The sequence below is a fragment of the Monodelphis domestica genome, chromosome 3 (genome assembly GCF_027887165.1).
Source record: "Monodelphis domestica isolate mMonDom1 chromosome 3, mMonDom1.pri, whole genome shotgun sequence".
Classification (NCBI taxonomy): Eukaryota; Metazoa; Chordata; class Mammalia; order Didelphimorphia; family Didelphidae; genus Monodelphis; species Monodelphis domestica.
In genome coordinates this window covers 485,897,837-486,474,552 of record NC_077229.1, presented here as the reverse complement: position 1 = coordinate 486,474,552, position 576,716 = coordinate 485,897,837, and the positions used below count along the sequence as shown (strand labels likewise).

The 576,716-nt window shown below is 37.4% G+C and overlaps 1 protein-coding gene across 12 annotated transcripts; it reads right to left on the bottom strand.

Moving 5' to 3' along the window:
* Nucleotides 1–170,102: 170,102 nt before the first annotated feature.
* On the bottom strand, nucleotides 170,103–543,614 carry ARHGEF28 (Rho guanine nucleotide exchange factor 28). Of its 12 annotated transcripts, XM_056824750.1 has the most exons (40): nucleotides 542,024–542,250; nucleotides 541,618–541,790; nucleotides 540,935–541,012; nucleotides 535,375–535,436; nucleotides 486,895–486,938; nucleotides 406,476–406,623; nucleotides 402,906–403,199; nucleotides 377,561–377,744; nucleotides 368,176–368,356; nucleotides 357,832–357,904; nucleotides 344,120–344,172; nucleotides 342,742–342,793; nucleotides 302,601–302,728; nucleotides 297,919–298,184; nucleotides 293,630–293,837; nucleotides 289,067–289,178; nucleotides 285,654–285,734; nucleotides 284,961–285,003; nucleotides 275,118–275,241; nucleotides 274,605–274,737; nucleotides 270,509–270,564; nucleotides 269,780–269,831; nucleotides 268,183–268,330; nucleotides 267,956–268,083; nucleotides 263,781–263,921; nucleotides 262,139–262,386; nucleotides 259,648–259,770; nucleotides 257,518–257,635; nucleotides 254,253–254,507; nucleotides 252,631–252,707; nucleotides 240,900–241,078; nucleotides 237,239–237,330; nucleotides 235,660–235,842; nucleotides 233,534–233,665; nucleotides 228,724–228,824; nucleotides 226,035–226,073; nucleotides 225,871–225,918; nucleotides 217,465–217,947; nucleotides 213,644–213,944; nucleotides 170,103–171,235 (listed from the first exon to the last, which is right to left on the bottom strand). In XM_056824750.1, the coding sequence occupies exons 5-40, from the start codon at nucleotides 486,925–486,927 to the stop codon at nucleotides 171,075–171,077; spliced, it is 5,178 nt and encodes a 1,725-aa protein (XP_056680728.1). In that variant the 5' UTR covers nucleotides 486,928–486,938; nucleotides 535,375–535,436; nucleotides 540,935–541,012; nucleotides 541,618–541,790; nucleotides 542,024–542,250; the 3' UTR covers nucleotides 170,103–171,074. The 12 variants fall into 12 exon arrangements, with proteins under 12 accessions (XP_056680728.1, XP_056680725.1, XP_056680727.1 ...); XM_056824747.1 differs by lacking the exon at nucleotides 535,375–535,436 and having other exon boundaries at nucleotides 542,024–542,319; XM_056824749.1 differs by lacking the exon at nucleotides 541,618–541,790.
* Nucleotides 543,615–576,716: the final 33,102 nt, after the last annotated feature.

The following is a 576,716-nucleotide window of genomic DNA, read 5'->3' as shown; positions in this document are numbered from 1 at the left end:
ACTAGTATACATGTCAGACCTTTGGGAAGGGAAAGATTTTAAAACGAAGCAAGACATAGAAAGAGTCAAAAAATGCAAAATAAATCATTTTGACTACATCAAATTAAAAAGCCTTTGCACAAACAAAACCAATGTAACTAAAACCAGAAGGGAAACAACAAACTGGGAAATTTGTTGGGAAATTCAATCTTCATAACAAAAACCTCTGACAAAGGTCTAATTACTCAAATTTATAAAGAGCTAAATCAGTTCTACAAAAAATCAAGCCATTCTCCAATTGAAAAATGGGCAAGGGACATAATAGGCAATTTTCAGTTAAAGAAATCAAAACTATTAATAAGCACATGAAAAAATGTTCTAAAGCTCTTATAATCAGAGAAATGCAAATCGAAACAACTCTGAGGTATCACCTCACACCTAGCAGACTGGCCAACATGACAGCAAAGGAAAGTAATGAATGCTGGAGGGGATGTGGCAAAGTGGGGACATTAATTCATTGCTGGTGGAGTTGTGAATTGATTCAACCATTCTGGAGGGCAATTTGGAACTATGCCCAAATTGCTGGGTTTGTACCCCAAAGAGATAATAAGGAAAAAGATTTGTACAAGAATATTCATAGTTGCACTGTTTGTGGTGGCAAAAAATTGTAAAATGAGGGGATGCCCTTCAATTGGGGAATGGCTGAACAAATTGTGGTCTCTGTTGGTGATGGAATACTATTGTGCTAAAAGGAATAATAAAGTGGAGGAACTCCATGGAGACTAGAACAACCTCCAGGAAGTGATACACAGTGAAAGGAGAGGAGCCAGGAGAACATTGTACACAGAAACTGATACACTGTGGTACAATTGAACGTAATGGACTTCTCCATTAATGGCAATGCAGTGACCCTGAACAATCTGCAGGGATCTATGGGAAAAAACACTATCCTTAAGCAGAGGACAAACTGTGGGAGTAAAAACACCAAGGAAAGGCAACTGCTTGACTACAGGGGTTGAGGAGATATGATTGAGGAGAGACTCTAAATGAGGACCCTAATGCAAATACCAACAACAACGAAATGGGTTCAGAGTAAGGACACATGTGATACCCAGTGGAATCGCGCATCAGCTAGGGAAGGGGTGGCGGGAGGGGGGGGAGGAAAAGAAAATGATCTCTGTTTCCAATGAATAATGTATGAAAATGACCAAATAAAATAATGTTTAAAAACTAAAAATAAAATAAAGTCCAACTTAAAAAAAAGAAAGAAACAGACATACACCTTTGATGTGAAATTGCTGCTCAACAGTATTTTAAAGTTTTTTCAATTAAATTATTTATTTTAACTTATATTAAACATGAGAAAAATTAGACTAAATTTATAACTATTTACATTTAAATAAATTAATTTTGATACATTTCTTCAGTTCTTCCTTTACTGTCTCTCCAAAGATTTTTACTTATTAAACCTATGCACTTTCCTTCTTATGTTGTCATAGCAAATATTCTTTCCTTATATCTCCATTTTTCCTGTGCTTAGCATTATTTCAGAGTCTTTTCATATTCATTTATTGATTTTTATTTGTCAATCTTAATTGAATTGAAGCATTGAATTACATATAAGTCCCACAATTTATTCAACCATTCTCCCATTACCAGACATATTGGCTACTTCCAGTTTTTGGCAACTACAAATGCTGATACTATTAAATTCTTTGAGTGGATTATTCTTTTTTGTTTGTTTGTTTCTGTTAGTATTTTAAGACTATATTCCCAACAAATAGAATTATTGCATGAAAGCAATGTGATTTTTTGGGAAAGCTTTACAGCTTATTGCCAGATTGTTTCTGGAGCGATTCTACAAGTTTGCAATTCCAATAACAATGAATAGTTATAGCACTGAGTTTCATTGTTTTTAATTATTTTTGTCTGTTTCATGAGTGTGAGGCAATCCTTTAAAGTTCCATCTCTGATGATTTCTAAAGTGGAGGATATTTTATGTGATTATTAACAATCCATGTTTTTTCTATTGAAAACTATTTATATTCTTTAACAACATTATTTACTTGTTAATCAATTAAAAAATACACAATTATTTGGATAAAGGCAAATCTTTGAAACATTAAATTGGCTGATGACTGCAAGTTAAGAAAGCTAATTAGCACATTGAACCACAGCATCATGATCAGAAAAAAATAACCCAGTGGGCTAGAACAAAAACCCAAATCTAATAATATACAACTCAATAGTGACAAATTTAAAATTTTACATTTATGATAAAAATCAACTGCCCAAATGTAGAATAGGTATGATATGGCTAGACTATAAGCTTATGTGAAAAAAGAATTAGGGATTTCAATAGACTCTAGCTTAAACTGCATCAATTCAAGAGAAGTGAGATTATTATTGTATTCTTTCTTGGTTATGCCTTTGCAACAATGCTATGTTTAGTTCTGGGAATTGTTATTTGGAGGTTTTAAGGAAGGGAAGATTAACAGATGGGATCACACTAACAATATATAAAAAGAGGGCTTATTTAACTAAATAGGGATAAGGGATTTGGAAGGGAATTCGGAGATTACTTACTATTATTAACCCTCCCAAGTATTCTAAATAAACCTTAACTTAACTAACTGAACTGGTAGAAGATACAAGGGGTAAGTAATGTCCATAGGGCCAGATTCTTACAATCTCCAGAGTCCTTGGTTGGGTCAAAACAGCAGGATCAAGATGTAGGGTCCTCACAAGGTCTAGAAAGGGAGGAAGTTCACATCCATTCACACGTCCACCAGAGAGAAGGGGAATGCTCACTCAACCTTTAAAAGATAATCCAAAGTCCTTGGCAGATCCTAAATTGGTTTCTTCAGGGAGACCCTTTGACATATAGCCTCTCAGTCTGTCACCCAGCTTGAGAGAGCTTCCCAACTCTCTTAGAATGCTGACCCAGCCAGCTCTGTGGAATCCTGGTTTTGCAACATCCCAGGCTGTCAGCCTGCTTTGCTAGCTAAAATTGTGTTGAAAACACTATATTGGCATTTGTGCACTTAACATACTTACATATTCCTTAAAATAAAATTTCTACCCAAAATAGCAAATAACCTACACTCAACTATCTCATCGTATCTAATACTATCCTATTCTAGGGATTTAATCAAGGAAAAGTAAAAGGGGAAAGTATACAATGAACAAGTATGAAGTTCAAAATACAGATCAAACATATGCAAAAGCAAAACAAGCAAATAGTATCAAAAGCAAAAGATAAACACAAATACATGCAAAACAGTAAAATAATAAAATACTACTCTTATCAACTAATACAGAAAATTCTATTACTATTGCAATGCATAACAATCAAACTTAGAGAAAATTTTTTTGAAAAATACAATAAACACAACATTGCTTAAGTTTTACAAAAAACTTAAACCAAACCATCAAACTTACTTACGCAAAAACATTTAATATTAGATAAAATTAAACATAAGCGATCTATTTACATAAATTTTACATATATATATATACCTATAATACATACATACAATATAAACCTGTATACTATACATATACATATACATACACTCCATATTTATACATATGTTACATATATACATATATTTATGTATATATATGTAACATGTATACTATGATATAATTAATTTTACAATCCTAACTATAATACACACTATTTATATATATTTACATATGTATTTATACTTTTGTATATGTGATATTATATGTCATATGTACCATGTAATGTATTTTATTATATATGCTGCAATATATTTTGTACTGGAAATAAGTATCTTACCTTATCTATCAATCTTAAACTCTAATCTATCTAATTATAACCCTGTTTTCTAAAATCTCCTAAAACTAATCTCACCAACTATATTCCTATACTAAATCTTATACTAAGTAGCTAACTATTTTGTTAGTAGCTATTTTATAGCTAATTATAATATTGTTAGTATCCTACCTATACATCATTTCACTTATTCAACTAGTGACTCAATGTAACCTAAACATGTTTATGTTTTTGTATATATGTGTTTTTGTTATTTTGTTATTCATGCTATGTTACGTTGATTTTGTTAGTGTTATGTCAGTGTTACTGTTGTATTAGTGTAGTGTTACTATTATATGCAATATACTTACCAAAATGTCAGATTTTCCTTCTCTTCTCATATTGTTTGAAGAATTTTTTCTCTTCAAAATTCATGATAATAAAATGTACTAGTGTATACTGGTATGAATATATGTCATGTTGGTGTTGTTTAATATTACATTATCCCAAATTTCTTAAACCAATTAGTCCATTAATCACTTGATCCTCTTCATTGAAAATTCCCTTCAAAGTTTTTATTTGCTTAATATTTATAAGTCCTTCAGTCTTTTACAATACCTATTAATTATTTGAATCCTCCTCTTCATCTGCTGTGTCCTCTTCCACTGGAATGGTCCTCTCCTTACTGATCTTTTTGACTGCAGACTCTATTTGCCTGATGAAACTCAGCTTTCCATGATTTATTCTTCTTCATTTTCTTCTTCAATGATTTATAATTTTCATTATTAATTCCATGAGATAATTTAATATGTGAACAATGATACCATGAATCTCTACCTAATACTTTTACTGAAGATGGAGCAACTAACACAATTGTATAAGGACCTACCCAATTCTCTTGTGTTGCTGATGTTTTAGCAAAATTTTTCATATATAACATATCACCTGGTTGAAAATTATGAAGAGAATAATCCAATGGACCAGTTTGGATCAATATTCCCATATCATGAAGTTCTCTAAGCCATTGTTGTAAAGCACCTAAACATGAAGCAAGTTGGTAATCTCCTCCTAAGAGAGATGTACACACTATCTTATAAATTTTTGCCAGTAATGGAGCATGTCCAAAGAGCATTTCATAAGATTACATATGTAAATCTGCTCTTAGCCTAATATGTAGGTAAAACAAAGCTATGGGAAGAATATCTGGGCATTTTAGATGAGTTTCAGCATAGATTTTCCCCACCATACTCTTGAGTTCCCTATTCACACACTCCACTTCACCTGAACTTTGTGGGTGATAAGGAATATGATATTTAGGTGTTAGTCCTAAATTCTCATAGTCTCTTTTCAGGATATCTTGGGTGAAATGAGATGCTTTATCAGAGTCTATGGCAAGTGGTACACCAAACCTAGGAATAATTTCCTTAATCAACACTTTCACCACAGTTATCTGTGTTTGTATGTGATAGAAAAGCTTCAGGCCATTTTGTTAACCTGTCCACAATTACCAAACAAAACTTGTATTTTCCAACTTTTGGCATGCTGATGTAATCAATATGCAAACTCTAAAATGGACAATATGTCAAAAATCTACCACCCAAACCTTTCTTTCTGAATGCACCTTGACTGAATTTTTGGCAAGCAGAACAAATTATATAGATCTTATTTGCAACAGTACTTATTCCCAGTGCTACCCATTACCTTTTTACAGACTCTACTACAGCTTGAGTACCGAAATGACCTTTTGTGTGAATGGCTTGACACAAAAACATATACAAATCTTTTGGTAACAGCAGTTTTCCAGTGTCTGCAACCCATATTCCATGTTCTTTCCTTGCTCCAAATTTCTCCCTCCACTTCTGAATTTCTGAGTCTATATAAGCTCTTTCCAAATCATCAGACTCAATAGGTGACAAATTCATTGCATACACTGAAGCATTCCTGGCTGCAAATTTTCCAGTTATATTGGCTCTATAATTTCCTTTAGAGACTGAATCTCTGCCACAAGTATGACTTCTACAATGGATCACTGCTAGCTGTTTAGGTTTTTGGATAGCTTCCAACAACTCAGTTATTATTTCGGCATGAGCATTGGTTTTCCCAGTGTAATAATAAAACCTCACTGTGTCTAGATCTTCCCTATATCATGACATACAGAAAATATATAACATGAGTCTGTATACATATTTGCACTTTTACCATCAGCTAGAAGGCATGCTTGCTTCAAAGCCACCAAATCTTCCCTTTGAGCACTAAGGTCACTAGGTAATGAGCCATACCACAGTGTCTCAAATTCTGTGACCACTGCAGCACCTGTACATCAAATTCCAACACACAAGTATGAAGAACCATCTGTGAATAATACCAAGTCTGGATTTTCAATAGGAGTGTCTTTCAAATCCATCTTAGGCATATCCACTAGATCTACTACTTTCACACCCTCATGTAATGATTCACCATTCTTTGGCAAATCAGGAAGAAGTATAGATGTATTTAATACACTATACCTCCTCAAGTGGATGTTCTCACTACCTAGGAGAATAATTTCATACTTAGAAATTCATTGATCTGAATAAGCGTGAGTATGAAATTTCCTCATTAGTACTTCTATTTGATATGAACAATAAACAGTCAATGGACATCCCAAAACTAAATCTTCTGACTTCTGGACTAACACTGCTGCACATGTTATACCCTTTGACAAGGAATTGTACCTGCAGCTATTGGATCAGGCTGAAGACTATAATATCCAATTGGACGATAACTTTGTCCTAAAGTCTGTGTCAGTACACCAGAAGCAATACTCTTAGTTTCGTTGACAAATAGTTGAAATGATTTTGTATAGTCTGGGATACCCAAAGCTGGAGCAGATAAAATGGCTTCTTTAAGCTTACTTAAGACTTGAAGATGTTCTGGCTTTGGTTTCAGAGGTTCTGGTTCTGTATTCCTGGTTAAATCTGTCAGACATGTTGTTAATTCTCTATATCCAGAACAGCTCTGAATTTCTTGTTGGTCTTAGGAGCACTCAATTTCTGGATATCTGCTATTCTTTTCTGTGTGATACTTCTGGAACCCTCTGATAACACAAAACCAAGATATTGCACTTGAGGCAAAACCCACTGTAATTTTGCCTTGGAGATTTTATGCCCACACTTATATAATTCTACACTTATATAATTCTAATCTTGCTAACTCTCAGACACACTTTAGCATTCGGGGATGCAAGGAAAATATCACCTACAAAATCCACTAATTTACTTTCTTAGAGTGTTATAGTTTTTAGATGTCTATTTAGAATTTGTCAAAATTGGCCTGGCAAATTGGTGAATCCCTGGGGCAAACTAGTCCAGGTCTTTTTCATTTTTACCCAGGTAAAAGCAAAGATCTTTTGAGAATCCTCATGAATTGGAATTGAGAAAAAACCCAAGCATAAATCTACCACAGTGAAATATCTTGCCTGACTTAGAATGGAAGAAATTATGGCAGCTGGACTTGGTACAACAGAATGTTTTTTGATTACATAATCATTGACTGCTCTTAAATCCTGTATAAAATGATATACCTTTGCCATTTTGATCTAGCTTTGGCTTTTTAATTGGAAGAATAGGTGTATTAAATTCTGAGAAGTAAGGTATTATGATCCCTTATTGGATTAGGGATTCAATGATTGGTCTTATACTCTCAATTGCTTCTTTAGTCAAGGGATAGTGAAGTATACAAGGAATTTGTCCTTCCTTAGTCCTCACCCTTACTGAAGTAGCTGATTTCAATAGACCCACATCTGTGGAAGACTTTGACCAAAGATCTTCAGGGATATCCTCAGGTATAAGATAGATTGAATCTAAGTCACCCTTTGTACTAACTGAATCTCAGAATAGCAATGGAAAAGCTTTCAGAGATTCTTCTGGTAGATGTAATGAAATATCACCAGAATCAGTATATTGAATTGTTGCCTGTAATTTACATAACAAATCCCTTCCTAGAAGATTCATGGTACAGTCTGGCATACAAAGAAATGCACGCTCCATAGATAAAGGACCTAAAGTAATCAATTTAGGTTGTAATTTAGCTACTTTCTCTGGTTTTCCAGTAGCTCCTATAACTTCCATTATACCAACAGCTCTTTAATTCTTAGGAAGACTTTGCAAAACTGACTTACTGGCTCCAGTATCAACCAGAAGATCATAAATCTGGTCTCCAATATTTACAGACACATATGGTTCTGTACTATTAAGTGGTTGGAATGTTTCCAACACTGGTGCAAGCACAGTAATGTTAGTACAAAGCTTAGTCATTTCCTGTCCATCCAAATTTATATCTGCTTGAATTGCATGATATTCCCAAGATTTCACATCTTTAACACCATCATCAGCTTTTTTACTTCTCTCACTGGTCCTTATAATCTCTAACTTGGTATCATTGCTCTCATTTACAATCACATTATCTTTATCCAACTTACATTCTTCACTCTTTTCCATTACTATACAATCACTAGAATTTTCCACTAATTTTACATTACAATTTTCTTTTTCCTCACAATTATTAACACTAATTACATCATCCTTTGTTTCAGTCACATGATTTATAACTTCATTAACCTCATCACTGTCACCATTTCCCCTTGATTGTTCAAATACAGAAGAACTCTGGGTACATCTTCATAACAAACATGCCCCTTTGTTCTGATCACCCTTAACTACTTGACTATATTTGGGCCTTGCTCCAGATTTAATACACTCCTGCACAGTGTTTAAATCTGGTACTTGAGCCCCCGACACCAAACATTTTGGCATGTGTTGACATTATTTCTCCTTTGGTAATTGTTCCAATTATTATTATTATTATTCCAATTATTCTGTCTATTTTACCCTACATTTCTACTTTATTGCCTGGAAAATTGACCTCTGTACCTACAGTCCTTGACATATTGTCCAAACAATTGCACAAGAAACACCTTTGGGGACCAGATCTCCTTTCCCTAGGCTTATATTGGTTGCTAGGTTGCACAGATCTTAGAGCTGCCACAGCTTTCACTTCCTTTATTTCACTGTCCCGAGCTTTATTTTCTGAATCCCTCAATTTCTTCTTTAAATCTTCTATTACATTATCTCTTTCATCATATTTGTCCTCTTTATCAATACATAAATAAATTGCTTTTCTTCTAAATTCCTCTAATCCCAATTCCTCCCAATCTGGGCAATTATTTTTGAAAAATGATTTTATTTTAGGAATTGCACTTCTGACAAACATTCTCTTAATATGAGGAATTGTTCCTTCCTATAAAACATCGAATCCTAAAAAGATTTTGACTGAATCCATGATTGTTTCCAGAAAGTTTGTAGGAGTTTCATTAATTTTTTGTTTTCTATTTTCAAATTTAGACCAGGCATTTGGTCTTTTAGTGTGCCTCTTCATGGCATCCATGACTGACTTTTTGGCCTTTTACATTAGTTTATAATCATCATTATTATTCATATCCAAATTTTGAAAAGTTTCTGGTCATGGTGTCAATAATGAATCATTTCTTGTCTCATCAATAAACATTTCTTTCTCTTTTTGTCAATAGTTCTTTCATCAATAAATGAAAATCACCATAATCTGGGTTAAAAATGTCTATAACTTTGAAATTCCCTCACAACTTTGTTTGGCTGTTTGGCAAAGGATGGAGTTATACGTTTAATTGATTCTAAATTCTCTGGTGTAAACAATTTATGTGTCTTTACTTTGTATATTTCATTATCAGTTACAACAGGGATATCCCTTAATGGAAATAGAGATGCCTGATTTTTATTGCATTCTGCCTCTTTCTGTTGTAATCTAGTTAAATTCTTACTTTTTCCATCATTATCCTTTACATCATTTCCAAAATCATTTGCTACAAACATTCTTTCTTTCATGCATGTCTCCATTGCCGCTATCATTTCCTTCATAATTATAATCATTTGCTTCATCTCAGAGTCCTTAGTAATCTACAATAGCTTTCATTCTATAGCCAACACCAAAAAACAGAAATTTACATTTATGTAATACAAATCAGCATAAACAAATCAAAGGCATATGTGCTAAGACAGATCTTATAGTTATTTCCATGATTATATTACTTAACACCCAAGAACAGAACAACAAATAAAATTCAATAAAAAAATAAGCAAAAAAAATGGCCACTGAGCACATGTGCTAGTGGACTTTAAATGTTTAAATACCCCTCAGAGTTCAGCCAGTCAGTGAATTCCATAACCACTCCCCTAGAAGCTACCAAGTCCTGGGAGTGAAAATGGAATCTTCCAGTTAGCCCCTTAACTGTCTATCTACTCTCTAACAGGTTTTCCCTAGCTAAAGTCAATTATTTTCCCAGGTTTACCTAGCTGGCTCAGTCAAACTGTTATTTGGAGGTTTTATGGATGGGAAGGTTAACTAAGCTCTGTGGAATCCTGATTTTGCAACAGCCCAGGCTGTCAGCCTGTATTGCTTTGCCCTGCTAGAAATCCTTTCCTACAGGATCATGCTGAAGAAAAGACCTCCAGGTACCTGGAATATAAGAGGACCAGATAGGATTCCATTCAACAACCAGCTAAAGGAACTGAAAGGTTAAACCAAAAGAGAACACTCAACTGCAGTGTAGATGGGTGAAAGTTATTTTCCAAAGATTTCACTTGGAAACACTATTCAATTTGTTCTATTTTTTCCCAGAGGGCAGAAATAGGAGTAATAGGTGAAAATTGTGGAGCGACATATTTGAACTCATTGCCAATGTCAGGGTGAGCCTCTTTTAAGGTTATAAAGGGTAAGAACAGAGGTTGGGAGATAGAAGGGAGAGGCCTTTTCAGGTTGGGTGGAATCATTCTACACCTAGTTGGGGATCTGAGGCATTAAGTAGCTCATTTGAATATGAAAGGGCCAGCAGAGACAATGAACTTGACTTCAGGGCATAGAAGTACAGTGTATTTTCCCCAGCCTCTAGTTTGCATAGACCTGCAGGAGAATATTTGGGTTTAAAAACAAAAATAAAACTAGGTAATGAAGAACTCCAGAGTTGCTTGGTGAGTGTTGGGCAAATGGTCATTGGTCATTTGGCCAAAATGACTGAACTTGAGGAAATATAAATCTGGGAAATGTGCTCCATATTCCATATGAATTAGGCTGAATTCTCTCATTGAGGGGATCCCAGCCCTGAAAGAGGATTTATCCAAAGGAAAGGTCAAACTTATTCTCTCTTATCTCCTGTCTGAGAGATGACAAGCTTCAGAGCCAAGGCTCTACCTGGCAGAACTAAGGAGGATTCAGCCATTACTAGGCTAAAGGTCTTGGCACTTTCTGAAAAAATATAACAAAATGCTTGCTAACTTTTGAATCTGAACCTGAAGATGGAGGTGGTTAAGACTACAGCTCTGGAGTCCCTTGAGGTTGTCAACATGGAAATATAGAAATCCCCAGTTTGCTTAGTTTAAGGGTATAAACCCCAGGTTTTGACCTTTTCACTGGAGAGGTTTCCCTCTGAGGGAAGGTCCCACTTCCCCAGACAATAGACATCCACTTCAGGTGGGAGGTAGGTCCCATCGGAAGTCATGTAGCTCTTTTGTCTCCAGAAGCCTTTCCCAGTATATCTCACTCTTGGGACCTTCAGCTTGGGAGACTGACACCCTACCTACTTCGCCAAAGCTGAAGTGGATGTCTATTGTCTGGGGAAGTGGGACCTTCCCTCAGGGGGAAACCTCTCCTGTGAAAAGGTCAAAACCTGGGGTTTATACCCTTAAACTAAGCAAACTGGGGATTTCTATATTTCCATATTGACAAGGTGTAATCTGAGACCTTGAGCAGATTGCTTTATCCAATAGAGATGCCACAACCAAGCACTGGAGTCACCTACTCTTTGGAGACCCTGTGATCACATAGGAGCAAGCCTATGTGATCAATTCTAAGAAAAGGATACATGCCATTCCAAATGTTTTAGGAGAGCTTTGAAGTGAAACCCCAGGTTTCAGACAGGTTACCCTTTGCAAGAATGCAAGACTCCAAAACTTAACTTAAAAATAAAAAGAAATTTATTAATTTGGAAGTCATGTTGAAAGGCTAGTAGACAGTGGGCAGGTGGAACATCTCCCCGAAGAAATGGGGTTTGGGATTTTTATACATCTTTGACAACAGGGATTACAGGATAAGAAGGAGCATGGGATGAATCAGGAATGAGTTAATTCATTGAGGTTGGGGATATAAGGGATAATCAGTGGAATTCAAAGGATGATTAAATTAGGTACCAATAAGGTACCATAGGAATGGAACTGGGAGGTGCATATCTATATTAATTGAAGATCTAGAGGAAAGTCCAAAGAGGGGGATGCATGCTCCTAGAAAGGAATTTCTTATATCCCCTTTGACCTAGAACACTTCTGGAGTTTAGGATGTCCAGAGGGAAAACTGTACCCCCATATCACAAAGAGTGAAGGCCCAATTCTATAGGGAAAAGCATTTCAAAACCATATAGTACTTAGAATTGTTAAATTATCCTTAGTCACATTAGTAACATGCTTCACTGCTATTGTATTTTTTTAAACCCTTACCTTTTGTCTTAGAATCAATACTAAGTATTGGTTTCAAGGCAGAAGAGTGGTAAGGGCTAGGCAATGGAGGTTAAGTGACTTGCCTAAGATCACATAGCTAAGGAGTATCTGAGGCCAGATTTGAACCAAAAATCTCCTGTCTCTAGACCTGGCTCTTAATCCACTGATCCACTTAGATGCCCCCTACCATTATATTTTAAATGGTTGCCAACTCTTCCCTATAGGGCCATGTGTATTTCTGTGATGAGTATCAAGATTATGGAATAAATGCTTTCTAAATATTACAGAAGGACCTCATTTTACATGACCAATATATTCCAAGATCTTTCCCATACATCATAACAAAGCCTTTTATTTAATAAGTATTTCTTATATGAACATGCATAAGTACTTTATGACTTTTCTTAGAGTCATCAGAGCTACCAGTATACTTTGGGCCCATTATTAATAACTAAATAGCATTAATGAAAGAGAGAAGCACTCCTCTGATGTGGACACAACTGGTTAAAAATGAGAACTCTAGACAAAGTATGGTCCTAGAGCTAATATTTCTGTAAGGACTCACATTAACATTTTTTTTTTAGATTGAGAGGAAGTGTGCATGGTTGAACTACTGTGAGATTTTTTAAGCAGGTTGGGAAAATGGCACATAATTAAATTTTTTATTTCAGATATTTTTCTGACTTTATTTTTTTTTCAGTTGCTAGGTGTGTATACATGAATTCATATGTGTTGATGGTGTAAAATAAGTTCCTACTCTCTTCTTGCTATGGTCTTTGAGTAAATATTTTTGTTGTGAGCTAATCAGTGAATAAGTTAGTAGAGTTAATTGTTAATAAGATGTACACTGATGGGGGCTCATGATCTATAATGGTAGAAGTAGCCCTGTTCAGAATTACTCCTAGAACCCTAGCTAGCAGCCACCATCTGGTGACCAAGCCTATGAGTTCAAACTTGAGTTTGAGAGCTTATCTCAGAGGTAGTATTGCATGAGGAAAAAAATTACCTAAAGAGTAGAAGTGGAAATTAAAGTAGAATATGTTTTACTTCAGGGGAACACTTCAAAAAGAAGCAGTTTGACTTGACATAAAAGGATTATTGTTCAAATATAGGTTGAATGACATGGTCTTTGAGGTCACTTACAACACTGAAATTCTGTAATTTTATAAGATAGAATGCCTAACCTCTGCTATTTAACTCTAAAGAGAACTGCCTGTTAGTATTTTTATAGTTTCATTTGCTACTTATAAAGATCTGTTGTTTTATGACATCAATATTAAATTCTCATCAATTTTATTAAAATATATGTACACATTACATTTGGACGAATTTTCATTCTTCTCTTTTATCACTGTTATGTTGTCCAAAATGTAAATATCCTATGAGGACATCATTCTGCACTATAGATGGGAATAGGGAGCAAAAGCAGCTGGTACAATTCAAATAATCAGTGCCATCCTGGAGTTGATATTAAAGTTTCAATTTTTTTTTTGCTGCCCACTCTGGTGTATACTCTGTGTGTGTGTGTGTGTGTGTGTGTGTGTGTGTGTGTGTGTGAATTTAGGTTAGGGGAACAGGCCCCTTACACATTCAGTGAATACCCAGCAATCATAAAATGATAATACAAGGAAATAAATCTTAAAACCAAATAAATCAGGCAGAAGTTGCAGAAGATCAGGGTTTCTAAACCATTTGTGCATCACGGACCCCTTTGGCAATCTGGTGAAACTTACGAACTCTTTATATGAATACTATTTTTAAATGTATGAAATAAACAGGAAAGTCATCATATTGAAATTTAGTTCTCTCTCTAAACACACATATGAATGTATATTTACATCTTTCCATATTGAGAGAGAAATTCATATCTCTGCATATGTGTATATGATGTGTTGTTTATGTGTAAATACATGTGTATGTTTATGTGTGTGTATTTCAAAGATATCCTGGTATTGGATCATCTCTGATGTCATTTCCAACTCTGAGATTCTGTGAAATTCTTAACTACTATACTTATATTTACACTTGTGAAATTAGCCCTGAAGAGCAATTATAGATGTCCCAAAGGGGTTACTTAGCATCTTTTTAGAGATTTATGGCTTCCTCCCAGGAATCCTCAAAATAGAGGGGCTTAATGTGCATTATCCCTTTAAGGATGCCATCTGGGTTGAAGACCCAGCCAATGCAGAGGAAGGAGCTGTTCCATTGAAGAGGTTCTGTTAGCGAGGATTGTTTTTTCAGTTTCTATTTCCCAGTGCTTAAAGGAGTTTTGTTTATCTTTCATAATACTGTAAAATACAACAAGGAATATCCTTGTCAAATCCACTGATTTTTCTCAGTATTTGGTATAGCTTCTGCCCCCCACCCCATCCTCAACCCTGAGGGAATCTTCTATACTAGGTTCAGACTTAGGGAGACCTCAGTTAAATTCTCATCTCTGACATATGATTGTGATCTCGGGTATGTCACATAGTCATCTCTAGACAACTCTCTAAACTAGAATTGTTTTTAATATTTAATTTTATTTAATTCATTAATTTAGAATATTTTTCTATGGTTACAAGATTCATGTTCTTTCCCTCCACCCCCTTCCTGTAGCCCACACGCAATTCCAATGGGTTTTACATGTGTCGTTGATAAAGACCCATTTCCATATTATTGATAATAATTGCACTAGGGTGATCATTTAGAGACTATATATCCCCAATCAGATCTCCATCAACCCATGTGATCAAGCAGTTCTTTTCTTCTGTGTTTATATTCCCACAGTTCATCCTCTGAATGTGGATAGTGTTCTTTCTCATAAATCCCTCAGAATTGTCCTGGATCATTGCATAGCTGCTAGTAGAGAAATCCATTACAATCGATTGTGCCACAGTGTATGAGTCTGTGTGTACCATGTTCTCCTGGTTCTGCTCCTTTCACTCTGCATCACTTCCTGGAGGTTGTTCCAGTTCCCATGGAATTCCTCCAGTTTATTATAGCACAATAGTATTCCATCACCAACAGAGACCACAATTTGTTCAGCCATTCCCCAATTAAAGGGCATCCCCTCGTTTTCCAATTTTTGGCCCCCACAAAGAGTGCAGCTATGAATATTCTTATACAAGTCTTTTCCCCTATTATCTCTTTGGGGTATAAACCCAGCAGTGCTATGGCTAAATCAAAGGGCAGGCAGTCTAACTCTAGAATTTGTATTGGAGATACAGATCAATTTTGGTAAAGAGATGACCCTTATTTTGAAGTTTCCTAAAACTTGTGAAATTCTAGGTTGAATCCCTGACATCTTTCAAAAATGTAAACTTTTGACTCAAGAACTCACTTAATGTTTTAATTAATAATTGTCCCATTTTTTTCCCCAGAAAATGTTAAGCTACTTGGAGTTGTTAGAGGAAAGCCACTACAAACCAGAACATTGCAGTAATTTGTTTCTCTGTCATATCACATTGTTGCCATCCCATACTAGGGAAACAAGACAGATATTTGATTGATTTTTTAAAATGGAACTCTGTGTGGCCACCTAAATTGTTTCTGTACTTTTTCATCCATTTTTCCCCCCTAATGAAATTCAAATGTGCAAAATAAATTATAAAGAAAGTAGAATAGCAACTCATCTCAAGCATTCAGAAACAGGAGGAAAACAGCCCTTCCCTGAGACCTTGACAATATCAGTCTGTCTTCATTTATGCATCCAATTGGCATTTTTAAACCTTATCTCTCATCCTGTCTATAACCTCTTGAGCCCTTGAACTCTCCCAATACAATTACAGGTCAAAGTTTCCTTGACCACATCTGACAAGGTGTTCCAAGTGACATTTTGCCTGGAGGCACTAATGATGGCACAAACCCTTCCCTAGGGCTTAGACCAAAGGTCCTTCATTAGTTGGCTACTACTGTTTTGTTAATCTAATGAATGGTTCCTGAGGAAATAACAGAGTAAGGGCTTATTAATGGTGAAGGCTTCATCTATTATAAAGTCCTTTGCCCTTAAAGGAGGTCATGGAATAATGGATTAGAGGAGGAAGTCTTCCTTTAAGCCCATCCATTTGCTTTAATTAATCACCATGCCAAGTAAAACTGTCAGAAAAAATTTCCATGTTTTCTTTGGTTTCACAAGAAGAAAGTGCTGCTGAAATGCCCCTTAGCATGCACTGTCCTTCAGAAAGTATGGAAAATAAATAGGATTTTTATTTGAGGGAGGGGATCCCCTAAATAACAAGGAAATTTTAATGATATATAAGACAACCAAAAAATTCCACCCAATTTTACTAAAAATTGGGAGCCAAAAGAGCCCATGTACAAATGCCTAGTCTTATGTTCTCTTCTTATTATTGCTGTGTGTGTGTGTGTGTGTGTGTGTGTGTGTGTGTGTGTGTTTTATTGTGTACAACTCTTCATACTCCATTTGAGGTTTTCTTGGCAAAGACTGGAGAGGTGTGCCTTTCTTTCTGTGGTTCATTTGACAGATAAGGATACAGAAGCAAATAAGGTGAAGTGACTTGCCCAGGGTCACATAACTAGAAAGTATTTGAAGTCAGATTTGAGCTCAGAAAGATGTCTTCCTTCCTTCCTACAGGCCATCTGTACCACCTAGCTACCTCTCAGTGTTCTCCTAAAACTTCTTTTCTGTTCTAGTATCAGAGTCACAAAGAAAAGAGGCCCAGATATCCTTTACTTTCTGTGGGAGTTCCCTTAGCTGCTAGTGAACCTGAGGCATTGAGACCAGGCAGAAATATGGCAGGTTCTGGAGTCAAAAGAGGCAAATTCAAATGTCCCCTGTGAAACTTGAACAAGTCACAACCTCCTGGACCTGTTTCCTCATCTGGAATAAGAAAGAATTAGGCTAAGTGGCTTCCAAGGTCTCTCCTCATTCTATATTTATGAAAAAAAGAATTAGATATAAAAGCTTAGGGGATATTGCTTAGAATCAGTTATGAAGTCTTTTTTTAAACCCTACCTTCTGTCTTAGGACAATATAAGTATTGGTTCCAACACAGCAGACCAATAAGGGCTAGGCATTTGGCATGGCATAGCTGGGAAGTGTCTCAGGACAGATTTGAATCCAGGACCTTATGTCTCCAGGTCTGACACAATCCACTAAGCCACCTAACTACCACCAGAAATGAAGTCTTAAACAGTGCTAGATTTAAATCCTCCTGTATCTAAAGCCTTTAATACCATCCCCCAGAAGGGTCCTCAAAGATCTTTCTTAAAACATATTTTATTTTTTCTCCAATTACGTGTAATGACAATCTTTTTAATTGAAAATGTTTATTTAATTAACTAATTTAGAATATTTTTCCATGGTTCCATGATTCATGTTCTCCTCCCCTCCTCCCCATAGCCAACAGGCAATTCCACTGGGTTTTAACATGTAATGACAATTTTTAATTTTAATTTTTAAAATTTTGATTCTCAAATTCTCTCCCTCTTTGCCTCCTCTCCCCCTCACTGAGATAGTAAGCAGTCCAATACAGATTTTGTATATGTATTCTTGTAAAATATTTTTTCCATATTAGTCCTTCAAAAGTTTTTTTTTGATCCTTAAATATAATCTATAGATTTCTCCCAGTGGAATTGGTGGATGAGAACAATTTTGTATCATGAAGGTAGGTGAAAGAGATGCCAGATGACATGGAGCCCTTAGAGCTTGGTCAAGCAATGAAGACAACCAAGGCAATCTGCGGTGTTCCTGGCCATGGCCAGGTGTCTTGGCTTTGGTCCTCCAGCTGGTCTTTGATGACTCCAGAGAGAGTGAGGCTGACAGCTTTGAGCAATTCTGCCTCACTTAAATCCAACACATGGAAAAGTCAGGGTATCATTCTTGAGATGCCATTAGTCCTCTTCAAAATTTGAGATACAATCACAATAATCTACAGTAATAGACACAAAAACTTCACAAGAATCATTCCTACTTATGTTGTCATAGACTTGTATTTGATCATCATTTGTGGGATCATAGGGTTCAGCAAAGTGGTATGCCGGTACTGGCTCTCTGGGGTGGGAGAGGGGAAGTGCTCATTTGGAATCTATTTCAAAGTTTAATCTGCATTATTACATTTTCTTCAGCATTTTCGTAAGTCTAGATAAGTCAATAAAACAATAAGTCAAGTCCTGATTTATAGTTTCCTTTTCTGATTTCTGAAGTACAAATGCTCACACTGAAACTGTCAGTTCAATTTGGCTCCAGAATCCTTGTTTAAAAGGATTTTGGGATCATGTAATGTAGGACTTCTTAACTTTGGGTCCATAAACTTAGTTAAAAAAATTTTTTTATATTTATAGTTCAACATAATTAGTTGATCATCATATAATTTATTTTATACAGTAGAAAGCAGTCTGAGAAGGGGTCCAGACAAAAACAAATATAAAGAACCCTTGATTTAACCTATTTCCATCCTTTTACAGATGTAGAAACTGAAGTCCAGGAAAGGGACATGATTCCAGCACTTATGACACGATGACTGCTGTGATTCATCTATAGTAGGTGTCTGATAAATGTCTATTAATTGAATTGAATTGTCTAAGAGCATGCAGATAGTAAATGGCACAATGGGAACTGGAACCCAGGCCCTCTGACTCTGATGCCACAGTTTCATTGTTCTTTGCACTACATCTTGTTGTTTACTGAAGAAGGCATCATTCAGTGAATGATGCTAAATTAAAAACTATGCAGCTATTGAAAGGAGCAGCATTTTGAAGAAGTACCTAGACATCCTGTTTATTTCACATACAGAACAATCAAGGACTAGAGCTATTAGGTGATTCACCTAAAGTCATCCAGCTAATTAGAAGCAGAACCAGGACTAGAACACAGGTCTTCTGGCTCTCAGACAAGCATTTTGTCTCTTGTAAGTTATACTGGCTCAATTTTGAATCTCTGATGTTTTTGTTTCAAAGCAAAGCATCGAGATTGGCCCTTGGTTTAGTAACTGGTGCCTTTTCAGGTCTGAGAAAATACTGCAACATTCCCTTTTAGACATATCTGGCCTTGTCATCTCTTCTACCCATATAAGGTCTCTGAAAGCAAGAAATCAATATTTCAATCTTTTTATCTGCACTACTTGACTGTCCAAAGGCAGACAGATGAATAATGAGTTGTTTTAATTTTGCTACAATCTGCCACACACATAGGAGAAAACAAATGTTTGCTGCTGTCTCTGATTCACTTCACTTTGTCACTCTTCTTTGTCAAGAAGAGGAATATGGGGAGGGCTTAACTGTAGTTTTGCCCAGAGCAGTGACTAACCTCAACATGTCTAAGCCTTAATCAATCATTGGGACATCAGAGAATAGTGTCATTGTTTTTTAGGGAATACCATGACCTGAGCCTTGTCTCTATAGTCTACATGGTCATAGTGAGGGAAGGGAAGGGAAGAAGTAGAAAAAGTCATGATCACAAATATATGAATTTCATTAAACCTTTTTTTTATTTTTCATTAACACATTTATTAATAATTAGTCTGGTTTGGTTGATAGAAAACTGACTTCAGAGCCAGGAAGATGGGTGTTTAGATCTTGTTTCTTGACCCATAATGGCTGTGTGGTCTTGGTCACTTAACCTCTTACTGTTCTAGACAACTCTCTAAAACTATAAGTTTCAGAGAAAATGCTGACCTAAATTGGCAAAGGGAGTTCCGTCACCTGGGTGTTCCCTTTACTAATGAAGTAACATCTTTCCCTAGACCTATTCCTAACACTCACATGCCTCTGGACTTCAATGACTCTGGAAGAGAGAATAAGGCTGACAACTTGATGTAATTCTGCTTTACTTAAATCCAATTCACTTGCAAGTTGTGTCATCCCCTGTGATATCATTGATTCTCTTTGAAAACAGTGTACAAAGAAGCATTAATGTCAAATAAATTATGCAACCCTAGATACAGAGCTGAAAGGAGATTCAGATGCTGTTCAGTCTAACTCCTCTCATTTTACAAATGAAGAAACTTCACACTGAAAATAGGCACTGGAAATGATATCTGAACCAACAGTAGGTTCTTTGATTCCAGAGCCATTGGGATTTCTACTATACCAAAAGGGATAATATGCTTGCCCGTAGTATTTACCGATATTATGTCATGATGGAGTAACATGGTAGAGTCCAAATTAGAGGAATTCCCTACAGATTGTAAAGTTTTCCCATTTTTAATATCATTGTGCTATTTGCATCAAACCCTAAATAATGTAGCAACTTTTAACTGACTTTCTTATTACTCAAAAGAGCATAATAACAACAATCCACACAAGAAAAAGCAAGTGGATTATGACATTATCTATGACATATGAGGAATTTAGAAAAGAATCATACATAATGGGCAAATAGAGATTATTATAATATGAAATTTTTGGAGAAATACTCATGTTGATGAGATCATAGGTCCATTGGCAAATTATGACATAAATTTATTAAGAACATTTACAAAACAGAGAAAAAATAAACTAGGAATGAGAAAAAGAATTCATGTTTCTATAATACTATGGGCTTACAAGGTGCTTTGTCACAACAACCCTATGAAGTACATAATAAAAAAAATCACTATCCCCATTTGAGAAATGAGAAAAGTGTCACAGTGGCAGAAGTGGCATGTGAACCAAGTAATATGATTACCAATCCAGTGCTTTTTTCTGTAATACTATGCTGCAAGAGTACCAGATTGGGAGTGAAGACCCCAGTTCCTACTCCTATCTCTATTATGAACTAGATAAATAAATTCAAGAAAAGTCATTCCTTTCTCTGGGACACAGTTTATTCTTAGTTAAAATAAGGGCTTTGGGATTGGATGAAACCTTTTTGGATCTAAAACTATATGGACCTGTAGCAGGTGGTTGTTTGGGGGGACGGAGAGGGTGACATGCACTGGGAAATTTCAATTGAATATGACAAAGTGGACCTGATTGACCAGTGCTTTGGTGGAGTACAAGATATTCCCTTGCTCATCTTCAGCTCTGTGCACTGGGCATAGTACCTTGGTGATGAAAGGGATTTTAGAAATTATGTTCCCAATAAGGAAGGCTTTCTGTCTTATCTTTTGTTGTTTGGTCATTTTTCAGGTATGTCCTATTCTTCTTCATGATCCCATTTGGGGTTTCTTAGCAAGGGTATTAGAATGGTTTGCCATTTCCTTCTCCAGCTCATTTTGAGGATGAGGAAACTGTGGTAAATAAGGTTGAATGACTTGCCCAGGGTTGCAGGGCTAGTAAGCATCTGAGGCCACATTTGAACTCATGTCTTCCTGACTCAAAGCTCAGTGTTATTTCCCTTCAACCCTTAGCTGCCCCTCGTGCCCCTAGTGGACAGGCAAGAGCAACTCAAAAGAGCTTGTAGCAACCTATCAGTGCAAGTAGATGCCAAATTCATGTGGCCTAAATATAGCTCACTAATACTGGATGATGAGCCTATGTTGGGGTGGGGAAAATTTTTATTCCTTTGATGGGTCTCCAAGTGTCCCAGAGGCTGCTTGGGCAACCATTAAGTACTGAAGTCATTTACTAATCCCGATTTGTTATACCCCTTCCAAAGCCCAACATTCAGACCCACAAAACCATCTAACTCTTTGTTTCCCCTATGAATTTGGGTGGCCAAAATATTCTTATGAAGTTTTAAAGCTTTTAACTATTAAACTGTATTAACTAAGGTTATAGCCATGATGGAAACAATATGTAAATGGAACTTTATGATGAACTCAATTGACGTTTCTGGGAGGTTAGGGCATTATTCCTTCAACATAACTACCATCCGTTTTGACTCTCAGGCCCGGTCTTTGCAAATTTTTATGGATTATACTAAGTTCCACCAAATTTTGGTTAAATAAACTACATTTTTGATGTGGCCCCATGAAAATGACACCAGATGGAAAGAACAAAGTATTCTAGCATTTGATTGGCTTTTCCATTTGAACATTCATTTATTAGGGGTTAGAACAGCTAGAATTTTCTGTTAGCCTTCAAATTACCCAAAATGCAGCATAATACAATGACATCAATTCAGTCTTTCAGCTCCTTAAAAAGGCTTTCCTTTTCCTTCTTTCTTTCTTTCCTTCCTTACATCATTCAGTATTTTCTATAACGTCAGCCTCCTGGATACCTTTTTTTTGTTTGTTTTAACCATTACCTTCTGTTTTAGTATCAGTTCTAAGACAGAAGGACCTCAAGGGTTAGGCATTTGAGGTTAATAGCTAGGAAGTGTCTGAGATCACATTTGAATCCATGACTTCCATATTCCAAGTCTGGAACTCTATCTACCATGCCTATTTTCCCCAGTCTTGTCATCTATAAGTTCAGCTTCTTAAAACATCTGCAAATAAGAAGCTGAATTTCCATGTGATAATGCTTTCTGACTATGAACAATTAATTTTCTTCCTACAATTTGGATGAGATTCTGCCAGACATTAGGTACAATTTAACTCTGTGTTGATGGTAATTGTTTTTACTTTATTCACAGGAAAGACTATGTGTTCACACAGGAGTGGGATATCTTCAACCTTAGTAACTTTTCTTTCATTGTCACTTATTAACTCACTCAATTAATACCTACAACCTCTGACAGAATTGAAGAGCAAAGTAGTTGGTCCAAGTTCACACAACCAAGAATCTATCAGAGGGAAGTCTTGAACTTGGATTTTTCTAACTCGAATGTTAACTTTCTATTACTCTACATCATTTTTCTGGATTATCTCTAAGATTATATAAGTTGCAGGACAATTGTGGATCTGCATTAGTACGAGGAGTTTTCTGATTGGGAGTCCCCCAAAACGATGAAATCCCTGGGTTGGTCCAAAAAAACTCCAAACATATAATGTCAGTGACTGAACTTGGACAATGTAGGAGGGTTTTATGAAGACCCTTGACTTATAGTTATAAGAGCACTGCTTAAAAATTTCTCTGGCCAAAGATGGACAGGAGTAGGGGTACGCCTGATGAGTTTCAAGGACTTAAAGTGGAACACGAGATGTGACTTGCCTGGGATACTGACAGTTCTTCCACAAAGTGCTGCTATTTATAGACATCAGCATCTGTCTAATTTTAGACATGTCTGTCTAATTTTAAATAATAAGGCCTTTAGGCAGTGACTGTGACTAATTGTATGTTTTGACGAGTACTTAGCGCATGGCTGGCACTCAATAAATGTTAAATAATTGAACATACTAACAATAATTGTATTTGTAAGCACGCTGAGTAAGGACTGTTCCTAAATATGTTTCGGTACAGAGCCCAGTGAGCTGTTGGCAAGCAAACAATGTAAAATGATGATAATACCAAATGGCCCCCTTTTTTTGAGAGTAAAATTCAATGAAATCCAGACTGACTTTATGGTTTCATCAGTTGTAATTAAACTCTTGAGCTGAGTTTTGGCTTGAGTGACAGCTTGGTATGGTGCAACCACCCTGAGCCTGGCACACAGTAGGCACTTAGCAAATGCTAGTTGACTCCCTTGACCTTAATTTGGTCATCTGAAAGATGAGGGGATTGGTGCAGATGATGTGAGCATATGCACATGTGCATATGTGTGCACATAGGTGTGTATATTATATTTATATATATGTATGAGTTTTATTTATTTATTTTTAAACCCTTACCTTCTGTCTTAGAATCAATACTAAGTAATGGTTCCAAGGCAGAAGACCGAGAAGTGCTAGGCAATGGGAGTTGAGTAACTTGCTACCTAGCTGTCCCTATACATAAGTTTTAATCCATATTTAATCCATACATTATTTATACCCAGGTATGTATAACTGGAAAATTCCTCTTATCACAACTAGTTATCTGGGGGATAGCTAGGAAATATCTGAGACCAAATTTGAACCCAGAACTTTCTATCTCCAGACCTGGTTTTCTATCCACTGTGCCACCTAGCTCCCTTCTTATGCATTTCTGATTCTCACCCTCCCATCCCCTTACCCACTGACCCCATGTATCAGGACATACTATTTGCCTTGAGACACAGGCAATCCTTATAAAGATATTAGAAACACTGGAGAAAGCATGGAAAAGGTGCTCCCTCTCAGTGTTTCTGAAGTCACAACAAAAGTCTACTTCTTTGTTACATGGATAGAAAAATCCTTTCTTTTCTACACCCATTTCTTTTCTACACCCATTTATTACAATACTAGACCGGGTCACCAGATCAGAAATATGTGTAAACAAAGTCACAGAATTCCCTCCTTTTAGATAGATAGTACAAAGAGCATACTCATTTAATGATAGGTTGATAGCATCATTTCCTTATACAAAGAATACCTAGTAGAATTTTCAAACATAAAGTAACTACTGGGAAAAAACACTAATGACATTTGAAAGCTATTTCATTACATTTTAAGACAATTAGAGTATGTAATTATACACTTAAACCTAGGTAGCATGTTAATATAAGTCCAATCTTTTACCTTGAAAATATTTTTAGTAGCTATAGAATTATTACATTAATCTTTTTTCCTAAACCCTGAGGCTGACTAATTCTGTTTTTTATTCTTTTTATATTTATTTTTTTAAACCCTCACCTTCTTAGAATCAATACTGTGTATGGGAAAGGCTAGGCAATGGGGGTTCAGTGACTTGCCCAGGGTCATACCATTAGGAAATATCTGAGGCCAGATTTGAACCCATGACCTCCCATATCTGGGCCTGGCTCTCAATCCACTGAGCCACTCAGCTGCCCCCCATGCTTTTTTTTTTTATTTTTTTTGTTTGTGTGTAACATTAAACTATCTAGCAAATTCCTTCCCCCCATTATAGAAGGCATGATTTGACAAAAAGATATATATGTACATAAAATTATGTTTTCCTCATTTGTATTTATTGATTCTCTCTCAAAAGGTGGATGCACATAAGTCATTCTTCAAATAATATTTCAATATTTCTGGTGCCATATATAATGTTCTCTTGGTTCTTCTCATTTTGCTCTTTCATAGTTTCACATAGGTCTTTCCATACTTTTCCAAAATTAACCTGTTCATCATTTCTTATGGCACAGTGATATTCCATCACGATTTTATGCCACATTTTTTAGCTATTTCCCCTTTTGATGGGCATCCCTTCAATTTCCAATTCTTTCCCATCACAAAGAGAGCTGCTATAAACATTTTAGAACATATAGGTTCTTTTCCTTTTACCTTGATCATTTTAGGAAATAAACCAAATAATGGTATTGCTGTACCAAAAGGTATATACAATTTTATAATTCTTTGAGTATAAATTCAGATTGCTCTCCAGAATGGTTGGATCAGTTATACCAATAATGTATCAGTATACCCATTTCACCCATTCCCTACAACATTTGTTATTTTGCTTTTTCATCCTTTCATCAGCAAATCTGATAGATATGAGAAGATATCTCAGAATTGTTTTTTATTTGCATTTCTCTAATCAATAATAATATAGAGCGTTTTTTCATATTGTTATAGAGAACTTTGATTTCTTCATCAAAAACTGTTTATTTCTTTTGACCTCTTATTAATTGGGGAATGTCTCATATTTTTGTTCATTTGATAAAATTCTCTATATATTTTAGATATAAGATTCTATCTGAGAAACTATCTATGAAATTTTTTCCCCAACTTATTGCTTTTCTCCTTTTTTAAAAACCCTTTCCCTTTGTCTTAGAATAAATAGTAAGTATTGGTTCCAAGGTAGAAGAGTAGTAAGGACTAGACTATGGGAGTTAAGGGTCACACTTCTAGGAAGTATCTGTGACCAGACTTGTACCTAGGACCTCTCATCTCTAGATGTGACTCTCCATTCACTGAACCACCTGGCTGCTCCCTTAATGCTTTTCTTCTAATCTTGGATGCATTAGTTTTATTTGTACAAAACCTTTTCAATTTAATGTATTTAAAATTATTCATTTTACATTTCACAGTACTTTCTATGTCTTATTTATTCACAAACTCTTCTCCTATCCATAAATCTGATTGGTAATATGTTGCCTGTTCTTCTAATTCACTTATGATGCCTCCCTTTATGCCTAGGTTGTGTATCCATTTTGATCTTATGTTGGTATGTGGTGTAAGATATTTGTCATTCTTGATATGAACTGACTTAAATGGCTTCATCTTATTAGAAACGGAATAAATGTTTAATTCCACACATATCTGTATTAAGTCATGGGGGAAATATGAAGTTTAATTAACATACTGATCCTTTCCTTATATAGTTTAAGTCTAATATGGTGATATTAGAATCTGAATTAGATGTGGAATCACAGGTATCAGAAAGAGAACTTGGAGTTATCTAATCCAACCTTTATATAAAGCATAAATCCCATCCACAATTTCCTTGTTGGTATCCAAAGGTAGGGAAGTAGCTGCCTTCCAAAGCAGTTAATTATTTTTTTTTACAGAATATTTGTTAGGAAGTATTTCTATATTATGGCAAAATTAGATTCCCTTTAATTTGCTTCTGGTTTTGCTCTTTGGGGACAAGAAAAATGCACTAATCCCTCTTGCATGTGACAATCCTTCAGAACCTTGAAGACAGCTATCCTTCCTTCCCCCTCCCCCCAAATATTTTCTTCTCTAGGCTAAACATTGCTAGTTTTAAAAAATTAATCCTAATATAACTTACTTTGAATTTCTTCACTATCTTGGTTACCTCCTTTTGAAAATATTGAAGCTTGTTAATTTTCTTCCTAAAATGTGGCTCTCAGAACCCCAACCAGATGTAACATTCCAGTTATGGATCCTGGCAATGGCAGAGTATAGGGAGATGATCTCCAGTCATGGTCTGGATGTTCTGTTTCTATTAATGTAACCTAAATAAGGTCTTGGGGAGTCTGATAATATACTCTTGATTGACTCATATTGGGTTTACAATGCATTAAAACCAACCTCCAGGCCTGCCTCGGGTCTATTTTATATAAACTATTGCCTAGCTATACATTGCCCAACCTCCAGAGAACTCATAGTTCAGCATTTCAGTTCTCTTGATTCTTAAAAGGCCACTGATTTGTTGTCGTTGTTCAATTGTTTCAGTTATGTATAATTATTCATGGCACCCTTTGGGGTTTTCTTGGTAAAGATATTGGAGTGATTCACCATTTCCTTCTCTAGCTTATTAAATATGAGGAAACTGAGGCAAGCAGGGTTAAGTAATTTGACCAGGGTCACAGAGCTAGTAAGAGTCTGTGGCTGGATTTGAACTCAGGTCTTCTTGACTCCAGACTCAGAACTCTAATCATCATGCCACCCAGATGCCTTATGCCTCTTTAAGTGAATAGTAAGATGAGGAAGGATAGAATGTCATTCTTCAAAGTACTTTCTCAGAGCTGTGAGTAAGACACAAAGAGGCTTCCTATTCATTTAATGGGCAGGAACTCAAGAAAAGGAAAATGTCAGAGATGGGGAGGGACATTAATCAAAGCATTTCCGCTGATAACTGGGAGCACTTCCTCAGACCACTTAAAAATACTGTGGCATTTCCAGTGTTAGTAACACTGATATCATTGCATGATCCATGATATTATCAATATGCCCATGCCTGGGACATAAAAGCCAATGGAGCAGTAGCATATTGTGGTTTAAACACCCCACATCTGCTTATGTGTTGCCTTCTTTAAGTCCACAGAAAGGTGATGTGTCACTGTATCAATTATTCAACAAAGGAGTGCAATATATGAATTGCCTACCAGATAGTATTCTTCTTAAGCTATAAGTCCAGTAGCTACCTAGATTTTATTCTCGTACATGCCTTTTGATGGTTTTCCAAAGGCTTTAGTGTATCCCCCTAGCTAACCTATGGTCTTCAGCATCTAGGCATCTTGACCACTCTTAATTCCCAATAAGCCTGGTGGTGGAGCTAAGAAGTCCAACTACATCCTTTGCCTCTACCCACTGGAGTTGTCTAAGGGGACCAAATGGAGTTTTGTTTTTCTATCTTTCTCTGAGAATGGATTCTTGAGTCACATGTACTTGGAACTCTTAGATAATGAATAAAGGGAAATGTCTTTGGATTTGGTCTTTTTGGTCTTGGACTACAAGAGGAAGTGGGGAAAGAACAGTGGAAGAAAGCAACCTTCTCCTCCATGCTCACCAGGTAATAGGATTCTGAATAGGTGTATGGCTCCCGGACTTCAAATTCTTTGTCTTTGTGCCCTAGGTCTGATCTTTGCTCCAGGATCTGAGGACTTCCCACAGTGTAGTTTCTGATAGTCTTTTTCAATATCTACTTAAGTCCTGGGCTATAGGAAGTCAGTCAAAGTCAACTAGCTTTTATTAAGTGTACACATTCACCTGATCATTGTGTTAAGCACTAGGAACATAAAGAAAACCAAAAACCAAAATAAAATAAAATCAGTGCCTGTTCTCAAGGAGCTCATAGTCTGATGGGGGAGAGAACTTTCGAATGACTGTGTTCAAACAAGATATATACAAGATAAATTGGGGGTAGTCTCAAAGGGAAATAATTTAACTTAAGTAAGATTGGAACAAATTATCCAATTGGACATTGACTTTGGATTTATGACTGATGACTAGATGTTATTTGGGGCAGTTTTTTGTTTCTTTCATTTTATTTTATTTTTTAACTTAAAGTTCAGTCTAATAGATGGTATTGATACAAATTCTTTTTACAAAAAATGAGAACACTTCTTTTTCAGTGCTGCCAACCATACCCATGTACCTCCAGAAGGGGCCAACACACAAGTTCAGTTCAAGCAACAATTCTTTGCCAGCTGGCAGGGTTTCCCTTTAGCCAAGCTGCCCCAAGACTCATAATTTTGGAGACGGGGGTCTTCTAAAGAACAAGCCTCCAGAGCACACACAAGCCTCATAGTACAGAACTGCTGACATTTGATACAATGTTGATTTCCAGTGGGGGGCGGGGAGGCTTGCCCCTGAGGGTCTGATTCTACTCCTAATTTTGCGTTACCACACAATGATGTTGGATTCTTGTGTTGTATTTTTTTTTGTTATTACCATTGTCATAGATGGAGCTAGTTCAAACTGGTAGGGAAAAAAGGAAAGAGAAAGGAATTCTTGTAAAAGGCAGAATTTTAACTGAGACTTGAAGAAAGTCAGAAGAGCCAGAAGGCAGAAGTTGAGGAGGGACAGTGTTCCAGGAATGGGAAAGTCCCAAAGATTGGGGAAATGGCTGAACAAGCTATAGTATATGATTTTAATAGAATATTATTGTGCCATAAGAAATGACAAACAAGATGATCACAAAAAACCTGAAAAGATTTATATGAAGTGATGCAAAGTGAAGTGTGCAGAACCAGGAGAATGTCATATGCAGTAACAGCAATAATGTATGATGATCAACTATCATCATCAATGAGAGGATTCAGGACAACTCCAAGGGACTCATAATGGAAAAGGCTATCTACTACCACAGAAGGAACTGATGAACTTTGAATGTAAACTGAAGCATACTATTCTTTACTTTCTTTCCTCCATGAATTTTGCTCTAGTATAAGTGATACATGTCTTCTTTCACAGCATGATCGACATGGAAATATGTATTATATGATAACACATGTGCAACCTATATCATATTAGCTACCATTTTGGTGAGGGGGAATGATGTGAGGGAGGAAGAGAGCACAGATCACAAAATGTCAGAAAACTATTGTTGAAAATTGAATCATCATGTAGTATGGAAAAAAGTTTTTAATAAAGAGAGCATTCTCTCAAAAAACAAAAGGTACAAAGAATTGGATATGGCCAAACAGCAACATCTAGCTTTAAGAGGGGAGCCAGAAGACAATCACAAGAAAGGACATGGAGATAGTTAAGTAAAATGAGTACTAACTACTACAGCAGGTTTACCTAAAACACAGTTTGGCTAAAACACAGTTAAGGGATGCCAACAAAGGTATTCACTTAATTCTGGAGTTACTGAAGAATTTTGACAAGATCTAGGCAGGAAAGAGCTGTCTGATGATGGTATGAATGATGGTCCAGAGTTAGAAGAGAGTAGAGTTAGAGGAAGAAAACTATCACAAAACTAGTTTTATTGTGAAGGTAAGTATTAATAGAGAATCTGTACTAAATGGTGGCAGTGTGGATATTGAGGAATGGGGGTAGATGAAAGAAATAATATAAAGGTAGAAGTGGCAGAGGTTAGTAATTGATTGGATATGAGAAATGAGAAGTATAGGACAATCAGACAAAACAACTAGGTTTTGACAATAGTTGTCACTGACAGAAATAACTAAGTCAGATGAATATAGAAGTATAAAAAGTATGGGGAAAATATGACACAAAAGACAATTTTGGTTTTCAATATGTTGAATTTGAAATGCTGATGATATATCCAAGTATAAATGATCCATAGGCTAAGTCAGAGATGACCCTTAAGTCTTGGGACAGCTAAGAGGTATAGAGCACTTAGGAGGACCCAAGTTCAAATGTGACCTCAGATACTTACTATCTGTATGACCCCAGGTAATGTCACTCTACCTTGTTTGCCTCAGTTTCCTCATCTATGAAATAAGCTGGAGGAGGAAATGGCAAACCACTCTAGTTTATTTGCCAAGAAAATCCCAAATGGGGCCATTAGTGAAACAACTGAACAACAACAGATTAGACAGCTTGCAAGAAAAAATGGAGTCAAGAAGAGGCAATGAGTTGAAAAGACCAAAGAATAAACAACAACAACCACCATATGTCTAGGAGAAAGGTCAGAACAAAAGATGCAGATTTGGGAATCATTTAGGCTCATATTTGAAGCTATGAGAATGAGATCATAAAATATAAGAGTATATATAGAGAAGGCAGAGCCCTGAGGAGCTCATTCCATAAGAGGCTGGAAAAAGGAAGAGATTCCAGTGAATGGGACAGATGTGATATTGAAATCACTTTAAAAAACTGATATATATTAATTTAAGGTCGCCAAGGAATTCACTTATGTAATTCTTAAATGAAACACTCAAGTCAGCTGCCAAATTTTTATGGTGTTTTAATTACAATAGGAGGAAGAAAGTATTAGAGGGAGAGAGAGAGAGAGAGAGAGAGAGAGAGAGAGAGAGAGAGAGAGAGAGAGAGAGAGAGAGAGAGAGAGAGAGAAAGAGAGAGAGAGAGAGAGAGAGAGAGAGAGAGAGAGAGAAAGAGAGAGAGAGAGAGAGAGAGAGAGAGAGAAGGAAAAGGGAGAGAAGGAAAGAAGTTTAACTCAGAACCACTCTGGCTCAGGCTGAGCCAAAGTGGGCGTTAAAGCCTTGGATAGCCAAGGCAGGGAAAGGGATCAGTCCTTATCACTCACGTGACCAATCTGAAGGAAAACAGTCTGCGGGGCTCCTCCAACTTCAAGCACCAGCCTCAAACTGACTCTAGCCCTCCTCATAGGAAGTCCCAAGAACTCCAGAGGCTGTACTCTACCTCAGTTCCTGCATCTCACATGTGCCAATGGTGGCTCTAGCTTGACCTAGGACTGCCCAGAGGTCTGTCCTTTTTTTTGCACATGTCTGTTGAAGGCCATATTCTCAAATAATTAAATCTTGAGTTTGCTGCAGCCCTTCCTAATCTTGTTACACTGAATAGGGTGGAGAATGTAGTTTCCAAGACCTGATTCTGTTATTCCAAGTATCTTTATTGTTATTGATCAGGAAATAGCTAAATCCAATCTTCTAAAGAATGGTCTGAATAGGATGGAGTAGTTTTGAAATTCATACAGAGAAGGAACAGAACAGTTAGAAACTGAAGAAGAGAATCAGGAAAGGGTAGCATATTTGAAGGCAAGGAAAGAAAGAACTAGACCAGGGGCTACTAACCTGAAACAATTTTTAAAATTATAATTATATTTTAATATAATTGATTATATTTTATTTATTATAAATATATATTTAATATAATTAATTATATTTTAATATAATTTATTTCCTTTGTTACCCTGTTTATTTTATTTTATTTATGTTTTGAAAGAGGAAAACATCCAGCCACTGTGGTAAATTAGGGAGTCAATGAGTATAAAATTAAAAGATTCCCAAGGAGTAGTGAATTTATAGTGAAGTGATAGAATAGAGAGCATCGGATTTGGTGTCAAAGAACTAGAGTCCATATGCTAGCTTTGCTTCTTACAAGTCCCTTACTTTCTCTGGATCCATTTCTTTATCTATCAAATGTGGGTGTTAGATTAGATAACCACTGAAATATATTCCAGTCATAAATGTATTCCTTTTATGATCTTATCTCCAAGTTTAAAATGTCCCTTTATTTCAATAGCAGATGATTTTAACTTTATTTATCTCAATAATTGCTCCATCTTTCGATTTCTTTTTATACTGGGAATGCAAGGTCCTTGGTGTCCATTAACTTTCTCCTATGTATATTTAAGCTTCTGCTGAAATGAATGAAAAGCTTTTTGCCAAGTCTTTGCATAATGAACTGTTATAAATTCAGCTTTTACTCTGCCCTTCCTTGAGGCTAATCCTTCTTCTGTTGACTTAAAGGGAGTTAAGGGGGATGGGTGTGCAGAATACGAAAATTTGCCTATTAAATGCTAAGCCTGTAGGGCAAGATATGTCTTTTAACATGCCTTGTATACTATCTAATACCTTGTTGGTGGTTGGCAAATGATGAATAACTACGGTTAGGCCCTTATGGGTGTTGAGAAAATTTCTTGCTATATTTGGCCCCCCAAATCTTACAGCTGGTATAACATGTCTGTCTAGAGCGGGACAGTCATGCACCATTTTGTGCTCATTAGTTATGGTGTTCTCAGATGCAGTTTGAGAATAATTACTGTAAGTCATGGCCCAGGACCTTCCCCTACTTATCCAAGTCTCTGGGTTCATACAGACAGGGTTTTGATTCTGAGGTGATGACCCTAAGAGAGTCTTCATCTTTCTTTTTCTTATTGTAGCCATCTGGAGTTGTTCAAACAATGTCCTAATATGCTTAGGTTATGATTTGTATTTAGTTTTCTCAAAATATGGCTAAAATGGATCCAACCTCCAATTTGAGTTTTCAAGATACTCAATGAATATTGGGTATAGTACAATGGTTTCTTTCATTCTCATAGAAAACACATTAGACACGAAGGACTCCCACAGGCTCATAAACAGATAGAGAATGAACTTGATAAAACATCAGCTCTGGCCCCAATCCTGAAAGTAAATGGAACTTTGGAATGCCATAGGAGTAACCCTTTAATGTTCTGGTGAATCCTTTTTTCCCCACACACAGTTTTCACAAAGTCCCCTCTAGGACTTGTCTAATAGTGCCTAGGTTTGGAGCTGTTTCATTTAACAAGAAATCGAACTTCTCTCCTTCAGATGCCCCCACCTTCATTTGGACAGAGCCACTGCTTCTTGATTTCTAATAAGAGGGCATTCATTTCCCTTTATCATTGCCTTCACTGGACCTCAGGGGGTGATGGGGTCCTTTCTATCTGCTGGCAGAAAACATTAAGAAGGAAGTCTTCTAAAACCAAGTGTTCAGAAAAGGAAATCAAAAGACTAGGAAATAAAGCTCTAGGAAATTTGCTCTGAGGCTACCTGGGCAAACAAATGCTCCATGTGATTCTGCCACCAATTTCTATTAACTGATGTGGGAATGGGTGGTATGTGGCACGGAAGAAATTAGCCATTGACACAAGTTTCCTCCCTTCCCTCTCCTCACCTACTCCCAGTACTCAGATCCATTCTGCTTTTTACTCATCTGTCTTCTGAACAAGAGAAGTCCAAGCAAGAAGAGGAGCCATGGAGCAATCAAGGAAGCTCTTTGGTGAGCTCACTTTATATATATCACAGAAATGGTGGAGAGAGGGGAGTAACTTTTCCTATTTATCTTCAGTCCAAAAATCACCTTGAATTCCCTGTATCCTCCTAAGAAAGTGTCATTGTCAATGTCTGCTTCTATACAAAATGCATCTCAGATGCAGTCATATAATCACATCAGTTGAGGAAATTATCAAATGATCTAGAAACTTTGTGATTAACCTCTTCTACATTTTTAATGATTATGGAGTCCTGGCTCAAACTTTCCCTCTCCTCTTCAATAAGTCTTGTTTATTGTTGTTGTTCACTTGTTTTTCAGTTGTGTCTGACTCATGACCCAATTTGTATTTCCTTGGCAAAGGTTTGCCATTTCCTTCTCTGTCTCATTTGATAAATGACTTGCCCAGGGTTGCACAGATGGTGTCTGCGGCCAAATTTGAACAAAGGTCTTCCTGACACCAGGCTCTATCCACTGTGCCACTTAGCTGCCCACATTCAATTCACTCATTGCATTCAACTCAACTCAAATTCCTTACTAGAATATAAATTTCTTAAGAACTGGAATTGGATTTGCTCTTCTTTCTATCTCTAGCACTTTACATAGTGCCTGGCATATATAAAAATAGACTTGAATCCAGGACTTCAATCCCCAGAAATCCTTGCTCCACTTCCCCAAAATGCTTTGTAATCTCACTGAATTCTCACCTGGGCCGAGAAAATCTTTATTTAAAGGTTCTCCGCCCATGGCAGGGGCTTCTTCTTTCCTGTTTCCACTTGCAAGGAGACACGGCTCTTTTCATAATGTAGGTGAGGTTGTCTAGGCCCCTGGGCCTAGGCACGTGCTTTCTTATCCTGTATTTTCTTTAATTCTTAATCTTACAGTTGGCAACCTAATGGGAGAAAAGACTCTCAATTTTTTTTTTTAAGAAGGATAGCCTAGATAATGATTTCTAAGCCACATTTCTTCAAGCCTTTTTAGCCTTTTGACTCATCTGACCGCTCCGGCTCCCGGCCCTGCTTTCGTGCATTCCTACCTGCAGCCCTGTTGCATTTGCCGCCCACCTGGCCCCTGGCTGCTAATTTCTACCTGCCTCAGCTTCCCAAAATTTTAATCTTTACACATAGTAAAAGCTTAATAAATGCTTGTTGGTTGATTGCTTGCTCAATATCTGTTCTATCTCTAGACAGTATTATATAGCTTAGCACTTACTTGGTTTCATGTGTATTATATATGTATGTATGTATATATGTGTGTGCATATCTAGATAAATAGACAGACAGACATAGACAGACAGACAGATCGATAGATAGATAGATAGATAGATAGATAGATAGATAGATAGATAGATGGATGGATGGATGGATAGATGAATAGATGAATAGATAGACAGATGGACAGACAGACCAATCAACAGACAGACAGACTGACAGATGAATGGACAGACAGACAGACAGATAGACAGACAGATGATAGATAGATAGATAGATAGATAGATAGATAGATAGATAGATAGATAGACAGACCCATGAAGTGAAAATGTAACTTAGGGTTAAAGGCATGTTTGATTTCTGATCTTGGAATCACTGGTAACAGCCCATTATAGCTATTAGTTACTGGGAACTGAATAATTTTCATTTAATATCCAAGTTTCAGGCTTCTGGTACTGAGCTGAAAAATGTAATTAGCCAAGAGGACAGGTATTCATATTTTCTTTCAGGCCAAATGCCAGTAACTCTGTGATATCAATATGATAAACTAGATAGCCATTAGAAGAAAAATTAATGTGGCTTTTATTTTTATGTCTACAAGGGTCAGAGCAATATCAGTTCAGCTACAACTGAGAAAGATTCATTCAAAAGAGAGCTCATGATGGCTATCAAAATGGAAAATGATAGTAATTCATACCTCCTAAAAGTCTGTCAAGTTGAAAGACCAGGATAGAAGGAGTTTCACTAACATTTGGCATATAACAAGTGAATCAAAATGGCATCAGCAAAGCAAGTGCTGGATGGCAGCAATTTCCTAAGCAGAACTTGAATGAGTTAATAATACTTCTTTATTTAAAAATAATAATAAATCATTTGCAAATTTTATTTTTATATCTTCTAAATTATCTATTATATCCTCTCTTCTCCCTCTCAGTAAGTCATTACATATAATAAAGAAATGTCTTAAAAGAAAAAAGAATAGGAAGAAGAGAAGCAAAACCAATTAATACATTAAAGAAATCTGACAACATATGTAAAGTTCCACACTTGTGGACTATCCCCACCTCTGCCAAGGAATGGGGGAGAGGTGTCTTATCTCATGTTTTCTTTGGGGGTGATGCTCATTCTTTAATTTAACAATAGTCATGTCTGACTACTTTGTGGTTGTGATTCTTTCCATTTACATTGTTGTGGTGTGAATCTTAAAACTGCTCAGACTCTACTTCAGAAGATTTGATTAAGCTATTCCCCATTTTTAACAATGGAAGTACTTAGTCAGGAATGTATTGAGAACTTTTAAAATTACTCCACCCTACTCAGACAGTGCCTTAGGAGAAGATAAAGTTGCAAACTCCTGATTGAACAATGAAAAGTCCCTAACTCATATTTATAATAAAGCTAGAACCTTAAGCTAGGTCTATTTTTAGATCTTATACAAAAGGGTGCTAAGTACCTCTAAAGGTTAAATTAATCACTAAAAGGTCAAGCAACTTACAAAAGGCAAGCTTAACAGACGAGATGTGAAATACTCAGAAGATATAATATACCCAGAGAAGGTGAGAACTAAAGGGTGATGAGAACTAAGAATGGGCAGTCCTGGGAAAAAGCGTCTACTATGATTGGTAGATGTGAAAATTTAGGGGAGGTAACATAAGAGAAAATTCTCTTTAAAAGGAACTCTGTGAACTCAGTTCAGGGGTTCAGGAGTTCAGAGGAGGGTCTCTGAACTCAGTTCAGGAGTTGAGGATTTCAGTGAAGGACTGGAGCTTGCTTGGGATGATCTTGTGGTGAGTGATAAAGACTGACTCTCTCTCTCCCTTAAGGCTTAGGCCTAGGCCATTTGACCTAGGCCCTTCTACTATTTTCTCTTTCTCTTTCTCTCTCTCTTCCCTTAATTCCTTCATTTGTATTAATTAAAATCTCCATAAAACCCAGCTGACTTAGATATTTTCATATTTGGGAAATTTCCCATGGGAATTTTCCCACTTAATTTTAGATTTTAAATCAAGACACTAAAAATTATCTTTACAGTTTGGCTGAAACCTTACAGTTTTGGCAATTCACAGTCTTGGCAAACCATATTTTCATGATTACAGTAGTCATATATATATATATATGTACATACATATATACACATACATACATATAGACTGCTTCCTTTACTTTGCATCAGTTCATATATCTTTACATTTCCTCTATATTAATCAACTCATCATTTCTTATAACACAGTAATATTTTATTACATGTGATATCACAATTTGTTTAGCCATTCCCCTATTGATAGTCATCTACTTTCAACAATTCTTCTTAGACCTTGGAGAATCCTGATCCAGGTGTGTTAGGCTATTTCTATTACCTATAACTTCAAACATCTCCTTTTCTTATTGGACAAGATAAACACTTTAGGATTAGCAATATAATCCAATAGGAGGGAGAAAAAAATTGAAGTTCTTTGCCAAATTTTTGATTCTCCCAGAAGAGGTATTCTTATTCTCCTGTCAAACATATTTACTTTAGAAAGTCTTCCTTTATCTGGCCATGGTGTTGTACACCTGCCATAAAAGCTACCAGGAAGGCTGAGGTAAGTGAGAGAGAGAGAGAGAGAGAGAGAGAAGGAAAGAGGGAGAGAGAGGAAGGAGGAAGAGAGTGAGAGGAAGAGAGACAAAGAGAGAGAGAGGAGAGAAGGAGAAGGACAGAAACAGAGAGAGAGAAGGAAGGAAGGAAGGAAGGAAGGAAGGAAGGAAGGAAGGAAGGAAGGAAGGAAGGAAGGAAGGAAGGAAGGAAGAAGGAAGGAAGGAAGGAAGGAAGGAAGGAAGGAAGGAAAGAAGGAAGGAAGGAAGGAAGGAAGGAAGGAAAATGAGTTTTAAAGATCTCTCCATCCTTTTAACTCTTTTCCTCAAGTTCATCAGCTTTTTTTTTTTTAAGCAATTAGTTGAGCCAGGATGCCAGTTAGTAGAGAATCTTCAGCCTTCCTGCCCTTTCAGTCAGAAAAACCCTCAGGCTGTTTGCATTGGGATCCTTGCTTCTAATTCCATTTTAATAGAATATATATGTATATGTAGCAAATACATATATATGCATATATATATATGAAATATTCCTTGCAAATGACTACACTTCTGCTCTGCCCTTTTTCTCCTCAGCTGAATCACTGCTTCCTCCTAAATTGCTTCAGGCCTTTGCACATGAAATGATTTCCCAGTGGACAATGCTGCCTTATTTAAGTTGTTGAACTCATCTTGCTGTGGATCTCAAGATTTTTTTTTTCTAGTTTACTATACTGAAAGCTGATAAGAATGAAACAAATTATTTATGAATAGTGTCTCTTTTGCCTAAAGAGCGAGGACAACATTTTGTGCTACAATCAGAAAGAAGATACATAGGAATTAGAAGAGTGAATCAACATACATTTATTGAGTTTTAAGTGCAAAGCACTACAACAAAGTGGTGTGGTGTAGGTGAGTGGAAGAAATTGAAATAGGAGATTGGATACTGGGTAGTGATAGAGAACCCAAAAAGCTTCAATGAGGCTTTTTTTTTTCTGCACAGAAGAAAACAAAAAGGCCAGGAGACCCAATTAATGAGAGTAATTATACCACTACCTTATTAAATCTGCCTCAGTCTCTTTTTCTCTCCTCACCATCTTTCTGTCTTCCTCTCTTTTGTCTCTCTCTCATATACATAAGCACTCAAAATCATCCTAGAAAACTCCTTGAGAGAAAGGACTGTTCATTTTTTCTTAGGTCATTTAGCACATTTCCTAGAACATATTGAGTGCTTAATAAATATTACTGACTTTTTCTTTTTCTTTTCTCTGATTCCCCCAAATCCAATCAGTTGACAAATTTTGTTAATTCTTTTTCTATTCCATCTCTCACATGTTCTCCCTTCTTTGTGCTTATGTGGTTTCACCATGATTTAGGCACTCATAAACTTTCCTCCTGTACTATACAGGACTCAGTTAACCAAACTCAGTTAGTTGGGGGAATGGATTAAACTGAATTTTCCATTTCAAGGAACAGTTCAATCTGAGTAGAGCATAGAATATATTCAAGGGCGTAATAGGTAAGTCTGGAAGGGCAGGTCGGAATATTACAATCTCTTTCAAATTTGGGTCCTTGCTTTTAGTTTCTATTTTGATAAATTGATCTTGCAAAGGTATATCTGACCATGCTATTTCCCTCTTCAAGAAGTATCAGTAGCTCCCTATGTCTCTTGAGTCTATGCCTACCTTTATATTCCCACCATATCAATCTAGATTTAGGATCTCCTCATTTCATATATGGAAAATACTGTAGCTTCCTAACCTTCCTCCATTCTCTACTTGCCCTTTACCAGTTTAACTTACTATTATTTAAATTAATCTTTTAAAAATATACAGCTCTAATTATGTCACTCTCTTGATTAAAATTCTTTAAGGACTCCCCTGTGCACTCTATAGATAGTCTACAATCCTTAACTTGTCATTCAAGGTCCTCTGTATCCTGGTCTACCTTGTTAGCTTTACTTCTCAGTATTTCCCCACATATATTCCAGACTTCAACCAAACTGGACCACTCGCTAAAGTGGCACCTTCACATGTACCCATCCCCTCTATCATGTTGGCTAATTGTACATTTTTGGATAGATCAAAGGTGGGAATTTGTTTTGTTTAATTATGCATGTTTGTTTTAAAGGTTTCCTCTTGGGGAGTTGGGTAGCTCAGTGGCTTGAGAGCCAGGCTAGAGAGGAAAGGTCCTAGGTTCAAATATGACCTCAGACACTTCCCAGCTGTGTGACCCTGGGCAAGTCACTTGACCCCCATTGCCTAGTCCTTACCACTCTTCTGCCTTGGAGCCAATACACAGTATTGACTCCAAGACAGAAGGTAAGGATTTTTAAAAAAATAAATTAAAAAAAATTTTTTTATTCAGTGGACGAGGGACAGAATAGGAAGGGAAAGATAGGGAAAGTTGGATTAGGAACCCCTCCCACCAGCTCCCCACTTCTGCACCCCTACATGCCAAAAAAGAAAAAGAAAAGGAAAAGAAAACAAAGAAGATCACTGGAATATGTTTTTGAAAGGCACAGACGAGAACAGAAGGAAAGCCAGAAGGGATAGCAGACAAGTAAGACACAGCTTTGAGAGTAACATGAATTTGTTATACACATTGAAAGAAAAATAAACTTTCCATAAGAGAGATTCACAGTTTCAGGTATATTCTTCTCTGTTTTACTAGGCATATTTATTAGGAAATTACTTTATTCTAGTTGATGTTTGTTAAGTTCAGAATTGTAAAATGCAAAAAACTAAAATTAAAACCAAACTAAAATGGAGATATTATTACTATAATGAACTAGCATATTATAGCATTTTTATTAACTAAACAACAATTTAAGAAGTCTACCCTAAATGTTCCCTTCCCCCCCCACCCCCGCCTCCCACCAGTCTTAAAGAGGTTAGATGGGTTTTTATCATAACTACACAGTCAGAAGAACTGATGCAGAGAAAAAACATGATTTACAAAAAGTAACACAGAAAGTCAATGCCTTCTGTGATTGTCCATCACTCATGAAGTTCCTGAAAAGGGAAATAGAATGTATTGGATTCTAGAAACAAACACTAGACTCATATTCCTGCCCATTTTGGCTCACCCAGTCTCTTTTGCACTCAAATATCACTGCAGTGAAAAATCACTAAACTTCTCCTTTTTCTCATTTCTCGATTCATTTCTTTCCTCCCTTCACTGGCCCCTCTCATTTGTAGATAAAATGACTAGCAGTCCTAGAAACATGTCCACTTAGGGGATTAGCCCTGTTAAAGTGTGTGATCAGGTCTGGAAGCTGCAGTATTTAGCTTTTAATCTCGAAGGGCACAAGGAAAGTTGAAATCCAAGACTCCTTAGGAGAGAAAGAATTTCGTGGCATTAATCTGGAGGTGAGGGGTGAAAAGGGTTGAAAAGGGATCCAAAGTAAACCAGTTCGAATGAAAATGCCAGTTAGCCTTGCACAGTGAGGAGCTCTGGATTTGTGTGTCCAAGAACAATTTCAGTCCTCTGTTCCCCCTCCACAATCTCTTCCCTCATGGGATTTCAGTCCATTTTCCACCTGAAACATTGCTATTGGATTAGGCTCCACGAGCAGGGAGCATAGAGCAAATGCCCTTAGTTAATTAAACAGAATGAGATTTCAAAATCCTTCAGGCTGCAAGGGCTGTGCAAAGCCATTACTTCCTGGAATTTTTATGTCTCATTCCTCACTCATTTTATTTAAATTGTCAGCTCACTGAACAGCATCACGCCTATGACTTCTCGGTTTTCAGGGCTTTTTTTTTTTTATGATGTTATTGCTGCTAGAGGTTATATTAGCACTATCTCTATCATTGCTTCATTCCAACAAACTGAGGTCCAAGTCATAAGGTCTGCCATTTACCAGGAAGATCCTGGGGCAAAAATCTAACCAGATTAATTGTCTTCTCACTTGGTTCTCACAGCTACCCTGTGAAGTGGGTGCTATTATTATCCTCATTTTTCAGATGAGAAAATTGAGGCTGAGCAATTTGTTCAAGATCCCATCCAGTTACTAAGTAGCTGATGAAATTTGAACTCAGGTCATGCTAACTCATAATTGTGATCATCATCATCCTATGTTAGAATCTTTCAAGGGCTTGTTGAGAGATAGAGGCAGCAAGAAAAAGGAGGGATAGAGCAGAGAGAAATAAACATTTAAATAGTATGCTAAGCATGTTTTTACAAATATTAGCTCACTTGACCCTCAATAGCCTGCAAGGTAGGTGCTATTATTATCCCCATTTTACAGATGATGAAACTGAGGTAAATAGAGGTTAAGCAACTTGCCCAGGGTCACACAGCAAATAAATGTCTTGAGCCAGATTTGAACTCATCCTCCTGACTCCAGGGTTAGTAACACCAGCTGGGTTCAAATTCTACATCTAAAGCTTACTTTGTGATACTGGGTGAGTTATCTAACCCTTCTTCTGCCTTGCATCCCTCATTTATAAAATGTAGTATTTGGGCTAAACAATTTCTGACCTCCCTCCTAATTCTGGATCCATAATCTGGGACTTGCATCCCCATTCTCCCTGTTGCCACTTTTTTAACCTCACAGAGGCCAGCATTATGGCACTTTGACTTGACAATTTTAAAGGGACATATTCACCCTGTTGTCCAAGACTGACCAACTAAAAAGGAATTAACAGGAGCAACCAACTCCAGCATTTTGTTTCTCTCCCAACTTCTTCCAAAATTATAAGACCTTAGAGGGACCGGAGTCCCATCAGTCTGATTTATATCATTTGGGTTCTTTGTAATAGATGTTCAGCCGCGATGCTGGGTCTAAGTGGCACAGAATCTCATTATCCCACAGCCCATAACTCTTAGTGGAAATGCTGCTCCTTCCAGGTCCATCAAGTCAGCTGCTCCCAGAATCTATCTAAACACTGACCCCAAGTGGGAGAAAGATACAGTGAAGCTCCCCCATCCTACAGCCAACACTTCAGCAAAGGGCAATCAGGCTTCAACTGACAGTCCAGCCAGGATTCATTTCTTCAGCAGTCAAATATAGAGTGAGAGGCGGAGAACGGCTATGCAACTGAAACGAGAATCTTCTCCTTGGAAAAGGGATGATTGATTACCCAGAGAATGTGATAAATATTTCAATCCCTTGTATAATGGCTTCATTTATTTACTTCAGTCTCCAACAAATCATGCATCCTTTCCCCATGACTGAAATCTGAGAGAATTTCTCCTGAAGTAAAGAAAAGTTTCTCTGTTACTATCTAAAAGAAAAATTTCCATTCGTAGCATCCTTTATTTGAAGAAAAGGCTGCCTGGTATTGGAGCTCAAAACCAGGAGTCCAGGAAGCCTGGGTTCAAATGTTGACTCAATTGCCTAAGAATTCTAATTCATGTTTCCATAAACCTTATAAGGTATATATAGCATTCTCGTCACCACAACCCAGTGTAGTAGATAGTTTTTGTTTTTTTACAAAACAAACTTGTACTGTTACATTGTGGAAGTTTTTAAAAGATAGTTTATTTTTTGTTATAGAAAATAACAATTTTCAACATATGTTTTCCAAAATTATAAGATCCAAATTGTCTCCCTCCTTCTCTCCCTTCCCTCCATCTTCTCCAAGATGGCAAGCAATTTGATCTGGTTATACATTTATTATCATGCAAAACATATTTATACATTGATCATTGTTGTAAGAGCATACTCATTGAGAACCAAACTCCTTAAATAAAAACCTAAATAAATTAACCTGAAAAATCATATGCTTTCATCTGCATTCTGACTCCAACAGTTCTTTCTCTGGAGTTGGATAGCATTTTTTGTCATAAGTCCCTCAGAATTGTCTTGGATCATCACATTGCTTAAAGTAGCTAACTTTTTCAAGGTTGATCATCATACAATATTGCTATTACTGAACAATGTTCTCCCAATTCTACTTATTTTACTTTGTATCAGTTCATGTAGCTCTTTCCAGCTTTTTCTGAAATTATCCTGCTCATTGTTTCTTGTAGCCCAAAAGTACTTACCATCATATACCACAGTTTGTTCAGCCATTCTTCAATTAATGGACATCCCCTCAGTTTCCAATTCTTGGCCAACACAGAAAAGAACTGCCATAAATATTGTTGTACAAGTAGGTCCTTTCCCCATTTTTATGATCTCTTTGGGATACAGACCTAGTAGTGGTATTACTAGATCACTGGATCAAAGGATATGCACAGCTTTATAGCCCCTTGGGCACAGGTCCAAATTCCCTCCTAGAATGGTTGAATTAGTTCACAACTCCACCAACAATGCATTAGTGTTCCAATTTTGCCCCTCTAATCCCCTCTAATATGTATCACTTTTCTTTACTATTATATTGGCCAACCGGGGACAGTAGGTGTGGTAGATTGTTGTTCAGTCATTTCAGTATTGTTCAACTTTTGTCACCCATTTGGGATTTTCTTAGCAAAGATACTGGAGTAGTTTACCATTTTCTTCTCCAGCTTATTTTACAGATGAGGAAATTAAGACAAACAGGGTTAAATGACTTGCCCAGGGTTGCACAGAGAGTAAGGTCAAGATAGTGAGGCCAGATTTGAACAAAGGTCTTCCTGACTCTAGGCTCAGAGCTCTGTCCACTGCACCACTTGGCTGTCCTACTGCGATAAATAATACAGATATTTTATCCCCATTTTACAGAGTAAAGCATCTTGCCCAGAATCAGATAGCTGTCTGTGTCAGAGATAAGCACAGTGTCAGAGAAACTTGGACCTTCTGACCACAAAATGAGTGCTGATACCACTCTTCTGTGCTTTCTCTAATCAGCTACCTAGATGGTGCAGTGATTAGAACCCTGGACTCGAGGCCAGTGAGAAGAACGACCACTGACTCATTGCAAGAATGGGTACTCATGAGCCAGTGTTACAAGTGTTAAAGCCAGCAAGAAAAGATGAAATCTCCCCTACTTCATCACTGGTTACTTGAGAGTCATCTCAATCATCTCAAAACCTAGCTGATTGGAATGAGCCATTTACAAAACCAATTATCCTAATTATTCAAATGGGTTTTAACCAATCAAAACAAGGTCTATTCCAATACTATCTATCTGAACTAGAGCTTAGGTTGGGAACCCAAAACTTGTTTTGATGGAAAGACTCCTTGACTCCATCTTAGTGAGATTGAGAGGAGTCCACCATCACTCTGAACTTCATCTCTCAGAGTCAGGAAAACTTGAGTTCAGCCCTGGTCTCAGATACTATTTTTAGCTTTGTGGCTCTGGACAAATCATTTCACCTCTTTTTGTCTCAGTTTCCTCAACTGTAAAATGAAGATTATAATAGTGCCGACATCCCAGGGTTATATTGTGAGGATACAATACAATATTGTAAAGAACTTAACACAGTACCTGATACACAGTAGGTGCTTAATAAATATGTATTTCCTTCCTTCCCTGTGTAAACCTCTCAGAACCTCAGGAGTCCCATTTATAAATACAAAAATTGGAATATTCTCTTTGCCTGCCTCAACAAGACTATCATGAGGATCAAGGACTTATGGGTACATACCCATAGGAATAAAAAAAGTATAAAGTATATATATATACATATATATGTAATATATATATATATATATTTTAAGTCTATAAAAATGCTTTCTAATCATCAAACTTCATATAAAGGTCTCTATTATAATGATTTGTATTAGAACACAGTCTTGTTGAACTGATATCTTTTTAAGGCATCTCTTTAAACAGAGACATTACTAGAATAAGCAGCTGACATCCAACTCGTAGGACTATGTGGGGATTTCCTTCCTGTCTGACTAACACCCATTAGGAGGATAGTAATTAAAAATAAATCGTAATTTAAAACCTGAAAGGTTTCCAGGTTGATGCTGAAGACAGTTCAATAGTACTGGAATGTCAGCTTCACACACCACCCGGTGCAATAAATAATGAAAAACCATCACGCTGCAGGAGTCTTCATCTCTGTATCCCCCAGGGCTCACTGCTGGGTCTGGTGCCTAGCAGGAGCCCAATCAATGTTTGTTGAATGGAACTGAAGAGCTAGCCCCCATCCTAGAGCAATTGCCAGGAGAGAAACAGCCATAATCATATACACAGTGTATGTGAAGTCCCACATCCCAACCTGATCCTGCTGGGACTCAAGGGCTTCAAGAGAGAACAGCTAAAACTGGTGATGGATGCAAAGGAGAGTTGGCCAGGCCCTGGTGTGGATTTTTGGGTGTCCATGCCCAGAAGGTGTTGGAAAGTGGAGCTCTGTCTCATTACCAGTGTCTGCTTTGGCTGGGCTCAGAAAGATAACATTGCCTCTATATTTATAGCAATCTCACCGAATTTGAAAGCCAGGCAAAGGAGAATGAAGAGTCTAGAAAGTTAGATTCATAACCCTCCAGTTGTTGCTTTCCCAGAGAGGTGCCTCAGATCTGCATTTATCTTGTCCCTGAAGGAAGGGACCTTAGACATCATCCAGCCATGGGATTCTAGGATTTTGGAGCTAGAAGGGACCTTCAAAGTCATCTAGTTCAACTCTCTCATCCCACTGCCATGCCTCCTCTTGCCCCATCCCATTTGACAAATGAGGAAACCACAGCCCCTGGTTGTGAATCAATATGTCCAATATCAGAGAAGCAATAAGGGGAGATGGGGACTTGAACCCAGATCAATTTGCCCAATATCAGAGAAGCAATAAGGAGAAATGGGGACTTGATTCCAAGTCTAGGGCATAGGTTTTCAATTCTAGTGTATAAGTCCTCCATGTGCCTTTCATTTACATATAACTCTTCATGACCCCATTTGGAGTTTTCTTGACATTTCCTTTTCCAGCTCATTTTGCAGATGAGGAAACTGAAGCCAACAAAGTGAAGGGACTTGCCCAGTGTCCTACAACTAATAAGTGTCTGTGGCTAGATCTGAACTCAGGTCTTCTTGTGACTCCAAACCTGACTCTAGCCATGGTGCCACACAGCTGCCAGTAGTGCTTGGAGTAATGGCCATGCCAGAGTCAGCAAGGTTATAGGTAAAATGTCACATTCAGAAATGACCTATACTATGTTCATTGTAAAGATATTATTACTTTGTACCTTCTTTCTGATCTTCTTTCCCCCATTGCCCTAACCAATGGTTGCATTCAGCATCTCAACCCTCTTTTTTTCTTACTTTAAAATTTAGAATTTAAATTTTTGAGTCATAAGACCTAAATCTGGTCTCATGACTAATGAGTGCTAGCTAAAAGATCTCATAGAAATCATTTCATCTCCATGCGCCTCAGTTTTCTCATCTATAAAATGGATTGGGGAGAAGTTTGGATAAAATGGATCTCTCTGATCCCTTCCAATTTGAATGCTCTGTGATTTTGTTTCAGGGGAACTGGACATAGAGTGCATTGATAACAACTTTATAATTATCTGTCCACATTCTTTCAGTACTTGGCTAGTCTCTAAGGGTCATTGAGGGTCAAGGATCCTATAGCTCCTTTGTTGAGATTCACTGGCTTGTTTAATCCAGTAAACTTTGGAACTCAGTCCTGAGGCCATACTATGTCAATTGTTGAATGACTGAAGATCTACCTCCACCTACTAGTCTAGTCAGTCCCCAACTTTCAATTGTGCTGCTGCCATTTTAGTTGGTACTCAGCTTCTTGAGAGTAACATGTAGCATCCCCTCCTCATTTAGGTATAACCATTGTTTCTATGTTATATGACATCCAAGATCCTGTTGACCATCTAGCCTTAAGAAAACAGTGACAATATAAGCACTTAAGTGTAAGAAATCAGCAAACACTACAAATGTAGTTTGGTTGATTGTCTAGAATTATGAAAGTAATGACAAGTAATTTAACTCCTCTTGGCCTCAGTTTCCTAATCTGTTAAATGAAAGAACTAGACTTGGTAGCCTCTAACATCCCTTCCAAATATCCAAATCCAAGTCTTTGATCCAATAAATTCTTGTGGATTGCTCAGCAAATGCTTATTAAATTGCATTGCCAATGAAGCATGTGGTGCCTTTTTTTCTTTTTAAACCCTTACCTGCTGTCTTAGAAGCAATCCTAAAACTATATGACAATGCCAAAGAGAATTTTTTTCCCATGTCTTCAATAGTTGTGATGGCCGGGAAGATAGTTTTCCTTCCCAACACCCTGAACACTTGGTTGCATGTCCCCAAAGATCACTCCCCTGTGCTAATAGTAAGAGATAAGCAAATTAAAACAAAGTTGAGGAGGCAAGTGGTATTTATTGTTGTATTGTTTTTTGATTGTTTTCAATCATGTCCAACTCTTCATGACACCATTTGGAGTTTTCTAGGCAGACATACTAACGTGGTTTGCCATTTCTAGCTTATTTTCCAAAGGAAGAAACTGAGGCAAACAGGGTGAAGTGATTTGTCAGGGTCACACAGCTAGTAAGTATCTGAACTCAGGAAGATGAGTCTCTTTGACTTCAGATCTATCCCTCTATTTACTGCACCACCTCACTGCTGCAAGTGGTATTTCCTGTGCAGATACATCTACAGACAAAGATGTCTTACATGATAACCTTGAATGAGTGGTTCAAGAAAGGCCACTTGAGCTAATAAGAAACAGATTCTACTGACTTCTAAGATGACTATAGATGTCTCCAAGAAGTATGAGATATGCTTGTTGATGCAAACAGTAATAATAATGATAATGACTCATGTTACATATTTGGACGCTATAAGCATCAGCAGACCTTTGGAACTTTTTCTGAATTGATTTTCTGTTTCTAAAAAGATGAAGTAAGACTTGTATGCTAGCAAACTCCTTCATAGAGTCTGCACAGTTATCCCCTACCAGGAACCAGAAAGCTAACACATGGACTAAAGTTCTGTAGGAAAAGTAATTCCCAAACATATTGTTCCCGGAGATGTTAGCTTTGAATGCTATCAAAGCTCTAACTTTATACCTTAACAGCCTTAAGGGAACTCACAGCTATTCATTCTAAAGGGGAACTGTTGAAAATGTTAGAGTCAGGGAGCAGCTAGGTGGCTCAGTGGATTGAGAACCAGGCCTGGAAAAGGGAGGTCCTGGGTTCAAATCTGACCTCAGACTCTTCCTAGTTGTGTGACCCTGGGCAAATCACTTAATCTCCATTGCCTAGCCCTTACTGTTCTTCTGCCTTGGAACCAATACACAATATTGATTCTAAGATTGAAGGTTTTAAAAAATAACAAATAGTAAATAAAATAAAATAAATCCCAATGGCTCCCTATTACTTCCAGTATTAAATATAAATATCTCTGTTTAGCTTTTAAAGTTCTTCATAACCAGCTCCCTTTCCTCCCTTCCAAATTTTCTTACAATTTACTTTCCTCCTTTGTGATCTATGATCCAGCAACACTAGCCTTCTTGTTGGTCCCCCATCTTGGAATGATTTCCTTCCTCACCAATACCTCTAAATTTCCCTAGTTTTCTTAAAGATACAGTTCAAATTCCATTTTCTGCAAGAGACTTTTCCTAGTCCTGCCTTTCCTCCCACCCCTAGGGCCTTTCCCCTCTGAGATTACCTTTTATTTATTCAGTAGAGAGCCAGGAGAGAGGAGAATTCTGGTCTGCTAAGCTAAGAGTACAAAGGAATTTTTTTTTTCCAAAATCACTAAGGATTCCCCTACTTGGATGCTCTAAACAGATGGACAAGATTTTATTGATAAGTATTATTATAACTCCTCTTAAAAGGGAAAATAATTAAGTCATGTTAATAGAGGTTGGGATGGATTCCACTGAGCACAAGTAAGCTAAACAGTGTTGTTAGGGCAAAAGAACCCCAGCAAGGAAAAGTTTCCCCAAAGTCCTTGAGAGATAGTTGGCCTTGGACCATTCCCCTCCTGTTAGTTCTCCTGGGGTAGATTAAAAGGGCCTCATCAACTTTACCCAAGCAGGAGTAGAGTGAAGGCACTGACTAAGGGGAGAGCTTATCCACAAGACTCATAGAGACAAGAGTTGGAAAAGAGTGGCTCTTCCTCTATATAGGTAAGTGCCAGAGTGGGCAGTTTTCTCATGAAACCAAGCTCCTTCAGTTTTTCTCTCCACCACTGCATTTATCCTTCTGTCTCTTTATCTACCTCTCTATGTTATAAATTATTTCTCTATATTCCTATAATCTTTATCTTCTCTTTGTCCATCTATCTGTACTTCTCATCTATCAAATCATTTGTTAATCTCCATTTCTGTTATCCATGTATCTATCTATATCTATCTATAACTAATAATTTATTCAACTATATTCCTGTCATCTCTGCCTCTGCCCATCTTTCTATATCTGTCATTTATCAAATCATTTGTTAATCTACATTTCTATTATCTACCTATATTTTTCTTTCTCTCTTTTCTTTCTTTCTTTCTTTCTTTCTTTCTTTCTTTCTTTCTTTCTTTCTTTCTTTCTAATTTCTAATAGTTTATTCATCTATATTCCTGCTGTCTCTGTCTCTGTCCATCTTTCTATATCTATCATCTATCAAATCATTTGTTAATCTCCATTTCTATTATCCATCTATCTTTTTCTTTCTCTTTCTCTTCTTTCTCCCTTTTCTTTCTTTCTCTCTATCTTTTTAAATAATTTATTCATCTATATTCCTGTTGTCTCTGTCTCTGTCCATCTTTCTATATCTATCATCTATTAAATAATTTGTTAATCTCCATTTTTATTATCCATGTATCTCTCTAACTACCTATCTCTATATCTTTCTATCTAATATACTACTCTTAGGCAACTTATAAGTTGCCTAACTTATAAGTTATAAGTCTTGTGTTCAGTACCATATCTGTTCCTTGATGAGTCACACACGATTCAGGGAGTCCATTCTGTCATAAACAAGCAGAAGGGAGCTGAACAGTAATTCAGAAGAACAGATGGAGGTCTCTCATAGAAGTCTATCCAAGTAAACCCTGTAGGATGACTTTGCACTCCACTCCTCCCGCAGCAAAGGCTGGTTTTGATGTTCATTAAAAACAAACTTTTACCTAAAAATGGCTATTTTCCCTTCCCCACCCAACCTGGGTCCTAAGAAATGAATGGAATTTCACCATCCTTTTAGCAAATTCATAGAGACTTAGGGGAAAATGAGTTGGCTTAACATCTCAAAATTGAGGTTAGTAGGAAAATCATCCAAATTGCCCAGATTAGAACCAATAGTTTGAGGGCTGGCTTTTAGGTGAGTCAATAACAGCAGTTCATCCTGGTCAAGCACAGCAGAACTGAGTAGGAAGAGGGGATCGGCTGGGTCTCTTTTGGAAACTCGGTAATACTTTCAATGATCTCAAGTCATTCAATTCTGTAAAAGTTGACCTTTTTAATCACCCTTTTTTCCAAGTGATGTTATGAGGATGTGAATCATGGAATGGCATGATCTCAGAAAAGTTAAAACTGCATGTGGCCTAAAGTACAATGGCAACATTCATAATATGCATAAGTAGTCCACTGGCCATATAAAACGAAGATATGCATGAGTCATAGCGTGAAAGGTACACGGGCATCTATAGGTAGGAAAGGAGGTAGGCTAGTCACATAATATGAGTGAAGGAAAGGGGCAGTTGGGTGGCTCAGTGGATTGAGAGTCAGGCCTGGAGACAGGAGGTCTTGGGTTCAAATCTGGCATCAGACACTTCCTAGCTGTGTGACCCAGAGCAAGTCACTTGATCCCCATTGCCTAGCCCTGTCTGTTCTTCTGCCTTGGAACTGATACCTAGTATTGATTCTAAGACAGAAGTAAGGGTTTTATTTTTTAAAATAGTGAAGGAAAACAGAGAGACCACCAGAGTGCTGTATTCTATCTGTGAAATATTAAAAGAGCTGAGAGAAGCACTCTAGAATTTGGGGACAGAGCCTCCATGACTGATGGGAGACAAGGATAAAAAGTATAAAATTACAAAAGAAGACAAGAACCAGAAGGGGCAGTGATCTTTCTCAGTGAAAGGAGCACCCACACTGATGAGATCATGGGTTCAGGGAAGTATCATAGCATAGAGATAGTTCATCGATTTTGCATTTGTCTGTACTCCTGCTCCAAGCATAGCACAAATTTTGCTAAAATAGCCAATAATTCAAAACTGAAAGCTTCCAAAGATGAAAGATTCCAAATTCTCCAGAATTATAAGCATTATAATTATTATATTATAAGAATGATAAGTCTTAATGAATCATAAACTGTCTTATAAAAACACTGTCTTAATGAATCATGATCTGAAAAGATCCTGATAATTCATTTTAAAAATCAAGAAATTTGGCTGATACTCTGTGCTTCTAAAGGCTTAGCTACCTTATAACTCAGTTAGGCTTATTAATAAACTCATGAATTTTTAATATAGCCATTACAGGCCTGAGGTTCCAAAAGCCAACAGTGTTTGATATATTTTAAAAGGGATGAATAGAAACTTGTGTTGATGAGCGAAGGTTTTTCTTGTTGTTGTTTTTTACAGGATGTACTTAATTACATGATTAACCATCACAACCTAATCCCCACGTGTAAGCCTCTAAAAGAATTTTTTGCTGGTTTCTTCCAAACAACTTATCGTTCCTTTTCCCTCAACACTCTACCTTTTAATATATCTATCAGCTTTTATTTTTGTATGGACGACTCAACTGAGAAAACTCTAAAAGATTAATAATGTCTCTAACTCACTAGATCCATCCTGCCATCTTTCCATTCTATAAGAAGACTAACAAGAAACAATATGGCCTAATAAGTAGAGGACTGGCCTTGGAGAAAGACCTGATAAACAGAAATAGGTAAGACATAGTTTTATATATACATATATCTTTTTTGTCAAATGATGCCTTCTCTAATGAGAAAGGGGAGGGAGGGATTTAATTGGGTATTTAAATGTGAAAAACAAATGAACAAAAAATAAAAAGATAAAGATATATAAAACATGAGAAAAAATTAAAAGACAAATTGGGAAGATCTGGGTCAGTACCTCTGATGATATATTCTGGTTTTGTGGTCCTGGGAAAATCACTTCACCTATCAGTATCATCAGGTAGCTCATCAGAACTATACATTATAGTTGGCTAAGATTTGTGTATTAGGAGAAAGAAGTTTCCATGTAAGACATTGCCTCCATGCGAAAAAAAAAAAATCATGCCCCCACCCACCAAAATGAGGGAGAGTAACTACCATGACAGTCTTTGGGAGAAGGAATTCTCTTCTCTCTTCAATCAAGCTCAGATTTATCATATGACATAATTTTTGTGCTTTCTTAATTTTCTGTTTTACTTACTCTGCTGAAATCTATATGAGTTCATAAAATGCTCCAACTAATTCAGTGCAAATACTATATATCAGCATCCCCTCCCCAAATCAAAGCATCATGTGGATACATAAATAGTTATATACTTATCCTAACCCTATTTCAGTCTTTAAACCTAAGGAAAAATAAGTTAGGGACCAAATAGGAGAGAAATTTTCTTTCACCTTCAAATCACCTCATTTATCGACTTCTTGGATGATAGACAGGTCTCTGCTAAAGACAGACTTTTTCCCCCCAGGTTAAAAGCTCCAAAAATACATAATCAAAACACGATGTCCATGATGCCAAGTGAGAAAGAGGATGTGACAGGGTCTCATTATTCTCAAAGACTCAGGAGAATTCTTTTTTACCAAGGCTATTTCCATATCTCACCTATTTGCAAGGACTGTGAATCCCATTAGCAGTTTCTCAGAAGCAGGACCACTAATTTTCCCTCTTTCCTTTGAAGAGTCTCTAGGTGAATAGCTTTAAGTGGTGATTCATACTCTTCTATATCTCTGTTTAGGAAGTCTTCTGGTTGGCAGTTTAGACAGAAAAGAGGCAACAGGAAGGGCTGACGGGGGAGGAAAATATTTTATTCACTCAGTTTGTAACCTTCCATTTCACTCCTTAGAAAGCAATTAAGGAAAGGAATGAGATTTCTGACTAGATAGAACCCAATTCCCACCTTTTTAATGAATTCAGAGGCAAGAAGAAACAGAAAGGTAATCCATCATTGCATTTCTGGGCCAAGAGAGAGATGCCTATGTGTGCAGAAAGAACTCATTGGCTTCCTACCATTCTGCAGCCCTCATTTGGGCATCAGCAAATCAAATGAAGGCACAACTGAGCTATAGTCACCCTATTTTGTACATAGATAGGAACTGAAAATGCCTGCTCTGATTTCAACAGATAGATATCTGTTTCCTGTGAGTTCCAGCGAACTGTCACCAAAATCGGGGACTGTGGGTGGCCTTAGATGAAGTATTTAGACATATATCCATTCTTTATGTGGGGTGTCTGACCCCAGATAAACCTAGGCCATTTCCTCACCCCCTCACCTCTTCCTACACTCACCCCACAGCTATCTTGTGGTACTGACTACATTATTGAGAAGTAATCCCCTTATTGGTTATCCTGAAAGGACCTCATCTTTTTTATTATGATTATTAAGTTAAATTTTTTCAACTTTTAAAAATCTTCTCCCTTGGAAAGAATATGAATCATGTAACCATGGAAACTATTCTTAATTAATTAATTATTCTCCTTCCATTAAAAAAAAGAAAAACAAAATCCTCATAATAAATATGCATATTCAAGAATAACAAATCTCCACAATGGTTGTGCCCCCAAAAATATATCTAAAATATAATGGCACCCCAAGTCTATGATCTCTCTCACAGGAGGGGAGCAGAATATTTCATCAGGAAGGAGCCCTCCTTTTCTTGAGGAGGGGAGTTTAGATTTGAAGCTAATACATGATAAGGGATATTCAGTGCCACTAGAGGGATGGGGAAAACCATAAACTTCAGGGCAGGGATTCAAATAATAACTAATGGGGGGGGGGGGGGGTTGAAGTAGGATTGGTGGAGTCATTGGTTTAAATTTTGATAGCAACTCTTTTCTCTGGGGACTCTTGAAATTTAAAGAATATGTTTACAACTTTTTTTTTTTTTACCAGAGAATAACATACCTATTTCAGGTGGCCTTTCAAGCCAAGTATGCTTTTATCTGAAGGTCAAGGAGAAAACAAAATAAAACAAAACCACTTCCCAGACAACTGAGGCAGTCTTTCCCTGTACAAAGATCCTCCACAGGGGAGGAAAACAGAAGGTCAAAGTCATAGTCACCACAGACCCAGCAAAGCCCAGAAGAGTGAGCTGTGCATAGAATTTGAAGTGAATACACTTTGAAAGAAAACAGACTGCTTCTCTTCTTGGGGCCATCATTGCCAGAATAATGGAAGTAACTGGTGATGAAACCACCTGAAATTGAGCTCTAAAATGCTATTAACATTTTAAATGATTACATTTAACCTTCCTTCAACCACAGAGACATGAGTTCTAAACAAAGATGTGACCTGAGTTGAAAAGACTCATTAGGATCAAGGCAATGGATAAAAATCAAGTTTAGCTTAAGCAGGGATTCCAGTTTCAAGCCCAAATTGGAGTTGGAGTTCCTTTGCCATAGTTCTAAACTGTTATTTACAATAATTAAAAGTTAGAAGAAAAAATACAAGCATACTTTGTTTAATGTAGTGGTTTTTGTTTTGAAGGAAAATATCTTATATGAAATTCAATTACAGATGGGCAGATTTCACCTGGAAAGAAATGTTCCTGATTCTTATAATTGTCCTAAAGTACAATGGGGCATTATTTTTGATGGAACCCAGTCTGAATGGATTATATCCCAGGTTACAGAGTGAACCCAAAGATGTGATCACTAAGTTAAACAATTAAATCATAGAGGATAGTCAAGGGGGCACAAGGCTGGAGATAGGAAAAATGATCTGGTTTTCCAAAAGGAGAAGAAAGTAGATTCTTCAAACTAGGGGTCAATAAGCATGAGGGCAATTCCTGATAAAAAATTTTCCAGGTGAATGACCCAAAGCTCTGTCCTTTGCTCAATTATGTGCAACAAATGTGACTTGACAGGAGCCTATAGGAAAAGAACTGGATGGTTTCAGTTGAGTACATACATGTTCAGTATGAGTTAATAGTGTGATGTGGTAGTTCTCTCTCTCTTTCATCTCTCTCTCTCTCTCTCTCACACACACACACACACACACACACACACACACACACACACACACACACACACACACACACACACACACACGAATAGTCGACATAATTTTATATTGCATTAATAGAAGGATAATGTTCAGAGCCTTTCTGCATTCTCCATTTGGGGATTAGACCCAAGTTGGCCATGCTTCATTCTCTTCCCAGCTACACTTCTGACTGTCTGGACTTCCTAATCCCAGTTCATGGAACCCCTGAATCTATCCATAGACTCCCTAGAGATCCATAGATGCCAAGTTAAGAACTCCTATCACAGGCCAATATACAGCTTCAATCACAGACTCTGGGAATTGTAAGAAACCTCATATATTATCTAGTCTATTCCCTACCTTAAACCCAAATCCCTTCTGCACTATCTTGAGTAAGGAAATGGCTGTTCTTCATCACAACAGCTACCTTCTCTCTTTTTTCAGTTTTCTTTTATGTATTGTAAGTTCTTTGAGGGCAGGGGCTATGTTTTAGCTTGTATTTATAACCTCTGTTCTTGGCTCAGTTCCTGGCACATTATAATTGCTTAATAAATGCATGTTGCTAGCTTGCCTACACCGCCCTAGTCAGATCACATTGGGTCCATTTCTAGAAGCCATGTTTTATGAAGGACAGTGATGGAATAGAAATCATCTGTTGCTTAATCATTCATTTATATCCTGCTCTCCGTGACCCTGTGGATGATATTGTCCATGGAGTTTTCTTGGCTGATATGGTTTGCCATTTTCTTCTCTATTTTTTTTACAGATGAGGAAACTGAGGTAGACGTTAAAAGATGTATCCAGGATCACACAGTTAGTGTCTGGGATTTGACTTCAGGTCTTCCTGATTCCAAGCCCAGGGCTTTATTCATTGAACAATCCAGCTGCCTCCATAAAGCATCTAAAGCAGAGCAAACAGAAGAGGGAAGGGCCTTGAAATGATGCCATTGTCTACCCTGGAGAAGATGAGACTGGGGAGTTAGGAAGGACATGATCATTGACTTTGAAAAGGAGGAAATGGTTTCATCAATGTTCAATAACTCACCCTGGGCACACAACTACTCAGTATCTGAAGACAGGTTTGAAATCCAAACCTTCATTACTCAAAGTTCAATCCTCTATCTGCTTCAGCATCACTATTCTCCCAGGGATGCTATAAAGATTTAAATTCTGGAGTACCACAAGCCTAAGAACTTAACTGAAAAATTTCCAAAGGAGATTGAAAAGTTGCATAGTATGCATAAATATGTTATAATGACTTAAGTGTGTAATGTGGTCTAAAATAGAATCAATCAGAAAAGGAGGTGGATTGGTCACATAGAGGTAATGAGAGCCAATAGCACCTGATCCACACACTAATATCCCAAAGATACTGAAAGAACAAGAAGCCTCCTATGTATTTGGTCATTCTCTGAAGGAGGATTTTTGGGGAAAAAAATATGGGCAAGAATTGCATAAAATTGTTAAGAATTATAGGGGCAAAGATTTAAAGCTTGAAGGAACCACTTAGAAATCATTTTGCTCAATTATCTTATTTTACATATTAGGAAACTGAGACCCAAAGGAGGTAGAGGGACTTGTACAAAGTCACTCAGTTAAGCATCAGAGCAAGGATTGGAACCCAAATCTTCTTGGCTTTATATCTGGCCATGGGTGTGTTGGAGTCATCTTTCAAAAGCACATTAAATTTTCATGGTGAGCAATTACAACTTGGAAATTGTCAAATGTTAAAAATTAGGACTTGGTATATTGTTTGGTTGATTGTCTAGACTTAAGAAAGTGATGGAGAAAATGGATGGATGGAAATTACATTAAAAAATGTGTTGTGTGACTGAGTAAGTCACTTAGTTTCTCTTGGGCTCAGCAACTGTAAAACAGGGGAAGGGAAGGTTGGACTTGACCTTGGAGGTACCATGCAACTCTAAATCTACGCTACTATGATCCTAAGATTCCTAATTCAAATCAAATCCCTTTTGATGAAAACACAATGCCTTCTCATAATGATTGTGAAAGCTCATGAAGAGTAAAGAAAGATCATAAAATGCTATATAAATGTAAGGAATTAAAGAATGAGAACGAGGCACTATTTGCTAGGCTGTTTGTGCCACTTTCCCCAATATATAATCTCTGATTTTTTAAAAGTTAGATTTATTAAAGATATATTTTGTAAATACTGTACATACCTTTTGAGGGAAAGAGGGGTTAGCAGTTAAAAATTTACCAGGATATGCCTGAATCCAACCCTCTCAAGTTGAGATTTGAATTTGTGGAGGGAATTCCTCCTCCAATAAAATCACAAAACCATCACTGAAGCAAAGTATCTGGAAAAGGATTGATTAGGATCATTTATTTTTGTCACCCACTCATTTTCATAAGATTGAAGGGAGGGGATTAGAATAAATAAGGAATTTCTCAATGTTGTTTGAATTAATTTTTATGAGATGCTAGTTTTACACTGCCAACTTTATCCAAGGATTTGAGAGGAACCCTTCTTAGGGACAACAGGCTTGAGAATTTAACCTTGACCTTTTTAATTCCATGTTGTATATCCCTTTGCAACAGTGAACCATCACAGGCAATACACTCTCAGGTCTTATGTCAACAAAAACTACTTTACTACAGGTATGAAAATTGATCAGGGTACAATTTCAGAGGAAGTGTTGCTATAGAGTCCATCAAATTTTCCCAAGTGATAGATTCCTTTGTCCAGTCGTCTAAGTCAATTCAATTTTTAAGCCAAACTATTCTCTATTTGGATATATAGGAATTCTGTCTTCTCACTTCCACCATATTTCTCTCCACTATATTCTTTAAGTCATTAAGGTCTCTTATTTCTTCATCTAATCTCCACTCTCAGTTTCAAAGAGTCTCTAGTCTCTAAGAATATGTTGTATAAATGGAGATTTGAACTTTTGGACTTCATCCCCCCAGAAGTCCCTTCGTATTTCCCAAAATTCCCTTTAATCTCTCCTGTGCCTCCACGTTTGCATGGTCACGTTATTGTTTTATAAGTTCTGTAGCTCTTCCCCCTTCCTCTCTTTTTTCTCTAGACCAGGCTGTGTTTAGGTAGTTCTTTTACTTCAGTTATTATTAATAAAACTTTTAAAATATAATAGTTATTGTATATTAATTTTAAAACCCACAATACCTATAAAGATTCCTCTTGAACATCTCATAGGATCATAGATTTAGAGCTCAAAGGGACCTTGGAAATCATTTAGTTGAACCTGATCATTTTTCCAGATGAGGAAAAGGAAGCCTTGAGACACTGAACAACTTGTTCATGATTAAACAGAAAGCAAATGGAAGAAGTGGCATCCTGGCATCAGTGAATAAGGTGTCAGACCTGGAGTCAAGAAGGCTCATCTTGGTGAGTTCAAATCTGGACTCAGATGCTTTCTAGCTGTGTGACCTTTTGGGCAAGTCACTTAATCTTGTTTATCTCAGTTCCTCATCTATAAAATGAGCTGGAGAAGGAAATGGCTAAATCATTTCTGTATCTTTTTAAAAAAAATCCCTTACCTTCCATCTTGGCATCAATACTATGTATTGGTTCCAAGGTAAAAGAGTGGAAAGGGCTAGGCAATGGGGGTCAAGTGACTTGCCCAGGGTCACACAGCTGGGAAGTGTCTGAGGTCAGATTCAAATCTAGGACCTCCTGTCTCTAAGCCTGGTTCTCTATCGACTGAGCCACCTAGTTGCTCCCTACTTCCAAATGGGGTCCCAAAGAGTCCAACATGACTGAACAACAAGTAGAAGTAGCATTTGAACCCAGATCTTCCTGCCTTCAATTGTAGGATTGTTTTGTACTGCAGTTGTTATCTATTATAACACTTAAATTTTTAGTTGTCCCCCTTCCATCTGACTCTGCTCTGTGTCTGGGTTATACACTTTTTCTCACCCCTTGGCTCCCAGTCACACACACGCACACACACACACACACACACACACACACACAGGAGATTTCCATTTTGCCTTGTATTGTGTAGAAAGTAGAAGGTGCTTTAAAAATGTATGTCAAATTACATTTTCTCTTTAGCTGGGCTCTTCTACTACTACTACTACTAATGCTAATACTAATACTAATACTTAAGGACCTTTGTAAGTATCTTTTTTAAAAATTGCTTTTAAAATCATAAAATGAAGAGTGGGGAAGAATCTTAAAAATCATCCAGTTCAAAACTGTCATTTTACTGACATAGAAACCAGTCTTCAGAAAGGGGACGTGATTTGCCCAAGGCCACATAAGTCTTGAGGAACATGACTAAGATGTGAATGCAGGTAGAGCCTCTGATTCATAAACCAATGTCCTTTCCAAAATACCATTCAGCCTCTTTCCTTCCTTTTGCATCTCGTTTGCCCTCTCTTTCATTTAATCCACACATGCAAACATAAAGTCAAATCTGTAGGTCTTTCTAAATAGCAGCCAGAGATTCAGCGGATAAAGTCTTCAGGTTTATATACTTGCCCAGAAACCCTGAATTTAATTTTTTTAATTTTTGATTAGATTCAAAGATTAGCAAAAAAAAAAGGTTTTTTTAAATTGTCTATATTATAGTTTTAGAACTAAAGAGATCTCAGAGATCCCGAAAGAGATCTCTGGACAAACCCTCTCATTTTATAGGTAGGGAAACAGGCCAAGAGAAATTAAGTGTCTTGGCCAAGGTAACATATGAAATGTCAGAGGCAAGACTTGAAACCTGATCCTTTGATTGCAAAGATGATGCTCTTTTCAATATGCCAAGGATCTCCAAAGGGAGGAAATAACTTTTAATTAATGGAGATTGGTAACTGTAGGGCATCTCATAGACTTAGAGAGTGGCATGGGACTCGAGATATTCAGTAAGCTAGCCAAGGTCACCCAGCCAATGTGGGCCAGAAGCAGAATGAACCCATGCCTATTTTCTATCCATTACCCACACTGCCATGCTGCCTCCAAGGAAAAGGATAAATTGGCCAATTAGAGTTTTAATCTTACCACCCCATCACCAATTTTGTTAGTCAATTATCATCTCTCAGGCAAAATGATGGCTGTATTTCATGAACACATTTTGAACTTTTATCAGTATGACATAAAATTAGACATCTTAACATTAAGGTTTCAGGAAATGGAAAAATGAAAATCCTCTTAGATATAATAATGATAATAATTACTGACTCTTTTATACTACTTTCAAGTTCGTAAAGACAATGTATTATCTCCTTTGGTCCATGTTACATTACTGACATTATGAATCCTAAGTGAAATTATTTGTATAACTAATACATTTTTAATTTTAAGATCCAGTTTATTTATTATGTTTTAAATATTTAAATTTATAATAATTCCATAATTTATTTTAATAGCATTAGTTAGTGCTGATTAATGCTAATTAATATTTAATATGGTAAATAATAACACTACAATTTAAATTTATTAGAAACTATTGGAACTCTAGACTTATAATCAGGAGACCTGCACTGAGTTCTTGACCTATCCTTTACTAGTTGTATGACTAGGAGAAAGGCTATTAATCTCTCTGAGCCTTAGATTTCTGTAAAGTAGGGATAATAAAACTCAGACTATATCCTTCATGGGTTTCAGTAAAAAAAAAGTACTCCGCAAACTATAAAGTATTTTTATATGTTTATATGTAACATAATAATAATAAAATTCACATTATAACTTGCATGGATATTTTCTCTTTAAGCCTGAGAATATTAGGAGGAAAAAAATGTAGAAATTAGAGAAAGCATAGAAAGCTATATGAGACATATCACATTAAAAGTGAAATGGTAAATGAGTAATAGATTTTTTATAAATAATAATATTTCACACAGGAAGTTAATGTTCAATGACTTCTTTAGTCATCTTCTTCCTATCAATTAACTCAATGTAATCTTCAGGAGGCCAGGGCCCCGTTTCCGATGTTATGGTCATGGAAAGTGGTCCAGAATAGATGTTGATATTTGAGAAATGTTTTGAGAACAAAATTAATGCTCTTCTACGAAAGGCTGCAGAACTTGTTTCTGTCACTCAAACTAATGAAGTGTCCTTAGAAACCATTAAGACATGGAGTGATGCCAGGGTGGAATCCACTATCATATCCTTGCTATAATACTAAGAAAAAGCCATTGGTCATATTGATTTGCATAGCCGCCCCTTATTCTGCTCATATTTAATGATGCCATAATGCTAATGAAATCAAATACTGGGGCCCTTTACACTGATCGCATTTGATCTGTTTCCCATCCTCACTAACAGAATCATTCCTGTCCAATTTTTAAAAGAGAGAAGGGCGCTTTAAAGGAAACCCCCAAAGCCTCCTGTTCCAGACAGCTTTGTTCTATGTCTGTTTAGCATTAGACTCTATGATCGAGGCAATCTCTCTGGGAAGCCCAGACCATGTGTTTCCTGTAGTCTCTTGGCTAGGTTCAGGAGTAAGCCCATGATTTCACTAGGTGTTAGGTAGTAAGATCTACTGTGACAGTGTGGACTTCCCCTTGAGGGGATTGTAACTAGGTCAGAACAGCCAGCAAACCTGCCTAGAACTCTGTCCCAGAGAGGGGGAGGCAGAAGGAGGCTAACCCAATCAGCCTGGATAGGAGGGAACCAGCTGAAATAAATCTGCAGGAAATTCCTCAGGGGCTCTTAGCTTAGATAAGCAAAAGCTGAAAGCAGAGGGGGGAGGGACAAGAAGGTCCTCTGGCTTGCTCTCCAAGGGGAAGGAGGAAGTGACTTAATTAAGTTTGTGAATCCAGGTGAAGGAAAAGGCTCCTTAGTCTGGCTAACCCAGGAAAGAAAGAAATTTGTTGGAAAATCGGAGCATAAACTAATCTTTTCCAATCCAATTTGACCTCTGTTCTTTTTTTTTTCCTTGAATATTTGAAAAAGGAAAAATTGGACCTGGGAGGGAGTGGACCTCTATGGAGAGATTGCTAAAATGCTGTCTGATACTACTTGCCATGGAGTAAAATTGAGTTCTTCTTGGATTTCATCCAGGGTGGGATTTTATGCCCAAAGAACCTAAAGGACTTCATTGTAAAGAGGTCCAGGTAGAGATGTGGCAAAGTTCTGTAACGTGGTTTGGTGAAATATTTGGACATGAGGGTTTACTAGCTACTGAGAAGCATAAGACAAGAGAAGCAGATGAATAATCAATACAAGGTAGACTAGAGTGTACAAGTTCCATGAGACAAGGGTGGCCCCATCTTGTTGATTCATGTCTACCTGTGCTGGGTAGTGACCCTGCCATGACTTTTCTCTTTCCTCCCCTTGAATAATGAAGAGCCAATATGTTTCAATCATGCTCTCCAAACCTGTTTTCAGTGGACTTAAAGTCAGGGCAATTATCACCTGGACAAAGCTGTCCTCTTTAGAAAGATTAGTATTTGTTGTAGGGTGTTCTTGAGAGCCATTAAAATTGGCTTCAGGCCCCTCTGAGTCATGGAAAGTCCTTGGAATTTGAGCTGGGAACTAGACTTACTGATTGGGTGAGTACTGCTGGGTGGATATGCAACCTAGCACATTCTTAATTAGTTATTCTTTTTATTGTCATGCAAAATACACTTCCAGAAACAAACTCATACATAATCAAAGCCACCCCAAAATAAAACCAAAGATACACCAATGTAAAAAACAACAACAACAAAAAAAAAAAACCCCGACTCCAATGGCTCATTCTCTGGAGGTAGAAAGCATTTCCCATCATAAGTCTTTCAAGATTGTCCCATTGTTGAGTGTGGCCAAGTTTTCACAGATAATCATTTTCCAACATTGCTGTTATTGAGTACAATGTTTTCCCAGTTCTGCTTACTTCACTCTGCATCAGTCCATGGGCATTTATTTTGACTGATTGTTTGCCACCTGTCAGGAAACCCTGGAGTCACTCGTGATTCTCACTATGCCACTGGAACTTTTGGGGGCTCCCTGGCCTTTTTCTCATTAATCGAGGTGTAATCTAGTAGAAAAAGCATAGATGAGAGCCAGGTTCAAATCCAGACTTTTACTTGTCTGACCCTGAGCAAGACACTTATCTTTAAGCAACTAGTTGGTGCTGTGGATTTGTATACTTAGTAACTGTGTGGGCTTGGACAAGTTATTTAACTTCAGTTTTCTTAATTGCAAAATGAGGAGAATAGTAGCAAGCACCTCTCAGGGTTGTTGTGAGGCTCAAATGAGATAACATTTGTGATATATGGTGGTGATGGAATACTATTCTATTGAAATGATAAGCAAGATGATTTCAGAAAGATATCAGCTGGAAAAGAGCTGGAAAGATCTTCATGTGCTGGGAGCCATCAGGCCATGACGCCTTGACAGAATCACACATGGTAGCTGAGGAGACCACAGAGTGGTCCTTGGCAAGATGTTATGTAAAGGGGGGCTGGGTGGTCAATCACATCTTTCATCAATGCTCCTTATCTATGAATTGACATGATTACTATTCCCCCTAGTCTCAAGAGCAAAACACCTGTACCCTAATTCTCTAAAAACATCACCAAAAGATCAGACCCTCAAACCCAACCCCAAAGACTATCATGGGTTAACTTTTACTTAGGTACATTATCTCCAGTGAAACCACAGCTACAGGCCAAGCCCAAAACTTTCCCACTCACAGAAACCTATTCTCATGAAACCAGCACACAAATCAATCATAGAGGCCCATACAAAAAGTACAAGTACATCAATCTTTGATATGCCTCAATGCCTCGATTATACAAATTAGTAACTCAGAAACTCCCTAGTAAAAGCCTTGAAAAATGATTAGTCTAAATTTGAATTATGTTCCCAGTACCCCTCAACCTCAATAATATGATTGTTGAATTGTCTTTTAAGAACTGTTGATTAATTATTCCATTTTATTAAAAGCAAAAAGTAATTTTCCTTGATTGTAAGCTCAAAACTTCTCACAGGGTAATGAGAAAATTAAGCCACCTGTGATGAAATCATTTATCTTGTATGCTGTCTATAATCACAATACAAAAATATAGAATGTTAATCAAGTGATTTTTTAAAAGTTAATGTATCACTTTTCCAATTATCTCTCTTTGAACATGTTTATCTGAATGCCAAGAAAATGGGTATAAAAATAAAAACCAGGCATGGGGATGACAGAGCAACTATCAGATGCTAAACAGTTCCATGGCCTTAATGATTAAGCTGTCTTTTGGGCAGCTAGGTGGCGCCATAGTGCGCAGAACGCTGACCCTCCCACCAGAGGTACTGATCCTCCCAGCTAGGTGGCGCCATTGTGCACAGAACGCTGACCCTCCCACCAGACTTGTAAGTCCTTCCACACACACACATCCACACCCTGTGTCTTATTAAGTACCTACTATCAGGAAGTAGGTGCGAGGCTCTGAGAGGACAAAGTCAGCAACAACACAGTCCGTATCTCTTGGAGTTTGTAATCTTTTGGAAAGGACAAAACCATCTGCGTCCATAACTGTAGTATTAAGAGAGAGCTCCAGCCATAGAGCTGTGAGAAGGGGAAAGGGAACTCTTCTCGGAGGAGACGGTATTTCACGTGACCCGGAAGGGCGGGAGAAGCCGTAGAGTTAGACATGGCGTCAGACTGAGCAGGATCTTGAATGCCAGGATCGGGAAGAGAAAAGTAAAAAGATTTATTTAGTACATTAAGAAAGTAAGCAGTTGGGTGAGACCGTCAGGATTCTAACTACCCAGGGCTTTCTATAGATGGGAGGAACAACTTCCACCCAAGGGCAAAAGGATGTTGGCACACATACTCAGTGAGGAGCCGGGCTCGGCACCACTTAGATCCTTCCCTCCTTTCAGTACCATAAGGAGACAGCCCAGCGTGATGTCTCCTACAGGACGGCTGCCCAGGCACCGGAAGTCTAAACAAGGTTTAAAAATAGAGCCCCTCAGACCGACTCTGTCCAAGTAGCTGGCTCTGCATACCAAGACCCAGATTGCTAGCTCCTTGAGGGCAAGGACTGTCTTTTTTTTTTTTAATGTTTAAATTCCATCTTAGAATCAATACTGTGCATTGGTTCTAAGGCAGAAGAGTGATAAGGGCTAGGCAAGGGGGTTAAGTGACTTGCCCAGGGTCACACATTTAGGAAGTGTGAGGTCAGATTTGAAATCAGGTTTTCCTGATTCCACATATATTTTAGTAAAACTATACTTTTAGGGGGCAGCTGGGTGACTCAGTGGATTGAGAGCCAGGCGTAGAGATGGGAGGTCCTGGGTTCAAATATGACTTTAGACTGGGCAAGTCTCTTAAACCCCATTGTCTAGCCTTCTGCCTAAGACTAATATCAAGTATTAATTCCAAGACAGAAAGTAAGGATTTTTTTTTAAATAATATATATATATGCTCTTAAAATGTGTTAATTTTTCCACAACATTCTCAAAACCCATTGATATATCACTGAGAAGTGTTCTGTTCTCTAAACCTCTGTTCTTAAAGAAGCTAGCATTGTTTCTTCTTATAACAAATGCCATTACCCAGGTTTTTTTTTGTCTTTAAAAACTCAGTATATTAATTCCTAATTAATTTACATTTCAAATCTTTGACTTTGAGGTAACAAAGCATTGGTTCTATTAAATGGCAGTTCTCTTCCAAACCCCTTAACTCTAACCTGCCACCATACTATGTTAGACTCAAGGTGTTCAGTTTAACTTATCCAGGAAATGCAGCCCTCATCATTCACCAGTTTGGCATACAAATTAAAATGCATGGATTTTCTCAGTGAAAAAATATATATAGTTCCTTGGTAAGCATCAGAGCTCTATCCAAGGAGACACCTAGCTGCCTCTCTTCCATAGACCTCATCATTTCCAATGAATATTTATTATTTATTAAAAACAAATAATGAGTCCATGGCTAAAAAATAACTTGGATAACTAGAAAAAAAAAGTTGAAAGTGGCACTTGTAGCTTTAAGAAGGCTGAGAGAGTACTAAAATTTTTTCTTGGAAAAATGAGAACTGAACCCTAAAACTAAGCTAGGTATATGACCCTTTACAGGTAAAGACCTTACAGCTGTGTTTAGCTTGAATACAATCCACAGCAACCAACATTTCACATTCCTAGAAATTGCAGATTTTTTTTTTGTTTTCAAACTAATTATAGCTTCCTGAGAGCCAAACAGGTGGTTGGGTAAGTTCTTCATCATTAGAAACAAATATCATGCAACTCTTTAATAACACGTTGGTTATTTCACACATTCAGCTTAGACTCCCCACCCCCCCCCCACCCCCGTCATTTCATATAGTAAAAGCCTGCCCTAGAGCGGCCTGTGGGGTGATTATTAGTTCCTGTCTCCAAGTACAACATTAAAGAAGGGTCCCTGGTTATTAAATATCTTCCCTGTGCTATCCTAACGACCTTAAATTAGGAGGAAGGAAGGAGAATCTGGTGGGATTGAAGAGGTGGTAACTTTAAGAGTTGATGAGGGGAAAAAGGGCTTGCAGAGATGTGCTCCTCAGCTGGTCCAAGAAAATTCTCTGAGGACTTAAGAGAATCCCAGATCTATACTTCTTAACTAATGGGTGTTCAGAGAGGGAACCCAAGGCACTCTAGCTAATCAGCTTGTGTGAAAAGTGCTGAAAATCCAGTCCTTCCTGCCTTACAGGAAGTTAAGAAGATGAAAAACCATTGTTTGGGAGGGAGAGGCTGAAGAGGTGGTTCATACCTGGAGGCTGGATCTGGCTCCAGAGCCCCTGAGGGTAGTTTGGATAAAAAATTATTCAATAAACCCAGGAAGCTTTCCCCTGGTCAAGGCTCAGACGATTGTCACCCGTGCAGGCTCTCCCCTTTAGACAACTAGTGTTGTGAAATGTTCCAGAAACCCATTAAAATCTGTTTCAAATCCCATCTGAATAATGTGAAAACCTTTTGTCTTTAGAACTAGAAGTTGGCAAAATTATCCTTTTCATAAAAATGCAGTTCTTGATACATTCAGAATATATCTTAAAAAACTTGAAGATGTCTTTTAAGAAATATTATTATATTGTTTTGCTTTTAATACTGGCAAAAGAAACAATGAGTCAGATCTGGGGAACTGGGAGGGAGTAATATTACAGCCTTTTAGTTCATTTTTCCCATTTAGATTGGAAGTTGCACTGCTTTTTAAAACTCTTTAGGTTGACTTGGAAGATAGGGGATCATGCAGTGGAAAGAGCCCTGAACTTAAAGTCCCAGAGTCCATGTTCAAATTCTACCTCTGTCATTTACTATCTGTATAACCTTGGTCAAATCATTTAAACTCCCTTGGTCTCAGTTTTTTTTTTTATCTGTAAAATGGGGAGATTGAATCAGATGACATCTAAGGACCTTTCAAGATCTGTGATTCTATAAGTGAGGGGTTCTTAACCTGTTTTGTGTCATGGACCCCTCGGGAAGTCTGGTGAAGCCAATGTTTTTAAGTAATTGAAGAAATACTCTATTTTACTTAGAAGTTAGTGAAAACAAAGATGTGAATTTTTTCCCCTTATATGTTCACAGACCACCCTCCCCCCAGAAATCAATTCACAGATCCTAAGTTAGCAATCTCTGATGTTGCAGATTAATGGGGGGAAGTTCATAGAATCCTAAATTTAGAGCTAGAAGAGATATTAGAGGCCATTAAGTCCAATCTCTTCATTTAATAGATGAGGAAACTGAGGCATAGAGAAGTTAAAGGGTGTGTCCAGGGTCACACAGCTATCGATCCTTGAGATGATGACACCATAGAAAGAGAACCACGCGGGCAGTCAAGAAGATTCATCTTCATGAGTTCAGATCTGGCCTCAGACACTCTGACCCTAGACAAGTCATTTCTCCTTGTTTGCTTCAGTTTCCTCATCAGTAAAATGAGCTGGAGAAAGAAATGACAAACCACTCCAGTATCTTTGCCAAGAAAACCTCAAATGGGATCAGTAAGAATCAGACATGACTGAAAAACCACTGAACAACAACAACTTCTTGGTTCCAAGTCTAGTAAACTGTCTCCCACACTGTCCTGAATGTCCTTCCCAATAATAGACAACTCACATCATCTCTTTCACTCCTGCAGAAAGCCTCTCCTATCACCCTGTAACACTCTGCATCAGGGAGAAAAGGGGAGGATGTCTGACAGCATGTCTCATATGTTAATTTAATCTTTTAAAAAACCGTCCTAGTTGTTAATACTCTAATGACAGAACCACCTGGTAGTGATCCTTCTAAACTGCTAGCTTCCCCCCATTTACAGCTTCCCTGCGTCTTCTCCCCTCCTTTTTAAGACTCCCTCTTGAGACTCAGGAAATGCCGAGTTGCCAAATGCCAAGAATAGCGAGACATTTCCCCCCACCCTGGCATCATTCAGCATCTCACAGTTATAGGAGGAGTAAGTATTGTCAGGATTGGGGTCTTTACTATGAAAACAGTTTGTGTGGATCATTTCCAAAGCAGGTGAATTGGCTTGGAGAAGCCTGTTTCCTTGGCGTAGATATCTGCACTTTGGTATGAAGCCAGCTAGTGTTCTAAAAAATGGGAGATCTCAAGCATGAGGGGCCATCCAGCCTTCTGTTAGGCCTTTTAAGGGCAGGCAGAAATGTACATCCTTATATGAAAATGGACATTTCCTAATTCAGTGTGTATTTGAGAGGGTGCTTATCCCTTGAGTAAAATCCCCCAAATTAGCTGCCTTATGAAAGAGGGGCACAGAGTAGCTCCAGAACCACCCAAATCAGTAGCTCTTGGGATTTTTTCTTCAACATCACCAACAATAATCAGTCAGTTGCAGAGCACGTTTTGATCAGGGACTAAAGACTAGATAATGCAAAGAAGATGAATAAGGCATGACTTTTGCCCTTCTGGAATTTATAGTCTCAAATGGAGGTAAACATTGTGCACAAAAAGGAAAAAAAAACAATTAGAGGAAATAGGACAGGTAAGCTAAATGGTACAGTATATAGAGCAGTAGGTTTGGAATCAGGAAGACCTGAGTTCATATCTGAGCTCAGACTCTTTTTTTAGCTGTGTGACCATGGGCAATCCACTTTACCTCTGTTTTCCTTAGTTTCCTCATCCACCAAATGGGGATAATGATAGTACCTATTTCCCAAGGGGTTTTTTTTGTGAGGACCAAATGAGATAATAATTGTAAAGAACTTAACACAGTGCCAGGTGTATAACTGTTTTACACACACTAGCTAACACTATAAATAAATGCTAAATTGTGTAATGAGAATTTCAATGCTGTAGGAATATAAAAGGGTAGCTAGGTAGCAAAGTCCATAGAATCCTGGGCTTGGAATCAGAAGACCCATCATCATGAGTTCAAATCTGTCCTCTGACACTTACTAGCTGTGTGAACCTGGGCAAGTCACCTATCCCTGTTTGCCTCAGCTCCTCATCTATAAAATGAGCCAGAAAAGGAAATGACAAACCCTCCAGTATCTTTGCCAGGAAAATTCCAAATGGGCTCATGAAGAGTTGGACACAACAAAAATAACAAGGACTATAAAGAAGGAAAAATTTGAGGTTTTATGTTAAATCTGGATAAGATGGGGATAGTGTATTTGTGACTAGATTCTTCAAAAGCTACTTTTCACTTTTAACCTAATTATAGGTTGCATTCATAAAATTAAAATATGTAAACATAACTTAAAAGTAAGTCAATTAGAATTCAGAACAATTACAGCTAGTCTAACCAATATCAATTTTCTGACAAGGTGATAAATGAAAAATGACTTCTAGATCTGTGATTGTATAGGTTCTTAACCTATTTTGTGTCATGGGCCCCTTGGGCAATCTAGTGAAGCCTATCGATCCTTTCTCAGAATATTATTTTTAAATAATTTAATATTAATATAATTTAATGAATAATTTAAGTAATTGAAGAAATGCTAAATTGCAGCTAACAGTGAAAATTAGAATATAATTCTTTTTCCAGCCAAACTCATAGACATCCTGAAATCTCTCCACGGACTCCAAATTAAGACTCTCCAATACAGATTAAGATGCTTGACCTTTGACAAAGGTCATAAATCAGTTTGTGTAGTGAGCCAAACTGGAAAAAACTGGAAAAAGGGGAGCTTTTTCAAAAATGTCTATCTCTGGGCAGTGGATACCTGAGAGATACCAAAGAGTAAGGATCCTGCTATGTCCTTGTCTATCAGCCCCCTTAATATATAGCTCTTCTGATTGGTAGACAATCCTTTTATGGAGTACAGAGTGATGAGCAAGGTCTTACAGTCATTCTTATGCACCCTTGTGCCACTACTGAAACAAAGATAAATGAGCCGTTAAGAAATAGATTCTTTAAAGAAATAGCTATGCCCAAAAGAAATGGAAACCAAGGAAAGAGGGAACATATGGTTTAAATGAAGCATCATTTCAGTGAAAAAATCATCTCCACTGACCATACTTGATGTCAAATGACCCGCCACCCCAAACCCATCCTATAGCCTCTCTTCCAGACCCCTGGTACCAACTACTCATGGTGGTTTTCTCTGCCTGCTCTGCTCTTTTTTCAGCTCCATACACCTTTTCCTTTCTCAGGGACTGTCTTTTGTAATTTTTTGAATCCTCAATGCTTTGCACTGTTCCTGGTACTCAGTACACACCTCATAAATGTTTATTGATTAAAGAGTTCCATAAAGTCCTTCTGATATAAACATTTTTCCATGAGGGTCTAGACCTACCAGAGTTAGGCATCATGCTTATCCTTGATACATAGCTAAGTAATTTAAGAAACAGACATAAGTTTACAAAATTCTCACAGGTTACTGTCTGTCTTCAAGTTTAGGGTTGGCTTCTTCTCTACCTCCTAAGCAAAACCCATATGCAGTTCTCTTTTAATTTATATCATAGAATGCTTAGTGGTGGATGTTGCTTGTAGGTTTGTTATAGAGCAATATACTGGATTATGGCTTGATCTAAAAGGAGGAGAGAGAGAGAGAGAGAGAGAGAGAGAGAGAGAGAGAGAAGGAACAAAGGAATGAAGGAGGAAGGGAGGAAAGAAGGAAGGGAGGGAGGAAAGGAAGGGATGGAGGAAAGAGAAAGGAGAGAGGAAAAGAGAAAAGATAAGGGAAAAGAAAGAAAAAAGAACAAAAGGAAGAGATAAAGTAAAAGCAAAAGGAAAGAAGTAAAGAGAAGAAAGATGGGAAAGAGAGACGTTTGAAATGTAATTTGCATGAGATATAGTGCTTCTAGTCAAAGACATTCAAGTTATGAAATGGAACCTAATAGTTAAAGTTAGCCCTAAGTTCCAGATAACATCATCTTTTTTAAATTTTCATTTAATTTTACTTTTTTTAGTTGAAAAAAAGAAAAAAGAAAGTAAGATTCTAGTAACAAAGATGCGTAGTCAAGCAAAACAAATTGGCCATGTCCAAAAACCACCACCTATTGTTCTCCTTTCTGAAATGCATTTCTGCTAAAAATGATGATACAGAACATCTCCCACTTTATTTTAAAAACATCTTAAAAGGTTAAATGGGCCAGAAGAAATTACCTTGAGCCTATGCTGTGGCTTTATTTAGCCAGTGCTGCTACTCCAAATTGCTGACTGCCTCGTTACAAGTCTGAACAACACTGCTTCTTCTGCCAAAGCCATCCAGCTAGGAGCTGTTAGTCAACATTGAGGTTCTTGGCCATTGTCTTCTCACTTGCAGGGGCTCATGGACTCTTATCTTTGCAGACAACTATAAACAAATAGAGCTCAATCCTTGGGCCAGTCTACAAGGAAGACTCACAGAGCTATGTTAGGTCACTGTAATTCTCTAGCATTCTGCCTTTGCTTTCTCCTTTCTCATCTTGGTCTATAATCTTCTAGAGTTTGCCCTCAATGCAGAGCTCCTTTAATCACAGTCAATATGTCCCCTGGAAAAAAAAGTATTTAACAGAAAAAGCAGAAATTTCTTCTTCCACCTGTTTACTAAGTAAACCTAGAATTAGGGTCAGGTGATCAGAACTTTGTCCCAAGGTACCTAATTTACAGGGTGTCAAGTTTAAAGGGCACTGACAGCTTTGCAGTCCTTTAGTAGCATAAAAGCAATAGTCAAACACCTACTTAATAAGAATAATTAATTAAAATAGAAAGCTATCAGACAGCAGACTGAACTGAGCTACTTCCCTCCTACCTCCTTACCCTGAACTCATCAGAGAGTACATACTGTAATACTTGCCCAGGCCTATAAAAATTCCTAGTTAATACTTGAAACCTAAGTTCTGGCTATCTAACCACCATGCTATAATAGGACTCTTGAAATTATTGGACATAAAGTTGTCTAGCTATTTGACTTGGGTGAAGTTGCTTTAACTTTCTCCTCTATACAATTAGTACATTCTAAACCAATGGTCTCCAAATGTTTTTGATCATATACTTTTATCAGTAAGAACATCTTGAATGTACTTTAATGTATTTAGATTTATTCATTTAACAATTATATATAATAATACTATTATCTTATATATAGTAATACAGTGTACATCATATAACTTGTACAAATTAGTTAAAATATATATAAGGCTGAATTAAATAACATTTTCAAAATAGTTTACTTATCAACTGTGACTGTGAAAATGTGGGTTTCAAGACTTTGAATAGCCAAAACTGTAAAGATAATTTTTAGTGTCTTGAGTTAAATCAAAAATAAGTGTTTGCCATGGGAAAAATTCCCAAATATAAAATACCCAAGTCAGCTGAGTTTTATGGAGATTTTAATTAATACAAATGAAGGAATTAAGGGAAGGGAGAGAGACAGAGTAAGAGGAAATAGTAAGAAAAGGCTCGGGGCTAGGCCAAATGGCCTAGGCCTTTCTCTTTAAGAGAGAAACTAAGTCAGTCTTTAATCACTCCCCACAAGATTTTGTCCCAAGCAAAATTCCAATTCTTCAGAGAGACCTTCCAATTCAACTTCCAAAGCTGAACTTACTCCAGAGGCCTCAAGTGCCTTCCTTTTAAATAAAATTTTCTCTTGTGTCACCTCCCCTAAATTTTCACGTCTACCAATCACAGTAGAAACTTTTCCTAGGACTGCCCATTCTTAGTTTTCACCACTCTTTAGTTCTCACCTTCTCTGGGTAGATTATATCTTCTGAGTACTTCACACCTCTTTGCTAAGCTTGCCCTTTGTAAGTTGCTTGACCTTTTAGTGATTAATTTGACCTTCATAGGTACTTAGCACCCTTTTGTATTAGATCTAAAAATAGACCTAGCTTAAGGGCTTTTGCCTCACTATAAGTATGGGTTGGGGACTTTTTCTCATTGTTCCATCAGGAGTTTACAACTTTATCTTCCCCTAAAGTATGCCTAAGTATGGGTGGAGTAATGTAAAGTTCTCAATACATTCCTGACCAAGTACCTTCATTGTTTAAAATGGGGAATAGCCTTAAACAAATGTTCCAAGGTAGGGTCTGAGAAATTTTAAGATTCACACAACACTACAAAATTCATTTTACACTCGCTAAAATATTAATTTGTTATTAAGAACAAATGTGATTGGATATGTATCTTTTTAAACTTATCTATATCCTAAGGAATAAGAGACTTATACATTATAACTTTATTAGAAAATAATCATTCATTTAATTTGATCAATGTAGCTAGCCAAGTAGGATAATTTCTTTTCTTTTTTTTTTTTTGGTAAATTTTTTAAATTAAATTATTATACAGAATACAGTAATCAAAAAACAATCAATGACCATAACGAATTTTCAGTAGGAGTCAAGTTTCTCAGAGAGTAGATATTCACTAGGGAAAAAAGTAAGTGGTACAGTGAATACAAGTACAGGCCTGGAGTCAGATAGTATTCCTCTTCCTGAGTTCAAATCAGACCTCAGATACTTATTAGCTATGTGATTCTGGGCAAGTCACTTAACCTTGTTTGGCTCAGTTCTTCCAAACGGGCTAGAGAAGGAAATGGAAAATCACTCTGTATCTTTGCCAAAAAAACTCCACAAGGGGTCAAGAAGAGATGGACACCACTGAAACAACTAAATAACCACAAAATGACACCCTCCTCCTACTTTGGATACAGTTGCTCTAAATAGTTCCTGGGATTATTTTTGTAGTTGTTCATAAAAATCCTCTAGAAAGGACCTCTGCAGTCCATAGAAAAATCTTACCCTTTCTCAGAGTTCTACGAAGCAAGTTTTCTCACTCTCATGCTTGTTTTAACACTACTTTCTAAAGTCTTTGTAACCTCCTTTGAAATTGGGTCTTTTTATTGCCCTAGACAAAATTAATTCTGAGGTTTCCAGCTTGTTACATTCTCATATTTTATTTATAAACTCCTTAACTGAGGCATGTAACCTGTTCTTACTCTCAAACTGATGATGCTCAGGTCATGGCATGTTGCCCATAAATTATCCAAATGCCAGGCTCCTCATTTGGATTTTCTTCTTCTCACCCTAATTTAACCATAATATTAATCATTCGAATATTTTCCTTCCACAAGGATGATGATGAATGAGAGTTAAATTGTCTGTCAATTGCATATTTTCCAAAGTATTTAAAATTATTCCAGATTTTGGAAAACACACACACATATAAGCAAGAAATGCTGGGAGTTTGTGATATCTTCTGAGTTATAGCAGCAGATGTGCTGGACTTTTCCTGGAAAGGAAAGCTCAGGCAATCACCTCATTGCTTATGAGTTTGATTTTATGAGTTGCTGTCATTATTTATGGTTTGCGGAGGAGCACCACTGGGGCATACCAATTCACAGGTTCACTTCTGAGATCACTTACTAAGGAAATGTCAGGACCAGGAGTATTTTATTCCCCGTACTTGTGTATCAGTTAGAAAATTAATTGAGTTCACATAGACTAGGGACTGAAGACTAAAAAAAATTCAGTTGACTGAGTCTCCTTCCCTCCCTGTTATACTTAGAGACCTTTCTTAATTTTGAAGTCTTTTGGCATATATTAAAATATAGGTGTTTTATTTTAGACCAGACATGATTTCACTGAAATTGAAAACTCCTGCTTAAAAATCCCTTCAACCAATTTGAATTGGCAACTGTTCAGCAACTTCCTCTTAGAGAGTTGCCTGGGTACTCAGAGGTTAAATGACTGGCCCAATGTCACAAAACCAGTATGTGTCAGAGGCAGGATTTGAATTCAGGTCTGTGTAGCAATTGCTGAAGCTCCTTATCCACCAGACCAGGTTGCTCCTTGGATAACAAAGATGTAATTTTTTTTTTTGGTGGATGAGGGTATAATATTCAAATAAATGGGGAGTAGGTTCATAATTTAGGTCTAATCTAGTCTTTGGAAGGCTGACTGATGAGTGCAAAGAATTGGGTTTGACATTTGGAAATTACAAACTTGCCTAAGAAAGAGAAAGGGCCTAACAGAGCAGCTACAACAGACAGATAATTTGACTCATCCCTTTCTGCTCCTAAGTCATCTTTATCTTTTGAACTGACATAGAATCATAGCATATCAGAGCTGGAAAGTTCCTCAGATCATCTCATCCAACTCCTTCATTTTACAATTGAGGAAATTGATTTTGATCAGAGTGGTAAATGTTTCGCTCAGAATCCCATATATAGTAAATAATAAAGCTCACACTTGAATCCTGGTCTCCTAGATGCCAGGACAGTACTCTTTCCACTTTCCCATATTACATCCACCACAGAAAAGCACTGCATGTTAGAAGTGGAAGAACTCTCAGAGATTAGTCCAGCTCTTTGTGGTTGTTCAGTCATTTTAGTCATGTCTGACTCTTCCTGACCCCATTTGGGAATTCCTTGGCAGAGATACTGGAGTAGTTTGCCATTTCCTTCTCCAGCTCATTTTATAGATGAGGAAACTGAGGCAGATAGGATTAAGTGACTTGCTTAGGATCACACAGTTAGTAAGTGACTAAGACTTGATTTAAAATCAAATCTTCCAGAGTTCAGGCCTGACACTCTATCCACTGTACCAACTAGATGCCCAATCCAAATTTATTACAAATATTATTATCTCTAAATGATCACCCTAATGCAAATATTAATAATATGGAACTAGGTCTTGATCAATGACACATGTAAAACCCAGTGGAACTGGGCATCAGCTATGGGAGGGGGTTGGATTAAGGGGAGGGAAAGAACATGAATCTTGTAACCATGGAAAAATATTCTAAATTAATTAATTAAATATCATTTTTCAATTTAAAAAATCCCTGATTCTAGAAAAAAAAATTATTATCTATTATTATTTTACAGGTAACAAAATTGAGACTCAGGGAAGCCTTTTCCAACATCCTAAAGCTAATAAATATCAGGAAAGATTCAAATTGAAGTGCTCAATTTGAAGTTCAATGTTCTTTTCACCACATTGTAATGTTTCTTTAGGCCCAAATACCAATGGGAAGGGATAAAAGCTTAGCACTTTTAATTGGAATCTAGCTTTTTGACTATAGAATTGTTTGATAGAAATCATGATTCTGCAAAACCACAGAATTTTAAAATTGAAAGGGACTTTAATGGACAACTAGTTCAAAGCAACCTCAGAGAAGTTTCTCAAAAGTTTGGAAGTCCAAAAGAATCAGAATTCTGAATCTCCAAGATAATTCAAACTTCCCTGAACTAAGGGAAGAAAAATTGAAAGAACAAGTTTGGAACATTTTCTTTTTTCATTCTAATATCCCTCAGGGCTTGAATTCAAGTAGGAATAGGCCTAAGTGTGCAAAGAACATGAGCTGGATGTCCCTTCCTATGCTTTGGTTGTAGGGGTATTTTGATAGGGAATATGTATATGTGGGATGTGTGTCTTTTATTAAAAAAAGTCAAATACAGAAAATATTTCCTACAATTGGTTAGTATACTAAATACATTTTTTAAAATTATTTTTTACTTAACAAACATCAAAAAAAGAGTCAAAAGGAAGATGGATTTCCATATATATAATAAACAGAAAAGGATTGTTCCTGAAACTGTTTATCTTAATTATGTACAGTTTGCTTTTCTTTTTATATATATGGTAAATTCAACATGTAACTCAAAGTCACCTTATTTGTGATTCTTTCTGATCTTCCTTCTCTTCTTTACACACCAAACATATTTAAAAGAATAATTATTTAAGGAAAATTACTTATTCAAATATATTTTTCTACATTTTTAATATGTGGATAGCTCTCTGTCCTAGTTTCAATGTGTATATAAATGTCTTATAATTTCTCAGGTTTCACATCACAATTTATCATCAACTTGGCATATCATTATAGCAGTAAAGAGCCTAAATTTAGACCACAGTTCAAGGAGCTGTTGAACCCAACTTCCTTATTTCTTTCAGAAAAACTGATAATCTTCCAAGCTAAACTGCTTGAATTCCCTATATCTCATTAGTTGCCAAGTCTTTTTGTATATTCTTTTGATTCATCTCTTGGATTTACTTCGTCTTTATTGCTGTTAGGTCAACCCAATCTATATTATCTTTTCCTCATGCTTAGATTATCAATGATCTGGATATTTTCCAGAGGATATAGGTGGATAAAAAGATCTTGAGTTCATGCCCTGTGAGGTTTGCTGAAGGAAATGGGGATGTTTATCCTGGAAAAGAGAAGACTTGGAGAGGCTAACATAATTGCATTCAAGTATTTGAAAGACTGTTAAACTTATTTTCTTTGTCTCTAGAGTACAGAATCAGAAGCCATAAGTGAAACAATTGTCCATAGCCAAAAGTAGAATGGGTTGGCTTAGAAGGTGGTACGTTCTCCTTGATAAAAGATATTCAAGGAAAGTCTACAAGATCAGTTCTCTGGTATGGAGTAGAGGGGATTCTTGGCTGGACCAGAAGGCCTCTGAGGTCTCTGGTAGCTTTGAGTTTCTGGCAATGGAGATATTTATCTAGTCTATTATTCATTTGGTAGAGCTGATTACCAGGGAAATGTTGAGATTTAAAAAAAAAAACCCAACACTGTCTTCCCTCAGTTACCAAAGCCTCCCACACATCTGTAAAATAGACATTTACAGATGTGCAGAAGACGTATGAGATGGAAAAATACTGTGTTCTGACTTGGTGGAAATAATACACATGGAAGCCAAGGCCAACTGCCAACAGGTTGCCTTAGGATATGCTTTACAGCCAGGCAATGAACTCATTTGTTATTGACAGAAAGGAAGAACCTGTGCAGACCAGGCTCTTCTGTCCGAAGGCCAGCAGAGGGGTTAACTCAGGCCTTGCCTCCTATTCAGGGAGAAATAGGAAGGAACTTTGAGGGGAAAGAAGCTTTAAAACTGAAATGAGTAGTAGAACTCGGCTTCTAACTAGAATTCTCTCTTAAAATATTTGCAGGGCTATCATATGTAAGAGTCACTAGAATTATTCGGCCCTGGGGGCAGAACAAGCTCTACTGAGTACAAGTCATAGGGAGTATGATTTTCAGTCAATAACAAGAAACTTTTCCTAATAATTAGAGTTTCCTCAAAGCAGAATGGACTGCTAGATGGACAATAAGTTTCCTGGCCCAAGGGAGCTTCAAGTGAAGGCTAGGCAAGGAGTGGCTTAGTGGTTTTAGGCTAGACATGATTCAGGTCAGTCCCCTGGGAGTTTATGTCCATTATTACAGTGAAATGAGACCTTCCTAGGCAGTGGTGTGCTGGAACCAGCTCTTAAGTGCCAGATTGTTAAATTTCCTTGTAAACGCTTAGACCATAGAAATTGGCATATGCTACAAATCAGTGTTTATCTTACCATTTTCTTGATTGTCTAGTCTTAAAGATAAGAGAAGATGTTAATAATACAGAATCAACTTTAAAATATGCTATGCATACATATTTTTTTAGAGAGCCAGGTGTTAAACATTTACCAGCAATTCCTGCTTATCTATTATATAACAGTCAACAGATTTACCTAGCCAAAGCAGTAGAATGTTCCACAAGGATAGGCATTGAGGACACCTAATGTTTATTTAGCTAAAGAGAAACTCCCTCGACTGAACTGTCCATCATTTTTCAACCCACCAAGCATCAGAGAGAGTTCCTATGGCTCTTTATGTCTGCTTTGTAGTCAGAGAGGAAGTGAATCTGAGTCAGCTTAGTTCCTTGGTCAATCAAATCTCAAGGAGAGTCACAATACCATTTAAGGAAAAACCTTTCTAACTTGTATAAGGATAGGTGTTAAAATATTGCTGCTATCAGTGGAGATGTGGGAGAATTCCTACTTCAATCAGGTGTCCTCTGATGATTCTCTGGGTTTCTAAAATCTTCACACAGGGCGGGAATCCTTTGCTTAACATAGAAAGAAAAACAAGAAATGGTCCAACATCAGTGACCTGGTTATGTAAGCCTCTGGTTTGTGGAGTTCAAAGCTTCTATAAAGAACATTCTCTGAATGACTTGAGAAGAGGACTTGAAAGGCTAAGAAAAGAATGATTGGGGGGGGGGGCTGGGAAGCTTGATTTTCCCCAAGAGGGTCTGGGTCATGAAGCTGGCCTACTTTTGGAGGTGGGATTCTGGAGAGATCTGCTTTATTCATCATGTTTTACTCTCATAAAGATTCTACGTTCATCTGACACACAGTCAAAGGTGGAAAATATAGCTGGGGAAAAAACAAAATCCAGGGGGAAAAGTTTTGGTACAATGGTAGGCTCTATAGAAAGACATTTTCTGACAACCAGTGGTTCCTTCCACCAGTACTAAGGAGAAATCAAGATCTGGGTCCATGGACACTTCAGAAAGAATCTTCTACTCAATCAGATCCATAGAATCTGAGAGGGTTGAAGGGAACTTGGATGGCATCTCTTCCCCAACCCCTCTTCAATGGTGCATGTAGAAAAGCTTGCCACTTTTGGAGACAGACTTAATTGTTAGGTAAGTACTGGTAACACGGAGCTGAAATATGACTCTTCACCTCTCTCCATTAGCCCTCATTGTCCCCTCAGGAGTTATGTAGAGCAAGTCTAATTAGAGAGATAGCAGATTTTACCCCAGAGTTTGTTTCATCATTCTGACAAAGAACACCAGAATAAAGGAATGTGCCCTGGTTGGTAAGAAGATTCTTCATTGTTCCTAATGAGAAATCACATTACAATAATGGAACTACTAGGATTGACATATAAGGCATCATTCATATTTGTTGGTCATTTATGTGAAGGGGATTCTCAAAAGTCAAATTTTGTTGTTGTTGTTGTTTCTTTCAGGAAGATTTAGGTCATAGCACCTTGGCAAGATACAACCAGCTTCTGTTCTCACTATAGGACTAATCTATAGAAATAATGACCTTTTGTCATTCAGAACTATTCTGTGGAATGTTAGCAGTGGAAGAAATCTCCAAGATGGACCAGCCCAACATCTTCATTTGACAGGTGAGAAACTGGAGGGGCTGAGACCATAGAACTTACCAAAAAATAAATAGCTAGTGGAAGTAGCAGCATTAGAATTCAGTTTTCCTGATTCACAGGTCAATATTATTTCCAATGAGCTAGTTGCTGACTGACTGTCTCTTCTCCTTTGGTTGGAAATAAGTTCTTTCAGGAGTCTGTAGGTCCTAACTTGGAGGTACCCAGCAAAAAGTGAAGCTAGGACTATGTTCTACTTTAAATACCATTCAAATAGGGGCTTAAAATTCCCAAATTAAGATATATAGTTAGAAAGTCAGTACAGCGAATTAGTCCCTCTCTCCATCCTTATTTCTTCTATATCTGTCTCTGTCTCTCTCTATCTCCATTATGTCTCTTTACCCCACTGTATCTCTGTTAAAGGGCATAGATCTATGGTGTATATAAAGAGTGCCCTAGGTCCAGAATTGAATGGCAGGCAGAGTTTAAGCTGACTCACATTAAAAAAAAAACTGTGCATTGAACAATTCACTATAGTTGGAAATTATGGATCTCAAAAGAATGATAGAAAGATACATTGTGAGAAGACACAGGTTTCAGCATATTTTCATTGATGATTAATGCACTAGAAGCAGTACAGAAGGAACAAAAAAGGAAGTGAGCTGGTTATATAGAAAGGAGAAAGTAACAAAGGGACATTCTGAGTGATGGATTTGTACTTCCAAGGTTAAGAAACAAGAAAGAGGTCTCCAATGGACTGGGTGGACATTCTGTAGAGGAGTTATGAAAATATGTGTTTCAAAAGTCTTAGTGCCATTTTAAGATATTAATACATATGTAGCTTAGAACTTTAATAAATTATAAAACTTTAATGTCTTAAGGTGGCACTAAGACTTCTGGAACATTCTGTGTTTTACAAAGGCTACTGGGCATGGTGATGTATGGAAAGAAATGGATAAGTATCACCCCGAATTGGAAGATATGGGATGGGTTCTGACCAGTAATATGCTAGTAAATGTTTAATGATGTGCTTATTGAATATATATGCATATATTATATTATCCATATAATATATATGCACACATGCATTCTGGTTCTTGCTTGCTTGCTCTGATATTTCATGGATTCCTATACAATTAGGCAATCTGGTTATCCACTAGTGTTATAACATGACTTAGCCCACCCATTGTCATCATATGTGCACCTAATATTGTCTTTTAGATAACTTTTTAATAATGACAGCTTTCATTTTAAGATTTTCAAAATGCTTTAAAAATATTATCTCAACATGTATAACCCAGTGGAATTGCCTGTCAGATCTGGGAGGGTGGAAGAAAGAAGGAGGGAAAGAACATGAATCATGTGACCATGGAAATATTTAAAAATAAATAAAATATTAAAAATAATATCTCATTTGTTACTCATAATAATCCTGTGAGACATGTGCTATTATTCCCATTTTACAATTAAGTAAAATGAGACAGAGAGAGATTTCATGCTTTCCCCAACATCATAGAACTAGTAATTATTTGAGGCAGGGCTTGAATTCAGGTCTTCTTGACCACAAGTCCATTGCTCTATCAACTACCTACATATTGTTGGCAATAGATTTAGGTCTATGTACATAAACTATGAACTTTTCCAGTTTCCACTGAGTCACCTACAACTTTAATTCTTTTGAGACTGAAATGTTGCATGACCCATATCCATGTAACATCACCACGAGAGGAGAAAAAACTTATCACTTCATCAGTTTGGGAAATTCCTGGTGTGGGAACTACCTCTACCAACTCATTGGAACTCACTTTCTAGGGAATTATCTGAAACTAAGAGAGAATAAGAGAGAATGAGACACTTTCTGAGAGGCACACAAATTGATAAGTTCTAGAGGCAAGATTTGAACCCAAATCTTCATTTTTTTAAACACTTACCTTTTGTCTTAGAATAGATACAAGTATTAGTTCCAAGGCAGAAGAGTAGTAAGGGCTAAGCAATTGGGGGTTAAGTGAATTGTCCATGGTTATACAGCTAGGAAGTATCTGAAGCCAGATTTGAACCCAGGTCATGCTGGTTCCATGCCTGGTTCTATATCCACTGACCTACTACCTGTCCCTGAACCTAGCTCTTCTTGACTCTAAACCAAGCATTTTATTGATTATGCCATAATTTAGCCTGTTCTTTGTCTTTTTTTATTCTGGCCCAAGGTATATATATAAATAATAAGCAATGAATTGATTATGGATTATACACTGATTAGATACTCTGCTTGTTGCGATTACAAAGTATCTTCAGTTTATATAATTGAAGTGAAGCTGATAACAAGACCAGGTGCAAGAATGCTATGGAGACTCTTGTTATATAGAAATAAACTATTTATTGAGAATATAAGGATTAAAAAGGATTTCTAACTCTAAGGGATTCTAACTCCACACAAATAAAACTCCCTGTTTCTTCAAGCAACTACTTCTGTTTCCACAGGTTATACTGACCCTTCCTGATTGTACTAACCCAAATTTTCCCTATTTCTACAATAAACTAAATACTATTATCCTTATACAAAGTATATAATTCTTAACTTTGTCTCCAAGTTATAAAAATAACAAAGGCTAGCTGGCTGAGCCTCAGCAAGAACCAAGTTGGAACTCTGAACCTTAACAGACTCAGAGTCCAAAACAAAGACCAGGTCTTTTCAGATATAAAAACAATTTATGAAATAGCAATAGATAGTCACTAGTATTTCCCAAGTTGGAAAAGGAAAATCACTTAGCTCCTTCAGGTTTTTTCCTGTTTTCCTTCTACCTCAGACAGTGAGGAGAGAGAGAAAAGATGTCACTTCCTCCCAGCACTCTGAGAGAGAGTAATTGCCACTCCCAGAGACTAACTGCCACCTCCCTCAGAGCAAAAGCCACACCCAGAGAGAGTAACTGCCACAGAAAAACCATTAGACCTCCCCCACACACTGTCAACATTTGAAATTGACACACTGTCTCATATCTGTTTCAAACTCCAATTCTTTCTCAAGCTAGCTACTCCACTTCTTACCTCTACACTAATACAACAAGACTTAATTCCTAATATCATCCATATATTATATATATATGTATATATACATATATTCACTCATGGACTAACTCAATGGATTGTTCGTTCAACTTTACGTAATAATCAGAGTGATTTGTTTCTCATCTATTGCATTTTTACCTTCTGCATAGCTAGAAAAGTCCATAAAGTCTCTCCTTATCTTCTGATAATATTTCTTTGTCAATCATCACCCAACTAAAGTTCTCCATTGACTCATTATGGTGTGGAGGTTGACCCTGCTCTCAAAGGTATAACTCAAGATCTTGAATGTTCTAACAGGATTTAGACTTTGTATTTCAGAGAATGAGCTCATGAATAGGCCCATGTATCTGTCATCTGATGACTGGCTTAGATCAGTTCAGAGAGCCTCATCAACAGAATTTTCTCATTTACTATATTTTTCATTTACAGCAATTCTTAAAGTATTTATGAAATTACAGAAGGGCTGTAATTTGCAGTTAGTGGAGTGATTACCCTCATTGACTAAATCACAGATCCTTGAAGTTTTAAAAAATATTGAAATCATCAGAATGGGTTATTAACATTTTTAAAAAGTGCTTCTTTGCCTTGACTTCAGGCAAAACTTGGCATTAAACATATTTTTGTAGCCAACTTATCAGCACCTGATCATTATGGGAATGAAGAATAAATAGCCTGAAAGTAAAATAGTGACATGGCTTCTAAAACCACAGAAATAAAATGACTTTCCCTGGGTAACCCCTTGACAAGACCTGCAAGCACAACCAGGTCTGCCAGACCAGGAAGGTTTCAAAACATGCCTGACTTGAGTCCTCAGGAAACCATGATGCATAGATCCCAGAATGCAAAGCCCACTTTCAGAAATGCCAGACTACTTTCTACCCACCTTTTTTAAAAAAGAAGTTTATAAATTTTTAAAAAGCTATTTATCTTTAAGAAATATGAGGTTAGGTATGGTTTGCCTGCACATCCCCCCCACCCCAATATAATTAAGTCAAGAGCTGGAAAGTCCTTTAACAATGGCTTGCCAAGTCAACCTAAGTGATAAATTCTCTCTGGAATGTTCTTACCGTCTAGTTCCCAAGTCTTGCTCTCTTCAACAGTTTTGAACACTATTGAAAGGAATGTATAACCAAGCAGAAGAGTGAATTAAGCACTTATGTGTCTTACAGGTGCCACTTTCCTGCTTTTTCAGAAATACATATTTGACACAACTAGCCCTTCTTCTAATGAAGTAAAAGCAAGTCAGTCCTCTCAGAGCCACCTTTGTGGCTCCTCATGGTAGAACTGGACCCTATCATTGCTTGGAATTCCTGTCTAATCGAGTGTCTGGCAAAGCCAGATGTGTCTTTTATTCACTACTCGACCACTCTGAGTCTTGAGAGTTGAATCCTATTTCAATAGCTGTATGTTTTCAGCTAGGGCAATTAGATGGCACAGTGGATAAAGTGCCAGGGCTAGAGTCAGAAAAACTCATCTCCCTTAGTTCAAATCTGGCCTCAGACACCTCCTTGCTGTTTACCCCTGGGCAAGTCAATTAACCCAGTTTTTCTCAGTTTCTTCATCTGTAAAATGAGCTGGAGAAGGAAATGGTAAACCACTCCAGTAAATTTGCCAAGAAAACTCCAAAGGGGGGCAATGAAGAGTTTGACACAACTGAAAAACCACTCAATAAGCAATATTTTCAGTGAAGTGACCGCAAATAACAGGCGCTAAGGGATAGACTGACTTGTTGGAGTTTTCAGATCTCTACCTGGAATTCTTTTCAAGCTATTGCCCTAAAAGCAGGCTTGGTCAAAATCTCTTGCTTTCAGCTCTGAGCACTTCAGAACCAGGAAAGCTGTTGATAAATTAGAAGGGGTAGAAAAGGAAGCAGCAGCAATGATTAAGAGCCTACAAATGATTTATGAGGCAAGATTAAAGTAGTTAGAGAGGTAGTTTGGCTAAGGAATGACTCAGGTGAGGGGGATGGATAATAAGTCTATAAATATTTGTATCATGAAAAATTTTCTCACTGTGAAAACTGGAGCATTGTCCCCAAGGAGGGGTTGTGGGTAGAGGGAAATGCTCTTTCTTTAAAATGTTTAAAAATAGATGAATAGAGGATTTATTACAGGAAACAATAAAGTGATGACAAGGAGAGAAGACTAGGTGACCTTTTAGGTCCTTTTTTCAACTCATTTTCATGATTTGGTTCCTTCTTTATTACAAGTCATGGCAGGGCTTGGACACAAACTCCCTCTGCACATGAGCTAGTAATTAGGCTTTTACATCCAGAAGTTCTTAGAACAAAGACTTGAGATCTGCTCCTTACTTCTGCCCATAATTTGCAGAAGACAAACACTACTTTTCTGTCACTTTTCTTCTGTCCCTTAGTTAGAAATAGGCTAACTGGTACTGCAAGTAACTCCATATATTCATATGTGGAGGAGGTGTTGAGATTTATTCCATGTCAGGGTATCAAGGTTGTGGGGCTGTCCCAGAACAAAAGCCTGAATGACTTTTGTCATTGTGTATATGTTGCTTTCAGAGTTACTGGAATCCAAGAGGATACTTCCTTGTCAGACTGTGGTAGAACTTTTAAATTCTTTATTTGTTGTTCTTCAGTCAAATCATGACTGACTCTTTGTGACCCCATTAGGGGTTTTCTTGGCAAAGATACTGGAGAGGTTTACCGTTTTCTTCTCCAGTTCATTTTACAGATGAGGAAACTGAGGCAAACTGGGTGAAGTGACTTGCCCAGGGCCACACAGCTAGTAAGTGTCTGAGGCTGGATTTAACTCAGATTTTTTTTTTATTCTACCCACAATGCTCCCTAGCTTCCCACTTTATAAATATGAGTTATAGCAGGCCTGATGGGCCTGAGATGGAAGGCAAGGACATGACCAATGGAACCCAGTTATACTAGTGGAAGCTACAGCAGTATAATGCAGTAGGCAGAGAAGCTAGTGCTGGACTTGGAGCCAGGAGATCAAGCATTGGATTGGCTAAGTGTGGATCTGAAATCTAATGGAGTTTCCTCATATAGATTCAAGTCCAGCTCACAGCATCTGTGATTTAACAGGTAATAGATTAGGTAGTAGAATGTTGGGCTTGGAATCAGAGAGACCCAAGTTCAAATTCTGACTGATATTTACTAGCTAGGTAACCTTAGGGAAATCACTTTAATCTCTCTGTGCCTCAGTTTCTTCATCTGTAAATGTCTTGATTGTCTTTAAGGTCCCTTTAAGTTCTAAATTAATGATCCTATGAACTCCTAGGTCCATATCATAGAGAGGTAAAAAAAAATTCAGATATCGCATGGGAAATTCAGTTTCTTGCTCCTATTGCCTCAATCATATATATTCATTCTCCAGGGCCACAGCCCTGAGCTAGAAGGCAAGGATATGACCAATAGGGTCAAGCCACAGCAGTGGCTCAGTGTAGTGAGAGAACGTGGCAAAAGTGAGGTAGTACAGAAGATGGTGGGCATCATTTGTATTTATTCTCCTCCCAAGGCACTTAGGTGGTGCAATGGATAGAGCATCAGGCCTAGGGTCAGGAAGACCTGAGTTCAAATTTGACATCGAGTACTTATTAAACTGTGTGACCTTAAGCAAATAGCTTTACCCTGTTTGCCTCAGTTTCCTCATCTGTAAGATGAGCTGGATAAAGAAGTAGCAAACTACTCAGTATCTTTGCTAAGAAAACCTCAACTGGGGTTGCAAAGAGTTGGACACAGCTAAAGCAACTAACAGCAACAAGATCTACTTAAATATGGCCTAGACGAGTGCTCATATATTATTTCTACATTATAATTAATTTGTAGAAGCCATTATTTGTCCTTAGTACAATGTACTGAGGGAGCATTTTTTCCCTTAACAATGTTTTATTTTTTCCCACTTACATGTAAAAACAATTTTCAGTCTTTATTTTTAGCATTTTCACTCTAAATTCCCTCCCTTCTTCCTTCCCCTTCCCCATCTCTGAAACAGTGAGCAAAGGTTATACATGTGCTATCATAAAACACATATTTCCATATTCATCATGTTGTAGAAAAAGACACATCCACACACAAACATGAAGAAAATAAAGTGAAGACGGTAAGCTTTGATCTGCATTCAGACTCAATCAGTTCTTTCTCTGGAGTGATATCACTAACAATTATATATATATATATATATATATATATATATATATATATATATATATATATACATACACACACACATACACACATATATATTATCTGACTTAACTGGGTTAACTTTTAGGTTCAAGTATGATAATTAGGACCAGTAATCTGGTTTGAGAAGGGTAGCCAAGCTCAGGGCAGGCAAAGCCAGATCCTGAACTAATAAACACAAACAAAATATATAAACACTGGACAGTTTAGATTTAATACATAAGGGAAAGGTGGAAAGGGGATTTGGGATTATCTAATTTAATTTTAATCTATCTAATCCCACCAGATCTAATAATCCCTGCAAAGGGATTTCTTCTTAGAAACTTCCTACTCTACTTTTCCCTAACCCAAATCTACAGTCCCTAATCTTAACCAACCTTCAACTATACCCTATTTGTTAGAATTAAGGAAAGGGTCTGTGTAAGGATTTGCTAAGGCCAGGGAAGGTCTTAGATCCAAAAGGATCCAGACTTGGCCGCATGGGTTTATAGGTGGATCAGGTTCACGAGGAATATCCTCGATGACAATAGCAAACAGGACATCAGGAAAAAGATAGTCACCAAGAAAACTGCAGCTGATACCTCCAGAGATTCTCCAGAGACCCCAACTGTCTTTCTCCGAGCCTAAACCCCTTTCAAAGTTCTAGAATCTTCCTGCTGGTCTCATACCAACTTCTCTGCAAAACGTCACCACTTTCCTTACAACAGAAGGTAGATAGTGTTAGGGTCCCAGTGGAAGAACCCCGCAAAGGAACACACAGAGACACTGTAAAGACAACAGGGGGAGGTTTATTGCTAGCGCGCTAGGGAGGTTTCCCAAGGAAAGGCCACCAGGGCAGGACTGGGAGTGCATATATATAGGAGGCAGAGAGCAGCTTAGGGGAAGATAACCAGGATATCTATCTCAACAGCTGTGGCCCTGGGCAGAGCATCTCGTGGGTTTACCATGTTTATTTGGATGCAGTTGAACCTCAACCTCCCTTCAGATAGTATTTTTCATCATAAGTCTTTTGGTACTGTCTTAGATCGTATTGCTGAGAATAGCTAAGTTATTCACAGTTGATCATTGTACAGTACTGTTGTCACTGTGTACAATATTTTCATGGTTCTGCTCATTTAACTTTGCATCAGATCATATTTTTTTCCAGGCTTTTCTGAAATCCTCTTGCTCATCATTTCTTATAGTACAATAGTATCCCATTACACTCAAGTATTACAACTTAATCAGTCATTCCCCAATTGATGAGTGTCCCTTCAGTTTCCTTTTTTTTTTTGCCACCACAGAAAGAGCTCCTATAATTATTTTTGTACAAATAGCATCCCCCCTTTTTAAAATCCCTTTGGGTGTAGACTTAGTCATGGCATTGCTGGGTCAAAGGGTCTGCACAATTTTATAACCCTTTGGACATAGTTTCAAATTGCTCTCCAGAATGGCTGGACGAGCAACAGTGCATTTACTGTCCCAGTTTTCCTACATTCCCTCCAACATTTATCAGTTTCCTTTTCTGTCAAAGTATTCAGTCTGATAGGTATGAGGTAGTACCTCAGAGTTGTTTTATTTTCATTTCTCTAACCAATAAAGAGTTGTAGCATTTCTTCATGTGACTATAGATAGCTTTGATTTCTTCCTTTGAAAACTGCCTGTTTATATCCTTTGACCATTTATTAATTGGAGAATTACATGTGCTTATAAATCTGACTTAATTCCTTATATATTTGAGAAATGAGGCTTTTGTAAAAGGTAAGAAACTATTATTAAAAAGTTAATATTATTAATAATTTAGTATATGACCTTGGGCAAATCACATATCCTTTCTGGTCCTCAATTTCCTCATCTATAAATTGAAGGAGTTGTATTAAATTATTTCTCAGGTCCTTCTCTAATCTATGATTCTAAGTCAAAAGAAAGCAGATTTTAGGACAATAAAAAGGAGTGCTTTTTGATTTTTGGAACCATGAAATAAAGAAACAGGATGCCTCATAAATTGGTATCCTCATCAGTACTTTACATCAGGTTTGCTAGAGAAGGGCTTCAAGCACTGGATGAAACACTGTACAAGATTTCCTTTAAGATTCCTTTCTACACTATAATTCTGTGATTCTTGTATTGCATTTCTCCACTACTGGAGATAGTTCTGCTCTATAAAATCAAATTGGACAGTTTGATAAAAATCCTCTCCCTTGATATTAAAAAGGCTTCTCTGAGACTTGTGCCTAGAGCAGCAATTCCATTCAGAATGGACCATGTCTGTACCCTGAAACACAGTACTCCTTTCCATGCCTTTAGTATTTTTTGCAAGAAGACTAGAGTCAATAAGCGAGCTGGCACCTCACATTCTCAGATTTTATGATTTGGGATATTTATTCTTCGTATAGGAAAGGACAGAAGAAAAAGAGAGAAAGAAGGAAAAAGAAAGGAAGGAAGGAAGGAGATAGAAATAGAGAAGAAAACAGAAAGAAAAGAAAGAAAAACAGAAAGAAAAGCAGAAAGAAAAGCAGGAAGAAAAGAAAGAAAAACAGAAAGAAAAGAAACAGAAAGAAAAGAAAGAAAACAGAAAGGAAAGAAAGAAAAACAGAAAGAGAAAGAAAAACAGAAAGAAGAGAAAGAAAAACAGAAAGAAGAGAAAGAAAAGAAAGAAAAACTGAAACAAAAGAAAGAAAAACAGAAACAAAAGAAAGAAAAATAGAAAGAAAGGACAAAAGAAAGAAAAAGAAAAAGGAAGGAAGGAAGGAAGAAAATACTAGTTTACTTTGTCTTAGAATTACAACTTCCTTTCCCTATCTCCAGTATTAAAAGGACTCTCAAAAAACACCTGTCACTGTTGATAATATCCTTTGTTTTAGGCCTCTACCAAGTCAGGGCAATGTCCTTAATTATAATCAGTATCATTCATTCAATCAATCAATCAATCAATACACATTTAAATATCTTTTTTTTTCAGGCAATGTGCTAAACCCTGGGGATACAAGAAGACAATGCATGCCATCAAGGAGTTGATATCTATCTATCTATCTATCTATCTATCTATCTATCTATCTATCTATCTATCTATCTATCTATCTGTCTGTCTGTCTGTCTGTCTGTCTAGCAAGCTACATACAGAATAGGAATCAACCAAAATAGGGAAGGCACTGGAATTAAGAGAGGTTGGGAAAGACTTTCCATATATAGGAGATTAGGAGATGAAATTTTAGTTGGGACTTAAAGGAAGCCAGGAAAATCAGGACATAGAGCAGAAGAGGGAGGATATTCCAGGCCCAGTCAGAGAAAATTCTCCTAGCTGAGAGATGGAATGTCTCATTGGTGAAACATCAATTAATTATCCTTATTATTACTCATAATTAATTTATTATTATAACATTATAATAATTAATATTATAAAGTATTATAAATTAATATTATAAATATTATTATATTTCTATTATTTTTTATTATTATTATGAAATTCCACTATCAGTGATGGGAAGTTAGGTGTGAGAAGATGGGAAAGGTAGGAGGGGGCTATGAAGGGTTTTGAAAGTGAAAGAGAGTATTTTGTTTTTGATCCTAAGGACAATAGGAAGCCACTGGAGTTTACTGAGTAGGGATATGATATGATCAGCTTTGGGAAAATTGCTTTAGTGGCAGTTATTTTCTAATGTTGTTGGTTTCCCACTTATTTGGCAAGGAGATATGACTCTGCTATTCCTTTTTAAATTTTTTAATCTCTTGCCTTCCATTATAGAATAAATATTGTGCATTGGTTCCAAGGCAGAAGAGTAGTATGACTAGACAATGGGGGTTAAATGATTTGCCCAAGGTCACACAGCTAGGAAGTGTCTGAGGTCAAATTTGAACCAAGGACCTCCTTGCCTAGTTTATTGAGCCACTTAGCTGCCCCTCTACTCCCTGCTATTCTTAATCAGATTCTTAATTTTTAATTCTTAATCAGATCTGTGGGAAACGAGAGGCCATTAAGAGAATGCTTATCTACCCTAAATAGACTCCCTGGATCTCATGCAAGTTCTATATTAATTGGGGCAAATTTGGGATCGTCACATCACATGGTAACCAGTGACCCTGTGAAATATGAAACATGAAGATGCTTCAGATAAAATTTGTGATCTTCAGGTGCCACTATTTTGCCAAAGGCAGACCAGATGATATAGCTCACCACAACTTGAGCAGGTGTACAAGTGGCAGTGAAGTTTGATAGACATTAGCATGTAGGCAACAATAACTTTCTGTCTACAAATGGAATAAAAATCATCACTGCAGACATTCATGATTGGAAAGGGAGGTATACTGGCCATCTAATGAGCATCTTGGCCAACAGATGAACAATCCCCAAGTGCTAACAATTAAGGCAAGCACCAGAGAAGGGGGAAAGGCAGCTGACCTCATGGACACCAGGCCCTTCTGTCCTCCACTATCTCTGGAAGTCCATCCAAATTTGCATTTTTTAAATTTCCATAATATTGTCTATCCACCTCATCCTATGCTATCCCCTTCTCCTTTTGTGTTTGATCCTTCCCAACATCAGGCTCTTTTCCAGTGTCTTCTCATTATTATTTAATCTTCAGACTCAATATTTGACCTTTCAGTCTGCATTAATTTAAGAATCAACAGATTTGATTTCTTTGCTGTTCAAAGGAAAGAAAAGGGTAGCCTCTGAAATGGCATCCAAGCCACTCTAAACCAAAAGGTTAGGACAGGTCAGTACCAGAATTTCCAGGACACTAGTTCCAAGAGCAGAAATTCAGGGCTGGTGAACTAAGCAAGAGGCAAGATGTAAACAACAGTAGCATTTATATGATGCTTTAAAGTTGATGAAGCACTTCACAAATATTATCTTGAGTCTCACAACAACTCTGGGAAGTAGATTCTATAATTTTATCCATTTCACAGATGAAGAAACTGAGGCATCCTGAAGTAAAGTGAGTTTCCCAGAGTCACACAGCCAGTAAGGGTCTGAGGACAGATTTCACCATGCTCTCTTCACTGTATCACCCAAGGAACAGAGAATTCTTCAGAACTGACTACAATTCAATCTATCTCTGCAAAATTTGGTACTTTGGGGAATCACTAGGTTCCCTGGCCCCACCCTGAACCTCAATTCCCTTTTTTGCTTCCACAACTAGTAGTGTCTGAGGCCAGATTCAAACTCAGAAAGATGAGTGTTCTAGACTCCAGGCACAGCATTTTATCCACTAAGTGTAGATCTAACATTGTTGTCATTACTCTACTCATTAAACTCCAATGGTTCTCCATTGTTGTCGTTGAGTAGTTTCAGTTGTGTCTGATTCTTTGGGATTCCACTTGGGGTTTTCTCCACAAAGATATTGGAGTGGTTTCCAGCTCATTTTACAGATGAGGAAACTGAAGTTCTCTATCCAGACCCAGCTCTCTATCCATCGAGCTACCCAGCAGCTAGCTTCTCTATTACCTTAAGGAAAATTAAAAGAAACTTCTTAGTTTAGTTTTTAAGATCTTTCCCAGCCTGGTCCCGCACCGATCTTTCTAGTCTCTCTTATACATCCCTGATCTATTCTGTTCTATATGGTCTGGCCACGCTGACCATCTCTCTCTGTCTCTTATACAACACTTCATTGTACTGCCATGTACAAGTCATCAGGGATTCTTCTGCCAGTCTCCTGACTTAGCTGTGCTCCTAAGGATGTGCAGTTAGACATAGCATTAATGACTATGAGACATGGAAAGAAGCAACAACCATTTATTAAGCATCTACATGGCATCAAATATTGGGGAGAGAGATACAAGGAAGCCATCCCCCAAGGAACATATAAGCTAAAGGAGGAGACAACAACATCACTATATATTGTATAGATAATATGGAAGTTTCAGGGAACACAGCAGGACCTTTGTCTTTTTTTAACTCTTACCGTTCATCTTAAAATCGATATTATGTGTTAGTTCCAAGGCAGAAGAGCCATAAGGGCTAGGCAATGGGGGTGAAATGACTTGACCAGGGTCAGACAGTGGGGAAGTGTCTGAGTCTAGATTTGAACCTAGGACCTCCCATTTCTGGGTCTGACTCTATCCATGGAGCTACCCAGCTGCCCTCTGGAGCTTTGACTTGACACAGCCTAGGGATTCTTTGAGGTAAAGGTGAGGTGAGAGTGTGTTTCAGATATAGGAGAGGGTCTAGAGTGTTGTGTATAAGAGAGAGAGAAGACCAGCTTGGCCAGATCACAGAATAGAAGAGGGATGTACAGTGAAATGAGAAAGATTGGTGTGAAAGATTTAAAAAGCTAAAGGAAGAAGTTTCTTTTGTTTTTCTTCAGGTAATTGGAGAACCAGGCTGCTGGATAGAGAACTGAGCCTGGTGTCAAGAAGGACTCATCTTCCTGATTTCAAATCCAGCCTAAGACACTTCCTAATCTGTGTGACCCTGAGCAAGTTACTTAGCCCTATTTGCCTCAGTTTCCTCATTTGTAAAATGAGCTCAAGAAAGAAATGACAAACCACTCCAGTATCTTTGCCAAGAAAACCCCAAACAGAGTCCCAAAGAGTCAGACATGACTGAAACTACTCAAGGACAATAATGGAGAACTACTGGAGATGTCAGATCTACAATTAAAAATTGTCTTGGCCATAGATTGTGAGATGGCAAGATAATTGAGTCAAGAAGACTCTGAAAGCTGTTGTGATCAGAGGTGTGAAGTAACAGGAGTTTTAATAGGTGGTACCTGTATAAGTAGAGAGAAGGAGAGGGATACCATCAATTTGGAGGAGTAAAAACAGTCAGATCTGTAGACAGGAGGTCCTAGGTTCAAATCTGACCTCAGACATTTCCTAGCTGTGTGATCCTGGATAAGTCACTTAACCTCAACCCCCTAGCCCTTACTGCTCTTCTGCCTTGGAGAGTGAGTAAGGATTTTTTTTTTTTGGAAAAACATCAAGATTTGGCAACTAATTGGAAATGTAGGATGAGGAGTGAGGAGGAGGGAGCCCGGTGGTGCTTTGATAGAAATAGGGAAGTTTAGAAAAGAGAGAACTTTTGGGTAAAGCTACTGAGTTCTCTTTTAGATATGTTGAATTTGGTATGTCTCCAGGACATGCAGTTTAAAATGTCCAATTAGCTACAGATGAGAATTGTATGGGAGAGAAAGCATGAAGGTTTAGACCTTCGAGTAAACACACTGATGAGATCACCATTTCATTGAAGTTCCTTAAAAAGGAAAATATAGTTGGCTGGATGCCACATCTAAATGATTCAATTAAAATGTAATCTTCTGTGTCTAGTTTCTTTCAAAGCTCAGTTTAAATACTATCTCCCAGGGGTAGTTGTCTCCTTTGGCTATGAGTGCCTCCCCCTATCCCAGACCTATTCTCCCCAAATTCCCCTGTATTCATCTTGTAATTTCTTTGTGTGCACTAATATTTGTTACTGTTTTCTCCCCTAATAAAAGCTCCTTGAGGAGAGGGACTATTTTAGTTTTTGTCTTTGTTTCCTGAACATCTAGCACCAGTGCCTGGCACCTAGTCGGTGCTTAATAAATGCTTTATTGATTGGCTGTTTGAAATCTAGGTTTAAAAACCTTTGACAAACCATAGCCTTATCCTGGAAAAGCAATGCATCCTATAGTAGCTTCTTCTGGAGGTAAATTAATGAATGTTACTCAGTCAGTCAATCAACTATGTGCCAGACATTTTGCTAAACCTTAGAGATAGAAAGAAAAGCAAAAGATGGCTCAGTGAATAGAGAGTTAGGACTGGAGATGGGAGGTTCTAGATTCAAATATGACCTCAACCACTTCCTAGCTTATTACTTGTGTGACTCTAAGAAAGTCGTTTAACCTTTGTCTGCCTCAGTTTCTTCATTTGGAAAATAATCTGGAGAAGGAAATGCCAAACCACTCCAATATCTCTGCCAAGAAAACCCCACATGGACTCATGATTTTAAAAAATGACTTTTAAAAATGTGCTAGCAAGGTAGAGATAGGATGAATTTGGTAATAGTCTAAGAGAGAAGGCAATAAGATTAAGGGAGTCTACAAAAGTTTCCTTGAAGGTCATATTTCACCTGAGACTTGAAGGAAGTCAGGAGGCAGTGATGAGGAAGGGCAGAGTTCCAGAGAAGGACAACCACCCAAAATGCCCAGAGCGGGGAGAGTTCCCTGTTTGAGGAACAATGACTAGAACAGTGTCACTGGATCACAGAATGTTCAGAAGTAAGAGGTAATTAGACTGGAAAAGTAGGAAGAAGCCAGACTTGAGAAGCATAGAATTCTTTTTCAACCCTTCTTGACCTTCCCATCATCCTCTTCCTGAAAGAAAGTTTTGTAAATATCTGAGTTTCTGTGCTCTTCGAAGATCTGTTCTCCTTCTTGCCTCCAAGAACTCTCAGGGATTCCTGAGAGGAAATGGGCATTGTGTTCCTAGTTAATTTAGATTATGAGCCCATTGGACAAAGGCTGAACCTACTTGCATTTTCATCCCTTAACATAATATGAGAGGAGCCCAACAAGTGTCATCTACCTACAGCCTAAAAAAAATTTAAGCTGAACATTAACTTGATTGTGGATCAGGATTAAAGAGAGAGAGGTTAAAGGGAAGTTACTGACTTACTGAGTTGGTAACTTCATTTTTTCCTTCATTGTCTTCCTTTTAAAGAAATACCTTTTGCCTTAGAATCAACACTGTGTATTGGTTCCCCTAGGAAATGGGGGTAAAGTGACTTGATCACCCAGTTAGGAAGGAAGTGTCTGAGGCCAAATTTGAATCCAGGACCTCCAGTCCCTAGGCCCTGATCTCAATCCACAGAGGCAACTAGCTGCCCCTGTCCTTTTTCAAAGAGGACCAATGCTAACACTTGCCCATAAATCAGATTTAAGTGAGGCAGTGTTGAGTCAGTCTCACTATCTCCTCCAGTCATCAAAGTTCAGTGGCAAGACAAAAGTCGGGATACTTGGTGATGGCCCAGGATGCAGCCCTTAGCTGCCTCCAAGTCTGACCAAAGCATTAAGCACTCCATGGTGGCTCATCAGCCGCCTTTGTGACCCTTGGGACAAATTGTTCTCATCTGCCCATTCCACGCCCTGAGAAATCTTCACAGGCTTGTGGTAGTGGACAGATGAAAGATCTGGAGTCAGGGGATTTGAGTTTTAGCCCTTGCTCTGTCCTTGCTTTAGTCCTCACTATCTTGCTGCTACTTGATCTTGTTTGAGCAAATTCCCTTCTCTGATTCTCAGCACATGTGAAAAATTGAGAGCTGGACAAGATAGCATGTAACATTCCCCCTAAGTCCAAGATTAGCAACATAGAGCTGGAATCATTTCTGACAAAACACAAAACCAGATCTCTAACTCTGAATTTCTTCAAATTACGGTTGTATTGTTGTTCTTGGTATACACATAAACCCTGAGGAAAGCATTGGAACAGAAGATTGAATTTCAGTAACTGGAAAGATTTTATCAATCTGACAGGTAAAAAAGTTGGCAAGAGATGATGCTCATTTAGAAACATCATTCAAAAAACATGCCAGTTTTTCATTTCTATACCTTCTAAAGAAGGACAATATTTTTCCAGGAAGCACATGTTTAGAAAGGTAATAGTGTGGTGTCATAGATAAAGAAGGTTGATCGTTACCCGAGACTTGAAGAAAACGTGACTCAGAAACCTGGTTCAAGTCCAATTTATGCCACATACTACCTTGGGCATGTCAATTAGACATCTTTCTGTGCCTCAATTTCCTCATCTGCAAAATAGCTTTAAGCCATGAATCATCATACAAATATAAAGTATTACTTTCAACATAGTACTTATTCTGAGAAGGAATATGCCATAGGGAGAAAAGACAAACCTAGCAGTCAGGAAACCATACTCAAGGTCCATCTCAGGAAAATATCAGCTGTATGATCATGTCACCTATCTATGGTCATTTCACCTATCTAAAACTCAAAGTTATAGAAAATTGGGAAATTTCCATTGGTGAAGGGCAATTGGGTGTCACAATGAATACAATCATAGGTCTGGATTTAAGAAAACTTGAGTTTAAATTTGGCCTCAGATACTTACCAGTTATGTGATTCCAGGCAAGTCACTTGACCCTGTTTGCCTCAGTTTCCTCATCTCTAAAATGAGCTGGAGAAGGAAATGGCAAATCACTTCGGTATCTTTGCCAAGAAACCTCAAAATGGGGCCACAAAGAGTCAGACACAACAGAAACAACTGAACAACAACAAATTGGTGAAGGGTCTTTCCACTCTGGGAGTTGGCTACCCCACAGAAATCACAAGACCAGAACAACAACAAAGAAAATTACTTATGCCCATCATTATATTCTATAGCAACAAATGATCAGATTGCAAGCTAATGTTAACAAGTGTCTGCACAGGAGTCTATAGTTTGGTATTTCCGGTTATAGTAAAAGATAATTATTCCTTTGACTTTTGCCGATTTGACTTTTATGGAAGGCAATGCCTTTGCCCCAAGACTGCTACTCTGTCCATATGATGAAGTTGATTTCTACAGTCTGGTGTGTTTCCACAATGGACACACATGCTTGCCTCTCTGAGCTTTAGATTGTATCTCTTTTATGAGGGCTATAAACTACTGGTTCCTTCTGTACTTGGAAGGGTTGAAGGGCTAGGAAATTCAAGATAAGGGATGATGTCCTAAGATGCAGGGTCCATAGATTTAGAGCTCTCTTTGCTTGCGCGGTGCTGACATGTGCCATAGCATAAAAGGAATAGCCTTTACTTCTGGTTGGGGGGATTGGGATGGGGAAGAAGGGAGGGAGCAGGGATGGCATTCTCTATCTCTAAAAATGCTGCCAATGGCCTCCTTGGGGACCCTGGATTCTGTTTAGCCCAGCAGGACCAGCCCTTGGTCTGTGGAGCTCCTTCTGCAGAACTGGCATTTGGCCTTTTCTTCTCGTGGAGTATTCTTTCTCCCTTTTGGATTTCCCAGCCCCAGCAACAAGCCCTTGCCTTTTAATATTTTCTCTAAATGCCAATTTTCAAGAAGGGTTACTATTGCTTTAAGTTAAAAAAAAAAAAAAAGACAGCAGCGCATCAGCAGGATCTGAAATGTCCAATAATGCCACTCCAGGGTTCCCCTTTTCCCCTGAACTTTATTCAGCTTTGTTGAGGGGCCCCGTCGTTGACCTGTCCCTGGAAGGGGCATGCTGCCAAAGTATACATTCAGTGAGCTTGTCTTTCACAGAGGGGCTGCTCCTGCCTATTGGAGGCTGACTTCAGGCAAGCCCAGATCATTCTGACCCTCTTAGCTGGATTAGGGCTCCCCCAGGAGACCCAGATCCGGGAATGGCTGTTGGGACTCACAGGCACCGCGGCGGAGAGAAGGAAGGATCACATTGCACCGGACTCCTGGCCAGGGGAGGCGAGGCGGGGCTTGGGCTGCCCACTTCATAGGCTGCAGAGCGGCTGGCGGAAAGAATCCTTCCAGGGAAGGAAGGGTCTAATGCCACGGGAGAAAGACATCAATTTGCCAGCCTCGTTATTTGCACTCAGTTCAAAGCTACGAATAATCGTTTCAATTTCTTGGAAGGCTGATAAGATTCCCGTGGAAACCGCAAGCTTTGTGCTGGGGGCCCCGGGCCAGAGCTCCCCCAGACTTATCTCCAGCCATCAGCAGGCGCTGCCTTTCTCCTTTCCCTCTGACCCCAGCCTCTCCAGAAGGGTCGAGCATTCAATTTCAGGCCCCTTTTGTGCTGAAATGCTTTTTCTTCACAGATGAGATCAGCTGATTGCTTTGCCTTTCAGGTTCTGCTTAACGGTTCTTTCGGAAATCAGCTTTGAACTTCTCTGTGGAGCTCAGCCCTCCGCACCATTTAGGAGCGGCCATTATAATTGACCAGGAATCAGATCCCGATCAGATCATTTCTCCATCTTTGGGGAAGTTGCTTCTATCAATTCACTAATTCAATATAAGCCGAATTGGCTAAGGATTTACTGTGTACCACTTACGGTCCCAGGTGCTGGGAATACAAAGACAAAATGATGAAGCCCTGCTCTCCTGGAGCTTACGGTTCCAACGGGCTATGTGGCTGGAGTATGGACAATTGGAACACAGAGAAGTAAATGTTTAAAAGTAAACCAAACAGAAGAGATAGAGAGTGTGAAAAACCGAAGGGATCAAGAAGGTCCTTGTAGAGGAAATATCACCTGGGCTTAAACGAGCCTCGTTCTGGGCTAAGCCTTGAAAGGAGGTAGGGAATCGGAGACAGAGTAGGAGGGAGAGCATTTCCAGCTGAGGAGACAGCTGGTGAGAAACCGTGGGAGCAGGAGAGGGAATCTTGTATGTAGGGAACAAGAAGTAGGCCCGTTTGGCTGGAACAGAAAGTGTGGAAAGGAAAGGAATGCTAAAATAGGGAGTCAGTGTAGTGTGCTGAAAATCCCACTGGATTTGAGGCAGAAGACCCAACTTCATATTCGGGCTCAAACTTCTTGCCCCTGTCACTTGTGAACCAAAGATGCACCAACTTTTTTCGGGTCTTGGACTCACCATCCATAAGATGGTGGGCTGGGGCAGATTAGACATTACATGTCCTCTAAAACCCTTTCCAGCTCAAAATCTGTGAACCTGTGATGTGAGGCTTAGGAAATGACATTAATATGAGGTTGGTTTTTTTTTTCTGGAAAAATGTTTCTGTTTCATCATGTATAGCAGTCTTTTGATACTTTTCTTCCTCCTTCTTTTCCTTTCTTTTTCCTTCCTTCCTCCCTCTTCTTCCTTCCTTCCTCCCTCTTCTTTCTTTCTTTCTTTCTTTCTTTCTTTCTTTCTTTCTTTCTTTCTTTCTTTCTTTCTTTCTTTCTTTCTTTCTTTCTTTCTTTCTTTCTTTCTTTCTTTCTTGTCTCTGTCTACATCTCTCTCTCTCTCTCTCTCTCTATATATATATATATATATATATATCTGTCTCTGTCTCTGTCTCTCTCTCTCTATCTCTGTCTCTGTCTATCTGTCTGTCTCTTTCTCCTATAATTTCTCCAGTGTGGGAAAGTCCTAGTTTGAACCTCACCCTCCCATGCAAATTGGCAATGTATGCATCACTTGCAATCTTGGAGAGTTGTCTTAGGCTCTAAGTCACAAAGTCACTTGTTCATAGTCACAGAGCTGGTTATGTATTAGCAGTAGATTTTAAACCCATATCTTTCTGATTCTCAGACTGGCATTGTGACAGTGACGCCACACCACCTTTCATCAGTCCTTCTTTCAGAACAGATTAAATATTTCCCCACATAACAGGTATAATCCATGATCAGTGCTCCCCACCCATGAAATCAAGAAATGAGAACCAATCCTGACCAAGCTGAATCAGCTATGTGGCAAAGTAGATAGAAGGCTGGGTCTGTTCGAATCCAACCTCAGATACTTAGGAGCTGTGTGACCTTGGGCAAGTGACTTAGCTGTTGTCTGCCTCAGTTTCCTCACCTGTAAAATGGGTTTAATAACAACACCCATCTCCCAAGAATGTTGTGAGGATCAAATGAGACAGTAATTATAAAGTCCTTAGCCTGCAAAATGCAAAATGCAAAATTGCTTATTCTCTTACATTTTCAATTATAATCTGCCAATTACTGGAAAAGCAACTCCTTCACATTTCACCAGAGAGTTATAGGCATAGGGACTACATCTGGGATTTCATTACCTCATGAGGAAATTCCCTTCACCATTACAGATCAGCATCTTTGCAACTTCACAGAATTGGAATGTATTAGATCCTAGAGCACTGAGAAGTTAAGTGACTTGCCTAGGATCACAAAGTCAGTGCATGTCTGAGAAAGAACCTGAACCCAGATCTTCCTGACTTTAAGGCCATTTCTCTACCCACCAGGAAGAACTGCTTATTTCAGCCTGAGAAATAATGTATGAAAAACACTACCTCTACTTGCTCCTATCTGCTGGAACACTAATTTACTTCTATATCCATAATGCTGAACTTTTAGAGGAACTGGACAAGTCCTCTGGTTTGTTCTTGATCTATCTGTTAGACAGCTAGGTGGCACAGTGGATAGAATTCTAGATCTGGAATCAGGAAGACTTGAGATTTTTTTCTGGCCTTAGGTAGTTTACTAGCTGTGTGACCCTGGGCAAGTCACTTAACCACTAAACCTGCCTTCAACTATAAAATAGAGGCAATAATAGCACCCAGCATTTGGGGAATTTTTCAGGATGAAATGGGATAATATTTACAAAGTGTTTAGAAAATCTTAAAGAGCTATATTAGTGCTAACAATCATTATTCACACTTACCAACTCATGGGCAGGACCCTACAGTAGGTCTTTGAAGGATGGGCTTGAAGGAACAGACAATTAATTGGTTTTGTTTTTCTCTCCCTCCCTCCTCCCCCCCCATCACCATATTAGCATCTCTCTTTCTAGGGCAAACTGTCCAACACACGTCGTATACAGTTTGTAAAGTGTATCTGTTTGCCAAGGAACATTTCTTGTTTACTTACCTGAAAGACAACACAACAAAGTGAGAGTTAAGGTGAAGCAAAGTTCTGATGTGAGATCTGTGGGCAGATTTCTGGCTTCAGGCTTGAACTGTTTTCTAAGCCAGGAAATCATTAGAGAAAAGGTGCCAGGGTTCTTCATGTTAGGGCCCCAGGGTTGCAGATCTCCATGTCTCTGCCTTTCTCTCTTTTGGTCTCTGTCTTTCCCACATAGACATACACAAACACATCTGTAGTAAAGCCCTACTTCAGTACCTTGCTGGGTTCTTAAAGGCTCTACCAGTGCAGCCCAAACTCTAGCAGGTCCTACTGAGCCAGAAGGATTTGGAGAACAGCCTCAGTTGTGGCTTCTATGTCTTGGTAACTGGAGAGGCACTCATCCCTGAAAGGCTGACCGCTAATGATGGGTTCTTCTGCTCGTAGCGCCATTACGTAGAAGACCATCTCCAAAGGTCTGGTCTGGCAGCATATTGAATCTCATGGGTAGCCAGAGAACAGACCCAGGTGAAATCAAGGAACCCTGGAGGATTGGAAATATTAATACTCTCCAGATTGTGAATATCCAACTCATTCTATATCTACAAAAGACCTGTTAATCTCCACTCAACCCTTCTATGTTCCTTATATGGAAACAACCACATTGTCCAAATGGTATCCTTTGATTGTGGTAGAACAGAAAGACCCAAAGTCTCTTCTGTACAGTTTCTTCTTTTACCTTTTTGATGGTAATGCACAGACTGCACCTCTCTGCCCCTTTCTTTTCTCCTTTTCACCTCTTATACTACAGTTAATTTTACTTTAGGACTTATCTCTTCACACGTCTACACAGATTCTCCTAATCCCTTTCCACTCTCCCAATTACTGGCTTATTCCATTGGGAATAATAACACTGATGATAGCTGTAGCAATAGAAATAGAAATAATAGAAATAGTATTGATCTTTCCAGAATTCTTTAAAGTTTACTCTATTCACCACCTCTGTATTCTGCTTTAGCCTGAAATAGCCTTATTCCTGGTTCACTCATCCAAGAATAGCACAAGTTATAAACCTGAGTTGAGGGGAAAAAAAGTTGTATCAGGAACAAAGTGAGATTGTTGATGAGATTAACCCCTCTAGGTAAAAAGCTAGGAAGAGTCTAAGGTCAAATTTGAACCCAGGACCTCCCATCTCTAGATCTGGTTCTCAATGCAGGGAACTACCTGCCTGCCCCCTAAGAGTTCACAATCTAATGGGAGAGACAAACAAGTATATACAAACAACCTACATATAGAAAAAATAGGAAAAGAAGAAAGGAAAAACATTTAAATTAAGCGAAAGTAGGGAAAGGCTTCCTGTAGAAGATGGGATTTTAGATGGTGATGATGAAAGAAAGTATTCTAAGCGGAACAAAAGAGCCAAGAGATGGAGCATCTTGTTAGTGGAACAGCAAGGAGAACAGTGTCACCGGATCAAAGAGTACCCAGCAGGGAATAAGGTGTAATCAAATGGGAAAAGTGGGAGAGGGCTAGGTTATGAAGGGCTTTGAGTGCCAAATAGCATTTTCTATTTGATCCTGATGGCAAGAGGGAGCCACTTTAGATTATTAAGTAGGGAGAGAAAAGTACTGGGACCTAAGCTCTAGCATAATCACTTTGGTGGCTAAATGGCACGTGCAAATGTATGATCCATCAGCTACATTATAGTTAAATAAAAACTATATTTTGGACATGGTCGATGAAAGAATTTCTTTTGCTTGATATGCATACTGGTTGCAAGGGATTTTTGTTTGTTTCCTTGTATAATAGAAGAGAGAAGTTGAGAGGGAGGAAAAAATTTAAATTTTAAAATAAAAACCAAAAGGATAGCTACCGTGCTCATGAGGAGTCGTTGGAGCAACTTTTGGGGTTTCTAAAGAGCAAAGTTTTCTCATTTCTGCTTTATCTCATAGACAAATAAATAACATCACAGAGAGACCTCTCAAAAATCAGTGTATTTTAAACTGGACCTTCACCTTCCTTTGCAGTTAGAATTATAGACTTCATAAGCCTGGAAGAAATCTCAAAAGATGGTCTAGGTTATTTCCTTATCCCCAGGAAAGACCCCATCTAAATCAACCTAAGTAACATATGTCTGCTCTTTCCTTAAACTTCTCCCTTGACATCCCAGTGCCTTTAGAACCTTCAACATCAGAAAATTCTTCTTTACATCTGCTCAAAGTACTGTATGAAGTCACATAAGCCCATTTTCTGCTGGTTCTTTTCTCTGGGAATGGAAAACAGTTTATCAACATCCCATGTACAATAACAATTCATATATTCAAGGCCAGATAAATCTCTCTTAATATGCCTCTTCTTTGAGGTAACATTTTGGTGTCCCTGGATGCCTCTTCCAATGCCTTTTAGCTATTAGAAAGAAAGAAAAAAATACACACACATTCAACCATGAGAAATAAGATTTTTCTATGAGAATAGAGCTAAGAACTCCCTGGAAAACTGTGGGATAAGCTGTGATTCTCCAATTCACTTTCCCATGGAATACTTTGGGACTAAAGATACACAATTTAGTCAGTTGCCAGATATCCACTTTTCTTCTTCCAGGACTCTTGAATATCACTTTCCGTCTACTTACATGGTCATCGCTCTAGTTCAAGTCCTCATTACCTCTCACCTAGACCATTGCAGAAGTCATTTAATTGGTCTGTCTGTCTAAAGTCTTTCTCCACTCCAATCTATCCTCCATACAACTACCAAAGAGATTTTCCCAAAGCATAGAACTGACATTAATCACCTACTCTGTGGTCATTCACCTACCTACTCAAGGACCATCTTTTATCTATAGGAGTAAATATATATCTATATCTATAGGAGTAATATCTATAGGAGTAAAATATAGGGGGAAGCTAGATGGATCTAAGATTGAGAGCCAGGTCTAGAGATGGGAGGTCCTGGGTTCAAATCTGCCCTGAGACACTTCCCAGCTGTGTGACCCTGGGCAAGTCACTTATAACCCCCATTGCCTAGCCTTTACCACTCTTCTTCCTTGGAACCAATGCATGATATTGATTCTAACATGGAAGGTAAGGGTTTAAAAAATATTTAGTATAGGGGCTAAAACATAGCAGGTGCTTAATAAACGCTTGCTTCCTTCCTTCATACTGAACTGTACTAGGCTGAAAACAAAGGATTTTCACTCTTGGCTTATAAGACCTGCCTTTTTAAAGTGAAATGAACCGCCAGGCCAAAACAGCTCTGAATTATGTTCTAAGCTTCGATCTCTATATAAGATCAATTAAAAACCCAGAGTCCAATTCTACTCCCTCAACCTGAGAGGTCCCAGTGACCAAGTAAAAGTGGACAATAAGAAGTTTGACCATTTGTTTGGAAAGGGACCTCAGACTTTCCCCAGGAAAGGACTGAGTGCTTTTGCCAAGAGCAATACAAATGATCCAGCAGTATTTAGCCAAAACACAGGAAGCTGCCTTCAAAGGCACCGGGAAGCTACAAAACAGGTCAGAGGAGCTCAGAGTGGGTGAAGTCAAAACCCAAGACAGACAAGGAAGAAAGCCGATGAAGTTTTTTTTTTTTAAACCCTTACCTTGCATCTTTTTTTTCATTCAAATTCATTTTAATTTTTAAATATTTCCCTCCCCCTTCCCAGAGCCCACAAGCAATTCCACTGGGTTGTAAAAATGTTATCACTTGAGATCTATTTCCGTATTATTCATTTTTTGCTATAGGGTGATTTTTAAAAGCCTAAACCCCAAATCACATACCCATACATACATGCGATAAGTCATGTCGGATGTTCTTCTTTTGCATTTCTACTCCCATAGTTCTTTCTCTCAGTGTGGATAGCATTCTTTCCCATAAGTCCTTCAGGCGTGTCCTGGCTTGTTGCATTGCTACTACTAGCAAAGTCCATGACATCACCTTCCATGTTAGAATCAATACTGTGTATTGGCTCCAAGGCAGAAGAACGGTAAGGGTTAGGCAATGGGGGTTAAGTGACTTGCCCAGGGTCACACAGCTGGGAAGTGTCTGAGGCCAGATTTGAACCCAGGACGTCCCTCCCATCTCTAGGTCTAGATCTCCAGCCCAGAGCCACCTCACTGACCCCTACTCCATGAACTTTTTACCCAGCCCAGGTGGCAATCTTTGAAGACGGGCTGGCCCCAAAGGAAACATTCTTGGTTTCCCTTCTACTATACAAACACACCTGCTTTGGACACTTGAGGAAGCTCCTGAATTGTAGTGCTATCCACAGAACCGACTTCCTGCCGTGTCTGGAAAGCTTTGTTCAAACCCCTGAAAACTTCAGACTTGCTGAGTTTTCATTGCTGAATGTGGTCTGGAGTCTGGGAGTGCCTCTGGGGGCCGCACAAATGAAGGGACATGAAAAGAAAGTAAGATAACATTCAGAAATGTCTCTCGCACAGCATGTAATGGAAAATAATCACGCGGAAAATAAATGGCAACATGTCCTTCGGGGACCCTGCACGGCTACCCAGTGACGGGCGTTCTATTCTTCTGGAAGGAATTATGCGGTGATGACTGTCCCTGTGCAGGCCTTTGGCTCAAGTTTCCTCTACAATATCCTGACTTCGGACACATGTGTCTCTGCAAGATATATGTCCATTGGAGAAGGGGAGCACAATCACTGCTTGGTGGCTCGGTGGAAGATTGAATGCATAAAGCAAGGCAGCAGTTTTTATTTTTAAAACTCAGTCTCTTTCAGATGGGAAAATGAGAAAAATAATACAGCTGGCTAACCAGGGGCTTACTCAGTCCCTTTCCTCTCAAAGGCTTGGAGACCTCTGGAGGAACGGGATAATTTCCATAGTCAAATCACACTGAGACTTTGTACCAATTCTATATTGTGTTTTTCCCTTATAAAAAATTCAACTAGCAATCCGATTGTCTACCTGGGTGGGAAGGAAAGCATTTTTACTTGCTTCATAGTGTGTTTTTTTTGGGGGGAGGGGGAAGGAGAGAAATGAACTTGGCAGAAAAGTAGGAAATGCTCTTTATTCTCCTCTACCCTCTTACTATGATAATAATTGTCACCGTCATTCAGTTATTTTAATGGCGCCCAACTCTTTGTCATCCTTTTGGGGGTCTTCTTATCAAATCGGTTAGAATGGTTTGCCATTTCCTTCTCTAGCTCATTTTACAGGTCAGGATACTGAGGTAAACAAGGCTAAGTGACTTGCCCAGGGTCTGAGGTCAGATGTGAACTCAAGTCCTCCTGACTCTGGGCCCTACACTTGGGCCACTGAGCTATCTAGTTGCCCGAGATAATAATAACAAATACTTTTGTAGTGCTTTATAAGTTATAGCTTGATTCATAGGCATGATCTCATTTCAGCTTCACAATAATCCCAGAGGTGTCCTATATTGTCTGTTTTCAGATGAGGAACCGAGTCATGTAGAGACAATATAATTTATGTGTGGTCCCAGAGTTAGTGGCTATCACAGACACAATTTGAACTTGAGTCTTCCTAACTCCTAGGTCAGCACTATATCGACTATCATTCAGCTTCTCATGAGATGCTTGATGGAAGACGTAGAGTCCAAGGATAAACTCCCACCTGCATCCTCACAAGACATATACAGCAAGTGGGGTGAAGTTAGGACTACAGGATCACTTAGACTCTGTTTGCATTGCTGCCACTGCTCTACTGGCAGCAGATTTTGAAGCAATTCAGAGTGGTCTTGAATGGTTCAAGTGGATTCCTAACACCTGGGGAAGTTCTCACCTATCTACACCCACTAAATTTCAATTCTCTAAGTGCATGAGTAGAAGTATGCAGGAGTCTGGAAACGTAGAAGTCATTGTACTCCAATAAAGAAAATGAAAGACTACCTATGTTGTACATTTATATTTTAAGTGACCTTTGTTAAAATTATATAGTTGGACTGAAATATTTAAATTGGTGGTCACCAGGGATTTAATTTCTAAATCCCAAATGAATTACTAAAGTAAAATGTAATTTATGGTAGTTTATTTAAGGAAGAGAGAAAAGGAGAGAGAGAGAGAGACAGAGAGACAGAGACAGAGACAGAGACAGAGACAGAGAGAGCACGAGCAAGCTCCGGCTTCCTCCAAGTCAGGTAGAAATTCTAAGCCCCAGCCAGGGGAAAGGAGCCTCAAGACAATGGGCCTTTCTCAGAGGTTCACACCTCCAGAAAGACAAGGAAACTAAGACAGCCTTTTACACTCACCATGGTCACGGTCTAAAAGGAAAGCAGTCTGAGGTCTCCTACATGAGTTCCTCCAGGGGTCCAGTTCCACAGCCAAGTGTCTTCACTCCAAGTCTGAGTACCTTCTAGTCTCTCCTCAAGTATCTGTCTTCCAGTCCAACTCCAAGTGACTCTTCTTCATTCTTCATTGCCCTTCGGTGTCTGTTTCCTCTATTTAAGGACCTTTTTCTCTTGTGTCACTTCCCCTAAATGTTTACATCTAACCAATCACAGCAGACACTCTTCTCCAGACAGCCCACTCAATGTATGAAATGGGTGTCACACCTTTTGTAATTAGTTAACATCTTTTTTGTGGTTGGTTAACACCTTTGGGGTTAGTTAACACTTTTTATAGTTAGTTAATACCTTTTTTGTTAGTTAACACCTTTTTGTAGTTAAAATGGAGATCTACTTTAAATGCTAAGTTAACACTTTGGGGATTAAAATCTAAAAATAGACAGGGGATTACAATTTAATCTTCCCAATAAAGGAAGAGCTAAGTATCTTCATTGTTACAATCAGGGGAGAGATAAATCCAATCTTCATACCTTGTAATTTGCTAGTGGCAGGTAGGTGGCCCAGTGGATAGAGTACTTGACCTGGAGTCAAGAAGACTCATCTTCCTGAGTTCAAATCCAGCTTCAGACACTTGCTGTGGGACCTTGGGTAAGTCCCTTAATTCCATTTTCCATTTGCCTCAGTTTCTTCATTGGTAAAATGTGCTAGAGAAGGAAATGGCAAACCATTCCAGAATCTTTGCCAACAAAACTACAAATGAGGCCATAGAGAAGCAGACATAACTGAAAAACAACTGAATCACCATAAAAAAATATTTTGCTACTAAACTACCATCATTTGGGATATGAAATGTGAGAATGTAGGTGTGAAGAGTGGCACCTATATCCAATTCATCACTCATTCTAACCTAAGACATGCATTTGGCCCGGGCAATATATCTCCAAAGTGAAATTTCACTTAGTGATGAACTTACACTTCTCTAGAAGAAGAACCCTTGGAGTCTGAAGGCTGATACAGTAAAGGAAATCTTGAGCTCAATGAATAGTGTTTTAGAACAAAGGGGAGCTGATAGTCCCTCTGTCCTCTGCCCTGGTGACACCACATCTGGGAGTGGTGGTCAGTTCTAGGGACCATATTTCACATAGAATATTAACATCCTTTAACATATTCAAAGAAAGAGAACCATGTGATGGTGAGAAAACTGGAGACAGAGTCATATCCACATAAGAATAGATAAAAGACCTGGGGTGTTTAGCCTAAAGAAGAAAGGACTCAAGAAGGCTATGTTAGTTGTCTTCAATTCACACAGAAGGATTCATTTTATTGAGCTCAGCCCCAGAGCGTAGAACTAGCAGCGATTTGTAGAGATGGCCTAATTTAAAGAAAAACTTCCTAAAATTTAGAGCTGTCCAAAAATGGAATGAGCTGCTTCAGGACACAGTAGAGGCCTTCTTCAGATGCAGGATCCATGGCTACTTGGAGGAATGTTGGATTTGACTAAATGGCCTCTGAGATCATTTCCAAATTCTAGGGTTCTGTGAAATATTTATTCAAAAGTAAATGAGCTCTTTCCAGGAAAGACTCTCATTACCCTGCTTTTGGAATAAGATCAGTAACATGTTGAAAAGGAGAGTAATCCTGGACTCAAGAGTCCAGAAAGTGTGAGTTCCAATTCTGCCCCTTATTCATTTTTTAAAATTTTCTTTATTTTATTTTAATAACAAATTTCCACATACATTTTCCAAAGTTACATGATTCATAAATCATGTTTCCCGCCCTTCTCCCCTCCCCACTCCAGGAGGTGACAAGCAATTCAATCTAGGTAATAAATGTGTTTCTGGGTAATACACATTTCCATATTATTCATTTTTGTAAGTGAAAAATCTTATAAAACTCAAACTGCAAGTCATATGCCCAAATAAACAAGTGATAAATCATGTCTCCAATTTGCATTTCTATTCCAACAGTTCTTTCTCTGGAGATGGATAGCATTTGCTTTCATAAGCCCTTAGAGTTGTCCTGGATCATTGTATTGCTGTTAGTAGCAAAGTCTGTCAGATTTGATTGTCCCATAATGTTTTAGTTATTGTGTATAATGATCTCCTGGTTCTGCTTATTTCACTCTGCATCAGTTCATGTAGGTCTTTCCAGCTCTTTCTGAAATTATACTGTTCATCATTCCTTAGAGCATGATAGTATTCCATCATGATCATATACCACAATGTGTTGTCATTCCTCAATTGAGGGACATCTCTTTAGTTTCCGATTCTTTGCCACCACAATAAAATCTCTACCTTTTATTCTTACTACCTATAAAACAATGGACAAGTCGCTGAGTCCTTTGGAATCTCAATTTCTTCATCTGTATTATGGAGTCATTTGTAATAAAACTCAGTCTCTTTCTCTCCAGAACTGAGCCCCCTTGGAATCTCAGTTTCTTTATCTGTAATATGGGGCACCTGTAGTGTATGCCTTGTAGGGTTGTCATATCAAATGAAATGTTTGTAAAAAAAAAAAAAAACTTGGACAAGTAATTTATCTTCCTTGGACCTGAGTTTTCTCATCTGTAAAAATTAGGAGATTGGATTAGAAAGCCTCTGGAGTCCCTCCCAGCTCTAGATCAATGTGCTTATGAACTTGTTTTATACACCTTAAAGTGACATTTAAATGTTATCTGATATTACTATGAATTTAAAATTGAGGATAGCTCTAGGTTTCACAATTACACTCATACTGAGTTGTGGCATGGAGGTACAGAGCTCCGAAGTCCAACTCCATTTGTTAGAGAAGAATAACTCCCAGTTATATAGTGATTCAAGGTTTACACGGTGGTTTGTGTGTGTGTGTGTGTGTGTGTGTGTGTGTGTGTGTGTGTGTGTGTGTCTTTGTGCCTACATTACAGATGAGGAACTTGAATTTCAGAGTTCACACAGTCAGTAAATATCAGAGCTGACATTCAAGACCAGACTCTCTGCTATCAAACCTCGTATTGTTCCCACAATAGTACTCTATAGTGGACTCCTCATAACATAACTAATGAGTGTCTCAGCTAATGGGCACCCATATGGCACAGTGGATAGGGTGACAGACCTGAAGTTGGAAAGACTCATCTTCCTGGGTTCAAATCTGACCTTAGACACTTATTGGCTGTGTGACCCTGGGCAAGTCACTTAACCTTGTTTGCCTCAGTTTTCTCATTTATAAAATGAGATGGAGAAGAAAATGTCAAATCATTCCAGTATTTTTGCCAATAAAACCCAAAATGGGGTCAAGAAAAGTTGGACAGGACTGAAAATGACTCAACAGCAAGTCCCAGCTGATCTGGTGATAAGGTTGCTGTGGAAGCACTTGATTTGAAAAGCAAAGACAGTAGACTAAAGAAGTCTCAGCCATCTATCATGTCTGAATCTCCCAGCTGTGGCAAGTGAATGCCTCTTGCTCACTGGAACAGCAGTAAGTCTGCATCCAGGTTGCAGGACCACACCCACGGTAGAAGAGGCAAAGTTGTGAGAGCCCCTTGGGTTGAGCTTGGTGCTTTTGCATTGTGTTTTGATTAACCAGCATTAAGAGCCCCAGAATGATCTGGCATCATTCTGGGAAATCTACTCTCAACAGTTTAATTTCAGGATTCAACTTATTTATCATAGGCAGTCCTAAAGAAAATGGATTTCCCCCATATAAGTCAGCAAACATTTATTCAAAATGAACTATGTGCCAGGTATGGGCTAAGTGCTAAGGAACAAGCTTGATTAAGTTGTTAATGAGCAATGTGGAAGATCGTAGATCTAGACGTCAAAGGAACCTCAGAGACCATCATTTTACAAATGAGAAATCTCTGGCCTAGAGAACTAACATGACTTGCCTGGGATCACCCAAGTAGAGGTGAGTGGGATTGAAACTCAGGCCCTCTGCCTCCAGATCATACCATGCTTTCTCAGATTCAATTCCAGAAAGATACATTTTGTACCATTTATGCACAAAACCTGGTGCTAGACATGTATGATGTTCCCCAAACAAGACTCCACCAGCAAATACAATGGCACAGGAGTCATGGTCTATTAGACTATTCTTACATCTATTTCTTTTGTTCTATTTCTTCGGTGCTCAATTATTTCCTGTGACTCTGAGAGACTTCTTTATGGCTTTCCCCCTTTCTTTTTTGGGAATTTTCCCATCACAATGCAACAGAATATGTTTTTACATTTGGGGCATGGCTGTTTAAATGATTTCCTCTACTGTGTGTGTGTGCCTGCACATGCATGGATGTGTCTCCCTCTCTGTCTCTGTCTCTTTGACTCTCTGCCTGCCTCTCTCCTTTCTATCTGTCTCTTTCCATTTCTGCTTCAAGAAAACATGGCATATTTGGCTCCCAGCACATTGTTCTTTGTTGCTCTGTCTTGGGTGATGGAAAGAGAACTGAAGCTATTGTCTCAGAACAAGACCCAATCAGGAAAGAACATGTGCAAAAAGACTGAGGACAAATGTGGGAGAAGGGGAAGAGGGGAAGGCACTTTCATTGGTCTTCATCACTCCCTGGGGCAAGCTAGAGAGATAAGGAGCCAGCCAGTTCCATGTATGGTAAGCCTCACCCTCACTCCCTTCCTTTCCACAGGGTTCTGGTGTGAGGACCTGTTTGTGTGCTGGGGGGAGGTGGGGCACTGGTAAAGTAAATGCTTTTATCCCTCTAGAAAATTTATGGCTAACCATTGGAAATTACCCTGGGAAGTGGTTCTATAAATTTACTGGTTACACCCACTTCCCCTTGTCTTGAAACTCAAGACAAATCCAACCTGGTTGAGGGTAAAAAAAGAAAAAAAAATCGAGGATGTAATTTGATACCAAATTCTTATCTTATTGGCAACTCCCTGGGTCTTATATGAGCCACTTTAATTGTTCAACATGGTTGACTGATCGTTGACTGGGAAAACACAGTCCCCTTTCAGCAGAGCTCAAAACCTGCTGGGAGAACCTACAGAGGTCCTCTTGTGACATAAGCCAGCAGCCTGGCAGGGAAGAAGAGTCACCCTTCTTATGACCTCTCTGTGGAAATGTGCAGGAATCTGGAAATGTGGAAGTCATTGTACTCCAACATGGGAACTTCCTGGAAAGCAAAGTGTGAGGCTGCCTATGTTATTCAGATTTTAAGTGACCCTTTGCCTTGCTACTAAGCTGCCATCCTACAGCATTAGATGGATGTTGAATGGGAGAGTATGGGTCTGAAGATTGAGACCTATATCCAGACAGGAAGATTTTTTTAAGGAACTTCCTGAACTCCCAAAGTAGTCCCCCTAACCCCAGGATTCAAGGTACTTCCTGGATTGGCATCCATTAAAAACTATAACTTTTGTGCCCACTAACATGTTGATCTTCACTATGTCAACCAGAAAGAACATATTATTTCAAAGCAAAAAAGTTTACTCAAAAAGCATAGCAAATTAAATGCTTTTTTAGTAAACTCAATATATCAATAGAGATATATAGTCATTCATAAATTTTCATACCTTTGGTTATGGGAGTGAACATATCAGGAACACAAATGAAGAACTCAATATAGGTATGCATGTGGTCAGAGTAATACACCTCCAAAGCAATGGACCCTTCAGACTCTGCCAGTATTCCTCAATGATGTCATTATGCTGAGCTCTGCTGGGAACCTTTGCTTATCTCTAGCTCTGATGTTTCTAGCTGAACTACTCTCCAGAATCTTCTGTAGTCTTTACCTTTTGGGGCCATCTTCTGCTTTCTGCTTCTATTGCTACACTATTTCCTTACAAGAAAGGGTTAAGTTACTTTAGTCATGTAGCTTCATATCTTCACCTTCATAAAAATAGCTAACATCTACAGAGTCTTTTCAAGTCTGCAATACACTATACATACGTTATCTCATTTGATCGTCCCAATAACTCTGTGATATAGATGATATTGTCATCCCAATTTTATAGATGACAAATAATTCAGCACTATGACAGCCTACCTCAGACAGCCAGCAGCAAGCTAGGATTCAATCTATTATTTTTTTACTAACTCTTTTTTTGGTAAGGGTTTAAAGTCCCTGGTCCCAGGGAGCCATCTGATTTAGAGTTAGAAAATTCCTCTTGACTCCTATCACATCCAGGATTATTAGTCTGTATCTCCTCCAACCACTTCAGGTCTTCAATCTAACCAAAACCCTTAAAGAGACAGATGATTGTAGAGTGATGAGGCTCTCCTTATCTCTCAGAATGATCATGGTTAATATATGAAAGCAATCCTGGGGTAAGAATTTTGAAGTCTTTGTTTTAATTCCCATTTTTATTGTGGATAGTTGCCAACAACAAAATCATTTATCTTTGCTTTACTTTCCTGACAACACCAGCTCTCCCTGATCTGTCATAAACCTTTACTGAGTTTAGGACTTGGTCAGAATATCATGAATGTAATGGTCATGTGGCAATTCCCCAATGTCAATGGGATTACCTGATATTGTTATTTTTGTTACTGTTTTTTAATTATCATTTTTAATGGTGAAAGACAAAGTCCCAGGGGCTTACTTGGCATTACCCTAAAACTTCTATCTTATATTCTAGCACTCTGGAATAGTATCCACACTCCTATGCAGAAGTAATACCATATCTCCACAAATGTTCATTCCCTCTAATTGTTTTAAATTGTGGGCAGATGATCAAGTTGCATGATTCTATATAGACAGCAAAATCTATAGAGCTTAGTCTTTTAAACAAATAGAGCTCACAACAAAGTTAATCCTGCACATTTAAGGATGGAAAAGGCATGGTGTGGTTTGCCATTTCCTTCTATGGCTCATTTTACAAATGAGGAAACTGAGGCCAAAAAAAGGTTAAGAGACTTGTCCTGGGTCACACACTAACTAGTAAGTGTCTAAATCTGAATTTGAATCAAGGTCTTCCTGACCAGTACTCTATCCACAGTGCCACCTAGCTGCACTATTTTGATCAATACAATGATTTAAGATAATTCTAAAGAAGTCATGAAAAATATTATGAACCTCCAGAGAGTAAACTGATGAACTTGTGAGTGTGACTTGAAGCATATCTTAAATTTTTTCTTTATTTTTCTTGCTTTTTTATTACATAGAGAAATATGGGAGATCTGTTTTGTATGATTACATATATGTATACATAATGGGTATCTTATTTCTTACCTTCTCATTTTGTGGAGGAGGAGGTCAAGGAAGAATTTGGAACTAAAAACTTAAAATGAGTACAATTAATTAAAAAATGGAAAGACAAAGACAAAAATAAATAAATTCTTGTTCCCTTTCCCCTTCCTAATAGCTCTCTCTTCTACATACACCCTTCCTTAAGGCGCTAGCTGAGGTTGGATGTGCTCCAGCCAAGACTAATCCCACCACTTACTTCTCTTAGGCCCCACCCCACCCACCCGAGCTACTTAGCCAGTTGTTCCCTATTTCTCTGTCCCTGTACATGATGTCCTGAGTACAGCAGAAATGTTGGATTATTAGGTTTGGGGCTGCCTACATAAAGATGACAACATAATTACTGGGCTGTGGTATAATAGGGCGGTTAAGAAACAGGAGGAGGACAGTGAGAATAGGCTCTGCATCTCCCTCATCATTTGATTATTTGGGTCATAAGGAGTGAAGGAGAACAATTAGAATTTAAGGAGAGAAAAAAGAAACAAATCCAAATACTCTACTATTTCCTTTTATTTCTTTCAGATGCTCTTTTTCTTTAACCTTTACTTTCTGTCTTGGAATCAATACTGTGTATTAATATCAAGGCAGAGAAGGGCTAAACAATGGGGATTAAGTGACTTGCCCAGGGTCTCACAGCTAGGAAGTGTGTGAGGCCAAATTTGAACCCAGGACTTCCCATCTCCAGACCTTGCTCTCAATCCACTTAGCTGTCCCCAAAACTATGTTTTTAATTGTGTAAAATGAAATACAAAGGATTACAAAGAAAATTACTTAAAATATAATTATAAAAACATTAAGATCCCCAGTTCAAAGCCCCTAATTTAGAGTATTATGCCTTAGAAGAGAGGGTGGTACTGGATCTTGACAACCTTGTAGCAACCTCTAACAAGTTATAGCTAATGGATCATCTGTTGCCCACCAACCACTATCCCCAGCCCATACCTCTCTCTACTTCCAAATAGACCATATCTACTTCAACCAGCACCGGGAAAGTGGGGATACCAATGATCTGATTTCTACTGTTTTTGTAGATTTCACTGAATCTAAGCTACAAATAACCTTTAAGATCATGCAGTCCAGTGCCTTCTTTTCTTTTTTTAAAGGAATTATGCTATTCTCCGGTTAGGATGTCCAAATGTGACCTCTCTGACATGTTAGTCCTGGTCTCAGTTGCCTCCTGGAAGTCAGAAAGTATAAGATGTTTTCAGTGACTGTTACGGTGGCCAGTTTTTAGCCCACATGAAGGGGAAGAGAGAGCTGAGACTGGAAAGGTGGGTCAGACTGTGAGATACCTTGAACACCAGGTAGAAAAGTTTGCATCTTATTTAGAAGGTAATGAAGAACAATTGAAAGTTTTTATGAAGTGGGATGGTATGATGACAAAAATATTAAAATATTTAATCTGGAAGCAAGTGAATAGAATGAATTGAAATGAAGAGATGCGGAGGCACGGAAATTCATTGGGGGCTATCCCAGTGGAAAAGGAATAGGTGAAGGAACTGAGCAAAAGCGATGGCAATGAGAATGGAAAAGAGGATATGCTTAGAAGCAGCATGGCTTAACAGATAGAAAACTGGCTTTAGAGTCAGGGACAATGGCATTCAACTCCCATCTCCGACACAATAACTATATCCTTGGAGCAGCAGATAGAGGACCAGAGCTGGAATCAGGAAGGCTCATCTTCCTGAGTTCAGATCTGACCTCAGATACTTACTAGTTGGGTGACCCTGGGTGAGTCACTTAACCCTATTGGCCTCAGTTTCCTCATCCATCAAATGAGTGGGAGAAGGAAATAACAAACCACTCCAGTATCTTTACCAAGAAAACCTCAAGTGGGGTCGTGAAGAATCAGACGTGACTAAAATAACAACAGACCCTGGACAATTCCCTTTACTCCTCCCAGTGCTCCAGAAATATCTCCAAAGCTATAGGTTGCAGAGCAGTTTCCTATCTGCCTAAGTAGGAGTTTCTGCATCAGAGATTTCCACTCTCCAAGGAACTCTTCCTTTTCTATCAGTATCTCTGTTTGATTTGCATACTACACAGCATCATGCTCCCAAGCTGGGTATACATCATACAAATACAATCACATTTTCTGTCCAAATCATTATAACTACATTAATATTTATTTGCAAAGTGCTTCACACAAATAATCTTATGTGACCCTCACAGCAACCTTTTGAGATAGGCCTTATTCTTACCCTCATTTTCTTTTTTTTTTTGTAATTATGCTTTATTTTAATGCTCATTTAAAAATTTTGAATTCTCGTTTCTGTCTTTCTTCCAATTCCTCCCAGACCCATTGAGAAGGCAAAAAATCTGTCATTCCCGTTTTCAAAGAAGTGATATGACTTACCAGGGGGACCTGACTAGTAAGCATCTGAGAGAGGATTCCAACCCAAATCTTTCATATTCCAAGTCCAAGATTCTATCCACTTGTGGCTGTTGTTGTCCTTCCTACTTGGAGAGAACCCAAATGGCATCGCCATGTTGGCATCAATGTATAATGTCTCCCACTATGGCCAACCAGACCAACACAAGCTTGGAAGACTCTATGACAGGTTGGGCACAAATAGCCCCTTTGAGTGTTTGGGATGAAGATGTCTCCAAATGAGTGCTTCGCATGTATCTTTTGAGCTACAGCAATTCTGTTGTGCTCATCATGCCTTCTTCGATGTAGGCACGCCATGCCCTGTGCCAGTGTTTCCCATGTTCCACCGTCAATACCAAGGTTCTTCAGAGATACCTCAAGAGGATCTTTATACCACTTGTGGTACACTCATGCGGAATGTCCTTGGGAAGTGAAAGGGATAAGCAGCGTCTGAGGAGATTCTTCCATTTTCATATCTCAAGATAAACTAAATGCTCTTAGTTTCCATATTTCTTGCTTTGGGCCTCTGACTGGTTGGAACTGAGTCTAGGTCATGGACCTCCAAGAACAGGATCCATATTTTTCCATCCCCAACAACCAGCAAGAGACAGATGAAGGACTGGGGGCAGGGGAGAGAGAAGGCATTTTAAGAGGTTCTACCTCACTTTTCTGGGAAATATCATCCTGGAGCTATTCTGATCGAGCAACAAATTTTATATTGCTTCCTGACACCTCCTTAATGGCACAAAGTTGAAAGAATGTCCTGAGAATTGTCAGGTGTAGCCTGTGATTAAACCTAACCAGTTATCATTGGAGAGCATTAGTCATGGTACTTACTATTGAAGTGACCAGTGGGGATACCCATAAACAGAACAATTGTCAAGTACAGTTGAATTGACAAGAAAAGAGCCAAAAGGTGTAATGAGGGCAAAAGCTCCTCACAGAGGCCTGTTGGGGCTCCCCTCTAGCCCAAAGAAACCCAAAGTGTAGGCTGCAGCTACCAGCTGTGTTTACAGGCCAGCCCAGCAGGAAGGCACTGTGCCAAAGGGTTAACACCAGCCTGAGTGGTAGCTGTTTGCTTGGCTTACACCGTAAAGAAATCTCTATTTCCCCAGTCTTTTGTTCTTCTAGCAATAAGGTATGACCATATAATAAAGAGTCGGATAGTTAGAGTTAGAGAGCCTCTAGTTAAGACTTGGCACAGTTTAAGTAGCTTTAAGTGGCCTCATCTCAATTTCATCTGCATTTTTGTGGTCAGAAATTTTTCTTATAATTAAAAATGGGCAAGATTTTTTTTCTTTTCTTTGTTTGGAGATCAGATTTTCTTCCCAAGGTTCAACTATATTTACTTTTTATTTTAAATTTAAATAAATGTGCTTATCACCATCCAGCCTCTAGAAGTTTTTACCAGATGGAGTCTCAGCAGTTTGGCTAATTCAGTCTCCTAGGCAGAGAAAAGTGTTCCTAGGAAGAACCATCAAACCCCACTGCTACATGTCAACTCCCTCCCAAGATTCCCTATTTGGATGAAGTTGGATAAGGAAAAATGTAAGAAAGAAGTAATTTCTATAAAAAAGCCTTTTTTTCTTAAAAAAAAATCACTGGACCACAAGAAAAACTTAGATTCTATTCTTGACTAGCTATGTGGTCTTGTACAGTTTTCTTTACACTTGATCTTAGCCAAAAGCCTGAGAAATGATATATTTTTCTTTAAAAGAAGAGGCTGGAATCAATGAACTTCCCAGTTCTAAAATTCTGTGATTCTATGTTCCCTGGGTCCCTTACAGTTCTAATATTTCTGTTACCATTATATAGATTTAAAGTCTATTAAATTATCATAGGAGAGGGGCTGCTGGGTGGCTGGGTAGCTCAGTAGATTGAGAGCCAGGCCTAGAGATGGGAGGTCCTAGGTTCAAATCTGGCCTCAGATACTTCCTAGCTGTATGACCTAAGCAAGTCACCCTAGTCCTTACCATTCTTCTGCCTTGGAACCAATTGATTCCAAGATGGAAGATAAGGGTTTATAAAAATATCATAGGAGATAGATAAGTGATCAAAAGATATTTTAAAAAGTTCTCAGAAGAATTTCATATTGTTAACAATCATATGAAAAATGGGCAGCTAGGTGGTACAAGGGTATAAAGTACCAGGCATGGATCCAGGGAGACCTGAGTTCAAATATTGCCTCAGATGCTAGCTGTGTGACACTGGACAAGTCACTTAACCCTGTTGGTCTCAGTCTCCACAACTGTAAAATGAGCTGAAGAAGGAAAGACAAACAAATATCTCTGCCAAGAAAACCCCAAGTGGAGTCAAGAAGAGTCAGACACAACTGAAATAACTAAGCAACAGCAACAACAAAATATGGGTAAATGCTTCATATTGTAATAGTAAGAAAAACGCAAATTAAAACTCCAAAATTTTACTTCACTCTTAGTAAAGAGACAAAGATAACTAAAATTCCAATTAGCTAATATAAGAGTGATTGTGGTAAAGAGAGCACTAAAGTAACATAGAGTTGGCAGAACTGGGAATTGGTCCAAAATTTCTGGAAAGCAATTTTTAATTATGTGAAGAAAGTGACTAACATGTCCATATTCTATGACCCAGAGACTCTAAAGTTAGGCTTATGCCCTAAGAAGTTCAATAATTTAAAAAGTAAAGCCTTGGCTGTACTAAAATAGACATAGAAGAACTTTTTTTTAGTAGGAAAGAACTGGAAATAAAGTAGGTGTCCATCAGCCGAAGAGTGACATCTGTGATAATGAATATAATGGATTGTTGCTCCACTATAATAAATGCTGAATATGATAAGTGAAGAAACAAATATGGGAAGATATATACACAGATATAAGGTGAAATAGACAGAATTAGGAAAATAATATTCACCTTGACTACAACATGTAAATAGAACAAAAGCAAAATAAGTGAAACTGCATGCTATGAAGTTATAATCTTCGAACTTGGCCTCAAAGAAGAGTTAAGAGAAAGTACCTCCTCTTCTTTTCGAAGATGGGAGATGCTAATGCTACAGATAATATCTTTTATGATATATTGGTTAGTTTTGCTGAAAAGATTTTTGTTTCTTTTTAAATTCTTTGTTAGAAATGACTCAGAGGGCGAAGGAGAAAGCATGCAATGGGAAATGGAGGTAACATGAACACGAAAGAGCAATAAAGTTCATTTTAGTAGTTACATAGGTGATATTGAATGGAGTGATGGGAGAGACTGATGACTAATTTGATGTACATTTATTAAGCCCCTATTATGTACAAGGTTTAATGGCTAGATTGCCTTGAAAGCAAGAAGAACTGAGTTCAAGTCACATTTCTTGACTGGCTAAATGACTTAATTTCTCAATGCTCTAGGATCCAGGCAACTCTTTAAAATGATAAACCTGCAGGAAAAGTGTTGTTCTACCTCATTAGACGCTGTTTCTTTACTTGAGTTGTCCATACCAGTGGAATCACAAGTATACTTTTCACTATTCTACGTATAAAGCACTATGCTAGACCCAAGTATACAAAAAACAAGAGAGGCTCCCCTCAAGGAGATTATATTCTACATTACCATGTACACAGATGAGTAATTTCTGAAAAGAGCAGTAACTGGGAAAATCAGGAAAGGGTTTTATGTAGAAACTAAGTCTTGAAGGAGATTGTTGTTTTGGTTTTTCAGTTGTGTCTTGACCCCACTGACCATAGCACACCAATGCTGTCTGTCTAGGGGTTTTCTCAGTAAATACTAAATATTGGAAATATTATCAAATACTAGATCCTGGAGGGGTTTGCCATTTCCTTCTGCAGTGGATTAATGAAGGCAAACAGAGTTTAAGTGACTTGCCCAGAGCCACACAGCTACTGGATATCTGAGGCCATATTTGATTTCAGGTCTTCCCAAGTCTAGGTCTAGCATTCTATCCATGGAGCTGCCTCACCTCAGAAGGTACCTTCTCAGTCATCTAATCCAACCCCCTCATTCCAGATGGGGAGAAAGAGGCCCAGTGAGGTTAAAAGTCCTGCCCAAAGACATGGGGAATCAATAGTAGAGGTGGCATTTGAAGCCTGGTCCTCTGACTCTAGATTCAACCCTTTTCCAGTGGGCAGCCTCGTGTTTCTCAGTGTTATTACAGATGGAGCCTCTCCATGTAGAGAAGTGAGGAGCTTGATTCCAGATTGCAATGACAAGCAAGGGAAGTGCCTCAGACACTACTGCTGAACATGTGTGGAACTTCTGTAACAGCCAACCACACATGGAAGCCAGAGAGAGTCTTCTTTGTGAAGGGTAGGCTGCCCTGGAACAATTACACTGCAAGAGAGGGGACTTTGCCTTAGAAAGTGTTGTGGCTAAGCCATGGCAAGTGGGAGGATCTCTGTGGTGCTGCTGGAAGCCTTGACTACAGCCCTGCATCAGGCACTAAGGATACAGATCTTGGTGGGAGCAGCAAATATTTAAATAAGAACGTTAAAGTGGAGCAGAGTTCCAGGTGAACAGTGGTTGAATTTGAGTCTATTGGTCCTGAAAGGTAAATAAGGATAATTCCAAAGGGATTGATGATGATTTCCACTACCCTTGGCAAGACTTGGGTGCCAAGGAATAATGTTCTAAATTGACTAAATAAAAATTTTCAACAAACAAATAAATAAATAAAAGAGTTGGGTTAGAATCCCTATATATCGAGTGGCAGAAATACAGGCTCCATCTTGGACAAGTTCCTACATGAAGCATTTTTTTCCTATTGATTAAAATTCCCTGGCAATCGTATCATAATTTATAATTATCTATTAAATGATAAAAAGTAAATCAGAGAAAGAAAAGGCAACAGCCATGTGTGGCTGGCCACTTTTTCAGCTACTTCCCTTGCCAGCTAGCCATAGTCCTGAGCCAGGCCACATCCCTCCTCAGTCCAGGATTCCAAGGAAAAAGGATCTAGTTCCTTCCCCTTCTCCAGTTTATGCTCTTCCTGACCTTCCTATGCCAAGTCTCTTTGATTGGAGGATTCCAACCTCAGTCTAGAAAGAGGTAGGTCTTTCAGACACCAGTGGTCATGCCACATTTAGAATGGGTACATGGTGCACATGTCCACTTTTCTCTTACTTAGTCACTTCACTACCCAAGAGTCTTGTTTACAAAGGCTCTGTCTTTTTGTCTAAAGACAAATAACTTGTCTCCTGCAAAGCAGAAGAAGCAAGTTTGTGGCTTTAGTCTTAAAATCAAGCTTTTTTCTTTTCCTTTAAAATTAAAAAGGTTGTTTTGGGGTGCCAAAAAGGGATACTGATTCATATTAAATTTCCTCAGCTCTGATTTGCTCTCCCAGAGCTGGGTAGAATCCATCTCCTCCTCCTAGTTCTAGGATATCATGAGGAGTTAGACTGTCTCTTTTCTCTACTGTTGCTTAGAGTCCCAATCAGTTGTAAACTCCTGGGGCCCCTCATTGTTAGGGGGACAGTCACTTAACCATTTAACATCAATTAGTTTTTCAAAGTAATATTTATTTCAAAGATATAACAAGAAAAAAACATACAAGCAAACTCATCCAAACCTCCAGAGCAAACCATCCCTTACAACTTTTCCAGACTCCAGGGAGTGACTTAGCTCAGTTCCTGTATAGCATTGTTCCCATAGAGATCATGTCTAGGGGCTACATGACTGTCAGATGATTTCTCATCTCAGCCTCTGATGCGCTGGGGTACTTGTTGATTCTGGCATCAATGCTGCACTGTCTCTGGAACCCAGACTCTGGAACCCGGATGCTAGGCTACCCTATCAGCCTTTCAAACTCATAAGGTCATGGAGTCCATTCATCTAGAATGGAAAAGAATAAATGCAAAGGCCAAGGACCAAGCCCCTTCTGCCAGGCCAAATGGGGGATTCAAAGACCCCAAGGCCTTTCTCCTTACCACATGACCTCTCATTGAGTGCCACAAGCTAAAGAGTCACTGATATCTTCTCAGGAGTTTAAGAGACAAAATAGATATTGGTTGATGTCAGGCCTTTTATAATGCCTCCACGGGCAAGCAAAGAGCCTCCTCTTCAACAAGTGGTTAACCAACCAGAACCAGTTACAGAAAGTCCATGGTGTCTCCAATAAAGCTCCCTTGCACATTATTTCTATTCTTCCTGTCCTCCCCACAAGCTGATGGAGTCTCCATGTATATCAAACCCCAATTACTCATAACCCCTAGTGCCATTACCTAAACTATCTTGGCTGCATTTTCTTAAATAAGCCCTTACCTTTCATCTTAGAACTGGTATTGTGTATTGGTTCCAAGGCAGAAGAGTGGCAAAGGGATAAATGACTTTCCCAGGGCCACCCAGCTAGGAAGTATGTGAGACTGGATTTGAACCCAGGACTTCTGTCTCTAGCCCTGGTTCTCAATACACTGAGTCACCTAGCTGCCCTCTCTTTGCTGCATTTTGCTAGCATCCAGGTCCCCTTGATGAGGCGATGGATGCTTTATCTTTTATTTAGGCTTTAAGAACTGGAGGGGTGAAATTCAATGGCTCATCAGGTAAAAGAGGAAGTAAGTTTTTTTAATTAAATTTGTTTGTTTTTTTTTCTCAGCTTCCTATAGCCCATTAACTACAGAGTTGGGGAGTGGAGGCGGCTCCAGGATAAGTGAGAGTTTGTCATTTGAACTTCCCCACAATTGCCGAATCTAGAGGCTATACTCCCTGGTTGTTCCCATCAAATTTTGACTGGCCTCTAAGAAGAGAATGGGAAATCCTGTCTGCCTCTCCTAGAGTAGCACTGGCCTGAGCTTGCCATCATCATGTTGCTGTTGGGTGAGAAGGGGAATGAGCTGCCTTTTAATCCCTAACAGTAGCTACTCTCCAGGAGGCTTGATGTGGATTTTTTTTAGTCATTATCTGATTACATTTCATTCCACTGAGAAAAAGTTGTTTTCATTTATGTGCTTACCCACAGAGGCTTTACAATTGGTGCATTCACCAAAGTCAATTAGAGTCAGTAAATTACACAGAGACATAAAAGTAATGAAATTTTCTGACATAATTGTTTTCTGGAAAGCATAAGGTGTCTGGAGAGCTACAGAATCAAACCATCTGACTTGTCCCATTCCTATTCCTGTTCAAATACCAAAGCAGGGCTTAGTTTTCTTTCTCTATATTCCTGTTGTCCAAAATATCATTACCATCATATTTATTATTATCATTACTGCTACTACTTTGGGAGTAAGACACTGTGGATAGATAGCTGTATAGTGGTGCCTTTGAAGCCATGGACAAGTCCCCCCAGCATCCCAGGGAACTTTCTGAATCACAGGTGAGTCACCCATCTACGTTGAGGGAGGCATCTTTCACACTAGAAGAACCCCCCACACCATTGAAATCACGGATCTGGAGACCCACCCACCCCACCTCCCAAAACACAGAATTTCATTTCAGAGGCTCTCAGTACTGGAAGGAGGCATCTCCTACCATCTCCTGGCCTCTAGGTAGGAATATTATAAAATACTCCCAAGTAATTGATGCAGGACTACCTGCTAAGAAAGTTGACCTGAAAAGGAGTTCGGCAACCTGCCTCTTTTGACTTGTTATATCTCTTTCCCCATCTATAAAATGGGGGTAGTAATAATAATGTTTTTCTCATAGTGTTCCTTTGAGGATTAAGTTCATATGTAAAATGCAACATAATGTTAGCTATTATTATCATCATCATCATTCCAGGAAGTCCTTCTCTTTGCTGAAACACTGGGCTTTTTGTTATTTGTTTTTGTTGATGGCACTTTCCATGAATTCTTTACTTCCTTAATGAAAATATCTGTTAAGAGAGAAAGGAAGGAGCAGCTAGGTGGCTTGGTGGATAGAGAGCCAACCTTAGAGGCAGGAGGTCCTGGGTTCAAATGTGTCTCAGATACTTCCTAGCTGTGTGACCCTGGTCAAGTAACTTAACCCCCCATTGCCTAGCCCTTACCACCCTTCTGCCTTGGAACTAGTACCTAGTATTGATTCCATAAGATGGAAGATAAGGATTAAAAAGAGAGAGAGAGAAAAGAGATAAACAAATAGCAAATTTGTTACTATCTGGATAAGTAGTATTTTAATATGTATATGTACACATATATATTATGTACACAAACATGCATATATAATAAATATGCATATGTATATACATATAACTATATAAGTTATATATAACTTGTATATGTATATATATATGTATATATATGTATATATATATATATATATATATATATATATATATATAAAACAGCCAGGTAGTGCAGTGGGTAGAATGCCACACCCAGAGTCAAGAAGATTCATCTTCCTGTGTTCAAATCCAGTCTCGGAAACTTACTAGCAGCCATATGTCCCAGTTTCCTCATCTGTAAAATGAGCTGAAGAAGGAAATAGGAAACCCTCTTATAGTATCTTTGCCAAGAACCCCAAATGGGGTCACAAGAATCAGAAATGACTAATCAACTAAACAAACGTGTGTGTTTTTAAATTATTCATAAAAATTCAATTTCTTTTATTTTTCTTCATGTACTGAAATAATCGTGTTTGTTGATTAACATTAAATGAATGATTATGAAAGGTTTTTGTTGTTTCTAAGGAGCAAAAGATTTAACATGCTCTAATACTGACAACATTAAGGCTACTTATCGGTTAAATTTCCTTTCACTTCCATGCTCAAAATTCTCCCATGACTTTCCATTGCCTCCCAAATAAAGTCCAGACTTCTCACCCTCTAATTCATGACCCTAATTCTGGCTCCAACCTAGGTCTCCAGCCTTATCTCACAGCCCACCATTCATTCACCTGCTTTATACTCTGGCCAAACTATTCCACCAATATTGCTTTCTCAACTTCGCCTTTACTCCTGCTGCTATTTGTTAAGCTTGAATTGAAATGCTGGCTTCCTCATACTGAAATCCTATGGGCTCCTCAAGACCCAAATCAAATACCATCTTCCCCTCAAACCCTTCTCAGTTCTCCCAGCCAGGAAGCATCCCACCTTCCTTGGAATCATCCCAGCACTCTACACCTCTCTCGTTGTACCTGGTATGATAGTTGTCTGTGTACATGCTTTTTGTCTTTAAGAGGCTTTACATTTCTTGCACAGAAAGTTCGTGTTTGATTAATTTAATACTTCACTCATCCTCTAGTCTATTGCCTTGCTTATAGTAGGTGATTGATAAATCTCTGCTGAGTCTAATGGACAGGCCGGACTATGTCATGACTGCACTCAAAGAGCTTTAGTGACTCTGGGATAAAATAGAAATTTCTTCACTTGACATTTAAGGCTCTTCAAGACATGACGCCACCCTTTGTTTGCAGTTTTACTGCATTCTTGTCCCCTTCTCAACCTAATTGGACTGTTGTTCTTCAGTTTCATGTTGCTCTTTTGTCCCATCCACACATTTTTGTACATGTTCTGCCCCCTCCCAGCCTCCCATGCTAGGAATGTCCTTCGACCACATCTCAGCCTGTTCATCTCTTTCTCTTCCGTTAAGTCTCAGTCCAGTTCAGTTGCCACTTCTGTGAAGTTTTCTCTGATCCCTCAGCTAGGGAATTTGACTAAACTTCTCTGGCCAAAATGACACTCTACAGACTGACATCAAATTTATTTGTGCAAGTACCTCAATGTTAGATGGCAACTGTATTGAGGACAGGGACTATGCTGTTTTGTCATCCTTCTGTTCTTGGCTCACTGACTTGAGTATGGCAGAAGCTTGGTACATGATTATCAAATTGAAGTGAATTGAGCTGAATCGAACAGATGTCCATCTGGATCTCAAGACCACTGGGAAGAATTAGGTCTAATACTCTGCACTACAGTTATCATGCTTAAGAGAACTGTTTAAATGCCTGTACCATACAGTAAGCTCATAGAGGCAGAGACCATATCTTGATCTTCTCTTTTCCTCATGGCACCCAGTCTAGTACCGATTATAGCATAAGTGCCCAATAAATCATTATCCATTTAACTGCTTATAGCTCCATGTTGTTCTCCATGCAGAGCAAATCAAATATAGTTACTTCTTCCTCTTTCAATTTGTAGCTTCCTTAATCAACTAACATCAATGAGATATCTGTAAAGTTGTTTAACACAGTACTTGGCACATAGTAGGTACTTAATAAATACTTGCACCCCTTCTTTTAGGACATAGTTCATGAATACTTCCTAGGACAAGCCCTTACATCCTGAAGTCCTTAAATGCTCATATACCCCCCTCCTCTCTCTTCACCTCTTTCCTTCCCTCCCCTGCTCTGTCTCTGTCTGTGTGTGTGTCTCTCTCCCCCCTTCCCCAGAATCCTCCCCCCTCTCCCCCTCCCTCAAGTTTCTTTTTGTTTACTTGCCAGTATGTATATTCCAACTCCAACTCCTTTGTAGAATATAAGCTCCTTGAGCTGGGCGACTGTTTCATTTGTGTCATTTTGTCTTATTCCCAGTGAATTGTACTGAGTAGGCAGTTAATAAATGCTTGCAGTATTGGATAGAACCATACTGGAATAGTTCTTGCCTTCCCTGTGCTGCCCAGTGCCCAATCCATTGCCAATTTCTAATGCATGCTGTTATTTTTAATATATCATCCATGACTACCGTGTACCCAAACAAAACCATATGCTATTATTTTTGGAGGCTATCACCAATATGAAATGAATTTAGAAAACTTGGCTTTCTGCCTACTGAAACTTGAGTAATCAAGCAAGCGTATACAGTTGTCTAGTTGGGAAATTTTCCTAAAGATGTGTGGCTCCCTTGGTTTTAGTTCCACATTCTTTGGGCATTTGGCTAGGCTACCTTGGACTTCAAGGCTCTAATAGTCTGGGAGCTGCTGAGTGTATTGAAATATGAGGAAATTCATCTCACTCTGAAATGTTCACACCTCAGTAAGTTCAATTCATTATCATGAAAATGGCTGTAGTACTTGACAAATGTACCCTGTACATTTTCAATAATCACATTTTCTATTTTCACCTAACTTGTCATGAAACAAGTTATGTGTGTATAAACAAACAGTTTAGTACACAAATGACTATTCAGAAAAGGGCTCACCTTTGCATAAAAAAGGCATTAACATCTAGAAATCTGATCCTAATTTGAAACAAGGCAATTATCTGAATATTTCCTCCTTGCCTAGAGTGCCTTCCAATGGTCCATGCCCATATTTTCCTTCTAGCTCCCTTTTAATACTCACCTTCCTTGAGAAAGTTCCCCTGAATCACTACAGTCCAAAATTATGCCAATACATTGAAATTGTGATATGGTTTAAATCCATTATATTGCAGCAATTTATGGAAAACCACTGTCTCCAAAGAACCAGAAGTAACTGTCATCACACATAGGGCAAAAAAAGAGGTGCATGGAGGATGTGAGGAAGCTGTAGCATGTAATTAAAAAGCATTTTGGAAGGAGAGTAGGAGTAAAAGTCATCATCAAGAAATTATAGGATAGGAATTAAAAATAAGTTGGTCATCTGACAAGAGCAAAGAATCATGGTAGACAATGAGAGAGCTCAAATGCTACTCTGGCTGTGTCAGAACAAAGTGTAGGTCTCCAGGATGCTGGGTAGAACCTCTACAGTGACCTTGAGACAGGACATGGACAAGAGTTTCCCAGAATGGCCAGGCATGAATGGCTTATGATTAGAGGGAATTCTAGAATCAATGAGATCACAGATTCATTTGAGAAGAGAGATAGATACATAAAGATAAATACGTAAAAAAAAATCCGTGATCTCATTTTACTAGCATAGATTCTGAGGCAGATACATACACATGCAGATATACTTTATATAGAAAACATTTACATGCACATATGTATGTATACATATGTGTGTATATAGACACATATGACTATGCATATGCTCCTGTATAAACACACATATACACATGTATATGTAAATTGTTTGTGTTCTCTTGTTGTTTTATGTATCTGCCATGTTTAAATCTTCTCTCTCCAACTAGATGTTAGGTAGGTGAGGGTAGAGGCCATTTATTCTATTTGGGAAGGGGTATCTCAGAGTCTGTACCTATAAAATGCATGGTGAATATTTGCAGAACTTTGCATGGTAAGATATAATGTTCCATGAAAGTGTTTTTTTTTTTTAATTAGCAGACAGGGCACTAGAATCCAGAATACTTGGGTTCCAAGACTGACAAATACTTCCTCTTCTATGGGAATATAGTGTGATACAATGTAGAGAACCCTGGATTTGGAGTCAGGATCAAAAGACCTCTGGTGAATTTCTGGTTCTACTATTACTAGCAGTGTGGTCTTGGCCAAGTCACCTCTTTTGGAGGCTCATCTATAACCTGAGGTGAGAAATAGCATATACATCACAGAGTTGTGAAAATAAAAGAAGATAATATGTATGAAATACTTTATAAATACCATAAAATGTGGACTATTATTATTATATTCATTCTATTATTATAATACATTTATGTAACATAATAATAATTATCATTGAACATCAGTCATGGACACAGCACCATACTGAAATGAATTGGCAACATTAGACATCAACTTTTTCCTCAAAGTGTCTCCACTCTAGCTAAGGAGGGGGTAGAGTAATGTAACAGGAAAAAGAAACAAGTATAATCCAGAATGTGTCCTTGTGGTTAATTTGTGAACCAAAGACTATAAATATGATCAGAATTCAAAAGAAAGGAAGATTAGTGTGGCCAAGGGAAACTTGTACAATTTACAACTGGAGTTTCAAGGTACAAACGAAAATCTTCCTTCCTTGCTTCCTTGCTTCCTTGCTTCCTTGCTTCCTTGCTTCCTTCCTTCCTTCCTTCCTTCCTTCCTTCCTTCCTTCCTTCCTTCCTTCCTTCCTTCCTTCCTTCCTTCCTTCCTTCCTTCCTTTCCTCAAACCCTTACCTTCTATCTTGGAATCAAGGCAGAAGAAAGGTAAGGGCCAGGCAATGAGAGTCAAGGGCCACACAGCTAGGAAGTGTCTGAGGCCAGATTTAAACCTAGGACCTCCCATCTCTAGATCTGGCTCTTAATCCACTGAACTACCCAGCTGTACCACCCCACCCCCCATACTTTCTTAAATAACAATTGATTTTGTAATTAATTGGTCCACACATTTAGAACTCATATCTGACAATTTTACTTATATGGAATTTAGTTTCAAACTAAAAAAGAAGTTTGAAACAAGTTCTCAGCAGCACAAACTAATGCCACAAAGCTCACAACTCGTGTACTATAAACATAGGAGACAACTTAGCTCTCTCATGCTGAGCTGATTTTATTATATTAAAAGTAATTTTATTCACAAGTCTAATGAGCTTAGTTTTGGTATTCTCACTCTATAGGTGATTAAAGCAACAAATTAGGGAGAGAAGAAAACTGTAGCAGATAGTCTACTATTGAAGGAGTTAGAAAACGTTAATAGGCAGGTATAACTAAAAAAGCATTCCATTCCGGGACCATTTAGCAAAAGGACAAATCTCTCATCCAGAGAGGGAGAGAGGGAAGAAGGAAGAAAGGATGGAAGGGAAGTAAGGAGGGAGGGAGGAAGGAAGAAAGCAAGTAAGCATAGATGGCAAGAAGGAAGGAAGGAAGGAAGGAAGGAAGGAAGGAAAGGACCTTAGATGGCAGGAAGGAAGCATAGAGGGCAAGAAGGAAGGAAGCATAGACAGCAAGAAGGAAGGAAGGAAGGATAGATGGAAAGAAAGAAGAAAGGAAGGATAGACGGAAAGAAGGAAGAAAGGAAGGCTAGATGACAGGAAGGAAAGAGAGGAGAAAGAGTAACAGAAGGAGGAAGAAAAAGGAACAGAGGGAGAAAGGAAGAGAGAGGGAGAAAAGTGAAAAGCATTTCAAGATCAGCTGAGTTTAGATGTGTATTCAATGGTTTGAACACTACCCCTCTGCAGAAAAAGAAAGGAGATATATAAATTTGATCATTTCTTTTTCAGGACCATGCCTGGTAGCTTGGTTCTGTTTTGTTATCCTATCTCATCTCCTATTATTTTATTTCCTATCTTATCTTATGTTGCAGTGTATTCTTAGCAGAGGCAGCCTAGAATCATGGCTGGAGAGCTGGCTTTAGAGACAGGAAGATAAAGTAAATCTTGCCTCTGTCCCTTCCTGGTTAAGTTACTGAACAGGTGTCTTAAGTTCTCAGCATTACTAACAATGCAGAGCAGGGGCTGATCTGTCCTGGAAGAGGGTGCTCTCTACCCCAATTTAATCATAGATGTCTTCAAAAACATTTCTCAACAACTTAAGAACCCTTTTAGTCTGTAGGGAGGAACATTCCTTTTTCATTACAAGCAACTTTGAGTCAACTTGTAAATATTGACACACCTGAACCTAGATTCAAACCGAAACCCCTCAAGCACCTTTTCTCTGCCACACTAACTCCCTAAGTCAATTTGATTCCAGGTGACTGGCACCCCACACCATATACCACCCCACTATTGAAAAGCAGGCAGGCTAGTACAGTACAAGTCAGAATACAGAGCAACCCCCGTAGGATGTTTACTAACTATGAGCATATGTAGCTTGCAAGTACATTTAATGAGCACGGACTAACTGAACATGAGCCCCAAGAAGCACTGCTTCCAAGAAATGGACACTATTTTCCATTAAAGATGTATCAAGTAACAGGCTCCAAAGAGAGTCCCTATAAATTACCATTCTGTTCAATAAGCCTGCTGCTGCCTGAAAGGGCATGCACTAGATGATGTTTTTTAACCATTGTAGGAAATACATAGCTGCTTTGTAGCTGACAATTCTAGCATCTCTCCGAGATGTCAGATGGCGTGTTTTCTCATCCATGGCAAATGGTAGTGAGAGTTGGCATTTATTGAGTGACTTGAAGCCAGAGTTCGTTGCTGATTCTGTCAGGTCAGTCATCACAACATGCTCCAGGGTAAGGAATAAACAGGTTATTATCTCATCTTACAGGAAATACTGAAGCAGAGACACACAGAAAACTACCTGAAAGGCATCAGGCTTGGTCTGGTCCAGTGTGCCCAGTGCCCTGAGTCTGAAGAGCAGCAATATGAAAGCCAAGGTCAATTAGAAATGCCGGAGTCAATGCTTCAGCTTCTCTCTATTTCTTGGTCTTCAGTATTAGCCATGAATGGAAGCACGGAGAAGGTATGACATATGGGGAAGTAGTCTTGGCTTCCCAGAAGCCAACAATCAGTCAAAGGCTCTAGTGGAAGCAATATGGTATAATTGAAGAAGCATGAAATACTACTGTGCCGTAAAAAATGACAAGCAGGTTAATTTAATTTAATTTTAGAAAACTTACCTTCTGTCTTAGAATCAATACTCATATTGTTTCCAAGGCAGAAGAATGGCAAGGGCTAGGCAAATGAGGCCAAGTGATTTGCCCAGGGTCACACCGCTAGGAAATATCTGAGATCAAATTTTTGAATCCAGAGCAAGTTAATAAAAAAAAAAAAAACTTGAAAAGGGGGTGGGGAGGGCAGCAATATGGTTCAATGGATAGAGAATCAGGCCTAAAGGTGAGATGTTCTGGGACACTTTATCAAATGATGCCTTCTCTAATGTGGAGAGAGTGGGGGAACATCTGGAACTTTTTTTTCACCTGGGAACTTTAATACAATAAATAAACATTTTTTATCAATTTTTTAAAAGGCAGAAAAATTCATTAAAAAAAAGTAAATTTTTTTCAAAAGAAAAAGCCTGGAGTCAAAGGCCTAGGTTCAAATTCTAGTTATAGTACTATCTCTGTGGCCATAACTTCTCTGAATCACAGTTTCTTCCTCTGTGAATTGATGGTCTCCAAGGAACCTTCCAGCACAAAATCTATGATTCTATGACACAATCTTAGGAACCCTGTCCAGGTCTCATGGAAATCATCCTGCCCAAGTTTGTGACAATTATTGGATCTGAGAGCAGACTATGAGAAAGCACAAATGAGGGAGTGGATCTTCTGGAGCAATCACATCAGCAAAGAATTTACTATGGACTCAGTTTAGGCTCTGGCTCCCTCTTCTCTCCTATCTAAGTCACAGGGTTGTTATGAAACTCAAAGGAGATAATTTGTATAAAGTGCTGTGCAAACTATGTAAATGTCACTTACATTTACAGTAATATTAGCAGATAGCCAAAAGTAGTACTTTTCAATCCCAAATTTGGTTCTATCTTCTCTAGGAAGGAGAAGGGAGTTTGCATCTGAAAAACAGTAGAATATCTTTCCAGAATTGTAAAGTGAGCCTCTCTCAAAAGAAAAGGTCATTTTCAGGGACTTTACATGTCAGCTGTTGCATCTCATTTTGCAGAGGAAGAAACTGAGTCCCAAGGAGATTAGGTGACCTACCCAAGTAGTTTTTAACAAAGTTGTCACAAATCCAGGTCGTCTAAATCCAGCCTCAGTGCTTCCCCTCTAGTTCTCCCCTTTATATCATGTTCTAGCAGAATTTAAACTCCTTTCAGAGCCAAGAAGACATTGCATAATAGCTATACTGTATGATACTCCTCTGTGAAGTGTTAGCTCTTCTCAGCAATACAATGATCCAAAGCAATTCCAAAGATTTCTTCTTGAAAAATGCTATCCACCACCAGAGAAAGAACCAATGGGAATCTGAGCAGAGTTTGAAGCATATTTTTTCAATTTTATTTATCTTGTCTTTTTTCGTGTCCATAGTTTCTTTCACAACATGGCTAATGTGAAAAGATGTTGTGCATGATTGCATGTGTATAATCCATATCAGATTGCTTGCCTTCTCAACAAGGGGGAAGAGAAGGAAGAGAAGGAGAGATTTTGGAATTCTACACTTTAAAAGAGAACAACTGTTAAAAATGGTTTTTAATTATTATTGGAAAAAATAATATAAGCTCCTTAATCAAGAATCAGAGATGATTCCTGTTTTGTCTTTATATCCCCAGTAATTAACATAGTGCTCTAAATGCTTGTCAAGTGGATGAATGCACATCACAACCCCCTTTTTCCCCCAATTGCTCTCTCACAGCTGCCTCAGAATGATAGGACTGAAGCCTCTTCCTCCCAAGTAGGACTTGGAAAAGCCAAGAGAGAGAAAGTCCTAGTCCTAGTCCAGACATTAGATTGGGCCTCTTGAACCTCTAACTGGGGGCTCTTAACTTGGGGTCCATAAACTTAAAAAAACCTTGTTTTAATTACTACAATTCAACATAATTGCCCTCCTTCCTGATCGTATTTTACTTTGTCATTAAAAGCATTATTCTGAAAAGAGGCTTTGCCAGACTGAAAAGGGGGTTTATGATAGGACTTGGTCTAAGAGATTCAGTTCCTAATGACAAAACGTGCCAGTTGCTGGTTACATACCAAACTGGAGCTACTGTTGAATTAATTATCACATTTCTCTTTGGCATGCTTGCTTTTTGCCTCGACTCTGCCAAATTCTACTAGCAAGATGTCTTCTCCTCTCTCATCAGTATGGCAGTTACTCCCTTGCTGATTCCCCAATGCCCTCAAGAATATATTTGGAGAGCTCTTCTCCAAGGTGGATGTTCTCCTTCATTCTGTCTTTTAGAATCTTCATTGATCCCCTGAGCTTGACATGGGCAGAGTCACCATCCTAGAGACTTCTTTCAAAGCAGTTATCTTTAATTAATTGGTCCTGGGAAAAGGGGCCAGGCGTGTTGGGGATGGCCCTGAAGAGAGATAAATGTATCATAAAAGAGAGAGAGAAAGGGATTAGAAAAACAGATTATCTATCCTTCTGCTTTTCTTTCTTTCCTATCCCTCAGGCAGTTCTCTTTGCTGCTCTGGGGAAAAGTAACAGTGAACAAATAATAATAAATAAGAATTTGTAAAATTAATGAGTAATTAAAAATTAACAGTTAATAATAATAATATATTTTAATGCTTTAGGACTTGCCAAGTGCTTTATAAATATAATTTTATTCTATCGTCAAAATAATTCTGAAAGCTAGATGTCATTATTATATTTATGTCTATACCTATGTTTTTTTAAATTAAGATACTGAATGGATCCACAGAGAAAGTATGAAAAGAAAATAGAAAGAATATTGGTATGGGGTTCAGAGGATTGGGATTTGGATCCTGGTTCTGCCACTTGCTACTGAGGAGCCTTTGGCTCTTTAGGACTCCCTTTCTCATCTTTAAAATGAAGGATTAGGGTTAGGGTTAACCCTAAACCCTAACCCTAACTCTTTAAAAATAATCAAAACAAACAAACAAAAAACAACCAAAAAAAAAAAACACCAAAATTAGTTCTAGGAAAAAGAGTGATAATTGGGGGTTAAGTGACTTGCCCAAGGTCACATAGCTAGGAAGTAATGTAAGGATAAGGGAAAAGGGATAGGGGAAAATGCAAAAATTTTCTCTAAAAGGCAGAGAGGAGAATTTAGCCACAAACCCTGGGAAAAGATTCTGGAAGGAGAGGGCATTGCAGAGAAGAATGTTGGGAATTAACTTAGGTTAAATGACATTACACAACTGTCCTTTCCCTGAGCTGGAAGGGATAACACCTGCTCCATCAGTTCCTGTAACTAGTTTCCTTACAGTATCTTGAGGCCAGATATGAAACAAGGGCAACTCAGTGACATCTATGGGCTAGCATCCTCTGATCTTAATTACGAATACATACTTGCCTCCTAATTCTGCTTCCTGGCACAAAACCAGACCTCTAGCTCCCGAGTGGAGGGAAGAAGAGGTAACACACACCTTCTAATTTGTCCTGGGGACCTATCTCACTTGTAAGTACTGGGCATGAGACTTGCCTGGAACTTGAGGTTCCATGAGGATATCTTTGGCCGTTTGATTGCTTGATTTCTTCCATTCAGGGCTAGGAAAAGGTTTGACCCCTTCTGGAATTGTGTTCTTTGAGTTTCATGTTGGAAAATGACTGCTGGCAAAACTCAACTTCCTCATTCAAAATAAAACAGCTTGTAAAAGGGGCTCATTAGATTTTTTGGACATCAAACAGCTATTACAAAGGAGACTGTGAATGATTTTCAGCACGAGGGAGATATAGAAGCATACGGAGTAAATTTCCCTTCAAAATGCACATGGTCTTTCGAACCTGGTGCTAGCAAAACACGAATTGGGTTACACCCAACCAAAATGGTTGGAGGCATTTGGCTGAACCCAAAATGCCAGCAGTCTTCCCAATGTGAAATGCAGCAGGGCTGATTTTTCCAATGCAGCCAGATTGCAGGTTGCTAGGGGGGATCTCATTATGTCATCCCATGGAAGAATCTGTCCAAACATGCCAACTTTTCTACAGTAGGATCAAAGACTTGCTCCTCTCTTTCATCTTTCCTTCTCTATGGTATCCCAGGGTTTCTAAGTTGTTAGATGGGGCTCATGCTTTCCACTGGGATCAGCAGAGTTTATCAGCTTGCCTAGGGTAGGATGAGTAACCCAGGTTGCATAAACAAATACCAGCAGGTACATGGAAGCTGATAGATTGACTAATTACCCACTGTCATAACAGCAATTTGATGGAGGGTAGTGGAGGCATTAGATGACCTTATTCTGGCTCTCAGGAAGATGATGTCTTTCTACCACTCTCAAGCTGAACAATTATTCTGCCTCTAATTTTTAAAAAAAAATAGGAATTGCAGTTAAATGTTTTATTGTAAAATTACTTGAGATAGTAAAATGGTTCCCTTAAACCAGCTCTATGAAGCCTCTGGTTTCAGTATGCCAGTTTATAAGATTTGGAAAATGATATACAAGGGTGATTTGATTAAGTAATAGTATGAATAGGTGAAAGGGCAAGGATTATAAATTCTCTGTCTACCTTCTGGCTCTGTACTTTGTTTTCTTACTTCATCTCTATTCTATTGGCTTAAAGCCCCAACTTAAAGCCCCCAATTTTACAATTCTTCACTAGGCACATAGTAGGTGCCCGTAGGTTTCCAATGGGCTCTTTTTTAAAAAAAATCTTTATTTTTTAATTGTAAAAAGAGATTTATTATTTATTTATTTTAAATATTCTTTTCTTTTAGAAGGCAAACAATATGGTATTAATTAAATATGTGAAATTATGCAAAAAAGATTTCCAAAGTAGCCATATCAAAATTTTTTTTAATAAAGTGAGAAAATTATGTTCAGTTTGCATTCAGAGTTCATTAGTTTTCTCAGTGGAAGTGGAAAGCATTGTTCTGACATGAGTGCTTTGGAACCACCTTGGTCCTCTATTGATCAGAATAATCAGGCCTTTCACAATTGATCATCATTACATCATTGCTGTTACTGTACACAATGAATTTCTGGTTTTTCTCACTTTACTTTGCATCAATTCATACAGATCTTGACATGGTTTGTTTGTTTGTTTGTTTGTTTCTGAAACCATCCCCTACCTTGTCATTTCTTTTAGCACAATAGTATTCCATCACAATCATATGCCACAACTCTTTCGGCTATTCTCCAATTGTTGAGCATCCCCTAAATTTCCAATTTTTTGCTACCACCAAAAGAGCTGCTATAAATATTTTTTTTTGTACATATTGGTCTTTTCCTTTTTTTCTGTTTGGGGGTAAAGATCTAGTATTAGTATTACTGGATCAAAGGGTATTTACAATTTTATAGCCCTTTTGGCATAGTTCCAGATTGTTGTCCAGGACTATTATATCAATTAACTATTTCACAAACTGTTTATTAACATATCTCTTTTCCCTTATTACTTCCAGCATTTGTCATTTCTAATAGGTGGAAGTGGTACCTCAGAATAGTTTTAATTTGCCTTTTTCAAATCAATAGTAATTTAGAGCATTTTCCATATGACTAGAGATAGGTTTGTTTTCTTCTCCTGAAAACTTTCTGTTCCTATCCTTTAATCATTTATCAATTGGGGAATGGCTGTTATGTTTACAAATTTGGCTTAGTTACATATATGGGAAAAATAAGACCTTCATGGGAGAAATTTGCTATAAAATTTTTTTGCCATTATTTTGTTATCTATGCTATCTTTTAGCAAAGTGTAGTTTCCCTGATTATATCTTTTAATTAGGTCTAATTTTACTTTTGCTTCTTCTGAGATCATGATCGCCAACACTGTCCTCTTCACTTTGGCTAGAGCATAGAAAACTCTGATCTAACCCTTCATTTCAATTCTAAGTGTTTTTTGCTCCCAAATGTACCTAATGTCCATAACATTGTTGGATTCTGGTTTCCAAGGCATTCTACTGCCTGCTTCATTCACATTGACAGTTATGGTCAACAGTGGATTTCCCTCTATTCAATTTTCTTTGTTTTATCCTTCTCTCTCTCTTTTTTATGCTTCTTCAAAAGATTATCTTGCTTCCAACCACTTCCTACCCAATCTGCCCTCACCATTATTATCCTCCACCAGTCTCTTATCCTCTTCCCTTCTGACATCCCTGTTGGAAAGATAAATTACTATATTCAACTAAGTGTGTGTGTGTGTGTGTGTGTGTATGTGTGTGTGTATATGTGTGCACACTTTTCTTTGAACCAGTTCCAAGAATAATAAGGTTCCAACATTGACTACTTCTCCCCCCAATACCTTTCCACTATAAAAGTGCTTCCATAGTTACCTCCTTTATGTGAGAAATTTTCCCCATTCTACCCCTCCCTTCCCCCTTCTCCCAACGTTTACCTCTTTATTATTCTTACATTCTTCTTTGGAGATCATTTCAATATAATCTACTCACCCCATGTCCTCTGTCCAATCAGACTCTTAATTGACAATAATGACAAAGTTCTTAGGGGTTACATGTATCATCTTCCCATATAGAAATGTAAACAGTTTAACTCCATTGAATTCTCATGGTTACTCTTTCAGGTTTGCCTTTTTATGATTCTCTTGAATCTTCTGTTTGAATATCAAATTTTCTATTTGATTCTGGTCTTTATATCAGGAATACTTGGAAAATCCTCTATTTCATTAAGTATCCCATTTTTTCCCCCTAAAGGATTCTACCCAGTTTTTATGGGTAGTTTATTCTTGGTTGTAATCTAAGCTACTTTGTCCTTCAAAATATTATAAGAAAACTACTAAATCTTATGTGATCCTAATCATGGCTCCAAAATATTTGAATTTTTTCTTTCTGGTTGCTTGAAGTATTTTTCTTTGACACAAGAACTCTAAAATTTGGCTATAATATTCCTGGGAATTTTCATTTGAGGATCTCTTATAGGAGAGGTAGTGATTGGCAGATTATTTCATTTTCTATTTTACCTTCTGGGCCCAAGATATTACAGCAGGGTTCCTTTATAGTTTCTTGAAACATTCTTAAAATATTAAGTCTAGTCTCTCTTTTTAATCTCCAGGTAGTACAACAATTCTTAAATTTCCTCTTCTCAATCTATTTTCCAAGTCAATTGTTTTCCAATGAGATAATACACTTTTTTCTATTTTTCATTATTTTTATTGATTTAATTGTTTCTTGATGTCTCATGGAGTCATTATCTTCCACTTGCCCAATTTTAATTTTGAAGAAATTGTTTTCTTCGGTGAGCTTTTGTATCTCTTTTTCCATCCAGCCAATTGTTTTTCTTTTTAAAAATGATATTTTCTTCAGTATTTTTGTGCTTCTTTTACTAAACTGTTAATTCTCTTCATCATTTTCATTTCTTTTCCTAATATTTTACCTACCAGTCATCTATTTCTTTAACTCTTCCAGGAATTCTTGTTGGACTTAGTTCCAATTAGCATTTTTGAGGCTTTTTTGTAGCTATTGTCTTCTTCTACATTTATGCCTTGGTTTTCTCTGCCGCCATAGTAGTTTTTATGGTCAACTTCTTTTTTGTTGTTGTTGTTTGCTAATTTTTCCATTTTAAATTTGGATAAAATTGGGCTCCACTTCTCTAGGAATAAGGAAGTGCTATACAAAGTTTCAGACTTTTACATACATCCATTTTTGGAACTAGTCTGGGGGTCTGCAAATTTTTGGTGCTTCCATAGTGGTATCATGCTAGGAGAGGCATGGTCTCTGCTATTCTGGTCTAATTTAGTCTTTACTCAGGAAGGGCCCCTGCTCCCCAACAACCACAAATAATAGGGCTCCTCTTGGCCCAAGAATTGTTACCATGGCCCCTACTCCCTTGTGACCAATTATAAGAGTTCCTCTTCATCCTGGAACTACAACACAGAAGCTTCTGGGCAATAGAGTTTTCAATCAGTGCCAGTTGCACCCAGGACCAGCAAAGGTCCCCATAATCTCATTCTGATGATTTATCTTACCTGACTCCCTACCATCTCTGGATCAAGAGGTCCTGAAGGTGCTTCTCTAGCTGCTGTTATTGCCATCTTCAAGGTCCACTGCTGATGCTCACACCACACTCTAGACCAGTGCCCACTCTAGTGTTACAGACCTCTCCTACAGTACCTCCCAAGTTGTCTTGAGAGGAAAAAAATTTCTCCCTCTGACCTTTTATATAGGCTCTTCCACTCCAAAATTTGACTTGAGGTATTATTTTAAAGTTGTTTGGAGAGGAATGTTGGGAACGTTCAGCAGAGACCCAGTTTATGCTCTTGTATTTTGGTTGTGCATTCCTCTGTCTCTAATTTTGATGTGTTTAGTGGTATATTCCAATATCTAGGTTTGAGGGGGGGGATTGGTTTTTTTAGAGGTGTGACAGAGGCTGGCACTAGGAAAAAGTGCCAGACTGAAGAGTATGTGAAATTGATCACCTCGTTGGGGGAGGGGATCCAGGAGGGACTCCTGAGGAGAGGAGACTCTGGCTTGGAGAACAGTGAAGGTCTCTCAGTCCTGAGACACTGAAGAGAGAAGGTGGGGAAAAGACTTTCTCCTGAGGGTTACCACTTTTCCTGCTGGTGACTGGAAATCTTTCCCCCAAACACTTCGCAATTGAAGGGACTTTCTGAAGAGAAACCTGAGCAGACTTTGCCTCAGCTCCTGTTGCCCAGGGGTGAGTCAACCTGACTTTCTCTCAGGGGGCTCAGGCTGCCAAGACCCGAGTTCCCCCCAAACTCAAAGAGGGAGGAAAAAGGGTTTAGATAGAGACAGGGACCCCTTTCTCCCCCACTTTTCTTTTCCCCTTCTTCCCTGCTTGTTATTCCTTTTGTATTACCTGATTGAGTTAACATTAAAAGTTATCTGTTCCCCAAGCTGAGTGTGAGTGAATGGATTAAGGGGAGACCTTTTGATCTCGAGTAGTAGAGGAGGGACAAGAGGGACAAGAGCGAATTGGGGAGAGCAGCTTTATCTAAAAAGGGAAGGCAAAAGGGGGAAAATCTACAAACTTCCTCTCCTCTCTCTGAGCCAACCTGTTACATCTGCTTTCTCCCCTTAACCCTGCTTTGAGAAGGGGGGGGTCCTCCTCTCTTTCCCCCTCTCCATACCTAAAATCCAAGCTTCTCTACAGGGCACAAAAACTTCTCTCTTTATCTTTTTTTTTTTTTAATACAGAGGGGAATCATGGGTTGTATAATTGAAAATCTGTTACCCTAAAAAAAAGAACTACATTTCCCAGGAACCCACTGACTTCCTGTAATTATGTACTTCCTGTAGATAGGGGATCTTAGGCAGGGATGTGGAAGGTCCCACCTCTTTACTTCCAGTTCCGAGCTTGGTGGTGGTAAGGTGGGTGTTTGAACTGGCTGATCAGCCATGGGCATGTGGCCTTTATTTTGTATCTTCTTTATTCCTTGATTTCTAATGATCATTAATAAATCTCTTAAAATATAATATTTTTATTATTGAGATTTAATTTTAACTTTTTACAGAAGATATATCTATAATTCAAGGATATCCCAGGATATTCAACTTGTTGTATCCAGGCATGAGGAAGGCATTTTTTTTTTACCTTGAATTTGTGAGGTCAGTTAAGAATAGGCCATGACCTAGATTATACTATACTGAGTAGGGAGACAGGAAGACTAGACTAGTCCTAACTTAGCTCTGAGCTTGAGGAAAAATCTGGGTTGATTTGGGAATTCTCTAGATTTTCAGGTAGTTCCATAAGACTGGAAACTTTCAAAAGTTCAGTGACACCGAAGGACAATAGGATCATCCCTCTAGTACCAAAAGGGGCTACATAAAAAGAAAGGAAATAAGTATTTATTAAGTGCCTACCACGTGCCAGTCACTGGACTTTATAAATATTATCAAATTCAACCTCATCATTTTGCAAATGAAGAAACTATAACCAAGAGAGATTAAGTTATTTATGTAAGACTCTACATGTATTATTTAAAAGACCGATTTGAACCTAAGTCCTTCAAATTCAGAAACAGTGTTCTTTCTATCATATCACACCAAAGATCTAAGTCACACAAAGCCTATTAAATAGTGATCCAGATTTCCCTGTGCCTGAAGAGAAAACCAACACATACTCCCTAGGGTTATCCAGGTGCTAATGAGTACATATCATGTGTTTTGTAGACAGAATTCTTTGTCAGATATGTCTTGGATTAGATGGATTTTGAAGTCCCTCCCACCTCTGAGATTCTATGATAGTGTAGCTATCTTCGACTTCAGGGTTAGATTCTATGGTTTCTCTCATTCCAAGAATCCTGAAATAGGCTGGTCACATCCTAACTCAGAGAATTTGTTTGAAATAAGAGCAATTTCAGAAACATGATGGCTAGAACAATTAAGTAGTTCATTACATCTAGCTCCATGCAATGTGTCTGGAACAATTCCAGGATATACCCAAATCCTAGGATTTAGATACTTTGCCTAGGAACATTTCTTTTGTAGTTTTATCAAAACAGTAAATAGTAAATACATCTTTCTTTTTGTTCTGCAAACTTATTTAACTTGGCCTGAGAGTTCAAAATTAATTATCTCTCATTCAGCTTATAGTACCTTGAGGCTCTCTTTTGACACTCATTTAAACCTTACTTCTTAGCAGGGAAGGAAGTGATGAATTATAACTGTCACTACTTCCTAGGTGAAGGAACAAAGGTCATAAACAAAATGCCTGGGGAGGAGGAGTGAAAGAAAAAGAAGCCTGAGCCTAGGGACCACCAGCTAGTTAATAATGACTCCAAGTAGAAAGGTTGGGCTCCCATCTTGGGCCATGACTTGTCTTAAAAGAGCCTCTCTCTTTCTTCCATTGAGAATGGGCTGGTGATATCTGTTCAACTGAGACATTATGAGAATTAATGAAGTTTCTGAAATTTTCTTTGAAGTCCTAGGAAAAAGGACCTTAGGAGAATCTGGGATGAATGTCATGGCAGACGTGAAACATCTAAGGTTAGTACCAAATGCAAATTTGCCATGGAACAATGGAATACCACTTTCTGAGGTAACTGTTTAATAATTTCTCTTATGTTAGAAAACTTCTGAGCCTTATTTCATTCCATTTCTGAAGATGAAACCTTTAGAGAATGGGTTGGAAAGGGGTCATTGTAGAAAGACCACAATAAATTTGAAGTCCAAAGGTCTGGGTTCAAATCCCTGCCCTTCCATGTAGATAGCAAGGTCTTTCAAGGCAGATAGTTTTCATTTATACATAAGTACTGAGCACAATGCCTAAAACACATCAGATGCTTAGTAGATATCTGTCAAATTGAAATCACAATTTAGGGGAATATCAAGGTTCTTCAATTATAAAATGTAAGCATTAGAGTCAATGATGTACCCAGTCTTCTTTGGTTCCCACATTCAGTGATCTTAAAAAATAAAATACTAAACCTAACTCTATAGCAGTGTCCCTTCTTTCATGTGTGCCAAGTTAAGGAAGGGCTAAAAGGTTAACCTGAAAGCCTTCCATGCCCAGAGCAGGCAGTCTCAGTAGGCATCCCTTTGGGAGAAACTTTTGACCTGTACCTTATAAGCTCTGTTAACCATACTAGAGATGACATACCATTTAATTAGAGCAAATATACTAATATCAAACAGTGGTGACTCCAGCAGAGAAATAGCCCAACAGTCCTGCTGGGATGATGCCAGGATGCTCATGGATGCTAATTTGTAATCTGAGCCCACCTGCATGTGCCCATAATCAGGGTGGCAATTAGCAGTTTGCTCCTTTTCCCATTTACTCTCAGGTCTAGAGTCAAGGGCCTGGACTATTAGCCCTGACAAGCCAGGGGAGGCTGCCAACAGGCCCTCGGTGGCTCGAACAATTAGAACATTTCCTTAACCAATGTTGACAGACCCCTGTCTTTCATTAAGCTGCCGGGAAGTCTATCCTTTGATGCATCCCAAGGGGAAAATCAGGAGTGAAGGAGTTTGTTTCCAGGCAGGAACCAAATGAAGAAGTACCTGAGGAATGATAATTAAATCATTTCGCCAAAGAGGGAGTTTAGATAAATGCCTCAAGAGCTGGTCTATACAAATCAGTCTGGAAAATCCTGTTAGAGCCAAGGGAATAGTGCGGGTTTCTAGTGTTGTTGCCATATTTGGAATTCATTTTCCTTGGCATTTCAAGTATCCAGGAGACTTTTTTTTTAAACTAAAACTCTCATATGCATTAACATTTATATAAGAGCAGCTAGGTGACTCAGCTGATAGATAGGCAGAAGGTTCTGGATTCAAATCTGACCTCAGCCACTTCCTAGCTATATGAGCCTTGGCAAGTCACCCCAAATACCTAGCCTATACTATTTTCCTGCCTTGGGACTAATACTTAGTATCAGTTCTAGGACAGAAGGTAAGGATTATTTTTAAAATTATATAGTACTTAAGAATAGCATGAACTATTCCATGCTATTCTTGGACTTTATGTATATTCTCTCATTTGATCTTCAAAACAACCTTGTGAGGTGGGTACTATTACTGTCCCCAGCTTACAGATAAGAAAACTGAAGCTGAGAGGTCAGATGACTTGCCCAGGACCACAAAGCTAGAGTATGCTAAGGTAGCATTTGAACTAAAATTTTCCTGTTTCTAAGCAAAGTTCTCTCTTCTCTCTACCACTTAGATATGTGTTTTATTTTTCCTTTAAAATTTTTTTATTCATTTAAATTTTTTCTTTCATTTAAAAAAAAAAACAGCTGTCATTTCCCAAAGCCTCCCACTACTTCAAGAGAATTCTCCCTTTTATCAAATAAATATAGTCAAGAAAAACAAATCAGTACATTGGCCGTGTCTAAAACCGGATACCTTCCTTTATTTTACTACATCTCTGCTGAGAAAGGGGAGGCTATTTCATTGTTATTCCTCTGAAGTTAAGATCCTTCAGTGTTGTTTTCCTTTACATTATTGGGACCTTTCTGTAAATTGTCATTTTTTTTCTGTTTTGTATCAGTCATACAAATCTTCCCATGTTTCTAAGATTCTTCATATGCATAATTTCTTATGGCATAGTTATATTCTATTATAGTTTTGTTACTGAGCAGCCATTTTCAGTTGCATCTGACTCTTTTTGACCCCATTTAGAGTTTTGTAGGTAAAGATAATGGAGTGGTTTGCCATTTCCATTTCTGGTTATTTTTACAGATGAGGAAACTGAGGCAGAGTTCAGTGACTTTCCCAGAGTGACATTGCTAGTAAATGTCTGAGGCTAAATTCAAATTCAAGTCTTCTGACTCTAGCTCTGGGGCTCTACCTACTGTACCACCTAGCTGCCCAAATATTCTTTTTCTTTCCAATATCATAGTTTTTTCCTTCCTGCTCTTTGTTGCCACGGAAAGGGCCACTATACATATTTTTATGAATAAAAGATCATATCTTTTCAGGAAACAACAGTCAAATGTCATGATACTATCTAGTGGTGTGAGCATTGTTTCAACCCCTCTTTTGAGATGTCATGACACTTGGTATCTTTATCTGTATTCAGGGATGCAGGGCAGCTGAGTGGTATTGTGAGTAAAGCACTGGATTTGGAGTAATGAAATTCTGCATTTGAACTTTGAACTCTGCCTCAGACCCTAACTACTCTGTGATCTTGGGCAACTTATTTAATCTCTTTTGTCCTCAATTTCCTCATATGTAAAATGAAGGGTTTGGACTCAATGGCTTATAAAATGTCCCTTTCAATTAAATGAATGATTCTATTACCCCATAAAAAGAATTAATTTAAGCCAATTTTAAACTAGTGAAAAGGATGAATTCTGCATTATCTTGCCAACAGTTCAGACTTGAGAATTAACTATTGATAACACCTTCTTGGGGTGAGACCTTTGTATTCCTTCAGCTTTTGACAAATAAAATACTCCTCAAAATAAGGTCAGGGTTTTCTTGATCTGTTCCTGAAGTCAATTAAAGGATCTCTTTGATCAGTGTCACCTTAAGCAGCCTTCAGATCTTTAAATACTTTGAAGTGATTCTCTCTTTTCCCAAGATATCTCAGTATTAGGGTTCATTCAATTTTGAGGGAGCCCTCAGAGAGTTTAAGCATAATTATTATTCCTATTTTGGAAATGGGAAAAACTAAAGTAGAAGCCTCTTGATAAAGTTTTCAAAACTAGAAAACACCTAGAGGTTGACAAAAAGGACAGTGAAGAGGCCCTGTATTCATGCATGTCATTGGAACTGGTTGATAGGACTAGAGATTTAAGGGCCTGGAGAAGAAAAGACTAGAGAGAGACACAAGACCAGTCTTCCAGACCTTGAAGGCTTCTTATAGGGAAGAAAAATTATTCAGAGCCAACCACAACCATTTATCGGATACTTAAATGGGTACAGGCACTCTGGCTAATTCTGGAAAAATAAATACAAGGCAAAAGAAAGATAGCCTCAGTCTTGAAGGAACTGACAGATGACACGTAAAGGAGGATGTAAGAGAAGAAGAAGACGGTACCCTCATGTGTGGCCATGATGGAGAAAGTCAGGAGAGCCAAGAGTAGTCTAGAGAAGAAAGAGGTCATGACTAACCTGTTGTTGGAGGAGCCAACAAATCAGAGGAATGAGCCATAGAAGAAGACTTTTAAGGAGAAGGGGGTAAAAAAATTAGTTGTCCAAAAGCAAATGGGCTCCCTCAGTGAGCAATGGGTCCCTCCCAAGTATAAATCTTCAAGCAAAGGCTGGATGCCCATTTGTTAGGAATGTTGCAGATGGAATGATCATTCAGGAATATACTGGATAGGATGATCTCTTCTCAAATGGTCTGAAATTTATTGCTGCCCAAGTAGTATCTACACTGTCTGGCTCTTAGTCTCCTGCCCAAGCTATTCTACCACACTTTCTCCTAATTACTTTTGCCTTCCATCTTAGAATCAGTATTGCGTACTGATTCCAAGACAGAAGAGTGGTAACGGCTGGGCAGTGGAGGTTAACTTGTCCAGGGTCATACTGTTAGGAACTGTCTGAGACCAGATTGAACCCAGGACTTCCTGTCTCTAGGCTTGGCTCTGAATTCAGTGAGGCACCTCGCTGTCCCAATCTAATTACTTCTTAAACCCAGTCACTCAAAATACTAAATGCTCTTTACAAAACAGATACTAAATGGTTGGATAGAATGCTTTCCATTCCTAGCCTGAGGCTCTCAAACTTTCTTTGGCATGTGAAGGCCAGATTTTATTCATTTTCAAAATAACTTTTCCCCCTAGCTGACAACAAGGTTAAACTGTAAGATATATATTCTATTTCTATCAAAAGCACTTTGGGCATTTAAGTACGCAATAATCTGTGTCCTTCTTCAATATAGGGTCTTGAAGAGCTTTTAATCTTTTTTTTAATGAAGCCAAAATGAAAATGTGTCACAGCAAAAGACGAATAGCTGAAAGCATGTGAATTACTTGGTGCCAATAGAACCCAACTTTCCATAGTTGTTTCAGGGAATGTCTTGGCTCATTTGCTCTTGGCCAGGAGGTAATTCTTTACTCCAGTTGTAACTAGCCTGCCTGAGTGCTCATTATCTCATATCCCCCATTTCCTAATCAATCACCTCTCTGGTTGTCCTGTCTAGGTCTATTCTAGTTAAATGTCAGCTAAAGTTAGAATTTGTTTAAAAAGCTGGGCTCTCCTTATCTTTAGTTCCATGTTAACCTTGCCTCATCATTTTTTTTTCAGAAATTGTTAGGGTAACTGAGGATTTTCTAACAATGTCAGAATCAGGGCTTGCACTGCATTTTGATGAGAGTTCCCTTTTAATACTGGACACTGGCTAAAAATGAAGATGCTGCAATTTGCTCTTAGCCATCTAGAAATAGAGAGTTTTATTTTGAGATTTCTAAGTGACTTCATGAGGCTGTACAATTTTTCCAGTTGAAATGACATTTCTTAAAGCTGGCATTCTCTGAAAGGATTTATCAGAGAAGAAGGGAATCCAGATTGGTAGCTTAGTCAAACAGTTCCAGTCTATCTATACCAGGCTTGGGGGTGGCAGCTGGATTGTTTGTTTGCTTTTTGGGGAGACAACAGAAATCCTTTCCACCCTTCTCTACAAATTCAGTCAAGGAGAACATATTATCATTTATCTATTGGGGGAAATGCCCCAATGATTGTTAGCCCAATGTTTGTCTTCCCAAGTTGTTCAGAAGTTTTTCAAGGGAAGATCAATTGCAAGGTTGACCTTATAATATCTTCTGTACCTCTCTCTCCCTCCAAACACATACCCACCCTCCTCCCAAGCCTCTGGGAGAGGGAAAATAAAGTCTCCTGACCTAGCAGTACAGAGGAAAGATTCCTAAATTTTGAATTATGGAACCTGGGTTTGAATGTCAACTCTGTCACCTATTACAGGTGTTGCCTTGAACCAGTCACCCCATCTGCCTTCTGTACTGCTGCCAATCCCAACACTAGGATCTCTAGCTGTCACTCCAGATGCCTCTTCTACACTAGAGAGCAGACTCCCTTGCCTCATGTCCATGTTATCCTCACTAAAAACACCTATAAGAAAAGAGATTCCAGCTAACCCTACTGAGGAATGAGGCAGGAGTCACCCCAGGTTTTTGAGCCCCAAGACTGTTCTGTAGCAATGCTCATTCAGTTCATATCCTTGGTCCTTTCCGCAATACTTACTCCAACCACTAGCGTCATGAGCTCAGATGCTCATAGGACACTTTGATGGCTAGAGATGAATTATTTCTATTGACAGACATTTCTTCACTCGTTCCTGAAACTGTGAATCAGTTCCTTCTTTAGTTTCTTGGAAACTTCTAAGTTTCTGCAGCTCTTCTTTGAGGTAATGAATAGAAGATTTTTCATGAAAGAGTCTTGTAGAACATTCACCAAATAGCTTTGAGCAACATCAGCTAAATGAACAGTGTAATCCTCAGCAGTGCATGGCATCCTCAGCCTCTCTGCCAAAGAGCTTTATGGGAACATATCATAGCAGATATTTTGAACTATTTACTCTTGTACCCCAACCAGATCAGATCTGTCTATGTTCTGTTTCCTCAATTCACCCTAGCTCTGGCAGGTTGAATTTCTAAAGGGCAACTAACGACTCCTATTCTAAAGCTTCTAGGGCTATCCCTGAAGGACTGGGGTCCTTCTCTAGTACTGTCACTCATGAGACCACTTCTAGTGTGTTCCCCAGACAGATTCTGTTAGCCATCCAGACTTCATTAACTCTTTTTTTTTGGAGAGGGGATCAGGATTGATCTTTATTAATTTTTAAGTTTATTTTCCTTATTACATGCAACATCAATTTGCAACATATGTTTTCTAACATTTTAAGATCCAAATTGTCTTCTCCCTCTCCTTTCTCCCTTCCCTCCCCTCTTCCAGTGTTGTAAGCAATTTGATACAGGTTACACATGCAAAACATACTTCCATATTGGTCATTGTTATAAGAGAATATTTATATAAAACCAAAACCCTCAAATAAAAACATAAATAAACTAATGTGAAAAATAGTTTGCTTTGAGCTGCATCTGATATTCTTTCTCTGGAAGTGGATCACATTCTTTCTCATAAGTTCTTCAGCATTGTGCTCAATAATGTATTACTAAGAGTAGCTAAGTCTTTCACGGTTGTTCATAATATTTCTATTACTGTGTACAACCTTCTCATTATTCTGCTTATTTTGCTTTGTGTCAATTCATGTAGGTCCTTCAAGCTTTTCCTGAAGTCATCCATTGCCATCATATGCCACAATTTGTTTAGCCATTCTCTAATTGATAGACATCCCTTCAATTACCAATCCAACAAAAGAGCTGATATAAATATTTTGGTACAAGTAGGTCCTTTCCCCTTTTTTATTATCTCTTTGGGATAGAGACTTAGTAGTGGTATTATAGGATCAAAGGGTATGCACAGGTTTATAACACTTTGGGCATAGTTCCAAATTGCCCTCCAGAATAGTTGTATCAGCTCATAACTCCACCAACAAAGTATTAGTGTTCCAATTTTGTCACATCCCCTCCAACATTTATCACTTTACTGTCAGACTGGCCAATCTGATGAGTGTGAGGTGGTACCACAGAGTTGTTTCAATTTGCATTTTTCTAATTAAGAGTGATTCAGAACATTTTTATATAATTATTGATAACTTTGATTTCTTTATCTGAAAATTGCTTGTTCTTATTCTTTGGCCATTTTGGGGAATGGACACAATTGGGGAATGCTTTATATTTTACAAATTTCACTTAGTTCTCTATAATTTTGAGAAATTACACTTTTATCAGAGAAATTTGTTATAAAATTTTTTCCAGTTTGTTGTTTCCTTTCTCATCTCGGTTACATTAGTTTTATTTATACAAAACTTCTAAATTTAATATAATAAAAATTATCCAATTTACATTTTCTAAAATGTAATGCTCTCTATCTCCTGCTTGTTCCTAAATTCTTCCTTTCTCTATAGATCTGCCAGGTACACTGTTCTATGTTCTCTAATTTACTTAGGGTATCACCCTTCATTTTAACCGTATCATGGTATGGGGTGTGAGGTACCGAATTTTTGCTATATTGTGTTCCAGTTTTCCCAAAAGTTTTTGTCAAAGAGTGAGTTCTTATCCCCAAAGCTTGGTCTTTGAGTCTATGAAACACTAGGTTGCTATTGTCATTTACCCCTGTATATTGTGTATCTAACCTATTCCATTGATCTGCCATTCTACTGCTTAGCCAGTACCAAACTGTTTTGATGATTCCTGCTTTATAGTATAGTTTGAGATCTGGTACCCAGTCTTAATTAGCTTTTTCAAAGGGGTAGCCACTAAAAATGGTAGAGTGAGAAAAGTGGGTACAAAAACACACCACTAAAAGTCCCACAAACATACAGAGAATCTTTTTCTTACTCATTGGAATCTCCATGATGTGGGGTGTGTTATTCTTTCTTGGGCCCCATGGGTTGGAGGTCTGTTCTAGTTTCTCTAATGACATAGACAATGGGACTGAGAGTGAAGAGTATATAAACCTCCTTGGAGATCATTCTTGCCCTACCATCTTGCTTCTATAAAGGTCTGGCTTCTCAAAACACTTGCAAAGTCTAAATGACTGTTGCTGGAATCCCTTTTCTGGGATCCCTTTTCTGCTAGTCCAAGCATGTGTCTTATTCTTTCAACCAGTACTGGTACATTTTGTCATCTGATTTCATTCAAAGACTCTAGGAACTCCATGGTTTCCCTATTAAATGTATGTTTTTTGTTTGTTTGATTTTTGTACCTAGTTTGTACCTTCATTTGACTGATTCAATTGAGTCACTTAGGAGTTGTTCACATCTATTTTAGTTAACAATTATATAGTGCCTACTATGTACCAGATGCTATACTAAGTGCTTTATAAATATTATCTCATTCAATCATCACAACAATTCTGGGAGGTTGGTGTTATTAATATCCTCATTTTACAGATGAAAACATTAAGACAAACCGAGACTTCCTCAAGATCATACAGCTAATAAGGGTCTGAGGCCAGATTTGAAAATGACTCCAGCCCTATTTGATCCACTTTGCCACCTCGCTTCCTTTTAGAAAACCTTTGATTGATGGATGGATTTTGTAATTCAGTCAAGAAGCCCTTCTCGCCAGATCAAGGTATAAGATATGAGAGTTTCTTGTTAGTTAACATTAATTGGGCCTGAGGGTAGAGTGGGATACATTGCTTTCACTTCAATGGATGCACAATCTTATCCAAATATTTCATCCAGCCTGTGGTGCAGATCAAACCCTATCCTAGTCTTCTCTTCCTTTTCAATTCTTGTCCATTTTCTCCCACCAGTAAGCCATGAAGCATCTTCCAATTCCCTGAAGACCTTCCTCTGGGGCTGTTAACATTCCACAGGTACCATTACAATATTTTCATTTGTCATCTTTTGCTCTGAATACATGAACAGTCTACCTCCTTTTTTAATCATACATTTCATGGATGATGTCTTTTCATCACTTCTTGTATGCATTTCATTGCTGGCCATATGCTAGATAGTCTGTTTATGCTCGCCATTCATCTCTGTATAATAGTCTTTCAGAGGAGCTATAATTTTGGTTCTTCAGAGGGTGTGGTGATTTGTAGCCATAGAGAGTAACTGGAAACATTTCTGAGTTTAAAGATGTGGTTTTGTGTCCAGGAGCAACTTGGTATTGTTGAAAGTGTTGTGCCTTTTCACAAATGAAATCCAAACTGCTCTTTTTCTTATTTAATTCTCTGTGCAGCATCCTGATTATCTGTAATGCCTAAGATATAATAACTAGTGAGCTGACCATACAATGAAGTGTCATAACCTAGGTAATATATATTCTTTGTCCTTTTGGTTTTTTGTTTTGTTTTGCTTTGTATTGTTTTACTGTGAGTATTGTTAGGGTTATGGAAATCATTTAGGTGACCCTGTAGCTTTCTGGAGTTTGTTGCAAAGAGTGAAAAGGCATCTTCGGACTCAAGAGAATCTGAAGGACCTTACTAACTTCAGGGAATTCTTTTGATTGGGTTACTGTGAAGGACCTCTTCCAAGACAATGGCACTTACACGATTCCCATTTTTCTTGTTTTATTTGATATTGATAATCAGAGGATCATTGAAGAAAGTTATCTCCAAATACATCTATCAAAGAATCTGGTAGGATTTCAACATACTCTTGGAAGAGAAACTTATTGGAGGAGAGATTTAGATGCTGAATTTTGCTTAATCAAATCTAACCTTTTTGTTTTTTTGACTCAGCAAATAATGGGATCCTTCATTCTGTTACAGAAGGAAATGGAAAAGTACTCCAAAACTTTTGCCCAAATGGAGTACAAAGATACAAAAATAACTGAAAAATGATTGTACAATAACAATATTTTCTAAATCTTCCAGTCAATCATGCGACCATGAATGTCATTTCCTATAGGAAATTTTCTTCAAATAGTTTATCCATTGCCTTCTAATATTCTAATCAAAAATTCCCTTGATATCTGTAGAATACATTCTCAAATTCATCATAAAAAGTTGTTTCTTATTGCCTTTTGGCTTATGATGAAAACAAATCTGCCAGCTCCCTATTTTGCATCTACAAGGAGAATCTATGAGCTAATCTTCCCCACAGCTGCAGCTTCTTTATATGTTTTTATGTCCCTTATATCCTAGCAAGAATGTCAATATTGACGTGACTCATTTCCTCCAGGAGCATATCAGCTACTTGGTCACCAGACAAAGATAACAAACTTATGATATCAACAATGAAATTATTGTTAATGCAACAATCCCAGTTTTGATATTTAATATACTCTGCCATTAAAAACTTTTTTTTACCATTCCTTCTGGAAACAGGACAGGGCATAGGACTGAGATCACAGCCAATTAATTACCTTTTGACTTTGTGACCCACCAGGTGGCACTGACATCCCTGGCCTTCAGAACCCTAAAAAATGAGAGGGTTAGACTAGGTGACCTCTGAGGTCCCTACCAACTCTGACTCTATAATCCTATGAATAGCCCAATCTTGCTGCTCCTCAGACAACAGACACAGTGTGACACTGGGACCACCCTCCAAATCTTTATAGCTTGGTGAAATCTGCCAAGAGTTTGCATTTTTGCTACATAGCTTTCAAAATAATGGGTTGACCTTTTTGCCATGATGAGGCATCAGAGAAGGCCTCTTAAAGGAATTTGGACGTCAACATGTCTAGAAATAAACATCACATCCTTTCCTCAAAATTGGATCATTCTTCTCATTGCCCCATTGCTGTCAATGGTACCATTATTCTCTCAGTCATGCTGGCTCAAAGCTCATTTTTCACTTATCTTTCTTCCTCATTCCCTTAGTTCAGTAAATCATTAAATCCTGCTTGGAAATGTCTCACTCATCTGTTCTTTGCCTTTCTATGCCCCATTGCCATAGCCTTAGTCTCTTAACCCTCATCTCTTCATGCCTTGACTATTATAATAGCCTCCTAGCTAGCCTTCTAGCCTTTACTCTCCATTATAATAGGACCATGTTTTACATGAACTCAACACACACAAATTCAGAATTGTGGCTGAAAGTCAAAAAAATAAAGGCAGAAAAATATTTAAAATAAAAAATTTTGAATCTGCACCATTATCCCAAATGGCAAAAAGTCTCACAATACTTCATCCAATCACATTCACTCTGATTGTGAGAAGAGTTAGTGTGAGTCATTATATTGTTTTGTGGCAGATATCAGCTCCTGCCTCAGTCTTTGTTGGGAATTCTCACTTGTAACAAGCTGTGTCCACATCAGAGCAGTGCACTCTTTGCTTCATTAATGCTATGTTTAGTTATTAATAATGGCCCCAAAGAATAAGAGCAGTGATGATGGCAGCTCTGATCAGGCTAAGAAAAGTCATGGGGATGTTCACATGAGAAATATTTATTAAATAATGGGGTTCACTATTGTGAGCGATTTTCAACTTATGTGAAGGGTCTTGGGACATAGTGGTTGTGTAAAACAAGGTCCTATTGTTTCAGAGTCTAACAGACTTTTACCAAATGAATTGTCCTTAAGCAACATTTTTGTCACTTTTCTTTTAAAAAACATTTAGGATTGGGGGACAATTAGGATTCATTAGCTAGAAACCCAGATCAAGAGACAGAAAATCCTGGGTTCAAATCTGATACTTCTTAGTTGTATGATTCTGGTTAAGTCACGGAACCCAAATTTTCTAGCCCTTATCAATCTTCTGCCTTGGAACAAAGATTTAGTGTCAATTCTAAGACAGAAGGGTCTTAAAAACAACTCAGGGATTGTCGACTCCATATTGCTTAAAAGATAAAATACAAATTTTTTTTATTGTGACATCTTAGACCACAGTTTAGGCTCATTTCTATCCACATGAATCCTGTGCTTGGGCTGATTGTCAGTGCCTACCTCCATTCCTGCCTTAGATCCCTTTTTTCACATTACTCTGCTTTCACAGTTTCAGTCATTTTCTTATATAATCTGTATTGATCAAAATAAACCCAGGCTGCTGAAGAGCAAACTTTCTGTAATTTCAGTGGCAATGATCTAATCCCGAGTTGTTTCCATAAACTCTTTGATTTCCAGAAACAAAAAACCACATGATAATCTGTTTGTTTGAAGCTTCTTTATGACTTTATGACTGACTTCATATGGATGTCATCCATTGAGCATCTTTTCATTCCAATCTGGGGTCTTAGTCATTTCATTGGCTCTTTCTGGAGATTAACTTCTTTGGGTTCTGTTGAACAAATCCAATGGCTTATACCTTTGATTGACCTTTACTTTTGCTTAGTGAAGGAAGGTCTATTTTGTTCCAAAGGAATTTCTGTAAATTTTTACCATGTTTATCATAAGTTCTGAAGACACCGATCTCTTCCTCCCTTTTAACTGTCTTTAGGAGCTAAGCTAAACTGAGGCTTCTTAAAGAAATGTGTTTGGGGAATTGTTTTGTTTTAAAGCCCTTAACTTCTGTTTTACCATCAATACTTTGTATTGGTTCCAAGGCAAAGGAGTGGTAAGGGCTAGGCAATGGGGGTCAAGTGACTTGCCTGGGGCCACCCAGCTAGAAAATATCTGAAGCTGCATTTGAACCCAGGACTTCTAGTCTCTAGGCTTAGCTCTCTATCCTTTGATGCACTTAGCTCCTCATGTCTGGGGAATTTTTGTTTAAACACTTTCTAGATCTATTGTCTTTCATTTTATTGTGCCAAAAGAATGTAGGAGGAGAGCTATGGTATAGATTTTAATTGCTCTAAATGTGCTCTTATTCTTATTATTTTTTATTTAAATTTGTTACTTATTTATTCATTTGTTACATTAAAATACCCAGTTAACTCCCTCCTTCTCTTTCCTCCCCCCATTAGAGAAGTCATCATTTGACAAAAAGATATATGTATATATGAAACCATTTTACTTCTTTTTCTTTCTCAGGAAACACAAATGATTCTTCAAACACTATTGCTATTGCTGTATACAATGTTCTCTTGGTTCTGCTCGTTTCACTCTTCATAATTCTGCGTAGATCTTTCTCCTTTCAGTATTCCTCTCAGTATGTAGCACAGTGTTGAACAGACACTAAATAATCAATACTTGCTTAATGAATAAATGAACATAAGCCCCTGGCCCATGTGCCATGTTCCTAATGAGGATCAGATGATGTGTCTACAAGCACGTGTAGCTTTTCCTTTGAATCTGTGGTTTGTCAGGAACTTGGAGTTTATTTGTGGGCAGTAGGTGAAGGGACTCTCTTAGCTTCAGTCAGTAGTCAAGTCATCCATTCATAAGAATTTATTAAGGACTGACTAGATGGCTTAGCAGATAGAGGCCCAAGCTTAGAGAGAAGAGGTTCTGTGTTCAGATAGGACCTCAGACACTTCTACCTGTGTGACCCTGGGCAAGTCACTTAACCTCAATTGCCTAGCCCATACTGTTCTTCTGTCTCAGAACTGATACATATCCATTCTTTTTTTAAATTTCATTTTATTATCATGCAAAACACACTTCCATGCTGATTATTGTTGAAAAAGCACACTTAAACATAACCAGAATCCCCAAATAAAACCATAAATACACTGATGTGAAAGGTATTAGATGCAAAAATATTAGATACATATCAATTCTAAGACAAAAAAAGTAGAGGTTTATAAAAAGTAATTTATTAAGTGGCAATTAAGTGCCAGACACTGTGCTAAGTCTGAGAGCCCCCAAAATGGTAAAAGATAGTTCCTGCTCCTAATAGGGGAGTAACCCTGCCAATAACTAAGTACAAACAAGCCCTATGTAAGCTCCATCAGAGATAAATAACAAGGGGAAGGCTCTAGGATTAAGAGAGATTGGGAAAGACTTCCAATAAAAGATGGGATTTGGGCAGAGACTTGAAAAGAATCTAGAAAAGCTACAAGGAAAAGGGAGAGAATTTCATCCTTCAGACTAAAAGTAGCTGGGCCAGGAGAAGGAGTAGCTATTGCGCTTCCCTTCATGTGTCTGGCAGGTTAGCAAAGAGGGCACTGGGCTGATTACACTATTCCTAAAAGGTGCTTTGAGCTCCTCTGAAGAATCTCCTTTTCTAAAGCCAGTACTATACTAGTGTTTCCTGAGAGCCAAATCTCCTCGCTCTCTCACAGAACTAGACATGGGACAAAAGTAATGTTCCTCCTGGATATCTTGCAAGATGACAGCTGAATCAACTCAGTGAAGTCAACACCACTTGACGTGAAGATTTTCACTGTTTCCCTTATATTAAGGCATTGGCCTGTTCTCACTCTCTTAAGGCTCAAACCACCGGTTCCTTTCTCCTCCAGTTTTATCCGGCAGATAAATTATCTAAAATGTCTTTTACCTTCATGGAGAGGGAGGGTACAGATATTCATGAAATTCAAAGCATAGCCAAGTTTCTCAATTAGCAGCCAGAAACATGGAAATAAATCTTAGCTAATTCCAAAGGCAAATCTTAATCTCTGCTAACTACTTCCATAACCTTGTCATAGCGGTTCCTCCCACCAGAGAACAGAGATAATCCCTAAATAATAAGAAAGGTGGAAAGAGCAACAGAGTTAACAGTCATGTGGAAAGCTGGGTGAACCATGGACCACATCTGGAGGTGATAATGAGCCGTCCTTTGTATTTCCCCTCTAGTGATAATAGATTTGCACTAGTAAGTCTCTGAGGCCACATTTGAACTCAGGAAGATGAGCCTTCTTGACTCCAGTCCTGGCTATTCTCTCTCTTTCACCACCTAGCTGCCCCAAGCCATACTAGCTTGTCTTCCAGACATTTTCTTAAAGAGCTCTGCTACCCCAGACCCATAATCAATTCCACCCATACTCCAGTCAGCCCAGAATTTTAAAAGGTACCATTTTCATAAAATCTAACCGATGTCTTTTTTTTAACCCACATCAAAATAAAAGAAGTCACTTTCCTGATACCTCCTGAATATATCCTTAGATCAAAATGCAGATATTGTGAGCTCTTTGAGATCAGAGCCTATCTTTTCGCATCCCTGGTGATTGGCATGGTGCCTGACCCATAGAAAATGGTTAAAACATACTTACTGATTGATTATTGGTTGATACTGATATCTCTACTTAGAGAATCAGAGAAGACTTCATGGAGGAGATGGCAATGAATAAAACCTTGAGGGAAGGAATGGCTCTCACTCTTTCCATTGCCCATGACTGATTTCTGGAGGAAAGTACCAGTTGACTACAAAATCCATGGCCTAATATAGATCCTGGCACAAAAAGTAGGTCCTTAACAAAGGCTTGTTGATTATTATGCTTGACTGATGAAAAAAAAGGAGTAGAAGTAACTCACTCATGTTTGGTCAGCTAGTTAGTAGCAGACTTAGACTTTGAAATCAGTGGCACAGTAAATAAAGATCCAGGTGTGGACCTCCCTAAATTCAAATCTGACCTCCGATACTTACTAGCTGTATGACCTTGGACAATCACTTAACCCTGTTTGCCTCAGTTTCCTGGCCTGTAAAATGAGCTGGAAAAGGAAATGACAAACCATTCCAGTATCTTTGCCAAACAAACCCCATATGGGGTCACAAAGAATCAGACACAACTGAAACAAATGAACAACAAATAGAAGCAAGGAAAGGCATTAGCTTTAGTGCAAGGCTGTTGGGGAGCTCAATGCCCAAACAAATACACCTCAGAGCCCAATCTAAGGAAACCATTAGTGGAAACAGGTGTGGAAGGAGGGCCTTGGATTCATGCCATTTCTCCCTCAGTGAGTGAATTCATTTCATGGGCAGTGTTTTAATAGTGCCTCTATTTTCTGCTCAACTGGAAAAGCAACAATGTGGTCACCAGCTGAATAGGCTGAGAACACCTCACTCCCATGCAATGTCAAGTAACCTCCCAGAAAGGAGGACCACTTAGATTAGCACTCTAACCCCACAACTTTGAGGAAAGAGAGGAGAATGATGTAAGAAAATAAGAAATTGGGGGCAGGGGCAGTAGCAAAAGCACTGGTTTTGGAGTTAGAGAACCTGGGTTCAAATTCTGACTCTAACACTTGACCACCTGTATGACTTGACTATTAGTAAGTCGCTTCATCTCTATAGGCCTCAGTCTCTTAATTTATAAAATGGAGGGATTGAGAACAAATGATAATTGCCATTTAAAGACAACTCTGCAATGACCAATCATGATTCCAAAGGAGTGAGAAGGAAGGAAGGAAGGAAGGAAGGAAGGAAGGAAGGAAGGAAGGAAGGAAGGAAGGAAGGAAGGAAGGAAGGAAGGAAGGAAGGAAGGAAGGAAGGAAGGAAGGAAGGAAGGGAGGAAGGGAGGGAGGGAGGGATAGATGGAGAAAGAGAGGAAAGGAGGGAAGGATGAAGGAAGGGAGGAAGGGAAGGAAGAGAGGAAGGAAGGAAGGAAGGGAAGGAAGGGAAGGAAGGAGGGAAGGAAGGAAAGAAGGAAGGAAGGAAGGAAGGAAGGAAGGAAGGAAGGAAGGAAGGAAGGAAGGAAGGAAGGAAGGAAGGAAGGATGGAAGGCAGGGAGGGATAGATGGAGAAAGAGAGGAAAGGAGGGAAGGATGAAGGAAGGGAGGAAGGGAAGGAAGAGAGGAAGGAAGGAAGGAAGGGAAGGAAGGGAAGGAAGGGAAGGAAGGAAGGAAGCAAGGAAGGAAGGAAGGAAGGAAGGAAGGAAGGAAGGAAGGAAGGAAGGAAGGAAGGATGGAAGGAAGGAAGGATGGAAGGAAGGAAGGATGGATGGAAGGCAGGGAGGGATAGATGGAGAAAGAGAGTAAAGGAGGGAAGGATGAAGGAAGGGAGGAAGGGAAGGAAGAGAGGAAGGAAGGAAGGAAGGGAAGGAAGGGAGGAAGGGAAGGAAGAGAGGAAGGAAGGAAGGAAGGGAAGGAAGAGAGGAAGGAAGGAAGGAAGGGAAGGAAGGAAGCAAGGAAGGAAGGAAGGAAGGAAGGATGGGAGGAAGAAAGAAAAAGGAAGGAAGGAAGGAAGGCAGGGAGAAAGGAAGATAAAGTATATACATATATTCAGTTATTTACATATACATCTGTATGTACATGAACACATGGACATGTTATTAACTTTATATTTATTCCAGCTATCTATCTCTGTGTATATTTTATATCTACTCATCTCCCTATTGGAATGTAAGTTCATTGTGACTAAGGAATGTTTCATTCTTTGTACTTATATCACATTGCTTAGCACAACACCTGCGTATAGTAGGTGATTAATTCATACTTTGCTTAAGAACTGGTTGATATTGCCCTTAGAAAAGACACAATGGAGCCAGTTCAATTCTGAGCTGACCTCATCCTTTTACTGAAGTTGCTAATACTAGAACATCTACATACATGCCAAGAAGAACTTAATTGGTATTTTATTTGGTCTCCGAATCTAGCCGTTACTGACACTCAGGACTGGGGGCCTTTCTTGGCTCTCCCCCAGCTGCTGGTCATGGCCCTGAGCATCCTGGGCCACTAGTGCAGCTCTGCTCCCCCAAGCTTAGTGACCCTGGAATACGAATGAGGATACCATTTTCCAGTCTCATTTTACCCTGGAATAGGTTGCAGACAGATGGGTTGTTTGAACCTACTGATCCTAAACTATGTTTTGTATTTTGCAATTTCTCTCATAAATCACAATGGCAAGAAAAAGAAAGAAGGAAAACGTGCCTGGAATCCATAGCCATTTAAATTATTGCTCTGTCGTGGGTCAGCAGGCAATGAGGGAGAGTGGTGGAAGCCATCAGCAGTTCCCATCACCTGAGAAACTGTCAGTTGTGGCCAATGTCATGTGTGTGTGTTCTCTCTCTAACATACACACACACCCTTTTTAATTACAAACAGAGAATAGCGCATACTACACACTTCACAACATCTGTTCCGGCCTTAATTAATCCAACCCTCCCACAATCACCATGGCAACAGTGCTTAACAGACTTGAATGGTTCATTAGGAAGCCTTCCCCTTCATATGTGCTTCCCTTTATAGCCATTATCAACATTTTTCTTGATTTGTTCCAGGGTTGATGTTCATAGAAACCAAAATGATTTGAACCTCGAGAGACCAGGTGATGAGACCACCTTCCATTGGTATTACCTTAGCAACACAAACTGCACAAACTACACCAGATAAAGAGAGAGAGAGCTCTGCATTTTGTAATAAAGGGATTTCAAATCCCCAATCACAAACTTGATGCTACAAAGAATTCCTGCTCTGCCTTGGTGGTACAGACTAGTATTTTCTGAAAAGTAGAGAGAGGAAAGTTAAGTGCTGAGAGGAGCTACACCAGGAGCTATGTCCCCAGAGCCTCTACCTCCTCCTAGACCTTAATTTTGCACCCCTTGACCCATTTCTACACCTATCAACTTCTTTTTTTTAATTTTTTTACAGATTATACATAGTTAAAATTTTTACTAATCACTTTCTGATATTTTGCAATTCTGTTCTTTCCCTCCCTCTCCTCCTCTCGCTCCAAAATGGCAGGCAACATGATATAGGTCATACATGTGCTATCAGGCAATGCCTATTTCCATGTTCATCATGTTGTATATTAACTTCTCATTCAGGGCATAGCTCCTAAAGTGGAAGAAATGGACCAAGGGCATCTAGGAAAGCCATAGATTCTCTTGACCTAATGTGATGCACAGTCTAAGGGTCTATTTTTATACAAAAGTCTACACAGATTCTCTAGCGATGGCTATGCTGATGTTGCTATTGCTGAGAGCAACTTGTAAAAATAAGCATTGGCAACTCACCAGAATAAAAACAACTACCCTGATAACATATATATGGGGTGGAGCCAAGATGGCGGCTTAGTAGTAGTAAAAGCTGAAATGGCTCAGAGGCTCTTCCTAGATAACAGATATTACCCATATGGACATTGAGGTTGAAGTGGGGAAGAGAATAGGGAAGCATGTATGTTTGTAAAGTGCATGGAGATGAGATAATAACTGACATTTATTTAGAACTTTAAAGTTAGCAAAGTAATTCAGCCAGAATACCAAAGCTCCAGCCAAGAAGAGAGAAGCAAAGGGGGCCTCAACAATTATTAGGGTAACATCCAAGTGAATGGAGAGTTTTCATAGCAGAAAAGCCACATAAATTTTAGACCTCTTTCCAAATAATGGGAAAGATTAGACAGGGAAGGGGCAGCTAGGTGGCACAGTTAGCTGGAGTCCTGGGCCTGAAGTCAGGAAGATTGATCATTGGATTCAATCTGGCCTCAGACATTTACTAGTTGTGTGACAGAGGACAAGTTACTTGAGCTTGTTTGACTTTGGTTTTTTTGTCTGTCAAATGAGCTGTAGAAAGAAATGGCAAACCATCCCAGTATCTTTTCCAAGAAAATCCCAAATGGGATTGCATAAGAGTCAGACAAGATTGAAAAACTACTGAGCAGAAAGAGATAGGGAAGTCTCCAAATCAGCCCTGAGCATGGTAAGGGCTTCATCTCCCCTGCTTTGAGCGCTAACTCAGATGAGCTGAGAGCAGTATGTAATGGATAGAACTTGGGTCTTCTTGGGTACCTAGCCAACCTTCTAAATGGGCAGTTTCGTTCAGTTTGGGGGCTACAGGGTCATATGGGACTTGGGAAGCTGGGGAACCAGTGGTCAGATGGCTGTAGTATGAAGTATCCAGTCCTATGCAAATGCAGTCAAATTTCCTCTTCCAGTTTGCCAGTGATATCATTCCCGATTCATTTGTCCCTGTGTAAGTATCTGTCATAAAAATTCAAAACAGCTTGTGATAGTTAAGACTTCCGACTTAAAGGGCTTCAAAGCAGCTGATTGGCATCTGGGCAACTGGCTTTTAATTATGGTATGTTAGAAGCTGTTCATCCAAGAAGCTCCTACACAACCATTGACCCATGGCTCTCTTTCAACATACTTCATCCAAAACAACGTTAAGCATTTTCTTTTCCCTCCCCACACAGAAGAAATGCAATCAAATGGAAGAACGGAACTGGGTTCTGGGTCTATCTCTACCTAGATAATCTCAGATCTTTTTTCATCCAGCCATCCCTTTCAGTGGATGTTATATTTGTTTCCAAACAGCTACCAATTTATTAGGACATAAATGCTATTTAATCTGTTTGGACTCAACTACTAAATTGAATTTTTAGGTATTTGGCTGGGGATGAGTGCTAGTGAGAATGGTTGAAGCATTCACCTGCTGTGATTCCCTCAAAAATTATGGAGATGCTAAGGGGGCCATGAAATGACAAAGTTTAGGGCTGTGCTGAGGGTATTTCACTGACTCAGGATGTCTGATTTTGTACTGCTCTCTCAAATCATGAAGATAGATCACTTCAATATGGAATAATAATGTCTGACCTGGACCCAGTCATTTAGTTCTTGATCATTGATTATGGACAAAGCTGTTAATGACCTTCCTTCTAACCCTTTCTGGCTCCCCTTCATTGACACAGGACACGACTACCTATCCTTAAGATAGTCTAATTAACAGGGAATTGTTAAGGGGTGTCTTCTTGCTCTATTTTAATTATGTCCAGCACTTTTCCCAGTTATGTCTCCTTTTACTCCTTCTACATACCACCCTGAAGGGAGAAAAGATTGGGACTTGTGGCTATTCACCTCCATAGAAGGAACCGATGGAGTCTCATTGCTGATTGAAGCAGACCGCTTTTCACTGTATGTCTTTCATGAGTTTCTTTCTTGGACAACAATATGTGTCTTCTTTAACATGACAATATGTATCGCATGATAGCATATGTAGAACCTATATTGTATTATCTGCTATCCTGGGGAAGGTGTAGTGGAGGGAAGGCAGACACATGGATTTTGTCAGAAAACAATCACTAAAAATTGTATCTACTTGTAATCTGGAAAAAGATAGATAATAACTAAAAAAAAAACAAAGGCTGAACACTATAATTTGGAAAAATATAATCTTGGAGCTGGAAGAGATCTGGAGAGAATCTCTAGCCCACCCTTCTGTGTTTATTTGCAAGGAATAATTCATCCTGCCAAGAACACTAGACTTAAATTCTAGAATCCTGGCTCCTACCCATGTGATTGTGGACAGATTATCTAAGTTCTCTGAACCTCAGTTTCCTTATCTGAAAAATGGACATAATAATTCTTGTGCCAAGAAAAGTCCTTTGTAAACCATAAATCACAACTAAAATGTGAACAATAAAATAAAATAAAAAATAAAAAACAAAAGCTGACAGTTGTGATCAGTACAGGTTGAGGGAGAAGAAAGGACAATCCCAGGGCTCTTTAAAAAAAATATATATATACATACATATTTATGCCACTTAGCTTCCCATCACAGAGCAGCTCTCTCACCATCTACAACTGGAGGAGACTCTCTTTTCTTAACTTTGGTCACTAACAGTTAACTTAAGTCCTCAAGTTTTACTAAGGACACTGCTGCCTTGCATTTCTTTTGGGGGGGAAGGAGAGGTGAGAGAGAGAAAGTATCCTTTCCTTTAGACATTTTTCAGTCATGTTTGACTTTTTGTGACCCCATTTGGTGTTTGCTTGGCAAAGATGTTGGGATGGTTTGTCATTTCCTTCTCCAGCTCATTTTATAAATGAGGAAACTGAAGCAAATAGGGTTACGTGATTTGTCCAGAGTCACACAACTAGTCAGTGGCTGAGGTCAGATTTGAACTCAGGAAGATGAGTTCCTGACTCAAGGCCTGGAGCTCTATCCACCGCACCACTGTGTTCAAGTGTAAGTCTGCTACTAACTAGCTGTAGAAACTTGAATGAGTTACTCCTACTCCTGGGCATCAATTTTTTTTCATCAATCAATCATAACAATCAACAAGCCTTTATTTAGAAGCTACTCTTTGTGCCAGGATTAGTCCATGTAAAAAAAAAAAGGTAAAAATGAAAAAATATGCCTGCCCTCAAGGAGATTACATTCTCTGTAAAATGAGGGATTTGCCCTTAATCAGTGACATCAAGCTCAAATAGAAATGGATCTCTGCTACCTGTTGCCTTGACTAGACTACATGTTGACTTAAAAATATACAAATCAACATTCCCTATACTTATTGCATTTTAATTTATTTTGTTAAATATTTCCCAATTACATTTTAATCTGGCTCAGGTCACAGTCCAGAGTTTAGCCAGCAATGAGTCTGACAATTCTGGAAATGATGTCTAGCATTGTTTTTAGCTCTAAAACCTATGAAATAAGCCATTGGCTTGGTGGGGAAGCCAGTATTTCTCAGAAACTTATTTTTAACCTGGAGAAATTGGGTCAGTTTTCTCTGACTTTCTGTTACAGCTACATAGAGACCTTCTGTATAATTTCTGATCTCCTAACTTAATAAGTGTCATAAAGAAAAGGGCAGAATTTTCCAAGGAAGATACTTAATTCCATGTTATAGAACCAAAGGATCAGACCTCCTTCGCCCCTTGACAGCTAGCAGTTTCTCTGAAAAGATTCATCTGTGATTTCACTTAAATGAGAAAATTACTAAGAGTTTTCTGAGGACACACTTCCTTTCTGTTTCCAGTCTGGGCATGAGGCAGGCTTGGTTATATAGTGTTAATTTGCTTTTCGGTTTCCCTCTTCTTCCTCCAGTCCTCAGGTCTCGTTTATTATCAAAGAAAATGAGCAGAAACCGAGCACAGTTAGGTGGCAATCAAAGAAGAATGGCCCTCAAAGTCCATAATTAAAGCTTAAACATCTCATTTGCTGGTATGGCTTCCCAAGTGAGGAGCATTAAAAGCTATTGGAGTTAAAGCAACATGTATGGGATGAGTAAAAATAAGCCCCATCAGGAATGAGGGCTACCTGTATAAAGTAGACATTAACTTGTCTAAGAATGGACACAGTTGGCTGCTTTGAAATTGCCAACAGATCTGGGGCCGGCTGTGCTGAAGAAAGCCCAGCCCTGCACTTAGAAAGAGATGGGGCAGAATCATTTCATTTCACACAGGGCAAACAAAAATTTTCTGGCAGACACGACTGCGAGGTCGGCGAGGTTTCCAGCAAAGAGGATTTTTTTGGACACTCATTTCAGTTGCCTCATTTTTATTTCATTTGAAAGTTCTAAATTATATTGAATAATGGAAGCATTAAAATGGTGCAAGGAGTTTGAGCTGCACAAATGATTTTGATTATAGGGTTTTTTGCCTATAAGAAGACTCAACTGAAATAAGTGATGGCTTGAATTAAATAGATAGAATCAGCATTTATGCTCTGCTCCCCTTACCTTCTAGGGGGTATATTCCATGAAATGTTGAACTTGTATTTATGAAGACCCGAGTTCACATCCTGCCTCAGGCAATAAATAGCTGTGAGCCCCTATGTAAGTCACTGGACCCCCCTGTACCTCAGTTTCCTAATATGCAACTGAAAGGTTTGGATTGGTGGCCTCCATGATCCTTTCTAGCTCAACCTAGGATCCCATGAATTCTCCATTCCCAAATTTTACCTGTAAACTTAAGTGAGACAAATATTAGGAAATTCTGGACAATTAAAACAATACTGGAGCCAGCTTTTTGATATCATTTCCTTTTAAAGAAAAAGACTCTCTGGATCTTTGTCTCCATGTCATCCAAACAGATAGGACTTTGTGCATCTACAGTTCTTATGGACAGCTAGGAGGCACATTCATTTTCCTGAGTTCAGACACTTCTTAGCTGTGTGCTTCTGGTCAAGTCACTTAACCCTTGTATGCCTCAGTTTTCTCATCTATCTAGAGCTAGAGAAGGAAATGGCAAACCACTGTAGCATCTTTGCCAAGAAAACCCCAAATGGGGTTGGTCACAAAGAGTTGGATATGACTGAATAACAAAACAATAATAAGCAGGCTAACATTTATTTGCAGGGTCAGTTAGGTGGCACAGTAGAAAGAGTGCTGGGCTTGGAGTCAGGAAGATTCCTTTTCCTAAGTTCCAATCTGATCTCTGACATTTACTAGCTGTGACTATGGGCAAGTCACTTAACCCTTTTTTGCCTCAGTTTCCTCATCTGTAAAATGAACTGGAGATAGAAATGCAAACCATCCTAGTACTTTTGTAAAGAAAATTCCATAATGCTTGGAAATGATCAAATAAAATATATTTAAAAAAAAAAGAATGAAAATTCCAAATGGGGTCATGAAGAGTCAGACATGACTGAAATGACTGAACAACAGGTTCATTTGCATGATAGGAACTGAAAATTCTTGGTGGGAATAGAGAAGAGGGGAATGCATGGCTCAATTAAGACAGTGCTTTAGAATAATGCAGTCATTTGGATTTTATTGCAAAGCAGCCCTCACAATAATTTGAAATGGCGTGTAGACAGGTAATTAAGATCCCAAGGGAATTTATAACACTAAGACAAAAGTTTATGCCAATTATGTGTATACTGCTAGAAGGAAAGAGTGAATTCAAAGAACACATTTAGCCTATTAACCAATCTTAGCCTGGGCACTTTCTTCATTGCCTAAAGATGATCGCTAAGAATCCCAACTGAACAGTCATCGGCTTGCCTTTACCAGGGAGAGGGTTTCTGATCACTGCACCTTAGATGAGAGCCAAGATGGCCAACAGGTACCTTGAGAAGATGAAGCCCAAAAGATGGCATCTGAGGGAAGTTCAGCAACCTGAAACTGTGCCTGTAAAAGGTTAAGAATCTTCACTAGACCATGGTAGGAATGGGTAGGGCATTTAAAAAAATCTTCCCAGAAGACGCTTAAAAATATGATAAACATGACTCATAGTTTAGGAACAATGCTACCTGGATGCAAATGGGTTTTTTGAAGAATTACCTTCTATAACATGTTTCCGTGCTGGCTTTTTCTAAGTGATTGTGATTTTGTGATTAAATTCAAATACTATGAAGACAATCTTCTTTTAAATGAATGTTCCATTTTAAACTTTCATGTATTGGGGACTTGTTAGTGGGGAGAAGGTTGGTGTTTGGATGTGTTAGTTCATCAATATAGGGACCTCCTAGTGTGAAAGCTTCCTTCATTGGTACAGATTGGTAATCCATTAGGAAAGTTATTGGTCTATAGAGTTATTTGGGACACTAAGAGTTAATTAGCTCAACTAATTAGCTAAGAGGTTATTAGCACACTGCTAACATCTTTCTGACTCTATGACTGAAGCTCTACCCACTATGCCATGAGGATTTAAAATTAAATACTCCTGCACCATAGGAAACAACAAAGGAGGAGATGATTTCAGAGAAACCTGGGAATGAACTGATGCAAAGTGAGGTGAGCAGAATCAGAGGAACAATTAATGTTATAATAACAACACTGCCAAATTAAACAACTTGGAAAAAGAACTCTGATTAATGCAATAACAAATGTAATAATTACTCAGGACCAATGACAAAGAATGCTACCCAATCTTGACAGAGATGATAAACAAAATGTGCAAAATAGGTTACACATTTTTTTAACATGATCAATGTCGGAATATGTTTTACTTGATTATGCATTTTGATTACAAAGTTTTTCATTTTTCTTTTTAGGAAGGTGAAGTAGAAGGTAGGAAGGAGAGAGATAATAAATGTTAGTTGAAAAAAATAATTGAAAATGAAATAAAATAATGGAAAAAATAATTTAGATATAAACCTAAAACTCCATGTAAAGAAATCAAGTTGTTTCTAGATCCCAATACCCCTCCCAATAGATGTTAACATTCAAAGTCAATTAAATTTCTTGGCAAGTTTCTTCTTTTAACATGAGGTTTTGAGGGTTTTTCATTATGGTCTGAAACTAAATATCAGAAATTACAAAGTAAAACCAGTGAGGTATAAGATATTTATTGACACTGACAAAAAGTATACAAATATTTCTTAAGAACAAGAAATGCAAATATTTCCTGGTTTATTTCTACCACACAAAGACTGATATTACATTGAAAATGGGGAAAGGGGAGGGCCTGGCTATTTTTCTTTTCTGGGAAAGCTGGAGACATGCATTGGACTTCACAGCAGAAGCACAGTTTATTTGGTTTTCCCCTTTAAAACAATTGAAGGGTTTTGTTTGATGAGTAGCAGATGGGAGGTCCATATTTCCTTGACACCACTGGAGATGGTTGGTATTGTCCAAGCCTCTAATAAGAGTCTCACTACATGACCCGTAGTTGACTGGTGAACATCTCTGGTTCCTTTGGATAGTTGTGTTGAAAGAGGATCCTGGATTACAGCTTGAAGATCCATTGTAACCACTTAACCGCAGTCATTCTTATCTCAATTCCTATGCCCTCATGTGAGAAGAGCGCATTTAAGGTGGCTGAGAAAGAGCCTCTCCTATTCTACTTAGCCTTCTGGAGTCTCATGACCATTTTGAGTAAAGCAGTGCCTCTGGCTAAAAAGTGCTCATGCCAGTCGCGGAACTCTTGGAACCCATTCTTTTTTTGAGTCCAGGTTTTAGGAGAAATTTGAAGATTCAAGATGATACAAATACAATATGAAATTTTTATAGCATCGCTGTGATGTTTAAAGTATCTCTGTTCATTTAAATTGGGCCTCCCCATCAGACACCTGCAAGGGGCTATGATAAGTTAAAGATTATAAAAAAGAGGAGTGTTTTCAAAATAACTTAATTGTTATACTCATGTCAAAAAACAAAGTTCCTGCACAGAATATTAAATACTATTCTTAAAGCAGATAGTTCTTATAAACAGCAACTGCGCACATTAGGAAAGCAAAAAATACAACTTTATCTCCAAAGTGCTAGTGTTTTGTTTTAAGCAACACAAAAGGACAACACACAATCAGAGGTAAACAATATTTTCTTCAACTCCATCTCCACTGTCCCCATCATGTAAGCTTGTGGATGGCAAGTTCAACTTAGCCTCAGGATTCTGCCAGGGCTGAGTACTTCCAGGATTTAAATTGGGCGTTTTTGAGCACGGACTTTGATTCTCCTCCAAATCTGTAATATAAAAATATGTACATGTTCAGAGAGTATTTAACAAAGGAAGATGCAGCTGAGACCAGCCCGATATCCCAAATGGACTATTTCTCAAAGAATCAATACAGTCTCAATTTTGCCTGTCATATACAGAGAACTGCAAGGCTGGCGATAGAAGAGTCATGTAGATAATGACCAGGTTGACTAATAAGTGAGGGAATGAAATTCTTAATAGACACAGAAGTCATCGACAACCCCCCAACTGCCATTTCTGAAAGGCTACTGAAAAGGGCTCAACTGGACAGAGCTGTGCGTGCTTGCCGATGAGTTATGGCTCATTAGCCAGACCCACTGGGACAAGGGGCTCAGAATCTCATGGCTGCATGACACACAAATCTCCATACTATTTTACATTATGTGGAATCTTTTATCTGAAGATCTCAATGGCAAAAATGGTTCTTGGGATGTCCAACTATAAGCCTACTGCTCTGTGATTTCCTTTTGATTTCTGGGGGTTAATCGGTATATGGGAGGTAGAAGTATAGAAGAACTAAATGAAAGAGAACTTCCCATTCTAACTATTATGTGACTCATTTAAGAGTAATAAAAGTCATCTAACTGCGATAGTCAGGCTCCCAGAGTAAATCATTTCTATTACTAATGATCGCCAGGCTTCCTATGGTTTCATTATTGTATTTGTGCAGTTACCTGGCAACATCTGTGTATTGCTGCTTCTCTCTTTTATGGATGAAACCCGCTGACATTGAATTTCAATCGGGAGAGGAAGGGGGCATAAGGAGAATGTAGCTGCTGAATATTACTTTCCCTGCAAGCTGTTTCCCTAACACTCTGATCTTCATAAGCTTTAAGGCACAATATGAATGCAAGTCATCATCATTATTATTCTTACTAGTCCAACCAAATCAGAACAATGAACAACTTATTAGAAAGAGCACTAGATAGGAATCAAAGCTGGGCTCCCATATACTTATCTGACCAGCCACATGAATTTTGGGTGCCTCAGTTTCTTCATCAGTAAAAATGAGGATAGTGTTACTTGCTCTACCTATCCATAGATTTTTCCTTTTTTCTTTTTTGTGAAGCTCAAATAAGATCATTCTTGTAAGTACTCTGAAAAATAGAAGTTTTATAGGTGGAAATGGGAAAGGGTCTCATTTCTGTTTGGTCATTTCAGTCATCTCCAACTCTTCATGACCCCATTTGGGGTTTTCTTAGCAGAGATCCTGGAGTAGTTTTCCATTTCCTTCTCTAGATCATTTGACAAATGAGGAAACTGAGGTCAATAGTGTTAAGTGACTTGCCCAGGGTCACACAGTTAGGAAGTCTTTTAGGCTAGATCTGACTCACCAAGATGAATCTTTCTGACTCAAGCTGGGCACTCTATCCACTATGCCACATATTGACCATGCTAACATGCAACCCTTCCTCTTCGGACCCCCAATAAACCATCAAAGTAGCAAAGCTGCTCTTATTAATTTTAATCTTCCTCATTATTTGAAATTGCAATTTCCAATTGGAATAGTTTGATGAAGGCAGTGAGATAGCACAGTATATAAAACTCCAGACCTCCAGTTGGGAGGACCTGCATTTGAATCTGGCCTCAGATACTTCCTCTCTGTGTGATCCTGGCCAAGTCATATGAACCTTTTTGCTTAGACCCTGCCCTTCTGTCTTAGAGTAGCTACCAGGACAGAAAGGAAGGGTTTAGATTTTTTTTAATGAAAAAAAAAAAAAAGAAATATTTTGATGAATGCTTTCTTAAATAATGCAAACGTTGATATTTTGTCACGTAGAAAAGAAATGTTAGAATGATCCTCTTATGGAAACTCTTGGCCTCTACTAAGAGGATAGTGAGGCCCCAGTCTGGTCCAAGTTCCATGTCCTCCCTCCCAACCTCCACTTGCCTCCAAGAGGTACAGGCTGCCTCTGGTATCCTCTGCCTCTTCCATTGCTATCACCCCTGTCTTGGTGGCAGCAACATGCCTGAGGGATGGTACAGGAAGAACAGCTGGTCTCCTATGAAGCAGTGAGCTGTCACTTGGGAAACACAAGCCAAGGGCAGGCAGGCTAATCATTCCAGGAAAGCTAACAAACAGCCCATGGGGAGGTGGGCCTGACAGGCGTTAGGCCATCAATGCCTCTTTAAATGCAAAACGTGCCAACAGTGGAAAGAAAAATAAGCCTGTTCACATTAGGGTGCTGTTCAGGAAATAATGAACAGATTTAAAAAACCTGAAAATACTATAGAAAACACCTGGTCCTCTGAAGCTGGAGTTTAGCAACAGAAAATATAAATGTCACAAAGGCCAGAGAGGTGCTTGCTACCTGTCTACTATGCCTGAAATTTTTTAAAGCTCAAGGCAAAGCTGGGACTAAGTTTGTCTCAATTTCTCAGTATATTCAAACTAGGCTAAGTTTTCATTTTCACCGTAGTGAAAAGATTCTTGGTTATGAAAGGGAGGATAAAGTCTAAAAAGATCTAGCTTCTCTTCCCTGTTCTGCCAACTGAGATTATGACTGTCTTAATTTTCTTTGTATTTCCCAAAGCACCTAACAATTGTCGAATAAATAAAAACAAAAAGAAAATAAATATATTCTGGCTTTATAGACAAATAATTTTATCCTCTATAGATATGGAACCCGAGACAAAGAGGGTATCCTTCTTTAACTTCAGTTGAATGCTGGGAAGATCATTTATCTGAAAGACATCTGAAAATATTTTCTGACTATCTCAGAAATTGGTACAGAGATGGAGTCAGCAACCTCTGTTTAACAGCAACAAAAGCCATGAAACTTTCATTTCCATCTTGCAGAGAAACGACAAGCCAGTTTATATTGCTTGGTCTAGATCGCCTTTCTGATGATTTTTCCAACAGACTTTCAATTTCCTCTCAATTCCTGATCGAAGAGATTTCACTCCACATTGCCAGTATTCTTAATGAAACTACTGGCCATAAATATTACACTCCTTCAGAGTCCAAAAGGGTAAACTTAACCTCTGCCTTCCACAGCAGATTCTGATGGAGAGAAACTTTGAGTATGCTCCATGAAACCCTACACTGAGAAAGAGGAACCTATAGCTAAAGGCAACTGAGAAAAGACTGATCATAAGAATGTGTGAAACAGGGAGAGGGGAAAGAAAGAAATCCAAGAATACTGCATTGCAATTTCTAAATGCTTACAAGTCTGGCAATTGTAGATTTTTAAAGGAAAAGGCTACTGTAGCAAGGGCCAAAAGACAAATGGTGAATCAAAATGTATCTTTATTCAGTAGAAACTATGAGTTTTTACTTGGTGAATGAAGAAAGTAGGACAAACCCTTAAAAGAAAAATAAATAAATTAAAAGAATAGAAAAGAATCAATAATATTTTGGTCCCACTGTGACTGGTGTGAGTTACAATTGCAGCCAAAAACAAATGAGTTACGCTGTAATTTCAGACCCATCATGGTGCGTTGTTTTGATTGTATGTCACCTGGCCTGGAACTCAATTTCCTTCATTGTGGTTTCTTCTTGCTTTCTATCTGAACTGTGCAGAAAAGGTCAGACAGTTTGTCTTTGAAATTAGAAACTGTTCCATGATTCCTGATTTTATTACTCTTTTTTCATCCCTAAAATATCTCCAGAAGGCCAGTGTATATTTATCAAGGCCAGCCCCCTTTGTCCACACATTTTACCCAAGAGAAAATAATAGTCATGTAGAATTCCAAATTAAAAAAAAATTAAAAACTGAAATAAAAATCATATTGTGTTTTGAAACCAAAGTTTCAAAAAGCAAAATTAATCATCTAATTTCATATGTAAGCAAAACTTTGCCAGGATTGATGAGGATGAAAAAAAAATTTTCCATCAGAAAAAAATTCCACAAACGTTCTCCTCCAATATCTCATCATGGCATGGATGTAGCCTGAGTTCTCAAAGGCTGTGCCAGTGTTGCTTAAGTTCTGGTACATTCTCTCTAGAGCTCTTGTCTTGAAAACATAGTGTATCTATTTTCTGAAGACCAGTCCAGGTCATCACCTATAGAATGGTGACTTGGCACATGGGAAGCATGAAATTAAAAAAAAAAATACAAAACTGGCTCTTCTGCTCCTGCAATGACATTATAGATGAGATTGAAAGGAGGGAGAGAATAACAAAACCCACATAGTTTGTAGACCATCTATAAATAATAATTTGGCTCCTGACACGCTAAATGTGAGCTTGTCCATCAGCCAGGGCAGGGAAACTTATTCTTTTTCATATCATAAACATCTTTTGCAGCCTGGTAAAGTCTATGAGTCTCTTGTCAGAATTTTTTATAATGCATAAAATAAAATACATGGAATTGAAAAGGAAACTGATTATATTTAAATAGTTATCAAAGTATTGTTCAAAAACAAGTTCACGGACTCTCGGTTAAGGATCCCCTGCCAAGATGACTTTAGTCATATAATTACTGACATTCTTATAAACCAGAAGATATAAATATGGTATGCAGAAGCTATATGATCAGGACACAGCTAGTCAGACAGAAAGAACAATAGAGCAAACGTCACACTTGCTATTTAAGTAATGTTTAAAAACTTGAAGGAGCTGAACATGGTAGTACATTACCTATAGTTTCTAAAACTGGAGAGACCGAGCCTGGTGGGTTGTTTAAATTTGAGAATTCCAAGCTACAATTAAGGCTAAAGATAATCAGATGACTGCACAAAGACTGGCACTGATAAGGTATATCCCTAGGAGATGGGAGCCACCAGGCTTTGGGTTGAAGCAGTCCAGGTCAGAAATGGCAGCAGGCTCATGAGTGACTACTACATTTCCAATCTGAGAGAGATAGGATAATTCAGGCTTAAAAAAACAAACCAGACCAAACAAAAAACAAAACTCTAAAGGAAGGCTCTCAAAACATTGGATAGGATAGAGATCCTATGGAAAATTTAAATTTATGAGAAGGCAAAGATAAAGTCTCAAGGGATAAAAAGGCAAGGGGATAGGTTATTATTAGAAGGAACACTGATATGTTAAAGTTAAATAAATAAATTCATTTGAATATGGGTAAGTAAAGAGCTATTCCTTCATTGAAGTACTACCATGATGGGTCAGAATGGTATGGATTTCACCCTGGGTTACCCAAAGTCCTATCAGCAGAATAAAAGATCTGACAGGATCTACTAAGCTGGAAAAGCCAGCCTGGGTATGGCCCCAGCAACAGGCTGTATACATAGGTCTAAGGACTTATGTAACCAAGTTCAAAGTGTCTCATGATCCATTTGGCCGATCACTACCAGATCCAGCCATGATAGAACTTGAAGAGGATCCAATAGCATTACAGAATCTTGAAGTATTAAAGGAAAAAGTTATTAGTGTAACAAGGGCATACCAAACCCCAAACTAGTAGTAAAGTACTAAAGACACCTCAAATCTTTCATTTGAGTGTCTCAAAGCAAACGTTATAGCTTTAATGTCCCGGTATCATCATGCAGATAGCTGAAAAGACAAGATGAAATGATCAAGTATCTCTTCAAACAGATCTCTGACCTCTGGATCAGATCCAAACCTATCCACACCTGCCCATGTTTGAAAGACACATGTTCATACCCTTTCATAAATTTACCATAGAAGGTCCAAATGGACCACTGCCTAGTTCCCACATGCAGGTGAGCTGGTTTCTTTAGGAAGGTAAGGGCAGTCCAGTTGGAAACCAATGAACCACAGTTAAGAAAATGTAGAGTACATACAAAGTAACCTGTGTACTTTCCCAAGGCTTCTTCAGCTTTTCTGTCTTTGAACCTGCTCTCTTGGCATCTCAGACCCAGCCTTAACAATCATTTTCAGTTACTCCTTCAGCTTGGATGTTTGATGTCTGTTTCTAGTACTAACCTGGCGTTAGTATTCTTGATTTTGAGTGACAATAACAGCTTATCCCAATGGCAGCCCAGTGTCCTTTTTGTTTCTGACTTACCTGTCAGCTACTATGAGGGTACTCCATGCCCAGCTCTCTGTGGATGCTCTAGCCTCAAGTCCTACCACTTAATGGAGAGATGCTACAATGTCCTTTTGTCTTCTTCTTTGCCCCCCTCCACATCATACTGTCAGTAGCTAAGAATGCAAAATCTACTTTACATAAAAATAAAATGAAGGTGTGCTGCTTAGTCAAGAAGCTAATTTGGCATGCTTCTCTTATAAATATAATTTTTCAATAGAATACATTTTTTTACCTAAAACCAACTAGTTCTCCTAGTTCTATCCTTGATGTTGCCAGACAGTGACTTAGCTCCAGGAGAATTTACTATAATTTTACATATGAAAATTGTGTTCTTGAAGCCATCTAAATTCTAAGTTATTTGTTTCCCCAGATTCTCCTACCATTGCTTCTGGAATAGGTGGGTCAACAGACTACTATTGTCTCTCTCATGACATCTTTTTGACTTCGCAGACCAAAACACCCTTCCCAAGCTACCCTTACTGATTGTTTAGCTTCTTTAATTCTACATAAAATCTTTTGACTTCCTGACTATCCTGCCTCATTCGTTTTCATTTCAAGCCACTGATGCTAATCAGGTTTATATTTCATGACTCATCACTCCTCTTCTGGAATGTATTTTCCTTATGTCTTCAAATTCATCATTTTATATCTTTATGTAGATTAACTTGAGACCCACCAAAGATATACTAAATGTATAAAGGATCTATAATTTTGTTAGCAGATCTACAATTTTGTCCTAAGGTTGGGGGGAGTGGGGGGAGGCGGTAAAAGTGATGAGGGATAGAGAGGATTCCAACACTAGTATGACCTCTGAATGTCTATGACTTAATAGAGAAGTCCTAGGCCCCTAGGGAGTTGCCTCACACAAAGAAAAGTTAAATAAGCTTAGTCTCATATAGCTAGTAAGGGGCAGAGCAGATATTTGAATCCAGGTCTCCTAGTATTCTATCCACTGTTCCATGTTGCCTCATCAAGGTAAAAATATCCCTTTGTCATTAAGGTGATGTTTTTGTATAAGGAAATGAGTTCAAATGCAGTATAACCAGGATAGGGTTGGGAGGATGAGACCGTCACAATAGCAAGCAGAGTCAGTTGCTGTAACTGGAAGGATTCACATTTAATCTCACAGTTTGGACACAATAAAAACAATTTTGTAAAGATGAGCAAAGGCTCAGCTACTCTGATCAAGACAATTATCCAAGACAATTCCAAAGGCTCCACAATGGACAATGCTAGCCATCTCCATAGATAAAACTGAGGAACTCTGAATGCAGATTGAAGCAGACTTCATTTTTACTTTCTTTATTTTCATTTTTTAAATTTGTGTTTCCTTTTGCAACATGGCTAATATGGAAATAGTTTTGCATGACCTCACATATATAATCAAAATTAAATTGCTTGCTTTTTCAAGAAAAGAGGAGAGGTGGGAGTGAGAGAGAGAATTTGGACCTCAAAAAAACAGATCATTGGGAAATATTTAATGAAATAAATATAAATAATTTAAAAAATTAAACTCGCCAGAGTAAGACCTGGACCAGGGTTTATATTTATTAACAATTTTTTGTTAGTAAGAGGCAGCACTGGAAATTCAATCTCCTAGATTAGCTTTGAGAAGTAGAGTCAGCTGTGGTGTCAATTACTGTCCTGTTCCCAGTTCTCTGAACTAATAAACTTATGGAGAAGGTGTCTATTACTCAAAAGTCCTGTTCTCCCCAATCTCATCCTAGGAGATTCAATCCATAGTCTAGAATCATGGGAATTCATCCATTCCATTCCAAAGAACCACTAAGACACTCTATGTAGATATACAATGTGTGACTATTAAAGTAACTGATTGCTTTTACATAGAAGAATTTCAACATCCAAATGTGTGTCTGTGATGGCATCCCCCTGGGAAGCTCTACAATTATCCTAATTATGCTCTCTGCTCCAAACATTCTGGCAAATTTTCTATGGAAATAGCCTTCAGAGGACTTTCCTCTGAAGTCATTCTTTGGACTTTCCTTGGTGGTGGCAAGTCTTTACCCTTTGAGGTTAGCTTTGATTTTTTGAAAATGCAGTAAGTATAGTCTCCAAAGGTAACTAATGAAAAGGACATCATCTATCTGTCCCTACAAGTTTAGCTTTGTGCTTAAGCAATTTTTAAAAAGCGCAAAAACCAAACAAACCCAGTTGTCATTACTCTATAGCCTCACTGAATATTTACTGAAATGCACATCTTAATTTATATTCCCAAATATATCTGAGTACACTACAGGAATTGGACCTTGCATTTTCTCATTGTTATTAAGTCTATTCTACTATCCAGCAGGGGTTGTCTTAGTATTCAATATTATTCATTGCTCTCATTCAATTGCTTTGTAAACCTTTAAGTGTTCTGTAAATGGGACCCATTTCCCTCATAATCAGATCTATGTCCACAGCTATTTAGCAGAGCCCATGTTCTTAAATATATAACAAAAGTTGTCATGTTAAAAAAACTCAGTGATTCAGGGGACTTACTTCAAGTTCTTAATCCTCTATAAGCTTATGTATCCATTTCATTTTCCTAGTTCCAGGGGAACCTGTGATGGCAGCAATACCTAACACTTATACATTTCAAAGTGCTTTTATATGTATCATCTCATTTGATAAGGAGGTACCATTGTATAGTGGGAAAAACTATGGATTTAAAGTCAAAGAATACCAATTGGGTCCTGACTCTGCTGATGACTGGTTAGTTATATGACTTGGAGTAAGAAATTTCTCTCTTTGTAGAACTTCAATGGGCTTCAGTTTCTTTACATGAAGAAGGTTCATCTAGCTCCATATTGGTGAACCTATGGCACATATGCCATAGGGGGCTGTTCCCTTCCACCTCTCCATGCTCACCTGAGGACATTTCTCACATCACCTACCCCTCTGCTCAGCAGCCCAATGGGAGTACTTACTCCCTCCCCTGTCTGGGGTCCGGGGGCAGCTCACATATAGCATGAGGGTTGCCGTTTGGGCACTCGGTCTCTAAAAGGTTTGCTATCACTGATCTGGATCAATAAGGTCCCTTCCAGTTGTAACATTTCTATGTGATCTCTTCAACAGACCAAGGTAAGCAGATTATCTATTTCTTTTTTAAAACCAGATCTGTAATTCAGTGGATGGAGTTTTTAACCTGAAATCATCTTCCTGAGTTCAAATCTGGCCCCAGATACATACTAGCAATATGGCCCGAGGAAAGTCATTAAACCCTATTTTCCTCAGTTTTCTCATCTGAAAAATGACCTGGAGAAGGAAATAGCAAACCACTCCAGTATCTTTACCAAAAAACAAACAAATAAACAAACAAAAAAAAAAAACCCAAACGGGATCATGAAAAGTTGAACAAGTGACTGAACAACAACAATTCCACTACCAGATAGAATTCTAGATCAGAAAGCTTTCTCTAACAATGCAGGCCATCACTTGCTCAAAAACTTTAGAGTTTGACAGAGTTTCTAGGGGACAATGAGAGGAAAAATTACAGTGTCAGCCACATAGTCCAGTCTGGACTTCAGGTCCAGTGCTCTTCTTTCTCTGTACTTTTCATCAAATGGACAGAATCAGAACTTGAATTTGTCTTCCTGACTTAGAGACTGGTGTAGCACTTCCTATACCATACTGCCTCTCCACATATCTCAATTCATGGATGAAGAAACAGAGCTACCAGGAAGTACAATAACCTGTCCAAGATTAAATACCTGCTCAGTTATGAGAGTGGCATTAGAGAATCTAGATCTTCCAAGAAAGTCTAGCCTTCTTCCTTTTTTTTAAATCCTTACCTTCCATTGGTTCCAAGACTGAAGAGTGCTAAAGGTTAGGCAAAAGAGGTCAAATGACTTGCCCAGGGTCACACAGCTAGGAAGTGTCTGAGGCCAGATTTACACCCAGGTCCTCCTGCTTCTAGGACTAACTCTTAATATACTATGCCACCAAACTACCCCCACTAGCGTTATTTCTATGAGGCCAATGATTATTTTATTTATCCTCTAGAGTTCATCCCTATTGAGAAATCTCTGTATTCAGATATGTTCTGGAAGGAACATCCAGCCTGCCAAAAGTCCTTGAGAAGAATGGTTCTTTATCAGTCTTCCAAATGAAGGTTTTTTAATTATCAGCTCATTCAAGTGTTTTATAATTTGTTTTCTTCCCTGTAGGTGTGTGTGGCTAGCAAAAAGCAGTCAATGTTCAGTTATCCATACTAAGGAAGGACAGACGTGACAAGGCAAATTTAAATCCAGAGACAATCCCCAATCATCCTCTCATTAGCTATCATTTTCAACTTCCTGATTGGCACTTGAGTTTTAACACTTCTGTTGAATCATCGCCTACCCCGTTCCCCCAAAGGGTTTTCAGCAAGTAACAAAATGACAGGAGGGTAAGGATAGAAAAAAAAGGAAAATATACAACTATGTAAATCAGCCTCTAAACAGTTGAGACTCACCAATAAGTGAAATCAGCATTCTCTGCTATTAGCCCTCATAAACTGTTCCCTCTAGGCAGCTGGATAATTAGTTATTTTGAAGGCTGGACTATATATGCAATTGAAGAGGAAATTCTGTGCCAAATGAATAATGAATAAGATGCTCCCTAAATTGTGGAGTGCCTCACTATTTCAAGCCAGGAGGTCACCATTTACAATAGAACAATGACGCTGATGATTATAATGGCGATAGTAATATTATTATTAGCTTGCATTTCTATTCCATGTCATGATTATACAGTACTTTTATATGCATTTGTTCCTTGCAATAATGTTGGGAAGGAAGGAGGCCAGGGATGACTCCCCAGCGGAAGGATGACAAAGCTCAGGGTCAGAAAAGTCTTTGCTTTCTCAAGGTCACATGGCCAGTGAATGATGGCAGGGGGGCCAGAACTCTGGTCTTTGGCCTCCAGATCCAATCACTGTTCTTTCTTCAGTCCCTTTGCCATTCACTAAATGGCATTCTAGTGGTTCCAAATAGTTCAGTTTCTAAATGTTTCATCAACATTTAAGGAACAGAATTCAGTCCATTGTCTTAAAACGCATTTACAGTTTTTTTTAAAAATTGGGGCGGTTTTACTGTCTTTAAGCATGATTTTACAATAATAGGCAGCCACTTCTCTCGACGTATCTCTGAGGTGAGCCCACCCACAGCCTATCTTAGCTCTCCAAGGACAATGTTTGGAAAAACAAATGATAAATGAGAGAGGATGTTACTGCGGAGGTCTGGGCTCCTTCTCATCTAACATGGCTGCTATTGTGAAGAGAGCCCTTGAAAAGGCACCTGGGCACTCACTGATGGGACTTGGAGATAGGCACGGGCTTTGTTTCTCTCTCTTTCTTGTGTCTCAGTGCTCATTTATAGCCTTCATCCACATGCCCTACTAAGGAACAAAATCAGTTTGAAACCAGAATTACTTTTGTACTGTCCACCATTTGAGTTCATCTTTAAAATCGCAGTCCCACCTGTCTTGCTTCTATCACAGCATCCAGAACGCCTGTGAAGATCTAAATTTAGCTCAACAGCGCCCCCCAGAGCCAGGTACCCAGAAGTTCAGGGCAGCCAGAAGCAAAATGTTTAGTCTACTATTGAATTCAGCCCCAGACTATTTGCCCTGTCATCCCATTCCATCCTCCCTTCTAAAACTCATCCCCCAGAACAGCACGTCTCCGTGGGCTTGGCTTTGGTCTTGTTTAATGCGATCAAGTGTTCTGGTTTACATTTCTTATTAATATAAATATACAAGGATTTCACTGCTGTTATTTCCACAAGCCAAACTAGAACCTTCCCTAGAGCAGCCTGGCCTTGAGTATAGATTTGTATCTTGAATGTCCAACTCTCCCCAGATAAATTAGGTACCCTATTTGGTCATTAAAATGTCCCTGTGCTGCTCAGACATTTCCAATGCCAATTCTGAATGCCGCGAATGATTCACAACCACTGTGTGGGGCAATCCACAGGGATACTGTTTCCCTACAAAACATTTTCAGTATCAATAGCGCTCTAGGTCCCCACTGGAGCACTTGGATATAGTGGGTTTTTTTCCTGTCCCGTTGGCTCACGATTTAAATATGGAAGGATCCCCAAGTTTGTTCAACTCAACCTTCATTGTGATAATGTTTGAATAATGAGAAGCAGCCAGGAATACCGAAGAAAGGAGCAACCTTGGAATCAAAAAGGTCTCCAGTTCTGCTGTCTGTCAAAGACTAGCTGTGTGACCATGAGCAAGGCACTTGAACACTCAGTGACCCCAGGAGATTCTCTAGGAACATAAATTAGAGACCAGTTGCTGATCTACCTTGCTGGAAGAAGTGATTACACGAAGAATTCCCTATTCCAATAAAAATCACAGGTCCAGAATGATTGGTTTTTAATGCTTGGATAGTATTGCTTCCTAATTATTTTCTTGATTCCTCTGGTAATTTCTGAGTTCAGTGATGTAGGTACTTCTGAGACAAAAGGCAACTTCTGAATGTAGGAAACAGCCTACATGAGTAGGTATAACCAAAAAAAATTGCTCAACTGGTGGTGAACTTTCTGGCAAGAGGTTTTTTTAATTTTTTCAGACTGGTCCACAGGGGAGACAGACATCCACATCTCACCAGCAATATCCTGTTTGAGGCCATTCTAGCTTAGTAGTGCCTAACAGAATTGGTATTTTGTTGGCATAACATTCAAGAACTCAGGAACACCACTGAGACATTGATGCTGGATTTTAAGAAGGCAACCAGGGTTACTGACTTTTTCATATTCATTGGATCCTGGTGATATTTTAGGTACTAAAAAGAATTCAGTAGATTTCCTGGAGCAGTTAGAGGGCACAGTAGATAAAGTATTTGACTTGGAATCAGAAAGTCCAGAGTTCATATCTTGCCCTAAATACTTAATATCTGTATGATCTTGGGCAAATTACTTCCTCTCTCATTCTCAGTTACTTCATCTATAAAATGGGGATAATCATAGATCATATGAATAACATATGTAAATTTTAAGAGCTATATAAATGCTAGTTGTTGTTGTTATTATAACTATGATCACCACCCAGTGTTTTTTCTTTTTCTTTTTTAAACTCTTACCTCCTTTCTGAGAACCGATACAAGGTATTGGTTCCGAGGCAGAAGAGCAGGGCTGGGCAATTAGGATTAAATGAGTTGCCCAGGGTCACACAGCTAGGAAGTGTCTGTGGTTAAATTTGAAACCAGGACATACTATCTCTACGCCTAGCTGGACCACCTAGCTGAACCCTCTTCCCCCCATTCCCCACCCCTGCATCCCTTGCTTTTTCCATTATAAATAAAGTTTTGTCTGAAATGGGAAGGAAGATCATTGGTGATCTTGAATAAGGAATTGTGAAATAACTGTAGAAATCTGAGTTATAACTTTTGCTAAATTGATAATAAACACAGTCACTTTAATAGACTATTTAATCTAAACAGAACAGGACTAGTACCAACAAGACAAGTACTGTATCTTGGCTATAATTTGAGTTGAGATCATTGGATTCCAGACACAGCTCTATTGACAGTCGGGAGAATAATACCCTGAGGAGATAAAAGAAGCTTGCCTATTTCTACAAACCTCAAACTCCTCTGAAGTGTGGAGTTGATATAGAAAAGTATGTTAAAAGATGCTGGTATCATCACCCTGACATTCATGTATTGATTAGCAAGGTAACTGAGGTGGAGAGGAACACAGATGTGGTTTAGTCCAATCAGGAAGGAATTCCCTTTAGAAGACACCCAAGAAGAGCTTATCTGGCCTTTGCTTAAAGATTTTTAATAAGGAGAAATATGCTGTTCAACAAGATGGCCCATTTTGCCCATCCAGTGTGCTTGGATATAACTTCCCAGATTGTAATCCTAATGCTATGCTTCTGTGTGGTTTTTCTTAATTACAATTTCCTTTGCCCTGATTAAAGACCTATTATTATAACCATTATAGTAGTTCTATGCTTTTCCAGTTAGACCATTAGCTTTAACTGTAAAGAAAGGGTTTTTTTTTTTCTCTTTTATATTTATATTTTTATTTTTTCTTCTTTTTGTCTGAATTTAATGTCTCTCTCAAACTTCTATTCATTATTCCTAGTTCTTCCTTGGAGTGGTGGGAAGTCAGAAGGGGAGGAAAACACATCTAATCCCTTTGTGGTACGATCTATTCTCCACATAGTAGCCAATATGATATTCCTAAAGCACCGTTCTGATTAAACAAACTAGCTCTAGAAACTTCAGTAGCTCCCTACTGTCACCAAAATAAAGTCTTCTGCTTGGCATTTAAGTCCTTCGCAATCTGCCTAATATTTCCACATTGACTAATATTACGATGTCTCACGAATGCTTTGGAACTCTAGTGATTGCCTGACTCCAGGCCTGTGGACAAGTGGCCAATCCCCATTCCTGAAATGCTTTCCAGCCTCATCTCTGGTCCTCAGAATTCCTAGTTCCCTTCAAGGCTCAGTTATATAAAAGGGAATTCTCCATCCCTTGCTCTAACTGAACTGGGGAAAGAGCTAGCTGGCTCAGTGTACAGAGAAGTTCTGTTACCATGGAGACCAGCCCACAGTTAAAGGAAATAGAAGCTGCTCTCAGAGAGGAAGTGAGGTAAGAATGAAAGGCAAGCACGAAGTGTGAGAGGGGGCCTTTTGCTCTAAGCTTTCCCAAGGGCAGGGGGCTGCTGGCAGTTGCTGGTGAAAGTTGGCTGCTGGAGAATCAGATTGAAGGAGAGTGTGTGGGTTGGTAGCTGTCCATTGTTTAGTGAGTTAGAATATATATATATATATATATATATATATATATATATATATAAACATAAATATATATATATAAATATATATGTAAATATATATAGTATAGATAGGTTTGTCCTGGTTAGCTAGGCTGAAGAGTTATTAGTGAGACCCTCTCAAATGACAGTTTTTAGGTAATTTATAGTTGCTATAAGAAGATTGAGGTGGTTTTTAGGTAGTAATAGGTAGATAGTTAAATATCTTTCTTTCCTATCTTTCTGTCTTTACTTTTCTCAATTAAACCCCAAATTTGTTAAAATGCTCTCCGATCTTTGTCAAGCCCCTCATTTTAACCCCTACAGTTAGCATCTCCTTCCAAAGACCTTTCCAGGTTCCTGGTCATAAATAACACTTCTCTCACTGTGCATTTATTTTGCACGTGTCCTATATAGACTTGTACAGAAAAATACTGCAACTCTCCAGTAGGATGTAAACTCCTGGAGGGCAGGGACTTTTTATAAATTTGTATCTTTTTTGTATCTGTATCTCTCATGTTTGTTATATAGAAATACTTCTAGTTGATACATACATCTCCGAATCCTTATCTTCCTAGATTTGGAAACTGATGCATTAATGACTCAAGGTCATCTTCAATCTCCTTATCTTCCTTCAAGGCTCAGTTCAGAAGATCATTTCCTCTGTAAAGCTTTCCCTACCTACCCTTTCCCCCAGCCCTAGTGGGGAGGGTCCTCTGAGTCCTTAAAAACCTTCAATTTCTTTATCTGCGTGCTTCTTGTAGCTCTCCCTCCTCCCTCTTCCTTGGACTTCAAGCTCAAGGTGGAAGAAGGACAAATACTACCTCATTTTTATTTTTACTGTACTTAGATCTAGCACAATACCTTGCTAACTCTGGCATTTAATAACTGTCCAGTGAATGGAAAGATTGCAGGAAGTCAATCAGAGATAGAAAAGAAAGGTCCTCCAAGCTAAAAGCTTGCAATCTTTGGTGAATTTATATAACAGAACTGCAGGATGCCTCATACACACACACACATGCACAAACGCGCCCAGTGATTTTTCTAGCACTGATCCATATGGGCCACAATGAACAGAAGTGAGATACATCCTTTAGGTGATAAACGGGCATAGATTACTTTTTGCTACACCCTGGAAACATCAGTCACCTGAATATGTTTGTATCTATTTCAATATTAAAAAGAAGAAAGAAGAAGAGAATGATTTCCACGCATCTCGGTCACACACTGGATGAGGTTTCATTTGAGTTTATAGATGCTCATAAAAGTAAAATGTCATGCAAGGTCTTTGCCCTTGACTAAAATAAGCAATAATGGCTTTTTAGGTAATGCAAAATTCATAAAATTTCTCATTTGATGTTTTAATTGGATTTTACCTCGTGTAATGAATGTTGCTATTGATGCAGTTCTCCTGAGGCTTTGCTTCCCCTCTTTTGTCATTTACTTCAACCTAAGGTCATTTAAATCTGAAACCATTAACTTTTATAAGGAAAGAAGGCCACATTTCTTGCCACAATCAAAGTTGCTCAATATAAAATTCCACCTCTTTGGAATTATAGTCAGTCTTAGAATTCAGAAGCAGTCTGGATAATTCATCTAGTCCACCTTTTGGCATTTATGCAAGAGCAGATTCAAAAACCCAGAAAAATAACTGGCTACTTTTTTTAAGTATTGAGACAACAATCTTGTTGCCTAATATTTATATTGTGGCTTGAAGTATGCAGTGTTTTCCATACATTATTGGGGTTTCATAACAGCTTTGCAGGTAGATATTATAGCTATTATCACCCCCAATTTACCAGTGCATAAATTGAGGTCACAGAAGCGACCTGCCTATGATAATATAAATATGTTATCAAAGGTGGGATTTGAAACCAGAACTTCCTGATTCTCAAGGCCAGCATCTATCTAGTATACAACACCACCTCCCTAGTATATAGTGTGGTCACTATATTTACAACATAGATGAATTAGCTTTACAAGGAACCTTAGCCCATCTAGCCCAATCTCATCCCTCATCTGGTAGAGGAAGAAGCTAAGACTCAGAGTGAATTACCCAAGATCACACAGCTAATTAGAAGTAGAACTGTGCCTAAAACTTGTATCTGATTCCTAGTTCAGTGAATTTCTACTTTGTTCCTCAGATTAATTTCACAAGCCCAAATTTATGTGCTGGAAAAATGAGGATATCCATGAGGTAGAAGCAGGTGGAATTTCTTAGCATTTGAGAAGCTGTGACAAGTCAGGGATAAAAGGTGGTGTGTGAAGGCAAACCACAATAACAACATCCATCCTAGCCATATGCACTGGCAGCTAGGTGATGCTGTGGATAGAGCATCAGGCCTGGAGTCAGAAAGACCTGAGTTCAAATCAGGACTTATAAGCTTGTTAGTGGTGTGACCCTGGGTAAGTCACTTTATCCTATTTGCCTCAGTTTCCTCATCTATAAAATGAACTAGAGAAGGAAATGGCAAACCTCTCCAGTGTCTTTACCAAGAAAACTGCAAATGGAGACACAAAGAGTCAGGTGTGACTGAAACAACTCAATGAGGGAAAATAGGCAGTATAGTAGATAAAGTACAAGACCTGGCATCAGGAAGACTTGTTTTCTTGAGTTCAAATCTGGCCTCAGACACTTTTTAGTTGTGTGACTCTGGATAAGTCACTTAATCCTGTTTGATTCCATTTTTTCATCTGTTAAATGAGCTGGAGAAGGAAATGGCAAATCTCTCCAGTGTCTTTACCAAGAAAACTCCAAATGGGGTCACAAAAAGTGAGACACAACTGAAAAATAGCAACAAATGCCTAAAGTAGAATAGAAACAAGGAATGGACCAGAACTATAAAAGTTAAATGTTTGATCCATTTCTGGATTCAATATGTCTTTGCCTTATGTACATTAGGTATATTTGCTTTTTGTTTCTGAGCAATTCTAGAACAGCATTTTTTTCATGCCTTTGCACAAATAGCTAGACTAGTTGATCTCTAAAGTCCTTTAAAGTTTTGTGATTCGAAGAATTTCTATTTATATAGATTCAGGGCAGATAGGTGGCACAATAGGTAGAGTGCCAGACCTAAGTCAGGAGGACCTAGGTTCAAATCTAACCTCAGACACTTCCTAGCTATGTTATGTTGGGCAAGTCACTAGAACTGTCAGAGGCTGTTTTTCCACTTATAACATGAGGGGGCTAGAATAGATGAACCTCTCATTCTATGAAAATTTGGTTCAAACTTCTCATTTTGCAAATGAAGAAATTGAGGCAAAAAGAAGTAGTCTTTCCCCAAGTCACACTAGTTAGTATCCAAACTGGGGCTAGAACTGGTCACCACATTCTCAATCCAATTTTCTTTTCTGTTAAATTGAATTGGCTGGGAGATCAGAATCTTGATTTTTGAATTATACTTTGAAAACTGAATTAAATTGCATTCGATTTTAAAATTTTTACTTTCTGTTTTAGTAACAAACTCTAAGAAAGAAGGACAAGGGCTAGGCAAACAGGGTTAAGCGATTTGCCCAAGGTCACACAGCTAGGGCCAGGTGATATTGCTAAGAGCAGAATCTTGATTTTATAATTGATAGTTTGACTTCTAAGACTAAATTCAAATGCCTGTAATTTTTGTTAATGTTGTATTGAAAACTGTTCTAATAAAAAACTCTTACATTGTGGGCAGTATTGTCATAACATTAAATGCCTCGTGGTTTTAGTGACTCAGAGAACTTACCTGTGAAACAAATCTCACTGTAGGCTAGCTGCTGCATGATACCCACACCCTGAAGAGCTATCTATGTTCTTCGATCTGCTGAGGAAAGAAGAATCTAATCCATTCCTTTACCAGCTGACTGATGTAGAAAATCAAGCTAGGAATGTTAATACTGCACTTACCCGTTGCCCATGAAGCAGAGGGAAATGCAGCTGCTAAAATTCTCAGGCAAACAAGGCACAGAGAAACATAATTTCACTGAGAGGAGGCAAGCAATTAAATCAAAAGAAATGTGAGATAATTAGTTGTCTGTCTTCTGAGGATTATGTTGTTACTAGATTTCCAGATAAAAAAATTTTGGCATCTAATTCTTTATATTAAAGGTCTATAAATAATTATTTCTTTTGCTTCCTCTCCTTGATCACTGTGAAATTATTAGATGTCAAAAAATGGCCACCTCTGTTTGGTATTGTGTAATAATCCATTATCATTTTCAAAGCAACATGGAATGCAAGTTTCTTCTTTATCTTATGAGTATTTATAAGCATTAAGTAAAAAATCCCTATCATTCATTTGAAGAAATCAAGAAATGAAAATGTCTCTGAAACACAACCTTTCTAAATACAGAGAGAGTTACTTTTGTCATGCCACACTCCAAAGTGATTATGAAAATCAGAGGCAGCTAGGTGGCACAGTGCCTAGAGCTCCAGGCCTGCAGTTTGGAAGACCTGGGTTCAAATATGGCCTCAGATACTTTCCAGTTGTGTGACCCTGTGCAAGTCACTTCACTCTGTTTAGCCAGCCCTTGTCCTTCAGTCCTAGAGTTGTTACTAAGATAGAAAGCAAAAGAGTTTAAAAAAAGATCACAATGTGTATAAAAGTAAATCACAATTTGTATAGAATACATTTGACAAAATATAGGTGTAAAGCCATTGGGATGCCCAGTCAAGGCAAGGCTTATTGAATTATGTGACTAGAAATTAAGCTTGATTTTTTTAAACCTAAACAAACTTTCACAGGTATAGCAAAAGACAAACCCCACAAGGATATGGAATTGTCAAAATGGAAATCAGCCCAAACCATCTAAAAACAGAAGAGAACATAATGCCAAAAGAGTCTTTACCTCCTTTTCCTGCAGAAAAGAATTTAAAATGTGGTCTCAGAAACACCGATGTCATGTGTACTAGTTAATATTTGCACACCCTTGACACATGACCCAAGACTAACAGATGGGCTTGAAGCAAGCAGTTAACATCCCTCTAATTAGCCACCAGGTGAGAGGAACTCTCATGTCTATGCTATAGCCTCCTCCTTTTGACAAGTAATTTTTCTTTTTTAAACAAGTTATTCCCTGGAAGGAGTCATACCATCACCAAAAAAATCTAGCCTGTATCATCGATGAGGATAAGTAGAGTGCCTGTAAACACGAATTGAAGCAGGCAGAAAGCCATTCTCACAATAGAAGAAGTCTAATAGACTCCTGGGGCAGCAGGGTGGCACTGTGGGGAGAGTGCCATGCCTGGAGTCAGGAAGATTCTCTGAGTTCAAATCTTTCCTAGCTGTGTGACCATGGGTCCTTCTAGGATTAGGAGTTAGCCTCAGTTTCCTCATCTGTGCAACGAGCTGGAGAAGGAAATGGCAAACCACTCCAGTATCTTTACCAAGAAAATCCTAACTGGGATCCTTAAGAGTTCAACCTGACCAGAGTCCAAATAGCTGAACAAAAGTAGACCACCAGAGTAAGGAAACTTTTAGGTAAGTGAATGCCACCATTCAGGGTCTTGGTTGGTTCTGGAAAACAAGTCTATTTTAGAATCGAACAGGATCCAGAAATGAACAGAATAGAAACAAACAGAAATCCAACAGGATACTAGGCATCATCTAAATTTATTACCAGGTGAATACAACCAGGCAACCTTCGGGCCACTGTTTGCCTCCTTATACTGAGCTTAAATTTCTCTAAATAAATTTCTTCTCTTTGAGCTGGCTTCCCAAAGCCAGTGAGAGGAGGGCATGTCAGGCTCAAAAATCTGATATACCACCTTAATGGGAACAAGACTGAGATCCTTATGGAATCTTTCCATTCACAGAAACACTTAGGTGCCTGCTGAAGGTGCAGTAATGAGCATGGCACTAGAAACACACAGCTTCAGTAAGATAGCTCCTGATCCACAATTATAATCTAGTAGTAAGGTGCCATACAACATGGCCACAGTCCTTGACTTAGTGCAAGAGAGGGCCAAACAAGGTGCTAACATGAATCCCAAGTGATGCAGATCATTGAGAGGCACTGTGGTTTAATGGGAAGATAGTTGGATTTAGAGTAAGAGGAGCCTCCCTTCTGAATCCCACCTCTAACACTTGCCAGCCTCAGTTTCCCTGTCTGTAAAGTGGAGATAATAATACTTGAAGTCTCTACTTTCTCAGTTGTAATAAAATAAGATAATGATATAAAGCAAGCTATAAGTCCTAATTAAAGTGCTTGTATCAATATTAACTAAGAAAAATAAATATTAGCTATTATTATGAATATAATCACTAATCAAAGGCACCAAAGAAGGTTTTAAGAAGAAGGGGGTATTTTATCTGGGCGTGTGTGTGATTTCAACAGGTGTAGAAGATGATGGGGCAGAGCACCATGGTTACAGAGAATGGAACAAGCAAGGAGCTGAGGTGGGAAAGCATAAGATATGTATTGGGACTAGCGGGTAATTGAATCTGGTTGGATACTAGATTTGGGAGGTGAGCTAAAAAGGCAGGATGGTAGCAACTGTGGAAGGCTTTGAATGCCAGGCTAAAGAGTATAAGTTTTATTCAGAAAATATTCAGAAACCATTTAAGAGTTTCTATTGGAAGGTCTATGAAGAGATTTATGCAAAATAATGGCTAGCATTGAATATAGTGCTTTAAATTTTGCCAAGTGCTTCACAAATATTTCATTCGATCCCAACAACAGTCTTGGGAAATAGTTGCTATTATCATCTCCATTGTATAGTCAAGGAAACTGAGGTCAGTGGAGATTAAGTAACTTGCCCAGGGTCATGAAGCTAGTAAGTGTCTAAGACTGATATTGTAACTCAGGTCTTCCTGACTCCACAGTTTCTCTTCTCTTTCTACTGTGCCACAAAGGAAAATTAATCTGACAGGAGGGAGGGGGTAAGGATAAATTGGAGAAGACAGAAGTTGGTTGGAGGCATCTAATTGGCCAGAAGATTCTATACAATAGTCCCAATGGGGTCTAAGGAGAACCTGTTGTGTGGCTGCATGAATGAATGAATGAAAGATTTCTTGCAATCACAGAATTGATAAAACTTTAGTATTCACTGGATTTTGGAGTTGTAAAAGGGAAGAGTCAAAGTTAACACTAAGGTTTCAAAAACTGAAATCTAAGATAAGTGATTGTTCTTGTTCAGTTGGTTCAGTCGTGTCTGACTTTGCATGACCTTATCTGCAGTTTTCTCAGCAAATATACTACAATGGTTTGCCATTTTCTTCTCTAGCTCATTTTACATATGAGGAAACTGAGGCAAGCAGGGCTGAGTGACTTGCCCAAGGACACACAGGGAATAAGTGTCTGAGACCAGATTCGCACTCAGGAAGAGGAGTCTCCCCAATTCCAGGTCCATCAGTCTATCTACTGTGTCACCTAGCTGCCACTAGATAAATAGTAGCAGCAATTAAAAACAACAACAGAAGAATTAAAAGGAAAAGCAGATTTATTCTGAAAAGTAAATATGGCCGATTTCAGATTCGATACATTTGAGATCCTACAAGGCAACCAAGCAGAAATGTTTTCACAAGTAATTATTGATGTAATTATGGAATTTAGAGAAAGGTGATGGAGTGAGAATGATTTGAGAGATATCTGTACAGAGACAATGGTAGGGGGATGAGATCAAGAACACAAGAGTTGGCCTTGACAAGGAGAAGGTCCACTTCATCAAAGAAGAAAACAAACAATGAGAGACTTGGGGAATGAAGGAGAAGATTTTTAAGCTATGGATCAGGAGAGAAGAGTCAGTTTGAAATGAATTGCGTCCATTTTCTCAGTAAGATAGGAGGGGGAGGAATCTTCGCAGAGAAAGAACAGTGAAGAACAATGAAGGAGGCTTGAAGAGAGAGGGAAGAATCATGGGTAAAGGTAAAAAGATTAGTCTTGGGAAGGCATAAAGATCTTTCTCCCTGGGGCCAAGAGGAAAAGTGGGGAGAATGGGTGAAGACCCTGAAAAGCTTTGCTTCTCCCTCATTAAAACCATGAACAGTTAGACATTTCAGACTCAGCATGGTTCTGGGATTTTCAGCACAGTGAGCTTGTTAATAGGCACTGCTTTCCCAGCTGCTACAATGGCCCAAAAGCACCACTAGGAAAGGCGTGGATAGGATTTACGTGCTTCCATGCTGGCCTCTGGGACAAGAACACCACAGCTACTAATCACAAACACTAGCTTTATCAAGTTGTTATAGATTTTTGATGTGTATGTGTTATCTCAATTATTCCCATGAAAAAGAAATGCATGTCTGAAAGATATGCTCCATCAAAGAAGCCCATTTCAACATTCTTTTAGGAATAAACTGAGTGATTCTTTCAGCCACCACAAGTCCAATTGGCACATTAGTCTAGCACACTCTAGTAAATAGTTTTCTGGTGACCTTAGAGACTCGATACACTTCCCAATGGAATTCACTTCCTTTTCACAAGCAAAAACAAGTTAAGTATCTATCCAATAGGGAGTTTGATACTCCATAGGTGGACCACTTAATTATCACAGAGATAATACGTAGCCCACGGTAAGTCTCTCAAAAAGGTAAGTGCTTTGCATATAAGCATTTGGCTAAGATTCATTCTCTTTCACTAGGGAACATTGACTTCTCGCTTTATGGACTGCCCTCCAAAATGGGTTATGGATTGGTTGGTTCCATTTCAGAATCTAGAATGACATCCTTGAACAGTCTTCACATGCAATTCTGCTTTAGGATTGATTTGGGAGCATCGTCTTGAAAAGACTCAACAGCATCTCCAAGAGATTTCCAAAAGAACTCCCCTTTGGCAAGAATTACCAAACTTTGCTAACAGATGCTTTTTGGAGATGAGAGATTTTTGTTGCCCCTAACCAGAAATGCCTGCCTGTCCCCCAAATTACCTTGGTTTAAACTATTCTGTATTTATTCTCTTTATTTGTCTGTCTACATTTCTATATGTATGTGTATATACACACTTATGTGTATACATATATAAATATAAATGTATGTGTGTATTACTTGTTATTGGTCTGTTACCAGTAAGACGTAAGTTACTCAGGGGTCGTGGGGGCTGATCCGGTTTTTCTTTTTCTCTGAAGCATCCGGCATAGTGTCTGTAAGCTATACTGGTTTTTGAGAGATTTATGAAAAGCAGGAAAGTTTTGGTTTTAAGGCTACCATTTTGTTTCTCTAAGGTGTGGAGGGAGTACTTTTTAATGTGGAAGTTTGCTAAAAAAAATAGGGAATATATTCACTGTGACCAACAAATGAAAGGTCTTTCTCTTTTCTTATCAGACCAATAGAGTTTCCTCAGGTGAAGAAATTTTCATATTAGTTGGTCACTTTGTTTTCTAATCAACTTAGGCAGCCCACAGATGCACTTAAAGGTAGCAAGCAGGAAGTAGATCAAGGCAGTGATGGAGCATGGAAAATGAAAAATACCGGGTAGGCAACAAGTTGGCACAGTGGATGGAATGTAAAGTCTGGACTCAGGAAGACTCCTATCTGTGAGTTCAAATCTGGCCTCAGACTTGCTGCGTGACTCTGGGCAAGTCACTTAACCATGATTGCCTTGGTTTCTCCTCTGTAAAATGAGCTGGAGAAGGAAATAGCAAACTACTCCAGGATCTTTTGCCAAGAAAACTGAAAACAAAAACTTACCAAGTCCTAGTTAGTTGCTTACTCAGCACATTGTAACTAACAATAAATCATCCTAACAACTGTGTGAGCAGCTACAGAAGGGGGGGGGCTCACCAGATTCCCCTTTCCACTCCTAAACCAGCATTGCTTTATGTTTTTTCCTAGGCATCCGTGATTGCAGTTTACAATCTCCAGGGTAACCTTAATATGCAACTGCACATTTTCATGCAGAACCCATGTTTGAATCCTGACAATTACCACACTACCACAAACAGACCATCACATTTTGGCAAAAAATAGTGGGTATTTTTTTCCTATATACCATGCGCATCCAAAAAGTAGTCTATATGTGCAAAATCTGGTGAGTCTGTGTTAAAGGAAAATATGGACAATGGAATCTGAAGACATATGACAGTCTCTCCCTCAGGATATAACTCACTGTTCCTGGCTTGAGAAATGAGCATGAAGTGAAGGAATCCTGTGCCTTTCCAGTAGCAATCACTGTCAAATGTCAGAAACGTAATTGTCTAATCAAACGCTGACCACGTTCAAAACTTGCTGCCTTGGAGGAAATGAAAAAGCCAGAGCCTTTTTCCATTTTCATAGCTCTCTCTCTGGCTCAATCATTCAAGCATTCTGGATCTTAATAAAAAAATCAGGAAGCAAGATTATATGAAAACTAGTACAAGGTACACAACTGATATACAATCACTTCCAGGTCTTGTAGTAAATGTACTAAAAAGACAGTCAAGTCAAATAATCCTAGAAGGACCCATTTAAAATGGCAGGAATGGCTGCCAATCTTGAGAGGCTGAACATGAAAATTTCAAAAGTACCAGCCAGAGCAAAGTTATATGATGGCACTTTTCACTTTAGTATGTCACCACAGGGTCTTCTGCCATCCACCATCTGCTTCTAACAAATGGTGCTGTTATTCCCACATTGAAAACATGTTTCCCCCGTGAATCAGTCCTAAAAAAGAATCCCACAAATGTTTCCTCGTGCAGCTGAACATGAACCTTTGGATTCTGGGGAAAAGAAAGCTATAGCTTGCTGTTGACAATCAAGATGATTGTAGAATCTCTCCTCTCCTTCTTCTCCCCCCCCCACTCCCATGCATACACACACCGACACCCCCACCCCCAACTCTGTCTGCATTGGAGAAGTGGAAACCTACATGGAGACATTCACATAGCCACTCATGTGGCTGAGTTGTGTCAGAGAAATAAGGAACTAGCAAACTGTGAATGCCTAATGTACTGGAGACATGATGAGGCTTTGGAGGCCACTTTAGGAACCAAAAAGTCCTATCGATGTCAACGTGGAGTCTGCCTTTTGTTCCTTTCAGACCCAAGCGACTGCTTGACTGCATTGCTCTCCTTGCAAGATTACAACATCTGAGATGATAAATTGATTGCAAATCACCAAAGGGGGTGCCAAGATCACTAAGGAAACAGGTCATTAAGTAAAATTAAAACCCTGCTAAGATCCTTCTTGTAAATGCATCTTCCAAGGTTTTACAGCATCTTTCCTCAAAACAGCCTCAAATCACTGGGGGATCAGTATCGGTTATGTTTTTAGTGGAACATCCAAGGGAATTGTTTTTAGCCCAAACATCTAGCATGAGATGCCAGATCCTGCTCAATGTGCTTCAGGAAAGAAAAAAGTCAGATAGTATAATGGGATTTGAAAAAAAAATGCTGTTAGTATGGATAAAGTCACTAGGAAAAGAACATTCCAAAGATCTCACCCAGACACGGTGCACAAAACAAAAACACTGATTATAATTAAAGGGGCAGCTCAAGGCCTTCCCAGCATTACTGGCATTTTTGGAAGCTTTCACATTTGCCTTTACTAAACTACCCAATTGAGCATCAAGGTTTAAGATTAAATTGCAGCTTACACCATGATACTGGATGAATATCCTGTCCTTTTATCCAAGGAAAATTTAACAGTGATTTATTATGCCGGTTAACTTCTCCACAGATGGAAAAGTAGAGAATGGAAATATTTATTGTCTTGTCCAAGGTCATCGGTAGAAAAGCACGATAGGGCCCATTCCAACACAACCAGCTGGGCTTCCAAATCAATCTGAAGACAATGCTGGGGAACTTTTCAGACAATTAATTTGTTCAGCAAGAAGGATAGAAAGTAGATTATTCTTGTGATGCTGGTAAACTTAATTTTAAGACTTGGAATAAACAGTGTATTATTTCATATGATATTTCATGCTGATGAGATGGTTATGCCAAGAAAATCATTCACACTTTGAGAGCAGTTCTAAGGAAATAAGTACTAATTGCTTAGCCGCAGGGTGATGCCATAGACAGTTTAAAAAGATTCAGCCTCAGACGAAGGGGTTTAAGAAGGAATTACATAGGTGTCTAGCAAGTCTACAATGTTTAATTTACTGACTTTTAAGCCTCTTTATGAAGGGAAATCTTAGTGCACAGATAATTATAAAACATTCTTTCCTGCTTGAAAGAAACTTAAGTATTTTAGGGGAAATAATGACAACCAACCTAATTTTCATTTGCCACTCAGTTCTCATCATACAAGATCAGAAGAGCCTTGGACCAGGTATAAGAAGATCTAGGTTCTAGTTCAGTCCTGAACACTTATCAGCTGGATGATGCTGAGTAAGTCACTTAATCTCGGTTAGACTCAATGTCCCCATCTGGAAAATGGAAACAAAACTCTCTATTCTGTCTACCTCAGAAGGTTTTTAGAGGTTCACATGAGACAACATATATGAATATGCTTTAAAAACTAGAAAGTCTAGAAAAGTGAAGTAATTATTAAAAACACAATGATAATGAAAAAAGCACAAAGTTTTGAATAAAAAATAATTTATGGAACTAGACTTTCCTTTATAGTAATAAAGAATTGCTTAAAAATCCCATGTATGTTAGAACAGTGCCTGGCATATTAATAGAGGCTTAAAAAATCCTTGAGCAGATAGGTGGTATAATGGATAGAAGAGTACCCACGCATGAACTCAAATCTGGCCTCAGACACTTACTAACTGTGTGGTTCTAGGCAAGTCGCTTAACCTTGTTTGCCTCAGTTCCTCATCTGTCAAATGAACTAGAGGTAGAAATGGCAAACCACTCCACCAGTATCTTTGCCAAAAAAACCCCAAATGGGGTCATATAGAGTCAGACACAACTGAACAACCACAAATAAGTGTTGATTGATTGCTCAATTTATAGTCAGTTCTGCTAAAATGCTTGTATTCAAAACAAAATTTATTCCAACAGTATTCATGTATTAAAAAACAATTTGAGTGTAACTTGAATTTGCTTGTGTACCATTTCAGTACCTGAAGAAACAAGAAGAAAGCAGAAAACTCCACCATTTCACAAGAACTCAGAAGCTACAACCCTTTCCATACTCACTTCCACAAATAAATTTCAGATCTTTTTCAAGGTAAAGTAGCATCTTTATTGTATTATATCTTCTGATACAATAGGAGCCGAAGGTAACCTGAGTAATTCACTCCCAAACCCCACTCCCCAATTTCTTCCATGGCCATAGCCCCTTGGCTGCCATGTCCCAGAGTTAACAGCACAGCTCTCTTGCCCATACATAGCTACTGATTTTGCTAACCCAGGGAGAGGGTACGGGTTAGAGGAACTGACCAAATCCAGGGTTGCCACTATTATTTATTGGGATATTTTATATTGCTAAATCATTTAGCATGTATAAAATTGTGCTAACATTTTTACTAGGTTCCCATCTTTTTTTTAACCCTTACTTTCTATCTTAGTATCATCTCTAAGACAGATCTATAAGGGCTAGGCAATTGGGTTAAGTAGCTTGCCCAGGGTAACATAGCCAGGAGGTATCTGAAGCCAGCTTTGAACCCAGGTCCCTTCCATGAACATTATGACATGGCTCTTACTATTACTAGCACAAGGTTAGCCCTCCTATTTGTCCCTGGCTTCCTTTCATCAGTTTCATAACATGGTGAAATTTCCAAGTTGACAGTGTATTTTTCATATTTCCCCTTGGCTTGGCTGCTTCTTGACAGCATGTAAGGAAGTTCCTTAGTTTCAACAGTTACACAGTTTCAAACGGGAAGATTTCCTGTAGGCATCTATACCTGGTATAGAAGCATCTTAGCATATATTACTTGAAGGCTTATTCTATTTTTCTATTGGTTCTGTGCACAAAGATACATAATTAAGGTGGGGGCTCAGCACTACACTTTAAGAAAAGGACCAAGCTGACCCCTTTAGAGGCCAGTACTCAGCAGCCGCTTCAGAATACGTACAGTACAAAGGCACTAGCGTGGAGGAGTGTCAGATATAAGGAAAAGCAAGTCAATGTAGCTATATCATAGAGTGTGGTGCTTGGAGATGAGTCTAAGGTGAGAAGGCTGGAAATGAAGAAAGGGGCTTATTTATCCAACATACAGCTTGCTTTGTATGTATTGCTGGCAGACCAGTTTGGTAAGGCAGGGTTACTCAGTGGTAAGAGAGATGAATTTGGAGTCAAAGAAACTGATTTCAAGTCTAGACTCTGCTACTTTCTATGCGCAATGGGGAAAATCACGAATCACCTCTAAAGCCTCAGTTTTCTCATCTCCAAAATGATTGGGTTAAACTAACTCAATTCTAAGGTGCCTTCCATTCTAGATCCAGGCTCCTCTGATGGACATAAGAATAAGAAATCTTCTTCCAAGGAATCTTTAATCTCCCAGAAACCTCTCAGAAAAGGCTTTATTCCCTGGACCCAGACTTGAATTGGAAGGCTGCCAGGGAGCAGCCACATGGTCCTGCCAGAGTAGCCATGGTGCCACAGAGGAGCATTTTGTTCAATTAAACTCAGCTTCACTGAAGCAAAGACAAGTAGCCAGAATTGATCACCAGCCTCAGGGTCTGTCTGCAGTTGATTCTTATTGGTGTTTATGGGCATAGTGAGAATCAGCTAATGAAAAGCCTGTACCTATTTATCATATTCTCTCTTTTGACATCCTGCACTTGCTTGTCTGGGTTTTCTCTCTCTGCGTGTTTGACAGCTCCCTCCTTCTACAAGTCCTTGAGTGGGAATTTTTTTCTTGGGTCTGTGAAATTTCTTTCCTATCATATGTCTATGCTTCTGCATGACATGCCTTGTCATCAGCAATTCACCATGGCCACAAAAGGTGCCACTTCCTGATTTCCTCCCTAGATGGAGACCTCTAATTCACTTTGGGTCCAAAATGCTCACTTGGACTTCCTTCATAACTACATATTTTCAATAGTACTCCACAAATGGATTTTTTAGTACACATTATAAAAAGAATAGAATCATAGATACTTAGACCCTGACATTCTTTTATTTAGCACCATAAAATGTTAAGATTGGAAGGAACTTTAGAGATCATTCAGCCTAATCCCCTCATTTTATAAAAATAGAAAATGGAGGACCAAATAGGTTAAGTGACTTTAACAAAGCCACAAAGGTAATATGCAGAAGAGTTAAAATTAGAACTCTATTGTCTTTACTCTAAAAACACAGTATTTTCCACAAAATTGTATGGTTCTACAGATCAGTGGATAGCCTATAGGTTACCCATTTGTGTACTTTCTAGTCATAAGTGAAAAAGCTCAGTGTGAATAAGATCAGAGCAAAGGGCTTAGATAGGCTTTGAATTTCTACACACTTTTGTATGATTTCTTCATCAGCAAATGATAGTGGGCTTCATGGGCAAGACTAGGAAAAGGAAAATTGGAGAGTAGGGATTTGTCAGTCTTTGTCTAGAATTCGCTAAGAGGAAAGTGTCCTACGTGATCTCAAGAGAAATACATTCTTTGTAGAATTTTTGTAGAGTGGGCAAGGATGGCCCAAGAACATCAATATAGTGTGACAGTATTCCAGAAAATTATTCTACTTCCTTTGATGTGAAACTTTGTTAGGGTTCAGCTATACCTCTACCTTCCCCATAGATAATGAGCATTTTAAAATCCAAAGAGAATAAATCAAAGTTAAGGCCAGTTTGTGGTTTTAAGAATGTTATGTCAAAAGGGAAAATCCAAGCCATAAACAAAATCCAACAGGATTTTGAAAGTTCAGCTTAGATCTATTCCTCAGATAGGATTCTTATCTTGGTCTTCTTATGATGTTATTTTACATTATATGTAACCTCCCCAGGACCTATGATTCTTCCCATTCTTCCCAAATTTGTGACTATTCTGATAGTATTGGGCAGGAGTAATGGAGAGGGGGTTTTAAAAACACTAGGGAAGAGGGCAGTAATGGTTAATAACTCACCTATTTAGAGAATGCTTTTAAGGACTACAAATTGCTTCCTTCATATAAACCCTGCGAGGTGGGGAGTACTAACAGGTACTAACAAATGAGTTTCTAGATGTCAATTAATTACCAACCTCAAACCCCCATACAGATCTGTGCTGCTGCTATTATTTCCATTTTACAAAGGAAGGAATGGGGCTCTGAGAGATTAAGAGATTTTTCCCACTCCCTGAAGCAATAGCAGAAGAACTCAGATGTCCTGACTCAAAGTCCACAATTTATTCAAGACCTGTCTTCAGGACTCCAGGACATCTCACTGGCAGAATCAATACAGCACCAAGCCTGGAGTCAGGAAGACTCCTTCCTGAGTTCAGATCTAGCCTCAGTGTGACTGTGATCAAAGTCACAACCCTCTTTGCCTCAGTTTCCTCAACTGTATAATGATACAAACCACTCCAGTATCTGCCAAGAAAACCCCAAAGAGGGTCATGGAGAGTTGGATACAACTGAAAATGACTGATCAAGCTGTAGGACTCCATGCTGCTGGACTTGTAGTCATAGAATCTCAAAGCTAGAATTAGAAAGTAGTGCAAAGACAGATAAGAAACTAAGGGTCAAGGAGTTTAAGTTCTAAGTCTAGAAGGGAAAAATTTCACTGTATCAGGCTGGGTTCAAATTGAAGCTTAGACCCTTAAGATCATGAGCAGGTTATAACCTCTTAGAACCTCAGATTTCTTGTGGAAAAAAAATAACATTTTTAGTCATGGGACTGTGGTAAGGTTCAAATGAGTAATGCGCTATAAAGGATTTGGTGAATTTTAAAACATTACATGAGGAGAAGGAGGAGGAGGAAGAGGGCAGCTGGCATTTATATAGCACTTTAAAGTTTGCAAAGCATATAATACAGACTATCACAATCAGCCTCCACCATAAAGTTTTGAGGTAAGTACAATAACTAATTATCCCCATTTTACAGGTGAGGGAACTGAGTCTGAGACTTCCTCAGAGACACACTGCTAATTAAGTCTGTGGTAGGAATAAACTGGAATATTCTTGACCCTAAGTTCAATCAATGCTCTAGGAGCTTAGAATATACTGCAGCAAGATAAATTAGCTACTCACTTGTCCTTCACTCAAATGATAAAAACCTAGAGCGGAGAGAGCCCAGCTCAGCCAGCCAGAGAGCCCCATTTTAAATGTTATCAAAAGAACTGCAATTTTAAAGTAGACTTTCCAGGCTATTCTGATGCAACAGAGAATATTCTGCCATTCTTCTATCTGTCAAATGGAGATTACAATAACAGTAATAATAGACCATGTTCACAGAGTATTTCCAAGGTCTGCAGAGCACTTTAGGAATATCATCTCATTTGCTCATCTCCAGCTGAACTGCATCCTCCTCAGCTTGCCCTTAAACAAGACCAAATCCAGTTATTTCTAGAGAGGATGCTCCAGAGGTGTTGTTGTGTGGACTGGGGAAGGTCAGATGCCCAATAAGGTCTCCCGGGAGCCTTTGATCCTATAGCAGGCTCCCACCTTAGCGGCTCATCTGAAACCAGATTGGATTCCTAGGGGTGGATGAACAGGCTCATTAAATTCTATTTCACTTCTGAATATGGCCCCATGCTGGATTTACTTCCCACACCCTCCACGTACAGGGCTGCATTCAGAAAGCGAGGGTGGCTCCCAGCCCAGTAGGCTTATGCATGCAGCCTTTCATGCACTCCCAGAGCTGGGTAATCAGGCAGCTGGCAATCAACCGCTCTTGGCTCATTCAGCCTCTCAAAGGCAAATGTCATGCTGCTCTTTACTGGTAGAGAACACACAGAAGGCTAAAGTCAACCCTTTATACTTGTCCCCAAGAAAAATGAAAAACCAGCTTGTTGAGCCAAAGCTTTTTAAAAATTCTTCCATCATGAAAGTAGATGAACTAAAATTCTAATTATTCTTCTCAAACCATTAACCAAATGTTCTGGGGAATTTCTGGAGGAAGGAACAAAGACTTCCTAATTTCCACTTCCCTTGAAATGCACGTCATGCTTCCTGAATGTTTATTAGCTATATCTACATAAAAGTTTTATTTCTCAAACAATACTGTGATAGTGTCTAATTTTTTGCTGAAATTAAATCATTTATAGGGTGATCATCTAAAGAAATCCTTACAGAGAGATAAGTGACAGGCAGGAGGCAGCTAGGTAGTTCAGTGGATAGAGAGCCAAGCCTGGAAAATGGAGGTCCTGAATTCAAATCTAGCCTCAGACACATCCTCCTTGTGTGACTGTAGGCAAATCACTTAATCTCAATTGCCTAGCCCTTGCCACTCTTCTATATTAGAATTGATACTAAGATGAAAAGTAAGGGTTAAAAATAATAATAAATGGCAAGCAATAGAAAGCAAAGCTCAAAGCCAGGATGATCTGGGTTCAAGTCCTGTTTCTAACATATACAGGATAGCAAGTCACTTACCTTCTCAGTGCTCTAGGTCACTTTCTAAGATTTCATATTGCAGAAGAGGTAGACACTTGCAGTGTAAAGGGAGTTTCCTCATCCCAGGGTTTCTTACACTAATGAAATCATGAATCTAATCCCTAGCTTTAGGTAGAGATAAAAAACATCAGCATATTCTCAACTGCTACTTAAATTTAGAAAATCAGTTTCTAAATCTACAAAATTTTGGAACATATTTTTGTGCTTTTAATTTTGCAACAGACATTGCAAAAGTATAATATTTAACACAAGCGTTTTACCTCCTCTAGTGTGGAGAAGGAAGGGAGGAAGGGAGTTACCTGGGAATTTTAATGCAACAAACTAATTAAATAATTTTTTAAAAACAATGTGGCATTGCCAACATATATAATTTTTGAAGTTCAGAACTACCTCCAAGTCAAATATAAGAAGTAGCTCAGTTGTTGGCCAAATTAAAAGCCAATTTCAGCACATTCCAATGACCTTCTAGCCTCCCATGGCAAGAGAAAATGCTATCAATTGAAAACAACTATTTTCTCCCCAAGGCACTCTATAAATATAATTTTCCAACTAAAAATTTAGCATCTACTATATTGTCAGTTTCATTTTTAATGGGAAATTGCCTGAAAGTCTTTAATGGAGCTTCTTCCAAAACATGAGACACAAACAAGTTGTTACTGAATTATGTAATCTTAAGTGCCATTGTTCAGTCATTTCAATCATGCCTGACTTTGTGACCCTCTTTTGGGGTTTTCTCGGTAAAGGTACTGGAATGGTTTGTCATTTCCTTTTCCAGCTCATTTGCCAGATGAGGAAATTGAAGCAGACTGACTTGCTCAGGGTTATAAAACCAGTAAGTGTCTAAGGCTGGATTTGAACTCGAGAAGATGAGTCTTCCTGACTCCCTGCTAGGTACTCTACCTACTTACTGAGCCGTCTCACTTCCCAGTCTTGAGTACCTCCAGAATTGACTATTCACTCTACTTAGAATGTTGAACACTATGGTATTTTCATTCGGATTTTCATAAAACCATAGAATTACAGTTGTAAGGAATTCAGAGATAATCTGGTCCAACCCAGACCTGAAAGAAATCCCGTTCCTAAGACAGCCCCTTCCATTTTTAGATAGCTTTGTGAATAAGTTTGTCTCGTCCTCAAACCTTAAATTTACCTTTTTGCAACTTTTACCCTTTAATCCTGGTTTTGACCTCTAGAACCAAACAGCACAAGTTGAATCCCTTAAAATACCTGCCATGTCTCCTTTGGAATTTGTTTGTTTGCTCTATATCACTGGTTCCTTTGGTCAATCTTCATGTGGCATGGGCTCAAAGTTCGTGGTTATTATCCTTGTCTGTTCTACTCTGGATGCTTTCTATTGCCTTTTTATCCTTCCTAAGCTGTGGCAGCAGCCAGGATGGACCACAACATTTGAACTGCAATCCAGCAAAGCACAGAAGAATTTTCACGATCATCCCTAAATGCTGTTCTAGATTACACCAGATTATTTGTCTGCCTCATCACACTGCTGCCTTGAGCTTGAAGTCCACTAAAACCCAGAATCTATTTTTCAAACAAACTGCTATATCCCGCCCTCTGGTACTTAGGGAGTTGATTTTTTAAAATTAATGTTGAAGATTTTACTTTTATCCTTTTTGAATTTTATCTCATTAGAATCAATTCAGTGTTCCTAACCCTAGTTTCTTTTGGATGTTGACTAGCTATTGGTTCCATCTTTGCACCATCTGCAAATTTGATAAGTATGCCTTCTATTCCTTTATCCAAATCCTTGGCAAAAATGGCTAAAAGCAGAAGGCCATGAGGTAGTGAGGTGATTGAAAGCCAGAAATAAAAATGGGAGGTCCTGGGTTCAAATCTGACCTCAGATACTTCCTAGCTATGTGACCTTGGACAAGTCACTTACCCCCATTGCCTTTACTGCTCTTCTGCCTTGGAACCAATACACAGTATTGATTCTAAAACAGAAGGTAAGGATTTAAACTTTAAAATAAAAACAAACCAGATGGCCAAACATGGATTCCAGGTGTATTCCACTGGAGACCTCCTGGCAAGTTGATTTTACACTATAAATGACTACAATTTAAGACTGGTCACTTAACCAGTTTTGAATCCTTCTAATTATATTGTCAGCTAGCCCACATTTCTCCAATTCTCCCACAAAAATAATAGAACAATAAGCAAATTTCAAATATAGCAGGGCCTTAGAAATCTATCCTATAGCACAGCCCCCTTTGTTAAACACATCAGGAAGTTGGAGGGGGGAGATGATTTGTCCTCAGCCAGGGAGCTAGTTAGAGATAAGAACCTGAGCTTCTGATTCCCATTCTTCTCATTACATCCTCATGACCCCACCTTTCCTTACAACTCCAATCACATTTTTTTCTTTTAAGTTATTGATTTATTTGTATGTTACATTTAGATAGCCAATTAACTGCCTCCTTTCTTCCCCTTGTTCCATTAGAGAAGGCATCATTTGGCAAAAAGATACATGTATATTTAAGACTGTCGTCTTTAATTCTATTTATCAGTTCTTTCTCGGGAAGTGGACATACACAAGTCATTCTTCAAACTCCAATTACATTTTACATTTAAAAATTGAACAGACAACTATAGGATGTGTTTTCCTAATCATTTTATTGATGTTAAATTTATCCTGAATATATTGCTTTCACTTCTGAAGGAATTTTAATAAGCATTATTGAATTTAGTGTTTGAGAACAAAAGAAGCTCTTTAGAACCTAGAGCTCCCTTATTATACCAGTCACTAGTCAGCCTTATTTTGAGCAGAAAGCCACTAACTATCATTTGTCCTAATTGGTGTCGGGCAAACTCACCACTGCTGATGTCCTTCAAGAACACCTCTTAGAGGTAGTGTGGCACTCAAAATGACTAATATGGGAAAATGTTTTACATAACTGGTTGTATAAAAACTATCAGATTGCTTGCTGTCTGCGGGATGGGAAAGGTGAAAAGCAGGGAGAGAATTTAAAACTGACATTTTTTTAAAGTTTAAATTTTAAAAAATCGAAATTGAAATTTAATTGAAATGAAATTGAAATGTTCAAAATTTAAGTTTTAAATGATTATTTAAAATTGTTTTTACATGTAATTGGGATAAAATATTTCCTTTTTTAAAGAGGTAGTGTAGTACAATAGGATGAGCACTGGATTTGGAACCAGAGCATCTGGGTTTGAATTCTGGCTCTGTGTGACTTTGGACAAATGGTTTTGCATCTCTAGGCTTCAGTTTTCCCATCTGGAAAATGGGGGAGATAGCTTCTTGAGCCCTTTCCTTCTCTAAATCTCTGATCTCTGAAATTAGGACCACCTAACAGATTTCTGATGACTCCTTCATGAAGTAACATGTAGTTTCTTCCCATAGTAATAAAAAAGGTAAATAGTACAAACAGTTGATATATTATATTGCTCCAGAGGAGACCTAAAATCCAGAAGAAGTAAACAAATCCCTGCAGTAAAAGGATTTCAGTCTCTTTCACATTTCATTTAAAGGGTAGATTCCAGAGTGATTTGCTTGGTCATTTCATGAGACTCATCACCCTTTTAACACTCTCTTGACTTGAGAAATTCACAGTTTTTCCAGCACTTACTAACATCCCACAGAGATTTGGAATCAATGACATAAGCAGCAGTTTGGATAAAATGTTGTTGTTGTTGTTCAGTTGATCCAGCCATGTCCAACTCTTTATGACCCCATTTGGTGTTTTCTTGGCAATGATAGTGGAGTGGTTTGACATTTTCTTCTCTAGATCATTTTACAGATGAGGAAATGGAGGCAAAGAGGGCTTTGTGACTTGCTTAAGATCAAACAGCTAATAAATGCCTGACAGCACATTTAACTCAAGTCTTCCTGACTCCAGGTCTAGCAACTGTATCCCCTGTGCACCTAGCTATGTCTTTGGATAAAGCATGGATGTGATTTTATACAAATGGCCAAGGAACCACCTATGTTCCTCAATAGAAATAAAAATATAAAAATTGGGATTTCTCCGCCAAACATCCAAAGATTTTAGGTTGGGTTGCCAAAATTCTTTCCAAACTAATATTTTCCAAAACTAATTAACAAAATGAAAGCAAGAAAAGACCTTAGCTAGCACCTAGGCCATGTCCCCTCATTTTGTAAAGAAAAGCAAAGTTTGGTAAAGTAATGTCATTTGCCCTACATCATATTGTTCAAAAGCAGCCGAGACCTGGAATTTCAAATGAGGTCCTCCTACTAAAGGTAGTGCTCCCTCCACTGGATTCTGATGCCTCTAAAAACATCATACGTAGGACTGCTGTCTTTACCTCCACACCAATTACATCAACAAGTATATATGCTGGATTATTTCCAAAGAACAGTATGCACCGAGTTCAATCAGTCAGCAATACATGGGGAGCATGAGAAATATACTGAAGAGAGCACCAAGGTATGCTGAGGGAAAGCCACAGAGTGACAGTGCTATCAGAAAATGCCAAAGAGAAATCCAAGGAAGAGGGTAAAGCATGAGTGAATAGAAAGGACCCCAATTCTGTTCTGTTCTGTACTCCAATAATCTGAATAAACTGGACTGGCAGCAGTTATCATTCAGTAATATTCCCCCCAAAACAATGGGAATGAGGGTGTTATTGTTTAGTCATTTTTAATTGTGTCTGACTCTTCATGACCCCATTTAGTATTTTCTTGGCAAAGATGCTAGAGTAGTTTGCCATTTCCTTCTTCAGCTCATTTTACAGATGAGGAAACTGAGGCAGAATTAACTGAGTTGCCCAGGGTCACCCAACTAGTAAGCGTCTGGGGCCAGATTTGAACTCAGGAAAATGAGTTTTCTTGACTCCAGACCCAGTGCCTTTCTGTGCCACCTAGCTACCCTTTCATTATGGGCATACAAGTAGTATCTTGCCAATACCTATCCAAAGGTCACAGAAGGATGCAACATTAACTTTGTCTCAAGTTCTAAAACCAAAAGCAAACTAAAGACACAGCACCCACGTAACCCAATCAAAGGAAATACAAAGCCTGGCATTTAAAGAGACTCTAGCATCAGAACAGAATTCATTAACACATTATAGTTCCCCTAGGGACTGGATTGGACAAACAAACTCAAATTTAAGTCTGGGTCAAATTTGCAACATCTGGGAATTATTTCCTTTCTGTTAGCCTTTAATGTTTCAGAAATAGCATGAAATTTAAATTCCACTTATCTGAGCAAGTCATAGACAATGATTTCTCAAGCAACTAACAAAGTATTTCTAATTAATCACACAAAAAACCATTTTATTATTAAGTTCCTACTATGTGATTGGCACTATGCCCGCTGGGTATACAAACGCCAGAATAAAAAAGTCTCCTCTTTCCTCAAAGAGTCTAGAAACCATGCCTTGATGCAACTTATGAATTAATTAACTTATATTTATAAATTTGGTTAAAAATCCCCTAATTAAGTGAATCAAGGCTAAAGGCAGACTTAAATAAAAAGCAGGAGCTATAGTATGTGAATTTTCAAGGGGAAAGATTATAGAAAATTCGAAGTCATCACCAAAGGTCACTCTACTCCAGAAACGTCACTCTGCCTACTGTTTCAAAGAACTGAAGAAAAAAGAGGCAGACTATTTGCCTTCTCATTCTGAATCTTTTCTTCTGCCACTTGGGCTTCCTTCTGTTCCCCTTCCTTATGAAACCCAAGGAAACACAAGAGCATTTTTGTCATTGTTCAGTCATTTTCATTTGTATCCAACAACTTGTGATTTCATTTGGGGTTTTCTTGGCAAAATATTCTGGAGATTTGGGGGCAGCAAGGTGGTTCAGTGGATAGAGAGCCAAGCCTGGAGACAGGAAGTCCTGGTTTCAAATCAGACCTTTCTAGCTGGAGTTATCTTGGCAAGTCACTTACCCCCATTGTCTAACCCTTACTGCCTTCTGCCTTGGAGCCAATACATGATATTAATTCTAATTCATTCATTTTCAAAGAGATATTAGAGATTTGAACTCAGGAAGAGGAGTCTTCCTGGCTCCACTGGCATTCTATCCACTGCACCACCTAGCTGCCCATAAGATTCTAGCTTGCAGCTTTTCTAGAACTATGGTCATTTCTGAGCCATGGACAACTACAGGCTTAATGGAAGGCTTCTCTGGTGCATGTTGCTTTGTTATAATGGCCTCTGGCTGATTTGCTTTTTACCATGTTTTATATTATCATCAGTGTGGTTACACTCACTGGCTTTAGTTTAATTCATAAAGACTCAGTTTGAGTGAAACCACACTCAGTGTTTATTTAAACAAATGTTTCTCTCTCTCTCTTTTTCTCCTCTGAATCTCCATATTTTCTTCCAAGCTTTTTCATGGCCATGTTTAGGTTTAATTCCTTTGTCAAAGCATGTTTCAGAATGGAAAGCTTTTAAAATATTTTGGCATTGTACTTGCTAGCAGATAGGAAATGAACTATGGAAAGAAATAGGGTGATTATATACAAAGCCCATCTTCCTATGAAAGCAGAAGACATCAGTTTGTAGGCAGAGGAAGTGCTGAGAAAATACACTTATGTTTGATGAATTTTCCTTCTAGTGTATATTACTCTGGAAAGATTTTGAGCATGAGCCAGATGACAGACTGGTTGTTGGACAACACACAAACAGACTTGCTGAGATTCGAAATCAGAGGATCCTGGGTCTGAGTCCTGGCTCCCACATTTAGTAGCAGGGTGATCTGAAGCAAGTCACTTAACCTCACTGGGACTCAGTTTCCTCATCTGTAAAATGAAGGGCTTAGAATAGATGGCCTCTAAAAATCCCCTCCAGCTCTAAATTCATGATTCTCTGAGGTTGTGGAGATACCAAGATGTTTATCACTTCAGAAAGTTAGCCAACAAGCTTCTTAATATGGCTTTTTTTTTCTTTTTTTTTAATTACAGCAATTCACAAAGAGCATCTAGTAAGGCACAGGGCAGTTGAATTCTGCATGAATAGATGGAATACCCACGCTGCTGAAATTATGGTCCCCTGAATTCAGGTTGCTACAGAAAACTGGGACTTTGGCAGAAGAGAGGAGAATCCTTTTTGGACTTTTAGGGCTCTCAGAAACACCTTCAGCAGAAGTGGAAAGAGCCTTGACTCCATGAGTCAGGAGAATTGAATTCTCATCCCCATCCTGGGACAACCTAGCCACCTGGCCCTGGGCAATCTTCTTCACATCTCTGGAGTTCCCTTTCTTCCGGGGTCAGATGAGGAAGTTGAACTAAATCATCTCTGAGATGTTGTCTAGCTTCAATCTTGATAAGCACAAACAGGAATTGAATTAGAAATGCAGCTATCCAGGTCTGGAGACAAGAGGGAATGGGTCAACTCTGTGACCCCGGACAAGTCCTTTCACCCCAATTGCTGGTCCTTACTGCTCTTCTGCCTCAGAAGCAATGCTTAATACCAATTCTAAGGTAGAAGGTAAGGCTTTAAAAGAAATGCAGTTAATTGTGGGAGTATTACAGCTATTTGGAGTGTCACATTTAAATGCATACTGTATCGAATGATCCCTATAGAAGAAAAAGAGGGGTAGGTAAGGGATGAGGTAAAAATATGAACATTAAAGGAGGATTTCTGGAGAGAGATAGAAGAGAGCCAGATAAAGCAGCACAAAATGAGCCCCCAGGCGGCAGAGTATACAGAATGTCAGGCCAGAGTACACAGAGACCTGAGTTTAAATCTGGCCTTTGAAACTACTGTGACTCTGGGCAAGTCACTTAACTCTGTTTGCCTTAGTTTCCTCTTCTGTAAAATGATCTGGAGAAGGAAAGAGCTAACCACCCCAGTATCTTTGCCAAGAAAACCCCAAGTGGGGTCCTGAAGAGTCATACCCGACTGCACAACAACTTTACAGCCAAGGAGATTGAGTGCCACTCATTCAACAAACATTTATTTAGCATCTACAATATTAAGACACTCTTTTATACAGTCTGTCCTCCATGGAACCCAAGGCAAAAATGTCACAAATTTTTCCTGAATGTTGGACACATACATCATATTCCACAAAATTGCTTTCCTTCCCTAAGGAAAAAGGAAAATTTCTAATACTGTTTTCAAGACACTTGTCTAATTTTTCTTAGAAATTGAAGAGTGCAAAATGAGGTGATGGGCTGAAACGGCCTGGGAGTAGTGCCCATGGCATGGATGATAATCCACTACAGATTGCAAATGCAACAAAATGCAGGGGAGAATATGGGTGCTCTGTTCTGAAATATTAGTATATACAACTGTGTGTCTTCGGTTTCTGGAGCATTTTGTGGTGGGTGATTTACTTCATTCCCATGTGGCTGGCCACTTGCTAATTCTGTAGCACGCCATCTGTTTTCAACTAGGAGATCTCCAAGTTCTTCTCATTCCCTACTCTGTATCCCACAGAATTCAGTTTATAATAGCCATAGATCAGATTCATTTGGATGCATGGTAACATAGCTGCCTTTTCATTTTTATTTGGCAAATGTTTTAATGGCTTAGCAAACTGTGCTATTATGAGGTAATTATGGAAACACAACACCTTTTTTTTTTGTACCAGAAGTTTCATTTCTGATGTTTAATAGCAGTAGAAATAATTTTACTGTACAGCAGGAATATGCCTAGGATAGGACCTACAACCACCATTTATCCAAATGCACCCTACAACTCCTGACTCTTCTGAGAAATAATTACTCATAGATAATAATAGTAGCTCCTATTTATATAAGCTTTATGGTTTGCAAAGCACTCTCCTCACAATAATCGTGTGAGGGAGGGAGTCAAAGTATTATGATCCCTGTTTTATGGATGAGGAAATGGAGATTCTGAGAGGTCAAGTGACTTTTTCAACTTGTAATTCCAGAAGCTGAGACTCGAATCAGTCTCTTGGTTTTGTGTCCAATGCTTCTTCCATGAACTAGAACTTTCACGAACTATGCACTAGACTGGATGATAGGAGCTGAGAGAAGGAATACTCCACTCTCAGTTGGTAAGCTTGGAATGGGGATAGGGGAGACCTGCTTTCAACAGAGGATTTCATTTAGCCCTCAAACCTCCAGTTCTACACATGCCACTACATTCAGTTTTGTGAATTCATTGTTCCCAATAAAAATAGTCTAACCTGTCCACATACTTAGACCTGATGTTGTCCCCAAGAATTTCCTGCTATAGGTACCAGCTCACACTCCACTGGCCTCTCTGCCATTTGCCAATCATGCCTCTCCCTTCTCCCTGTCCACTCTTATTCACCATTCCCAAACAAATGTGCATTATATACTCTCCTTACTTTCCATCTATTCATATTCTGGGTGTACCTTTTCTTTCCTCTAATGTGGAACCACTCCGAGAAATAACTTTTGATCTAAATTCTATAGGATATTTTAAAAAGGATTAATTACCATTGTTACAACAATCCTTGCTGCCTCTGAGGAGAGATGGTACCTGATGACCAGGGTCAGTAGTTCTCCATAGTTCATGAGTGACATCGGAGTGATAAGAAATATCCATCTTGAGGTCTGTCTGGTTCTCACTAGTCCTTGTTAAATCAGAATCTGAGATGTTTAAGGGGTATAGGATATCTTGGGGCACCCCAGATGAGTTTGATTTGTTGAGAGTGTTGAGTGACATCTGTACTAAAGCTTCATTTACGAAGAATGAATTCTCGTGGCATAGGCTGTCCGATCGAATGAGGTCAGTTACCTGTATAAGAAATTACGGAGGAAAATATAACAATTTCTCTAGTAGCTCTCTCTTAATATTATTCACAAGACAGTTCCCAAGAACAGAATTTATCAAATTAGTTTCAATAAGAGGGAAGATCAGGAGGAATTCTATGATCTCTAATCTCTTCCCTCTCTCCTCTTTTCTCATAAAGCCAGAACTAAATACAATATTTCTATGAGCATATTGTGTCCTGAAAAAATGATGAGAAACACGCCTTGAAAGAACTGAAAAAGTGCCTTTTTTTGCCAAATCATAAAAGGAAAACTCTATCTAGGATAATAATAGAGCTTTTATGTGTTCTATGTTTACAAGGAATATACTTTGTGGGTCAACTAGAAAAGAAAATTAAATGCAACAGAAACCATCTTCAATACATTTACCATCAAGTTTTATAATTTAGTGCTTGGACCATGTCAAAAATAAGGTTTGGTATAAGAAAATAAATTGCAGGAAAATATTTAATTTTCTTGCATTGTTGGAGAGGAAAATGGAGTGGAAAACTTCTAAGAGATTCCTTACCACCACTACCCATTCATACATCAATTAAGTACATCTACATTGTCATTAGTACAATAGTTTTGTGCTTATAATATCAAGTTACATAGAGATAAAAGTCTTCATAATAATGGAAAGCAGAAGTGTCAAACATGCCACCAGTAGGTCACAAAATTCCTGAATGCATCCTGAACCACATTAAAACCTAACTGGGAAATATTTAGCAAAATAAATGGAAATGTCATAAAACATAATTTTCATTTGTGATTTTTAATTCAATATCAGCCCAAAGGGATCCTTATGAATGATTTTGTGGCCCCAATTCTATTTTAGTTTAACACCACTGATAAAAAGGAAGCAACACTGAAAGACTATGGCATCTCATCAGGGCAGTAAACAATGATAATTTCAGAGCCCTGATGTTTTCAGAATAGGCATGCTCCCTACCTTTCAGCAGGGAGGTGGTGGACTATGGAAGCAGAATGAGACATACATTCTCATATATGGCCAATGCTCTGATTTGTTTTACCTTACTTATTTATTGCAAGGGAGAGGGGTCATTGAGAAATGACAGTGATACCAAAAAAGAACATTAATAAAACATTTTAGAGGAGGAAATTTTTACCAGAAATAATGAAACCAAATCAACACAATATCAGTTATGACTGTTCATTTTTTGGTCTAGACTGTGACTCTATTGGTGCAGGAAACTCCCATTTCTCAAATTTCCTCCATTTATACAGAGCAACAGCCCTTCTATAACTTAGAATGTTAGAGAGTTATCTGGAGCACTGCCAAGATGAAGTGAATTGCCTAGCATCATATGGCCAGTTTGTGTTAGAGGCAGGATAGAAAAGGAGGTCTTCCTGGAGCCAAGGCTGACCCACTATGTTACAGCTGCCCCAGCTAACAAAATAAAGAAAAATATGGTTATATAGGTCTCTCTCCGACTGACCACAGAAGAAGGTTCCTTAAATTACCAAATGCCAAGATCTTCACAAAGAAAAGCTCTGGTATAGGATCATGGGCCCCTTTGATGAGAAGTCTGATGAAGCCTACAGACTCCTCGGAATAATCTTTTTGAAGGCATAAAACAAAATGCATAGGATTACAAAGGAAACAAATTAGACTGGAATACAGTTTAAGTCTACAGATCCCAGGTATAGAGCAGATGTACAGATGAATCAACTTAAAATGTAATTGGTAAATATTTAACAAAAATAGATTAAAATACAATAGAAAACAGGTAAGATGTTAATGTGTGGTCCTTTAAATCAATCTGCAGCTGAAGGGATCCTTCTGTCAAATTTAGTGTCCCAATGCATTTCCATTTGAGTTTGACACCACTGGTCTAGCTAGAGGATAAAGATTTCTTTGTCAGCCTGTTTTCCTTCCTATGGGAAAATCCTAACAAAGATTTATTTAAAAAGGGAATCTCTGATTCCCATGTTTCATTGCCATAGAGAGGTATATAAAGACTTTTGGAGTATATTATATCTAATTATATTACAAACAATATAGCCACAGATGCTTATCTATTTCTATGTCTATATATCCTTAAGAGGCAACACAGCACAATAGATAAAGGAACTGGCTTCAAAGACCTGAATTCAAATCCTACCTCTGACATATCCTGTGTGACCTTGGGAAAGTCACTTTACAGTGATCATGGTTATCCAGTGCTTAGATATACGACTATAAATTCCAGAACATGAATCCATTTACTTTAGCAGAATGGTTTCACATACCAAAAGTTACCTACATTGACAAAATGACAGTTCCCATAAAATCATAAAGAAGGGATGAAGGTAAGAAGGGAGGGGAGAGAAGAAGGGTGAGGGAAAGAAAGAGAGAAAGAAGGAATAGGAGGGGAAAAAGAAGTATTAGCTCTAACTGGTAGATCTAGCATCTATCTAGTTAGGGGAGAGAGAGAGCAACAGAGACAGAGACAGAGAGAGAGAGACAGAGAGAGAAGTTATATGTACTAGACTTATCTAGTCCATCTATCTAGCTATTGGGATAATAACATAGACTGATAGACAGATAGATACATAGATGGATAAATGAAAGGAAGTTGGTGCTGTACTAGATCTAGTACATCTATCTAGCAATAGAGATAGATACACAGACAAATAGATAGTTACATACATACATAGAGACAGACAGGAAGACAGAGACAGATAGATACATAGACATATAGACAGATATATACATAGACAGATAGATGGATGGACAGATACATACATAGATAGACAGATAGAGAGCTATATAGATACATAGATGGATGGATGGACAATTGGGCAGAGGAACAGGCATGCAGGCAAGCAGACAGACAGATAAACAGAGCCATAGATAGATAGATAGATAGATAGATAGATAGATAGATAGATAGATAGATATACAGATACAGATACAGATATAGATATAGATATAGATATAGATATAGATATAGATATAGATAGAAACAGACAGACAGACAGATGGAGAGATGATAGGTGGAGAGATATATTGATAGATGGAAAGATAGAAGATAGACAGCTAGATGGATGGATAGATAGCTAAATGGATGGCTAGGTGATAGATGGATAGTTAGACAGGCAGACAGATAGACAGACAGATACATAGATAGACAGACAGACAGATAGATAGATAGATAGATAGATAGATAGATAGATAGATAGATGGATGGATAGAGAGATGATGGATAGATAGATAGCTAGATGGATAGATGGATGGTTAGATGATAGATCAGACAGATAGATAGATAGATAGATAGATAGATAGATAGATAGATAGATAGATAGATAGTACCTAAGCTTCTGACAGCAATAGATAAACTCAGACATGGCGCCTGAACTCTTAACTAAGAGTTAAGAATATGATTCTTCATTAATGGCCCTCTAATGACTTAGAACCACCATGATGTCCTGTGAATGGGATACCCTAATTCAGAAGCCTCTCAGACAATTTGGGGGTGGACACAAGCACCCAAATGCTGTACCTCATTTCCTGGAGAAAAGGCTGCTGGGAGACTACTCTGCCGGCTGTGTTTCCAGTGACATAAGAGACTCTGCTGGATCCTGACCTTCTCCCTTTCTCTCTCCACCATCCTCTGGCCTTCTCTCAGCCGCTCCAGGTTTTGCTGATACTCCTGGAGCTGATGGTCCAGTTCCCCCCGACTCCGGCTGAGCAGCTCCTCCTGACTTTGGCACTCCTTCTCACGCTCCTGCAGCCATTTTTCTTTTGCCTCCTGCTCCCGCTGCCTCTGGTCGCACTTTCGGTACCAGCGCTGCTGCTCCTGCTGAAACTGATGCTGTAGCTTGTGGATGTTGGCCAGCTCTTCCCGCTGTTTCTCCAAATGGCGGGACTTATCTTGCTCCTGGAGCAGTCCACCCCGGAAGGAGAGACCATGGGGCATTTTCTCATGCTGCTGGAGAATTAGTTTATGGAGTTCAATGTGACTATCTTGAATGGTTAGGGCAGCCTGATTTGAGGGGAAAACAAAACCAGAAAGAGTCCCACATCATTAAAGTTCTAAGTGCAAGTTACTCTTTCACTAAGAATCAATCAGCAAGTATTTATTAAGCACCTACTGTGTGCCAGACACTGTGACCAGAACCTAGAGGTACAAATTACAAAAAAATGAAACACTCCTTTTTCTCAGGTTACTTGAACATGCAGAAACAGAATTCAGGACTATTATTTTTCTACTACCTCCTACTGTTCTGCCTTTTCTTTTCCTTAAAACAACAACAACAACAACAAAAACAACCTCATCTTGCATCTTAGAATCAATACTGTGTATTGGTTCCAAGGCAGAAGAGTGGTAAAAGCTAGGCAATGAGGGGTTAAGTGACTTGCCCAGGGTCACACAGATAGGAAGTATCTAAGGCCACCTTTGAACCCAGGATTTACTCTCTCTAGACCTGGCTAAAAGCTTTCTGTCTTTTCTTAATAACTTCACTTTTATCTAAGGCTCAGTTTACTTTTAGACCTGGGGGTCTTACCCTTTTTTTGGTATCTCAACCCCCTTGGCTGTATGGTAAATTCTATGGACCACTTCTTAGAATAATGTTTTTAAATCCATAAAATATATAGGATTACACAGGACACTAATTGTATTGAAATGCAGTTATCCAAACCTTTTTAAAACCAAGTTCATAAAACCCAGGTTTAAAACTTCTATCTAGCTAATTCTCTAAGATTTCTTTCAGTTCCATTTTATTAATCAATCAATCAACATGCATTTATTAAGCCCAGGGAAGCAAGAGAGTTTAATATTTCAAGCTGACTCTTCAGTTTTTTTTTTTTCCTAAAGATCTCGTTGGGGATTTATATGGCGGAACACTGGTGGGAAAGCATCCCGTATATGTCAGAAATGTATTTTGCTATTGCTCCTTTGACCATATTTAAAGAATCTATTACACAGAAATTGAGAACATGAAATTACAAGACTAAATGGTATAAACCTAGTTTTGTTCTCCCCTTAACCTTTAAATGGAGCCCTTTTCTAGCTACGCTGACTCCTTAAGGACACCAAAAGGCAAGGGAGCCCTTTGGAATTCACTGATAAATAATATCTTGCTAAACTACAAGCACTCTTCTGAGACTGGGAGTTAGGACTACTTCCCGTGGTTATGTTAATGATCTCGGCTACTAAGCTCACTGCTCTTACTCAGCGCCATCACTGGAAGGTCTTGCACTAAAACCTAAGTAGAAATTATTTACTTGATTGCTTACAGGAAGCAAGGATGATTAAGGACAAGTAGACAACAATGAGAAATTACTAACTCGATTTCAAAATCGTTTTGCATTCCTCTATCTGACGTTGAAAACTTTGGCAGCATCCTTGAAAAAAAATTGCCAAGATTTTGAAGGATTCCACAGAACCAGAAAATCTCAGGGAATGCCCAGGGCAGCTTTTAATTTTAAAAGCTCCCATTTAAAAAGTGTGAAAGATTAGGGAAAGAATAAACCCAAAACGAATGCATGCTGGGCCTATACATATATTTCTATCTGGATGTGACATTATTGTTCTCTTGGGGCCAAATCCACATTTTCCCCCACACCTTTTGGAACAGTTTTTTTAAACTGTCCACATAGCAGATGCTAGGAATATGGGAATTTGACTGAGAATCCCATGTGTAGAATTTTTTTTTAATTTTGAAAAACTAAAGAACTTTCAGGCAAGTTTAAAATTAGTACCACTCAACAATTGCTTCTTATATGAGTAGTAATTCATAATACAATAACTAGGAATGTTTGCACCTGGACGAAGAGGAAAAAGGGGGCCCTTAGGTAGGGAAGGAAAGAGGCCTTCACTGGTGGAGAAAATTGGAAAGAGCCTCCAGGAAATCAGTGTGTGAAAGGCAGTGTAGATGGAGAGGTGCTCATTCCTAGTGCTCCTCTGGTACCTTCTGATCTTACCCAATCCAATCCAATCCCCCAGCATTTATCAAGTGCCTATAAGGTGCCAGGCACTGTGGTAACAGTCTTGGGACTACAAATACAAAATTAAATAGGTCCTGCCCTCAAGATGCTTAAATTCCTTTTTTAAAATCCTTATCTTATGTCTTAGAATTGATAGTTCAGTTTCCAGGCAGAAGAGCAATATGGACTAGGCAACTGGGGTTAAATGACTTGCCCAGGGTCACATTGCTAGGACAATGAGATTGAACCCAGGAACTACTGTCTCCAGGCCTGGTGCTCTATCCACTGAGCAACCTATCTGCCACAAGAAACTTAAATTCTATTAAAAATGCAATATGTCAATTAGAAAATAGCACAGACATGCTATTTTGAGGAAAGAACAGACACTCATCACTAAAGAGGAGAAGAGGGCAGGAAAGATTTCTGGAAGCATCACATGAGTTGGCCACGAGTAAGACTAGAGATTCTTAAGAGTCGGTGGGGAAGAGAAAGATTTCCCTGTCAAGGGCTTACTTGTACAAAGGCATGGAGACAGAGATGAGAAATTGAGTTCAGGGAACAGCAAGTTGACCCATTTGGTTACAAGGTAAAATGCCTAAAGATGAGTAATGTGAAATAAGGTTGGAAAGGTAGGTTGGAGCCAATTGAAAAAGACTTTAAATGCCAAGCTGGAAAAGTGTTTACTTTGTTATGAACACATTAAGGAGTCACTAGCAGTTATTAAAAGTTCTTGACATGACATGGTCAGACTTATGCTTTAGGAAAATTATTTTGAGATCTAGGTGAAGGATGAATTAGAGAAAAAGGATAAGGAAAAGCTGAAAGCCCAATGTGGAAGACTGTTGCAATAGTCAAGGCTGGGTGGTGTCAAAGTCATCACTAAATAATTCATAAGGTTCTCTGCTACTGGATGTTGACTTGTTGGTCAGTTGTTTCAGTCATGTCCCACTCTGAGACTCCATTTGGGGTTTTCTTGGCAAAGGTATGGGAGTGGTTTGCCATTTCCTTCTCATTTTACAGAAAGATTAGGGGAAGAATAAACCCCAAACTAATACATGCTGGGTCTATTTCTATCTGGATGTGGCATTATTGTTCTCTTGGGGCCAAATTCATTTTCCCCCATACCTCTTGCAACAGTTTTTTTAAACTGTCCACATAGCAGATGCTAGGAATATGGGAATTTGACTGAGAGAATCCCATGTTGTTCTCATTTTACAGATGAAAAAAACTGAGGCAAACAGAGTAAAGTGATTTGGTCACATGGCTAGTAAATGGAGGCCAAATCTGAACTCAAGTCTTCCTGACTTCAGGCCCTGAATGTTGACTTAGAATACCATAAATTAAGATTATCTATACACTATTGAATTTTAATTGAATTTGTTAAATATTGCCTAATTATGTTTCAGCATGGTTTTGGCAGTATTCCTGAGTGTAGTCTGGTGTTTGACACCCCTATGTTAGAAAACTGATAAGTACTTGAACCAATGTGTTAAGCATGTGAGTAGACAGAAGGGGGTAGTTGTGAGAAATGTTGTAGAGATAAAAATCTGAGTCAGTGAAGGGAAAAGCAAAGAAAGAGTCTAGAATGGCATCAAGGTTATAAATCAAAGTGACTCTAAAGCTTGTAGTGTCTTAAAGTGAAATAGAGAGAAAGCATGGTTTAATAGGGAAACTAATGAAATCTCCTTTGGGAATGTTGAGTTTGAGTTGCCTAAGAAACACTGAAATGGAGATGTACATCATGAAGTTAGTGATGACTCACCCTATGGAGGAAAACTAGGACTGGGGAGATCAATCTGGGAGTCATCTAAAAGAGGATGCTGATGAATCTATGAGGGTTGATGAGACCACCAAGAGAAAGGGGTAGAAAGACAAGAAAGGAGGAATTAGGGCAGAATCTTGGGCAATGTTTTCAAAGAAAGAGCCACTGGACAAGTCTAAAGAAAAGTGGTGATAGCAGTATCATAAAAGCTAAGAGAAGGGAGAATATGGGGTTAGAGGAGGTAGGCAACAATGAAAAGAGCTTCAGGGAAGTCAAGGATGAAGACTGAGAAAAGACTACCAGATTTTACAGGAAAGAGATTCTTGATAACACCTGAGAGAGCATTTTCAGTTGAGTTGGTGGAATTAGAAGGAAGTAGGATATGACCTTGGCCAAGTCACTTAACCCTGTTTGCCTAGTCCTTGATTTTCTTTCCTAGAGTTGTTACTAAAACAGAAAGTAAAGGCTTTTAAAAAAGAAGAAGAAGAGAAAGATGAGGAAAGGAACAAGAAGATTTTTTTCCTTAGGAATCTGGATTTGTAAATATTCAGTGTGTCCCAAAAGTCTTGGTCCAGCTATAAGCTATTAAAGCTTAAACAGTTTTTATACATAAAATCTTTCCCCCATGTTAGCTATTCTAAACTAGGCACTCTATTCATTAATTCCAATAATTAATTGGAGAGCTATTATTTACATGTCCCAAAAGTCTTAGTGCAGCTTTAACCTATTAAATGATAGCTCTCTAATTAATTGTTCTTGCTAGCTATCTGCTAATTAGGTCACACGTCAAGTACCTGGTTTAGGGTACCAACAATGAAGGAATAGGGGGGAAAAGTCTAGGACCCACCCACTTCTTCTATATCCACTACCCCTATTCCTATCCAGAAGTAGATATTATCCTTGGTATTCTGTCCCTTTTTCTTCACACTGACATAGCATACATCTTGGAGAGACAGATAGATAGACAGAGCCAAAGAAATAGAGAGACCGACCGACAGACAGACAGACAGACAGAAGCAGACACAGAGAGACAGAGACAGAGTGTAAGAGTAATGACCCTCCTGAGGTGAAAGGGGGTGGGAGATTATGGTAAAAGTATCCCATGAATATAGGATGCCCTCTCCACTTCTCTGAAGATGCTCAGGTGGCTGGGAGTGTTAAATCAAGGCCCTGCAGGGCTTTTGAATGTTCTGAGCTGGGGGCTATTTGCTTTCTTCATGTTCCTTCCTAGCCTAGGCTTGGGTAGAAGGCACCCATGAGTGTTAGTGCTTTGGAAAGTAGGAATTACTGGATCGATCTTCTCAACCCTGGACAAAAGGTTTGTAGGGGATGACTGTCTCAGGGAAGGAATTTGGCATCCCTTCCTCTCTTCTTCCCCCAGTGCCTCTATCTTCAATTTGTCACCATCCAAATTCACTCCCACATTGGATAAAGTTTTGTTTGCTCTTCTCTGGTTATGACTGTTAAGGTAATTCAATTCAACAAGCATTTCTGAAATCCTTTACCTTCTTCTGCCTTAGAATTGAAACCAACTATCGGTTCCAAGTCAGAAAGGAGCTAAGGGCTAGGCAACTGAGGTTAAGTGACCTGCCCAAGTGGCAGATCCAGGATCCAAACTCAGGTCCTCTGACATTAAATCCAGCACTCTAAACAGATTTAGTAAATAAAAAACCAGTTGAAAATCATCCAAATTTTATTTTATATTTTAGCTATCAAACTGCTTTGAGGTCTTTAGGAATGAAGAGTTGGAAGGTGAACACAAAGATGTAAGGAAATATATTTGGCTTGTTCTTTGAATTTGATTTTAATATTGAATTTCTGCTAAATTAACCTAGGATAAATTTCAGATTGTTTTAATATTTAATTATTATAATCCCTAAGGAATCAAGATAGGGCACTGACATATTTCATAAAAACCACAGAATTCTGGTCTGTCACACTATAACATGTTAAAGTTTAAATTGGACTCAGTAGGGAGCCACTAAGTGACTCAGTACTTTGAGAGTCAGGCCCAGAGATGGGAGGTCCAAGGTTCAAATCTGGCCTCAGATACTTCCTAGCTATGTGACCTTGGACAAGTCACTTATCCCCCTTTGCCTAGCCCTTACCACTCTTCTGTCTTGGACCCAGTACACAGTATTGATTCTAAGACAGAAGGTAAGGGTTTAAAAAAGAAACTAATGAACTAAGTAATCAAGTGCATGAAAACATAGTGTTCTGCATAACTATTCAAAATCTGAAGTTTCACCACTTTCTGACTTACTTATATAACAGGAGTTAGAGCTAGAAGGGCCCAGGCTCCAATATTGTCTTATGCAACCATTTTTATTTTATAGATGAAGAAACTGAGGCTCAGAGACGTGACCTGCCAAAGGTCACAGGACTCTAAGAAACAGAGTCTGCAGTTAAACCTGGGTCTGCTGATATTTTTCTTCCACCACCTCTCCAGCCACCTTGTAGATTAGCATAGCTTATAAGTGGAGTCTGAGGGATGCATGGGATGAAATCTAAAGATTTTAGAAGGTTTCTGATTTCTTCTCTTCAACTTTTTCAATTGCCTGATTTCTCCAACTTACAATTCCATCCAAGAGATGTTGAGCAGATTCCAAAATGGCAATAAGAACAATTGATCTTATTATCATCCAATCCAATCATTTTCCCCATGAATCCAATCCCCATTTTCCCCATTTTCTCCTCTATTTTTTGTATTAATACTAATCTGTTTTTTTTTTTTACCCTTGCCTTTTGTCTTAGAATTGATACTATATTTCAAGGCAGAAGAGCAATAAGGGCTAGACAACCGGGGTTACACAGCTAGGAAGTGTCTGAGGTCAGATTTGAACACAGGACCTCCCATCTCTAGTCCTGACTCTCTACCAACTAAGCCACCTAGCTGGTCCTTTCTTGATCTCTTAAGGACCAACCCCAATGCTACTTCATCCATGAAGTCTGCTCTGTTATCCTGGTCATTAATGAAGCTTCCCTCACCCTTGTCCTCTAAAGGAACTTTGTTTTGCAACTCTGATGCTCTTGTTCGTGAAATGTGTAATGTCATGTGGTACACTTACTAGCTGTTCATGCCTTATCCCCTATTAGACTGTAAATTCTATGGGAAAAGAGATAGTGTCTTCTCGAGTATTTAGGACAGTCCTAGCCACCCCTAGGCAATTCATGTTTCCTGAATGAATGAAAGCAATATGTGAAACCCAGCTGGGAAAGATGACTTTAAGATATAGGATAAAACTTGTGTTTTCATTGGCATAAGAAACTCCCAGGGAGGAAACTCCTGTTACTAATGCAGATTGTCACCTTGTCTAATATACAGTCTTAGACTCTTTCCTGGAGTACTAAGAGTTGCCTGAGAAACTTATTGAGAGGTTAAATGCTTTGCCCAGGATTACACACCCAGAATGCTTAGAGGTAGGATGTGAACTTACTAAAACAGAAGGCAAACCTTTTTTTTTTTTTAAAGAAGAATCAATGTGGAGCAGTATTTAATTGTGTTCCAATAAGATCATCAGGAAACTAGGTGGTGCCAGTGCATAGAGTGACACCTAAAGTCAGGTAGACTCATCTTCTTGAGTTCAAATCCAGTCTCAGATACTTATTAGCTATGTAACCCTGAGCAAGTCCTTTAATCCAGTTTGCCTCAGTTTCCTCATTGGTCAAATGAGCTGGAGGAGGAAATTGAAAACCACTCCAGTATCTTTGCCAAAAAAAACTGCAAATAGGGTCACAAAGAATCTGAAATGACTCAAATGACTGAACAAAAAATAGGAAGGATCACCACCTTCTTTGTCTCCAGCCACATTGATAATTAAATGAAAGAAGGAAGAGAAGAATGAATAAACAGTCCTTACTTTTGCCAAGGGGTGGTCACAATTTCAAGTGATCAAATACCATCCTAAAACTTCAAAAGCCAGATGTGTGAAAGATGGTAAGCTTTCTAAAGAAAATGTGAAGGGATGTTCCACTAAACTTTCTAGGACCCCTACCAAAGCGTATTTAACAACATCTGAAAAGAGGTGAACTGCGTTATGGATCTAGAACATCAACCCATGTAAATGTAGTTCTTCTAAATCAGTCATACCTTACAGTTTGGGGGTTCTTTCCTTTTGGAAAAGTCTTAATTATTCAAGTTCGGGAATAATTAAATAAGGTAAATTACATGAAGAGAAATATTCAAAAGGTCAAAACTACCAAAGGGATCATTACCTGGAGGCTATACAAGAGACGAGTTAAATTCTGGATGGCTTGTATAATCTGAAACATAAGATCAACAATGTCAGGTTTGGGGTTCAATTTAAATTTTAAAATTTCAGTTTCAATTTACCCCAGTAAAAGATGTAAATGATATATTTGTGGGAGAGGAAGCTCACCTCTGCCTGTGACGAACCTGGAAAATCTATGTATTCAGCCTACAATAAATAAAAAAGACAAGAGATATGAATGCAAATAACTACGTACACCTTGGAAAAGGCACACCATTTGACTTTAAAACAATGTCTAATTCCCCATTCCCCAAAGAACCCCTGTTGTACAGGCAACATGTTAGATGTATAAAGAAAGTGAATCTCTCTTAGCATCTCTAAAGTGCCTTCCAAGATGACAGGCAACCTCTAGCTTATCCCATTAGGATGTGGGTTTTGGAGAATATGGGCATGATTTATCTTTCTTTGTATACACAGCACTTAGCACAGTATCTGGCTCAGAGTAGGCACTTAATAAATGTTTGTTGACTGGCTGACTGACCTTGCATGTGCCCAGTGACTCAACAACTGAGAAGCTGGCTACACCCTTAAGAAAGAGCCCATCGATGAAGTTTTCTTCTTTTTTTTTTCCATTACAGTTCCTACCTGCTTGGAGTCACTTCACTACTGTATCTTGCCTGATAGAAGGAAAATAAGGAGAATGACAGAAGATGAAACTCTGGTTGGCTAGTTGGCTACTTGCTAGCAATTGAAAGGATCTGACAATTTAGGGAAGTTTAAACTGAGATCTGCAAAAAAACTACTGCATTATTGCTAATATATCTAAAGAAGAGAGAGAGACAGAGATAGACAGAGACAAAGACAGAGAGACGGAGAGAGGTTATTTCTTTATAGCTAATTTATAGAATGTCCCATTCCATTTTCCCTCCCTCCTCCATCGTTATAAGAATTAAATCGAAAATTGCTTTACTGTATCTATTTTTAAAATTATATCTATAGAAATCTGAAGCAAGAGGAAGAGAGAGGAACATGCTGTTTCTAGATAATTACCACTGGCTTCCCATGAGTTTTGAATGGATCAGGCAAAACATTATTTACTATATGAAGAATCCTTTAATGGGGTTCGTCAGCCACCTTGTGGTAAATCTGGAGAGCTACAAGGTTGATGGTGACCAACAACCAAAGTATGCCTCCTATTTAGATTTCAGATTTGTTTCCATTTTTTTAATGGAAATGCCAAAAAGCCTATACGTAGATAACTGGAATAATAAATTCAAAAGCAGATTTCTTATGGTGTTTTCACTGGTTAGATGGCAAATGACCCCTCTTTATGGCTCATTTCATTTAGGATCAATAGCAAAATCTTCCCAGAATATTGCTCTGGGGCAAGGCTAGTTGTCTGTAAGTGGAACATTCAAATTTGATCCAACTTTCCTGTCCTTGGAAATAAAGGGGAAAAGCCAAGGCATAAACCAGGTCTCCATTACAGAGAAAAACACCACACACCACAACTCTATTGGACTTCTGAGACACAAAAGCATCTAAAACTATGAAGAAATCCTTATTTAAAAAAAAAAAGGTAATGCAAGGCAAAATTTAAGAAATCAATAATAAGCAAAACTTGAAATCAAAATTAATAGAGCAGAATTTTTTCATGGTAATGTATATATGGGGATATGTAGTCTCGGTATTTTATCCACATGAAATCAAATGGGTTCATATAAATCAATTTCAATAATTATATTCCTATTTTAAATATGGGAGGATTCTAGAAACCTGCACCAAGTTATGCTATAGTAGAAAACACACTAAACACAGGATCAGAAGACCCAGGTTCATATCCTGTTTGTACTACTTACTACCTATATGACCTTGGATAAGTCATGTGATGTCTGAGCTAAAGTTCCCTCAAAATTAAAAAGAGGGTGTGTGTGGTTGTATTAAAATTTAGTCCTTAACCCTTTTTCTGCAACATGGGCCCCCTTTTGTGGTCTGTTGAATCCTATGAACCCCTTCATAGAATGATACATTTAAGCAGTTTAAGAAAATGCCAAATTTCAATTATAAGCTAGTCAAAATAAAGATATATATTATTTTTCCCATCTAAGTTTAGAAACTCCCTGAAATCTATCCACATAACTCTTGGAGTCTACAGACCCAGGTTAAGAACTCCTTAACTTGCTTTTCTCCAAAGTCTCCTCTGTATCTAAATGATGTGCAAGAGAGAATGCAGAACTCAGAAGCCCCTGCCCCATGACCTCAATCCCATTTCATTTAAAGATAATCAGAAGTGTCTTATGTGGAAAAATATGCAGTGAAGAAAAAAGGTATGTTCATATGCTCAAATTTAGCATTATCCAAAGTGAGATGCAAAGCTTACACCCTCCTACTACCTAGAAAGCACAGCTTAGTTTTAAGATTCCCCCCAAGACATAAGTAGATCCTGGGGAGGACAGTAGAAAGAACATGGGGTCTGAGTACTCGGGAAGAGAGTCAGGAAGTCCAAAAGGAAAGAACAGGCAAGAAGGAAAAATGAAAAGAAAGCAAAAGAGGTCATTGGATGGGAAACAAAGCGATGAATAGAAGGCGCATACACACACAAGTGATTCATCAGATTTTGAAATCTTTTTAATGATTTTTTTCATCTGCTGTTTTGTGGACACCCACATAGTATGGCAATTCATATGGATGTTTATATTGATGAGGGAGAGAAATACAACTTAACTTCAGAAAAATACAAATGCAAATATCCCTGATATCATTTCTCTTGTCATTTATGGTGCAGGAAATTCCATTTCAGCAAACTTTTATTCTATAACACTGTGAATGTATTTTACTAATAGATCAGTAACAATACCTTCTCCCCTGCATCAGGGCCTGCCATGTTATTTACAATACCACGGATACAGGATTCCATATTACAAGATTCTCTTCTTCCTTCTCCTTCGGTAACTTGTGCTAAAAGTGCACCATTTAAGACAGAAACAGAAAGAACTTATCAAACCCATGAAAATATACTAGTTTAAATTATGAATAGATGTTAAATATTTGATACATAATATCAAATAATATTTATATTACAAAATGTATAATTATATTACATTTATTTAAATATTTACATATTTAATCCAGAACATCAAATAATATTTCTATTTATAGGTACTAAAACAGAAGATGGCAAAAAAAAGAACCAAATACAATCCCTGCCCTCTTGGAGCTTACATGCTAGTAGAGAAAAGAATGCCAAAAATCTTTCAAAGAGGGAACTAGATATTCCAGTAGATAGAGGACTAGACCTAGAGTCGAGGAGATTTGAGTTCAAATTTTGGCCTCTGATATTTACTAGCTGTTTTACCCTAGGCAAGTCACTTAACCACTGTCTGTCTGTGTTTCCTCATCTGTAAAACAGCACCTACATTCCAGGAATGTAGTGAGGGTAAAATAAGGTAATATTTGTGAATCGCTTTGTAAAACTTAAAGCACTATAAAAATACTAGTTATCACCATTGTCATCATCAATACTTTTGATGGCTTTTTTTTCTTTCTTAAAGTGTTAAGATATGCTTGTATGGTCATTGCAGGCTGGATTTTATGGTTTACTCCCACTTAATCAGGGAACATCTTGCCAAGAAATGAATGCGGATTCATAGGGCAGAAGCAATGTATTCAGAAATTCTTGGACGACAAGGAGCGAGAGACAGTAGGTTTCCCAATAGACAAAAAAGTGGCAGTGCGCAAGGCTCTCTTGTAGGGCATGTGGAGAGCAAATGACACAAAGAGATGGCAAAGCATATAAACAAAGGCTTCAGAAGCTAAAAATGAGGTATTTTAATAAGGGTCATGAAGATGAATATCTATTGGATTTTAATGCATACTGAATACTCTCAATATTTTTCACTTTTTCAAATTTATTATTTCTTCATTTTTTCTTATGCTACAAATATATACTGAATAGTCATTTAAATGGAAAGAATTAAGAGGGTCAAAGTGGGAAGTGCACAGATATAGAATGCTGCATATATTTTCGGAATTTTTCAATGTATTGAACAGTTTTTCTTTTTGCCTTCTTCCCATTATTTTTCTTTCAAAAATATCATTTGTTGTAACAATTAGCCCTGAAGTTGGAATGGGGGAAATATTAAGAGAAGTTTTGTTAATATGATAACAAAATATATCAATAAATTTTATTTAAAATAGGTAGTTATCTGAGGAAAATCTGAAACAATTTCACACATTTATTTAATGGTAATCATTAAGATACCTTTATAGGATTTTAATTTACTTGCCAATGCATGAGAGCAGAACTTAAACCCTATCCACCTTACATTTAAATAACACTTACAATTTTTCAGTTTTCCCATACAGTGATTTATCTCCTCCCTATCTAATTAAGGTTCTGATAAAACTTGTGTATATGTTGTGACATTCTCTTACAAAATCATATACAAGAACATTCAAGAACAATGGGTCTATGATCCCAAAGCTATGGGAATACCCATCATCTTAGGAAAAATCAAGCTGCCTTTCATTTGGTAGAAAAGCAATAGGGCAGAGGTGGCGAAACTATGGCATGGGTACCAAAGATGGCATGCAGAGCATTCTCTGTGGGCATTCATTCACCCTCCCCTTCAGAGTTCATTACTAGAAAGGCAGAGGGACTCGGGCAGAACTGCTCCACTTCCCCCTCTCCATCTGAGGAAATATTTTACCATCCCTCACCCCCTCTGCCAATGGGGGTGCACAGGGGATAAGGTAGGAAGCTCACAGGTGGCAGAGCTGGAGGGGAGCAGAGTGCTTGGGCCACTCCCCTCTCCCTCTCTATACTCACTGAGGACATTCCTCATTCCACTAGCCCCTCTGCCCAGCAGCTCAATGGGAACATTTTCTCCTTCGCCTGTGTGGGGTAAAGGGGGAATGTGGGGCATTCCCAGCACTCAGTGTGTGGGGAGGGCATGGCACAAGGCCAGGGAAGGGAACAGGCATGGCAATCAGTCTGGGGTATGAGGTGGGGGAAGGCCTTGCATTCTGTCTCTAAAAGGTTCACCATTGCTGCAATAGGGAGTTATCTGAAGCACAAAGAAATTAAATAACTTACAAAGGATTGTAGCTGTTAAGTATAAGGGGCCTGATTTGAACCCAGGTCTTCCTGACTCTAACCCAGCATTCTCCACTACTTCATGCTATCCCTTTCCTCTACACACACAGAGAGACACACACACACACATACACACGCTTCTTGGTTTCCCCCAAGGGAACATACTTATTTAGATATGTTTGTTTCATGTTCATTACATATTAGAGATCTTTAGCATTCAAGTGTCTAAAAGAACTCTGGAGCCCCATTCACACTTCTATGATGAGGAAAGAGCCCTTTCTTATGTATAAGTGGAACTTCTTTTGCAGTGGAATGAGCCAAAAGCTCTAAGTTAACTTGAGGAGAACTGTCCCCCCTGCCCTTTTTAGATAAATTTCACTTCATTCAAAAGAGGATTTCACTATTAGACACTTTACTTAATAGTCAATAAAATGTACTAAATGGAGTGCTAAAGAATCAAGTCATTTTTCTCTCCTGAGAGAAATGATAACAATATCATAAAAAGCCACAAAACCCTCAAAGGGATATTGAGTCAAATTAAGGCAAGAGAGGAATAGAGAAAGATTTCCCTCATTACTGGAAGTTCATTCAGTTTCATTCTGGTTAAGGGGTTTTCCAGCACAGTTCATTCTCAAGAAACCAAGTCTCGGGGCAGCTGGGTAGCTCAGTGGATTGAGAGCCAGGCCTAGAGACAGGAGGTTCTAGGTTCAAATCTGGCCTCAGACACTTCCTAGCTGTGTGACCCTGGGCAAGTCACTTAACCCATTGCCTACCCCTTACCACTCTTCTGCCTTAGAATCAATACACAGTCTTGATTCTAAGACAGAAGGTAAGGGTTAAAAAAAATAAAGAAAGAAACCAAGTCTCTCATGCCAATAATTCTGGATTAGACTTTGGGAATCTGACTCAGTCTGAAATCTTAGTATAACTTGAGCTTAACCTAGAGTAGACTAAATCCTAGGACATTCTCAGAATTGACCCAGTCACAGTCAAGTATCTCCAAGGCTCAAGAAGACTTTAAGGTTTGCTGAATTACCAGAAAAGGAGTCATCTTGGGCAGGAGTGAAACAAACACTCCTACCTCTATTCACTATCCTCCCTGGGGCCTCCACAGTGAAAACCAATATCCCCAGATATATTGACTCCAACACCCAATTAGGGACTGAGAGCACTGTAAATGGACATCGTTTCCCTCACCATCCCCCTGCTCTACATTCACCTTGATGACATAATATTGGAAAAAGCTTAATACTGAAGGATCGAGACAGTGGCAACAGGTGAAAGGAAATACATTCAGAATTTTCCTAAGCCCTGTGATGAGTCTGGGTGATGGAAGCAAGGAGACTTGGAACCACCTCAATCATGGAGAGGAAGGAAGAAGTGGTCATGTGTTCTCTGCAGCTGCAGGGATGGAAAAGAGGTCCTCTTCCAGTACTCCCTTGGGTGGAAAGGGAAGAAGCAGATGCCTACATATATTTTTAGATAGTACTTCCTCAATCACAAAAAAGTGATTCTTCTTTAAAAAGGAAATCACCCTGTGCAGCTCAATCTGGGATTTGTAGAAATGGGAAACATGTGTACACATTCTGGAAATAGAAACTGAAAATTAGACAAAGCAGGACCTGAGAAGAAAAATGTATGATATTATATAGTCTATAATATTTTAAAAATACCCTCCTGATTCTATTATCTTAATTTAAAAGGCACTAAATTTTTAAAGACATGCTAAGAGTTCATTTTTTCTCTCAAAAATTTGACAATTTATTTAGGGATTAGTCATTGTGCATTTATGGGTCTTTGGAAGGAGCTTTATAGCATCTATTCAGGTCCATGAAGACACAGTAGGCAAGTTTACCTCAATAACCTTTGCAGAAACTGTCAACCATCACAGTGCCCAGATTTTTGATGGTGCTTAGAAGTAAGAGCCATGAGATCTTGTAAGTTCATCGAAACCATTCTCCCCAACTCCAACCTTCCTACATTTGAAAGAAATTGGAATACACCCTTAACTGATTGGCTCTGAGCTGAGTTCTGGTGTTCCTATTCAGGAAAAATTCTTTTGACATCCTTACCTTTCACATCTGCTTAGTATATATATGTTTGGGGGAGGGGGAGCACACATCATTTCTAATTGTCTGGGCTTGTTGTTTCAGTGAGTACCCATGAAGCCAAAGTCAAGGGCTGAATTCTAATAGACACAGTTTGTGTTGCCCTGGTTAGATCTCTCTTCCATAGACTACACCTTTAGCCTCAACCAGTAACCTCATCAGCAGAGGGTTGGTGGGTCAGAAAATAGTGACAGCTCGTCCTCTCCCATCACCGTAATTAGAAAAACATTCATTCCCCAAACCTATGTCCTACCAGTGGCCATGATCATGTCATTTTTGCATGTCAACACATCTTTCTAATGAACAATTTGAGGTAAAGATAGAGAGATGGCAGAGATATGGATGACAGATTGAAAGAAAGACAGTTTCTAAGTAACAGGAGACAAATTCATCTAATAAAATCTCATTCTCCCCCAACAGCCCTGATTCTTTTTTAGTCCATTCCAAAGCCTATGTCCACTTACAAGCAGTAGAAGGCTCAGGTACTTCACTAGCCTGGAGTGCATCTGTAGAGCCTAATTCTCCACAATTCTCCTCAGATGAATGGTTTGCATCCCCTGTTTGTGTGGCCATCACAGCAACTTGAAGGCTTTCCGCTAAACAGACAAATGCACAAAGCAGTGTTAAGGAAGAGAGCTAAGTATTTAAGTCCAAAGGGTCTCATACACATATCAAAATGTTACCAGAAGTATTTTTTGAGATAGCAAAAAAACTAGAAACAAAGTGAGAGTCCACCAAATAGGTGATGACTGAACAAATTGTGACCTAAAAATATAATGGAATATTATTGTGCTTTTTGAAATAATATAGATGAAGAACTCAGAGAAACACGAGAAAACTTGCTTGAAGTAATGCAGAGAGAATTCGATATAAGCACAAAAACAATATCTATGATGACTACAAAATGACAAATAAGACAACACTGTAAGGCATTTGAACTCCAAATGTAATGGCCCCAATTAGCGGATGAGGAAATATGCATCCCTCACTTTCACTTGAGAATTGGAAGACTACCAATATGGAATCTGGCATTCACTGTCAAACATAGTGACAGTATCTCTAGGTTTTGAGGAAATGTGTTTCTATATTACTTGAAAGGATTCAATATTGGTATAGAAATGACTGTTGTATCTAAACACACATTTGCATGATCTATATAAAAGGCAACAATAAAACTTTTTTAAAAGCAAAACAAAATAATTGTATATACTGAAATAAATTATTTATAATTCAATCAACTAAGGTATATTGCTACAAGGTGATTATAAAATAATTATTTGGAAATATTAGGCATTCATGAAGACAGTGCTAAAGTATTTTGTTTCAGTTTAAAGTATATCAATTGATTGGGGAATGGATAAACAAATTTTAAGAAAATAATATAATGGAATATTATTGTATTATAAGAAAGAAGTGATGAATGTCAATAATTCAGAAAAAATGGAAAAATTATATGCAATAATGCAGAGTGAAGTGAGCAGAACGAAGAAACATAATACACATACAATGACAGCATGTATATGTATACATTTGGAAGTAAACGTGATATAAAAAAACAAAATATACCAACAGAAATAAAATATAATGAAAGAACATCAACTAGAATAAGGAAAAATATCATACAGGACCAGAAATATTTTTTTAAATTTTATAATATTTTATTTGATCATTTCCAAGCATTATTCATTAAAGACAAAGATCATCAGAAATATTTTTAAAAGAATTGATGGAGATAAGTAGGTAGCACAGTGGATAGAACTCCAGGTCTGGCCTCTGAAGGTCCTGAGGCCAAATCTGGCCTCAGACACTTCCTAGCTGTGTGACCCTGGGCAAGTCACAGAACTCTTCTTGCCTAGCTGTTGTGCTTCAGAGTTGTTACTACGATAGGAAGTAAAGGCTCAAAAACATCAACAACAAAAGAACTAATGGCCTTCTTCTAATATGAATACCCACTAAACGCTCTTAGGTATAAGAGGATGTGTTGGTTAACAATTTACTTAGGGCTGACAGTTCCGTTAGTGGCTTATTCAGCTTCTTTGGTGTTCTTTGTTCTCTCCCTGACTGCCTGCATTTAGGGCTTGTCACTGTTTGTCACATATCCAGGCAAAGAAAGGGCAAAAGACATAAAGGTCGTTGAACCTCTAACAACACAACAAGCGATTCTTAAGTGCTTACTCAGTGTATGGCACTGCCAAAGTTACAACTAAAGAAAAAAAGAAGTGAATTTTACTATCAGTATTCTAGTAAAAGTCTTAACAGGATGGATGTTCTTGACTAAATGAGTTTAACGCTATGTCTGGCTTTTAATCATGGAGAGTATTCTCATCACAGCAAATAGAGTGCCAGGCTTAGTTAGAATCAGGAAGACTCATCTTCCTGAGATCAAATCTAGTCTCAGACACATACTAGCTGTGTGAGTCTGGGCAAGTCACTTAACACTGTCTGCCTCAGTTTCTTAATCTATAGAAAAGAGCTGGAGAAGAAACTGGAAAACCACTCCAATGTCTTTCCCAAGAAAACTCCAAATAGGAACCTGAGGAAGAGAACGCAACTGAAAAGACTAAACAATAACACTTCTAAATCGACTTACCTTCCTTTAGTGCTGCTGCTAATAATGAGGCAGCCTGAGGGGCTTCTCCTGGATCAGGCTTAATAAGAAGATGAGGTTCTAGATGGACATCTTCAAGTCCACTCATCTCTCCAAGTTCTGCATAGATATGGAGCTTCTCTTCCAAGTAAGTGCAGATCTGTTGGTCCTGGTTACTAAGTATCTCTGCAACATTTATTTGCCAAAGTTAACTAAGAAAACAGTAACTCGAGTGAGATAGTGTGTTCTATAGAATTTGCAACCCTTAAAGAAAATATACAAGATATTCCAAATCATTACAATAAGAGTTTTTTTTTGGTGGGCGGAGGGTGAGGAACTCTTATAAATGTTAGCTACTGTTATTATATGGATGCGAGTTATAATTCCATTAAATCAACATTCATTAAGCTCCTCCTTTATGTAAGGCTATGTAAGGTGTTGGCCCATGAGTCACAATCACAAGAGCAGAAGTGCCTAACCTCAAGAAGTTTAGGCTCTGCTGGGCAAAGGGAGTGAGAACAGAAGTACTTGCCACAGTCATGTTGCTACTCTGCTATCTGGAGACAACTGTTATTTTCTCTTCAATCTTGAATGTAACATTAAGAACAGACTTTAGATGGGCTGTCATGACCCACCAATGAATATGATACAGAAGTACAATGTCATAGGTAGGTCTGAATACATTGGCTCGTCTTTTTCCCTTTATAAACATCCATAATCTTCGGACATCTCTATAAGTGCTTTTCACTAACTATGCCAATTACAAATATAGGTGTAATTGCAAACATAATCTAAATTTATAATATCATAATGCAGATTAAACTGTACACATATGACAATTATGTTGCATATACCATATTGATCATATTGTATAACTTGAGTATTATATGCTATATATAAATTATTTATATTGTACTGTACACAAAATATAGATATTATATAATGTACATATATAATATAAATGTTACTTATAATATATTGTATTATCATAGATAATATAAAAGTCATATAGTTTACAAGTGTAAATATATAAATATATTACTTATAGTTATTGTATTATGCACATTTTATAATATAAATATAACATAAAATGTTAACTTATAATATATTGCAATATATATTATATATCACATATTATAATATATCATTTGTAATATATCATACATTTTATGTGATATAAAAAAGGAAATATATAAAAATTTTATATATGAAATAATAACATTATATCAACTAGAAATTTTGTTGAAAAATGAATTCAACTAGAAGCAAGACAGGATATGTGTTGGAAAGAGCAGTCAATTATGAGGCAGAATGCTCAAGTTCTGGTCCTTGCCCTACAATGAATTGTCTCTTTGACTTTAGACAAGACACCTTGCTTCTCTGGCCTCTATTTCCTCATCCATAGAGTTGGACTAGATGATCTCTAAGATCCCTTCCATTTCTAGTGCTAGGGCTTCCTATGACTATGGTAATAGTATATAAAATAGAGTGGGTGATGGCACTAAAACCTCTGAAGCTCATCTTTGAAACAAACACATTTTATGACTAGACTGGGCAGCTGTGACTTAGGGATGCAGTATACCTTGACACTGCTGGATTCTGGCCACTCTTGCTTCAGTTTTCTTTTTATCCTCATCGGATTCACTCGTCCTTCCCCCTTCTTCCTCTGGGCAACTTGAAGAGACAATCATTGACAGAGACAACTTGAAATGAAATCCTTATGTTCTCATTTTAGATTCATTAAGAAACACACTGAAATAATGATTTATAGATTGATCTATGTAGTGCTATAGAGGGAAATTTGGCATATGGTAGATCCCTGCTGGATCCCATCCAGTATCAAGAGGACTTCATAATATTATAAGACAGTTCCATGGCTCAAGACCCAAGGCCAGTGTTACAATGAAGTTTCATTGTTGAAGAAAAACATGATATTTGGCAGCCAGTGAAATGAAACATGAACTTTTGCTTTCTAATACATTTACCCCTTTTTATTTGGGGGTGGGCTGCGGCGAGGCAGCTGAGGAAAAAGAAAACTAAAAACTGAGTACAACTCTTTAATGACATTTTAAGATTCACCAAATGGTCTGTTTCTTCATTTGAAAACAGATTATTCATAACCTTTGACCACTAATTTATTGAGGGAAATTTCTTGTTCTTTCTGTTTTTTTCTCTTCCTTCGTTCCTTTCTTTTTTTCTCATCTTTCCTTTCATCCTTCCTTTCTGCTTTCCTAGATGTATCATCAATTATTAATATTTTGGCTATTTGGGGTATAATTTGATGAATAAATTTACCCCAACTATTTCCCTTTTAATTAGAACTGCATTTTTAGGTATCCCTTCCATATCCAGGGAGTATGAGGTCCCACAATCTGAAAAATCTGTGTTAAATTTTTTTACATGTTTTTATATGATTTTCTGTTCTTTTGCAACTTAAGTTTTTATTTAACTTTAAATGAGAAATTACGTGTATCTTTATGGTATTAAAAGATAAAATATATTTATATTATACAATGCTATACACATGTTTTATGCATTTCAGAGTTTCTAAGTTTTTGTTGTGTCTTCTGCTGACCTTTGTGTGTTGTCTGTGGTTTCAACAAAACTCTCCCCAAAAAACTTCCACTTAATTTCTTATGCTGACACCCTATATATCAAGGCCCCATTGGGGAAAGTAGCAATGTAGAAGGGTTACCTAGATTTTGTTTGTGCAAAATTAGTGTCATGGAAACCAAATTGTCTATTTTATCTTTTATGATCACCCCTATCCCATGATGAGTTAAAAATTCTCCGTTAGGGAGAAGAAATAAATATTCATTCAGAAATGTATTATCTTCAAAAAGCATTGAACTAGTTAAATAAGAAAGATGGAGGACCTTGGGATGAACTGGTTTTGTTCTGAGAGTTTTAAGAGGGGCAAGAAAAGAAAAAAGTAGAAGCAATATACAATAGTAAGAGGGAAGAAAGAAGGAATAGGTGGAACTTCTATTTCTCATAATTGGGGCATATTAAGAGTATACAAAAAGGTGTGAAAAGCAGGCATCAGATGAATCCCACCCTGAACTGGACAAAGGAATGCTACATACACATGCACGTGCGCGCACACAAACACACACACACACACTTTTACATACACCTAGAAAGAGTTTAGTAGCAATGGAAGACAATGAATTGAGATAGAGAAAGGAGATGATTAAGAGGAAGGGTAACAGTAGAAAGGGAAAATTCTCAAACAAAACAAACTTCCTAATCCTTGAAAAGGGGGTTGAAATGGAAAAGAAAAGATGAGGACAAGACAGGAAAAAACTAGAGTCTAAGGAGTTGTTCATCAACTGTTGAATGGCTGAACAAATTTTGTATATCAGTGTAATGGAATATTATTGTACCATAAAAAATAATGAAAGAAATCATTTCAGAGAATCCTGTGTAGTATGAATTGATACAGAATAAAGTAAACAGGATCAAGAGGAAATTTTATAAAAGGCCATTATAATGAAAAACAAATTATGACCTATGCAATAACTAATCATGTCTCCAGAAGACCTTTGATCAAGCATGTTATCCACTTCCTGCCAGAGAAGTGATTGAATCAGAGAGCATAAAGAGGCATAAGGGGGTGGGGGTTGTGGCTGGCCATTATTTATATTTATTTATGTATTTGTACTTACTTATGCTTACTTATAACAAGCAGATTTTTTCCCTCCTCTGTTTTTAATGCGGGGTTGTGGGAAGGTGAGTTACAATACTGATTCTCCCCAAATTAAAGAGGGACACTGAAACTTTTTTTAATGTACAAAAGAGAATAGAAGGAAATCCATCTGAAAGAACCCACAAGCAGGAAAATAGCATGTGGCATTTCTTTAATATTTTTTCAAGAAAACAAATAATAGCAAATGGAGACTAGCCATTTCATATACAATCCTCTTTTTGAGTTCTATGGTATACATAGAAATTCCTGTTTGTTTTATGTTTCTGGTTTACATTCAGAATAAAAATATATAACTTTAAATAAAAAATTTTAAATATATTTCTGTTCTCTAAAACTATGAAATCATGTGGATAGAGTACCAGACATGGAATCACAAAGACTGGACTTTGAATAGTCTTTCAGACATTCAGCAGCTACAGGACTCTAGACAAGTCACATGAGCTCTATTAGCTAGTTTCATAAAACCGGGACAACAATAGTATCTGCTTCACAAGATTGTTGTAAAGATCAAGTCAGATAATATGCAAAATGATTTGTAAACCTTAAAGTGCTTTATAAATACTAGCTATTATTATTATTATTATTATTATTATTATTATTAGGGAAGCCAGTTGGCACAGTGGATAAGAGTTCCATCTCAGAGACAGGAAGATTCATCTTCCTAAGTTCAAATCCAATCTTGGACACTTATTAGCTGTGGGACCCTGGGAAAGTTATTTAATCCTGTTTACCTCAGTTTTCTCATCTATAAAATGTGCTAGAAAAGGAAATGGCAAACCACTCCAGTGTCTTTGCCAAGAAAACTCCACAAGAAAAACTCCACAGGGTCCCAAAGAATCAGACATAACTGAAATGATTCAACAACAACAAAATTATTGTTGTTAAGTTACAATAAAAAGAAGTTTTATTTATTTATTTTTTAAGATCAATCAAATGACGATTTAAATTACTTTAAATTTTGGTTAACCAATTCTTCTACAAAATGAGGTGACAAGAAAAATGCAATTAAGGATATACAAGACAAATAATCAATATATTTATTAAGTACCTACTATTTGTAAGATGCTATGCTAAGTATTGTGATGGGTACAAAAAAGATCAGAAACTGTCCTGTCCATCTAACTGAGGAAACAAGAAACATTTGCATAAAAAGATAGCTCAAAATGCATACTAGTGTTATAGGTATCCTTTGAATGATACAGATAGTGAGCAATATAGGAATTCTTTATAAAGAAATAGCATTATGTGGTGGTCAGGAAAGACTTCATGGAAGAATTGTGACTGGACTCAGTGCTTGAAGGATGGCTAAAAATCAGATGGGTGGCCAGGAGGGATGAAGATATTCATGGCAGAAAAATAATGAGGAAAGGTAGACAAGCAGGAATACCCAGGGCATGCTCAAAGGACAGTGGGTAGATCAATCTGGCTCGAACAAAGACTTTATTTTAGGGGAGGAGTAAGACATAAAATTAGAATGATCTTGCCGCAACACTCAATTCCATTCCTTGGTATGAGGTAAATGTGGAAACTTTACCTTTCTACTGCTTGTTGTATCCTCCTCATCCAGTTATTACGCTCCTCCTTAGAGTTGGTATGAATTTCATACATCTCAGGGCCAGCAGATGAAGCACTGATGAGAAACATCCCTCTCTCTTCATTGGCTACTTCTCTAGCAATCAGCTTCTGAAGGGAGATAACAGATGGCTTCTGGTCCTAAGTAAAATGAGAAGAAATACAGAGAAAATGGGTTCACTACTAGAGGTAATTCTTTCACCTAAATGCCTGTTGCTAAAGATGTTAATATAGACTAGCAGTTCTCAAACTTTTCATTTAAATTCTTTAAAATTATTTTAATTTAAATTAAATCATTTTAAAATTTTAAAGAGTTTTTATGTATATCATATCTATTAACATTTGCTCTCATAGAAATCAAGACATTTTAATATTATTATGAAAATAGATTTGATCTCCCAGACCCCTTGAAAGGATCTCTTGGCAGTCCTTGGTGATCCTGATCCAACTCTGAGAATCACTTAGATAAACCTATGGATTAGTCAGCACTATAATAGCAAATAAATTAATACCACAAAAATTCCCCAAATTCTTTTAAGTTATAAGGTTTAATCTACTCCACTCCAACCTCTCTCCCATCCAACTTTTTATCAGCTTCATTAACATGTAGCCAAATTGACTGGTTTGCATTTAAATTAATTTATTTTCTTTATTAAATCTGTCACGGAAATGCTAGTCAAGTAATATAGACCAACTGTGACGAAAGGAAAATCAAGAGACATGGGAAAATTAGTTTGCGAAAACCCACTAGTCAGCTATTTTCTTTTCATTCAAACAAAATAAATCTCCAAACATAACCTATGGTACTCTGATTTTCTTATTTTCTTCTCCATTTCTTCATTCTAACAGACATATCAACTATATCATATGGACACACAAATATTTTCTTGGAGAACACTCCTATTAATACTATAGTGTAAGAAATGACCTGAAATTTTAGATTAAACCTCATCCAATATAAAAGTTTTAAACAGATTGATGACAGCTAGGTAATAGAATAGATAGAGCTTGAGACCTGGAACTGAGTTCAAATGTAGTCTCAGCTATTTATTGGCTTTGCAATCCAGTCACTTAATCTGCCTGCCTCAGTTTCCTCAACTGTAAAATGAGGATCATAATAGCATCTACCTCTCATAACTCTTATGAGGATCAAATGATATAATATTTGTAAAGTATTTTGCACAGTGCCAAACACATAGTAGATGCTTAATAAATGCTTGTTACTTTCTTTCCTTCTTCCCTCCCTCCCAATCTAATCCTTAAATTAAATAAATTTTATCAAAAGAAGAAAACAACTCTAAAGGAACCTTACAATATAATTGCTATAATTGAAAAACCTTCCCGCCAAACCAAAGTTAATAATATTTTATGTGTTCAAATTTTCTGAATACAATTTTGGCTGCTGTCACTTCCTTCAAAAAGACCAAATGTAAGTTACTATAGAAGCAAACTGAAATTAGTTTTTTAAACCTGTGATCTTTTCATTTTATAAATATTCTAAATTTATAGCTAGTTTAGATGTCTCTCATCCCAAATCAAGAATACTTCAGTTGCAATTCTTTTGGCATGCCATATTAAGACTCTCCTCTAGTCAGATTTCAACTAGTTGCTATCTTTTTTTTAAAATCCTTCTTACACGAAGAGGTGGAATTCTCAGACATCAGCCCAAATTAATAAAAGTCTTAAAATGATTTGGGGGCAGTCATAAGAAATTATCATAGAACCAGAAGAGAAGTAGAATTAACAGCAAGAACAACCATTACTGCTCCCCACCCCCCAACTCCAGTACCGCAGAATCCTGCCAGAAAAAAACTATTTAGAGGAACCCATTGACCAACTGGGAAATGTTATAAAGGGAGATGAAAGTATAACTGGGGCCTTGAACCATGTTTGGAGACATTTTATACTGAAAATATCACTAGGTCACAAGACTTGGGTTTATCTTAGTTTTGACACATATTAGTGGTGTATTCAGAAGCATCTTACTCCTTGGACATCTCAATTTTCTCACCTATAAAATAATGAGGTTGGACTAGATTAGCAGGTCTTAATCATGTTTATTTTTTGTTATGGACTCTTTTGTCAGTATGGTGAAACTTACAGAGCCTTTCTCAGAATCGTGTTAAATGTCTAAAATACATAGGATTATAGATGACAGCAATTATATTGGCATTTTTACCCTCTATGATTTATCTATCTAGAGAAAGAAGAAAACAGACAGACAGAGAAGTAATCAAACAAACTCACACAGACCTCGGGTTAACAACCCCTGGATTCTTAAGGTCCCATTCAACTCTGACACTCCACAAATCAAAAAACCATAATTACATAGCTAAACACTGGCTTCTCACCATAAAGTCATGCTTAAGGTTCTTGCCTTGCCCCATGTGGGTAAGCTTGTCTTACAAAGAAATCCCTTAGGAAAAAGTACGAGCTAAGAGTAGAGCAAGAATAACTGTTGCAAATCCAAATTTCTTGATGGTCTTTACAAAATTATATTACCAAATATCAAGGCAAATGTTACCAAATATACAGTATGTTTACTTAGTTTGAAGAAACCTTGTCAACGTTTTCATAAAATATCTCTACTTTTCCATCTTCTACAATGGATGCTGGTACACAAGATTCAGTTGTCTTCATTTTGTGTATAAGTCTTCCTCTACCTACTATGATGCCTCTGGGAATCTCCACTGAGCAGGAAAAGCTAGGAGTATGGGCCCATAGACTGAGCATATGTCTATCTTCCAACCAGATTAGCCAAGTTTAAAGAGATTCAGAATCAAAATGTTGGCCTTTAAGTGATGAATCTATGTGAACATAATAAGAGTTCATGGATCCATCTTTCAAAGAAGGAAAAATGACCAGCATTTGTGGAAAGTATACCAAGAAAAATGAAATATCCTTCCTTTCCTATCAAAGAAAGATCCTTGACAAATTTAAGTCTCTTTGGATATATTTATACCGGGAATAATTCACTGCCAAAGATGCTATATATAGCAATTTCCTGAACTATGGTTTTATTTACATTTTTGTTCTTAAGGTTATTTACTATTTTCAGTTAGAAATCATAAATTGAGAAATTAGTAGGCAGATTGTAATGGATCTCTGATCTAATGGTATGGAATCTCATGTACTCCTGCTATACCTTCTTAGACTATGTGATTTGCATCTATATCTTTCACAAACTCTTCCATGGAGGATCTAACAAATGTACAATAGAAAGGCTTTCCAATCTTTGCTGCTGCAACATTACCAATGTAGCACATTGTTGAATCTCATTTTCAATTATTCACAGTTATATGGGCTTGATATATTTTATGTCACTCCTCATCATGTCATTTTTGGTTATAAATTCAGCTTCCTTTCGTACTCACTATGAACACTTCCATTGCCCTTTGGGTTACTTTTGATTTTATTCTTCAGAAATTCTAGTGTTCAATGATTAACACTCATATGACAGCACTGTCAGAATATGGGTTTTAAGGAAATGGATTCTTACAGCATCACCGTCTGGGCTTATTGAAAGCATGGCATAATTTCCCAACTGCAAAGCACTCCAAATTCTTCCTTTTAGCACAACTCTCAGTCCATCTGCAACATTCCATCTGAACTATTCATATATATTGATAGACTAACTTGACAGGCTGCTTGCCTATCAAGCTATATAAGGTAATATGCATTTTATAACCATTTTGTTTTTCTGATTACACAATCTCTTTTACACTACATGAATTTCACTGAGGATCTCTTGTAATGTTGAATACAATTAGTGTAATGTTAATTTTGAATGGAAACATTTAGAGAATCTCACCACCAGTAATGAACTCTTCTGTTTGAACTCTACAGGAGATAGTCAAGAATTTGTGTATGTAATAATGTATGTATATACCAGGTATATATGTATATGCATATGCATATGCACATCTATGCACACACACAAATTTCTGAGTAGACTATAAGCCTTTTGGCCTCTTTTATATTCTTGATCCCAAGCCATATTTTTCTTTTTTTTAATTTCTTTTTTATTCAAAGATATTTTATTTTCCAAATCACATGCAATAACAATTTTCAACATACATTTTTTGAAATTATAAGATCCACATTGCCTCCCTCCATCCTTTCCCTCCCCCCACCCCAAGAGATGGTAAACAATTTGATCTGGGTTATGCATGCATTATCTTGCAAAACATACTTCCATATTGGTCATTGGTATAAGGGAGTACTCACATAAAACCCAAACTCCAAAATAAAACCATAAACTAATGTGAAAAATCATATATTTTCATCTGCATTCCAAATCCAACAGTTCTTTCTCTGGAGGTGAACAGCTTTCATTGTTTTAAGTTCTTCCAAATTGTCCTGGATCGTTGTACAGCTGAGAGTAGCTAAGTGTTTCATAGTAGATTGTCATACAATATTGCTCATACTGGGTCCAATGTTTTCCTAGTTCTGCTTATTTCACTCGCATCAGTTCATGTAGATCTTTCCAGCTTTTTTTTATGAAATCATCTTACTCCTCTTTCTTATAGCACAATAGTACTCCATCACCATCATATATCACAATTTGTTCAGCCATTCCCCAATTGTTGGATATCTCCTTAATTTCTGATTCTTTGCCCCCACAAAAAGAGCTGCCATAAACATTTTTGTACAAGTAGGTCCTTTCCTCTTTTTTATGCTCTCTTTGATAATCAGACTCAATAGTGGTATTACACCAATTAATATTTTTAAAAGCTATTTTTGAATAGTTCTCCTATTCTTACTTTTTCAATGACATCACTAAACATCATTTTATATTGACTTGGTTTGGAGAAGCTTATCAGGTCTTTATAAACTATCTCTACTTCATCTTCATGGAGGATGGTAAATGAGGTCCAATTCTTTGTGATAATCTTATAATTATACTCATCCATGAAGAGGCAAGAATTTCAAATGCCCCATGCAATGAGACAACTTGCTACCTTTGGGGAGTCAATCGGTCAATGAGCATTTATTCATTATCTACTATGTGCCAGATACCATACTAAGCTTCAATAAACAATCTCTGCTCTCAAGAACCTTGGGAGAAACAACATGCAATTAACTTTGCACAAATAAGATATATACAACTTATATTGGGAATAGTCCCAGAAGGAAGGCACTAAGATTAAACAGGAGAAAATAAGCAGAAACTATGACAATTCCTCTTTTCAATGTCTGATGTGAACCAAGGAGTTATCCTTCCATCCTTCCATCTTTATGTATTCTGGTTTTTGTATATAATAAGAATGCAAAGATAACTATGGTTTAGTTTCTCTAGCAAATGTCATCTCTAATGGTTGCTAGACAAAGATTAGGCATTAAGAAAAGTTATGTTTATTTTTAAACTCTTACTTTCCATCTTAGAATCAATACCATGTATTGGTTCTAAGGCAGAAGAGTGGTAAGGGCTAGGCAATGGGGGTTAAGTGATTTGCTCGGGGTCACAAAGCCAGGAAGTATTCTAAGGCCAAATTTGAACCCAGGACTTCCTTTCTCTAGACCTATCAATTCACTGAGTCACCTAGCTGCACCCTAAGTTAATGTCTATAGACAATTTTAGAATATTACGATCCTTAGAACCCTTTGACTCAATTATCCACCACCCTACTCTTCCATCATCCTAAAAGTGAAAATGCTGCCACTCTGTACAGAAGAAGTACTTTTGTCCATCTCATACCCCACAGACCTCTATGTAATCTTCTCTTTATGGACAATATTCTTGTGATAATCTCTTCTATGTTTGGGTTGTTCCTCAGATAGTAGATACAAGTATTCATGGCCCAGGCTAAAAACTTTTCAATTTTGATAGAAACTTTGGAGTATATATTTCACTGTCATAGACCCAGGGTCTGTTCCATGGTGAGATTACTGGGTAAAGACTTTTGTGGTACGTTAGAGTTTGGGGTTTTTTCTTGGGGGGTTATGTTCTGTTTTACTTTTTGGCCCAGACCTATGATTTCATAAGTGTAGGCAACTCCTAGTACTGAAACTCCTTGTAACAAAATACAAACCAGTAACTTCTCTGTAACTTAGAAATCCTAACTGCTTAGAACATTGGGGGTTTAAGTGGTCACTCAGCTAATAGAGCTATATCTATATAAACATAGGATGTTCTCACTACAAGATTGGTCCTATAATTCACTAGATTATGTCACATCTCATAGAATTAAAAACCACAAAGAAGAATTAAAAACCATAAGTAAATAAAAATGTGTTGAAAACGTTATGAACGTGGTCAAATGGCACAAATCTTATTTTGGATACTAAAGAATGAGGAATCAGGCTCAGTCAAAACTTTCATGCACTGAGATCTCTAATTAATGACTAAGAATTTAAATAAATGAACAATTGATTAACCTCAAAAATATGTAAATTAGACCACAATTCATTAACTTGATAACTATTTGTCACCATTATGAACACCATCCAATGGTATATTGTCTTACACAGAAAGTCATGGTTGAACATACTATTGAATGATCCTACAGTTCTTGTGTACATGTGGAGTCTGTCCTTTGGGTTGTGAGTCTAACCATTGTTTATGGAGCTTGTGGCTATTTGTGGCTTTGCCTTTTTGTCTTATAAACCACATGACGCCTTTGCTCAGAAAAAAATGTCATCCCCTCTCATTACTGCATGCCCAAGTTGGTCTGCCAATTATTTCTAGAATTCTATAGCTATACCACATCTAAAGTTTGGCTGAATTCATTGGGTCCTTATAACATTTCTTCAGCCCATTTTCCTTAAAAGTTACATAAGAACATGAGATGTGATTCTAGGTCAAAACATTAGTCCATGTAGTCCGATACAAAGTGCTTTGGGGGAATTCATGATAACTGTAACCATGCCCATTACATGAACTTCCAAGATAACTTTGGTCAGTAGTGATTCAATAGAACTAGCTGGCTAATGAAATAAAAATGAGAATTAAAAAAATAGAACACACATTAAAAAAGATATTGACATGCACACGTACAGAGGAATTGTTCACTGAAGATCTGAGCAAGTAAGGGATCCCTAATTTGAATCATTTCTACAAAGAACAAACAAGAAAGGTTAAAAGGAAAAGAAATAAAAAGGGAATGGAGTTTTCATCTGGAACCCTCCTTCTTAGATGTTCTAGTATTATTGGGATTCTCTATAGAAAAATTAGTAATTTTTTATACTTAGATACTTAACTATTGGTGTGTTTCCTTTACATGTCAAAACTGTCTTTGAGATGACTTTTACATGGCTGGACATTTATGAGCTAACATCTCTACTCATTATGCATATAGAAGTTACTCTGAAAGAGCTGTATAGATTTCATATTTCTAGAATACTGGTGTCTAGAAATTCAGCTACAAACCACTATGAAAGCTCATTCATGCTACATGTAGGTAGGTGACCTAGTAGATGATGAACTAATTTCTAGGCTTGGAGGTAGGAAGATCTGAGTTCAAATCTTGTCTCAGATACTGACTAGCTACATGATCCTGGGAAAGCCACTTAACCTCTCTCAGCCTCAGTTTCCTAGTCTGAAAAATTGGGATAATAATAGCATCTACCTCTTAGGGTTGTTATGATAATGGAATGAAACAATATACATACAACACTTTGGGCAATCCTTTAAGTACTATTAAAGGGAAGCATACCAGTGTGTGTTTACTATTGTAAGAGTGGGTACTAATAGTAAACCTCTTTAAATACAAGTGGCAGCCACTCTCTGGAGAATCTGACCCATAATAACCCTAGGTTGAGTACCTAGAAAGGGCATTACATGAAAAATTAACGTTATCAAGATGTAAACTTAGCAGAGTCTAAGAGACACCATGGGACTGTAGAGTCTAGATTGGTTTGGAGAAGGGGCTTCTATTTTTTGCCACAATGGCATACATAGCCCACATTTATTTTTTGAAGTCACTAATTCTAGTCATCAGTAATTTCATTAAGGAAGACAACTGATTCTAGTAATACCAATGATAATTCTATATTTATATAATGTTTTTAACTTAAAATAGCTCATTTTATTTCCCTTATCCATACTACAGTTGCCCCCTTCACCTTTAAGAGTGCTGCCTAGCCTCAGTATCCCAGATTTTAGGGGAAAATCTCTATTAACATTTCTCATAATCATCCATACATCATGTCTTCACCTGTCAAAGTAGAATCAAATATATTTATCCTCCACATGTTCCATCTCCTTGATAAACTCAATTTTCAATATCTGAGTCTTTTAAAACTCTCTGAAATATTTCTTTTTTTATTCACTGATTTATTCATTTATCTAATAAATATCTATTGATAACTCATGATTTACATAGAACTTCATACTTCACAAATTATTCTTCTGAGGGCAATCCTATGAGATAGGCAGTGAGAATTTTATTATTGTGAGCTGGGATACCAGTGAGACGAGGGGATTTCATTTAACCACCCACAATCCCACAACATCAAATGAGATAATTGTGAGCAAAGTTATGGAATAGCAGACCTGGGAGGGTTTGAGTTAATTTTGCCCCTGAGTAAAATCTAGGGCCTGGCTGCAGGCCCTTTTAGCAAGAAGAACATACAGAGAACACCAAGACTCTGGGGCACTCAAGACCTCTTAGAATTTCCTCCTATTTGCTTTTAACTTCCCTGTTGGGGACTTCTAGCTGCTTTCCTCTGCTCTTATTTCTTGATTTAGAACAATTAGGATTTATTATATTTGATACTCCAGACAGGCAAGATTTGAGTTTGTCTTTTATAAAGGGCACAAGGAATAGGAAAATTTCAGCTTCTCATAACAGGAAAGGGGTGACTGAAATAGTAAGGGAAGACGTTAGTTGAAAATGAGACTATCCTTGAATATTAGCTGTCATGCCAGTTCTTCATGCACTTAATAATTGGTATGTTTATGACATCTACAATATGATCTATAAAAAGATTAAGAAACGTAAATGCCTATTGCAAAAATGAATAATACGGAAATAGGTATCAAGTGATAACATTTGTACAACCCAGTGGAACTGCTTGTCAGTTCTGGGAGTGGGAAGAGAAGAGGGGAAGGAAAGAAAATGAATCATGTAAACATGATAAAATATTTTTAAAAAATAAAAATTTTTTAGAAAGAAACTTAAATGCAACCAGTGCTGAGGATGAATTTGCTTCTTCGAGAACAGTATTTTCAGTAGTAAATTACTATAGTAATCTAATGTTTGAGAAATGAAAGATATAAGCTCTAGGGACAAAAACTCACTTTGTCACAAATTTATTGGGAAAACTGGAAAGCAGTTTGGCAGAAACTAGGAATAGATCAACATCTCACACTTTATATCAAAATAAGGTCAAAATGGGTAAATGATTTAGACATAAAGGATGAAATCATAAGTAAATTAGAGGAGTATAGAAAATTTTAACTATCTGATCTATTGAAAAGGCAAGAGTTTATGACCAAATGAGATAAAGAGGATCATGGGAAGTAAAATGGATACTTTTGATTACATGATAAAGAAGCTTTTGCACAAACAAAACAATGTAGCCTAAATTAGTAGTAAAGTACAAATCTTGGGGAGGGGAGATTTACACCAACATTCCCTGATAAAGAAAGACCTTATTTTTCAAATATATAGGAAACTGAGACAAATTTATAAAAATAAGAGCTATTCCTCAATTGATAAATGATCAAAGGATATGAACAGGTAATTTTCAGAAGAAGAAATCAGTTATCAATAGTTACATAAAATGTTCTAAATCACTATTAATTAGAGAAATGCAAATTAAAACCTCATATCTCTCAGATTGGCTAAGATAAAAAGAAAATGACAGATGTTGATGGTAATATGACCAGGGACAAAAATGCACTGTTAGCACAGCTGTGAACTTCTCTAACTATTCTAGAGAACAATTTGGAACTGTTCCCAAAAACATAAAACTATATATACCCTTTGACCCAGCAAAATCCCAAAGATCAAAGAAAAGAAGAAAAGGACCTATTTGTACAAAAACACTTAAAAAAGCTCTTTTTATAGTGACAAAGAATTGAAAATTGAGCAATGCCCATCATGGGGAATGGCTGAAAAAGTTGTGGTATATGATTATGATGTAATATTACTGTCATAAGAAATGACAAGTAGGGTGGTTTCAGGAAAACCTGGAAAAACCTATATAAACTGATGCAAATTGAAGTAAGCAGAAACAGAAGAACATTATACACAGTAACAGTTATATTATAATGATGCTCAGCTGTGAAAGGCTTACCTTACTCTGATCAGAACAATGATCCAAGACAAGTCTAATGGATCCATAATGAAAAATGCTATCTACCTCCAGGAAGAATTGATGTATTGAATAGATAGAAGCATACTTTTTTTAAACTTTCTTTTTTTCACCTTGCTTTTCTGTTTTTATTTTTGCTTTTGTGGTTTTTTGCAACTTGCCCAATATGTAAATGTTTTACACGATTTTACATAATTGACATCATATTGCTTGCCCTCTTAAAGGGTGGGAGAGGAGTTTGAGGGAGATAATTTGGAATGCAAAATTATTTTAAATGAATGTTATAAATAAATAGATAGGAAGATAGATATATAAATGAATTAAAAGAATAACAGTGCCTGGTTTTCAGATACACCTAGCACTTGGTTGATCTCTTTGAATACGATAACATGTTGGATTAATGAAATATTTATTAATAGTATTTTACTATCATCCATCCTCAAATGTATTTTATTTATTCCAAAAAGTTCTATTTCAGTGAAGGCATTGCTTCATCCTAAGATTTTGATTATGCTATCCTTTAATTTATCGAGAGCTATGGTTTGTGGGTAACGGTGAAGAATGAAATCTGCAGCAAGGCCACCCATGAGAGCCATTCCACTACTGAGTAGTTCTTTGCCATGGCCCTGATTTTTGCTGTTGCAGTGACTAACAGTCATTGAGAAAGAAAGAACTTTTAAATTCCAATATCTAATTCTCATTCTAACACGATCCAGGTAACAGAATTTCATAATAAGTAAGTTTTTGCTTTAGATGAAAACTTTATTGAAGTTTTCTACTTCTGTGTCTTGGGCAGGACTCGTAATCTCATCAAGAGAGGGAGGTATCCATGAAAAAGTTCCCTTCTTCAATGTAGATCAGCAAATATTCATTCAATCAATCAATAAACATTTATTAAAGGCTCCCTTTGTGCAAGCACTGTGCTAACCTACAGTTTTTTTTTTTCTAAACCCTTACCTTCTGTCCTAAGTATCAAGTCTAAGGCACAAGATCAAGAGCTGGGCAACTGGAGTTAATTGACTTGCCCAGGGTCACACAGCTAGGAATTAATTATCTGAGGACATATCTGAATCCAGGTCATCCCAACTCTAGGCTTGCAGCACTATCCACTGTGCCACCTAGATGTTCCTGTTAACTTAAAGAGTTGCCTGAGGAGCTAAGGAATTAAGTGGCATGCCAGGGTCTCAGAAGCAGTATGTGTTAGTTGATGACACTTGAACACAGGTCTGGTCTGACTCAAAATCCAGCTTTCTAGGTACTGAGCCATTTTTCAACTTGGTCTATTTAACACTAGCATCATGCTTTAACAAAGCAGGCACTAAGAGTTTTTTGAATTCAATCAGAACCTCTGGATACTGGATATCAGGTTCTTAAGAATCATGAAATAAAGGCAATTAAAATATTCAATCTATGACAGAGACTTAGATACTTACGACTGCTGCAAAGATATATTTCTGGTCTTTTTCTTGTAAGAAGAGTAGCACATCAGTTAGAAGCAGAGCAAGAATATCTTTAAAGAAAACGATCAGTAAAATTTAATGAGCAATATACCACAGTTCATTTTCTTTGTATAATAAAATTATGTACTTTTAAAAACTTAAAAAAAAAAACTTTATGGGGGCAGCTGGGTACTCAGTGGATTGAGAGCCAGGCCTAGAGATGGGAGGTTCTAGGTTCAAGTCGGGCTTCAGACACTTCCCAACTGTGTGACCCTGGGCAAGTCACTTAACCCCCATTGCCTAGCCCTTACCATTCTTCTGCCTTGGAACCAATACAAAGTATTGATTCCAAGATGGAAGGTAAAGGTTTAAAAAAAATTTTTTTTTAATAAAAACACTTTCCAACTTAGTTTAATTATGGAATTTACAATAATTTTAATTAGATGATTCCAAAGGTGACCCCCATTAGAGGCTTTTCTACTTGAGAGAAAAATATATAATATTAAGATAATTTAAAGTAATTTAAAATGATCAATCAATACTTTTAAATCATAATTAAATTAATTAAAATTTTAATTAATTCAAAATATCATATTAAGTTATTAATTGTTCAGTTCAAAATAACATTAATTTTTTAAAAACCCTACAGCTTTTTAAAAAGCAACAAATAAATGCAAATGGGTGCCATGTTGGAATATGATGAATTTTTATATCAACAAAAATAAACCCAATATTAAATTTTAAACATTAATAGATAGTTCTTGCATTTTAGATTTTATGTGTCACATTCCTAATCTAAGGCAAAGCCTGTCCCTATGTTTTCTGTTTCCCCATCTAAACCTTTCATATATATATATAAACACACACACACACACATACACATATATAAATGGCAGCAGGCTATATCTTTTTTTTTTTTAAACCCTTACCTTCCATCTTGGAGTCAATACTGTGTATTGGCTCCAAGGCAGAAGAGTGGTAAGGGCTAGGCAATGGGGGTCAAGTGACTTGCCCAGGGTCACACAGCTAGGAAGTGGCGGAGGCCAGATTTAAACCTAGGACCTCCCGTCTCTAGGTCTGGTTCTCAATCCACTCAGCTACCCAGCTGCCCCAGGTTATATCTTTAAAACAAAATGCATATTTGAGTGTGATGGTTCATAAAAATTACTTATATAATTTATGAGGAAATTTACAAAAAAAAAACCAACACTTTGCTGAACAAAAAAGACTTTTGCACCAATAATTAGAGTTCTGTAATTCTAATTCCTACTTCATATTCATTTCAACACTGAAGAAACCAAGAATTCATTTGTAGGGTATACTTGTATGATCAATGCAGACCCTAACTTCTATACTTAGAAATTCATAAAGCATCCCCTTGTTTTGGAAGCTAACTATAAAAGCTCTCACTTGGGAAAATAAATCACCTCCCACCCATATTGGGGTTGTTTGAATTCATAACTTGATCTTCCATACAAGGACACTTAAAATTATACCAACTATTTTATGACCACACGTGTATAGGTGGTATCATTTTTCATTTAAAAGTCAGCTTTCTGCTAAATTAATAACAAGGTCAGAGAAGTTCAAGGAATTGGTATGCAGAGATATTTTACCTTTGAATCGGCCTGTTGCAGTCTTCCAGTAAACAAGACCATCATATAACAGGGTTCTTTCTTTACTTATCAGAGCTTGCTTCCTAAAAACGTGGCCATTTTTAAGCTTTGTACAAGTTTTGTTTTCTATTTTATTCAGGATCTCCAGCCATTTTTGCTTTTTTTCATACTCGTTGACTGTTAAATCCACTGCTGCAATCATGTCCTTAATTAAGCAAAGGGCTTTGCACAAGTCTTTATGTTCTTCAGTTCCTTCTGTATAAAGCCAAGAATAAACACAGTAAAATTAATCATCTTTATCTAAGAAAAAATATTGTGTTCTTCAGTACTTTTAATTTAGTTAAATATATTATCTGATAGTTCTATTGCCACAAGGAATATAATGAATTCTTTCAAAATTCCCTATTATAGAATCATAAGAACTCTAAAAATGTAATTTTGAATGGCTGCCATTGTTAACTTAAATATCAAGAAAGCTACAGAAATGCCTATAAAGATTTTGAAGTCATTAATCAAAGATTAGAAGCAGACAATTGGTTGATAAACAGAAAAGTGGAGTTAGCCCCCCTTCCACCTTTCTAAATCCTGTCCATTTTTAATTCTCAGCATCAACATATCTGTCCTTATTATAATTTCTCCAAAAGGTAACGCAGATCAAGCATACCACTGGTCATCTTCTATCATTACTACCACTAATAATGAGTTGCATTTATGGAACATTTTATTGGTTAAAAACTATTTCAGTCCCATGATTCCTATGAGGTACTATTAGAGCTGTTTATGCATTATAGTTTATGCTTTAGTTTGACCCATCTTTGTAATTGGTTGTTATTCAGTTGTTTCAGTCATATCCAACTCTTTGTGATCCCATTTGGGATTTTCTTGGCAACAACACTGGAGAGGTTTGCCATTTTCTTTTCTAGTTCATTTTACAGGTGAGTAAACTGAGGCAAACAGGATTAAGTGACTTACCCAGGGTCACAGAGTAATAAGTATCTGAGGCCAGATTTGAACTCAGGAAGACAAGTTTTCCTGACCCCAGGTCCAGTGCTGACCTTTATAAATAAATGGGTCAATTGTTTCTTCCGGATATCATTCTACTGAAATGGGCAGGGAGGCCTTATCTTTTGACTACCTTAATGCAACATTGATCTGTACGCATATTGTGTCACCCAGTAGACTGTAAAATCCTTAAAGTCAGGAATTATCTGTATGTTTTTATTTCCTTAAACAGAGTAGACCCAGACTTGACTCAAAAGGAGTGCTGCCCAACATTGTAATTTGTTGCGATTTTCAGTATCTTCCTATTTCTTAGCCAGTGAGTTCTGAAGGGTTTGGGGCCATTTACAATTTGTTCCCAGAGTACCTTTTTTTTTTTTAATTTCCTGCTACTCCTTTCCCAATAATCTCCACCCACTATTCTCTGTCCCTCAACATGTACCAAATGTGCCCACCTCTAAAATGAAGCCAGATAGCTAGATGGTACAGTGCTGAACCGGGAGTCAGGGAGACTCATTTTCCTGAGTGGAAACATGACCTCGGGGTTTCTAGCTGTGTGACCCTGGACAAGTCACTTTAACCTATTTGCCTCCCTTTTTTTCATCTGTAAAATGAGCTAGAGAAGGAAATGACAACCCATTTCTGTATCTTTCCCAAGAAAACCCCAAAAGGGTTCACAAAGAGTCAGACATGACTGAAACAATGATAATAACAAAAATGTGAAGGTACTCACTATCTCTGCCACCTAAGGGCATCCTTTCTCTACCTGAGATATTAGCATCACCTGCTAATACACCTGTAAGTGTATAAAGGAAGCTGTTATTCATATTGTCTTTGTTCAGTCCTTATATCTTAGAATCAATACATTGTATTGGTTCTAAGGAAGGAACCTCTTCAAGGAAGAAGAGTGGTAGGATTAGGCAATGGGAGTTAAGTGACTTGCTCAGGGTCACACAATTAAGAAATGTCCAAGTTCACTTTTGAACCCAGGACTTCCTGACTCCAGGCCTGACTTCTCAATCCACTGAGCCACCTAGATGCCCAAGCTCCCCCAAGAATTAACTAGCCAAGGGACGAGGACCTGCACTAGAAGTCTGGCCACTAGGTTATAAGTTGTTCTGTTGAGATTGTTTCTTGGAATGGTTTTGTTTTGAGGGGTCTTTTTTTGGCCACAGAAAACTCATGAAGATACCCTAAGGCATGGAAGGGTTATCATCTGTGCCAAAGGAGGAAACCACTCCACCAATGAAACAGATTTGACTGACCAAGAGTTGGAGGAAAGCCAAGCTGAAGGAGAGACTTTTCTTGGTGGTTTTGTGAAAAAGAAAGTAGATTTTAAACAGTTGTCCTCCATTCATCTCTCTAACAGTCTCTCTGTCACAGTTTGTGACAAAACTGATTATTTCCATAACCCTCCTAATTTCTCCTTGTAGTTTAGGGAAACTCTCATCCCTCTTACCTCAGTTTCCCATCCTGTTATCCCAATAAACCCCTTACCTGAGAAAGAAAACTAGAGTATTTTAGTCCACTCAGGGGGGAGGGAGGAAGCCAAAAGGCTTCCAGAAGTGGGTGGTTAAGGGAGGGAGTGAGGGAGGAAGAGGTTAGGAAATAGATTGATCTACTAGTCATCAGTAGGGATCAGTAGGCAAACCCCAGAGCATTTCCCTGTACCAGCAGTGTCTCTCATCTCTCCACCATTGCAAATAGGCAGATGTGCCCCCATACTTAGTAGGAGCTCTCTCTAGTAAGCCAGAGCATTCAGTCATTGCAACAAGTAATTGTGTCACACAGATCATCCTTTCTATTTCAGCGTTCTCCTCATGTCCATAACTCCTTGGACTGGAGTGTCAGAAGCCGCTCCTCATAACAATAGCTCTCTGCCTAACGTTTTGGTTGAACTTTGGCAGCAGGGTAAGAACGGAACAGTTTAATAACTGGCAAGTGGGCTGGGACAGAGGAAAGAGGAGGATTAAGACAATCCAGATGCAAGCATAAACTTGGTGGGGAAAACGAAGGTCAGAGGGAATGAGGCACTGGACTCCAGGGGGATAAAGTCTGGTGTGGTCAAATTGGGGCTATTTGGAATGTTGGCTAAGCACTCTAATCCCTAAATACTTGCCGTACTAAATCCAAATGTACAGACTTTTATATACTCTATACTTTGTGAACCAGACACAGCAGGAATTTGTACGCTTTCAAGATGCAATCAAATTTCAGAGTATGTGAATAAGAAGGATAAACATTTCCCCCTGAACTTGCCACTTACCCTTGGAGTATTGTAGAATCCTTTCCACTAAAACTGGGTATTTTGTGATACGCTGAGTGACTAATAGAATACACTCTGGAATTCCACGACGTCGAGCCAAAAGGTTACTGTTTCGCACCTGAATATATACATAAGTTCATTTAAACCACACACTGTATGTTTTATTAATCTCTAAAACTTTAGCTTAACATTACAAGAAATACATTATAACAGAGGTAAATAAATATTTGAGTTGGCTACACCATCTTTATTTTTAAAGGGTGCATTCATGGAATGCTATAACATTTCACTTAATATTCTCATGATTTCCCAGATGATAATTCTCTTCCCAATATGTTTCCTCTCTCATTAGAATGTAAGATCTTTGAGAGAACTGTCTCATATTTACGTTTGTATCTCTACCACTTAGCATTGTATTTAGCACACAGCTAAATGGTGCAGTGGTCTGTAGTTAGGAAGATTCCTCTTCCTGAATTCAAATCTAGACTAGAATACTTATTGGCCATGTGACTCTGAGCAATTTATTTAACCCTCTTTGCCTCAGTTTCCCCATCTATAAAATGAGCCTGAGAAGGATTTGGTTAACCATACTAGTATCTTTACCCAAGAAAACCCCAAATAAGTCAAAAAGAGACAGATACAACTGAAAATGGCAAAACAATAACAAATACTTAATAAATGGTTTTTATTCATTCATGAGAAATTTAGAGGTTTTAATTTTGTCTGCCTTATTTCTAATTCAAGAAAAGTGAAAATTCCTAAAAGCAGTGATGTATATAGCCCATGTATAATTTTTGTGGTTAGTTCTTCATTTGGCCCAGAATAATTTCATGTAATTATATCTTTGAGCTGGAGCCTGATGATGATTAGCAATTTTAAAGGCTTAAAAAGAGACAGACCTTTAAAAAGATAAGAAAAACAAAAATGAAATTTACATTTTAAGCTTTACTGAATCTTATTTCCTATTAGCTTCTCCTAAAGCACTAACATCCAAGTACTTTAATTTTAAAAAATGAAAAATCAGAAGCAGGGTTCACCCTGAGGTTACTATATTTTTGGCTGTGCATGTACTGAATATTTTCAGTTCACCTTCTCTTAAAGGAAGGTTTTCCTTTAAAAAACACCAGGAAAAATCTTCATGCTATCATGAGATATAACAAATTTATAGCCGAATAGGATCTTAGAGACTATCTTGTCTAACCTGAGCATTTTACAAATAAGGACATTGAAGCTCAGAATGGTTAAGAGATTTACTCAAAGTCATGAAAGTAAGGTTTTAAACCCAAGGACTTTTGACTCCAAATCCAGCCTCCTTTCCACATTTGTTGTTTAGTTGTTTCAATCACATCTGACTCTTGATGACCTCATTTGGAGTTTTCTTGGCAAAGATACTGGACTTATTTACCATTTACTTCTCTAGCTCATTTTACCAATAAGGAAACTGAGGCAAACAGGGTGAAATGACTTGCCCAAGGTCACATAGCAAGTAAATGTCTATAGCCAGATTTGAACTCAGAAAGATGAGCTTTCCTGACTCCAGGTCCAGCATTCTTATCCACTGTACCACTTAGCAGCCACACTGCTTCATGAACTAGGGAAGGATGGGAAACAATGATGGAGAAAATTCACTTGCCTTGTAGACTACTGTTCTAAACCTAGTCTATGAGGGGAGCAGGAAAAACATCAAGATTAGCTAGCCTTCTCTGCTCAGTTGTCAAATCACCCAGGCCCACACACGTCTTGAACATTCCAAGAACATATTCTACGTGCTCGTGACTGTGCAGGCAGATGGAGAAGAAATGTAGCATGTCTGTACTATAAGCCAGGATTACAGATTCACCCAGAAGTTGAGAAAATAATGAGTACTTTTACAAATATAAACCAAATAAGCAAAGGAAATTGGGAAGAAAATAATCCTGTAATAGGGAGAAAGAAAAGCGCCCCCTTCATCTAAGCCACAAATCTTCTATTTCCTTCTCATTCCCCTAAAAATACCACAGGAAGTAGAAACTGGAGAGACCCTAGAGGAAACATACACAAATGATAGTCCCACAGGCTGCAACAATAACTTATTATTACCACACAATAATTCATTTTGACACATAACAAACAGGATTGTAAGATACTCACTTTGATGAAATTCTGAAACTTTTTGTTCTGCTGCAACTCTTTGAAGAGACTGACAGCTTCTTTATGATGGCTACAGAATTCTCCATATATTTTCTTCATTGTAGTTGCATTTTCTTCTGAAAACTAATGGAAATGTAAGTTAATGATGGTTTACAAATCTGGTAACTTTCAAAACTGAGAGAAGGGGGGCCAGTGGACTTAAATGCGTAAACCTTAAAGCCAGGAAGATCTCAGTTTAAACCCTATTTCTGACACAATCTATCTGGGTGACCATGGGCATTTGTTGAACCTTGCAGAGTTCTAGGACTCTCATTAAAGGGAAGTTCCCAAAAAAGTGTTGAGCTGCTTGGCTAGCCATTTTTCCTCCCTATAGCAAAGACTAAAATCACACAAGTGTCAAGTACCAAAGCTGGGATTTGAACTCTGGTCCTCAATTTCCAAATCCATCATTTTGGCAATTTCACCTCTGCTTATCTATAAACAATAAATATTTTCAGGGATGTGTGACTTCTAAAGGACATTTTGTCATTGTTTTTATAAAAAAATTATTCTATCTCTCATATCCTATGCAATGAAGATAGATCACAATAAAAAATACAAACAGATGTGTTTCATTCTGCATCTAATTGGTCTACTACTGGTTTCTTCTATAAATGCAATTGAGGTGATCTGACCTGTATAGTATATCAATCTCTCTGGAAGTTCCTTTTCCAATACTACATTTTCCCCTCTATTTTTTGAGATGGTAAGCTTGTATCATCTTCTTTGACATTTATCAAAGTAATTTATCAAGGACTCAAGTTTTTGAAATTTTCTGTTGCCTTTGATTTCCACATCCTTTGATTTGTTAAAAAGTTACATCTCTCTTGATTGAAACCGTTTCATGGTTCTGTCTTTTATCATCTGTTATTTCAGTTTAATAACTTTAAAAATAGTTTTAGAGTCATTGTCATTACTTTTATCCATTTCCCTTTTGGGGGGAATCAACAGATCAGAATGTAGCTGGGTAATCCTGAACAGTAATGTCTTCTAATTTTTTTATCTTGCCTTCTAATTTGGCAATAGACTAATAGATCTAGAAGTAACCCTCAGAAGTTACATTTAAATCTCCACCTTTTACATATTAGGAAAATTCATACATGAAGGAAACTGAATAGAGTACTGTACCTAAAATTAGGAAGATCTAAGTTCAAACAGCCTCAGACACTTAATACTCATGTAACTAGTGAAGACACTCTGTTTTCTGTAGTAAAGTGGAGAAAATAATATGAACTTCCTCTCAGGAAGGTGTTGTGAGAAGAAAATGGGATAATATTTGTACAGCACTTTGCAAATTTTAAAGTACTATGTAAGGGCAGTTAGGTGACCCAGCAGATAGAGCACCAGCCTGGAGTTAGGAAGACTTACTTTCCTGAGTTCAAATCTGGCCTCAGACACTTACAAACTGTGCCCTGGGCAAGTCACTTAACCCTATTTGCCTCATTTTCCACATCCATAAAATAAGCTGGAGAAGGAAATAATAAACCACTCCAATATCCCTGCAAAGAAAACCCCAAATGGACACAACTGAAACAACTGAACAGCAACCACCTCTGGCTCCAGAATCATCCTCTACAGTATATGCTGAAGCCTAAATTACAATCATCTTCATCGTGATATGTTGGCCTATATTTTATAGTGAATTTTATAGCATTTCAGATTAGACCAAGTGTTCCCTGAAAATGATGTTTCCTTTGAGTACAAGATGAAAGAATTCTGTCAATTCCTCTGCATACCAATTAGTGTCAATAATGAACCCCTTAAAATGATTGCATTATTCCAGTTCACAGTGTTTTTCCATTGAGCAGAAACCAATTACCATACTTCATATATAACTGTAACTTCTAATATTATTAATTCCAATAACAAGGCCACATAGTGGAGAACATGATTTGCAAAAATTGGGACCTCCTGACTTTATTAAAAGAGTCTATAAAAAGCCTTTCCACTTAGCCACATCTCATTTGGGCTTTCTCATTTAATATGTAGCAAGAATCACATCAATATGATTGAGTTCCTATAAGGATATTTCAACTCATCAGACACCAAATAGGTTCTAAATTCCTTTGCCTATAAAAGGAAGAGATTGAACAAGATGGTCCATTTACTAAGACCCCCTTCCAAGTCCAAAATTCTATGATGCTTTTAATTTCACCATTATATCAATCATCACTTTTATAATATCTCTGCGGAGCTTGAGGAAGAATTTTGTCCATATGTATTACTTGTGAGGATAGTAGTGAGGACAGAGTAAGAAAACAAAGCCTGAGAGTAACTAATGGACTAGCAAAATAGCCTAGCATCAGCTTTTCAAGCCAACAAAAAGGAGAGAAAGTTTCTTAAACTCCTATTCATCTATCCCATATCTTTACAGGTAGAAGAACTCTGAAAACCATTAAGAATCTAAAAATGGTTAACATTTTTTACCCACAGGCATTTAAATTGTTTTTACCTGTTGCACCAGGATATCCCCAATTCGGTTGATGACAAAATTTCTGTCACTATCTTCACAGGATTCCTGCCTCCTCTCCTTCATGCTATAGAAGAAATGCCTATGAACCTCTAGTAACTCATCTAAACAGGGAAATATTTTATCCACGGTACTGTGATCAAGCTGGAGTTCTTCCTTCATTCCTTTTCTAAATATTTCAGACATGATGAGCAGGGTCTGGATGTGATGCATTTCAGTTTGCATCAGTTCTGTAACAGAAAAGAAGCAGAAATCTTAGACAGAAATGTTTGTTTCATAGTTGCACTGGACTGCATGGCATCGTATTCCCTAAACCATTCAAAGAAAGATTCTGATGCATCACTGAAACATTGGGCACTTGCTTCCATGGGAGAAATAAGTATTGATCCAACATTTTATTTAAAGCCAAAAAAATATTAATTTTCCTCTACCAGAAATAAAAACACACAAGTACATATTGAATGTATTATATCAGGATGCATTATGTCACTACCCCCAAAGCCTGTAACTATCAGACCTGAAGCCAGTATCTAAATCATAAATCTTCTTTTTGGGGGGAGACTACTACGTATTCTTCCTATCAGCCCTTAACAGATTCTGTTATTTATGTAATAGCCTTTGTTTTTTACCAAAAGTCCATTTCCCCCAGGGGAAAAAAATTTCCATGAGAGAGAATAGAAAATAATTCAAAATAAATGAAGAGGTCAAAGGCACAAATTCCTGAGCATTGGTTTTTTCAGATCTTCATTGTATAAGGTGTGTCAATTTGATATTCTCAGTTTTCCACAGAGATTCTACAGTCCCAGTTTTGAAGATGAGATAAGATTAAAAGCTTCCTTTCTTAGCATCCAAACCGAAAGTAAAATTCATTCGTTTGCACTAATTTGGCATTTATGATCATGTATCCTGGACCTTACAGAAGTTTATCATCACACTATGAAAAAAGAACTAATTAGAAAGATTAATGACTTAAAGGAAATTTACAGAGAAAGTATTAAGTGAATAAAATGCTCAGCATGGATTTGTAAAAAGACAAATTTTGCTCTTATTTGAAACTAATAATAATTCAAGAACTCTGTGCTTGGCAAAATTTTGTCAGCTAGTAGGTATTCTAATTATATGAACTAAAGAATCAAACTGCATTTCTGTAAAATTTCCTACATGTCAGATTTCTCCATTCTTTAGATTTTTATTCACTATAATTATTTTGAAGTAGTGAGGTATAAAGTAATGAAGTGAGGACAACTGGATGGTATTGGGGATAGAGTGCCAGAGCTATAGTCAGGAAGACCTGAATTCAGATCTGGGCTCAGAAACTAACTAGTTGTGTGACCTTGGGCAAGTCACTTAACTCTCTTTGTCTCAGTTTTCTCTTCTATAAAATGAGCTGGAGAAGGAAATGGAAAATCACTCCAGTATCTTTGCCAAGAAAACCCCAAATGGGGCCACTGAATAGTCAGATACAAGTGATAGGACTCAACAACAAAGTGAAGTGTAATCCACAAACATGAATTACAGTGAATTCTCAAATACCTCATGTCATGGAGGTGTCCAATTACACTTTCTACCTGGCCTTGATGCAGGGGTTAGTTTTCACCTACCACATATATCCAACAATGCTCACCAAAAATGACGTCCTGTCTTTTGATGACATCTTTTTCCTGCCTGCTGCAAAATGATGGCTCCACCACAAGACTCCAGGACTCGGCTTCGAACTCCTGTGCATCAGAGCTGAGGTCACTCCATAGAGATGAATCAACAACTTCTAGAAGAGATAGAAGCATGTCAGGAGCATCTACAGACTCAGAGTGATGGGCCTCTAGCAAGAAGTACCCTTCATACATAGATTTGTGCAGCCATTTCCCCCAACCAGTCAATGAACCAGAGCCAACCTGCTTAGAAAAGGCTAGTGACTTAACCAAATGATTTAAAATAAGAACTTGGGGACTCAAAAACTGGACCATACATAGATAATGCTAACCATGGGGATGGTGAGGGCCATAAAAAAGAGAAAAGAACAATTTGGTATTGAAATACTAGTGATGGGCCTCCGATGTTTCCCAACTGTGTGACCCTGGGCAAGTCACCTAATCCTGATAACCTAGTCCTTGCCCTCTTCTGTCTTAGAACTAATACTAAGAGAGAAGGTAAGGGCTTACTAAAAATAAACAAATATTGATATTGATTGGTATTGATGTATTGGTATATTGGTATTGATATTTTGAAATACACATATGAAGGAGTGCAGGTAATTATATATATATATATATTTTTTTTTTAATCCGCTTTCATGATCTCCAGTATTTGTGAAGCCCTTGCAGAATTTTGAAGCTATAATTTATTTCTCCCCTAATATTTTCCACCATTTATTTAAACACTGAATTTTGTCCTTGTCCAATTCCCAATTGATTTATCAGTTCATTGCTTTGCTAGTTTTTTCTAACATGCTCACTAGGCAGCAGCCAAATATTCATTATCATCTGCAATAATTTATTTTTCCATCACTGATAACTCTTGCAAAATACTATAAAAAACAATATTCATATTTGTCTAGAGATTATAGTGTACTTGGAAAATTCAAACACTTTTCTCTGAAGTTAGAAGAGGCAATGCCCTATAGATTGTTAGTGTCCCATTTGTAGAAGTCTTTAATGGTTCCCTTTACCAGCAAATAGTCATCCAGCTTATGTAAAAGACTTCTACAAATGGGACACTCACAAACTACCAAAGTACTTTTTTCTATATTGGGGTAGTTTAATTATTAGAAAGTAGCTACTTGTAGTGAGCTGAAAACTCTCTCCGTACAACTTTCACTGGTTCTAATTCTATTTTCAGGAATTAAAGAGAAAGAAAAAATGTATATATACATATAGATCTATGTGTATATGTATGTAATTTCTTCTTCCAGGTGACAGCCTGAAATGTTTGAAGGCTGAAATTACGTCTCCACTGTCTTCTCTCTTCCAGGTTCCTTAATCCTAATCCTGAAAGGACATGATATCAGGTATCCTTTCCATCTTCATTATTTTCCTATGGATATGCATCAGTTTGCCCATGTCCTTCTTTGAATGTGATGACTATAGACACAGCTAGGTGGCTTAGTGGATTGAGAGCCAGACCTAGAGAGGGGAGGTACCAGGTTAAAATCTGGCTTCAGACACGTCCTAGCTCTATCACTTTGGCCAAGTCACTTAATCCCCACTGCCTATCCCTTACCAGTCTTCTGCCTTGGAACCAATATGCAGCATCGATTCTAAGATGAAGACAAGGATTGCCCAGAATTAATAGATGAGGGTTGGGCTTTGTTTTATTGGCCACTAGGTTCTAATTTCTGTTGACATGTCTAGGATCTGTTAGATTCAACATATCCATGGAACACTCATACTAAAATACACACCTTGCCTTATTTGGTGGGAAGAAACGTAATACGTGCTTTAATAGGAAATAGACTTCAGACAAAGGTTCATGTCCTGCCAACTTCAGGAGAATCAACAAATTGATCAGGGGCTCCACTGATCCCCACTCCCGCATAATGAGGAGTTCACAAGACAACCCGAAAACAGGGATATGTGAGATCTGGGCTGGAATGTAAGCTCCTCCAAGGCAAGGGCTATCTTCATTTTCATCTTTGCAGCCTTAGCATCTAGCACAGTGACTGGAATGAAGGAGGCATTTCATAAACTCTTGTGGATTGATCCAAAGGGAAAGGAGGAAGTAGCATTTGATTTGAACTTTAAAGACTAGGTAGGAACATGAGGAAGGAAGCCATGGCAGGCACTGGGGATAGTGTTAGGAGGAAAGGGAGGGTCTCCCATGCCCATCTCTTTAGCAATCCATATAATGCTTTTAGGCCAGGCTATTGGGCTCCATTTGAGACTGGATCTTCTCACAAGTGGGTTCAAGGGGCCCCTTTTGGGAGTTCTGGTGTATTTGGAAAAGAGGGTATGTTCCAGACCCCATCAAAATTCTCTAAGCAGATAACTACTAGAGCTCCCATGGAATTAGGTAGTATCGTGGAGATAGCAAAGGACCTGGGAGTCAAGAAAACCTAAATTCAAATCCTACTTCAGACATTCACTAGCTACATGATGCTAAATAAGTCACCTAATTTCTTTGTGCCTCAATTTCTTTGTCTGCCAAATAGGGATAATAAGAGCACCCACCTCACAGGGTTGTTGTAAGGATCAAATGAATTAACATATGTGACGCACTTTGTAAATCTCAAAGCATTATATAAATGTTAGCTGCTATATTAGTTATCATTATCACGGGATGGTCCAGGCCAGTCTATTTTAGAGTATATTCTACCCCCATTTCACTTTAGACTTTGGTGTCTTCTCCCTTTTTCTCCATTTCTGAAAGTGGAGTGCTAGGGTCTAAGTCAGAGACCTTAATTGTGTTAAATTTCCATAGCACTATAGTCCCAATAAAGGAAAAAGTCAGAACTACCCATAAACCCACCCAACCAGTCATTTATCCAGCATATACATAAAAGCTATTCCGTTGTACTTGTGGTTGGTAGCAATAATTATGAATGATCTATATTTATTAAGCCCTTAGACCATGGTGGGATTTTTAAAGGATTTCTTTCATTTCAACTACTTCTGCTTCTCCAGGTGCTGCCTAAATTTTGGAGGAATTAAGTGTCTACCCATTGTGTGGCATTCCTGGTCCCTTTAAAAGCAGAGAACATAAGAAATCTCTGGGAAAATGGCACCACTTGGGATCCACTTAATTTAGGTATAAAGTATTGAATGCTCTTCAGCTCCCAGAATTCCTCTGTTTCTGTAAATGGTAGCAGTTACCCAATGATATCTCTCTGGGATCTTCACAGAATTATTTCATTCTCCTTGTACTCATAAAGCAACTTTAATCCTAAAAAAAAACCTAGTGGCTATTGAAGCTTCAAGTAAGTTTCAGAAGGAAGGCTAAAAAGTTAATAACACTTAAGTTTGGAAATAATTTATTTTTATTTTTAGTTCTTTTGGAAGTGGGGGATGGAAATGGTCCAGATCTATGATTTCATGGATGAGAAGAATTCCTGACATAAAAATACTCTCCATCAGTGAAGATTTGCAATTCATTTGTTACCTATAGTCTTGAGGATGACCCAGGGCACAGAGTTTAAGTGATTTGCCCAGAATCACAGACCTAGTGTGTGTCAGAAACTAGATTTGAACATGTCATCCTCATGCCAAGAATAACCATTAAGAAACTATATCATCTGCCTCACTATTTTTAAATACACTTACAAATTGGAAAATGAAAAAAATTGAAAATAGGAACATACTGAAATATGAAAATCAGTGACAAGCTCAAGAACACTAATACAAATTAATTTTGAGTTGGATCCTAAACAAATAATTTTTTTATCTTAATAGCAATGAAACACACAAATTTGATGACCAATTCGCAATGAACTCCATAGTTTTTGCTAGTACATAACACTCTCAAGAAAAAAAATAATTTCTTAGAATATAAATCTTAAAACTTCAAATAAAGGAATATCCCACTCAATACAACATATTCGATGCTTCTAACTTGTGTCAAATTTCCATTCTTTTTAATGCGACACACCATACTTAGAATAGAAAATTTTTAAAATAGAATTTGAAATAAGAGATCTCAAATTTCTGTAGGAAGATAGACTACTAAATGTGAAGAACCAGAGAATATGTAATATAATCTCAATATCATTTGATTTCACAAGGCAAAGTAGGAAATCTTTTTTTTTTCTTTTTTCCAAATGCTAATAGAGATGTGAATGGCTCAGTGAATGCCAGAGAATATTCTTCTCACCTTCCATTATGAATGAATCCATGGAGGGAGAAGATCCCATGGACTGTAACAGCTCATCAGAATGTGATCTGGTCCTCCAATTGCTACTGTCAGCATCTGATTCCAAAGATGTGACTGACCTTCTGAAACTAAACCAGGTTAGGGGTGGAGTAGAAAAGGAGAGGAAGGAGAATTAACAATAGCATCAACTCAGAACTTTAAGGTTGCAAAAAATGACCCTATCTTACCTTTCTAGGCTGGTACCAGGCACACTTCTGGACAGTGAGTTCCCTGGACATGTAGTTTCTTTTCTTCCAGTAGGGAGACCAATAGGCATGGAAGAAGAAGGATGCAGAGACGAGGAATTGGGATGAGGAATATCTCTAAATGAGGAATCTGGAAAGCAAAGTACAAGCATCACAGGTTGGTTGGTTTGTTTTTTTAAATGGCAATAAATATAACAATAAAACCTAAGGTACAGAAAGTTAAGTCCTAAAGACAGTTCATTCATACTTTTGTAAAGTCAGACATTAGATCATTCTCTATAACCAGTCCATTCATTGCCAACATCCCTTTGATTTAGTACCCTACCCAAAGCCATGCAGACCCAGAGCCATATACTGGTGTGTCCATCTGGAAGCTGTAGTCCTGAGCACTACATAAATAATGAAGGCAATGGAATGGGGAAACCTGGAACACAACTTGCCTATAAACTGCTTGTGCTCCCTGGAGATGAGCTTTAAATAAATACAAGGTGTTATTAGCATTATTAACATAATTGATGTTGTGTGTGTGTGTGTACATATACACACAGTGGGTGCATAAATAGAATGGAATGTTGCTGGGGGGGATAGGGAAGGAGAAGGAGTGTCCCAAGTGGCTTAAGAAATTGAGGTAGGTGAAAAACTGCCACTCAAAGTTAAATTCCACTGCTCCATCCTGAAAATAGAACTGAGTTTCAATAGGCTATTATGTTAATATCCATATTTGTATGGTAGGAGGGGAAAAAGAAAAAACTACCTTAAATTCAGGAATACTTGTAACATACTATAAATATTTTAATGAATATATACCAGAATACGTTATCTGAAAGTAGAGGAAAATCATTAACCTATGGCATCTTCTCACATAAAGTTACTGAAAGAAATAGGCAGGGCAGCTAGATGGCACAGCAGAGAGAGCACCAGATTTAATGTCTGGAAGACTCATCTTCCTGAATTTAAATTTGGCCTCAGACACCCTTTTTGCCTTAGTTTCCTCATCTGTAAAATGAGAACAAGAAAGAAGAGATAAACCACTCAGTATCTTTGCCTGAACAACAACAGATGCAAGGCTTCAAGGAATCAAAAATGAAAAACAGTCTCTGCCTTTAAGCAGTTTACAATCTATCTGATTTGAGGAGAGGGGAAAATGAGATACAACTTGAATAGCAATAAGAACAATATAAGAAAAAAAGTTAATGGAGTGAAGGAGAGTGAGGCAAATTGGTGTAGGAAAATATGAGGGGGGAGAGAACCTTTTGAGCTGAAAAGATAAGAGAAATGGCCTCTGACCTGAACAGATAATTATGCATTTATTTCTCCTAAGGAGTTTTTGTTTGTCTTTAAGAAATTTTCACCAACTGAGTTTACAATAATAGTAAGAATTATATAATTAGACTTTAATATAATATTTATGAGTAGATTTGATGAATGTTTTCCATTTGTGATTTGTATGTTTCAAATGTAAAAATCACACTCAATCCACCAGATGTGATGATAAAAAAAAATTTTTAAGTGGGTTTTATTTTGAAAGATACTTGAAAAGAACTGGCCAGTCCATTTTATTATTATCTATAGAACTTACTTCCAAGGATGGCTTGTGGTCTGTTCTTATTATGATATTTCTCCTGGAGTTTCTGGCAAGGTAGAACATTAGAAATGAACAACATCAGATCAAAGTCTTACTATGAGAAGTCCCACAGAGTTAAACAGAAGAAGATTCTAATCTGTTACTCCCACCTTGGACATGTAAATTTTTTATTATGAACAGTGTTCAATAAGTATCCTCAGGGGAGCCAGGAAGAGCCTGTCCACCCTGTCAAGAATGAGATGGAAAAGTTCCCTTCCATTTGATCCCCCTACTACTATCTTTTTCTAATTCGTAGCTCCCTTGCCTGCTACTTTTATAATGGTAAATAAGAAACTTCTGGGATACTTCTGCCACAAATACCAAAGTTTCACATGCCAAAAGACAAAGAATAATCATAGCTCACATTTATAAAGTGCTTTAAGTAACCATCCCCATGTTACTTGTGGATATGGTCATTGATTCCTTCATTTTATCCTTGACCTTCTCAAACAAGCAGCAGAAATGAAAACAAATCTGTGCCCAACCCACATTCCTGTGTGGCTGCACACAGTCTTTACGAGTTTGTTAGAAGCATCTGCTAGAAGTACAGAACTCATGTCTACCTCCTGGACAATGGTCACCAATCAGTATAGCTGCTGCTTTGGGAAGATATTTAGAAAGCAGTAATTGAAGAATTTAGCCAAGAGAAGCTAACAACAGAATTCAGATGTGGTCTGAGATTACCTTGGTACATGGAAGGGCGCATTCTCTGCAGCTTTTGTGTACACTGGCATTACAGACTGAAAGAAAAAGTAAATCTTTCAATATTCATATCATAGCATTATTTACTTAAATGCACAAGATTAGAATATTTTCTCTTAATTAAGATTCTTCCCATTAAATTGCCTCTTTCACTAAAACCTGGAATTGTAGGCCACCACAAAGGTTCACAAAATGTGTGTTTCAAAATATTTATTCACCATTAAGCCCTAATTTCCTTGATTTTGTTAGCCAGCAAAGGTTGACCAGAAATATTAGCCTGCATGCCCAGTTTTATATGAGGGGCCTCATGGAACTTGAAAAGTTTTTTGTCCTTGTCTGACCTTTTTGTTCAGTACCTTCCTGAGCAGTACTTTTATGTTAACCAGGGATTGAGAGGCAACATATTGTCATATGCAGTTAGGGATTTTTCTAACAGATTTTGACAACTACTCCAAAAAAACTACAGGCTTTTGTCTAGAGGTTATACCACACTTGAGAAATTCGTATTCTTCTCTATGAAACCCAGAAGAACCATAATCCCTCACTTCAAAGTACTCAATTAAGTTGGGGAGTCAATTCAAATTAATTGGATTTAATAATAAATGTTTGTGGTAAAGTACCAGGGGAGCTCATAAGTGGAGATAAAACAAATACTTGCATAAGTAATTATGAAAGGGCCTATGGAAGAGGTGGATCATATAACAGAGTCCTTGAGGACAGGGAGATATTTCAATTTCAGGAGGGGAGTGGAATGATAAGTCCATTCCTGGAGAGAGGGAACAATGTGAGCAAAGTATCAGTGAGAGTAATCACCTTAGCATATTGGGGATAGTAAAAAGACAATACTGAGTACAGGAAGTTTATATGAGCAAATGGGGGTTCTCATGCAAACACAGGGATTCTTAATCTAGGGTTCACAAAGTTTTAAAAAATATTGTGATATCTATATTTCCACATAATTGGTGTCCTTCCTAATGCTTTTTTATTTTATGCATTTGTAAACAATAGTCTGAGAAAGGATCTACAGGCATCACCTGACTGCAAAAGATTTCCATACTATAAGGTACTTGATAGACCTTCTCAAATGTCAAACTGAAAAAAGGGTGAAGTCAACTTAAAAGCAATAGGAAATTACTAAAGTTTTCAAGCAAGGTATGAAAATGATATTTTAGAAATATTGACAAAACAGCACTAGGCAGGAAGAAATACCTGAAGATAGAGAGACCAAGGGTATAATTACAGCAGTCCAGGTGATGGATAAGGAGGACCTGCACATACCCAATAAGAAAGGCAAAGCAAGGCAAGGCAATGGGAATGGGATGGAATGGATGGTAGTTAAAAATCATAAAGAAAAAGACTGCTTCATTAGTTAGATATCAGGCCCAAAGAAAGATGAGGGTCAAAATCCCTAGATTCCGAAGAGAATATTGACCTAATTACTAGATAGATAGATAGATAGATAGATAGATAGATAGATAGATGGATGGATGGATGGATGGATGGATGGATGGATGGATGGATGGATGGATGGATGGATAGATAGATAGATAGATAGATAGATAGATAGATAGATAGATAGATAGATAGATAGATAGATGGATAGATGGATAGATGGATGGATGGATGGATGGATGGATGGATGGATGGATGGATGGATGGATAGATAGATAGATAGATAGATAGATAGATAGATAGATAGATAGATAGATAGATAGATAGACAGACAGACAGATAGATAAGACATATTCTGATCAATACAATAATCAATGACAATTTCAAAAATCTGAATGATTTTTTAAAAATGCTCTCACCTCCAGAGAGAGAACTGATGAACCCTTAATTTAAAGATTGAAGTATGCTTTTTCACATTATTTTTCTTGTTTGTTTTTTTTTTGGTGGGGGGTGGGGCAACATAGCCAATATAGAACTGTGTTTTGCATGTCTTCACATGTACAATGAATATCTTATTGCTTACCTTCTCAATGGATATGGGAAGGAAAGAATTTGGAACTCAAAAAATAATTATTAAAAAAATTTAAAATAAATTAAAAAGATTTTAAAAGTAAATAAATGAAAGTTTGGGAAGACTTGCTTTGCTACTTTGTTGGTAGTTATTTTTTGCTTTCAGCAGGGTGGGAGAGGACAGATGAGTTTCGTTTCAGCCATGCTCATTTTTCCAGTCAGGGTGGAAAGACCTTTATGTAAAGATGTCATGGAGGTAGTTGAAAAATCATGCCATGATAGATGAGAAGTCAACTCTGTATATGTGGATTTAGGAACCATCACTGTAGGTGCTACATTCAAAACTATAAGAATGACTTGTATGACAGGGCAGCAAGGTAGCTCTTGAATAGAGTTCTAGGCTATGGATGAGAGGTCTTGGGTTCAAGTTTGGCCTCAGACACTGTAAACCTGAACAAATCACTTAACTCCAAATGCCTAGCCCTTACTGCTCTTCTGCATTGGAGTCAATGCTTTGTATAAATTCTAAGACAGAAGGTAAAGGTTTAAAAACAATAATAAGCTATCTGAGTTAAGTTTAAAGGGAAAAGGTTAAACTGATAGGAATACAATTTACTAATTTTGGTAAAATGGTTTTAAAAAAAGTGGAACCAGAGAAAGGGACACAATTAAAAAGAGAAACAAAGTAGCGGGAGCCAGTATCATGACTACCCACCCATACTCAAAGGAAAGAGAACCATAAACAGTATCAAGTGCAAGGAGGGGGAAGTCTGAGAAAAAGGCATTTTGCCTTGACTAAGCCATGAAGGAGATCACTGATCACCCCACTTGGATTCTACAGCTCTGCCTGGTTTCAGTTCCACAGAAGAAGATAATCCTATTCTGTCTCTTCCATCCTGCACTACCTGATGTCCTCCTACCATCCAGCATTCCCGACTCCTTTTGCATGTTGTCATCCTCCATTAGACTTGAAAGCTCTTTGGAAGAGCTTTTTCCTTTTTGTATCCATAGCACTTAGCAAAGTGCCTGGCTTATATCTGTATTAAATTGAATTAAAATAATTAATGATTCATATATCTGTATTAGCAAAGTGCCTGGTTTATATCTGTATTCAATTGAATTTAAATGAATTAAAATGTGTTAAAATGAATCTAAAAAAATTTTAAAGTAAGATAAGAGGAAGGAAGAGAAGTCAGGAAATTGCTACTGAGATATGAACACAGGTACCATAACTTCAGAGAATTTGGCTTCCGCTGAAAGAGAAAAATATGATGGTAGTTTGAAAGAGGCATTGGGAGAGGGCAGGTATCAATGGAAGATGCAAAGTTACATTTAGTAAATCATCTGTGGGCTAGATTAAGAATAGTCACAGCTTTTTTTTTTTAAGAGTGAGATCTATCTCATCCCTATCCTTATTCAAGAAATCAACCTTAACACTAACAAATATATCCTTGCAAAGTTCTTATGCATCTTTGTGAATTTAATAATGGTGGCTGAAGAATGGCCAGTAAAACCCTGCTGGTGACATTTAAAAGAATATTTATTCAAGTTTGGGATAAGTACATTAAACAATTACCCAAGGAGTCCTTACTTACAAGATCAAGTGACAACTGAAATGGAAGAGAGGGTCAAGCATATCTGATGAGAGCTAAAGTCCATATTTATTATAAGGGAAAATAATCAGTTCATCTTTAGAAATAATCTTCTAATGACATTTATCATATTTCCAATCTCAGCTGTGAGTTCAAAATGTCAATATTTTTTTAAATGGAGCAAAGACATTGCATGCAGCACCAAAGACGTAGGTCATGGTTGCTGCTCCTGAGACAAGAGTCCACCTGGGTATTTGGGAATAAAAGCAATATCATACCTATGCATTGAATCTCATTTGAGTACTATTTTTCTTAATAAGTGAAAATTAACCAAAATATGAAGAAAAAAGAAAACCAACAATTTTTGAGTGCCCCACCTCCCAGACACACAGCACTGAAAAGAGTAGCTAAGCTTATATTGTTGAGATCTAGTCCCTTCTCATAGAGAGCTTACAAACTAGTGAAGAGAAAATGAACAAACAAAAGCAAAATAAGATTCGACAAAATCAGAAGAAGCTACTTACTAGCACACTGGAATGACTCTTTTCCCAGAATGAGTTTGTCACAAACAAAACATGGCAGAACCCCTGAGAACATCCCGGGGACAAATTGATGTCGATTCAATTTCTCTTTGTCTTTGGCATCCTTGTTCTTTGTCTTCAGACACAACAGTAGCAGGAGAGAAAAAAGACAGAAAGCAGCTGGAGTAGTAGGAGCCAATTTTTAAACAGCACAAAGTCTGTGTATTAATAATTATCTCTGAAAAGATTGTACCTGGTATTGAATGATACCCCTTTCCCCAATCTCTAGCCAAGGTAAGCTAGTAGTTCTAGAAGTTTGGACACTAGTCCACTCTAAGCACAAAAAACATTTTCAAATAGAAACATTGCAAAAAATGCAATTTGGAAAAATCTAAAAATTTTAAAGTATATAGAAGAACTTTAGCACCTGCTTGGAATCACAGACTTTAAAGACAGGATGAATGGAATGTCTATTACCTTTTTCTGCAAGATATAATATTGACTCCTGTAAATTACCTTGGATTTATTCCTAGGGCTGGTCATTCTGTTCATGAGGAAGCTGAATGTGCGGCTCACTTTGTACTTTTCTGATTCTGATTTGGCAGGTATGATGTATTTATCCCACTCCTCCTCTTGAATCCTAGAACACAGAATTACTTGCCATAAGCAGAGAAGAACAAAATTATAGATTTAGAGCCATCATCCACTGCCTTTAGTCTAACACTTTCAATGCAAGATGTGTTCAGATTTCAATAGTTTTTCTAAAGGCATGAACATCATTTCTACTTATTTAGACGTCATTTCAGACCTGCTATATTAACCAAGAAAATATGCAACTGCCCATTATTGGTGATAAAATGAGGTTTCTGGGGCCCAGATGAGCCAGCCTTGAAACAAGCAATAATATGGACAGCATTTATGTGGTGGAGAATTAGTCAGAGGCAATGTTTTTGCAGACACACTGAGGACAAAATGTAAGCCTCAGAAATACACAAAAGTCATCACCTCTGTGCCCAGATTCAATGTCTTCCTGCTCATGTCTTGCTCCCAAAATCTGACAATCAGTAAAATGATAGATGGGAGAAAACTGCAGATTAGTATATGAAGTTACTAATAATCAAAAATAAACTACATACAATTTAGAAATCTCCTAAACCTAGATGCTAAATCATAGGAGCAAAGAGGCTAAAGCCCATCAATATCAATATTGTAAGCCTCAAAGCCAAACAAGACAACAGTAATACTTGGGAAAAAACTGCTCTACAAAAACTCATTCCATAAAATGAGAGAAAGCAACATATTAAAGATCAAAATAATATTTATGTCAAATTAAATAATGTTTGAGAAAGCAACACTTTCCCAATATGGGTTTAAAAACTGAAGTTTCTTCTACTCTAGGACACTATTGGTCACCACTGTAAGACTAGCATGTTCAGCCCTTAAAGAATGCTTCAAAACATACTGAGAAATATCAAAATACATTATATATTAGTACATATATATGTCATATGTTATAAAGAGAATATATTAATACTGCATCAAAGACTGGAAAATTGTTAAGACAATACTATATCACTTTACTGGAATATTATTGAACTATGAGAAATGATGAGAAGTATGATTTCAGAAAATCCTGGAAACTTCTACATGAACTGATGCAGAATGAAGTCAACAGAACTAGAAGAACATTAAACACAGTAACAGAAATATTACATGGTGAACAATTATGAGTGACTTAGTAATTCTTCACAATACAGTGATCCAAGACAATCTCCAAACTTTAAAATGAAAAATGTCATCCAAATCTAGAGAAAGAACGGATGGAGTCTGAATGCAGGCTGAAACATACTATAATTTGCTTTATTTCATTTGAGTTCTTTTCCACGAAGTAACTAATTTGGAAAAAATGTTTTATATTATTACACATGTAAAGTCTATATCATACTGACTGCTATATTAGGGAGGAGGATGGGGAGAGAAGAAAGGAAGAAGGGGGAGAATTTGGCTCAAAATTTAAAAAATTAAAATTGTTGTTTCATTTAATTGAGGAAAAATAATTAGTAAAAAGAATTCCTATCTTATGTACCAAAATTAAATCAAACATAAGTGGTTATCAGGAAAGTGATTTGGCTATATTACTAGTTCATAATCCATTTTTACTAAAATATTGTTTTTTAGTTTTGTTCAGTGACTTCACTTATTGAATCTGTTAACTTATCTATAAAATCAGGAGCTGGACTAAAGAATAATAAAAAATTGCTAAGATCCATTCTAGGCTACAAATTCAAATAGTTCCATAAGGTTTCTCTATAAATCTCAAAATGCTCTCAAAAAAATCTAAAGATTTCTTTCCTATCTCTGGTAGCTATTTTAGAATCAATATCTAGAGGGCAGCTGGGTTACTCAGTGGATTGAGAGCAAGGTGTAGAGGTGGGAGATCCTAGGTTCAAATCTGGCCTCAGACACTTCCCAGCTGTGTGACCCTGGGCAAGTCACTTAACCCCCATTGCCTAGCCCTTACCACTCTTCTCTGCCTTGGAACCAATACACAGTATTGATTCCAAGATGGAAGCTAAAGTTTAAAAAAAAAAAGAATCAATATCTAGATTTTCATTTTGGCTATTATATATTTTTCAAGGGAAAAGACTACTTATGTGCCTCAAATTCAGTTGACCTTAAAAAATCTAAAGATAATAAAATGGTTGAGCTTGATTAAGTAGAGCAGGGAAAGCAGTCATGATCCAGCTTGTCCCTTCTACAGTGGGTGAGTTGGTTGCCTCATAAACCACGTTGTATAAATCTCTAATCATTATGGATGTTTGAGAGAGTGGAAGGATTGCCATGTGATAGCTCTTCCTAATGGACTGAATTCTTAAAACAGACCCTTGAAAGAGTTACTGAGGAGGGGAAGCATAACTAAAATGAGTATTTCAGTTGTAGGAATGTAGACGTGGTATATATGGGCTTCCTTCTCTTACCCTTTCTACTTCCCTAGCAACTGCAAAGCACATTTACAAAACAGAACAGATTAGCCAACTCTGGCTGCCTCAAATGTTTCCCTTTTGCAATAATCTGAAGAAGAAAAAAGAATTAAGTACCCTAAATTGTTTCAAGAGTTGGAAAGAAAAGGGACCCTTTCTACCCAGTGGAATCACGCGTTGGCTATGGGGGGTGGGGGGAGGAAAAGAAAAGGATCTTTGTCTTTAATGAATAATGCATGGAAATTATCAAATAAAATATTATAAAATTAAAAAAAAAAGAAAAGGGACCCTTTAATGAATGAAGCATTTAGACTTCATCCAGTTGACTTTTTTTTTTAATCCTTATCTTACATTTTAGAATCAATAATGTACATTGGCTCCAAAGCAGAAAAGCAGTAAGGGCTAAACCATGGGGGTGAAGTGACTTGCCCAGAGTCACACAACTAGGAAGTGTCTATGGCCACATTGATCCCAGGACCTCCCATTCTCTAGGCCTGGCTCTCAATCCATTAGCTCCCCTAGTTTCAATCATCAGGATTCTCAGATCATATTGCCTGTCCATTACTGTGACTTCCTTTTATTATCAACAGGTTCAGGATCAGAAAGATTAAATAATGATATGTATTTAATATATACTAAGAAACTACTTTTAATCAGATAATCTTATATATAAAAAGAAAAAAATCTTACTCTTGAGTGCTCTCATGCCAAAGGCACTAAAAATCCAAGAGGCAGGGGTTGGGAAAAACTTGATCCACCCTCCCAATTCCTACACCTCTATACTGTCCCAGCAAAGGAAAAAGGTTTCTGTTTTCTCATCAAAGTCATCTTGACTCTTCCTCCAACATTGTTGTAGACACTATTTAAAGAATCTACAAGACTGTAGCTAAATAAGTTTGCAAACTTTAGATTTTAATAAGGCAACATATAAACTGACCATAGTTCCCAGTTTAACCTTGATATTATGACAAAATGCACCATCTAAGAACATAAAGAAACTCAAAGACAGAACTCTCTGTTCTACCTAAGAACATAAAAAACAAAAACAAAAATAAAACAAAACAACAAAAAAAAACAGGGCAATGCTGAAGTTGAAGAGAGACTGAGAACAAATCTGAGAAAGGCCAGGCTGATAAATTCTCAGAATATACACCTTGGAAGAAAATACAAAGTTCAAAGACCTCCTCCAGATTGTTAGAGGTAGTTACCTCATAAACCACTTTTCTAGCAATGAGACTTGTCAGAGCAGCTGATGCCTTGTTATGAATCTGCCAGTCCCTATGGTGCTTATTACCATGACACAAGAGAGAGATGGGGTAAAGATAAGAGAAATGAAGAAAAAGAGAGCAAAGGAAAGAAAGAAGAGAAAAGGAATAAAGTAACTGAAAAAGAGAAGAGAAAGGAGAGGCAGAATGTAAGAAAATGAAAGGAATGGAAGGAATGGAAGGAAGGAAGGAAGGAAGGAAGGAAGGAAGGAAGGAAGGAAGGAAGGAAGGAAGGAAGGAAGGAAGGAAGGAAGGAAGGAAGGAAGGGGAGAGGACAAGAGAGGACAGGAGAGGAGAGAGAATAGGAAGAGAGCAAAATAAAAGAGGAATGAAAGAAGAGACAGAAAAAGAGGGGAAAAGAAAGGAAGAGAGAAAAAAAAGGAAAATGATTCCATTGATGGAATGTGAGCTTTTACAATTGATCTGTAATAATTCTGAATCTTAAATTTTAAAAACATCACATTTTTGTCCCTGAAATCTTAATTGGAAAAAACTAGCCTTACTTGCTTACTAACTACACTAATGGGATCTTTAATATTTTTTTCTTATAATAAATTCTATAGTTACTACCTCTCCAGAATGAAGGTTTAAAAAGATTGGAGAACATGCACCTTTTCTGAATCTGACATTTATTTATCCTACATGCATGAGGTTTAGATAACACATCTCATAAGTATATAAGGTGCTGTGGGGAAGACAATACTTTTAATAGTGTTAATGTAGATACACATAACAGGAACAGTTATGATAGCATAATAGTTACAGCAGTTTATACATTAATGGGGTTAAGGGAGGTAGCAACAATGGCATTCAAGAGTCAGACATATTCTTTGGGAAACTGCCACCCTGTCACAGACTGAAGTGAGACTGCAAAGTTAAGAGTATATTCTTCTTCAACTGACTGTGCCCTTTTACAAAAAAAAAAAAGTTTCCTATGTAAAATAATAGAGGGGTAGCTAGGTGGCTCAGTGCATAGAGAGCCAGGTCTAGAGATGGGAGTTTCTGGGTTCAAAACCAGCCTCAGCTACTGCCTACCTTTGTGACCCTGGGCAAGTCACTTAACCTCCATTGCCCAGTCCCTACTACTCTTCTGCCTTGGAACCAATTCTAGGTGTTGATTCTAAGATGGAAGATAAGGGTTTTTAAAAATAAATTAAAATAAAATAAAATCATAGAATCTCAAAGAATTTCTTAAGTAGTACAACCTAGATCAAATATTTTTTTGTGATTTGGGAAGTCATTGGTTTATTTGGTAAGATATTAAACAATCCTACACATAATGCTATTCATTGATTATACAATATTCTATACTATGAATGCAACCATATATTCCTGCCACTAAGGTAACTGCTATCAAGATTCAAAATATAAACAGTGAGAAGAGGAGGCTGAAAGAGCATGGGAGCTGAAAAGTGGAAGAAAAAGGATTGTTATGCCAGGCACTTAATACATCTTTATTCCTTCATCTAATACACAAATGTCTACAGAACCACTTCCATGTTTCAGATGCTAAGATGTAGCTGACTAAGAGCTAAATCTGGCTTTGTTCCTCTAATCAAGTTCCTAATGTAAAATCAGTGTTTATATAATACTTAAGGAAAAAAAAGATAACAGAGGGGAATCGTGCTACTCAAAATGATAGCGAGATGACCAAGAAGCTTGACCCTGGAAAAGTCAAGAGGAAATATGCTTCTTCCCTTCTTTCTTTGCATGGGACAAAAGTTATAGAATAGCACATACAATGTCAGATTTGGTCAATGTGTTGGTTGGTTTTGCTGAACTTCTCTTTTTTCCCATCTTAAAAAATATTATAAGGGATGGCCTACTGAGTGGAGAGGGGGGAAAAGTCTCAACCAACCAAAGGATAGAAAAGAAGTGATTTTTAAAAAAATTAGACAGATAGACATATAAAAGTTCTCGAGGCAATCTGATTTTTTTACTAATTAGGGTAATTGAATATAGTTCTGATATATTTATTTAGCTTAAAACTAATTATAAGCATTTTGTTAGTTGTTAAAACTTGGAGGAACATTTATTTAAAAATAACTTCACAAACAAAGAAAAAAGGAATGAAGGTGATGTGAAAATAAAAACTATCAATTAAAATATTTTAAATATATCTAGAAAGATTACCAAGCTTTGTGAAATATTTTAAAGGGATATTTAATGGTGTGAGTCTGTTTTAATAACATTTATTAGTCATTTGTTACAGATATTCTTAGTAGCAACAAATCCAATTTGTTTTATGATTATTTATGTATATTTTACCTCCCTACTAGATTAAATTCAATTCAACATTTATTAAACACATACTACAAGATGGCAGTGGCACATGATAAAATCTGACAGTTCTTGAGAGAAAGGCAGACACTTTCGTTTTTATATCCTGAGCCCCTAGCCCAGTGATAGAAAACCTTTTAGAGATCATGTGCCATTCCCCTCTCCCCCACCAAGTGCTGGGCATGTCCTGCTCTCCCCTCTTACCCCACACAGAGGAGGGAAACATGCACTGGACTCCCATTGGACTGCTGAGCAGAGGGGTAAGTGATGTGAAAAAATGTCATCAGGCATGGTGGAGAGAGGGAGGGGAGTAGCTCCACCTGAGTCCCTCTGCCTTTCTAGTAACAGACTCAGGGGTGCCCTCCTGTCCCCCTGCCCCTGGCCATCCCTCAGAGTTCTCTGTGTTCATCTTTGACCCATGTGCCATAGGTTCTCCATCACTGCCCTAGCCCCATACTTTATATATATATATAGTGTTGTTGTTCAATCATTTCAGTCATGTCTGACTCTTCTGGGGTTTTCTTGGCAAAGATACTGGTATGGTTTGCCATTTCCTTCTCCAGTTCATTTGACAGATGAGAAAACTGAGGCCAACAAGGTTAAGTGATTTGCCCAATGTCACACACCTTGGATGACATTTCAGAGGCCAATTTGAACTCCAGAAGATGAGTCTTTCTGATTCCAGGTCCAGCACTCTATCCACTTTGCCAACTGGCTGCCACTTATACATAATAGCCATTGTATAATAAAAGTGCTGAATTGAATCAAAATGGGGAAGTAGCATGAGATATCAGAAAGAGCTCTGTCTCTGGAATCGAAGGATCTGGCTTCAAATTCCCACTTCTGAAGTTTACCAGCTATGACCTTTGGTAAGTCACAAGCTCAGTTTCTTCATCTACAAAATAAGAGGATTGGATTCAAGGGCTTCTGAGGTCTCTTCAGACATTAAACCTATTGATTAGGAGCTTAGAAGCTTAATTCCCCAAACATTTATTAAGCATTTACTATGTTCATGGGATAAAGGCAAATATAAGATGGTGGGTAGAGAGTTGGACTCAGAAAGATCTAGATTCAAGTCTTGCATCTTGTATACTGTGTGACCGTGGACAAAACATTTAATCTCTCAATGCTCTGAGCAACAATCTAAGATTAAATTTTCAGAAGAGTTACTGATCTGCAGGGTCTTCTAACACCAATGAAACCAAAAACTCCATTAAATGTTTGTTGTTGTTTTGTTGTTTTTCCAATGGGATACAAAGGCAAAGATGAAACAGGTCCTCCTCAGGGAGCCTCCATTGACTTTAGGGACACAATACACAAATTGGTAAATTCAAGGAAAATCAGAGGAAAGAGGACAGGAACCAATTTCATATTGCTTTGTAGCCCTAGTTCTTAGCACAGTGCCTGATACATAAGGAGCACTTAATTAATGTTTGTTGACTCACTGAGATAACATCAACAAGAGTGAGAATTAGGGAAAACCACAGGAAGGAAAGAAAAGGCAACTGAATGGAGCCTTTATAGGAATTTAGAGTATGGAATCTAGGAGGAAGTACATTCTACTGGAGGCTAGAGCAAACTGTGGAGGCACAAGATGGCATGTCAGCTATGGAAAATAAGTGGTATTCATTCCAACTTGGCTATAACATAAAATATATAGGGAAGATTAATAGGAAATAAAGCTGAGAGCTAGATTATGCTAAGGCTTATATGGGCTAAAGATATTGTATTTACCCAAAGGACATAAGGACACTTTTTTAAAATCAGCATTCTGCAAAGGTTAAGGATTTTCAAAGGATGATCACCTCTGAAAGTTTTTTTGGCATCTAGAATAGTAAATATATCTACACACGTACATATACTCATATATGTTTATATGTTTGTATATATGTATATAACTACCAATGGATATTTATGTGGCAGATATATATATATATATATTTATATATATATGTATATATATATATAAATATAAATGTGTGTGTACACACATACATACACACAAACACCTAAATGGATATTGATATGGCAGATGCAACTTGGAGGGAGAAAATAAAATGCCCATTTTGGGGCTCCTTGTTTCTTTTATTCTAAAGAAGGATCCAAACCAAAACATTCATTTTCCAAGGATACTTCAATCAGAGATTGGATCTCTAAGGTTTATCTAAACTCCAAGATTCTATCATCCTCCTATAGCAGCCAAAACAGCGATAAGAACAGATTTAACTGTGCAAAACTTATATTAGAAAACTACCAAATTTTTAAAAGCTAATGTCAAATTCATGATTTGATTTCCACAGCCATTAACTTTTGAGTGCATGAATAGGAAGTAATAGCTGTGGTTTTGTACCCGCAAGTTGGTAATTGCTACTCTGATTATTCCACCCAGTAAAAAGTGAAGATTAGAGGAAAACCATATTTTCATATGAAATGCTCATCTTCAGTGATCTTTAGTCAACACCAAGCTTCATCTACATAATAAGTCAACTAAGATTTTGAATACTTAACCCTGACCTTCCCATCCAAATCTAAATCACTTAATGATTACAAAGAAAGAAACAATCACAATCAAATCTCATATTCAAATGGATTGAACATTGGAGATATAGCCAAGAGAGAATTAAAGCATTATTCTCATGTGGTCTTAAAAAGACAAAAATATGTGGAGCATTACTGACACTTCTTGGCATGGCTACAGGTCTTTGAAGCTCCAAATATCCTAACGTTGTCACACACTATACATTTTCATGATGGGATTTGAATGTTGACAGCCTACTTTTGTTGTTTGTTCACATCAAAAATAACAGTCAATAACTATGCTTTCTAGTAAGTCTGTGGGCATCTCAACTTTTCTCAATTAACAGTTGGAGCTGCTAGAAAGTTGATAGAATAAGACTATATCTTCTTCCAATATCCCTTATTTGTATATCAGTTTGGAAAACAACAGTGCATGAGAGATTTTCTTTGCTCTTTAATAAATGCCAAATTTGATTACAAATTTGAGGGCAGGGATCATGTCTTATTCAAACTTTTTATTTCACTCAGCACTGAGCATTGTAACTTGTTCTCAGCAAGCACATAAAAATGATAGATTCTTGCTGACAATACCAGCTCATTAAAATGTTCAATCTTACTTTCTTTGAAAGCTTTATGCTGATGTGTCATAGGCAGAAATCAAACTCTTTCTAGAGAAGTAGTTCCTAACCTAGGGTACACAGAAAGATTTTAGAGAGTCCATGAACATGGATGGGAAAAAATACATATTTGTTTCAAAATAATTGGTTTTTGAAAATCATCCTTATTTTATTTTATGCAGTTAGAAACATTATTCTGAGAAAGGGCCTGTAGATTTCAATCAGACTACCAAATGGTTTCAAGACACCAAAAAAGGGCTAAGAAGTTCTGCTCTGGAGCATAATCACCCAAAACCTTACTATACTTCCCAATTCTAATAATCATGTGCCTGCTGCCCTTTAAATAACCACCAGTTCTTTTTTTTCCATTTCCCCTTCACCCTTCAAAGCTTGGTTGGTTGACTAGGAAAGGAGCCCTTCAGCAGGAAAAGGCAAAACTCCTGCCCCAAGATATAGAGACCTAGGAACTGAAGGATTCCACTGTGATGGGGCTAAGGAAAGGAACCCAGTCACTATTAACATCCAAAGTGATGGCAGAGGTACTTCACAGTACAGAATTCTACCTTCTCCTACTGAGCTCCTTGACATCTGCCATGCTTGGCCATGGCAGTTGCATATACCAAGATGGTAAGTCAGAATTTGTTTGTTTTTAAAATGAATACAACAAGCATTTTCTTAGGAAATGTGTAATGGTTATACCTTTTCTCTCTTGATGGTTCCGATAAGCTGTAAGCTCTTTGCTCTACAAAACACAGAACAGAAAATTAAAACTAAGGCAACGAGTCACCCAGTCATTAGTTTTAATAAACTTTTTCATAAGAAATGCACAACCTCTCCCATTTTTGCCAGGCCAGGTAGAAAATTAGAAAACAAATTTTTACAAGTGAGCATCACCTGGAAAGGATCATCATGGTCCATGAAATATAGATACCACTACTTTATAGTTGGAATTGTGTTTTCCTGAATCTAGGTTAGCTTCAGCAAGTGCCAGCAAATGTGTTCAGAAGTGCAGAAAATCAGCAAACATCATGTGCTTGATCCCAACAAAACTCATTTTTCCCTTTATATGGTCCACCTTTCATCTTCATCCCTAATTTAAAATAGTCACCAACACACAAAAGTGTTTAAAGAAGAAAAGGAAAAAAAAGACCTTAGCACCTTCCAGCAAAGCTCAAGAAAAATATCCTGCAGTCTAGCAGAGGGAATTATAAATATTATTATGGCTGCAGTACCCAAAACAAGTTGCAGGAACAACAGCCAGCTCAAAGAGAGGCAATAAGATTTGCCTTACAGTTCATAAAAAAAGAAAGGGAAAGCTAGTTTCCCAAGAGCCACTGCAGAGAGCTTCATGCAAGCAGCTTAGCACCATCTTGTTTCCAGGAGAGTACTTACTACAAGGATGGAGCAGAGACACTGATTTAGACAGGGAAAGAGACGGAAGGAGGGAACGACCACTGTGGAGGAACACACCATCTACAGAGTGAGGATAAGTCCTTTAAAGTTATAAATCAAAATATAAAAATGACACCAAAAAAAGGAAATTGGAAATTCTTCATATGATTAAGAAAAAAATACATTACCAAAAAATAAGTATAGGCTCTGCAGATATTAGGCCATATCCATGATTTCATTAGTGGAAAAAATTCCTTAACCAATGATGGTCATCATCAACTTATACACTTAAAAATTAATATAAATATGGGCATGAATTAAGGACAAATAGTTTTTTTTTTATTTAATAGCAAACTGGGCTCACCAAAGTTCATGGATTTACTTTACATTTAGATATTTAGGTATTATCTAAATTATCCTCACAACAACTCTATAAAGTAAGACACACAGGTATTATCCTTAACTTCTATAAGTTAAGGAACCAAGAAGATAAATGAGATAACCAAGGTTATCAGAATAGTGATGTACCTAAATCCTAGGCAGGCTTCAGTTCACTTTGCATGAATTTCTATTCATATAATGGCATTCCCTGCCTCAACTATATATTGATATCATATATAATTTTTTAAAATCTATAGCTCTTTGAGAGAATTATTCAGTTTGTATCCACCTCCAGAGAAAGAGAACTGTTGAAGTTGGAAGATCAAAGCATACTGTTTTTCATATTAGTTTACTTATGGTTTTATTTGGGGGCTTTGGTTTTATATGAGTATTTTCTTACTACACAATGATCAATATGGAAATATGTTTTGCATGATAATACATGTAAAACCCAGATAAAATTTTTACTATCTACAAGAGTGGGGAGGAAAGGGATGGAAGGAGACAATTTGGATCTTGTAATGTTGGGAAAGTATGTTGAAATTGATATTACACATAATTGAGAAAATAAAATTTCCTTAAAAAAAGAATTATTCAGCTTGACGAAGTTGTGATTATCACAGGCATATAGTATGTCTCCCAAAAAAATTACATGATGGGATTTGGGGTTGATGCCTAAGCAGAGGTTGCCAGTTTGGTTGCCAAAGGACCATCTGCTGTGTATGAAAATTGACAACGTAGGTTTGGAAAAGGGAAATAGAAGCTATATGAAACAGTAGAAGTAAATCACTGGGTCCAAAATCAAAGGACCTAGGTTCAAATCCCATCTACAAAGCTTACCATCTATTGGTTCCTTGGGCAATTTACTTACCTTCCTTCCTAGTCTTTGAAATGAAGGGGCTAGACCAAATGTCATTGAAGGTCCTTAAAAGTTCTAGATTCATGATCTCAATATGATATTTAGAGATAATGGAACAGATGTTATAGAAAATGAGGATGCAGTGATATGACTTCCTTAATATAGAGAGATAAAAGGTTTATGGGGAGGAATATATAGATATTTTTAAAATCTCAGAATTAGAAGGGATCTCAGACTCATCTAATTCAGTGTGTGTGTGTGTGTGTGTGTGTGTGTGTGTGTGTGTGTGTGTGTGTGTAATATGCAATATTATATGTGGGAGACTGAAAATAAATAAAGGGATTGCTATTATTGGGTCATTTCAGTCATGCTTAGCTCTTCATGACCCTATTCAGGTTTTATTGGGGAAAATGCTGGAATGGTTTGGTTTTGTTTTGTTTTGTTTTGTTTTATCTAGCTTATTTTACAGATGAGAAAACTGAAGCAAACAGGGTTAAGCAAGTTGCCCAGGTTCATACAGCTAGTAAGTGTTTGAGTCAGATTTGAACTCTGGTCTTCTAGACTCCAAGCCTGATACTCTGTCCACTGAACCACCTAAATTGATTCAACTGGGATCAAAATAACCAAAGTGCCAGGAAACCTTGAAAAAGCACTTACAATAACACAGATGTCAACTCAGTCTTAATTTGAGCCAAGAAGTAAAAAAAAAAAAACAAGACCATGAATCCATTGAAAGGTAGATTTGAGACACTTGCCTGGCAGGATTTTGATTTTAGGTGAAACAAGGCTAATGTCCCCAGTGTCTATGAATGATCCTATCTGGAGAGTCTGTTTTCCACATACAGCCCACAATTTGCCAAGGACCATTAAGGTATGTTCAGCTCTTAGGCCCTAGAAATTTCATGTAATTTGATTCAAAAGAGAAAACATTTCTAAGTTGCTCATCATCTAACTTGGCTTACTGTCAAGGAAAAGGGTTTGGGATTAAACAGAGAAAAATCTGAGGAATGGTAACATTTTTCCTCTGGACATTCATACCTTAGGCAAAGATTTAAGACCTGAGCTTAAAGCAAAGGTATTACTTTAAAATCTTCCAAACAATTTCTCACTTAAGGGATCATTTCAGGTTATTGCCAGGAAAAAAAAATTCAAGTTTATGTCATGGCAATTGCCCTTCTTTGATATATAATCTTTGTTTCTTCTCAATCTGGTCAGTCCTCTCAGAATGCTGCAACAGAATTCATCATGCATATGCATATGTGCATGCAAGCACACAAACACATACTCACACACACCCTACAGAGGATTATTTGTACTACTGTTAAGCTGCTGTTGCTTTAGTAATATTCCAAAGTAGGAATCAATTGTGATAAAATCACAAAATAACTTAACAAAAAAAAAAAAGTGGTCAGCATCAATGCCAATGTGTTCCATCTCAACATCCTTGGTAATTCCCAATGGAAGGAAAGATTCATAATCCAAACCAAATAAATCCATTGAAATTTCTTTTTTCCTTTCCTCCCTAACCTTTTTTTAAGCCTTTTTTTCTTTTATTTTCTATTCTAAAGCTATATGTGTTTTGTTTATAATTGATTTTTAATTTTCTTTACCACTCCCAAAAGAGTGGAAGGAAACCCACTTAGTAGATATCTGTTTTCATTTATGTATCTGTCTTATAAATTTTTTAAACAATTGCTGAATTTTATGCAAATTATATTTACTGGAATAAATACATATGTTTTGTTATATTTTTATTATGTCTAGTTACATAGCAACAACCATGTAAAGACTGTATTTAATGTTTTTCTTAATAGTGGTCAGACTGAAAACAGTTAAGTACACTTTGCTATCCCTTTCTAAGACTTGATAACCTCAGTGCAGAAAGACTTGCAAAAATATAATACAAAAAGAATAAGACTATAGATTAATAAAAGTATGCTCGTATGTACACACTTTGCTTTAAAGTTCATCTCTACTTAATTGATTTGGAATACTCAACAAGAGAAGGACTTTTGGTTAAGTCTCAAGACATTAGGGCAAAGAAAAAAGATCAGCAAAATTCAAATGAAAACACCCACTAGTTGCCTTGACATAATTTATTTACTTTTTTTGGCTGAAAATGCCCTCTGGATGTTTTGGCATTCTTAAAATAGGAACAGAAAATAGTGCTTACCTTCACTTGAATCACACACTGTGTAATCACGTATCAAACGGGTTTTTCCTAAGGAAATTTTGGGTGATGAGCAGGAATAGGAACGTGAGCGGAGTCCAGAGAGGAGCGAATCCTAAAGGAAAGTTCAATTAAAAGCATAACAGATCCAATATGTGACTTAGAAACAGAATATGAACAATCGCATTGTGAAAATTGCTCAAACTTCTTCTCTGAAAGTTGAGGTCATGCAATAATATCTATGCAATATTCTATGCAATAATATCTGCTACATTTTTTAATCCCATGCCCCAAAATGACATTTTTTGCAGTGCTTAGAAATAACCAGAAAACACAGATTTTTGTCTTCCAGGTAAACTTGAATCTTTGAGGACACAAATTTAAAATTTAGGCAGTATAAAGATTCTCTGCAAAAACCATGTTATACTGATATGATGCCAACATGACCAATTAAAAAAGGAAAAATGTTAGGCATACCACTGTTAACCGCGAACATGAAGAAGCACATTGGGTGGATTGCCTATGATGTTTATCTATCAAATTTGGGTCAGCATGGACAAGAGTTATAGAAGATGGCCATGGAAAGGAAGAGATCTGCATTGTTGAGTGGGAAACATCCAAATTGATGGAATCTCCAACTGATTTGAGAGTTTTAAGTACTGTGGTTTCTTAACCAATAGAATTGCTTTTTTCTAGTGTTGTTTGGAAAAATTATGAAAAAGTTAAAAAAATTATATTAATGGATTGCTGAACTGGAATAATATATTAAAAATGAACCAAAATTGTAAAATATTATGATGTGACATTAGTTTCTAAAAGTAAACAATTTCTGCTTAAATACATAATGCAAGTTGTTACCCCTGGGAGAAACCCAAGAATTCCTTTTTTGGAACAGTTTCATTGTATAATACTTGTAGGTCTGTACTTCATTTCCAAGAGATGTCCATTCCAGATGTTTCTCCAAGAATTTCCATTTCTCCCATTTCTGTACATTATAAGACATTTTCCAAAGCCATATTGTGGTCTTATAGTCCAACATTTAAACACCATTGAATTTAAATGGCTATTTTATCTGTCAATTCTTTATGCATGTTAAACGGCTTTCTATTTTGTCTTTTATCCCCAATAATATGTTATTGTTATTAATACATCACAGAATACTAGTTTGCATGAAGATATAAAAAATAAGATAATATATAACATTTTCTACATCTTGGAGAATTTAAAGATGTAGACACAGAAATTTATTAAAGACAGACCTAGAATACCATTCCAATATGTTTCACTGAGCATTTAGGCTACATGATCCAAGAACTGACCACTGCCTTCTATTTCCTAGCTATCACTTATGATTAGGCCCAAAACAACAAGTCCCTGCAATAGTTTGTCCATAAGCATCTAACTTTTCTTAATATATCTCTTGGACCCAAATTTATGGATTGAAATGGAACAGAGTCCAGTTTTCAAGGACTTTCTGTCATTAAATTGCAGATACAAAGGGATCAGGAATATAAGTCCCTGGTTATTTATTCAGAAAGTTTCAATTGGGCACATTGCTTCTTGGGTATTGTATAGGAGGGAAAGGTCAGAAGCAATGGAAAAAATTGAATTTGAAAAAATATCTCAGAAGAAGAGGAACCCCAGCTGACTTTGGGGAATGGTATGGAACTTTTCAACCAAGCTCAAAAGGGGACAGTTGAAAAGCTGAAAAAGGTTCTTTTGCTCCATGAGCTGAGAGGGGAGGAACTACTCTTTGTTGTGAAGATACACATTCCCCATCCTTTTGCCTAAGCCACAGAAAATCTTATCTTTCAACTGGTGACACTTTTAGGATAAAAACTTTTGTCCTTTAGGGGAACCTCAGAGCTTATCCTGAAGAAGACCCTGGTTTAGACTCCCCAGATCTGTATAAGAAATAGCTAGGGATTTCCTTTTCCCTCTGTCCTCATTACTCTTCAACCCTTTATACCTAAATAAATAGACATCTTGATTTTAATTAGAGGCTTCAATCAGATTCAATGTGTTAAGAGGGGAACTTGGAAGAACATCTTTTCAAGAAGGAGGCTGAGGGGTAATCTTACTTACCCTTTTAGTCTAGTCAGAACTAACTCCATTTGTTAATAGCCCAACTTGGGGGAAGGGGAAAAAGGAAGGAAGTATTACTTTATATTTATTCCCCAAGTAACTGGAACTTTGGTTCCTTCTTCAATTTTCCCACTAATACAGTATAAAGGTCCAGGCAGGCCCTTTCTTGCCTATTTTTGTTAGAAAGAGAACTATGAGGTTCGTATACTTGCAGGAATGTCACCAGCCATGATGCTATTCCATGTTCCCAACACTGAACCATAGAATCATCAAAGTCTCATAGCAATTGCTCTTATGACTAATTACTCTTTAAAGTTCTCCAAAATGCTCAGGCAATAAATTCTGTTAAATTTCTAACCTCCTAATAGTTTATGTTTCATCTAGGAGGGATGGAAGGATTTGGGAGGAGGATGAGTCAAATCTGTTACCTAATATATATATAATATGGAAGCAAAACATAACTTCAAAACAGAATGTGATCAACTTATACTACTCTATTGAAAACAGACACTATTCACCTCAAGTATTTCTGCTACATTTTTTTTCTCTATAAAAAAGCTTAAATGAGGGGGCAGCTGGATAGCTCAGTGGATTGAGAACCAACCCTAGAGACGGGACGTCCTAGGTTCAAATCTGGCCTCAGACACTTCCCAGCTGTGTGACCCTGGGCAAGTCACTTGACCCCCATTGCCTAGTCCTTACCACTCTTCTGCCTTGGAGCCAATACACAGTATTGACTCCAAGATGGAAGGTAAGGGTTTTAAGAAAAAAAAAGCTTAAATGTTCCTTCTGGCATTATATCCATCTATCTATATCTATATTGATACAGAGAGGCAGATGTGGAAAGGGAAAAACAGAGAAAGAGAAAGAGGAGGCAGAAAGAAAGAATATAAATCATTATTTCTTTAGCCAAAGAAGATCCTAAAAAAGGAAAAGTCCTATGCTAATACAATGATACTTTCTCCACAACTTAAAGAGTCTTAAATTTCCCAGGGGTCACTGAGAAGCTAAGAGACTTTATGTGTAAAGTCGCCTGTAAAATACATGGCCAAGGTGATATTTGAGTGAAGGACTTACTGACCCCTACTCTGGCTCTCTATACATTCTTCTATGGCTCCTTTTCTAAGTATAATATATACCTTCTAAAATATAATTTTTCTAGAAAATGAACCATGAAATTGTTGCCATTTCATGAAGATTGAACTGTCTTTCACCTCATATAAAAGTGGTTATTTCACAACTTCATACAATATTCATAACTAGAGCTCTGGTCTAAATTTGTAACCATATACAATTCTTATCTTCAGAAATATTATTTGGGTGTCAAGTTTTAAAGTTTGTGATGGTTATATATAACTGTCAACAACATCAAATATTGACCACAGAGAAAAATCACTTGAGGGAGTGCGGTGTAGAGGTGATTGCTTTTTCCCAAGTACATCTATTGAGAAGCTAAAAATGAAATGTGAAAAGCAAAGGCTCAGAGTTAAGATTACAAACAGACTTTTTCCATTAATTGACTCAAGATTTTCTTTGGAAAAAGATCAGTTAAAAAGAAGAAGAGAGAAGAAAAGAGACGATGAACCACTTAAAAGCAGCTCTGTCTTAGTGCTATCCATTTCAAAAGAGGAATTTGTACCTTTTCCAGTATTATGCACAATTAAAGGAAAGGCAATCAAAACCAGTTTCATTAAGCATTTAAGAACTTGAAACTCCAAAGTGCTGTCTGTTCATATTAATTCATATGATACAGCAGCATCCTCACATAAAGAAATAGACTAAAAAGTTAATAGGTAAAATATGTCTATATGGGGGGGGGAAGCATTGTGTTAAGTGGCATTGGAAATTAGTTAATATTTCATTTTGTAAAATAGCAAAATAAAAGAATTTCAATTTGAAATTACTCACAATAAGAAAAAACTGTACTATTAAAACATTGCTAAAATTTTAGGTGCCTAGTACAGACTAGGACAAGAGCAGAATGCTTGATAAATATCAACCCCTTTTTCTCACTGTTTTCACCTAATTTCTAAGGCAAGGAACATTTTACAAGTAAGAGTGCTGACTTATATTCACTGTGTTATCAGTTTTTGTCCATTGTCCAAGGCAAGTTGGTCAAGACAATTGTGTGTAAAAGTTTTCAATTGATTTGTAAGGACTGTCTTAATTTGTACTCATCTGATGAACAATGAGTCTCTATGAACAGGTGCTATGAAAATGAAAAGGAAGGAAAATAATAAAAGGAGATAGACCTAGTCTGGGCTAGAGGCTCCAAAATATACTTCATATACTGGGTGCAACCTTTCATGGGTGTGTGTACCAATATGTGAAAATATATATGTAAAGTGTATATGGAGATGAAGATGGGTATGTGTATATATATATATATATATATACATATATATTTTTTTAATATATGTGAGTACTTTTACATAACCAAATTATTACAGTTAAGTGAAAAAGAAGCAAAAATCAGAATACCTTTGATTGCAGATTGCTGGAAATAGAAAGCGACTCAGTTCTGCTGATGTTAAAGTCCAGTTCGACATTAGTCTCAAAAGAATCCAATTCATCCCCACTTGTGATCCCTGTTGCTGAGGAAATGTGAGTCTCTGGAGGGTAGCAGATATGGGACTGCTCAGAATTCCCTTCCCCTTCACTATCAACATCCAGAGCATCAAGGCTGGAACTAAAATACAAAATAAATTTTAAAAAATGTTTTTATTAAACCCTCATCTTAAGACAGAAGAACATATTCTTTGTGACTCCATTTGGAGTTTTCTTGGCAAAGATTCTGGAGTGATTAGCTATTTCCTTCTCTATCTCATTTAAGAGATGAGGAAACTGAGGCAAACAGGCTTAAGTGATGAGCTGATGGTCTCTTGGATAATAAATATCTGAGGCCAGATTTGAACTCAGGATGATGAGCGCCCAGCCAGGACTTTATGTACTATAGTGCCATCTAACCACCCCATATATCCATCAACCTTGTATCTGTCTTAAATGTTGTACACAATTATTTGCATCTTACATCCCCCAAAAGAATGAGAGTGCCACGAGGGAAAGAACCATATTTTTACCTCTCTTTTTATCTCTAGCACTTAACACAGTGCCTAGAACATAGGAAATACTTAGTGTATGTGTGTTGCCTGAGGACCTTAGTTTGAATCCCTTAACATAACTGAACATAAAAAGATGGATCCATTATAATCTCAGGGAAATGGACTAGCAGTGCAAAAGACCTATTAAGACTGACAAATGAAACACTCTTTCCATTCTCTTACTTTATCACTTATAGTCCAGAGCCCCTTCTTCCTGCCTAATCAATTAATGAAAGCCACATATGTATTTGTCAACCATATTTTGTCATTCTGAATCCAAATTCACTCATGAGTCAAAACTTTGAACAAATAAATCTTGAGGTCATTCTCAAAGTGGCTTATTTGTTTTCTCGTGTGTTCATTTGTTTTATAATTAGATGGTTTGGCCCAAATTCCTTTTTCCCCAAAATAATGCCCCTCTCATGTTTGATCATTCTGAGAAATAAAAGCTGCTTTGAATTAATATTCCCTCTGCTTCATATTGCTGTTTTTGTTGTTTTTAAAAATTCATTACAATCCTCAAGAAGCCATCCTTCAAATATGTAAAATGCAGAGAAAGCAGAGACACTTGGCGGGTTTGATATCAGGCTCTGGGGAAATTTTGAATTCTGAAATATGTGATGTGATCATTCTCACCCTTGTTACTCAGCTGGAAGCCTCAAGGAGGCATGTATAGTGTACCAAGAAATAATTCAGAGATCAGTGCCTCCTCCCTTCCACCCTTATCCCATCACAAAATTTATCACTGTGTCATAATTTTACCCCATTTTAAACAACAGATTGAAATGAAAATGAAAGAGCTGATCATTTACATTACATTTATAATCCATTGCATGTTAAACTCTGAACAAGAGTCCCCTCAACATCCCTCCCTGATGATGAAATGCTAGCACTACAGTGACCTATGACTCCATCGGTGCATGTACCCTCTCCATGGATGCAAATTATAGTCTCCTCCCCATGCCTTAGAAGGCACTCTTTGTGAATAGCTTTGACTCAAAATATGCATCACCTGCTGCAGTGCTTAGCCTGTCTGTACTTAATCAAGGCTAGTCCCTTTAATCCAAGTGGACACCCTTGCCAGCCAGACAGGTCCTTCCAGGCTCCATGGTCATCACCTTCCAGATCTCAGGGTTCCCCCCCCCAAGCCAGGATGAAGCATTAGAGTAGGATTCTATTGTCAGGAGTCAGACCTCTTTTTTTGTCATTATTACATCACAGGTATACTTTTAATTTGGTTACAAAGAAATCTGGTAAAGTTGAATTTAAAAAAAAGATCAATCAAGAATTCATTAAGTACTGACTATGTGTCTGGAACTGTACTGGGTGCTAGGGATAAAAAAGAAAAGGATGAAGCTATCCCTCTTCTCAAGTCTCTGAAGAGACTTGAACATGAATAAGGATACACAGAATAAGTAAATACAAAATAATGAAATATAAGGTAGTTTGGGAAGGAAGGTTCTAGTAGTTGAGGGGATTGAGGAAGGCTTCCTTTGGAAGGTGGTGCTTCAGCTGGGTCCTGAAAGAAGAGAGGAACTGGAGAGGTAATGAATTCCAGAGGTGGGGGACAACCAATGCAGAAGTAAGGGAATGAAAGATGAAATGCCATGTGTGAGGAACTGATTACAGACTGATCTGACTGAACCAGGGAGTATAGGAGAGAGAATAATGTAGATGAATCTAGAAACAGAAATCAGGGTCAATTTATGAAGTATTTTTAAAGCAGATGAAATTATTATATCATGTCATATTATGTGATATTACATTATTTGCTATAGGAAGCCATGGGATTTACTAAGTAGGGGAGTGACATGCTCAGATCTGCACTTCAAGAAAATCTGTTTGGTAGAAGTAAGGAAGATGGATTGGAGTGGGGAGAAACAGTGCAGAGAGATCAATTCAGAGACCATTAAAAAAGTGAAGGCCATCACAAATGATAGTTACTGGGATTCTGGCACTGTGATTAGAGGACAGGGCCATCCTACGAGAGAGAGGTTATAAATATAAAAATGGTAAATCTAAGCAACCAGCTGGATATTTGGAGTGAGGAAGAGTGAGGGGTCTAGTCTAATGCTAAGGTTACCAACCTGAAAGACTGGAATGATGATGCCTTTTCTAGAAAAAGGATATGCAAAGAACCAAGAGGGGTGGAAGAAGGGAAAGCAGTAAACTATGAAAGAGCCTGTTTTGAACAGTAGGGCATTTGGTTGGTCACAGAACAGGTACTTTGAATTATGTGATACTTTGAATCAAAATGGGTTTATGCAAATATTCCTAGACAGTGGCCTTATGTGGAAAAGATTAAATCAAGTCCCCAAGCCCAGCACTATTCCAAAAGCACTGCTATATATTAGAAAATTAGGTAGCAAAGATAGCATTCTTGGGGAACACAAAACATCCTTACATCTGCAAAGAGCGTTTGCCCTCTAAGGATTGAATCAAGGTTTCTGTTTGGGGAAAAGGCACGGTTTAAAACTGTAAATTCTGAATTCAACATGATCACATTTAGAGTTTTATCAAGTTATTTTTCAAAATAAAAGTTCAGCGTAGACAAGGTCAATTTTTGGAACCATTTTTATGATCATTTCATTGTAATTTTTAACCTCCTGTGGAATTGTTCAGTTCAGCAATCCTTTGGGTCGAAGAGAGGAAAAAGGAAAGACTTTCCTATCTTTTAGCTCTGCTGAAATCCATAAACCATTGTGTTCTTTACTAACTCAAGAAAATCAAATGTTTGGCTGCTTACAATAACATTCTAACTTTCAGATTGTGTATAGTATCTTTCCATCTTTAAAAACCAGCCCAGGAGTACTGAAAGAGTATCGAGTTGATTCACATAACATTTTAAGGGTGTTGGGTTTTTTCTCTATGGAATCAAACGAGTTAGGTTACTAATTCTCCTTGGCAGACTACTGATCTCTAATATCCCAAAAGCTTCCAGGGGCTTCACTCCTCTCCTGATACATGCTCTCATATCCCGGGACACTGGCCTTGCTGCTCCTTACAAATAACACTTACCTTCCTACTCTGTGCCTTTACAATGGTGGCCCCCCCCCCATCCTTGACAGGTTCTCCCTCCTCACTTCAGACTTTTGGTTTCCCTTAAGACTCAGCTCAAATCCTAAGTCCTGTTATAGCCCTTAGTTTTATAGGAAAGTCTGATACAAACTGGAACTAATTCTGCTACAAGCAACAAAGGGGAAGAAAGCTAAGATTATTTATCTTAAATTAAGGAAGGCAGTACAGTATGGTAGACTGAAAACTGAGAGTAAGACCACTAACTAGACCTGTGATCCCTAGGCCTGAATTTCCTAACCTGAAAATGAAAGTAAAAGTCCCTTCAGCTTCTTACATTTTTATTTTCACAATTTTATAGGCAAATTAGTAAGTGACATATGCCTAGAACCAAAAATAAAACAGGTTGTACCTTACAGAAAAGAGAGAAGAAAGCCAGAAGGATTTTTTAAAAAAGCTTTATCTACTATATTTCTTTTATATCAAATGGATTTTTTTTTTGCAAAAGAATCTTTTAGCGTATAAATATAGTTTGTGATAAGAGGACTGGGCAAATCTCATTAAAATTTCCAACTAAGAGAAATATAGTGGGATAGATTTTTCTGATTGAGACTACTAGATCAATTCATGCATCTGCCTGAGATAGCTTCTTACCTTCTTTTCTTCAATTGACTTTGTTCCTTTTCTAATTCACGTAGTTTGAAAGGCAGATGTGAACTGGTAGGAGACATGAAGGGCTGGCACTCTCCACTGTTCACTGTTTCTTGACTGTTTTCACTTAATGCAATAATATCTTGACGGGTTTCCTTGGGCAAAGCACATGCACAGTTCTGAGACAGCAAAGTTGAGTTCATGGATTCTGGGCTGGACTGGGCAGTTATACCTTCTACATTAATATAGTTAATATCCAAATCTCCAACCTGGAGTTAGAAAGTAAAATAAATGGTCAAAGAAAAATAGATAATATTAACCTTTCTAAAAATGAATAACACTTCTCCAATTAGAACATAGCTTAAATTTTTTTCACTATTTTACTGAGAACAGGAACTAAATGATTATTTTAATGGAAAACAAGTCTTTGTGAGAAGATTTAGCACTGATCTTCCATAAATCAAAAGGGAACAATGCAATTGCTCTCTTAGCTATGTGGACATAAGGGGTTATGTGCCTGCACAGACATCTTATTCTCTCACTTCCCAGATGCCTTTGTGCAGACTCCACAACATAGTAACATTGTCCAATTTTGACTGTGGTAGTGTAGCAGAAGGATGGGAATCTAGTGAAGATGATTGGATGAAGAGTTGGAGAAATACAGATGCAGTCTGAGAGAGAGAGAAAAGACATGCCAATGGTAGGAAGAGATATGTGATCAAGCTTCACCTGTAGTTCCTGGAAGAATTCCAGTGCTCCTACTGGGCTTGTACCCCAAAGAGATAATAAGGAAAAAGACTTGTACAAGAATATTCATAGCTGCACTCTTTGTGGTGGCAAAAAATTGGAAAACGAGGGTATGTCCTCCAATTGGGGAATGGCTGAACAAATTGTGGTATATGTTGGTGATGGAATACTATTGTGCTAAAAGGAATAATAAAGTGGAGGAATTCCATGGAGACTGGAACAACCTCCAGGAAGTGATGCAGAGCGAAAGGAGCAGAACCAGGAAAACATTGTACACAGAGACTGATACACTGTGGTACAATCGAAGGTAATGGACTTCTCCATTAGTGGCAATGCAGTGATCCTGAACAATCTGCAGGGATCTAAAAAACACTATCCACAAGCAGAAGATAAACTGTGGGAGTAAAAACACTGAGGAAAAGCAACTGCTTGACTACAGGGGTGGAGGGGATATGACTGAGGAGAGACTCTAAATGAACACTCTAATGCAGATATCAACAACATGGAAATGGGTTTGAATCAAGAACACATGTGATACCCAGTGGAATTGCGCATGGGCTATGGGAGAGGTGGTGGGAAAGGGGGGGAGGGAAGAAAAGAAAATGATCTTTGTTTCCAATGAATAATGTTTGGAAATGACCAAATAAAAATCTTAAAAAATAAATAAATAAATAAAAGAATACTTAAAAAAAAAGAATTCCAGTGCTCCTTAACCTGCAGCACTATTAAAAGTTAACGTTTGCCAGGAGCACATTGATATATTCCTCTGCCAGTTCATTGCATAAACAAGGGGACTGACTGAAAACTAACTAGCACTCCCTGGAGGCATTTGGTGGTGCCAATGATTTGGGAATAGGTGCCAAAAGCCTTTAGCACTTGGTTTTATTCCTTGTTGTTATGTTGGCATTCTATTTTAATTAAATATATTTGTTTTGAATTAATGTGTCATCTGTCATGGTTTGGTATAAAGTGATACACTGGTGGGGGTTCAGAGCTGTGATTTTTTTAAAAGATGACTATTACAACTTTCTTTAGTTTTTTCAACTAGTCTTTAAAGTTTAAACTTTAAACTAGTCAACTAGTTTTCAACTAGTCTTTAAAGCTGGAAATAAGGGTGAAGGATAGAAATTATCAGTTTTACAAAGCTCAATAATCCTACTATATAATTTAAGACACTTTCCCCTAGAATTACAATTCAAAATCAAGTCTATTATTTTAAAAGACCATGCAATGCATTAGTCTATAACTAGAGAAAGGCAAAGTTGGATGTTCTGAAAAGTTTTTAGAGAAAAATAAAGGTAAAGCTTTTTATTTATTTTATTTGCAGGTGGGGGGTCTCACTCAAACTTTCCAAATTGTTTCCAGATGGTGATTTTCTCAAAGAGGCAGGTAAATGGGTTGTTACCTAATAGGTGGCAGCATAGCTGGTTACCTTAAGTATTAGCAATACTTTTAGGAAATTGTGCCAGGTGGAAAGGGGGAATAAGGAAAGGAGACAGGATGCTTTCCAGGCTATTGCTAGGGTAAAAGAGAATCCTAACATGTTTCAAATGTAACGTCTATAGGTACTCTGTGTTCCTTACAGTGTCTTTGCCACTAAAATGGAAACAAGAACAGACAGAACTTACTAACTTGAGAAGTACATTAATTTGTGCAATTCTTAGTTAATAAAGCATACTAACTAGGCTGACTTGATCAGTGCAACAATATCATACAATTTATAATGAAAAACTTGATATATACTTTTTTAAAAATTCCCTACCGGTCTCAGACACTTCCCAGCTGTGTGACCCTGGGCAAGTCACTTGACCCCCATTGCCTAGCCCTTACCACTCTTCTGCCTTGGAGCCAATACACAGTATTGGCTCCAAGACAGAAGGTAAGGGTTTTAATAAAAAAAAATTCCCTACCTTCCCTCTTAGAATCTATACTACACATTGATTCCAAGGCAGAAGAGTAATAAATGCAAGGCAATTGGGGTTAAGTGACTTGCTCAGAGTCACAAAGCTAGAAAGTATGTAAGGCCAGTTTTGAAACCAAGTTCTCCCATCTCCAGGTCTGGCTCTCTATCCACTGAGTCACCTAGCTGCCCTGATATATACATTTTTTATCTGCTTCTGTTACCCAAGTTCCTAAGACAACTATCCAGTCCTGTAATTAATAAGTATTTTCATTAAACACAATATCCATTATAGCTATTAAACCAAAGTTAAATCTTAAGCAAAATTATTACAAAGACATTACATTTTCATCTCATTTTGGAAAGAGAGGGGAAAACATGTCCCAGAACACATCAGTGGATGACTTGTCTCTGCTCATTAAATGGAACCACTTATACTGCATTTAACAACAAAATTGTTTATGGAATACAGAATACTCTGAGAAAGAAGTCGAACAATGCAAAATTCAATGAGTATTCATTTTGAATAGGAGAACAGAGTTAAAACTTAGACATTAGAACAGAGCCACAGTGCGCCACAAATAATTCTCTGTTCTTGCCAAAACTTGCACCAAGATCCTTCTGTTTTATTCCAAAGTTGGTCCTCATGGAAGCACAGCATCATCTCACAACATTCTTGGTTTCCACGACTATCTATAAAAAATACTTGTAATAGTACAGAAGGGAATCTAAGGATATTTCAAATTTAAACCATAAAAAAGAATGGCTAATATTGGGATTAAATGTAGGGAAGCCCATCCCCTCCTCATTCCATATAGAAACCTTGGTAAATGAGTTTAATGACAACAATGATGATGAAGAAGGATTCAGAGTTAAGGTAAAATTTAATATAGGCAAAATCAAAGTTTTACATGTGGATTCATTCAAATAATCAACTTCCCAAGCACAAGATTGGGGAGACCTTGATAGCCCACAGGTCATCTGAACAGGACGAGGGGATTTTAGTAGACCATTAAGTTACAATGCAATGTGGCAACCAAAACCAAAACAGGTAAGCAATCTTGAGTTGCCACAGTGGTCTAGTAACTAGAACTAAGGAATTCATAGTCAGGCTGTATTCTGGCCTGATCCCACTACTTCTGGACTATCGGGTTTCTTTTCTAGCCATTTTGAGAAGTTCTTTGACAAGCATGGGAACCTCTGGAAGGAGAAATGAGGAAGAGGAAGAGGAAGAGAAAGGCCATTAAAAGTCTTCAGTTTGTCAGGGCAGCACAGTGAATAGAGATCCAGGACTGGAGAAGGAAGATCCTGGGTTCAAATCTGACCTCCAAAACTTCCTAGCTGTGAGATGCTAGGTCAGTCATTTGATCCTAATTGCCTACTTCTTACCACTCTTTTGCCTTGAAACCAATATATAGTATTGATTCTAAGATGGAAGATAAAGATAAAAAGAAAAAGAAAACTCTACAATAGCCTAAAAATGTGTCAAGCACTGTGCTAAGTGCTTTACAATTATTATCTCATGTGATCCATTTGATTTGAGGAAACTGAGGCAGAAGTTAAGTGACTTGCCCAGACTTTCACAGCTTCCAAAATCTCTGATAGATAACTGTGATTCTATGATATGTCCAAGGAAAGAAATGTCTTTCATATTCTCTCAGATTTTAAGAAGTTAGATGGTCCAGTGGAGAAAGCATCATGCCTGGAGTCAAGAAGACTCTTCTTCAGGAATTTAAATCTGGCCTTAGACAATTGCAAGCAGTGTGACCCTGAGCAAGTCACTTAAGCCTGCTTGCCTTCATTTCCCCATCTGTAACATGAGCTAAAGAAGGAAATGGCACACTACTCTAGGATCAGTGCCAAGAAAACTCCAAATTGGGTCACTACACAACTGAAAAAATGATTAAACATACTAAGAGAAAACATAATGGTATACCTTTTATGGTTTACCTTTTCATTCTATCATTTTCTGACTTTGAAAGTGGGAACCAGCTGACCTTGTAAACAAAACATGGAGAGCAGATAGCAGAGGCCTTACCTGATCAATCACCATGCAATTTGCATAGACTTCATCACTGCCATTGAGCATGTTGGAAAGTCGAGATGCGGCAAGGAAAGTGGATGAATTTTTTGATTTTTTGAGAACATCAAAAGAGTGGTGCCTTTCTAGAGGGGGAAAACAATACAAATAAAATGTAAAGCATTTGCTTTGGTTTTTAATTTTCTATCCTACTTCATCTAATTAGGAAAATCAATACAATGAACTCTGTAGCACAACACTTTTTTTTTTTCCTAGAACAAGAAAATAATAGCCATCAGCAACACTCAAGGAATGAGTCATTCTAGAAAAGCATTCCAGGTAGTTTTAGTGTTTGTCCTTTTCAGCAGCAACATTCCTTTTGATTTTAATGAAAATTGATTTTTTTATTTTAAAGGAAATATTTCTAAAATATATTACATACTCCATTGTCTTTAAAACAAAATATAGTAAAGCTTATCTTTTAATAGTGACTAAAGGACATCATTATAAATGCTACCTATTGTACTATAATACAGAGCCTATTAATGATTACATGCATTTGTTTCTATACAAAATGGCCCCATATTGCTCTGATTTTTTAGTTATATCAGTTGTTTTTAAGTTTTGCTGTCTTCCCTGTTGTTAAGTTGGCAGCTAACATTTTACATTGCTATTAACCTATCTGTCTCCTTAACCCCATATAACATGTTGCTTCTAATCTTTTGAGATCTTAGAAAACTACTAACTAACTGTTTGAATTTTTCACAAAGTAAAAGTAAAGTAAGTTCTCGATGAGGACTTTTTATGACTAATGTATATGGTTAATGTACATAAATGACCGTGGGGCATCTATTTTGGTTGGAAATTTTTTTAAAATTTTATTCCTAATACTCATCCATATTCAATAGAGAAGAGGTTCTAGATAAGTGAAATGGTATAATAATAATCATTGGATTTAAGTATAAAATGAGTAAAATTATAATACACCTTAAAAAAAACTCTTACTTTCCATTTTAGAATTTATACCAAGTTTCAATTCCAAGACAGAAGACTGGTAAGGGCAAGGAAACTGGGATTAAGTGACTTGCCCAGGGTCACACAGTTGGGAAGTGTCTGAGGTCACATTTGAAGCCAGGATCTCCTATCACAAGACCTGGCTCTCTATCCACTGAGATAACTGGCTTCCCCTATATTACTCTTGTAGAAAAACATTCTGGGAAGGTCTCCAGGATAGCTAAGCTGTATCCAAGGTGGCAATGTGACTTACTGAAGAGGCTAACAAAGTGCCAAGTATGTAGGCTCTTTTACCAGCCCTGGCATGTGATTGCTAGACTTTACTGGCCTTAGGTTTCTGTGTCTGTACCTGTCTTTCCCCACCCCCTATAAGCTACTAAAATTAGATTTAGATGTAAAATATTCCAAGATACTCAAGAAAACAAGCACACCAAAAATTATTATTCCCATCAATATATAATGGCTTTAAGAATAACATTCAAAATCTTTCAGTGTAATTCAAAGACAGATAATTATTCACAATTGAATTTTCTTATAACTTACTCTACAGTCTCATTCCAAATATGCACAAAAACTTTTGACAAGTACTTGACATGTTCTGCAGTATTAACATAATTTCCAGTTTGTCATTTTAAAAGGAACTATAAATATCTGAACATGATTTTATAGTAAAATTAATCTGACCAAACTGTTCCACAATGCTGCATTTTTATAAGCTGACAAACTGTTAAAAAATCTGACACTGCTGAGACAAAACTTGAACAAGGAGGCTATCTAATTAGTAACCATTTTCCTATCGCTGTCACATTAAGTCAAAGTACTAATTAGAATGTCCCGAAAACTAGTAAGACAGAGATTTAAAACAAACAAAACATGTTATTTTCATTAACAAACTTCATATATATATATATATATATATATATATATATATATAATATGTTTATTTTCAGCTTAGAATTGATACCAAGTATCTATTCTAAGACAGAAGAATGGTGTGTATATATATTTACATATATTAATATGAGGGCATATATATATAGGGGCAGCTAGGTAGCACAATGGATAGAGTGCCAGATCTCAAATCAGAAGGATTTGGGTTCAAATTTGGACTCAAGACACTTCCAAGCTATGTAACTTGGGCAAGTCACTTAACCCCAATTGCTTAGTCCTTACTATTTATTCTTCTGTCTTAGAATTGATATTAAGACAAAAGGGAAGGGTTTATATGTGTGTGTGTGTGTGTATACATACACACATATATTCTTCCCTTTATATGCATATAAATATATATGCATGTATATATATACACATATTTATATTTTTATTTATTTGTAAAGTGAGCTGTATAGTTGGAAATTCTTGAACCCCTAAAAACTACATTACCCAAAATTCCTTTCTGTATTACCTAGAATCCTTTTCCCTTTTCCTGCATCCTCAAGTTTGTGTGATTGGTTATAAATTGGCTGTAACTCCTCCCACTCTTTTTTTTTCTCACAACCTAGATGGGTTTAGGTAGTTCTTTTATTATAGTTATTATTAATAAAACTTTTAAAATATAATACCTAGTTATTGAATATTTAATGTTAAAACCCACAGAGCCTACTCTTTAGGTTACCTGTTACAGCAGATCAAGGAGGCAAATTAGGATATACTGGGAAAGAAAGAGATTGTGCTTGCATTGCTTCTAATATGAATCCCTATACCAGATACAGATGAAATTCATTAGAAAAGGGGGAAACTTTCACATCTACAGGAGGCAGGGATAGAGAAGGGCACAGAGTGAGAACTACTGGATAATTGGTAACAGGTATAGCGCAACTTTGTTGGAGAAAAACCTGTGGATTGCCTATGGAAGTTAGGGTAGGATAGTACTCATTTTCCCAACTCTCCTACTGGTTGATTGTGTGCCCCATGGGCTTATGACACAGTGTCCTAGTTTGCAACCACTGGTCTGTGTAACCATGTAAGAGGACTTCAGAACAGACCATTTTTATCTGTATTTCAGTTGATGCCCAGAATGGTCTAGGACAGTAATGGCAAACCTAGGGCACAGGTACCAAAGATAGCATGCAGAGTGCTCTCTGTGGGCACAAGGTTTCCCCCATTTCCCCCACCAGAAAAAAGTTTGTTACTAGAAAAACAGAGGGACTTAGATAGAGCTGCTCCCCTCCCCCTCTCCAACATGCCTAATGACATTTTTTCCCATCCCCCTTCCCTCTGTCCAGAAGCCAATGGGAGAACCCAGAGGGAAGGTGGGCAGCTCACAGGGGCAGAGCTGGAGGGGAGCAGAGTGCTCAGGTCACTCCCCTCCCCCTCTCTACACTCACTGAGGACATTTCTCACTTCACTCACCCCTCTACCCAGCAGCCCAATGGTAACACTTCCCCCCTCATAAGGGGTGGACAGGGCATGCCTGGCACTCAGTGGGGGGAGGAATGTGGTACTTGGTCTCTGTGGGGGGTAGGCATGACACTTGGTCTCTGGTAAGGTGGGGTTGGGGCCTGGCACTCGGACTCTAAAACATTCACCATCACTGGCCTAGGAAGACAATCAAATATATCCTTTACTCAAGAAAGAAAAGGAATTATATTGGTAAGGCTAAGTGGCACCACTAAAAATGCTTTCCCTCCTGAAAGAATTACTCAAACCACAAGAAATGGAACAAGATTGCACAACAATCAGAATCTCTGCAACATAGTTTGTATAAAGCCTGAAGCAAAAATTTTAAATAAAAAAACTAGCAAAGAGGCTACACATATATTTTTACTTCTGTGTGTAAAATATATAATTATATGTATACATAAAATATATACTCACACATATATGTGTGTATATTTATACATTTGTATTTATTTGTAAATAGAGCCTACCCTTTTGAGGGTACATGCAGCAGTAGATATATGTACAAAATTATGCACTATGACCAAGCTGTATTTATCATATGAATGCAATGTTGGTTCAATATTAGAAACTATAAACATAATAGAGCATATTAATAATAAAAATGATTAAAATATATGATTACGTGAATTGATACAGAAAGAAACTTTTAACATAATGCCATACCCATTGCTATTTTTAACAACACTAGAAAACACAGGAGTCAAAGTTTCTTTCTCCTCTACAGCTGACGAAATATTCTTTAGTTAAAGGGAAATTTCCCTTCCCTCAATGTTTATGTCAGCAAAGATAGAGTGATACGGAAGTGCAGGCTGACTTGTAAGGTGAGGCACATTAGAGAGAAGTCAGATGGGGAGAGAAAAATTAGAAAGGAAGAAAAACAAGAAAGGAAAGTGAATGATTGCCCCCAGTAAAAAAACTCTTTATTATTATAAAATGAGTCAGAATGGGAAAAACATTCTTAACCCCATAAGAAGTCTAATTTTAAATCGAATTGTGATCAGTAACAAACATTCACTTCTTTTCTTATCTATGTACTATATTCCAGAGGATATATCTAATGTTGATGACTTGGTCTAGACCAAGGAAGGTCAAGGAAAGTCATCAAAATCTCTAGACTAAAACCAGATTACTCTAGTGAAATTCTAATAAATTGAAAATTATTCTATAGGTAGGGATCCATAGTAGAATTGGCTAGGAATAGCACACAGGGTCCTTAAAACAAGTCCAAATCTTCAGTTTATCCTGGAGTTGACAGGTGGCAGTTGAAGTGATACTTTTCTTATAGTATAACTGTCCCTTTTAAAATTGCCTCAAGTAATTGTGGGGAAAGGAAGCATTCTTGCTTAACCTGACTTATACTAAGAAAGCTTCAAGTGATTTTAAATCAAGCTTGATTTTTATTTTAGATACATGTTTCTGATCATGTTAGAAGAAGAACCTATTATGTGCATGGTTGGGGGACTACAAATGAGTATAATATTTTGTCAAAAACTTTTTCTGCATCTACCAAAATAATCAGATTTTTGTTGCTCATATGTTTAATTATGTTAATTGTTTTCATAATGTTGAAATATCATCAAATCAATGGAATGAATCTAACTTGATCATAATAATTTACAGAGTTGTGTTATATTCTCTTTGCAAAAATTTTAAATGCATTAATATTTATTAGGAAAATTTGTCTACAGTTTTACTTCTCTACTTTGTTCCTCCTTGGTATAGGAATCAAAACCATATTTGTTTCAAAAAAGGAGTTGATAGTGTGGCTTCTATTTCTGTTTTTGAGAATCATTTTTAAAAGAGAAAATAATAGTTCTTTAAATGTTTAAAAGAATCCATTTTAAATCCATCAGACCTAGTTGTTGTCATTATTTTCTTTCCCCAGTTCATTTTTTTTATCTGAGATTGGGTTATTTAGGATTGCTATTTCTATTTTTGTTAGTTTCTGTAGTTAATAATGCAGATACACATCCACTTTTCCAGGCATATAATTATTTTAGTAATCCTATTTCCTCTGTGTTTTAATTCACCTTGTCCATTTTTTATTTCAGTAATTTTATTTTCCTCTCTTTTTTCTTGATCAGGTTAGCTAATGGTCTATTGATTTTTAAAATCTAATTTTTAATAGCAGCTATTAGTTTTTATATTTAAGTTTCTCCATTTTTCTGATTTTCACAATTCAATGTTTCTGTTTTGCTTATTTTCTAGGTTTTTTTAACTGTATGCTCAAAGTTCACTGATTATCTCTAGTTTGTTAATAAGTTTTCAGAGTTATAGATTTTTCTCTGACACATTGTCTCATCATTATGATCTTTAACATAATTACTTATTGTTTCTATGACTTATTCTTCAGGATATTGTTCTTCAGTCTGTATCTTTTGCTCATGTTGTTCATATTTCTTATATTAATCACTATTTTTAGTACATCTATAAAGACCTATTTATTGTTACTACCTTTTCTTTATATCTGTTTGTGATTTATTTATGCCACATAATATGCATATGATCCATTTTAATAAAGTGTTCTCAGGATGATGAGAAATATGTTTTTTAAATTATCCCATTCAAAAGTTGTGGTAGGTCAGAAAAGTCTAATTTATGGAGCAATATAGTCAGCTCCATATTTCCCTCATTTAAGTCAATACATAAATTAGAGTTTGGAGTTTTTTGTTTTGTTTGTTGTGTGCTTAGTCTCTCCTACTGCCAAACAAACACACCCTTCCCTATTACCCAGCTCAATTTCAAATTCCTCAAGTTAATTTCTATTGTTATTTTCCCATCTCTTTCTCTCTCTTCATTTCTATGTCCTGCTACCATCTTGGGCTGGGGAATGGCACCAGGAACAACAAACTATTAATCTGGTCTTCAGTTATTTTATTCAAAAATTATCTTATGGAAGATTCTTTCAATTTCCCTCTTCCTGCAACTACTGTTTTTGCTGCATTCAGGAACACTTCTGATTTATACAGGAGGGGAGTAGCATATAGAGAGCTGTGTTTTAGACTAATGCTCACATGTTGGAAGGGGCAATGAATTTAGAGTCAGAGGACATGGGTTCAAATCTTGTTTCTGCTACAAACTGTGGCCCTGAATAAGGGTTAAATTAGCTGGCCTCGAAGATCTGTTCCAGCTCTAAATCTATTATTTTATGAAAATGTGATCCTATGATTTCCCTAGGATTCCTGTGGTTACCTTTAAAAGTAGAGTAACAAATCTTTCCTAGAGCTGGTCATCCCCTCTTACCTCAAAAATCCTTAAAGTTTCCATATTTCTTGTCAAGTTCATACATGTCTCTGCCTAGCGTTTGACATCCTCCCCTACCTCTGATTACTTTCCTCCAGTTCTTCTATAAAAATACCAACCCCCTCCCTTACAGCTGAAATGCCTCCTCATTTCTCCTATAGCAACCCTCTACATCTACAAAAGCCCAATAATTCAAATGATCCCTCTTAAATGCATATAAGCCTTACCTGAACATGTCTTTACCAAAGATCACAGACCCAGGCACTTAATCAATGTTTGTTGACTTGATTCTTGCCTTTATGCACTTTGCATTTCTCTAAATACAATTATATAATATTATATATTATGGCTATATTAGAGCATATAGTTGAGAGTCAATATCATATAGCTTAACCTAGGAAATTTGCAATCAGTATAATGTAGTGGCATTGACTTTCCTTGTCTTTAGTTGCTCATTCCAGTTGCCTCTCATTGGCTTATATTTAGGCTCTGTGGTAATCTGGAGACCTCGAGTATTTCCTTCCTTTTCGAATCCTGCTTCCAACATTTGCTATATCCCCATGGGCAAGCTACTTAAGTATTCTGTGCCCTAGACTCCTCATCTATCAAGCACGGATTTTGCCCACCTCAAGTGTGAGGATCAAGTAAGATAAAGTACATAAAGCATTTTGTCCTTAACTAAAATTTCAGTCTCCTCCAGCACCTAGCAAAGTGCTTTGCATGCAATAGATGTATACTACATGTTGTTGGTACTGAATGAATAAAGGAATGGAATGAATGGAATAAAGGAATGGAATGAATGGAATAACAGATCATTTCTAAGACAATCCCAAAGAACTCATGATGAAAAATGAGATCTATCTCCAGAGAAAGAACCAATGGAATCTAAAAATAGATTGAAGTATACTATATTTCACTTTCTTTTCTTTTTGTCAGAGTTTTCTTCCACAAAATGACTACTATGGAAAAATGTTTCACATGATTGCACATGTAAAGTCTATATCAGATTGCATACCATATCAGGGAGCAGGGAGGGGAGGGAGGAAGGGAGACAACTTGGAACACAATTGAAGAGAAAAACAAATATTAATAATTGTTTTTACATGCAATTTGTGAGAGGGGGAGGAATAACATATTTTAAAAGATCACAAATTAATGCTAAAAAAGAATAACAGATCATGGACCTATGTAAATATCTCACATTATCTCTACCCTGAATTTCATATCTTTGGCTTCCACCATGCATTTACCTCATCATTTATTTTTATCTCAGTGCAGTTAGGTGGCTCAGTAGATAAAGGGTCAGGCCTAAAGAGAGGAGGTCCTGAGTTCAAATATGACCTCAGATAACTTCCTAGCTGAGTGACCTTGGGCAAATCACTTAACCCCCATTGCCTAACTCTTACATTCTTTTGCTATAAATGTATGAATTCTAAGAAAGAAGGCAAGGATTGGAAAAATTATTCTTGTCTCTTCTTTCTTTCTTCATCTTTTCTGTTCTTTTCTCTCAAGTGATTCTCACCCTTCCCCCACCTATATCAAACTGCTTCAAAGAATAGTATATATTCGTTGACTATTATTTTCTCATCTCCCACCAGTAATTTATTTTCTGTCCTCACTGTTTTATGACTATTAATGATTTTCTAATCACCAAATGCAATAGCGATTTGTAGTGTTTGTGCCATAATGAAGGTCTTGGTTTATAAGGAAATGTATTAAGAGGAGGGAAGAAAAAGGAAATAATTGATACCCTGATATTATCAGTGAACTCAAACATGGGTCAATGAGAAGAAACTAGATCTACTAGTTGAAAACAAGGAAAGATTGGTCAGTATCCACTGGGTTCTACAGGATGTCAATTAGTTTGGCCTGCCCAATAAAGTACAGTGGAAGGTAGAGCCATGAGGAAATTCTGTTTTGGATGCAAAGTGATTAGAGGAGATCTTAGGTTTATGGAGCTTGTAGAGGTAGGCAGAGGGTCTATAGCCCTTTGAAACCCAAGAGGTGACTTTTTTGTTAACCGTGAAGGATTGAGCCAACTGTGAGGATTTGTTAGGGAAGGAGAGAGCAAGAGAAGCCAAAGTTGAGAATATAGGTCAAGGCTGATGAACGCGCAAAGAACAAACAACTTCCAAAAGAGTAAAGCATGGAGATATGCAGATAAAATATGAGGTGGAAGCACCAGGACCTAAAACACAAGAGGAATGACTTTGGGGCAAACATCTTGGCTGAAATTGAGAGGGGGTGGGCAGAAAGGGCTTTTGGAATCCACAATATAAAAATAGATATAGAATTAAATATCCCTAGAATGACTGGGATTCATATAAATCAGAGGAAATTATCTGGGAGCTGGATTCACACACTCTCTGAGGATTCAATACATAGTCTGTAGAGATGAGATATCATAGCTGTTAGCCCAATCCAAAGAAAAAGAGGGAAGATTTCAGGGGAGTGGGAAAGAGGAAGGGGAAAATAAGGAGTTGAACATGTTGTATTGAAGATACCACTTAGGAATGTTCAATAGACAGTGAAATAGGAGAAAGACTAGGATCACAGACAAAGAGCTGAATGAATGAATTAGGGAAGGAGGAAGAGACTTAGATACTTTTGAAGGCAGTGTAAAGGCGCTAACAGGAAGAAATTTCAGAGAAAAGATAAAAAAAAGAATAAATGATAAATGCATCATACTCTCAGAAGACATGAGAAAGAAGGGATGGAAAGTACAGGTTAAAAAAGACTAACCTTAGCCTTGGCAAAGAAAATGGCCCCCTCTTCCTCAGATGTTGGTGCAAAAGAGGCAAGGCCAACAAGAGGTACAAAATAAATCTGAGAGGACATGAAATAGGTGAGATAAGGATATTTACAATAAAGAACAACTTTCTCACTTAAGTCATCTGATGATGAAGGGAATTGAGGATGGTCTAGAGCACTTGAAAAAAGAAAGACCACTAAAGGAGATCATGACAGAATTAGTCTACCAGGAAAGAATCAAAGGATGTCTAAGCTTCAATGAAGATCCAGGCAAGATTAGATGACATCATTTTATGGAAGTCCAAGTTGCAAGACTTTATTCAGCAGCAAAAGTATAAGAATTAAGAAGCCAGAGTTAACCAAGGCTTGAGGATTGGTAAGACCAAATGACTAAAAAACAAAAGCAAGTCATTCAAGGATAGAGGATAATGCACAGCTGAACTGGCCAATTGCTCATCAAAATTAGGATAGAAGGAACATGAGGCCAGAGCAAAAATATATTTAGGAAGATCAAGGCAAAAGGAGAGATAGAAGAACAAAGAATGATACTCAGAGAAGAGTATTCAGAGTTCAAGATCCTAGAGTAGACACACTAATCTAAAAATTCTCTCTTGGAAAATTCATCCATTCCAGCCCTGACTCTTCTCTTGGGACAAGGACCCACATTTCAAACTGACTGCTGAGTATTTTCACATGACTATCACCAGTAATAGAATTTCAACATACCCCTCACATCAATTCCCTTTCTTTGCAATTCTATTGCCTCTACCCTACTGGGAGTCACTGCCCTTTTACCTGAATTGTTGCAAGTTCCATTGATTTCACTGGTCTCTCTATATTCTCTTTCTTGGTATTATTATGTATTATAGCCCCAATTTCTCTCCCATGATCAGGAATTATATTCCCAACTGTCTAGTCTCCCTAAAGCACAGCAATGACCTAGCCATGTTGAAAAACATTCAGTGGCTCCCTATTGCCAGAGCAAGCCCTACAGACACTCAATGTGCCATTCCTATATGGTCTAAGCCCAATCTTCCTTTCCAGGCACCTTCTATTGCATTCCTACTTGCACCCCATGCTCTAGTCAAGCTGAACTCCATCATTCTCTGATTTTCCCAGCTTCTTGCCTTTTATTATTCCCTTCAACTGGACTATACCCCTCATTTCCATTTGAATGAATCCTATCCATATTTCAGAGTCCAAATTAAAAGTCACCACTTCTAATAATCCTTCTCTGATCCACCAACTTCAAGTATATCTCCCTCCTCTGAATTTTCTTACATTGTATTTGTATTTGCTGTAGTCTATATCATCATCTACCTCATATCCCACTTATTTGTTGGTGCATATCTCAACTAGCTAACCAGACTGTCAGCTCCTAGAATGCAAGGACCTTGTTGACATCTTGCATAGTACAGTAACTTTCAAGCAATAGGCATTCAATAAATATTTGTTGATTCAATGAGCCAATGAACCAACAAACCAAACAGTATTAATGGTCTATAAGATAAAGATCTCAAATAAGTACACTTTTAAAAAATGTCTTTGTTCTTCTATAACAGTGGGGTGATGCAGTGGATAGAGCTCTGGGATTGGAATCATGAAGACTCATTTTCCTTGAATTCAAATTCAGCCAAAAACACTTATTAGCTACGTGACCTTGTGCAAGTCATTTAACCCTGTTTGCCTCAGCTTCCTCATCTGTAAAATGAGCTGGAGAAGGAAATGGCAAACCATTCAAGTATTAAATATCTATCAAGAAAACCCCAAAATGAAGAGCCATAAATGACTGAAACAAATCAACAACAATTTCTTCTAAAAAAAAGCCACTTAATATCCAAATAATTCCTTATCAGGGTCAGTTAGGTGACTCAGGTATACAGAACCAAGCCTAGAGACAGGAGATCCTGGGCTCAAATCTGGTATCAGAAACTTCCTAACTTTGTGACCCTAGGCAAGTCAACCCCCCACTGCCTAACCCATACTACTCTTCTACCTTAGAACAAATGCATAGTATTTATTTTAAGATGGAAGATAAGGTTTTTTAGAATAATAAAAACTCCTTTTCAGATTGCTCTTTTTAAATATAGACCATGGCCCCAATTTGCTAAGTGAATTGGTGATAAAGGAAGTAAAAAAAATTGAAGTTTCAAAATATCCTTTCCTGTGTTCTATCCCAGTACCTTTCAACAACTTTTTTCTAATCTGTGAAGTACTTATAAACTGGCCAAGACACACTGGAATACCCACCCCCTTCCCCAGTTTCTTTCTTCTCTCCATATCAAGCGCTAGTAAACCATCAGACCAGTCATGTGTTCATCCATAATCCCAACCCCCACTTACATTATAGAACTATGTTTATTTGTAGTCAACATACACATCAAAAAAGAGACTTTCTTGCTCTGCTATGGTCACCAAGACCAATACCAATATCTCTTATTCTACCCGAGAATTAGCAAAAGAAATAATATTAATAATAATAATAGCAATAATGGTGTTTATACCATATTTTAAGGTTTGCAAAGTTATTATACAATTATTAAGTAGCTTCATCCTCACAACAACTCTGAGAGATTCTCCAATCATTCCAACTCATGATTAGATTTTCCATCTAACTAATTTTTTTTAAATCAAGGAAAAGGGTTCAAGAAGTAATATAGTATTATATTATTAGAGTTAAAAGGAATCTTAGAGAGGCTCAGAACTAATCCTCCTCAATCTACAGATGAAGTAAATGAGGCTTATAAGCATCCAGTGTCTTGCCAAGAATCACACAGGCAGAAGCCAGTCCATCACCACACCATATCCTACCTCATTCCCAGATTCTATTATTATCATCCCAATTTAGTAAACTGAGACTGATAGAGGTCCATTGACTTGTCCAAGGTCACATAACTAGAAAATGTCTGAGGCAGGATTTGAATTGTTTTGAACCGTCTTCCTGACTCAAGGTCCAAAGCTCTACCCACTTCACCAAACAGCTCCCTCATGAAGAATTCCACAATTGTAGGTGGAAGAGAACAAGCACTTCACCACAGAGCAAGACCCAAAACTTCTACACTAATCCTTCAAGGCAATCACTTGAAAGAAATGGTGCCTTTTAAGTGTTTCATTGTTTTCTGGTCTTTAGAACATGGACAAGCATGGGAAAATCCTGGGCCTACAAATAAAAAATGAGACAAGTCCTGTTCTCAGGAAGTCCCCATTTTGATTAGAGAAGACAACCCATATTGGCAACTAGAGATATCTTTTTGGTGGGAGTCCAGACCTCACTGGTTTCATCGGCAGCTTGCTCCATGGATGCTGACTGGAAACTCAGCTATAAACTCCAGTATGGTCTTGGATCACACATAGCTCATATGTCCTAAAGATGAAACTTGCACTCAGGTTTTCTAGGCTCCAGTGTCAGCCCTTTATCTACTGTCATATTGTCTCTCACACAGTAGAACTTATATTGCCAATGGATTAGATAAAAGTCAAGAAGATTATGAGAAGATATAAAGTTGTCTCTTTATGGTCACATTCTGAGAACTTTTGGAGATGCTGACATTTTTTCCTTTGGTCTACCAAATACAAACAAAAAGAGATATAATAATTAACAAGGAAATTATAAGAAAGGTGCTGACAGAGACTTAGATGGAATAATAAGCATAAATAGTAGCAGTGCTATGAGAACACGGAAAGGAAATTTTCCTAATGAATTAAATAATCAGCCTATAAATTCCATGATCTCGTGGATCCATATTTTTAAATAAGCTAAATAATTCTATAGAGCTACTTTTCCCCAAAATGAAAATGAGTCCACTACCATTCTTTTAAATCAATTGAAGTTGTAGCATACTAACTCCATTACCCAAACTGAAACAAAAGAGCAAGCAAATAACAAAGGTTGAAAAATGAGTGAATGAATGAATGGAGAAAGGACTAAAGAAGAGCATATTATTTCAGCAGTTCTTAGGTTCTTTTAATATACATTATTTAAAGTTGAAAATAATGGGCTACAGGAAATTAGGACATGGTCTGGTTCATGAACTTTATCTCTCTTGTTAGATGAACAGAAATAGTTTCTTGGTTGAAACTCCCTTTGAAACAAAGAAAACAAAAATCCTGACATTCCTTGAGTCTTCCAAGTGGAACGGTCATGAGCTCCAGCTGGAGCTCAAATCACTGACCTCTGGTGTGCCAGCCTACTGTAATACGTCAAGGAGCTGCTATGTGAATGGGAAAAGGGAACTTATGAGGACCCAAAGAAAATATTCATGGAAGTCTCTAATGGAGAAGCTTTCTTTCAACTCTTCTTATCCTTCTTCACCTAACTCAAACAGGTACTCACTTAAGTTTCTCAGAGTGCTCCTACTAAGACATAACCTCCTTCACTTCATCTCTCCCCAGGTTAGGGAAAGAGAATTGCATGTGAATATGACTGTCACACCTTCCTGTTGGATGTTCCCATTTCTAAAACTATAGTTCTCTAATGATTCCAACCCATTACTAGCTTCTTCATGCTCTCTAACTTAAAAAAAAAAGGCAAAGCAAGTTAAGGAGTAATGTGGGATCCTATATTATATATATATTTTACATGTATATTATAACTTGTATACATATATCATATATATCAGTAGATAGACAGACAGGCAAACAGATAGACAGATGGATGGACAGAGAGATAGATAGATAGATGGATGGATGGATGGATGGATGGATAGATAGATAGATAGATAGATAGATAGATAGATAGATAGATAGAGCATTAGAATTAAAAGGAATATTAGAGATCATCTCATCTAATCTTCCTCATTTACATATGAAGCAAGGGAGGCTCAGAGGGGTCAAATGACTTGCCCAGAATCACATAGTCAGAAGTCAGAATCTGGAACCCTGTCACTGTATCACTCCACCTCAGGTCTTCTGGTCCTAAAACCTGTGATCTTTCTTCTAATTTTTTTGTTGTTGTTGTTCTACCAAGTACAAACAAGAAGGGATATAATCACAAGAAAGGAAAGTATAAGAACAAGAAGAGATATAACAATGAGAAAAGAAAGTATAAGAACAACTGAGAAGTAGACTTAAATAGTGAGTAGAAATAATCACGGTGCTGTCTGGGCACAGAAAGAGAATTTTCCTAATGAACTAAATAATCAGGCTATAAATTCCATGATCTCATGATCATGGAGCTTCACCAGGGACCTCCTAGGTCAGGGGCATCCAAGTTTTTCCAGTAGTGGGCCAAAGAAACAGAAATCCATGTGTGTGGGCCATGTGAATCTAATTATATAATTAATTACATTCTGTTTCAATTACAATTACTCACTGAGCCAAACTTGCTAGGCTGACACCTGCTGGTGGTCAGTTTACATGACTACATTAACAACAGCAGGTAATTGGTTGGGCCTCACTGATCCGCTAGTTCATATGTGCTTGCTCGTTAAAGGAAATTAACGTGTTATTATTTTTCCCTAAAAAAAAAACAGAAAAAACAGAAAAAGGAGAAGAATCACAAGGGCTGTACCCAAAGGGCATGTAAGCCACACTTAAGTTGCACATGTTAGAAGCCTGACTTCAAAGTATTCCCTCATTCCGATTTGAAACATACAAATAAAAGAGAGAGAGGAGAAAAAGATTTAGATCATGTCATTATATGGCTAAACAAAAGAATTGACAGAAAGGCTTGGCTGGTTTTAAGGCAAACTAGGTAAAAGAGATTGACTGAGAGACAGAAAGTTCTTCAAACCTGATTGTTCTGCTTGAAAAGTCAGGTTTCCTAGTGCTTTTTTCCTTCGAGACTGCACTTAATGTAATGCCTATTCTAAGAGCCAAGTCCTTAGAATCTGACCCAGGCAACTATATTGAATAACAACTACCCTCTTGTAAATGAAAAGAAAAATTCATGGTACAATATTTAGTTTATGCCTTTCAAAATTAATTTCAAAATTTTCTTCTGAGTTCTTTTCACTTGTTTGTTTTTTACTTTTCTCTCTATTGTGTCTTTCTTCAGGGAAAGAGGTCAATTATTCTCCAATCCCAGGCATCCACTTTTGCTATATCTAGTTTATTTTACACACTAAAGCTGTAATCTATAAACAACTTTCCATTATTTCTTAAACTGGCCAGTCCCTCGGCTCAGTTCCAAACAAGAAAGAGAACAGGTCACAGATTACCAGAGTCAATGGTATTTTCTCAGTTCTCATTCTCCTTAACCTCCTGTAGCTTCATAGAATTCACCACACCCTCCCTGAAATTTGTTTTTCCTTTAGCCTTAACATTATACTCTCCTAGTTTTGTGCTTTTTCATGTAACTTCTCCTTATAATAAATTATTCCTAAATAAAAGCCAGTATGTATATAGCACTTTGTTCGCAAAGCACTTGCTATATATTATCTCTTTTGATCACTCTATGGGTTGGGTATTATCACAACCTCCATCACCGCCCATTTTATGGATGAGAATAAGAATGATTAAGTGACTTGCCCAGGGTAGCACAGGTAGCAAGCAGGTAGCAAGTGTCTAAAGCAGGATTCAAACTCAGGTCTTTCTGATTCCAATTCTTGTCCAACACTTTATCCATTAAACCCATGATGGTAAACCTATTGCATGGGATCCAAAGAGGGCATGCAGAGTACTCTCTGTGGGCATGAAGCCACCCCAGTTCATTACTAGAAAGGCAGAGGGACTCTGCCTAAGCTGCTTCCCTTCCCCTCTCCACTGGGTCTGAGGACATTTTCCCCATCACTCGACCCTCTTCTCAGCAGCCCAATGGGAGCACTTCCTCCCTCCACTATCTGGGGTAAGATGGGTGGCTCACAGGCAGAAGAGCTGGAGGGGAACAGAGTGTTCAGCCACTCCCTTTCCCCTCTGTACCTGGGCTGAGACCATTACTCACTCCACCCATTCCCCTGCCCAGTAGCCCAATGGGAGTGCTTTCTTCCTCCTCTGTGTGGGATAAAGTGGGGGGACATGCCCAGTACTGGGGGGGGACAGGACATGACCCTATGGTCTCTGGGGGGAACATGGCACAAGGTCTCTGGGAGGGTGTGTCACAGCACACAATCTCTAAAAGGTTCACCATCACTGCATTAATCTAGCTATCAAGTATAATATCATTGAGGTCCTCAGACTTTCGCCTCTCTCTGTCTCTCTGTCTCTCTCTGTCTCTCTCTGTCTCTCTGTCTCTGTCTCTCTCTCCCTTCCCCTCATGTCTGTATATAATATATAAATGTATACATGTACACATATACTTTCTTCATCAAAGACATTGTTCTTCTTCACAACTTTGCCACTACTTCATAGGTGACTTATAAAGCTATCTGTGCCTCTCTGATAGAAATTAGTTTGCTTTTTATTAATGTTTAATATCACAATAATCCCCTTATATCTCCCCTTCAAGGACCCTCTTTTGTAACAAGAGAAAAGAGTCAAGTAAATTAGCCACTACCTCAACTCTTAGATAAGAGGTCAAAGCAGCCTCATTCAGCATCCTAAAATCTATGTACAAATTATTTGTACCATAGAAACTGTGATATAGTGGCTAGTATTCGAGTTGAGGTCCTCTAACACTTACTAGCTATGTAATACCACACTTCTCCTCATTTCTGGAATAATGGACCATAATCAAATCTACTCTGGTATTGTTATTGAAAGAAGTGTGCCAATCTTGCAGTCCTATTTACTATCACTATAACTTTCAGTAAAGAAGTATCCCTCCCCTACTAACATTCCCTTTTGGGGTTGCCTTGAAATGAGTACATAAGTTCCTTGAGGGAAGGGATTGTCTTTGTGTTTTTTTTAATATTTGTGTCTTGGAGAGAGCAGCCAGGGGATGCAGTACATGGAATTCTGGGCATGGATTCATCTTCATGAGTTCAAATCTGGCTTCAGATACTTTTAGCTTCATGACTCTGGGCAAATCAATTAACCTTGTTTTCTCAATTTCCTCATCTGTGAAATGAGCTGAAGAAAGAAATGGCACACCACTCCAATATCTTTTTAAAGCGTATTCCTCATTCCTAGCTCTACCTTTTTAAAGAAAATACCAAATGGAGTGATGAAGAGTCAGATACCGATAGAATGAATGTGTATCTGGGGGTACAGCTAGGTGGTGAAATGGATAGAGTTTGGGGCTTGGAATCAGGAAGACTCATCTTGTGACTTCAGTGAGTAGAGTATTTGACACATTGTAGGCTCTCAAAAAATACTTTCTTTATTCATTCATTCAGTAGATCCTCTCTAATTTCTCCCTTTTCTCCCAAAACATCAAGTTCTCTCCTTTCTTCCTTTGGTAATATCTATTGAATGAATTTCTTTATTTCCATCGCCATGGCTACGACTCTATCACCACACACATGAAATATCTTTCTGAACAGCTTATTAAGTGGTTTTGTCTTCATTTTCTTCTCCCTCCAACCCATCCTATACCTCACCTTTCATATTGTTTTAATTTGTCAAAACTTTGCTTCTTGGTCTTTTAACAATAAAAATGTATATATTAAAAAATCTTCATAAAATATACTTTTCATTATGTTATTTCTCTGTTCAAAAACCTCTTTGCCTACAAGCTCAAGGCTGACACTCAAGACCTTCAATTTTCTCCTTTTCTAATGATGTTACCCACTACTCACCAATATCAACTCTTTGCTTTTCTTAATCTTCTCTGCCTCTTATGAATCCTTTCCTCCTCCTGTCCTGTGCTAATAACATTCCCACCACTTGGCATTTTAATACCCCTTCTTTCCAGCCACCCACACCTCATCTTCTCCATGAAGTCTTTCCTGATCAGGCCAACTCACAATCATCTCTTCTACCACTGATCTCTTATATCACTTAGTCTGTGGGTTACTTACCATCTACTGCCTTGTATTATTGCTAACTGACTTCCTTTTTTTTAGATATTTTCAATAAAATAATCAGCTCCTTGAGAGTTAGACACTGATGCTCAATAAACGTTTGTTGATTGCCTTACTAACTGAAAGCAACAAATCAGATACCAGGACAGGTATCTTGGGAAATTCTGCCCAATGTTCTATTGTACTAAATTCTCAATTACGTGGGAACTGCTTCTCCAGCTTATAGGTCATTCAATCCTTCCTCCCCCCCTATTTTTCCTCCTCCTAGTCATTTGTGGCCAATTAACATTCTCATATTAGGGCAAACTGTTTCTTATCAGTTTCTTAGCCCAGTATCAAGGGCTGTGCATTACAAAAAGTTATCACATAACATTTTTATTGAATTAGTAAGGGACGATAAAACAAATTAACCCATTCTGGTATTTATTATTCACTTATTAAAGATTTTGATGGATGGGGTGGTAATTTATGGTTATAATGATATTTGAGGATTACTTATGAATTTTTTAATCTGGAGCTTTTTTGTTCACCTTTAACTAGAAGTACAGTTTCAACTGAAAAGGCAAGCATGCTCTAATTCCTGTTAATGGGACCAGGAAGTCTTGTTTCTTTTGAGAATAAACCATCTAAAGTGTTTTTTTATTTCCTTCTCACTCAGTAAGAGGCTATACACATAAAGTTACTACTTGACAGAAGCAGACATCAAAATTCAACTCAACAACCACTTCATTAAGCACCTAATATATGCAAGTTTCATGCTAAGTGTTGCAGGAAGGTGGATACTTCATTGAAAAAATGATGAGTTAGACTCAGTGTGAGTTCTAAGCTTCCTTTCAGTTCTAAGTCTGTGACCCCTATATTATTCCTTAATATTTTATTTATCTTAACTATTTCTATTTCTATTTTTGAGTGGTCATAAAGTCTCACTGGATCGAATCTGAAATAGAATTCTAGGACTTGATGCCACCAGAATAATATCAAACACAAATAGAAGTATCTGGAAGACTTCACTCTCTCCCATTTGATGAATCTGCAACAGGACAAAATTTAAGGACAATACCCAAGGAACAAGGGATACATGGTTAACACAAAAATAGGTTGTTGCATCTTACGAGCAATGACTTTTTTTTAACCCTTTCTTCCATCTTATATTCAATACTGTGTACTGATTCCAAGGCAGAAGAATGGTATGACCACTGTTGTGTTAGTATCCCAAAGAGATAATAGGGGAAAATACACATACAAAAATATTTATAGCCATGCTCTTTGTAATGGCAAAAAACTGGAAAATGAGGAGGTGTTCCTCAATTGGGGAATGGCTTAACAAATTGTGACATATGATGGTGATGGAATACTATTGAGCTGAAAGGAATGATGAACTGGAGGAATTCCATGTGTGCTGGAACAACCTACAGGAACTGATGCAGAGTGAAAGGAACAAAACCTGGAGAACAATGTACACAGAGACTGATACACTGTGGCACAATCGATTGTAATGGACTTCTCTACTAGCAAAAATGCAATGGTCCAGGACAATTCTGAGGGACTTACGAGAAAGAACACTATCCACATTCAGAGAAAGAACTGTAAGAACAGAAATGCAGAAGAAAAAAAAATATATGATTGATCACATGGTTCGATGGGGATATGATTAGGGATACTGATTTTAAATGATCATTCTATTGCAAATAATAATTTAGAAATAGGTTCTGAACAATGATACATGTAAAAGCCAATGAAATTACTTGTCTGCTCCAGGAGGGTGAGGGAAAGAACATGAATCATGTAACCAATATTCTAATTTTTAAAAATAAATTTTTTTTTTAATTTTTAAAAGTGTTAAGGGCTAGGCAATGGGAGTTAAGTGGGAGTTAAGCCCACGATCACACAACTAGGAAGTGTCTGAGGTCATTGCAGATGATGACATTGAGCCCAGGGAGATTAAGTTATTTTCCCCAGGTCACAGAGTAAGTGGCAGAGCCAGAATTGGAACTCAGGACCTCTGAATCCAGTGCTTTACTCTGAGTGCTTCCCAATCAGTATCTATAGTCCTAATCAAGATCCCTCCTAGGCTGAGTGATGATGCATTAGTCTGATCTAGCAGGAAAAACAAAGGCTAGAGTTCTAGTCCAACTCCATCATTAATTAGTCACATGACTAACATACTTCAACTTAGCAAATATTGACTAATAGGGAGACATCACTGGGCAAGTAATTTACCTTCCCTGGGCCTCAGTTTCCTCATCTATAAAATGAGGAGTTGGGATCAAAAGATGTCAGAAGTACTGGCCAGCTCTAAAATTCTATATGTTGTCTCAATGCTTCTATACTTACTTTTTACTCTCTTTCTATACCCTCCAATAATTTTTCACTACTTCATTCCCCTCGGTGCCCCCATAATCCATGCTACCTCATTCCTGAGCCCCTAAGAAAGCAACTGATCATATTAAGGTAAGAGTTATTAATCAGCGTATTCCTCATTCCTAGCTCGACCTGAATTTTAAAAGGGAACCTGAAAGGAAGAGCAATTGGTTAAAACTTGAATTAATTGCAAATGGTAGAGTCCAAGCTTGACAAGTTAATTGAAAGTTTGTAATTTTAGTTGTTCTTTTAGGTCTATATGTGACTTTGGGGGAGGTTGGAGGAGAAAAAGAATACTCCCACCATAGAGGAAAGTACTCACTCTATTTAGGGGCCAAGGTTAGTTCTCCCAGCAACGAGACAAGCTCTTGAACTTACAGGGAAAGCAGAACGTTTTCCTCACCTAATGCCTACACTGGCAACTTTTGTTATAATACTTAGCTTGATGCTCACTTGCCTTCTCTGGAATTTCTTCATCTACAAAAAAGAGGATAGCAATACTCTTTCACAGACTTGTAAGGAAAGTGTTCTTTGTGCCTAAAAGCCCCATAGACACGTGAGTGAACTGAAAATTCTCTCTCTACTAATAACTAGGCTCCAACTGAAGCTAAGAAAAAGAACTCCATTATGTTCATGAGCAAAATTTGGTTTTAAATGGCAGAGCAGGTTGTTTGGAGAGAGAAAGGGAAGGAAAAGGGGGCAAGCACTTATTAAGTGCCAACTATGTGTCACAAATGTGCTAATATCAGAAATTTACATCCACCTGTTTTCTATTCCTTAATATATTTGTGTTTTTAGCTTCTTATTGTATAAAGACTGGTAAGCTTCTCTCCCACTTTTCATTTTGTTCTACTTTCTACTTTGAAGAACAGAAATAGCCACTTAAGATGGAAAGAATTCTGGATTTTTAGTTAGAAGACCTGGTTTCTAATTCCATCTCTATCAGGTACCACTTGTGTGACCTTGGGCAAGTCACTTAACTTCCCTAGAACTCTGTTTTTTCATCAGCAAAATGAAGTTGGAGTGATGACTTTTTAAAGATCCTTCCCCACTCTAAATCTATCATGCTTCAAACAACAAAAATATCTGCACTGGAGAAGGAAAGAAAGAGTTTCCAATAACTTTCTAGGCTTCCATTTTGAACCCCCTAAAGCAACCCAAAACATTTTGACTAAGACATGGCTTTGTGGGTCTATAAAATAGAAACCTGTTTTTCACCACATCACCTTTTTGGGCATGCTCAAGGAAAACCACTCGGCATACCACGCCCTGGTCTCCCCTCCCCCCAGACCCCATGCTCCGTTTCTAAGGACTGAATTACAACAAAGGTGGCTTGTACTTAGTTGAGGAGCGATGTAAAAGCCAGTGGTTTATTACAGTACGAGTTAGTTTTTCTTTGTTCTTTTGGCTTAAAAAAACGACATACTCAGTGGTGACGTGTTTAAAATACCTCCAACCCCTATGACTTAGCTGGAAGAATTCGTGTTGAAATTTATGGAAGGCTCTCCTCACGACATCTGTAAAATTCCCAAAGGCACATGGGTCAGGCTGAACCAAGAACTTTCTTTAAGTGGAAGCCCCCCCCCCAAAGCTGGCAATTCACATTCTAAATTAAAATCCAAATCTCATAGACCTTACGTACTAACTCTCCACAGAAAGTTGTCTAGGCATTAGTGCAGAGAAGATTAAAAACCTTACTCAGCAGCTCCCAGAGTAACTGTGCCAGAGTCCAAAACATCTACTTTGCCCGCTGAACCCCCCTAAATAAAAGTCGATGGATAACATAATAGTCCAGGAATCCAAGGCAGATCCCAAGGAGCAGAGGGAAAGGGAAGGATCCAATTTATCCCAAAAGGCTAGACAAAATTGGCTGCGTAAAAGTAGCTCCCTACGGACCTGTTACCTGTGTAACAAGCCAGAAAATGGTATGCCAAAGGCGACAAGAAGCGATACCTATGTGGAGATGTTTGCCTTTAATCTTTAAGAAACAGCAATAGCCACTGCAGCTCATCTACCTTGTCTGGATGCCCTCCTTCGAATCTTCATTTTGGGAAATGAAGGCCACGAGTAGTTAAAAGGCGAGTCTGAATCTGAATCCATCTTCTCTGTTTGATCAGCAGATCCTCAGGAAACCTCTTGCAGGATTCCAAACCAGTCAAGTCTAAGTGTGATGCAAAGTCAAGGAAGGAATGGGGCAGGATCAAATAGCTCACTAACTCAGGGGAGGGAAAAGCAGTAAATGTTTTGTTCCCTTCAGGCGTCCAGGCATGTAGGCAGAGCAGCCTGTAAATATTAAAGCTAAACTAGGAGGGTGCTTGGCTTTTTTTTTTCTTTAAAGAGAGAGAGCCCATGAGAGAGAAAACCAGAAACAACACTGATACATCACAGTCCAGTTATTCAAAAGGTCATTGGGAGCAAATGAATCATTAACTCACCTTTACTCTTTGTTGAAAATGGAAATGAATAATGGAGGAAAGCCAGGATTGAAAGTGACTAAGAAAGCAAACCTTTGAGGACTATTTTTTTTAATGGAAAGCAACTCATCTTCAAAAAGAGGGGGTTGTTTTGCTTTGGGGTCAACTGTATAATAAGAAGACTTTTTTTTTCTCTGCCACATTAGATTCAAAGTTGGAGTTTGTAAAGCAGATACAGGCAGAAAGCTTGATGCTGCCTGCCAGGTTGTATATCTTCTTGGTATTAGTAGCCTTGGCAGTATTTCAGATCTTGCAGCTGAGAAAGCATTGATAACCTGTCTAACGATCCAGATTCTCCATGTTTTCAAACCAAAATGGGGAAAGCCTCAGAATTATAATGAAAAATACTGATCTCATTATAGAAGTCTTATAGTCAGTCACACATGGTGTGATTGATCTGGGTCTTCTTAGAGCTGTCACCAAGTGAGGCCATCAGTCCTGAGGGTTTGGGGAGCCTGGCACCTTTACAGCAGAGTTCTAAACTTTCAGTCCATAACGATACAGCTAGTGACTAATTTACAACAAATCATCCCTTCTAACACAGTCTCCCTGAACAACTGACCAGTAATTAGCATTAAGTCAGAATCCATTATCCCCTCCCCCAACATCTTTTCACCTTACAAAATTAACTTCACCCTTCTCCCAAAACAAACACTTCCAACAGGCTAGAATTAACCAAAGCCTGTGCAAAAATATCACAGCCCAAGATTCTCCAGGAATCTCTAGTAAGTCTTCAGTGATTCTGGAGATAGCATTTATAGATGAGTTTTCATTTATTTTTAGGGATACTTTTTATCCTTTCATTATTTCTCATCTACCCCACTCCAGGATGACTCATCCCTGGGGAAAAAAGATTAAGAGAGAGCATTCCAGGAAGAGCTAACAACAACAACAATAATAATAAGAGCAGCTAACACCTATATAGCACTTACTATGTGCCATGCACATAGAGGAAGCTAGATGGCTAGAGTGCTGGGACTGGAGTGAGGAAAATCTGAGTTCAAATGTGACCATAGGCAAGTCATTAAACCTCTATTTTCCTTAATCCAATGTAGAAGAAAATGGCAAACCACTGGAGTATCCTTCCCAAGAAAAGCTTTTAGGGTCCACAAGGTCATGAAGAGTCAGGCACAATTAAACAACAACACCAGGCACTGGGTTAAGTACTTTATACTTATCATCTCATTTGATCTTCATACTAATCTTAGGAGGAAGGTAAAACAGTTATCCCCTTTTTTCAAATGAGGAAGCTGAAGCAAGCAGAGGTTCAATGACTTGCCCAAGACTACAAGAATCCATAGATCACTCCCTACATTAAATTCTCTGAAGACGACCCTCAGGAATGTATTAGCCAAATTCAAGAGCTTCCAGGCCAAAGAGAAAATATTGTAAGCAGCCAGAAAGAGATAATTCAGATATCAAGGAGCCCCAGTCAGGATTACACAGGATTTGGCAGACTCCACAGTAAAGGACCACAAGGCTTAGAATATGATATTCAGAAAGACAAGAGAATTGAGTTTACAACCAAGAATCACCACCCATCAAAACTGACAATATACATTCAGGGGAAAGTTTGAACATTTAACAAAACAGAAGATTTCCAAACATTCCTAAAGAAAAGACAAGAACTTAATGGAAATTTTGATGTCCAAATACAAAATTCAAGAGAACCACAAAAAGGTAAACAAGAAAGAGGGGGGGAAATTTAAGGGCTTCAGTAAGGCCAAATTGATTGTATGCCACAAAAGTGCTCTGTGTGTCCTGTTTGGCACATGTGCCATGGGTTCACCAACACAGCTCTAAAGGGTGTAAACTGCAGAACAATTTCATATTCTCTTTCATTGAAGGAGTTTCCTCACCATGAGTTCTCCATCTCAACAAAATTAGTTATAAGTATTAAAAATATAATACAGACCAGTGATATTATGACCAAATGCTGACTTCTGGATCCTCTCTTTCCTAAGAGTAGACATTCTTGCTATAAGAATTTTCATGAGTCCAAAAGCAATTCTTAAACCAGGTTTAACACCTGACCAGCATTCTTACAACAAACACTTTTTTAAAGGCTTATATATCATAAAAACAATAGTTAGCTCTGGTATCCATAGAACCATAGAATGTGTGAAGATTAAATTAACTCCCCTGCCCATTTTTTTTATTTAATCACCAAAAGTGTAAACATCCCACTTAATCACTGAGTGGGAGAGGTCTGTGATCCACATGTGCAATGGGTGACAAATCAGAATCAAACTGACTTCCCTCTTGGCAGTCCTAAGCAAAGCTTCAACTGTAATTGGTAGACATAAAAGTGGAGGAAGGCACAGGAAGTGACACAAAATAAAGTGTCTTTAAAAAGGAGTTACAACTTCTTGTGGGGACTTCATCTGTAACTTCCTCTGAGAGTTCAAGAGTTCTTTGTGCTTAGAACTATTGACTGCTTTCATTCTTCAGAGTTCTGAGTTCAAGTTGGAGGCTGGTAAAGAATCTACTGACTGGACCTGAGACCCTGGACTTGGTGAGACCATTCTTAAATCTCTCCCTTTGGACTGACACATGGTGAGTGAAAAGAGCTGACTCCTTTCCTGGGTTTTCCAAAGAGACTACTCTCAGAAGAGACTTACCCTCTTGAGAGAGACTCCCTGCATCCCCTGGTCTTCAGCTCAAGACTGAAGCTTCTCTGCCTGGGTTGAGCCAGGGACAGAGCAAATACTTAGTGTATAGATTAGGTATTTTGCCCTATCCTGTCTCTGATTTCTTACTTCAATCTTTCTATGTTTTGTAAATAAATTGTTATATAATATTTTTTGGAATTTCATAAAATTCCTGGTGACCCTATTCTTAAATAATCTATTCCAACCTTTATAAAAATCCCTTTACTCCCCCTTATAAATGTCAGAATGCAAAGGACATTAAAAGGATTTATCTCAATTTAAAAATAAGGAATCAGACCAAGGAAGGAGGGAAGAAGAGAAAAGGGGAAGGAAAGAAAACAGGAAGGAAGGATGTAAGCACTTATATGTCAGACACTGTCCTAAATGTTTTGCAAGTATTATCTCATTTGATCATCATAGCAACCGGGGGGTGGGGGAGTGGGGGGAAGGGAGGTATTATTATCTTTATTTCAAAGCTAAGGGAAAAAGTTAAGGAAACCAAGAGACAGTGGTAAAATGACTTATCTAGGGCCACACCACTAGTAAGTACCTGAAGCTACAGTTGAACTTCTTCCTGATTACAAGCCCAGTGCTCTATTCAACTGCACCACCTAGCTGCCATTAGAAAGATGAAATGACTGTCCCACACTTGGTTTGGATTCTATAATTGAGTTTCATATAATGATACATCAATTAAGAAGCTCTACTTCCATGCATTTGTGCCCTATGCTTCTTCATTTCCATCTTTCGGTTTCTTTTTTTTTCCAAGACCCAATTTAGGTTTACATATGTATATGTATATATGTACATTATATGCATATCTTATCTCTCTAGTAGAATATATGCTCTATGAGGTCAGGACTTTCATTTTCTATTTTGTACCACCAGTGAAAGGAGCGACTAAATGGCTCAATGGAAAGAACACTGAGATTGGAGTCATCAGCCTCAGATACTCACTAGCTGTGTGACCCTGGGAACTCGCTTAACCTCTGTTCCCCTTAATTAATTGGAAAAAGAAATAGCAAATAACTTCAGTATCTTTGCCAAGAAAATCCCCCAAATGGGGTTAGAGGGTGGGACACTACTGGTTAAAGACTGAACAAGCTCATCCTACAGGATGATAAAACTGTCCTCTTTCTTCATTAAATAGCTTTCAACAATTATGTGCCCTTATAAATGAACACACCATAATCCATCTATGTTTATACATATTCTATATTGTACATAATAAGCAAGAGATTTTCAAAATATGTTTACAAGATAGTAATGGAAATTAAAAAATAAAGATCCAATGGGTACTTAAAAATAACCCAGTTCTCATTTCCTTCTAGGCATTTTTCTCAACTTTATGAAAGAACAAAGAAAAAAATGAAGAAAAATTTAAAGCTAAATAAGGCCTTAATAAACTTTTGCATTAGTGTTTTCATTTTACAGATGAGGAAAATGAGGTTTCAAGAAATTAAGTACTTGAAATTGCCCAGCAGGTCAGTGGCAATGGCAAAAACGCAGTTGAAGTGAGATAATCAGACATTCCATTTTAGGGTTTCCTCCATGACCCCAAGCTGAAATGAAATCTCATTCAGTTGCATTTGATAATTCATTTTTGTCCTCTTTTTTTCCAACAAATTTTTTTTTGGGGGGAAGATGAAAAATTGAAGGAATGGAACTTAGTGGATCTCTTAGAAATTATTCCTAGATTAATTCTAAACTCAAAATTTAATAAGTATGAGGAACATGCTTCTTATTTTTTTTAAACCCTTACCTTCTGTCTTGAAATCAATACTGTGTATTGACTCCAACGCAGAAGAGTGGTAAGGGCTAGGCAATGGGGGTTAAATGACTTGCCCAGGGTCACACAGCTGGGACGTGTCTGAGGCCATATATGACCCCAGGACCTTCCACCTCTAGGCCTGACTTTCAATCCGCTGAGCCACCCAGTTGCCCCCAACATGCTAGATTTTTAGGCTAGATTTAAACTCAGAAAGATGATTTTCCTGATTCCAGGCTCATCACTCCCTGTACTCTATCCACAGCATCACCTAGCTGCCTTTAAACTAGTTCATTTATTGAAACCTTTTTACCTATATCTATGAAAACCTAGATATGAGGTATCTTTGAAGATTTCTTCAAGTAACATCTAGATGGCCAAATAGATCTTTATAGAGAGCAACCCTATGATCCTTTAAGTTTGGACTGGTCCATGAGAATATGAAGAGTAAAAGTAAAAAGAGTAGGACCAAGAGAACATTACATATAGCTACAGATTTAAAATTTGAAGAATAACTTGTGAATATTCACCTCCAGAAAATGAACCAAGAAGTAGAAGACAAAAGACATAAACTATATAGTTTGCCAGATGATGCCAGATGTTATGGAGAGAGGAGGGATGGGTAGATTAACAATTAATTAATTTTAAAAATTGGATCTGGTCCATTTAAGTCCAGAGGTTAGGGAGCTAGCTCACAAATTATAGTTTTCTATGTACGTAATTTATCCATTACTAATGCCTTTAAGCATCATCAGGGTAAAAGCAGTGCCTTATCTAAATTTCATAACTTCCAATAGCATGTGGCATAACAATCTGCACAGACTTGGTTAGTTGTCTTTCACTCTCAAAGAGGACCAAATGACATCACTATGTCAGAGTCAATATACAAATTTGCCCATCTGTAGCTGATCAGATCAACATGAGTTCAAAAGGCTCTACCACAGGCTAGTCACAAATAGCCCACATGAATCTTTGGGATGGAGATGTCTTTAAATTTGTGTATTTCACGTTTCTTTTAAGCTAATGAAATTCTGCTTTGTTCCACCATCTTTGATGTGGGCACTCCATGCTAGATGGTCCTACCCAGAGTAAGCACTTAAATGTATTGTGTTTTCCAATTGAATTGAATAGAAAGAATTCATGCCCAGTTCATGACCTCAAGTTATTTTTCCAGTACTAAATTATATGAAGTTTTTAAGTTACCTTGGGGGAATCTAATAAGACCTTTAACAGTTTTATTACTTCATTATCTTTGTAAAGACAATTGAATTATTCTTCACAACACCCTCAGGGCTGTTCCCACTGAGAAAATCTCATTGAAGTGAAACAAAGGAAATCATATTAAGTGTAATGACAAATCTTAGTTCTGGACAACAGATGATAAAATATTTTTCCCTCCTTCACTTAGAGAAATGGAGGATTAAGTATGGAAAGCTGTATATCCATTTGTATATTGAGTAAGACAGTTGTTTTCCGGGTCCATTCCAGTTATCTGTTTCTCTTTACTGTAAGGAAGGGTATAGTAGCAGGAACAGAGATTGATCATGAAATAGGAGGAGAGGACAGGAGAGAAGAGGACAAGAGAGGAAAGGAACCAATAAAATCTTTAAAATAATAATCAGAGGGAAGGAAGGTCTTAGGCCAAAAGGAAGATTAGTAGAGTGATCAGGGGTTGACAATCAGATGATCATCCAAAAAAGACCCCAAACTCCATCCAACAACTTGCCCTGATAGCTCATCTCAAATTGTAGGCATCCTCTGTTTCACCTTGCTTTCTTTTTCTGGCCATTTATGGGTTAAAAGAAAACAGCAGATCATTTCCCACTCAGGGCTCTATCACTGGCAGCCCTAGTTCTGTATGTAACTACATCTGATATCTAGCCTAGTACATGAGAAAGCTGCTCACAATTGTCTAATGGGGTCTTAAAAGCTAGTGAATAATCCTTTTGCCTTCTTTACTAAATCTAAAGACAAGGAGCTGTATAATAGAAAACTTTCTTCTGAACTTGGCACTCTTGAGGACAAAGAAAAATTGTTCCAATAAATTGTTAGAGCTTGCACTGCCTAGATTGTAAGGCTAGCAAGAGTATTAATTGAACCTCTACTCTTCTGGAACTCAGCCACAAGACAGTCAAGAATAAGCAAGTCTAAACTCATACAAATAAGCTTAGGCAGTCAACGGAATTGCTGGCCAGCAATCCCATGAGCCGAATTCTTGCATGTGCATGTATACAAACATATGGGTCCCGGGATGACCATATTATCAAAAAAGACAATTGTGTTTATTATAAAATTCCAAGCTTCTAAACACTAATTCCATAAATGAGCTTTCTGGAATTCTCTTCACACCTTGAACTCTTATTTCATTTTCTATTAGCCACTGTTTCCTTAAGAGTTTTATTTAGATAAGTTTAACACTGATTGTAATAAATTATTTGAATGTCAGAATAGAGAGTCTTTTTAAGGGAAGAGAGTATTCATTTCACCAAAGACCATACGATGTAATTTTCCCGAGGGCAAAGACCGCTTTATTCTCTGTCTCTGCATTCATAACAACTTGCACAGTGCCCACCACATTGTATGTGCTTAATAGATGAGGGATGAATTAATGGAATGATTTCAAGGGTGGAAATCGTATGTGAGAGTTATATGAGAGGGTAAATTTTTATGCAATCTTATGCCACTCATTTAGCATGAATTTATATATGTGATGGGGTAGAAGATAAAGGTTAGAGAGGATGATGACACAGAATATAATAAAATTACCCCATGAGTTAAATAGGGTTTGAAATCTGCTACATGACCAATAAGCATTTATGAGCATTGATGGTAAGTACATTATACAATGTCAATACAGTGAGAGATTTGGATACCAAGTCCAAGAACCTGGGTTCAAATCTCCCCTCTTCCATTTTCTACCCAAGAGAATTCCCAGAACCTTTCAAGTATCTGGCACATTGTAATGTTTAATCTTGATTATGTGACCTTGAACAAGTTACTTTATATCACTAGGCTTCAGTTTCCTCAACTGAAAAATGAGGGAATTTGACTACATGATATAAAAAACTTTCCACATTCTTGTGGATATTAGGATATAAAAGTGTTGTCAATCTATTTTCTCCTAAATTTGAAGCATGTTAGAAGATAAAGGCAACTTTATGACCTTTTTTGATTCAAGAGACACTTTTTTAAACACTACTAAAAACCCAGAGAACTTGCTCCAACAGCTCATCCCAAATTGTAATATCTTCAATCGCACCCTTTCCCTTACTTCCTTTTTCTACCCAAGTTATAAGAAAACAATGGGGATCATTTCCCATTTAGGACGCTTTCCTGATTCTATAGAAGTAACTATATTTGAAGTCCAGCCTAGAGTATGTGAGAGCTATACAAAGCTGTCTAGCAAAATCCTAGTTTTTAAAGAGGAAAAAAATACATAAATCCCACAAGGAGCTGCAATTTTGTCAGTGAGGGGAATTCCTGGTGTGGAAATTCTCTCCACTGCCACAATCCATCTATGATTTCTTAGACAAATCCTATTTAAAAAGAAAAAAAAAGGGAGAGTATTAAAAATCACACACACACACACACACATAAAGTTATTTTATGGTAGCATTTCTTTTTTCTGTTGTTATGGTCATTCTTCAGCCATTTTATCCAACTAGGGCTCAAATGGTTGAGAGATCTTTTTAATAAAAGCCTTTTAAAAAAGGGGCAGATTTTTTTATATCTCTCCAAAAAATATGTTGCTAGGGAATGATACTGATAGCTTAAGCTAAGTGAACTGAGTTGAAATGGCCTTCCATTCATTCCATCATTATTATTGACTAAAATAAATTAGAAAGAAATTTATTCCATTAAAAAAAAACCTCCTGAATCAATAAATCAAGATAGCTATGAAACTTTTCCTTCTGTTCTCATATTCATGAGGAGACTCAATAAAGGCAAATTAAGGAATTGTTACATGATGGCCCATCATCAGTTTCTATCTTGCACCCACTGCATGAGCCAATTAACAGCTGAACTGAAGTAAGCTACAAAGTTCTAATATTGACATCAGCCACTTAAAAGTAGTAGTAGTAGTAGTAGTAGTAGTAGTAGTAGTAGTAGTAGTAGTAGTAGTAGTAGTAGTAGTAGTAGTCGTTGTCGTCTCTCGGTAATCGAGGATGACAATTATCTTTGTGCGCTTTCATCTATGGTGTATAGATGAGTGTGCACAAAGACACTTGTGCATGAAGATTTAAGTGGAAAAGTCGATGCACAGTTAAAAGTAATGTTTCAAAATAGGTTCATCAATGAATACTATAATTCAGCATTTGCAAGTGACTGAAGGTAAAGCTCTCTATAATCCTCTGAACATCAAGCAGGGCTACAGTCTAAGGTTCCGATATAATATAACATATTCTTTGAAAGGAGTCAAGAGAAGATGATCCCACAGTATATAGTCTTGAACTCCTAGTCCAGCCTCATTCAGGACTGCTTTGTTTATTCAGTTCATCTACATCTGAGATTTTTTTTCAAATTATTTTGAAAATGGTTTCCAATAAATCCCAAGCATCTAGTTCAAAGATGTTTTATGCTTATTCCACAAGGAGGATTTTTTCCCCAAACAATGAAACCACAGTAAATATAAAAAGGCAGAACACTTATGATAAGAGAACCAAATTATGCTTCATAATGCCCAGAAGGATTCCAGTAAGTCAGCATGTTTTCTACCTCCCCTCCAAAAAAAAAAAAGTGTTTTAAGAGCCTCATCAACCACAAGAAAATGAAATTAAAATAAACAAAAGAATGAAAATTTGAACCAGAATTTGTACATATTACACTGCATTCCCAGTGGTCTTCAATGAAGGATTTCCCCCCACCCACCCTTTTAACTTCAAAAACTAGTCCTTGGTAAACTTGAGTTTACTAAGTAGGGCTTACTGAAACCAAAAATTTGAGAATTAGTTGGAAATGTCTTATAGCCTGAAGCACAAAGAAAGATCTGTCAACAATTTGACTTGAAAACAGTGTTATCTTCCAGGAAAATAGGATTTGAACTTGGGTTTTTGTTGCTTTTTACCCTTGCCTTTAAAAAAAAAGTCTGCTAAGTAATAGTCTTTAGGTTTCAGTCTAGGCACCTAGGTAATCAGAGCCAGAACTCGTAGGGGGTGAATGGGATTTTGTCCCAGGACACTGGTGGAGATGAGTGGGTAAATTCATCTGGAAACATTTCATCACTCCTCCCCACAATTTTGTTATTACTGCCATTTTTGTTGTCTAGTCATCTTCAGGCATGTCAAACTTTATGACCCCATTTGGTATTTTCTTGGCAAAGATATTGGGCTCATTTGCCATTTTATTTTCCAGATCATTTTTACAGATGAGGAAACTAAGATAAACAGAGTTAAAGTGACTTGCCCAGGGTCACAACTTTTTAAACTCCAAGTGAAAAAACTACTAGTCATGGCTACAGTGGAAAATCATTAGATAAAAAATAATTAGATTTTTTTTTAAAAGATAGCCCAATGCTATAGGTCTTATAGGTTAAGAGCTAATAAGCACCTAGGGTTCTGAACCATAATTAGCAAAATAAGGAAACCAACATGAGCTTACGATTTAATAAATTTCTGGTTCTGAACTATAGGTAGCAAAGTAAATAGAGTGCCAGGCCTGCAGTCAGAAAGACTTGAATTCAATCTGGCCTCTGATACTTTACTGTGTGACTGGGCAAGTTGTTTAACCTTGTTTGCCTCAGTTTCCTCTAAAATGAACTGGAGAAGGAAATGGCAAGCCACTCTAATATCTTTGCCAAGAAAACCCCAAATGGAATCACAAAGAGTCAGACACCACTACCAAACAACTAAATCTGAAACATAATTAGTGAAATGAGGAAACCAATGGGTGTGAGAGACACTTCAAAAACTTCATTTTCACAGGAGATTGGAAACAAGATTTTTTGAAGCTTTTGTAGTCCAGTGATCTTCAGTCGCTCTCCAAATAGTATTTTGATACAAGAGGAAAAAAATGGTGTGATCTAATTAGTTTTGTTTACTTGATTATATGCCAAATTATAAATGCTTTCAATTATCACCAGTCTTTAGTCTTTCTCTAAGCTTATGCCCCATGTCAAAACTGTCAGAAAAAGAGCCATAGAAAAATACTTGTTCAAACTTTGTTAGATAAAACTCAACATTACAAACAATATGGTAGAGTAGAGAAACCCTGGAACCAGCTTCAGGAGAAATCTGGGTCAGAATCATGATTTTGATATTTGACTTAGTCGTGTGACTCTTCACAAGTACACCTCAGTTTCCTCACTCAAAAATTGGGGATAACAATATTACCTGATCCCAACTTTAAAGTACGGGCACCTAGATGGAGCAGTGCATAGAGATCTGGACCTGGAGCCAGGATGATCTAAGTCCAAATCTGGCCTTGGATACTTTCTAGGAATGTGACTCTGGGTTAGTCACTTAACGCAATGTTTCTTAGTTTCCCCATCTGCAAAATGAGCTGGAGAAGGAAATGGCAAACCACTCCAATATCTTTGGCAAGAAACCCCAAATGATGTCACAACGATTCAGACATGACTGAAAAATGACTGAACAACAATAAACCTTCAAGTACTATAGAAATGTGAAATGTTTCTTCTTCTCCTTCTCCTTCTTTCTTCTTTTTTCTTCTTCCTGTTCCTCTTCTTCTTCCTTCTACTATTGTTATTACATGGCCTTTATATTTCATAGCTATTTCATTTGGAGTTTTTCTTCCAATTATTTTCCACAAGCTTCCCTTTACTGTAAAAAAAACAAACAAGCAAAAAAAAACTCTTCCTGTTTGGAGGCTATTTTTTTCTTGGTCTTGCCTAAAACAAAGAAAAATGTGTGTGTTTTAAGTTCTACAGTCTGAAGCGCATTGCATCCTGCTGTGTGTTTCTGTCTGCTTTTCTTCCCCCCGAGTCTGATGGTTTTTCTTGATATGTGGTCTCAGGATGCTTTTGTATCCTTGCTCTTTTCTCTATGCTCATCTTTCTCATTAGTGCCCTTAACCTATCCCCAGTCCAAACAATTAATAGAAGTTTTCTGCTCCATATTACCTAGAATTAATTACACAGTTTCATTGGCGTAGGGAATAAAAAGGAAGCTGGTGCAGTCTGTTTCAAGACAAATGTAATAAACTAAACCACTCTACAAAATCTGCTTAATATAAGCATCACGAAAGGTTTTCTAAACGTTAAGATACTTTCAGTGAGTCTCTGAAGATGGCACCATATTTATAATAAACAACTTCAATTGGTACAAGGCAATATTGTTGTTGTTCAGTCTTTTCAGTTGTGTCTGACTCTCCATGGCCCTATCTGGAGTCTTCTTGGCAAAGATACTGGAGTAATTTGCCTTTTCCTTCTCTGGCTCATTTTACAGGTGAGGAAACTGAGGCAAATAGGATGAAGTGGCTTGCTCAGGGCCACACAGTAACTTTGTCCAAGGTCATATTTGAACTCAGGAAGATGAGTCTTCCTGACTCCAGACCTGGCACTCCAACTACTCTACCATCTAGTTGTCCCATGGTTATGTCAAAAGTACCCTATATGCTTCTATTTATCATCATTGAAAGAGTTGCTACAAGCAAATTTCATTCATGTTGATCTAAGCTATCAAGGAGAGTGGAATTTGGAGTCAGGAGCCCTAAGGTTCAGATCTGACTGCAGACACTAGTTGTGTGACCTTGGACAAGTCACTAACCTATAAGAACCTCAGCTTCTTCATCTGTTAAAAATATATATATTTACATATATATATCTTTTTGTCAAACGATGACTTCTCTACTATAAAGAGAGGAGGCAGGAAGGAAGATATCTGGGAATTTTAATGCAACAAATTAATTTTTTTAAAAAAAAGGAATGCTACTGAGAACTAAAAAGGTAGTACAATAGCTAAATCACTTAGCCAATCAGAAAGACCAGAGTTCCATAGTTACATGACCCTGGACAGGCCACTTAACTTGTCTGTTTCAATTTAATCAGTTGTAAAATAGGAATAATAATAGCACCCACTTCCCAGGGTTGTTGTGAGGATTAAATGAGATTTATAAAGTCCTTAGCAAGATGCCTACTACATAAAAGACACTTAAATGCTTGTTTCCTTCCTTCCTTCCTTCCTTCCTTCCTTCCTTCTTTCTTTCTTCCTTCCTTCCTTCCTTCCTTCTTAAAAACCAAGAGGATCAGTAAATGTTTCCCTTACAGGGTGGCATCTGAATTGAACCTTGAAGCTAAGGATTCTAAGGCATAGAGTCAGGAGATGAAGTAATCAGGCTATGGAACAAATATCCCAGTTTGGTTATAGAGAGACTGCATGAAGGGACAAATGCAAAATTAGTCTGTAAAGGTAGACTTGAGCCAGACAGACCCTAAAGAATCTTAAATCATCATTAGAAAGTAGATTTCATCCCAGAGGCATGTGCTTTAGGAGACTTAGGATACTTTTTGCATTAGTCTAGGTAAAAGGTGATGAGAGCTGGGCAGTTAGGTGAATCAATGGAGCGTGGGGACAGAAGGACTTGGGTTCAAATGTGACTTCAGACACTTCCTACTTGTATGACCCTGGGCAAGTTCCTTAACCTTAATTTGACTAGTCTTTATTGCTCCTCTGCCTTGAAACCGATATCAGTTCTAAGAGAGAAGGTAAGGGTTTTTTGAGAAAACAAATCTAAAAAATAAAATTTGCAATTTAGCTGATGTACAGTTAAATCTGTACTTATCAATGATGTTTAGGCTGCTAGATAGAAGAGGATGACCGAATCTTGGAGTCGAGACTATCCTTAGAGATTCAATATATTTTTTTTCTTAAGATTAAAGCAAAAGAGGAGAAAGTGGGAGAAGATATGTGAGGGTTTTGAAGTTTGGACAGCAAAAATGAGTCTCCTCTATTAATTGAGATGAGATATTTTAGGAGGTTTAAGGACAAAAGAGAAACTTTGGAAAACGTGCCATGGAGAGGGAGACTTAGAATCAGCAGGCAAGAATTATTTTACAGCATCAATGACACAAAATTAAATTTTAGTGACCAGTCACAGTACAGGAGTATCACTTTTTAAAAAATGCTTATCTTCCATCTCATAATCAATATTGTGTATTGATTCCAAGATAGGAGTGGTAAGGGCTTGGCAATGGGGATGAAGTGAGTTGTCCCGGGTCACATAGTTAGGAAGTGTCTGGGACCTGATTTGAAAGACTGAACTTTCATCTTCAGGTTTGGCTCTCTGTCCACTGAGCCACCTAGCTGTCCCCTGTGACTTTTTCCAATGACACCAGAAATCAATGAGTAAGAGCAGAAAAGGTGAATAGTAGGGCTAACTTGGGGTGGGATTTGGCAAGATGGAAACATTGAGAGAACTAGAGGGCAAGGGATTTAAGGATGGAAGGCAGCATATAATTAAACTAATTCACCCTAAGGAGAAAATATCACAAATTATATTTTCATTTATCTTAATTATTTTAAACCTCAAAGCAAAAATTAATTTGTTTTCTTTTTTACTTAATGATTTCAAATATTTAAGACTTGCTATTTCAAAAGGACAATTGATGGATCTCTTCCTCCACAGATCAATCACCTCAGAAACAGTGTGCTTGGTTTTTTCCAGGCAGGACTCAGTTCCAATCAATCAAATTTCCATATTTGCCAATTAATTCCCTACAGGTTACACTACTGTTTGCTTCTTTTTCTTAACCTTAATCCTTGTAGTACACATAAAAAAAAAATAAAAACCCTTACGCCCTGTATTGCTTCCAAGGCAGAAAAGCAGTAAGGGCTATGCAATTGGTGTTAAGTGACTTGCTCAGGATCACTTATTGAGGAAGTGTCTGAAGCCAGATTTGAACTTAGATTCTCCCATCTCCAGGTCTATCTTTCCATCTACAGAACCACCTAGCTGCCCCAGTATGCTTTTTATTATACCATTACTGTATTTTCTTCACTCTTTCATTATCAACCAGGCTGATTCTTTACATATATAAGAAGGGAAATCCTCAAATATCAACTTCTTAGATTTGCTACCAAAAAAATGATATCACAAGATATCATTTCACATTTCTTATGGGAGGCAGGTGGACGGTACAGTGGATATGATGCTACTTCTGAAGACAGGAAGAACTAAGTTTAAATTCAGCTTCAGATCCTGAATAAATCACTTAACCAGTGTCTGTTTCAGTTTCCTCAACTGTAAATGGGAATATTAATGGGACTGGCCTCCCAAGGTTGTTGTGAGGATCAAAAGAGATAATATTTGTAAAGCGTTTAGCATAGAACCTGGCACACAGTGGGTCCATGCATATTTCCTTTCTTCCCTTCCTTCATTTGTCAAAGGATTAATGTCATACTCTATAGACTTGTCATTTCTCTTAAATCTCTCATTGTAGTCTTTTTATTTTTCCTTGGTCTATCTTTAAGACACTGTTACTAATGACAAGGAATGAATGAAAAAATATTTTATTAAGCACTGCCAATGTACTAAGTGTAGAATGTATCACAGAAATTAGTTTCTAAATTATTCTAAAAAGTATGTTAGTATTGAATATGTGAAACCTAATATAAAAACATAGTCACTTTTTAGGCCCAAATTGAAAATCAACTCACAACTTCATGTTTTTCACAAATAAACATCCCCCTCCCCCCTGAATCTTGGTAAACAGACTTCAAAACCGAAATTCCTTGGAGCATGATGCAATTTACAGATTACACATCCTGCATGCATGAGTAAGAATGACCTTTCAGGCACCAGTGACCCATGACAGTATACATGTTTGGACCATTTGCTTTTCCTTACCCTCTTCACTATATGCCCCTATGAATAAATCATTCTTCTTATCCCAAGAAGCAAATATCAAAATATACATTTTTTCCCTTTTGGTACCAATCTGAGTTCTCATTCTAATTATTATCATATCTTGTGAAGAAAGGAACATCCAAGCTGCTTCTGGCTGATAGCCAAGGACTAGCGGCTGAATTAACCTCTGCTGTGTGTACTTCCTCTCAGTACTGCTTTGTATTTTATGATTTCCGAACTGATTTTTTACCAGCTTGTCTGCCAAAGTCACCAAGGGCCCTCGGGGACTCACGTAGCTTCGAAGGCACCTCCTTGTTTTGCTGAATGCCTCATCAGTGAGTAACTCCAACCTTAGCTACCAACTGACCTTGATCTCTTCTCTCAGTTCTCTAGTTATTAAAAATGGACTGGGGTAGAATGGCTCGTGTTTCTATTATTCCAGTTGTTTATCTAACCCAAGAAACTTATTGTCTGGATCTGCACTCTCTCTCTCTCTCTCTCTCTCTCTCTCTCTCTCTCTCTCTCTCTCTCTCTCTCTCTCTCTCTCTCTCTCTCTCTCTCTCTCTCTCTCTCTTTTCTCAATCTGTCTCTCTCTCTCACTCTCTCTTACTCTCTCTCTCTCTCTCTCTGTCTCTCTACCTGTCTCTCTCTGTCTCTGTCTCTCTCTTTTTCTCAATCTGTCTCTCTCTCTCACTCTCTCTTACTCTCGCTCTCTCTCACTCTCTTGAATAAGAAACCAAAAGCTTACTATATTTTTGCTTGTATATAATCTCTCATTGAGTAATTTCCCCCAATTACATGTAAAAACAATTTTAACTTTAGTTTTCTAAAATGTGGAGTTCTGAATTTTCTCCTTCCTTCTCCTCCCACTTCCCTGAGATGATAAGCAATTTGATATTTGCTGTATGTATTTACAGAATTCATCAGTCATTTCCAACCATAAAGGTAACTCTTCACATATTTTAGTAATCAAGCAATTGGGGTTGGTTACTAGTCATTGCCTCCAGTTTGCTAGATAGCTTCATAGATCCCTTTCTGCCTCTTCAGAAGGGTCTGGGCAAAACCAGTGAAAGGGATAGGAGAGAGTACCAGACACTACGTTGGGGGAAGAGTTAGCAAAGAAATGCCACAGGAAGTGTTGGAACCAGGATTCTCTAAGTTGACCACAATCTCTATACTCTGGTCAAGCCTGAGCCCCACCTTTTGGGCATCTGGCATCTTGTTTATAAATGATACCCATATTTGCTTCAAATATCCAAAGCATATACGCAGAGAGTACAATAAGGTGGGGCAGGAGATAAAACATCAGGCCTGGGGTCAAGAAGACCTGAGTTCCATAGGGGCACAGTGAATAGATCGCTGGGTTTTGAATCAGAAAGATTCATATTCATGACTTCAAATCTAGCCTCAGACATTTAGCAGCTGTGTGAACCTGAGCAAGCCACAAAAATGTAATGGGGACTAGGACAAAGGACTGTAAATCCCTTAAGGAGTTCATATCTACTCTACCCCCTGTTTATCTGATTCTATGGAACTGTTGTTCATTTTTCAGTTGTGTCCAACTCTTTGTGACCCCACTTGGGGGTTTCTTAACAAAGATACCAGAGTGGTTTGCCATTTCCTTCTCCAGTTCATTTTACAGATGAGGAAACTGAGGCAAACAGAGTAAAGTGACTTGCCCAGGGTCATACAGATAGTAAGTGCTTCAGACTGGATTTGGAGTCACAAAGATGATTCTTTCTGATTCGAAATCCAGTGCTCTATTTTCCATGCTATCTGTAGAATTATAATAACCCAAAACTTTATAGCAATACTTACTGGAACAATGGAAAGTGACATTTAAGTACTTACCAAAATGTAGATCTTCATTTTCAGTTGGTTGAACCATGGAATCTGGAAAGTGCTAGAAAGAAGAGATTTTTTTTCCAAACCACTTACATACAAACCATAAATTAAAATTCTACCACTACAGTTTATTCCTGCATTTTGGAACCTGGATAAACCACTTCCAAAAATATTATTATAAAATAAATTATTAACCTTACATATATGTAAACACAGAATCAGCTTGGGATACATCTGGACAGACAGGTCAAATTTAAAGACTGATATTTTAAGAACTGAAAGTGTAAAAGGGATGATATTGTAGGGTATACAGTGATGGCTTCTCTCAGGTTATTTTGTCCTCAGAAAGTACCTTCATGATTTAAACTCATTCTCCTTTTTTCCCCCTTGGATAGGGGCTCTGATTTGCTTTATTTTTTCTAGCTTTAAAGACACACATACGCACATTTTAAATTTAACATGGCAGTTCCAACACTTCTCTGTTTGTCTGGGTCCCATTTTGCATTTTCTTTTGCTCTCTTAATTGTATTTTTTTGAGTTAGCATCAATTTGTGTTTTTAAATATATAGCATAATGTAATATGTAACATAAAAATAATATTATTAGTTACAAATTATAATAAATATGCTTATATAAGAGAAACAAATTCTCACATTAACTGTCCAAAAATCTGGATCTCATTCATTTTCTTTTCCTCCCACTCGTCACTCCTCACCAAGAAGCCAGGTAATATTATCAATATTGTATATATATTATTACATAATACATATCTCCCTGTTTGTCATGTAAGTGTAAGCAATATGTGTCTTGTTGCACAACATGACAAGCAAGGAAATATATGATAATATATGTACAATCTAGACAATATTTAACTCATTTATAATGACACTGCTTGCAAACATTTGCAAATAGGGGGACAACTTTATTTAGGGGTAATTTTCTACATTATCTTCTCTAAGAAATAACCCAGAAAGATCATCTCATTTTGTCACGCAGACTCAAGATTGTCATTTCAATGAGAATTGAAATTCAATCTTTTTAAACTATTTTTAAACCCTTTCCTTTCATTATAGAATTAGTATATGTATTAGTTCTAAGGCAGAAGAGTGGCAAGGGCTAGGCAATCCTTGTAAAGTGACATGGCCAGGGTCACATAGCTAGGAATTATATGAGGCTACATTTAAACCCTAATACCTCCTGTCTCTCTATGCCTGGCTCTATCCACTGAATCACCTAGCTGCCCCATCAAACTATTTTTTAATGTACTTGAGGGAAGTTTCAAGATAGTTATTGATTAGGATCGTGAAAATATTTTTCAAAGGCTAATTTTCTCCTTTCATCTATTCAAGCATTGGCAGAAGAGAAGGAATGGAAAAATAATTACCTTCACATCTTCCCTTTCAGGTGGTGACTTGCCAGACACCAGATTCTCAGGCTCTGTAAAATGGATAGTCCTCATCAGTATCTACTGAAAAACTATAGCAGATTGTTGCCGATTTCTTGTCCTCAGAGAGAAAAAGAAACTAAAAGGGGATGTAAATCAATTTCCTCCACCAAAATCGTGGCTTTGAGCTAGGTTTTTAGTCTGTATTTTCATAAAAGCCAACAATGCAGAGAGCTGTCTGATAAATAGACAGGGCCAGAGTGGCTGTATTATTAGTACTGAGCAACCTGTAAACAAGCTCAGTAGTTTTCACAGGATTTCCTGGGGAAAAAATGAGCATTAAATAAATAAATGCACCAGATACAGAAAGAAGCCTTTACAGAATGGTTTCAAAATAATCCAGAATCAAAAGACATGACTCAGTACCCACAGAAGGAAATCCCAAATGTCCAGTTCTCTATAAACCAAAGATTTCATATTAAAAAAAAAAAACTCGGATAGATGACACACTAGGGGGAAAAGGTAGAAGTCTGTTCTTTCCCTGAGTTACTTTTAAGTAATTTTCTCAGAACCTGACACGAAGTCATAGGGCAAAAGGTAATTACATCTAGCCTTTCTCTTAATGTTCATATACCAGGCCAGATCCAGTAGATTTCAGAACAGACACAGAATTCTGGGGATCAATAAGCAAGAGAACACACTCGGTATCTCCTTTCATAGTACAGGTTTTCCTAGAACTGTTTGTCATTTAGGATATGCAGGGAGGAAGAGATAGCTTTCTTTTTCCTCACTGAGCCTGACTTAGCTGGCTTTGGACTTGACCTTGTTCAGATCCTCAAATCTGTCACTTAAATGTCTATTTGGCCATCACTTCCCATTACCCGGAACTCAGCTATATCACTTATAAAATGAAGGAATTGGATGAGATGAGCTTTAAGATTTCTTCCAGCTCTTTCTGCATGAGTGTTAATTATTGGTGTCAGCTGCTGCACACGACTGTTGTTGAAATAACTCAATGTTATGTATAAAGAAGCACTGATCAAAATAACTTGGCTGCCATAAATATGCATTGTCTACTCTACTTCTCAAGCACAGTCAACATTAACTGACTCATGCCTCAATCCAAGCAGCTGACTTGGTCCATATGTCCCCAGGGACAGGGGTCTTCCATGATTCAAGGGGCTTCAAGGAGAGTGTTTCTACATTTTCTTTTGTTAAGTACTTTGATATGTGGTGATTTAAGTACAAAAAGAAAATGGGTGAAAATAGCAGGAAAGCTATTAGAAATCATGGGTCAAGGAAGGAGGATTAAGACAGACCAAAGACTTATATAGTATACAAACACTTCATGCTTTTCTGTCATAGTATTCCATAAACTTTAGTTTATGTTCCATAAACTTTTAGTTTAGTTTAGTCATGAATGTTTTCTTCATGAAATACAGTTTGTTTTGGGGCAAGTAACCAAAAAAAAAGTACCAAAAAAGAAAAAAGAACAACAACAACAGCAACAACAAGAAGAACAAGAACAAGAAGAAGAAAGCAAGAGGGGAGGCAACAAACAAAAGGCTCCTAACTGATGTGGCGGTCACCTTTGAATCAACTGCCTGTGTATACTCAGGCCATGGCTTGTTAGAGCAAAGGTAAAAACATTTTTTAAAAAGAATAATAATGACAAAAAGATGTGCCATGCAATTAAACAAATCAATCCTGAATTATATAAGTAATTGATGATTTTTAAATGGACAACTAGGGGAAATGACATTAGCACTGGTTACAAAAATTTTATGTGTAAATTTAACTGGTGTAAATTAATTACCAGAGGTAGGAGATCAAAATAAGCACCTTAGTCAGCAAATATGTGCATCAAACCCATCTTTAGTGAGGTTATTAATAGGGAACTGCCAGGCCTTTTCTTAAAAAATATTTTTAAATGGATCATATCTTTACATATACACAATTGACTGGAAGATATATAGAGAATACAAAGATCATAGGATTATTGATTTAGAATTAGAAGGAAACTTTAATAGACATTGAATCTAACCTCCTCATTTCACAAATTTGGAAACTGATGTACAGGGTGGCAAAGTGGCTTGTCATACAGGTAGTACATGTCAGGGACACAATTTGAACTCAGGTCTTGTTATTCCAGAGGGAGAGCTCTTCCTATGTATCATGAAACTTCCTTCTCCTTTGTTTATGGTTTGTTATTAAAAAGCATGTGATTCTATATTCATGTACTTAAAGGCTCTTTTCCTACAAGGCATCTCCAAGTCAATTATTCAAGATGACTTAAAGACACAACAGAAATATTGTGTAGAGGCAGCTAAGGGGTCCTGCAGTCAAGCAGACCTAAATTCAAATCTGATCTCAGATACTTATTTGCTGTGTGACCTCCACAAGTCATTTAAACATCTGCCTGGCCTGGTTTCTTGAACCGTAAAGTTCAAGATGATGACAGAGTTATTATGATAACCAAATGAAATAATATTTGTAAAGTGCTTAGTACAATGCCTGAACATAATAGGTGTCTAATAAATGTCTGTTTTCTTACTTCCAAAAATAATCTTCAATAGCCCTGATTATTATTATTATTATCATCAAAACCCTTACTTTCTGTTTTAGAATCACTACTATGTATTGGTTCCAAGACCAAAAAACAGTAAGAGCTAGGCAATGGGGGTTAAATGACTTGCTCAGGATCACACAACTAGGAAGTGCTTGAAGTCACATTTGAATCCAGATCCTCCCATTGCCAGGTCTGACTCTCTATCCACTGAACCACATAGCTTACCCCGAACCCTTTTATTATTAACAACAGACAAAGTATAAAACAATGAGATACACATTCTCCGAAAGTACTTGCCACTGTGATGGAGGAAATCCAACACAGTGATCAAGTTGAAAAGGGATTTTCTCTGGATAATGAGCTCCTCCAGAGCAGAGGTGTCAAATTTGTATGTAGCCAGAAATATTTCAGTGTACAACCTGAATCAGATCAAAATGTAATTGGGAAATACTTAACAAAATAAAATATAAAAAGTATAAAACATAAAAAATATAAAAATATAAAAAGTATATTTTATAAGTACATAAAGTATAAAAAACATGACATTATTATGTGGTCAGTATGCACCCACAAGGGTACATAGGAATGGTTTAGCAACCCCCATTTCAAACTGAGTTTGACACCACCACTCCACACATTCTCCTTTATGGATAACATTGTATTGGCTACATCAAGCCCTAGTGTTTGTTAGTATAGGAAAAGGTCTGCAACCACAGCAAAGAATCTGGCTTGGCCATCCACATAGGAAAAATTAAGTGGATGAAAATTGTCCACCGTCCTAAATATGGCATGCCTTCAGTCTGTATATCGTGGACAGATAGTACACATAGATAATGTTTTACGTCCAGAATTAAACAGAATTAAGAGACTAAGCTGAATTGCTCTTAGGAAATTGAAAAGTGTCTTTCCTAATCACAAGCTTCACCCAGAAATAAAAGACCATCTTTTCAATACCAATATTTTACCAGCATTTCTATAGGTCTGTGAGACAACAGGCTAGTTTCCAAAGAATTGAAAATGAGTATCACAGCACAAGCAACATAGAAGAACATGATGTGTGAGATGAGGATACAATATATAACCAAAAAGAAACATTGTTGATCTTGAGAAAAAGATAGCATTGGGGCAAAGGTGTTAGAGAAAAGGAAGATGGGCTGAACAGCAGGAGGCCAGTCCAGACATTACACTGGCCCAGAAAGAAGGTGCCCCCAATACAAGGCATACCCTGATGGATGGGATGAACAGCTGTCACAGAGCATGAGCAGGGATGGATGGATTTCAATTTGTAGAGTTTGGGGATTATATCCAAAATAATGAGATCCTTCCAAGCATTGTGTATTCTTGTATAAGTGCACACAAATGTGCAGTTAGGTGCAATTCTACTTAGTGTGTGTGCATGCTTGGTGCCCTTAACCTTAATGGAGGCAGTGTCCAAAGTGATGGTTAGTTCCAACATTAGTCACCGGGAAGAATATTCCACTGCACAGTCTATAGAATCCCTCCAGATGGCGCCAAAGGAGTGTTTCCATGGCCTCCAATGGCACCAAAGATTAGATTTGGTAACTGGATCAATATCAGACTTTAATGAAAGCATAGGAAAAACTCTAAAGCCTAAGAAAGATGCTCTAAGAACTAGACAGGCAGGCAAACACACACACACACACACACACATACACACACACACACACACACACACACACTCCTCTTTACTACACAAATATATGCTTCCAACTAAAAACAGGAAGGGAATGTGGAGTAGGAATGAGAGAAAAATTCAAAGGAAAAAAGAAATCAGAGTCTAAAGAACTAATCCACATTTAACGCATACATAATCAGGACATATTTCTATGGCAAGAGTTATACAGCCCATAAAACTCTTGAATGTGATCATGAAAAATAAAATTATCATTTTAAATGATGAATTCCTATAGAACCAACAGAATCTTTTTTCTTTTCTTTTTTTTGGGAAAATTTATTTAATTAGACAATTTAGAATATTTTTCCAAGTTCTTTCCCTCTCCTCCTTCCCCTTTTTTTCTTTTTTTAAAGTAATGAGATAATGTGCAGGACAATGTTCTATAATGGTGCATGTTCTTGGGTTTTGATGACAAAGAGCTCTCGTGTTCACTCAGTATGCAAATACTGTCCACAGCAATAACACAGATGTTCACAATTGGAAGTATGAGGAATTTCTAGTCCCTTCCCCCCACTCCGCAAAAAAATTCTCCTTTAGCTAGTCTGTGTTGTCATTTGTCCTTATTGCTTTTGTTCCCTTAGTGAAGTGTAACTAACAATAGTGATTGGTGGTTTCATCCAAGAAACCAGATAGCTTAAAATGTCAATTCTGCTTAATTTTTGTCACCAACTTTTCATAAGACAGATATATAAAAGTCATATATAAATGCTAAGGATTAGCACAAAAATCTGAACTCTACCTTTTACCCTGCATAAATTCATTATTTAAATTAAGTTCCAAAAACACTTTTAAGATACCAGATTAAAAGCAATGATGTGTCATTCATTGGGCAAATAAAGAGAGAGAAAACCATTTGATTTTATAGTTTGGGAATGTATTGTTTCAACCAAAGTCTGGCTCTCTTTCTATAGGAGCTTAATTAAATTACTCCAGAGAGCCTCTACTGAGTTAGCAGGATCCTTTTACACCAACCCACTGCACAACCTATTGCAAAGTGCAATCAAACCAGTTATTGCTATAGCAACCTTCTGGCGATAACCATATCGGTCACTGAACTATCCTCTTTTTAAAATCCATTGATTTTCGTTTCAAGAGGCACCTAGGGGGGAAAAAAAGGATAATTCCCTTGGCACAATATTTGTCAAATCCAGTGAACATCTTTTTGGGTAGCCAAGATGCTCTCATACTAGTACTTCAGTTAACAAATACTAGCCTAGTAGCAAACTATTTGTTCAGTCATTTGGTCATGTGTGACTCTTTGTGCCCCATGGACTATACTGTCCCTGGAGTTTTCTTAACAAAGGTACTGGAGTAGTTTTCCATTTCCTTCTCAAGCAGATTAAGGCAAACAAGATTAAGTGACTCACTCAGCCAGTAAGGATCTGAGGCTAGATTTGAACTCATGTCTTTCTGACTCCAGGCCCAGTGCTCTATCTCCTGAGCTACTTAGCTCAGTACATAGCAGTAGATGCAGTACCCCAAAATTGACCACAGTAAAACTGATATCAAGAAACTTCTCAAAATGGGGGAATCCTAGCTTTTCCAAATTTAGAAACCTGATGCCCAGAGGCTAGAGCAAAGTAGTCAATAAGAGGGGAAAAAAAGTTAAGTCAAGACCAATGGTGCTCAACTTCCTTTAACTTCCACATAATTGTGTTTTCCAGTTGCTCTGATGGAATTAAAAAAGATGCCATATAGGTAGAACCAATGGACTATCTCACAGGAGATACACAAAACTATCTCATTCTAAATAGTCATTTCCAACATCTGCCCACATTCCTACTTCTTGCCTATGTCAAAATTTACAAGCTTGTATCATTACTATTCTCCCAGATCCCCTAAAAGTACCGCTAGACAGCCAATAGTTCTAGTCTACTCATTAGTATCCCACAAAGTCTAAGAGATAAACTCTGCAAAAAAAAAAAAAATTGATACAACATGTAAATTAAACTTATGGATCTGTGTGTTAAGGACATGTATGTATTTTACTTATGTACATATGCATATGTCATCATATATATTGTTTTTATCATAGTGAAAGAGCTTGGGACTGTGATTACACTAATATTAGGAACTCCCTCTACCAGGGCAGGTTAGTAAACTTCTGAGAAACTTCCAGTCTCCTAGAGTTGCCTAGAGCACTGCCAAGGCCACATCTTGGCCACGCAAGCTGTGAAAATCTACTGCTTGAAAAGTCTTGAGAACAAGGCCAGGGTCGGACACCATTTTTACCATTTAAGGATCAGCCTCAGCACCATTATGGCCATATGCTGGTGGATTTGGAGGTGCCAGGAAAGAATACAGCAACTCTCAAAGACAGATTTCTGTTTCACTGGAAGAAAATACACCTAAATCCTGATTAGTACAAACAATGAATCCTCTGAAGTACTTGTACGTATTCAAATTCACACTTTTTGAGTTATAATTACACAAAACATGGTAATCAGTTCCAGGTCAAAGGAAATAGGCAACACAAATCTGAATAATGCAACCACTTCATGGGAATTTATTGTTTGCATTAATCAAGGATCTAACAGTACTCATATCATCAAACTTAAAAAGTCTTAAAATATTGAAGTATCTGGCCATCTGGGACAGTAGAAAGATCACTGGCTTTGGAGTCAGAGGATTTGGGTTCAAACTCCACCTCTGACCCTTATAACCTGTGTCATCTGGACAAATCACCTAACCTCTCTGGGCCTCAGTTTCTTCACCTGTAAAATAAGGATGCTGGCCATCTTCCCTCTCTAAATCTGTGACCTTATACTTCTTTGAGTCTTTAAGGTATAAGCTACCTCTTCCTATGCTTTCCTAATTTTTCAGAAAAAAAAGTTTGTTTCTCTTTAATAAAGCTCACCAGGAGAGCTCTAGTCCCATGCTGCTCCAACGCCATCACAGGTATTATTCTTACCTCCTACTCCATAAATGAAATATTATTTGAATTAAAATAATAAGCTGTCCTTTCAAAAATGGATTGTTTCCTTTTAACCTTTTGTTTAATGTCCCCAAATGACCCCCTATTAAGAGACAATAATAGGAAATGGCAGCTCATCTTTGCTGTTATCACAGAATACCTTATATTATTTTACTTATCTGTGTACCTGATGTACTTTTTCTGTTATATTATAAAGTGTCAATGACCAATAGACCTTTTTTTTTGTTCTCTAAATCACCTTGAATGAAGTGGATGTCAATAAACATTTGTTGTTGTTTTTGTCATTTTTTTTTCAGTCATATTTGATTCTTTGTGACCCCATTGGGAGTATTCTTGGAAAATGAACTGGAGTGGTTTTCCATTTCTTTCTCCAGCTTATTTTATGAATAAGGAAACTGAAATGAAGATTAGTGACTTGCCCAAGGTTACATAGGTAGTGTCTGACACCAGATATGAATTTAAGAAAATGAATCTTCCCTAATCTAGGCCTTGACATTCCAACTGTTGCACCACAAGTTTTATTTCAGTCTTCTCAGAGTGAGATGAGATGGGAAGATGTGTATAATGTTCAGTTCACTTCAGGCATTTATAAAAATGTCAGTCTCAGTTACCCACCAGTCTTCAATTTATATATGCAATCATGATTTAGAAATTTGCTCTCTCAGTTATGTAGAGAATAGAGGATTCAGTTTTGATTGAAGAGAAACATGAGTGAGTGAATGGATGGATAAATGAATAAATGAAAGAAGAATATTTTAAGCACTTCTTTTGTGCCAAGCACTGTGCTAAGTATTGAGGCTAGAAATACAAAAGCTAAGACTGCCATAACCCTAAAAGAACTTATATTCTAATCAAGGAGAAAAAATATATATGAGCGGATCAGCATACAATTTCCAGGAGCAAAGAGAGTTGATTTGATTATGGTTCCAGATTGCAAAAGATGGCAGAACTCCAGAGGGCTCTACATATGGTGGCATTCCTGGGAGAAGTTAAAAAAAAAAAAGTGAAGTGAAGTCTATCTGGACCCTGGACTAAAATAAAGTGGGCGACAGAGATAACCACTGGTGGGGGCAAAAGGACCCCCAGTGAAGGAATTTCAGGCAGGAAAGATTGAAATCCTCTAAGGTTCCATTTCTGGACCAATTGGCACAGCAGTTGGTGAAATTATGTCTATATCCATTTTTCTCCTTTAGCCTACTTGTCTAGAACATGGTATGACTGCAACATTTAAGAGATGTACATCTTGTCATGGATATAACCAATGGAGATTCCTTAAAGTATGAGTTTAAAAGTAAGGTAAGTCCTTCCAAGGTTATCATAGAATGTTAGCACCATAATCATAGAATTATTCCCGTAATATAGTCCTTTGTGCAGGGTTCTGCAGGTCTGAGTTTTGAATCACCCTTCGATTTCTAATTTCCATTCATTCCATATGGCCAAATTAGAAGACAAATTTTGTCATCTCACATATATCCCTTTTTCTCCCACTCAAATCTCTCCCCTTCCCTGGGTTCAGACTCACATTACCTCTCGCCCGTACCATTCCAATGGCCTCCTTAGTGGTCTCTATGCCTTAAGTCTCTCTTCCCTCGCCAATACTCCACACAGCCCTCAAAGTAATTTTTTACTAAAATGCAGATTTGATCATGTCACTTCCCTCTTCAATAAACTCCTTTGACTCTCACTCAATCCTCTTTGCCTGGAATTCATTTCCTTATTTCTGCTTCTTAGAATCACTAGTTTCTTTCCACTCACAGTTCAATTACCACCTGCTAAATGGAGTCTTTCCTACTTCCTCTCCATCCTACCTCAATGCCTGTGACTATCTACTTTGGATATATGTATGTATGTGGTGTCTCCCCCTGCTATATTTTAAGCTCCCCCAAAGCAAGAATTGTCTGACTTCTGTCTTTGTAGCTCCAGGGCCAGCACAGTTCCTGGTACATGGAAGGAGCTAAATAAATGTTTATTACTTGAGTAAATGGAAGAATAACTCCATAATCAGAGGAAGACTTTAACAACACACAGTAATAACAGCTCTATAGCCTTCTGTTTCTTTGGTTTAAGTTGGAAACTGCCGAGAAGTTTTTTCCTTCTCAACCACAAAGCCAAACTGAGAGACATACAAAAAGAGTTTGAATTATCTTCTCAAATGAAGCAAATAAGTCATCCTCACTGCTCAAAGGTGTATTGTAGCACTCTACTCCTCCAAAAGCCAAAACCAAAAGAACCCAATGCCACTTTTTAAATGGACAGTTCAGATCACATTTAGCTAAAGCTACCAAATTGCGTGATTATTAAAATATGGATGTTTACCAACTAAATAATTTTCCCTGCAGAATGTCATTTGTAATTGCTAGTATAAATCAATTTGAAGAGGTGAGAACTCTTCAATTTTAAGGGCCTCCTGTATATACTGGCACAGCTATGAACCTATTGGGATAGAGTGCCAGGTCTGGAGTCAGGAAGGCACATCTTCCTGAGTATAAATCTGGCATTAGATACTTCCTACCTGTGTGACCCTGGGCAAGTCACTTAACCCTATCTGCCTCAATTTTTTGATCTATAAAATGAGCTGAAGAAGGAAATGGCAAACCACTCCAGTACCTTTGTCAAGGAAACCCCCCAAAAGGTCATAAAGAGTCAGAAACAACTAAAATGCCCAAAGAATAACAAACTCTAAAGTCAAGGCAAATTAAGCTTTTTGATATTCCTTACCCAGGACCCTCCATCTTCCAGCTCAACACTTTTTTACCATCTTAGACCTAGAATATACTCTTTCCTCACCTCTACCTGTTGGAATCTCTGTATTTCTTCAAGCTTCAACTCAAGCACCACATTCTGCATGATACCTCCACAGATTCTACCCAACTATTTCTGCTTTCACCAAAGATCATCTTATATCTGTTTTCTGCATCTTTTTTATAAGCTTCTATAAGCTTATAATCTATAAGATTCTTCACAGGTTAGTAGTAGTAGTAGTAACATACTACTAGAACCTGTGAAGAATCACAAAACTCCACTGCTATGCTTTCCATGACTAAAAGTTAGCATGACTAACTTTTTTTTGGAAACCCTTATTTACCTTCTTTCTTAGATCAATACTAAGCATTAGCTCCAAGGTAGAAGAGCAATACGGGCTAAGCAACTGGGCTCAAGTGATTTGCCCACAGCCACCCAGCTAGGGTGTCCAAGGACAGACTTTAGCTCATGACTTCCCATCTTCAGGGCTGGCTCTCTATCCATTGAGCCACATAGCTTCCTCACAAACGACTTTTAACAAAAGCATTTGTTAAGATGTCATAATAAGAACAGCAACTACAAAATAATTCCCCTGTATGTCCGTCTCCTCAATACACACAGGACACAGTATTTCTGTTAGGTGACTACTGCCATCTACTCCTCTTTACAATTCAACTCTTGATCGTCAGGGCTGGCATTCTTGGAGTCCATACCCAGTTTCCTCTGTTCCCAAAGGTCTGTAAGCAATTGCCCCTCTGAGTCTGTGGCTGTCTAAAGAAAATATGAGTTTTTGCTAGAGGAGAACGGTCTCCTGGGCAGCTCTTGGATGTGCTCCCCTGAACTGCTGAGCCCTCACCCAGAATTTAACTACTTAAAGGTCCTCAAAGGCATTTCCAATTTTATTTATCCAATAAAGTTGTTCCCATTCACTCTAGCAGAGAATGCTGTTTGCATTTCATAAGAGAATTGCTTCATGTTAACACTTTATTAACACATTAACACCTAATTATCTCTGTTATCTACTCTTTGGTTACTGTGACATCAGCCTTAGGGGAGATCAGATCCCAACCTTCTTACACTAAAAGTGCCATTCTCCTACTTAACAGATGTTACTTGAAGGCAGGGATGTTTCACTTTTGCCTTTACTGGGGGCAGGTAGATGGTGCAGTAGGCAGAGGGCCAGGCCTGAAGTCAGAAAGACTTTTTGTTGTGTTCAGGGTTCAGACTCATTTCAAAAGAATTTGTCACCCAAGCTCTGTTCATCTCAGACAAAGCTTTTACTAGGGTTGTAGGTCAAATGAGCTAGGGAAGGAAATGGCGGACTACTCCAGTATCTTTCTCCATGAAAACCCCAAATGGGGTCACAGAGAATCAGATTCAACTGAAAGGACTAAATAACAACAATATGGCACTGATCCTTGGAACAGAGCAAGCACTTAATAAATGCTTCCCGGTTGATTGATTGCATGCTAACTGTGCCCTCCTCCACCCAGGACTTTTAATTGGTTTAAAGATTGTTAAGTCATTTCTAACACAGTCTTTCAAGTCATAAAGCAGGTACTGGTAGATAAATTCAATGGTGAGACTTTCATATAGTTCATCTTTCAGTACTGAAGCAACACTACTCCAATGGATCGTTTTCTCCTCTCTCTCTCTCTCTCTCTCTCTCTCTCTTACACACACACACACACACACATACACACAGAATGGATAAAAGGACATTAGATATTACTTAATATACACATTCTCTCTACATCTTCAGATAGTCTCTGCTTGGACACATCCAGTGACCAAAACAAACTCCTTCAGCTGCTGTACAGAGAAGTATTCATTTATTTTGGCTCTATAACCTGCCTAATTACACAAAGGATTTGAGCTGGCTATATGATAAATTGAAATGAAATGACTCTGATCTGGGTGGTCAAAAGAAATCTATTAAAACAATTTAGGCTTAGTAATAAGCGTGGCTAGGGGTGAGAGGTATGGAGAGGCAAAGGGAAAGAGAAGTAGACAATCTGTAATGCAACAATTAAAAATAGAGTCTTTGAGTAAGAGTTTAAGAGGCAAAGTCTCAAATACTATCGTCTTTGTAAATGATGGCTGAAGCAATAAACTCAAGGGTATTTTTAAAATGGGGAAAGTGTGCAAGGGTCTGCCAGTGGCCTACTAACTAGATTTATAGATCTCTCATGTAATAGGTATAGCTACACTGATAATCATTTTTGGAATTGGAAGGTAATTCAACCCTTCCCCTTTAAATACTCATAAAACCTTGAAAACTGTTATAGTGTTCTCTTATGGTTTTACGTTTTCTCCCTAGCTAGCCTATTGGCTCCTGCAGGGCAAAAACCATAAGCTATATTTCTTCTACTTTCCCTCACAATGCCTAACACAGTCCTTGGCACAAAGTAAATGCTTCATAGATAGCCTATTTTTCCTTGATTGAAATGCTCTTTCATATAAACAGACTGTAATTCCTAAAATTTCCCCCAAAGCTTTACCATCTTAGATCCTAGATATTAATTGTTTCTAGGCAGCAGGGTAAAAAGTCACCACCCTCTCTCTTAAGTATGAATTCTTTCTTCTCCTTAGAAAGAAGTCCTAAGTATAAAAACACCAATACAGTTCATTCTCTCTCTCTCTCTCTCTCTCTCTCTCTCTCTCTCTCTCTCTCTCTCTCTCTCTCTCTCTCTCTCTCTCTCTCTCTCTCTCTCTCTCCCCATCCCTCCCTCTCTCTGTGTGTGTCTGTCTCTCTTTATCTGTGAGTTTCTCCTTTTTTGAATGCAGCCAAGGAGAATAATTACAGAGGAAATCATAAAGGACATGAGTCAAAAGATGCTATATAGATAGATATAGATATATATATACACATACACCTTAAAAGGAGGTAAAAGAGTAATGAAGAGAAAAATTAGACTAGGATAAAGTCAACCAGAGGGTAAAAATACAGCCTATGAGAAGAGAGGCAAAATGAAAAAAATGGACCAGTGCAAATTAAATCTGTAAGCTCTTTATACAACTTTTTTGAAAAGTGGAGGGGATGAGGTAGAGCAAGTATCACAGGAAGGGTAAGGATAAATCAGGATGGAAGTGGTGAAATCAGGGTGAAGACAAGTATCAATGAGTAGGAGAGCAGGCGGGATGTGAGTGAGAGAAGCAGAGGTTAGTAATGACTCTGTCCATAAGTACATAAAGGAAAACCATTCCCTTAGCCAGTTAATTCATTTGGGATAACCCATTAGTACTTTAGGAATATAAATCAAATCACAGAAGCATGGACAGATGCCAGCTTTTCATATACTATGAAGCCACTTTTTTGATATTGTAACATAGACAGCAAAGCCAACTGCCAGAACTAGAGCTATAATTATATTTTAATCAGCAGCAGCTGCAAATGAAAATTAGATCCAAGTTTTTCCTTCTCTCCCATCCATCCCCTTAAGATACTCATGAGCAATGCCTCTTGGCTGTTCATTTGTTATGAAGATCTTCTAATATACCCCAAGGGCAATGTTTGTTTCCTGATAAAATGAAGGCTATTATCTCAAGTTTGTTTAGTTCAATTTTATTCTCCTCCTATCTCAGAGTAAAAAATGACTCAAGAATTATTTGAATGTTCCATTTTGGTTGAATGCTGCCCTCTGCTGGAAGGCACAGAAAATGTTCTGTGTTATCTTGAGCCTTTTTAGAACATTCACAGCAAGACAGAACTGTGGCAGCTGGCTTTAAAAGTAGATAACATACATTTCCTTAATAAGAAAAACCCTTACCTCCTTCAGTCCTTGTTGCACTAGAGGGTATTGGTAGTCGTTTCTCCGTTCTTTCTTCTTTTCTATCCAGAGTCTAAAAATGACAAATCCAAATCATTAAAAGAGACCTCAGACATACAACACGGAGTAAAACTTACAACCAATAGTGTAAATGGAGCTGAGCTCTCACATTACAATGTAAGCTCTCTGTAGAAGACATAGTTCCATTCTTCCTACTTGTATTCCCAGTACCTAGCATTCAAATTCAAATAACATGCCTGACATAGTATAGGTTTATTAACCTAAGAACTTATAGACAGAATGATTAGTGGGAGGGAAATATTGTTTATTAAATTAGGTACTAACTGGGCTTTTAGCTCAATGCCTAGAATACTATAAACACCTAATTTTTATTATAATAATAATAAATTAACTTTTCATTTATTTCATTCATGAGAGACGCCCTCCCAACAGCTTCTTTACTAAGAGGTGGAATAGCTAAAGATATTGGGGGGGGGGGCAATAAAGTACAATGAAATGACCCTTTTTCTGTAGTTAATGAGAAACTATTGTTATCATGAATGAATACTCAAAGCAATCAATCAATATTTATTAGGCACCTAGATAAAAAGAGGCAAAAGATAGAAGTAGCTTCAAGAAAAATGGCTGATGTATAGTTTAATTCAAGAAGCTTACAGTCTGATGGCAGAGAGAGCATACAAACCAATACGCCCAATCGAGCTTATACAGGATAAATAGGAAATAATTAATATAGGGAAGGCAATAGAGGGGTTGGAAAAAGCTTCTGGTAAAAGATGAGATTTTCGTTGGGACTTAAAGGAATATGGGGGATCCAGTAGGCAAAAGTGAGATGGGAGAGCCTTCCATGCATGGAAGACAGTCAGAGAAAATGTCCAGTCAGTAGGCAGAGTGTTTTATTTGTGGAACAGCCAGAAGGTCAAGTATCATTGGGTCAAAGAGTATGTAGAGGGGAATAAGGTATAAGGAGACAAAAAAGGCAGGAGGGGAATAGGTTATGAAGAGCTTTGAATGCCAAAAAGATGTTGTATCTGTAGTATTGAAAATGGGCTTCTAAGAGCAGGTAGCAGAGAGAGGTTCAGCTTAGAGGGTACTTGGTGAGTCACAGGTATAGAGTGAGGCACTCGCAACCAAATGGTAATTTCTCTGTGTGTATGACTATACTCATCTGTTACCAGGGAAGGTTCAAGTTGGAGTGGGTATGAGTCATTAGGAAATGATATTAATTTTTCTTAAAGACATCAATTCTTTTTTAAAAAAAAAAGGAAGTAGGTAAATTGAATAGGTTGAGTGAACCTTGAGAACCTTCACGGAGTGTCTGCTGTCTCAGCTCTTCTAATAAACTGGAAGCCAGAGGTACCAGCTACGAAATATTTTGAGGGGGGGCACCAATTTTAACACCAGAAAAGGTATCAGGGCTCTAAATAGGATCAGAGAGCAGGGAAAGGTATTTAAGCATAAGAAAAGAAGGTGTTGATATTTTAAAATGGTACCCAAACCTTCTATCTTAGAGCTGTTACTAAGGCAGATATTAAGGGTTCTAAATTAAATAAAATGGTATCCAGGTTAGAGTGAAATGATAAGTAGAGGCAAAGTCCCAACTAAGGGAAGAAAAACAGCTCTCTGCTCCTAAGAAATGTGCTAGGTTGCTAGTCTGAGCATCCAATAGAAATTATTCAAATAACATTGGAAAAGGCCTGAAATGTGAAGTGAAAAGATACAGTTCAAATCTTGGCTTGGCTCTTAGTATGGCACTGGGTTGGTCACTAAACCTCCCAGGTCTCAACTTTATTTATCCAGTAGAGGGACTAAGCTACAGAAGATTCCTTAGATCACGTCTAGCTTTAAATACTATATTCCTAGCAATCAGACTTCAGAAGCAAGATCATCTACAGCCAGGTGGCTCAGTGAATTGAAGGTCAGGCCCAGAGCCAGGAAGTTCTGGGTTCAAATTTGACCTCAGATACTTCCTAGGTGTGTGACCCTAGACAAATCACTTAGCCTAGCCCTTACCAGTCTTCTGCCTTGGAACCAATCTATAGTATTGATTCCAAGACATAAGGTAAGGGTTTTTAAAAAATACTGCTATACTTTTCTAATTCATGTTCCATATGCCTATCCTTCTTTACTCTCTTCCCTAATTCCTTAATAAAACATTTTTTTAAGTTCAAAGATATTTTATTTTCTCAATCACACGAAATAAAAATTTTCAACATCCATTTTTCAAAATTATAAGATCCAAATTGTCTCCTTCCCTCCTTTTCCCTCCCCCCCACCATGGTAAGCAATTTGATCTGGATTATACATGGATTATCATGCAAAACATAATTCCATATTGGTCATTATTGTAAGCAAATACTCACATAAAACCAAAACTCCAAAATAAAACTGTAATAAACTAACGTCAAAGATAGTATGTTTTGGTCTGTATCTGACTCCAATAATTTTTTCTCTAGAAGTAGGTAGCATTCTTTGTTGTAAATCCTTCAGAACTGTCCTAGACCAGTGCATTGCTGAGAATAGCTTAGTCTTTCACAATTGATCATCACACAATATTGCTCTTACTGTGTACAATGTTCTTCCAGGTCTGTTTATTTTGCTGTGCATCAAATCATATAAATCTTTCCAGATTTTTCTGAAATCATACTATTCATCATTTCTTATGTTAAAATAGTATTTTATCACCAACATATACCACAATTTGTTCAATCATTTCCCAATTGATGGACATCCCCTCAATTTCCAATTTTTTGCTATCACAAAAAGAGCTGCTATAATTTTTTTGTACAAACAGGTCCTTTCCTCTTTTTTAGGATCACTTTGGAATATAGACCCAAAAGTGGTATTATAGGATCAAAGGGTATGCACAGTTTTACAGCCCTGTGGGCATAGTTCCAAATTCCTCCAGAATGGTTGGATCAGTTCATAACTCCACCAGTAATGTATTAGTATCTCAATTTTACCACATCCTCTCCAACATTTGTCATTTTCCTTTACTGTCATATTGGCCAATCTCAGAGGTGAGAAGTGGTACCTCACAGTTGTTTTAATTTTCATTTTTCTAATCAAGAGCAATTTAGACATTTTTTCATATGAACATTGATAACTTTTACTTCATCTCAAAACTGCTTTAACCATTTGTCAATTGATGAATGTCTTATGTTCTTGTAAATTTGACTTGGTTCTCTATAAACTTGAGAAATTAGACCTTTATGAGAGAAATTTGTTATAACAATGTTTTCTAAGTTTGTTATTTCCCTTCTATTCTTGGTTACATTGGTTTTGTTCATACAAAAGCTTTGAAATTCATTATAATAAAAATCATTCATTTTATATCTTATAATGCTATTTCTTGTTTGGTCATAAATTCTTCCCTTCTTCATAGATCTGCCAAGTGAACTAGTCTATGTCCCCCTAACTTATTTATGATATCACTCTTTATTACTAAATCATCTACCCATTTTGACATTATCTTGATAAAGGGTATGAGATTTTGGTCTATACCTAGTTTCTGCCTTGTTGTTTTCCAGTTCTCCCAGTAGTTTCCAGTCAAACTTTTTAAATGGAGGGAAGCAGAGATTAAGAACACCTAAGCCAGATAGTCAGGAAAAACATTCAGATTTTCTTAGAGGTCACAATAAGCTAATAGCAGGTAGTGGGAAGTAGAGAAAGAAGAAAACATTTTTTTTTCCTTTTTTGTAGGGCAGGGTAGAGGACTGTAGGATTCAGCTATGGTAGTTATCACCTTACCCCAGAGAGGCATATATTTACACAGGATCAGGAACACCCAGAAGTAGGGACAATAGAAGTTAGAAGAAAGTTTTTTGAGGTGACAACACTATCATCTAACCTTAGCGTTGGAAGTTAACCAGCTAAAACAAAAATTAGGTCCTCAGGAAAAACGGCGAGTAAAGTCACATTAGGAAAGTAAGCTATGTTTGCGCTTCAAGAGATAGACCCAGGAAAACTCAACTGTACACTGCTTGTCTATATCTCTACTGAGATATCACTTACCCTTGCTTTCTCTAAAGGCTACCCCTTTCTTAGGATGAAGCTAAAACAAAAGCTGCTTTACTGGTCTAGATAAGTACAAGAGAGAGGTGTTCTGGTCCTCAGTTTCCCACTATGTGAAATAAGGAAGTTAGACTAAGCAATTATAGTAGGACCTCATTTGACAAATCCTTTGCATAAGTTGAAAATCACACATAACAGCAAACCCTATTACTTAAAAAGTATTTCTTACACAGATATACCTAGGCATGTTAGGACTTTTCTTGCACTAATTAGAGCTGCCAACATCACTCCTTCTGTCCTTTGGGGCCATTATTAATAACTACATAACATTAATGAAACAAAGAAAAGCACTGCTCTGACGTCAATATGACTTGTCACAAGTCATACTGACCTGGAAGCTAACATTGGCACAAAACACAGAACAACCCACATTAAAGCTTCTCAGAGTGAGACTAAGCACAACTGGGTGAAATTCTGTGAGATTTTAGGCTGCTTGGGAAACTAGTGTGTAATTAAATTATTTTTTGCCTTTATTTTTTCCTGCTGCTAATCACATAGACCTGAATTCTCATGTGTTGAATTTCCATAAAATGAAGTCCTGATATCGTAAGATCCTCCCCATACAGCACTAAATTCTATGAAATTACAAAATACTGGGTGGCTTGGTCCCTGACCTAGACTGGCTATGGGCAGATTCTTCTTAACTAAAGGCAAAGAGAGATTCTGCTTTCTTAGGACCTGCCACATTTCTAGTGAAAATTGTTGTTTAGTCATGTCTGACATTTCACGATCCCCTTGGGAGTCTTCTTGGTGGTGTCTTACTGGAGTGGTGTGCCATTTCCTTCTCCAGCTCATTTTATCAATGACGAAACTGACTCAGGTGACTTACTCAGGGTCACTCAGGTAGTATCTGAGGCTAGATTTGAGCTCAGGAAGATAAGTCTTCCTGACTCCAGGCCTGGCACCCTATCTACTGTGCCACCCAGCTGCCCTTCTAATGAAATCAAATTCAAGGAATAGAAAGAATTGGGCTCTGGAGGACACAAAATAAAGGCTGGGTGCTGAGGAGATAAAAAAGATAGGAAAACATCCTTATTTCTTATACAACTGCTAACTGGAAAGGACTTAAAAGTCATCAGGATGGTTTTGCTGGTCATAATTGACAGAATAAAAACAGTTCAAGCCACATAGTGTCTGTCACTGTGCCCATTGGCTAATGACCCAGACTTAATAATCTGAGAACAAAGGACCAAAAAACAAGAAAAGTTATACCATTCACAATCAAATGAAAATAGCTTAAGGCCCAGAGACTCCTCTCATATGTGATGGTGTTTCAGTGCAGTGCCCTAATTTTAATGAGCTGGAATCCTTCCTCTATTCCATCTCATTAGCAGAACAGAGAAAGAGCAAGAGCATAAATTTAGGGAAACATTTGTATTATACTCAACATTGTCAGAATACCCTCATAGAAAGAGCACTAGATATGGAGTCAGAGCCACTGAAACACAGGACTTATCGCTGTGTGATGTGGAGCCGGTCATTAACTTATCTGAGACTCAGTTTCTTTATCTGTAAAATGAAGAAGGTTGGACTCAAGGACTCCCAAGGGCCCGTCCAGCTCTGATATTATTCTGTACCTTATATTATCTCCAGAAGGAGCTTCATTATAACCCACACCACTCCAAATGGGCAAATTTTGATACAAAATGTTTTTGGAAATCCTAGAAAGATCCTGTGTCCTAAAAACCCTCCTTTCCTTGAGCTGAGGGCTCAAATGCCAGCTTTAGAGCCTTATCTCCATTTTTTAAAGCTTTGATCTCGATTAAAATGTCACTTCTGTCAGAGGCATTTCCATCTTCAGAGGCTATGATTAATCATTTATACCTTAGTGTGAATGAAGAATCAGAAGAGGTTTTAATAAAGAAGAGAGAAAGAGAAGATAACTGTATACTTGAATATGAAGGAGGAGCCCATCACCAAGGAGAGAGAAGGATGTAGAAAAGGAAGAAGAAAGAAAACTTGAGATAAGTTTGCTTGGTGCAACTCTCCTTTAAATAGAACAAACTCACTTAAAGTTCCACTGATTATCCTCAGGCTAAAAATTTTTAAATAGAAAATTCCTCGTTTTATAAGATAAATACAGAACGGATATTTTACAAGTTAGGGTATGAAATCTAATTTTTATGATTTTAGTGTACATGTAGAAAGTAAAATCTTGAATAGGATCACATGCAGTGTTCTTGAAAAAGTACTTTGACCCTGAATGAGTTTTTCAAGACGTCGTATAGCCCTTTCCAGGAATTGTTTTACAGTGTCTACCAGCTCATGTTCAACTAGTCTTTTTCTTCCTTTTTTTCCATGTATAAAATCTGAATCACTTTTCCTCTTATGTGGGCAGATATAGATGTTCAATTTAAATTTTAGTATCAAATATATTTTAAATAATAACAATAATGGCTAGCATTTATGCAGGGATCTAGTACATATTAGATGGCTACATAGTTCAGTGGATAAAGTGCCAGGGCTGGAGTCAGGAAGACCTGAATCTAAATATCACCTCAGATACTTCCAAGCTGGATGACCCTGGTTAAGTCACTTAACCCTGTTTGCTTCAATTTCCTCATCTGTCAAATGAGCTATAATAGACCTGGCAAACCACTCTAGTACCATTGCCAAGAAAACCCCCAAATAAAGTCACAGCATAACTAAGAACCAATATACACTAGTACACATGGTATCTCATTTGATTCTCACTACTTCTCAGGTCCCATTTCCTTATTTGTGAAATTAGGAGAATGGAGTAAATAATAAAGTTTTTAAAACAATAATGGCTATTATGTATAAAATAACAATAATGCAAGGCATTTTACATGTATTATCTCATTTGATCTCCAGGACAACTCTGGGAAGCAGGGCTATTATTATCTCCATTTTACAAATGGGCAAACTGAGGCAGATTGAGGTTAAGTAATTTGTTCAGAATCATACAACTAAATCTCTGAGTAAATAAGGATTTGAACTCAAGTCTTTCTGATTCCAAGTTCAATGCTCTTATACACTATACTGCCAAGCTGGCCATTTTTTATTTAGCTGTCAGGATTTGTAAAACTTTATATTTCATAGACATTTAAAAAATAGCCTGTTGACAATGAAGAACAGTATGATAAAACTTCAAAGAAGAGGATACAATAAAAGACTTGAAGAACTACAGGTGGTGGACTCTTCAATCAAAGGTCCATGTATTCTCTAATTCTCACCCTCCTGTTGGACAGGAAACTTCTACTTAAAGTATTTGATAAATTCCCCATTCGAACACTCAGGTAAGGTACTTTAAACTGTTTATTGAATAGTTATCTTAAGCAATCATACAATTGCTAATCGTGATATGAATCACTATTGTTACCACCTTGTTTTTAAGTGGTATCTATTTAAGGATGCATAGCAATGCTTAAGATACATCATGTGTGTGTGATTCCAATAATAACAGAGAAAAAAATGTGTATTATAAGTTGAGAATATTACTTTAGAACTCACGCAAAAACATGACTTAATTTGGCCAAAAAATAAAGATGGCATCATCTATCATATATAAACAAGTGGACTTCCATTATAATCATGCTGATTCTGGATCTGTTCCTCTAATCCTTTTATATTCAATTCATAATGGTATCTCTTTTTTTTAATACAAAGTTCTATTTATGAATGACTCATCTATTCTGACAATACAATTATCCAAGACAATTTTCAATAACTCAGGCTGAAACCATCCATCTCCAGAGAAAGAAGTAATGGAGTCTGAAAGCAGATTGAGGCATACTATATTTCATTTTATTTCTTCACTTTTCTTTTGTTTATTCAAGCTCTCTTTCACAAAATGACTAATATGGAAAGATGTCTTAACACTATTATGCATGTAAAATCTATATTAGATTGTTTGTTGTCTCAGGAAGGGGGAAAGGAAGAGAAGAAACTTGGGTAAGAATTTGGCTCAAACTCAAAAAAATCAAGGTTAAAATTGTTTTTTCATGTAATTGAGGAAAAAATAAAATATTATTTAAAAAAATAAAGTACAAAGCTCTGGAAATTAAGTAGCCTTTCTATTTGTTGTTGTTTTTTTGTCATAGTTAACTCTACAATATTCACAATGAGTAAATCATTGGGCAAGCTTCATTTACTGAATTTGGTACCTGGCTTCGACATCTCTTAGCTTTGTGACCATGAAGACGTCTCGCAATGAGTCTCAAGGAAATATTTTGGGAAAGTGCTTTCCGTGCCTTAAAGCTTTCTATAAAATTGAGTTTTTGTTACTCTCTCACAGAATTTTAGGTATATAAATCATCACTGTTCTACCAAAAAGGCTATAAGAAATCACAAGATGTGATAAATTGGAGTGTTTTATAATGAAACAACATAAATTTTCATCAAAGCAGTAAATATGCAATAACCATTGACAAGGAAGACTTTTGAAGAGTTTTTTATATGATCTCATGATGTTATTCCTTTTTTTTCCCCTCTATTCTGAGGGACCTTGTATTATCAAGTTATATCTTAATGGATCTGCAAAGAACCACCAACAGTAATAGAAAATGGGTTGATATTGCTCAGTGAGTCGGGCTCTTGTCATACTGAAACAACACTCTCAGAAACTCTGGAAAGAAGCCAAGAGTAGCAGAAGAGAACCATCAAAGTTTTTTACAAGATGAAACATTCTCAATTAAGGACATGAATCAAATGGAAAAGAAGAGTTTCATTGTTTGAAAATTTTATGCAGAGTAGCTGGGTGCCTCAGTGGATAGAGAGCCAGGCCTGGAGATGGGAAGTTCTAAGTTCAAATCTGACCTCAGACACTTCCTAATTGTATGATCTGGGCAACTCATTTAACTCCAGTTGCCTAGCCCTTACCATTCTTCTGCCTTAGAACTTAGTATTGATTCTGAAACAGAAAGTAAGGGTTATTTCTAAAAAAAAAAAAAAGAAAATTATATGCCAACTTGTTACATCTCACATAAGGTAACATTTTGATTTAAGAATTTTTTAAAAGCCTATGTGTGAAATAAGGTAATAAAACATTTCTTCATTATATAAACAACTAATTTTCTCATGAACAAAACTTAAATATGTTATACCCATAAGTAATAAGATAAAATTGGAAGTACAATATAATCTCACTATTGTGGTCTGATTTTCAACTATAAATCCCATTGTGGTCACTGATTTTCTTATTGAGATTCTTACAGAGTAATGGATATAAGAAAGACTCAAATTGGGGTATTCATGTAAATCTCTGAACCTTGTAGTCACTATTACTTCATCTGCCCTTTACTAAAATCAGATTTGATTGAAAATTGAATGGAATTAAAAAAAAAACCAATATGTCTTCCCCCAGTGAATCTTCCAAATTTTATGAGAAAGATAAATCAAGAAAAAAGCATTTTGTACACATCAAGCATTAATTAAACACCTGCTATATGCTCAACACTGTGCTAAGTGTTAATTTACAGCTGAAACAAAACAAAATACAAAGCTTTTAAACAGTTTGACCATGGGGAAAATGTAGCACCATGAAGGAGGGCTGGTTGCATAAATGATCAAGTCATATTTGAACATTGTTTTTAGGATAACAGATTTAGTAATGAAAGGGACTTAAAAAATTGTTTAATTCAGACTCTCATTTTATCGATAAATAAAAAGGACTGAATAGAAGTTAAGTTTTTGCCTAAGGTCACACAGGAATTTAGTCAGACTCATGAAGTGAACCTAGATTCTCCATTATCTTATTTTCCTTTTCTTGTGATGAATATATTTCTATATACTATAATTCTGGTCATTGCTAAGCTATCAATCATAAGAGAGTTGGTAGTGTGTTTTTGTGTATGTATGTGTGTGTGTATATATATATATATATATATATATATATAAACAAACATACATAGATGTGTGCCTACATCTATGTATATAGATACATATATACATTCAAAAAAATAAAGAGGGAAGTACCTTACATACAATGCATTAATAGGAAATAAATCCAACATAATTCTGAAGTTGACAGAGTTTATTTTTAAAGAAATTACTTAAGAACTAGTAGAAGAAGTAATAAAAGAGGCATTATCATAAGCTACTATTTTTCTACAGCTTAAATAACAGTCCTTTGTCTGCTGGGTTAACACAATTCCCACTGTCCCTCCTACATTCACTTGAGGAAAAGTATCACCATCCCTAGTCCCTGGGGGTACATTTTGCAAAAACACAAAATTGATGCACATCTCTTCATACACTGTACTACGAATACGAGAATAAGGTGGCACTAACCTTGTGCAGAAGGGCTCTATCCAAAAAGTATTTCCTGAAGAGCTTAATGTCGGCCTCCAGTAAATGTTCTGCAGTGTGATTCAATGTCAGGGTCAGCGTTCCTGATGAATGAACAAATCGTAAGAGGGCATGTTCATTGATCTGCACTCTGGAGAAGTCCGTTGAATGACTGCCCTGAAAACTGAAACAGCACAAATCAGGACCCATGGACAGTTTTATAGGAAAGAGAGAAAAAAAAAAGCATCGAGTCCTATGTTCCCATTGGCCCTTAAATTTTCTAAATCATTCAAGGGCAAAATTATTCCTTTAGGAGAGACCTACAATAAGCATGATGGATCATGTATCAGTATATTTGCTAATAAAGATGGCTTTCTTCTTTCTCTTAGGGAGAAAATGCATTACAAAGCCATCGAGATACAAACCTACCACTCATCTAAAAAGAAAAAACCGCTCTTAAAGAATAGAGCTTTACCTCAATGCTTAGTGCCCCATTATCCTTTCTAACATGAAATGGAAAACTCTCACTTTATCGTGGCCATATATAGTAGAATGAGCAAAACGGCAGCTAACAGATTCATTAAGCGGATTAGAGTGGAAAACAGACACTGTCTCAAGGGAGCCCTGCACTGTTTAGATGTTACAAACAAGTCAGACATTCATAACACACTGGATCTAAGCTAGAAATCATTTTTCTAATGTGAATTGAAGCTATGCACAGATGTGGACAAGAATGGTATTCTTCTATAGAGTCATAAATAAAGGAAGAACATTCCCAAAGCAACGTGTAATTGAATTCTTGCATATAATGTATATTTTGGATCCAGTTTTGGGAAAGAACAACTATGCATTTATTAGACAAATAGTCTGTGATTGGTAGTGAGATAGTGCAGTTCTGCCCTGTCACCCAATGGACAGTAAGGTGATGAGTTGAACCCTGAATTATTAAACATCCATACTATGGACACACGAATGTAGCCCTCCACCAGCTAGGAGTGCCTTCTTGAGTCCAGAGAACTTTTCACTTTTAAGTAATTCATGCCAACATGTTGGTCATTTGGAAGGTGACAGTAATGATGGAGAGGAAAATGACTGGTTCTCCTCCCTCTCTGCCATAACATCATTTTGCTAGCCAGTATTTGCTTTGTTAAAAATAGTTAATTTTCTAAACGTATTATGCAGAGAGGTAGGATAAGCTTTTGTTTTAACATAAAGAGTTGATCAAATGCAATAATTCATCAGTTTAGAGCTGGAAAGGGACCATAAAATTTACTAATTTTAACTCCTTCATATGACAAATGATAAAACTAAGATCCAGAGACTTTTCTATGGTCCCACAAGTAATAAATATAAGAATCTGTATTGGAACCCAGGTCTTCTGATTCTAAACAGAATCCATTCTATCATACCAAACTAAATCCACCATCAGTTGAATACTGTCGGACTATTGGTTTGTTTTTGTTGTTGTTCATTTGTTTCAGTCAGGTCCAACTCTTCTGAACCCCATTTGGGTTGTTTTTTTTTTTGACAAAGATATTGAAGTGGTTTGCCATTTTCTTCTCCAACTCATGTTAATGATGGAGAAACTGAGGCTAACAGGGTTAAGTGACTTTCTCTAGCTAATATAGTGTCTAGAAACTAAATAAATAGCCCTTGGTCAAATGAATAGAATGTGTCAAAGGTGAGACTTAAACCTGGGTCATCAAGTTAAATCTTCTATATATATCATGATACTTCTCTTACTAATAGTGGAGACTCAATAAATATTTATTGAATGAAATTGAATGCATAGAGATAGCTAGGTGACAGTGACTAAAGAGCCAGATGTGGAGTCAGGAGAACCTAGGTTCAAATCTGGCTTAGACACTTCCTAGGTGTGTGATCATGAGGAGTCAACTAACTAACTGAACAAGTCAATTAACCCCCATTGCGTAGCCCTTACCACTCTTCTGCCTTAGAACCAATACTTAATATTGATTCTAAGACAGAAAGTAAGGGGTTTTAAAAAACAGAATATCTTTAAACATACTATCTAGGAGATATGTGATGTAAAAAGTAAATTATGAGGCAGCTAGGTGGCTGAGTGGATTGAGAGTCAGGCCTAGAGATAAGAAGTCCTAGGTTCAAATCTGCCCTCAGACACTTCCCAGCTGTATGATCATGAGGAGTCTCTTAACACCAATTGTTTAGCTAGCCCTTACCACTCTTCTGCCTTGGAATTAATACTTAGCATAGATTCCAAGAGAGAAGGATTAAAAAAAAAGTAACTAAGTTGGTCAGGTAGAGTTAAGGGTAATAGAATAGTCTGAGTACTAATGCGAGTACTTGTGTAATATTAAAAAAAAAAAACTTAGGTGAAAGATGCAGCTCATTCTAGATGGAATCCCTTAAGAAATGTTGAGAACAAGAGTCACATTGGATAAAAAAAGTATAGACCTAATTCAATGTGTCATTGGAGAAGGAGTGAAGGTCTGTGAGACCACAGACCCATTAGAGAAATTATGGAGAGCCTATGTAGTTCATGACATCATATTAAGGACCATTAAAATATAGATATGTATCAGGGCCATAGAACTATGGGAGTTAGAACTTTATCCAATGAGCAAACAGGGGAAATGACACAACCCAAATGGTGCTATAGGAAAAGGTCTGTAGAGACACTGAGCTGTTTGGAACAGCACTATAGGAGACACAAAGCAGGGAGACCAGTGAAGGTTTAAAGAGTCCAAAATGAGATGATAGAGTTGGAGGGAGAATGGATGGGAAATGGAAGCTGTGTGAGGCACTATAATGAGAAATAAGTGATCTGATGATAAAAATGGCATGACGGTATGGTGATAAAACAAATGTTTCAATATAAATAAATAAAATACAAAGGGAGAAGTATTAGACTTTGCTGAATGTTTAAATAAGACCTGAGAAGCACAATACATAATGGAAAACACTCTAGACAAGATGTAATGAGACTTGGGTTCTAGTCTCTGGATAGTTAGCCAATGCTTGCAGCACATAGTAGGTGTATCATGAATGTTTATTGATTATATGATTGTATGATTTTGCAAAAGTTGCTTCAACTCTGTGCTTATCAACAAAATGTGGAGATTGGACAAGATGAAGACTAGACATTTAGGAAGCAGGAATACAAAGAGGGACTGAAAAGGAGATGAAGAAGGAATAGTCCCAAAGGTGAGCGGAACAGGATGGTATGGACACTAAATATGCAAGTAGAAAGCTTCAGAGTTCATGGAGAATAAGGACTGAGAAAAGATAAAAAAGATCTTGAATTCCATGCAAAACTAAATAAGCTACTGATCAAAGAATTCAAATAGTCAAAAAGTCTATCATAGTCTAACTGAAGTCTGCAGGTTCATTCTTGAAGATCAATTCTACTTCCACAAAGTGCATTTCAGCCTAGCTATTACATGGGAAATACAAGCCAAAGTTTGAATTGGAATTTGCTTTCTATTTATCAAAAAGGAGTAAAAATGATAAGGGGGTCATGAAAGACTTACAAAAGTGTCCCTATAAAAATGTTAAGGGCCCCTTTGTTCTTCTGCCTTGCTCTCTTGAATGAAATGCCAAAAAGTCAGAGAATGATTCTCCTCAAGACACTGAGGAGGGGTAGCTAGATAGTACAGTGGATGGAGTGGCAGGCCTGGAGTCAGGAGGACCTGGGTTCAAATGTGGCTTTAGACACTTCCTAGCTGTGTGACCTTGGGAAAGTCACTTAACCCCAATTACCTAGCCCATACCCTCTTCTGTCTTGGAACTGACACTTAGTATTGATTCTAAAAGAGAAAATAAGGGTTAAAAAAAATAAATAAATAACTTATAACCAGAAGACTAAAAACTAAAAGTTAAATAGTTCAAAACTGCAGTAGTTCAGAATACTCCAGATAACCCAGAAATGAAATGGCAACAAGGAGACTGAAGGGACCAACCAAATTGTCCAGATAGTTCAGAAAGGAAGCAACAAAGAGGAGAGTGAAGGGACAAAACAAAATCATGAAGACCAGAAATGTAAATAAAACCTAGGAGGACCAATGAGTTTGTAAGACACAGATAGAGAGACAGAGGAGAGACAGACAGACAGAGAGAAGCAGAGAGAGACCAAGAGAGGTGGGGGCTAGGGGGCAAAAACAAGATGGAGATTTGGTAAGCTGCCCAAAAGACAAAAATGTATTGTTGCTTTGAACTAATGTGAGTTTTGAACCTGTAATCAAGCCTGGCATTTTCATTTAATAACACTTCCCTGTCTTAGAAAAATCTGCTAGAGCTGAGTGCTCTGGAGGTTGTCATTACAGCCTTCCTTCATCTCCCAACTGCACTCTACCATTAGCAGAAACTACCTGCGTGACCAGTGCTGTCCATTTTTGTTAAATGCAACTACATTCTCCATGATGTGATTCTTCTCCCGAAGCTTAAAAGGCTTTGAATGTGATCTTTGATAACTATATAAACATGTGGATGCATTTACTTGGAAATGTCCATCTGGTTAACTTACCACAGATCAGAAGGCACCGGGTTTCTAAATCCACTGGATTTGACCCAAGATTAGTCTTTTCTCAGTTAACAGATATTTATTAAGCACTCTGATGCACCAGACTCTGGGCTGGAGACAAGGGAAGGCAGAAGATAGCTCCTGCCCTCAAGGGGCTTACACTCTAAATGGGGAGACAACAAGCAAACCACTACGTAGGAAAAAACAATATGCAGGATATAATGGAAATAATCAATGGAGGGAAAGCATCAGAATTCAGAGGAATCAGGAAAAGATTCCTGTAGATGAGATTTTATCTGGGACTGGAAAAAAGCCAGTGAAGACAGGAGATGGTCAGGATAGAGAGGCGATGGAAATGCCTACAGTCAGACATTGTCTTGTTTCAAGAACAGCAAAGAGGTCAATATCATTGAATTGAACATTATATGGGAGTCTGGGATAAGTAGGGAGATGTAAGAAGCCAGGAAGGACTTCAAAGGTAGAACAAAAGTATGAAAGACTTAGAATGTCAAACACAGATTTTATATTTGATCCAGGGGGAGATTTTGTTGCTGTTCAGTAGTGCCTGACTCTTCATGACCTCATTTGGGATTTTCATAGTAGGGGGACTGGAGTGGTTTGCCATTTCCTTCTTCAGTTCATTTTACAAATGAAGAACTGAGGCAAAAAAGAGTTAAGTGACTTGCCTAGGGTCACACAGCTAGTGTCAGAAGCTAGATTTGAACCCAAGAAAAGCAGTTGTCTTGACTCCAGGACTTATACTCTATCCACTATACCACAGAGACATTATACTTTATTGAGAGGGGAGGGGTTGATATTAATAGACCTGCGCTTTAAGAAAATCACTTTTATTTTACACACATCAAACGTCAAGTTGAGAAACATTACATTGAAAAGCAGATAGAATTAGCATAGTAGAATCAATGTATAGCTTTATGGGGTTTTTTTGTTTGGGTTTTTACATAAAAGTGTGAATAAAAGGTGTTTACTCCTGTTTCCTTAAAAATTCATTTTAATGGATTTTTTAAAGTTAAATTCAAATAGTATTTTTGGATAGCACAAGAAAGGACCCTTTTAGGCATGAAGAAATAAGAATGGATCTTGGTCAGGTACATTTTACATAGATCCTAAAGGGTCAATTCCTATTCTCCCACAAAAAAATAAGATGACTAACTTATGTCTGAAGATCAGAACAGGGATATAAACATCCATAAAACTATACTTCTCGCCTCAGAATCTCTGTTTTATCCAAAAGAACAGCATGCAAAACTTTGTCAAATGTCTTGCTGAGGTCCAGGCAAGCTGTGTCCACAGCTTTCAAAAAATGAAATGAGGCTAATTGGGTATGAATTGTTCTTGGCAAACTTGTGCTAGCTTCTAGGGATCACCATACTTCCTAAGAGCTCACAAACCATCTGTTAAATGACCAAGAGGAAAAACCAGTGAAACAGTGTTCCCATTCTTCTTTGAAGAACTTTAAATTCACTCCAATGCTTACAAATGAATGAAAACCATTCCTTAACTACCCTCAGAACTATTCCTCATTGCTTTGCTTCTTCCTCTCCTTCCCCACACCTCCCTTGGCTCTCCTTTGGTGGGGTATGGGGAAGAGAATTATTTATGTTCATTCCCTCCTTCCTTCCACCCACTTAAGTCAAAGAACAAAGAAAAGGGTCTGGTACTAGCAAATAGCCCATTCTTGAATTTTTCAAAAGAATTGGCATCAAGCTCAATGGTCTCTATTTTTTGGCTCATTTAAAAAAATCAGTACAACTTTAGTCTACCCTGCATAAAATTTAGCTATTTCTTGAAAACATCATGTCTTCCCAACTAAATGATAAACTCCTGGTAGGAAAGATTTCATTTTGCAATGTCTTTTACGTTTTACTTAGTGCCTAGACTACAGTAATCTTCTAGTTACTAGGTCAGGAGTTGGCATTGTTGAATCTGGAATTAGAAAGATCTAAATTCTAATCTGACTTGCTAGCTGTATAATCCTGAACAAGTTAATTTACTACTATCTGCCTCAGTTTCTTCAACTGTAAAATTGTGATAATAAGAGCACTTATCTCCCAAGTTTGTCACAAGTATCAAATGAGATAATAATTATAAAGCACTTAGCACAGTACCTGGTACAGCTAGGCATTTAATAAGTGGTTGATTCCTTATTTCTTTCCTACATACTTCACAGTAGGCATTTTCAATAAATATAAATGAATGAATACTGAATAAAAACATGTTGAGGGGAGAGGCAGAATTGGATTTTGACCTGAATCAAATGGCATTGAGGGAAAAAATATCCTTAATAACTTTAGCTTTTAGGCTAGAAAATTATGTACTTTGATGAATAGAAAACAGGGATTAGACATTTCTGTTGAAGAAAATAGCATGCAAAATCATGAAAAATAACTTATAGGGAATAGGATATTAATATTATTTGTGATCTCCAATGTCCACATACAGAATATGAGTAATCAGGACAATGCAATGTTGTAAACTTAACTTCATAGGTATTATTAAAACTGGGAAGATGTGACACATAACTAGAATATGGCCAGGAAAAGAAAAACATTTCAAGGAATAGATAGATTTCCAAAGGCCACACAAATAATATAGCATGTCAATAAAATATATTCATGTACCAGCTGAGGAAAAGGCATAGTCAATAGTATCTGAGAAAGGATTAAAGAGGAGAAAGCAGAAGAGATGTTGTGGTAGGAGGATACCACAGACCACTAGGCCAGAAGGAGGAAATTGATGAATAAATCAGTAAGTGAATAAAATGATAGCAAACTGAATTAAAAGTTAAACTGAAAATTCTGGACCTAAAATAATAAATAAGTTTCTGATCAGGAAGGTAACGAAATGAAAAATCTTTGAGAGAAGCTATTCTAGCAACTACATGTAGATGAATAGTACTAGATTAAATTAGATTCAGTGGGACAAATCAATAGATTGTTGCAATAGTCTAAATATGAACTCAGTGGGATTAGGAAGAAACAGATTCTACAGAAACTAGAGGGAAAATTAATTTAGCTTAATAATAAACTATAGGAGGTGAAGGTAAGAAGGAACCAAAGATGATTTCATGCTCTGAAATCCTAGGAACCAGAAAGACAAAAGTATAGTTCATGGTAATCAATCAACAAGCATTTATTAAGCAGTCTTCTATATGCCAAGCACTGTGCTCAACAGTGGGTATACTAACATAATCCATTAAGCAATCTATACTCAAAATAGCCATACATTTTAATAGAGAAGGTATTTATAATGAATAAATATCAAAAGAATAAACAAAAAGTTTTTTTTTTTTAATGTGAGATGGTTTGAAAGAAAGGGAATAATAGGGAGAAAAGCCTTGAACCTTGTCTTGAGGAAGTGAGGGATTCTATGAAGCAGAGGTAAGAAAAGAATTTAAAAATTGGGAATTGTTGCTTAAAGACAGATTAATTCATTTTTTAACATGAAATTTTTTATCAGTAGGACATGCAAATATTGGTGATCTATTAGGAAGGACTAGAGGGAAGTTGAAAGGGCAAGATTGGAGATTTAAAATTAGCAGTCTAGTGTATATATATATATATATATACATATATATACATATCTAATTTTTGTAATATATGAAGGAATGAACAACTCTAGAGAAAGGGTCAGTTAGACAATAGTGGAAGAACCAACTCTACACAGTTAATTAGCAATGGAAAGAAGAGAAAGGGAAATGACCAGGAAGAAGTCAAAAAAGAGAATTAGAAGAAAATAGTGTCATGAAAGTCAAAGAAAGGTTTTTGTGAATCATTATACTGGATTGGGGAGAATGGAAAAGTAACTGAGGAAGAAATGTATTTTCAAAGTATAAACCAGTAAAGATTGTATCTACCACTTACAGCAAGGGAAGGTACAAACTGGATTGTAAGGAATGACTGACAAGCCTGGATTCTGTATGAGAGCTGACTGGGTCAGAATTCTAAGCTGTTGAAAGAACAATTTTCCAACTGTGAGTCTGAACCTGGAGGTCAAGACTGAAGGTGTGACTCTGAGATTCTCCCTGGACAAACCCATCTTTCAAACTGTCTGCCTTAGAATAACTTCAAGACAAGGTTGAGAAGAAATTCCCCATTCATTTGGGTGGACAGAGTGATTTGGGAAAGAATTTCTCCCTTCCCTGGAGCTTCTAAGGACACTACAACTGGATTTCTGCTGCCTGGCCCACCAAGGATTCTGTGTGAGAATTGGAGCTCCCTGTTTGGACCTATCCTTAGTTAACTTTAGTTTAGTTTAGTTTAGACAAGGTTACGCTTAGAAAATAACTATAGTGAGTTTAGTATCTGGAGCAAATAGTAAGCTGGTCCATTATCCCCTTTCCATCCCCATCATTCCTTCCTTGTTAATAAACTTATTTAATTGTGTTTTCCCTTACTACAAATCTTTCCCTTTCCCCCTAAATTTCCATTGTAACATACTGCCATATTGAAGTGGATTAGAAGGTATTCTTTCCTCCACCTTCCTTTTCCTCCTTCCCCAACACTGTTTCTTTCTCTTCCCAACATAGCAACCACCATAAAAAATATTGCTTGCAGCAAGAATTCAAGAATTCCTCATGCTCCTCTATGGTACCAATCAAGGACATCATCAGGAAGTAGCCACCAGAGAAGGGGGGAGAAGGGGAATAGTAGAAAGAAAACAAAAAAAATGCTTCTTATCAAATATCACCTTTGGTTACTATCCCACTGTAATAACTAGACCTCTGTTCTGACTCTTTGGCTAGCACTAACAGCCAAACTCATGATAATATCAAACCAAGAATCTATTAAAGAATGTAACTTGTCAAGTACCATAATTAATTAATTAACATTGACCAAGAAGGTATCATATCAAGCAGACACTCACTTGTTGATGACTTCTGCCAGTCTGGAGTGCCCCAGCTTCACAGCCACATCTAAAGGCATGTCTCCCTCTTCATTTGTCAAAGTTAGGGCTTGTCTTCCTCCCGGGAGACATAAGAGGAACTGTGAAAACTTAACCAAGCCCCACCTCACTGTGATGTGAAGAAGAGACTCCTTATGCTCAGTCACTAAAAAGAAAGAAAAATAAGATGTTGGTTATTTTAGTGAAATATTTCCTCTCATACTTTGCTTAGATCCATGTATTTGAAAAGGTAAAGGAAATGAGTGAGTAAAGATACCACCTCAAAGTCTGATTGCCAGTGTATTCTTCTTTGGATAGAATAACAGAAAAACTGCCTTCTTGATCTGTACGTACCCAGTCATTCAGTGGCAAGTTGGCCCTTTCTGGATCACTTCTCTATAGCATTATCCCAGCCCTGACGAAGACTTCTTGCTAAAACAGCAAGTAAAACTAGAGTCTCTCTCCTATACTAGCTATTTGCTAATTTTCTTAGGGAATTTGGAGGTGGATCCAAAAATTTCCTTAAAACACAAATTGGCCTTGCAAGGAGATGGATGCACGGTTTCCTAGCAGTCACCAGGTTACATCAACCCTAAGAGACAGGGAGAACTAGACCTGTGATTTTACTGGCATAGGAAATTCCCAGAAGAGTTAACTCCCTCTACCAAAGCAGGCTGGCACTTCTCTGGCACTTCAGGGTTTTTTTTAACTCTTATCTTCCATCTTAAAATCAATACTGTGTATTGGTTCTAGGGCAGAAGAGTGGCAAAGAGCTAGGCAATGGGGGTTAAGTGACTTGCCCAGAGTCACACAGTTAGGGAACATCTGAGGCCAAATTTAAATTAAAGACTTTCCATCCCTAGGCTTGGCTCTTAATCCATTTAGCCTCCTCTGCCCCCACTTCTAGTTTTAAAGAGTTATCTAGAGCATTGAGAGATTAGGTGGTTTTTCCATGGTCCCAGAAACTATATGTGATAGAGGTATGACTTGAATTAAGGTCTTAATAATGTCTATCTACTATCTAATGATGTCTAATCTAATTAATGATGTCCATCTAGTCTATCTATACCTTTCTAGTCTAATTTTAATACCCTAAATATGAGAATGAGTTCGTCTCTTAGTATTGTCTCTTAATATAATCAAATATTCTAATAAACATATCTTCATTTGGAAAATCACATACATACAAGTATATATACTATATTACAATGTATACACATATGCAAAAATTCATCCCAGCAATCAATCCAAGAAGCATTTATAGGTACCTATTAAGTGAATGGCACTAAGAATATAAAGACAAGACAAAAAATGATTTCTGTCATTAAGGAGCTTAAGCAGGGGTTGGGAGAGAAGGTTATAACATGTTATCAGATTAATCTAAACATGATTCATTTTTTAGAAGCAATACTAAGTATCAGTTCTAAAGCAGAAGAGTGGCAAGGGCTAAGCAATTGGGGTTAAGGGACTTTCCCAGGGTCATACAGCTAGGAAGTATCTGAGACTGGATTTGAACACAAGACTTCCTGGCTCTCTATCCATTATGCTACACTACCTATCCTTTAAACATGATTCTTTTTGAAAGGGAGAGAACATTAACAATTAGGGAGATCAGGAAAGGACCTTTATAAGACGACCTGGATTCTAAGAAGCAGAAATTAGGAAGAAGTGTGTTCCAGATACATGAGAAAGTCTGTACAAATGCCAAGTTCGGGGAAAAGGAGGCAAAGAAGAATATCCAAATGAACCTGGAGGTCTTCCTGGCAAGATGGCTAAAAGGGAGGCAAGCTTCCAGCTCCCACTAATCTACTCCAGCAAAACACTGAAGTTCATACCAGAACACATAATGATCAAGAAATATGAGAAATTATATGAAGTGACTTCTATCTACCCTAAACTGTACAAAAAGTCATCCTAAAGCACAAGGGAAATAGGCCCCTGCCCAGGCAAAATGAGTGCCAACAGGGGCGCAGACAGTCAGGAACATATGCAGCTTCAAGAGCTTATGTCCTCAGGAAGCAAGAGCCGAAGGCTCCCCTGGTTGAGATGTGATAGGCACAAGGGACAGAGACTTACAGTTTCAGAGAAGGTTATTATGTGGATTTTCATTATGCTTGTTACAAGGAGTTTTTCACCCTCTCTTTACATTAATTGGGGGAGAAAGCTAGAAAATGAGAGAAACAGCAATAGTGATGAAAATAAGAAGCTAACACTTTTTTTTTGATGCCCAGAAGAGAACAGAAGTAAATTCAAAAGTAAGTACAAATAAGCAAAACAGTTTGGAAAGTAATATGAGCAACATATATATATACACACACACACATACATACACACACACACACACACACACACACATATATATATATATATATTTATATATATATATTTTTTTTAAAGCAAGCACTGTGAAATGAGGATTCAGTTTCATATAGAATCCTCCTTTGGTGTTCTGCTCTTTGCATGGAAATGCTCCTTTTCTGTTGTTGAGTTTAAAATTAAAATAAACTTAGAGAAGTAAGATGGAATTAGCCTGGTAAGAGACTGAAACGCCACTTGCAGAGTTTATATCTTCCCCTAGATTGGGAACTAGGAAATGAAACAGATGCAAATTAATCACCAGATTTGAACCTAGGACCTCCTGTACAGACCTGCTCTCTATCTATTGTGCTATCCACCTGTCCCTTAAATAGGATTCTTTTTGAAGGAAAAGAACATTAACAACTAGGGAGATCAAGAAAGGACCTATGAGGGATATGAACTGAGCAAGACAGATAACATATGGTATGTATCACATAATAATATGTAAGATATTATGTAATATAATAAGATTATATGTGTATATTACATTACATTACATTATATAAACTATATAATACATAAATCATAATACAAACATTTATAAAATTACATCTTTTATATTTGCTAATTTTATTTTTATTTATTTTATTATATATGTGTATTAATAATATAAAATATTAATTTAATTACATATTATACTAATATAAAATACATAAAGGATATATAATTTATTGTAAGGCACACATAATTTAATGCCATTATTTTTATTCCCTATAATTTAATGATATTGATATATATTATAGACAATTTAATAATATATGTATTATCTATAGCAGTGAAGGCAAACCTTTTAGCGGGCAGGTTAGCTTGGATAACATGGAGAGGGGGAGGGGAGCAAACTAGTCCCATGTCCCTCTGGCTTTCTAGTAATGAACTCTTGCAAACTCTGTACTGGGCTGATGGTGCATGTGCCCACAGAGAGGGCTCTGAGTGACCCCTCTGGCACATGTGCCATAGGTTCTCCACCATGGATCTATAGAATACAGGTACAGAGAGATATGGAGTCAAGGAAGGCTGAATTTGAGTCTTCCCTCAAAAACTTAATTGGCTGTATGACCCTGGGCAAATTGCTTAGCCTCTGTCTGTTTATTAATTATTAAAATAGTAAACTAATAGCATCCTATTCACAGAGTTGTTATGAGGATCAACTATGATAACCTATGTAAAATGTTTTGCAAATCCTGAAGCACAGTATAAATGCTGACTAGTCTTATATTGTAGTTATTCGTTTAAATTTTTATTGTATGACAGTAAAGGAAAATAATAAATACTGGAGGGGAATGTGGCAAAACTGGAAAACTGATGCATTGCTGGTGGAGTTGTGAATTGATCCAACCATTCTGGTTTGGAATTATGCCCAAAGGGCTTTTAAAGAATGCATGTCCTTGGAGCCAGCAATACCACTACTATGTTTGTATCCCAAAGAGATTTTTTTTAAATGGAAAAGTATCTATTTGTACAAAAATAGTTATAGCTGTACTTTTTGTGCTGGCAAAATATTGGAAAACAAGATGTCCCTCAGTTGGGGGATGGCTGAACAAATTATGGTACATGATGGTGATGGAGTACTATTTTGCTATAAGGAATAATAAACTGCTTAAGGAATAAGGAAACTGCTTAATTTCTATAAGAACTGGAAGGACCTACATGAAGTGATGTGGAGTGAAATGAGCAAGACCAGGAGAACACTGTGGTTAGAGTGTTCAGTTTGGAGTCAGGAGGACCAACGTTCAAATTTTACCTCTCACTTACTAGCTGTGTGACCCTCAGGAAGTTACTTAATTCTGTTGGCCTCAGTTTCTTCATCTGTAAAATGAGTTGGAAAAAGAAATGGAAAACCTCTCCAGTACCTTTACCCAAAAAATATGTTGGTAACTGAGGTCCATTTTGAAGTAGAATTTTCCAAATGCATCCATTTACAAACTTATTAGTTGTGTAACCTTGGGCAGGTCACTTCATTTCTATCTGAGTTTCCTTAATTGTAAAATGGGGATAAGCAGAATGATACTTCCATGCCCTTTGATATAGTTGCTTATGATTATAACCCATCCAAACTCCTAAATTTCTATAGAATATGGACTGAGTTAGTAAGTGTTCCAGAAAGTCAACTTGTACATCAAAAACAATGATGCTTGGATTGAATGTTTGGACAAAATACCAAATTTCTCAATCTTCCTAGCATGGCCAAAAGCTGTTTTAGCTGTTGAAGCATTGACAAAGAATTATAATGTTTTTAAACCTGTAGTTGATTGATTTAGAGAGCATTCTTTTCTGCATACCTTCCTACGGGGTATTTGAGATCATTCCTAAAACTTTTCGAGTTATAGACAACTGCTAACATTACAAGAAGTTTTTTGTGGATTCAATTAGCACTGGATAATCCTATATCCACAGAAACACAGAAGAGGTACAACACAGCTTGATTGTTAAAGACGAGGGATAATTCCCAGGTTTTGAGGCAGACTATTTTACTTGGCAATGGAATTACTTAGAAGCCATAGGGTTTCTCATGAGTCTGATTTTTTGCTACCAACCATTGAACTTAGTATGTTGTTTAACAAACCCAATACTGTTCGTTGACTGTCTCAGCAGAAAAAGAAGCTATACTATATCGAGCTCTCACTATGGGCAGGATTCTTAACATTTTTTATTCACATTTCATAGAATTCCAGAATCACCAATAGCTGAAAAAGAATCCTATCTATAACTAGAGTTCTTCATTTTATTGTTTATCATGGACTCTTTTGGCAGTCTAGTGAGCCTATCGTCCCTTTCTCAGAATAATGTACAGTTTTTGTCATTCATTTTTTATTTTGAGTCCCAAATTCTCTCCCTTCTTCAAGCCCCTTCTCTACTCATTGAGAAGACAATCTGTGAATATATGTGAAAGTCATGTAAAATATATTTCTAAGTCTGAACAAAAGCAAGAAAAATAAAGAAAGTAAAAAAATATACTTCAATCTGTACTCAGAGTTCATCAGTTCTCTCTCTGTGGGGTGAATAGCATTTCATTTCATACTTCTGGAATTGTAGCGAAGTCTTACACAGTTGATTATCATCAGTATTGCTATTGTGTATACATGTTCTGGTTCTGCTCACTTTACTTTGCACAAGTTAATGTAGCTTTTCAGATTTTTTTGAAGCCAACCCTTCATCATTTCTTACAATATAATAGTAGAATGATGTTTTAAGAGATATAAAATAAAATAAAGGAGGGGGCAGCTAGATGGATTGAGAGTCAGGCCTAGAGATGGGAGGTCCTGGGCTCAAATTTGATCTCATACTCTTCCAAGTTGTGTAATGCTGGGAAAATCATTTAACCCCTATTGGCTAGCCCTTATCACTCTTCTGCAGTATATGTATTAGAACTAATACATAATATTGATTCTAAGATGGAAAGTTGGGGCTTAAAAACTAATTTATTAATTTAAGTACAAGATTACATAGGAAATCAAAGGTTAGGGAAAATAAAGATTTTTTTTCCTATCCAAGTTCATAGATGTGGAGATCTATAGACTCCAGAATAAGAATTTTCTCTCAGCTCTATAATATGTCAGATAAGTGGCCATCCAGTCTTTGCCTAAAAACCTCCCAATGAGACCAATCCACTTTAGAAGAAGTCTAATGAATAGGAAGGTCTTCTTACAACAAGTATAAAGGAGACCCTTTACAATTTCCACTCACTGTTACTACTTTTCCTAGGATGGCTTCATTTGCCTATTTTAACTCAGACTCTTTAAAATCTGTATTATCCTTCTTTATCCTCTCCATTTTCCTCCCCAAGCACCTCAATCAATGAGATAGAACAATAAACACATTGAACTGAGTGACTTACTGTTGACTCTCCTGTGGGGAGTCTATTTGTGGGGAAAAAGAGAAAGTTGAGAAGAAATTTGACATTCTGGTGTCTGAAGGAAATAAAAAGCCCAAGGAGGGGCAAAGCTTTTTCTTTCAAAGGGAAAATTCAGCCAAGTGAACTTCAACCAGACCATAGTATGATGTTTTCGAAAAGAATCCTGCTTATTTGATGCATTTCAAGTCCCTAACCATGGTCTGGAAGGGGGGGGGAAAGAGAGAAATCCAGTTTGCCACTGGTCATGCTTTCAAAATGAAATGTTTTCTCACCAACTAAATGCTAAATGTGCTTCTTCCTGTTTGGTTAGAGCTAAGGGTTATTCCAAATTCCTATTACTGAAACTGCCAGCAATTATTTTAAAGGCTACTGCAAAAAGGTATGACCTGGTCAAGATCACCCAGACATAATATCCAAAGATTGAGCAATGTGTTACAGTCATGAAATTATTTACATAAGTGACTCAGAGGTTATAACTTGGGAACATTGTGAATCTCAATGAGCCTCAATTTCCTTATTTGAAAAAAGGAGAAATGTAATTATCAATATGAATTCAAAACTTCATTCATGCAAATTAAACTAAAAGATAGAAAAACCTTATAGCCAAAAGGAAGGCTGTCTCACAGATTCCACATAGAGAAATAAATAAAGTTGTTGTCAGAGCTGGTTTTATTGTGCCTCCAAAGACCTCAAGAAATACCATGTCTTAGGGCAGGGTCATCTTGCCTCATTGTACTCATGATGAGCATCACCAAAAAGATTGCCAGGAAAATAATCGCAGTTATCTGCTGATATTTGTTACAAGAGATAAGAATGTAGATAATTTCTAAGAACTAACTCAACATGGTCCTCCAACTATTAAATCAACAACTACTCAATGTTATACATTCATCAAAGTCAATGCAAGGGGACAATGTGGGGAGTGGAGAGGGGCAATGAAAAATATGTTGGAAACTATGGCTCAAGATGAAAAAATGAAAGAAAGAGGTCAAAAGTTTGTAGACACTGGAAAAACTTCACATCTTTATATTACTAATGTTTTCTTCAAGAAGAAAGTCAGGAAAGCACTGAATTAAAAATACTGACTTTACCAGTTCAGAAAATGACCAGTTTCAAAATGGGAGTCACTGATATATCAGTTGTCAGTGTACATTTAGATTATTGATTTGTTACAGCAAAAATAGTAATACTTAAGCAACTCCAACCAACTCTAACTAAAGAAATAATTGATGAGACAGAGACAGAAACACACACACACACACACACACACACAGAAGAGAGTGTGTAATAGACAATGCCATGGGCTATTCATTTCTTATGTAAATTTGACTTATATGAAGCAATTACCACAATGAAAAGACCCAAATTACCTAGAAGTTGCCAGGAAATGTCTGATCCCCTTGCTAAATAAAGAGGTGTGATAGGCAAAAGTAATAACAGTTAAGAAATATTTTCATTTGAATTTCTTTAATCATAAAGCTGAATTTATATAACTGTATAAACCTTTTAAAATCCATAGACAGTAAGCACAATTAAATCTTCTATGTATACCCTTTAGTCCATTAAATAATGATGGAACTCAACCAACTAGCATTTATCTAGCACTTTCTATGTTCTAATCACTATGTTAGCTCCTGAGGCTACAAAGACAAAAATGTGATTTGCTAAAGTGTGCACTGTTGGTGGAGTTGTGAACTGATGCAACCATTCTGGAAAACAATTAGGAACTATGCCCAAAAGTTGCAAAAGTACATACCCTTTGATCTGGCAATACTATTACTAGGTCTATATTCCAAATAGACAAATAGACAGCAAAAAAAAGGGACATATTTGAACAAAAACATTTATAACCTCTTTTTGAGGTGGCAAAGAATTGGCTGAACAAGTTGTAATATATGATTATAGTGGAATACTAGTATGATGCTTTCAAAAAAACCTGGAAAGGCTTACATGAATTTATGTAGTGAAATGAACTAATCTAGAACATTGTATACACAGTAACAGCAATACTGTGATTAATACTAGTTAATAGTGATTAACTAATCTCAGTAATACAATGATCCAAGACAATTCCAAAGGACTCGTGATGAAAAATGCTATCCTCCTCTAGAGAAAGAACTGATGGAGTCAGAATGTAGATTGAAGCATGCTATTTTTCACTTTTTGTCCCTATCTGGTTTCTTTTGGTCTTTTTGTATCCACAACGTGACTAATATCGAAATATGTTTTACATGATTAAAAAATGTAAATTCAGTCTTAAAGAAACAAAATGGTGTCTCCTGTGCATATGTAAACAAGATATAAGACTACACAAACGATGACGAGAGACAGAGAACTGAGTTTCTGATTAGAACATCAAGCAAGGTATAAAGCAGGTATATGTTTGCAATAAGGGTTTGCCACTATCACAAATGGTTAAGAAAATCAGCATTAAGTGCTTACTAAGGGCCAAAGAAAGACTATGTTAATTTTAGTCAAGCAAAGAATGCAAATGCAAGAATTCTACATATATGAGATGTCCCAGTTGTTCTTATTTTCACCTGAAATTGTCCTGATTGCTTCAATCCTCAACCAGTAGTTACCTACATGAGATCCCTGCTCACTACAAGTTCAGCTCAATTATCAATTATTATTATTAATTAAACAAAATCAAATGGATGAAGAAAGTCCGTTGTCCAAACTATTATATGAAACTGGATAGAATGGCCATAGAGATGGACATCAACAAACAAAATATGTGCATGTGTATGTAGCAAGACACTACTGATGAGCTCAGCCCAAAATTGAATGAGAAGTTTAGAATACTAGACTCTATTTGGGAAATTGCAAATCACTTTCAAGAATTCAAGAATTTCAAGAATTCAAGAATTCCCCAAAATAAAGACTCTTTAACATCAATAAGCAATTTTTTAAAAAACCCTTAGAAACAACTCTAAAACAGAAAAGTAGTAAGGGCTAGGCAATCTGGGTTAAGTTTAAGTGACTTGCCCAGGGATACATAGCTAAAAAACAACTGAGGCTAGATTTGAACCCAGGTCCTCCTGACTTCATGTCTGTGCTAGATAGGTGCCTTCCCAATAACCTTTTGATGATGCTGCATGGCTATAGAACATGAAATATCACAGTCAATCAGTCAGTCAATGAGCCCTTTCCAAAGGCTTGCTAAGTATCATGCTCTGTGCTAAATGCTAGGGATAAAAGGACAAAAATTAAACAGTCTTCTCCCTCAAGAAGGGATTAAAAAAAGGAAACTAAGTGGTATAGTGGATAGAATACTGAGCCCGGAGTCAAGAAGGCTCATCTTCCTGAGTTCAAATCTGGCCTCAGACACTTACTACTACTTGTGTGACTCCAGGCAAGTCACTTAACTCATTTGCCTCAGTTTCCTCATATGTCAAATGAAGAATGTTAAAAAACACTTGAGTATCTCTACCAAGAAAATGCTAAATAGGGTCACAAAGAGTTGGGCAACATGGAATAAATTTGATTTTTCTTTTTTTTCCCTCCTCCACTGCAAAGGAAGAAGAGTGGAAAGGAAAGAAAATAAATGCTCATTAATGGAAAAATAAAATAAAATGAAATTTGAAAAAAGATAAAGGTCACAGGTTCATTTGTAATCAATCAGTCCTTTATGTTTCCATGACTTTTTGATAGATGGAATGCCATCAATAAATATTAAGATAGGTGTCTACTACATTTAAACCATTTAAAAGCACCATTCTAGCTGCCTGCCTACAAGGCACTGTAAATACTGTCACTGTAATTAAATCAATGTGGAAAGGCCAGATGTGCCAATTAAAACAAAACATACTGAGACCTGTGATTTGGGCAGCGGTTCAGACATTATGATACCATAATGCCAGTAGTCATACCAGTCTCCCTTCCAAGTTCTGTGTAAATTTATTTGTCTTACTTTAACATTTTCAAAGACTGGCTTTTTTTTCTGTCCGTCTCGCAGAGTTAACAGGTGAGCTGAGCAAAGCTGCCATCTTTACCTGCCCCTACAAAGAAATCTTGGGGGGACCCAGTTTCACTTGTGAGATATAAGCATACTTAATACTATATAATCTATGTTCAGTATGATGAGCAGGAAAAAAGAGGTAAGGGTTGTCTCAACCCCTTAGAAATGACTCTTTCCATTCTGAAGCAAGAATTTTGAATTGAAGAACTAGAAAGTACTTCCGTGAGCCATGGGTTCCATTAAATAGGAGCTAGCCAAAGGCTGGGGGTCTTCCTGGGGTCACTGGTTAGGGGAATATTGAGCTCTATAGGGAGAAGCCATAAGTTATAGGGGTTTCCTCACCTTGAAATGCTATCTAATGATGATATTATAAAATAGTATATTCTGTGATGATAAAATATCATACTGTCACAGATATTGTTTAAAGTTGTATTATAATGTTCTATATAATATTATAAACAATAACTTATTACAATGATTATATGTTATATATTATTATAAACAATAACATTATTATTTTCATGTTTGTCCCTTTAGTCATTTTTGTTTGATATGACCATCTAGATTCAAGAGTAAATATGTAATCCTGAAGGACCAATCAAAGTAGGAAGTTTCTTTTTTTTTTTAACCCTTACCTTCCGTCTTGGAATCAATACTGTATATTGGTTCCAAGGCAGTGGAGGTTAAGTGACTTGCCCAGGGTCACACAGCTGGAAAGTGTCTGAGGCTAGATTTGAAACGAAGCTTATTTCTTAAGTCAATTGATCATTAAACATTTATTCATTGCTTATTATATGCTAGGCACTGGAAGCACAGAATGATAATATTGATTGATCACAATCATCAGGTCACATAGAGAATAAATAAAATGAAGAAACTAAAAGCCCAACTGAAAGCAGAACTGGGTTTGAGGGCAGTCTATACTGCACTGTATTAGTTCGGGGTCTTCTCATCTCTCACCTATTGCAAAAAGAAAAACAAACATCAAATACTGCCTTTCCTCTCTCTAGTCCACTTTCTACATCTGTCAGATTAATATTCCCAAAGTACAAGTTGGATCACAGCAGTTCCAGGTCCAGAAACATTCAGCAGCGCCCTATTGTTTCTAGGAACTGGAGGTAAAATACACATCCTTCAACTTGGCATTTAAAGACCTATCCAAAGTCTTTTCAAGCTTACTTCTCTTCATCTGCTCTTTATTCCAGCCAAACCATCTTACTTGCTAGTCTCTAAACTCAAAACTCTGTCTCCTGGCTCTTAGCAGTGCCCAGCACAGTTCCTGAAGCACACACACATAGCAGGCATTTTATAATGTTAGTTGACTAACTAACTAGCTGACCAGGAACTAGCTAGCTGGCAGGCTAACCGTCATACCTGGAATAAACTCCATCCTCAAAGCTCAGGTCAAAGGGCTAGACCAAAGATGTTCCAATGACCTTTTGGCTACTTCCCCGCCTTCTTCCTTAGGCCTCCCAGGTACATACCCAGTCCATGTTAAAAGCTCATCCCCACTAGCATCTCTCTCACATGAAAGATGAACGTTGCGTCCAAAGATGTGTGTCTCTTCAATAAAGTAGCTCAAGTAAAGCTGCCCGAATTTAACCAGTGATCCAAAAAGAAATTCAAGGCAGTGACAAAATAGTTCTACTTGGAATTTTTTTAATTAAAAGTCTCGACTACTTTTTGAAATATTAAAATCTTTTTATAAGTCAGATATCTTAATGACTTCTGTGAAATCCAAAAATGAGATGGTTATTTGACACTGTTTTGGAAGCGTTTCTAGGAAAGCAATTTCAATTCATATTAACTGGCCAACCAGAGAGAATTAGCCAAAATTTCCATTACTGAAAACCAGTTATGAGTTGGAATTTGAATGAAAAAATATCTTCCATTAATATTTTTGCCTGAAATTTACCCAAAAAGGAAAAATAATGGAGGCAGCTAGTTGGTTATGGGAAGGTGGGAAATCCTGAGTTCAAATGTGGTCTCAGATATTTCCTACCGATGGAATCCTAGGCAAGTCACTTAACCCCAATTGCCTCACCCTTACTGGTCTTCTGCCTTGGAAACAATGCTTAATATCAATTCTAGGACACAAGGTAAGGCTTAAAAAATAAAGGAAAAATAATGACTTTAATACAATTTCTAGTAATACAGCCCCATAATTAGACTATCTAGATTCAAGAGTAAATATGTAATCCTGAAAGATCAAAGTAGCAAACATTTCTTATGGAAGGGTTTGATTAATTGATCATTAACCATTTATTCATTGCTTATTATATACTAGGCACTGGAGGCACAAAACCAAAAGTGAAAGAGCTGTATTTTCTCAAATGGAGTAATAAAATTGATTCATAAAACTTGTATAACCTCCTTAAGTAAACTTAAAACTTTAACTTAAAAGAATCCTCTGGGGTCAAAGTAACTCATTTTGAATATTCCCTTTGACAATTATTACTTGTACAGCCTTGGGCAAAGAAAACCCAGAAAAGTCATCCTTCAAAAAAGAAGCTAATGCTAGGAAAAGGTAAACTTTAGGGGGAGAAATTCACATCTCTGTGTTTCCAAATACATGTGCAATAGGTCAGATGGTCATAGCGTTAGTTCTAGAAGAGAACATCAAAGTTCTAGTCCTCATTTTACAGATAACAGAACTGAAAGCTCTAGCTCTCAAGGCTCAATAACGTGCCCAAATTCACACAGATAAGCAAGCAGCAGAATGAAGATTTGATCCCCAATTCCATGCCAACATTTTACCACTCCATCACATGGTGAATGCTTTGACAATAGATTTTGTGCATTATACAATATTTGAAAGAGTTTTTTAGGGAGATATAGGCAGTGTGCTTAATTGGCAATGCCCAGGTAAGCAGAAAACAATGCAATAACTTTCACTTAATGAATTCTTTGGATTTTATAAGCAATAAGAATTGGCACTGACAAGCCTAGAAGCACCTGCTTCTGTTACAACTTCTTCATGGCCACAGTGATATTCTGAGAATATGAAGCACTTTTCAATGTCATCAATCAGTCAGAAGACCTTCCTGAAAAAAGGATAAAACTTGAAATTGTTTGTATTTATTAATATGTCCTAGTGAATAGAACATAACATTCTGATAATGAGCTTGGGTTCTATAGCTATCTCAGGTCTATGGGTCAACATGATTTGCTTGGACGTACTTCTACTGCTCATTCAGAGTGGGGGGAAAAAAGACTCAAGAATAAAAAATGAGGAAGAAAAAAAGTGACCAAAATGCCCTTATTTTCTGAAACAGAGATGCCCCTACTAGTCATATACCCTCTAGAAGAATAAAGAAAGAAAGCTCTCACATACACCTAGATATTCATGGCAGCCCTGTTTTGGTAGCAAAGAACTAGAAACAAAGAGGTGCCTTTTGACCAGGGAACAGCTAAAGGAAGCATGGAATTGACTCATGGGGTCCTGGCCAGGTAACTAGGCAAGTAGCTCAACCTCACAAGTATCCCCAGGCAATCAACTAAAACTCTATATTGCAGAATATTCATTAATCTGAACCTATAGAGGGAGGTTTCTCACTGGGAATTCTCTACTTTGATAAAAAAAAAAAAGGATTTTGCCAAAACAAAAAGTTTTCCTAAGTGAGGCTTTATTTTATTGCCATCAAAAGAAGCAGCCTGGGTACAATGGAAAAGGCACAATGGAAATATCTATCTGCTCTCCATCAGAAGCCATTGTTTCAAACAATTACACCTGCCAGACCTTGGGAAAGTCATTTCACTCACTTTCCTAGGACTCAGTGTCCTGATCTATAAAATGAGGAGCTGACCTCTGAAGTTCCTTCCAGTTCCAGGACCAATGTTCTCCTCAATTAGCTAAAATGATGAAAATTCATCTTAAGTTCTCTGTCGTGGGAGAAGGGACTGCACCTGGGATTTTACTGATGGAGGGACACCAGAGGAGGAAACTCCATTGGCCAATGGAGACCAGCATCTTTTCTGCAACTTGTAAGTCTTAAAGAGTCACCTGGAACGGAATGAGGTAAAATGAAAATGGCCAGGGTCACACAGTCTACATCAAAGCTGGGGCTAGCTTCAAGGTCAGCTTTGTATCCTCTGTGCCACACTGCATCTGTCCTTACATGCCATTTGTAAATGAACACCAGTTAAATTCTTGTGAGACAACTAGGTGGGGCAGTGGATAGAATCACCAATCTGGGGTCAGGAAAGCTCATCTTCATAAGATCAAATCTGGCCTCAGGCACTTACTAGCTGTGTGACCCTGAGCAAGTCACTCATCCCTCATCACTTAGCCATTACCGCTAAAGCAAAAGCCTTGGAACCAATATACAGAATTTACTCTAAGGCAGAAAGTAAGGATTTTTATAAATTTTTTTAAAAAGAATTGATATTAGGAGAGAGGGTAAAAGTTTTTTTTTAAGTACAGGAACAAACTTCACACACACACACACAACCAGAAGGCTTTTGTAAAAATCTCAAAAAGACAGTGAAAATGGAATAATTAGGCCTTATAAAACTTAAAGGAAAAGGAGTTAGATCCAGAAATGTCCTAACACCTTTTAATTTGCAACCTTAGCAGCTAAAGGAATATAACACCAGCTCATGATGTCAAGAGTTGGGGAGGAGGGAGAGGGATTGCCTTGACCAAGAAGATCATATCACAGCTTTTAAAAGTCGAGAGAACACTCATTTAAAGGTCTACAACTGCTGGGAAAATGTTTAAGATTTCAAACAGAAACACACAAAATCTGAGTCATTCTTTCCCCATAACTCATTAATTCAGTTCAAACTCTTCAAAGTGAATGAATAATTGTGTTCCCCAATAAGCCTGTCTTATAAAATTCCTGTCCCAGTGGTGTTTCACATGGTGAGTTTTGAAGCTTGCTGTCTAGCAAAGTGTCTGACTGCATTTAGATTAAATGAAAAAAAACGAAGCGGTAGGTTAGAAAAACAAAGATGACATTTAACAGTCTGTGGGCTAGCTGGTAAATATTATAATTTAATATATCCACTGGCTAATAAGGTCTGGAACACAGATAAGGAAGGGGAAGTGCACAGAAGACCATGTTAAGCCTTCTTTTACCTTCTGTCTCAATTCAGCAGTCAGAGGAGTCTGTTCAAGTGATAAAAATCTGAGCCAAGTCAATGCTGCTTTAAGTGTGTTAAACAAATCTTACTTCTTTCTTGTAACCGATATCTTCCCTCCATTCAAGACAAAGACAGATAGATAAACTGGTACTTTCCTTTCTCAGAAATTGCCGGAAACTCTTGCTTCTTGGAGAGAAGGTAATGGTTCTGGGTTTATGGCTCAAAGCACAAATAGAAATGTCACAAGGAGCTGACCAATTATATTGAGTTTTTCTAATAAACTTTCAGTTCTCCATTGAACTATCTTTATAGAGTAGATAAGACTTCATAATAAAACAATTTAGTCAGTGGGCTCTAGCCAATCAGAGCACAGTCTTCACAGTTTCTGGAAAACTCCTATTCCTTTTAACCATTTTCTCGGGGATCCCATTTTCTAAACCCTTGATCATTTTTGTAACTTTTCTTGGAGACATCTTCATTTTGACCCTCTTCAGATGTAGAAGACATAACGATAAACAATATTCTTCTAAGGATCTTGCAAAGCTGAGGGTTTCTTCCCAATCATGGCTTGCCTTAATCTTAAGTAGGGAGACCAATAAGATATATAATAATTGTGTCACGACTTTATAGATGGTAAATATGCATGATAAAGGCAAGAAAATGGAACCTACCAACTTTACTGAGCCTCCTTTACATGCTAATCAAAAAGAATATAGCGACTAAGCCTAATCTTGGAGCTCCAGCCAGCACAGCTTCTGTAGTAAAGGGGGTGGGACAGCTACAGATTCCCAGAAACAGGTTTAAGCAGCTAACAACCAAGAATTTAATGGGCATTACAAAGAATTTTCTAACCCCGAGTGGCTTAGTTGTCTCTGACCCAGAATCTCAGACAAAGGCAGGCAAGAGAATAGATTTAATCTTGGGCTGAAGCATTTTTCCAGTTTTTGCTACCTCCCCACTAGGTTTGTTGTTTCATAGCCAGGGCTCCAGCTAAAGGACTATCAGCCTTCCCTCTTCAGGGAGAGAGAGGCTTTCTAGACATTGTAAATGTAAATTTACAGTAAATGTAAATTTAAATCTCAGTGACAAGGAAAAAAAAAAGAAGCAAATGAGCTTAAAGAGGTAAAATCTGGCAGATGGTAGCAAAGAACAGCTTGATAACGACAAAACCAACAGATATCCAGCAAACAAAATGTGGAAAAGAGTGGAGACATGATGCCCAACAGAGATGCCAAGATGTACAGTGGAGCTTTAGATAAGCTATTGAGGTGAGCACAAAGAGAGGGGCAGGGCCATCCCCAGAGGACCACAGCTCCTCCACAGTGGCATGCTACTCTGGCCACTTGTGTGACCTTCATGCATGTACCTTGGTCATGTATGTTTTCTGAACACATGGCCTTCCCCACTAATGGCATGATAGCATGAGAGAATATACCCAGTATGTGCACATGGGGGTCTTTTCCTGTCACATTATGTGATAAGATACTTGAATAATTGGCTTTTTGTTTGAACTAATACATTCTCTACTTGGCCGATTAAATCAAAAACATCTGAAAAATAATGATCTTGGGCTTTAAGTGGATGCTAACCCACAAAGTGCAGTACCACTAACCTAGGTTAGGCTTTTATAGCTGGAACCCCAAGGTGCCATAATTATTATAGATAAAGAGTGTACCCAGGAGGAACCTGCTAGGGCTCTTTTAAATCCCTTTTATGTCTTCTTAACAAGGTGTTAATCCTTTGACAAGATAAGCTCTTAAGAGTCCCCAGGCCATCCTTTACTCCTTTAATGCTACCTTAAGGATAATTGATTGAAAGTAGCTACTTATACACCTGAGCTAAACCCTTAAACTTGATCTTTTATTTAAAAAAAAAAAGAAGAAAATGAAGAGCTGAGTTAGAACCAGAGCTAGACTTGTAGAAGCCCTCCAAGAGTGAACCTGGTCCATTCAGACTTTAGCTAGCAATGATGTCACTGACACGTTAAACTCATATAGCATACAGAATTTCATCTCCAGTATTTGTACCACGTCTGCTATCTCACCTTTCACTGAATTATGGCTGGCTAGGTGAACAATAGATATAGTACTGGTTCTGAAGTCAGGAAGACTCGGCTTCATGAATTCAAATCTGACCCCAGATACTGACTGGTTGTGTGACTTTGGGCAAGTCACTTAACCTTGTTTACCTCAGTTACCTCATCTATCAAATGAGCTGGAGAAGGGAATGGCAACCACTCCAGTATCAGAAAACCCCAAATGGGGTCACAAAAAGTTAGTAGAGCCTGAACAATAAGATCATTAAGCTAGCTTCTTTTTTTCTCCCTTAGGATGCTACTTTGCTCTTTGTCTCTGTTGAATTTTCTCTCTTTTCTTGATGATTTCTCTAATTTTGCAAGTCATGTTCTGGGTATTGACAAGCACTGACAAGATTATACCACTCAATGTGGTATAATCTGAAAACTGAATGAGTGTATTCTCAATTCCATCCTTTAATCAGCAATTAAATAATACTTAGTAATAATAGGCTGGGTCTCCTGCCTGATATCACTTAGTATACTCTGCGAATTCAAGTGGAATATTTTTGCTTCCTTGAAAACCCATCCCTCCACTGAGATATATAGAGCTAGATAACTAGATATACACAAAAAGAGAAAGAAACTGGACTTAATAGCATTTTAAGAATGAAAATGCTTTGTATTAAGTATACAGGTTGGTTTGGTCTGTGATTTCATCACAGGGCACTTCCAGAGAGGAAACTTCCTCTACAAATGCTGATTGGCTGCTGCTCTTTGGTCATAGAGAGTTGACTGAGTCACTAAATGTCTATATCTCAGAATCATTGCTGTGTATTGGTTCCAAGGCAGAAGAGTGTTAAGCACTAGGCAATGGGAGTTAAGTGACTTTCCCAGGGTCACAGAGCTGGGAAATATCTGAGGCTAAAGTTGATGAGGGACTAAATGTTGAGACATGACCTTGACCACAGCTAGGATGTGTCAGTGTTAGACCTTGAATGCAGCTAATTCATCCCTCTAATTCTCTTATTTAGAACAGAGATGTCAAACTGCAGTGAGCAATGGGGCCTTGACTAAAATAAAATGTAATTGGGAAGGGGCAGCTGGGTTGCTCAGTGGATAGAGTCAGGCCTGGAGACTAGAAGTACTGGTTTAAATCTGGTCTCAGACACTTCCTAGCTGTGTGACTATGGTAAAGTCACTTAACCCCCATTGCCTAGTCCTTACAGCTCTTCTATCTTGTAATTAATACACAGCATTGATTCTAAGCTGGAAGGTAAAGGTTTAAAAAAATGTAATTGGAATGCAACCAAAATTAGAAGGGAAGCAATAAATTGGGGAAAAAAATCTTCATAACAAAATCCTCTGATAAAGGTCTCAAATATATAGGGAGCTAAATCAATTGTACAAAAAATCAAGCCATTCCCCAATTGATAAATGGGCAAGGGACATGAATAGGCAATTTTCAGTTAAAGAAATCAAAACTATCAATAAGCACATGAAAAAGTGTTCTAAATCTCTTCTAATTAGAGAAATGCAAATCAAAACAACTCTGAGGTATCACCTCACACCTAGCAGACTGGCTAACATGCCAGTAAAGGAAAGTAATGAATGTTGGAGGGGATGTGGCAAAGTCTGGACATTAATGCATTGCTGGTAGAGTTGTGAATTGATCCAACCATTCTGGAGGGCAATCTGGAACTATGCCCAAAGGGCGATAAAAGAATGTCTGCCCTTTGATCCAGCCATAGCACTGCTGGGTTTGTACCCCAAAGAGATAATAAGGAAAAAGACATGTAGAAGAATATTCATAGTGTACTCTTTGTGGTGGCAAAAAAATTGGAAAATGAGGGGATGCCCTTCAATTGGGGAATGACTAAACAAATTGTGGTATGTGTTGGTAATGGAATACTATTGTGCTCAAAGAAATAATGAACTGGAGTAATTCTATGGGGACTGGTATGACCTCCAGGAACTAACAGAGATGGATACACTGTGGCACAATCAAATGTAATGGACTTCTTTACTAGCAGCAATGCAAGGATCCAGGACAATACGCTATCCATATCCAGAGAAAGAACTGTGGGAGTAGAAACACAGAAGAAAAACAACTACTTGATCACATGGGTTGATGGGGATATGATTGGGGACATAGACTCTAAACAATCACCCTGGTGCAATTATCAATAATAAGGAAATAGGTCTTGATCAATGACACAAGTAAAACCTAGTGGAATTGCGTGATGGCTAAGAGGGAAGCGGGGAGGAGGGAAGGGAAAGACCATGAATCATGGGACCATGGAAAAATATTCTAAATTAGTTAATTAAATAAAATTTTTCAAGTTAAAATATGTATTTGGGAAATATTTAATAAAATAAATAATGATACAATAAAACATATAACATTACATTTTTAAATTGTCAATATGTAGCAGCATGGATATATATATATGTGTGTGTGTGTGTGTATATATATATATATATATATATATATATATATATATAAACAGATCCTTCCATGTCTCTGAGTTTGACATCCTGCTTTATATAATCCTGCCTCTCAAGTAACATTTAGAAATGCAATTTATGGAACAGCTAGGCTTGGAGTTGAGAGGACCTGGCTTTAAATCTGGCCTCAGACACTTTATACCTATGTGCCCCTAGGCAAGTCACTTCACCCCCATTGCCTAGTCCCGTGATGACAAACCTATGACACGTGTGTCAGCATTGACACACATCACCATTTTCAATGACACATGGCAGGCTTAGCTCACCTTAGGGCCCGGGAGTCGTCTGGGGAGTGTAAAAAAATAGACTCGAATACAGGACTACAATCCCCATGAGCCTTTGCTCCACTTCCCCAGAATGCCTTGTAATCTCACCTGGGCCAAGATCAAGAAGGTATTTAAGCTGATTCAAAGGCTTTTGAGGGGCTCTTGGCTCTTTTGGACTTCCCTTTTGGAGCAGAGGCGTCTCTTCCATGATGTAAGGTTATTTTGTCTAGGCCTCTGGCCTAGGCACATGTTTCTTACTTGTATATTCTTTAATCTTTAACCTTTAATAAACCTCTAACAAATATAATACTTCTTGCAGAGAGAAACTAATTTCTACCTGCCTCAGTCTCCCCATCTCCCCTAAATTTTAACTGTTACAGGAGCCATGTGTCTGCAGCTGTGGTCATAGCTATGGCCATGCCCTGGGCATCCTTGGGGAAGGGTTGTTCCACCTGCTGGCTTTGGGGGAGGGGGGGTGCAAGTGGGGAGCAGTGCGTGACAGGTGGCTGGGGTGTGTGGGGCTCCCATGGGGGTGGAGAAGAGGAGTGCACCAGGAAGGAAGCTGGGAAGGGAAGGGGTGGGGCAGGACTCTGGTCTATGTGCAATGGAGGAGGTGCTTGGAACTGATTACCAGACACTTTTAGCACCCTGAAAAATATAGCAATGGCTTTCCTCACAATTTTTCCCTTTATATACTTATGTGAGATCTTATTCTCAGTGTTAAGTAATATCAAAACCAACAAAAGAAACAGATTGACAGATGAAGTTAATAGTGCTTGCTTGGGCTTAAAGAAAAACCAATCTTCAATTGAAAATTTAGTCAATGAAATTCAGCAACAAAAATGTCACTAATAGGCAGGGTAGTTAAAGAATTCCCCCTCCTCATCACTTATCTTAGTTCACAACAGCACCCCACACAAGTTAAATAATATCAATACCAACAAAAGAAACTGACTGACAGATGAACAAAGGAGTCACTAAGGAGGTAAGTTAAATAATTAGTTTTTTGGCTTATTAAATATAGTTATATATTACAATTATACATTTTTGTTAAACTATAAATATAGCAAAATTATGGTTTTTTCCAAAGTGACACACCATTCAAGTTATGCTCCATTTTTTGGTGAATTTTGATACACCAAGCTCAAAAGTTGCCCATCACTGGCCTAGTCTTTATCACTCTTCTGTCTTATAACCCATACACAATATTGATTCTAAGACAGAAGGGAAGGGTTTAAACATTTACAAAAAGAAACACTCTAATTCTCTAAAATGAATATTTAGTGTAATACTGTAGACTGTAAAGATTTTATTATGTTTGGAGTTGCCTAATTGGGGTTTTTTTTTAATGAAGAATTTCCCCTCCTCACATCCTAGGTTATCCATTCGTTACTATACTAGCTCTCTCTCTAGGGCTTAGGATGATTCCATAATCACCTCATTCACCAGGCATTCTCTGCCCAACTGGCACCTTCATTCTAGGGCTCAAATTTTAGTTTTCCTATAAAAGGTCAGTAATTCAGAAATGTTATCTACAGCTTCTGCCTAAAGCCCTTGGGGGCACAAATACAAGCCAGGCCTAGGTTCTTTAGGAAAAAGGAGTTGGGTTTTTTTTTTTCACATCAAGAAGTCTACTAGAATAAGGAAAAAATAAGATATGATAGAATTTTTTTATTTGAGCTTTCTAAATAGCCAAAATGAAAACATACCTAGAAAACAGGAAGAACTTCAAAATTTTTTGAATTCTGACTTCAAAAAAAGTCAAAGGTGTGTTTACTGTAAAACTTAACACGAATAATTATAGTGTTACTGAAAAGCTTGGTCCAAATCTGGGGGCTCTAGATTCCTGGGACAGCTTCTACTGCAAAAACTGCTACAGAGAGATTAATGTCATTTTATGAAAGATAAATCCAATTTTACTTATGGCACAAAATTAAATAAAGACATAGGTTATTTCCTTTCCTACAGTCAATAATTAAGTTTTATTTCTGAGTAATGATCTCTTCGATCCAGAGCCCAGGGAAAGAGGCTCTGCCTTCCTTTTTGCAACAGAATCCCATCTTCCCTGAGTCACTGGCAGCTCTCCAATATCTGATGCCTTCCTGATAAAACTGATCAAAAAACTAGATGTGGATTTTATTATAACACAAAATGAAATTCAATTCAGGTTTAACAGTAAATCCTTAGAAATGATCTCTCTTTTCCCAGAAATAGTCTTCACTAATTTCTATTAAAATGTATGATTATCAAAAGACATATAAAGGAGAGGTAAAGAAACTGGCACAAGCAATAGTCCTTTTTTCTGATCAGGACAGTGGGGAGAGATTTTCACAAAGCATTCAGTGAAATGCTGAATTACTATGCAAGATACCTGATTTCCATTTGCCTTTTGTTGATTGGTTGGTTAGTTGGCTAATTTTAAAGGCTGGATCTCCCTATCTCACCAGACTGGGTGTATAGGGGCTCCTCATAGTCCAAACCCACTCTGATTGATTTTTTTAAACCCTTACCTTCTGTCTTAGAATCAATACTGTGTGTTGGTTCTAAGGCAGAAGAGTGGCGAGGGTTAGGCAGTTGGGGTTAAGTGACTCACATAGTATTGATTCTAAGACAGAAAATAAGGGTTAAAACAAAACCAAAAGAAAAAAGAGTGCATTGCTTTAATATTGTATGATAATCAACTGTAAATGACTTAACTATTATCAGCCATGCAAGGATTCAAGACAACTTCAAGGGATTCATAATGAAAAATGCTATCTATCATTCTAGAAGGAATTTATGGAGGCTGAATGCAAATCAAAGCATTCCATTTTTTACTTTATTTTCTTCATGAATTTTTTTCTCCTTTGTGCAATACATCTTCTAATACAATATGATGAATATGAAAATATGTGTCACATGTTAGCATATATATAATCTTTATCATATCACCTGCAGTCTTGGGGAGGGAGGGAGAGAATTTGGATCACAAAATGTCAGAAACAAAATCTCTATGTGGAATTGGGAAAAAATGACACAAAAGATGAGAACTAAAATAAAATGCCTTGTTCTGTCAGTGAGTTGGAACATTGTTTTCGAATGGCTATAGTTAGCCTTGCTTTCTTCCCTTGAGAACTTTCTGTTCACATTCTTAGACAAAAAGTTACTAAACAGTGCATGCCCTTTGTTTCAGTTATACCAATATTATCCTTCAACCCAAAATAGATCAAAGAAAGAGGAAAAGATCCTTTCGTGTAAAAATATTTATAACAACTTTTTGTGGTAGCATCAAAACGGGAAACTAAGAAGATATCTAAAATGGAGAAATCAATTAATGACTCATGGTATATAAATGTAATAGAATACTTTTGTGAGGAAACAAATTATTTAAAAAATATGAAATGATTTATATGAATCAAAGCAAAATATAGTAAGCAGAATCAAAAGAACAATTTTTGAGGACTTTTGTAAACTGATAAAGAACAAAATTAGCAGACCTAGGAGAATAATTGATGCAATAACAATGCTGTAAAAACAAAAAACATAAAAGCTGTATGAATTATGATGAATACAATGCCCTTTCATTCATGTCCAATAAAACATAGTATCCATTATACAGATGTAACAAATTTAAGGTGCAGAATAAGACTTTAAATTGTATACAACCACTGAGGGAATTTGTTTTGCTTGACAATGCATGTTTGATACAATCATTTTTGTCTTTGTAGCCTCAGGAGCTAACATAGTGATTAGAACATAGAAAGTGCTAGATAAATGCTAGTTGGTTGAGTTCCATCATTATTTGATGGACTAAAGGCTATACATAGAAGATTTAATTGTGCTTACTGTCTATGGATTTTAAAAGGTTTATACAGTTATATAAATTCAGCTTTATGATTATTTTTCTCCCCCCCCCCCCCCCCCGCCATGGGGTAGGGAATGGGAGGAAAAGAAAATAAATGTCGATTTTTTTTTTTCATGGAGGGATCACGGGATTGCTACAAATGTGAAATGTTGCATATACTTTCACATGAGATCATTGTATTTTTAGTTTTACTTAACCATTTTATTTTGTTACAAGAGACCTCTTATGAAAAAGGATTAATTTGGGGACAGCTAGATGGCTCAGTGGATTGAGATCCAAGCCTAGAACTGGGTTCAAATCTGACCATAGACACTTCCTAGCCATGTGCCTTAAGCAAGTCATTTAACTCCCATTGCCTAGCCCTTACTGCTTTTCTTTCTACCTTAGAACCAATACACTCTATTGATTATAAAATGGAAAGTAAGGTTTTACAGAAAAAAAAGAAAAGAGGTTAATTTGTAAATGTGGGTGATATAAAAATAAGACATCAAAAAAAATCTTTGTAAAAAAATCTATGACTTTAGTGAACCAAGTTCAATGTGAGCCAGCAGGGTTATATGCCAGCCAAAAGTTCTGGAGATTAAATATGGCATTAAGAAAGCAATAAATTCCCAGAAGAACAAATGACCCTCTCTTTTTTCTGCTCCAGACAGACCACAGTTGGAGTATTGCATTCAGTTCTGGGTGCCATAGTTTATGAAGGCTATTGAAAAGCTAGAAAGCATCCAGGAAAGGACAACCAAGATAGTGAGTGTGAGGACTGATTGAATGGACTAGGTCGAAATCCTTAGCCTGAGAAGGTTAAGAAGTTGTCCGGGGACAACTGTGTTTACATATTTGAAGGGCTGTCATGTGCAAGGACTAGACAGACTTATTTTCTTTGATCCCAAAGACCAGAAGCAGTAGCAATGGATAAAAATTGCAAAAGCGAGTTTACATCCTACCAATTAGAACTATCCAAAAGTAAAATGGAAACCAGGGAAGGAGTAGGTAACCCCTCACTGGAAGTCTTCAAGCACAGACTGAATGACTACTTAATAATCAAAAAAATAGCTAGCATTTAGAGAGCACTTTAAAGGTTTGCAGAGTACTTTATAAATATTATGTCATTTTATACTCCCAACAACCTTGAGATGTGGATGCTTGTATTATACCCATTTTACAGTGGAAGAAACTGAGGCATACAGAGATGAAATGATTTATCTAAGATTACCCTGCTAATAAGTCTCTGATGCCAGATTTCAACTCAGATCTTCCTGATCATCTCATTTATCATTTCACTTATCAGGCATGTCATAATGATAACTTATTTGAGATTAACATTGGACTAGATGGCCACTGGGATCTCTTCCAGCTCTCAAATTCTATGAGTTGGTGAGGACAAGAACCATCTTAAATTGTATTTGGAGAGACAATTATTCTTCCAGTGAAAACTTACCTTCTCCTGAAGAATTCCCCAAGATATTCCACCCATGGGGCAATTCCAAGTGAGCCAAAGCCAACACTAGGTTCCCATCCAAAGCATGGAGCTCTTTCATCTTGAGACCAAATTGATCAAGTAGAGTCTGATGACTGTTACAGGTAAAAGAGCCAATCTGGCTAACGAGAGATCGGGACAGCCTACAAGCCATGTTGTCCATGTACTTAATGGAACAACAGCCCATGGTCACTGGGGAATAACCTTCTGAGTGCAGACATGTTGATACTGATACAGTTTCCTCTAGTGCATGACCTGGAATGCAAAAGAAGAATAAATATACCTTGAATCTTGGAGAAGCTATAAGCAACACATTTTCCTCCTCTACAAAGAAAACTCTATTAAATTATTTAAAGAAGATATTTTAAGAATGTATCTGAAATTACATGACCTTTCTAAAGTTCCAGTGAGTGGGTCTGAGCACCCAGATTCATTACAGAAGTGGACAATAGGGGTGGGGGGTCAGCTGACCTCAGACATTTCCTAGCTGTGTGATCCTGGGCAAGTCACTTAACCCTCATTTCCTAGCCCTTACTGTTCTTCTGTCTTGGAATAGTATTAATTCTGAGATCAAAGGTTAGGGTTAAAAAAAAATGAGATAATGCCCTAAGACATCAGGGGACTTTGTTGTTCAGTCGTCTCCAATATTTCTTGGCAAAGACATTATAATGGCTTGCTTCTCTAGCTCATTTGAAGATGAAGAAACTGTGGCAAACAGGGTGAAGTGACTTTCCCAGGGTCACATAGCTAATAAGTCAGAGGCCACATTTGAACTCAGAAAGATGAGTCTTCCTCACTCCAGATTTAACATCCTATCTACTGCATCACCTAACTGTCCTAAAAAAGAACAAATTAGGTTTCCCCTTATGAAGTTTCTTGTCAGACCCCCCATTCTCATTCTACTTGGGACTGAATATAAAAAAGAAAGAAGGTGGCAGGGACTTCCCAGGAGTGTTTATGTACTGTCATTTCTCTGACATTCCTGACACTAGCTACCAGTAGTCTCGAAGTGATTTTCACAGTCACAGAATCTCCAGTTTATTGTTTTTTGGTTTGTTTGGGTTTTTTTTTAATTTTATTTAATTACTTAATTTTTTTTAAATCCTTACCTTCCAGTTTGGAATCAATACTGTGTATTGGTGGGTTAAGTGCAATGGTGGTTAAGTGACTTTAATTAATTACTTTAGAATGTTTTTCCATGATTCCATGATTCATGTTCTTCCCCACCCCCTTCCCTTAGCCAACACGCAATTCCACTGGGTATTACAGGTGTCCTTGATCAAAACCTATTTCCATGTTGTTGATGTTTGCATTAGGATGTTCATTTAGAGTCTACATCCCCAACCATATCCCTTCGACCCATGTAATCAAGCAGCTGCTTTTCTTCAGTGTTTCTACTCCCACAATTCTTTCTCTGGATGTGGATAGTGTAGAATCTCAGGTTTGGAAGGGACCTCAGGGATCAGCATAACTCAGCCTATGACTGAATAGGGATTTTCTAATATAACATCTCATTTAAGTGGTCATCCAACTTTGGCTTAAAAATTTCCAGGGATGATGGAGACTGGAACAACCTCCAGGAAGTGATGCAGAGCGAGAGGAGCAGAACCAGGAGAACATTGTACACAGCAACTAATACACTGTGGTATAATCGAACGTAATGGACTTCTCCATTAGTGGTGGTGTAATGTCCCTGAACAATTTGCAGGGATCCAGGAGAAAAAAACACTATTCATAAGCAAAGGATAAACTATGGGAGTGGAAACACCGAGGAAAAGCAACTGCCTGAATACAGCGGTTGAGGGGACATGACAGAGGAGAGACTCTAAATGAACACTCTAATGCAAATATTATCAACAAAGCAATGGGTTCAAATCAAGAAAACATGTAATGCCCAGTGGATTTACGCGTCGGCTATGGGGGGTGGGGGGGAGGAAAAGAAAATGATCTATGTCTTTAACGAATAATGCTTGGAAATGATCAAATAAAATATATTTTAAAAAAAAATTTCCAGGGATGGAACTCTGCCTCATGAAGGAGTCTATCTTGCTTTGCAATAACTCCCCTAGTTGGGAGGTTTTTCCTTGTATTACATTAAAATCTGCCTCTGTAATTCCTATCCATTGTTTTTAGTTCTACCCTCTGGAGCCAAGTAAAACAAGTTGAAACCAGCTTCCTCATGACAGCCCTTCAAATAACTAAATAAAGAATTTGTCTCCTCTCCCCTATCTTCAGGTTTTCTCTTCTTGGCATTTCTGCTTTTTTAAATAGTGCAATCCCTAGTGAAAATATTCTCCTTCCTACATTTTCTAGCTCTACCCTCACCCCTACATATCATTTCTCTGAGCAAAACTATTTCTGCCCAGCAGACCAAGAAATTGTTTTAAGGGCAAGAGGATAGAGAGCTGTAGAATATCTTGGTCAATGTACTCATTTTACAGATGAGGAAACTGAGACCCAGAGAGGCTGACTAGGTTTAAATTTTAGTTATTATTGTTGTTCAGTCATTTCAGCCCTGCCCAATTCTTTGTTATCCCTTTTAGGGTAACCATCTATATTTTGTGATGTCCACCAATCCAAAACTATCACTGAGTCTCCAAGTTACAAAAGAAACACAGAGGATACAAGCCTGGCATAGAGTAAGAGCTTAATAGTTCTAGTTGACCGATCCAGTCCAACATGTACCTATTCAAGAATGCTTTCTGCATCTCTCCCAAGGGAGCTTCCATCTTCTCCCAGAAAGCCTACTTCTCCAAGGTAGGAAGTTTGGAGTTTTTTTGGAATTTTTTCCTTGTCTTAAGTCTAAATCTGCCTTTTCCCCACCAATACCTGAATCACTGCTTTGGACAAATGCCCTAATTGTCCTCTTAAAATGCAAAAAAAAAAAAGTCATGTGAGATGCATAATACCTTAAGCCATTGGCACCCTCTTGCACATTATAATGGTTTAAATTCTCAGATTAACTAACTAGCTGTCACCTTGAAGAGGGGAGAACAGGGCAGAGGAGAATAGGGCACAGGTCACATACTATGTGATGGAAAGCAGGAAGAGGGGATAGAAGACTATAGTCTGTTGTTACTCTGTGCAGAGAGGGCAAACTCCACAAAAGTAACGCAGTGGAAAGTCCTGGGCAATTAATTAATTAGCATTAGATGGCCTTGGGAAAGAAGAATTGGGAGAAAACGTTGCTAAAAGGACAAATGGAAAGTCACTAAAGACAAACTATTTCATAGTATTTTCTTAGGGCATCTCTGACATGAAGCCCTGAAGAATATTTTTTTATAGTATTCTTTTGGCATTACTACAAAAAACTTAATCCTGGTAGAGTGTCTGGTCTCAGACATTACATCTCCAACAGAAAAAATCCCATAGAGCTTGAAGGCAAGCTGGTTTTCCTGAAGCTATATTTGCCCCTCACTCAGAATACTGTATTTTCCTTCGCTCCTAGTTGGCTTCCTGTTTAAAATGCTTAATTTTTAAAAAGGCTACAGATATATTTCCTAATAAAGTACTTAAAAAGGAAATGCTCACCTGGAATGCTAGACTGGAGGATATTATCTCCGACGCGTTGTGCAAATGTCACATGTCTTTGACGAGAGCCATTATAAATGAAATAAAACTCAGCATCTTTAGGGAGGTAAACATTTTGGTCAAACTTTGCATACACCTTCATCTGCCCCTGAAAAGTGAACCAAAACAAGAATAAATTTTGACTTGGGGGAAAAAAATAATAAAATGTTCCTAAGAAAAAATATATCACATACAGTATTAACAAAATATTATTACATATCTCATTGAATTTATACTGAACTAACTGAATATTTGATTGAATATTGAATCATTAGAATATTAATTGAATAATTAATATTGAATTAATTAAATAATCATATTCAATTAAATTCATATCCCTGTGTGCACAAAAGTATACCCTCTTCTAAAAAATACTTTTAAAAATTGGCCATATATAATCATAAGTATGAGTATTTGTGTGTATATATAAATACAAACATGTATGCAGGAACATATATGTATATGTGCAAATATATGTTGTGTGTGGCACATATGTTTGTGTATATAGACAATAGAGAATACAATGTGGATAGAGAGATATATAAAATACAACTATCTATATGGATACATAACACTTTGTTTTCATTCCTTAGTCTGAATGGCAGACACACTTTTTGTGTGTATACTTTATACTGCGGGTCAGATACCACCATGAGCATGAGTGCTCCTGCTAACTGATATTTGGTGATGGCATTGGTAAACTTTTACCCTATACTGGATCCTAATGGAACTTTTCTGAGCATCGTAAGTGCTTACAAGGCAATCAAATAAATGATCACTCTTTCCATGCTTCACTTTTCCCAAACCATTTCCAAGAACCACACTCACCAAAGAAGGACTCTATCTTTGAACTACTAAAGGATTCCTTCCTTATCCTAGCTTGACTCATTGGTTAGATTAGAACATTATTAGAACATATCATTATTTGTTTATATCATTAGAACACTAAGAATTCTTAACTTGGAACCTGTGTACATTTTTTAAAAATTTAAACAACACGGAAGGATTATGAGAAAGAACTCCATCCACATTCAGAGAAAGAACTGTGGGAGCAGAAACGTAGAAGAAAAATGTGATCAACCACGTGGTTTGATTGAGGTTTTGGTATTAAAAGATCATCTACTAAAAATATGAATAACATGGAAATAGGTTTTGAACAATGATACATGTATAACCCCGTGGAACTGCTTTTCAGTTCAAAGAAGGGAGAGGGAAGAGGGGTGGCAAAAATCATGAATCATGTAACCATGGAAAAAAATTCTAAATAAATAAACAAATTTATTTTTTAAAATATTCAGCAAATGGATTTCAATGTGATTGATTTCTTTTTGTAATCCTATGCATTTAAAAATGTTATCACAATCCGGACAATTCTGAAGGACTTACGACAGAGAATGCCATCTACTCCTAAAGAAAGCATTACTGGAATCTGAATGCAGATTAAACCATACTTTTTTTTAACTTTATTTTATTTGTGTTTTTGTTTTGGTGATTTCATTTTTTATGAGTATTCTCTCACAACAATTACCAATTTGGAAATAATATTTTGCACAATCATACAACTAACACATACAACCCAGATCAAATTTCTTACCATTTTAGGGATAGGGGAGAAAAGCAATGTTGGGAGAAACAATTTGAATTTTATCAGAAAATATATGTTGAAAATTATTACATGTAATTGGGAAAATAACATATTATAAAAATATTATCATTTCTATCATTGTTGGTTTGTTCAACTCTGTGACTCTTATGGACTATAGCGCAGCAAAATTGTCTTTCTTTGCAAAGATGGGTGGAATGGTTTTAGATTTTCTTTTCCAGTGAATTGAGGCAAACAAAGTCATGAGGGACCTTGCCAAGGATTACACAGAGAGTAAGTGTTTGAGGTCAAATTTGAACTCACTCAGGACTTCCTTACTCCAGATTCAGCACTCTGACCCACAAAGTTACCTACATGCCTCTGGACCAAAAGGATCCATGACACAAAAAAGGTGAAGAAGTCTAGAAACAGAAGCTGGCATCTCAGAATATTCACAGACATTCTAGAAATCACTGAGAAAAAAAAAACTATCTCTTTTCAGATAAAATGTCATTAAGATAATTCCTGGTTTTGTTTTGTTTTGTTTTGTTTTTAGTGGGAAAAGAAATGGATTAGCATTCCAGATGGCCCTAGAAGAAACATTAAAAGACTTGGTGTCTTCTGGACACTCCCTAATTCAAGGACACAAAAAAACCCATAGAAAGCAGGGCCTTTAGGGAGTGAGAGAAGATTGTGGGGGCGATGGGAATGTCAAGGAAATGGAAACCTGGAAATAGAAAGGGTCACACATTTCTGGAGTGCTTCTAAAACTAGGTCTGAAGTTCAGGGAGGCATCTGAGAATGTGGATGCTTGTTTGAACTAAGCACAAACTAGCAGAGATTTCTTCATCCTTCAAATCTCTGGTGGGGAATAGGGGGTGAGGGGGTTGAGGATGTAGACATTATTATTATTTTAATTTTTATTTATTATACAGCTTGTATAGATCCATTCAAAGGAATATAAAACTTTACATCAAGTACAATTGAGGCCATGAGTGAAAAAACAAAATTAAATTAAATGCTTCTCTTTCCAACAGACATGCAGTTATTTAATCCTCCAAAACAAAGCATTTCACCAGCATAAAAACAAGACATGTGCTGTTTTGCTTTGTAATCCTATACTCAAAATTATTTGCTTTAAAAACACCATATGCCAGAATAATTTAATTCTGGTTGTGGTACCCAAAGAAATCTTAGTTCCTGATGCAAATATATATACATATGGGGGCAGCTAGGTGGCTCAGTGGATTGAGAGCCAGGCCTAGAGATGGGAGGTCTTGGGTTCAAATATGACCTCAGACTCTTCCTAGCTATGTGACCCTAGTCAAAGAACTTTAACCTCCATTGCCTAGTCCTTTTCACTCTTCTGTCTTGGAATCAGTACACAGTATTTATTCCAAGACAGAAGGTAAGGGTTTAGAAAAAAAGAATAGATATATATTAATATTCTCACATACATATGAATATAAATGAGTGTTGATATACTTGTACATATGTGTGTAAATAAAATCAATAGGTAATAGCATGCCAAGAGTCAAGAAGAATTCACCATACAGTAGCTACAACACAAAGTACAGGAGAAGGACCTGAAAAGGGGAGAAGGGGGGAACGGGGGGGGGGGGGGGGAGGAAGGAGTCTAGCATGACTGAGAAAATCTTAAATGAAATTCCATTTCCTAAAAAAAGAAGAACAGCTTGCTTTAGTCAAGTTCCTGGTTGCTGAGTGACTTAATTATCTTTAGTCAGAATTGTCCTGACCTGCTGCTGAATGGTTTTGTATTTTTTATAGAAAACAAATTGCATAAAAAGATCAGAGTCTTTCAGAGTCCCCAAGGATATCTAATCTGCATCTATTCAAAACACGTCTCAAATTACTGTTTTACTTGGTCAGATGAACAAGGACTATAGTTTACAATAGAGTTTAATTACAGGCTTCTTTGAGAAAACACAATGTACAACCTTACAATTCAATTCTTATGAAAGCCCCACCACACTTTCCAACACCAATAAAAGACACTGGATGTACTAAAGGGGTCTTTTCAGAAACGAGATGTTTTTGAGAGGCAAACACAGAAATCCAAGCAAGTAGGAATGAGTACTGTAAAAATGATATTCACCAATGACCAGGAGTCTCTGATTTGGCAATTCACAAAAGACACCTGAAAAAGATGCAGAAAACTGATGCTATGAGAGGAGAGAAAGAAGAAAGCTTCTTCCCTCAGAAAAGGATCATAAATATTCAGATAAAAGTTTAAGAGGAAGAAAAATTAACATCTCTGACAAAGCAACATTAACAGGGAAAATACCTTTGGAACAATGTTGAACTGAGTAAAAGAAAAAAAGGAAAAGGTATATATATAAGATCTTAATTTCTAATGAAATGCCTTTTCTGTTCTTTGGATATGAAAAGAGTAGGATGGGTTGGCGTTTGTAAAATTCACAATAACAAAAAAATTAAGCATTTTTAGGTAGCAAAGTGGTTCGAGTGCCAGGCCTGGAGTTATCTTTCTGAGTTCAAATTTGGCCCCAGACATTATCTCTGTGACCCTGGACAAGCCACTTTACCCTCTTTGTCTCCGTTTCTTCATTGCTCAAATGAAAGGGAGAAGGAAATGGCAAACCACTCCAGTATCTTTGATTTAAAAAAAAAAAAAGGTCAAGAAGAATCAGACACAACTGAAAAAGACTGAACAAGAAGACATTTTTATAAGTAGAAACTAAAATCACTCAGGAAAATAACTACACCAAAATCTTGCAGAAGTGGGGAAGGAAATAAAACATGAAAAAGGATCCTATATAAATAAGAATGCCAGAAGTGCCCAATTCTAGTTGGGGAAAGAAGTCCCTTCTCCCCTGTGGTGAAAGGATACTAATCTTATTACTGTCCTGGTCAAATTTCCAATTCTAGAATTCCAGTTTGGCCACGTTCATTCCCCATCTGGGTTCAATTGTAAACACTGCCTCCAGCAGTTGGCACCCTTGACTTTCCTAATTATATTGACATGGGCATCAGAATCCCGCTTCTTCCAGTCAGAAGTATCAGAGGTCTCTTTTCCCCTTTCCACTAATTCATTGTCCCCTAGAGAGAGAATGCTTAAAATATTCCACAGTCATTCCTAAGAGATCAGGTAAAACCAGAAATGGGAAAAACAACTGGAGGATAGAAAAGCAAAATTAACTGTTGACTTTACAAATTTTGTTTACCCCCAAAGTAACTTTGGGATAGCTAAGTGGTACAGTTGATAAGAGCGCAGGGTCTAAAGACTTGAGTTCAAATCCAATCTTAGATACTTCCTAGCTATATGAACCTGGGTCACTTAACCCTGTTTGCCTTCATTTCCTCATCTGTCAAATAAGCTGGAGAAGAAAATGGCAAACCACTCCAGTATCTTTGCCAAGAAAACTCCAAAACATAGTCACAAAGAGTCAGGAATGACCAAAAAATGACTAACAAAATAAAGATATACACACACACACACACACACACACACACACACACGTATACACACACAGGGATAGTTTGGTGGCACAATTGGTAGCATACCAAGCCTGAAGTCATGATGATCTGAGTTCAAATCCAGCCTTAGACTTATTAGTTATGTGACCCTGGGCAAGTCATTTAACTCTTTGCCTTGGTTTCCTCATCTGTCAAATGATCTAGAGAAAAAAAATGGCCAACCACTCGAGTATCTTTGCCAAGAAAAAACCCAAATGGGGTCACAATGAGTCAGACACAACTGAAAATGACTGAACAATGTTAAAAAGTAGTTTTTAAAAAGAGATGGACTTTTGTAAAAAGTGGGTAAAATTATCTACTTTTTATTCCAGTGACCTAAGAAAGAAGTTGTAAGTAAAGAAATGAAAGTGAGAAGGAACACAAACACAAGATGTCTGACTGCAGCACCCATAAAATTTTAAAACCTTTTTTTGAAAGTCTGCACAAAACTAGGATCCAGCATAAGCAAAAAAATCAACAGTGTGCTATATGCAAATCCTATTAGAATAATGGAGGTCTTAAGTTATGGCAGTTAAGCCACACTAAGTAATACAAATAGAAGACCTTTAAATATTATTGTTTAATTATGTTAAATATGCATTAAATCTGTTTAAAATGTATTGCTTAAAATTGTAACTTTTACAGAAAGAACATTAGTTCTAATCACAAGGACAAGCAATCTAACATCATTTAGCAAGGTATAGTGGAAAGAGCCTTGAATGTGGAATCCAAGTGCTTATTTGACACAGAATATATCTTTTAACCATACAGCTAGGTGGTGCATTGGAGAGAAATCTGGGCCTGGAATGAAGAAGGCTCATCTTCATGAGTTCAAATCTAGCCTCAGACAATAGCTATGAGAACTCAGGGCAAGTCACTTCATCCCATTTGCCTCAGTTTCTTCATCTATTAAATGAGCTGGTGAAGGAAATAGCAAACCATTCCAGTATCTTTAACAAAGCAAAACAACAACAACAACCAAAAAAAAAGCCCCAAATGAGGTCATGAAGAGTTGGACAAAAACTAAAGATGAGGCTTTTAAACACTGTGCCTCAGTTTCCTCATCTTAAAAAATAAGGGATTGGCCTAGATCCATGGTGGCAAACCTGTGGCACATGTGCCAGAGGGGGCACTCAGAGACCTCTCCGTGGGCATACACAGTTGCCCCAGCACAGTTCACCAGAGTTTGTTACTAGAGAGCCAGAGGGATGTGGGGCCAGGCTGCTCCCCTCCCTCTCACCTGAAGACATTTCTCCTATTACCCTCCCCTCTAAAAGATTCACCATCACTTCCTTAGATAATCTCTGAGGTCCATTCCAGTTCTACATACTATGATTTTATAATACAACTTCAACTTGAGCCTGAGAGTTAAACAAACATAAATTTGAGGCTAAAATTCTCAATATATAATCCCAGCTAATAACTTAAGTGTAGCTTTCACTTCTCTCATCATAAATTTATTCTGTGATCCATCTAGGAAATGTAAGAACAAAAACTTGTGTTTTAAAAAAATTATAGAATTTGCAGCCTAGACTCTAGAATCTTCCTAAAGCTGAATCATTCTTACAAATAAATGCTAAAGCTGTACCAACCCACTTACTTTTTTTTTTTTAATAAGAGTGCTAATCTTTGAACGTCCTGGTTGAATTCTAATTTTGAGCATTCTAGTCTGCCTACATCCCCATATGGATCCAAATTGCAGTTTTGTTCAAGTTCAAAACTTTCCTGAGTAAATCTTTTCAAATACGTATCTGAATCTCTCTCTGTTCACAAATGTTAAAAATATATTGTCCCTTTCCCCATCAACTTTAATCTTCAAACTAGAGACAGATACTCCTAGAAGGCCAAGCATTATCTTCAAATGAACTCCCAAAAAAATAGGTAAAATGAAATTAATTTGATTATACACATACTAGGAGGAAAATAATCAAATTAAATAAACAGTGAGTTCACTTCCCTGAAGGGAAATTCAATTTGCAAAATTGAGCTTAGATTTCCCAGGTCAAAACTCACTTCTTAGATGTTTGTTTATTCAGTTCAATTGATTTAAATAAACATTTATAAAACACTTCTTAGGTGCCAGCTACTGTGCTAAGTCCTGGGGATATACATAGACAAAAGTGAGACAATCTGCCCTTTAGAGGCTTATATTTGCTTGGCCAAACACAATATGTACAGAGTCAATATAAGCATGAATATTGTCATTGGGGGAGGGGAAATGGAAAGCTCTAGCTACTAGAAGGAACAGAGTGACTGACCCTCAGAAGGAGGTGGGAATCCAAGAAGCAGTGGGAAGAGAGACAAGGAGAACCTGTTAAAAGAAGGGGATACAATTGGAATGAGTGCTTGTGGGGAAATAATGTGAAATGAGTCTAGAGTAATGGACAAAGGTCAGGCTATAAAGAGCTTTGAATGCCAGAGAAATTATTAGGACTATTTAGACCTTCTCCAAGAACCAGTGGATTAGGCAAACTTCTGCTCAGGACTTCTACGGACATTTTAAATGAAAACAATCTTCATATAACTGCAAGTCAAAGGTAATTGAGGGAAAGTAAGTATCTACTCCCTGAAGCAATTCAGTTGACTTAGCCACATTTTATTTCTGTGGTATGTGATGTCTATTAGTTACATACTTTGATGCACTTAATTACACCTTGCTGCTGCATGATTGGGACAAGCTCATCTGCTCAGCTAAAGTCATTTTAATTTAACAAGTTTCATCTAATATGAAAAGTACAACTATATAAACTAGCGGGTGGAACAATTATTTTAATCATGAAAGTCAATATCATCAATATAATATCATGAGAGGCATAGGAAGGATGCTATAGTGACTAGAAGGTCATGTTGCATACAGCAGGTATATGAAAGTTACCTTTAAGACAAGTTTAACATAAAGCAGAGTAATGAGGTGGTACAGTGGATAGCATACTAGGTGTCTTCTTCCTGAAATCAACTGTGGCCTCAGACACTAACCATGTGACCATGTTTTGCCTCAGTTTTCTCCCCTGGAAAATAAGCTGGAGAAGGAAATAGCAAATTATCTTTCCCAACAAAAACCTAAATAGGGTCAAGAAGAGTTGGGTGTGAATGAAATGACTCAACAACAACACATAAAACACAGCATTAAATGACATTATAAATCACATCTTTAGAGCTGGAAAGAATCTTAGGGTTCATCTAGTCCAACTCATTCATTTTACAGACAAGGAAAGTAAAATGGTAAAACACCATCATGAAGTTAAGCTTCATACTGAAGCTTGCTACTTGTTACTTGTGTCATTGACTACACACTGCTAACATAAATAAGGTATCCCTCTAAGAAAACAACCACATGTGATTTTCTTTCTCATATCATGTAACCAGTATATACTCAAAGCATCCTGAATCTTGCAAAGCAAAGACTTTCTCCAATTCACTTCAACAAACATTCTGCAGCTACTTTGTTCAAAGCAGCACCTCTGAACTCTAAAGATACAGACATATAAAGAGCTCTTGTCCTCAAGGAGGTAGCATGAGGTATAGATGGAATTTCATTGGAGCCTTGCAATATTTTGAGAAGGGAATGGGATGTTATTATTTTTTATTAGTCTCAGAAATTGAGAAATTTGCCTGAGATCACAAGGGCAAGTAGCTACGTAGGTCAGGACTATTAGTTTCTTGACATTTCCAGTGCTTGACTCACAAGGTTAGGCTATCTTCCTTAACCTTCTTAAAGATTGTAATTATATTCTATAAAGCAAAATACCATGTGCCCAAGGGAAGTAGCATATTATTTGATTAGGCATTCAGTAAAGATTCAACTCTTTATAATCCCCTTTGGGATTTACTTGGCAGAGATAAGAGTGATTTGCCATTTTCTTCTCCAACATATTTGACAGATGAGGAAATTGAGGCAAACAGGGTTAAGTGACTTATCCAGAATTATACAGCTGGTATGTTTTGGAGGTCCACATTTGAACTCAGGTCTTCCTAATTCCAGGTCTGGCATTCTATCCACAGGACCACTTAGCTTTCCTTGATTAAGTGACCATTATATAGATATCCCTTCCACTTTCCCCAACATGATTTCACTATACTGTAGGTCGCCATAAGAAAATAAATAGGAAGTTCAGGGGATTTTTGTGGAACCCACAGATGACACAGAAAAAGTTTAGAAACTCAGAAATGCATAAGATATAGTGTCGTATAATAGCAACATATTTTATCTTTTAATACCATAAATATACATAATTTATTTTTAAGTTAAAATAAAAAAAGTTAAAGTTTGTGAAAAGAACACGAAAGCACAGCAAGCACACAAAGAAATAGAAATACCCATAACATTGACCTCTGTATAGCCTATGATCAAATACTTAACCCAAATTTTACAATAAGGTACTGCAAATACCCTTTAAAATAAAAAGAAAAAATTCAGACTTTTCTACTCTGGTACAAAGGAAGGGCCAAAAACTTTCATATGGATTGTCCTGATCACATGAGCATCCTGCTCCTTACCCTTGCAATATGGAAGGGATACTTATATTTACCTGAATTACTTCTGAAAAATAAACAGTATAGATAATGGCATTCTTGGGCTAGAGTAGACATGCCTATGACTCTTGGTTACTTTATTTGCACTTTCACAGTTAACTAGACATTTGTAAGCCTAAAGCATACCTTGGAAAGTCTGATTTTTTTTTTAACTTTACCTTCCCTCTTAGTATCATAGCTGAGACAGAAGACCAGCAAGAACTAGGCAACAAAGGTTAAGTGACTTGCCCAGAATCACACATCTCAGACATGTCTGAGCCATCACTAAACCCAGGTCTTCCCAACTCTAGGCTTGGCTCTCTATCCACTATGATACCTAGCTGCCCCTAAAAATCTGACTTTTATACAAAAGTCTCAGGTTCTATAAACTCAACATAATAACTTCCAGGCCCAAAGATCCACACAATAGTGGTGGATAGAATAACTTAAGTTAAAATAGTTATCTTTACATACATTATTAGTTCATGTAATAGAAATAGGTGACATGAAGAGAAAAGATCAAAATATCATTAAAGGGAAAAAAGCAATTAAAATGAAGGATCTATATGTCAGTAATTTTGATAATGGAATAGAAACTTGAAATGCCATGGAATAAGTTAGAGTTTGGAATAACTTCCAAATTAATAAGTGGTTGTTAATAAGAAACCTATCTGAATATTCATTTTAAATTCTTAATATCCAAACCTTGGCATCTAACCTCCTTCTCCTCTGAAATAAATAGCAGAGCTGCATATCATAAATTGTCTGTAATTTTAACATTTAGTAGTGATTAACCTTGACAAAGTCTTTGTTCTACAGCTAGCTTGAATAACAAATTATCACAGAGGATTATTTGCAACAGCAGGAATGAGTTTAAAGAAAGCTTGTCAACTTACTTTTAGGCTACAAACTTGACTTAAAGATTCCATGAATAGGTAATACTCCCAGAAACAACGCTTTAAACCCTTTTGCCACAATAGTTTAATGGAAAGGGCATTAACAGGGAGTCCGATGACCTAGATTTTATTCCTGGCACTACTGCTCTTGGTCATTTGTGAGAATGAAGTCACTTAATTTCTCTGGGCCTCAAATTCCTTTTATTTGGTGAGGTATTCTCCAAGGTCCCTTCTGCCTTCTGTCTTTAAAGTTATATAATTTGTGTGTGTGTGAGTGTGTGTGTGTGTGTGAGTGTGAGTGTGTGTGAGTGTGTGTGAGTGTGTGTGTGTGAGTGTGTGTGTGAGTGTGTGTGTGAGTGTGAGTGTGTGTGTGAGTGTGTGTGTGAGTGTGTGTGTGAGTGTGTGTGTGAGTGTGTGTGTGAGTGTGAGTGTGTGTGTGAGTGTGTGTGTGAGTGTGTGTGTGAGTGTGTGTGTGAGTGTGAGTGTGAGTGTGAGTGTGTGTGTGAGTGTGTGTGTGAGTGTGTGTGTGAGTGTGTGTGTGTGAGTGTGTGTGTGTGAGTGTGTGTGTGTGAGTGTGTGTGTGTGAGTGTGTGTGTGAGTGTGTGTGAGTGTGTGTGTGTGTGTGTGTGTGTGTGTGTAATTCTATTTGTGGCTTTGTAGATGAGATGGGCTCTGAGGAAAGAACTAGTTTTTGTTTACTTTTAGAGAGATGTTATAATCTATTTTGAGGTGACAGATACTTTGTATTTACCTGCATTTCCTTGTTTTCCCAAGATCAGGGAGAAGGGAAGTTAGATTAGTGCAATAAAATTGTGAGCCAAAAAAAATTTTTTACTAAATAATCAGGAGTCTATAAATTTACTCAGAATGAGTTTGAGATTGGGGAATAGACCAATGAGTTTAGTGCTTAAAGGTAAAAGGGCCAGTCCCAATTCTCTATGCCATAGAGTCTATGGAATTGTTATCTGTGGCATAAGTTTTGAGCACAGGAGGGAACAGATGTTCTAGATCCACACAATAAATTCAATTTGGTGCTGGGAAGGTATAGCCATAAAGAAGAATCTAGAAGTTAAGTATTTTCTCTTTTAGGATGCGGCAGTTTTCTCAAGTTCACTGTTTGAACTGCCTTCTCCTATATTTCTTAATTTGTGTAAAATATTTCCCCACATAAATGAAATCTAGGAAATACCTTTTTATTCTAGAGAAGATGTTCTTAAACTGGAGCCCATAATCCCACCTGAAGGAGTCCATGGATAGATTTCCAAAGGTCCATGAACTTGGATGGGAAAAATACATCTTTATTTCAATATAAAATGGCTCAGTGGATAGACCTGGAGGCTCAGTAGATAGACCTCTAGACCTGGAGTCAGGGAGACCTGAGTTCAAATCCTGATGCAATCATTTATTAGCTATATGACCCTGGCCAAGACCCTTAACCTCTGTATAACTAGGCTTCCTCTTTTGTAAAATGGAGAAAATAATAGCATCTACCTCCCAGAATTGTTTTGCAGATAAAGCGGGGTAATATTTATAAAGTACTTTGCAAATTCCAGAGTACTATATAAAGCCCAACTTTTCAAGTAGATTATGAGCTCCTTGAGGGCAGGGACTGTCTTTTTCATCTTTTTGTGTCCCCCAGAGCTTAGCACAATGCCTGGTGCATAATATATGCTTAATAAATGTTGATTCTTTTTGTAGTCCTAGATACTTTATTTTATGGGTTTAAGGACATGATTATGAAAAATAGTTCATAGGCTTGATTAGACTACCACAGGGGTCCATGATTCCAAAGAAAAGTGAAGAACCATTGGTCTCAAGAGTCTTAGTGGCTTGGCTAATAAAGGAAAGAAGGAAGTTTACACTAGAACCAGGAAGCCATTCAGTTTTCTCCTTTGTAACAAGAAAAAATTGCAATAGATGATCTCTAAGATTCATTCATCTGCATGATTCAGGGGATTGAATGCTGGACCTGGAGCCAGGAAGATTGATCTTCAAGAGAGCAAATCCAGTCTCAGATACTTGCTAGTTAGATGACCCTGGGCAAGTTATTTAACCCTGTTTGCCTCAGTTTCCTCATTTATAAAATGATCTGGAGAAGGAAATGGCAAACCACTCCAGTATCTTTGCCATAAAAACTCCAAATGATATCTTGAAAAGTTAGACATGTCTGAAATAACTCAACCACATAATACAACAACAACAATAACAACATCCCAGCTTTAAACCAAAGGAGTCATGTTGTTTTAGGGATTTAGAAATCCATTGATCTCAGGACCACGAGAGAGAATTCAGTCATTAGGGAGAGATTTAGAAAATAGAAGGCAATAATCATTGGGCCAAATGCAAAGATCCTCTGGACTGGTTCCAAGAAAAGGAACCAGGACCCTAAATATTTTCCTCTTCTTTGCCAATACTATGACACCTCAACCAAGCTTCATTTATTCTTTCTTAGACGGCAGGGATTCTGAATGGATAATCACAAAACTGGGTTTCTTTCCAAAAGAACACTGATAGGAAAATGAAGGGAAGGACATACTCCAAGAAGAACAGGATAACCAAGACTGGGTTGTTTTTACTTCATGTGTGGAAAGTCTTATACCCTATTTCTGGAACTAATAGTTGGTCATATGGTGAAGGATGGTTGTATTGGGATGGTGATAATATTATGCTAATTATGAATAACATTCGATATTGCTATGATTTTCATGATCTAAGCAAATTATTGTGTTTTCTGTTGTGATGGGAAATTTAAATGGTTTCTAACAATTGCTAACTATATCTAGAAAGCAGTTTCCTGAAATGGGATAATGGCTGAGTCAATGAGTTAATTAGATCATCAGGTAATAAGCTAGGAAGACCATAGTACTTATTATATAGCTTAATACTAAGGCCGTATCATTCAAGAAGACAGCCTAGTCCTATTACCTACCAAAATTAATAATAGTCTAATCATGAAAAATTTTCCACATGTTTATTTTAGATTTCATGTCCCAGGCAAGTTTTATATTTATAAAACTCTAGTGGAATATTTAGACAACTGAATCAAAGGAGCCAAAGGAATTTTCAACTTTAAGCCACTGGTTCATATTTAATTCAGATTGGTAGTGCTGAAGATGGTTATCATTTCAGACTATTGGTTCATTTAAAACTAGCTGTTATCTTGGACCAGTTGTTGGAGGAGCAAACAATGAAGTCAATATCTTCAACTAGGAAAAAAAACAAAGGGGGAAACAGGGATCCTCAAAATGTACTGCTTACTACCCACCAAAAATCAGTGTTGAAAATAGCTTACTCCAGTTATTCTAATTCATGGGTACCTAGGTGACACAATGGATAGAGCATTGGGTCTAGAATCAGGAAGATCAGAGTTCACATCTGACCTCAGACAGTAGTGTGACCCATGGCAAATAATTTAAACTTTTTCCCCCTGTTTCCTCATCTGTCAAATGAACTGGAGAAGGAATTGGCAAACCACTCTAGTATCTTTGCCAAGAAAACCAGAAATGGGGTCACAAAGAGTCAGACACAACTGAAAAATGGCTGAACAACAATAACTAGTTCTTAAAAAACACAACCTTATCCCTCCCTATACATGCCTTTACTACATGCTTCTCTTACTGCAGAATAACTATGGGAAACAGTCCTTTATACTTCAGACCTAGTCATCATACCTGTCCTCAAGCTTAAGCAGCAGGTCAGCTGTGCTCAGAATAAGAATTATTTCTGGCTAGAAAATATTCCTAAAAAAGTGAGCCAAATATCTTAGAGATCTATTCACTATGATATCGGGGTGCCATTTTAAAAATAAAATCAGTGAGTGAAAAACATTAGTGTAAGTTACAAAGTAAAGGATTAGGAGAGCAGTGTGTGGTATAATGGCTTGGAACAAAGTGATCTGATTTCTATTTCTGGGATCACTTTTGTTCTTCAATTGTGTCCAACTCATCATGGATCTATTTGGAATTTTCTTGGAACAGAGACTGAAGTGGTTTGCTATTTCCTTCTCCAGTTCACTTTATATATGAGGAAACTAAGGCAAAAAGATTTAAGTGGATTATCCAGGGTCACACAGCTAGTAAGTGTCTGAGGCTAGATTTGAACTCAGGAAGATGAGTTTTCTTGCTTCCAGGACTGGTACTCTATTCACTGAGCTATTCACTAGCTACCCTCTGGTATCATTACTCTCTTGTTATATGATCTTAGGTAAATCATATAACCTCACTAGACCTGTTCCCTCATCTGTAAAAGGAAGGCATTAGACCAGATAAGGGCTATGAGATCCCTTCCTTTCTAACTCAAAGATTCTATGATCTGTTTTCCTGTCACTCAAGGATGGGTTCCAAGCAAATGGCAGTGGACAGAAGGAGAAAACTAGAAGAGCATGATGTGAATAAGAGGAATGGTGATGTAGGGGGAACAATGGGAGAGACAGAGGAGAGGAAGTAGATGCAGTAGGGAGAGCTAAGTGGAAGAAATGCACCAGAATGGCAAGTAACTAGAGTGGTGACAATGATAAGAGAAGACATACGGAACAAAACAAAGCACCATGTGGCTAATTGAAGAAGAATTCACATTTATTTGGCATTTTAAGGTTCACAAAACATTTCTCTCATAACTCTCCTGCAGAGTAAGTACTATTATTATTGTTTTCACAATTGAAGAAGACTAAAGCGAAGAGAATTTAAATAACTTGCCCAAGTCACAGTGCTGATAAGTAACAAACAAATCCCAGGTCTCCTGATTCTGGGTCACTCATCCCACAATAGCAAGCAACCCAGGAAAAAAGACAGAAAAAAAGGGTGTAGCTAAGTGTCTTGGTGTATTGAGTGCCAGTCCTAGAGACAGGGAGCTCCTGGGGTCTAATCTGGCCTCAGACACTTCCTAGCTGTGTGACCCTGGCAAGTCACTTGACCCCCATTTCCCAGCCCTTACCACTCTTCTGCTTTGGACTTGATATTTAGTATTGATGCTAAGATGGAAAGTAAGAGTTTAAAATAATAATAATAACAATAATAAATACAGGAAAAACACACAACAGATGGATAAACAAACATGAAAACTAAGAAAGGGAGCGGGAGGGGGATGAAATACAACCAATCAGAAACTGTGTTTGCTATTTGGGAAAAAAGACCACCATGAATTCAGGTCTTGAAAAAGGATATAATTCATTTGATAGTTGAAACAAGTTGAAAAAACAAAGTGAAAAAGGAATAAATGACAGGAGGGGTGTAAAAGATACAATATTGTGACAGACTTTTCATTCCTCACTGCATTGGTTATAGCCCTTTATGGTTTTCCTCTAAAGAGCTCTTTCTCACTCTTCTTCATCTCACTTCAATCTGAACTATTCTCAAAGTAGGATTTTTTTCCTATGGCACCCCCACAAGCCCCCCCAATTTCTTTAAAATGTCCTTTGCTCCCCTCCATCAAGGGCCCACCCTATGTATTCAAATGACTCATGGACATCCTGTTTTGGGCCTCAGGCCAGCTGGAAACTGATCCCTACAGAGGTGCCAATTTTTGGCTTTCCTAGGGGCACTGACTGGTCTAAAGCCAACCTTAGTCCATTCCCTTTTCCTGGTTCTACACAAAGCCAACCGGTCCCAGAACAATGCTTGTAGCAACAAACAGAAGTAGCCAAGACCAAAACCTAATGAGTATTTTGTTCTCTAGTGGGAGGCAGGCTTCACCTTCAATCTGGTGTCCTCTCTTCTAAAATGGGGACAGATCACTGAAGTGGGAGTCACGAGGTCCAGATTCCTCTTCCAAGTCTGTTACGCACTGGTCATATAAGCTTAAAGGAAATGTTTTCCCCAATAGCATTATATTTTCTTATGGGGAAGACAAGACAATTCTCTCAGTATGGGACACACACACACACACACACATACATGTGTAAAAAAATCAGAGTTATAACATATGATATTGATCTCGTTCTGCAACAAATGATGAATTCAAGTGATCAAATCCCAGTTGTCACGGGGTTTAATTTAATTTAAGAAATATTTCTTAGCACAGACACTGCTTTAAGTATCTGTCTCACACCGCTGAGCATAAAGTGCTCTGGAAATCATTTTTTCTTAGTAAATATCCATTGACTAAATGACATAGCCCTGAGATATATAAAATAAAAGGCATGTATCTGTATGGCAAACTCATAGTGGCTTGTTAAAGCTAAATATGGAAGCATTCTAAATACTCTGGGGGAGAATGACATCTATCTTCAACAAAATATTTTATGCTTTTTCTATTTTCTTCTTGTTTTCATTTTTTCTTCCCTTCCCTGGATCAAAGCCTCGGATTCTGGAAGTATTGCTGAGAATAAACATCTGCTCTTAGGAGGTGGGAAAACAGAGGTCACAGCGAAGGAGCCAATGCCTGGGGGTGGTGAATAATGAAGGTGATTCTCACATGTCCATGTTGACACTTTATCTGAACTCCCATTAATAAACCTCAGGCCATCTCTGGGCTGCCAACTTGTTTGAAAAAGACAAACCAGGAACTAAAGCCAGGACTACGTGCCCCATAAAAAGGACCCTTTTATTTTAGTTTAATCACAACACAACTCTGCTCCAAAGTGAAGTCTTCAATTAGTCCAATTAAGGCCCAATCTAAAGCATGTGGCAGATTAAAGTCCCCTTTTTACAGAGGAGGAGGTTTACCCAAAGAGCCCTAACAGTGCCCCAGGGCCCTGCAGAAGGTGGAGTCAAAGGTCCTATTTATTATACTGTTCATTTACACCAGGGTTAAAACAGAGAACTCTCACTTTCAGGATGTTATTTTACCTCAACTGTGCATCCAAAAGAAAAAAAAAATATTTGGGGAAAGGGTTGGAGAGGAAATCATGCCATGTGCCACATGGAAAAACAACACCTGTCTGCACCACTGTCTAAACTTTTTTCCAAGATCACAACTGAATCCATACTTTCCCTGATTTAAATGTGTGTCATCCTGCAGAAGGAAAACCATCTCAACTAATAGTGGGATTTTAAGAGATCCAGGCTTTTCCCCTTCTTTTTTCCTATCAAGCACTTAAGACCAGCAGTTTTCTACGTGTGGTCAGAAAATTTTGGCAGTGACAGCCCCCAAGATCCTTTCAGGCAGTCCTCATATTAAGATGTTATTTGTCTATTAAAATAGTCACAACTGTGTGAAGTCGGATTTTCTCCATATATTTCAACCAAAACAACATCATGACAGACTGAAGGCAGAAGCAGATAGGAGAATCCATCTGTCTTTTATTAAGCCAAACGTTATGAAAGAGATTTGCAAAAAAAAAATGTGCGAAACGATCACTCTTCTCACGAATTTTCTTTGTTTTGGAAAAAATAACTATTTTCATAAAAATTTGACATGTTAATATCAAATTAATTATTGCTATTTTTAAACTAATAAAATTTTTAATGAAGGAAATCTACCATTTCTAATATGGTAGATATCAACAGCTATAACTCCACATAAACAAAAGTTCTTTGGGGTCCCCAATAATTCTTAGGGATACTAAGACCAAAAAGCCTAAGAACTGCTAAAAAAGACAAAGATGATTAAGAGCTCAATGAGATGAGATGTAGTCAAAATTATTTCCTACCTCATGCTCTAACTTAACGTTATAAGGGAGGTGCAAGTGGTCCAGAGCAAAATCTTAGGAGCTACGTCCTTAACCAAATTCCTCTTCTATAAAAATGCAAGCTCCATCTTTTATCTTTCTGGCTCTGAAATTCTAGGACTTTACGAGCACAACATGAGAAATGAGTAGATGCATTATTATGACAGGCCCCAAATCCTCAAAGAAGCAAACAAGAAAGAGTTGTTTCCAGGAAAGCACTGACAAGATGAAACACTGAATATACCTTCTAGGAAAACATATGCACACACATACACCCATAGTTCTCAATATAGAGAAACCCTAGAAGAGCATTTCTCTGGAGTAGAGGCAGCATGATGAACAATTTTTTGAAAACTGCCAATATGAGGAGCAGTTGGGTGGCTCAGTAGAGTGAGAGCCAGCCCTAGAGATGGGAGGTCCTAGGTTCAAATCTGATCTCAGGCACTTCCCAGCTGTGTGACCCTAGGCAAGTCACTTGACCCCCATTGCCCAGCCCTTACCACCAATACACAGTATTGACTCCAAGATGGAAGGTAAGGGTTTAAAAAAAAAACTGCCAGTATGGCTTTCTGAGTAAGGAAAGAGGTACAAGTGATAATCTATAAAAGATATTGATAAAAATTTTATTTAAAAAAAAGTCTGCCCAAGGAATCCCATCAGTACATATTGGCAAAGAATTAAAAGAAGGTCTTTTTTACTTCAGAAAGAATTAAATATAACCAACTTTATTTGAACTATGCCCCACCAAGAAAAAAAGTTTAGTCAGCCTTCAGTCAAAATCGCTGAACTTTTGTTGGAGAATAGATACTTCTCCCTTGGTCCAAACACACTACTTTGTTTTTAGTCCTTTAAGAATCTGTGATTTTGTCAGTGTAAATACTTCCTCCACCAGGAGAGATCAGTGAACTTAGCCTGGTCCTCAGAGAGAGAAAATCTATAACACTAGATAGTTTTCCAAGAGTGAGAAGGACTCCCAAAGCTTGTAAATGAGTTAAGCCTTTGAGAATCTAGTCACTTCCATAATTTTTCTTTCTTAATGATTATTTTTTAGCATTCTTTTTAAAAAGTTCGAGTTCCAAATTTTCTACCTCTCTTAATCCCCTCTCCCACCAAGAAAGCAAGCAATATATTTGTGAAGTCATAAAAAACTTATTTACATATTAATCACATTGCCAAAAAAAAAGCAAGAAAAATAAAGTGAAAAAATATGCTTTGCTCTGCCCTCAGAGTACCTCTCTGGAGGTAGGTAGCATTTTGCATTATGACTTCTTTAGAACTGTCTTGGATCATCATATTGATCAGAAAAGGTAAGTCTTTCACAGTTGCTTATTGTTATAATATTGCTGTTATTCTGAATATGTTTTGGTTCTGCTCATTTCACTTTCATCAGTTCATATGTCTTACCAGGTTTATCTGAAACTATCCCCTTTGTCATTTCTTATAGCATGATAACATTCCATCAGGATCATATACAAGTTCTCAGCCATTCCCCAACTGATGGGCATCTCCTCAATCTCTAATTCTTGTCATTACAAAAAGAGCTATTATAAATGCCTTCGAACATATAGATCCTTGTTCTTTTTCTCTGATCTCTTTGGGATATAGACCTAGTAGTGGTATTGCTGGGTCAAACAGTATGCACAGTTTTACAGTTCTCTGGGAATAGTTCCAAATTATTCTCTAGAATGGTTGGACCAGTTCACAACTCCACCAAGATTGTATTAGTATACCAATTTTTCCATATCTGTCCAGCATTTATTATTTTCCTTTTCTGGAATGTTAGCCAACTTTATAGTGTGAAGAATTGATTACTACTACAGAAAGACTTGCAAGCAGATGCAAGTAATGGAAGCTTGAAAACCTGCCAATCAAGAAGAATCCAAAGAAGAATGTGGCCAGGAAGAAGGCAGTTTGAATAAACTAGCAGTGGGAAGCTGATTTCTTACTTCTTCCTGGAGACTCTAAGGAAGAAGCTGGCAGAAAAGATTTACTCTGAACTTCTGGTTTCTCCTTGAAAGATTTGGGGCATATCTCTTTAGGATCTTTTCAAGTCATTAACAATATCCCCTTAAAGACAATTCAACCCTTACTTTTTTTATATTCAATTTATAATAGATTAGGGAAACCATAAATTCTTTCTGTAGTCGTAATCAATCCTTCACAATAGGTATAAGGTGGTAACTCAGAGTAATTTTAGTTTACATTTCTTTATCAGTAACTTAGAACATTTTTTCATATAACTATTGATAACTGATATTTTATTCTAAAAACTGATTGTTTATATATTTTTACCATTTGTCAATTGGGGAATGACTATTTTTTTTGTAACTTTGGCTCTATTCCCTATATGTTTGAAAAATGAGACATTTATTGGAGAAATTTGCTAAAAATTATCCTCCCCCCCCCCAATTTCATGCTTTCCTTCTACTTTTTAAAAACCTTTCCCTTCCATCTTAGGATCAATACTGTATATTGCTTCCAAGAGAGAAGAGCAACAAGGACTAGGCAATGGGGGTTAAATGCCTTTCCCACAGCTATGAAATGTCTGAGACCACATTTGAATGCAGGACCTCCCATTTCTAGGCTTAAATCTCAATTCACTGAGTCACCTAGCTGCCCCCTCATGCTTTCCTTCTAATTTTGGCTGTGCTTGTTTTGTTCATACAAATTTTTTAAAATTTCATGTAATCGGGGGCAGCTGGGTAGCTCAGTGGATTGAGAGCCAGGCCTAGAGATGGGAGGTCCTAGGTTCAAATCTGGCCTCAGACACTTCCTAACTGCGTGACCCTGGGCAAGTCACTTGACCCCCATTGCCTAGCCTTTACCACTCTTCTGCCTTGGAGCCAATACACAGTATTGACTCCAAGAGGAAGGTAAGGGTTTAAAAAAAAAATTCATGTAATCAAAATTATCTATTTTACCTCCTGTGATCCTATCTATCCCTGTTTAATTGATATGGCACTGAATAAGTAAATTAATTTGGGTAAAATTATAATTTTTACTATATAGGCTCAGCCTACTCATGATTAATTAATATTTTGAAATTTTTTGTATCATCTCTTTATCTATATATAAAGGTCTATTGTAATTGCATACATATACTTTCTTTTTGTGTCTTGGCAAGTAGGCTTCCAAGTATTTTATGTCATCTGCAGTCTCATTATTATTCCTCACTCAAAAATCTTCAATGGCTTCCTACTGCCTTTAGGACTGGAAAACAAACTCCTTAGTTTGACATTTAAAGCCAATCATAATGTAATTCCATCTTCCTTTCCCCAATTTATTTTGCATTTCTCCCCCTTTAAGTAACCTCAGTTCCTGACAACAGGGTCTTTAGGTCTTCTTTAGATTCAGAATTCCATTTCTTGCTTTCATGTCTTTATACTATTCCCACATGCCAAAAGAATGCAATTCCTTCTCATGTTTTGTCACCGAGAGTCCCTAGCTTCCTTTAAGACTACATTGGATGACCTTTCCTAGCCCCCTGGCTGTTAGTGCATTTTAGAGTCACTTATCTGTGTAAATGTTATATTTCCCAATAGAAAATAAAATCCTTGAAGGACAAGGACTGTTTTTACTTGTTTTCCTTGAATACCCAGTGAGGCTCTTTATAAAAGCTTTTTAAACTGAATTGGATGGTCAAGCAAAAACAAAAACTTCTAGATTTAGCAATGGCTTAGGTCCCTTCAATTAAAAATACACACGCAAAATTATCAACTCCTATTCTAAAAGAATGATTAAAAAGGATCAGTGTTTTTCCAAGTTGACAGTAGTATAGACTTTCAATTGCTTTTAAATGAATCTGAAATCCTTTCATACCTTAATGATTTTTAAATGTTTATCTTCCATCTTAGAATCAATATTGTGTATTGATTCTAAGACAGAAGAGTGCTAAGGGCTAGGCAATGGGGGTTAAGGGACTTGTCCAGGGTTACACAGCTAGGAAGTGTCTGAAGACAAATTTCAACCCAGGACTTCTCATTTTTAGGCCTGGCTCTCAATCCACCGAGTCACTCAGCTGCCCCCCCATACCATAACTCTCTAAAAAAATTTCTCCACATAAGTAGAGGATATGTGACACCCCCAAACCAACATAACCATTCTTCCAATAATCCTGAAAACTAAGACATACTGCACCATGACGATATAAAGGGTAAGTCTTTGCCAAGCCAACTGTTCCTAAAAATGGATTATTCACAAAGAGAACATCAAGGGCTTCCTCAATTTTGAACAAATGATTTGCTTAATTCAAGCTGAAAAACTCCAAAGAAACATGATGTTCCCTGAAAATAAATTTAAGATTGATCTGGCAAATAATGTCTCCCTCAATGGACATACACTGTTCTAAAGACTGAATACACATTCATCTTTGGCTATTTAATCCAAAACTTGTCACTAAATTCAAGCAGATTCTCAGAGAGAAAGGAGAGGGCAATCAACAATGTCAACAGATGGCTTAGAGAACAAAAGAGACAAAAAGCTTATAATGCCATGGGTTTGGGGGTTGATTTGTAAAAATAAGTCCTTACCTCCCACCTTAGAATCAATACTCTATAGATAAATAAACAAAAAACCAAACAAATAAATAGATAGATGGATGAATGAATGAATGAATGAATGAATGAATGAAAAATAACAATAAATGATTGCTTAATGCTTCACTACTCAGTCTGCTTTCTATTGTAAAACCTGCCTGGGAGTCCTATAATTACAGTTAAGGAAAGCCTGGGACAGAAGACCACCAACATAAATTTTCTGGAGAAAATCTTTTCAGTGCCTTGATTTGATTGGGAGAGGACTTGTGTGGCCTAGCAATCATGGGGGCCAGACACAACAGGGTAGGACTTCTGTCAGTCATTCTTCTAGCCAGGGCAGGCGGGGCTCTCTCTCTCCATCATCACTCCAGCTCTCTCTCCATCATCTCTCCAGCACATGTTATGAGCATGAGGCATCAGATGCACGTTCCATTCTGGCACCTACTATACATACGTCTGCCTGGGTGACATTTACGGATTTAAAAATACTGAGCTTGAACACTATTTTAGCAGACTGAACCAATTAACTGACTGCTTTACTTTGCATAGTTAGAGCTGGAGCCAGAGGGGGTTAACATATAAGGCTACTCAGAATAATACTCCTGGTGGTGTTTCGTTTCTGAGCCCAAACTCTTGGCTCATTTTCTATTTAAGCAAGAACCCAACACTATCTTACACATACTATTTCAAGGAAAAAGTAGTGGAGACCAGTAGATAAATGACTGCATAACCAGAAGATCAAGCTAAATCCTCCAAGCTCCAAATCTGAGGTCAAAGTCAGAAATTGCCACACTCTGTGAGGCTGAAATTAAAAATAGTTCAGACATCATAGACAGAAGGAATTAGATTTTTACAGAAAATATTCTTTTGTTTTGATCTGAATATACTTTAGAGATAAGGTTACCAAAAGATTGCAATGGAAATTTAGAATCAGAGGAGCAAATTCAGTTCAAATATTAACAGTCCAAATGCCAGATCTGTTATTTATTGCCCCATTTCCACAGGCATTGTCATTGAGCCTCCTGAAATTTTCAGGTGTTCATCTATAACTAAGTGGCCCCATTAAAGACATCTCAGGGCCCCTCCAACTTCAGAGGATGCTTATATGGAACTCTCTCATCACTGGTGGAGATCTGATTACTTGATACTCCACACCTGAAGGATGGGCAGAGTTAGTTCAAGCTCAAAAGAAGAGCTCTTTTGGCTTCCAGCTTCAAAGGAGAAGATATATCATTGCAATTTCTGTTTAGATCACTCAAGGAAGAAAGACTCTGGGAAGAAGCTGGCACATAGGGGAGCTGGCAGTCTCAATCATGTCCTTTTCTTCACGAGAAACTTCTGGTAAGTTCCCTTTGGGTGAGATCTAAAACTCATTCTCTTGGTTGAGCTGAGCTATCTCACTCTCAAAGGGAGAGCTCATGCCCTCTGTATAACCTGGTTCATAGTCGCCTATGTATACTTTCTCTGATTTCTGTTTCACTATCCATTTGGATAAATGGGTTTATTTGGGACATGCGTTCATTCCCATCTGATGGGAAGTATTGCATAGACGAATATTAATTTGGAGGAGTTTAGGATGCTAAACACATAGGGATTAACATATAAATATTTTGCTTTTATTCCACAGAGATTAGAGGGGGAGAAGGAGGCCTTACAACTTAACCCTTTAGTTTAATACCCCTCACTAATAATCCTATCTTATCTTATCCTAAACTCCTAAGGGCCAGTCCAACAGAAAGTTCAGAGATCTTACATATAGAGTCTTTTGGCAAGGAGAGGCTGGAACCCAGATGAGGAGTCCTATGTGGTCCAGAGAATGGCTGGAGCTCCCAATCTTTCCCTTGGTCCACCCAAGGGTAATTGGGACACACCTGTCCACTCTTGTCCAGAGGGCTGCTTGAAGGATGATCCAGAGATGTCCACAGGAGCACAGATCAACCACCTTGTTTATCAGTTCCAAACCCCCAAGAGAGACCTGTAAACTGTCTCTCCAACCATTTGGAATCTTTCCCCTGCCAGCTCTGAAGATTCTCTGCCTGTCAATCATGCCTATGCACTCAGCATAACACTGCAACAGAAGGAAGCTGAGCCTTGGATCTGTAGCTTGGGGCCCTTCTTCCCCATTAAGGAATAGTGAACAGAAGTACAACTAGAACTTAAAAATGACTTCCCCTAGACTAATACTATTTAAGGAAGCAAACAGCTATAGCTTGGTAAGCCCTCTCTCTGAGGAGAGCAGAGTGGTCAAGCATCTGGCCCTAACCTCTTGCTTCTCCTCCAGTAAAAGAATCAAAGTCTTCCTTGGAGAAGTGTTGGGGGGAAGAGATTGATAGTAATATCTCTTCTTGCTTCCCTGAAAGACACATTTAGACCCATGACCTACACAGGTCAAACAAAACAGCCCACCACAACATCACCGCTCTGCTATCATTATAGCCGACACATGCTGAGTTATCTTGCCATAGCTCCATATTGATACCAATTTTTCTACCCCTTAGGGAGAGGTTTTAGAGTGACTCCATGGACTTTGGTAGTTCGTAAGGACAATGTGCTCTCCTCAGCCAGGGAAGAGAGTAGAATGATCTTTGGAAGGAGGAGGTTGGGGCAGTTTTCTTCTTTTGTAATCTCTCTGCAACAGGATAATCAGTTAGCCTGTCTGAAGTCATTGATAGAGCCATGAGAGAAACAAGGAGACCCTGGCTGAGAGAGCAATTTGTACTGGTCATTAGGTCCATGCACATCCTTCTTGAACATTAATAATGATTGTTCTTGTTCAGTCATTTTTCAGTCATAACCCCATTGAGGGTTTTCTTGGTAAAGCTATTGGAGTGTTTCATCATTTCCTCCTCCAGTTCATTTTACAAATAAAGAAACTGAGGCACACAAGGTTAAGTGACTTGCCCAGGGTCACAGAGCTAGTAAGTGTCTGAAACCATATTTGAACTCAGGAAGATGAATCTTCTTAATTCCAGGTCTGGCACACTATCCACTGTACCACCTAGCTTCCCCATCATGATAGCTGGTAGCTTATCTTTATATAGCACCTACTCTGTGCCAAGCACTGTGCTAATAGCTTTACAATTATTGTAATCATTTGATCCTCAGATCAACCTTGGGAGGTAGATGCAATAACTACTCTCATTTTATAGATGGAAGGGTAAGATTAAAATTAATATCCAATAACTCCAAGTATTATACTTGATAAGATTTATTAATAATCACTTGAAGTAGAAGAAATAAAAAGACAAAAGTAAAAGCCCAAGTAAATATTTTCCCAGCTGAGTTAGTGGGAAAAGAAAAAAAAAAGGGGGGGGGTGTCACACACAAACTTTGTCTGCAAAACATAAGGACTTAACAGGAAAACAAAAGTGGGATGCTGGGATACAGAGTCCTGGGGAGCAGATTCTAATTAGGCAAATAGAGATTAAGTGATTTGACTAGGGCACACAGCTAGTAAGCATCTGAGTTTGGATTTGAAGTCAAGTTTTTCAGACTCCAAGACTCTACTTAGCCACATCTGACCAAAATAAATAAATAAATAATAATAAAAATCAAACTGAGACTGCCAGTTACAACTGTAACTTAAAGAACTAAAGAACTATTTTACTTCCTCCAAGTTACCCATCTCCATGCCTGTTTGCACTGAGTCCACGTATAAAAATATAACAATTTTTACTCAAAACTAAGGACAAATGTCCCCAAATTATCCTACAGTTTCAAAAAGCTAACCCCATTTCCTAAGAGTCTTTTCAAGCTATTGTGGTCTAAGAGCACCCATCCTTTATGAAAGTACCAGTCACCAAACTCAGTAAAACACGCTGATCTCTGCTCTCTCTCAGAACTGGACACTCTGCCCAAGTACAAAACAGGTTGGAAACACTGGGGAGCACAGAACATTGCCTGGCCTTTTTTTCTGGGAACTTATATAGTGCTTATTAGTAAATGGATCACATACTCTGTTGATATCCTACATCACCAAATTAATTTGTCTATCATTGATCCAATCAATTTCCCTTTAAACATGTCCTATTTCTCAATTAACCAGAAAGACTAAGCAAATGTTTTCTAGGAAGGAAAAATCAATATCATAATCCAAAATCAATTCATAGAAAAGTCTGAAGACTCTGTGTCTGTACACATTTTAATGCCACAGCTGAGGCTCCTATATTGACATGTTCAAAAACTCTGGGGAGTGGGGCGGGTAGGAGTTGGGTGGATTGAGAGCCAAGCCTAGAGACAAGAAGTCCTGGGTTCAAATACAGCCTCAAACACTTCCTAACTCTGTGATCCTGGGCAAGTCAGTGACAACACTCCTACAAACCAAGGCCATAAAAACAGGAGGGGTACAAAGTTTACTTTGTTCCGCAGGTTTTGATTTAGACATCTTCCTGTGATGGCAATTCAGTTAATTCTTTGATTATGAGATGAACTTCTTCCCTCATGCTTTAAAAATATGCTTAAAAATAAAAATACTTTTAAAATATTCAGCAACAGATTTTGAGACTCCTGTCCCTCTGTTACTAAGGTGACTGGCCTGGATACACACACCAAGGCCCACTGGTGAAATTTATTCACTTCTACCAGGAATCTGATTACTCTTTTTACAACCTTGCCAACAGATTGTCTGAGTAATTGTGTTCATATTTTGATAATTAAGGAATGCCAAAGGATTGCCACTCCAAAGGAAAGCTGTGCCAAGAAATATTTTTTTTCCTCATCCTCTTTAGATATGTTCCTTTTAAATAATTTGGCCAAAAGTTTTAGGCTATTTTTCAGGGTGCTAATAAAAATGAATTTGGTGTGAAGGAAAAGGGAGAAACCAAAAATTAATTGGGGTTCATCCATACGCACCCCAAAGTTTTCCAAATTCATTGAGATATCACAAACTTTCTGGCAGCTTCAAAGAAGAGAATTTACTTGACCTCTCTGTAGACTTGAGAGTAGAGACTGCCTTTTGCCTTTTTGTATGTGTCCCTAGCGACTAGAAAGGTGCTGGTATTACAGTAGGTAATTAATAAATGATTACTAACTGACCAATCATACAAATGGTGAGTACCCACACTTGAAAAAAAAATTCTACAGAAGGCAATATCTAGGTTGCTCAGCAGATAAAGAGTTAGCCCTGGAGACAGGAGGTCTTGGGTTCAAATATGACCTCAGATACTTCCTAGCTGTATGACCCTGGCCAAGTCATTTAACTCTCAAATGCCTAACCCTTACCACTCTTCTGCCTTAGAAATGATACTTAGAGTGGATCTTAAGAAGGTGAAGGTTTAAAAAAAAATCATACAAAGAAAGAAAGAGAATTTAATGTTATTGTCTGTATATTTAAAAAAGAAAATATAACTAACAAATTTGTGTCTGAAAAAAATCCAATTATCTTGCAAAGGCTATTTGAGGAGTAGTTAAGAACTATTTAACTTTCCCAATGGACAAAATTAATTCAGATTAAGTGTTCTAAAATTCTAACTACTTCCACATGCATCAGACCTAAAGGGCATATTCAGATAAACACCCTGAAAAATCAATTATGGCCCCATTTGCTTCCAAATTTCATAAATGTGTGCACTTAGGCAAGGTCACTCCTATTGTTGGTAAAATAGGTGGCCACCTTCAAGTTGTTAGAAGAACCACTGGCCCATTTTTACCAGTCTGTCACTTCAAGTGCCTACAATTCCCTACCATTAAATTTACTCCTTTAGGTTAATCAGTAAGTTAAGTATTTACTAAACATTTACCTGAGTGACCAGATTGTTCTGGATCACTAAAAACTAGATTGATATTGTTATTCATCTTTCATTTTCAAAGAGGCATCAGTACAGGGATGTCTTGACTTGCACATGAATTGGATTTCATTGAGGCAGAGCTGCCCAAAGTCATCAGCCTACCTCTCTCTTCCAGAGTCATTGAAGTCCAGTGGCAAGACAAAAGTCAAGATGATTGGTGATGGCCCAGGACTTAGTGGATGACTTTGTCTTTCAATGCCTGACCAAGTTCTAAGCTCTCCGTAGAGCTTGTTTCAACTGTCTTCGTGGCCACTGGAATAAACTGTTCTTATGTGCCTGACCCACCAGGGGAAATCCTCCCTTGTTTGGGGCAGACATCTCCCTAACTCACCAGCCTGGTGTAGCCCACCTACCAACACAGTTTTATCAAAGTATGGCCACTGTACATTGTGAAGATTAAATTGTAATCCCCTGGTTGTAACAATGAAGGTACTAAACTCTTCCTTTATTGGGAAGATTGAATTATAATCCCCAGTCTATTTTTAGATTTTAATCCCCAAAAAGTGTTAACTCAGTATTTGAAGTAGATCTACCCATTTTAATCTACAAAAAAAGTAACTAACCACTAAAGATGTGAACTAATCAGAAAAGGTATAATATAACCAAAAAAAAGGGTGTGAACTAAAGAGTGAGCAGTCCTAGAGGGGCGTCTGCTGTGCTTGGAAGATATAAAATTTAGGGGAGGTGACATAAGAGAAAAAAATCCTTAAATAGAGGAAACAGAGGCAAACAAGATATAGATCAAAGAACTCTGACTCAGAGATGGATCAGTCTCTTGAGCCTGGAGTGAAGAAGAGTCACTTGGAGAGGAGACTGGAAGACAGATACTTGAGGAGAGACTGGAAGACAGACACTTGGTCTTGGCTCTGGAGGAGCTCATGCAGGAGACCTCAGACTGTTTTTCTTTTAGATGGTCACAGTGGTGAGTGAAAGGCTGACTTAGTTTCCCTGTCTTTCTGGAGGTGTGAACCTCTGATAAAAGCCCATTGTCTTGAGACTCTTTTTCCCTAATTAGGACCTTGGAATTTCTACCTGGCACCTCTCCCTCTTTCTCTCTCTCTCTCTCTCTCTCCCTCTCTCCCTCTCTCTCACTCGCACTCTCTCCTTAATATCTTCCCTCTATTATAAAAATAAACTACCATAAATTACATTTTACTTTGGTAATTCATTTTGGGATTTAGAAATTAAATCCCTGGCAACCACCAATTAATATTAAGTCTCAACCAAAAATCTAACAGCATGCTGCACCTTCTTGGAGCTACAGGTGAGAGCTGGATAAGTGAACAGCAGAGGTGGATGAGCAGCCCTGAAAAGGGCTCAACTAGTCCTCCTTAGAACTCCTGGAACACTCCTGCTACATTACTATGCCCCATGTACAAGAGGCATCTAGTAATCTAGATTCACTACCTGTCACCTAAAACTCGCCCATTCATATATTGTGCCTCATGTGTGTATAGAGCATTATGCTAGTTACTGGACAAGATCCAGTGTTTAAGCAACACACAGTATCTCCCCCCTCAAGACACTTACAATCTAGGTACATAATATGACAAAAAGCACATGAGAAGAGCAACAAAGAAACACTAAATAAATGTGGGAGGAATTTTCCTTATGCCTATATTATGGTAAGGTCAAAAAAAGTGCCTGTATTTCTAGAGCTATTAAATACATGACTAAGCAGTCACCAGACTCATTTGATTTGTTCAATTTAGAGCTTAAGCCCTTCACACCTTGGTGATGCTAGAAAATGCTTCTTGAAGCTGGCTGAGGAGATTTAGGGCATCTGAGTCTCCTAAGTGGATTTGCAAATCAAACCCTTCAGATTGATGGAGGAACAGGTTTTTCACTAGACCCAGCTTCATAAATAAACTTTATCTGATCCTGGTGAGAAGCTTAATAGGGTGTAGTTAGAAAGCAGGGATGGGCAAACTGGTTTTTTATAGTCAAAAATTGCTTGATACAGAGTCCTATTTCTCAAGTGAATGATCCCTTTCACCATGGAGAAGATACTGATCTCTGACTTGATCTTCATATCACTAGAAGAAAGGAAATGGGTTAGACAAAGGAAGAATTTCTTTACAATGATAACGGTGGCAGGCAGCTAAGTGGCACAATTATCAAACACTGGACCTGACATCAAGAAGACCTGGGTTCAAATCTGAACTCAGACACTTACTAGCTGTGTTGATCCTGGGCAAGTCATTTCATATCTGCCTGCCTTTGTTTCCTCATTTGTAAAATGCTTAATGATATACAAGTAATAACCAGAGTCATTATAAGAATAAAATGAGATAACATTAGTAGTTACAAACTGTAGAACTCTGTAAATGATCAGTATTATCATCATCCTCACACCAAGACAGGTGTTACTAGAATAGACCATGAAGTCTTCTTTCTTTCTCTTTTTTTAAAAAAGAATCTTATTTCTATTAAGATCTTTTGTTTTTATAAATAAGTCACAATATCAGAAAAAAGCTAAAATTGATGAAGGGATATCCATCAACGGGGGAATGGCTAAACAAATTGTGGTATATGATGGCGATGGAATGCTATTGTGCTATAAGGAATGATGAACCTGATGATTTCAGAAAGAGCTGGGAAGACCTTCATGAACTGATAGAAAGTGAAATAAGCAGAATCAGGACAACATTGTATAAAGTAAAAGCAATGTTGTGGAACAATCAACTGTAAAAGACTTAGCTGCTCTCAGCAATACAACTATGCAGGTCAAATCTGTGAGACTTATGACAAAGAATACTATCCACCTCCACAGAAAGAACAGCTGGAGTTGGAATACAGATCAAAGCATATGATTTTTTCACTAGTTTATTTTGGTTTTTATTTGGGGGTTTTGGTTTTATATGATTCTCTTACAATAACGAATAATATGCAAATATATTTTGAATGGTAATACATGTATAACCCAGATCAAATTTTTACCAGTTCTGGAAAGCAGGAGGGAGGCAATTTGGATCACATAACTTCAGAAAACTTATGTGGAAATTTGTTATTACATGTAATATCTTTATAAAAGTTTTAAAAAGCTAAATTTTAATCAGAAAACAATAAGTAAAATAAACATAAACATATCTCAAATTTAAAGTGATATTAATGATAAAATATTATCAATATTGTTTTTATTATAAACTTTATTATTGTTGTTTCAGTCACATCTAACTCTTTATTATTCCATTTGGGGTTTTCTCAGCAAAGATACCGTAGTGGCTTGCCATTTCCTTCTCCAGTTCATTTTACAAATGAAGAACTGAGGCAAATAGAGTTAAGTGACTTACTCAGGGTCACATATCTAGTAAGGATCTAAAACCAGATTTGAACTCAGGAAGATGAGTCTTCCTGATACCACACCTAGCACAAAGCCATTTATCTGCTCATTAAAAAATAAAATAAAATTTTGTTGCCCAAGCAAGATATAGTGGGCACCATTAAGCTAAGTAAAAATGTAAAGGACTGGGGGATGTGTGGCTCAGTAGATTGAGAGTCAGGCCTAGAAATGGGAGTACCTGGGTTCATACCTGACCTCAGACATTCCTAGCTATGTGACCCTGGGTGGGTCACTTAACCCCCACTGTCTAGCTCTTACCACTCTTCTGCCTTGGAAATAATACACAATATTGACTCTAAGGAACAAAAGAGTTAAAAAAAATTAAGGATTGGGGAAGTAATGTGATATGATATTTTGGAACAAAGAAACCTGATTTCGATTTCTTGTATTACTACTCTCCAGTTAGATAACCTTACACAAATCATATAACCTCACTAGACCTGTTTCCTCAATTGTTTAAAAAAAAAAAAGACACTGGACTAGATAAGAGATGAGTTCCCTTCTTCTCTAGCTCTAAACTTCTAAATTTAGCTATCAACAAATCATTCAAATAAACACAAAATAAGGAATAAAATAAAAAATAAGGGGGAAAATCCCTAACTCTTAACACTGGAGATTGAAATAATTAACCAACAACAAAGTAAGGAAAATGATTTTTCCCTCTTTGTCTTCTTGTCAGTCACTCAATAAACACTTAAGTTCCTGCCCACAATGTGCCCAATGCTGGAGATGTGACGATATGTAAATGGGATGCCAACAACTATATATAAACTATTTATGAGACAAATTGGCAATAGCAGAGGAAAGGCACTAGAATAAAAAAGAATTAGGGAGGGGGTTCTGTGGCTGAGATTATCCTTGAGGCTTGAATGATGCCAGGGAAGCCAATAGATGAAATTAAGGAGTTGAGATCTTTCTATCCAGGGGAGACAGCCAGTAAAACTGCCCAGGGTCAGATGTGGAGTATTTTGTTCAAGGTGCAAAGAAGCGAGTTGTCACTGGATCATGTATGTGGGGATAAAGGAGTGTAAAGTATAAGAAGACTAGAAGGGAGCTAAATTTAAAATCAGAGAGAATTTTTGTCTTCTAGCACTCATATTTCCACCTTCTTTGACTCTATTTTCTTTCATTTTATTAATATATAATATACATATATTATATATGTATTTGCATGTATTTCTTTTTTAAGAGAGAAAGAGGAGGGAGGGATAGTTGGGGTTCTGTTCATTTCCCTCTATCATCTCAACAGGCCTTTTCATATTTCTTTATATACATCATAGGTACTATTTCTAATGTAACCACAATAAACCATTTCATTAGTTTCCATTAGTTTATTCAGCCATTCTTTAATTGGTGGATATAATGTTAATAATCTATTTTTTCAGATTAAAAATACAATTATGAATAATTTTTAAGTATGTCCCTTTCTCATTTTTGTAAGCTTTTGGAACTGAGTTCTAACAAAGCTGAATTAAAAGGTCCCGTGTATACCCGTCAGTCAAATAGACTTAAATTGGCAAATTAAGATTGTTTTGCTTTGAGTTTTTCTGATTATTAGAAAATTCACTGGATCATATGATAATAGATTTAGGGCTGGAACAGTCTTTAAAAGTTATGTAGTCCAACCCCTTCATTTTTCAGATGAGGAAACGGCAGCCTAGAGAAGTTAAAGTTCAAGATCTTATAGCTAGTAAAGGGCAGAGTTAAAAATAAAACTGAGATCTGATTTCAAATCCAATACTCTATCTTCTCACTTTGTTAAGAACAGTTTGCATTTCCTTCTTTGCAAATGCTGTGTTCTTTTCTTTGACTTGTTCTGCTGGGGAATGCGTCTGCTCTTACAGATATGTATTAGTTCCTAAGAGATTCTGGATTTTAGCATGGAATCTAAGATTTATTCCAAATATGTTTGAACAACCTATTTCTTTTCATTTCATTTTATAGGAGAGAGTGGCTAGCTAGATGGCTCAGTGGATTGAGAGACAAGCCTAGAGATGGGAGATTCTGGGTTTAAATTTGACCTTAGACACTTTCTAGCTGTCTGACCCTGGGCAGCCCCTGGTACTTAACCCCCATTGCCTAGCCTTTACCACTCTTCTGTCTTGGAACCAATACACAGTACTGATTCTAAGATGAAGGGTAAGGTTTTATAAAAATCTCAGAGGACTGATAGACCAGGGAACCCCCCACGCCCCACCAATCCTTGTCACGAATGACAAGAAGTTGATTTTGGTTGTGCAAAAATCCTTTTCCCTTTACATAATCATATTTCTTTATGTAATACATCAGAAACTGTGACCTTAGAATCCATATCTAGTATAACTTATGAAGGAAAGAACTTTTTATAAAAATCTTTATATGTTTTTCAGAATTTTCAGTTTGATCAGTAAACATACAAGCTTTTTATATAGTTGTTTGCCTTCTACTGCTGCTTACTGTTTTATACAATGAGCTGTTCCTAATCTTCTACCATACTCTTTCATGGAGTGTGTGGGCTGTTCAGGGAAGATTAGCTTGCTGAGCCCTTTTCAGGACTGCTTTCTTCCTTTGGTGTCCACCTGCCACCCAACTCTCACCTGTACCTCCAAGAAGCAGTAGTATTCACAGTGGCTACATTCAGGTGGTCTAAACCAAGTTAAGGATAACCAACAGACCTCAAACCTAACAGTGAGTTAAGAGGGTGTCTACCTTAGGCATGCAAAGACATCCCCAAGTAGAAAGGACAGATGAGAACAATTTGTTCCAATGGCCATGAAGAGAGCAGGTACTGTAAAACACTTAGAACTTGATTAGACATCAAAGAAGCCAAAGATACCCATTGTATCCCAAGCCATTACCAATTATTTTGACTTTTGTCTTATCTCTGGAAGAGAGAGTGAAGCTGACCACTTGGTGCAACTCTGCCTCATTTAAATCCAATTTATGTGTAAGTTTAAAGATATCACCCAGTGATGCCATTTTGGAACTCAAGTCTAAATGACAATAATCATAAGAATTTACAAATAAAAATTTACTTTAACCAACATTGCCTTTTGGCTGCCATATCTCTCTACTTTGAAAGAGAGAGAAACAATAGGATTGTGATGTTATAGTAGGAGATACAAGAAAAGAAAGTATTTGAATAAGTTCAATGTTGGTTTGATAAAACATTAAAATCCATGAAAATGGAAGTATTTTTCCTTAGCAAAATGAAAAGCATTCATTTGAATCTAAAATCCAATGTCATATGGAATTTAGAAATATTAAAACTTTTCCAAGAACAAGTTTATAAAATAAAATTTTATTTTCTAACATATTCATAGGGTCCTATAAATTCTGTGTATAGCAACAAAGCAAAAGGCAAGCAAAGGAATAAGTATTTGAACAACAAAATAAGTATTTCTAATTTGGGGAGATATTGTTTATTTAGAAAATTCAAAAAATGCAACAAAAGTTAACATAAAATATTAAATAGATTTTGTAAAATAATTTTATATAAGGAAAATCCATAAAGCATTCAGTAAAACTTATGAAAAGAAATGTAATTTAAAAGAATCAAAGTATTCAACACAGGAATTAGTCTACCAAGAATACATAAGATGTATACAAAGCCAAAAATATTCAGTATTAATGGTTATATCAAGCTAATAAAAATCATACTAGACTCCAAATTAACCTATAGATTGGTATTGATTAAAATACAAAATAGACGCTTCATACAATGAGACAATAACAAGAAAATTCATTATAGGATATAAAGGACATAAGGAAAAATTATGAAAAGAGGGGTCAAGGAATATTTGCACTACTAGATCTCAAATAATACCATAAAACATTAATAATTCTGACAATCTTTTTATATCATACTGACCAAAATTTTTAAATAGATTAAACTGAATGATTAAATAATAGTGATCTAGAACTAAATGTGTAAATTATTCAGTAAAGCAAAACTCAAAAAAATCTAAAGGAATACAATAGTTTTAAAAACTGGATAAATGGCAGAGTAACTAGGAGGCACAAGGAAATAGAGCCTATAATTTCATACCACAAAAAATTAAGAATGAATTGTCAATTTAAATATAAAAATAAAACATTAAAAAACTAGATGATGATATGCTAATGGGAACAATCTTTTTTTTTTATTTAGAATATTTTTGCATTGTTCCATGATTCATGATTTCACCCTTTTCTTTCCTTACCTCTCCCAAAGCCAACATGCAGTTCCACTGGGTTATACGAGTATCATTGTTCAAAACCCATTTTGTTGTTATTCATATCTGCAGTAGAGTGATCCTTTAACATCAAAACCCTAATCATATCCATATTGAACTACAGGATCAATGATATGTTTTTCTTCTGTGTTTCCACTCCCACAGTTCTTTCTCTGGATGCGGATAGCGTTTTTTCACATAAGTTCCTCTGGATTGTCCTGGATCATTACATTGCTGCTAGTAGAAAAGTCTATTACATTTAATTGTGCCATAGTGTATCAGTATCTGTGTACAATGTTTGTGTAGAATATTCTTAAACTTCCATGTTTTAGAAGAAATTATGGGGAAGTGGGGGGGAAATTATAATATAAACTAGATGATTCAACTATTTAAAAAATACATTTCTACCACCAAAAATAAATAAAAGTGAAGGAAAGAAATAAATGATGGCAGGAGACAGGAGAATCATAATAAATATTCTTTATAAAAGTCTGGTATCCAAAAATCTACCAGGAATGTAATTCAATAAACAATAAATGCAGGGCACACATTTATAAGAATAAAGGCAATGACTCAATTCATTGGTGATGGCTGTTGCTTAGTTGTTTCAGATTCTCTGTGGCATTTTTTGCAGTTTTCTTGGCAAAACTATGGGAGTGATTTGCCATTTCCTTCTCCAGGCCATTTTACAGATGAGAAAACTGAGGCAAACAGGGTTACATGACATGCCCAGCTATGCCCATGACATAGCTAATAAGTATCTGAGGCCAGATCTGAACTCAAGAAGAAGAGTCTTTCTGATTCCAAGGCCAGTTTGTGTACCTAGCTGCCCAGTTCATTGGTGGAAGGCCACTAAAAGAGTTCTCAAAAGAAGGAATATAAATAATCAATAACTCCATGAAAAAAGTGTTCAAACCAATGAATCAACAAGAATGTATTGAGCATCTACTGTGTTAGATAATGAAGATTAGAAATACAAAGAATAAAACAACCTCTACTCTCAAGAAACATCCATTCTAACAGGTGAGACAATGAATATATCTATGTGTACACAACATAAAGGAGAATAAATGCAGATGAATACAAAGTAAGAAGGGAAGGTATTAGCAGTTGGAGTGGAGAAATCAGGAAATCTTCATATGGAAGGTGGTTCTTGAGCTGAAAACAAAAAGGCACTGAGACCTGTGTTCTGTATGAAGAACGGCTGTTTTCTGGAATGCAAGAACAGGAGTAAAGTCCAATAAAAGACTGGAAAGGTGGACTTTACAAACAAAAGAATGAGGCTTCTGTAAGGTGGGGAGTGTCAAAGAAGCCCAAATTAGAATAACCCATGAAAGTGATCCTAGTCCTGTCAAGTTGGCAAAGGTAACAAAAGACAATAAAATTAAATGCCAACAAAATAAAAGTTCCTTGAATGTTGTTTTTGTTTTTTACTGTGTAGCACCATAGTAGCTGCAAATAAGAATGTCCTTTACTAAATGTTGAATTGAAAGGGATGCTGGTGGTAAAAAGAAAAGGGAAGAAAAGGGAAGGAAGGAAAGGAAAAGGAAGGAAGGAAAGGAAAAGGAAAAGGAAAAGGAAAAGGAAAAGAAGGGAAAGGGAAAGGGAAAGGGAAAAGGAAGGGGAAAGGGAAAGGGAAAGGGAAAGGAAAGGAAAGGAAATGGGATAGGTGGTAGAAGGGCGACTAAGTGGCTAGAGGGACAGGCCTGAAGTCAGGATGACTCTTCCTGAGTTCCAATCTAGCCTTAGACACTTATTAGGTATGTGACCCTTTGCAAGTTACTTAATCCTCTTTGCCTCAGTTTCCTAATCTATAAAATGAGTTAGAGAAGGAAATGGCAAAAAAACACTCCAGTATCTTTACCAAGAAAACCAAGATGAATATGACTGAAAAATGAAGAGCTATTAAATCAGATTTCTTGAAAAGTAACAGGGCATTCTGCAAAAGAAGTTACAAAAATGATTATGCCTAGTGATCCCACTACTGAGATCATATTTTGAGTAGTTGTGTATAGAACTGAAAAGAACACCTTTCTATACAAAAACATTGTGAGCAGCATTATTATCCATAAAAAAAAATTAGAAACAAGTGATGTCCAACAATGAGGAAATGATTGACTAAATGATCATATAAATGTAATAAAATATAATTGCACCATGAGCAATTACAAATATGATATATGAAGTGATGCAGATAAAAAACGCAGAACTAAAAGAACAATCCACACTCATTACAATTATGTTAAGACAATCATGAAGGTAGCAAAACCTTACTAGATACACAGAAACAGAACTCAGACAGATGATAGAAACCAGTAATATTTCTTTGTTAATAATTTTTTAAAGTTAATATATACATTTTGGGGATGAGATGGGAAGGGGTGTAGTGGTTTGCGGATCCATCTAATCATTGCTCTCATCCTCTTGAAATAATTTTGCAAAACTCTGGATATACTATATTATTTAATGTGTGATTTAGACAGTGTACCTTTTCCCAATGAAATATAAATTCTTTGAGGACAAAAATCATCCTTTGCATTTTGTATTCTTTGTATTCCCAGACCCAGACCCAATGCCTTATGCAGAGCAGGCACTTTAAAAATCCTAGTTGAATTGTTTCGTGTACAACAATTAATATTCAATTTTTCATTTTGGTTTTTGGTTTTCCATTTATATATTTTAATACTTATATTTGTCAATGGAAGTTAAAACAAAATGCAATTTAAGAAAAAAAATAATTTCCATGACAGGTTTGGTACATAATTTTAAAGCTTAGATAATTATATAGTTTTAAATTAAATGCTTTTTCTTGATGCCATGTTGTTGACCACATGTATGATTTATTTTATGTTGGTTGGTCAGGAATGCAACCCTCAACTATAAAACTCTTTTGTTGGGAAAATCCAACCTTGCTCTTATGATGATACACCGTTTTGCCTATTGGATTTATAACATGGTTTCCAAGAATGCCCTGTGGCTTGGAAAAGGCTTGTGTGCACATGCTGGCTCTGGAAGACCTGCCACCACTCACTTCACAGACCCACTCACATGACTGCATGGCCTAGTGGGAAGTGAAATGTTCTGCCTTTGGCAGTAGTGTCTTTGATTGTAAAGGACAATGGGAGATTAACTACAGAATGGCTTTTTGTCCAGGATAATCTCTTTACCTGACTCAACTGTGCTACCAAACAGACAGTTATGTTTATAATGCTCCTCACAGTTCTCCAGAGAAAGGATTAACTTTTTTTTTTCAGAAAGGAAATTATTATTTCACTTCCACAAATAAAACTCCATCTTAATGAATATCTTTATAACACTTTCCTGTAAAACAAAAATTTATTTCTCCACAGATGATCAATAACAAGGTGTCTTTGGTATTAAGTATTCCTAAATAAGATTCCTACACCAGACCTTTCCAGATAGGAATTGCAAACAGAGGCTTGGCTCTTCTGGCAATCTTCCATAGTGGCAGGGGCCAATTCTAAAATACTCTGATAATTTTACACCCAAAATGTGTTGGCACTTTTCCAGTTTTGTCCTGTGGCTATGTTCTGCTACTGTTGGGAGGAAGAGATGGACGCAAGAGGACTGAGAGGGGTTCTAAAAGTACATCTTAGTACTGATGGTTGCCAATGAAGAAGAGAGATTAACACAGGATGGGGTTTTAGGGAATAAAGGTAAAATTCTGGATCAGATTCTGAACCACAGTCTTTAAGCTTGGGGAGGTGGACAGCAAGAATGAAGAGGGGAAATGGTCAAAGGGGGACAAGTCTGATCAAGGCCAGAGAGGATGGACAGAATTCTGACTGACAACATCAAGAAAGAAGACAATATAGTTGACAAGTCTTGAGTTAGGTCTGCTAAAAACAAACTAAAAATCAAGTAATTTTCCCTATAAATACTAATTCTCTCTTATGATTCCAGATATGGGTCTTCATTAAAATGAAATTTAAATATAATAAAACAATCCTAATGTCCCATCAAATTCCTGTAAGTAGAATTCTAAGCATACATCTTGGCTAAAATTCTCAAGGGTCCTAATTTCATAAGCAGAAAAAAATAATCTCTTCATAGATCTTGCATTAGTTTTATGCCAAATACAGTTATCACATCTGATAGAAACAAAATACCATTACATTAAAAAGGCCAGGCTACTTGAATCAAGAAAAGTAAAATTTCAGCAATGAACAGCATTAGGTTTCTTTTATTTTGTAATCTATGCATATGATGACACATTTTTTAAAAAGTCATAGAAATTATTATTTAAGTTGAAGATTTTAAAGCAAATTCATTGTTAAACAATTGTTTCAAGGGAAGAGATTTTAAATGTAAAGTGAAATGTTTTCTGCAGGCAGGAAAAGGGCTGCTTTTCAAATGCCCTTTATAACCCCTTATAGTAACTTAGCTGTTACTAGAGACAACACTGAACCTTCTGAAAAAGTGTCCTCAGGAAAAAAAAAAAGCCTTAAAAAGGTAAGGAATAACCTGATCTGGGCAAGAGGAAGGAAGGAGTGTCCCTGACAATGGTTGGCCAGACACAAGAGATTAGTGATGTTTCCATAACAAAGTATCACAAGGGAAACAAATAGAGGAGTCACTCCACACTTACATGATGATTTTAGGAATGCTCTACTTGGGTCCAGAACTGTCCAGTCAACACCTGTTGGTGTTTTCCTCCCAAACACATGATGCTACTTGGTGTGAATGGTCTGAAACTGGATACATCAAGACCCAGCAGGGATTGCTACAAGACTGACGTGTGTGTGTGTGTGTGTGTGTGTGTGTGTGTGTGTGTGTGTGTGTGTGTACACCTGAGGAAAAGGGGGGAGAGTGTGTGTGTGTGTAAGAATTGAAAATTGGTGCTTCTTTCACACAACCATTTCCAGAAAAAAGTGTCAGAAACTTCTTTACAAAAACTACCATTAACATCCAAAATAGCCTGATATTATAGTGAGAAGAGGACAGCACTTGGGAAAAACAGGAGGCCTGAGTTCAAATCCTGATACTGACACAAATGGCTATGTGAGCTAGTAAACTACTATAATGATCTGGACCTCAGTTTCCCTATACATCACCTGAGGGAGAAGGGTTTTAGATTCTCTGTTCAGCTCCACACTCAGTAATCCCATCAAAGTTGTCCATCTTTAAACTACAGCCCATAGGCACATGCTCTGCCTAGCATCCACACAAACTAGTGTCCCCTCTCCCAATGAGCCCCAGTGAGATTTGAGTTTAAGGAACTATACTTTACAAAATCATCAATTTGAGGGTTAATGCAAGGATTTGCTCCATCTCTTAATATTGACTTCTAAAAAGCAGATTGCTCATAGACAGACTGACTTGGTTCCAAAACAGCCTGAAGCTCAATTGAGAAGAGACTATTATCTTTCCCCTTTGTCCTAATTTAGTTAAATGCATCAGCCTTGTTTAAGCAATTTAAGCACTGCCATTGATAAATACATTAATAGGGACAATTTACTAGCACAAGTTGTTAATGCAATGCAGTTATGGGACAAGGTCACCCAGCTTTGAAATGTCAATACATTCATGTGGAAAGTAATCACTGAAATTGGGCTTTTAAAATATGTTTTTGCTTATAAAACCAAAGCAGCTGGCTTTGGCCAACTGACTGAGCTTTTAACTATGAGATAAGATAGCAAAGAAAAGCTGGGTGCTCTGTCACTGGAGGGAATCAACTCTTTTTTTCATGAAACAAGTGTATCTGGGAATATTAAACAGCCAACAAAGGACATCTACTTCTTACATCAGATAAGGCTCCGAGACATTGGCTCCAATTTAAAAACTGTACTTTCATGGCTACAATGTATGAATCATGGCTTTTTCTATGAGCAGAACTGATAGACACATCAGTGAAAACAACACAAACTTGCTACTGTTATCTCATTCACCTTTATTTTCCACCTTAAAAAATACTCTCATGCAAAAATCCTCCTCCTCTATCACCCTTTGAGCAGAAACTTCCATCTTTGTTACCCCAATAACTATTATTCACCGTTAGGAATAGCAACTGGACTTTTGGTTGCACTGGTAGAGGAAACTCAAGGACGAGGACATTCCCTCTGCCAGTGTAGGTCTGGCATCGTCTTTACAACTTAAGAACTTGAAGAGGGTATCCCAGAGCATTGTGGGGTTACTATCAGCCAGTATGTGCCAGAGGCAGGACTTGGACTCAGGACTTCCTGCCTCAAAGCTGGCTCCCTCCGCCATATTGCCTCCATAGATTGCTAGCCTTTTCAGACCATTCTCATTAATAAGACACATGGGTTTCTTTACACTATTTCTGTGAGAGGAGCAAGGATAGTCTGATGGAACGGAATGGTTTGTGGCTAATGAAAAGAACTTACAGTATGTTAGTATCTAAATACAAATAGAAACATACTTTTTGACAGATGCTTTTCTTAGGCTAATATGAATGAATTTGCCCTTCCTGAATATATACTAATTATACAGTAAAGGACAACTACTGAAAATCAACTAGGCTGAAGTGGGAGAGGGGGGAATCTATATGGCAGGTTTCTCTGATAAAGGATTCGTTTCAAAGACATACAAGGAATTGATTCAAATTTTTAATAATGAGTCATTCTATAAGGGATAATTGGTCAAAGGTTATGAGCAGGAAGTTTTCAAAGGAAGAAATCCAAGCCTTATTTAAAAAATGATCTGTCAGTAATAATGAGAGGAATTCAACTAAAACAAATCTGAATTTCTCTCTCATAACAATTATATTGTCAACATTTTTTAAAAAGGGGACAATGGCAAATGCTGGAGGGGTAGAGGTCCAACAGACTTGTTAACACATTATTCGTGGAACTGTGAGTTGTCCCAACCATTCTGGAAAGCAATTGTTAATCATTTCTCTCAAATTATTAAACTATGGCCCTTTGGCTCAGTAATGTCACCACTAGTTCTATATCCTTAGAGGTCAAAGGAAGAGGAAAAGGACCCACATGTACAAAAGTACTTATAGCAAGTACTTTTTTGTGGTAGAACAAAATAGGGTGGGGGAAGCTGCCTCCTGCTGCCACAGTGACCCTCTTTCCTTAGCCACTTGTACCATAGGGCCCAATACTGAGAAGATTAGAATTCCCTAATCCCTTCTTTTATCCATTGAACTTTGTAAGAGGGAGTTGATCTGGTTGTCAGGAGAATTTAAAAAACTAAATATTGCTATATTTAGTCTGACAGAAATGATTCCATCAATGATGGATGGGACCAGAAAAGAAAGTGTGCTAGTCACAGAGCCTATATATAGCAGGCACTTAATAAATGTTTATGGATTAAACAGGCCAAGTGGGACATCCATACCACCTAAAAGGATGAAGGAACAAAAAGGTTTGTGAGAGGAGTTCATTCTGGGCATGGGAATTAACATGTAATAAATTCACAGAGAAAAATTGAGATCAGGTTGAGGAGGTAGGAGAGATGAATAGTGCAGCTGGACCAATATGTAGTGCTCTCTTGAAGAGAGATAGCATGAAAAAAAAAAAGACTAGAAAGATAGGTTGGAATCAAATTATAAAAAGGCTTGAATGTCAAGGCTAAAAGTTTGTACTTTATTCAGTAAGCAATGTTTTTCCTTAAATAAAGCCAAAATCTGCCTCTAAAATTTCCATTTATTTTACCTAGTTCTAGCCTCAGAGGCCAAACAAAACAATCCTTATCCTTTTTTTCATATGATACCCTTTCCAAAACCTGAAGATAGTCATCATGTTCTCCTCCCCACTTCCAAGTCTTCCTTTCCTCAGGTCAAACATATCTGGCTCTTTTGATCATGTCTCTTATGTGACACTGTAGGAGGGAACAAGGAAAGAAGGGATGTTTAAAAATACAATGAAAGGAAGGAGACAGAAAAGAAAGGAGGAAGGAAAGCAGAGGAGAAGAAAGGAAAAGAAAGGAAAGGAAAGGAGTAAGGAAACAAGTATTTATTAAGTACCTACTATGTGTCAGGTACTGTGCTAAGTACTTTACAAATGTTAGTTTATTTGATTTTCACAACCACCCTGAGAGGTAAGCCTTATTATTGTCTCCATTTTATAGTTGAGGAAACTGAGGCAGAGATTAAATGACTTTTCCAGAGTTACAGAACTAGTAAGGCTGGATTTGAACTCAATATTTACTGCATCCAGGCCCTGTGTTCTATCCACTGTAATCCCCTTGCTTCCATCTTTATGCATGGTTTTTTTTTTTTTAATCTAATTGGGGAGTGTGTGCATTCATATCAGCCTTTCTAGGAACTGCTTCTTGTTCTTCATCATCAGAAACATTTAGGCTTGCAGAAACAGAATTTTTATTCTTCAGAGTAAATTTATTCTTGAGTGAATGTCTCCTATGGAATTTCAGGCCAAGGAATCCGGTTTCACTGAACTCTTCAAAATCTGCTTTCTCCAAACCTTAGACACACTTTAGATAAAGCTCAGAATTTTCTTCCTTATCAGTCATCAGCTCTTATATTATATGATTCTTCCCAAGGTATCTGCCATGTCTTTTTCAACCACCAGACCCTACTCATTAGCCTGAATCAAGTACGGGATAGCAGTTTCCCCACTTCTTTTTCTATCTTTTAAAGAAGAAGATTTTCAACATGAAAAGGCAAGAAAGCATGAACTGCTCTATTTTTAGCAGAAAGAAGTTCAATAGATATTAAGATATTTGAAACCCTTATCACTGCTCTCTCTTCCTTTCCTTTCCCTTCCCTTCTCTCTTCCTCTCAATAGCTAGCTAGATAGATAAATGGTATATATAGATACATCATATATGTAGATACACCAGACATATAGATACATACATAATTCCCTTAGGCTCCTCCAACACACACACCAGATCTAGTTTTTTTCAAATCATAATTCATCTCCTTTTTCTGTTCATGTTTATTTCTACCACAATTTTATTGCTATTTCATACTACATTGATCCACACTCAAACATTCTTCATCATGTTCTTCCTCTACTTGCCATATGAATATGCTTACGTGAATGATTTGTTGTTATTTGTCTTTCATTTTCAAAGAGGATCAGTGACATTATAGGATGCTGTCTTGACGAACGTGAATTGGATTTAAGTGAGGCAGAATTGCACAAAATCATTAGCCTCACTCTCTCTTCCAGTCACTGAAGTCCAATGGCAAGACAAAAGTCAAGACTACAGGTGATGGTGTAGGATGCAGTGGATGATTTTGGCATCTTTGATGTCTGATCAAATCTAGGTGCTCTACAACACCTACTTCAGCTACCCTCATGGACAATGGAACAAATTATTCTCATCTACCCATTCTGCCAGGGGAAATCTTCAGATGGTTGGGGTAGAAATCCTTCCAACTCGCCAACAGGTCTGAGGTCTTTCAGTTACCCCACATGATTTTGCATAGTGTTATGATTTTGAGGAATTTATATATTGCATCAAACAGCTATGTGACAGACCTGAAGTCAGGAAGACTCAACTTCATGAGTCCAAATGTAGCCTCAGACACAATATCTGTATGGCCCTGGGTGTCATTTAACCCTACTTGCCTCAGTTTACTCATCTGTAAAATTAAGCTGGAAAAGGAAATGGCAAAACGGTCCAATATCTCTGCCAAGAGAACCCCAAGTGGGGTCACAAAAAATCAGACATGACTAAGAAACAACTTAACCAAAAAAAAAGTTTCATCATAGCAAAATTGACTGTACTTGCATTAAGAAGCCTACTTGAGGAAAAATTTAGATTTCAGTGAGCACCAGAAAACAGAAAGTAGCCAAGCTGCCCAGTGGATGAAGACTTGGGATCAGAAGATCCCAAGATTTAATCCTAAACTATATGACCCTGGGTATCAGCCTCAGTTTCCTCATTTGTAAAATGGACCTAACAATAGCAACTACCTCACAAGGTAGTTGCAAGGCCCAAAGGAGATAACATGTAAAGTTTTGCAAACTTGACAGTACTATATGAATGCTATTGATTGTGTAAAGGAAAAACATTTAAGATGAAGGAGAGTTAGTTTCATACTTTCCATGATATCATACTCTCTCCAAAAAAGAATAAGTACCTACAAGGGTTAGGTCTAAATCTATTATGAATATAGTTAGGGAAAGGAATATTTGGGGGGAGAAATGAGGCGGCATTCACCAGTATCCAATATTTGCCATCTTTGTGTTGATCCTGGGCATCCCTAATTGGGTGTACAGCTCTGTCTTGCTTAAATCCAATTCATGCACAAATCATGACATCACCCATACTAAGGGAGACAGGGAGGAGGAAGACTGTGCTGTCCAAAGGGAATAGTGGTTCTGAGCGAGCAATGTAATAGCCACAAGGTCCTATGGACTGGGCTAATTGGGTGGCCATCCTCTGCTAGGCAATGGTATGGTGGAAAGGGAAGCAGGGTTGGTGAAGTAGCACTCCCTCCTCTCCTCCTAAAATTGGCACCTGGAGAAAAGCCCTGGCCATTTCACAGTAGCAGCAGATCCATTTGGTTTACCTGCCCTATCCTATCCATTACTCATAGCTCTTTGAGGCCATTAGTACTATTACTGACCCTCTTTATAGATACTGTCTCCTGTGAATTACTGACTTCTCTGAGGTCCTTATTCTACCATCATATCTTCTACTTTCTGTGTTATCTAGTTTAACAGATGTTAATGAGAGGTTTTCTCCCTCTCATGCATTTAGCTTAAAATCTACATGATCAGATAATTATAAAAATAATAATCATAGCTAACATTTACAGTCAATCCTCAACTTTTGCAGGGGTGACGTTCCTAGAAAACAGTTTAAAAGTCAAAAACAAGAATGCTGATTCATTGAATCTACAGGAAATAAGGGGGTAGGTTCCTGTGACCACCAAAAATTGTAACCTTTCACTGGAGATTGCTGAAAATACATTTTTCCACGTGTAATTCTTTATGGCAAAGCATTAATTCTGATAATATGGACTTTTTCTTTTTTTTTTAATTCTTACCTTCTGTCTTAGAATGAGTATTATCATTCCAAAGGCAGAAGCATGGTAAGGGCTAGGCAACTGGGATTAAGTGACTTGCCCAGGATCACACATCGAGGAAGTGTCTGAGGCCAAATTTGAAGCCAGGAATTCCCTTCTCTAGGCCTGGCATTCTATCTACTGTGCCACCTACTTGCCCCCATTTTTTCTAGCACAGTAACCATGAAATTACCCATAAATGCAGGGGAGAGGAGAGGCAATGCCAGAAGGATAGTGAGGAACGGGGCATTGAAGAACCCCAAGTAGAAAAGGAAAAAGGATATTTTTGCCAACTCTAATCTCCCTTTGGAGATTTTATCTTCTGATAAAAATTATCATCATCATCATCAATATGAATAGCATGGAAATAGGCTTTGAACAATGATACATGTATAACCCAATGGAACTGCTTGTTATCTTTGGGAGGGAGGAGGAAAGAGTTGGAGGAATCATGAATCACGTAACCATGGAAAAATATTCTAAACTTAAAAAAAAAAAAAGCACATGCATCAGAGTCACTGCTCAGTCCAAGCTCTGAATTCCTGATCTTGGGTGATTCTTGGGGCCCTCTCCATTGGCCAAATTCGAGGAGGGCAGAAATGGGGGGGGGGGAATGGGTGGTGGTAAGACAGGGACTCACAGTAGGAGCACCAATGAGAAGGCACATCACGCCTTTTCATTTTTTATTCTACTACCCATAGCCAGGAGTATGCATCATTGCCAGCTCAAAAGGGAAAATGAGGGTACTAATAAAATCCCCTAAATTGTTGAATCACAAAAGTTAAATCCATTAATGTTGAGGATTTACTGTATCTAGCACTTACTACATGCCAGGCACAGTGCTAAGCATGGGAGATAGGTGCTATTATTATCCCCATTATACAGATAAAGAAATTGAGGCAAACAAAAAGTAAGCGACTTAGCCAGAATCACACAGCTGCTAAGTGTCTGAGACCCTACCTGAACTCATGTCTTCCTGATTCCAACCCCAGCTTTCTTTCTACTGCACTACTTAGCTGCCCCATGGACCTCAGGGGACACCCAGAACATCACAGATAAATCCCAGAACATCTCTGTTGTATAGCTGTTTCCATCAGGTCCAACTCTTTGTGATTCCATGTGGGGTTTTCTTGGCAAAGTTACTGGAGTGATTTGCCTTTTCCTTCTCCTACTCATTTTACAGATGAGGAAACTGAGGCAAACAAGGTTAAGTAACTTGCCCAGGGTCACCCAGGTAGCAAGTGTCTGAGGCTGGATATGATTTCAGGTCTTCCTGACTCCACACTTGGTGCTCTATCCACTGCACCACCTAAGTATGCTATGTACTAACTACCATTATTATAATTGTACTATTAAAATTATGTGCAAATTATCATAGAGGCAATGTTATGTAGTGGATAGAGAATTGGACTTGAGGTCAGAACAACCTGAATTTGAATTCACGTTCTGATACTTAGCATCTGTGTGACCCTAAACAAGTCATTTAACCATGCCTCAGGCAATTGCCAAGAATTTCTCTAAGCCATGGGCAAGTTGTATTTTCCATTGATGGAAGGAGTTCTCACACTGAAAGAATCATAGAAGGGGCAGCTGGATGGTTCAGTGTATTGAGAGCCAGGCCCAGTGATGGGAGATCCAAGGTTCAAACCTGGCCTCAGATACTTCTAGTTGGGTGGCCCTGCACAAGTCACTTAACCCCCAATGCCTAGCCCTTTCTACTCTTCTGCCTTGGAACCAATACACAGTATTGATTCTAACATGGAAGGTAAGGGTTTGAAAAAATCACAGATCCTTTTCCTACTGATATAATTATATTACTATTGATAATAATACCTGACATTTATGGGTCACTTAAAACTTTGAAAAGCCTTATATTACTTCATTTTATTCTTGGGTTCATATTGGTTTCTCTTGGGTTTCTTTAAAAGAATTCTTTTCATTCTTTTCTTTTAACAAAAATGTTCTTCAAACCCTTACCTTCTATCTTAGAATTGATACTAAGTGGGGGCAGCTGGGTAGCTCAGTGGATTGAGAACCAGGCCTAGAGACGGGAGGTCCTAGGTTCAAATCCGGCCTCAGCCACTTCCTAGCTGTGTGACCCTGGGCAAGTCACAGTATTGACTCCAAGACGGAAGGTAAGGGTTTAAAAAAAAAAAAAGAATTGATACTAAGTATTAGTTCCAAAGCAGAAGAGTGGCAAGGGCTAAGCAATAGGGGTTAAGCAACTTTTGACCAAGATCACATAGCTAGGAAGTGACTGAGGTCAATTTTGAACCCAAGATCTCCCTTCTCACAGGACTGGCTCTCTATCCACAGAGCCATCTAGCTGTCTTTTTCCCTTCTTTTAAATTATAATTTTGGTTTTTAAAAGATTATTACAAATTATAGAATTATAAAATGTAGTACTGGATCAGACCTTCCCTCATTTTCCACATTAGGAAACTGAAGCCCGGGTCTCAAATGAGCAAAATCCTTCATTTTACAAATGGAGAAAACTGAGGTCCACAGAGATAACGAACTTGCTAAGGTCCTGCAGGAATAGCTGAATAGTCATTTGCATCCAAATCTAGATATCAGTTTAGTGTTTCTTCCACCATTCAGTGCTAGTTTATTATCCTCATTAAACTGGCAAACAGAGAGCTAGAGAACACGTCTGCTTTTTTTGCCCACTAGGAAGAGTAAGACTTGTTGGCACTGGCAGAAACACAAACATGTTATAATTTCTGCAGGCGACTAGAATATTTCTCCCAGGTTTCCTGAAACAGATCCTCCAATCTCTCTTACTCTTGCTGACTCTCATGACGAACACCTATGGCATCTTTTCATTGTCCAAAGGATGCTGTCACTGGATGATCCTGAATGAGACATTCTTTCCACTGGGCTTCCCCCCATTTCTGGGGCTTTCCTCACATTTTTTCACTCTCTTGCTATTACTTGTTCAGTCATGTTTGAACTGTATTAGCAGAATACTGCTAATATACCCATAAATATTGGGGAGAAGGTGTCCTACAGAAATGTAACTCTCAGCTCCGCTACACCTCTTCCTTTCTCATAACTAATGATTTATCAAATATCAGACAATCTATACTTTTGTTTTGTATCTCTGCTGGTCCAGTGACTTCTGTTTCCCACATTCTTAGAAAAGAAAACTGCCCCAAACATCTTCCCCTAGGGCAGGAGTTTTAAACTTGTATTTTTAAAATTCTAGTTTAATTCTAGTCTATTAAATTCTATTAAAAGTCTATTTACTTATATTATAAAATATAATTATAATTTGATAACTACATTTATTTTTTATCTGTATAACTTCTTTATTTTACTTTTTTATTTAAGTATTTTTCATGGTTACATGATTCATGTGCTTTCCCTCCCCCTCCCAGAACTGACCAGCAATTCCACTGGGTTATACATGTATTATCACTCAATACATATTTCCATATTATTCATTTTTGTAATAATCTTTTAAAAACCAAAATTCCACATCCAATACCCATATAAACAAGTGAAAAATCAAATGTTTTCCTTCTTTTTCTTCTCCTGTAGTTCTTTCTCTAAATGTGGATTGATAACTACATTTAAATAGAATTTCTATCTTTGTAGTATTACATATTATGCATTTTAAAAGTGGTGGCACAAGTTTTTAAAAAATTAAAATTTAAAAAAGTAATCTACCCATTGTTTCTTACAGTGCAGTAATATTCCATCACAATCATATATCACAATCTGTCCAATCATTCCCTAATTAATAGATGTACTGTCAATTTCTAGTTCTTTACTACCACAAAGAATCTACTATAAATATTATGGAATGTATAGATAATTACAAAACAGATTCTGCCATAATTTGTGGACTTTGGTATTGAATTATATCAAATTCAGAGAGGTGACCAAGCTTATTAAAGTGGATAAAATGAAAATTGTCACCTGTGATGGTAAAAACACTGGTTCTACTTTTGTAGAATGAATAGAAAAATGGTTCATCCATCATTTTCTGTTTATTATAGATGAGGAAACTGAGGCAAAAAGGATTAAATTACTTGCCCAGGATCTCAGAGCTAGTAATGCCTGAGGCCATATTTGAACTCAAGTCTTCACGACTCCAGGCCTGGCACTCTAGTCTAGAATCTTTGCCCAGAAAACCTTCACAGGATCACAAAGAGAGAATGACTGAAACTGAACAACAATAACAATTTTCAAATATTTCTGAGAAGGGGTTCATAAGCTTCACAAGATTACCAAATGAGTATATGACACCCCCAAAATTTCTAGGAACTCTGACTCTAGAGGACTTAACTAAAGACATGTTCACTGAGTCATCCACTTTGTTTCCTACCTCTAAGTCAGTTCCTTAGCTGTGAAGCAACCATCTCCCTGATTTCATAGTAGTTCAAATTTCTAATACTACGAGGTGAATAACCTGCATATGGATCAGCAAAGTTTGTGCAGCTGCCAATTTTAACATGTTGGAGGACAAAAAAATAGAAAATTACCCAAATATCAAGGCTCTTTATTTCTCAATAGGAACCTAATCTTGAACTTATAAACTAATAGACAAAAAACAGGAACAAATAAAAGGAAGGAACTTGAGTACTTGCAGTAGGCTCCTCGAACTGAGAGGGATCTAGTGCTGCTGCACGAGTGAGTACTGAGGTCTGATCCATTCTGCTTACCCAATTGTGGGCATGCTAGGAATGAAGGAAAGAATGGCACCACGTTTCCAGTTCAGGGACTTAACCAATTAGATTTCCCTGGAATTCTCTCCTAGGATGCCTGTACTAAGTCTCCAGATGACAGCTCCAAGGTCACCTGGAGTAGATGCACAAGGTTGGGCAGATCCTCTCAAACTGTAGACTTCAAGTACACAAGTCTTGTGTGTCTTCTCTGTGAGGATCAGCCAGTGAGTCTTACTGCCAGGTTACCCACAAGGGGATGAAATCTTTGCCCACAAAAACTCTCTTGGACAATTTATCAAATATAGGGAGGGTATAATATATCAGTGTATATAATACACTCCTATATCCCTGACTCATATCCCTGCTTTTCACATAATGGCCATAGCACATGTTAAGGAAAAAGTGATATCCAAATATCTAGATATAGAAGACGGTAATAAAGCTCATTAGGATATTATTATTCACCCACAAGTAGGAGTCCATTGAATACTTTGTCATGGTGAGCTACTACAGAAATGCTATTATGAAAATATTCAAATTTTAAAATCTGACACAAAAATGTGTGTGCTTTGTAGTGGTAAAATGCTATAGAAATATGAGTTATTATTACAAAATTCAATTTTTAAAATTTGCTTTATACAACATTTTTGTGCTTTGTAATGGTAAAGTACTATAAAAACATATTAAGATATTCAATTTTTAAAGTTCTACTTTAACATAACATTTTCAGAAGTAAAGCTTTTTATTTTGGTTTGGTTTTGCCTATTTTTTTCAAATCCTTACATTTTCCAAGGCAAAAGAGTAGTAAGGACTAGGCAATGGGCATGAAGTGATTTGCCCAGGGTAACGCAGCGAATAAGTATCTGAAGTCACATTTGAACCCAGGACCTCCTGACTCTAGACCTAGCTCTCTATCCCCTGAGCCACCCAGCTGCTCCCAGGAGTAAAGCGATTACACAAAATGAGGCAAACATTCTACTTTAAAGTTAATGAATTAAATATTGGCAGAGAGTAACTAACGTGAGAATTCTGAATTGCCTTAAGACTACTATTAAAATTGCATTATTAAAAGTAAAATCTTTGTGATGCAATTATAGTTTAGTTTAGTCTAATATAGTGAGTTTATAGCTAGAGATGTTTTTCCTCAAAATTAGTGCATAAACAGTTTTTGTAAATCGAATCATCTTATGACATTATCTTATTTTAATTTCAAAAGCCATTTCCTATATTCTTCATTGGCAAGGGCTGCTAACAGTTCACTTAGAAATATGCCGGTCTTTACTTATTAACCTCTGTTCCCAGATTTTCAAAGGTAAGTGGGCAACTAGTACAAACAGCCTCGTGGAAATCCTTTGGCATGTGGCAGCAGACAGAACGATAGAACCTTAATTCAGGCATGCTAAGGGCTAACCTGCCCTTCAGGTCAGAGGCTGCCTATGTCTAATTCAATTAAACAACATTTCTTAAAATAGTGTGCAAGAACCTTTCTGGAAAGGCTGTCCAGAATTCTGTAACATGAATAAGCACTCATTTATCAATTTATTGATGAATTTTCATTTCACTCCCTTAGAGCTGTTCCATTTCTCCCTCTTTTCACGGCACCCCAAACTGAAATGATAGCTTTGAGAAGAAATATGAGTAAATGGCCATCGACATGAGAGTCTCGCTTCGTCTATCGGTAAACAAGTAAGTCTCCACACAAAGAACATGGCTTGCGTTTCTTTACAAATTATTTCTTTCTCCCCTTTTATTCCAAAGAAGACCAAGAAACCCATTTCAGAAACTGAGGGGAAAGTCTGGATAACAAAGCCATGAGAACTTGCTCATGTTCTCTGAGCTTAATGAGACCTTTCCCATTGTTCTCTGTATATAATAGATGCCTGCTGATTATTTCCAGGGAAAAGTTCACTGAACTTTGTCATCATTGTCGACTTTTGTTTTAAGCTAGCTCCTGGCTTTGCAATACACCCCCAGCATGCATGTGAAATTCAATGCAAATTGGATTTGCTTTGCTAGATCCTTTCAGATACCAGTCTCTGGGGTCACTGTGAGCAGCAAAACACCCCCATCCCAGACAGGGACAGGTTGGCGTGATGCCAGGATAAAACAAAAACTGGCAAAACTGCCTTTTGGCAAGGCCAAGATCATTAACACCGAGAAGACCCTGTTCCCCGCTGAAATGTCACTGTTACCTCTAGGACACAGCCGTGCTAGAAATGCACTGATATTCACATGCAGATAAAAGGAGCCCTGCCACATTTTTGATCACACAGTCCAATTTCTTTGTAGCAGATAAAATGTTGATCTTAGAGTCTGGAAGCCTTGAGTTTGAATTCTACTTCAAGCACTAACTAGCTATATGACCTTGTGCTAGTCACTTAACTTCTATCTGCCTCCGTTTTCTCCTTAGGCAGCTAGGTGATGGAGTCAATTGAGTCTGGAGTCAAGAAGTTTCATCTTCCTGAGTTCAAATCTGACTTCAGATACTATCTGTTGGCCTCAGTTTCCTCATCTGTAAAATGAGCTAGAGAAGGAAATGGCAAACCACTCCAATATCTTTGCCAAGAAAACCCCAGATGGGGTTGTGAAGAGTCAGACTGAAAATGACTAAACAGCAACAAAAAAACAGGGATAGTCAAGGCAGCTGGGTGGCTCAGTGGATAGAGTGCCAGGCCTAGAGACGGGAGGTCCTGGATTCTAATCTGACTTCAGACAGGAGCTCTTCACCAGGTAGACCTCACCCCCACCCCTGGGATGAATTCTGGGGCCATAGTTGATCATAGCACCTTAGCTTTAGAGCTAAAAAAGACCTTAAAAGCCAACAAGTCTATGGTACCAAAGTTGTTCATAGTTTCTAGATCACAGCTGGATTATAAATAAACACAATTCACTTAAAGGGGTTCTCAAATCTTCAATTTAAGATCAATTTTAATCAGTTCTAACTGAAAAGTAAAGGTGTCACAGTACATTTTGGAAGTGTCCTTACAAAGAGGGAAGGAAGATTTTCAGGAATTTATGTTTAAATGGAAAACTATGTAATGATAAAATATGATAAAATTATGGAAATTGGGAATCAATGGATTCAAGAAAAGTCTTAAAGGTACTGAAAATATTGGAAAAGGTAAAATTAGAGGGTTTGGTTTTAGAGGAAAAGGCAGAACACTATTCCTCAGTGATATAAAATCAATATGGGTCATATTTCTTTAAAAACAAATGAGCTTGGAAAATTCTCATTGTACCAGAATTGTTTTCTACTGGAGACTATTGAAGTAAGAAGTGTCATCAACTATGGCTTGGAATTTGTCTTGTTATAATATTTTTGTTGAGTGGTAGTTGTTTTGACAGGATTTGACCTGAAGGGGGGAGGGGTTAAGGGAGAGCAAGAGCGAGAGCGAGAGAGCGAGAGCGATAGACAGACAGACAGACAGACAGACAGAGACAGAGACAGACAGATTTACTAGATGTATTATCCCTCTACTTCACTAGATATAAAATAGAAAATGGGTTTATTCTGTATGAGAGATATAACCAAGTCACTTAAACCTGTTTGCCTCAGTTTCGTCATCTATAAACTGAGTTGGAGAAGGAAATGACAAACCACTCTAGTATCTTTGCCAAAAACAAAAGCAACAACAACAAAAACCCAAATGGGGTTATGAAGCAGTGGGTATAACTGAACAACAACAAAACTAGATTAAGAGTGTGGGTTGAATCTTGATGAAGTCTTATGGCACCCTTTACCAAATGTGTAAACGAGAATCATGGGGCAGCAAGGTGGCACAATGGATAGAGCACCAAGGCTGTAGTCAGGAGGACCTGGGTTCAAATCTGATCTCAAACACTCCCTGTTTGGCCATGGGCAAGTCTCTTAACCTTGATCTCCCTAGCCCTTGTCTTTCTGTCTTAGAATTGTTACTAAGTAGAAAGAAAGAAAGTAATTGAAAGAAAATAGAAAGTAATTGTTCCTTAGTAGAAAGTTACTAAGAGAAAGGAGGGGAAGAAGCAGAAGAAGAGGGGGAGGAGGAGGAGGGAGGACAAAGGAGGAGGACAAAGGAGGAGGAGGGAACAGAAGCATCATCATTATCATCATCATCACCATCATTATCACATAGAAATTTGGCTGCTGTAGCAGATATCCTGATCCCTGCCCTAAGAGGTATTCCCTTATTAAATAAAAGACCTGAAGGTACAATACAGGCAAAAGTTCTTTGCTAACAAGTGTTGTGATTTCACTGTATTGTACAACCATAAAGGAACCAGAGAAAGGAGGCCAAAGGAAACAAGTAAGGACCAGGCCAGCCAGATGAGGGATGCTGGGAAAGAAGGCAAGTTCATTGCAGGAAGTCCAGGGGGGTGTCCAAGGGCTATGGCAGATGTTAGGGAGTCTGATGCCTCAGGGAGAAGCTAGCTGGACATTGCCATGGCCCTGTAGGAATGGCTGGCTGAGTGTGAGATTGACAGATCTGGGTTGGGAACCAAAGCAAGGCCAGGCTGATTTGGCTGTGCCCCAGTGGCCTGAGCAGCTGATTGCTGTAAAGAAGCTAGACTTACCTAACACGACCAGCCTTTCAATAAAGTGCTGAATAAGGCTGAGGTGACATATCACATAACCCTGCATATGCTGGGGTGTAAATGGGGGATGGGAGAGATGTCACACGGGGAGCCAGGAAAGGGAACAAGAGACGTTTTTTAAGAAAACAAAACAAGCTGGTGGCTCCCTTCCCTGCCTCTGGCTTTTACATCTTGTGAGTTATATAATGAGTTACTTTATAAAAGACTTTTCTCCATATATTCTCCTTCTAGTAAAAGCATACTTTATGGAGGCCTTATGGGAAACTCCAGTTTTCCATGTGCAAAGTCTTCTGTGTCCAAAACAAGACATCTAACATATTTTTGTACCTTTGTATCAGTTGAGGCGATGGCACTATTAATTTTTTAAGTAAATCTTTAACTTATGTCTTGAAATCAGTATTAAGTATCATGTCTAAAGTGGAAGAGTGATAAGGCTAGACAATAGGGGTGAGGGGACTTGTCCAGGGTTAAACAACTAGGAAGTGTCTGAGGCCAAATTTGAACCCAAGACCTCCTTTCTCTAAGCCTGGCCTTCTGTCCACTGAGTCACCTAACTGCCCCCATATTAATATTTTATACTATAAGCTAGCAGATATTCTTTCTCTTTAAAAAAAAAAGAAATGCCCCCTTTTCTTTGTAGAACTTTCAGATGTACCTGGAACTGAGTATTGCAATAGGGTCATTTCAATCACCTTTTAGCTGTGAGAGGTGTGAACTTTAGATTACTCCACCCTACTTAGTCTAACAAAAACAGGAATGTCTACACCCATACTTAAGGATTAAGTATTTAGGAGGATGGCCTATGACAGACATGTGCTAGCAAATGACAAATCAGAAACAACTGACAGACCCCTGGGCTGTCCTAAGTCAAGCTTAAGCTACCATTGGTACATGTAAAAAGCAGAAAAATGATGTAAAAATCTATATATTTTATATCACTTCCTCTCTCCGGCCTCTTTGGTGGCGGAGAGGTGGCTGGCGGAGTGTGCTGAGCATTTCAGTATCTTCGGTGGCGGCTGCTATTGTCCAGGTTTAGTGATGAGTTTTCCTTGATACCATTCTGGAGGAAGTTGAGTAGCCTAGTTCAGGTGAGGCATCTTTACTGAGCTCCATCGGAGTTTAGGCTGATTCTTTCTCCTTTACCTTCCAAACACTATCCTCTTAGAAAGCCACTAATCTTCTTCAGAAACCTTGTGGTGGAGGACTTTGAGCTCCCTCTGGCACAGGCCAGGTGGGAGAAATCCTACATCTTTTCCCTCTCCCTTCTCCTTAACTCCTTCCCTCTATATTAATTAAACCACCAAAAATTTCCAAACTGACTTGGGTATTTTATTTGGGATATTCCCTGGCAACCAAAAATTAATTTAGATTAGGTCACAATCCTAAAATTATCCTTACAGAGGATCAATGTGCTTTCTATCCTGGATACTTTATGATCTGATCCAGGCCTCTGCTTTCTTAGTGGCTCACCAAAGTATATCTGGAAGGAACCAGATAGAAAGAGGTTCAAGTCTTCCCTGAGCTTTCACTAAACCACAATTGAATAGCTTGTTCCTAAAAGCCAAATTAGCCATCAGCAGTAAAGTAACAATTCAAATCTCAATTCAGAACAACACAATAAAATGACCAGTTTATGCTTAGTGTGAACTCCACATGGGCCTCACCTAGAAATTCTGAGCCTAAGTAGTCTATCAATACTCAATTGAATCTACTCATTAATCTATTAATAAGTCACTTCATTATACTAGAAGTCATCTTTGTAATTGCAGTTGATGGATTTGAGCATCTGGAATTCTAAGAAGCTTCTTGAAAAAAACCAATCTTCTGGGGGCTACAAAGAAATGGTCAGAAGGTTGAAATGACTTAAATTAAAGATGAGAAACTAAAGGCCCCTGGACAAAATCTGGATAGGAATTCATTTCACCAACCCACCAAGTCTTCTAAAAATGTATCCCTCTCAATTGACCTGTCCCTCATTCCCTTCCCCCCCCCATCTCTTAAGGTACAGCATACCTTAAAAATAATACAGATAGAAACTCATTTTTTCTTTTTGGAAAGGGCAAACTGAGAAGATATAAGAATAGGAATTAAGTGCACAGTAGGTGCTTTTTATTTGAAGGAAAGCAAAGGCATTGGGGGAAAAGGTCCAAAAAAGTAAAAATGATGACCAGTGGTTTAAAAATTGTTCCTAGCAGGGGGCAGCTGGATTGAGAGCCAGGCCTAGAAACAGGCAGTCTTTGGTTCATATCTGGCCTCAGACACTTCCTAGCTGTATGACTCTGAAGTCACTTAACCCCCAATTTCTAGTCCTTACTGCTCTTCTGCCTTAGAACCAATACAAAGTATTGATTCTAAGATGGAAAATAAGAGTTTTTAAAAAATTGTTCCTAGCATATGTAAAGTACAGGGATTCTAGGCCAGGAATCTTGGGTAGGGAGAATAGGGGGTGGCAGAGAAGAAGGATAAAGTAAAAGCTGAGGTCTGGTGGCGCTTGATATGAGGCCTCATTTTGAGTATCTCTGAATAACCAGCTACCATCCTTCTTGAGGCTCTGCCTGGTTTTAAAGTGTAGACCTGGCCTTTGACCATCTCCTTGACATGATCTTCATCATCTGTGCCTGCCCAGATTTCTGCCTGGCCAGGCCAATTTCTGACTATCCAGACTCCTGGCCCAAGTTCTTCATCTTGCCATCTGTCTGATTCTGAAATGGGCTAAGGATCTCCTAACTGCCTCTAATTATCAGCGTCCGTGTATGTTCCTGTCCTCCATTCTTAATCAAGGAGGGTCAGAGAGGAGTAGCTAGGATCAGAAGTTTAATCAGTTGCAAAAGGTCAGTAAGCCTAGGAAAAGATGCAGATGTTACAAGTCCAAGTGGTGAGGATGCTCCACTGCAAGCCTAGCCAGTCCATGGCCACAGGAATGGGGCAACAAGAAATCACAGTATAATAAGGAATCTGGAGCTCGGATCAGGATAGCCAAAGTAGGAGGGAATAAGAAATAAAGGGTAAGTAGGCAGACAGAAGTCAACATCTAGGGGCTTACACAGCAAGCCTGGTCCAATGTGAGGGAGCAAGGTCACAATCAGAACAAGGTTATGAAGGCACCTGTATTCAAATCTGGCCTCAGACATTTCCCAGCTATGTGACCCTGGGCAAGTCACTTAATTCCAATTGCCTAGCCCTTACCTATCTTCTTCCTTAGAACAAATACTTAATATTGATTCTAAGACAGAAGGAAAAAATTTAATAACAAACAAACAAAAAAGAACAAGGTTTTGTTCTCAGTACAAGAAAAAAGGAAATAGCCATTGAATGGAATAGACAGGCTTCAGGTGAAGGTGGTAATAAAAGAGGCACCCATCTCCTGAATTCCATATAGCTGCATAAAACAGCTATTCCTGTATAATTGAAAGTCTGTTACCCTAAAAAAATACATTTCCCAGGAGCCCACCAACTTCCTGTCATTACGTACTTCCTGTAGACAAGGGATATTAAGTGGGGACATGGAGTGTCCTGCCTCTTTACTTCCTGTCTCTGAGCTTGGTGGTGGTAAGGCAGGCATTTGAACTGGCGGATCAGCCATGGGCATATGGTCTTTATTTTGTATCCCTCTTCTTCCTTTATTGCTAATGATCATTAATAAATCCCTTAAAATATAACATTTTAATATTTGAGATCTAAATTTTAATTTTTACATTCCCCAGTATTTGAATGAGTAGTTATAGCCCAACAGAGTTCATGAGTCATGAGATAGAACCTCAATTTTCCAATCTCAAATCCCTTATATAACTTTATTAATTTTGGGTTGGGTGGAGGGACAGAATCTCATCACATTAAATACATCACAGACTCCTGATGATTAGATCAGATCTTCTTCATACAACAGGTCTTTAAAGAGTCAGACTTTCCAAAGTATTCAAATGTTATCAGTGTTAAAGAAAGCCTTTCTGAGAAGCAGCCTAACATAGTACATAGAAACTTAATCTTAGAGTCCACAAGACCTGGGCAAATACTGTGGGCAAATCACTTGCCTGTTCTAAGCTCTACCAGGTAGCTCAGTGGCACAATGGATTAAGCACCAGGTCTGGAGTCAATAGGATCTAGGTTCAAATTTGACCTCAGGCACTTCCTAGCTGTGTGACCCTGGGCAAGTCATTTAACCCCAATTGCCTAGGGTTTGCCTTTGAATTCTGTCTCAAAGTTGGTATTTAGGGTTAGGAGTTTTTATACCAGGAGTCCCAATCCCAATACATTCAGAGACTGAGATGACAATAATAATCATAACACAATAATGACGTTATTAGTAGGTATTTCCATTAATTTCTCTTTTCTGAGCACAACAGCACCACTTCTCAAAATTTCACTGACAATACATTCATGTATTCTTTGTATTAAGATTTAACCCAATTTCCCCCACCTTCCCTTTTTGACTAGGACAAAATTTGCTCCAATATCCAGCCATTGGTTTTAATACAAAGGAACCAATTTTCTTATTTATTCTTATAGCACCAATGAAAGCTTTGAAAAAAATATTACTCATGTGTCCTTAAAAATATTTTTTTAATCAAGCCATTCTCCAATTGATAAATGGGCAAGAGACATGAATAGGCAATTTTCAGATAAAGAATTCAAAACTATTAATAAGCACATGAAAAAGTGTTCTACATCTCTTATAATCAGAGAGATGCAAATCAAAACAACTCTGAGGTATCACCTCACACCTAGAAGATTGGCTAACATGACAGTGAAGGAAAGTAATGAATGCTGGAGGGGATGTGGCAAAGTTGGGACATTAATGCATTGCTGATGGAGTTGTGAATTGATCCAACCATTCTGGAGGGCAATTTGGAACTATGCACAAAGGGCGATAAAAGACTGCCTGCCCTTTGATCCAGCCATAGCACTGCTGGGTTTGTACCCCAAAGAGATAATAAGGAAAAAGACTTGTACAAGAATATTCATAGCTGCACTCTTTGTGGTGGCCAAAAATTGGAAAACAAGGGGATGCCCTTCAATTGGGGAATGGCTGAACAAATTGTGGTATGTGTTGGTGATGGAATACTATTGTGCTAAAAGGAATAATAAAGTAGAGGAATTTCATGGAGACTGGAACAACCTCCAGGAAGTGGCGAGCAAAAGGAGCAGAACCAGGAAAACATTGTACACAGAGACTGACACACTGTGGCACAATCGAAGGAAATGGACTTCTCCATTAGTGTCCATGCAGTGTCCCTGAACAATCTGCAGGGATCTAAAAAATACTATCCACAAGCAGAGGATAATCTGTGGGAGTAAAAACACTGATGAAAAGCAACTGCTTGACTACAGGGGTTGAGGGGATATGACTGAGGAGAGACTCTAAATGAACACTCTAATGCAAATACCAACAACATGGAAATGGGTTCGAGTCAAGAACACATGTGATAACCAGTGGAATCGTGCATCGGCTATGGGAGAGGGAAAGGTGGTGGGGGGGGGGGGGGCGGGGAGGAAAAGAAAATGATCTTTGTTTCCAGTGAATAATGTTTGGAAATGACCAAATAAAATAATGTTTAAAATAAAAATATATATATATATGTATATATATATTTTTTTAATCCCTTACTTTCTGTCTTAGTAACAACTCTAACACAGAATGGCAAGGGAGAGGCAGTTGAAGTTAAGTGACTTGCCCAGGGTCGCACAGCTAGGAAAACTCTAAGGCCAGATTTAAACTGAGGTCATTTTGACTCCATGCCTGGTGCTCAATATATCCGCTGTGCGATCTAAATACCCTGAAAATCTTTTTTATTAAATATGCTAAGAGAAAAAATACAAATTCTTTAACTCAACAATTCCCAAATCCTGGGCAAATACTCCTACGGAAATTTAAGACAAAAAGGTCCAATATATGCTAAAGAATTCATAGCACCACTCTTTGTGGCAGCAAAGAATTGAAAATAAATTGAGTGCCCATAAACTAGAGAATGACTAAAAAACAAACAACCTATGGTATGTATGGTATGTAATGGAAGGAAACACCAAATATGAAGAATTCAGAGAAATGCAATGAGCTTTGTATGGAGTGCTAGGGAGTAAAATAAGCAGAACCAAGAGAACAATATACATAGTGACTACAACAATGTAAATGAAATAAGAACTAAAAGGAAGACTATGTAATGGAAGAAGCAATGAAGATCCCAGGAAAGAGAAAATGAAACATAACCCTTCTCTAATGGCAGAAGGTTGGGAGGGGAAAGGGGGAACTGACATGGATTTTGTGTTTGATATTTGGCTTGTTTACCTTTGTCACAAAATAGGATTCAACCTGGTGAAGGATAGGAAATGCCTTTGATATGAAGACAAAACACATCAATAAAAAGGATTTTAAAATAAACATATACGTAGCATTCCTTTGAGGCAAAAGGAAAATGGAAAATATAGAAAAACACAAAAATCCAGAAATAGCTTCACTTTAAGCACAATTGACATAGGCAAATTTGTATTCAAACATGTTAGTTGGGGACAAATGACTCACTTCTTTTTTCAATTAAAAAATTATATATTTAGTAACCACCACCATCACCAACCAAAAAAGCCATTTAAATAAACAAATGTATAAAAATATTGTATGCAAAATCACAAACTCTACATTGCTTACAATTTGTTTAAAAATATGTAAATTATATACATGTGTGCTAATACAAACATCTGCTTTTGAGTTCCCTTTAGATTTGTTTTACTTGAATACCTTCTCTTTATTTTGTTGCTATAATTTTTAATGTAATAATAATATATTATTCTTATTCTATCTTCTCTTTTATCTCTTCATATATTTCCCTTATTTCTTTGTTTCCAATATTTGTCATTTCTAAGAGCATATTATAATCAATTACATTCAAATATAATAATCTATTTAGCTATTTCTCCCAGTTATTGCATGTGTGTTATCTTCCAGTGATTTTGTCATTACAAATAAAACTTATATGAATATTTTCATGCATACACAATATTTTACCCTCTCAACAATACCCTAATGGAATCCCTAAGTCAGTGAACATAAATAGCTTTACAGATCTTGATATATATTTCCATCTTGTTTTCCAAAAAACAATTCAGAACTAGATAAATCTAACAAAAAATAAATACGAAAGAAATTAATGATGAACAGAACCTTAGATGAGTTCAATGTGATAAATATCTAGAGAACACTTACACACACCTGCATCAGCTGCTTCTAAGGTCCTCCATCTGCCAGTGGTATCCTCAGGGATATGTGCTCTAGGGCTCACCAAACAAGATGAGGTTGCCTGTCTTATTGATTCCATTCTGTTTGCTCTATTCCTGCCCCCAGGGTCTACAGTGATGGGACTGAGACCTGGGAAGTCAAAAACCTTCTTCCCTAGTTTTCACTGGCTGTTCAGCTTCATTCCCAATTCCTGTTATATTTGGGGGAAGGGTGGAAGGGCTTTGCAATTTTTAACAATGAGACTGTGAGTTTATTTTTAGTTATTTGCAAAGGGTATTAGGAGAGTGAGGAGCTTCATGCTCTACTCAATCGTCTTCCCACAATTCATCTCTTTGATGACTTACTTTAAAATCCCTTCACATAGTGAGTTTCCCAAAAATTGGGTTAGCATAGAACTTTTCAAAAATACATTTACTGAACAAAGGAGTGGCACCTAGGAAATCAAATAATACAGAAGCCAAGTAAAAGTCAACAAATCCAAAATTAAGGGGTCAGCTGGGCAGCTCAGCAGATTGAGAGCCAGGTCTAGAGACTGGAGGTGCTGGGTTCAAATCTGTCCTCAGACACTTCCTAGCTATGTGAACCCAGGCAAGTCACTTAACTCAATTTGCCTCAGTTTCTTCGTCTGTAAAATAAACTGTAGAAGGAAATGGCAAACCACTCCAGTATCTTTGCAAAGAAAACCCCAAATGGGATAATGAAGAGTCAGACAGAAGTTAAAAATCAACTGATAACAAGAATAAGCCACCAGCCCGATCCTGATCTTTACTCCCAGAAAGCTGTTCCTCTTCAACTGGAGGCAAGATTTTGGCAAAATGGCATAAGAAAGAAAAAATGGCTTACATATTTTGAGCTAGAAAGGACTTCAAAGACCACCTATTCCAAATCCTTTATTATACAGATGAGGACACCAAGGCCCACTTGGGAAGGTGAGATCATGCAAATAATGTCAAAAGTGAGGAGTTCTGGTGCCCAATTCCATCCTCTTTCCTGCTCTATGGCTACTCTGTAGCCATTTTAATTTAATTCTAAGCTGCTTCTACCTACCCACCCACCCCACCCTGTTTTTCATCTCTAGGTCTCAGAACAATAATCAAATCCATATTACCAATCCTAGAAAGATAGGAAGAGAGAGAGAGAGGAGGGAGGGAGGGAAGGGGGAGAGAGAAGAGAGAGAGGGAAGCATTTATTAAACCTTTCACTGAATACCAAGCACAGTGTTAAGCTCTGGTTATCTAAAAATACAAGCAAGCAAGATGGTCTCTGCCCTTAAGGTCTTTATCTTATAATAGGGAGAACCAATATATGGGGGTGAGATATGGAAGATGGGGAAATGATCTACATGGAATCATGGATAAGAGGAGATGCCAAGAAGTGGCATGAAGGCCTGGGTCCTGCCATTCTTGGTTATTTAATACAGTTGTAACTCATATATTTAGAATATTAGCCATGGCGTGCTTTGTGGCTCAGAACCCATGAATATGAAAAACTATACAGTGCCCATGACTTCAGAGGCCAGACCATTAGAGTAGGCATGTTCAAGGAGGTATGGGCTGCTGGAACTGACTAATATTTCACCTAGTCTCAAAAAAAGCATGGCAGACTTTCCTCCTTACCTAGGGAAATGTGTGTGAAAAAATAACTTCCTCTACAGTATAAAAATATCAAATTTATGTTATAAATAAGCCAATTCAAGATGATAATATTTATTATAAAGTTGGCAAAAGCTAAAAGAACCAAGAAAGAAAGAAAAGGCTAACAGGGATAGTTAGAAGGGAAAGGGATTTGCATAAGATAGGTCAGAAATATTTCCTCTAAGCAGGAAATATTGGAACTAAGGACAGGATTCGTTCTCAGAATTCTTTCTGTGAACCCATTAAATAAACATATATTCATTTAAGAAATTAGGGAGACCTGAGTTCAAATTCTACCTCTGACCCTCACTAACTGGCTATGTGATTCTGAGCAAGTCTCTTAACCTCATAGCACCTCTTGCAACTAAGAGTGTAAGTTGGGGGAAAACTGCCAAATTGCATTGGTAGAGAGAATTTCCTCACCCAGGAGTTCCCTACATCAGTGAAATCTCAGGTCCAATTCCTATCCTAGGTTTAAGATTACAAACCTTTTGAAATAATACTATGAGCCAGTGAAACCTGACTTGACTAGTTCAGCCCTACCCCTTAGGATGTTTATATGCTGAGTCTTAATTGACCCAAGAGACACGGCGTCTCCTCTGTTTCAGCTACTTTTACATTATGGCACAGGTAGAATTCAGCTTCCTGGTTCCCTAATTCTTTATTGGGTGTTTTGGAGAATAACCTCATTCCAGTGGTATAGAGACTGCCCCGCTGCCTTAACGCACTGGTGACAGGGCAGTGCCCTATTAATGATATATCAGTTCTTTGTCTAAAAATTCTCTACAAATTTGACCCCTGGGTAGTTGTCATTCGGAAACCTGGGATCTAAATGCCCATCCTGTTGCCCAAATGATCAATTAGCCCATCTGTGGAGCTTGGAAAAATGGAGGCCACAAATCAGTCCCATTCTCCATTGGCATCTGTTGACTTCCCATAAGTGTCCTCTACAGATGGTGGTGTTTGAAAACAACTCCCTCCCCTTTTGCACTGCATAGTGTTTAAAAGAAAAAAAAGCCACTTTAATAAATTTCTAACTAAATATTAAAAACATCCATTAACAAATTCTATATCAAAAATAAAATATTTTAATATGGTACTGATTCCAAAACCAGGCAGGTCAAAAACAGAGAAAGAAAACTATAGATCAATCTCCCTAATGAAGAACATAGAAGCAAAAATCTTAATTAGAATACTAGCAAAAAGACTCCAGCAAGTGATCACAAGAGTTATTCATTATGATCAGGTGGGATTTATACCAGGAATGCAAGAATGGTTCAATATTAAGAAAACCATCCACATAATTGACCATATTAACAAGCAACCTGGCAAAAATCACATGATTATCTCAAGAAATGCAGAAAAAGCCTTTGATAAAATACAACACCCATTCCTATTGAAAACATTAGTAAGTATAGGTATAGAAGGGTCTTTCCTAAAAATAATAAGCAGTATATATCTAAAACCATCAGCAAACATCATGTATAATGGGGATAAACTAGAAGCCTTCCCAATAAGATCAGGAGTGAAACAAGGATGCCCATTATCACCTCTATCATTTAACATTGTACTAGAAACACTAGCTATAGCAATTAGAGAAGAAAAAGAAATTGAAGGCATTAAAATAGACAATGAGGAAACCAAGTTATCACTCTTTGTGGATGATATGATGGTTGTAATAGTTAAATTAGTTTCTACTGATAAAAGTATTATATTTTACGAGGTTTATTAAGATTATTAGAAATCAAGGAAATAAGAAAATACAAAATAAGAAAAGCATGTGCCTAGGGCACATTAACCCATTCACAGCCACTTACTACATCTTGCCTGCCAGGTAAGCGTGTACTTAGAAGTGGAAGTTGAGGAAGAGAGAGCCCCGCGTGAGCATAGAAGAGGAAGAAGAGAGACCCGAAGTAGGCGTTACAGCCAGTTTAAATATAAATTGTGTTCTCACCCAGGTGGGAATCTCGGGTGAGATTATAGGGAATTCTGGGAAGGGTTCAAATCTCCATTTTTACATGGTCTACTTAAAGAATCCTAAAGAATCAACCAAAAAGCTAGTAGAAATAATCAACAACTTTAGCAAAGTTGCAGGATACAAAATAAACCCACATAAATCATCAGCATTTCCATATATTTCCAACACATTTCAACAGCAAGAATTAGAAAGAAAAATTCCATTTAAAATCACCCTAGACAATATAAAATACTTAGGAATCTATCTGCCAAGACGAACACAGGAACTATATGAACACAACTACAAAACACTCTCCACACAATTAAAACTAGATCTAAATACTTGGAAAAACATTAATTGCTCATGGGTAGGATGAGCTAACATAATAAAAATGATAATCCTACCCAAACTTATTTACTTATTTAGTGCCATGCCCATCGAACTCCCAAGAAACTTTTTTACTGAATTAGAAAAAAAAATAACAAAGTTCATTTGGAAGAACAAAAGATCAAGGATATCCAGGGAAATCATGAAAAAAAAATATGAAGGAAGGTGGCCTAGCAGTACCAGATTTCAAACTATACTATAAAGAGGTGGTCATCAAAACAATATGGTACTGGCTAAGAGACAGAAAGGAGGATCAGTGGAATAGACTTGATGTAAATGATCTCAGCAAGACAGTTTATGACAAACCCAAAGATCCCAGCTTTGGGAACAAAAATCCACTATTTGACAAAAACTGCTAGGAAAATCGGGAGACAATATGGGAGAGATTGGGTTCAGATCAACATCTCACACCCTACACCAAGATAAATTCAGAATGGGTGAATGACTTGAATATAAAGAAGGAAACTATAAATAAATTGGGTGAACACAGAATAGTATACTTGTCAGATATTTGGGAAAGGAAAGATTTTAAGACCAAGCAAGAGTTAGAAAAAATTACAAAATGTAAAATAAATAATTTTGATCACCTTAAATTAAAAAGGTTTTGTACAAACAAAACCAATGCAACCAAAATAAGAAGGGAAGCAACAAATTGGGGGAAGTCTTCATAACAAAAACCTCTGACAAGGGTCTAATTATTCATATTTATAAAGAGCTAAATCAATTGTATAAAAAAAATCAAGCCATTATCCAATGTATAAATGGGCAAGAGACATGAATAGGCAATTTTCAGATAAAGAATTCAAAGCTATTAATAAGCACATGAAAAAGTGCTCTAAATCTCTTATAATCAGAGAAATGCAAATCAAAACATCTCTGAGGTACCACCTCACACCCAGCAGACTGGCTAACATGACAGCAAAGGAAAGTAATGAATGATGGAGGGAATGTGGCAAAATTGGGACACTGATGCATTGCTGGTAGAGTTGTGAATTGATCCAGACATTCTGGAGGGCAACTTGGAACTATGCCCAAAGTGCACTAAAAGTCTGCCCTTTTATCCAGCCATAGAACAGCTGGGTTTGTACCCCAAAAAGATAATAAGGAAAAAGACTTGTACAAGAATATTCATAGCTGCGCTCGTGGTGGTGGCAAAAAAATGGTATATGTTGCTGATGGAATACTATTGTGCTCAAAGGAATAATGAACTGGAGGAATTCCATGTGAACAGGAATTGATGCAGAGTGAAAGGAGCAGAACCAGGAGAACATTTTACAGAGACCGATACACTGTGGTACAATCGAATGTAATGGACTTCTCTAGTAGTAGCAATGCAAGGATCTGGAACAATTCAGAGGAACTTATGAGAAAGAACACTACCCACATCCAAAGAAAGAACTGTGGAAGCAGAAACACAGAAGAAAAACAACTGCCTGATCACATGGGTCAAGGGGATATGATTGGGGATATAGAATCTAAATGAACATCCTAGTGCAAACATCAACAACATGGAAATAGGTTTTGATCAAGGATACACGTAAAACCCAGTGGAATTGCACATTGGCTATAGGAGGGGTGGGGGAGGGGAGGGAAAGAACATGACTCTTGTAACCAAGGAAAAATATTCTAAACTGACTAAATAAAATTTTCAAAAATAATAAAATAAAATACTTCATAATATCCAAAACTGTATTGACTGTCCCACAAAAGGAAGTGATAAAGTCTTATTTCGCTGAAAGAACATAGATAGATAGATAGATAGATAGATAGATAGATAGATAATCCAACAAATCCTCACAGATGGATTCAAAGACAGATATTTTGAAGAACTATTCTCCTTATCAAAATCCCTAATGCTATAAACATAATTTATTGGTCTCATTCCAGATATCTTTAGTTCAGGTGGTGAAAGGATAGTGGAAATAGAATAATACAATTTGGCAGTGGCAGCAAATATGTACAGCTTCTTTAGAGTTTAAGCAAAGATGGAATTAGCAAAGGATTTATGAAGTTTGTATACATCTCCACTGGTCCTTGCCAGAACTAGAGGATGAATTTTTTTAAACCCTTACCTTCTGTTTTAGAATAGGTTCTAAATATTGGTTTCAAGGCAGAAGAGCAGTAATTTGAATTAAGTGATTTGGTCAGTCAGTAAGGGTCAGGAGCAGGATTTAACTCAGTTCTTCCTGGCTTCAAATCCAGATCTATATTTACCATATCATATTGTTTCTAATTTTAAGCATAGAGCTTTTAAATGATGTATGAGGGGCCAAATTTTTCTCCCTCACCTGACCCTCAGGGGAACACACAATAGAATAAAAAGTTCCAAATTTTAAAAATTAAGGGTCACACAGGTAGGGAGTATCTGAGACCAGATTTTAATCCAGGTGCTCCCCAAGGCCCTCTATCCACTAAGGAATATAGTTGCCCCAATGGATTTTTATTGAACATAAACTCCACGAAGCCAGGAATTGTATCACTTTTGCATTTCCATCCCCAACACCTGACACATTGTAGTCACTTAATAAATGCTTATTCATAACTGACTCAGTGGAGGAGCTACTTTTGCACAACCTTTTGACTGCTGGCCAGGAAGGACTAAGCAGATATTTGTTTCCCTTTGCCCTATTCTTAGAGAATTGTTACCTCTGGATTTGTTTGCCTATTTTGGAGGGAAGTAGAAGAAAAGGAAAAAAGATAAAAGCAAGGAAAGAAGAAAAAGAGAGCCAAAATCTGAAGATAACACTCAAGAGGTCTTTTCTTCTTTATTCTTTAAAAACCCTTGCCTTCCTTCTTAGAATCAATATCATTTATGGACTCCAAGACAGAAGAGTGACTAGGTAAGGTGGGTTAAGTGTCTTGCCCAGAGTCACACAGCTAGGAAGTATCTGAGGCAACTTTTGAAACCAGGACCTCCCATCTCTAGGCTTGGCTCTCAATCTACGGAGCCACCCAGCTGCCCCCTCAAAAAGGTTTTCCCAACAATATGGCTGAATGAAAGCCTACTCAAGCTGAATGCTAACCGATGTGACTGATTCAAGTGGCCATAGAGAATCATCTGTAACTCATAATTAAGTATATGTTACAGGTGAGATGAAAGATGTCTCCACTTAATTGGAAGGACCTTTAAGGTCACCTCCTCCAACTTCATACCACATAGCTTATTCAATATCCCTGATCTTCCACATCATGCACTATGTGGAAAGGGTTTGGGGTATTTTTTTTTATTCACTGATAATTCACTGGACATCCTATAATTTTCTTTAGACAGATAGAATTTTTCATTAATGAAAGATGATATCCATCCCATGCTCTATAATATAATGAGGCTCATTTCTCTAAAATCCAATAAAGTTCCTAATTGGCACATCCTTCAGTCCCAGTACATTGATGGATCCCAGTTGACACTCAACATCTGCTACTGCAAGAAATAGGCACACCAGTCTAGGAGCCGCTTGTTGGCCAGAAAGAAGAGTGAACTCCAGTCACAGGACATAAGGATCTCTCTTTAATGAGAGACTAGCTTTGATAGAATTGGGAAAATGGGGGAGTAAGGGGATAAAACACTTTCTTTTTTTTCTCTGAATGGGAATGGAGGCAAAAATTGGAGTGCACTTGGGCTATATTATGTCAGTCCTCTATCACTGGATGGTACACCAGGCCTAGAGATGGGAAGCTCTGAGTTCAGATCTGGCCTCCAGATACTTCCTAGTTGTGTGACCCTGGGCAAGTCACTTAACTCCCATTGCCTAGCCCTTCCCACTTTTCTGCCTTGAAACTAATACACAGTATTGATAAGACAGAAGATAAGAGTTTGGGTTGTTTTTTTTTTTTTTAATGAAACTTAGGCACCAAATTGTACTTGAAACCTTTTGTGATGCCTTCAACTGGTCTCAATCTTCCTGAGTTCAAATCTAGCCTCAGACACTTACAAGTATGACTGGTCAAGTCACTTAACCCAGTTTGCCTCCATTTTCTCATTTATAAAATGACCTAAAGAAGGAAATAGAAAACCACTTCTGTATCTCTGCCAAGAAAACCCCAAATGGGGTCACAAAGAGATGAATATGACTGAAACAGCTAAATGACAACAAAATATATATTCTTGTTATCTGCCTCACTAGAATGTAGGATTATTTGATACTTTGTACTTGTATTCCTTGCACCCAGAAAAGTTCCTTATCAGTGCTGAATGAATACTTTGAGAGGTGGAAGGGAAAAAGGAGAGGGAAAGAATATGAATCATGTAACCATGGAAAAATACTTCAATAAAAATGAAAAAAAAAGTAGATTCAACAAACCTAGCAAGTGACATGTTGAGGAAGATGGAGGCCTGACGCTCTACAAAGTGTTGGGTCCTGAGTGAGAGAAAGGATGGCCTTACTCTTGATCTACAAAGATGGGAAAGTCCAAAACTTATTTTGAGGGCACTCATTTGAACATCTTGAACGTGAAATGTCTGAATGACTTCAGGTGAAAAGACACAACAAAAACATGAAGTAGGGGAAGGGAAAAATGAAGGAAAGAAAGAGATAAGTAGAGAAGAGAAAAGAAGGGAAGGAAAAATGTGAAATTACTATCAGAGAATGATAGGAATCTCCATTGATCAAGAACCTATGGACAGCATTAATTTGAGCACCAATATGGTAAACCCCTAGGAGCAGAGCTCTACCAAATTGCTTAGGAAGGTACAAACCAGCCCAGGTTAGAAGGGTCAAAGCTCATGTACTAATAATCAATGGCAAGATAAGCCTACAATGGCTGCACTTCCAGCATGGGCAAGATGTTCAAGTTCCAACTAAAACCCCATTTTCTTTTTTTTTTCTTTTTTTTAAACCCTTACCTTCCGTCTTGGAGTCAATACTGTGTATTGGCTCCAAGGCAGAAGAGTGGTAAGGGCTAGGCAATGGGGGTCAAGTGACTTGCCCAGGGTCACACAGCTGGGAAGTGGCTGAAGCCAGATTTGAACCTAGGACCTCCCGTCTCTAGGACTGGTTCTCAATCCACTGTGCTACCCAGCTGCCCCCTAAAACCCCATTTTCTATAGAAGCTTTCCCCAACTCCTCTTAATTCCAGTGCCTTCCCACTTTTATTTCCTATTTATTCTGTACATAGGTAACTTTGTAACTATTTGTTTGCATGCCTTCTCCTCATTAGATTATCTCTTTGGGATACAGACCAAGTAGTGGAATTACTGGATCAAAAGGTATGCAATCATTGTTTTATAGCCCTTTGGGAATAATTCCAAATTACCCTCCAGAATGGTTGGATCAGTTCACAACTCTACCAGCAATGCATTAGTTTCTCTATTTTGCCACATCCCTTCCAACATTTATTATTTCCCTTTACTGTCATATTGGCCAGTCTGATAGGTATGAGGTGGTACATCAGAGTTGTTTTAATTATTTTTTCTTGAATAAAGAGGGATTTAGAGTATTGTTCATGACTATTGGTAGCCTTGATTTCTTCATTTGAAAACTACTTATTCTTATCCTTTGACCCTTTGTCCACTGTGGACTCCTGAACCTTCTTGCCAAAGATCCCTTATTTTTGCTCTTCCCAAAAGCCTGCTGCAACACTGCCCCAAGGTAAGTGTGGAGAAGGATATAGCATGAGATAAGTCTAAAAGTTGGGATTGTAACATTTCAAAAACTTTGAATACAAAACAAAGGAGTATGAAAAACTATTGACTTTTTTAACAGTACTATCATGACCAGACTATGCATAGAATTGATAAAATTGACAAGTAGATGATAGATAATTTGGGGGAGAATAATGAGTAAAATTAGGAATAAGAATAAGAAGTTATTGCCACGGTATGAGAGTTTATATTAGTATGGTATCTATGGGAGTAAAGAGAAGGAACCAGATATGAAAGAAAATCTGGACTATCCTTCTTCCAGACTTCCCATATTTCCAATCAATTGCCAAGTCTTATCAATTTTGTCTCCATGTGTTTCACCCTTGATCAAGTTTCATCACCTCTCATGTGGACTACTACAAAAGTCCTCCAAATAGCCTCCTTGACTCAAATCTCTTCCCTCTTCAATTTATCCCCTACACAGCTGCCAAAGTGAAAACTTCTTAAGCATAGGTCTGACCATTTTATCCCCCTCCTCTATAAAACTCCAGTAACTCCCCATTATCTCCAGACTCAAATATGAGCAGATTTCCATAGCATTCAGAGTCCTTCATAACCTGCCCTCAACCTACATTTTTCCAGGTTTCTTATATAGTTATCCCCTTTGTGTATTCTATGGGTTGACCAAACTGGCCATATTACTATTCCATGTTAATAATAAGCCAAGAGAAAGGCACCTAGGTGGCTCTGTGGATTGAGAGCCAGACCTAGAGACCGGAGGTCCTGGGTTCAAATCTGACCTTTCTAGCTTTCTAGATACTTTCTAGCTGTGTGTCCCTGGTTGAGTCATTTAACCCCAATTGCCTAGTCCTTGCCACTCTTCTGCCTAAGGACTGATACTAGGATAGAAGGTAAGGATTTTTTAAAAGCACATCAGTTAGAAAAATTTTTCAAACAATAACAGAAAACAGCCTAAATGTAACTTTATGCACTATAATGCAAATGCTTTTTAAAATTTTAATATTAAAAGAATTAAAGAGCTAATTTGCAGTTCCAGAAAGAAAATTTCAACTATATTCTCTATAAGAGATTACCTCAAAAGGATACATAACCACGCTGACTTACAATATGTTAAAAAACATTACTTATGGGAAAAGAGAGATTGGAAAATAAAGAAATCTCATAGCAAGCTGCTTACCCTCTACCTCACATTCTCCAATTAAACAAAGACTTGGCCACAATGATCAGATTTAATACTGGACTCAACTATTTCCTTTATTCAACTATTTTCTTTCCTATTTTCTCTACTTAGTCTGTTGTAACATACTGAGAGTTAAAAAATAAAAATAAAAACATTGCCGGTGATGTATAAAGTCAGTGTTCCTTAAATAAAAGTTAAAACAAAAAACAATTGGTCAACATTTTTCAAGTGAGCTATTCCTGGCATGATTATCCTTATTCAGATTCACAGAATCACAGAATTTAGAGTAGGAGAGACTACTCTCCTAAGTAGCAGGCCAGCTCACACTTAGAACAGAAACTCTGCTACAGACAATCCTATCAAGTGGTCATCCAAGCTCTGCTTTAAGAACTGCAAGGAAGGGAAACCCAGTATGTCAATAGGAAAGTGATGGTGAACCTTTTAGAGATCGAGTGCCCAAACTGCAATCCTCACACCACTTGTGAGCTGCCCACCTTACCACAGACAGGGAAGGGAGGAAGCACTTCCATTGGGCTGCTGGGCAGAGGGGTGGATGATATGAAAAGTGTCCTAACACACATTTGGAGAGGGGGAAAGGAACAGCTCCATCTGGTAAGTGTACTATTGGTTTGCCAACCTGGCCATTGGGCAACACATTTAGCTTTTGAAAAGCTAGCCCTAACAGTTGGGAAGCTTTTCATGACATAATACCCAAATTTGCCCCCTTTACAATTTCTACCCATTGCTCCCAGTTCTGCCTTCAAGGACCAAGCAAAACAGGCTTAATATCTCTTTCATGTGATAACCTTTCAAATGCTCAAATATGGCCAATCATGGTTATCATGGCTATAGTTGCCACCAAACATGTTCTCTTCTCCAGGCTAAAAATCTCTAGTGTCTTTTATTGATTCTCATATGGCATAGAGTAATAATCATCCATCATCTTGATTGGAGAAGGAGAAGAGAGAAGGCAAGATGGCAGCTTAGTAGCAGCAAAAGCCAAAACCATTACAATCCTTCCAAACCAATCTTTAAAAAGGGTTTCAAAATTACAGGAGTCAAAAACAAATAGCAAGATAGAGTGAGGGAGCTCTCCTGCTGAACACAACTTGGAAGGTAGGCAGAGAAAGTTGATTTTCATGGGACAGGGAAAAGCAGAAGCAGAACTGCACACAGAAGAGTGCTGGCCAACTACCTACTGCACCAGGTTCCACAACTGGGCATAGGCTAATTCAGGATCCCAGGAAGCAGGCTACACCAACAAAAGAGCACCTCAGACTCACCCCTTGAAGTCTTAGGCTCTGTCACCAGCCTGAAGTGAGGCCTGGAAGTTCATAGCACTGGGCCCTTTCAAAGCTTTGCTGCTGCAGGAAAGATCCTAAGTTTAGAGCTAGAAGAGACCTTAGAGGATAATACAGCCAGGCCATTCATTTTACATATGAGGAAACTGAGGCACAGCATTTAAGTGACTTGGTTGCAAGGGTTATTATTTTTTCTTATTTTTATTATCATGCAAAACATGCTTCCATGTTGGTTATTGTTATTAAGAGTACACTCACACATTACCAAAACTTTGAGTTTAAAAATTAAGTGTTTGAATCAGAATTTGAACCCAGGTTTTCCTCACTGCTGGTTCAATGCCCTTTCTACGCTGCCATATCCTCTGGATAATCTCTAGTTTATTATTGTCTTTCCTAAACTATAGCCCCCAGAACTGGTGTGTTCCACATGTGATCTGACCATAGCAAAAGAAAGACTATCACCTGCTAATTTCTTGAAGTTTTTCATTTAACCCAAAATTACATTAACTATTTTGGGTTGCCATATCAAACTCTTGACTCAAAAAACTAAGACTTTTTTCCTTAAAAAATTACTATTCGTAATGCCTTTTAAAAACCACTAAATATATCTCCCTTCTCTCTTCACAGAAATCAGGGATAAAGGGTATTGGACTCCACACAGTGTAGGACTTGGTTAATGTTGATTAATTTGGCTGCGCGGTTGTTATTTTTTAACCCTTACTTTTTGTCTTAGGATCAATACTAAGTATCGATTCCAAAGAAGAAGAATGCTGGGAAATTAGGGTTAAGTGACGTGCCTAGGGTCATACAATTGGAAGTGTCTGAGGCCAGATTTGAACCTAAGACAACTCAACTCTAGGCCTGACATTCTATCCACTGAACTATCTAGTTGCCCTCATGCTGCTAATTTTAAAAATTCTTTGCTATGAGGGATAGCTCTCTGGAATGGAGAGAGGGGAATGTATGGGCAAATATAGATGACAGAAAAACAAAAAAAAATACAATATTTTTTAAGTCATCAAAAATCAGGGGAGTTGAACTAATTAATTCAAAATTAGAGACACATCACGGCACTCAGGCCTTTCTGAAACCTGAAAAGCAAAAATTTCAGAACAAACAGACCAAAGACGGTCGATCATCCAAAGGCTCTGTTAATATGCAATAAAATAAAGCATCTATTTAGAGGCTTTAACCAGGCTTTTTTGTTTTTTCCTTCTAGTTTCAGGCAGATTCCCTGCTCTTTCCTAATTAATGTATGCATAAAGGAAATGTATATGTTGCTCAGTCAGCAAACTTGCCAAAGAGATAGCTGTTTTTAGACTTCACAAGAAAACAAATGTCCTTATTCCTGAACCTCTTTTTTAAAAAGACCAAACCTGCCTATGGTCCAATCTCAGCCGGAGTAGAAAACATCAAAGGCAGAGACTGATGGATTTGAGATACTCCTGTTGAAGCGAAGCTCCTAAGAGCTATAATATTATAATATTAAAAACAATCCTGTGAGGTAAGGGAAGGGACAGAACAGAAAGAAATTATTTGAAACTACCCTAAGGACCTTGTGCACCCTTTCAGGGGCTTTGGAAAAGGGTTCCTTCCCCCAAAGCAATATCTTCTATCGATGCCTCAAGTTCTTCTTTCAGGCCAGAGTCAAGGCTAAGACTTCAGTACGAATTCCCTTGTAGAGGTGACCCAGGAATTGAAACTGACTCACACCAAGGTAAAAACTATATTAGATCCCTCTTTGGACCTATTATAGTGGGAAAGAGAGAGTAGCTTAAAGAGCAGAGTCACTTAGAGATGCAAAGATTTTTTAAAATATCGAGCCCCTGTTTGTGGGAAGATTTTATTCTATTGGAGGGACAAGAGACGGACATCCCAAGACTTCTGTGAATTCATCATATAGTTACGTCCTCCAAAAGATAGATTGCAGCTTTTCCATACTTTCTCTCATGCTGTATAACTTTTGTTCAAGTCCTCCTATCGATCCTCTTTAGGGGTTAGTCCAACATTTCATCAGTTTTTTTCTAGATCATAGATTCTTAACCTGGGGTCAAGGAACTTTTTAAAAAAGACTTTTTGTCTTAGAATCCCTTCTAAGTGTCCACTCTAAGGCAGAAGAGTGGTAAAGGCTAGGTAACGGGGGTTAAGGGACTTGCCCAGAGCACATAGCTAGGAAGTATCTGAGGTCAAAATTGAAACCAGAGCCTCCTGTGTTCAGGACTGGCTCTTTATCCACTGAGGCACCTCGCTGCTCTGGGTCTAGGAACTTAAAAAAAAATCCTGATAGCTGTATTTCAGTAGAATTGGTGTCCTTTATAGTTTGATGTATTTTATTTTATATATTTAAATGTTACTCTGAAAAGAGGTGCAATTCACAAGACTCCCCCCCCAAAAAAGAAGATTCAAAAACCCCTGCTCTGTATCTTTAAACATTATTAAATAAGTTATTTACTAAATTAATAATATATTAAACCAATGTAGGACTTGACCTGTCCATCACATATCTCTTTAACGATAGGTGTCTGTCCCATCTCCTTTATGAAATTTGTACACAGACCAGAATGGGGATTAAAGCTTATTGGCCTAAGATTATCTTCAATGTAGGTTTTTCACAGAAGCTGAAATATTCAGACATCTTATACAAATGACCCTTGAGCCTTAGGTTACCTTCCTCCACACAATATACGGTAGAGAATGTTATGGACAAAGGGGATATTGAGACAAAGTATTCTGTGAAAATCTGGTTTATGCCATGTTTGGAACAAATAGTTGAGGGTTCAGTGTGATGATCTGAGATTCCCACATCTCCAAAAAAGGTATAAGAGAGATGAGGGACTAAGAGAGGTGGAGAACTACGTGAGAGAATACTAATGGGGCGTGATAGAGGGAGGTAGGGAGAATTAAAGGAGTTTTTTTGTTATTTAGTCATGTCCGATTCTTTGTGATCCCAATTTGGGATTTTCTTGGCAAAGATAATGGAGTGGTTTGCATTTCCTTCTCTACCTCATTTGACAGATGAGGAAACTGAGGCTAAAAGGGTGAAGTGACTTGCACATTGTCCTATGAGAGTTACTTGCACCTAAGAAATCACATGAGCTCTGATAACGAAGTCCTAGTTTACTGTTCTCTTTGATACCTGGACTAATTCCAGAGTGTAAAATTCTTATTAATAATAAAGAGATGATGTAAAAAAAAAAAAAGCTAGCAAGAGGCCAGATATGAATTCAAGTGTTCCTGACTCCAGGCCAGGCTCTCTGTCCACTAAACAAGCTAGGCATCCCAATGGAGCCATGACATAATTAAGCAGAAGAATCACAGACTGTGATCTGGCCCCAAGTATGGTCATGTAGACAGTTGTCTATGCATGATAAATAGAGAGAACGAGTCCCCTTTACATGCTGTTTGGCTGCCCCTGCCAAAGAGCCCAGAACCTGGGCTCACATTGGACCTGGCCCTCCTAGAAGTTGCTCCCCAAACTTTCAAGTGCTCTCCTGGAATATCTCTCCCACTGGCTAATCCCAAAGATATTACAGGCAGCTACCTCTCCACCCCAAGAAATGTCAAATAACTATAGCAAAACAGCTAAGCCTTAGGTTTTCATATTTCTTAAAGCCTTAAGGAACCTTTACATCTCACCAATCTCTAATAACCATAAATTACCTCTAAGTCAAGAAAGCACATAAAAATATGGGCCTGATTAGACATCTTATCTACTTGTCTTATCTGTTTCATACTTCAGCTTTCCTTTTCTGTCTGACAAATGAATTGTTACCATAAGCTTTCCTCAAACACACACACCCTCTTATTTTTACTAGCAAGGTATATTACTTTCTAAAGATAAATCCAGAATCAAGCTTGTTTTTCTTAAAGAAGATTCAGAAAATTCATATAAATTATTTTTTTTAATTTAACTTAAAATAAATGTTGGAGAGGATGTGGCAAAATTGGGATACTAATGCATTGCTAGAGGAGAATCCAACCATTCTGGAGGGCAATTTGGAACTATGCACAAAGGGTGCTAAAAGACTGTCTGCCCTTTGATCTAGCCATAGTACTACTGGGTTTGTACCCCAAAGAGATTATAAGGAAAAAGACTTATACAAAAATATTCATAGCTGCACTCTTTGTGGTGGCCAAAAATTGGAAAATGAGGGGATGCCCTTCAGTTGCGGCATGGCTGAACAAATTGTGGTATCTGTTGGTGATGGAATACTATTGTACTAAAAGGAATAATAAAGTGGAGGAATTCCATGGAGACTGGAACAACCTCCAGGAAGTGATGCAGAGCGAAAGGAGCAGAACCAGGAGAACATTTTACACAAAGACTGATACACTGTGGCACAATCGAATGTAATGAACCTCTCCATTAGTGGCAATGCAGTGATCCGAACAACCCAGAGGGATCTATGAGATCTATGAGAACTGTGGGAGTAGAAACACAGAAGAAAAACAAATGTTTGTTCACACAGGTCGATGGGGATATGATTGTGGACATAGACTCTAAACAATCACCCTGGTACAATGATCAATAATAGGGAAATAGGTCTTGGTCAATGATACATGTAAAACCCAGTGGAATTGTGTGTCTGCTGGGGGGGGGGAGGAAGAAGGGAGGAAAAGAACATGTATCATGTAACCATGAAAAAATCTTCTAAATTAATTAATTAAATAAAAATTTTCAATTAAAAAAATGAATAAAAATTTGGCTTAAAGTTACTCTGAAAGAGAAAAAAATAGTTAAAATTCAGTCATACTAGGAGTAAATACTAAAAAGCTCCTGTGGAAGTTCTTGAATTAAATAGCTGATGATGGCTCAGTGTTTTTTTAGGGGCCTCAATTCAACAGAATTTTTCTCCCTGTTTCATTCACCAAGACTTAAATATACTGCTAGAAGAAAGAAGGGGCTTCTTCGGCCAGAAAACTTACATAAAGAGGTGCTTCGTAGGAGCTCAGCTCCATTGTTTCAGTATCTGCAACAAAAACAACAAAACATGGAAGTTACTAAACAAGGTACTATGTATAAAAGTCCAGCAAAGTCTATTTCAGTTTATTCCCTTCAAGTATCATGATTTATAAGAAAAGGACAAAATATATTAAACAATTGGCTGAAAGAAATATTGTAAATGAAATTTTATTAAGAAATTATCACTAGAATTAAGAAATGACAATTTATTAAGAAATATTGCAAATGAGAATTTACTAAGAAATTTATTAAAAATGTATTAACAAATTGTAATTTATTATTAGAATCAAGAAATGATAATTTACTAAGAAATATTATGAATCAGAATATGTAATAAATTTATTAAGAATGCATTAATAAATTATAATTGATCATTAGAATTAAGAAATTACAATTTATTAAGAAATATTATAAATGAAAATTTATTAATTATTGATAATATCTTAATAAATTATAATTTGTTGTTAGGATTAAGAAATGAAAATTTATTAAGAAATATTGCACATGAGAATTTACTAATAAATTTATTGAAATTTTGTTACTAATCTGTAATTTATTATTAGAGTTAATAAATTATTATTAATATAAAGGAGAATCTATTACAACATTTATTGAAAATTTGTCAAGAAGTTATAATCTATCACTAGGATTAAGAAATAACAATTTAAGAAATATTATAAATGAAGATTTAATAATAAATGTATTGAGAATCTATTAATAAATTATAATTTGTCATTTGAATTAAGAAATAATTCATTAGAAATATAAATGAGAATGTAGAAATTTATTGAGAATTTATCAAGAAATTATAATTTATTGGTAGAATTAAGTAATTATAATTTATTAAGAAATATAAATAACTTATAAGATATTTATTGAGAATTTATTAAGAAATTATAATTTATCATTAGAATTAAGAAATGACAATGTATTAAGAAATAGTGTAAATAAGAATACAATGTGCCCTCTGGGATGTCCTCACTGTCTATTTACATGAGATTTTTTAAAATAAAAGAATCCCAGTTCTCAGTTCATAAACTAACAAATAAATTTGAAAGATTTAAGTTTAGTTCATTTGCTTGTGTCCTTGTTTGTTTGTTTGTTTTCCTGGAAGTGAGGAGTAGATGTGGCCTTTTATTTCATTGGTCTGAGAACAGCCAATAATAAATCTCTCCTATTGATCCATGGAGATCACCACCTAATTTGCAAGAGATGCTTGGAGAATCAGTTCCCTGGGATACCAGAGAAGAAAGGTCTTGCCCAGGATCATACAGTCAATATTTTTCAAAGGCTGGATTTCAATCCAAGACTTTCTGATTCTGGGACTAACTTTCTGGCATGCAGCCTCTCAGTATCTCTTAGAATACAAAGAAAAATAAATGTTTGTCTAAAGTTTGGTCTCAAAATAATCTCTTAGAGCCTTGTTGTTAATACAAAAGGGGGGGGGGGGGGATACCCAAGTACAACTTTCTGGTTTAGCTGGTGAGGCAGTGGATTGAACACTGGGCTTGTTGTCAGGAAGACTCATCTTCTTGAGGTCAGATCTGGCCTTCGACACTGACTAGTTGTGATCCAAAAAAGTCATCTCACCCTGTTTGCCTCTGTTTCCTCGTTTGTCAAATGAGCTGGAGCAGAAATGGCAAACCTCTCCAGTATCTTTGCTAAGAAAACCCCAATGAGACCACGGAGAGTCTGACATGGCTGAAAATGATTGAGTGGTGAGAAGAACGGCTTTCTGGCACAACCGAACCATTTTGGATAGATCTTTGTCCAAGCATCATCCAAAATCATCATTATCATCCTCAGCATTCTATCAGACTTATGATCTCACTGGTGTAAGAGAGTCCTGGGAAGGAGCACCTTCTCTAATTTGTTAGAGAATGCAGATTCTCTAAATTTGCACCTTCTCTAAAATGTATCATCTTAGGGAGTTGACTGGAGCAGTGATTAACCCACACTAACATAGTCAATAGGTGTCAAAGAGAGGACCTGAATCCAGGTCTTCCTGACAGAGAAGCCTCTAAACTGTCTCTCAAGAAAAAGCATGTTCCTTAAATAAAACAACATATGCATTGTCATTCAGTCGCCTCTGGTCTTCATGACTCCATTTGGGGTTTTCTTGGCAGAGATGCAAGACTAGTTTGCCATTTCCTTCTCCAGCTCATTTGACAGATGAGGAAATTGAGGCAAGCAGGGTGAAGTGTCTGTGCAAGGTCTGTGCAACCCTAGTGTCTGAGGCCAGATTTGAAGTCAGGAAGTTCGCCTTTTTTCCTATCCACTGTGCCACGTAGCTGCCCAGCTAAACATAGATATTACTTTTCTACAAAGTCCAAAACTATAATGGTAGTTCAGTCAGTGAAGTATAATATCTGACACACAGTAGGTGCTTAATAAGTGTTGATTAATTGATTTAATTTGTTGGGGGGGTGCTATGCTGCTTCTTTAAATAAAAGCTTTCTGCTAAATAAATGGAGGCACAGCTTTGATTTGCCTATCCATCTAACCCTTTAAGAATGTTACTTTAACAGATTACTCCAGGAGCAGGTAGGTGGCTCAATGGATTGAGAGCCAGGTCTAGAGATGGGAGGTCCTAGGTTTCAATCTGGCCTCAGACACTTCCTAGCTGCGTGACCCTGGGCAAGTCACTTAACCCTCATTGCCTAGCCCTTACTGCTCTTCTGTCTTTGGAACCAATACACAGCTGTGGTTTTAAGATGGAAAGTAAGAGTTTGCTTTTTTTTTTAAACAGACTATTCCCTATTAATTATTTCCTGAAAAAAAACTATATCTCTAAAGTAAAGAAGTGACTTGCCCAGGGTAACACAGCTATTAAGTGTCTGAGGTGATTTCTTAATTCAGACTACTGTTTTCAAATCTTTTCTACTTTACCAAAGAGACTCTCTTATTGCAAAGAAATAATGACTTTTTTCCCTATTATGGAAAAGCTGACTTAAACCCTAACAACTACACATAAATTTCTTGCTCCTAGAATAGTTATGGAAAAAATTCAAAAAGGAAAAATACAATAGACACTCTAAACCCTCCTGGCTTCTCTAATTGTATTTATTTTCTTTTTGCCTTTCTTTTTTCCAAATGAATTCCCCTTTCACAGCAAAGGGCAATGAGTTCTGTGTTCACTTGTTGAACTGAATGACTAATACAATACAAGCAACTTTTACTTTAAGCTAAAGAATAAAAGAATTTTATATTTGCTAGACAAGTTACAACTGGCTGTTCTTCATATATTATCTATCTGCCCTAAATACCAGGCAGGGAGGCCTCATTGAGCCTCAATTTATTTTCTAATGATAAATTTTCCTCTGAGACTTTATGAAACACAGTTTTTTAATATAGCTGGTGACCCTGAAAATAGTTAGAATACTGCAGAAAGACTTCAGGCTGATGTATCATTTTTTAAAAATGATTTTAAAAATAACACTGTAATTTAACTTATATTTTCCTAAACAACTTCAGGAGAGAACAAGAGCTTTCCCAAAGCTGGCTGGATTGTTCTGGGGAAATTTTTCTAGTGCAGAACTTTGAGATTATCCATATTTTGTGTTTTGTTTTGTTTTAAATTTTGTTATCACAATCAAATTCTTCCCAAAGGAGTACCAGGGTATGCTGTACAATCATTATACAATGCTGTTGGTTTATAGTACTAATCATAGTAAACATTCACTTCTTTGGGAGTACAAAATGCAAAATGAAATATTAGACTATGCTTGGCAACAAGAATAAAAAGTTGGCACATAAAATAACCACTAGAAAGTAAGAAAGAAGGAAAGAAACAAGTGTTAATTATATACCTTCTATACCCAGGCACCATGGTAGGCACTTTATAAATATAACCTCTTTTGATCTTCACAACAACCCTAAGAGATAGGTGCTATTTTTAACTTCATTTTAAGTTGAGGAAATTAAGGCAGACAGAGGTGAAGTGATTTGACCACAGTCATACTGCTAGCAAGTGTCTGAGGTCACATTAAAACACAGAGAAGCTGGGTGGTACAATGGATAGAGCACTGGCTCTGAAGTCAGGAATATATCTTCCTGAGTTTAGATCTGATCTCAGACACTTACCAGACTTTGTGAACTTGAGAAAGTCACTTAACCCTGTTTATACCTCAGTTTGCTCATTTGTAAAATGAATTGGAGAAGGAAATGGAAAACCACTTTACCATCATTGCCAAGAAAACCCCAAATGGGCATGACCAAACAATAGTCTGAATTCTGGTCCACTGCTCTATCCACTGCACCACCTAGCTGCCTCCAACTAGATCTGACATACACCGGCTCAGAACAAACTATTTCTTTGTTTCTAGAAAAGCAAATTTTCTCATGTTTCTACATCCAAATAAAATGCAACAGATAAAGTTTTAAAAGGAAAAAGTATACCCTCGGGTTTGTGGATCTGTGCATGTGCATCATTTTTGTGCTTAACAACACAATCTTCTGAAATGCAGCAAATTTGGGATCGAAAATTTTGGATTCACATTCCAGTGTGGCTGCTTACTAATTCTTTGGCCCTGAATAAGTCAGTTTACCCTTTTAGCCATCTCAGTTTCCTCCTACAATAAGGGGGCTGGATTAGAGTTCTCTTAAAAGAATTGAAGGGGCAGATCCCTGTCCAGGAAAGAACAAATTATTCTGATCCAGTCATATCTGTTCCACTCAGAAAGAGAATCTCTTACCCAGATCCAATCAATCAAGGATAATGATAAAGATTTGGGATTTCTTTCACTTGTACTGACTGCTCAGGGAGGTTTAAAAAAAACTGGGTAGAATGAGCAAATGTTTGCTTAAAAATGAAAATAAGGTTTTCCTAAATAAAATCGAGTGAAAAAAGTCAAAAGACTTTCTAAATTAACAAGCTGTTGGGAAAGCCAACAGTCTGCAGAAATATTTTTCTGCCTAGAGCTATCGAACTACTCAGGTGTACACAACTTAAGGTAAAATGAAGAATTGAACCATCTATTGAACTCAGACCATAGAGAGATGCTTCAAGATTAGAAAAGAGTCAATAAAACCAACGGTACAATAAAATCTCACGAATTCAAATTGGGCATGAGGGATCATAAAGTTTAACAGAGACTCCTTTCTTTGCACTTTAGTTCATAGAATAACAAATAGCTCACAGAACCTTCTGCCAAATCCAACAAGTAAATAAGTCGTATGGAATTATCAGCACCACTTATAGGGAAATAACTGGCCAAAAAATTAAGGTCTTGTAGTAGTTTAAATATGCCCCCAGTGCAGTCTGGTACATTATTGCCCTATCTGCTGATCCTTCTTCAGAGTCAGTATGACAATCAATCAACAAATATTTTCTGAGTTAATACTGTGTGCAAACACATATTAAAAGTTAAACATCAACGTAAGAGAGACTTCACAAGGTTATAGGAGAGGGATAGGGACTAAAGGGCTCATTTCATTCCTCTAGGGAACTCCTGGATAAGGAAACTCCCTCTACCAATCACAGTTGACATTTACAATAGAACTTTAAAGTTTACAAAGTGCTGGACCAACCTTTATCTCATTTTATTGTGATTAATTAGCAAATGGTATAAAAGAGAGAAGACCATTTAAAGCACTTAGAAATAGTTTGAACAAAATCAAACCATGGTATGAAGTCTGAGAGTTAGCATTCAGTAAATTCTTGGTCCAATGGGTTTGGGAGGGTGGGAGTTGTAGGAAATTAATGGGAAATGAGTTCATGGCCAGAAAACAGAAGGCCTTGACTGCTGATCTAGAGAGTTTAGGCTTTCTCCTATAGTCTACAAAGGGGAAACAGTACTGTGTGGTTTCACAAGAGGCAGGGGAAGAAAAAGAATCTCAAGACAGGAGAAGTCATTGACATGATTAAATGTGGAGAGAAATAATAAGAATGAGTTCTAAGAAATGACCCTTAAAGTAGAGATAAGGAGGGGTCATTGGTGATTTTCCAGGAAGCATTTTCAGTACATCTGAGGGAATAGAAGCCCTGACTTCATGGGTTTAAGGCAAGAATAGGTGGTAAAGGAGTAAAAGAGCAAATTAATATAGGTCTCACCTTCAAGAAATCTGGCAGTAAAAGAAAGGAGAAATATAAGCCTGGAGCTAAGGAAGGTGGTGTGGGGAGAAGGGTGTTAGACAGGACCCAGAGTCAAACAAAAGGCATTGTCATTTCCCCCCCTCAAGTCAAAAGAGCCCTGTGTATATTTGAAGGAATTGGAGCAGTTAAATCTGTCAGAGAGAATAATTTCCTTTTCAGAAAAGCCTTTAAAAATACAACAAAACCCATTCTGAGGATGCTTATAACAGAGATGTTTTCTGGCCTATAGGGAGAAACAAGATTAATAATAATGTCTATGATTTTTAACCCCACTTCATAGGAATGCTAAGCAAATTAATCATGTTCTCTGGAGTACTTTGGATAGCTCCAACCATTCTTTTAAAAAATTCTAATTCCTACCTTTTGTTTTTAAGATATTCAAATCAACAAATATTTATTCAACACCTTCTATATAAAGGACATACTCTATATAACCCTCAAACACCAGCTTTGTCACCCTAGGCAAGTCACTTAACCCTATTTGCCTCAGTTTCCTTATCTGTAAAATGAGCTGGAGAAGGAAATAGCCAACCACTCCAGCATTTTTGCAAAGAAAATCCCAAGTGAGGTCATGAAGAGTCACACAAGCTGTTTGAATGTGGACAGGTCACTTCACCTCTGATTTCCATCTACTACACCTTCAGAAATGATCTGTCAGAATTATTTTGAGGCAGATGTCTCCATCATGGGCCGATGAACTTAAAAATATATATGTATTCTGATAATTACATTTCAATAAAATGAGTTTCCCTGGTAACCTCATGATTCTTTTTTACACAAATAAAAGTGTTACCCAATGGGAGCACTTCCTCCCTTCCCTGTCTGGGGTAAGGCAGAGGCTCACATGCAGCATGAAGGTTGCAATTTGGGTACTCATTCTCTAAAAGATTCACCATCACTGCTATAAAAGATTGTTCTCCGATGAGACTGGGGGAAGGCTAAGGTTGGGAATCTTAGGTTATGGAAAAAAAAAATATATATATATATATCAGAAAAATATTTAACCTAAAATATAAATGATAATATAAGGGCTCTTTATATACCTTAAAGCACACTATATACATGTGAGTTATTATTATTATGATTATTACAGTAAAGCAATGTGAGGAGAAAGGTAAAGTCAGATACCAGAGATATTAAAGAAATAAAATTTATCAGACATGAACTTGGCAACTAATCGAACATAGAGAAGAGAGAGAAGAAACAGGAGGGGCATGAGGGCATGATGAGGCAACAGCTTTGCTGAAAAAGCCTTCAAGGTTTCAGCGAACTACAAAAATCAATATTTCAGCCATGTGCCATGGCAGCCCACAAACTAGAAATAGTCTCAATCTGCACTATGTCCAGATTAAGGGTGGTGACTGCTCCCTTCTACTCAGCCCTGATCAAACTAGATCTGGTTCATGTGGTATTCATCATCACATTTTGGGAAAAGCATTGACTGATACAGCACTTTCAAAGAATCACCAGATGGCTGGAAGAATGGGAGAACGTGTTATATACCAATCTAACAAAGGAAATGGGAAATTTTAGTCTGAAAAAGAAAAAAAAAGTCTGGGGTGGGGGGAAGAAATTAAATATGAATACTCTCTTAAAAGGTCTTCATGGATGTCCTGAGGTAGAGGATTTCAACTGGATCTTCTTGGCCCCCAAGAGGAGAACTAGGAGTAGAAAGGCAAAAAATTCTGCTTGATAGAATAACTTTCTAACAATGAATACTGTCCAAAAGTAGAAAGACTGGAAAGGAAGTGGAGGGAGCTCCTTATTACTAGAAATCTTAGAGCAGAAGCTGGACAATAGATGTAACAGATTACTTATCACAGTTGTAGAGAGGATTCATTTTCAGGGAGAGAGTAGAGTAGATGAATAGCTTCTGTGAGCCTTTTTGATTTAGCTTCTCTTATTCTATGAAATAAGGCCCTCAGATTTCAATATATTTCACATATCAGGTAATGGAATCCACTCAACTTTATAAAGGGCAAAATCTCAATAACTACATAGGCAACTAATTTTTTCCTAATATCCATTAGCAACTGTGTTAAAACTGCATGTTTCATTTACAGATTTGAAATAGTCCTCTTATCTTAAAATTATCATCTTTAGAGGGGGAAAAAAACTGTTGTTTTGTATCATTTTTCAGTTATGTGTGATTCTTTGAGATCCCATTTGGGGTTTTCTGTGCTGGAGTGGTTTGTCATTTCCTTCTCCAAATCATTTTACAGATGAGGAAACTGAGGCAAACAGGATAAAATCACTTGCCCAGCCAGTAAGTATCTGAGACCTCATTTGAACTCAGCTGAGATAAACAGTTCTAATTTATTGTATATAAACTCCTCATTGACAGAGAATAATATGAGTCTGTCTTTCTAGGCAGCCTTAAGTTGGGTGTGTGGTTGGACTAGTCAAGTTGAATATTTTCCAAAACATTCACATGTCTGCTGTTAGTCAGGTGTGACTTGGGCATTTCTCCTCTTCACAATATTTACTTATACTCGGGCCCTCATGAAAACTAAAAAGTCCCCTTATTGGATCATGTTTTTTATGGCTCTCCTACAGACTCATTTCCTAAAGCAGCACAAAACTCAATATTTTGACATGTCCATGCACACGATTACAAAAGAACGAAATTTTACCCTTTGAAGAACCTAAAGGAACAAATATCAAATTAAACATACCTTTACATGCCACATACTACTTTCTACTTATTCTAGAAAAGAAATTCAAATTAGTACAATGGCATTAGCAGCAACCAGATGGACAGGTGTGTATACCTGCTAACTATGTGCCCAGTTTTTTAATTAGAAGTTAATCATATAGGGGGCAGCTGGGTAGCTCAGTGGATTGAGAACCAGGCCTAGAGACGGGAGGTCCTAGGTTCAAATCCGGCCTCAGCCACTTCCTAGCTGTGTGACCCTGGGCAAGTCACTTGACCCCCATTGCCTAGCCCTTACCACTCTTCTGCCTTGGAGCCAATACACAGTATTGACTCCAAGACGGAAGGTAAGGGTTTAAAAAAAAAAAAAGAAGTTAATCATATAAATATAAATTTTAACAATTTTACCTCCTCAAATTAAAAAAAAAAAAACCCGTCCTCTTCCCAATTTCCTCAGGGCCCTGGCTTTCTGGTATGTGGTAGGTAATGTGATAAAGTATTTTGGATTAATGTGATGATAATGAATAGTAATGGATTTAAAGTATGTGCATTAAGACAAGGACTTTGTGGAGACAGTATTAACCTGAAGGAGTGATTCTAAAGATAGGAATTCCAAGTATCTTGGTAGAGGCAAGAAAGACACTCTGGGAGCAATTAGGCCTATTGACCTAATCATACCACATTTATCAGCTGCCAGCTGACTGCTACACATGCAACAAGGCACGTGTGTGTATATTTGTGTGCATAGAAGTTGTCACAAATGTGTTTGAGTATTCAGTCTTTAACTTTATATTTAAAAGATTCCTGACTAAGCACAGTGTCTTTTAAGAAGTAAAATTTGTATCAAATTTTATCTAATTGTATCAAGTGTTATCAAAACAGTAACAAACCTGCAAGATTTGGGTTGTCTTGTCTCTGACATAGATTGGCTATGGGACTTTGGACAAGTTACTTAATATCTAAGTGCTCCAGGCAACTCTAGGACTATAGATTGTACAGCAGGTACAACCTGCATTGCTTTCCTCACCAGAAGTGACTTCTACCAATCAAATCACAATTTTTAGATCATTAAAAAACAAACCCAAACTTGATGATGATAACCTCAAACTCATCTTTCTTAATGGAGTTAGAAATGGTGTTGGACCAAATTTCTATCCTGCTATTATTCTTTCATATTTATTTTTCCACAAACTTTTGCCTAAGTGGACAAAATAACACTTTTTTATCATTAAAATGTTGAGATGTAAACTTGTTTTCTTTAGACTTTTTACAGAAAATAAGTCTTCTGTGGGGTAACTCGAATAGAATAGAGAACACTGGGGATAATATGTCTTATCTTGTTCTCATATGATTTTGATTTTGTCTGCAAGGTCTTTGTATGTCGAAAGCTGTTTTTATTATACATGACAACAGTCGTGAGTATGGTATGGCAACATCTATTTAAAACATAGATCTTAATTTTTATAGATCGTTGTCATATCTGGACAATTATAGGTAACAGTTTGGTCAGAGATAATGATCCAGGTCTGGTACTTTGAATTTTCAAAGGCATTTTGAGATCTCTCTAGTCACCAAGCTGCATCTCTCTAGATATTCCATAGGTGTTAAATTTACACAAGTGATGTCTTGCATATTTCCTACCATTTCCTTGTGTGCTGATCATTATGTCTGAATTTCTTAAGGAAAACCTATCTATAATGTTTTGTGGCAAGAAGCTCATCTTGAATTGCTGTAATGAACCACTCTCCCTACAAACAAATGGGGATGACTCAGACATTTGATTGACACTTCTTTATTGTTGGTTGCACTGATGTAGATGTCACCCACAAAGGATCTTTTGATTCCTCTCTTAACCATTTCATAGACTGTGTCCAGAAGACAAATCAAGGGCATGCATCTATTGCCAGTCTTTGTCTGTACCAAAAGCATTTCTGTAAGTTTTTAACCTACCCTGTCTTTATTGACATTAAAGGGTCATAGAATCATAGACTTAAGGGTAGAAAGGGTATTAGAAGTATAACTTCTAACTCTCTTATTTTACAAATGAAGAAACAGAGACTGAGAAAAATTAAGTGACTTGCCCAAGATCACATTAAAACATCAGCAGAATCAGTATTTGAACCCATGTCCTCTGACTCCCTTTCCTCTATATTGATAAGAGTGTTGATCTTTTACAGATGCCTAAGGGTGATTCATTTGATCAGTATTGTTATGCCTTGTGTTAGTACACTTTCTACATCTAACATGATCCATTTTACCAAAAGTGTTACATTAAGACTGGTATTACTTTGGTGTTGGTTGATTCATACATGTTCTTCCCATTGAATTTTGATTTTAGGATGCCAGCAAGTCTCTTAACATAACGAATCTCTAGGTTTCTCCCTCAAAGCTATAGGTTTGTTGAGTCTTTCCTGGAAACGACTAAGGATTTGGTATATTTTGCCATCATCCATTGGTTCAATTCAACCATTCAATTCAAGTTCAGTCTTTAATCTAACTTTTCTTCCCTTAAATTAAGGATTTTATATATACTGAGTCCAAATAACATATAGATATAATTGGAGACAAATTCTATGCAAAGGAGAATCAGTTTAATTTTTTTTAAAGAGCTTACCTTCCATCTTAGAATCAATACTGTGTATTTGTTCCAAGGCAGAAGAGTGATGAGGACTAGGCAATGAGGTTTTAAGTAACTAATCCAGGGTTACACAGCTAAGAAGTGTCTTAAGATTATATTTGAACCCAGGACCTCCTTTCTCTAGATCTGGCTCTTAATCTACCAGCCTAACTAACTGCCTTCCAGTTTAATATGTTTGATGGAGCTATTAATTTGATGTCTTCATCAAATGATAAATACATTGGTATCATTTCTGGTCAAAGTGATGGTAACAGAACTACCTAATTCTGACTTTATAGCAGCAAAAAAACAAAAGGTACCAAGCCAAATGAATATTAAAAAATGGAAAAAGAAACTAGTTATCAGTTATATAACTTATCTAGCACAAATCAACACAAGGAGATACACAGAAACCTGTAGACACTAAGGAAGGGGTTTAACCAAAGAAGGTAGGTTGAACACACTGCTGAGATTTTCCATCCTGAAGCAGAGCTGTTCCAAGGACATTCTCCTTCATGGAATGTAGCACTGCTACAGATTTTCAACAAGGAAACTCCCAGGGTAGTCAAGCACCTGGAGTTCCCTGATCCCCACCCTAACAAGAGTCAGAGTATCAGTTATCCAAAATAGAAAGCTCCAGAGTAATCAGGAATTCACATTGAAAGGAACTGGAGAGAGACCTGAGCATTCAAGTAAGAAAGACCCTTCACAGTCCCCTTGAATCTAGCAGTCATATGTGCATAGATACCAGTGGAAATTAGAATTAGCCAGAATTCCAGATAATTAAGATCAGGACTAAACAGAAGTCCGCTATCTGAACCAACAAGTGTAGAATCATTAGGTGCTTGGAACAAAATAGGTTCAATTCTAGAAAAAGTCTAAAAAATATGAATAATGGTTATTAATGACAAATAAACTTGTTAACAGAGGGACATTCAGCACTCAAATCCAGAAGAAGAGAAACTACTGCAATTATTAGTAAACACTGAGCTAAAGGTAAGGTTGGTCATATGGATTATTAGAATTTTTGGAAGCAATGAAGCAAGAGATTTTAAAAGGATAATATAAATGAAATGAGAACTCTAGAGGATAGAATTAGAAATAGAATAGTTTAGCATAAATGGTGTGAAACCTTCCCTAAGAAACAAATACACCTCAAGTTAGAAATCACATTCCATGAGACAATAAAAAATACTAAGTCTAAATTGAAATACTAAAAAAATCAGAAAATAGGTATCCCCTATCAAAAATAATTGACTTAGGAAAAAGATGAAGGAATGATGATCAAAGAATAAGATGACCTGAAAAGCGCCACCAAAAAAATTCCCAGATGTCATGTTTTGTCACACAGTATACCATGATAAGGGCAAAATGGATTTAGACATAAAAGGTGATATCATAAGTAAAATAGGGGAGCAGGAGAAAAATATACTTGTCACATCTATGGATAAAGGAAGAATATATGATCAAACAAGAGATAGAGAAGATCACAGGAAATAAAATGGATATATTTGATTACATTAAATTAGAAATTTAAATTTTGCATAAACAAAACCAATGCAGCCAAAATTAGAAGGAAAATAGGAAAATGGGGGAAATTTCTACAGCAAGTTTCTCTAATAAAAGTCTCATTTCTCAAATATATAAGGAATCAAGCCAAATTTGTAAATTATGTAAATAAACAAGAGTCATTCCCCAATTATTAAAAGGTAAAAGGTATAGGTAGTTTTCAGAGTGGAAAAAAATAGAAATTATCGATAGTCACATGAAAAAATGCTCTAAATCACTATCAATTAGAGAACTGCAAATTAAAACAATTCTGAGATACCACCTGACACCAATCAGATGGGCTAACATGACAGAAAAGGAAAATATGTGCTGGAGGGTATGTGGAAAAATTGGGACACTGATACACTATTGGTAGAGTTGTGAACCATTCTGGAGTAGAATTTGGAACTGTACCCAATGGTTTATAAGACTGTGCATACCCTTTACACAGTAATACCACTAGTGAGTTTGTATCCCAAAAAGATCAAAGGAAAAGCAAAAGGATCTATTTGTACAAAAATATTTATAGCATCTCTCTTTGTGGTAGCAAAGAATTTGAAATCAAAGAGATTCCCATCAATTGAGGGAATGGCAAGACAAGTCATGGTATATGATTGTGATGGAATACTAATATAACATAAGAAATTATTAACAGGATGGTTTCAGAAAAAAAAACAGTAAGACTTAAATAAAGTGATGCAAAGTAAAATGAACAGAACCAGAACACAGTACAGTAACCACAGTAAACATAATCATCAACTATGAAAAACTTAGCTACTCTGATCAATACAATGATCCAACAGAATTCCAAAGAACCCAAGATGACCCACTTCCAGAAAAAGAAATGATGAATTCTAAATTCTGACTGAAGCTTACTTTTTTTGTTCTTTTTCTTTTTCTATGTGTTTTCTTTTGCAATAAGGCTATTGGAAATTGGAAGTAACTCTCAGATAAAGAGTTTCCATTCTAAGAGGGAGAGAAGAAACAAATGTCCCTTCAGAACTTTATTGTCTTCAAGGGTTATAGAAGGATTTAAATAAGATAAATAGAGGACTTAGGAGTGGCTTTTTTATGTTTTGATGATCTTCAGAGGGGAAAGAAAAGGAAGGAGAAAAGGAATATGCAAAGAAAAAAGTGGGAGGTAGGGGATAGAGAACTTAACTTTTTCATATAAAAAAATGTGAGAGAGGATTCATGAAAAAGATTTGCACCCCCCTCCAAATGTGAAAAGATTCCTTCTTTGACTCCTTTGCAGCATCAGGGAGTAGGTATATATAGAACATTTCATAATAACATCAATTTTTTATGCAAGGATAGGTTTGGTTAAATTTTTTGTTCTTTTTTCTAAAATTCTTAGTTGTAAGGGATGGTTCTCTAGAAGAGAGATGAAAAAAGCATACAGGGTAAGCTTTATGTACTGTAAAACTAAAATGCATCAATAAAAATCTATTTAAAGGACAAAATAATCACAGAATATATAAAACATCTTTCAGTCTTTCTACCCAGACACATAGAGAAACTATTTGAGTATCACTAAAAACACTCTTTAAAGAAAAAAAAGGGAGACCTAAATATTTGGATAAATATTAACTGTTGAAAACTAAGACATTCCAAATTACTGAGAACAACAATATTATCTGAAATAATTTACTTATTTAGTGAAATACCAAACTATAAATATATTACTTTCTAGAGCTAGAAAATACAATAACAAAATTTGTCTGGAGGAACAAAAATTCACAAATCTCAAAGAAAATAAAGTGGCAAAGAAGGAAGAATAGCAGTGCCGGACCTCATTCAATGCTTCAAACCAGTAATTATTTTTTTAAATTGTCACTGGTCAAAAAAAGTAGAAAAGTTGATCAGTGGAATAAATTAAGTATACAAGATAAATCTAGTAAACATAGAAAAATAGTGCTCGATAATACCCAGGACTTCAACTACTCAGGTAAGAATTCACTCTTCAACAAAAACTGTTGGGACAATTGGAAAGCAATATGGGAAATGTTAGATTTAGGTCAACATCTTATACCATCTACTTCAATAAATTTTAAATGGTTACATAACCTAGTAGAAAAGACTACATCATAAAAAAAATTGCAAGATCAAAAAAGTGAGAGATAATGAAGATTACAAGAGATAAAAATGTGTAATTTTGAATACATAAAATTGAAAAGCTTTAACCCAAATCCAAACAGTGAAAATTAGAAAGGAACCAATTAATTTGGAAAGATATTTGCATAAAGTTTTTCTAATAAAGGACTGGTATTTGAGATATGTAAGGAATTGATTTAGATAAATATACAGGAATGGGAAGCACCCCCCCCCAATAGATAGATGTTTGGAGTATAGAACAGACAGTTCTCAAAAGAAGAAATGTAAGCTATCACAAACCATAGGAATAAATGCTCCAAAACACTAAAAATTAATGTAACAGGTCTTGGGTTCCAATTCAGTCCCATAAAATTAATAGAGATGGAAAAAAGATGGGGAATGACAATTGTTGGAAAGGTTGCATGAGGACAGGCACATTCATGCACTCTTGGTAAAGCTCTGAATTAGTCTAGCCACTCTGGAAAACAATTTGGAAACATACTCAAAAAGTCATTAAACTATCTATGTATACGTACCTTTTTACCCACTGACATGATTTTCTTAGCACATACCCCAGAAAGATCAAAGACAAAGAGAAAGAACCCACATATACAAAGAACTAGAAAAAAAGGCAGTGCCTATTAATTTAAGAAGAACCAAACATAATATAACACAAATATATTGTGATAATATATACTAGCATTATAATATTATTGCATGCTAAATTGAAGTATAATATTATATTGCCAAGAGAAATTATGAAGGGGTGGATTCAGAAAAACATGAAAAGATTTATATGAAATTGTCAGAACCAATAATGAAGCAAGTTTCCTATCTCCTGCCAGAGGCACAATGGGCTGAAAACATAGAATGAGATATAGATTTCCAAATATGTCCAATATGTGGATTTGCCTTGCTTGAATATCCTTATTTGACACAAAAGTGAATTTATTATCTTAATAGGTGATACTGTTTTCCCCCCATCCAGTACAGAATAACAAAAAAAAATTTTAACTTAAAAAATACAATTCCAAACAATTTGGAAGACACGTTTCCACATGTACACCCCAAAATGCAACTACCAATAACTTGGAAGACAGATTTAGCTTTTTTTAGAAGAAATAATCATAGATTCAAGGCTGGGAGGAGCCACAAGGGATTTAAATTCTCCCTGAAAGTTGCTACCTGTCATACAAATTGCTCTTGATGTTACTGTGTTGGCAGAATGCTTAGAGAGAAAAGAGCTTTCTATGTGGATATCAAATACTCTAGTTTTCTTATTATACTTGGAATATTTTACATATTTGTTGTTGTTGGGGTTTTCCTTAGAACCCTTACCTTCCATCTTAGAAACAATACTGTGTTTGGATTCCTATGCAGAAGAGCAATAAAGGTTAGGAAGTGGAGGTTAAGTGATTTGCTCAGAATCACACAGCTAGGAAGTGTTTAAAGCCAGACTTGCATATTTGTCATAAATGAATAAGCAATGGGTATAGAATTATGCAAAAGGGTTTGTGATAGTAAACAAAGATAGTCTAAATATCATGACACCTTCGGGAAGGTTGTCCAATGATTACCAAAAAAAAATAATAAATTATTCTTCATATCCCTGGGACTTTCTGGCAAATCATTTTTGTTCCGCAAATAATTGATTGCTTTCTTGTAAATGTTTATATCTTTTTAGTGATACAAATTGAGAAAGTGAATGTCAATGTAAGGTACATAAACATTTAACTGGCCTACATGTGGGAAGTCACTGGCATCCCCATATTTTAATAGTACCTACACAATGCCTTCTGCTAAGAAAGGCTTGAATCTTCAAGGAAGTTAGTAAAGTACTTGTCTAGTAATTACTATTGGATGGTTAAGGACTAATCATCATGGATCTTATCTGGTTTTACTACTTCCTATTTTTTGGGAGAAACTAAAGTTTGCTATCTGCCTTGACAAAACCATGATGCCATTTGTCATAGTAACAATGCATAAGTTGTTTTGAGTTTTATGTTTAATCCAGTTGGCATTTTCTTTCTTTTGGACTTTTTGCAACCATACAACCAGCTATTTTCTATATCTTCCTCAGGAATTGTCTCTCTTCTCTAATTTCTGTACTTCTCAAGTTTCTGTAGTAATGTTTTTGATGGATATTTTTGTTCTTTGAACTGCTTTGATTTCTTGCAAAATCTAGAGCCATTTCAGGCTCATGGAACCCTCTGGCCACATGGACCCCTTTTCATAATAATGTTTTTAAATGCATAAAATAAAATATATAGGGTTATAAAAGAAACCAATCATTTTGTGTGCACAAACACACATACACACACACACACAAAATGATAGAAAACTTCAAATTTAGTAGTAAGAGATCAAGTTTAATCACATTTGGTAAACTATACAAAGAAATGTCAGACCAATCTCCTTAAAAAGTCATTTTCTTCTCCATGAACTGATGCAGAGTGAAATGAGCAGAACCAGGAGAGCACAGACTGATATACTGTGTCACAATCAAATGTAACAGACTCTGCTACTGATAGCAATGCAATGATCCAGGATATTCCAGAGGAACTTATGAGAAAGAACTGTGGGAGTAGAAACACAGAAGAAAAACAACTGCTTGATTACATGGGTTGAGGAAGATATGATCGGGGATGTAGACTCTAAATGATCATCCTAGTGCAAACACCAACAGCATGGAAATAGGTTCTGATCAAGGACACATGTAATACCCAGTGGAATTGTGCATCGGCTATGGGAAGGGCGGGGGGAGGGGAGGGAGGAATAGAATATGATTTTTGTAACCAAGGAACGTTTTAAATTGACCTAATTAATTAATTAATTGGTAGATGAATAAATAAAGGGGTTGGAAGGTACAAAAAGAAATCCTTAACCGCTAAAAACAAACAAACAAACAAACAAAAACCTTCACTAGCTCCCCAGTACCATATTCTTGATGTGGGCATTCAATATTCTACAAAAACTAGCCCACCTTAACTCCAGCTATTTTCTGAAACAAACCCTTTGATCCAGGGGAGCTGGTCTCCACACTGTCTCCTAGCCTTGTGATGTTTTTATATACACATACACAATACATATATAATATATACATATATGAACACATACAGATATCAATATCTATCTAATCATATATATTATATGGATTTCTATCTTCTATATAAATAATATAGATATAATATAGATCTATATATCCATATCTATCTCTACACACACACACACACCTACTACCACAACTTTGATGACAAAGCTGTCCTTCCTCTTATCTCTACCACTCCCAGTGGTCCTATTTCCTTTAAATTTTCAACTCACACTGACCCATGTCTTCTCTCCTAAAGCCCTCCCTCATAACGCAATACTCTGCCATCTGTTGTCTTATGTTTTTCTGCATTTCACTGTCTTGTCTCTCCACCTAGACTATAAGCTCCTTTACAGCAGGGCTGTTTTTTTAATATTTTTGTTGTGTCATCCAAAACCTTATGTAATTGGGCAATAGGTACTGATTAATTAAAGCTTACTATATGCCAGGAACTAGGCTAGACCCTGGAGATAGAAGTACAAAGAGTAAAATAATCCCTTTTCAAAATGGCCTTCCATTCTAATGGAGCAGATGACAAGTACATCTAGAGAAGTATATAGCACAAATATAAAGTGAGTAAATACAAATATGTGCAGAGTCATTAAAGAAAGACTTCAACACATGAAATGAGTTATGGGAGCAAGTTGAGGCATAATTGTTCTTCATCAGACCTGGGTGGTGGGAGCCAAGGTAAACACTGTAAAACCATTGTGCCCTGTTAGTTTGTTTTGTCAGTCAACAGCACTTGCTCAGTGATTGCCCCATGTTTAATGCTATACCTGCTCCTTGAAGTGTATTGGAGTGCGGGGGGAAAAAAATGAAAGAAATAGCCCTTGCACTTAGGATCCTAGCACCAAAAATCTGGAGCCAATAGGGACCTCAGAAACCACCTAAAATTAACCCTCCCATTTTACAGATGGGGAAACTGAGATCCATAAAGTTAGAGTGCCTAACAGTGGCTCACCTGAGAAGAAAATGGCAGTGGCTGGATTTCATTCTGCATGCTCTGACTCTAGACACAGTGCCGTTGTCCTGAATCTGAGTCTAGAAATCCAGGAGGGGGCTTTTTATACCCTCTCTTCCTTGGCAAATGTTGGAATGCCGAATGCTGCCTTGATTCTGGAACTGGAATTGGGAACCATACTCGGCAGCTTGGAAGAGATGGGCGCATCCAAAAGATTAACTTTTATAAACAAAAATATATGCCACCATGCTCACTCTCTGGCCCCAACAGAAAAACTACAGGTTGCCAGCACCCAGAAAAGAAGCCACAGGAACCATTTGGCAAGGAAGTTCTCATCATGTTCGTGGTCTTCAGAACCATTCCCCCTTTAAAGCTGAGACCTTCAGGTAGACTTTGGCCAAGAGTACGAGGTGTCTTGTTTTATTGTCTGAGAACCATGAATTTTGATTTTTAGGAAAATAATTGGGTTTTGGTTTCTTTGTTGCTTTTTTTTCACCCCAGAGAAGGAAGAAAACTAGACTGGAATTAGGAAACCCAAATTGGATTGCTGGTGGCCTGTCAACAGACTGGTCTCTTCTTTCTCCGCCTGAGTTTTTCAGTGTGTAAATACTGTAGGGGGGGGAAGGCTATTTTCCACTGCCTACACACAAGCCTGTTGTGAGTGTTAATGAATTAATGCTCATAAAACACTGTGAGGTCAAGTGTAAAAACAATGCAACTTTGTCCTGCACCCTTTCAGACCTACTTAGAAATCCCATTGAAATTCTAAGGAACCAAAGCTCTCCTAGCTGTGTCCACCGAAGTTTGGATCTCTACCTATTAATCCCCATTTCATACCTGCAGACAAGTGATAAGCATCTGTACCTAGAAAACGGTGAGTTCAACCATCACAGGCTAGTACAAGGGAACGGGTTCAAAGCAGAAAGACCTAAACTTAAATCCTGCCTCAGACTATGTGATTAGACAAGTCACCAAATACCTCTCAATCTTAATTTCCTCATCTGTAAAATGGGGATAATAACAGCATTTACCACCAAGGTTTGTAGTGAAGATCAAATGAGATAATATAGAGTGTTTGGAAAACCGTTAAGTGCTGTGCAAATGCTGGTTGTCTTCACAGTCATCATCATTATTAATTATGGTCCAACTATGTGCATATCACTCTGTGGGTACTTAAAAGAAAAAAAGTTGAGATAAAATGGAGTTCTTACTTCATGGAGTTTATTATTGACAACAATAATAGTATCTGACCTTTATATAGTACTTTAAAGTTTTTAAAGCATTCTACACATAATATTTCATTGGATTTTTATAACCCTGAAATGCAGGTACAGTGGTCATCCTATCCCCATTTTATGACACAAAAACTGTGGATCAAAGAGGTTGGGCGACTTGTCCTTATTCACATGGTCCTAAGTGTTTAAAGCAGGCTTAGAACCCAGGTCGTCCTGCCTCTGTGTTGTTTCTAAAATTACTCCCTCATACAGAAAAGGCTTCCTGGAGGAGATGGCATTTGAACTAGACTTTCTGAGTTCAAATCCTGTCTCAGACTTACTAGCTGTGTGATCCTGGGCAAGTCACTTAACCCTGTTTGCCTCCATCTCCTCATGTGGAAAATGAGTTAGAGAAGGAAATGGCAAACCATTCCAGTGTCTGCAAAAAACCCTCCAAAATGGGGTCATGAAGAGGCAGACGAGACTGAAATGACTAAACAACAACAAAGGATTCTCTGTTCTTAATACGTTGTAGTCTAATAGTGGTTAATCTCCCTTTGGCAGAGAAGGATCCCATTCCTAATTCCCCAATATCATTAAAGTATAGCATTTCAAAATGAAGAAGGACAGAGGGCAGGCAAACTTGGGAAACAGCATGAACAAAGATACAAAGAAAGAATAAGATTAGTACAGGCTAAGAGTGAATAATCATGCCATTTGATCCTAAACACAAAAGTCATTTCTATTTGGAGGCGGCTCGGTGGGGTCCTGGCCACAGAGTCAAGAAGCACAAAATCCATATCTGCCTCCAGCACTTACCAGCTGGGTGACTCTGGGGAGATTACTTAATTTCTATTTTCCTCAGTTTCCTCCTCTGTGAAATGGGAATTATAATAGCCCCTACCTCCCCGGATTGCTGGGAGCATCCAATGAGATCACACATGTAAAGGTGCTTTGCAAACCTCAAAGCATTATATAAAAGCTAATTAGCCACCAATGGTGATGACATCCAAATCCCTGATTTTACAGATAAGGAAACTGAGACTCAGGAAGGTGGTAACTTGCTCAAGGTTCACCTGGTACTAAGTGCAAAGTTGTGATTCAAATCTGGGACCTGTCACTCCACAGCCTTTGCACTTACAGGCTATCTCACCTTAGTGTTACGGATTGCCTATGAATCAGGTACCAGCAGGACTATGATCCCCATCTGACAGGAAAGTCACAATGGGTTACATAATTTGCCCATGCTGTATCCCAGCTGTTAAGTGGTAAAATCAAGATTGGACAGAAAGTAAGGCTGAAAAGGTTGGGTTCTATTTTAAAAGGAGCCTTGAATGCCATATAGGAATTCAGTCTTCATTAAGTATTCAACTCAACGAAATTTTATTTGGCACTTACAATGTGCAAGGAGGTATGGGGTGCCAAGTGGCACAAATCTGGATTCAGACACTTACTAGCTGGGTGAACCTGGTCAAGTCATTTCACCTTCTTTGCCTCCATTTCCTCACCTGGAAAATGAACTAGCAAAGAAACACTGCAGTATCTCTGCCAAGAAAACCCCCAAAGGGGTCACAAAGAGTCAGACACAACTGAAACAACAGCAACATTAAGAAACTTATATTCTATTAGAAAGTCAAAAGTTAAACATTTTCTGAATTAAGGAAAGAAATGTCCCAACAAGCCCAGATGATATATCTCTTCCTTTTATCTTGCAAGGAAGCATTCAAGTTGGTCCTGTATCCAAGTGTAATAACATACATTTGCAACTTAGATATCTGCATTTTTCTCAGCATTTTGCAATTATTATAAATCATAAAATATCATTTTCTCTTCACTTTCCTACAAGAAAATAGATTTTAATAAATTAAATTTAAAATTAATTAATAATCATTTAAAATTAATTAAATTATCACATATAATTTAATATTATATTAATTATTAAAAACTATCTAATTCAATTATAATATCATTAGATTATTGTATATAATCTAATGAAACTAATAAAATAAATTAATAGATACACATTTTTATTCTTAATATCGATGTATATAATATTCATTTTATTAATAATTAATATACAATAATATATTTACTCCATTTTCCTACAATAAAATCTATTTTAATCTTTTGGAAACTGTTCAGTTTTTTCCAATTTCTTTCCTCTTAGCTGGTCAACAATCTGATTTGTTTATTAAGGAGGAAGGAAGGGATTATATATGTGTATGTATGTATACATACACATATATATTATATGTGTAGATGTACACACATATGCAGAGATCAGAAGGGAGCACTGAAAACACTGCTTGAAATTACTTCTATGGGTTGATTCTGCAGGCTCTACTTCAGCAAATCTCTGTATTGTTGCCCAGACTAGTAACATAGTAGATACAGAGCCCCAGGGAACAAACATGGAGCTCTGTCTAAGTGAGGGCCATAGAATCGAGTCCATTGTAAGAAGAATCATGAAAAGAGCTTTGTTGAAGACGTTTTCTCTGTTTTTTAATGCTCTTCAAGCTTCACTGAAATGGTCACAATTAACATTTAAGTGAATAGGCCAGTGTACAGATTTCTTTCACAATCCCAATAAAGAATTTCCTGTGCCCAATTTGTTTTTACCTCAATATTCAAGCTTCTTTTTTTGGGGTCTAAATCCTACCACGACTGGTGGATGCCAAAGACAATATGAACTCACTATCTAGAACTGAAATCTTTCACCTAACAAAGCCACGGAGGGCTCCGATTACCAGGACCATCAGGCCATACACAGACGTCTTTTCACTCCAGATAAATTATGTGGTGGTTGGAAAGCTAGGAAGACGCAGAGTTTGGCGGCAAAGAGCAGAATTAGTCATTTCATGAAACTGAAACACAGAAGTTATTATGAAGCAAAATTATTTCCAACGATTTTAATAAGCTAATCTTCAAAATGGCCCCATGAAGGAGGTAGACCAGTGTGATGGTCCCTTGGTGAACAGAGGTCTGGGCACCAGAGATGCTCGCTGCCTTTCCCAGGGTCAATGACTTCTAATCCCAATTCTAAGGACAGCATGTTTCCCAGTTCTGTGCTTACAAAGCCACACCAGTCTAGACCGGCCTCTCCTGTCGCCAATCTTACAGCTGCTGGACATCAAAGCCATAGTCACCTTCCTAACACGCTTTCCATTCCCTGACGTACTTCAGTTGTCTTTCATGACTTCCCCTTGCTTGAACTCCTTATTCTGGAGCAGAAAAGCCAAACTTCTCTCAAACTCCATTTTCCACTCTTTCATACACAAAACCTCTATTCCATTCCAGCCAGACTGGACTACTCCTTGTTGTTCAGTCGTCTCGGTCACATCTGACTCTTAGTGACCCCATCTGGGGTTTTCTGGGCAGATACTGGAGTGGTTGGTCATTCCCTTCTCCAGCTGATTTTCCATATGGGGAAACTGAGGCAAAAAAAAGTTAAGTGACTTCATAGTATCTGAGGCTAGATTTGAACTCAGGAAGAGGAATCATCCTCACTCCAGGCCCAGCATGCTATCCACTGTGCCACCTAGCTGTGCCTTGTCCTACTTACTCAGGCTCCCCCAAAGGCATCAGGCAGTATCTAGGTCTTGATATTTTTGCCTAGGCTCCTGTGTCTAACCTTACCTGAATTTTATTCCAAGTCTTATCCGTTCTCTATAATTCTGCCCTGACCACCTCAGGCTACTTCGCCTCCAATCACCTTTCTCCTGAACTATTTTTTTGACACATTTCTTTGACTCTGAGAAGAATTATGTGCCATTAGAGCACATAGCTCAAGATACCATGTACTAAATTTGCAGTTTCAAGTCCTGGGTCCAAACTGAATCCTGCTACTTAATACTTGAGTGACCTTGGATAAATTATTTAGCTTTTATTGGCCTCAGTTTCCCATCTGTGACTGGAGATACTTCCAGCTCCAAATCTATGAGATTATCTGCTCTAATCCTGCCACTTTATGATGAAGAAACTGATACTCAGAAAGGTTAAGCAACCTATCCTGGAGGTAATAAGTAACAAAAGCATGACTCAAACAAAGGTCCTCTGATCCTAAATCCAGCCCCCTTTCCACTATAGCTTCACTTGATGGAACATTGGTATAGTAGAAAGAACATTGGACTGAGAACCACAACTTGGGTCTTCTACATAGCTGTGTGATCTTGAACATGTTATTTACCTTCTCTGAGTCTTAATTTTCTTATCTAATGTGTAATTGGAAATCTTGTGCCTTTGAACTACATTTCCCAGGAGCCCACTCACTTCCTGTCATTGCCTGCTGAGGTAGACAGGAGATAAATTGGGTGAGGTTCTGTTTAGCACTATTTGCTCCCTATTGATGGCTTTGGAGAGCGGGACTTTTAAATAGGTAGATTTAGCTTGGGCACATGGTTTTCTTTTGTTAAGCAATTACCTTTTTATTCCTTTACTTCTAGTAATAATTAAATATGTAATATTTTATTTATATATATATTTGTTTTAGATGTACATATTTATATAAAAGTATATATTTCTATAAAGTACTTTATATAAAATATGTAATATAAAATATGTAATATATGATATATAAAAATATAATGTTTGAAGTTATTGTATATTAATTTTAATTTTTACACTAAGCAACAGGGATACTATACCTATTTTATCAACTTCAGAGTATTATTTCAATAATCAAATGAGGTCATGCGCATAAAGTTTTTTTGAAAAAAAATGACTATAAATATAAGTTATTGTTATGTATATGATCTGACTCCCCCATTAGACTGTAAGCCCCTTATCTAAGGAACATTATTTCATACTTCTTTGTATTCTCCAGAACTAGACCTATATACTTATTCAAGTCTCACATCCTCTATAAGCCCTATCCAAGCATTTTATCCCAGAATACTTTGCCCCTTCTCTGAACAGTGACACTGACATCACTACCTCATAATTTTACAGAAAAAAATTTTTTTTAATCACCCAACCCTTTTCTCCACCTACTTCTTTCAAAATATCATTAACATAGATAAAGCGGGGTTACTCCAGTTCTCAAAAGTCTTCAATGCTCCCCAAAGGCTACTGTAATAAAGGACTTAATCCGGGCAAACTGAATGCAAAAGATGCTGCAAACCAACATTCCATTCAGAACTCCCAGGAACTGGGACTGAACACAGAGACAGTTGCTGCACACAGCTGGTAGACCCTAGAGGAGGGAGAGGCTGCTTTTCTCCAGCAGTCAGGAAAGCCCAGAGAGAGTATCTGTCTAGTATTTCTGGGGTGGACCCAGAAAGCCAGTGGATCCCTCTTCTTTGGCTTTCTTGACATTTCTGCCTGTTCCTACTACTGCTGCTACAGAGAAGTGGATTTCAGCTATTGTTGGCTACGTCTTTCTGGGACTGCTGTTTGAATCAAAGAGGACTCCTGATGTTGTAAGATTCTTTGGGCCTTTTTGTCCTTGTCTGTACCAATCCCTCCCTAACTTTAATTAATATTCAAATTAGTTGGGTTAGAATAATTATAGAAAGTTTTAGGGTTTTAAATATCTGTTGTGGGTTAAAAATAAGTTATTCCCTGATCCCCTTCCCTTCTCCCTTCTCCCTTTATCTAATTAAACCTTATTATATATATATATATATATATATATATATATATATATATATATCGCTAGTTTGGATCCCTTCTTTTAACCCACATATAACACTACTAAATACAATTAAAAATTCTTAACCTGGCAGTTAGGGTGAAATATAATCTGCCACATTTTTCCTTATCAGCCTCCAAAATCTTTTTACTTCAAATGGAAACATATTGTGCCCTCTCCCTATTCTGTACATTTGTCCTCTGTGTCTATAATTCCCTCCCCTATCTCTGTCACTGTAATTACCAACCAATCCTTCATTATGGATTAAATACTACCTCTTCCAGAATCCTTTTAAGCTGAGAATCTTTCTCTTCTCACACCCCCCACAGCACTTTCTTTTCCTTTTATTATGCACTTAGAGCTTTATTCATATCACAATTATTTATGTACACATGTTATCACCTCCTAGATTGTAAAGCCCAGGTAAGGAAGGGCTAGGTATATTTATCTTTAATTCTCCCTTGGAACCTAGCACAGTATTGCTCTGCAGTCAAGATTAACCACTTAACTGTTTAGCTGACGCCACATAGGAACTAAATTGTTGCTTTTCTCAGGGTAGCTGAATGGGGACACTGGCAATATGGTATAAGGGAGAAAGAAATGGTGGAGTCAAGAAGACCTTCATTCAGATCTGACTTCACACATTTATTAGCTGTGTGACCTCAGGCAAGTCACTTCATCTCTCCATACCTCAGTTTCCTCATCTGTAAAATGAAGGGATTTGACTCACTGGTTTCTAAGAGCCCTTTTAGTTCTAAAGTTATAATCTTGCGATCCATGACTCTACTGTTCAACAGTAGAACAAGGTGAGAAGTCCATCAGGTTCACTGATGGGGTCTACAGTGAATAAATGAAAAGGGAAGGAAAGCCCATGTAGCAACAGCAGTATGAACTTAAGTTCCTGTAAGGACCTGGTCAGCATAACTTTTTCTTTCTCTCTCTTTTTTTTAAAATCCTGTTCTAAAAGCAGTAAGGAATAGGCAATGAGATGGATTTTTCAAAGGTGACAACACCTAGGAAGTTCCTGAGAACAGATTTGAACCGAGGTCCTCCCAACTCCAGGCCTGACATTCTATCCACTGTGCTACCTAGTTGCCCCTCAAACATAACTTTTTCTGATTTGAAATTACTTTTTGATGTAGGTAAATTGGGGATGGCTTGAAACTTCTAGAACTTGGGTCCACAGATTTCCAAGGAATCCATGTATAGAGATGTCAGGGTGCCATGTACTTGGATGGGGGGGGGGTCTAATTACATCTTAATTTTTTTTTTTAGAATATTTTTCCATGATTACATGATTCATGTTCTCTCCCTCTCCCATCCTGGAGCTGACAAGCAATTCCACTGGTTTATACATGTCTATTTCAATATTATTCATATTTGATATTTGATACATCTTAATTTTCACTAACCTCTAGCTGAAATGTAGCATTTCCTTCCATTAAAAATGTCAAAAAACAACAACATTCTGACGGCCGCTGGGTAGCTCAGTGGATTGAGAGCCAGGCCTAGAGATGGGAGGTCCTGGGTTCAAAACTGACCTCAAGTCACTTAACCCCAATTGCCTAGCCCTTATCACTCTTCTGCCTTGGAACCAATAGACAGTATTGATTCCAAGACGGAAGGTGAGGGTTTTTTAAACAACAACAACAACATTCTTCTGAGGCTGGTTCCACAGGGTTCCCCCATCTGCCAAAGGGGTCTATGACATAGAAAAGGTTAAGAAACTACATCCCAGAACTGAAGTTGTTGACCAACTAGTAAACTTTTCAGTTTATTAAGCAAGTTGCTGCATTCGTGTTCCACAGAATTCTAGGAAATATACAGAAGCTCAGCCATGTGCAAATGTCCAAACGCTATGCCTGGTGGCTTCTGGCAATAGAGTTTCTCACATGTAAGAGTGTTTTCCTTTACTCCTGTCTTCAGACAACAACAAATTTATAGCAATATTTCCTGGGAATGAAACATTCCCATTGATCTCTTTTTTTTACTCCCTCCTACAAAGGAACTTGTTAATATCAACATTAAATGCAAGTGTTCTAAATAAATAACTCTGTCCCTTTTTTAGTTATTTAAAGTCTGTTCTAAGATAAGGGTTCACTGTTATTTTTGGGTGGGGAGGGAAGGAATCCTGAAGAGTTAAGTATGATACAGAAAATTCAAAAAAAGGAAAAAAATATTTTACAAAAGCTAAAGAAAGCATTATTTGATCAGCTTAAGAAAGTCAAGTCAATCACAGCCTGATTTCTGAACTCAGCTGACAGGAGCAGCCAATTTCTCAAGCATTAATGAAGGAAAAGAATAGTATTGACCATCCTGTCTTAATGCCTCAGGAGAAACATCTAATAAGTATTTAGCTAACCATATTGGGAAGATGTTTTGAGAAATCCCTGTTGATGCCCCTGAAATACCTTCCCCACGTCCCAAAAATAAATTATATGACACCGTTTGAGGTATAAAAAAATAAAGATATGAATAGTGTCTCACCTAAACTCAGTATGTGCTGCTGGGTCATGAACAGTAGGTTCTTAATCTGGTTGGATTGAATTTCACTGAAACATGGGGTGGGGAGGGGGATTATGCTATAGGAGCAGCACACACTTCCTGATTCTTCATCTGGCTCCACTCTCAGGAAACCAGGCAGGGAAACAGGAAATACAAAAGGCTGTTGTTGGGGGCAAATGGGGATTTTTTTTTAACTGTCTAAGGCACTGCAAAAAATAAATAAATAAGCTTTTCCCCCCTAACACTGGAAGCTTCACATTCAATTTTAATACCACTAGTATTCTAATACCACCAAGCATTCTAAATAGATTAGCACACTTTACAAAAAGTCAGTCAGTGGATGTTTATTAAGGGCCTACTATGTGCCAGGCACTGAACTAAGTGGTATAAAATTAAAAACATGTTTTCTTTCATCCATCACCACTTCCAGAAGAGGAAAGAGGAGGGCAAATATTACACTATATTTTACCATATGGGCGATTCAATCTGAGAGTGAAAAATCATGATTGGTCATAGCAAAAGGAAAATTCATGATCTCTAATTTTTCCTTTCATTGTTCTGAGTCAGGCCAGATGGATTCACAACTGAATTCTACCAAACATTTAAAGAATAAATTCCAATTAATTCCAATACTATATAAGCTATTTGGAAAAAAATACTGAAGAAGAAATTCTTATTTGGTAATACTACCAAATTCCTTTGATAACACAACTATGGTGCTGATACCTAAACCAGGAAGAGTAAAAACACAGAAAGAAAACTATAGACCAACTTCTCTAATGAATATTGATAGGATAATTTTTTTTTCAAATTTGTTCTTGTTATTTTTTTTAATATATTTTATCTTTCCAATTACATGTAATAATTTTTACATGTTTTCCAAAATTATAAGACCCAAATTTTCTCCCTTCCCCCTTTCCTCTCTGCTGTCATAGATGGTAAGCAATTTGATCTGAATTATGAATGTATGATCATGAAAAACCTTTCCATATTTGTTATTGTGGTGAGAGAATACTCATATAAAGCCAAAATCTCAAAATAAACACAAACTAATGTGAAAAATAGTATAATGCAAAAATTTTAAATAAAATAATAGCAAAGAAATTACAGCAATATAGCACAAGGATCATTCATTATATCCAGGTGGGTTTTATATCAGGAATGAAGGGATGGTTTAATATTAGTAAAATGATTGGTATAATTGTCCATATCAATAATAAAACCAACAGAAAGCATGATTATCTCAATAGATGCACAAAAAACTTTGGACAAAATACAATATTCATTATTCTGATTCATAAGAGGCTGCTGGCTTTCCTAAGTAATTTAAAATAAAAATGTATATTTTCAGGGCAGCTAGGGAGCACAGTAGATAGAGTTCCATGCCTGGAGTCAGGAGGCCCTGGGTTCAAATTTGACCTCAGACATTTTCTAGCTGTGTTTCCCTGGGCAAATCACTTAATGGGAATTGCCTAGCCTTTACCACTCTTCTGTCTTAGAATGGATACTAAGACAGAAGGTAACGGTTTAAAAAAAGAATTGCATACTTTCAAAGTGTTTTATTATCTTTAACCAAGTATTTTTCATGATATAGAGCCCTTTAGAAGAAATGTTGACTCCTATAACTCACATATAAAGGGAGGGGACTGGCAAATTTGAACCCATTTCTTACAAGAATGAGCAAATATGCCTGATTGCTACCAACCCAGAAGCAGGTTTGGGAGATTGCTTCTGGAAATGCACGGTAGGGGAGCCTTCTCTCTTCCTACTTAAGAACACACATATACTCTGTTTCCTGCTTTGAAATAGAGATAAAATTACTAGTAATAGTGATGATGATGATGATAATAATATTAGCAGACATTTATATAGCATGTTGGGCTTGTGAAGCACTTTACCTATCACTTTTTCTTTCATAATAACCTTTTGAAGAAAAAACAAACTTATCATCCCCATTTTACATATAGAGAAACTGAAGTCCAAAGAAGGAAAGAGACTTTAGCTCTTGAGTGTTGGAGGCAAAACTTAAATCCATTCTCTCCTGACTCCAAGTCCAATATTTTTCACTGTAATAGAAGCCATTCGGGAATACTTGTCTCAGAACATGGAATAGTGCTAGTATTAAAGGAATAATCATGGAAATTTGGGAATAAAATAGAGGAAAATAAATCTATTTTTATAACCCAAAGCTGCTGTGAATTATATGCATTTTTCATTCATAAATCCTTTCTTTTTTCCTCTTGTTCCTCACTTAGTGACCTCATAAGGTCCCATAAGTTTAGTTATCATCTCTATTAAGATGATAGGGGTATAATGATGATACGGGGTAGATATATAGATATATAGAGATATCTTGAGTATTGATATGGGTATGAATATAATGACATGTGAGAGAGAAAGAGAAACAGAAAAAAATCACCAACTCCAGTCTCTCTCTTGGATTCCAGTTTCACATTATCAATTGCCTTTTGGACATTTCACAGCACAACTATGTGGCACAGTGGATAGAGTACCCTGCCTAGAGTTAGGAAGACCTGGGTTCAAATCCACTTTCAGACATTTACTAGATATGTGTCCCTGAACTCTTTACCTCAGTTTCTTCATCTAGAAAATGAGCTGGAGAAGGACACCACTATAGGATCTCTATCAAGAAAACCAAAATGGGGTCATGAAGGGTCAGATTCTGCCCAAAATGCCTAAATAACAAATTGGACATTTTAAATTGGATATTTCACATTACATAGACATCTCAAATATGGTATGCCTAAAACTGGATTTCCTACCATTCCTCTAAACCTCCCCTTCTATTAAACTTGATTTCTTAGGTCAAGGGTACCACCATCCATCCAAGTTCTCTGGTCCATCACCCTGATGTTATCCTTAACTCCTCACTCTCCCTCTCCCTAAAATAGTTTTGCATCTTCCTCACAATTCACATTTATGATTTATGAATGAAAAATGCATATAATTCACAGCAGCTTTGGGTTATAAAAAACAGATTTACTTTCCTCTATTTTATTCCCAAATTTCCATGCTTTATACATGGAAGAAGACAATCAATGATTATGAGAATGACAAAATGAATGTAAGGGACAAGAGTTAGCCCTGGATCTGGTGTTTAAAAGTTTTTTCTATTAAAAAAAAAAAAGAACATGACAAATTTTGGGACACAGCTATTGTTTCTCTTGGATATATATTATGATTTATTATATATTTATAACAAATTATATATATATATTACATTATTGTTAAACTACATATTATGTATAAAAATTAATGGTAGCTCATATATATAAAACTGGAGGTTTCTGGAATTCTCAGATAATACCAAGCTAGGAGAGGTAGAAGAAGAAATAGAAGTCACCTTGCTAAGTTCGAAAAGTGGTTCGAGACAAGCAGAACGAATGTCAGTAAGCTGAAATGTGGAGCAGAACACATGGTGAAAAAAGCAAACACAATACAGAAGGACAAAGGAGTCATGGTAGACAACAAACTGACTGAATCAGGAGCATGATAACAGTAATAGTTTTGGTGTAAGTATAAGTTGGAATGAATATATGGAAGTAAAATGTAGCTTTGGACATCATAGACATCTAGAGTACTAGATGCTAGATTGTCTCCTTCTGAGCTCCATAACTAAAAAGACATCAGAAAATTCAAATGCCTAAAGTCCTGGAAAACATAGCCTATAAAAGTAACTTAAAGAAACTGGTATTATTCAGGATGGAGAAACAGAGGGAAAGAGACAATTTAAAATCAGATTTTTTAAACATATAAAGAGCCTAATGAATGGAGAATGTATTTAATGTATTTAAAAGGAGGAAATGAGTGATTTAAATTCAATTAAAAGACCCCAAAGAGATAATAGGGAAAAAGACTGGTACAAGAATATTCATAGCTGCGCTCTCCATGGTGGGAAAAAATTGGAAAATGTGGGGATGCCCTTCAATTGGGGAATGGCTGAACAAATTGTGGTATATGTTGGTGATGGAATACTCTTGTGTTGAAAGGAATTATAAAGTGAAGGAATTCCATGGGAACTGGAACAACCTCCAGGAAGTGATGCAGAATGAGAGGAGCAGAACCAGGAGAACATTATACACAGAGACTGATACATTGTGGCACAATCGAAGGTAATGGACTTCTCTACTAGCAGCAATGCAATGATCCAGGACAATTCTGAGGGACTTATGAGAAAGAACACCTTCCACATTCAGAATAAGAACTGTGGGAACAAAAATGCACAAGAAAAATATATGATCGATTACATAATTGGATGGGGATATGATTAGGGTTTTAATGTTAAAAGATCACTTTTCTACAAATATGAATAACATGGAAATAGGTTTTGAAAAATGACACATGTATAACCCAATGGAATTGCTTGTCAGCTCCAAGAGGGGGGGGGGTTAAAGAGCGGTGGAAAAAATCATGAATCATATAACCATAGAAAAATATTCTAAATAAAAAATAAAACAAATAATAAATAAAACAAAATATAATAGAAAGACATCCTAAAAGTGAAGGATAATTTAGAAATAAAAGGAGATATCATAAGCACATCAATATAGGAAAATATTACCTATTAGATTTATAGATAGGAAAAGAATTTGTGAATAAACAAGAGAGATCTTTGTGAAATGCACAATTGATAATTATGAGTATATTAAATTGAAAAGTTTTTGTACAACTAAATGTTGCCAAGATTAGAAGGAAAGCAGAAAACTGAGGGGAAACTTTCATAGATGACCTCTTGGATAGAGGTCTCATATCTAAAATACATAGAGAACTTTGTAAAAATTGTGAGAATAAAAGCCATCTCTCAATTGATGAATGGGCAAAAAATAAACAGTTTGGGGATAAAAGAAATCAAAGTCATATATAGGTACATGAAAAAATGCTCTAAATGAGTACTTATTAGGGACATTTAAATGAAAACAAGTCTATGGTATCTCACATCCATCAGTTTAGCTAAAATGACAAATGCTGGAGGGGATGTGGAAAAATTGGAACACCAAAGTGATCCATTCATTTCAGAGAATAATTTGGAATTGCACCTAGGAACTACAACACTTTGTATATCCTTACACCCACCAATACCACTGCTGTGTCTATTTCCCAAGGAGATAAGGGGAAAAAGAAAAGAACTTATGTTTCAAAATATTTATAGCAGATCTCTTTGTGGTGGCAAAGAACTGGAAGTTGAGGGGATGTCCACCAATTAGGGAATGGCTAAACAAATTGTGATATGTGATTGTGATGGAATACTACTATGCCGTAAGAAAGGATGAGTAGATTAATATTTTTTAAACTTGGAAAGAACTCTATAAGATAATGAAGAGTGAAATTAAAGAACCAAGAGAAAATCATATACAGCTTACTGATTTAATATTTGAAGGATAATTTGTGAATACTCATGTCTCATGAACTGAGAAATGGAACCATGAAAGATATAATTGATATATTGTGCCAGATGTCTTCTTCTATGATGAAGGGAAGGACTGAATAAAAAAAATCATAATAACTTTGTAAAATGAAGGATACTCACATTGGGATTCTTTGAGGTAGGTCAGTGGTTATTATTACTAAATGACTACCCAAACCAAGGAAAAAGAGCAAAATTGCTTTCTCTAAAACATCTTTTACAAAGAGATTCTAACACTTTTTAGAACAGTACCTCCAAATACTAGAATAAAATGGATGCATTTGAAGTATATCTTGTCAAAACTTTAAAGTTTAAGTTTAAACTCCAGACCCTCCAACAAAATTTTGCGAAGTTATTTCTCTCTGACCCAATGCACCCAGAAGCATCCTTAGTAAGTTCCTTTGGATAGGAGAGAGGCATATATTTTGATAATCCCAGAGAGTGGCTCTATCTATAACCCTAGAATTGTTAATACACAAACCTAACTCAGAGAAAGGAAAAATTTCCCAACTTTTTTCATGAAAGCTATGATGTATCTCTATATGAACTGTTCATATCTCTCCTCTAAAGAAAATCAAGGTATATACTTACAGATCAACTAGGTGACACAGTGGATGAGTGCTTGGGCCTGAAATCAGGAAGACATCTTCCCGAGTTCAAATCTAGCCTCACACACTTAATAGGCTGTGTGATTGTGGGAAAGTAACTCTTTGCCTCAGTTTCCTCATCTGTAAAATGAACTGGAGAAGGAAATGCCAACCCACTTTAGTATCTTTGCCAAGAAAATTCCAAATAGGGTCAGAAAGAGTTGGACATGACTGAAAATGACTGAATAATAATGCAACTTCCCAGGATAGAAATCTAATAATGTCACACTCCTTTGAGACTCGTTATCTTCAAGGATAAAATACAACGGCATTTAAAGCCCCTCACCACATGGCTCAGGCCTACCTCTTTAGGATTTTTCCCCCCAATAATTCCCTTTCATATACTCTGCATTCAAGCCACAGAATCTTACTTTCCCCAGATTCATCATTTCACCCTCTACCTCCATACCTTTGCACAGGCTGACCGAGTTGTCTGGAATATACTCAACTCTCTCTCTTAGAATCTCAGACATGCCTCAAAGCTCATTTGCCAGTGGCTACAAGAATCCTTTATAGATCAAACACCTTCAAATTCTTACAAACTGTTAGCATTCTTCTTCCTCAAATAATCATATATATCTTTATCTGGCTACATGTTTTATCCCCATTCTGTCCCAGTCAAATGTAAACTCCTTGGTGGTAGGTCCCATTTTTTCATTTTGATTCCCTATGTCTACCATAGTACCTTGCACATATTAGACACTCAATACATGGTTTTTCAATTAAATTGGAAAGCACCAAGAAAGCTTCAAAGGAAGATTAAAGAGCTCCAGTCTTCATAGGAACATCCAAAGAAGACAAGATAAACTAAAGAAGACTGCCGTGAGTATAGAGCATGAAGTCACAAATCCAGAATGGCACATTACTCCTTACAGTTAAAATCAAAGTCTATAAGGTTGCTTTCCAACAATGCTTCAAGGGTCTATCTTTATTTGGGCCTCCTTTCTAGTGAACAGTAGCAGAGTTTCAATCTGCTTTAGCAGATAGTCTTTTAAACTCTTGTCAAAAACAAAAACCATCACTTGGTAGCCAACTTTCTATTAATAACCTTTCTGAGTTGTTAGGCTGGTTCTTAAACAAAAGGCATGAGGGTTATCCACCTGGACTTAAAGCCCTTCCTGTGACCCAAAAGAAATAATGAAAGAGATGGATTCAGATCTACCTAGGAAGACTTGTATGAATTCATACAAAGCAAAATAAACAGAACTATTTACATAATGACTACAGCAATGAAAAGTAAAACTACTCTGAAGACTTAAAATAAGCACGTGGCCAACAAAGACTCCAAAAGACAAATGATAAGCCATGTATGTTTCCCATATTAATTGGAGAGGTGATGAACTAGGGAAGCAGATTGAGACTCATTTTTTGACATGGCCAGTGTGTAGATTTATTTTGCAAGACTATTCTTATTTGTTACATGAGAGAGCTTTTATCTCAAGGGGAGGGATAGAGACACCAAAAACAAAACCAAAAAAAGGAAGAAAAGAAGGAAGAGAGCATCAACAAAACTTTTTAAACGATGGATAGTGGAAAATAGAAGGCCATTCAAAAGGAAGAAGAGATAAGCAGGATAACTTTGGAACTACCATATTGAATTTGTTAAATACTTTAAAAGATGTAACATTGATATTTGTGGTTTCATATATAATTCTTTTTCTGTCCTTAGAATATGAAAATAATTATGGTTGTTACAACTTATTACTTAATAACAATAAAATAAAGAAAATTAAAACATGTGAGGCAGAGAGGTATAGAATAACCCTTTTAAAAAGAAGAAAGAAATCTTTCCATAGAATTTGGCAGGACCTGACAAAACTTGAGCTTTCCTGACCCAGCCATCAAGAAGCCTGGAGCTCCTCAACACAACAGGAGGACTTTACTTACTTTTCTTATAATCTAGTACCTCTGTCAACAAACAAAAAAAGATTTCTCTAAAAGACTACTATGCCACATTTTTGTGATTTCCACTCAAATCAGAGGCAAAATCTATTTCCTCTGAGGAACTAGTAAGCTAGATAAGCCAAAGAGAGGCAGTACTTAAAGGAAATTAATCAATTCTAGTGTTTAAAGGAAAAGAAGTAAAGTTTGTGTTTACAAATCTTTTAAATTTGCATAGACCCACCAGATTCCAAAAACTACACGTAAAACTTCCATTAATGTTACATTTAAGGCTGATTGGAGGGACCATTTTCTGGTCATCAAACTATCACAATATCTTTCCTGGGGTGGCTCAGATTCTAAACTAAAACTACAGACAAAATAACATTATTTTTGAGAATGTGAAAATAAAGCCAGAAGTGCCATATCTGGTCATTTTAATGGCCAGGGCAAGATTCACGAAAGATACCCAAGGGCAAGAGCAGGTGGATAGGGAAAAGCCATCAAAGCAATGAAAAAACCACTTGGAAGTGGAAAGGAAGCTAAGGGCCACAAGAGCCCAGGAGAAAATAGAAGACTTAAGGAAGCAGAGATCTTAGATCACTACAAAGCCACTGCTGACCATAGTGGTAACAAACTAGCCAATTAATAGCTCCCCATCTTAATGAATTATTCTTTCTCCCTCCGTTCTGAACTCAGCTCCCGAAGGAGTCCCAGAACTCTTTAAATTTCTGGGGTAAAATCCATACCTACCTACCTCCTGTTCTGATAAGGAATTTCAACTAGAAATGTGACTCTTGCTTCATTTTTTCTTAAAAGCAGCATCAAGTGGATAGAAGACAGAGAGCTGGTCTCAAAGCCAGCCCACCTCTGACACATACTGGCTACAGTGTGACAAACAGAGTTTTAGAGACAGTACTGACCTACATTGGAAAATGGAGTTTCCTCACCTGGGAGTTTTCCTAGTATGATGAAATCACAGATCCATTCCCTCCCCTTCTCCCTCATCTTTTCTTACACAATTGTCTTTACACTCACTTCTTTTCCAAGTAAATTGGGACTTTGCTTCACCTTTTCCATGCATAAATTACCAACACCCAAAGTACCAAATAAACAAAAGCTTATTAACAAACTGTGCTTTGCGATTATAAGTGCTACAAATGAGCACAAGACTAACATCGATAATAACTTGCTACAGCAAGTATCATTATTTCTACCAAACTTTCTTCCTTCTGTTTCTAATTTTGATAATGATTCTTCAGGTTCATGTGGCACCTAAGATGTTCAGTGTTTTCTCTCACCACCACATGACCAGGCGTGCAGGCAGTAAGCACATTATGGGTGATTCTGTGTATTTATAGAGGACTCAGCCCTTCCCGAAAGGTTTCACGTCTATTGTCCCATTTGATCCTCATGATCTTTTGAAGCAGACAGAGCAGGTATTATTTTCTCCATTTTACAGATAAGGAAACTAGGTCATGGGCCATTTAGGTGACTTGCTCTAAGTCTCACAGAAAATCCTGAAAATTCACTTAACATTTACTTAGTGGGTCCGCAGCCCAAATCTTTAGTTTATTTTTGGCTTAAATAGGCAACCCCTTTGACTTACAGATAAGAAAAAAAGTTGCCTTTCTGCAAAGCCTAGGCTAACTGGCAGGGCCTTCCATTAACCCTGTCTCTCCTCATTATCATTTCCAGTTTCTTCTTTTCCTTTCATGGAAGCCTCACTAATTCAGACCCTACTTTTGTATTATATGAAGGTCTATTTTTGAACTCCCCATAAAGGAAGAGCTTGCTAAGCAAGCTAATAATGTCTGCAAAGCAAGGGAAGGTAGAGAAGAAGGAATGTTTAGACTACTCAATAAATCCCATTTTGGCCTGCTTAAGACTTTTAGCTAGTTTTTTATGATTGTTTGCAAGATTCCACTTACAAATTCATTTTCTCCATTCAAAAAGCAGGACTATCATTAGTTTTAGGGTTAGATTTAGTTTAATTGGTTAGTTTAGGTTAGGTTTAGTTGCTATGCATAGCAAAGGATATAAAAGGAAACTTTTTAGGTGACTTCTGAGTTCCCATTAAAATAAATTTCTAATTAACTGGCCAGTTAACAAGAATTTATTATGTTTTTACTGTGTGCCAGACACTGCTAGGTAACAGAGAAAAAAGAAAGGCAAAAGACAGTCCCTGCTCACGAGGAGCTCACAGTCTAATCTTGGAGACAACGTTCAAACAACTCTGTACAAAGAAGATACAGACAAGATAAATTGGAGATAGTCACAGAAAGATGGTATCATATTTAAGGAGGACAGGAAAACCTCTTTTATAGATGATGGGATTTTAGTAGCCATTTGAAGGAAGCCAGGATTCAGGGGTTACATATACAGGAACTTTTTCCCTCCTAAAAAGCATTTTTTATATATGTTGAATATTTCACCAGCTCCAAAAATATATATTACATAGCTAGAATCATAAGATCTACAGCTGGGAGGTACCATACGGTCCACTTAATATTACCCCCTCGTTAGGCAGAAGATGCATAAGGCATAAAAACTGACATCATTTCCCAAAGTCACATAGCTATTAAATAGCTGAGATAGGATTTGAACCCTGATCTAATTCCAAATCATTCACTTCTCCCACTACCCTAAAAAGTCTCCTTGTTAAGAGAATGAAATCCTTCTTTGCAGCAGAACTGGAAAGCTAAAACCTATCTGGGTGTTGTTACATCCAATCACAAACCCCTTTGAAAGATCACAGATGGAGTATTGTGGCGAATAACCTTAGCAGACATTTTGCAGTAGAGGCTACTCTCTCTAGAAGGGATTTCTTTTGTGTGTGCACCATTAAGGGGAAGCCACTCCAAAAGGCCAGTTTTATAAGTAGGTAGAATAGGACAGGCTCTGACATAATCTGACAGGCAGTGGAAGCCTGACCCACTGGAAAACATCTCGCCCAAAGCTTAACTTGGTGATGCAAACTGGATCTTTTGATGAGTTGTCTCTGGGCATTAAAGGATTTTTTTTCGTCTATTTTTCAAATTCAAGATATAATTTTCAATCTACAACAATGAATGCTTATTAAATGTTTACTCTATGAATACTCCATAAATATGATTTAAAAGGAAGTTGTTGGGTTTTTTTTTTTTTAATGGTGTGTGTGATAGAGAAGCCTTCAAAGAAATGAAACTAATGGTAGTAACTAGTTGTGTCATTCTATTTCATAGAATTTAGGAAAGAATAGTGATAGAATTGGGAAAAAAATAATTCATTTTTATCATTCAGATTGTTTTCTGAATCAGGATTTTCTCTTTAAGGGTATTTAAGAAGATGATTTGGGGGTAAATAATCTTAAAAAAAAAAGCTTACCTTCCATTTTGGAATCAATACTGTGTATTGGTTCCAAAGCAGAAGGTAAGGGCTAGGCAATGGGGGTTAAGTGACTTGCCCAGGGTCACACAGCTGGGAAGTGTCTGAGACCAGATTTGAACCTAGGATCTCCTGTCTCTAGGCCTGGCTCTCAATCCACTGAGCTACCCTAACCAGCTGCCCCGGTAAATAATCTTATGTTGAATCAGAGAATCTTAAAACTCAAAGGGAACTTCAGAGCAGAGGTGTCAAACATGCAAAGCCATATGCAGGCCACAAAGCTTCTCAAACCATATTAAAATGTAATTGGGAAATATTTGACAAAATAAAAATACAATAAACACAGAAATTTAAAACTAACTCAATCTGCAGCCCACAGGTTTCCTTATGTACCTACCAATTAGTGGCCCCAGACTTTTTGAATTACACATTATTGCTTCCTAACAAGTTTCAACCTGGGGCCCCCATGAAGAGTGAATATTCTGGATCTTTAAGGGAAATGAGTTTATTTTATTTTTCACTTAATTAGACTACTCCATAGTTTTATGCTAGATTTTACATAACAAACCTCTGAGAATTTATAAGATGAAAAATATTAGGAAAAATAGATTAAAATCAAACAATGAAAATGGTTAAGTGCCATATAAATTGGGGCATCTAAGTGGCTCAGTGAATAAAATACCAGACCTTTCAGGAAGGAATTCATCTTCCTGAGCTCAAATCTGACCCCAAACTTACAGCTGTGTAACCCTGTTTGCCTCCATCTCTTCATCTGTAAAATGAACTGAAGAAAGAGATGGTAAACCATCCCAGTATCTTTGCCAAGAAAACTCCAAATGGGGTCGCGAAGAGTCAGATACAATAACATGGCCAAACAAGAACCATATAAGTATTTTAAAGTATTTGCTAAAAAGCCAAATAGTGTTTCAATCATTCAATGGATCTATGATTTATTGATCTGAGTATTGTCTGCAGCTATAGAAATCACAGCTTTTCCTTTCACATATCATCCTGAGCAGCTCTTGTCCATTCTCCACAAGAAGCCTACCATAAGTTAAGGGCATTCCACTAGGTCTCTTCATTTTAAATGGGCACCAGTGGCATGCACACACTCATAATGTCTCTGTTATCCTTTGCTCATCTTCATGATCATCTACTTCCTTTTCTTGTTCTGTGTGCCTGTGATGAGTCCCGCATCTCACTTCACTATTGCCCAATGAGTCACCTACAACGAAGTCTTCACACTGTGGCACTTCATGACTTCCAGACATATGTATTATTTTAATGACGAATTTTGATCCCATAAAACAGATGATGAAATGAATTTCCTTCCCCTCCAAATAGAGGTAGGGAATTATTGGTACTGTCAGATGTGGTCTTTATGTCAGTCTTGAAAAACTGTTTTTCTTTGTCACAAGGGAAAGTTCTGGAAGATGGGACAAACTGAAAAAGGATGTGATCCACCCCAAAAACAAAAGGCATCCATTTTTTTTTTCAAATTGATCTTTGTTTCAGGGAGGTGCTTGGAGTTATTAAAAGCCCTTTGCATCTTCCCATTTGTAAACCAGTCTGCTTTCTTCTTTCTATTCAATCATTGTCTATTTGCAGTGTCCAGCCTACATATATGTACTGATGGAACAACAAGCTCTTTGCACTATCCAACTACTTATCTTTCTCTAGGTAATAGATATAGATAAAATAGATGTAATACAGATGTTACATTATATACAGTATGATAGATATAATAGACATCCTTCATCCATTTGAATTGTCCCACTTTAAAAGTCAGACCAAAAGTATTTTTAAGCAGTTCTAGATTTGTATTGTTCTTATTCAGTCGTGTCCAACTCTTTATGACCCTATTTGGTGTTTTTTTTTGTTTTTGTTTCTGTTATTTTGGCAAAGATACTGGAGTGATTTGCTATTTCCTTCTCTGGCTAATTTAACAGATGAGAAAACTGACTCCAAGCACCTCCCTGAAACAAAGATCAATTTGGAAAAAAAATGGATGCCTTTTGTTTGGGGGGTGGATCACATCCTTTTTAGTGACTTGCCCAGAGTCATAAAGCCAGTAAGTATGTGAGACCAAATTTGAACTCAGGAAAATAAGTCTTCCCGACTCCTGGTCTTGTACTGTATCCACTGTACCCTTAAGCTGCCAATTCCAGATTAGCATCATCACAAACACAATTTCCAGAAGAATTTTACTATCTCTAGAGAATTCATCTTTCCTTTCCATTCTGCACTGGATAGCTTCCTTGACAATGGCAAATGTCTCTGGTGAGCATATACCTCCCTGTTTTTTGTCTTGTTTGATATTTATAATCAGAGGGCCAAAGTATTCTCAATTATTGCATCTGTTCAAGCCTTTGGTGGTTTTAACTTATGTGTAGGAGACATCTTATTAGAGGAAGAATTTTTAAGGTGGCACTTTGTTCTCTCAAATAAAATGCCTTTTGATAGTCAACAATTAACACAATGGGTTCTTGTACTTTCTATACCTTTCAAGCAATTGTGTGATTGTTAAAGAATATTGTTTGTGAAGTCCTACCTGTTCCCTTCTTATCATCAGGGATACTTTCTATAAACAGAATCTTTCTATCAAGAGTATAGTCATGATTTTTAAAAAGGCACAAAAATCAGCAGGTATTAATGTTTCTCTATACTGTTTCTTGTAGCAATAACCATCTGCGATTTTTCCCAAGGATTTTGATTCCTCCTCTATATCAGATATCTGCACAGTTGATCTCTCAACATACCCAAAATTGTATCCTCCCCCACAATGACTGACTCTGTATTTGGTTTAGTCCAGAATATTGGCAGTACAAATTTGCTGATTCCACTGTCAGTGATGAAGAAAAGAGTTTATTACAGAAATATTGACAGACTTCTTTCATTTTTCATCAGTTTGTTGCCTACCTTTCAATATCATTCTGAAGTGATCTAGGGATCATAAATTAACTGAGTCTCTGGCCAAGCTATCTAGAAATTTATTCATTTCCCTCCAAAGCTTCTTGCTGTTTTATAACAGAGTACTGCTCATAATATTTTACCATCATCTTCTGTATGATTTTACAAGCATGTTAATAATATACTGATTAGATACCTTTAGCTGCCATATCTTTCAAATGTTTGGGGGCCAAGTATCTAGGCTCTTTTTTATGATGACTTTTATTCTGGTTAAAACTGCTTTGGAAATGGTCATAGTCTGTGTCTAGGTCTGTTCTTGTATCCATTTATTAAAATATTGTATCCATATTGTTAAAATGAATTCCTTCAATTAAACCTCATGTATTTTTTCTCTCTTTTTATTTATTCTCCCTTTAAACCTAGAAATGGATTTTATTATTTCCCTTCCCCTACATATAGAGATGTGATTTGGAAGTAATTTCTACAACTTTGCAAAATTCTGATGTTTTCTGTGTATAATCAATTTCATTTTTCATGACATTATTTTTTGTTTACTATGTACAACAGTTCCAACCCCCTTCTTAAAAAAACCTATGATATAAAAGATTGATAGACTAATTTGTTTCTCACTCCTGGGCCATATTTTACAATATATCTTCTGTCATCAATCTCACATTCATTGTTTCATTTAAGTCACCAGATTTAAAGTAATACTAAAAATGTACTAAATTTAGAGGTTTTTATCAAGTTATTCATAGAATTCCTATTCCTCTTCATCCTCTGCAACAGATGTTGGCTCATATGTTTAATTATCTCCATGGTGATATTTTTGCAAATGTTAATCCTAATCACAAGATAACCAAATGTCCCATGGAGTGATGGCTCTAACAAGACATACAATAAAGCCAAGCCATTTTTTTTTGCCTCTTCTTACACCATCTTTCCATTTAGCTAAAGATTGTTTTTCTTTTGTCTTCTGATTTTGCTTATAAGACTTTTGCAGACTTTTGTGTTGTCAAGCATTAAATAATAATGATGAAGTACTCAAAAAAAGATTTTCTGTTCTGAATTAAACAAGCAGAAAATATGCATGGTTTTGAACCCAACAGCCCCCACAAGACACAATGAACTAATCATAAATACCTATTCATGTAATCTTTTAATGTTCACACAAAGATTTTAATATCCAGATCTACTAAAAGATTCACTAAACAATGATTAGGAGTTATTCTGCTTCTAGATGCTTGTGCTTCCTTAAGCCATGATAACAGTGGCTATTTTTCATACTTCCTTGTATTATCAACAATTGTCACCACCTTGCATATAGTTAGTGGCCAATAAATATTTGAATGAATGAACAGATACATAAATTTACCATGAGAGCCCTAGCTAGTTAATAAGCTCAGAAGAACAGTTGAAATATCATTGATAAATCCTCTAAGAAATTAAGAGCAGTCAGAAATAGCATACTCTTCTTGACCTCAATGAGCCATGAATTAAATAATAATTTCATATAATCTAAAATGTTAATCAATTCAAATCAGCAATTTAAAACACACTGGATTTTTAAAATAATTAAATATTTAATTATATTATAAATTATAACATGTATAATGTATAAATAAAATAATTTAAAGCACAACTGCAATTTTGTAGGGTAGAGAGAGGTTGGGGAGGGAAAATTACATTTTAAGAAAAACCTTTGTAAGGTTAGATGAAAAAGTGCATAAGGCAGGAAATCAACAACATATTTGGAATTCTATGGGAACAAATTAACAGCTAGAAGAAAACATGCACCTGGCAGGAAAAAATCCTTCAAGGAAATTATTGAGACATGATACACTTCCTGTCTTAGCAACACAAGCTAGTTCGTTCAACTAGTATCTCCTAAATGGTGAGTAGCTTTAAATATCCTAACACAGATAATAGATTTTAAGATATTGTCAAATATTTTAAAACACCTCTTTGCATTATTCAAATTGTGCCACATCCAGAAAAAAATGTGGCATCCAGCACAGTTCCATTGCCTCTGTGGAACACTAATGTTTGCAAACCATGATAAGCAAGGTTTTATATAGGTAGATCTCACCTTAAATCCTTAATTGGGTCTACCAAAAAAAAGTGTTACGTGAAAAATTAGACATACACAGTTCCTGTGAAACTCCATAGGGACAAAAGGATGAATAATCAAATGATATTTCCCCAGACCTTCTGGCATTTTGTTTTTATATTGCATTCTGAACAGTATTATTGTGAAAGGATTCTGGTTGGGACAGCCTTAGATGAGATATGACCCTACTACAATACATCTTCCTCATCCCACTTTTAATTCAAAGGGGCATATCTTTAACCTAACTATCTTTGTGTTCCTAACGATTGACACAGCAATTTGCACATAGTGTCTATGTGGGTTTGCCACATATACACATACTTGTATACACATGTGTGGGTCTGAGAATTGACCACAAACCCTAGTTAGCCAACAAAAGACCCAAAGAACATTGTAGGAGTCTTTGAGAAAAAAACGTCAGGAGTCTCTCAAAATCATGGAACATAAACACAGTGTCTGATAGAGAGTTGTCTGTTCTTCCCTTTGGAGACGTAAGCATCTTTAAAACATCAAGTTAAAGCCTCCATTGACAAATAGAGCAGAAAATGAAAGCTATAATCAACCACTGCCAGAATTATCCAGAAAATTGCTTCAGTTTCCAATTGGCAGTGAAGATGACCACAGTATAGTTCATTTAGCTTCATTTTAGTCCTAACAGAGTCAAGACATAAGACAATTATGATTCAATTGAGAAATGGAATAAAAATATTTTTCATTTTAAAATAGCCGTGTTCTAGGAGACCTTGATAATATTATAAATATTTGCTTTTTTTATTTTTTAAATCTGATTTTGCAAGGTGAGATATAATTTTTTTTTCTATTCCAAACCCAGAAAAGAAATACAACATTTTAAATCAAGAGTAAACAGGGCTGTTTGAAGCAAAGATTGAAATGGGTCACCTTGAATCACACGTGTGAACAGGACTTAAATATACTGTCCTAACATTGTCCCTACTATTTCTGAAACTCAGTTTTACAGAGTATTATCAAATTAATAGAATGTTATCACTAAGTATACATATAATATCAATTTACATAGAAAGCACCTTGGGTCAAAAATAAACAGTCGAGACATACTGAGAGGTTAAAAAACACTTGTTGAATTTAACAGCAATAACAACAGACCTTATAGCAATATACCTTTAAATATACAAATATGAAGGAAATACTTGCATTTACTGAGGCCCAAGATTCATGCAACATAGTATAGCCACTAAGCCACAGAGACTAAGCAAAAATAGGACAATTCCCTTAGGGCCTCCACTACCAGTTTAATCTAACAGAATATCCCATATTCTTCTCCCCCACAAACACACTCTCTACCTTTTTATGGTAAATGGCCACATCAGATGTAAGATAAATTCCTAAATTCATTTTTAAACAACCTTAGAAATGAAATCCTTACTTTAGCTTAAAATTTGATGTTTATTAAGATACTACATTCCAGGGACTATTCTGATCCCAGTACCTAAGTACTTGGGTAAATTAGTTTCCATCTGCTAAAATGAAATTAATACTAATTTTCCATTATCTTGAAATACAATAAAAAATAATTACAGGATTGTTACCAATTTATCCCACTTTAAGCCCATGAAATGGGTAGAAAAAAATGAAATTAATTACCTTGACATGGCCATTCAGGTACCTTTAATCCAATCTAAAAAGCACTTAAGTACCTTTACTCAAGGGACTGAGATTTCAAAGATAAGATATGAGAGTCCCTGACCTCAAGAAGATCTATTCTACTGGTAAAGAAACTGATAAAAATCACTTTCTCCTTGTAAAGATGCAACACTTAAAGGCAACAAGTTATGCCAATTTCCTAAACAATTTATACATTATCAACCAATCATTTATAGTGTTCCTGCTGTGAAGTGCATACCACAGTCTCTTGGGATGGACAAGAAAAATATAAAAAACAGTCCCTACAAATTGGAAAATCAATGGCCTCCATGAGTAAGTCTCTGAAGGTCATATAAGGAGAAATTCAGCAGACAAGTTGTTTTTTTTTAATGTAAAAATAGACAAAAATCCATTGTCTACCCCAATAACATCTGTTGCTCTGATGCTGGCAATGACATTTTAAGGAGTCAATGCCCCCAAAGGATCATTGGTTGGCAAGGAAAACACATGCCAAAAAAACATAAAATGTTTATTCCATAAACTCAGAAGGTAAAAAACTTCCTGATCAACTGAAATCCAGGTTACATCTAGAATATATTTCAAAGATACAACTTTCCCTTGATTGTTTTCAAGTGAATTTCCCTTATAAGGGCTGAGGGAAGGTCTGATCACTGATATTCATTTAATATTGTCAGTATCACTGTAAGCATACTGAGATCATCTACAGAGAGAAGCCTCTGAAATCTTTTTCTTTTTACTTCACTTTTTCTTCTCATTTTCACAAAGGAGACTAGAAAGGAGAGGGACCAAATTCTACCTAAGTGCTAACCAAAGAAGCAAGTTTCTATCTTCAAGGCTTCCTTTGAGGTCATTCCCCCAGTTTAAACTAGTAGGTTGGATCCCTAGAGAGGTTGCTGCTACCCAGAGTTCTAGGGATGATAACTTTCAGCTTGGCTATCCTAACACAATAGATCTCCCTTTTTTTTTTTTTTAAAGCCCTTACCTTCTGTCTTAGATACTAAATGTAAATTCTAAGGCAGAAGAATGGTAAGGGCTAGGCAATCAGAGTTAAGTTACTTGCTCAAGGTCACATTGCTATGAAGTATCAGAAGTCAAAATTTAATCCAGATTCTCCTGATCCCAGGTCTGGCACTTTATCCACTGGACTACCTAGCTGTAGGTCTTGAGCCCTTATTGGTATGCTTTCCTTTAACAATCGTCCAGTATTCAATAATTAACAATTAATTTAATAATTAACTTTAAAATAGCAGAGGGAGAATAGTAGTTACAAAGTGTCAAAAACCAGAAACAAAAACCCAAAGGCATATTGCCCTACGAAAACACAGAGTCTGGGGGTAGGGAAGAAAAGTGGGCATGAAATTAAAAGTTAGCAATAATGAGACAACCATATATGACCAAAACTACTTATATTATAACTCTGGAATAGAAGGGCCTCAAAGTCCTAAATTTCTCTAGAGAGTTCCCACAAAGTTCATTATTAGTTGGGACATTCATTTTAGTGATATTCTCTATCCAATATGCCACACTGGTTCTCATAGTCACTTCTTTGTTCACTTCTATTTCAAAACTATTAAATTAATTAACAAGAATACATTTCCTATCTTCTCCCCATATATAATGAGTGGCTGGGGGGGAAAGTAGCCTAACTGGGCAGTAGGAAGATAATAAGCTTTAAATATTACTTACATGAGATGAATATTTTTTAAATTTACTAGTAATATCTTAGTGTTTCAAATGATAAATGATAAGCTTTTTAAAACTCTTCCATAAAAGATCCTGACAAATTCCCCATAATTCCCCTCTCAAAAAAAACTATATTTACATTTTAACCCAGAACTCCATGAACTTTCCCAGATTCAGTTTCCTGACCTTTGTGTTATGCTATGGTGAACTCCCTAAAAGGCATTTACTCAAAGAATAGTATGGAATTAAATGTCACAATATCTCTAAGGAGTTCAATGGATTTTCCCTTTCACATCTGCTAGGATGCTAACTATGTGCCCTTCTGGACCCAGAAGAGAGAAAAGTATTCTTCTCACCCAGCCCCCACTCACAATATTCTCTTGAGCAGCACACTTCCTCCTGGATATCCTCCACTGTTCCATGCAATCATGCTCTGAGATAGAGAAAGGGAGGCCTTTTTTTTAATTACTTATAGGAAAGGGACCAGCAAGTAAACCAACCAATATTTACTGAAAGCTTACTAGGAGTGGGATATTGGGGAAAATACAAAGAGTAAGATTCTCTCTGCCTTCAAGGAATTTATAATCTAGTCAGAAAGATGTGCAAAGCAAGAAACAAAAGAGATCAAGATCAATGGAGTGGTTTGAATTGTAAGTGCACTATGAATTCAGAAGAGGGAAATTCTCTTCCAGATGGGATTATCAGGGAAAACTATCAAGGAAGAGGTATGGTTTGAGTTGGGTCTTAAAAATAGATAGTATTTGGATGGGGGAGGGAAGGTAGAATCCCAGTGAACGTGAAATCATAGAAGCAGGAAGGCACAAAGCATATTTAGCAAACAGTGAACAGACCAGTTTGGTTAGAACAAAGGGTGTGTGTAGAATATTGGGAAAGGAACACTACCCTTGTGGCAGAACTATTACTACAAGGCGGGAACAACTGGAGCTGTCCATTTACAGAATATTTTAGAAAGAGAAATGCTGAATGGTTGGGGGTAGAAGTAGCCACTTGAAAATTGAGTTAGGAGACCTAGTGTTTGTTTTTAAGTACAAAAATTGTGTAAAAAAGTCAAAGAAAATAAATTAAAATCTTATAACAACTGAGTAGAGAACCTTCTGAAACATTAAGGCTTAGAAGGCAAAGGAAAAACTGGGGAACATGTGGGTTGACGAACCCTTATATAAGACCATGGTCATAAGGCAGACACTGTATACAAGGAGAATCTAAAAACAAAAGGATATGTCTCTGTCTAGGAATCTCTAAATTCTTTGAAAGAAAAGGTAACCATCAGTGACTACATATGGAATCCAAAGACTTTCATTTCTATGAAATCTCTCAGGATCAAATCCACAGAAGGAATTCACTGACACTATTTTGAGCTCATGGCTGGTCCTCAAGGGAAAACTAGCTAAGAGTGTTAATTATTTGAATATTCAAACACCTGCTATTGGTTTTCTACTGGCTGTAGCCTCTATATGGTTGCAATAAGAATCAATCCATCTTGCTGATAGTATGAAGCCTGTAGTCTGAATTCAAAGAGAGAGAACCTGACCAGAGAAGATGTCAACAAATGCTACCCTTTCCCTGTTTCTGAAACAGCATTTTCACTTCCTTCTGAAATCAGGAAAATCTGCAGCTCTCAAATGAAGGGAGGACATCATTTTCGGGGGGGTGGTTAAAGAATTGTTTTCAAAATATAAAATTGTCTTAGAGTCCAGGCAAAGCACTGTTTATGTTTAATATCTATAGATTTGTTCTTAGAAGGCTGGCTTGAGACACTTTACTAGAGCAAACGGAAGAACCATTGGCAGCCTATATGCATGCCAGTCTTCATTAAAGATGATAATAATTCACATTTCCATAGCACTTTAAGTTTTCAAAATGCCTTCTTCAATATGACCTGATGAAGTAAGAAGTACATATATAACTATGGCCATTTTATTTTCAGAGAAACTGAGAGCTTAAAATCCTTTAAGTTAGTAAATCTCAGAACTATCACTTAATCCAAGGGTCAAATCCTCTTTCCCCCTATATTTTTCACAGTAATAAAAATATTCACAGAGACATTCTGCCTCTAACATATAATTATTAAAAAATAAGACTTAGGGCTTATTCTAATTTCTAATATTTAAGAGGGAACTCTAGAAAACTATAGGTTGTAAACTAGTGATTGATCCGCATCACAGAGGGAATTTACAGAAAAGGGTCCCCTACACAGGTCTGAACACACTCTTCAACCCCCCTCTACCCAAGAAATATACATACATACAGAGAGGTATCATAGCATAGTGGATAGAACCTGATCTGATTTCAGGAAGACCTGTTTTCAGGTCCTGCTTCTGACCCATATTGGCTATGTGACCCTCAGCAAATCATTTCATCTCTCAGTGCTTCTAAGTAGCTCCCTAAATGCATATGGTGCTAAACTGCAATTGTATGGGGAATTTCCTCACTGGAAGTTTCCTGCATCAATTAGATCACAAGTTCAGACCAAAAAGGAGAGTATACTGGAAAATATGGCAATAATAGTGTGGCAAGAGGTCAGGCATCAAAGGACCTCATTTCAAATCTTGCCTCTTCCACCTACTACCCATGTGACCCCAAGTATGTAATTTAATGTGATTTATCCTCATGGGTCCTCATGTTTTTCATATGTAAAATGATGGAGTTGGAATAGATGGTCAATAAGGTCCCTTTCAGTTCTCAGTCTATGATCCTATGGATATGAATGACATAATGTCCTATAAAAGTGAACACTTATGAAAATATCATTTATTTATGACAAAAATAACAAAAAACCATAAAGCCACCCAGTTTTATTGAGTTTTCTGGATACCAAATATTAACTTTAATTTACTTTTATAAATAAATAAATTTAAATTTATTAAATTTAAATAAATTCATTCTAAAGAATATTTTAATGTTCCTTTTATAACAATGAGATATTAAGTATTATCTTACTCATCCTGAAGCAAAAAATAAATAAAAATAATCAGAAAAATTGTGCCCACACAATTTTTGTTGTAGCAACCAAATTCCTTAATGGTTTTTCCTGTTTCCTTCAAGTTCAGCTAAAATTCTATCTTTTACAAGAAGCTTTTCATGGGTCTCCTTAATGTTAGCTCCTTTCCTCTACAGTTATCTTCAATTTATCATATCAGTGTTGTGAACAAGGGGATAACTGGAACAAAGAGAAATTTGAAGTTTGTTCACAATGTGTATTTGTATTTGCACACAGTTCTTTGCATGTTGTCTCCCCCCATTAGATTGTGAACTTCTTGAGAGCAAGACTGTTTTTTTTGCCTTTGTTTCTTTTTTTGATTTTTAAAAATCCTTACTTTCTGTCTTCATATAAATACTAAGTATTTATTCCAAGGCAGAAGGACAATAAGAGCTAGGCAATTAGGGTTAAGTGACTTACACATGGTCACACAGTTAGGAAGTGTCTGAAGCAAAATTTGATCCCAGAATCTCCCATGTCCAGGCCTTGTGCCCTATCCCCTGAGCACTGAGCTGCCCCTTGCCTTTCTTTATAATCACACCAATTAGCCCAGACCTGAACACATAATAATCACTCAATAAATGCTTGCTGACTTAATTTATTGAGGAGTGTGATGTGTATATTATAATTCACACTAAAAATAGTAACAGACACTGGAAAACCCCAAAAATAAAGAGATGCTTTTTAAATCAAGGAAGGCCCTGAAATTAAAGCCAAGAAAGGAAAAGAAAGGAAAGGATTCTGTCAGCATGGTACAGATATTGGGGGAAAATAACATTTGTAGCAGCAGAACCAACCTTATTTGTATTTTTAAGTATGCCCTGTTATTCTTGCTAGATGATAACAAACAAGTTAAAGATTCTGAAGACTAGCAAGAGGACAGAAAAGGGGGCAGTTAGGTAGCACAGTGGATAATTAGTAATGATTGTAAGATAGAAGGGCTAAAAAAAAAGGACAAAAGACAGCTAATTACTGTAAAAGAGCATATTCTTTAACATAGGATCCAGACTTCCTGCCTGATATAAGAACAGCATCTTAAAAACTCAGTTTTCTCTAAGTAAAGAATATGAAGTCAGGTCCTTGAAAGAGGTACAATATTTTCAGTACAAGTCTGACATGGAAAAATTCCCTGAACTTAGTGCTTTTCAATGCAACACTGCTTTTTAATTTCAAATTCTCAATGGGAAGTACTCATCTGGACTCACCTCTTTCATAACAAATTTGACTTGAAGTCACAAAAATAAGTTTTATGAAGCTTTCTCTACAATGCCGAAAACAACATAAATACAACTGTAATTAGACAGTTCTTATATAAACCAGGAGGTCTGTCATATCTGATCAGTGAAATAAAGCATCATAATAAAAATTACTGTAAGCCTGAAAGCTTTTGAGTAACCCGAGCTCAGTGTGTTGTCATCACTAACAGTGCCATGATAGTAGAAGCTCTTTCAAAATTCCCAGCATAAATCTGTTTCCAGGGTTTTATTACTTAAACATAAATATCTGGCATGGATTAAAGTTTTAGCATAATGGCATTAATAGAGTAGTGTTGTCATTGTCTCCTTTCAAAGCAAAAAGTCTATCTGGTTTAGAGTCCAAAGAAAGACCTCATTTGAAATCCTGCCTCCCAGTAGTAACTGTTGGGCAAGTCACTTAACTTTTCTGAGGTGGTTGGGTTTTTTTTCCTTCATCTTTAAAATAAGGATGTTTCTAGGGGCAATTAGGTGACTCAGTGGATTGAGCACCAGGTCCAGAGATGGGATGTCCTGGGTTCAAATGTGGCCTGACACTTCCTAGCTATGTGACCCTGGACAAGTCATTTAACTCCCATTGCCCAGCCCTTACCACTCTTCTGCCTTGAAGCCAATATACAGTATTGATTCCAAGACAGAAGGTAAGGGTTTAAATAAAATTAAATGAAATAAGATAAAATAAGGGGATTCCACTAGATAACCTTTGGGGTCCCTTCCAGGTCTAAATCTATGGTGCAATTATCTAGGTTCTTAAATTTTGAAAGATATATTTGTACACAGATCTTTTCAAAAACCATATGCAGCTAGCCCTCTTCATTTGAGCAGATTACATTCTACTCTTTTCTTACCTGGCTTTCTGAAGAAGACACAAATAATGGGTTCAAGTTTCACATGAAAGTTCTGTTTAGTTCTGGTCTCTTACAAGAAAATAAGAAAAATCTCTAAACTCTTATATACTATATAAACTCAGGAATAGTTGATAAGAATTTGTTGGTAAAGTTAAAGTTTCACAATGTTTTGATATTATGTTAAGAGGTTCAAGAATCCATCATTATTTCTTTCTTTTTCTCTATCATACCTAATCTGTTTAAAGCACCAAGACTTTTCAGAGACGGAGTCAAAGAAAACACCTGTTATATAATCTATCGTAGGAAGGATAGCTTGTAGTTTTTATGAGGAAGAAAAATGACCCTGAAACATGACAGAACCCCTTAGGAATTCCAGGCTCTGTTCCTGGTTCTGCCATTAGCTCATTCATTTAAAAAAAAAATCACTTAATAGCTCTATACCTCAGTTTCTTTATCCACCACATGAAGGGCACAATGCCAGTTTAAAGTTTTCTTAGACAGGAGTCACTAAATAAAGGAGCACCATAATAATCACTTATGAATCCTACTGTTTAACATTACCTGAAAATGTTGAATTGGTTTAAACAATCCATTGCTTTTACAGGTGTTAGAATTTTCCCTCCTCCTCACTTCTGGGAATTAATTTTGCCAGAGGTCAGGGAGAATGTAAACCATAACACATAAGCACATATAACTTCAAAACCCAAACCTGTCTTTTAGCTGGCATCATTTTTCCTGGAAATATCTCTAGTGGCTCAAGCCACTGAATCTAGCAAGAATTGGTCTTTCATTTTCTTTGCAATTGCTGTAAATACTACATTTCACTTACCCAAAGTGGCTCCCCTGAAATGAATGCTCAATGTTAGAGGACCTTCTTAATGCTAAAGATGGAGTGCAACCTGGGAACCTAGGAGATCAAGATAAAAGGGTATAAGCAAATATGGGCCTGCTCAGACACCCACCTGCTCTCATTCCCACCACCTCAACCCGAGATTCATTTTTTCTCAGTGTCTTTCACCCTATTTAAGATTTCCCCAGCCCGCCCGCCTGCCCCCCCCCCCCCAATGTTGAAGGTCTTTGAAGACCTCTCAGGGGCAGGGACCAAAGCAAAGCTAGAAGGAGAACAGCAAAGACGCTGAGACTGCGACTCTTCCCTCTGCCCCACCCCACTTGGAGCCGGTAGAAAGGCTCTGGGGTAGACCCGGGAGCCAGACGGATTCTCAGCACGAAAATTCAATTGTTAGCTGCAAAGCCCAGAGCCCGATTTCCAGAGCTCGGCGGGACCACTATTAGGCCGATGACAGGCACTTGACAGCTGAGGGCTCCTCCTACTCCCCCTCTAGTCCAAGCACAGGAGCCTCGGCTCCCAGACGTGGGGGGGGGGGGTTGGGGGGTGGCGGAGGACACCCTAAGATTCCTCCTTTCCCAAAGGACTAGGAGAGGGTAAAACTGCCCACAAAGTGTGTGGTTTTCCTGGCACTCGAAAGAGGGCTCGGTCGGGCAACTACCTACCCCATCCCATCCCCCTATTGGAGTGCGATCTGCAAGGCGAGAGGAGGCAGGAGCAGTGACTGAGTCCCAGCGGAGTGGAGCCACCGGCCCATCCCAGCGCCCGTTCCCGCTCCGCAGCTGCTGCAGCCCCTTACACTTGTTGCTCTCCTGGGGAATCGGATCGGGGTGGGAGGCTGAAGAAAAAGTCAGAAAGGAGAGCGAGCCAATTTCCCTGTGCCTTGAACTTACTCCTCTCCTATTTTCCTTCTCCCACTCCATCACCCCCCAGAAAATAACCGAGCCAATGACTACCCGGCTGGAAATGCAGGTGAAGAAACTTTTGCTAGTGCAGGAAACCGAGCAAACTCTCGCAGCCCTCGCCAGCAACCAGGGGAGAGAAATGCTGCCCGAAAAGTCAGTCCTTTACCTGTGAAGAGTCGGGGTCCCCCTCGCTCCGTCTCTTTGTCCCTCCCTAAGCCCGCCGGCGGGGTGCCGGGGCCGGAGGTTGGGACGCACTGGGGCCGCCCGGAGCGAACAGGCTCTCGCAGGAGCTGACGGAGCCCAGCAGCGGCTGGGGCATCAGAGGGAGGAGCCGAGAGCCCCGCAGCCCAGGCAGGCAGCGCCCGAGCAGCGCCGCCAGCTGCGCACGAAACTGGTGCCGCCCCCAACCCCGCTTTCCCCCACCCCCCGCTCTCCCTGCTCCCTCGGGTCCGGGATCCCCGGGAGACTCTCCCCACCTCCAGGACCCCGGCTCGCCAGCCGCGGCATCACATGGCAGGGCCTGGCCCGCCCTCGCTGGCTAGCTCCCTCTCGGCACCGGCTCCAAAATGAAACCTGAACCTGCCCCCAACGGAGGGAGCTGCGGAGCTACGGTTCCGGCTGCGACCGCTGGGGAGTCAGGAGGGCGGACGCCAGCTACCGAACTCCTAGGCTTGCGGCAGAGGGGAGGAGAAGCACCCTGCTCCCCGCACCTGGGCGGGGGAGATTTCGGGGGAGGTTCAGCTGTAGCCACGGAGGCCCTGACCCCGCCACTGCAGGCAGCCAGAACCAAGAACCTGGCGCAACTCCTCCCAGGTAAAAGTTATTTCAGGTCTTGGAAGTTTGGCTTGGGGGATTGGCCAGAAGCCAGTACCCGTTGTGGTGTCGCGTGGCGCAAGCCCCCAAAACACCTTTAGACCTAGACCTTTCACATCATCACTCCCCACCAAAAACTAGGGTCATAAGGTCAGGCTTAGAGCTGAGCGTGACCGTAGGCGCCATCTCATCTAATTTCCTCATTTTATAGATGAGAAAACTGAGGTCTAGGAAAATTAGTAATTTGTCCAAGGTCACACAAGTAGTGAGGGTTGAGATTGGCATCCAAATTGTCTGACTTCTGATTCAGGGTTCTTTCCACTGTAAGTCTAAGTGAAATAGCTGCCAGTTTAGACATCTTACACAAACAAAATGCTGTGTTTCCTTTCATTTAAACCAAATTTTACACCATTTAAGTGAGGTGTTAAAAATTTAATCCGTAAGATTACCTTCTTAGGCCATGTAAATAATGTTACCTCCTGAACCAGGTTTTCTACTCTATATAATCTGTGATTCTCTTCCTTTCCCTTCTACACAGAAAAGTCATCGATAAGTAACTCAGATAAAAAAAACATTAAAACCTTCTTCTAGCTAACTAGTGGAGTGAATGGGAGGAAAACTAATCCCAGGGCTCAAAGTGTCAACCACACGTCTAAAGGCAGGAATCTCTCTTTAGGCAAGTCTTTTCCATGACAAAAGGACGGAGGTAATAATCCCACTGTTTCCGGCAAAGGGCCCCGCTTTACCTTTGCATGTGCTTACCTCAGTTCTCTTTTGTTTTACTATCGGAGAGTTGGCCTTTAGGAGAAGCCGGTTCCCAGAACTGGGCCAAGGGTGGGGCAACCCCCGAAGCTGCCATCCGGCAGACAAAGAGGACCAGTGTCAGTCAGTACAGCTCCTATCCGCACCTCTCCTCGGGCCTCTTCGTTTTAGCCCCCCCTCCCCCAACTTCTTTAGCCCATCCCATAGATATGGCGGGAAAACTTAACCGCCAGGTGTTGTAAATTGACAGGAAATGAAGGGGAAGAGAAAATGATAACAACTCAGTTTATATACCCCATCAAGATGCGTAAAAGTAGTGCCCTCATAGCCCTATGAGGTAAATAATGCAAGTGGTATTGCCCCCTCTCCCACTATACAACTGAAGCTTATAGGTGTCACTTTGAGCTTCAGTGCCACAATTCAAACCCAGCTCTCCAGATCCAAAGCCTTTTTCGGGTTTCCTTCCTCAGCACTGCCTCTCTACCTGTGACCAGAACCCAAACCCAACTGCAGGATAAGAGTTGTTTTGATGAAGCCCCAGAAGCAGACCTCCATGTCTGTTTGAACCCTTATTCTCCAATTTTGCCTAACTCTGGGTGGCTAAAGCAGTATTTCAGAAAGAAAAATACTCTATTTCAATAAGTGACCCCAGGCAGTTGCTTGAGCATAAGCTTCCAAGGGCTACAATAAAGCTGTTCACTATAAGGACTTTCATTCTAAATAAAAATTTAGTTCCAATTCCCCAAAGATACCTAGAATCAGGTCAGTCTACAGAAATAAAAAGCCAAGGATGTTAAAGGTCTTCATCATTATTCACCATTTCCAGATAACAAATGTTTGTTGAGTTGAATAACTTATCAAAGCACAAAGCCTCCTTTTAGTTTTTTCTACTCCCAACTTATCTATGAGGTTGGTAAATAAAGAACAAGAAAGAGTGAAAGAAAGTTCAGAGGGAAAGTCCTACACAATTGACTCACTGAGCAATATTATCTTGAGCATAATAATGTTTAATAAAGTGCTTGTTGGATTGAATTGAATTGGGAGGGGGAGCAAAATCACCCCAAAATGAGAAACTGCTACAACCCAGAGAGTTAGTGATTTACCTTCCCCTAACCTTCACACTACTCTTTTTAATTTATTAATTTAAATGTATTTATCAATTTTTGACAATTGTTTTCTGAAAGTTTAGAATTCAGATTTTTTCCCTCCCTCTTTTACCCTTTTCACATCACGTTTATGTTGGGTTTGGACTTGATCATTTTTAGATAAGAATTTGAGGGTCTCTCATTCTTTCCCATCCCCAAATGGAAAGTATATATTGGGAGTCCTTTCAAAGAAACCAATGAAAAAATATATCTGCTGAGATAATTGTGCTCAATTGTCTTGACAATTTCAGATTAAGACTATTGATAATAATAGGGAGTTTATACACTAGGCTTAGGTAGTAGAGTTTTGTTTCCTTTTCAAAACAGTTCATTGCAGAACAACACTTGAAGATTAGTCAACAGAAAGTCAAGTTGGCAATCCAGTTGAAGGAAATTTCTTCTCCATAAATACTCTTACCAAGCCCTAGTACCACTTCAGAAAGCATCCTGACTTTTACCTTGCCACTGGACTTCCATGACTCTGGGAGAGAGAGTGAAGCAGATAGATGGCTTCTGTAACTCTGCCTCACTTAAATCTCATCATCCCCAAAATGTCATTGGTCCTCTTCAGAAATGAAAGAACAATAGCAGTATCTACAGCTGCCCAAATCTTACTCATGATTCTCCAGATCATATCTCCCCTCCCAGATTCCCATCAGCCATTCCAGTTCAATTTGATATTTCCCACAAGTTTCCACAGAAAGGGTTGACTATACCATGCAATTTAGCAACTTGAAAAGATACTGTCATGAATTGTTTTCTTAAGGGTACAAAACTTGTTACTCAAACAAGATAGCCACTTCTTCAAGAACAAATATTGAATCTTTTTTTTAACTCTTACCTTCTGCTTTAGAATTGATTCTTAGTATAGGTTTCAAGGCAGAAGAGCAGTAAGGGTTAGGCAATTGAGGTTAAGTGACTTATCCAGGGTCACACAGCTAAGAAGTATCAACCTAGCTCCCTACTATAGTGCCATTCTTAAAGCAGGCTTTCTATAAACCTCTGTGAAAGCAAATTATCAGGAACACATTAGAAAGTTTTATAATACATGCAGCCAATTCTGTCATCCCACTGACTGCTGCCCTCCTCTTCTTATTTCCCACACCAAAAATGAGCAATTATAAATCTTATTTTTGAACCTATGAATTCACAAGCTTCAAAATGAAAAATAACTTTAAAAGCACAGTTAAATATTCTAATATTGGAATGAGAAAAGAAAAACAAAATTATGACTATAACAATATTGAAGCTTATAAAATGTTTTACCAGCCCCTTCCATATACTTTTCCATCCAGTGATACTGGCCTTCTTGCTATTCAACAAGACACTAATAAGTGTGAAAAGCAAGGTTTGTACTGAAATTTATTCTACACCCACCTGTCTCTGGAAACAAATTTTGCCAAAGGTCAAAGACATCAAATCAGAGACATTCCTTGGCAGGGATCCCCAAATTCCTGACTCTTATTCCAACCAACTGACCATCTTGGCTGTAACACCAAAATAGAATTTAATTGAATTTGTTGAAATATGCAATATGTAAACTTGGCTAAGTATTACAGCTTTGCTTTGAGAAAATGTTTAAATGAAATTACAGGAATAAGTCCTTTTATTGAGTTTTATGACCTGTAGGCTAAATTTAAACACTGGCTTACTGAAGCCATTGAAAACATGTCTGTAACATCTCTGAAAACTAGTCAGAAAGGTTCAGTTATATAATAAGAATAGTAATAATAAGAATAATAATTGTTTGCATTGATATAGTATTTTAAGGTTTACAAAGGACTTTGTTCACAACCATCCTGGGAGGTATTGTACCCAAAACTCCAAGTTGCACAATGATCTTCACACATGAATTAGTTTGAGAAAACAAAACACTTCAAAACATAGTAGGGTATTTTGTATAAATTCTAAAATTTCTCCAATTTCAATATGTAAAAAAATTCTCTCAAAGTTATTTGAGCATCACAATGATGAAAAGAATGAGTAATTCAGAAATGAGCATCATGGTTTTCTGCACTAAATAAGCTCCAAAAAAAAGAATCCTAAGGTTGCTAAGAATCCCTTGGAACTAATGTACTTTTTAAATGTATTATTTAATGTACCTTTTCTAGGACCTTCTCAGAATCCTCAGTTTACCTCCTCCAGATAGGGACTACAGGAGTTTTGCTAAAATTTCAGGTGATCTTAGAGGTCATTAAGCTTAGAGGGCAGTGAGTTGCACTAGATGTTTTGATCACCAGATATGTGTGAGATTATTGCTGAAGGATTTGAGTGCTTTAAGATGACAAAGCAAACGCCTTCTAGGTCTCTTGATCCTGTGATAGTGACAGGGGGTCTGTGCAGCAAGACTAGCCATTCAGCCAAGAAGAACTAGTAGCCATCAAGTCCAATCCCCTTGTTTTACATGTGAGGAAACTGAGTCCACAGTGGTTGTGATTTGCCTAAAATCATACTAGAATTAAACACTCTCAAGTCAGTGAGCTTTTATTAGTAGAGAAAACCTGCTCTATTATATGTTTTGGGTCCCAGCTAGGATATACAAATTGGTGTCCAATTTTAAAAAAAATCATCATTTGTTAATTATATCTCCAGTTAAGAGATCTCAGATCCTTAAGGTCAGAGACTATTGAAGTTTTTCACCATTGAATACTCAGTCACCAACATAACACCTTGAATTTCATACAAATTTAATTAGTATTTGTTTAATTTAAATACCTTGAATGGTCATTCTTCCTCCTCCATCTCCACCCCAACTCAAGGCCCTCTGGACACCTGGGCTCCTTGATCGCCATTTACACTTGGGATTCATTTCATTCCATGCACCAAAACTTTAGCCAACTATACTATAAGGCCAACCGGTTGCTACAGGTTTATTTATTTTCTAAACTTCCCCATACCAAAATTTCTAGCAAACCAACTTTGCTTGCCAATACCACCCTGCCCTTTGGGGAAAACAGACCTTTATGACTACCACTTGTTAGCAAGCCAATATCCTATCCCTGATCCACCCAAAGAAGTACAATTTGTGAGGTCTCCCCCCGCCCCCACAAGATCAAGAGTCACATTCAACCTAAGATGTGTTTACCTATCTGCTTCAGTCAATTACTCAGCGCCTTTCCAAAATGGCTACAGGTGCCCTCTGACGGTAGCCAACTAGCTGGCATTTAAGCTACCTCAAAGGCCCCTTTTTTGATCCCCAGGCCATAACTCTTGTGAGGCAGGCCAGCTGGAGAGCTCACAAAAACAAATTTGAGTCTTTCATTATTCAGTCTCATCTCCAAAACAGCCACCCAGAGTGTCCCGCCGTCGGATGCCGAACATCCCAATCCAGCACGTCACCAAGCCGGGGAACACCTGTTAAAGAGTCACATCTCCTTAGCTGGGAGCCACATTCCTCCCCACCCCTTCGGGGCCAGTTTTCACAGTTAGATTAGAAAAGCTCTGAAAAACAGAGTTAATGATGGAGATACTGACACAATGTTAATTAGGGTGGTGCGGAGCTGTCACTGATAATACCCTCGCGGAGCAGAACAGTGTTGAGAGAAGTGGTTTACAGGCTGTAATTATATTCAAGGCTTCTGACGAAATGCCAATTGAGGAGAATGAAGCCTCCGTGTTCTGCACATGACGTCACTGAGAAGTCTTTAAAAGCACCTATATTCTTTTGCACTTGTTATTCATTTTACTTCATGTAGAGACCTGGTTTCTTCTTACCAGGGATGGAGTGTGGCTGGCCGATGGGAGAGAGGACAGAGGAAAACCTGTAATAAAAATGTATATGAATGGGGGATTGAGAGCCAGGCCTAGAGACAGGAGATCCTGGGTTCAAATATGGCCTCAGATACTTCCCAGCTGTGTGACCCTGGGCAAGTCACTTAACCCCCATTGCCTAGCCCTTACCACTCTTCTGCCTTGGAGCCAATACACAGTATTGATTCCAAGACGGAAGGTAAGGGTTTAAAAAAAATGTATATGAAAAGAAATTAGATCCTAGGTTTTTTATATACTATGCAAACTTTTGCTTGCCAAAAAAAAAAAAATCAAAGCTGGGTTTTTTTTTTTTTTGAGATTTTTGTATTCAAGGGGCATAAGATTTTTTTTTAAATTATCATTAGAGGAATTGCTTACATCTAGTTAAAGCTTTACCATTCATAAAGTTTACCTATGTAGGTAGGGGATGTAGGTATTTGTTTCCATTTTGCAAATGAGGAAACTGAGACTCAAAGGAGTGAAGTGACATGTCCAAGACTGCAAGGCTAATGGGTAGCTGTGAGATTGTAGTAAAAGGCAAATCTATCTATCATATGACACTACTTTCTAACCAATATATGCCACAATTTATCATCCACTGTAAAGAACCTCAGTGTTTTTAAGTGTTGTATGTTATGTAAAGTTGGATCTGTTCTCCCCACCCCAATAATCTCACACCCTTCCTCCCCAAAATGATATGTATAACAGAGATTGGATTAGAAAAGTGGTTCTCAAACTTTTGGGTTTCAGGACTCCTTCATACTCTTAAAAATTATCAAGGAACCTAAAGAATTTTTGTTTATGTAGATTATTATATATATTATATATATAACTTTTGACATTTACAATGTTAGAAATATTAGAAATTAGAAAAATTAGAAATACAATGTTAGAAATAAATTTATTTACTTTAAAATAACAATTAATAAATATTATTTATTATAAATAATATAAATATAAATAAATAAAATAAAATAAATAAATAATAAATAAAAAATAATAATAAAAAATAACAATAAATGGCAGAAAAGCAGTACACTGAAAAAAACCAATAATAATGATGTAGTACTAGTAACCTAATAATATGTTATATATAACCATATGTAATAACAATATAATGCTTGAATGGAGTATTTATGAATATATACATATTCCTACCTTTCATTTGTTGCAGGTAAAGATGTTCTGGAAAGGAGCTAATCATTTTTAATTACGATGGATATTTAAAAGTTTCTGAGTACTCATGGTGTGTGTGTGTGTGTGTACACTGTGAGACACACAGCAGGAATTCATAGATGAAGTTCCTACATGTAGACCAGGAAAACTCATCTTACATTTATTATTTAGCCAAAACCTGGCTAAGGAAGGGCAGCTAGAGCCTGGAATCAGAAGGACCTGAGTTCAAATCTTGCCTCAGATGTTTACTACCTGTGTGATGTTAGGGAAGTCACTTAACTGTTTCCCTCAGTTTCCTCATCTGTAAAATGAATGGGAGAAGGAAATGGCAAACCACTCCAGGATATTTGCCAAGAAAATCACAAATGGGCCAGATAGGACCATTTGACAAAATTATAATAATTATAATAAACATGCTAACATATTTTGTGAAAAGAATTAATTTTTAAAAATGAAAAACAGTGAAGAGGGGCAATTTTTACATAGTTTTACAAATCTCTTTAATATCTGATTTAATAGAAGATGGCTATGTTCTCATATCTGCTTCCATAGTCAATATGTTTTGACATGTTTTTTGGTTGAAAAATATCAAAATCATCTGGCCATGTGCATATACGTATGTAATTGGAAAAGGGAGAAGGAAGAATTATTTTAATGGGTAAATAGTGCTATAATATTATTATGAAAGTTGTTTTGACTAGAAGCCCCTGAAAGGACCTTAGAAAACTGGAGAGGTCCTCAGATCTCACTTTGGGATTCAATGGGATTGAATATATCCCATGGATGCAGTGAGCTGCCCTAGATGTTTTGATCACACCAGATATGTGTGAGATTATTGCTGAAGGATTTGAGTGCTTTAAGATGACAAAGCAAACCCCTTCTTGGTCCCTTGATCCTGTGACAGTGGCAAGGGGTCTGTGCAGCAAGAAGACTGGCCATTCAGCCAAGAAAAGCTGAGTAGCCACTAGACCACAAAAAAGGGAAACCCACTCAATAGTCCATAAAAGAGGAAACAGTTTCCTCCCTTGCTCTCTCTTCCTTCTTGTCTCTGGAATATGTGCCAGAGTTCCTTCTTCCTGAATTTCCCAGGAAACATGGGGAAGGAGTGAGAGCTCTCAATCCCCACTCCAGCAGAAATGACAAACTGTTCTGCTCACACATGACATCCTGCACATGTGTTGAGCTAGACAAGATTGACCCTGGGCCTCTGGTTTCCTCTTCTGCTTATTGTTCTTTCTCTGAGGAGAGATGACCATAGAGCAATACTGAGATGTATATTTCTCGCCTTAGAGGCAATGTTGCAAGTTCAAGAAGTTGGGAGTTTAAGGACCAGCAAAGATGGGTGAGTTCAGGAGATGGATTAGTTCAGACCTCACCACAACTCTTCCAACAAAGATCAAAGAAGAAAATCAGATTTGAGTCACAGTGGAAACCACAATAGAATATTTTTCTAGCTTAAGATCACAAAGGTAAAGGACCAAGACAAGAACTATGAGTAGACCTATAGCTCTGTTGTTTTCAATCTAGAAATATTTATTAAGTACCTACTATGTACCAGGCACTAATGTTCTGACACTAGGCTGGGATCTCAGATTCAAAGACCAGCTATTGGCCAAGGGTCAGTCTGTACCTACAGAGTCTTCCAGGTAGTTGACAGGTTCTGTGGCCAACAATTGGAGCTCTGCTTGAGGGCAAGTCTACAGTTGTGTTACCTAGACCCAAAAAGGCTGGAAATTCAAACAGATGCTCCTAGATTTTTCTGTCTAGGAGGACAGCAATAAGACTGATTAGAGTCTACCAAAAGTTAAAGCTCCCTGTACTAAGCTATCCCTGTGATCCCTGAAGAGTACAACACCAAGTACTAAGAGAATGTAGCAGAAGAACCTGAGATAATCCAAAGATCATAAAAAGCCTCTACATTCTCTCCAAAAGTACACAGAGCCTGACCCTAAAGCACAAAATTCCAAGTTGTGAAGCAAAGCTGGAAGAATGAGTAAACAAAAATAGAATCCCACCATAAATAGTTCTTGTGATGTTGGCAATACCCAAAACACAAACAGAGAAGAGGGTGCTAACCCCAAAACATATACAAACAAAGCCCCCCCCCCAAAAAAAACCCCACAGCTTGGTCATAAAGGTCAACTGCATTCCCTAAGAGAAATAAAGCAAGAGGTCTTTCTTTAAAGAGCTAAAATAATATTTCAAATTAAATTAGAGCAATAGATGAAAAATTAGAATGGAAATGAGAGTTCTTGAAAAAAGAATTAGATGAAGTACTAGAGATAGAAAACCTTACTCAAGTGACAAACTTCTTGAAAATTAGAATGTAAAAAAAAGAAAGTAATGACTCCATGGGACAACAATAAATATTAAAACAGTCAAATGACTTTAAAAAAAAAGAAGAAAATGTAAGGTGTCTCATATTAAAAACTGACCTAAAAACAGATCAAGAAGATAGAAAAAAAATTGAAAATAAAGTGACTATTAATTGGGGAGGGCAGGGTGGTTGAACAAATTATAAGTATGTGGATGTAAGAAAACACTATTGCAACATATCAAATGGCAAAAGGGACAGATTCAAAGAAACTTGGGAAGACTTGGAAGAACTGATACAGAGTGAAGAAAGCAGAAAAAAATGAGAAACATTCATACAGTTACTATAACACTATAAAGGAAAACAATCTTGAAAGGGTTAAGAACACTGATGAGTGTAATGACCAATCATGATTCCATAAATGAAGATGAAATACAGTATGCCAACCACTTCTTGGTAGAGAAGCAATGGACTTTAGATCTGGAATGAGACACACATTTTCAGACACAACTAATCGAACACAACTTTGTTTTATGTTTATTTGTTAAAAGAAACAGCATTTAAGTCAAAAAGAAAAAGAGGTTGAATTGAGGAATAGTAATAATCATACAAGAAAAAAATTAGAAAGAAGCATCAATGAAACAATTTTTTTAAAGGACTGGAGACCTTGGAACTGGATAATATTGGTACTATTGCCTTAAATTTCACATATGTGTGTATGTGGATATGTATGTATGTATTTGCTTAAAGATATATGTATGTATATTCATGTGTATATATGCATATATATTCACAGTATAAAAGATTTATGGTGTCATAGGGATCATCTTTTTCTAATTACAGTTGAATATGGAAATATTCATGTCTATGGATGATTTTATGTTTCATATTTTTTTAAATGTTTAAAGAAAAATAAACAATCAGGCTTTTCTCTTCAAGATCCAGGCTTACTCAAGATTAAAGCTAGGCCACATGCAGTCAGTCAAGAGTCAATCAATAAGTAGATACTAAGGACCTACTATGTGCTTAATTCTGGGGATAAAAAAAAGAGACAAAAAATGGAGGGAGGGTCCCTCAAGGAGTTTATAATCTAATAGATACAGAATTAAGGGAGTCCCTTAAAGGGAAAAGGAAAATGCCCCAACCTCCTGGGAGTATCGCTGATTTATTACCAAAAGAAAAAAAAAACAGTCTGGTTTTCTTAAAATACTAATAAGGAATAATTATGCCTACTGAGGCAATTATACTCAGATGCAAAAAAAAATGAAAAGAATTTTAAAATATCTTAGGTGTTAAAAAAAATTGTAGCATTTGGAGACATCTCAAATAGCATGCTTTCGTTCTTTTTCCTAAAACAAAATACCCAGGAATGGCACCCAACCACAGGCAACAATGGAATCAAACTAAAGGAAACATAAAGCCACCAAATGCTTATGTAAAGATCATGATTATCAAAAAAGCTAGCAATCTGTTCAATGAGGTGAGTAAAGTTTTAAAGTTTAATAACATTCATGTTATTCGTGTGTAAGCCACTTCTTTTGTTATAAGGGACACATCTTAAACATAGTATGTGATCTACTCTGAGTTTGAAAATAATAGTTTGGTAAACTATAAAAAGCTTTCCTCTGAACAACTCCATGAGTTAAATACAATGGTAAATATTATTATTCCCATTTTACATAGGGGGAAACTGAGGGGTGAATAAGTGATTTGCACAGTCATATAGTATATAAATATTAGAGCATGAACTCAAACCCAGATCATCTGATTTCTAAGTCTAGTGGCCTTTCCTCTAAGTTTAGTTCCTCTCTAATGTGCATATCTTAGAAATAAATTTATTATATCTCATATAGCAATTATTTAATAAATAAACCTTTCCTTTTATTTTCTTGAATATATTTGGATATAATTTCATTTTTTCCAATTTTATCTTCATTTTCAATTCCAAATTCTTATCTTCCTCTCACCCCTGCCCCTACCCATTGAGAAGAATGAATACTCTTTCAAAAAGGCAGCATAGGATAGTAGAAAGCTGCCCCTGAAGCCAAGAACCCCAGTTCAAGTCTTTCCTTAGACTGGACGTGTGACCCTGGGCAAGTACTTAATTCTTCAGTGTTCTGGCTGCTTCCTATGACTATAAACTGCAGGGCAGGTGACAACTTGCATTGGTAGAGGGAGTTTCCTCACCTGGACGTTCCCTTTAACAAAGGAAATCATAGTTCTAGTCCCCATCTCTATGAGTTTTTTTTTTTCAAAAGTTCTTTTGAAACTTTTGAAAAGTTTACCACTTCAAAACCTATATGAGTAAGATCTTTTATGTACATCACACAAGTGTAAATAATGCTTTTCCTTTCAATAGGCTTACACATTTTTTTCTAGTTATGCAGCATGGAAACAGGGTTTCTCTGGGATTTTCTTCATAGATGATGTGGTTATGATGGGCACATTTAATGTGGTACAAGCCCTATGCCAGGAGTTAGCAAGGGTTGTAATCCTGGATGTGAAAAGCAATGCAGAAGTGCTTTAGAACTTCAAAGAGAATTAGAAAATCACTATTCCAGATAATTAAAAGTAAAAACTATTCCTTAGAATTACTGAGTATTTTTATTCTCAGGAATTCAAAATATAAATATGTGCCAAGAAGAATGATTGAACATTACTCCTTCCATCGCTTGTTTAAATTTTAGTTTTCTTTTCTTTTTCTTTTTGTATAGTTATACATTTATACATATATATAGTTATACATATACATATACAATGTATACATTATACATTTGTATAGTTATACATTTGACAAACACTAGCAAAAATAAATGTTCCCATATGCAAAGAACAGAAAAAAGGACAGCATACGCTGAATCTCAGACAGTTTTTTTTTAAAGTAGGTGCTAAATTTAACAAAATATTTACAACACTGTTTGTCTGTCCTCTCAGGAGGTCAGAGACCCTCCTTCCTTCTGTTCTCTTTTGTGTATTTTTTACAATTCATTAATGCTCTTTTCTTTCTTTTCTTCTTTTTTATATTACTATCCTTATCTCTCTACCTCCATATATTTTCCCCAAATAAATGAAAACCCCTTCCTGCATTCCAATAAGAATAGTTAAGTCAAATCCACAAAATGTCCATCTAAAAACATATCTCATTATTCACCTTTAGTCTATCACTTCTCCATCAAGAGGTAGGGAACTTGAATTATTGTTGCTATTTTGAAGTAGTGGATGGCCATTATGTTGATCACAGTTTTCAATTCTTTCACATTTATTTTCATTTGCAATATTGTAATCATTGCAAAAAAAAAAGGTGTTTTTTCTGATTCTATTCTTTTCGTTCTGATTCCATTCATACGAGTCCTTCCAAATTTCTCAGAATTCACCCCTTTTAATGTTTCTTGTGGCAAAATAATATTCTGTTATATTAGATTCTATAATTTGTTCTGTTCTTCCCCACATTATTTCCTTGTTGTTCTGGTTTTTTAAAAAGTTGGATCTTTTTCTCTGTTTTTAATTACTTTAGAGGTATATTTCTACTAGTGATATAGCTGGGTCCATCCAATGAGCTGGTCACATAGATGGAATGTCAAATGTATGCTTGGCCAAAAGATTATTTTACAGAGAATTTGTACAAGGTAAGCACTCACGTGGTAGTCAGAAGAAGCCATATAAGGAAACTCTCCAGGTATTTCTGAAGAGCTCTACTACTAGCTGTGAGATATGGGAAATATTGGCACAAGTTGGTCCAGCATGGCATGCCCACATCAAAAATGGCACTGCACTCCATGACCAAAGCAGAATTGTAGAAGCCCAAAGGAAATGTGAGCTGCACAAAGCCAGAGTCACCGCCACCCTACACATTCCAACAGACCACACTTCTGTGGGTAGTTCCTTCCTTCTGAACTCATATTGGACTGACCAGTCCCAGCCCAGCACTCCGTACCCTGACCCTTACAACATGATGTCACTGATCTTCTTTGAAAATGAAGGACCAACAAGAACAGCAGCAACAACATCTGGGTCAAAGGGTTTGTGCAATTTTAGTGACTTGGGATACAGTTCCAAATTGCTTTCCCAGATGGTAAAACAGCTTTACCAACAAGGCTCACCATCCTTTAAACAACCGCCACCACCCCCTTTTTTAACCTCTGCTCATCTGATGGGTGTGAGGTGGAATTGCAGACTTACTCTAATTTGTCTTTCTCTTATTACTAGTGATTTGTAGCATTTCCTCCCTGTATGGTTGTTTATAGCTTGCCTTTCTTATCTTGAGCACTGCCAATTCATATCCTTAATATCTGCTGAGGAATGGCTCTTGTACTTATGTATTTGCATCTCCTCTTTATATATACACGTATCTATCATGCCTTTATTTGAGAACTTTGCTACAAATATTTTCTCAGTTAACTTTCTCTTGTACATTTCAGGGTAATGGTTTAGTACATGCAAAGCCTTTCAAATTTCATATAATCAAATTTGTCTGTTTTATATCTGTGATATTCTCTATTCCTTATTTGTTCTAGAACTTTCCACTCGGTTAAATGGAAAGAGGTATTCTTTTTACTGTTCTCATTTGTTTATGACATGACTATCTCTAGGTCTTGTATCCCATTTGGAGTTTATGCTGGCAAATGGGGTGAGATGTTGGGCTAAATCGCAAATCTACCAAATTGCATTCAAATTCTCCTAGCAGTTTTGCCAATAGTAAGTCTTTGCCCAGGTATCCAGAGTCTTTGGTTCTTCCGAACACTATACTATTATGTTTGACTCCCTCTCTTTCTGATCCGCTAGTATCATCTTTATTTTTCAACCAGCCTTCTCATCTGAAAATTCCCTATACCAATGAAATTCTTATTCCTATCATTATCTATGAAATAACTCTTTAGAACATCAATTTAGCACCAAGTTTATAAATTAATTTAGATAATATTGCCATCATTATTTTGTTGGCATGGCTCAACTAGGAAAAATTTAAATATTTGTATTGCTATTGTTTAATTTTTCAGTAGTGTCTGACTCTTTGTGACCCTTTTGGGGATTATCTTGGCAAAATTACTGCAGTGGTTTGCCATTTCCTTCTTCAACTCATTTTATAGATGAGGAACCTAAGGAAAATAAGGTTAAGTGACTTGCCCAGGGTCACATAGCTAGTGTCTGAGGTCAAATTTGAACTCACATCTTTCTGACTCCAGGCCCAGTTCTCTATCAGTCCCATATTATTATATCATATACTATAATATTGTTTTATTATATAACAATTATATAATATATAATATAATTATGTTATTATACATAAATATATTATAATATAATAATAATTAATACAATATTATATTATATACTATAATATTATTATTAAACTATTACTATATACTATACTATATATACTAGATAATAAAATATTAGTAATATAAACATCATATTATCTCCTTCTGGCTTTATGTCTCTAAAATATTTTATAATTACATTCATATAATTCTTGTGTGTATTTTACTAGATTTCCATATAACTTTATAATTCTTTATTTGGGAAGGAATTTATTTTTCTATTGCTTCTTGCTGTATTTTATTGGTAATATACAGAAAGGCTGATGCCTTTGTGAGTTTATTTTATATTCTGCTACTTTAATGAAGTTATTCATTGTTTCTGCCACATGCCTTGCTTCCCCAACTTCCAGTACACATGGTAGTTTGGGTTCCTACTTCTAGGATTCTGTAGAAAGCTCTGGGGCTCCACCTATATGTTTCCAGTTAATAATCAGCCAGGAGGCTAATCTGTTCTTTAGCATTGGACTTAGCCATTCTAGGCTAGGCTCTACAGGGCATTCAACCTTTATCTGGCTGCCTGGCTGGGCCAGGAAGGTCACTCCAAGGCAGTTTCTATTGGTTTTGGCCAGACAGGCCACTTGGCTGCTAGACCATGGCTTCCAGAAAGCAACTGGCAGCCTGCTCTGCTGCTGAACAGTTGTTTCCTGATCATGCCAGTTAAGCTCTTCTGCCACAGGACTATTGCTGCTGAGCTTAGTCCAGTCCCTGGGTCCTTCTCAGGATGTGGCATCTTTGCTGGAGGGGTTGACCCTCTGGACATGCTCTTTGATAGGCAGTTTTGATCTTCTGTTAATTGGCCACTGACTTAACTGGCTAACACTGGACTCTTCATTTGTTTCAGTGTCCTTTTATTCCCTTAAAGCTAGAGTGTTCATGTACTCTTTCAGAAATAGTATAGAGCATTAGCTTGTGATAGGTAAAAAAATCTTTTATCTGATTTCCTCAGAGTCTTAGGTCTAAGGTTTGTCATCTCTAGGTAAGAAGTAGAAGAGACCTTACCTCTGTTGGAAGTCCTCCTGGTTCAAAGCCTATTACTCAAGCTGATGGTCTTTGTATTATTCCTGAAGAAAAGCTTCCTTTATCAGTTCAATGGTTCTTTATTTTTCATTTTGTTTATATCTTCTTTGATTTTCACAATTTCTATTTTCTGTTTAATTGAGGTTTTTATTTATTGTTTTTCTGGGGTTTTTTATTTGAATGCCTAATTATTGATTTGTTCCTTTTCTTATTGATTGAAGTGCTTAGTGATATAAATTGTCTCCCAAGGACTGCTTTGGCTGTATCCCTTTGGGTACATTTTTTGACTGTTATTTTTTTTTTACTATTGAAATGATCTATTACAAAAAGTTTTTACTTTATGGAAGTGGATATTCTGTAGACCTCAATTTAAAGCAATTTTTACTTAATGCCAATTTGCTTGTAGACATGGGGAACAGAAGGAGGGAGGGAGATGGAAAAAGGTGCTACCTGTTCTTCTAGGGAGGAAGGAGAAGGGCATATGATATAAGGATATGTGGATGCTGGAGACAGAAAAGCAAGAGCAGGAGAAGAAACATAAGGGCCAGAAACATGAGAGAAACACATGGGGACCTGGAGGAATCAAAAGGGAAATACAGGGAGGTGACAGACATGTAGAGCCAGGACACAGGCACAGGAAAGAGCAGATAACATTCCTGGTGAAGACAGACACACTGTTGATACCAAGAATAATGGAAGACAGACACATGGGGACCAGATATAGTAAAGATCTCTTCTCTCAGTGCCAGAGGTCTCAAGCCAAAATCTGGCAGTCTTTCCCCATGTTCTTCTTCTGTTTTCACTTGGAGGATTATATTTTAGTGAAGACAGTTTGTGTGTTAGATTGGGGGGGAGTGGGGAGAGAAGATGAGAGGCCTTGGAGTGCCAAGCCAATGGGCAGGAACAGAAAGAAAAAGAGCATAGAACTGTACAGTAAAGTTAAAACAGAAGTTTTTTTGGAACATGGATTTTTTTCAGCATTCTTTACATAAAGTTGAATATGTATAGTATGAATTTATATACAGGAAGAACTCTACATCTATGTGTTTTGTCTTTGACTTATCAATTCTTCAGGATTAATTTGTTTGGGAGCCAGTTAAATTTGAATTCTTAATTCAAATACCTTTTATTGAACATAATTTTTATTGCATTGTGCTCAATAAAAGGTATGTTTAAGATATCTGCTTTTCTTCATTTATTTATAGCATTTTGGGCCAATTTTTAGTAAAGTGTCTTACATACTTGGGAAATATTTTATTCCTTCCTATTCCCATTCAATTATTGCAAGACAGCTATCATTTCAAACTTTTCTAAAATTCTATGCAGGTCCATATCTTTTTTTCCTATTTTACCTTTTCATTAGATTATTCTAGATCTAAAAATGGGTGCATAAAGTCCTCAAATGTTATAATTTTATTCCCTTTTTATCCTATAAATGGATTAATTTTTCCTTTAAATATTGAGCTATACGATTTGGAGAACATGTTAAATATTTATATTATTTCATTATCTATGGTCCCCTTGATCATCATGTAGTTTCCATGCTTATTTTTTTTAAAATAACTTTTTTTACATTTATAGGTCTGAGATACTGATTGCTCCCCCTGCTTTTTTGAATTTGCTTGGCACTTAATAAATTATGCTATATTGTAACTATATTGTAACTAAGCAAATATTTATATTTCAATTGTGTTTCTTATAAACAATATATTGTTGGATTCTACTTTCTGTTCCATCCTGTTACATTCCTAAGTATTATTGGTGAGCTCATCCTATTCACATTCACAGTTATGATTATTAATTATGTATTTCCCTACATCATATTCCTTGTATATTTTCTCTATGTAACTACAAAATTACTCTTTGCAAATAAGGAGGCACCAAAAGGAAAGGATCTATACTTGAAATAATCTGTGTTCCCTCTTTTGCAATTCCTCTCTTTACTAAATTCAGACTCTAATCTCTGGTTCTTACTTTCTCCTTTTGATTCTTTGTTGTGTTCAACCCTCCAGAATTGATATTTGCTGTGCTTGTAACTATTCCTTCCCTCTTTCTTTCCCAATGCCTCCCCCAATACTCTTCCTATAAACTCTTTCCCTTCTTCATGTGTTCCTCTGTTGTACTTAATGGATTACCATACTGAATTGTGTCCATGTATGTATGTATGTATGTATATCCTAATCTTCTTTGACAAATTTAAATATGAAAGAGCTTCATGAGATGCCCTCTGCCAGCTCCTTATTCCATATGTGCATACTCCATGTAGTCTTGAGCTAGGTGGCATGGTACATAGAGCACCAGGTCTAGAGTCAGGAAAACATATTCCTCCATTCAAATCTAACTATAGGCACTAGTGTATGACCCTGGGAGAGTCACCTCATCATGTTTGCCTCAATTTTCTCATTTATAAAATGAGCTGGAGAAGGAAATGACAAATGACTTCAGTATTTTTGTCAAGAAACCCTAAAATGGGGTCACAAAGAGTCAGACAGAACTGAAATAAATGAACAATAACAAAATATGCTTCTAATGCACATTAATTATCAGCAACATCAATTTCCTCCGCCATCCTCATCTATATTCTTGCCACTTTCCTTTTCTTTCCTCTCTTAAAATCCACAAAACAAAATGAAACTACGTCTAATACTTATGTTAATATGATACCAAACTCCCTCAGTGACTCTTGGAGATGATGAGATTAATGACACTTGGCTCTTTTTCTCCATTAGAATTCAAAGTTCCCATAAGCTCTGGGCTCACATTCCCAACCCCTACCTTCACAATGTTATTACTCCATCTTCCTTCAGGGTTTTGGGGGGTATCCCAAGGAGTTTATGTGGTTATTCTAATGTTCATGCTCATGAGATTCCATGCAGGGTATTTTCCTCAATATCAATTGACCCATGCCAGTTAGTATCTCCCCTTATGGTATCTAACCATAGATTACTGCCCTAAAATCATTCTAATCAATTAATATCTCCTTGATAACATTGATAACCAATGAACATAAGTTAGCTTTTATAAATGAATAATTATTGAGGAGATATGACAAGATTTTATTTTTTAAACCCTTATCTTCTGTCTTGGAGTCAATATTGGGTATTGGTTCCAAAGCAGAAGAGCGGTAAGGGCTAGGTAGTGAGGTTAAGTGACTTGCCCAGGGTTACACAACTAGGAAGTATCTGAGTCCAGATTTGAACCCAGGATCTCCCATCTCTAGGCCTGGCTCTCAATCCACTGAGCCATTCAGCTGCCTCTGATATAGCAAGATTTTAAGCACAAAGCCTCAAAAACCAAAAGTACATTCTCCTTTACCATTTTAGCCTCTAGGAGGATTGGGCTCAAACTTAACTTGATTGCTACAAATTTTTTCCCACTAAGTTCACTTTGGGGTATAGCATAGCCGTGAGATGAGTTGCTCCTTTACTTGCAGGTCTTGGTGACTGTGAGAGTTAAAATTAATATACAATAACTCAAGATTTATATTTATAAAATGTATTAAAATTAAAACTAGAGTTTAAAAGGAGCTAAGTAACTAAAGCAGTGGTCTCCATAAAGAAGAGAGAAGGAGGAGCCAAAGAGAGTTATAAACAATCCCATAACTACACAAACATGAGGATGCAGAGAAAGGGATGCTGGGAGATACAAAAGGAATTCTGGGGAACATAGTCCAAAGGTAGAAAATTTCCAATTATACAGTGACTCAGCTGCCATGTTGATTCACTGCTGGCCACCCCAGACTTGTCACCTGCTACTACAGGCAGACAGCCATTCTTGGTTGTTGGACTTTGGGTGGCTCTTCTAATCTTCCAAAATTCAAAAGGCCACAATATCATCTATTCTCTCTCCGATACTCATTCACCTAAGAGAAGGAAAGACAAGACAAGGTCAGAATATCTATAGGTGCCATGTTTTCACAGCCACATAGCAGTCTGGACAGGCAGAGTATATGGATGACTCTCCACCTCTCTCCCACCCCACACTTAGAGACTTAAAGCTGTTCTTAAAATACTTACCACTAAGGAAGAGGAGGAGCTTTCATTTGTTCATGTCTTCTGCATGTGCATTCATTTCTAGCTCAGAATCATCATTCAGTAAGCCAACAGGAGTCACTAAAACCTTGTATATGCTCTGAATCATGAATCTCCATTATATATTATTACACATTTCTGAAAGCAGGCTCAGAAGATTCCATATGGATAATGCAGTAGTCATCAATGTTCATTCCTCCTATTACAAATATTAGTATTCTCATGTCATTTAACTCCTTCTGGCTACTCATAAATATTTGTCTTTCTTAGTTTCTCTTGATCTCTGGGTTTTTACTTCAAACTTTCTGCTCTTTTCATGGAGAATGTTTATGAGTTCTCTAAATGGAAAGGATGTCCATCAATTGGGGGATGGCTAAACGAGTTGTGGTATATGATTGTGATGGAATATTATTTCACCATAAGAAATGACAAGCAAGATGACCACAAAAAAACCTGGAAAGACTTCAATGAAGTGATACAAAGCGAAGTGAACAGAACCAGTACATTATACACAGTAACAACAATAATGTGTGATGATCAGCTGTGAAACTATTATCAGCAAGATAAGGATCCTGGACAACCGCAAAAGGTTGCAGGAAGAAAAAGACTATCTACCACCATAGAAGGAGCAGAAGGAATCCAAATGCAGATTAAAACATACTATTCTTCATTTTATTTCCTCAATTAATTTTTCCCTGGTGTAAGCAATATATGTCTTGATTCACAACATGATGAAAAGGGAAATATCTATTAGATGCTAAAATATGTACAACCTATACCATAATACTTGCCTTCTTGGGAAGGGGAGAGAGGTGGGAGAGAGAGAGAAAATGTTTCTACATATAATTGAAAAATAAAAAATTGATTAAAAATGTTAAGTCTTCTATTCTTTTAAACATTTATCCCACTCCCTACCACCTAGGATGATGTTAAGTTTTCAGAGTAAATTTTTTTTATTAAAAACTTTTATTTTTTACCTTTGGAATATTGTACCTTTATAAATATTTCTTTCTGTTAAGGCAATTGCAACATAATCTTATTTCCTATAATTTCTTATTAAGCTCTTTCTAGCTGCTTAGAATATTTTTAGGTACTTTGGACACTTCATTTTAACTATAAGTATTTCTAGATTTTTCAGTTTCATGTTTCTATCAGGAGCTGATAGTGGATTCTTTTTAATTGTGTGTGTGTGTGTGTGTGTGTGTGTTTTTTGATCTCAATAGCTAATGTGATCACCTATACTGGTCAGACTTGGAGTTTTTCCCCCTCTCCCTTTTTTTGGAATAGTACAATTTATTGATTGATGAAAAACTAAAGTGATGAGCTTGGACAACAAATATTAATGAATCACTGAGTTTTTTCTGGAATTCTACTCTTCTGTTTTTCACTTTAAACCAATAGAAGAATAAAATAGTTTTCAGATGGTTAATCAATTACTCATGTTAGTTTTTTCCTCCAACAAAAACTATATATTTTAGCAGTTGTACAGCATTAAATATATACATTTCTTCAAAACCCTGAAAAATTTGTGCATGTGTGTGTGTTGATTTCAATGGCTAATGTGATTACATATACTTGTCATACTAGGAGTCTCCTTTCCCTTTTCTGCTACCTTGATATTTTGTTAATTCTGCCTGTAATATTTTCACTTTTGATCTTTCTTGCTCTAATGTAACATGAAGTGAAGTCACCTGTAAGGTTAGCTGATTTTTGATACTTTGAGATTCATAAACTTGAAGAAGTATTTCTGCTTTATCTTTTATTTCACCTTCTTATAACATTTTCAATAACAGCATTTTTTGCCTTTACTTCTTTATATTTTGTCTCCTACTAAGTGCTAAGTTATTTTTCAACTTCAGCATCCTTCCTTTCAAGTTCCAATTTTTATCTTTCTATTCTTACATCTTTCAAGTGTATGTCCTGGCTGAGTTTATAGGCTATGCAATGATTTCTTCTGTTATATTCTGTGAGCTGTTCTCTTCTCTTTTCTCTAATAAGCATTTTATGAACTTCTTCCAGTCTATTGAAGAATCTTGTGATGAAGTCTTGGAAGTACCCAATTTCTCAGTCTTTTTGCTATGATGATCTATATTTGCTTCCAATAGCTCTGTATCAAATAGATTTGGGCAATTTTCTTTTATAATTTCTTGAAATATGATGGCTGGGCTTTCTGTTTGGTGGTGGTTTTCATGGAGTCTAGTGATACTTAAATTTTCTCTCCTAGACTTCTTTTCTAGATCAGTTGTTTTTTTATAATAAATAATTTATATTTTCTTGTGTTTTTCCCCTAATCTTTCAACTTGGAATAATTCTTGTTTCATAGATACATTGAGGTCTGATTATTTTATTTTGTCAGGGGGTCCCTTACTTGGGTAAGGTTTTATATCTTATTTATTCTCCATCCATTTGTTTTTCCACAAAAGCACTTATTTAAATTCTAATTTAATTTTTTTATTGCTTGCTTCATTTTTTGAGCCATTCTTGTAGTCCTTATAGCCAACATATTTTCCCCTATGGATCTACTAGTTTTCATTATGAAATTATTCTCTTTGTCTCTAAAGCTTACCTCTTGGGTTTCTCTTGACCCATAATATTTCCTTAAATATGTTTGGTATTTTTTCCCATATATTTATTTCCCTTAGTGTAGTCCTTTGCTCCTAGCTTGAATGCTTCAGGTCAATTTGCTGGAGTTTGGATTGGCTTCCCTACTGCATCCCCCCTACTAAACCTCACTGACTTTTGACTGTCTTTTTTTTTCTTCCCTTCTGCAGTTGTGGTTTGGATGTAGGCACTTACTTCTGTTATTTGTTTGTTTCATTCTCAGTGTCCTTATTTCATCTGTGGACTTATTCAGATCTTTGTAGAATAGCTGTGCTACTCCACAACTTTCCATGCTGTTGCCCAGGTCTAGGTCTGAGTAGTGGGAGTTAGGCAGAGGCAGGAAATGGGTGCTTTCAGGCAAATCCCCAGGGTCATTTCCTCATCAAGCTGTGTGGTATGATTTCCTTTATTTTAAAAGAGGTTGGACAAATGTTTGTGGGAAATAGTAGCTAAGGTCACAAAGGACAAGCCAGGGTAGAAAAAACAAATGAATCAATGAATCTTGGTACATATTGTCCTGTTTTCCTGAAAGACATTCAGAATACAAGTAGGAAAACTCTAAAAGTGATCTTTTCATCCTGAAATTTTCTACAGTCTTTCAAAGGCAAACCCTGAAATTTTGACTCACTGTGCAAGCATCACTTAACACAATCTCCAATCCATAAATTATCAGTATTATAATTTATGATGTAAAAAGAATAGAGTGTGATGGGGGTCTGGGTCATGCCCAAGTATCTCAGCAGATATCTCCATGTAGAGGATGCTAGGGAACTGCTTCCAGGCGAATCATGATGATATAGAGGGGAAGCACCTTGGAGAGATAGACTGTAGACCTTTTGTAACTGGTTCCCATCAACTAACTACATACTTGAGAAGAAGCTCTTTGATTGATTTCAGAGTCATTCAGAAAGGGCTTTCAAGTTTAGCCTCCTCTTCTTGCCTCACCATGTTTGGGGGAAGCCAATGAAGGGAGTGGAATCTATGTCCTTGTGAATTCAAAAGGTCCATAGGAACCCTCAGGATCCCATCACTTCAGAGTTCATGTCTATAGCCAATGAAGTATCAGTGCCCGAAAAAGAAGTGAGTCTACCTCAGTGTCCCATCATCCCAGCACCTGAGTCTCATAATCAGAACAGCGTCAATGACCTGGAGAATAAGGAGCAACTTTCAGCAGTGACCTTCAGGAATCTAGCTCAACTATAGCAGAAACACAGGCTCATTCTGGCAGTCATACTACATCTGAAGGTGAAAGAGGTGGGACCAGTGTCATGTAGGAATGGAGCCAAGTTTTGCATTTAATACTGCTCCAGACATAGAGGTGTCATAGGGAGAACTATATAACTGAGGTACTGGGAGAAATTTGTATATATCTTTTTGTAAAGGGATATATAATATATACTATGATGTTATATATCACACATAGAACATAGATTATACAATATATTATCTGATATTAAATGGTTGAATAGAATTGAGTGTGCTAGTCATAGATCCTACCAATGTGGAGAACACAACTAGTGGGGACTCAAGCTGATGGCAATAGACAAAGGAGACATTCCAACACATCAGAGCTGATGTGATTCCTTAGCTTTTCTCTCCCCTTTCATTTTACTACATTTTGCCTCTTTGGGAAGTCCTTTAGTTTGCTTGTATAAGCAGAGAAAACAGCTGTTGGAGGGGTGTGCTTGTCCCTTATGTAGAGCTGGATAATGTAAACATTAGAAGAAATCTTCTATAAAGTTATAGAAATTTACTGTGTAAACACTTGCTATGTGAATTCTTTCATGTGAGCTTGGCTTACAGAGAGGTGCTTTCTTCAGTTTATTATTAAAAACTATTTAAATTTATTTAAAAATTTTTTAAATTAAAACATGCAATTAAAAAATATAATGTAAAAAAGTTGGATCAGAGCACACAAGAAGTAATAAAGAAAATTTCATTTGAATAGATTACAGTGTCTTGAACTACCACTCATTTGGAAGACTTTGGATAACTAACCCAAGATTGTTGTTGGGGAGACCACAGAGAAAGAAGACTAGAACGAATTTAAGGTAGGAAGGGATGAACCTGGTGCATGGCAGCAGTTGAAAAGTAGAAGGAAAAGAAGCCATGGCATTTTGTAGCTTCCTATTTTAAACTAATTATCCTTGCTAGTTAGGGTAAATAGCAGGCTAAAGGTTTGAAAGTACTGCAAAAATTCAACAAAATTAAAATTATATAATCTTCTAAAATCATTATTTTTAATGTTTTTGCCTCTAAACTTAGTAATAATAGACAATAAATGTTTATTAAATTCCTATTATATGCCAGGCAATGTGGAGAAACAAATACAAAAAAAGAAAGATGGTTCCTGCCTTCAGGGATTTTACCAAAGTCCTACTCACCTTCACATTAGTTAGAATTCTGGAGGTTTTTTTGCATTTCTCCTTAGCCATTTAAATTTTTCTATCTTGCATTATTCTTACTTTTGTGTGTGTCTAATCCTGTCAACTAGAGAGCTCTTTGAAGGCAAAGATGATAATGTATTTTATATTTGTATCTGTATTGCCCAGAATGGTGCTTGGAGTTACTTAATTAATATTTATTGAATTTAAAACAGTAATAACATATAGCAAACCAGAGCAAATTAAAATTTTATAAATGTGGAAAAGAACACATGTGAATTCAGCTTTCTGTTTTGATAATATTAACCCATGATAATATTTAGAACTACCTAGTATATCTAATTAAAATATAACTCCTTTCCAAACACTTGGAAATGTTCACGGTTAGGCAAGCCTCTTAAATGGTCTGTGCCATAGTTTCTGATTCGATTAAATCTAGAATATAATGAGCTAAGCCCTATTCTGTTTACTGAAATATTATGATTAATGAATTGTTGCTTTTAACTACTCTAAAGGATTAGCATATACCATATTGTTGGCATGTATTTTAGTTAATTAGGGAGAGGCTGTTCAAATAAAAATAGAGTAGAATATATCCAAGAAATGACCAAGCAAGAACAAATGTCTTTTCATTGTGGTGGAAAAAAATTAAATTAAAAATCTAAACCAGTTATTTTGTGACAACTTTCAGTTTAGGGACAGTTGCAATTGGAGTCAGAAAACACACAGAAAGTTTGTGAAAAATTGAATGAGCATAATTAGGTAGATATAACTATTAAAGCTATAAAAGTAAGGAGACAGACTAATATAGAGAAAAGAACATAGTTATGGAGTCCAGTCCTAGTTTTGATACCTCCTATATGTGTGATAAAGAGGTTGGTTTAGATGGTCTTTGAGATCCTTTCTAGAACTCTGACCCAGTGGAATTTATTGAGCAAGATTATCTCTATAATGTGAAAAGGAATTCTTTATTCTCTTTGTCTATTTTGAATTAATCAACCAAGAACTTAAACACCTCTACTTAACACTAAGTAAGAGAGTTCACAAATCACTTATTTGGAGAGCTCCACCCTTTTAACTCAATCAGTCAGAAACTTGTGAATCCTTTGATAAGAGTTTACACCCTCAGAGGATGAGAGGGAGATCCCACAGACACTGCCCCCCTGGGTAGTACTAGGCAATTTGGAAGCTGTGCTTGGCCCCTGTGACGTGGAAAAGGAACAGGAAGTGATGTGGGAAAAGGACTATAAAAAGTCCTGAACTTCCTGTCCAAGGAGTCTTAGACTTGGGTCTTCGGCTTGGAGTTTTGGCTGGTGACTTGACTCTTGGCTTTGGACTTGGACCTCAGCTTCAACTTGGGATCTTGGCTCTTGGACTGCTTCTTGAAGGACTGCTACTAGATCTTCTTTGGACTTCGTCTTGGGTGAGTGAGTAACTGGCCTTCTCTTCCCAGTTTCTGGTGAAATTAGTTCCAGAGAGGCCTCCTTCTCCTGGAGGAGGCTGCATTACTGGAACCTTTACATAAGACACCACCAGGTCCTCTGGCCGAGGGTTAATGAGCCCTGCAGGGGCTGAATCGGACACTAGAGCAACATTTACTGTGATAGGCTAAACATTTTCTCTACTCTCTTCTTACATTTCTCTACTTTTCCCACCTCTTTGTAAATAAAAGATATTAAAAGTCATTTTGACTTGAACTATAATATTTTTAATTGGCAACCACAATATTACTTTAGAATTCTCATATTTTAGTCAAACCTTTAAATTTAGTTCCTACAATAATAAAGTTCCTACAAAATAAATTTTAAAAATTCTTAGTAGCCCAAGACAGTAGAGTTATTTCAATTCCAGTATGTTGATTACAAATGTATTTTAAAAGAATAAGTGAAAACTGAAGGTATTCTAAATCTGGCCAAAACCAATAAATTTGAGAAATAGTCCAGAGTGTTTACTGAATGTGATTCAGTGCTGTAATCTTCGGTTGGAAATATAAATCATCTTCATATACTGTTGTTGCCACTCCTTCCTTCTTATCAAGCCAAGAAATCCAAAGATGAAGGAAAAGCAGAGGACCGTGTCAGATTACAGTACTTCACAGGGAAAACTGAAAGAAATCCCTCTGGTCTGCCAAACAGGGCTGTCTTAAGTAGCCTGTTCAAGTCCCTAGAGGCCTTGGTTTCCTCCTCTTTTTCTCTTTTTTTAAACCCAGAATAGCAGCACTGACATTGTGTGGAGCACAATAGGTCGTGAGATTTTTATTATTGTTGTTAGGGAATACCAACAATTGGATTAGAAAATCTTTGTAAGAGCCCCTCCAATTTCATCAAATCTGTAAAAAATGATCAGGCATGTTAGTTGGAAGAGAGTAAAAGATTTCACTGACATTCTTAACTATGAAAGTCAGGCATGGGCAGGCAGAAGCACAGGAACTTGGAGATTTGGATGCAGAAGTAGGTAAAAGCATAACTGGAAGATCACTTGAGTAATTTTTCTGGACAGTGTTGAAATGTACAATAGGGTATATAATGAAGGCTGGACCATTCAGAAGACTGGTTTTCAGTCATGGAGCTGTCACTGTATGATCTGGGCTTGTGTGATCTTGGGCTTTCTGATGAACTTAGCCCTTATTTTTGCTTTTAAATCTTTTCCTTCCATCTTAGAATCTTAGAATAACTCTTCTTTATATTGGTTCCATGACAGAAGAGTGGTACGAGCTAACCAATGGGGGTTAAGTGCCTAGGATCACATAACTAGGAAGTATCTGAGCCCAGATTTGAACCCTGGACCTCCTATTTCTAGAGGCTCTCAATCCACTGAGACACCTAACTGCCCTGGAGCTTAGATCTTAAAAGTCATTTGTGAAAGACGGAAGCAGGTACAAAAAAGTGAAGATGAACATAACACTGTAGTCCAGACTTATAAGGAGTGTAAAGAAAGCTAAAATCCAGAATTTATTAAGGATAGCACACACACACACACACACACACACACACACACACACACACACACACACACACAAAATAACAAAAAAGGGGGCTTTTTTTTTTAGCTGTGTCCAAAGCAAGAGGAATAAAGGAAAGGGCTCATTACTTAAGGAAGATGGGGTGATGTGAACAGATGACCAAGAAAAAGCAGAACCACTTAATTCCTATTTTGCTGCAGCTGTGGACAAGTAAAAAGAACAGAGGATTGGAGACCTGAGCCCCAGTTCTTCCAAGTTCCAGCCATGAAATCTTGGGTAAGCCATTTAAGCCTCTTTGAGCTTCAGCTTCTTCATCTGCAAAATAGGGATGATCCCATGAACACTCCCTAATTTGTTTTGGTTGTGATGATCAAGGGAGATGTTGTAATAATAAATTTATATTCCAAATTTACAGAGTGCTTTCCTCATAACCCCAGAGGGGAAGAAGTGCAAGTGTTATTACTCCCAAGTTACAGATTAGAAAACTGAGGATCAGGACAGGGACCTGCCACAGGTGATGCATCTAGGAAAAATTAGAGTCAAAGGGTTTCTGAACCCAAGACCAGGTCTTGCCACAATACCATGCATGCTGTTATGAAAATAAAAACTTTTGTTATAGTCATTAGTATTAGCAAAATGAATTACGATGATGATTTTATCAAAGGATGAGAGAATTAAAAAACCAATATTACAACCTATGTCATGTCACCTACCTTCTTGAGTAAGGATGGGAGGGAAGGAGAGACCATGGACTACAAAATGTCAGAAAACAAATAGTAAAAATTGTATCAACATGTCAGAAAATACATTTTAGAGAATTATTACAGAGGTATATAAACATAAGATAACTAGGTGGCACAGTGGATAGAGTGCCAGGCCTAGCATCAGGAAAGCCTGAGTTCAAATCCAGCCTCAGACACTTACCAGCTGTGTGACCCTGAACAAGTCATCTCACCCTGCTGGTCTCAGTTTCCTCACCCATCAAATGAGCTGGAGAATGAAATGGCAAACCACTCTGGTATCTTTGCCAAGAAAGCCTCAAATGGGGTCACAAAGAGTTGGACATGACTGAAATGATGACACAACAACGATAAACCCAAGTCAAGGAAGGGAGTGATTAGAAAGTACTCAAGTAGCTCTCAATGAGTTCATGAAACAAATTCTATTCCAAGGCACTGGAAGGACCTGCAGATGATTCTATGTGAAGAATGAATGGTCATTGGTGATATCTGAAGATTCACAAGAGAGAGACATTGAAGAAGTAATTAGAGAGACAAATGGTGTCCTTATTTTCAAAGAGGAGAAGAGGCACATCCACAGATTTTCCAATTTGGAGCTGCAAAGAACCTTTGTGGCCATTCAGTCCATTCCTCTCATTTGCTAGAAGAGGAAACTGGGAAGTGAAGGGTTGAAATGACTGGCCCAGTCTCCCAGAGGAATGAAGCACTCCCAGAGGAAGAAGCTCCTCTGACCCAAAATCCAGAGCCCTTTCCACTCTACTTCTCTGACTCACACCAGAAGCTGGTAAATTGGAAACCTGAGAGCCAGCCTCCCGACAGACATCTGATGGCATGATGGCACTGAGAGCCACTCCCACGGGAGTCCCCTGGTCTCCCTGGTTGTTTGCCTGCCTGTGGTAGAAGGGCTGAGTCAGTGTTGTGATCTCTGTGATTACCAGGAAGCCAATGAGCTCCTCTCCCTCCATTCCACTCTATGGGCAGGGCAACCCATTTGCTATGATAAGTGTGGGAATCTATCGCTTTGCCCCATTAAAATTAATTGTGGACTCCCATCCACTGGCTAAATCCATCTCCTTTTGAGCATGCTAGTTTGATACCCAAAGGTATATAAGAGTTGGTTCCCTCTGAAAGCAGATAAATACACAGGTAGATTGCACACATCCTTTGTTTTCAGCATAGAACCAATAGGCAAATAAGTAATACTCATTAGTTAGGTCTTAAGTGTTTACACATGGTCTCGCCATCTCATAACTTTGAGAGGTAGTTAATAATAATAGTATTTATCTAGTACTTTAAGGCTTGAAAACACTTTATATGTGTTAATTCATTTGATAGTTATGATAATCTTATGACATTATATATGTATATATATATAACCTTTTATCTCTACTTTTATAGATAAGGAAACTGTGACAAGCAAAAATTTACTTACCCAAGGTCACAAAGCTAGTGAACATCTAAGGCAGGATTTGAATTCAAGTCTTCTTGACTCTAAGTCCTATATTCTGTCAACTACACCATCAGACTATAAATACTGCAAGGTAGAGCAAATATTATCTTATTTTTACAGATGGGGAAACTGAAGCAAGGGAAGTTTAAATGACTTACAAGGTCACATAGTAAGCCGTGGTCAGAATCCTAAATCAGATAGAGAACCTAAATATATCTCTCCTCAATAGTCAATATTGTGGAAAGGAAAACTGAAGCAAGTTTTGGACTTTCTGCTAATCAGGTGGAACAAACAGCAGTTGGAATATTAGAGAGAAGATATTGACAAGAATGACAGTTGGTGGGGGGAGGGGCAACTTGGAGTGGCAGTGGGTCTCATGACTCTCTCTCTTCCTGGCCCTCGAACTAGAAGGAGCCTCTCTCCCTGCCTCTGGATAGAAGTGCTTCTATTCCTGATTTTCCCAACTGTGTGCTCTATCTGGATTCCCGTGATCATGTCATTGGACAAAAGAATATAAGGGAAGCAGTTTGAACTGTAAGGCGGATCTTTAAGGTGTCAGCCTGAAGAGACAGGCCCAACCAGCTCTGAAGATCAGAACTTTCTTCCTCTTGCTGTCTACTGCTAAGTCTTTGAACTTAAGAAAACTAGCACAGATTAACATAGACAAGAATAAAAGAAACACTCCACCAGCCTGTGAGGCTGGCCTCAGCTCAACAGCTGAGAGATACTCAAATCCAGTCTAGGAAAATTCCTCTTCCCTCTTCCCTGATACCTCCCCAATCCAAACTTGTTATTAAAATTAATCTTTATTTAAATAACCACAGTCAGATAAGAGGACTATCATTTCAGGGGACATAGAGGGAGCTGAACCTCAGGGCAGCCATTCAAACATAGATGGTCCTTATTGGACCCCTGCTGGGTGACCTTGGTCTGGGAGGAGGCTTGTCCCTCAAAAGAGTCTGTGCTTACCTGCACTGGGGTATCTTCAATATTAATCCATAGAGAAGACGTCCCCTCAGGCTATCATAAGTGGCCTATTTCTCGGGAACCCCATTTTTCACAAATAGCCGTTCAGTAAGGGGCATCTCTCTCCTTTTACCTCCCCAGCAGTCATATTCCCTCTCTCCCTTCAACTCCTCCATTCCCTGTTACAAAAACTTCAGTATCCCCTGTTCTTCAATCTAAAATACATTTTCCCTATAAATATTATAATATCACATAAACCAACAATGATTGAAGCATGAAGTATACTTGACCACCATTTCTGAGTCCCTTACTGAAAGCTCTCTGGGGTCCAACATAGATTGTTACTCTTATCTCAAAAACAGAATCAAGAAACTCAAAGAAAGGAATTGACTTGAGAATTGTACAACAACAACAAAAAAATACTCATATTCATGTACTTTTTTTTTTAACCCTCATCTTCTCTCTTAGAAGTAATACTGTGTATTGGTTCCAAGGCAGAAGAGTGGTAAGGGCTAGGCAATGGGGGTCAAGTGACCTGCCCAGGGTCACATAGCTGGGAAGTGTCTGAGGCCAGATTTGAATCCAGGACCTCCCATCTCTAGGACTGGCTCTCAATCCATTGAGCTACCCAGCTGCCTCCTCACACTCTTATACTTTTAAACTTAGCCTGTACTTTTTCTTAAATACTCTTACTTCTCTGACCCAGGAGTAGGTACAATTATTTCTCTGCCTCTGCACATGATTATCAATAGCCGGTGTAATGACCCCATCAGGCATCTCCTCTTCCCTGTTTGCTGCACAAAGCAAAGGTTTTGAACTGGTGGTAGAGGAAAGAAATTGGCAGCAGTGGAGAAGGAAGACTGGTCAATGTTAGAGTGAGAGGAGCTCAGAGAGAAACAGAGAAGTAGTGTGGGGGCAACGATGACCCTCCCTCTTGCCGGAACAGGCAAGTCTCCTCACTCTGCTTCAAGATGGGGCCAGAGAAGGTCAGAGGTTCTCTCCGGCAGCTGGACAACTCTCCTAAGTTCCATTTTGCATCTGATATCATCTTTCAACCCTCGTACCTATGCATGAACCAAGTCCCTGACTCCAGAGTTCCTGCGTCTGTACCCAATGATCAGTCCTTTGGGAAGTATGACTCAAGCATCCTCAGGAAACTGTGGCTGCATTCTTTTGTCTGCTCTAGGGAGGACTCAGACTGTATATGTCCTAGAACTCCTGGGTCCCCACTGAGCCTGCATCTGGGGTAGGAGAGTTTCTGAAGTCTAGAAGAGCAGTAAGGTCATAGCTATTTGGTAGATGTTTATATCTTTTATTTGCATAGTGTTTCCTGGTTATTGTTGTTATTCAGTCATTTCTGTGGCCCCATTTGGGGTTTTCTTGGCAAAGATACTGGAGTAGTTTGGTTTTAACTTTGCCACCTCAGATGAGGAAACTGAGGCAAACAGGGTTAAGTGACTTACTCAGTGTCACACAGCCAGTAAGGGACTGAGACCAGAATTGAACTCAGGATGATGAGTCTTCCTGCCTCCAGGTCCAGCGTTCTATCCACTGTGCCACCTACTTGATAAAGGTAGATCACTTAATGACACATGTAAAACCCAGTGGAATTATGTGTCAGCTATGGGAGGGGGATTAGGGAAGGGGAGGGAAAGAACAGAAATCTTGTAACCATGGAAAAATATTCTAAATTAATTAAATAAACATTTCCAAAACTGGGGGGGGGGGGACACTTAACTGAAAGAAAACCAAATAAATAAATAAATAAGAATTTAAAAATAAAGGTGGCTCACTTAATCTCCCTGAATTCTGTTTCTGTATCTATAAAATAAGGATAATAATATATATATATATATATAATATGAACCTCACAGGATTATTGTGAAGCTTCAGTAAGATAATAGATACAAAGCACTTTGCACATCTAAACTGCTATGTGTGTGTCCTCTCAGTCCCACCGGACTACTCTCTGTCCCTAGCGCTCACCCTGCTCTTCCTATATGCTTGCTTCTGCTCATTCTGTCCCCAAGTCTATAATATATTTGAGTCCCTCCACCCTTGGTCCATTAAAGTTTCTTCTGTCCTTCAGAACCCAATGCAAGAATCTCCTCCCCCATAAAGCCCTGGAACAGAGTCTTACTCTGGTTAGAAATGAGAAAAGCCAAAACTAAAACACATGAAAGACTGGTTTGGGAAGAGAGTCGAGGTCGAACAGAACTACTATTTGCACTTTTTTGGCAGGGGTAGGGAGTAGGGTGGTTCTTAAAATTAAGTATTATCTGGACTCCATTCCTTGTAAAATAAATTATTTCGTTTCCAAACCCTTTTCTTAAATATTAGAACTACTCCAAAGATGCAATAAGAAACAGGAGGAGGAGCAGCTAAAGAGACTCAGTGTATTGAGAGTCAAGCCTTGAGTCCTGGGTTCAAATCTAACCTTAGACACTTCGTAACTGTGTGACCCTGAGCAAACCACTTAACTCCAATTGCCTAACCCTTATCATTCTTCTGCCTTGGAAGCAATTCTTAGTATTGATTCCAAGATGAAAGGTAAGGGTTTAAAAAAAAAGAAATGTGGGGAGTTAATGGGTTCTCTTTGATATCTTCAAGCAGAGACTGCCCATTTATTATGGTGAAATATCGTAATATGGATTTCTCCTCTGGAGGACTTCTGAGATCTCTTCCAACTTAGAGGTTCTGTAATAGTGTGATTTCTTGTTCCCTGCTCACCATCACCATCACTCCTCCATCCCACTCCCTCCCCAAAAAGAAACCTAAGAAAAAGAAGATTTGCTCATTTTATTTAATGACATTGGTGGTAGTCAGGTGGACTTTAAGGATGTTCTCTAGGAAAATGCGTCTAGGGAAAAACTGTAGAGGAGAGTTGTCAAGCTCAATTAGCAAGAGCCAGGCTGAAAATGGGGACAAACTCCAGATCGGAGAGGGTGCGTTTCAAGAATGGATGAACCGCTTGTACAAAGGCACAAAAATAGGTGATAGAACATAATATTAGAGAAATAGTTCTAGTCCAATTTAAATGGAAAGGACGATTCCTAGGAATCAGATTAGCAAATTAGATGGAGTCAAGATTATGGAGGGCTTCAAATGTCAATTGAAGGATTTTGTAGTTTTTGAACCTCAGGTCTTCCCTCACATATAAATCCCCAGAAAACCACCAGAGATTCCAAGAATTCTGTGGATCAGCATCAACTCAAAAGCACATACCACCAATGTACTTTCTTTTACTAAGTCAATCAGTTCTTGCTATAGGTGGATATTAACTGTTTCTGACCTGGTGAATTAAAGCATAAATGGTCCCAATATTTGATTAAAGCAGTTTTTTTTTTTATTGAGTAAGGCTTCTTTCAGTCTTCCATGACCCACTTCATAATCCTAAAAAGTATAAAAGTGGCCCTGAGAGTTCTTATTT

What these genes read in the sequence shown, in the direction of transcription:
- ARHGEF28 (XM_056824748.1), bottom strand. Translation starts at nt 486,927, where the DNA reads ATGGAGCTGAGCTCCTACGAAGCACCTCTTTAT. An exon ending in AGTGTGTGATTCAAGTGAAG is followed by an intron (nt 285,735 to 289,066) that starts GTAAGCACTATT and finishes CTCACTCTGTAG; the next exon opens with ATGGTGTGTTCCTCCACAGT. An exon ending in GCCCTGATGCAGGGGAGAAG is followed by an intron (nt 226,074 to 228,723) that starts GTATTGTTACTG and finishes TATTTATTGTAG; the next exon opens with GCTGAATACATAGATTTTCC.